The 530,700-nt window shown below is 37.8% G+C and overlaps 41 protein-coding genes and 2 long non-coding RNA genes across 89 annotated transcripts; 19 read left to right on the forward strand and 24 right to left on the reverse strand.

Annotated features, from left to right (window-relative positions):
• Positions 1–4,946: 4,946 nt before the first annotated feature.
• On the reverse strand, positions 4,947–19,870 carry LOC106636847 (uncharacterized). The gene is made up of 4 exons (XM_014349379.2): positions 19,850–19,870; positions 18,575–18,745; positions 5,220–5,470; positions 4,947–5,134 (listed from the first exon to the last, which is right to left on the reverse strand). The coding sequence occupies exons 2-4, from the start codon at positions 18,669–18,671 to the stop codon at positions 5,078–5,080; spliced, it is 405 nt and encodes a 134-aa protein (XP_014204865.2). The 5' UTR covers positions 18,672–18,745; positions 19,850–19,870; the 3' UTR covers positions 4,947–5,077.
• A 17,673-nt stretch (positions 19,871–37,543) lies between these two features.
• On the forward strand, positions 37,544–38,133 carry LOC149373480 (neutral phospholipase A2 3). The gene is made up of 3 exons (XM_089597029.1): positions 37,544–37,665; positions 37,755–37,864; positions 37,967–38,133. The coding sequence occupies exons 1-3, from the start codon at positions 37,565–37,567 to the stop codon at positions 38,131–38,133; spliced, it is 378 nt and encodes a 125-aa protein (XP_089453155.1). The 5' UTR covers positions 37,544–37,564.
• A 901-nt stretch (positions 38,134–39,034) lies between these two features.
• Positions 39,035–41,131, reverse strand: LOC106636808 (thymidylate synthase-like). Of its 3 annotated transcripts, none has more exons than XM_014349328.3 (5): positions 40,927–41,131; positions 40,479–40,770; positions 40,116–40,379; positions 39,728–39,990; positions 39,035–39,630 (listed from the first exon to the last, which is right to left on the reverse strand). In XM_014349328.3, the coding sequence occupies exons 1-5, from the start codon at positions 40,948–40,950 to the stop codon at positions 39,421–39,423; spliced, it is 1,053 nt and encodes a 350-aa protein (XP_014204814.2). In that variant the 5' UTR covers positions 40,951–41,131; the 3' UTR covers positions 39,035–39,420. The 3 variants fall into 3 exon arrangements, with proteins under 3 accessions (XP_014204814.2, XP_014204813.2, XP_014204816.2); XM_014349327.2 differs by having other exon boundaries at positions 40,479–40,782; XM_014349330.3 differs by having other exon boundaries at positions 40,479–40,792.
• A 1,879-nt stretch (positions 41,132–43,010) lies between these two features.
• On the reverse strand, positions 43,011–50,553 carry Ranbp21 (exportin-5-like protein Ranbp21). Its single transcript, XM_014349303.2, has 10 exons — positions 50,114–50,553; positions 48,068–48,784; positions 47,650–47,965; positions 47,324–47,565; positions 46,477–47,241; positions 45,755–46,378; positions 45,539–45,662; positions 45,112–45,457; positions 44,663–45,032; positions 43,011–44,544 (listed from the first exon to the last, which is right to left on the reverse strand). Exons 2-10 carry the CDS (start codon positions 48,761–48,763, stop codon positions 44,386–44,388), a joined length of 3,642 nt encoding a protein of 1,213 aa, XP_014204789.2. The 5' UTR covers positions 48,764–48,784; positions 50,114–50,553; the 3' UTR covers positions 43,011–44,385.
• A 312-nt stretch (positions 50,554–50,865) lies between these two features.
• On the forward strand, positions 50,866–52,696 carry RpL27A (ribosomal protein L27A). 2 transcript variants are annotated; one of them, XR_001338898.2, is made up of 7 exons: positions 50,866–50,945; positions 51,346–51,409; positions 51,491–51,588; positions 51,689–51,844; positions 52,067–52,203; positions 52,398–52,499; positions 52,617–52,696. XR_001338898.2 is itself a non-coding variant. In XM_014349307.2 (6 exons), exons 1-5 carry the CDS (start codon positions 50,943–50,945, stop codon positions 52,193–52,195), a joined length of 450 nt encoding a protein of 149 aa, XP_014204793.1. In that variant the 5' UTR covers positions 50,866–50,942; the 3' UTR covers positions 52,196–52,203; positions 52,617–52,696. The 2 variants fall into 2 exon arrangements, 1 of the variants encoding a protein (XP_014204793.1); XM_014349307.2 differs by lacking the exon at positions 52,398–52,499.
• Positions 52,697–52,701: 5 nt separating this feature from the next.
• On the reverse strand, positions 52,702–54,351 carry Sf3a2 (splicing factor 3A subunit 2). Of its 2 annotated transcripts, none has more exons than XM_089596150.1 (3): positions 54,283–54,351; positions 53,260–53,820; positions 52,702–53,064 (listed from the first exon to the last, which is right to left on the reverse strand). In XM_089596150.1, exons 2-3 carry the CDS (start codon positions 53,803–53,805, stop codon positions 52,795–52,797), a joined length of 816 nt encoding a protein of 271 aa, XP_089452276.1. In that variant the 5' UTR covers positions 53,806–53,820; positions 54,283–54,351; the 3' UTR covers positions 52,702–52,794. The 2 variants fall into 2 exon arrangements, with proteins under 2 accessions (XP_089452276.1, XP_014204792.1); XM_014349306.2 differs by having other exon boundaries at positions 54,017–54,351.
• Positions 54,352–59,400: 5,049 nt separating this feature from the next.
• Positions 59,401–61,374, reverse strand: LOC106636824 (mitochondrial glutathione transporter SLC25A40). Its single transcript, XM_014349352.2, has 7 exons — positions 60,881–61,374; positions 60,626–60,804; positions 60,422–60,556; positions 60,186–60,339; positions 59,909–60,105; positions 59,760–59,841; positions 59,401–59,652 (listed from the first exon to the last, which is right to left on the reverse strand). The coding sequence occupies exons 1-7, from the start codon at positions 61,035–61,037 to the stop codon at positions 59,429–59,431; spliced, it is 1,128 nt and encodes a 375-aa protein (XP_014204838.2). The 5' UTR covers positions 61,038–61,374; the 3' UTR covers positions 59,401–59,428.
• Positions 61,375–89,957: 28,583 nt separating this feature from the next.
• sty (sprouty signaling antagonist) lies at positions 89,958–126,508 on the reverse strand. Its single transcript, XM_089596465.1, is given in 5 exon segments — positions 89,958–90,688; positions 90,690–90,781; positions 90,916–91,844; positions 122,503–122,833; positions 126,392–126,508. Coding segments are annotated over 5 exon segments (2,169 nt in total). The 3' UTR covers positions 89,958–89,988.
• A 7,445-nt stretch (positions 126,509–133,953) lies between these two features.
• Positions 133,954–221,678, reverse strand: eIF5B (eukaryotic translation initiation factor 5B). The gene is made up of 18 exons (XM_089596143.1): positions 221,170–221,678; positions 219,496–220,319; positions 219,252–219,425; positions 218,771–219,024; positions 218,534–218,696; positions 218,112–218,444; positions 217,821–218,027; positions 217,274–217,707; positions 216,978–217,195; positions 216,690–216,892; positions 216,337–216,602; positions 216,175–216,256; positions 215,911–216,092; positions 187,484–187,560; positions 185,850–186,057; positions 183,777–183,872; positions 162,577–162,738; positions 133,954–135,171 (listed from the first exon to the last, which is right to left on the reverse strand). Exons 1-18 carry the CDS (start codon positions 221,211–221,213, stop codon positions 135,064–135,066), a joined length of 4,035 nt encoding a protein of 1,344 aa, XP_089452269.1. The 5' UTR covers positions 221,214–221,678; the 3' UTR covers positions 133,954–135,063.
• Positions 147,512–152,780, forward strand: LOC106636855 (uncharacterized). 2 transcript variants are annotated; one of them, XM_089596808.1, is made up of 8 exons: positions 147,512–147,931; positions 148,420–148,788; positions 148,890–149,079; positions 149,166–149,317; positions 149,401–149,654; positions 149,728–149,959; positions 150,033–150,228; positions 150,339–152,780. In XM_089596808.1, exons 2-8 carry the CDS (start codon positions 148,474–148,476, stop codon positions 152,426–152,428), a joined length of 3,429 nt encoding a protein of 1,142 aa, XP_089452934.1. In that variant the 5' UTR covers positions 147,512–147,931; positions 148,420–148,473; the 3' UTR covers positions 152,429–152,780. The 2 variants fall into 2 exon arrangements, with proteins under 2 accessions (XP_089452934.1, XP_089452933.1); XM_089596807.1 differs by having other exon boundaries at positions 147,512–147,927.
• Positions 221,679–225,463: 3,785 nt separating the features above from the next.
• Positions 225,464–229,395, forward strand: LOC106636854 (protein ILRUN). Of its 5 annotated transcripts, none has more exons than XR_016293340.1 (4): positions 225,464–226,227; positions 227,185–227,534; positions 227,721–227,895; positions 227,977–229,395. XR_016293340.1 is itself a non-coding variant. In XM_089596636.1 (4 exons), exons 2-4 carry the CDS (start codon positions 226,076–226,078, stop codon positions 227,822–227,824), a joined length of 606 nt encoding a protein of 201 aa, XP_089452762.1. In that variant the 5' UTR covers positions 225,464–225,871; positions 226,036–226,075; the 3' UTR covers positions 227,825–229,395. The 5 variants fall into 5 exon arrangements, 3 of the variants coding, with proteins under 3 accessions (XP_089452762.1, XP_089452763.1, XP_014204875.2); XR_001338901.2 differs by having other exon boundaries at positions 228,592–229,395; XM_089596636.1 differs by having other exon boundaries at positions 225,464–225,871; positions 226,036–226,227; positions 227,721–229,395.
• Positions 228,442–230,279, reverse strand: Ts (Thymidylate synthase). Its single transcript, XM_089596635.1, has 4 exons — positions 229,896–230,279; positions 229,535–229,798; positions 229,035–229,297; positions 228,442–228,693 (listed from the first exon to the last, which is right to left on the reverse strand). Exons 1-4 carry the CDS (start codon positions 230,077–230,079, stop codon positions 228,484–228,486), a joined length of 921 nt encoding a protein of 306 aa, XP_089452761.1. The 5' UTR covers positions 230,080–230,279; the 3' UTR covers positions 228,442–228,483.
• A 4,028-nt stretch (positions 230,280–234,307) lies between these two features.
• On the forward strand, positions 234,308–236,126 carry Nup37 (nuclear pore complex protein Nup37). Of its 4 annotated transcripts, XM_014349387.2 has the most exons (6): positions 234,308–234,503; positions 234,893–235,055; positions 235,127–235,224; positions 235,297–235,324; positions 235,404–235,771; positions 235,859–236,126. In XM_014349387.2, the coding sequence occupies exons 2-6, from the start codon at positions 234,906–234,908 to the stop codon at positions 236,109–236,111; spliced, it is 897 nt and encodes a 298-aa protein (XP_014204873.2). In that variant the 5' UTR covers positions 234,308–234,503; positions 234,893–234,905; the 3' UTR covers positions 236,112–236,126. The 4 variants fall into 4 exon arrangements, with proteins under 4 accessions (XP_014204873.2, XP_014204871.2, XP_089452640.1 ...); XM_014349385.2 differs by having other exon boundaries at positions 235,127–235,324; XM_089596514.1 differs by having other exon boundaries at positions 234,308–234,404; positions 235,127–235,324.
• Positions 236,127–236,139: 13 nt separating this feature from the next.
• On the reverse strand, positions 236,140–242,142 carry rig (gem nuclear organelle associated protein rigor mortis). Of its 3 annotated transcripts, none has more exons than XM_089596512.1 (15): positions 242,099–242,142; positions 241,347–241,667; positions 240,893–241,257; positions 240,478–240,807; positions 240,126–240,381; positions 239,819–240,047; positions 239,663–239,747; positions 239,263–239,602; positions 238,538–239,183; positions 238,296–238,446; positions 237,968–238,225; positions 237,669–237,882; positions 237,394–237,597; positions 236,852–237,314; positions 236,140–236,784 (listed from the first exon to the last, which is right to left on the reverse strand). In XM_089596512.1, the coding sequence occupies exons 2-15, from the start codon at positions 241,653–241,655 to the stop codon at positions 236,555–236,557; spliced, it is 4,080 nt and encodes a 1,359-aa protein (XP_089452638.1). In that variant the 5' UTR covers positions 241,656–241,667; positions 242,099–242,142; the 3' UTR covers positions 236,140–236,554. The 3 variants fall into 3 exon arrangements, with proteins under 3 accessions (XP_089452638.1, XP_014204867.2, XP_089452639.1); XM_014349381.2 differs by lacking the exon at positions 242,099–242,142 and adding an exon at positions 241,970–242,088; XM_089596513.1 differs by lacking the exon at positions 242,099–242,142 and adding an exon at positions 241,970–242,088 and having other exon boundaries at positions 236,140–236,771; positions 236,848–237,314.
• Positions 242,143–243,388: 1,246 nt separating this feature from the next.
• LOC106636851 (lipase 3) lies at positions 243,389–247,412 on the forward strand. Its single transcript, XM_014349383.2, has 7 exons — positions 243,389–244,093; positions 245,263–245,443; positions 245,549–245,663; positions 245,909–246,152; positions 246,233–246,391; positions 246,482–246,709; positions 247,032–247,412. Exons 1-7 carry the CDS (start codon positions 243,863–243,865, stop codon positions 247,182–247,184), a joined length of 1,311 nt encoding a protein of 436 aa, XP_014204869.2. The 5' UTR covers positions 243,389–243,862; the 3' UTR covers positions 247,185–247,412.
• Positions 247,413–248,334: 922 nt separating this feature from the next.
• LOC106636765 (lipase 1-like) lies at positions 248,335–249,896 on the forward strand (the record flags this gene model as incomplete). Its single annotated transcript, XM_089596466.1, has 5 exons — positions 248,335–248,456; positions 248,856–249,096; positions 249,177–249,323; positions 249,461–249,637; positions 249,704–249,896. Coding segments are annotated over 5 exons (861 nt in total), but the record flags the coding sequence as incomplete, so codon positions are not given.
• A 63-nt stretch (positions 249,897–249,959) lies between these two features.
• On the reverse strand, positions 249,960–254,449 carry LOC106636841 (protein-lysine N-methyltransferase SMYD4-like). 7 transcript variants are annotated; one of them, XM_089596631.1, is made up of 9 exons: positions 254,393–254,449; positions 252,073–252,495; positions 251,895–251,977; positions 251,518–251,801; positions 251,156–251,445; positions 250,898–251,065; positions 250,647–250,790; positions 250,380–250,565; positions 249,960–250,102 (listed from the first exon to the last, which is right to left on the reverse strand). In XM_089596631.1, the coding sequence occupies exons 2-9, from the start codon at positions 252,439–252,441 to the stop codon at positions 250,004–250,006; spliced, it is 1,623 nt and encodes a 540-aa protein (XP_089452757.1). In that variant the 5' UTR covers positions 252,442–252,495; positions 254,393–254,449; the 3' UTR covers positions 249,960–250,003. The 7 variants fall into 7 exon arrangements, with proteins under 7 accessions (XP_089452757.1, XP_089452753.1, XP_089452754.1 ...); XM_089596627.1 differs by lacking the exon at positions 254,393–254,449 and adding exons at positions 252,556–252,651; positions 252,750–252,902 and having other exon boundaries at positions 251,518–251,977; XM_089596628.1 differs by lacking the exon at positions 254,393–254,449 and adding exons at positions 252,556–252,651; positions 252,746–252,902 and having other exon boundaries at positions 251,518–251,977.
• Positions 254,072–256,821, reverse strand: LOC106636835 (uncharacterized). Its single transcript, XM_014349364.2, has 5 exons — positions 256,746–256,821; positions 255,900–256,663; positions 255,480–255,796; positions 255,216–255,383; positions 254,072–255,126 (listed from the first exon to the last, which is right to left on the reverse strand). Exons 2-5 carry the CDS (start codon positions 256,657–256,659, stop codon positions 255,007–255,009), a joined length of 1,365 nt encoding a protein of 454 aa, XP_014204850.2. The 5' UTR covers positions 256,660–256,663; positions 256,746–256,821; the 3' UTR covers positions 254,072–255,006.
• A 1,248-nt stretch (positions 256,822–258,069) lies between these two features.
• LOC106636815 (lipase 3-like) lies at positions 258,070–262,595 on the forward strand. Of its 2 annotated transcripts, none has more exons than XM_089596530.1 (7): positions 258,070–258,394; positions 259,760–259,940; positions 260,110–260,224; positions 260,861–261,101; positions 261,395–261,553; positions 261,977–262,204; positions 262,326–262,595. In XM_089596530.1, the coding sequence occupies exons 1-7, from the start codon at positions 258,383–258,385 to the stop codon at positions 262,494–262,496; spliced, it is 1,107 nt and encodes a 368-aa protein (XP_089452656.1). In that variant the 5' UTR covers positions 258,070–258,382; the 3' UTR covers positions 262,497–262,595. The 2 variants fall into 2 exon arrangements, with proteins under 2 accessions (XP_089452656.1, XP_014204827.2); XM_014349341.2 differs by lacking the exon at positions 258,070–258,394 and adding an exon at positions 258,577–258,918.
• Positions 262,596–265,346: 2,751 nt separating this feature from the next.
• On the reverse strand, positions 265,347–270,334 carry LOC111643387 (uncharacterized). Its single transcript, XR_016293382.1, has 3 exons — positions 270,269–270,334; positions 265,432–265,459; positions 265,347–265,365 (listed from the first exon to the last, which is right to left on the reverse strand). It is a non-coding gene; the product is annotated as an uncharacterized LOC111643387 (long non-coding RNA).
• LOC149373482 (uncharacterized) lies at positions 266,238–266,763 on the reverse strand. The gene is made up of 3 exons (XR_016293332.1): positions 266,692–266,763; positions 266,495–266,605; positions 266,238–266,323 (listed from the first exon to the last, which is right to left on the reverse strand). It is a non-coding gene; the product is annotated as an uncharacterized LOC149373482 (long non-coding RNA).
• LOC149373483 (uncharacterized) lies at positions 267,574–269,448 on the reverse strand. The gene has a single exon (XM_089596210.1). It carries the CDS (start codon positions 269,446–269,448, stop codon positions 267,574–267,576), a length of 1,875 nt encoding a protein of 624 aa, XP_089452336.1.
• Positions 270,335–271,199: 865 nt separating the features above from the next.
• Positions 271,200–324,989, forward strand: LOC106636816 (uncharacterized). 3 transcript variants are annotated; one of them, XM_089596752.1, is made up of 11 exons: positions 271,200–271,247; positions 271,347–271,457; positions 271,614–271,810; positions 318,433–318,895; positions 319,957–320,278; positions 321,342–321,629; positions 321,727–322,154; positions 322,253–322,504; positions 322,593–322,695; positions 322,788–322,854; positions 323,030–324,989. In XM_089596752.1, the coding sequence occupies exons 4-11, from the start codon at positions 318,540–318,542 to the stop codon at positions 323,098–323,100; spliced, it is 1,887 nt and encodes a 628-aa protein (XP_089452878.1). In that variant the 5' UTR covers positions 271,200–271,247; positions 271,347–271,457; positions 271,614–271,810; positions 318,433–318,539; the 3' UTR covers positions 323,101–324,989. The 3 variants fall into 3 exon arrangements, with proteins under 3 accessions (XP_089452878.1, XP_089452877.1, XP_089452879.1); XM_089596751.1 differs by lacking the exons at positions 271,200–271,247; positions 271,347–271,457; positions 271,614–271,810 and adding an exon at positions 302,608–303,146; XM_089596753.1 differs by lacking the exons at positions 271,200–271,247; positions 271,347–271,457; positions 271,614–271,810 and adding an exon at positions 302,608–303,146 and having other exon boundaries at positions 318,497–318,895.
• On the reverse strand, positions 274,354–277,431 carry LOC106636839 (uncharacterized). 5 transcript variants are annotated; one of them, XM_089596699.1, is made up of 7 exons: positions 276,424–276,713; positions 275,930–276,049; positions 275,668–275,818; positions 275,529–275,597; positions 275,385–275,441; positions 275,161–275,320; positions 274,354–275,089 (listed from the first exon to the last, which is right to left on the reverse strand). In XM_089596699.1, the coding sequence occupies exons 3-7, from the start codon at positions 275,812–275,814 to the stop codon at positions 274,941–274,943; spliced, it is 582 nt and encodes a 193-aa protein (XP_089452825.1). In that variant the 5' UTR covers positions 275,815–275,818; positions 275,930–276,049; positions 276,424–276,713; the 3' UTR covers positions 274,354–274,940. The 5 variants fall into 5 exon arrangements, with proteins under 5 accessions (XP_089452825.1, XP_089452824.1, XP_014204856.2 ...); XM_089596698.1 differs by having other exon boundaries at positions 276,333–276,713; XM_014349370.2 differs by lacking the exons at positions 275,930–276,049; positions 276,424–276,713 and adding an exon at positions 277,344–277,431.
• A 278-nt stretch (positions 324,990–325,267) lies between the features above and the next one.
• Positions 325,268–329,221, forward strand: AIF (Apoptosis inducing factor). 3 transcript variants are annotated; one of them, XM_089597112.1, is made up of 12 exons: positions 325,268–325,545; positions 325,968–326,038; positions 326,225–326,332; positions 326,398–326,443; positions 326,503–326,654; positions 326,727–326,854; positions 326,930–327,105; positions 327,177–327,368; positions 327,452–327,648; positions 327,728–328,144; positions 328,221–328,454; positions 328,539–329,221. In XM_089597112.1, exons 1-12 carry the CDS (start codon positions 325,458–325,460, stop codon positions 328,617–328,619), a joined length of 1,890 nt encoding a protein of 629 aa, XP_089453238.1. In that variant the 5' UTR covers positions 325,268–325,457; the 3' UTR covers positions 328,620–329,221. The 3 variants fall into 3 exon arrangements, with proteins under 3 accessions (XP_089453238.1, XP_014204818.2, XP_089453237.1); XM_014349332.2 differs by having other exon boundaries at positions 325,968–326,332; XM_089597111.1 differs by having other exon boundaries at positions 325,968–326,332; positions 327,728–328,123.
• Positions 329,222–329,264: 43 nt separating this feature from the next.
• Positions 329,265–333,823, reverse strand: LOC106636763 (protein broad-minded). Its single transcript, XM_014349263.2, has 8 exons — positions 332,034–333,823; positions 331,603–331,940; positions 331,332–331,537; positions 330,913–331,263; positions 330,369–330,688; positions 329,784–329,961; positions 329,500–329,715; positions 329,265–329,408 (listed from the first exon to the last, which is right to left on the reverse strand). The coding sequence occupies exons 1-8, from the start codon at positions 333,821–333,823 to the stop codon at positions 329,277–329,279; spliced, it is 3,531 nt and encodes a 1,176-aa protein (XP_014204749.2). The 3' UTR covers positions 329,265–329,276.
• A 180-nt stretch (positions 333,824–334,003) lies between these two features.
• Positions 334,004–337,585, reverse strand: LOC106636817 (TBC domain-containing protein kinase-like protein). Its single transcript, XM_014349344.2, has 12 exons — positions 337,219–337,585; positions 336,895–337,144; positions 336,584–336,812; positions 336,243–336,517; positions 336,022–336,168; positions 335,831–335,951; positions 335,418–335,757; positions 335,130–335,336; positions 334,804–335,063; positions 334,599–334,726; positions 334,359–334,521; positions 334,004–334,284 (listed from the first exon to the last, which is right to left on the reverse strand). Exons 1-12 carry the CDS (start codon positions 337,421–337,423, stop codon positions 334,177–334,179), a joined length of 2,433 nt encoding a protein of 810 aa, XP_014204830.2. The 5' UTR covers positions 337,424–337,585; the 3' UTR covers positions 334,004–334,176.
• Positions 337,586–337,826: 241 nt separating this feature from the next.
• car (vacuolar protein sorting-associated protein 33A) lies at positions 337,827–340,448 on the reverse strand. The gene is made up of 8 exons (XM_014349376.2): positions 340,124–340,448; positions 339,845–340,038; positions 339,291–339,775; positions 339,088–339,208; positions 338,858–339,018; positions 338,242–338,784; positions 338,044–338,166; positions 337,827–337,956 (listed from the first exon to the last, which is right to left on the reverse strand). Exons 1-8 carry the CDS (start codon positions 340,226–340,228, stop codon positions 337,871–337,873), a joined length of 1,818 nt encoding a protein of 605 aa, XP_014204862.2. The 5' UTR covers positions 340,229–340,448; the 3' UTR covers positions 337,827–337,870.
• Positions 340,449–340,641: 193 nt separating this feature from the next.
• On the reverse strand, positions 340,642–345,718 carry sno (Protein strawberry notch). 2 transcript variants are annotated; one of them, XM_089596142.1, is made up of 4 exons: positions 343,608–345,718; positions 343,160–343,534; positions 341,214–343,066; positions 340,642–341,133 (listed from the first exon to the last, which is right to left on the reverse strand). In XM_089596142.1, the coding sequence occupies exons 1-3, from the start codon at positions 345,391–345,393 to the stop codon at positions 341,361–341,363; spliced, it is 3,867 nt and encodes a 1,288-aa protein (XP_089452268.1). In that variant the 5' UTR covers positions 345,394–345,718; the 3' UTR covers positions 340,642–341,133; positions 341,214–341,360. The 2 variants fall into 2 exon arrangements, with proteins under 2 accessions (XP_089452268.1, XP_089452267.1); XM_089596141.1 differs by having other exon boundaries at positions 341,214–343,534.
• A 524-nt stretch (positions 345,719–346,242) lies between these two features.
• LOC106636825 (pre-mRNA-splicing factor RBM22) lies at positions 346,243–348,168 on the forward strand. Its single transcript, XM_014349353.2, has 3 exons — positions 346,243–346,571; positions 346,646–346,699; positions 346,783–348,168. The coding sequence occupies exons 1-3, from the start codon at positions 346,518–346,520 to the stop codon at positions 347,905–347,907; spliced, it is 1,233 nt and encodes a 410-aa protein (XP_014204839.1). The 5' UTR covers positions 346,243–346,517; the 3' UTR covers positions 347,908–348,168.
• Positions 348,169–348,519: 351 nt separating this feature from the next.
• On the forward strand, positions 348,520–350,324 carry Rtca (RNA 3'-terminal phosphate cyclase). Of its 2 annotated transcripts, none has more exons than XM_014349350.2 (2): positions 348,520–348,673; positions 348,760–350,324. In XM_014349350.2, exon 2 carries the CDS (start codon positions 348,847–348,849, stop codon positions 349,975–349,977), a length of 1,131 nt encoding a protein of 376 aa, XP_014204836.1. In that variant the 5' UTR covers positions 348,520–348,673; positions 348,760–348,846; the 3' UTR covers positions 349,978–350,324. The 2 variants fall into 2 exon arrangements, with proteins under 2 accessions (XP_014204836.1, XP_014204835.1); XM_014349349.2 differs by having other exon boundaries at positions 348,763–350,324.
• LOC106636823 (ankyrin repeat domain-containing protein 16) lies at positions 350,275–351,589 on the reverse strand. The gene is made up of 2 exons (XM_014349351.3): positions 351,514–351,589; positions 350,275–351,417 (listed from the first exon to the last, which is right to left on the reverse strand). The coding sequence occupies exons 1-2, from the start codon at positions 351,517–351,519 to the stop codon at positions 350,509–350,511; spliced, it is 915 nt and encodes a 304-aa protein (XP_014204837.2). The 5' UTR covers positions 351,520–351,589; the 3' UTR covers positions 350,275–350,508.
• Positions 351,590–355,820: 4,231 nt separating this feature from the next.
• Positions 355,821–363,718, forward strand: Fancd2 (Fanconi anemia complementation group D2). The gene is made up of 14 exons (XM_014349262.2): positions 355,821–357,210; positions 357,281–357,554; positions 357,642–358,001; positions 358,075–358,869; positions 358,941–359,032; positions 359,095–359,266; positions 359,344–359,595; positions 359,678–360,059; positions 360,135–360,423; positions 360,502–360,711; positions 360,779–361,073; positions 361,151–361,368; positions 361,440–361,651; positions 361,729–363,718. Exons 1-14 carry the CDS (start codon positions 356,025–356,027, stop codon positions 361,837–361,839), a joined length of 4,848 nt encoding a protein of 1,615 aa, XP_014204748.2. The 5' UTR covers positions 355,821–356,024; the 3' UTR covers positions 361,840–363,718.
• Positions 361,836–363,461, reverse strand: Tango2 (transport and golgi organization 2). The gene is made up of 4 exons (XM_014349368.3): positions 362,920–363,461; positions 362,535–362,781; positions 362,255–362,473; positions 361,836–362,188 (listed from the first exon to the last, which is right to left on the reverse strand). The coding sequence occupies exons 1-4, from the start codon at positions 363,059–363,061 to the stop codon at positions 361,978–361,980; spliced, it is 819 nt and encodes a 272-aa protein (XP_014204854.2). The 5' UTR covers positions 363,062–363,461; the 3' UTR covers positions 361,836–361,977.
• An 8,193-nt stretch (positions 363,719–371,911) lies between the features above and the next one.
• Positions 371,912–378,706, forward strand: LOC106643085 (lipase 3-like). The gene is made up of 8 exons (XM_014358065.2): positions 371,912–372,248; positions 374,748–374,946; positions 375,085–375,199; positions 375,983–376,232; positions 376,318–376,485; positions 376,573–376,657; positions 376,733–376,875; positions 377,082–378,706. Exons 1-8 carry the CDS (start codon positions 372,072–372,074, stop codon positions 377,292–377,294), a joined length of 1,350 nt encoding a protein of 449 aa, XP_014213551.2. The 5' UTR covers positions 371,912–372,071; the 3' UTR covers positions 377,295–378,706.
• Positions 378,707–389,152: 10,446 nt separating this feature from the next.
• On the forward strand, positions 389,153–394,896 carry LOC106642554 (lipase 3). Its single transcript, XM_014357374.3, has 8 exons — positions 389,153–389,357; positions 389,900–390,107; positions 393,369–393,483; positions 393,651–393,894; positions 394,009–394,164; positions 394,241–394,328; positions 394,430–394,575; positions 394,662–394,896. Exons 1-8 carry the CDS (start codon positions 389,250–389,252, stop codon positions 394,818–394,820), a joined length of 1,224 nt encoding a protein of 407 aa, XP_014212860.2. The 5' UTR covers positions 389,153–389,249; the 3' UTR covers positions 394,821–394,896.
• A 2,118-nt stretch (positions 394,897–397,014) lies between these two features.
• On the forward strand, positions 397,015–399,188 carry LOC106646296 (lipase 3-like). Its single transcript, XM_023392155.2, has 9 exons — positions 397,015–397,045; positions 397,099–397,322; positions 397,582–397,780; positions 397,869–397,983; positions 398,068–398,314; positions 398,377–398,529; positions 398,613–398,697; positions 398,805–398,929; positions 399,012–399,188. Exons 1-9 carry the CDS (start codon positions 397,015–397,017, stop codon positions 399,186–399,188), a joined length of 1,356 nt encoding a protein of 451 aa, XP_023247923.2.
• A 660-nt stretch (positions 399,189–399,848) lies between these two features.
• LOC106643458 (lipase 3) lies at positions 399,849–409,856 on the forward strand. 3 transcript variants are annotated; one of them, XM_014358624.3, is made up of 14 exons: positions 399,849–399,927; positions 401,183–401,324; positions 402,363–402,600; positions 403,356–403,431; positions 403,580–403,736; positions 403,939–404,023; positions 404,395–404,495; positions 405,427–405,534; positions 407,080–407,278; positions 407,782–408,143; positions 408,233–408,391; positions 408,488–408,572; positions 409,085–409,230; positions 409,325–409,856. In XM_014358624.3, the coding sequence occupies exons 2-14, from the start codon at positions 401,238–401,240 to the stop codon at positions 409,481–409,483; spliced, it is 1,962 nt and encodes a 653-aa protein (XP_014214110.2). In that variant the 5' UTR covers positions 399,849–399,927; positions 401,183–401,237; the 3' UTR covers positions 409,484–409,856. The 3 variants fall into 3 exon arrangements, with proteins under 3 accessions (XP_014214110.2, XP_014214097.2, XP_014214102.2); XM_014358611.3 differs by lacking the exon at positions 399,849–399,927 and adding an exon at positions 400,005–400,169; XM_014358616.2 differs by lacking the exon at positions 399,849–399,927 and adding an exon at positions 400,007–400,169 and having other exon boundaries at positions 404,407–404,495.
• Positions 409,857–412,460: 2,604 nt separating this feature from the next.
• LOC106644875 (LDL receptor related protein 4) lies at positions 412,461–437,717 on the forward strand. Its single transcript, XM_089596373.1, has 25 exons — positions 412,461–412,542; positions 418,565–418,768; positions 419,146–419,412; positions 419,541–419,758; positions 419,888–420,050; positions 420,237–420,369; positions 427,140–427,252; positions 427,335–427,491; positions 427,611–427,764; positions 427,901–428,135; positions 428,303–428,472; positions 428,550–428,702; positions 428,784–428,937; positions 429,022–429,231; positions 429,316–430,041; positions 430,116–430,277; positions 430,367–430,588; positions 430,696–430,982; positions 431,057–431,362; positions 431,434–431,931; positions 432,000–432,319; positions 432,401–432,866; positions 432,966–433,224; positions 433,304–433,719; positions 437,283–437,717. Exons 1-25 carry the CDS (start codon positions 412,527–412,529, stop codon positions 437,508–437,510), a joined length of 6,237 nt encoding a protein of 2,078 aa, XP_089452499.1. The 5' UTR covers positions 412,461–412,526; the 3' UTR covers positions 437,511–437,717.
• A 4,280-nt stretch (positions 437,718–441,997) lies between these two features.
• Positions 441,998–448,910, reverse strand: LOC106643697 (sorting nexin-25). Of its 2 annotated transcripts, XR_016293362.1 has the most exons (13): positions 448,302–448,910; positions 447,332–447,752; positions 446,732–447,042; positions 446,494–446,663; positions 445,953–446,426; positions 445,519–445,866; positions 445,149–445,453; positions 444,803–445,060; positions 444,585–444,721; positions 444,278–444,517; positions 443,909–444,191; positions 443,655–443,820; positions 441,998–442,608 (listed from the first exon to the last, which is right to left on the reverse strand). XR_016293362.1 is itself a non-coding variant. In XM_089596772.1 (12 exons), the coding sequence occupies exons 2-12, from the start codon at positions 447,728–447,730 to the stop codon at positions 443,761–443,763; spliced, it is 2,985 nt and encodes a 994-aa protein (XP_089452898.1). In that variant the 5' UTR covers positions 447,731–447,752; positions 448,302–448,910; the 3' UTR covers positions 443,305–443,760. The 2 variants fall into 2 exon arrangements, 1 of the variants encoding a protein (XP_089452898.1); XM_089596772.1 differs by lacking the exon at positions 441,998–442,608 and having other exon boundaries at positions 443,305–443,820.
• A 2,140-nt stretch (positions 448,911–451,050) lies between these two features.
• LOC106644524 (protein transport protein Sec24C-like) lies at positions 451,051–468,466 on the reverse strand. 10 transcript variants are annotated; one of them, XM_014360118.2, is made up of 16 exons: positions 468,407–468,466; positions 455,842–456,273; positions 454,930–455,771; positions 454,754–454,861; positions 454,497–454,676; positions 454,220–454,415; positions 454,033–454,148; positions 453,543–453,953; positions 453,342–453,468; positions 453,096–453,256; positions 452,838–453,017; positions 452,572–452,773; positions 452,304–452,498; positions 452,040–452,231; positions 451,776–451,969; positions 451,051–451,693 (listed from the first exon to the last, which is right to left on the reverse strand). In XM_014360118.2, the coding sequence occupies exons 2-16, from the start codon at positions 456,263–456,265 to the stop codon at positions 451,553–451,555; spliced, it is 3,669 nt and encodes a 1,222-aa protein (XP_014215604.2). In that variant the 5' UTR covers positions 456,266–456,273; positions 468,407–468,466; the 3' UTR covers positions 451,051–451,552. The 10 variants fall into 10 exon arrangements, with proteins under 10 accessions (XP_014215604.2, XP_089452891.1, XP_014215577.2 ...); XM_089596765.1 differs by lacking the exon at positions 468,407–468,466 and adding an exon at positions 457,694–457,866; XM_014360091.2 differs by lacking the exon at positions 468,407–468,466 and adding an exon at positions 457,534–457,687.
• Positions 459,421–486,502, forward strand: aralar1 (calcium-binding mitochondrial carrier protein Aralar1). Of its 4 annotated transcripts, XM_089596769.1 has the most exons (18): positions 459,421–459,578; positions 460,470–460,752; positions 477,405–477,461; positions 477,553–477,695; positions 477,774–477,889; positions 478,380–478,519; positions 478,622–478,768; positions 478,831–478,972; positions 479,054–479,147; positions 479,450–479,482; positions 480,651–480,741; positions 480,816–480,891; positions 480,971–481,089; positions 481,702–482,013; positions 482,135–482,329; positions 482,422–482,524; positions 484,258–484,348; positions 484,433–486,502. In XM_089596769.1, the coding sequence occupies exons 2-18, from the start codon at positions 460,708–460,710 to the stop codon at positions 484,608–484,610; spliced, it is 2,082 nt and encodes a 693-aa protein (XP_089452895.1). In that variant the 5' UTR covers positions 459,421–459,578; positions 460,470–460,707; the 3' UTR covers positions 484,611–486,502. The 4 variants fall into 4 exon arrangements, with proteins under 4 accessions (XP_089452895.1, XP_089452893.1, XP_089452896.1 ...); XM_089596767.1 differs by lacking the exons at positions 459,421–459,578; positions 460,470–460,752 and adding an exon at positions 468,814–468,940; XM_089596771.1 differs by lacking the exons at positions 459,421–459,578; positions 460,470–460,752 and adding an exon at positions 472,468–472,835.
• Positions 486,503–490,486: 3,984 nt separating this feature from the next.
• On the reverse strand, positions 490,487–497,192 carry LOC106642565 (venom allergen 5). The gene is made up of 7 exons (XM_014357385.2): positions 497,048–497,192; positions 492,858–492,976; positions 492,099–492,180; positions 491,151–491,314; positions 490,929–491,029; positions 490,612–490,709; positions 490,487–490,533 (listed from the first exon to the last, which is right to left on the reverse strand). The coding sequence occupies exons 1-7, from the start codon at positions 497,190–497,192 to the stop codon at positions 490,487–490,489; spliced, it is 756 nt and encodes a 251-aa protein (XP_014212871.2).
• Positions 497,193–530,700: the final 33,508 nt, after the last annotated feature.

Below are 530,700 nucleotides of genomic sequence, written 5' to 3' on the forward strand. Positions count from 1 at the left end.
TTCTCGACAAAAGCCTCATGAAACTTTTTTAATGAAAACGACAAAAACTTCTAGCCCATGAAAAAAGAGGAGAGCTGGAGAATGAGTTTTTTGTTAGGTTGGTGGTCGCATAATGAAAACTAAATATCTTTCTGGCCTTTTAACTTTGAAACCTTATCAATGATGTGATTTGATTGGAGTTTCAGGTTCCTGTTTGAGCTATGGACACTCGTGTTGGGGTGGTGAGTCTTAGTTACATATTTTAATAAATAGAATACAAAACATTCAAAAATTAAATTTAACATAGACGATTTTAACATAATAGTAATTAAATCTGATTGTTTGTGAAGAATTAGTGTTAATTATCGATGAATGAGAAGCTGCTTCAACTATCAAAAAGTTTGCTTGTTAATTGAAATATCAACAAATTTACACGATCACGTATAATTTTTCGTTGAATTTTGAGTGAATCAAAGAATGATTTTATTGTCAGATAATAATTGTTAAATTAATATCATTAAATTTTATTGATTTGAACTTTGAAAATGAGCTTCAACATTCCGCACTTGCCCCAGTAATAATCATGCGCAAAACTTTTCTTTCATTTTAAATAAAATAAAACTATCATCGCACATAAACGATTTTATCATAGTCTTGTGAGAAAGTAATTAAAAAACAACCTACATAGCCCATGGCAAGCGCAATGGTTTTGCTCGTGCACTGCTGAACCCGGACAGGCCAGTAGTCGTCGCTGCACCGTCTATCCACGACGATCGATGGGCACGTTTGGTCAGCCGGCAGCTCATGCAGTCACCCTTGGCCGTAAGGATGCGCGCAAAATGGCTGGCCGAGGAAGAGCCGCAGTTTTTCCTGCCCCAGGTGCTCGACGAGAACGACCTGGTGCTGCCACTCAAACGCAGGTATGTGCCATCCTTTCTTTTTTCTGTTTTACCTGACTTTTTTTTATAGTTCAGGCCTTTTAGCGTGGATTACTTTGGCTACTTACAAGCTTTGGAAGTTACGCGTTGCTGTTGTTTCCCGGGATAAAAAGAGATTACGTTTTACGCGCAGTTAAAGAAAATTGTAATGGCTTTGGATGCACGATAGGTATTTGTAATCTCTCGATGGAAATTACTATGGCGATGAGAATAAACGCAGAGGTACATTTTTAAGAGCTTATATCCATTATGAGGATCTTTATCGATCAATGTTCTGACGTTCGTGTGCGTACTTGGGTGGAATAATGCTTACTCCCTGAATTTAAAATAGTTGCAAAACCACTATTTTAAAGCAGTAAGTTTACGATTGAGTGAATTGTGAAAATGTTTCATTTTTTAGTTTATCTGTACAAAACATTCAAAGTTTTTTAAACAAAAATTTTATATTTCATACTGCATAATGTAGTAATTAGTAGCTAATCTTCTCATGTGATTTAATGGTATCCAACAAATTTATAATCAAATAAGTAATTCTGATACCACGATAAGATATTGTATTGGAAAATTATTTGTGTATTTTAATAATACTGTTCTAAACAAGCTAAGATCACATTGAAATCTCGAAATAATCGTTTACATTCATAAAACATAATTTTTTTACTAGATAGAAATCAGTACATTTTTTTGTATAATGATGTGTTAACTATTTTCACATTAACATATTTTGACGATTTCCTTAGTTGTAAACTTTTACCGGTGAAATAGCTAAAAAGAATATATTAATTTGTTGAAAAATAACCTTATAAGCCATAAAATGCAATGCTATTACATACAAATTATTGAAAATTTTTCTAAAATTATTATTCTAGGCAATTATATAGTATTCTACATAAAATATACTTTGAAAGCGTAAGACAATTTATCCAGGAGCAACAGAGAAAAACGCTGTGACTTTACGATGTATATCTTGTACTTAGTGTCTCGACATATTTCATCCCAGTAAAAACACATTTTTGTTTTTAGGTCAAAAAATAAAGTATCTGTACCCTAATACCTCTAAAAAAACTAACAACTAAAAAAATGAAATAAAAATATACAAAATATTTAACTTTGATGCAGTGTAGCGATGGAGACGCTTTCAAGAGATTTCGAAGGAAGAGGCATACCAAAAAACGATAAAAGAGCAACAGGAGGTGAATCATCTGATCCTCTGTTTAATTCTCAAAGCAAAGATAGCGGTGGTCAGGCAATAAAGATGAGACTCTACAAAATATTAGTAAGACATTTTTTTCACGCACGTATTTAAAAATCATCTAGTTTTTTTATTAATCATGAAAATAATTTTTCTTTCAGAACAACATTGATGACAAATCGAAGTAAATGTACCTGCGAATATTTCAACACTTTTCTTCAAAGACTAGATACACAACAGTCAATCCTATTACTATTATTCATGCTGTGAATTATTTCTTACGAAAAATTCATTCTATATGCTGTAGTATTTTTACATTTTAATATTATGTGTTGAGACTAAAAAAGTTGACAATCGTGATAGTCTGTAAACAATTAAAAGATAACTTTGGTGCACGCATGTACTCGTATGTGCTTCATCGTACCAACTGACTTTGAAAATTTTTGGTTCAAGCAACGAAAATAAATCCATGTCGATTTTATCTCTTCTCGGTATCATTCAAACAGCCACAAAACTCTCAAATCACCTATTTTAGAAATTTCATGGATGTCAGACTTTTCCGCTATTTAGTTTTAATAAATAAAGCGAAATCTCGAAGAAAAATCCATATCTATTTAATAATGCTGTGTAAAATTAAAACATGTAGTAACTATTCACTGGTACGATAGAGCATATGCGTGTTTTTATTACCCTTTTTATTTAATTGATAAAAACTATAAACTATAGTATTGCTAATTAATTAATTAAAAGCCTATTGAAGTCTGAAGTATTTCAAGTCAAATTATTTAAAGCTGAACATAATTTAGAAATTCATGAAAATCTTCTAAATACATAAGCAAAATCTATGGACTATGAAGATTCAACTTGTATCTCAAACTACACCAACAGTACATTTGTCACTCAAGACTGGCCAATTATGTATCAAAAATAGAACGTATGCATATGAATGTTGAATTTAAAAATTTTAACATAGGGTGAAAATAAAATTTAAAAAAACATTATAAGACTTGGTTAAAAATTGTTAAGACTTTGAAGTGTAATTAGTTGTAAAATTAAATTTAAATTGTTGAGCGAATGGTATACTTGTTCAAGTTCTACAGACTGATCTCTATGCTACAAATGGTAAAATTCAAATGAAAGTATTATTATAATCAGTTGAACGAGAAACTTGTGAAATAAAAATATACGAAACGATCATTTAATATTTTACGCTCTACTAGTACTCTAAAAAATCACAATCGAGTAAAATTGTAAGAAAATGGGTTAGTTTATAACTTTACTTTTTCTGCACTGTTAATTAAATAAAATAAAATAAATTAATGTGCAGTCGATTTTCGCTTTTTTTAATTAGTACACTGTTTACGTGACAAAAATAACTTTTACTTCAGTTGTATATATTATGGTCTCAATAAGAATAATGCACAATCAATCATGTTAATTCATTTGAGGAATACATTTTGTACAGGAAAGTTTATTTCACATGATAAAAAAAAAACTTAGTGTGTCAGTGTTATTCTCGCATACGTCATTATGGCAATCATGAAATTTAGATTTAATTTGACGTTAGTATATAGCAGAAAAATTATTAATTTAATTGTAAAAATTATGTCAAAAAATTTATTAGTGATCTTGTTTTCTCTCAGTAGACTGTTGAATAATTGAAATTAAAATTTCTTGTACCTTTTCTCTTTGGCGTATTAAAAAGAAATACTTGTTACACAGTCGTACCTTTATTTTAACATCCTGTATAATCATAAATAAAATAATTTTATTACAAATAATCATTTAAGGCCCTATAAATAATTTCCACAGAATCGCATATGTATGTAGATACATAACATCAGTTATAATGTTATTATAGAATACACATTTTTGCTCCTTACCACAAATTGGTAAGTATACTTTATTACTAAAGGATCCTAGCTTACCGTTACCAGCCATAAAAGTTGTGCGTATACGTTCACAATCATTCAAGATCAATTTTTTTACCGATAACATAGTTTCAACTAAAAATGGCTTAATTATTGAATGCAAAAAAATATAATTTTCATACTATTTTATTGTTAAATTTATATACATTTCTGTACAATTAATGAAGACAACAAACTTCGTGTAATTACTCATATCATGAATTTATTTTAGTTTTTAGAGTATGGGTTCATAAAAAAATATTAATTTTCTAAAAAAAAATATAAACAGCATATCCATGCATAGTGTTTAATAATAGTTTGAAATACATAAGTTATTTTCAATCAATGAAAATAATTCTTCCATCCACACTGATTTCAACAAGTACATATATGTGTCATTTTTAATATGTCATTGTGGGTTCATTATTAATAGTATACTCTCTTTACAATACAACTGTAGATGACAACTTTTGTTTTGTATCATATATCACAAATGAAATTTTTTAATGAATAAATTAAATGAGGTTTTATTTGTAACATGTTATTCTCTCATTCAAGTATCAGTCATGTATTTATTATTTTTCGATATTCACCATCCGGTGAAAAAGAGGAACACAAATTAAAATTAAAATTAGTTTAACAAATCTTACTGACAAAAATATTATTTATACTCTAATTATTCAAAAAATTTGTCATCTTCCATTATTAGTTTGTGAAAACCAATGTCTTTTTACAATTTTCAGCCTTGAATTGACTCTAAACGTTCGTAACATACGTATAAAGTACTAACACGATTATCTGAATAAAAATAATGAAAAACAACTTTATAGTTAATATAATGTATTTCAATTTTAACTTTAACACGAAAATTGTAACGTAGAGCATGAATTTAAAAATCATTCAAAATATAATGATGTTAAAAACTATTATCAGAACTAAACCATAAAATTAAACGATTTAAAGCAAAATATATGTTTATTAACAAGGTATGTTAGGAGAGATTATCGTGAGATTTGTCATTGTACAGTGCCTCCAGTGACGAAAGTTTTCATACATGATTAATAAGGGTTTCGGATGTCAGAATAAGTTGGGTACTGATGACGGGGTAGTGCCACCTGAAAACAGTAATTATTTCAAGTTAGTTAACACGTTGGACTTGAGTGTTAACATCGTGAAATACCAAGCTCTCATTCAACTCACCAATTTTCTAACCATCAATGACCAAGAATTCGGGCTCAAACGTTCACGCAGTGAATTAACAAAGCGCTCATCCTGACGATTGAGCAACTGCAGAATCTGGCTAAGCGCCTCTCTTTCGGCGTTCTGGGTTGCTACGTTTTGGTCTAGCTGCACGTCTTCCTTGATTTTTGGGTCAGCGTCCATCATATTTTCACTCTCCGATCGTTTTCCGTGACCCCCGTAGCATGAGTGACCGAACGCCGAGCAGCCTCCTAGAAATTTTAATTTAGAATAGAAAAAAGGAGTTTTATAACATCTTTTTGAAAGAAATAGTTTTTTCAAGCTGGAAAAATCAATATGTATTCCTTCGACGCCAACAAAAACTATTTCCTCAATGGCTTCATGTAATATTTATTTTATTAAAAATAAGTAACGACTTCAACCAATCCATCGTTATTAAAATGCTACGCGAAATTGAAACATACTTTAAGTTTGAATCCAAGTTAGTTAATTTAATTGAATGCAATCAATAAACTTTAGTCTGCAAGTATTCAGAATGGAAATATAGATCAAAAATATGGATGATTCTGAAAAGTTATACCATTTGGTTCGTCGGGTGGATTATTTTCAAAAAATGCTGTACGTCAAAGTTTTAGAGTAGGAGTAAAGTACGTCACGATTATCAAGAATTTATCATCGGAAAGTATTTCTCCTCCATTAAAAAACCTTGAACTGCTCTATTTTTGTCAATTTTATTATTTTATTTATGTAAAAAACTAAAAAATACTTATCCAATATTTTGTAATAATCCATCTGGTGAATGAAATATATTTTTCCATGCAAAATGCAAGTTTGAAATTCTTAAGGCTTTTTACGGCTGGTCATTTACTCAAGTAAGTTAAAATTTAAGTCATTACTGAATCTGACGTACATTGTACGACGCAAATGGTACAAAAAAAAATGAATAAGACGAGAAAAAAATAAAATGAAAACGCATTTCCATCGAGAGCTAAAGATGAGTTTCTTAATACTTTCGTTTTAAAAGGAAATTAAAAAATAAAGTTGTCTGTTTTACAACTAAGCTGCCAGTTAATTCAATTTTTTTTTTTTTTTTTTTTTCTTTGACGACTTCACTAAAAGAGAAAACCCTACTAAGCACTGGCTTGGGAAATCAAGCTAGTCCAGAAATCACGTCACAGAACGCTCATTTGATTATAAAGAAGCAAATTCATCGATCGTCCATCTCAACTGTGGATTAATTTTCCTGCATCTCCTTTTTTTCCCTCTTTATCGCGTTTCCATGGTTAAGTGACTGATTTTATGAGTCCCCATTTGCTTTTATCGTAAACAAACATAAACAACATTTTATTTATCAGTTGTACTTAATCGTTTATTGTTATTATGAACCACAAAAACATTTGCTTCAAATAAACAGTAAAAAAAAAAAAAATACAAACTGGAGATAAATAACGTCCTTGTGAACGATTGATTACGTATTATTTATATTGAAAAATTACATGATATCACGCAAATCAATATCACAACGTCAAATGACTGATTTCGAACAATGATTCGTCGAATAATCAGTGTAATCCCTCTGCGTGCGTACCGTAACGAGATATACGGAGAATTCATTCGCTAACAATCATCACGTGATTTTGAACGTCCAGACACTGCGTTTAGTTTCAATCAAAATTACATGAGAAGTAAATTTATAATTCTCTGTTGGACAAAGTGACAACTCTTTTTTTTAATTGTATACTTAAATGGCCTATGTAGCAATATCATCGAATGTATTGTACGACACAATATCTCGGAGCTATTCATCAAGCTTTTCAGCGAATACGATAGCATATGGATTTAAAGAAAATATTTTCAAGTAAAGATCAAGCACACGTGTCAAATAGATCAAATAAAAGCTGTTTGGAGAACAGCATAGAAAACCGATAAATTAACCACGAGCAACACTTCGTTATTCCGGCGACGACGTTTTGGCCACCCAAAAGGAAGTTCCGTTCAAGCAAACAACGACAGTCATCTTACACAATGTTAAAATTCGTAGGCAGGCACACATGTGTACACACTAATTTTAACATTGTTCAAGACGACTGTCGTTGTTGACTTGAACGAAACTTATTTTTGCAACTGAAACATCGTCCCTAGAATAACAAAGCATCGTAACAACGATACGTGTGGGGAAAAGTTTTGTTTTGGCATTTACAAAACAGTAATTGACAATTTCGACTACTCACTGCTGCGTAACGCATTGCAAACAGAACAGGTGTTCTCAGCGTATATTTACCGAGCACGTGGGTGCTATACACATATTTTACACGCCACGCGTGTGTCGTTATATTCCCAAATATTTTCATAAAATTACACGGCAGCGAACTCCCATTCGAAACGAGTCAAGTACAATTTAAACGCGAAGAAACAAAAGGCCATTGGATTCCATCCCACGAGAATGCCGCCTATCTGATGAAAGTAACCCCAAACGCAGCCATAAATAATTCACGTACTCCCCCGCGCAAAGCACTATTGTTAGCGAGGGGAAAAAAAAGGCTAAAAGCCCTTCCCTGCATTATTGATTAGCGTCGCTAGAAAACAATGACGAAAAGCACGTAAACAAGCGTGAAACGCCTCCGTCATCCCCGTTCCAACGGGGAAACGCGACTCGATGAATATTTCAAGCCGACCAGAGCTCGATCATTACCAATCAATCGATCCTCCGTAAAAAGCGCGCTTGTTAGAGATGAGTAGCTGTAATCGAGGAAAATACATGAGCCAGGCCGACAATCAAAACGCCATCAAGGCCCGCTTCAGCCGATCGTTAGAGCCCGGGGATGGTGTTTCGTTCGCGGATCACGTATAGCGCTCCGATGCCATCGCGCGAGATGTGTGTTTCAGGAGGAAAAAAGTGCACGAAGGATGGTGCAGATGCACACACGTATACCCAAGGAGAGCTCGCGTGAATGGCGCGCTGTGGAATTTCGTATAGACGCGTCGCTTCCGAATGCAGGGATGGACCTTAGGGAGAACGTTGTCGGGAGCGATCGATGACTCGCACGGGGCAGCCGATGGAGCGTGGGAGTTGGGGAGGGAGAGGGCTAGAGTGTTGGCACTTGTGAATGTATGTTAGTTTTTTTTTATCCGTAATAATCATGTAGCGTGGCTTGCTGGACTTTGGATTCTATGGGCGCTCGTCAAATGTTTAGATTGGGCGCGTCTGACCAAACGTGGGTTGTTCTACTGATAACCTGTGGAATTCAATTTACTTGAGCAAACACCGGTCTTAAGGCGGTGAAAAATCCTACGTGTGGATTTTTCATGTCGATATAATCACTCGGCTACACTTGGAGCTCGATTGTAAAATGCAAATGGAACAGGTTGGGGTAAATTGTGCTTAGTTGACATCCAACGCCAAAAAGGCTTCTCTTGGACCGCAAATCGCAAAAGATTCCCTATACGTTTGCAAACGTACGAGTACCTCAAGAAGGACTTTACGTAAGGGAGTACGGTCACGGGGCGCGGTGCTTTCTCGGCACTAATTGAACTTCGATCGGTCCGAACGACGCCGAGATTCGATTACAAGCGCCTAGGTGTTGAACAATGGTGATGCCGTATGCGTGCTCGGTGTGTGTGTATTCATTGCACCGATCAAACGTCGAGATTTTTGTTGGTCCAACTCAGATCGGTAATTAATTGGAAAGACCGAAGGTTTAACATCATTCATTGGTGTACGAGAAATTGTGTATCGTTGCTGCTGTACAGCATCAATCAAGTGTTTATTGTACGTGCAAGCATGAATATTATATTTAATTAAACGAAACCACGATGTACCACTGTCTGTGCGTATATTGTAACATAATGATTTTTCGCGGCTTACAGGGTGTATCCGTAATTGAACGCCATTAATCATCGAGTGTAATAATTTATTCACACTTTGGGTGGCGTCACCCCCACATACCGAGATTCGCGCAATAAATCAAAACGTTCGGTAACTTAATAATACACATGTTATCTCCACCTTCGTGACATGACGTGAATTGCACGGTACGTATGAATACGTTATCGCATACAGGATTAATCGGACAAAAATACCTAATTAACTTCCTTGAGCGAGCCTCGTGTGGGTTTGAAGAAAATACCATATAATTATGTTCACGAGCTGGCGAACGAGAGCGGAAATTCAAAGCAAACGTGGCAAAACTCACCCGAGCGCCAAAGCATAAGCTAACAACAGCGCCCAAGTTCATCAAACTCGTGTAGTTCCGTCAAACATCAGAAATTACCATAAACACGCGTCGCTCTTTGATTTGTACGATCGCTTACGATACTTTTTATGGATACTAAATGTACGAGATACCAATACGTGCCGATCCGTAGGGACGATCGTCACGTGTCATTGAAAAAAAGATCACGCACGCAATGGGCGTATACACGTGTGTTCGCGTATATATACAGGTTGTACAACCCGAGGAGGCACGTGTGTACACTGAATCCGAGTTATATTGAATCATTATTTGACGAACGAGCGTTGCCTTTCGGAGTGAGTTTTTGATCGGAGCTGGATGAAAGTGATAAAAGCGCGCGTGTAGTTCCTCGAGCGTTGCGACCGGTCAATTGACCCTGTCTATTTTTTTTCCCTTGGAAAGGTGTCCAAGGGCTCCTCTGTTACGTCCTGTTTAAAATGCAATGGGCTCTATAGGTGATGATGAAAACACGGCGCGCGATAAAGAGATGCGATGCACTGCTGTGCGTTAATGCGTCCAAGCGCCGAGGTTTTACACCTCCCTTTCGTTTTTTGTAAAGTGTTATTCATAGCGTTGGGTAAATTTTTTCATTAAGCATTTTTGCATACTTACTTGTGTGGATGAAGAGTTTGAGGTGAAATTGATTTTACACGTATGTGTACAAAAATCATGTTAAAATTACTAAATATTTATAGAAAACAAAAAGTACTGGGATTAATTTACCTTCTTTGAAGTGAAACGAAGCTACATGGAGTGCAACTTTTTTTTATCGCTAAAGTACAATTAGAGCAATTACTTTTACGTTTTCATTTTATAAGCGTTGCATGTTGGAATGTATAATTGTTATGAAATGGTCAACTAAAAGTAGTGCTAAGAAAATTAAGAAAACTACTCAAAAATTCCGAAAATCACGTTTAATATTTTGAACACAGCTTCAATTATCATAGATTTAATTGTATGGCCCTCGTATCAGTTAAAGTTGTTAACAATAAAGGTACACGCACATTATTTCTCTATTTTATTTCACGTAAGTTAAAAAATTTTTTGGCTAATTGTATTACTTGTATACCTCATGTAGCTGTACGAAGAGCCATACGTTTGACGTGAAACAAATTGAAAATTTAATGAAATCACGCTTTAAAAATTATAAAAATAAAACTCTAGCTATCATAAAATTTCAACTTGTCAATAAAAGTAAAAAATAATTTCTCAAGCTGCTAAACCAATGCATTTTTTTTTTTCAAAGTTGTAAAGTAATTAACTAAGTGCAATAATCCGAGGTGTAGTTTTATTGATTAAACAAGAACCTATTTATGACATCATCGTTGATTGGCTTTTTCCTGAGCAATTAGAAATTCGTTAGTATTTTTTAGTTTTGAGACGATACTTGAGCACATTTTTTTTGAATATACAATCTTTACTTGACATTTGATTGAAATAATTAGTTAACAAGTAGACATTGCAAAGAAGCTTTTTTCAGGTACAAAAGCCCATCTGCCGTAAAGCTTTTGTTTCGGTTTCGTACTCGCTGTTAACATTTTTCGTGTTTTATAACACGTGGAAAAAAACATTTTAACGAAGCAACGATACCCAACTGAATTTATTACGTAAACAGGAGAGAGGATCTTTTGCAAAATGTATCAAAAAAATTTAAAGGGAAAAATGTAAAGTGTCTATTTATCAATACTTGACAAACTTTGCAACGACCATCGTTAGATATTCTAATGTAGGTAAAAATCCAATCAACGTTTATTTTAATACTCCGTTTGTATTATTGGAGTTACGTCTGCAGTCATTATGTTGATTAACATTCTAATCAGTAATAAACGTAAAAATCTATGTAAAGCAGCAGTTTTAGATCCCTAAAATAAGGAGGCACTTATACACGATTACCATTTATTGTATTATTACTATGTCATATTTCAAATTATCTGTGAAAATACGTATGAGCAGTTGAATAAAATAACATCAATTGGGTCCATCAAACTTACTCATTTATGCTAATGAGCACTCAAGTTTTAATGTATGTATTAGCTGGTTGAAATCTACATTTTTAAATGGTAAAAGTCTGGTAGAAAAAAATTACATACAATGGTAAATGAAAACTACCGAATGCACTTCAGAAAATATCATACTGCACAATAGAGTGAGACACAGATTTTTTTTGGATAAGACACTTTGCGTGATTAGTTAACTAAAATAATTCTTATTTTATTTAAAGCCTAATTTTTGGGATTGTATGTTGAGAAGCTAATCTTTTTGTATTAAAAATACTTCAATAAGATAAATTTATTTTATTATAGTTAAAAACATTTTTTTTATCGATTTATTAACTGTTTATTTTTATTGATGTCTTTAACGTAACTTATAACACATATTCGTGCTAATGAGTACTTAATTTTTACGATTTATTTATGAGGATTTGGATTGGAAAAAAAAACAGTATAAATGGTAAAAATCTACGAATTTGTGACGAAAGCTATCGAGAAACTAGAAACCCGAGTAAAAATTTAAAGAGAACAGTCATAACCAAAAGTTGTCGAGAACTGCGTGCCAATCAATTGGCAGTGATTTCTCCAATCAGAAGCCCCATGGATCGTATTATTTATAAAATCCTTTAGTTACACAAACCAACAAACTCCTTCCTCAAAACACTCTACAGCTACTTCCCAGTTGCAAGCACCCAACCCCTCGGTATTATATTTCATAGCCTTCGAGTTACCCAACAAAGTGCAACTCTCTCTCGAAAACACTACCAAGTAAGCGCTAATCGATTTCTCTTGCTCTCCAAGAGCTTTGACTACACGCTGAGGGGATGAATGAAAAACTTGGCCAAAGAATTGAGTCCTATAATCCGAGACGAGCTAATGGCAAGGTGCTAACTGGATTTTTCCTCCTGGAAGCTTCGGCTGACTAAACTCGTGTTATACTACTGCTCGCGGAAGCTGACCGTCGCGACTGATTACAGGGGAATGCAGGGCGCCAAGCGAGGTCGTGATGACTATGATACGTTTCCAACAGGGCGTCGACGAGGTGACTCTTTCTCCAGCAGTGTAAACCCTGAAAAGAGAGAAAAACCAAAAAAGATGGGTACTTTTTTCCTCTCTTTCTGGCGCTTTTCCCTTTACTTATCCGGACAGAGGCGTCGTCGCACAGCCACTGAGAACAAGTGATGGGATTTAACTCTACAACTGAACATCATTGTGCGTGAGTGGTGCTTACTCGACACAATTTCCACTACTGGCTTTTTAAGCCTTATCTGTCTTTTTTTTTTTTCATCAAGTACTATTAAGTTTTTATCTTCTGTTGCGACGCAATGGAAACATCTTTTGTTGAATTCAAACGAAGGCTTATGTTGGCGCAAACGCAGATGATAAAGACAGACGAGAACAGCGTCCGTCGGAATGTTTGCCGAGACGATAACGCTGCACGCGATACAGAGTTTACAGCTCTGGTCTCGCTCGCAAGGAAGTGATCTTGTGGTGCATTTTGTAGACAGGCGAAGGTTCGGCACAATGGTCGAGAGTTTGAAAGTCGAGTTCTAGTTTTCGAATGAGATAATTAAGGGAGTCTGGTGAGATGCATTGCGAGCTTTTGAGAAATTGTTCGACTGCGAGCTTCCAGGGCTTTTGATGATCGTAGGGTGGGCGTGAAAGGGAATTTGCGGAAGCGTTTGTTTCGCATTAGGGTGGATCCGTTGAAGTTTGTTGGAAATAAAACAGAAACGATACTGTGAATACAAAGTTTTTTTTTGGTAATTATATATACTTATCTTTGTTTATCTTTGCTTGTAAGCTTATGATTAATGTACTCCACCACCCTTTGAGTTGCTGTAAACTAATTTTCTTCAATCACAAAATATTTAAAATTTTTGGCCATTATTTTATTTTCGAAAAACATTCATACAAGGCTCAAAGTGATTCGGTTATTTTCATATGGTCGGTCCAATGAAAATAGACTTAACTGTGACCCACCGGTAAACTGCATGTAGTAAAAACTATCACGAACCAATCGGCAATTAGGAACGACCCAACAGTTCTACCCATAAAAAAACGTAGAAATCCTCTCGATATTAAGAGAGTCGAAGCAGTCCAACCCTTTAATATCATTTTGTTTTTCGTGAATCGCTCGGGTTTCCCGGCACGTACGTGTTCCCTGCCCTAAAGCTCGCACTCGAGATAAGCAAAGGGAATTCCTAACTTTTTCCCCAACAACCTCCAACATGATCGTGAATACTGAACAATCCATAGAGAGACACGTACGGAACTCGTCCGACCTGTACCACCTATTTTCTTCGGCCCCAAGATCGAGCCAATGGTAACTTTTGTCAACCATCTGTCTCGATGCTATATTTCGCGCAATATTATCAAGCACGTCGAAATAACGTGGTCGTCGATAATCACTTTAGCATCCTGGAAGCGGATAAAAGTCCCAGGTATACCTACTTTATACATCAACTGACACAGTTTCTTGGTTTTTATTTTATTTTATTTATTTTTTTTTTTTCAATGACAACCCGACGTGTATCGCAAAGTTGGTCCACAATTTTTTTCTCCCCCATCCGGTGAATGAAGTAAAAGTTGACCCATGAAAACCCGACGCTCCTTTGATCCTCCGTAATTGCGACTTCATAACGAAACGAGCGAACTTGTTAATTGAAAAGTGAACGGATAATATATATATATATATATATATATATAATAGGGCATAATAATATAAAAGCCGCCGATTGACGTATCAGCCAGCGGATGGAGCTGAATGGGATAGCGTGGGAGAGTTTACAGTATATTTTGTTCATCCCTGACGCAGGAAATGGATATACTCTTCCGATTTCTCGGAAGAGCTATGTATACCGCTCAACAGCACGTGACGTTAAACGAGTCGTAAAATCTTATATTCCGCGGTGCTATGTGCGCAAAAAGCAACAGTCGACGTGCATAAGTGGAATATGGGTGAAAAATGCTGTCGACGTATATGGAACTCGGGATTTTACGGTACGGGCGATTCGCGTTACGTGACTGATTTTGACTTGTGTGGGAAGCACGGAAAATGTTATGGATTGCCGGTGGAAATCATTTTTTCTCCAATTATGGGAGAATAAAAGGCACGCGCTTATTAAGCCTCGACGCGTTGGATGTAAAAATGTTACCTCTAGCCCTTTTGAGTTTTTTGTTGTTAAATAAAATGAACAACGAGCATCTAGATGAACTATTTAAACAACAAAAAGTAACTTTTTATGAAAAACTAAAATTTTGAGTCTGATTTTATTAAATACTGTGTACTTTTAATTTTATTGATTCAACCACAAAGTTATTTATTATCATCGAAATTTATCGAATCTGGCCAAATTAGATTATTGAGATGTGAATTTTGTCAATAAAAAATCGTAAGGAATCTTGTTTAAAAGCATAATTGATTTTCTTAACAACCAATTGTTTTACATCGATATGATTTCTCATACAAAAAGCTACATTTAACGAAACCGTAATTTTTTATAAATTTTTAATGTTATTCCTTTAAAATTTGAACAAAATCACCGCTTCCATCATTTGGTTTTTACACAACGAGATCAAACAGATTGCTTTTTCTTCATTTAATTTTTTAGAAAAAAAAATCCATCCTGCAAACAAGTAATTTCCATTCGATCCATAAACAGTTGATGTATCTCGCCGGATTTTCAAAGTAACCTGCAATTTTTTTCCCTCATCACACGATATTACACACAAAAGTGTTTTCAAAGTCAGTTTCAAAGAGGCATTAAAAAAAACTCTATTTTAATTATTTTTAACCCACAATTTTTTCAGCGGCTGAAATAAATTCGTAAGGCGTACAGTAATCCTGTTGCTTCGTATAGGGATCGTAATTTTCTTCAAATCTACAAGTGTTAACACAACAAAGAGGGATGGGGAGCGCACCACCGCTGATCGACAAAAAAGGGGTCCTGAGTCTTATAAAACGCGTGAATTTAAAAAAAGAAGCGATACACGTGCGCGTAGACAGCCGAAGGGATGAAATTCCCACGCACACGTCATAGACGTGGATTTTAACGATGCGTGTGTGTTTTATGTTTTCAGGATAAGTTCGTGCGGAGGGTGTGCCGAGCGAGGGAAGGAGAAAATTGTTTTGCCCATGGATCCATAAATTTTCAATGGGATTTGAATATCGTGCTACGACGACGCATGGATCGCAATTTTGATTCCTGTCGCGTTGTGTGCCGCTCAATGTTTTGACGATACGCTGTACGATTGGTAATGAAAATATTTAAGATTAGGGAGACTGTATGCTCTGACGTGCACGCGTTGGTTGTTATCCTGACTGGGATCACTGTGGTCTTTCGATTATGAAGGGATTACCGTCGGATTACAATATTCGACAGTTTTAAGACGCCAAAGCGAGCGCTAAGGCTTTTTTTCGGCGTCGCGAAGTAATCCTAAGATTTTGGATGCTTCTGCATTTTTCATTGTAGGATAACAGATTTTTGGATTACAGTTTAGCAGTCTTTGGTTCGAAGCCAATTTCCAAGCTATCCCTTGATGCCATAAACCACGTTAAAGTTATTCTTTTCATTTTTTTGTTAATAAACTGATGAATAAGAAGAACTTGAAAAAATGCCTTTTTTCAATAATTGTTATCTTTCAAATATGGTGTATTTTTACGTGTTTAAGGTTTTCGGTTGGAAGGATAAACTTTGAAAAAAAGTTACGCTTGAAAACAGAAGTTTAAACTTTATCACCGTAAAAATATGACGTATTATTGCTAGTTAAGAGTATATTTTAGTATCTGACATTTACTTCAACTTACTTCTATTTTGGTACATAGTTAATTCGTGAGTTGACAAAAAATCACTTGTTAATAATACACACAAAATACATTTGCGCTAATGTTTAGTAAAAATAAATGCAGTTTCTTTTTGGGGTTAAAGATTTTGAGTTACAAGTTAGGCTGTCGTACATGACTCAATCTGAACATCATTCCAAGGCACACGGTGCCAAATCAATAAGATGGTCGAATTTGCACTTATCGGCATCCATCGATCAATCTCGATGTATTCACGAAAAAAGGGTACTGGCTTAGTTGACTTTTTCGAGAACCGACCGAGGTAGCGTTATTTTTTGTGAATATACTGAGATGAAACCTTTTTCACTGGTTGCTTTTAAGTCACGATTTCTATGGTACAGGCACTTTCTCAGTCATGTTTTACCAGATAATCAATTTTGAAGTTACTACATCGAAATATATCACTTTTTTATCTACACTGACGATCATCAAACGTGTACCAGTTAATGGACCAATTACTATTTTTTCCCCTTCTTTTAAAGTAATTTTCAGTTAACAAAAAAGTATTTTTTTTTTTTAATTTATTTAATAACTTCAATATAATATTTTTGTCAAAACTTGGAAGTGTTAAGCCTTTAAAATTTGATACGAATATACGAAAAAAAAGTACCAATAAACTTGGGAAAAAATTCATTTAAAAATATTAGTATTAGTGGCAAATATTTTATAAGGTTTTTGAAAAGCTCTAGGCCAACTTCTCGGAGGCGGCATTCAGACTGATTTTGAATTGATACGCTAAAAAGTGTCCAGATATTGATAATTGTGATCCCAAAATTAAAAATCTTGAAAAACCTTTCTCATACACATGTAAAAATTTTAATTCACGTATCCTGCATTCAGGATAAGTAGGAGCTTTATACTGTGGATCGATTACTATTGAGGGCTCGTATTTTTCGTAGTCATATAATTTCATTTTGACAATTTATAGTAGGAATGGATTTTACATCGTTTCATTTTTCAAACTATGGATTTAACAACGCAAGACAATTTCGTTTCACCAAAGAAACACGCGTAGGATAGTAATTCTTGCGAGGGTAGTATTTTTCCACGAAAGGAGATTTATCGGTGTTAAAAAAGTGACTTTCACGTCATGTAGCACCATGGCTAGAACGAGCCATCCAAAAAAAATTTTACGTGTGAGTCTGATAAATCAAAAACTTTCGAAAAAAACTCATTATCGAAAGGATCGCGATGAAATAAAAACACTTGGAACTCGTTACAACAAAAAAATGGGTTTTTACGGACAAATTTCAATCGACCCTTTGCTGCGCAGATGCGGCAAGCCAATTGGATTACTTTTGTACACAATTCAGTTTCCTCGTGAAACTTGGGCCAAATGAGTTTCATAAAACCACTGCCCGCAAAAAAACCTGTCACTCAACTCGACTTGTTCCCTGTCACTTGGCTCTCCATATTTCTCCACTAGCACCGAAAAAAAGAGTCTTCGCCTCATGTTTTACCTTCCATCCGCAGTGGTACACGTAAACTTTGCTGGGAAAAGAAACATGCGTGCGGAAAAAAAATTGAGCCTTGAACTTTGAAACCGCTATCGCTCGCGAGCTCCGGAAACGAGAATGTGAGAAAATCGCTCGCGTCCGGCTGCGCTTATACTTTGATATTGTTTTTAGCTTACTCTCAGTGGCATGGAAATGTTCGGAAAAAAAAAAATTCCATTTCCAAGCAAAACACTTCCCTCACGAAAAAGCTCCCCAAAAACAACTTTCTCCCCCTCCTCTGGGCCTTTAACCCGCAGTTCACGTGATAAGTAATCTGACGTGACATGTGAGCATTAGTCGGGATGGCTATAGATCGCCGGAAGGCGAAAAAAGCGATTTCGATGTTGAAAAAAAAAAAAAAAAAAACATACATGCAGATGCGGGTCTATACGGTGTAGCCTGTGGAAAGTGTAAAAACCCACTCTTCGCCGGTGTGTTTTCACAATGTACCAGCAGCCACTTTGTTTTTGCTTTCCTAGCCTTTTCGATTTTACTTTTTTCTTTTATTTCATTTTTTTATTATAATCATTTCAGGCATTGAACGCACAAACGACGCAGAGCGAAAATAGAAATTTTCCAAAGGTGATGACGTTCGCGCGAAAATTGTGAGAAATCGAATGAGTTTTCTATAAAACAGTTAGTGTCGAATGGAAGAGTTAAAGTCAAGTTATTAAAAAAAAAGTACATGAAAAAAAAGGTTGCTAAATTTTTGAAAAATTGAAGAAACGAGATCAAAAAATGAATAAGTAACCATCATGCACAACATGCTAGATAAAAAAGGCAAACTTACGCTTCGCAGAAATTTCGACGCCAAAAGAGGCGACTAGCAGAATCGTCACGAACAAGCCCAGTAAGCTCGACGTTGTACTTGTCCTGGCGCTTTTCATTTTATTTACTCAGATTGCTCCTTGTAACTGGTGATCTCCACCGATTTTTCTTAGAAGTTTTTTTTTTTAATAATCTGCAGAGACAATTTTTAATTGTTTAAATAATTTTTAATCCAAATGGGCAGTAGTAGCATGAAAAGGAAAAATAGTTAGAATGTTTATTAATTTCAAAGTAACAAAATTAAAATAATAATAATTCAAGATACACTATAATCATGTACAATTTTTTTAATATACTTGTTTGAATGAATGTATGTATTTATTTGTTAAAGCCGTATATAAATATGAAAATAACGAGAAGTTAATATTATTACATAAAGAAATAAAGTATTAAAAAATATTTAAAAAGCTTGTAGAAGAAAAATAGAATTTGAGGTAAAAAGGTAGAATCTACTTTGCGAATTAGACAATTTAATTGTTTGATAAAAATCTTGTCAGAAGAATTTATTTGTATCGTCGTATTTTTAAAAAATGAGTAAAGTGGTGGGCGAAAAAAATAAAATATTAAGAGGAAGATGGAAAAATAAATGTGAAAATAGGGTTGAAAAATGTACAATTGCATGATAAATGAACATTCAGCAAAGAAAACGGAAATACCAAATATTAGATACCCGTTCTGTCAAAACATAGAGTTTTATCCAGAAAAGATTGTATGGAAAAACAAAAAGGTAAGTATTTGAAACTAAGCAAATAAAAATTTGTCCTAATTTGATTATTTATTCATTTTCTCATTTATTTATTTTTTTTAACTTATTTTTTTACTTATACACTTATTCCCATTTTCCAAAAAAGATTTTTACAATAAAAATTTAAATACGATTTATTCCCTAAACACAAATATGTTTCAATTGAAAAAATAAATTACATACCACTAATATACTCCAACCATAAATAAATTATAAAAAACAGACAAAAATTAAATTAACAAAATATTTGAAAAATAAATAAATAAACACTCATATTTTTAACGGTGTTCGCATGAAAATGTAAATTATTTTCTGAAATTTTAAATGTCACAGATGAAGATTAATTAATTCAAATAAATTGAAATGTGTGCTATGAACTCGCATAAAAAAAATTTTTTTTAAAATAAACCCTCGTTGAATGAAAATTTTGAAAATTCCAAGCAAAAACGAAAAAAATGCGTAATTGCAAAGAACACGCGAAGCAACTTGTACCTCCTTCTCTCCTTGTATCGTCCAAACTATCCCAGTCTTCTCGTCAGCCAAACGAACAAGACTACGCGATTATCGCCAAGGTTCACGAAAAATCGGTATCGCGTTCGTCCGCAACTAATACAACTGACTTCCTTCCGCCGCGAGCAGGTGGTCGTGAATGGCCCGTAAGTCCTCGGTGGTGCCGAGGTGATTCTCTCGCCTTCCCCCGTTTTCTATTAAACGGGTGCTCCCTTCCCCTCCTGCTTTCCACCCTCCCGTACGACTACCCCGCAACGTACAAAGTGCGCGCCTGTGCAGGTGAGTTGTTGGTGCGCGCGCGCGCGATAACGGGGCGTTTGTATCCTACGGTATAGGGACGATTTTCGACGGGGACACTTTTTTTCCGAAATGTGACAATAAGTTGATTCCGTGCACCTGTTTGTTAGGGCGAGGGTGAGAGAGCTGGGATGGCCTTTTTCCCACGTGCATTGAAAAAGTTTTCCTCAGGAGCAGGGGAACGCAAGGGGGGCGCGTTTTTTTCACGAGAGAGCGGGCGTCGATATTAATCGGGAGTCTTGGCTTTTGTTTTTATCGATTTTTGTTTGGTCGAAATATTACACTGATGAAAACGATCGCTGGTTGGGAACGATTGTATTTTTTTTTTATCTATTGTAAGAGCTTTGAGTGGTGATTTTGCATGCTCTCGTTGGAGAGTACAAAAACATTTTTCATTTGTTTCAAGGCATTTTCATCCCTAAAAGAAGAAACAAATACCTAGTTAAGGTAGAAAAGGTGAGTAAAAATTTTTTCTCCTTTTTAGGCACTAAGTCAATAGTAAAATATTTGGTGCTATTTTACAAAAATTTGCTTCTTTATAATGAATTAATTTTTTTAATTTAATTAAAATCAATTCGATTTAAATAAAATTATTTTTTATCAAAATAAATGTTTTCTTTACTGATGATTGGAATTTTCATTCCTTGTTCTTTCAGGATTCCAACAATTGATAAAAATCGGAATCAAATAATTAAAAAATTTAATCGCCTTGAATAAGTTTGGAATAAACTTTCATCACAAGGTTTTGTCAACTAAAAGTTTTTGCTTTTGCTTATATATGATAATAAACATTGATCTTTGATATTATCCACTTTCCTGTGAAAGCTTAATCTTCTTTAAATACTCTAAAGCCACAAAACAGCAATGCTTGTGATACGAATATTATACAGCTTTTATCTCCCAAAGCTTTGAGTCACATAAACCATAACTATAGTGGGTATACTTATCTTATACGTAGATACATAAGAAAAAAACTATCGAGTTTTTACCATCAAATACGAGCAATAACTCCATCGACACACGTATGGAACACAAAATAAAGCAACGAAAAAAAAATCCTTCCATCTTCATGTGTTAACATGTCGCAATCGCACTCCCAACGATAAACGACGGGGGCGCGCCAACAATAGCTTGCGGAGTTCAGCGATGCTTCGGCACTTGTCTATACGCACAGCCACTCGCGGATCGCACTCAATAACAAAGGCAACAGCCGCATAAATAAAACATAGACGCCATGAGTGCTGCCGTCTGCGAAACACCACGAGCGTGTCTCGGCTCTTGGCTGAAGAGAAAAAAAGAAAAAAAGGCTAATGAAACAATGAATAAACCATCATAGCGCAGGCGAATGTACGGTTGTATCGGTAATGGCCGATATTAGATCAGCGGGGGCTTGGTGTTAAGGAGAGAATGACGGCGATGATGTTCTTTTTTTTTTGGTGTAGACTGTGCAGGATTGTCTTGAAGATTCCGTGATACTTTGGTGGTGAACTGTTTTTCCAAGATTTCCAGTGTTGTGATTTTTTTTGCATCCTCTCTTCTATACTTGATCAATTTAACTATAAAATATTGATCAATATATTAAATGGTGCAGGTGTGAAATTAGAAAAAAGATTTCCGTAAGCCCTCGGCACTCACGGATTTTTTTGTCGTTCCAAAAACAGATGTATTTTAGAGGTTCCGTCATTTTTATTAGCATCAGTTGTCGCTGTTCTATTTGTTTACATATCATTATCTGACCTTGGCATAAGATTACGAAATGTGCCAAGTGTGAATGTATTTATATATTTTTATCGATTTTTTTTTATATATACATTTTATCTCATACAGATGTAATTACGAAAAGTTTGCACATGACACTCTCGAAGCACAACACATTTGAAGTAGAAAATGAAAAAACTTTAGATTTGAGAAAATTAAGTTAAAGTGTTTATAAACTTTTAGCCGGAGAATTTTTTTGAAGTATAAAAATTGAGTATTTTTTATTATACAAGAAACTTTGGGAAATAGAAAAAAATTTGCTAATTTGCATGCAACCGATTTATTGTTTTTTTTTTCTTGGGCAAAATTTAAAGTCATAGTTAAGACGCACTCTATGTCTTATACTCTTAATACAAGTTTATAAAATTATTCCTTCATGTAATAATAAATTTCTCCTTTTTGATCGTAATAATGACGATTCAGCATCAAAGATATTCTAGATAAATGTTATCGATGTCCAATCATCGTTATTAATTAATCTTCCATTCGAAGTATTTTTAGATTTTTATTTTGACATAGTTATACTTTTTTAAACTAAAATAATTTTAGCAACTATTTCCATGTGTTGCCATAACAGATTGTTTTACAGCTTTAAAACAGATTGAATTGACAATTATAATATAATAATTTTCAGAAACAGAAAAATTGTTGCTGCGTTCAAAAATATTTTTCGTCAAAAATTTACTTAGCACTATCTTTTTAAAAATATAAGAGCACTATCACCTTTCATTGACTGTAACAATTTATAAGCTCACCTTCTCTTCGCGTAGCAAAAATATTAAATTTACTTTACAAGTGGGAGGTTATTTTTTTATTCTAAAAATTTTTGCAACACTAACCAATGAGCTACTTCCAATTTTAGGATATAATTTATTTATCATCGAAACAAAGTAAATTTTTTACTTTACTACAAGGCAGGTCTGGTGAATATATATATCCCGTTATCTCATGTGCATTGAAAACTGCCCAAACATCGTATTTCTCGTCTGAATTCAGAATCCCGCGTGAACCATGCAATTAAACCTCAAAGTTTATAACTCGAGAATGTTAGTTTATTGGCCTTTAAAATCCCCCTCGCACGAGAAGCACAATTTTTAATCAGATGTAAAATTGTTCCGTGTTGACGTAAAAAAACTCCAACGCTTTCACCCATAAAGGTGCATTCCGAGCGAAATATTGTTCAATTTTCGAAACAAAGAGCAACAAGATCCTTGTCTTGTCTAACCGACGTGAGTAACTCAGCCCTGTCAGCCTCATAAAAGTAACAGAGTGGAAGATAAGAAGAGGAAATGAAGGGAAAAAAGAAAAAAAAGAAAAAGAAAAAATAAATTAGCAATGGCTATTCCGCACAGGTGAAACTCGTTCGTTTCATTCAGACGCTTCGCTGTTACGTACACACACACGTCTTTCGCGAGAGAAAAGAAGTTTTCGCGGGTTTATACGAGAAACGTCCGTCCTTTTCTTACCTGGCGCTTCCCACGGGCTATACGAGCGGTATTTTCTTTTCTCCCATTTCTCTCGAACATCAGCGCGGCAACAGCAGCAGCAGCGCTACTTTGTAAAATAGGATGTACGCGCACTGAAAAATAATATTTGCCCAGCATATTGTTCCAATTGTGGCTGCGTCGCTCGCGCTACGTGGCAGGGGGTATAACGAATTAAAAACAAATTTTATCGTGCCCATTGCACACGGCCTGCGTGGAAAATGGTTGGGAGAATAATACGGGCTCGGCTTGTCCGAGAGATCGGTGTGCGGTGGTTTGGACGTGCAGGCTGAGATTAGCCATAACCGGAGAATTTAACGAAATTTTAATTGTTCGGCTTTTTATGAATTTTTTTAACTTTGAAGCAAATGAGGATTTAATTTTTTTTGTGCTGCTTTTTGTTTGACAACGTGAGATACATGATTCATTTGAAAACTGCTCGTCATTTATTCTTGAAAATAAATCAACAAAACAGTTTGTTTTACTCTTAAAAGATATATCAATTTTGTTTTCCAAAACTTGAGACAACCAATATAATATTTCATTTATTCACCCATATATTAAATTATCCAGCGATTGATTGTTTGAAAAGCATTCAAACACGCATAAAAAATATTGAGGTGTTGAACAAAATTTTAAAATATATATGCATGCTGAGAAATGTAAGTTTACCAGCAATTTTTTAGCCGTGCAAAATTTTGAGAGGTTGTAAAAATACTTTATTTAAAGTCGATTTAAGATCAAGTGTGATTTTTTTTAATACTTCAATTCATCATACTTCAAGCTTTGTCAAAGATGTTTGCAATTTTTTTAGGGTGATTTATTGCCTTTTCATTATTTATAAATTAAATGTAATGATTTTACAGACTACACTTGTATATATTGACCATGAAATCATGAGAATAAATATAAAACGTCTTAAAAATTTTTAAAATAAAAATTTTGAGTAAAAAAAATTCTTTTAAGCATCTCAGATATTTTTCAAGTAAAAATTGCATATCGTCAAAACATCACATAATATTTTAAATAATGATACACCAATCCTTTTGAAATATTTTTAAAATACTCCTCTAGACGCTTTTATCACATCTTAAAATTTGTAGAATAGCCTGAAAAATTCGAGATTGCAAGATATATTTATATTTAATCATAGGAAAAAAAAAACTTTAAAAAGTAGGAACTTGTCTTTTGTGAAAAAATGTTTAACTTGACCTTTGAGCCAAATCAGTTTTGATATAACTAATGTAAGTGGCATATCAACTGTGTAAATATTTCAGGTTAACATCAAAAATACGTAATAAATTATTTTTTAATCGAGTGAATAAATACAAATTCTTTTTATAATTTAATAATATGTAATAAGTATCAAAATGTTTTTTAAATAATAATTGTGTTTTGTTACAAAAATTTTGACTGCACCTAAAATTTAAAGCTGCCATGATATGAAAAGTTAAAAAAGGGTACAAGCTAAACTTGTATATTTAGGTAACGAAGCGAAAAATGTGGGCACTGTAATGACGCCAAATTTTCTGTTAGCCATAATTATAACTACACACTGTACACTGAATTATCATGACACGTAACTTACAGCCATTTATCATGGTCAACGTAGCATACACTTTAATTTATGTAATTTTTTTTTTTTTTTTTCATAATTACATTTTTGAAATCAGAATTTATTTTTATAATAGCAAAACTATAGACATACTTTTCAGCGATCTCAGTTCATAACGATGAAAAACAACATTTTCCTCCCAATTTTTAACACTAAAACTAAATCAAAGACAGTTTACGAAAGAAAAAAAAGTCCTCGTAGATCCATGTTGAAACTTGCGAAAGCTGCTGCTCAATAATGGAGAGACACTCAAGCTCGGACTTGTTCAATTTCGCGCTCCCTCTCAACTCCGTCCCAGTGAGCTTGACGAGCCACCTTCTTTTTCGCTTGTTTTTCGTTTTTCTTCGCCAAGAACCTTCGACGGCTCTTCTTGTTTTTTTTTTTTTGACCTCCGAAATCGAGCACCTCCCTCCCATAGGTCTGTTCTTGATGAGGAAAATAAAAAAATCATTGGTCTTAAGGAGGAAATCTTTGAATTTTTCACCAAAATCGCGGGTGAAGATACAAGCATCCATAAAAGAAGCTCAATTTCGCAAAAATTGGAAAAAAAAATCACACCCCATTAATCCACAGCTGACCCGATTGCTTTTGCCGTAACAAATACACGCAGAAAACAAGGGGGCACAACGTGTGCGAGCGACACCTGTCACGTTACATTTTAATGAAAAGTCACGTAACAACGAAGAATCGAGCAAGTATCCGCAATTCTATACACGCAGACTTTGTATCGTTAGTACTCGCATGCGTCGTTCTCACCCGCAGTTGAGCCTAACTAGGGGGTTGGGGGGGGGAGGACTTAGGAGCGGTGGATAGAGATAAATAAATGCACTTTCAAAGTATCGAAGTAACGATTTATCGCGTCGAAGATACCCCGCTCTTGAATATACCCTACAAATGCGCAGAGAAAGAGTGTAAGTATGTGTAAAGGAAAAAAAGTTTGTGCAGGGCGCCGAGATTGTTACGGCGATTGAAAAGTTGTTGCAAAGTTTGACGAGGTGCGAGGCTGGAAAAAACCAGCTGTTAAAGCCTTGCGAACCAAATTCAACGCCACTGAGGGTCTTTTGTTTTTGTTTTTGTTTTTTTGTTTTGTTTTGTTTTGTTTTTTTTTTTTTTTGTACGTCACCCGCACGTGTATGCTATATGGCAACCGCTCTTTTGCCCAGTGCGTCACAACGTATTTTTTTCTCATGTTTTTGAGGTTGAATTTTCATACCATCATACTTACATGGAATTAATTTGATTTTTCGCTTTTGCATAGTTTACGACGGAATACAAATTTACCAAGTTAATTTGGAAAACGCGACAAAATTAGATTCCTGTGTGCATCGCCCCCGTGTGGGTGGTAATGGGGGAGGGGGGTATACGAATAATAACGCACTCGCATAATCCACGAGATGAACGCGATAAATGCGTAATCGCCATCAGCAGTTACTAAGTGTATGAAAAGCCAGAGGCGTGGCTTTCATTCAAGAACGTACAATGTCTTTGAAAAGGGATCGACGCTCCTTTTAATAATGATATAGTGCGGATGCACCACCGGCACCGTGACGCAAGCGTGGAGATTCTCGCGGATGAGCCCGACCTCCGTGGGGTGCTATTGTGCCTTGATGAGCTTAACTCCGTTTCGCGTTACAATATGGTCTGTTGTTTGAGAAAACTGTGTAGAAATCGAGTGATTACGGGACGGAGGGTAGAGAAAATATTGCTCGGGGGTTTCCCGGTTCACGACAATACCGATCCTCGATATAAAAAAACAACGTGCAACGGGAAATGGAAGGAAAATGAAAAAAAAAAAAAAAAAAAAAAAAAAAAAAATTTCCACGTGCAAGGGTGTAAGGCTGTGGTGTCCCGGTAATGAGGATGGATTCTCGTGCACCTACTCTCACGCCATGTGTTCACGGGGTACATGACGCGTGTGCCTGGATGTACACGTACACGCCTGGGTAAATGTACTTAATAATTGGCGGCGCGTGTCGGAGTTGTGAATTTTGTAACGTCCACACGTGTGCCCCCACTCCCCTTTTTTTTTCGTTATTTTTTACTGAGGTAGGAAATTCCAAATTAGATTTACAATCATAGAAATCTGCCCCGATGGAACTCGTGAATCGTTTCGTGTTGTATTACTTACACATGGCTGGCGACACGTTTCACTCCCTTTTCACCCTATAGTTTCGCCGAACCAAGAAGGCAAATGTACGGATCGGGGGTTAATGGTCGCTTAATGAAAATTCGTGTATCGGATGCTAATCTTTCGTGGGTGAACTGAGACTATTTATAAATTCTTATCGATCGAGTATTTGGTTCTACGCTTTAGCCATTTTAACGCAGAGGCTCATCGTATACTACGTGAAATAATAGGGGAAGTACAAAAATAAATGGGCTTTGTTTGTTAGTCCTTTTTTTGGCTCTGCCGTTATTTTTAGCGAACGTTGAAACTCCTTTTGATAAGACTTTACCATTTTTTTGGAAAATCCTTTACTTTGATGTTTGAGTTTTAAGAACTAATTGGTGTAATTATTCGTGATAATAAATTCTAAAGTTTAGGTATTCGACATTACATCTTGAGATGATTGAATCGTGGCAGATGTAATATAAAAAAACTCTGATACATAATACAACGAGAATATGAAAAACAAGTTTATACCTGATAGTTTAGAGTTTAAGTTTTCCGTACGTTTGTGGATAAAAAAAAATTTTCTTTTTATGTGTAAGCGCTTCGTTAGTCTATAAAAGTTAGTGTCGTTGCAAAAAGTTTATCCACGCGTTTCAAAACAAATTTCATACTCTTGATTTCTGTCACTGATTTTAAACACTTTTAAGCAATTTTTAACACGAAAATATTCAAGCACAAAGTGTTGAAAGTTTTTAAATTTTAAAGTGTAAATTTTGAAAATACTAAAACTCACAGTGTAACGAGAGAAAAATTTTACGTGATGCATTTCATAAGTATAAAAATTCAGAACGATGGTGCGTGAGATATCTGCGCCCAAGGTGAAAAAATCTTGGATCAAAAGTTGCAGACGTGTCTGAGCAATAACCGCGATAGCGCGAAGGAGGAGGCGCAGAGCTCGTGCGTAGGTATGGATATAAAAATAGAGTTTTTCTTTCTCGCTCCTAGAAACGGCTTGGGAATATAACGATTACTTAAAAATTCATTTTCTGCGTCCCGCGAGAAATTTCCCTCTTCTATTTCGTTTTGCTGAGATAATACTGTGGTGGAGGAACGTGGCAAGCTTTTTTTTTAGCATCTGACTGCTTGGAATCTACAGAAATTATTTCAAGCTCGTTTTGCACAAATCTGTTTTATTATTAGGTAATTTATAATTTATTTGGTAATTTTTGCTGATGACTTTTTGAAGATAATTGTAAATCTTAATTTACTGAAGAAAAAAAAAACTATGCGGTGCCTACATCTTCAAACCTTATAACACTATGGCCCCGAAAAAAAATGTGTTTTCGATTTGTATTCATTGTTGAGTGTATAATAAGCGTTGTTGGAGATTTAGATTTTTTTGCAAACCCTATAAGTTTGTCAAATATAAACATATTCCCTTTCATTTAATTCAATACCAACAAAAAAAAGGTAATCGAATATCTTACAGGTTTAAACTTGTTAAAACCATTATTTACACACTACACTGTTGGTATGTCATTATGGCTAATGTTGATAAATCTAAAAAAAATCACAAAATTTACCATTGTAAAACAAAGCCATTTGTGTAAAATGTGTGCATAACGTTTTAGATACTTTAAACCATACCCAGTCGATATGCAAATAAGATACACTTTTTCCAACTGCATGAATATATATACGATAAGAGCACTCGAAACAACGAACCTTTGCGCTCGCATCTTATTCAAATCTGAACAAAGAATCGGCAAAACCACACACACACACTTACACCATGTATATATAGAATCATCGACGCGTATCGCTTCCGCCGGCGCATTGTCATGCTGCGAAAGTTCGATGAAAAGGAACGACCTGGATAAAATAAAAAAAAGAAATAAATAAATAAAAAAGCACGTATAGATATCGGTAGCGCGCTTTTTTTTATCTCACCCGGGCGGAACTGCGTTTTCTGTTGCACAACATTACTTTTGATTAGGATGCGACGGAGCTTATCGTGTATAGGTACACATATAGGTATCACGCAACGCTGCTTTCCTATTTAATCTGCATAGGTCTCGCGTGTATATAGAAAGGAAAATCACGTTTTTTTCCGCTTTTATGACGCATGTAACGAAGCTTTGGCTCGTTTGCGCGAGGGAAATTTCATTCGTTTCGAAAAACAACACAACTGTTTGCCTTTTACTTTTGTTCCCTTTGATCCTCGAAATTTCAATTCTTTCGTTGAATAACGTGCCACTCTTTCGTCCGTACGACCAAACAATTCGCCAAGTGCGTTTCATTAAAATATGCTTACACGATTGCAAAATACATCGCGGTACTGTTAATGTAATCATGGGATGAAAAATAATATAATCTTAAGAGACGCAAACGCGAAATCCCATCCGAACAACGATCGAAGCGAAGACGCGCTTTGCCCCAACAAAAAACTAAACTCAATGACGATCTGTAATGAACAACAGCTTGGGGCTACACGCCAATGATATGATGAAGTTTTAAGAATGAATACGAGGGCCATTTGACGCAAAACGCGAATCTCGACGATGCCGCGAGTCTCCGTCTCCTCGAAAGGAAAACATTAACCTCAGGCAGGTATATATTTGTAACCGCGCTGTTGCGCTGAAATTGCAAAAACCGAGAAAAAACAAGTGAGCGAGCGCCGTCGCCTTCTGTAAACACTTGGCTTGTGTACATTACAAAACGGTCCGCCGATATTATTTAATATTCGCTCGAGAGAAGAGCATCGCTGTGCGTTCCTTTCTTTAGGCGGTATAGTACCAGCTTGGTGTTGCGCAAATCGGTGTTTATGCGCGCGTAAATTAGGAAACTAAAAAGAGACGCTCGCTTGTGATGTACAGATACATAATAGTTGGGTATGGTGATGCTTTTTTTTTTTTTTTTTTTTTTAATACTTTGCAGATGCGTCCAAGTTCTGTTGTGGATCTCATTTCCCACTGGAGTTGTAAATTTTTTATTGTTAATGGCCTAAAAAAAACAATCGTTGCTTACACGTCGATAGGATTTCATCACTTCATCAAGAATATTTTCGATTCTACATCCAATATCGTGTATTTCTTTCTACTAAAACAAAATAGGTTTCCGTCTACGAGATTTATTATTTACCGAGAATCGAGATGAAAGATGCGTGCAATATTTAAAAAAATAAATAAATAGTCAATAAAAATAAAACAGAAAATTATTTATCAAACAAAATTGTTTGGTAATACTGTAGACATGCATATTCATAATTATTAAAGACGTGGATGATTTTTTATTTTATTTAAATTTTTCAAAGTTTATTTTGTTCTTCAAATTAATACTTGAAAAATTAGAAAATTGTTGGTAAGCAACAACATTGTTATTCTAATTTCAATGAGAACTAAAGAGAAAGAGATACTAATTATTTTGACATGGAAACCTTTTGAAAATAGCTCGTGGAGTAAAATAAGCTTTATAAGAAGATGATGAAACAAAAAGTCTTATTGCGGGGGAGTGAGATTTTTTTCACGTGGTATTACAAATTAGAACAAATCAATTTTTTTACTCATACTTTTTTATGTATCGAACTAGTCAATTAATTATGAAAAATTTGAACCTTTTTAAACACACTAAAGTATTAAATCTTAAGATCAGAATTTATAAGCACGCCGTTCTTCAATCTTCTCATGGCCAGGATTAGGAATCGAACGAAATGTATGTACTTACTTGGGTAAAGCTTGCTATTACTTCAAAAGTAGTACGGAACCTCGAAAAAAAAAAAAAAAAAAAAAAAAAAATCATCAACCAGTTAAAAATCTTATTATCAAATCCACAATGCACTCTTGTTTGCAGCAATGTCCGTTATCTTATCAAAACAGCACATTTTCATTGCAACGGAAAGAAAAAAAGAACTTACTTTCTATATTCCCAGCAGCCAGAACTAAAAAATATCCGCATATCGCGCATATTGAAGAAAAAGACCGCTATTATACTCGCGGGGAAGAAAAGATCGGTAGAGGAGGGGGGGGGGGGGCTTTTCACGAGAGATTATTCAAAAGTGACGGTGAAAGTGAATCAGCTCAGTATGCGTCTGCAGGGAGTAGGGCGCCCATAATGGGCCGACTGGTGCGGGGAAAAATGATCGCGTGGCTGTGAAGGAACGACGCGTGTCTCCTCCGCGGCGACGTAACGACGCGCGGCTGGTGCAGTTGCGGCTCGTAAACCGCGAGCCGCGCGCGCTTTTCCGCCGCTACCGAGTATCAGGTTGTATGTAATACAGGTGCTCATTTGAGAGATTATTTTTAAAAAATTTTTTTTATTTATAAAGTTCCATTGCGATGTGATGAAAAAAAAAAAAAAAAAAAAAAAAGTAATGCAGTGACAGTAGGTTAATCACATTAAGCATTAAATAGCGCACTCGATGAATCGGCTGATGATCCTTATGCGGCCGTTTTCAGCGAATCTAAGGTCTCACAGGCGACAAGTCGGTCGGTCGATTTTTCTCGCTGCTCTTCTGCTCCCATTAGTAATACAAACGATAAGTAAGTACTATAAGTAACCTCGTGTAATTTATTTATATAATTTATTCATTTAACTCATTTGTACTATGTATTTAATTTTTTATTTATTTTATCCAGTCTGATAATTTATTTATGTTTTTTTTTTTTTTTTTTAATTTAATTTATTTATTTACTTTATTTTAATTCAGTTCTCATTCAAATAATATATTAATTTATCTATACAAGTTTCTTTATTTACATATTATAATTATATTCTTAAAATCATGATTTTCACATTACCCAGTAAGGTAAGCAACGTAATGTTGAACATTAAATTAAAAAAAAAAAAGAGTCACTTTGCAAATTAAAAAATTAATTCAACTTCAATTTTTTGCTACGCTTTATTTTTTTCATAAAAATAAAAAGTAAAAAAAGCTATTTTGACCCCCACACACAACGTAAATGCACTCTGAGGTAATTCTAAGGTACCTATACAAGCCAACTCTCAACCGTGGCTTTAATAATTCGCATCGGCTCTCTTTACCCGAGCGGCTTGACCGTAAAGCATGTTATTTTTGAACAAAACACTTCATACGCTTGTACCGCACCCATACGCACAGGCACGCAGAGTAGTTATGAGGCATTTATTTCAAAAATTCCAAGTAGATGGGTGGTATTATCCTTCCGTACCGTACCCCATTTCATGCCGAATTAACCAAATTGATGCCGATGTATTATACACCCAACTGTTAAATTTACGTAGATAGGCTCGTTGAATCTCGATAAATCTATGTACTTACCAGAGCCCACTTACATTGGCTTGAGCTCCTTTTTTCGCGTATGTACGCATTCTCAAACACAAGCAATTGCTTTTAACTCTGCAAGTACTTGAATTCGTCTATGACGAAACTAGCCAATTATATTATTTTATTACAAACTGCATGAGTGTTTTTATTTTATTTCTTATTGTTTGGTAACAAGTGATTGGCAAATTTTTTTTAATTCAACGACGAAACGGGTAGGCAAAAAAAAAGACTCGAAATGAGCATTAATCACAAAAGAATAAAAAATTACTCCAAGCCAGATTTTCGAATCAAAGTTTCGAAAAAACAGCGTGACATTGTCCGAGTAAAATTTCTTCGCACAGTGCCATTTAGGACCAGTTGTGCGTTTGACTTTCGTTTCAAGTGGACGCGACATCATCCGTCACTCGGTATGTATTTTCTCCCCCCCGCGCAAAAAAAGGCACAACAGCATAGCCATCAATTAACCCTCCCAATGCTCCCCGAAAAAAATCAACAATGAACGAAATGACAAATGTTTGTACGGGATGAGGCGGTTAAGCTATACGCTCCTTAAAAAATAACGATTTGAGGAATAATTTTTTCCCAAGGAAGGACATGGCGACTTTTATACAGGACGTAAAATGAAATGTAACATACACCGTAATACCAATGTGTAAAAGTAGAAGCTTCGGGTGCACCAGAACTGGTCTAATAAGCAGGTGGCTATATATAGCTATCACCTGGCTGCACATCCTGTTCACGCGCTGACTGCAAGAATGTATAATACACTCATTTACTCATCATTTTTGTGAACTATATTTCTACTCACGCCAATGGGTTTCACTTTCGAAGCTCATACCTGCATGAACACGGAGGTGGGTGATAATATAATTTAGGATTTTTTTTGCCCGATAACTACATTAATCATTTAATTGTGTGATATCAGATATGCATAATGTAGACGTATTGTTTGGGAAAGTGTTTTGTATTCATCGTAATAGAAAAAAGGGGTAAAATGATACTTTGTCACGTGAAAGGCAGCAATTACTCTAACAAATGAAAAATTACGATTGGCTTTAAAACTTGAGGTCTGATAAACTCAGGATTATAAATTTTTTTTACATGAATCCCTTTTTAAATTAAATAGTAAAGTAATCGAAGAAATTTCTTTTTCTCTTCCTGTACTGTAAAAAAGTTTCAATCTCCGATTCAGGTCACTTTTTTTGTTTTTTGTTTTAGTGGAGTTGAGTATGCTCGTTTTTAAATTTCACTCATTCAAATGATTGAACACATGGTGTAACAGTAAATAAAAAATAATAGGATGGTAAACGTAAATTAACAAAAGTGAACATAACGACTTCCAACAGTACGTCTTGATAATCGTACTGAAAGTACCGCGAAGCTTTCCAATGAGCTCGATAAAATATTCCTCCCCGAAAAATGTTTTGAATATTACTCCACGAAAATTTTATATCGAATTCCATTGTAATATTTTCCTAAAAAGTACCAATAACAAAAATTTCAATAACGAATGCATTTCGCTGCACTCGTGTGCACAAGTCTGCGCCCGAATAATCCTTATCGAATTCCAGCTTAATTTTCACATTCTGTTATCGACTAATCGAGGGCTTCCCACACGCATTTTGCATAAAATTTTTCAAAAACAAAACATTCCGTGTACAATTTAATCGAAAAACAAAAAAAAATCCTTACCCAAAGGCAACGTCAACATGAGTGCGCGTATACGTATAGGCAACTCCTCCCATTCCCGAGAAACCGAGGATTAAAATTGACTCCCAGAGCGGAATCAGAGTAAAGATGCTCGCGCTCCTATTGTTAATTCGCTCGTGGCTGCAAAGAACCGCTACTCGACCGGTAGATAGATCTGCTCTGTGTACCACATGGATTGTAATTAGGCGCATAATATCAGTTCTGCTTATGTTTTTTTTTTTTTTTTTTTTTTTCTTATTTTTTAGGCCACTCGCTGCGGTGAATAGATACAATCATTACTCCTGCGGATAATTAACACAAGTTAATAGTACAAAATATGAAACAAAGTACTAACTCTGTCTTCAGTAGGTACGAAAATTGTTAACGTTAATGAACTATCTGCGTGAGCAATCAAAGGCGATGGGAGCCAATTGTCCGGGGAAAATTAAAAGTACACAGTCCAATGGTTTTGAAAGGAAATTTGAAAAGAAAAAAGAGGAGAAAAAGAGAACCGATCCATTTACGTCACGAGAGCATTTGTCGGCTTACGCATCCCGGCGTCGTCACTTTCTACTCTTATTTTCGTCCGCGTGTACTTGCCTGAGGAAGGTCAATAAATCCACGCGACGCGCTCTTGTCGTTTTTTCTCCTCCTCGGCACCTTAAATCTTGTCACGCGTTTGATTTTCGAGATTAAAATTTGCCACGCTGAATGAAACACCAAGCACGCGGTTAATTGTTGCGACACGCGATGAGAGCACAGTATTTGGTCATCGCTTTGTTTCGTGAATGAAGGCGGCCGATAGATTTTTACGCTTTGATATGTACATTTTTTTTGTTAGTCGATTCGTAAAGTATAAGAAGATTAGGTCAGTTAAAACGAAACAGTGTTTTTTTTTTTTTTTTTAATTAAATTGGACGATGTTGGTTATGAAATTTGTTTTTTTTTAGTGGGAAAGGGGTTAAGAAGTATCCAAACAAACAAATAGATTTTTGAATGTCTATAGCTGATTTCCCTTAGACAAAAACTTAAGCGAAGATTCCCATAGTCTCTTGATTTTCTTCCTCGATATCGCAACAGCTATTGATCGGCTCTTTGAAGACAAGTTTTTTCCGAGCGATTTTCACCTCGGAGATTCCCATGCTATTGGAACAAAAAACAGGAAGGATTGCAGTTCCTCGTGAATTTTAATTTTTTTTTTTTTTTTTTGGCCGCAAAATATTCCAGAGACGATGGCACATATCCGACGAAAACTACCATTTTTTTTTTTTTTTTTTTTTTTTAGTCACTAAAAACACCGTTTTGGTTTAACAAAGATCTCGACGTATTAGAAAAACCTGAAAAACTTTGTGGTCTGAAAAATTAATTATGGCATTGCGTAATCGCTACGTGCATAACGTCAAATGCAATTACATCGCGCTGAAAATACAGCAAACGGTCATGAAATATCCCTCAAATTTATTACTACACCACAAGTGGCTGTATTGGTAAATTCGCCATAGACTCGAAAACCACAAAATTAAACGGCGATATTATGGAAAAGCAAACGCAGACGGTAGTTATGTGTTATTATACTGTACTGTTATACTCAGGCTATTACAGTAATTTTGTTGAGCAAGAATTGTTGAAGTAAAAAATTTTTTAGACGAGAGGATGGTTCGACCTGAATTGAACGTTGCATTTTGCAAAATCGTGTTAAATTTTTATATTTTTGTCTAATCAAATTTTAGCTGTGCAATGTCCTATTGAAAATATCGATGTGGCACTGTATAATAAAAAAGAAAGTAATAAGACACATTTACAGGCAATATTACAACTAAATTTTCATCACTGAAGTATTATGTAAGCAAATATTCTAATACAGCAAAATAATTTTTGTCTCCGAATACGTTTAAGAGAAACAGGTGTTTCAACAAAATTTTTGCAAACTCAAAATATACATTAAACAAGATGGTTCCTGTTTTTATTAATATTTATCCATATTTCAATGTCTGTGTGTGTCAAAATAAAAATGTGTACTTTCCATCGGTTGAGAAAATAAATTTTTTTTCCATTTCACTCAATGCAAAGATGTACGAATATACCTTTATAATACCCTTTTACATTGAACCGCACCGCACTCAGCAAAAATGGCACGTCAAACTTGTGATACTAATATTTTTAGAATGAAAGACGCAAAAAAATATGCAACCTAATTGTAATTTATAAAAAAAAAAAAAAATTATGATACATTAACAGTAAAATAACAGATAACAAACTGAAGACTCAATATAAAAATGCAAACGGTAAAAATAACCGAAACTTACAATTAAAATATGATGTAACGATTTTCTCCACGTGCCGAGTCCAAAGACTTTCAGTCTCCATCCAAACACTTGCAAATAGAGATACTTACGTTACTCCGAGATAAGTACACCAGAAGTAGTAGAGATAAAACGATGAGAGGATATCGCCCGCACTTGTTTCTCAATCCGCTTTCACGTTCGCGAATCTCGGCTCATCATCTCTTTCCCGCCATTGTTTTCCCTTCGCGGCGCGAAAAAATTCACTCTCATACACTCATTACTCGCCTTCTCTTGATTACTTTTTTTTTTTCCTTTAACGACTCACTTACTTAATTTGAATATAAAAGGTCGTGATATTGTTCTAGCTTTCGTTGAACAAAGCAACTTTAACTCCATACAAACATTTACAACTTGTCTGTCTTTTTGGTGATCTCCCGGAAGTTGTGGGCTTTTGATATGATTGCACAATTTTCGTTTACAAATTGCTTTTTGCAAATGATTTTTAAGGGAAAATAGCGAACAGGTACATTATACGTGGAATGAGGATTACATGATGTTGAACTTTTTAAAATAATTTGTCATCCGTAGAAAATCCATCTATTTGCTTTTAAAGTTGGAAAGAGAAAAAATTTTAAATAACAAAATTCACTCGAAGCACGAAAATAATGTACAACAATATTGTTTTTTACAGGTAAAAACATACCAAACGCTAAAAGAGATATAATTCGAGGATACGTGAGTCAAAGTGTTTCGAGGAACAATAAAAACAAGGGAATTTTAAGGAATTGCAGTGTTACGTTGAAAAACGAAGACAAGGACGGAGACTTTCATATCGCTTACAGTGGATATCTAAGAGACAGCTCGTCGATGATAATGCTTCAAACGAACCATGTTCCCGCGGGCAGCGAAATATTACCCAGCAATAACAGCACTGCCGTCAAGTAAGCCCTTTTTTTTCATCTTGCCCGTTAAAATATTTGCAAAAAAAAAAAGTACTTGACAGTGATCTTGTGATGTAAAATAATGCGATCTTTAGCCCTGAATAATCAATATCCAAACCCCGGCTCGATTTCAGTGGTCAAACGTCAAACGAGCCAAATCATCATCATCATCATCATCATAGAGCCAAACGGGGCGTGACGCATTTGTACAACATGATCGTGTGTGCCACCGGCTGCGATCCCTTATCGTACAAAGGATACGCTTGTTACTGCGGCTTTTTGGGCTCCGGTTACCCCATGGACGGCATCGATCGGTAAGAGATCGGTAATGCCATAAGTTGAAAAACATCTTCCGCTATTGCAGTTATTATTTTTTTCTAACACGTATGGTAAACCTCGATAGGTGTTGCAAAATGCACGATTTGTGTTACGACGCCACGGAATGCCCCATGTTCGTGGAGTACTTTGTGCCTTACTACTGGAAATGCTACGGCGGCTACAAACCCATATGCGGTTGGTATTGTTTTGTTTTTTTTTTCTCTATCCAAGAAAAACAATGCATGGTAAAGAAAAAAAAAAATATATATATATATATATACCATTTAAATGTCTCAGCCATCGAACACGGAGAATGGGGAGGCTCAGGCTCGTGTGCCCAGCGGCTCTGCGAGTGCGACAGATCGTTTGCCGAGTGTCTTCGAAGGTACCGGTGCCCCAAGCACAAAGCACTGTGCACTTCGTCCCCTTGGCGATTGATACAAAACATTTTTATGATTGTTTGAGGACTAGCTGATTGCACGTCGGGATCTTGCGTTGCCATTTTTTTTATCTTATCGTGTAAAAACTGTAATAATTTTTTTTTTATTTTAAAATCAGAAAGTTACCATTATCATGTATAAGTCAGAGCAAGATGCTGTTCATATCATCTTGGGTGAATCATATATTAAATATTCGTTTGGAAACTCATTGTTATAAATATTTCTAAATCTTTAGTTTAATTGGTCGAGTGTATGGGTATATACGTAAATGACGTTGATACAAAGTTAAATAACATTATTGTCTACTTGATGAACGACAGTTCCAAAAGTTTAAGTGATCTATGTTGTTTTATAATCTATTTCCGGCAATTTTAGCTTTTAGTGGATTATGTGGAATTCATTAGGTGTAAAAGAAATTCCCAATGTTATAATTTGATGTAAAAGAATGAAGCAATTTGTTTAGTGTGACAGCTATCGATTATTTTTCAAATCATGTAATACGATTACAGTTCGAGTTTCGAAAATTTTCATCTTATGCAAAATCTCTCTCTGTTATATGTATAATTGATATAATTGAAAATATTTTGATATACAACAACGTATGGACATTATTGATTGTATCTCGCTTTTAAGCAGAGTCAAATTTAACAGTATAATTAATAAAAAGAGTAAACAATGAGCTTAATGAAATTAAAATCTTCCTCACTAAAAACTGTAACATAAATTTAAAAATGATATATAGGTGCTTTGGTATTATACAGTTATTTTTTTCCTATTTAAAATTGGTTAGCTGGAGCATTGCGTAAATTAACAGCTCTATAATCTCCATCGAATAATTCTGTTGTTGTCCTAAAAATTAAAAACTACATTTGTAGTGTGCAAAAAATTAAGTTATGATTCGTAAAATAAAAACACAATGATTGAATAATTTTATATAAACATTTTTATTGATGTATGAGTATGTATTACAATAAGTTTAAGAATAGGTTGTACATTATTGTCATAATACTACGAAATATTGTTTATAAGAACATAAAAAAATAAAATCTTTCTCCTCACTCTCAACTTCAACACTCTCGGTATCTCACGTGTGTGCCTCTGTCAGTTGTCTCCTAAAATCTACAGGTCACCTTAAAAAACTAACGCTTCGTATGTATATATGTACACGTACATCGGTATACGTACGCCACGAGCTCGACGGTCGTTATCAATATTCGAATAATCGACACGAGCGTCGAAGATGAAAAAAAAAGAAAACCACGTTCAGCCCGTACGTCATCCATACCGCGGATAATGGCAATATTTACATGTTCAGAGAGCCATGGGCATGTCGAGCTTGGGATGCGGATCGTAGCCTTCGAGTTCGAGATCGGTGAAGTGAAAATCGTCAATACTCGTCACCTGTCGCTTTATCCTGAGCTTCGGGAAGGGCCTCGGCTCGCGCTTCATCTGCTCCTTTATGGCCTCCACGTGGTTGCGGTACACGTGAGTATCGCCCATCGTGTGGACAAAGTCACCAGGCTAAGAAACGTCACAATCGCACGTACATCATCAATTTGCACTCGTAGAAAAAGCTCCAAGGATGGATCACAGTATAGAGGAAAGAAAAAAGCCTCACCTTGAGATTCGTGACGTGAGCTATGAGACAAGTCAGCAGGGAGTAAGAGGCGATGTTAAACGGCACGCCGAGGCCCATGTCACCGGCTCTCTGGTACAGGTGACACGAGACCTCGCCACCGTCCACGTAGAACTGGGCGAGCGAGTGGCAGGGGGGCAGAGCCATCAGGGGAATATCAACCGGGTTCCACGAGCTGATGATTATTCTCCTGTCGTTGGGGTTCGTCCTTATCTTGTGGATCACGTCGGCCAACTGGTCGAATCCTGTTGAACAAAAAGCGGTACAATCATCAATACACGCGCAGGTGCCGAGGTGAATATAATACAATTGGACACAAGAACCGATCGAAGGAGGAAATGAAGAGAAAAAAAAAAAATAACAAGTATACCCTGGCCGGTGTAATCCGCGTGCATGTCCACGTATTTGGCGCCAAAGTGTCGCCACTGGAAGCCGTACACGGGGCCAAGATCTCCTTCCTCTCTGCCCGTGAAGCCGCAGATGTCCAGGAATTCCCGGGATGCGTTGGCGTCCCAGATTTTAATACCTTTGGCGGACAGTTCTTTGGCGTTGGTCGAGCCTCTGATGAACCAGAACAGCTCCTCGGCCACTCCGCGCCAAAAGACGCGCTTCGTCGTCAGTAGGGGAAACGTTCCTGTGGAAAAAGAAACGAAACAAAAAAATACTTTCATACATGTATTTACTGAAATTTTGGGAGCAAATCGGTGGTCGAAGGCGCAAAAGTTGGAATTACCGTTTCTGAGGCTGAAACGCATCTGCGTACCGAAGATGGAGTGGGTGCCGACTCCGGTACGGTCGTCTCTGACGGCACCCTTCTCCAGTATCAATTTGATCAAGTGTAGATACTGGTGCTCCTCGTGCTCCTCGACCTCGGGCTTGGTGCTAAAGTACTTTTTCTTCTGATTGTTGCAGTGGGTTCCGTTTTGCACTGGGATTATCGACATCCTGCGTTTACCGATTTTAACGACCGGTTTGACCAAAGACTGGAGGGTACTCGAGAACGGCGTCTCTTTTGTTGTCCTCGTCTGTAAACAATTCTAGACGATGCTCCAAATGTACATTCTTGTTTTAACCACCATGTCTAATACATAACGATCATCTATGGATCGGTAAGCCTAACGATCATGAAATCTTCGCGACAACGTGTTGAAAGTTTAAATAGCGAAAATACGTTTACTCACCAGTAACGAGTACTTCAATTTCATGCGCTTCTGGAACGAATGTTCTTTTTTCGGTTCGGCAAACTTATGTGTATGCACTGCTGTATCGCGTCGTCGAGCCTCGATTTCTGTACTTTTGGGCCAAACGAAAAAAAAAAGATGACGGTACACTGATGGAATTTCAGTAGTAATCTCTCGGGTTTGGTGCAGCAACGAAAGAAGCTAACCGATCATCTCTCGGGCGCTTTATATGCGTTTCGCGAAACGGTGCTTTTCCGCGGTTTTATCTCGGGGAGGGAAAAAAAAACGTGGGAGAGAAACGGAGGAGAGCCAGGCCTCGTGGCATGGCCAAACACGTGGACAGCCTTTTGCTGAATCGACAGATGCGTACGAGTGAGGGACTCTTTTTACCAGCGGTAAAATTTATTCAGTTTTTTTTTCCTCGCTCACAATTTAGAAAAAAAAAATTATAATTATAATCCCAGGCTAGCTTGAGAATTGACACACAAAATGTAATTGTCTCTGTACTTCGTATATGAAGTTTTGTTTGTAAACACATTGATAAAGATTTATGGAGTAAAAATCGCATTATATCATCAGCACATGCAGGTTTTATCTTGTGTGAAATGTAAGGTAGATAAGATTTTTTTTTTTTTTTGTAAACAAAAATGTAATTCCACCCATTGCTGCGCTCCATTCATAAGAATCTAGTTTTGCCTTTTTTTTTTTTAATATCCAGCTTTAAAAATTGTTGTCAATATTGAAAATGCTCTTTTACTTCATCGTTTCTAATTTATTTTGTGTTAAAAATTTGATTCACAGCACAGAGAGAACGGAAAATGTTTCAACACGTGATTGGGCATGACTTTTACCGGATTGATCGTCGAACGTCACGTGCATTATTTACATATAGTTTTTAGAGATTCGCACATCCAAATACGAGATTTTGCACTAAAAAATCTTTTCTACGATTAAACGTTTCGCTGAAAACCTTTTGAGCCAAAAAAATTGTTGTCGATGAAATGGGCTAAAACTTGCGCATCTCAAAGTACAGATATAATGTTATGCAAGGAAACACCCCTAACGAGTCCAATCTTATCGGTCTACAACCTTTTGAAACCTTGAAATGCATTATCATGTCTAGCCTGCCCAATAAATCGGTCGCTTAGCTAACTAATTTCTACATACACAGTAAAATTGGAAAATATAAATAAGATGAAAAATCGTATCAACAACATTGTGAGCTGCTCCCTCGTAAGTTATAAGAAAAAAAAAAAAAATTATGTAGTTATCAGCGCAGAAAAAAACCCATCACGTGTCTCTAAAACGTAAAATCAGTGGATAACGGCACACATTTAATCAATTTTTTTTTTTTTTTTTATCGGCTATCTAAACCACTGCACCATCAGCGATAACAATGTGTAACAGTTCCAATGCGCTGCGGCGCGTTGAATTAAATTTCCGAGAACATTCATTACTATGAACAAAACGATATTGGACGGAGGCGAGAGCTGGGGGACAAGGAGCCGATCGATCTTTTCTTCGTTATCGCGTGAAGAAACGGCCGCGCGCGAAAGGTCACTGTCACGCGAATGCCGTGTGCTGGTGTTAAGTTGTACGCGATTACGTTGTTGCACTCGCGGCTTTGCTACAGAAATTGAGAAACGCCGCTTTGCGTCTCTTTTTCTCTTTTTGCGTAAGTTTTTTTAAGATTTTTTTTTTTTTTTTCTTTCTTTAATCGTAAGTAGATGTGTGTACGTCGAAACGACGTCACTTCTTGCTCGTTGATGATGCGCTTCACGTTGGAGGTTTGATTGAAATCGAAAAAATTTACATCTCTGTACAGATACGTAATTGATCATTTTTGCGCAACTTTCATAGTATATATGTATATACAGTGTCTTTTCAATGTACTTAAATATATAGGTAGGATGGTGCAAATAATCAACCATATTAATTACGTATGAACTATTGTCAATTTATTCGTTTATTTGTTTGTTAAATATTTACAAGTTATATTATATTCTATGACTAAGGTGTACAAAAATTCAGTGATTTCATTGGCAGCTAAAAATTATTCGTTTACTTGATATTTTTTTGTATTCTCAGGTATAAAAAAAAGGGAATCGATGGGGAAAAGGACAGCTGATGCGCAGAAGTGTTAATTATTTTTAATTAACTTATACATTCAATCAAAATTTATAGTAAAAACAGCTGTTTTGCAATAAGAAAAAAAAAACTAGGTTTTTTCTTGGGCGTCCGCATAAGTATAAATGTACCATGAATTTATTGTTTATAATCTAATACATTCCATAACATTTTGCTTTTATTGTATTCTCAGAAAAAGCATGATGATTTCCTTACTCAGCGGTATACTTTTACAAGCATTGGTAAAATTTAAGGGACAATCGTACTCCTGCATTAAAATTTAAAAGGCCGTAATTCTCCGTTATTGCTTTGCATGTGATCAAGTCGCACTTATACTTTTCGCCAAGAAACTAAATTTTTTCACGGTAAAATTTGAAGTGTTTTATCAATAGTGACGTTCATTTAATTTGATTGTAGCTGAAAGTTGTAATGATCAATGATGGCAGTATAAATTGATTCTTGAAACTTAAATGCTATGTGCAAGCGTTTTATTAATAAAGGAATGACTTTTGCAACACATTTTCATTAAAAAATTAATAACAATTTGTTTCATTGCTATTTGATGTGATTATAGGAAAGAGATTGTAACCTCTTATAAATCACTAATAATTTTATGAAACAGAATTTGTTTTAAATTAAATCTGCATAATATACACTGGCTGTAAATCAAGTTTACAATGATTTATTATAAAAACTCTCGACAAAAGTAAGTATTGGTAGTAGTATTGTTATACTACCTTAGATATTGTTATTTTGTAAAAAAATTTTAATGTTTATGTTACCAACGCAAACATTTTTACTTTGTAGACTGTGAATTTATGATTGCGGAAATAGTTTTACTTTGCGTCGAGTGATATTCATATTCTTGCTTTTTTTTTCACTTATACTCAAATAAAATTTAAAAAAAATTAAAGTAAAATTTTGTACAACGAAAAAAAGCACAGATCGATTCACTTGAATAATGAAGCTTCGTGTGAGCTCGATTAATAAAAACATTGTAACAATAAAATAATCAACAAAGCAGAAATTCATTATAAAAACAGACTTTAACTTTAAATTTACATATAATCGATGAAGTTTGTGTATGGCATTCACCACAATCTTTACAACAAATTTCGAAAAAGAAGAAATGAGCTATGGCAAATTATTATTTTTAATAAAAAAAACAAGCAACATATCACTCTACAATAATCCAGACATACTTTCATTAAAAATTACTCAACGAGCAACTTTCTTCATTCTTTAAAATTTTTTTTCTGAATAATGTTAGAGAAATTTATAACTATTTATTGAGATATACCAAATTTGTACGATATGACTGACAATCGTTCGCTACGTGGGTTCGGCAAACAGTACAGTTAAACCTGATTCCTTGGATTTATTAGAAATAACGTCTTCTCGAATAATTTGTTTGGGAGCGACCTCGATTCGCGGTAGATTGTCTATTTTGACTTCTTTGCGGAAGAGTTGACTAATGTTTCTTCCTATCAACTGAAAAGAAAACCATTGATTTTCGCTTTATATTTTTCAACAATACTTCATACAACCATATTCTTCATTTGAATAAAAAAAAAAAAAAAAGAGTATACTGTCGTAATAAATATCTTACCTGGTTTGTGATTTTTTTGAATAGATCTTTTTTACCCTTTTCAACTTTATTGCCTTTGCCACTGACAACAGACATTTTCTCATCAAAGCGCTGCAGGTCGGTTGGATTAACGCCTGGGATTTGCTGCATCACCTCAATGATGTTTGGAAACTTGGGTCTGAGAAGTTCGTACAGTTGAGCGCCTAAAGTTATTAGTAAGCCTTGGTTTGAGTCATGCTGTCCATGCAACTGTAGACCCCGAAGTACCGCTATCATCACATGCGCGGCCATAGTCGGTGTTAAACTGCCGTCCGCTACCAGGGCTCGTACCACCGGCCCCGTTAGCATCGTTGCCTTGAAGCTAGACGTTGAATCGTTCCATGATAGGGCTCTGTAGACACATTATTCCTCATTATACCGCACGATGATAGGTAGTATTTTCAAAAAAAATCTTAGAATAGCTCGTTTACCCCAGAATGCACAAAACAACGCTGTTGCTGGTCGATGGATGTCGTAAAATAAATGCTCCCAGTTCACTTACTATCTCAACAACGAAACTATTATTGCTTCGTAGGGGTGGGGACGGTTGGTCAACAACCATTCCACCACCGTCCTGTTCCATTGAATCAGGAGGTGAGGCATCGATTGCCGTACCACCTACCAGGGCTACTTTCAATACATCAACAAACTCGCGCGACAAGTTGCGATTAAGCATGTCATCGATCACCTCTTGGGTGTCAGTATTCTCGTCATCAAAAGTACCGGATTCGTACAAACGAGTTATGTACTGCCACTTGGTACTTAATCTCTGGTACACTGTAAAAAAAAAAACAAGCATGAATTTAATTTCAAGGCAACTGAAACTAGCAACTAATGGCTCGGATAGCTGATACTCACTGTGAGTAGATACATGCGCCAGAACAGGAACAAGGACCGTTTCGTAATACGCAGGTGGACACCAGTGTACAAAAGATTTCATAAACACGCGAATAATAGGACGTAATCTGTGGTCTGGAATGGACTGAAAAAAAAAAAAAAAAGAAAAGAAAAAAAAAAATGATATTAATGCTTACTTTAAAAAACTTGTGAATGATTTTCGGAAGCGGTACTGACCTCAAGATTTGAAAAAACAGAGTCCAAAAGTGCATTCGTCAGACCGTTGACCTGATAAAGTTCTCGACCTATCGTATGACAGGCACTACTGAGTAAATGATAACAGGTATCGTGAGTGGTGGAGAGGAAAGTCTGCATTCTCGTCAATGGATTGCTTTCCGTTTCTGCTAAGCTGTCGCAGTTGTTCGAGGTCAAGCCTATCAAAAACATCTTTTCCGATTCCAAGATATTGTGGGCATTTTTGTATCCATCAGAAAGCACACTGAGAGCGGCTGGAGTGAATAATGCATTCATTGCTCGTAGAAGTGCGAATAAAGGTGGTATAGCCGGCAGAATGTGCGGAGTCGCAGGATTTCTGTATACAGGATTGCCACTTTCGTTGACAGCAGCGACGAAACCACCACGAGCAGCGCGATCTGGGTCGTCAGGTATTGAGCATCGTTTCACAATGCACATCACCGTGTTCACGTAGAACGTTAGATTTGATCGGTTCTGGACTAACGGATCATTAGGTCCAGCGTCGATTGCTGGTCGATCTAAGCCGATAAAGCGCATTAACTCAATCGGGCCTTTGAATACTTCAACTCCTACATTGATGAACTGTGAAGAGGATTCTCCTATGATCTATATAAAAAATAAAATAAAAATAAAAAAGAAGAGACGGTTCAGCTTTCAATAAAAAACAATGCAGCCAAAAATATTAACTTATATAATAATCAAACCTCTGTGATGAATCGCGATTGTCTCTCGTAGTCACAGAAGTGATTCGTTATGAGCAAAAGGGCTTCGTACAGAGCTAAAGTCTCAATGCGGGTCAATTGTCTAACAAGTCCCCTGATAGTTGTATGGATCTGATCGAAAATCGGTAGCAGAAGCAGAGGAAACTTCAAACCAATTTTGACCATCAAATTATCAGCATGCCTCCTCACGTTTTTCGTCGCCTTTGACATGTTCTCCAGTGTCTCTCCGGGTCCGAGGTACACCAGTGAGGCAAATATTTTCTCGAGTACGCGGGGAAGTAAAGCGACACCGGGTATTGCCATCGAGCCCGTTGACATCGATAGAAAGACAAACAGCGCGCTGATGCAGGACAGCAAAGATGATTGTATCCAGGCGTCCTGTGGCGAATAGCTCAAGCAGAGCTCTATCAGTTGCAAGCCCGTTTGAACGCTAGGACGCTCGCTTACGAGCAATATACGCGAGACGACCGCGTCAAGAACATTGGAAAGAGCCTCCCACTCAAGATATTCCGGATCGAGGGGATCACTTTTGTAAGCGGGGTTCTCCAAACCCTTGCGAATTTTGACAGTCAGCCATTGCTGAACGTAAGCGAAAGTGACCAGAGGTGCAACTAGTGTCGCGGCACGCAAACCCTCAAGTAAATCCATGCGCAGCCGATGCGACAACGTATTGTATTCTTTCTCAGTGTCATAATCTACAAAATACGAGCTTAAACCATTCGTGTACTGTTTTTTTGGATAGGCATGCTGAAATGTACATAATTATACGTATATGATAACGGCAAATAGTCATAAATTAATGCATACGATATTTGGACAGTCAACTCACTTTAACCACTTTGGGTGCGGCATTTTCTACAAATTTTGGGATGTAGGACACGAGAAGCGAATCGGTTCTAACATGTTCGTGTTTGAATAACATTATCCAAATTGTGTTGGACATTTGCATAAGGGTGAGACTGGGATGCCCCGAAAAATTAAGCACAGTGTCAAGATAAAGACCAAAATGAGCTGGACGAACACCGTTGACATCGTCTTTAACCCACAAGGAACATAGCTGGATTGCCATGCCTGCAAAATTTTGATTTTTTTTTTTATCAGAAATATTTGGTAAAAAAATTAAGATGTTTTAATGTGAGTATTATCCATGCCCACCATTCAAAACTTGAACCAACTTCTTTAAAAACAAATAATGATTTTCTAGCAAGTCACTTGACCCAGAAGGAGGGCTTGCTATTGCTGCGGCATATATACACCTTAATGCTTCCTCTGTGAAGAGAATCATTAATTGTTTTCTATCCTCGACCTTTCCTTTTCGATTCACGACTTGATTTAAACACTCTGCTGCTTGACACCGAAATGTTGGATTGCCCAAGAGTACGCAAAATATTTGCAGTAATCGTCCCTTGTCTGCCATAATGTGGCTTATGGAAACCCATTCCACAAAACCAGATAATGTCAAAAGAACAACCTGTAAAAAATAGCCATGGATAAATCAAGTGATTTTCAATCATGAGGTGTTTGGCGGTATACAGTGAACTTTTTGAACGGGATAAAATTACTGTTTGCTTACTTGTACTACTCTACTATGGGCTGCTGCTTCGGCAGTTCTACCAAGAGAAGTTTGCTTCTGAAACTCAGAAAAGTGTGTCTCCATCAGTTTTAAAAAAAACTCAAAGATTTGTGCCATGTTGGTAGTCAGAGCTTGATAAATATCTTTTCTTCTTTGATTTGATTCCAGTGTCTCTAACACAGCAACGTCTTCCACTAATCTCAAAAACACTAAGAGAACCAGTTCTGTTTGGCTTTCTCCTCTTGTACATGCTTGGCTAAGTTCTGCAAGTAGTGTTGGCCATTGTTGGGGCCACTCTCTCTTAATCATTTCCACAACAACTCGCGATAGAGCGTCTTTGATGTGATTTTCTTCTAGTAACAGTGGTTCTGTTCCTTCCTGTAGGAGTTTCATGGCATTTTCTTTGATGAAAATTTTTTCAGACTGCGTTATTTGTGTCCAGCGGTATTTGACACAGTGCTCCATTAGTTGAAGTCCAAAATGTCTGACGATGGAACTTTTGTTAGGTGTCTTTTGTGCCAAAAATAAGCCACACTGAGCACAAAGTGGAGATGATTCTTTAAAACGTTCGCATTCATTATAAACCTCCAAACGCTGTTGTTGTGTGATGTTTGGAGACATCATTGCTTCCACATATCTGGCAAGCTCTGCTGATATTTGGGCAATGTTACCATCAACTCCTGCTCCAAACTCCATGTTAACAATTTGTCCTGAAAACTAAAATTTAAACCTTAGAAAACACTTACAATTAAACAGATAAAAGATTAGTGATGTTATAAATAAAATATGTATATTTGAAAAATTGAATCAAACTTAAGTTATTGAGAAAAACCTTGGATTTATGTGATGCAACATTACACATAATAACATCTGGTCATAAATATATCAAATTGCAATTAATCGTAAAAAAAAAACAATAGGACAGGAGAAAATAATTGTATAAATGTTGACAAAATAGCCATGCAAAGTTTCAAAGATTTGTTGAACACTGTAATGAAAAATCAGAAATTCCAACTAAAAAATGTCAACTGTTATTTCTGAGGATTTCACATGAAAATTAATCAACAAAATCAATTATCAACAGCTGTGGAAAAGCTTACAAGGATTGGCCAAAACTTGTGAAAACCCATACTCTTAAATATCTAAAGCTTAAAGGCAGTAGTAATGTATGGGTATAGTTGTACTTGTAAGTTCATGCACCTTAAGCCAATCAATAAATCCAATTAAAACCACAACACTAGAAAACTTACAGACAGTCAATCAAAATCATCAACAACGCCATTTAATTATAATTGCACATAAAAAAACAAGCATGAAAATCAACAAAAGTTTTGTGCAGAAAGCACATGCAACAGCTGAGGTTTGTTATTAATATCGCGCTTATCCAAACAGTATACAACTTACATCGTTTATACACATATTATGCTTGTCTAGTAATTGATACAGCTCATACTCACAACTTAAAAATATAAATCTTGTACACTTATTTCGCGATTAATGGTGCACGTGCATGCAAACAAATTTTGACAAAGACGCGCTGATATCACTCCATAGCTTTTCTTCATACAGACCACGGCTCGCCCGCGTTGAAAGCAAATGTCAATGAAATTACAATAAGTTGTAATTTGTAAAAATCTAAGCTTGTGGATTGCGACTCCTAAATAGATCAACAAAACCCACCTTGCGGTCCCCGACCTGGAGTATATAGTTATAGGTAACATGAAATTGACTTATGATGCAATTAACATGCCTGGGTAACTCATAAAATAAAATTAAAAAAATATATATATAAAGATATATGTATATATATCCTTGATGTAGAAAAACGTGCGAATGCGTGCGTATATGGAGACAAGTTAAACAACAGCGTATGCAGAGCCGGCGAGCACGAAATTCGCGAAAAACACAAGCTATAAATTGTAAACATGTATGTTTAGACAAAAAAGGTTCGCGTTCTGAAAAAAATAAAGGCATGCCTAAGAAGTAGATCTATTTCGAGCAATAGTTAAGATTTTTGAGCAAAACAATGTAATAAATACAACTTACTTTTTGAGGAATGCGGGTGATATCAACAGGAACAACAACAGCCTAAAAGTCTCGACCACGCGGTCGTCTTCATGTACAATATTATATATACAACCTCTCCATCAGCAATTCAGCAATAAGCAATATGTTTGTCCTCTACACGTACAGTAAGTAATATTATCGTCTGCTTCCCGGTGCCGAGTGCCACCCTCGGCACTGGGGACTGTAGCTGTTTTTCTCTTGATAATTTAAGAGTGATTTCTTATCTGTTTTAACTTACGTGCATACCGGACTAAATATTTATAATTTACAGGTACTATAGGAGTATATTTCGGAGCGTTGCTTGCATTCTCATTTTATCTGCATAACGTATAGATACAATTGATAGGTAATGATAGGTAAAGGTGGTGCTTCTCCAGAAAGATTGCTAGGTTATATTTTTTCAAGCATTCTCATAGAAAGCGAAAAACCACTAATTGAAAAATCACACAGGAGTTAACGTGCACGTCTTTTTATACATCTATATACATATAATTATTTTAGTTTTACGAATTTTAAGTTTAGTTTACAATCAGCGCTGCCTGCAAAAATACACTAGTGTCACTATAGGCTATAGGGACTTTTTCCATAAATTGTAGGTTTATTTATATACTTTATTGTGGTCGCTGGTCGCCGGTCGGGTGCGCAGAGGGCGCGGGCGCGGCTAACAATTTTGATATCTATTGCGCATGCGCGAAAAAACTTGACTTTTCGCAAACTGAATACCGCTAGATGGCGCTGATCGACATAATTTACATTTTATTTTCTTTTGTCCCTACGTCTTTTCTAAGGTGTTTACCCGAAGGCGAACATGGTAGGTTGGCGTTGTTGGATTATTTTTCCTAAAAATCTATTAAAATCGTGTTCATCCGTTGTTTATTTAAGTTAATAATGTTTCCTGTCGGTGTTAAATAATGTAGTTATAATTGTGCTTAGAAGATTTTTTGGTTTTTTTGTGGTTTAGTCAGCGCGTCCACAACTCAAAACATGTGTGAACTCTTAACCGCTGGTCATGTTTTGTTTAACACAAGTTTTTTGTACTTATTTAACTAGTATTGATTTCTTAAAATCGAAACATTATGATGTTTTGCTTTTACGTAAAATACAGTGTTGTGTCATTTATTTAAGTGATACGTGTATTAAGTAATAATCTGGGGTTAGGTGTCTGTGCATATTGTGTGATTCCGAATTGAAAATAATCTTTTTTTTTCCAGTCTACACACAAAAAGAAGACCAGGAAATTGCGTGGACACGTGAGCCATGGTCATGGACGTATTGGTATGTTATTACGATAAATTTTCTGCATTACCTAGTTTTTTTTTTTTTTTTTTTTTTTAACCTAGTATTGTTATTTTACAGGCAAGCACAGGAAACATCCTGGTGGCCGAGGTAACGCTGGTGGTATGCACCATCACCGCATCAACTTCGACAAGTACCATCCAGGATACTTCGGAAAGGTATACATTTTTTTACTTTTTTTATTCAAAATTACTAGTACTACTAAATTATATTTTGATTAACCTTCAATCGTTTTTCACGATATTGTAACGTTTATAGCTGGGTATGAGAAATTACCATCTGCGCAGAAACACAAAGTGGTGTCCAACTTTGAATTTAGACAAGTTGTGGACTTTAGTATCTGAGCAAACGAGGCTTAAGTACAAGGATGCTAAGCCTGATGGCAAAGTTCCTGTCATCGACCTTGTGAAGGCTGTAAGTCCTATTTTTTAGTATTTATTTAAATCTTCAAAGGAAATGATATTTTTGGTGATTAGTACTTACAATTATGCTAATTTAACCGATTTAAACAAGTAACAGTATTGGTTATAACTTTTTTCTGAAATATCCATGAATCTCAGTTTGAAACATACTATGACTTGACTTGTAATCATTATACACTTTTTCCTACCATTAATGTACATGTTCTGTTTTCAGGGATATTACAAACTTTTAGGAAAGGGAAGATTACCCAAGCAACCAGTTATTGTTAAGGCTAAGTTTTTCAGTAAGTCAGCTGAGGAGAAAATCAAGGCTATTGGAGGAACGTGTTTGCTGAGTGCTTAAATTATAAGGTGAACATTAAGTTTTATTATCTTTTATAACAAAACATTTAAAAATGATTATACGCGAACGGGCGGACTGAAAGAGTGCGTACAACACTCTAACTCCTTGTTGATTGTTCTTAAATGATTTAAATATACCTAAATAATTGTAATTAACTATACCTCATTCCAATCTAACAGAAATTTTTTACTTTTTGTTTCAGGTAACTATTTTGGAATGTCTTGCATCGAAAATTTAAAAAATATTATTAAACAGTAAATTTAAAAGTAGTTTAGTGATGATATGTGAACGGGCGGACTTAAAAGTGCGTACAACACTTTAAATCATGTAGATTGTTCTTTTCTGACCATTACCAAGCTTCCTCAAAATTGTTTTACTCTTTATACAGGTTTTTAATAGAGAGTTTTTAATTATGTTTTAGGTTACTTGCTTCATTGGATTGTACAGCCAACATCTTGAGTACATTTTTTAATAATAAAAAAACGAAAAAAATCTTAATAACCTTGTTATTTATTACCCAATTCATCTCACATCATTCCAAAGAAAATGAAATTTCTACAAATTACTCTTTTGATAGAAATACAATACAATAAATAGCTTTAACTGATTGTGGGAGGTGGAGGAGGGATTGGAGGCATACCACGAAGCATAGCTGGAGGAGGTGGCACAGGGTTAAACATAGGTGGTCGAGGAGGAGGAGGAGGTACTGGTACCATTGAGGGCCTCATAAGTGGCATGGGTGGTGGTGGAATTTTACCTATCATAGGTTTCTCATTTTTGAAAGCAAATTGTAAGAAAAATTGCTTGGTATCTTTATTCCAGTGCGTCCAGAATTTTCCGTCTGCCTTTTCAACCTCCCTGCTAGGAACCTGTAAAAATTTTTGTTAGTTTAATTCAGTGAAACTTTTCGTCAACTTTTTAAGCAATACATGGATGCAATTATAGTAAAGGCATGTACTGTCATATCTAGTAAAAATTACTTAATTTCCGTCGTTTACTGAATACGTTTACTCAATTTTTTTTTTTTGCAATGCTTCTACAAAAATAAATCGAGCTTTTCTTACCTTAAATGCAATAGTTTCATAAGGCTCTGCAGCAAATAACAAGTACTGCCATTTACGATCTGGTGGCTCAACCCTTTGCTCATAGGCAGACATAAATCTGTGCCTTGGAACAACATTGTCAGCAACTTCGGGGTAGTCCACCTGAAACAGTAAACTCTGCTGTCCTGTTTCTGGATCTCTTTGCTTGGTAACTCTGTAACCGGGACGACCGATTTTTACAAATTTTTTGGGCTCGACTCTTGGTTTTTCTGGTGCAAGTGTCTGTGGGGCTTCTTTTGCTTCTTTTGCAGCTCTCCTTGCCAAGTTGGCCTGATGCTTCTTGCCCTGTGTGTGAGCAAGGTAGCTGCCCTCGTTGTTGTGAAGAGTCAAACACAATTTACACTCATAAGAGCCCAAATGATTCTTCATAAAATATGGATCTTTATTTAAATCAATTGTCTCCAAGGCCAGCTGTCGGAGACGCTCCCGACGATCTCGGTTACTCTCCGACCAGGAGGCCACCCCACCTCCACCAGTTTTTCCACCTGGTCTGTTTTGATAATCCATGGCTGCTTTTTACTACTGAAAATTAAAATTTGTGATATTAAGTAATTCATTGATGTAAGAATTTTAGAGTTTTTGCAAGTTATGAGCATCAAACTTTATAAATTTATGCAAATTCAAACATAACCTATTGTTTGTCTTTTTAGTTAGTTTACAATAATGTTTGTTTTTGGGTAAACAACGAATCAACAACAAAAAAGTTAGAATCGCTTACTTGAAGCTTGGAGATGTGTTTTTCAAAAGTATATAATCACACAAAAACTTTTGAAATCCAGTAAGTGCACAGGTAAACCAAAGTATTGTTATTTTAATACTTGTTACAATAATGACGTACCACATAACAATAATACATGCCTATGTTTTGTACTACAACAACGATCGGCGTTTATTAGGTACACAATTTTTTTTAAACACCAATAGAAAGTTAATTTACTATTTACGAATTAGTATATAATATCACTTTTGACTCTTTTCAGATACCTGTAAGGACTGTAAGGTTACGCTTGCAGGGAACCGGAAAGACTTCACATCAATCTGGTTTCTGCAGTTTCTGTAAGAGTGTCATAATTATAATTTTAATAGGTACTGCAGTATACATGCTGCATGCATGCATGTATTGTATGTAGTGTTTCAGTGCCATCTAGCGTTGCGGATTTCAAGAATTGACGCGAACTATTTTCTAGGGGAACCGTCTTGAAAAAGTCCCTAGATTCTAGAGGTTTCCAGCAGCAGTAAATTACTAGGTATATATAGTAATAGAACATCGAAAATATAGACCTGCAATCTGCAATGCAGACTCACAGACTGCAGGGTCTATATCTGATTTTATCATTCTGGTAAAGAGAGCACGGTGTAAGATGTACGTGAAGTTATATGTGTAGTAATTATAGTAATCACTTCTAAGTAGTGCCATTTGGTCGATTTGATTTAACTGTATGATTAGAATATCTATACTTTTAGAGGTCAATTTTCGTATAAAAAATAGATTGTAAACTTGCCGCAAGTAGCAAAAAAAATGTCAACTACTTATCGTCTATTAATTGTATTATTTGCGGCTGGTTTATAATTAATAAAGTGACTTAACTGTAAATAGCGATAATTATTTGGATCAGCGCCATCTAGCGGTCTTGATTTTTTGGCCAAAAGTGGCTCCTAAAATTCTCAATCAGAGCATTCAAGATTAGAGCCATTTAGTCAAATATAAACCAGCCGCAACTCATGATGAAGCTACAAAACAAAAAAATAACAATACATGTGTTTTTGGCGGCAAGTTAACAATTTATTTTTTACCAAAAAATTGTCCTTCTATGTGTTTATACTTTTAAAGATAAATTTTCGAGCATAAGATAGATTGTTAGCTTGCCGCCAAAAACACATGTATTGTTATTTTTTCATTTTATAGCTTCAATATGAGTTGCGGCTGGTTTATATTTAAATAAATGGCTCTAATCCTGAATGCTCTGATTGAGAATTTTAGGAGCCACTTTTGGCCAAAAAATCAAGACCGCTAGATGGCGCTGATCCAAATAATTATTGCTATTTACAGTTAAGTCATTTAATTGAATATAAACCAGCCGCAAATGATTTCATAAATAAACGATAAATAGTTAACATTTTGTATGCTACTTGCGGCAAGTTTACAATTTATTTTTTACCTGTAAATCGACCTTGAAAAGTATAAATATTCCACTTATCTAATACAGCTTATAAAATCTACCATAATATTTACAAAATTTCAATACGTTAGACCTTTTACCATTAACTCACGGAAGCACAGCCCTTTAACTTAATAGTTCCAATAAACAGTTAACTTACGTAACATGTACACAGCAAAATTTGTGTTACAGAAATCTTGAACAATGTTTAAATAGATACATAAAGTAATAAGTCCAAAAGAGACAGCTGAAGAAAAAAGGCTTAATAAAGAAGTTCAGTCACACAGGAAGAGTCTCCTAAAAATGGAGCATTGGATTTCACTTATTGAGAGTTGTTTCGGATATAAAGAATGTGAAAATTCATAATTTTATGCTAAGGATTTGTGTTTATTTGGTTGTAATGGTCCATGTTGGATTAAAGAACTTTGAGTCGCTGAAATCTGTAATATTTTTTTTTTCTTATGTACATATGATGTATGTTCCTCTGCAATATATCACACATTCATGTTGTGAGGTTTTAATATTATAATAACAAAGTTTGATAACGCACATGTTAAAAGTCTCTATTAGCATCAAAAACAGTAGAATATATAAGTACGTGAATTAATTAGTCCAAAAGAGTCAACTGAAGAAAAAAGGACTGAAAAAGAAGCACAGTCACACAAAGAGTCTCCTAAAAATGGAGCATTGGATCTCACTAAATAAAAAATACATTTATTACAGAGAAGTAAATTTGAAGTATTATAAATAAACAAAGAACCCAACCTTCTCTCACCTCAACCCCATGATGGGAGTAAAAACAGCAAAAAATATCGAAGCTTGTTGACATGCGGCACCCACTGACCATTGTAAACTTGCCGCAAATAGCAAAAAAAATGTCAACTACTTATCGTCTATTAATTGTATTATTTGCGGCTGGTTTATAATTAATAAAGTGACTTAACTGTAAATAGCGATAATTATTTGGATCAGCGCCATCTAGCGGTCTTGATTTTTTGGCCAAAAGTGGCTCCTAAAATTCTCAATCAGAGCATTCAAGATTAGAGCCATTTAGTCAAATATAAACCAGCCGCAACTCATGATGAAGCTACAAAACAAAAAAATAACAATACATGTGTTTTTGGAGGCAAGTTAACAATTTATTTTTTACCAAAAAATCGACCTCCTATGTGTTTGTACTTTTGAAGATAAATTTTCAAGCATAAGATGAATTGTTAACTTGCCGCCAAAAACACATGTATTGTTATTTTTTTGTTTTATAGCTTTATCATGAGTTGCGGCTGGTTTATATTTAACTAAATGGCTCTAATCCTGAATGCTCTGATTGAGAATTTTAGGAGCCACTTTTGGCCAAAAAAATCAAGACCGCTAGATGGCGCTGATTCAAATAATTATCGCTATTTACAGTTAAGTCACTTTATTAATTATAAACCAGCCGCAAATAATACAATTAATAGACGATAAGTAGTTGACATTTTTTTTGCTATTTGCGGCAAGTTTACAATGGTCAGTGGGTTCCGCATGTCAACAAGCTTCGATATTTTTTGCTGTTTTTACTCCCATCATGGGGTTGAGGTGAGAGAAGGTTGGGTTCTTTGTTTATTTATAATACTTCAAATTTACTTCTCTGTAATAAATGTATTTTTTATTTAGTGAGATCCAATGCTCCATTTTTAGGAGACTCTTTGTGTGACTGTGCTTCTTTTTCAGTCCTTTTTTCTTCAGTTGTCTCTTTTGGACTGATTAATTCACGTACTTATATATTCTACTGTTTTTGATGCTAATTGAGACTTTTGACTTGTGCGTTATCAAACTTTGTTATTATAATATTAAAACCTCACAACATGAATGTGTGATATATTGCAGAGGAACATACATCATATGTACATAAGAAAAAAAATATTACAGATTTCAGCGACTCAAAGTTTTTTAATCCAACATGGACCATTACAACATTTTTAAGGATTAATTAAAATGAATTTATGTATAAAACAACTTGTTAACTTTTAATATTTGAAATCATTTAACAGTGTACATACAAGGTCATTTAAATTAAAAAATTAATCAATGTAGGATGGGAAGAATCTGCTTCTGCAGACTTGCAATAAGATTTAAGAGCTGCTTGTATTATCATCATCAATTATTCGTTAAATGTAAAACAAATAAAGCTCTATGTTTGATTAACAAATTTTCTTTATTATCCAAACAAACACAAATCCTTAGCATAAAATTATGAATTTTCACATTCTTTATATCCGAAACAACTCTCAATAAGTGAAATCCAATGCTCCATTTTTAGGAGACTCTTCCTGTGTGACTGAACTTCTTTATTAAGCCTTTTTTCTTCAGCTGTCTCTTTTGGACTTATTACTTTATGTATCTATTTAAACATTGTTCAAGATTTCTGTAACACAAATTTTGCTGTGTACATGTTACGTAAGTTAACTGTTTATTGGAACTATTAAGTTAAAGGGCTGTGCTTCCGTGAGTTAATGGTAAAAGGTCTAACGTATTGAAATTTTGTAAATATTATGGTAGATTTTATAAGCTGTATTAGATAAGTGGAATATTTATACTTTTCAAGGTCGATTTACAGGTAAAAAATAAATTGTAAACTTGCCGCAAGTAGCATACAAAATGTTAACTATTTATCGTTTATTTATGAAATCATTTGCGGCTGGTTTATATTCAATTAAATGACTTAACTGTAAATAGCAATAATTATTTGGATCAGCGCCATCTAGCGGTCTTGATTTTTTGGCCAAAAGTGGCTCCTAAAATTCTCAATCAGAGCATTCAGGATTAGAGCCATTTATTTAAATATAAACCAGCCGCAACTCATATTGAAGCTATAAAATGAAAAAATAACAATACATGTGTTTTTGGCGGCAAGCTAACAATCTATCTTATGCTCGAAAATTTATCTTTAAAAGTATAAACACATAGAAGGACAATTTTTTGGTAAAAAATAAATTGTTAACTTGCCGCCAAAAACACATGTATTGTTATTTTTTTGTTTTGTAGCTTCATCATGAGTTGCGGCTGGTTTATATTTGACTAAATGGCTCTAATCTTGAATGCTCTGATTGAGAATTTTAGGAGCCACTTTTGGCCAAAAAATCAAGACCGCTAGATGGCGCTGATCCAAATAATTATCGCTATTTACAGTTAAGTCACTTTATTAATTATAAACCAGCCGCAAATAATACAATTAATAGACGATAAGTAGTTGACATTTTTTTTGCTACTTGCGGCAAGTTTACAATCTATTTTTTATACGAAAATTGACCTCTAAAAGTATAGATATTCTAATCATACAGTTAAATCAAATCGACCAAATGGCACTACTTAGAAGTGATTACTATAATTACTACACATATAACTTCACGTACATCTTACACCGTGCTCTCTTTACCAGAATAATAAAATCAGAGGCTATATTCTGCAAATGCTGTCAGCAGGTAAAAGCTTACATAGGCCATGGTAACACAGCATGGTTGGACTCGTAGTGTCAGTAAAATTTAAATCCGCTTTAGTTAAAAAATCTTTTGTCAGTTCTTTGTTCATAACACCGTTTGGACTTCCTATTACACCGCTGTTTTACTGTGTTTTAGTTGTAAATCTGTCTAAACACTTTACAATAAATATAGCAGTGATCTGTACAGAATTTAGACTTTTAAATTAGTTTTGAAGTCGTTTTCCAATTAAAAGAACGAGTTTTAGAAAATTTCTCATTATTTAGAACTATATACAAAACAAACTATTAGGTGAGCACAATCGACATCTGCAGTATCTGTAGCAATATCGCAAGGGTAGCAGAAAATTCAAGTATGTAGAGTATTCTGTTTAATAACTAAGTTTATTAGGACAAAATGAGTAGAAAACACTTTTTTTTTTATCAACAGTACAAGAATTAAAACTTTTATTTATTTACAACAGTTGCTTAATATTTAAGTTAACGAAACACTATCTTACTCTCGATTGAACAATTGAATTTCACCTCTTATCATGGCGCGATTTGCATTATAATTTTGGAAGAAATTTTTTCCGTATTCAAAAGTGGAAATCATGATTGCACAGGCCGGTGCTACTTTAACAAGTCTAGGTACTAATCCCGTAAACAATCCTTTGATTCCACTTTGACTGGATATCTTTTTAATTGTGTGCCACGTGTTGCTAGATTTTTTAGGATGTTCTGTAAATAATATAGATACACGTATGTCAGTACATTAAGACACATTTGTTGGATATGTACAACAGCTAAATAAGTATTAAATACAAATGATAATAACATTTACCAACCTGAATAAATCTGTTTTTCGCCCATTTCGATTTGTCTATGAGTTTTTACAACGTCAAATGGAATAGTGACGAAAGCTGCTATCTATAAATAAGATGTATTGTTTTTTTCGCTTGATTTTTTCTTAAACTAATGTTATAATCAGACTTACAGAACCAGCTGTCGCCCCTGCTAGGAAAGTAAATATAAAACTTTGATGAGAGTCACGAACCATTTTCTTAATTGATTCATAACTGAACCAATAAAGTGCACTAAATGGCACATCTCTTAATAGTGTAGAACTCAAACCCATCCACAATCCTCTGACACCACTTTGTTGTACAACTATCCTCAAAGCTTGTGTTATTTCTGCAACCAATTTAATATATTTCATAAATGTATTATGTGGCGAAAATGCTCATTTAGTTTTAATAGAAATGGAAGCCAACCTGCATAACTTAATTTTTGAGACTGCATTTTTGTTCTTATAAGTTCTAATGGGCTTACAAGTGTGGCGGCCCATATTCTTGCTGTACTACCAGCCACAACAGGAATCCAAAATGGTTGTTCCTTATAGCCTACGTTCTTTGTACTATAATTATCCTGTCAAAATCATAAATAATAAAAAAAATTAGCTTGCTTGACAAAAAAAAAATAATTTGAAAAATAGTTTTTGCCTTCTCACTTTAAAATACAGCCGCAACTGTTCATAAGAAACAAAATATACAATTGTAGCAGGTACAGCTAGTACTAAAGTAGGACTCAATCCACTCCACAGTGAGCGTATCCCTTCCTTTTGACTTATTTTAATCATAGCGTCCTAAAAACAATTCACATTGCCATCATAACAGTCTTTATCGGTTTATCAAAGCAACAGTAATAATGTTACCAGAGTGCCGGTAAATTTTCCATTAGCCTTGAGCCAGTCGGCTTTGCTCATGACGCCTTTTCCATTTGAACAGGAACATATATGGTCCATCAAGCCATTGCAATAGAGAAAACATTTATTTGACAACATTGCTTTTTGCTGTGCTTGCAGGCGAATCTTGACAACATCCAGCGGAGTAACTGAAGAATTCAACAACCGAGACAATTAAGAGCCAGTTATCCTTGAATCATTTTCAAAACAATAACGCAATCTTACCAAAAAATGAAGTAATGAGGGCACCCGTGCACGAAGCGACCATCTGCTGATAAGGACTGATACGAAATCTCGGATCGTCGAGATCAACCTCGTTAAACTTGATGCCCGTCATTTTCCAAACGGCCGATGGCGTTGCACTTTTATTTTGGAGTATCATCAACTACTTAAGTACCTGCGCGTTTTCCTCAAGCTAATTAATCGTTACGCACATTGGTAAGTCAAAGTCAACTTAACCTCCTCGTCTTCGTCGACTAGCGGTGTCGGCATCGTGTATAACATGTAAGTACCTAAGTATATCCCTCTCGGAGTAAGCTAAAAGACGAGCAGCGTTAGCAAGAAAGTGACCGGTGACTGTCGCGATGATTTTCCAACGTTAGATACGATTAACATTTTGATCTTGTGTTTGTTCGCTGCTCTAAACTTATGTATCACAACATTCACAACAATCACGCGCAACCGCCTCTCTCTTTTGCTCCGCTCTCCGATACTCCGATACAGCGTCTGCTATGAAGTGGTAAAAAATGGGGTGGCATGGCAAGGCCCGGCAAGGGGGCGAACGCAAACACGTGGTTTGAATGCAACGCTGCCAACCTAACCACAAGCACTCAAAGAAATCATATAGTTACGAAAACATTGTATAACTAGCCCATTGGTAGTACTGCACCACCGCCCGTGTGCCCGTGTGGTCCATCTCCACCACCCCCGCGCAATTTAAATATTTTGTGGGCCTACATCATTGCGCTAAACTTGCCGACCGACCGCTATTTAATAATAAATTGTTACATGAAAAAAGCATATTTACAACTTAATTGGGCGTACCAGCAATTTTTTTTCTTCACCTTTTAAACAATATACAAGCATCTTAAAAGTTTCACATGGAGATGTATCAATACAGCAAGTCTCAAAAAGTCGACGAATCAAGAGTTGATGTCATTGTTTGTTTATACATGTACAAATATTCACGAGCCGAATCAAAATGCTCGTTTTTTTGGCTAGATAGGTCTTATCCAGGTATTTCAAGCACACAAAGACAAAGTGACTGAACAATGAGCCTCAAAAACATTAAGTTTGTAACAATCAATTTTGATGATCAGATTCATACATTTGAATTATTCACTTGTGCGTATGATATAATATCCTAGATATGCAAGCCTACAATATATATAATAATATATATTGGCGCAGTGAAAACTCACTAACATGGCAAAGTCGAGAGGCAGTCAACGCGAAAGGAACAAGTATCAAGAGAGCAAGAGATAGGAGAAGAATTGTTGCAAAGTATATGGGTAATTCTTTTACAAACCGTACGAAATCGAGCAAAAAATGACCGACCCATTTTTGATTTGGCTGAAACTTTTTTTACATGTTCTACATTGAAAAAAAGAAGATACCTGTTCGAGGATTTTTTTTTTTTATTTTTTTTTTACGAGTTACAGAGGGTTGAAAATTGAAGATTTTCGTGATTTTCGCCTTGGAGATACATTTTCAAAAATTCATAACTCCGGTTCTTTTAAAGCTACGGAAATTTTTTTTTTTTCATTTTGAAGATAATAAAGTGAATTTTAAGAATAAAATTAATCCGAAAACATTCATAAAAAATTTCATATTGTTATAAACAATTTAAATGTTTAAACCAATTTTTAACAACAAAACCCACCACTTAGGGTTTTTTAAATATAACCATCGTATTCTACGTCAAATTTTACATCGAAAATGATTTTTTAATTTATGGAGAAACGATTATCACTATTGCAAAAAAATTAAATAAACTATCGCGATACTTGATGTCATCTTCCCAAGTTGCAAATTACATATGATATTCTCATTGTATACCGTTGTTCTCTGAATCATTTCACAAACAATAGTATATATGATGTTTTATATAAATATTATGTTTAAAATTTTCAAATAAACAATATTATTTATTAATAAATAAAGTTTCATAAGCAATCGGGAAAAAATAAATAAACAATTATATTATTTCATACAAAAGAGATGTATTTGATATTTCAAATTAGTTTCATTCTATGTCAACATTTTTTTATTCTAATATCATAATAGTGTAAATATTTACTATAAATGTAAAATTAATTTTTCATTTAAAAATTTTTACGATATTTTTTTTTTCACTCAAAGAGAACTGCTTTGCTTCCAATTCTTGAAGTGAAATGGGAATCATACAATGATACTTTAATGTTCCTTTGATCATAACGGCTTTTTCAAAACGTGTAATTAATCGTTTTTCCTCTTCTTTGTACTCGTCATTGGTTGAATAGCAACACGTTATACTAGGTAAAGCTTCTGTAGCCCAGTCAAATAATTCTTTTGGTGTACGTATCGGATTATTAACTCTTTGAAGACTTGCTCTAGCAGCAAGTCGCTTTAGAGTTCCACCTAATCCGTCACACGGTCCTTTACCGTGTGATATCGGGAAAAAGTGCAAAAATCATATTATATGATTTAATTACAATTTAAAATGATCAAATAATATTTAAATAATTATTAAATAATAATTACATTATATATACAATTTCTAAACACCACATATAATATATATTAGATAATAATCGAAACGAAAACGGGTATTTTGCAACTTGGGAAGATGACATCAAGTATCGCGATAGTTTATTTAATTTTTTTGCAATAGTAATAATCGTTTCTCCATAAATTAAAAAATCATTTTCGATGTAAAATTTGACGTAGAATACGATGGTTATATTTAAAAAAACCCTAAGTGGTGGGTTTTGTTGTTAAAAATTGGTTTAAACATTTAAATTGTTTATAACAATATGAAATTTTTTATGAATGTTTTCGGATTAATTTTATTCTTAAAATTCACTTTATTATCTTCAAAATGAAAAAAAAAAAATTTCCGTAGCTTTAAAAGAACCGGAGTTATGAATTTTTGAAAATGTATCTCCAAGGCGAAAATCACGAAAATCTTCAATTTTCAACCCTCTGTAACTCGTAAAAAAAAAATAAAAAAAAAAAATCCTCGAACAGGTATCTTCTTTTTTTCAATGTAGAACATGTAAAAAAAGTTTCAGCCAAATAAAAAATGGGTCGGTCAGAAAGGTGTTCGGTTTGTAAAAGAATTACCCATATACAACGTATATATTGTATGGGTGTACATATTCGCGAGAGAGAGAGAGAGAGAGAGACAGACGGTGGGGTAGAAAGGGAGGCCATGAATGGTTCGCTTTGTTATTAATGCCGGTGCCATTCATCACAGATAGGTATATAGGTTTTTTTTTTTTATATTATAGTGTACTGACCACAGATATAGGTGATGTGGATATACGTGCTATGGATATAGAGGTGCCGGCTGTAAAGTATAGTGTATAGTGCAATTATATAATATACTTGCTGGGAATAAATTTCAGTTGTGAGGATATTAATAATTAATTGATTGGTTTTTTATACATTTATCATTTGATGATTGGAATGATTGATCTATGAAATTTAACAAAAAAAAAAAAAAAAAAGAAAGAAAAAAAAATTGGAGTCTTCGATGATACACACCTACTCGTTGAAGCCAAGCAATCAGTTTTGGTTCGATTATCATCATCGTGTGTAATTACGTGATAATAATACGTATTTTATAAGTGTAGCAGTTTAGAAAAAAAAAAAAACAGGTACTTAGCCATTCATGTGTACTGAATTGAAGTTATTTAACTGCACAAATACGAAATGGGTATAGCGTTGATTTATTTTATCGAAGGCTTTTCCTCATACTATGGAAAATAAAAATAAAAATATAGTCGCGGCATGAAAATTTCACAGTTGTAAGAGGAAAATGTTTCCTGAGTTAAAGTAGTCAACAACTCTTGGACATCTTAATTGGGCCTTTTTTTATGGTCATGCGTATAGTTAATTTTTGATGTTTTTAAATATGTTTATTTTAATTAATATGTTTTTTTTTACCATGACAATAGAGCTAGGTCCAAAAATACTTGGGAAAATTAATTATAATTACTGATTTTGAAAACTCCACTTCACACTTCGAAGTAGTGTATTTATCGTGAAATGATCCGAACGATGCGGGCACACATTTTTTTCCATCACTTGTTTAAACTATTATACTCTGAAAGTCATTATCTGCTCCCTCGGACATCCTGTGGTAAAATAATTTTTTACATGCCACAGAACGTCCGCCGAGTATGAGTAGGTATTTAGTGAAATAAAATTCCAGTAGCCTGCGAAACAGGTTTTACAAACGTGTTTTTGCTCCATCAAAATGCCATTGATTCATAGGTTTCTATTATATCCTCACGGAAAAAGGAAAAAAAAAAATGATAATAATAATAATAATATTCGCGCAAAAACGCACTTTAAAACCGAGCGGGGGAAAAAAAGGTTGAGATATCCAACAGCTATCAACGTTTTTCATTGAAAAAAAATGCAAAAAATCTCGTACTTGCGTCCGAGTGTACGTCACAGAGAGCAAGTTGACATATAAAATAAATTACCGCTGCTTCCTGCTTGGATTTAAGTGTGTACTTCAATTTGGAAGGTAGGCCGTGCTGATAAAATCTCAACGCAAGCATGGAAAAATCTGTAAAAAATTAACGATTTTTTTTTTTTTAACGATTCACAAATCAAATGAAAACCAAGAGCTTATACCGCAACTCATTTATAAGAGGGAAGAAAGGACGGAACATAAAATAGGTAGGTATGTGTACAACGCTGTGTTGTATAAATAAATAAAAAAATAAATATAAAGTACAGTGCGTTACAAAGCGTGTTTATAACATATTGGGACACATCCCACGCACAATAGAGTGATGTGCAGCGATGTTGCTCAACTACGTGTCAGCAGCAGCTGATCGGACGAAGTGCTCGTTGATGATGAAAAATGATAGTTTTATACTTGCATGCTCTCGTGTGTAGGTATAATAATTAGGTGATGGTGCATACGTCAGAGGAAAAAAAGGGGGTTTACGTATAGCGAGAAAAAAAAGAGCAATACGCAAGCGATTCGCGCGTGATGGGGTATAAAAAAGATTTTTTCGAGTAATTCATTGTAGGAGCGCCGAATCAAGTAAATATGTGTATTCAATTAAAAATTAATACTTTTAGTGTGACAAAGTTACCCGGAAGCTGCTCTCGAGTGCGATTGATGATCGGTAACACAAGGATTGCGCAAAAAGTGAAAGAGTATATCATGTGTAAGTTTGCATCGACGCGCACACACACACACACACACACACAGAGGTATATATTACATGTAATCAGTGCAGGATGACGTTTGCTCTCGGACGAGGAAGCGCATCCGCAGTGATAAGCGTTAAAAAGGAAGTTTATATAGGTACTCGGCTGCACGTAGGTATACATATATGTATACATAGATACGCGTGCGCTTAGCTGCAACTCGCTCGCTCGCATTATCTCTGGAAAAGAGAATCAGAGTACCTATGCTTGAATGACGGAACGTCAGTGTTGCCAGATTGGGTGAGTTTGAAAAACCGGCGATGACCTGGTGGTGGCATATCAAACGTTTTTGTAATGAAATCGCCGACGATGTCGACTGTACTTGATAAAAATACGTGTTCCAGTAAAGTAGCTTCTTCAGTAAAACAGTTTTCACTGCCACATCAGTACATACGAAAATTTACTGTCTTTGAGGAATTTAAAGATTAATTAGTTCTGGTAAACGAAATTGTGAAAAATCAAGATTAATATCAAATATTATTATTGAATAAGTGGAAATAATGCAGTCACCGTGAAACATTCGTTTTTTTTAGAGAAATTCATCGGGTTCATCATTGATTAGTATTTAATCCAAATAGTAGAATTTTTATTCATTATTATTTATTATTACACATTTTTTCCACTACAAAATTGTATTTTTTTTTTTTTGATACTTTTGACGTGTCACGTACGTGCTTTTTTACATTAAAAAAATCACCTATTTTTAATTTACCTTGATCAAACTATATAATAGGTACAACGAAACAAAAAAAAAATTTCTTCATTTTAACCCACGAATCATTATATACTTATAAAAACTGTGAGTGTAAAACAATCGATTCATCAAACATACAAAACGTTTTTAACCATCTAAGAGATGAAAAAAGGAAAAAAAAAAAAAAAAAACGTCGCTGAACTCGATACTCGACATGTTTTTCGCTCAACAAATACGTACACACGCATAATTGTACGTATATATATATATATTTATAAGTTAATATGTCACAGAGGAGGTATTTAAAAGACGACTAACTGAGCGAGCGTAACATATATATGTAGGTGGACGAATGAACGGGCGGACCACATATATAACATTACAGTGGAAAGAAAAGAAGGTGGAGGCGGAGTGCGGGGGCGAACTTCCGGTGTGCCGGGTATCGCGCGAGGCAGAGGCCGCCCGCGTGTGGTTGCGCGTCTCTCCTCCGCGGCTTTTCTCAATACACTTATACACGTATATATATATGCACGAGTGTGTTTAAATAAGTCGTGTGCCCGCGTGTGCGTGCAGGCAGCATTTGCCGCGTGGTCGTCAAAATACGTTACGTAACGTGGCGCGCATGAACTGTGTTTAGTTTTTCGAGTAGGCGCGAGAGAATATAGATATTAATGTTTTTCAATCGATTGGAACGCCTTCATGGAATGCCTTTTTTTTTCAAGCAAAATTTATTTATTTATTTATTTGTCCTATGTAGGACATTTAAGTTGTAAGAAACTATATTTTCGCTCTTTTGCATCATTTGGATTACTTAATATGTACGAAATTCAGCTTTGCACACAAAATTTTTCCTTTCCCCAAAAATTTCGTTGATATTCGATTTTGGCGGATATATTTATACTTACCGTCGTTTGGACGTCAATTAACACATGGAAGGAAGGGAGTACTCGTTGCATGCGCGGGTGGGTGACGCTTTTGCGATTTCGCGCAAACGTCGACGATGGCAGAGACAAGAGTAAATAATTATAATGATTGATTGATTTTTTTTTTTTTTCATTACAGTTCGCGTTTTTCATTGAATTTTAATTTTAAATTGTAGACGAAAAAATATTCCTCGCTTGAAATTATCATTGTTGTATTTTTTTTTATTTTCACCACAATAATTTACCAACGTATGAATTATGCCTAGAATTTATACTTTAATGAAAGACTTTATCAAAAAGTACTTGATTGTAAGCGCTGTCCGAATGTAATATCGACTTCATTGAATTAAATAATTGGTACATGTAGTTTCATGTATTTGATTATCTATACAAAGGGAAATTATTTATGTTATGCGTGTAGATGTGCATCCGAGTATGTGCTTGAACGTGTTATTAAACATTTATTGTTAAATAATATAACAGTTTTATCTTGCATTAAAATATGAGTATCCATATGCAGAAGAAATAATTTTGAAAAAAAATTGAAAATTCTATGCGATTAGCTATCACAATATCAAGCAAGTCCAACAACTGTTGCTAGGCAGATTTTTTTTTTTTTTTTTCTTTCAAAGCGCACGTGTCTACATAAACTCCATTCTCCTACGCACATACCAGCCATCGCGTAAGTATTATACCTACACACGATTTTTAGCGATTTTGCGAAAGCGCGTATAAGTAAAGCGATTCTCTGCAAAAACAGGAGCGCCAGCGCTTCATTTTTTTCTTTTTTCTTCATTCCCATGTGCGTGCCACATGTACCTATGTAAATATATATATGAAAACGGAGACGCCATTCGCCAACCATACACATACAGCTATGTCATGTGGAAGGCTCCCGTTACTTCTCTTCCGTCTTATCGAAAGCACACCATCTTTTTGGGCTTCGTTGTACTTATAGAACGTGCAGGAGCTCCGAATAGAGCCGCGTATACCGTGGTGATAGCGCTACACTTGGATTTTTGAAATTTTTCGCCTCGCCGTTCTGTCGTTGGATCGTTTTACTTCCGCTGTGATGACGCTCACTTGCGCTGAGTCAGAGCTGAGTGTCCAAAATGATGAATTTTTCTCTGTACTTTGCAACGATTGTCATCACCGTTTCATATTATTAATTTATGTTTCTTATACGTGTCACATATTTATTTATTTTTTTTTTTTTTCCACATTTAATTTTAGTTACATTAAATACATCCGTCATCGAAAATTGCATGTACGAATCAATGATTAAGGTTACGAAGGAATCTCCTGTTACTAGTGCGCAAAAAGGCCTTGCGAAATCCTCCATTCATAAAGTATGGCGCTGAAGCAGCACAAAGAAGATCGAATCAGCTGAAAGTCAAAGTGCTTTATTGTCAAAGTCGCGTCATTCTCGCTGACAGTTGAAAAAAACAAACTTAGTGCGTGAATCACGCTCGTGCATACTTTTGCCATTAATATACAAGTGAAGTAACGATACTCACGATATTCGTACGGCTCACGATTGTCCTTAGATCGGAGCAATCGACTGAACGATCGAGAGATTTCAAGAGATATGAAAAATTTCTTCTTCGCAAATAATTGTACACTCCGTATTTATTGAATGAAAAGCTGAACAATGGAGCTACGCTGATGGTCATAGCGTTGTATGATTCTCGAGCACCCACTTTAGCAAAAATCGTTTAATTTATTTACAAAAACATATTTTTATCTGTTTATATCTCGGATAATGCAATTAATTATTGTATTGTACGTAGGAAAACAAAAATATAAAAAAAAAGATTTTCTTGAATAATATCAAATAAATATCCTCTTGAAACAAGATAATTTTTTTTTTTTTTTTTTTTTTTTTCGTCGAGAGTATTTTATTGTTTAAATTGAATATTTTGTTAACGTGGAAGAACATAATCTTATTTCAAGAGATTGTTAGCTCGAAACTATGTTCCATTAAATTTTTTCTTGATTCCAAGAAATTGTCTTTCAGCACATAATTTTCCGAACCAAATGAAATCCTATACTCAAGTCCCGACATACTTATATGAAAGTCGATGAGATCGATTTCCGTCCTCTCTCTCTCTCTCTCTCTCTCTCTCTCTCTCTCATTTCTCGGCAAAAGCTGCACACAATATATGTACATACGAATAAAATAAAGTGCCTTACCATCTTGAAATACACACAGGCACACGTACACTTTTGCGTTTGGACGAAAAAACGCTACCGCATAACTATCGCGTAACGTAATATTATTTTTCCCCGTTGTACGCGGGAGACACGCATGACGATGTGACGTCACAATGCACGGGAATTACAGTTCCGCCGCGGAGATTACAATAAATACCTACATAGGTACTCGGTGTTTGTGTGTGTGTGTGTGTGTGTGTGTGTGAAAAAAGAAACAAACCACCAGCCGTCCTCTCCGTTATGTGCAAGTTCAATTGTCGTTAGTCAGTTCCTGAGAATTTTCATCGTAATTTACGGTCGGACGAGTATGTACTCCTTCACATACACAGTATTCAATGTATATATATATATATATAAATGTGAAATTCCTATGAACTTCGCGGTAAAGGGAAATTCATAATGCTCGTGTACACAATAGGCGGAAGTTGGCGATGATTTTTTTTTTTTTTCCTTCTTACACCACGATGCAGACAGGCTTTTCGGCTCGTTTCTGCAGTTGCATTTACTTAGTTTCACACTTTGGAATGTCCGATGATGCGATGTAGACTTCCTCGCCCGAGTCATTTGGTTCTTCTCTTTTTTTTTTTTTTTTTTTCATAGTTATAAGATCAATTTTATCCCATTTATATAATAGGTTTAAGGCACAATTGAGTATAGGTACGTACAAGAATGTTTTCTAGCAACTACGTGTCCATAACTCACATTACGCATCAAGAAAACTTGGGCGCACGAAGAGCATTTCAATTACCCATCGTACATGCGATGCTAATGGGGAAAAAAAAAAAAAGTTGGTCGCCACTTCTATAAATAATTTATGTATACGTGTGCAAACGCGAGGAGGAAAACAGAGAGAGGATCGCGACGTTTCACAAGCCGATCGCTCGTTCATTCATTCATTCATTCATTCGCATCGAGTCATTCAGGTAAAGCTCTTATCTACACAAACGACAATACGTATGGTTACCGCCACGCGCGTGTAATTTTATGCCTTCACGAGCTCAACGTTGCCCCCCAACTACCTGTGTACTTGTCGCTGAATCACGAGCCCGTCTTTTTTACAATATTATCCTCTGTATACCACTTGAAAATCAATTAATTTGATTATTTTCGTCTTGAATTTATTTTTTTTTTTTTTCTTCGCGATTTCGTGCGTTACACGCTAACAAAGCTCTTATCTCTTTCCGACAAAAAGTGGTGTGTTTCACATATCTCCAGAAATAGCTTCGGAACGCGTCAGAGACAAACAAACAAACAAAACAATCAAACCAATGGTCGTTTTCTTCCTCCCACTTGCCCTTAACTCGCAACACATGTTTTTTTTTTGTTTTTTTTTCCTTCTTATTCATAAGTGCGATACTCCAACGCGACGTTACCTTATGTGTATGCTCATATACTATTCATATACATGTGTACGCAAGTTTGTCCACTGATGCCGCCACGCTACGACTACACAATACATATATACAAGCGGCTGTCGCGTGTGGGCCACCAGCAAGGTTATCGCCGCCCCCGTGTTCTTACATAAAAATCCAAGCCAAAGTTCTGCAAATACCTATACATCCACGTGTTTCTCCTCGTTTACGTATTTATCATCATACATCCATTTATACGTAGATATTTACGAGCAGATAGATATACGGACAGAAACAATACGACGTGATATGTGCACACATTTGTTTGTTGTTGCCGTCGTCTCTTTGTATGTGATGCAGCAGTATCTTAAAACTACAAGTAACGCATTTTTATCGGATATAGTCTGAAAAATCCAGTGATGGTTGATAAATTTTCTTCATAATTTATATAAAACTTTTCATCGAGACTTTTCAAACAAATATTTTCCAGCAGCTTTATGGGCTACCGTTACTCGCGAGTTCAATGAACCAGTCAATCATCACGATTGCCACTGTAAAAATACGGTTAAGTTGTTCCATACGATGTGCTGCCAACGAGAAAAAAATATTACATGGACTATGATACAAAGTGATGATATTCTTGGGTCTGCTCGCTCGCAACTTCTAATTGTACATCAAGTTGAGCATTACGACAAGATGACCTTTAGATATGATACACATATATATGTACCTACTTGCGTGTTTCATCCATCGTTTTGTCTTCACAACATAAACTTTGAACATTTCGTCATATAATATTTAGTGGCGCCTCTTTTTTACGGCCCATTTGTTACACGTATATATACATATATTTTTATATGATACGTTACGTATAATGTATATACTGTTAAGTTGTCACTACAACGTGCGAGACAAGTTTATTTTTTTCTTTTTTTTTCTTTTTTTTTTTTTTTTTTTTTCTTCCATCAGCAGTTTCACGTATATTTTGCTATCTTCTTTGCCTAGTATCGAATGTGAAATCAGTCGATACTACTTACTGCGAGCACAATTTTTTTTATTTTAGCATAGCATCAGAGAAGTTTATCCCAAACGATCAGGTACAAATACATTGTTATGTGTGCTAAAACAAAAATACAGCGTAATAAACAATAAGTTGAAATTAAAAAAAAAAAAAAAAAAAAAATGAGTGCAAGTTGATTCAATGAGTACTCTCACCAAAATTTTCGTGGGATTATTTATGTGGGTGTTATGAATTGCTTGGGTAACTTGCAGGATAGGCAGAGATCCAAAGAAGAGGGACGAAAATGAAGATGCCCACGTTCAAAGAAGATAACTTATTAGCTGAAGTAGGCGTGCTGCGATTGTCTGAAGGATATATACACAACAAACCGGTGGGATTGATTTATTTTATCGATGCTCTTCCCTCATCCTTCTCATGTGCAGTAAATTTCTTAACGCCGGTCCAATGTCCTTCTCGTACATTCATGTCTTACCAAAACTGACCTTTTCTACTGACTTACCCATGTACAGTGTATATACATGAGCAAACGGTCGAATGAAAGCGACACCAGTGTAATGATTTATTAGTGTCACACGCAAACTGCACGGCAAAAGGAGAGTAAAACAAAAGGTGCAATCCCCCCACCCTATTTTCCCTTGCTATTATCACCAATCTCGTACACGTGTAGAAGCACAATTAGCGACGCGAATCAAAAAAGGTGAGCGTTTCAACTTGCACTTCTGAACTGAGTTACAAAAGTTATACGTAAGTACATATCATTATACTACCTACACCGTAAAAAGTTTCGAGGAGGCGATATATACATGCAAGAGCCACACCTTTGGTTGCCTCGAAAAAACGTGAATGAACGAACCGAGAAAGAGAGAGGGGGGGGAGGGAGGAAAAAAAAGAGGTAGACATGGCCATGTCATTTATTATGCGCTTCGAAGGATTAAGAAAAAAAAGGGGATGCGTGCGCGCGCCCACGAGCAAAACGTGCGTGTCTCGAGGTACACAAGCCAAGCTGCCGCAGGGAGAGAAAAGTTTGTTACACCCGAGGCTATTGTTCTGCATATAATATATGCTTGTATATATGCGCGTGCACATATACAAGGTACCTATACCTATACCTATTCGTGTGTAATTCACGTATAGGGAGGCAACGCGGGCTGCAGACCTTGCCAAGGTCACGCGTTCGCTGCACAGGTAGGGTGTACATACACGTCGTGCATCGCGCAAAAGGAAAATGATGAAGGAGCGAGCGACGCAGGGGGGTTGGGGGCAGGATAAAAAGAAGTTGGGCGATACGGTGTGCGCTAATGGGTGAGCACATATGTGTGCTTGGCTACAGGCGCGTTTTTTACGTGTGCAAACGTTTAGCGCTTATGGCTGCTATGGTCAGTGTAATATACGGAGAGGAAGAAGATAAGGTGTTGTTTGTTAATTTCACCAGTTTACCATCTCTATTGATTGACTGTTTGCCCAACTTTTTTATGGGATGTCCAAAGTAAGTTTTTTTATCGTCTCTCCTGATGTTTACATTGTTTTCGGCGACACGCTTACACGCGTACTTTCTTCTTGGGTTTATCGTCGTAATCGCCAAACAATTTTGCGCTCAACTTGGTGCAAGATACGCGAGAAAAAATATCACAAGCAACAAGATGCGCGTAGAAATTAAAAGTCTTCCATCGCGTGTATACGGTACGGAAAAAAAGAGGAAAATGCGAGCTGCAATCTTAGTTCTTCATAGGCGCGTGTTTCCGTGTTGGTTTCATCTCGTCGTTTCCAAGAGAGTCGTAACTGTCATGTAAAAGCGCACGAGTAGGTAGTATACTTTAGTTGCCACTGCACACGCATCAGGGATAAAAGCAAGAGAAAATGTCAGGTGGCACAAGGGGGACGTGTACCCGTGTATGTATATATTATATAAGGCAGCAGCGTTGGCTTGGAAGTGCGTCTCGACGCCGACCCCCTTGCGTCAACGCGCTCGTCTGTGTTCTTCTTATTACACGCGGCGTAGGTGATTCGGAAACAAAAAAGGGGGAAAGAAAAACAAGGGTATATGTATACAGTGCTATTTGGCTTCCTGGAATTTCCATTGTTCCACACGATCGAAATGGGTACATTAACCATGAACAAATTTTTTCCTGCGCTCCATGCACATGTAATTTTGTTCGCCTTTACTCATTATCGTAGCTAACAAAGTTTGCTTCAATTCTATATGTGATACATGGACACTGCACAATTTTTTTGCAAGTTAAAAGAACTCGAGGCATATGAACACACGTCTACACATATACCTTCACCGTCACCCCGTTCTTCGCCCTACCATGCACGTATAGTATAATACAGTAGTCGTGCCCTTTTCACCCCATCGCCCCATGCAAAGAGGCTGTTTTTTTAATGATGTACGCCGTGCCTGCGTATACATATACACACCCACGTACGACGTATTATACGCAGTGTCACGTACTTTCAGGGGGGGGGGGATGGATAAGCTTTGCCGCTACGCCGCGCAGTTGCTGGGCAAACAATAACTTTTTACCCTCCCCCCCCCATATGATGGAGGGACATGCAAAACTAGAAAGAATACAATGCCGACGTACATGTATTTTTGCGCGCATCGGAGTGCTCCCAGCAGAGTGGAGTTTCAATTCTTATGGTTGCGCTATACTTTATGCATGCATGTACAACATAGTGTATATTTTTAGAATAAAGAGATCATCTTCGTACTACATTTGGTCCCCAAATTTACAGAAACCGTGCCCAGACCGAACAAATAACTTTATCAATTAATTTTCATTACATTTTTTTTTTTTTTTTTTTTTTCCCTACTCTCGAGCCGAACCTTTCTTGTGTCTAAATGAAAAAACTTGGCATGTGCAAATTATCATGACAATCAGTGGGTGATTTTAAAACGGCCCAAAAAATTTTATCCGGTAGGGAAAACAAAAAATATAAAACTGTGTGTACCTATAGCGTCAGGATGTAGTTCAAAGTAGAACAGGTCGTGTTGGGTCGGACGTGCGCCAGAATAGCTGAAATGTCTCGTATTTCATGCATGTCGATGAATACGTTGTTGTTTTATTCATCTTGAAATAGGACTATTCTTTCAGCTCAAATTTTTTGACAACCAGCTGTTTTGGTATGGTAAACAAAAATTAAAAAAATAAATAAATAAAAAAATAACTAAGAACTCAAAAATGGCGAAAATTGGTTTCTCAATAAATAGACACTGGGGATGACTATTAGGTATTAAAATCGTGTGTGATTGTGAACACTTGATATAGACTAGAAAGATATGATAAAAAAATGAGATCAAGAGAGAGAGAGAGAGAGGTGATGTGCCGTGAAAATTGATATTCAGGGTATTTTCAGCCGATCCGTAGGCGTATACATAATATATAATATATAAGGTACAATCGGTGTGCATATTACATCCCAGCATAGGTATGTACATAGGTACAGCTGCAGTAGCAGCGCCATCATTTGCACTCATCGGAGGCCGTCTTGAAGGCCAGAGTGGTGCATAGCGTTGAATACCAATGGCGCACTCTTTTTCTTTCCTTCTCCCTGAAGTATGGGCATATTGGTGCTTGTGTAGGTATAAAATAATATGTTATAATTTATTATTTTGTTTGGTACCTTTTTTTTTTTTTTTTTTTTTTTTTCTTACCGTCCCTTCATACCTGTTGGTGTGCTGCACTTTTTAATTCAAATGATGATAATCGTATAAGTTAAAAACTCGGTTGCCAGAAGAAGAAAAAAATAATTCATTGATAGGGTCCATCGTAGACAGTGACGCAGGCAGTCGGCCCCGAAGAGTCCAAGCGCAGCCCAAAGTGTTGAAGACGGAGCTGTCAAACGACTCGAATGAAATTTGCACGCCAAAGTAGCCAAAAAAAAAAAAAAAAAAAAAAAAAAAAAGAAAGAGAGGAGTGAATTGAAGAAGAAAGAGAAATAAAAGCGCCAGAGAGAGGAGGAGAAGCGGATTTGGCTCGACCGAGACGCTGAATGGGCCACTTTGAAAAGTGTAATAGAGAAAGAGAGATAAGGCCATTCGGTGAACATACAGTCGAATGAGCGGCGCGCCACGATGACGGCGGCGGGAGAGTCGTCGAGCCAAAGTAGGAAATGAGGGAAGGAGAAAAAACCGGAAGAACTGATTAAAATGGTATTGGGAAGAAAGAAAGAAAGAAAAAAGGTTCTTGTTGTTGTCGTTGGTCTACGAGCAGGGGGGGGAATTGAGGAAGAGGAGTTGACCAATGAGCGGCACGCAGGAGGAGTGGCAGTGAGTTTAGGTATGGGTTTTTACACCACAAATTGACACGAAAAAAACGATAACACGTTTCCTTGGGATATTCCCTTTTTTCAGTTGCCATCCATTTTCGGAGGGGGGGAGGGAGCAAAACTTTCGTGAGAGGTTTACCGTGATCAACATTGGATTCAACATCATTGACCAATCCAAACTTAATAGTTTGAGTTAAACATTTTGTGGAAGAAAAAATAATTCCTTAGTTTTTTTTTTTTTTTTTTCTATTCCTTCCTTCTAATAAATATTAATTATGGCCAAAAAAGCAGTTGAAGTAAGTTCATGCGAAGTAATTCTTATACGGCTTGAATAAGAAAAATTTCTTATCAATAATAAAATTGTTGCTCCTTACGTATCAAATGTACCTAATGGTTGATGGCTTTTCGGAAAAAAAAAAAAAAACATACAAGTCTTCTTGTCCAAATTCAGTGGCTCCTTTCATGTTTTCTTGTTGTAAATATTTAAAATATTTGAAGAAGCTGTGTTGATTTATGTTTTTTTTTTTTTTTTTTTTTTCACGTGGATTTACAATTGCTTACGTATACGAGCGTAATGTTTTTTTTTTTTTTTAATCTTAAAAGTTTGTGGGTTGCGTGATCCAGTGTAACTGTACGCGTTACGAGCGTTTTCTACGCACACATGTATACGTGTATGCGTCGTGAAGCATATATTTTATCGGATTAAGTGGCTCTGTTTGCTTTTAATCTCGATTTTTCTTCTCTAAAGTAAACACGCGACAAATTTTTTATCTCACGGCTGTAAGTACAGTTGCCCACCTATACACGCTGATACCAATGTTTACGCAAATAATCTCTAGTGCTCTAGTTTTTCGTAAATACGAGGCGACTTCTGTGCTACGCTTTTGACGTTCACCTACACCTAGTACGTTGTCCGCGGATTTGTATAAAAATATACGATGATGATACGAAGGTGTATTCCTGTCACGCTTCAAACGTGGGGAATATAACTCGTTCCATCGAATTTTGATACCACTTGTGCGTAGTTCGTATCATCGTTACCTTATAGGAAATGACGGATTTGTCATATAGGTCACTCTGGTGCAAAAAAAAACAAAAAAAAACAAAAAAAAAAACAGTAGAAATACAGAGGAAGAAGAAAGAACAGCATGAGTCGGAGGAAGCTCGCAGCAAGTAATTGGCCCGTCATAGGGTTGCATTCGTAGTGGTTGAGAGGGTGAAAAAAATCGAATCGGAAAAAATTTGACCGAGAGAAAAAAAAAGGAAAAAAGTAGATACAGTACACGTCTGTGTATGTAAAAATTCACCAAAAGTAACGTACCATCAGAGCATATGTAACTTGCGGGCAAAGAAGACGCTTGGGCTTGGAAGAGAGAAGAAGAAAGACACAAATGCCCAATAGCAAAAGAGAGGAAATAAGACGACAACAAACAGAGGCCTAATCGTCGTCCGGCTCATCCTCCGTTGCTCGTAAACAGGATGAAAGAGAGAGAGAGAGGAAAGGGCAGGGGAAAAAAGAGGATGGTTGCGACATGGAACGATCGGTTGGTGCGTATGTAGGAAGCGGCAAAATCGTAAAAGCCCGTAACGTCGGAAAAACGTTATCCTCTACAACGTGGTAAAATGAAATTGCAATAAAATTTTCATAAAGTTAAAAAAACGTTAATTTCTTTCCAACTAGTAACAATAATCCCTTTTGGGCAACTTACGCGTCAATTGTCTTGCAACGGATGATCCTATTTATAGGAGTGCAAGTAGCTTTTTACAGTTGGGAAAATTTAGCCCTCGTTTATGAACGTTTTTCGAAACGGCGTTTCTAAAACAACGTACTATTACGTGCCAGTATATTGGAGAACGGCCGCGCTACACGCCACATAAATATGCGTACACGCGTCGAGAGATCATCAGCGGCAGCAGTTCTGGACCGGAAGCAGATTATTGCCGGCTCCCGAAAACACGCGCCTCATCCAAAGAAGGCATCAATTGTAAAATAGTCGGCTTGCTCGTTGATACTATTGTGATTCTTTTATTTTATTTTATTTTTTTGCTCCATTGTTGCGCTCTCACGTTATACGTATACCTCTACATTACATCCTACAGAGCAGATGCCACCAATGAAAAATACAAAGGGGGAAAAAATGGACCCAACCGTTTCCTTCCTTCTGACTGCAGGAACTTGGCTCCTCGAGAGAGGAAGTTGACCTCCGATAACGCGGACGCAGCAAGGCCACGTCAGCTTGTTATACATGTACTTATGTATATAGGTGCGCGCGCGAGCTCTCGCGTGCCCATTCCTCTCTCTCTCTTTCTCTTAGTTTTGTATTACACGCCATTGATCGACCTTTTTCTTTGGAAATGAATGTAATCGTAACTATGACGTCAAAAGAGAGAAAAAAAGTGTGGCTGGACGACGATTTCTCCTTTATTTTTATTCGCAACTCTCGCGCGCTATAACCACCATCAGCCTCATCATCATCGGCAACCGGCGTTTATTCGCTCTCCTCCGGATCATCACGTATAGGCTTCATTATAGGTTTCCGTTGTTTCGAAGTATATAATATATACGCATACTTTTACACGACAACAGCGCCTATAATATCACGTATACTATAACGTCCTCGCTTCGTATCCATACACGTTTAGGTGCACACGGGCATTATAACAAAGTTCCCGTTTTAATTGACGCGCGCGCACGGCAAAAACCGGTATCGCGTGTTCGCTTCGCGTATTCAACGCCTTTGGGGCACTCGCCCTCTCTCTCTCTCGGTATACGAGAATGTCCCCATATATACACAATAAGGCACTTTTGCGCGAACGATTAAAATTAACTCGCCCCGCCCTTCCGACTACCCTTTGATTTTTTTTATTTTTTTTTCTTCCTGAGAAGTATACGTACCGATCCATCGTTTGGTTTACATCGTGTAATGTATACCGATTTGGTCTACGCCACCAAAACGTATTGTACGAATCCCAACTTTGGACCGAAAGCGCGGTGCATTTACCATATACATAGGTACTACCGGCACCCACGACGCGAGACTTTGAAGGAACACCGAGCCGATCTCTTTTCAGGGAAGACAAGAAAAGAAAAAAAAGAAAAAAAAAGAAATTAACGTGGAAATGCGTTATGGGCGTGTGCGTGTATATTATAAGGTATATATAGAGAGAGAAGCCGAGAGAGAGGAAGAGGCGACATTAGCAGCAAAGAGCAGGAAAGAGAGAGAGAGACGTTAACGATGGCGACAACGACGGCGGCGACGGAGGCGCATACACAGCCTCTCCGAAAGAGAGGAGGGAGAAGAAAGAAGCCCGAAGGGGCTCTCGCTCTCTTTCAGCCTCCATCCTTTATATGTATATACTTGCTCCGTTGCTTCTGGTGGAGGCAGAGAGAGGGAGGAAGGGGTAGACTACTTCCGGTCACGTGACACCGCAGGCCCCAAAGCTAGTTATTTTCTTCTTATTCTTGGCCGCTCACATCCGCTACTTACCTCTCCGCCCCTATACCTTCTTCTTCTTCTTACGTGCTGCGCTTCTCTATATATATATACACTTTTCTTATATATATATATATATATATATATATATATATTTTCTCCGCAAACTTCTCCCTCTGCATGCAGCATCAGCTTCTGTTGTATATACGTATATCTTTTTTTAGCACTGTGGCGCGCTTTTTTGCACTTGTATTTTGTATATGATATTATTACCGCGTTCTCGTCTCTTGCGGTATTTCTAATCCATTTCTTTGCATTTTCCAATTTTTTTTTTTTTTTTTTTTTTTTTTTTTTTTTTTTTTTTTTTTTCATTTATCCATCTTCTTATTAGTCATAAGAGAAAGAGTTATTGCTATACTGTACTATTTTTGCAATGTCGGTCACGATGCTTCGTACATCATAAGGTAGGTAGGTAGGTAGGTATATGTACTTAGACTCATAGTTGCTTTGAATTATACGATGTTTTATAAATATTGTATTTTTATTTTATAAATATCGGTGATTATATGGGTATTAAATATTTTTCTTACATGATTTTTTGATCGAAAACTACGAATCAAGTGCAAGGTTGCTCCAAATGGATCGTTTTAAAAATCATTATTTGTATAATGTGTCAAAGTCCATAGTTACATTATGCACGGGCATCAGAGACGTTCAACGTGTGGGGGGGGGGGGGATGAAAAAATCGGTGATCGATCGATGACCCGAAAAAAAATTACACGTATTATTAGTACTATAAAAAAGTTGTCGCGCACGGACGCCCACGTCATCCGGATGAAGGTATAACATGTACAAAAACGCGTCGGATGTATGTATACTAGATACAGTATAGGTACAGAGAAACGCCGTTCGGTTTGTCGTAAAATATAGAGTATAGGCGATCTATCGGCACGAGAAGGACGCGTCACGGGGGGATAATAATACAAGCTCCCCGCACCATCCGTGGGAACTGTACTAAACTACTGGCATCTCACCGCCCGCCCCGTGGTCTATTCTCTTCTTCCTCCACGGCTTGCTCTCTCTCTCTCTCTCTCTCGCTTCCGCCCTCAGCTTTTGCGACCTTCCCTCCTCCTCCTACTTCTGTGTCTACTTTTACTCTTTGATCCCCGTGTAAAGGTATACATAATGCTTGTACGTAGGTATATTGGTTTTCTTCCTCCCTCTCTGATTTTTAGCGAGTGTGTTAGCGAGTGTGGGCAAATATCGTCTGCCTAGCCATTTATAAGCGTGTGTTTTTTTTTTTTTTTTTTTTTTTTTTTTTTTTTTTTTTTACCATTTTCACAGTAAATTTAATGTACTTATAGGTACGTGGGCATTGTTGTCATTCCCACAAGTATACATGTACATCTACGAGGGGCCGTGCACTTGAAATTATTAATAATAAGAGACTTTTACAGATGTTGGGAGACTTTAAGCTCATCGAGGATCCTCGATGACTTGAAAATCTTTCAGTATACATAGACTTTCGAAAGTCCTTACGTGATAATTCAATCGACTTGAAAACCTTTTTAACAATTTTTCCGGTATTTTTTTTTTTTTTTTTTTTTTTTCAATGACTTGAAAAATGCTTTTTCGGTTCTCCAATAGTTATGCCATCGTATAATATAAGTTTATACGTGACAACGAGTCACTTTTTTCTTGCATAACTGACGATACACCGATGAACCAGAGTGCATTGAGCTGGTTCTCGATGTGCGGTGGATGATGTATATATATATAGCCGATGCGTGGGTGTGTGTGTACACATATACGTATAAGCGAGTGGCTCCTCTTCTGGTTTGAAAATAAGGCTAGATAGGAACTTCCTTATTAAAAATACAATTATGGGGCCCATAGGGTTACAATGTCACATACTGTACAGCATTATATCGCGTGTGTGGGTGAACTCTATGAATATATACATGTACTGGCTTGGGACTCGTCATTGAGTTATCGAGAAACTGTACAGAAATGAGTCGTGTTTATATCGCGAGGGAGGGCTTATGTTGATTGAAAAAAAAAAAAAAAAAAAAAAAAAAAAAAAAAAAAAAAAAAAAAAAGTTTTTGCCGTAGAGGGAGCAAAATATTTCTGCCACGTGTTCAAACACCTATACTTGCAAATGTGTTAAATACTTTATTTTATTTTTTTTCTTTTAACCTGATTCAATACGATTAATAATCCATTGCTCGGACTTTATCAAAAGTTTGACTGAGATAATCTACGCGAGTTAGGACTTTTTCAATTGAAATGTATTACCCTCATCTTGTGGTCTTCTGATTTAAAAAAAAAAAAAAAAAAAAAAAAAAAAAAAAAACATTTTACGCAAACAATTACACATCCTATACCAAGAGGGAATTGAACAACCAACTAATTTTTAAAAAGCACCCGCAAGACGGGAAACCAAGGAGGGAAAAAGTAAGGCACACCAGTTTGCGTATAGTAAACCGCGAAAATTCGACAACAGCCGTAGCACCGGAGCATCCACAGGGAACAGGTATGCGATCCACACGACTCTTTGGAAAATCCCAAATTTTTTCAGCGACGACACAACGCGCGCTTCCTTTATATATATATCAGGAGAACGACGACGACGACTTGTCTGGCGTGCAGTGAGTCCCCCGACACAGTGGGCCCTCATTGATGCTCGTCGCGTGTTGCTACACACACACACACAGACTCGCAAGTCCCCGCGGCCTGAGTTCGGGGAACACGCGCTTCCCCGAAGGGATCTCTTTCAGTACACAGCCACGCAGCTTCCCTCCCCCTTCCTCCTCCTCCTCCAGGAACCAGCTCTCCTTTCAACGGGCAGCGCCCCGCTGCTATATGCACACGCGTACTCTCCTGCGCTGCGCAGGGATGCAAAAAAAAGAAAAAAAAAAAAAAAAAATCAAGTGTCGCCGTCATCACTGCGGGTCTCTGCTGGTGCCCTGTGGATATATGGAACATGTGGGTAAGTGTAGCATACGAGAACGTAAACCAGCAGAGACGATTTTTCAAAGCAAAACGAGCTGTATAGGGTCACTTGTGCCTGTTGGGCCCGTGTTGTTTTTTTTATGTTACGTTTTTTATATGCACATGATTAGGGAACTGTACATACGTACACAGTATTCCAACGGGTTGGCGTGTGTTGGGAAGTGCAAGAAAAAAAAAAAAAAAAAAAAAAAAAAAAAATATCTTTCGGCTTGTTTCGCTGGTCTGGTGTGGAAAATCGGGTTCTTTCGTCGTTGGTCGTGGCACGGTATCTTTCGTTAAAATAGCTCTTTTTCTAATCCACAGGGCCATTGTTCCAAAGCTCCGGACTAAAAGGGCGTTTTTGACAAAGTGATTCTTGGACGATCCCATGGGTGCTTGTATAAGCGGCCAGCTCGAGTAGAAACACCACCAAAGTACCTACCCGTTTGAAGTTTCGTTTTTTTTTCTTTCAAGTGGAGATTTGGGTGGTTTTTTCGACTTTTCCAATAATTCATCCCCACAGTTTTAAGCAAGCCTGAAAATTATTAGAAAAACATAAAAATCAGTGGACCAATAACCCATTGGGACCAAAAATACTTATGAATGTTCGATAATCGCAAAAAACACATCTATTTGTACACGATAATATGGTAAAAAAGAAATACGCAACACAACAAGAATAATAATAACATTAATCTACATCCACACCTGCATATTTCGCAAACACTCACCCCTACAACATATGCGTATCCTCCCCGGACGGTATACGCGCTCTCTACATACACGATATATAATAGTAGTTACGTGCACGCTTGCACGGTCGCGTATTAAATGCCGCGTAAATGCCGTTGCCGGCGCACGGACCAGGAAACTTATACAGGCGTGCAACCTCCGTTATAATATTGTATACCTACGTGTGCATTATAAGCGTACAAAGAAAAAAAAAAAAAAAAAAAAAAAAAAAGTCTAACTTGTACGTATGCGTGGCTGTGCGCACTTACACACCGAGTTTACGAGAGAGAGAGAGAGAGAGAGGCCGTCCGGAGCGCTATAAAAGGGAGGCTGCGCCAGCGAGCATTAGATCCATTCCATCTCAGCGCGGCGGATCCGGACCGCTCGGCTAACTGACGTTTCCGGTGCTCTCCTCCTCCTCCTCCTCTCTTCGCTCTCTCTCCTCTTTTATTTTTCCTCCTGTCTCTCGATGCGCTCTGCCTCGCATTATCTAGCACGGCCTCTCTCTCTCTCTCACTACCGCTCATACATACGCACACTTGATCGCCCGATGCACAAAATCACGCGTTTGCCTTTTTTTCCCCCAGTACGTATACACCCTTCCTACCCTTTTTGTATCATGCACAGGTTTCAAAAGCTGCTTAGCCCATCAGGTGTACGTCGATTGATTTTTCAACCATGCAGCTGCAACCCCAATAACTTAATAACTCTTTGGGTGTAAGTATGCGCACCGAAAAACGTTACGAATTAAAATGTGATGTAAAAAATACGCGATTTTTTTATCGTTAACTCGATTTTCCCGTAACTCCTCGAACAACCACAATATTAAATGCTGAAATACACCACCATCAAGTGAGTATAATATTTGCAGCGAGCTCACATGGACATGTATATATTACAATGTTCGTGTGTGCGTTTTCTTCGATTACAGCCCCCGGAGGGCGATGTATACACACGTATATTATATCGGTATATCCCGTCACATCCGGTCTCATGCGGCTCTCCGTGTCTGCAGTGTACACGCGATACGTGCACTTGCGAACCGCTTCCATGCACTGCACCACTCGGTGGAGCCTCTCTGCTCTGCATGTATATCATGTATGCCACTTCGTATAGGTAAAGAAAGACAAAAAAAAAAAAAAAAAAAAAGAAAAAAAAGAAAAAGATAAACAAGATACAGTCGTTAAACTGCGTGCCGATAAAACTGTATGTATGAGCTTGCATCTCTGCGTAATGTTCTTTTGACAATAATCAAGCGATGAGTCCAATACATATATACATCATTGAAAAACAGATAAAATATCTATACCGATCACCGAAACTCAAGTAATATCTGTCCGGAAAATTTTAATGAACCCGACCTCGTGAAAACGCAGTACTCGGGACACGCTCTGGATTACCTGATGTTACGGGAATCGCCATGGCATGCACTTACGTGCGGAACATCTACAACCTGCAGTGGAGACAGACGCTCGATACTTACGCGGCCGTAAGTCCATTGGCACGCTGCACACATACATACCTATATAAGTATTGCTGCTCCTGGTCCTCCGATACCATTGTAATTCAAGAGGCAACGGGCATTTTTTTCATTCTCTGCCAAAGTCGTAGGTATATTCGTCCTTCCCTCGTTCCACGCAGCTGTGGGTGGTTTTTTTTCTTCTCATTACTATCCTCGAAACGAGAATTTATTCTGATTGATACTGAAATTGAAAATCAACAAACTTTTTTTCAAGCGTTTATCTTGAAATTGAGTGAAAAAAAAAAAAAATTCTTTGTCAAAAACTACGTCCTTTGCATACGTGTAAATTATAATATAACGTAGGTTTAGGTGGGTGGAGCAAAGAGTTGGGAAATGGAGCGAGAAGAGGGTAAAACAAAAATTGACGAGCCAAAGCGAGGTAGTTAATTTTTTTAAATATATATATTTACAAGACATATACAGAGCGTGTGTAGGCCTTATACAATTTATGAAAGGGGATGCCTGTCGCTCTCTCTCTCTCTCTCTCTCCTTTCGATTATTGGCGAGTTCTCACTCTCACACTCACGCACACAACGATTATCATCTCATACGTACACGCGCGTTAATTCACACACTCGCAGCGCGGGCGGCCCCTTTCTCCCAATCGGCGATTCATCGGCTTCCTCGTCTTTTTCGCTATTATTAATATTATTAATATTATTATTTTGGAAAAAAAAACCTATCTGCATTTTCGCACGCGCGCACGCACATGTACATCGATTAAAACATACACGCGTAACACACCCATTCACGTTAATAACAAGCTGCTCCTATATAATGTATGATCGTCGCTTTAGTCTCCATCACAAAGTTGTTTTTTCACCTTTTTTTTCTTTTTCTTTCTCTTTTACTTGAGACGCACGCTTTTTTTACAAGTTGGATATGATAATAGTTCAATACAAAACAAAGTTCGTGACTATTCTCGCTATTCGCACATATAGTTATCGAGATGGCACCGGCAGAGGCTATTAAAGGATCCTTTTTAATCGCTGTAAGGGAGTCTACGCACTCCAGTGAAACAGTCATTCGTGAATTTCTCGGAGTAACGAGACTCTACCTTGTCGCGGTAGAGCGGCAGAGGTAATATTTTTATTAGAAAAGAAACAAAACGAAAAAAAAAAAAAAAAAAAAAATCATCTGCATTGTAGGAAGTAAAACTTTTGCTCTCAGCAAAAATTTCCTTTTTCTTTCTATATATCTGTCATCTTTTGTCCTCGACTCCGAGTAATTCACAAATGTAAAGATGACGCCAATTTTGCAAGCAATTCCTTTATATTTCCTCTAACGGTGCCACCTTTACATTGATACATCCTTTTTAATTATTTATTTTAATTTTTATTTTTTTTTATTTTTCGTACAAAGTGTATAATATAATTATAATAAAAATTGGCTCAACAACGCTCGCTGTTTTTTTTTTTTTACGTGTGTAGTACCTACATAGTTGCGTGCATCCGCTTTGGGAACGGAGACCCTTTGTCGTTTATTCAAGTCTTCGATCGTCCTCGTGATATACAATATAATATAGTACAGACACGATGCAGATAAAAAACTTTCGTTCCTTTGCCACGTTTATTTCATAGTACATTTTCACAATGTTTTTCCGTTTTATTAGTGTACAGTTACTATTTAAGAAAAAACAAAAAACAAAAAATCAGTGCAGGAGGAATGAATTGATTCGTATTCTTTTATGTTTCATATCATCATTTACTCATTTATTCTCTCGAGGTGTAAGAGCGATGACAATTTTTTGTTATACATGAACATACATACACACACGTACGCGTATAAATATATGCTAGTCAACTCGTACAATAATAATAATTGTATGAATCATCTTTCCACCTTTCGCGCGATCTCTTTGAGACTTTGTCCCTAACTTATCTCATCGTGTGTGTGTGTACTTTATTAGTTTGTTTAATTATTAAATTTGTTGTCTTCACTTTTTTTATTATTATTACTTGTAAATTTATAGGATTTATTGAATTATTTCCGTCGTCTCTAACATGTTACGAAAAATCAATTACATGCGTCTTTACAACTTTTGTCAACTATGATGTTTCACCTGTCTCGTATGTTTCGCCTCCCTTCTTAAAGTTCGGGAAAAATTATATTTTTGTGATTAAAAGTGTGTAATCGAATTCCCAAGGAAAATGAAGAAGAGACGACGCGGCTTGGAGCCAACTGTTGAATATTATGTTTTACTTTTTTTTACATACATACGTGTATATTATCAGCACATACGCGCACGTATAATTTTAATTCTCATCTTTTGCTCTACCCCTCGCCTTCAAGCGCATCATCACCCACTTTTGCAACGCAGTATCTTGTCTTTTTTTTTTATTTATTTATTCCTTTATGTCATATCATTATTATCATTATTATTATTATTACTTTAGTTTACTTTATTTGTTTATTATTATTATTATTTATTTTTTTTTTTTTTCATTAAAAATCGCGTGTGTTCGCTCCGATCGAAAAGAAAGCCTATACCGTGGTTTTCCGCGTTTGACAAAAACGTGTTCGCAAGACTAGATAATACTGGAAAAATTAATAAAGTCAAAAACACTCCCGAGCGTACAGAATCCCGTCAATTGAACCATTCTTTCTCTGTTCTTTTTAAAGCCATGCGTTTCTCTTTTAGCAAAAAAAAAAAAAAAAAAAAAAAACGCGTGTTACATCCCTATTATTAACAGGTATACAATATATTTTATTATATACCGCAGTGTTTTCATATCCTTCCTTCCTTGCTTTTCTTTCTTTTTTTTGTGTACTTGCTTCGACCGAGGACCGAGAGTAATTTATTTTTTTTCTTTGAACATGTTTATGCCATAAAAAAAAGAAGTTAATAATAGTAATAGTTACACAAATATACCATAATCAATAGTAAAATGGGGATTATAATAGTAATGAATAACAGTAGTAGTCGTGGTGGTGGTTATGGATTGAGAAAACTTTGAATCAGTCCTCGGTGCACCGAATTCTTTCATTACTTCCTTTCTCCCGTTCCAAATCATAACTTTAACAGACCAGTGGAAACAAAATATATTTTTAGAAGAAAAAAAAAAAAAAAAAAAAAAGAAAAAGGAAAAAATAAATACGTAAAAAAAAAAATAATAAAGAAATTCGCCTTTATCGTTCTCATTTGAAATATCCTTATCCTCGTCGTCGCGCTTTTGTGTAATAAAACTTGTGTTACCCGCGATATACGCCCACGAATAAATTAACTGTAGAAAAGTTTTGTTCTTTATACAAACGTAATATACAATATATAATTTTTTTTTCTTCATCTTATACACATACATATATAATATATCTATTTTTTTTAGTTTCCATCCATCATTTCATCTCGATATAGTGATTATTTATACATGTATAATATATATATTTATTTATTTGTTTATATAGAACTATCTATGATTTTTCTTTGCGCGCGCTTAATCAATCCTACCTTATAGTTGTAAACGTCGTCTTTGTCGTCATCGTACGTGCTTTTTTGTATTTTATATAAATTTTCTTCCCCCTCCATTTACTTGGGCCTTCATTCATTTCACCTTATCTTTATAGTCCATCATATTATTATATGTATATCAGTTTGTTGAATTACAAAATCCGTTATACGACGTATAGTGAGTAATAGTTAATAGTTTTCATACGCATGATAGCAAAAATTGTCTTCTTTCAATCAGCGAAGATCCATACGAAAATGTGTGGACACATCCAGGCACGCCTCGCGTTCTTTTTAGGGAAAAAAAAAAAAAAAAAAAAAAAAAAAAACAACTCCATCATGATGATCATGATCAAATTGAACGCACAGACACTCGCTTTCAATGCAATTACAAAAATCGTTGGCTATCTCTTTACACTCGAAGAGCAACAATGCACTTCCGCCTCATACGCGAACCTGTCCTTTTTCGTACATGCTCCTTTTTTTTTGTTTTTTGTTTTGCACGCTCTCGCACACACGTACATCCTCGCTTAAATGCAACTCTTGTACTAATGCAATACACTTTTCGCTGCTGTTGTTGTTTTTTTTTTTTTTTTTTTTTTTTTTTTCTTTCCTGTTTGTTCCTTCCTTTCCGCTTTCGGTCCCTTGCGGCCGTCCGTCGAGTCTCTTTCTCTCTTTCATCGGCCTCTTCCGTCCTCCTCCTCCTTCTGGACACACTCTCCTCTCTTTTTCAGTCTCCTCGTACACGACGAAGACGACGACGACGAGTGCGTCTCTTCTGTCCCTCCTTCCTCGGAGCCGCTCGCTCTCCCTTTCTCCCCTCGGCCGAGTCCGAGCGAGAATAAAAAACAAGAGGAGGAGGACGGAAGAAGAGAGAGAGAGAGAGAGAGATAACTCTGGGGCCGCGTACAGCACATACACACACACACACCGCTACGCGTTCTTTTTGCCTTGGACGGCCTCGCTTCGTCCTCGTCACCGAGTTCATCGTACTCGAGGGGAGCCCCCCCTCTCTCTCTCTCTCTCTCTCTCCACCCGAGCGCGGCTACGTGTTTACGCATACATGTGTACATACACACGCGCTGGCGTGCCGCGTCCGTGCTCGTTGCGCGTTGTATATATGGTGCCAACGCGCGTATAATATTTATGTATACCATACACATACAATGCACATATACGTATATATCAATAAATAATAATAAAAAAAGAAACATACGCGCGCACGCTTTTGAACATATAGGTACGTCGTGTATATGTACGTGTATATATATATCTATAATATATAGTCCGGCGTTGGGCTCACAGTTCGGCGCCCAAAGGGTCGAGGAGCCTCTTCTCCGGGTCCCTCGAGTCCCTGATGAGCGCCTCCGACAGTTGGGAGCGCGACTGCGACGACGACGTCGACGAGGACGTGGAGGAGTTGAGGGGGTCGGACGCGAGGCCGGCTTGGCGCGCCGTGGCCAAGCTCCGGGGCTCGCACCTGCAGCCTTGGCTGGCGTGTTTCGCGTAACAGGCCTCGCACACGTACAGGCAGCCCCGTAGGGGCCAGTAGCAGAGGAGGCACGGCAGGACGAGGGCCATCGCGCCCATGAAGGTCCAACGGGCCGTTTTCCGGGAGCCACCGCACGAGCAGGGCTCGTCGGCGCAGTTGCTCCCGAGCTCGGACGTGTCGAGGTGTAGCCCGGCCCCCGGGCCACCGCCACCGCCGCCACCACCGCCGACCCCACCCTCCGCGCAATGGTAAAACACGCCCTTGACGCAGCACACGCAGCTCGCGTAGTCGATGACCGACTCGGGGGAGCAGAGACACGAGTTGTCGCACACCCACCGACTCGGCAGGGGCGGTGGCTCCCGGCAGCTCTCGCACCTGCAGCGCCCGCACTGGTCGCACATTATCGACAGACTGGGCTGGGTGCCCTCGGTGCCCCTTGGCCCCCCGAGCCCGTTGCTCGGCTCCTTCGTAAACGACACGGGCTGCTTCGTTATCACCGTACCCCCCACGGGCCTCACCGCGTCCGCCTCGTCCACCAGCTGCTGGCGACGACGCTGCTGCTGTTGGCTCCTGCTGCTGCTGCTGCTGCTGCTGCTGCTGCTCGAGGAACCTATTGGCCGCCTGGAGGGCTTGTTCGTGGCTGTTGTCTTGTGGCTGCTCAGGGGACACGAGGACCGCTGGTGGTTGCTGGGCTTTATCTGGTGGGCGTCGAGGGCGCCGGGCTTGCTGACGACGGCAGCCGGCCTGAAGGGCGTCTCGACGTACTCGTTGGGGATGCGCTCGCCGTCCGGCCTCGGGACCTCGAGGCTCACGACCTCGGCCAGGGCAGCAGCCGCCGCCGCCGCCGCTGCTGTCGTCGTGGTCGTCGTCGTTATGGGCACGGCACCGCCGGGCCTCGGCAGCGACGGGGAGGGGGTAGCCGGTGGCGGCGGTCCAACTGGGGCGGGTCGGCCGGCGCTGCGAAAACTCGTGCTCGAGGAGAGCAGCCGGGGCGAGGGGGGTAGGCTCGCCGGGGACTCGAAGGCGGAGGGCAGCCGGGGTGGCGGCAGGGGCCTCGAGTGGTCGTGGTGGTGGCGGGTCGCGGTGGTGCTCGAGCCGCTGGCCGTGGACGAGGCCGAGGAGGGCGGTCGGGACGGCGGCGAGGCCGCCGCATGCTGCGACATGGGAACTGATGCGGCTAGTACGGACGTTGGGGCCGCCGCGTGATGCCACTGCCACTTTTTCGGGGGTAGGACAGGCAATGGCGCGTCCTGGGCGGCCGCTGGCGCTGAAGGTGATACGACTCCTCCTGGATACTGTTGTTGCCGATTGTTGATCGGCTGCTGTTGGTGCGACGGGGAATAACTGTGGGCAGCCGGCAAAAGTAGGGTCTCGTGGTTGTGATGGCTAGCCCATTGCTGTTGGGGCGGCGTGACGCTGATGGCCGTCGTCGGACGAGTGACAACTGACGACGACAACAGGGATAGATCGAGTGCTCCTCCTCGACCTGTTGGGGGTTGTGGTGGTAGTGGCAGTGCTCCTTCTGGTGTTGTTGTTGCTGCTGCTCCTGCTGCGGCGCGAGGTGGTAGCGCTCGCAGCAAGGGCGTTCCATTAGCGAGGGTGCTGCAGCAGGATGCTCCGCGACCGCTTCCTCCCGCCCTCGCGACGCGCGCTTCATCCCCACCTGCACATGACAAAAACACATTACATTATTACATTGGATTACGAGTGACATGACTAAAGTTTATTTTATTGTATCTTTTTTTTTCAAGTCTAATAGAAGGAAAAAAAAAAAAAAGAGTATCTTTGATAGGTTTGTTGAGAGAGAGATAGCGAGGATGGGACAAGTGTGCGTGCTATTGTTTTGACCACCTGTTGCACACTATCTCTACATTTAAGTCCATTAAATCACGTGCGGACTTTATGAGGGAAGCGTTTGTATACTTAAATATGCTCCTGACGTTACAGCATTTGACGAGGCATTTGATATTAATATGAAATTAGTATCTAAAGCAGGTCATTGTTTTAGCCGAACGACTTATGTGGATTATTGTAACGAAAATCACCCTAAACGTCATATCGAATAAAAAAAAATGTAGCCGACTGATAGCAGCGACAGGTAACGTGTGACTTTGACGTAAAAACAGTTCGCAGTCGAGCGAGGGACAGGTGAGCCTCGGGAGGAGAACTATGAAGCGCGGATACGCCACAAGCAGCTGCTCATATGAATATATTGTTATCTGCATGTATTAAAAAAAACCCACACTATACTTGACTCGTGCCCGCGAACCGAGTGCAGTTCATCGTTCCGAGCGAGAGCAGATCTTTCTCTTTTCTGTATGTAATAGGGCAGGTGTAGGTGTATACATATATATCGCGGGAAGCAAGGAAGAGAGAGAGAGAGAGAGAGAGAACAGTCAGAGGAGCGACAGGACGTGCCGCCGTAGCCGCCGCTACTGCTGCTGTGGAGCATATATATACATACAGGTATCGAGAGGAGAGACGACGACGGAGGAATCTACGCTCGTTTACGTTCACGTGTCAGTGGCTGGATATAATATGTATATATATATAGGTACAGGTCGACGCAAAAGTATTTTTCTCTCATCCTCTGCAGCTTTGCAGAACTCTCCGAGATCGAGTACTTGTATATTATATACAATATGTACATGAGCCATTCCGCGAATAATCATCCGCGTTTTGTTAGTATATCGGTTATAAATAAAAAATTAGCTGGATTGTGTACACGAGACTGGTCAAGCATAGAGAAAATTAATAATAATATTCTGAATTTTTTCCAATAGCATTATCTGCCAGTGTTCAATAAATTGCCATTAACTATAAATCTGATTTTTTTTTTTTTTTTTTTTTTTTTTTTTGTACATCGATCTGCATTTGTCCAGACAGACAGACTTTTAAATCCAAAGACAATCCCCAATGAAACTCGTCGATTGAGCTTGCAAATAATGACCAGGGAATCTAAAAATAATACTCAGCCACAGGGGATCAAGTTTAAAACACAAGTAAATTTTTGATCTAGGGATTTTATTTTTACGCATCGAGGTCCATTATTTATCTACTTTATTGGGACGACAATTTTTCAAATGCATAGTATAAAGCACGAACAAAATAAGATAAATTACAGAGGAGAAGCCTGTAGCAGCAGATGATGCTTGTTTTTTTCCAACTGTTGTCATAGACTATACAAGTGCTGTGCTTATACTGTGTGCAGCTCAAGTTTCCGCTCGCTGATGCTCGTGAGAGGACGATATTTTACGTGTATATGAGTGATCCCCGCGTGAGTGCCTATGCGTCAGACGAGACTTTGTTTTTATTGTAAAAACCATTTTGAACCTCATTAAAGTAACGCCCACCGAGTGCATGTTATCCAATGAAAATACAATTCCTCATTTTTAGGGAATAAAACGTACTCACAAAATAAAATATACATAAAAATATCTTAACAGGCTCTAAAAAGGTGAAATTAAAAAAAACTTCTTGAACTTTATTGATAATCTCATCACACTTAAGTCTATGGATTCACAGGCAACATAAATTACTTTAGACACTTGGGAGACGATGTTACACAAAAGAGAGAAGAAAAGTTGAAGCCAATTTGTTTAAAGAGGAAGAAAGAATATATTATTATTATTGCACGGGGAGGATACAAAGAGGATCATTTTGTCTCGCATTTCATAGTACATATCTGTGAATAAATAAAAACTCTACCACCTAAAATACTCGTTGAATAATTTTTGCTCTTGCGAAAGAGATACGTCTCTTTCTCTATCATTCACTCTTTAACAGGGAAGGGGGAAAAAAAGGGACGAGAAATAGTAAGGAAAAAAAAAAAAAAAAAAAAAAAAAAAAAAAGAGAGAGAAGGTAAGCGAACTACTCTCCTCCTCTCTGGCGGATGATATTCGACAAAGGAATGCCAAGGGGGAAGAGCCAGGCACACAAGTCGAGGAAGCAGCAAGTGAACGAGCAAGAGAGAGAGAGAGAGAAAGGAGGATACGGCAGCGAGGGCTTCAGGTAAAGTCAGCGTTTTGAATGGGACTTCTTGGGAATCCGAGGCAGATGTGCACCCAGAGCGGGTACGGTGTATAGGTATATTGTACGCTACACCACCGAGCCGAGAGTTTCCTCTGTCTCTCTCTCTCTCGCACTCGCCCATTCATTAATTTTTCCCTTCCGATTCACAAAATTTCTTCTCCCTCTTGGCTCCCCCTTCGTCCTTTTTTTTTACTATGTCTTCGGCTTTTACTGCTCTCTCCCTCTCTTTCTTGCACCAATGCGTTTCTTCTGTCGTGTATTTTTTTTTTCCACCAAGATTCTCCTCACCAGCGAGAACAGAAAGGCAGATGGTGGTCGCCTCGATCCCGTTTCCATCTCGTGTGCACCTTCTTTCTTTCATCTCTCTCTCTCTCTCTCACTCTTGGCTCCACTTTTTCGTTTGTCATTGAACGCAGCACGCGAGGGTGAGCCGCCACATACGTGCAAACGAACGCTACCCGGTGAGCGGAAACTCCGAGGGAAACTCAATTTTGCGAGTAACAGGAAATGCTCGCACGACGACCACAAGCTTCTGTGTGTCTGCGTGTCTTTTCAATGCAACCAACTAAGACCTTTTTCCTTCTCTCTCTCTCTCTTTTTGCTGGGTTTTCGACAGTATACCTATGCGTTGAAACGTATTGGATCCGAGTCGTCTGGAGTTTTTTGCCAAGCAATTTTTTTTTTTTTTCTGATTCACGTGATTTTTGGTTAATTGTTCCGAGTAGCGTTTTTCGTATGGCCTCGCAAATTACAATTTCTATGAGAGAGAGGGAAAATAGGCGTGAAAATAACACAATCTTACGAGCAAGAGATAAATATGCATGAGTATTGTAATGTACATTTAATTTGTAAAACAAAACAAAAAACCAAATAGATAGAGAGTTATTTGTCGGTTGTTTATTTGTATTTTTATGGTCACATGAAAAATATTTTTCAACTCATATGTTGTGTAGCAGTGTTTTTCTGTACAGCAAACCTCGAATCGAAATCGCTCTTGCCTCGCGTCAATTAAGATTTTACTCGCAGCAGGACGACAAATGTTTCACCTACGACGTATGACATACGTATGATATAACGAAAGAAGAGCCTATAAGTATAATATGGGTACCACTCCTACAGGTTTACATGCAGATGATGGTGGTATAATAACCGAGAGGGAGAGGAGAGCAGGTTGTTGCTCATTGGCTCCCAAAACGCGTTTTTGGATCGATAGGACGGCATCGGTGATTTTCTCCCTAACTTGTTATCTCTAATCGTGCGTTCCTATTACACGTACGCGCGTTGAAGTGTAAAGAAAATGCAACAAATAATTCTAATCACGTATATATACACTCAATGTACTTATTTAAACGCGCTAAATTACGCCTTAAGTTGAAAATTATTTTTAAATCAACCAAGAGAGAGAGAGAGAGAGAGAGAGATGGGGAGAGAATACTCCGCGATCTTGACAATTGGCGGAGTAAATGTTCCCTGGTGCAAGAGCTGTACCTACTTTCGCGAACGAAACGAAAAAAAAAACTTCCTCAAGCATCTTTCGGCGCCTCCAAATTCATTAGCGGGTATCCGAAGCTCATAAGAGCGCGAACAAACATGCATACCCACGTCAGGAGAAAATACCGATCTCTAAATCCGGTGGAAATGATCCTCGGTACAGAGACGTGCTTGTGCGTGGGATTTAGGATGAAAGTAGGCCTTCGAATTCGGCGTGGGCGCACGGGAGAATCGCGTGGGCGAGCGACCCGTTCACTACATATACATTTCGCGCTTGTATCCGTACGACATACACTATATTCGAACAGTTGTGGGAGTTGCCGCTGCTGCACCGGCGATGCTTATTTTCTCCTTTCCTCGGCACTAAGTGGTTACGTTGGACTATAATCATTGTGACTACTTTTATGCAGTGATTTACATACATTTTTATACTTGTATAATTTAATCTTCCTTTCAAAAGGACAAAGAAGTAAAATAAAATATCGTCATTTTCATGGATCATTATCACAGTGTATATTATTATAAATTAATTTTATTTCATACGTTATTGCAATTTAAACAATTTTACAAATTTCGCCAAATAAGTCACGCGATCAGTCTCTTAACCAATCGATCTCTCAAGGATTGTACATATGGTGTTTCCGGTGAACGAACCCATCCATTGATTTCCGATGTACTAACCAATAGGTGGTAGTTTGCACACCTGCACGAGTTTTACGGTAACGCCATATTTTTTCTCCCCCCCCCCCCATTCGTCTTTCGTGCCGTGTCAGACTGGACAAGGGCGTGTCTCTCTAGCTCTACGTATCAACGTAGGTGTATAAATATACTCTTTTTTTTGTCTGTACCTCGACCACGTCATCGCATTTTGGTCCATTCGATACTCGTCCAAACCACACCGAGAGAGCACCAAGAAAATTTAGTCAAGATTTACCGTGCCTGATAATGTCAAGTCCAATATAAACGAACACACGGATAAAGGAGCCATGCACATTGAAGGGATAGACGCGCTTTCATTGAGATGATGATTGGCAAGCCCAAGCTTTTTTTTTTTTTTTTTTTGTTTTTTCTACAATCCATGTACCTGCAGGCCACGCACGCAAATGTAGTATGGGCAATCTCTTTGTAAATTTTTCTTCTTTTTTTCTCCCGTTTGTTAATACATATACACCTATAGACACGTTATAGAGCAAGACGAGCAGAGCAGACGGCAGGCGCCTCTTGATTGTTTAACTAGCGATTGTTTGACGATGAGCGCGAGTATAGCAACGCGTGCTCGCGCTAAAGCCGCGGCAATGGTAAAAATAGAGTTGTAAGGTGGTACAGCATAGCGCTGGCAAGCTGCGGATTGTGATGATGATGACGGTGATGCTGGGGCTCGTTTACCGGTGGCTCGTGTTTTTCACGCGTCTTCTTTCTGTGGCGGGGATTTTTTTGGCGACCGATTTTTCTGGAAACCGATAACTGGTGTCGGTTCCATTGGCCAAAGTCAACGTCTGGCATTGGAGAGGAAAAAGAAGAGAAAAAAAAAAAAAAACAACTTTATTTTCACGAATGTGCGTTCACGGCATTGGCCTCAATTTGGCGATCGAGCGACCGGAAGTTTCGATAATCCAGCACGAAACAAAAAAAAAAAAAAAATGTATAAAATACGGCCGTGCCGCGCGATAAAAGTTGAAAAGCCGGCTCGAGCGAAAAGCGCGGTATATACTGTAGGTATAGGATCGGTCGCCGTTCTATAGAAGACCTTGTGGTGCGCGAGCGAGCTTCTCTGCGAGTGTGGTGCACACGTACATATACAATATATACATTGTACAGCAAGCAGAGAGAGAGAGAGGAGGAGGAGCACAAGCGAGCCATTCAGGCCGCAGTTACTGAAAGGAATGCGCCTCTATCAGCCGGCGATTGCCACAGGTCAAAGCTTTCAGTCACGTATATCGGTGCCACGCGCGCGCGCGTGTGTGTGTAGGTTTACGTGTGTCTGCGAGCGCTGGTGGTTTACTCGCTCGCGGTGCTGCTGCGCTCTCGCGAGCTATACTTGGAGCGCAATTTTTTTTTTTTTTTTTTTTTTTTTTTTAGATGCACACTGCAGATGTACCGTAACGACATCGCACCCCCTGCAGTATACGAGTAGTCTCGTTTTTCATTTTCATCCCCTATATACACTGCATATATTGGTGTACACCCGCACGAATTTTTCCACGCTCAATTATCGGAGCAGCTCCAATGTGCAGGTACGCGCCCACACACAACCGAACCATTTTAACCCATCGGAGAAGAGGGAGGGAGGGAGGGAAAAGACACTCGCGAGTATATTCGTGACGCATTTGCACTTGAAACAAACAAACACTCACCGAAAATTCATGGGACGAGCGCTGATATGTTTAATATCCAAAAACGCGCAGCTCGCATAATTTGTCGTCCTCTGTCCTTCGCATGTCTTCTTATCCTTGGGCGTACAAGAGATATTTATATACTACGTTACATTTGTACTTTGTTCACTCTAGTTGCGTTCAGTTGCATCTCGAGAGAAATAAGTAGGCGCGTCTCGCGTCGTCACCACACTGTACGCGTGTAGAGATATAGAGAGGCACACACGCTCGCGCGCATCCGTATAGTCACACTTGGTGCATCTCGTCGCGCTGTGTAGCCAGCGTTTATTATTACATATCATAGGCGTGCTCCCCATCCATCTGTATGTCTCACACCCACCGTCGAACAATGTTTCAAAGTTTCACGTCACTCTGGGAACTGCAGTGCACTTGATTTCTTTCGAACGCACTCACCAATTTTTCCCCTTCAACCCTCTGTCGGGGGTGCACTTGAAAAACCCGGAGGACACGAGCACACACATATTATGTACACAAACATACACACACACACCACAATAACCACAATACTTGGGCTGCACTGTAGGACAATCTCCAATGAAAAAACAAACAAAAAATTACGCGAGTGCTGGTGTTTTTTAGCCGGCAGCGGCTCGTCATTCACGAAGAATCCCGTGCGTGTGTGTCTCTTTCGGCGCTGTGTGTTGCACATCCGCCCTACCCTTCTCTCTCGATATACTTATATCTCGCGTTTTCTGTGCTGCGGCGCGCTCCCATTCAAATATAGCAGCATGAATGAGGCGAGAGTAGCTTTTTATGCCGCACTCCGCCGCCGCAGAGAAGGGAGCCAGAAGCGAGAGCTCCTATATATACTTTGCACTAAATAACGCCGCCCGAGTGCATCGGGGCTCTCTCGGCTGATTATTATTGTAGACTCTGCGGGTTGTCGATCGAGGACGATGAGTGTAATGTCCAACCCTGGAGCAGAAAGTGCGGCTTGTGATGGCCAGGGAGGAAGGAACGTACGGTCGAGCAGCCGGGGCGCGACTACCGCGGCAAGACCGACGAGGGGCCCCTAATTCTGCTGGTTGCTGCTCGTGGTCTCCCGGCTTATCTTCTCTTTCTCCTCCATACATCTGCGGGAAGAGAGTGTAAAAGAGAGAGAGAGAGAGGGTCGGTCGCTGGTGCTGCTGCTCCGTGCAACCGGACGCCGGAAATCCCGTGTGCGAGCAAGACGGACGTACCGTGTATGTGTGTGTGCCGCGTGGAGGCTGTTCTCGGCACAACTTTTTTTTCCTCTTTCTATCGGTCGGTCGGTCTGGCGATGCGCGCGCATCGAGCGCCCTCGAAAGACTGATGAGAGAGAGAGAGAGAGAGCGCGACCGAGAGGAGGCCGGTGAGTGAGCGAGAGAGAGACAGCCGGGGAAGACTGTGCCGGCGGTGCGCGGAGTGGGCGGCCGGCCGGAAGCGCAGAGAGAGACGGTCGATCCGTGCATGCTTGTGTGCGTGTATGGTGGGGTTGCACGGATGTGCATATACAAGCCCCACAGTGCGCATACCGCACAATCTCCTCTCTCTCTCTCAACAGTCTGTCTGTCCGTCCGTCTGTCTGTACTTGGCTGCTTCTACTTGCTGCAGCACATATATATACACACCTGTATAAGCAATGGTGGTAGTTTTATAGAGCCACGGTAAAGCAGAAGAGGAGGTGGTGTGTAGGTAAGGTTTATGTGTAAAGGTAAGAGGGAGGGAGGAAGAGAGTGGTAGAGGGGGAAAAAAAGTAGGGGAAGAGCAAGAATTTGCACCTACGTAGCACTTGTATACACCTACACTGGTGTCTCTTTGATATTTTATGGATGGTGCATGTGGTGATGTGTGGGTGAAACGACGACGACGACGACAATTTGTAAAGGATAGGTGTGTACGCGGGGACGTATCGCCATCTGGCGACATCTCGCCGAGAGGAAAGAGAGGGAGGAACGAGGCAGAAGGAGGGGAGGGACTTGTGTATTATGAATGAACGGAAGCTACATCATTGAAGTTTCGAGATAAATGAAAACACATCGTTTCGTTGCCCCTTCCACCTCGATGTTACCCAACCCCCCCCTCCCCAAACAACTCCCTTCCTTCATCTATACCAATACATGTATGTATATATATACACGTTTCGTCTCTCTGGCTGGCACGTTACGCTATAAATATATAGCGTACTATATACTGTCACGTCCACTACTACTATACACACACACCCCAGCGATCAATGATTACGAAAAAGGAGATCAGAACACACATCCTATGCTACTCCCTGCATGCAGCATGCCTCTCTTCGTTCCACATCTGGCTGCTCTCTCTCTCTCTCTCTCTTTCTCTTTCTTAGGCTCACGATTTTTCGAATGGAAGAAGAAGCGATGAACGAGCATGCACCACACACGAAATCGGCTACCATGTGTACATGTATAGTATACTGGCAGCAAGAAAAAATAACGTGTGCCAATTGTACGAAGCCGTGACTCCGACGTATGTGTACACGTGTGTGTATATGTGTGTGAGATCGTTCGTTCGTTCATTCACGGCATTAGCGTGCCGAAAGCAGGAAGTCAGTTTGTGTGTGAGATCAGTGCCGTGCATGACTCGAGCTCGTCGATTGTTTGTCGTTCAATGCGACGCGTATATACATATATGCACGTGTACGTGTGTTTTTCATTGATAATAACGTACGATTCATTGAGAAGAAGGCGAGACAAAAAGACTCGGCTCTTGATTCAAGCGATCTCGCGCACTTGCGTTCCTTATCTCTCTCTCTCTCTGCATGTGTTGCTGCGCGCATGTGTGTACACACATTTGCGATCGTTTGAGATAACGCGAGCACGAATTTTTTCTTTTCTATTTGTGTAAAAAAAAAAAAAAATGTAGTAGATAATACTTTGATAAGCACACGTAATGAGAAAAACGTATGGAAAAAGGCAAGAAATGTTGGTTGACAGGGAGTAGTCGTCATCTTTATGAAGGTGATGGTGATCGAGTCATATATGTTCCTCTTTTCTACCAACACCCGAGTGGAAAAGCTTAAGTTTCTCATGTTTTTTCCGTGTTTTTACTGATCAATTGTGTACCATTACCTACCGATATAATATCCACCAACATTACAAATTTCACTGTATATAGGTATGTATCAAGAGTCGGAAAAAAGATAATGCATACTTATGTGAAGTGATGGCGATGACGTGTGTTTGACGTGACGTGTGACAACATATTCCGATTAATATCTCATTGCTGGAAATGAGTTAATCCTTCGTTTATTACTAATGCCTCGGAAATTCAGACAAAAGATGACAAACCACAATTTATCTCGGTGTTTCGTGCGAATTTACACGCGTGCGTAACACCGAGAATCATCATCAGCATCGTCATGATGAACAATATACTGGACTGGAGGAACAACGCATCATGAACACGCTCCTGACATTATTACGAATTTTTAGTATGGGCTGTGTTTTTTTTTTTTTTTTTTTTTTTTTTTTTTTTTTTTTTTTTTTTTGTAAAAAAAATTCTCGAGCTGAAATTGAAAAAAAAAAAAAAAAAAAAAAAAAAAAAAGGATCAGCACTCCGGTTGTAAGCATATTACGCAGTTGCGTGAAAAAAGTGGTTGCATATTACGTGGGTGGACTGATAAAATGTGTGCGTCGTTGGGCGCACTTGCGTTCACCCTTACGCACGTGATCGATCAATGGAGTGACACGAGTACCTTCTTACTTATCCAGATGCGAAAAAAGTTAGTATTAAGTACAGATCTTAAAATGTGTGCCGCGTGTTTTTTCAAAAATATGCTTAAGACTAACACCTCCTGATTACAAGGTAACACTTTCAATCTCATTGTTGAATGCGGTTGAATGCCAACTCGTTTTTCCGTGCGAGAGATATGAATGGAAAATAATAAAATTGATCTCTTGAAATTATATAAAATTACTCGAGCAGCACAACACCACGAGATAGATCATTTTCTGCTGTTGTACTTGTAACAGAGCAGCGAAACAGCAGTTCCACGAAACACTAATCGATTCTCGCGAGAGCACAACACACACACACACACACACGCGTGGAAAACAAAAGAATCTACATTACGTATCTCCTTCTCTCGCTGCTGCCCCTCCTCTACACCATATATATATATATATACAGCATGATATGTAACGGTGGCATTTCCCGAGAACCGCGTGTAGAGCGATTTTTTCTGACGCGAACCCCGTTGGAATTAATTTTTTAGGGCAAATAGCTTTTAAATGGGAGCCGATTGAAAATACGTTCCAAACTACCCCTAAATGGGGTTGGAAAGCTATAGCGCGCCCGCATAAACTCGCGACGTTGCCACATTATTATTGGAGCTTAGTCGGTAAGCAGTGAGAACTATATCCATGTGCGCACGCAAGAGCGTCAGCTACTGCTGGTAACTTGAAGGTTGAATGTAAAAATTTTTACCTTAAGGTAAATATTGTCTGCTCCTTATGTTGTCAGTTGTTTATCCATCACGCGCTTACTGTCTTTCTCACTCTCATGTTGGACAAAAACATCTTTAAATTTTATACTTATGTCGTCTGTACACGATTTAGAACGAGTCCATTCATAAATTGCAATAATCAAGTACCCGGGAAGTACCCACCAAGTACCCGGGAAGTACCCACCAAGTACCCGAGGAAGTGCCCGGGAAGTACCCGCCAAGTGCCCGCCAAGTACCTGGGAAGTGCCCGAGAAAGTGCCCGCCAAGTCCCCGCCAAGTGCCCGGGAAGTACCCGCCAAGTGCCCGGGAAGTACCCGCCAAGTGCCCGGGAAGTACCCGCCAAGTACCCGAGGAAGTACCCGCCAAGTACCCGGGAAGTACCCGAGGAAGTACCCGCCAAGTGCCCGGGAAGTACCCGCCAAGTACCCGGGAAGAGCACGGGAAGTACCCGAGGAAGTGCCCGGGAAGTACCCGAGGAAGTGCCCGCCAAGTACCCGGGAAGTACCCGACTGTATTGTACTAGGCGGGGACTTCCGGGGCACTTGGCGGGTACTTCCCGGGCACTTGGCGGGGACTTGGCGGGCACTTTCTTGGGCACTTCCCAGGTACTTGGCGGGCACTTGGCGGGTACTTCCCGGGCACTTCCTCGGGTACTTGGTGGGTACTTCCCGGGTACTTGATTATTGCAATTTATGAATGGACTCGTTCTAAATCGTGTACAGACGACATAAGTATAAAATTTAAAGATGTTTTTGTCCAACATGAGAGTGAGAAAGACAGTAAGCGCGTGATGGATAAACAACTGACAACATAAGGAGCAGACAATATTTACCTTAAGGTAAAAATTTTTACATTCAACCTTCAAGTTACCAGCAGTAGCTGACGCTCTTGCGTGCGCACATGGATATAGTTCTCACTGCTTACCGACTAAGCTCCAATAACAATGTGGCAACGTCGCGAGTTTATGCGGGCGCGCTATAGCTTTCCAACCCCATTTAGGGGTAGTTTGGAACGTATTTTCAATCGGCTCCCATTTAAAAGCTATTTGCCCTAAAAAATTAATTCCAACGGGGTTCGCGTCAGAAAAAATCGCTCTACACGCGGTTCTCGGGAAATGCCACCGTTACATATCATGCTGTATATATATATATATATATATATATATATATATATATATATATATATATTGCAGCGTATACACACATACGCATGTGATATTACACTCGTATACCCTCTATAGCGTAAATATGCGCGCTATCTCGTTCCGGCGCGCATCTATATTATCTCGCTCATTAAAAGTCTCGTTATATCGTGTATACGATATATTCTCATGCGTGTGCCAGCATCCATTCATAAGAGTACAGCGAGCGAGCTCGTGCTACATGCATAAATGTACATGTGGCGCGCTATCTCTGCGCACCTCTCGATCCTTTGGGGTGTACAACATCATACAGCAGTATAGGGTGTCATTCGTCCGTGTGTTAAATTATTGTTATTATATAATTACTCTCATTCGGTATTGCCTTTTCAAATGCAGTCTCGTAGGCTCTCGTGTAGGAGAATGAAACGATGACCAAAGTGTGGGCGACAAAACAAAGACGGAAGCAATCCTCTTTTCGCGTCCCAGGTAGACACGTCGCACACTCCGATGATTCGATCGGAAATTTTTTCCCTGCTTATGCCCTGACTTCACTTTGGATCGTGGTGTTTCCAGCTTCCGTTTCTCCCTTCTATCTTCATCTATATCCAGCATGCGAAGGAGCCGGTCCACGTCCGGTCGTCATGTATGTATTCGCGCGACGAGCATTAGGATGCACATCCACGAAGAAGAAGAATAATTCAGACGGTGAGTAGCACCAGTCTCCTCGCCTACTCTCATTTTCTATCTTCCCCTTCGATCTTCCCGTCCTCCCCTTCTTTCTTGCATTCTTTCTCGTTTCCCTCCTTCCCGACATCGACTGGTTCCAAAAGAGCTTGCGCTCGTGCCCCATCCGAAATAATATAATTTCGCACCTCTAGTGTGAACACTGATACAGGGCTCAGAGATTGGTGCTTTCAGGTATAAATGTATGTATATTTTACATGCATTTATCTGTCGCGCTCTCTAGTGTCCATTGCAGCTGTAAACAACCCTTATAATCCGTATCCTTTACTGAATTTTATATACTTGTGCTCGAAATCGATGACTATACTCGATGGATGACGACTATATCCTTGCACCAAAGAGCAATCGTCATCGACCGGATGCTCATACTCATGTTTCTACTCGTGTCGTACACATCACATCGAGTTATTAGACATCATTTATAAATTTTGCTATTTTTTTTCCATCACTTGCATTGCACATCACGCAATTTTGTTTTCTTTGTAAATGAAGCTATTATAGGTATAGGTATAAACCGGGAGTTAGTACAAGCGATGATGATGATGACGATGATGATGATGATGAATGTATGACCGAACGAGGCAAAGTGCCCTGCAGGAAACGAGCGGGGATAAAATAATGATTCAATGGCCGCGTATAGTATGCGGAAGTGTTGACACACATCCGCCGCGCGGAAGCGATACTGTTGTTTCGCATAATATATATATACCTATGTATACCTATCGAGACTTTTGAGGATGTACTTAACATAATAATTGAATGTACGATGACGATATTTTTTTTTTCTATTGATGTATCGCAATCGTCGACGTTCAGTGTGAGAATTTTTTTTTCTTTCAAAATATTACTAAATCAAAATAATTTATGAAAACGTTGATGTTCCATTCGAAAAAACTTTTTATTCATAGGTATAAATAAAGGCAGATATAAAGATTTGTGCATATAGTATAGCCGTAGTTTTTGTTTGGGCTGAAATAATATGATGGGCTGTCAGTGTGACCCCATACCCATGTATAGGTTTTGGTTTTTAAGGTAAAAATTAAATCGCACAGAAAAATTGACGATGAAACCAATTATGACAGTAATTGGTGATGAAAATACCTTTTGATGCGTCTCATATAGGTAATACCTCTCTACACTTAAAACAAAGCACACACACACTAAAAGATGATTCAAGCGACGCGAGGGTGGTAACGTCCGCGTCTGCATATTTATTGCACACAGAAAGCACGGAATTTGCTTACCGTCGCAAATTACTAATACTGCAGCTTCCCGCTGACGAATATATATATTATGATCGTCACGGAGTATCTGGTACTGCTATTGTGCAGCACCAAATCTTTCCATGTACGTGTATTATATTATCACAATTAACTATGCATACAAGCACAAATATGCGCCTAAGCTTATAGGTACGTATACGTAAAGCTTCTTGGTAGCGTTGGGTTACATCTCACTAATATTTTACGTCTAATCACACGTGTGCTTCAACTGGTCAACGTATCCCCAGGAACTCGAAGGCCAAAGCTTTCCTACTCACGCCAAAAAGTTGAAAGCAAGGGAAATACATATTTTTGTCACATCTGTGTAAGAAAAAAAAAAACCAGGTGAACTGAGACATTGTTTGTAGCAGATATACTTACATAGACGAAATTTTTTTTAACGCGTGAAAAGTAGGAAATCAATCAAAGTTCTACACGATCATGTATAGACGATTGGTATACTGCACAAAAACACAAAATAAAGATAATAAATAAAATCACCCAACGTGACTGTCACGCAGCAAGTCACTGTAATTTTGCACACTTTCAAAAGCGCACCACACCACTGCTCGCCCAATAAAAATAATAATAAGAATAATGGTCAGCGGTGAAATTCCCCTTAAAATCTGATGCACCGAACAGGAGCATTATGCATCCCCCTCTCCACCTTTCCTGCACGTTGGGCAAAGAGGAGGAGGAAAAGAAGAAAAAAAGAAGCAAAAAAGAAAAAAAAAAAAAAAAACGAGGACCAGAGTTAAATTTAGAGTCGAAGGAGAGAGAGAGAGAGAGAGAGAGAGAGAGAGAGAGATAAAGAGTAGTCTTCGCGAATGTGTGTCGTAAGCGGGTTTTTGAGAAGACGGGACAACGAAAAACCAGTACATATGTATATACATAACACGTAGTCATATATATGTGTATTTGCCGGCATACATACGCACATTTATAACCACGCGGACTCGGCAAGAGGGTGGGGTGTTGTCTCGAGACAGAAGCCGGTATTATACATGTGTACAGAAAGCTGGAGGAAACGCGTGTATATTATGTGAATACATAAAATATATGTATACTCACCCACACACGTGTACACGAAGGCTCGTATGTAATATATATATTATTAATAATATATATATTATATGTACTTGAAGCACGCACGCACGCATTTTTCATGATTATTATTTTTCTTCTCCTCCACGCCTCTTTATTATTATAATAGTTAGCGCGCATTTTGGGGGTTACATGGGGCGCATCCCGCGGATCCGTGTGCGGGACACCGAAAATTGTTCCCTATAGGAAGACGATAGGGAGAAATAAATGTTTTTCTTTGCCATGTATATATTTATATAGAAAGTGGATGCCAACAAGTAGAAATTCGTATCATCGAATAAAGAAGTAAGTTATTCGCGGGGAGAGCAGTGGAAGGGGGAGGGAAAATGACGCGCGTAGATTAACCAACCCGAAATAATACACATCGAAGATGAAGACGAAGAAGAAGAAGAGGAGGAGGAGGAGGAGGAGGAGGCAACTCGAGACTTCACGTATAGGACAAATATAACACGCAAGTATGGAAAGAGAGAGAGAGAGAGGGACATGCGCGATGGTCGATGGAGCGGTTCGTAACTTGAGCGAGAGATAAAGATAGAAGGAAGTTTGAAGCTCAGAGTATATAGGTGTACTTGTGTGTGAACGGGACCGCTAGAGTTGTGTGGGCGAAAGAGCGCGTTGGCTTCGTTAACTTCGCTCGCTCGTTCATCGGTTCTTCTGTTCCGTGTATTGATGGTGGGCAAATAAAAAGTAAAGGTATGGCATTCGACGTTGCTCTGTACGACTATAAATGGTAAAAAAAAAAAACGTATACAATACTCGTTGGTTGATTTAACAGCGACAGCGAGGGTATATTTTTATTAATAAACAGTGGGTGAAGAAACAAACATCACGTTTTCGTGCTTAAAAATAGTATGTAATAGTGGTGGAGAAAGAAAATGTTTAAAATGAGGCATTGGTGAGAGAAAAAGAGACCTCAAGAGGAGAGAAACGAGGTAGAGAAAAAGGTATGAGGAAGAAGAAGGTTGGGAAAAAAAAGGGAGATGGTAACCGTCAACGTACGAAGAACTCGGAGGTTATCTCCTCCAGAGAGACAGAGAGAGAGAGAGAGAAGCGTATACGTGTGTATAATATATATATATATATATATATACATGTTGTTATATGTATAAGACCAGCGCGTGTGGTGTGTATACGCGTTGTTATAGCTCCCGCGCTTACGCGTCGTGTCGTCTCGTACGTATATGATATATATATATATATAAAAGTACATATGGGATATAGTACGGCATTTCTATCATATACATGTATAGAGACTCATCGAGCGCTCTCCTTTCGCTCCTCTTCTTCGTCCTTCTCTCCATCTCTCTTATCCCTCCCCCCTCGAGGCCTCTCTCTCTCTCTCTCTCTCATAGTGGACGTTTTTTTCCTCTCGCTTTTTTTCCTCCTTCTCCTCTCCTCGCTCTTTCTCCCGCATCCCATCTTTTTTGTCTCTTTCTTCCAGGGGCCCGGTCTTCTCCCTCCCTGCTCTTCTCGAAAGAGGCGAAGGCCCCGAGCGCTCGCGACAGCCAACATCGGCATCGGGAGAAAAAGCGCGACGAAGAGGGAATCATACAAATCGCGCTGTACTCTCTCTCTCTCTCTCTTTTTATGTATATGCAAGTACACGAGCGAGTCTTTGAAAAAAAAATAAATTTTGATCAGGGAATTGATAATTTTTTTTTTTTTTTTTTTTATCTACACGCCTTTGGAATGATTTTTCAAACTGGAAAATTTGTAATGCTCAAACTTATGGATGATATTGTCGTCCCGGATTACCGAAAAGATTGAGAAAAGGATTCAGCGCACAAAATATTTCGGAGAAGCCAATGTATTTGCGATGTGATTGATATTGTAACTGTGGCCATGTATTGGAGAGGAGGTATTTAAAGTTCAATGGAATAAAAATTTTTTTAAATAAGAGACAGCGGTTTTGAAGTCTGGTATCAAAATTTTACTTTTAAGGAAATAAAGCATTAATTTATCCGTTGTATCATTTGCGTGGAATTACAAATATGACAAAAACACGTCCCGCTTGATTGCTCGTATGTTCGTGAATTTTACAATATCTATATGGGTAGTACAGGTGGGAGATGAAAATCTCTGATCCGAAATGGTTTTTGTGGAACCGCTCTTGTATAAGAACGAAACGACGAGCGGATGGGACGAAAGAGGATGAGAGGAGAGGTCCGGTTATCCGCTACTCTCTAGCACACGAGTGCGTGTGTGTGTGTGTGTGTACATAGTGTATATACCCTCGCTTGGCCTATAGAGTATAGAGGCTACAGATGCGAGAGGGAGAGAGAGATACGAGAATGGAGCCAGAAGCCGACCGACGACGAGCCGGAGAGTTGTGCAAAAGTACGATCTATTCGTATGTGCAAGTATGTGTGCGCTTAAAGGGACTTACACAATGGCCTCCTTTTCGTTTGCCTCTTGTCGGGCCTTATGCATCATGGTGGACTTTTTTTAACATTATCAGACAAATTTTTGTAATCGTTGTATACAGTTTATGTCCAACAATTGTTGAAGGATTTTTTAGCTCTAACGTGTGAAAAATGTTGATGATTCGAGCTATAATAGGATACAGTATAGGATACAGTATAATCACTTGAATCGTTTCCAATTATTTTTAGCTAACAAATTTTAATAACATATAAAAATATTCCATTTCTATTGTTGATTATCTGCACATGCCATGCAACTCCAATTAGTTTGTTTTTATAAAATCTCCGTATACGTATACACACATATTTGTTCCACCCAAAGTTTATAAAACAGATCGTGGTCCTTCAAAGTATTGAAGATGAGCAATTGTTTGTTCAATTGCGTAGGTACGTCAGATTGAGATTTCAAGCGTTTCTTCAAACAAAAGAGTCTTCTTTTGCACCTGTTCTCGTCCGTACAACTGTTGATCGATTCAAAGTGCGTTTGCGTCGGCATCGCAGATGCGCAATGAAAAAGAGAAAGTTTTCAACATCAATAAATTCACGCCGATCATTGAATAAAAGATACATACAAGTATTCGAAATTTCAAGCGCAGGCGTCGGTTCGCCTTAGGCGCATACGTATTCATTACCCACACTTAAAGCACATTCACTTGTTTATTTCTCAATCGCGACGAAGTTTCGAAGCGCGTTTTACTCGACACACTAAAAGCCAACACAACCAAATTGAGAACAGAGACGAAGAGAGAGAGAGAGAGAAAGAGGTTTTGTCCTCGTTTGAAGTCAACCTTATTCGGAACAAATGTGTGCTTAGTTGGTATGTGTGCGTGTGGTGAAGTTTTCGAGTAGATTTTTCCGATTGAGCCAATATAAATAGATTGTACGAGTTATTTTCGGTTCTTCGTTTTGAATAAAAATACACGCATCTTATCGTGCTTAGGAAAGTAATTGAGATTTCAATTGATTCATTTCAAGTTGTAAAAAAAAATAAAAAAATAAATAAATAAAAAAATAAAAAATACTTTTTTTCCAATCGATGACAAATCTATTTTCATCCACTTGCCGTTTAGAGGTGCGACAAAAGGATGATCCAACGAAACGATTACGCGCGAATCGAATCGTCAATGAACGCCGCACTCACGAGTTGTTATTGTCGACGCGGTCGCTTATAAAATACACTTCGTGTACCTACACCTACGCACTTTGAGATGAATGAAAAAAAAGGGGGGAGGAAACTCATCGCTTATGAATTCTTTAATGTGAGTTGGAAGAAGAAAACAAAGGAAAAGAGAGACAAACGTATGTCGGAGGGTAGCTAAAAATGCGAGAGGGAGTTGAAACAGGGGAGGTAAAAAAAAAACAATGTACCTATAAATGCGCCCACAGCAGGTACAAGAAGTACCTACGTATACAGTGTAGAGGAGCAGAAAGTTTTTAATGAGAGCAAGCGAGAAAGACGAAGCGATAGCGATCAAGGAATTTCACGAGAAAGGAAAGGAGCCTATAGAGGAGTCGGGGGAGGGGGGGAGTTGATGCACGAGGAAGAAGTGGTGGGGGAAGCGGTTATCGTCGTCTGGTTTTTTTCAGGGCCGCGAAGAGCCGACCGTCATTCAGAAAATACCGGAGAGACCGGCACCGACGATACCAACCTCGCCAACCCGTACACGTGTGTAGAGAGAGAGAGAGAGAGAGAGAGAGAGAGAGAGAGAGAGAGAGTCACAAAGATCACGCACATAACGCACGTGAAGTATATATCGTGAAGCTCCCTTCTCGCATTCTTGAATATTTGCTGCTTATTATATATATACACATGTAGATAATGAGAGAGAGAGAGAGAGAGAGAGCAAGGGGGGCATAGATGAAGGTATTTTATAAAAGAGAGCGAGAGAGAAAACCGAAGGACGCGCCGAGCGGACGCTAATGTTATTATAAGTATACTTGTTATTCCTCGAGACCGTGTACTACACTCTCTTTTTATCTCTCTACTTTTCGGCGGCGCTATGTATGTATTTTTTTGTTTTGTTTTGTTTTACTCACACGTATATTCGTGTATATTGAGATGAAGATGCAGAGAGTATGTGCAACGATGGCGTGATTTTTCTTCTACAATCGGGTAAACCAAATCATCATCTTTTGGACGAGCACCACCCGAGGCGCCACTAGTTAATAAGATATGAAAAAAAAGATCCTTAAGTACACCCAACAATTATTAATCAACACGTGCTCCGATTGATTGAAGTATACCTATTCAAGTCACATGTGCTGATTAAAATTTTTTGTTTCAAGTCTACATGTTAACTATGAAAGGGTGTAATTTAATTAATTTCTAAAGAAAAATGTTCATCACCTTACGTAAGGACCCATATGCACCATCTCTTTCCAAACAGCGGCTCGCATTTACGTACTTCCTCTCGGTTTACGACTCAAGTTAAATAGTTGTTTTCGTGAGATTCCGATGATGCGTTTCCAGGTGCATGCAATTGTCCCCGCTTTCACTTTCCTGTATCGGTGATGATTTACGAGTTTATTGGCGATTAGGAAAAATTAAAACGACCTGGACGGGCTTCCTCGTTTCTGAATCACCTGAAACTCTGTTGACGTCGTAAAGACCCTTCATTCATAGTATAGCCAACTATATACATATTTTGGTAATGGGTAATGGGTAAAAGTATTTGGGTAATGGCATCAGGTACCCAAGACACATATATATCCGATTGGATAATCCGGAATACAGAATGGAGAGATAAAACGACAATTTCACCAGCAGCAAAGAAAACCAACAACAACAACACCATAGTACCCCTGAGTAGAGTACAGCATCTGACTCGTGCTACATGCATTTTCATGTACACATTTTCAAGTAGATTAGGTATACAGCACTCGTTTGAAGAGTGCGCACATACAACAGCTAAGGGGGGCAAGAGAAGCATAGCAGGGATCAGAAGAAGCGCGCTGGGGGGAAGTAGAGCATCAGGAATACCACGCAACACCGGATATCCTCCAGACGTGCCCTTCCCTCCTTTAATTTTTTTCCCAGCCATATCTCCGTGTAGACTTGGATGACGGTGTCTCCGCGCTATATACATGGAATATCGAGCCCACTCTCTCTCTCTCTCTCCCACTACGCGGGTACTTTGGCCCACGGTGCCCCCCTCCCCATCCCCTGTGCTCTTGAGATAATATACCTCGGGGTGTCTGTCCGTACACCCGGTGGTCACGTTGACAAAAAGTTTTTACGCACCATGGTTGTTTGTGATGATGATGGAAAGGAAGAAAAAAGTCTTCCTCAATGACTGTGTTCGGAGACTCCCGACATGAATGAACGTCGGAGCCCCCTTTGTTCGAACTCGCAAGATCATCCGTAGCGTAATAAATGAAACAAGCCACAGAGCTTACTGTGCGTAAAATAAATTCGTTCTCATCTTTTTGACAACACGGTGTAAAAAGAAAAGGGAAAAGGCTTCGCTAAGTTGAAAAAAAAATAATAATAATAATATCACGTGAGCTGCATCTGAACTGTTGCAACGATAAATGTGCGATTGCGTGGTGTCACTCCCCCACTCTTACGTCCCGTTACATGATTTCTGAGAACGAAATATACACCTAGCTATATGGCATTATGGAATGACACGTTACCCGAGAACTTGGAGAAAAACAACGATAAAATAATAATGACTTCATATATACTGTATACCATACACACTAGGGTATAATATATATAATAAACGTTAACCGTGGAAAAAAGTAGCAATGACTTTTCTGAAAACCGTCGTCAAAATCTTTGGTTACTCTTTTTGTTTACTTGCAGACGAATAAAAAAAAAAAATGTAGTACAACAAACCCGAATTTGCACACTTTCCATCTGACCATATTACGTACGAGGATTCAATCGTGCACTCTAGGTGATACTCCATATCTCTGATTACTATATTTTTCCCTTACTCGTTTAATTAAAAAAACTACACAGCGTATATATAAGAGCAATTCACATCAATGTTCACATTTATATATATACACGGTATACAATGGAATGCTCACGTCATCGAGCGGGGCTAGCTTCCATTACTTAGTTTTTCTTTTTTTCTTACATTTTTTTTTTCCTCTATACTATTACAGTGTGCAATAACGAGCCCATTACATACGCCATACACACACACACATCATCACGAGCAAGACGCATTCCATTCGTCTTTCTTTCTTTTGTTTTGTCGAGCGTGAGCGCAAGTGTTTCGCCGTTGCCGAGAGGGAGATGCAAACATCGCAAATATTTGAAAGAGAGAGGAGAGAAAAAAGTGACTCCACTTTATCAATGAAACTAATACACGTTAAGCTAAACAACAGATGTGACTGTTGCGAGCGATGAGCACTAAACACGCGTGACATCATGTGTTTACGATTTTCTTGGCACTTAACAAATCTTTCACGGAATACAAAAAAAAAAGTGCATGCGAGGTAAAGTTACTTTTTTTTGCTTCACGAGGTATAATAATAGCCATACGGTCAGTTCGGTATGCGCGCTTTTGTATATACTTATCGCGAAAAACTGAGAAACGAAAAAATTACCTTGATCCCCCCTCCAACCCTTTTTTTGTTTTCCTTAAAGAAAACCACACTTTGTAATTAATACACTTCAAAGACGGTGATTCAGACGATTAATGAAATTGATCATTTACACAACCACGTATATGTGAATCATCACTCGATCCAAGACACGTACTGATTTCCGTTCTCCGACATACACCTGTTACTCGGAAAAATGTGTTTGCCACTTTTTTTTTTTCTCCTGGATAAAGTATATAATGGTAGGGGTGACGCTTTGCAATTTTGCAACCCCTTCAAGTAAATCGATCGAAACGATCACGTATTATTTCAAATCCCCCTGTAAAATAAAAAAAACCGCCCCCACACACATTCCACGGAAGAAGAAGAAAATAGCCCATTGTCGGGAAAAGACACAGAGAGGGAGGGAGAGCACACAAGCAAACAAACCGATCCCATTCACTCGGCGCGTTACCGTGAATTTTCCCGTATTAATTTATATTTCACCCGGCCGCATCGGGAGAGAAAAAAAAGCCTTTCTCTGGGAGATAATACTGGTGCGCGCCCACGCGAGAGTTCGCAGAACCCGTACGCACATACAACGCGAAGAAACCCTCTCCGTATATATGGAGCACAGTGCGCCAATTTCACGTCAATGGAGATTCCAACGCTATACGGTCCAGTCCTCCACCCCTTCCTTCTCGCAGTCCTGGTGATTTCGACGCACCGACAGGATCATCGCAGGCACATATACTCCTACAACTCAATCGCATCGTAAAACTACAACAAACTCGTATACAAAGACGTGGGGCGTGGGCGTCGCGCATTGATTTTTCGCCCTCGCCGTGTCTCGCAGCTCATGCACGTATATTTATATGGTATGGGTACTAAACGCACGCGCGGGCGTAATACACCAAACGAGAGAGAGAAAACACGGAGGTGTGGGCAATAAAGTCCCCGTTGCGTGGGCCGCCGGTGATATGCAGTTGTTCGCGGGCGCGCGCATTCCCCTTACCAGCAGCAGCCACCCACGGCCAGAGAGACGCCTGCTGTAAGGCTTCTTTCGCCCGTCTGTTTCTCCCTCCGTCTCTCGTGTGTGTAATAGCTGAAAAGACACGGGGGCTCCTTGTGAATTTGCGTTAATCAAACTTGGCTCTTTTTTTCGGGCGTTTTTGATTTGTTACAGAGGTGTACATTAAATTATTTTGGTATTGTCGAAGAAGAGGGATGACGACATGAATTTCACAACGATTTAACTTTTCTTTCTTTTTTTTTTTTTTTTTTTTTTTTTTTTGTCACAAGTGAGCACGAGTTTTTTTTTTATCTTACGTGAAAGGGGCAGGGAAGGATAATGTACCTATTTTCACTTATGATTTTACGACTTTTTTCTCCAGATCTACGTGTGCGAGATATGTTTGCCTACTGGTTCGCCCCCGCAAGAGGAAGACGGAATGTGGACGCCATATGGCAGAAGCCATAGTTAAGTCGTCGTCGCTGGGAAGTAAAGCCTGTAGAGGTAGAAACCGCCTTTTTTTTCTCGACTCTATGATTCCGACGCGACGCAACTTTACATGGAGACTGGTATATAAGTATACGTACAGAGCATCTTGCACTTTCGTCGTCCTTCGGCTGGATTTTCTCGTTGCCAGCTGCTTCGATCGTTTGAATGTTAAATACGATTTCGTTACCTCAGCTCTGATAGTTTTGATGCATATGTATGCTTATACTTGACAATGCACAACAAAGTACAAAACAATCGTTTTTGATTTCCAGAAAGCTGGCGACAGCTTCTTTCTGTACACGTCAAGCAAAAGAATCCAGGGACACTCGGTATATCGTCAAAAAATCAGGGGTCTTCTTACTTTCATGCATAGTCCTACAGAGAGATTATGGCGAAATGAGAAAAAAAAAAAAAAAAACTTGCCAGTCTAAAGTAATCCGAGAGGGCAATTTTTAGCTTTTTGTTTCTGCTATTATATACTCCAAGAGACCTACGTATACATCCGATTCGGTGGTGGTCTCTCCTTCCCTCGGGCCATACATATACTAGCCGTAAAAAATACATTCCAAGGTGATAAGCGCCAATGCTGGAATTCGAGTCCGAAAGAAAAAAAAAAAAAAAAAAAAAAAAAAAAAAACATCTCACAACGATCGACACGCTCTTTTCTCCTTTATCTCTCTTTCTGTTAGCCGCTTCTTTTTCCTCTTGGCTAAAAATATAATATAATCGTCACTCAAAGCGCGTCCATGTGCTCCCGAGCCATGGGACACACAATAAGTATTTATATATACTCTGTCCCATATTCGCGAGTACACTGTACCTACATACTTGTATACCTATGTACAAGTGTTAACCGTCAGAGATTTGGAATCCACAGACATGGAAATAAGACAGGGAGACAAATTGGCCTGCAAAGCCTTTGTTTTCTTCATAATGCTACGTAAGTATTGCCAATAGTATAAAAAAATTGGCACGTTAACGCCACACCATACCTTTACGGTACCTTTGACTGACTGTATAATGTGCGTGTATAAAGCAGCAGAAAGGGGAAGGGGGGAGAATTATACAATCGAATCTTTGATTTCCTTAGGCGTGCACACTACCAAAAAAGGCGAGTTTTAATACAAACCCGTCGATGACCGCGAGGGGGGGGGTGGAACGAGAAAGAGAGAGCAAATGAGCTAGAACGAGATGGAGGGACACGCGCGAGCGAGCGGCGCTTGATTGAGAAACCGGCGGCGATATCTGTGTTTCGAGCAGAGAGTATTACACGTACTCTCGTTCTCTTTCCTCGTGCACAGACCTTATATACACGCAACGAGCAAGATATCACGCGCGTATGTGCCTGTGTGTGTGTGGTAGAATGCGCGCAAGCTCGGCAAAAGAAGGAAGATAATTCTCTCGGGGATATACATGTACATATGTATATAAGCAATTTATATACATCTCTGAGGGAGTGAGAGACGTAACGAGAGATTCTCGATTTGCAAGTTTCCCCGCGTGCGTTTGTGTGTGGGTGTGTGTGTGTACGTAATACATATTGTATGTGCAGTGGCCGTACGCGTTTGAGTCCGTGGATTGAATTCCATGTCACTGTTGAGGCTCACACTTTTTTCTTTCATTTATCTCTTTTTTTTCCTTCCCTCTCTCCTTCTGGCTGCTCCTTACGTTTCGTCACCGGCAACAACTCAGGTGTGATGTTTATCCATTGCAGGGGACATTGAAAAACCTTCGAGCTGATTTTCATTTTTTACAGGCGAATGTTGAATGACAATAAATGTGAGCTTTTCAAGGGCCAATATCGTCGAAACCGAGGCAAGCTATACCAATGGATTGATAAACAGATAAACCCACATCGGGCATGTATAAAGTGTATATGGTTTTTCTGTGCTGCCACAATTTTTAGATAATGTTGCTCGGGGCACTTTTAATCGGCAACGACGAGAGATTTACGAGCGTAAACACACGTGTGTACACTGTCGTGTGACGAGCATACTCCTTATTCTTCTGTTTCTGCCACTTTCGATTTAACAATAAGTTTCATAAATAAATAACACACAGGGTGATGGACAACCGAATGGACAACAGCGTCCTCTCTGATAATGTTGTCATAAATGCTCTAGATGAACATCCCATGATACCACCCGCAAAACCATTATTTCGGCTTCAAAAGGGGTAGACTTTAAATAAAATAACCTGGCAACTGAAATAATGAACGATGAAAAAAATATAATCATCACGTGAGTAAAATCGCGTTCACACATATCGGATGTTGCTATTCGGTATACGTTCAGAGTCGAGCAGTAGGTATAGGTGTATATGATATGATACGTACAAGCACGCACAGACTTTAATATTAATATACATCGAGAAGACCGATGTGTCCGAGTTGTAGGTAAATGTATACATAAGTAACCTATCGGCACCCTGCACGCCCTGGCACAACCTCCGAACGCAAAGATTATATATATTGTAAGGCTTCGGTGTAGGCGGTACCTATATATTTTATGTATATACGCATGTGTGTATATATATAGATGGAAAACGCGAAAAAGGGGAGAAGGAGCGCGAGAGAGAGAGAGAGAAGTGTAGGCACGCAGCGATAACAGGGTGGGTAAACAGAGATAAGGAGACGAGTTAACCCGTACACACACGAGCCCGTCCAACTTTATACCACCCGGCTTTTGTGCATGTGTATATACATGGCATTCGAATATATATGTTGTACGCGTACGTGTGTTGTAACTATTTTCTTTTGCTCTCCGAGAAGCCATACGTCGCCGGGTGTGCTTCTCTCGTCTTTTTATAACATATCGCTCCCTCTCGTCGGCGTCGTCGTTTCCTCTCTCCGTATGGAGCGCGTATACATATGTGTGTACAATTTGGTTTCGCGTGATAGCCGGTGCAAGCCGATCATCGTCGTCATCGTATTATCACCATCACTATTATTGGTCGAGAGCGAGATAGGGAGAAAAAAAATATATAAAAGATACAGAAAGGACTTCCGAGAAATTTAACGGGGATATAATAAAAAATATTATATACGTATAAATTTGAGCCATCTCTTCGCGCTTGCTGTATATGGGGAGCTGCTGCGGAGGTTTCTCGCCCAAATAAAATAGTCGTGCTATTTAATTGGCGCGAAAGTACTCGTATTTTTGGACTTGTATCGTATGCTCACAGGTGATTCTGACCTGGGAAAAAAAAAAAAAAAAAAAAAAATGATAATGGGCAGTACATGATGTACACTTCATGCAATCTTCGTGGTTGCAGGACGAATAAGAAAAAGTAAAAGCAAATGCAATTGAATTGAACATAAAAACAAAAGTAGTCCGGATGCGGAGACCTTGATCTCTTTGTCCAAAAACTACTTTTCTTTTACCCCCGAAATAAATTGTAACCAATTACCCAAAAAAATCCGTCACAAATGGGTCAATAATGATGGGCATAAAAAATGCAAAATTCATAAGAAATCATGCACTTTGGCAAACAAAAAGAGAGAGAAATTTTGCTCGTCAGATTTAAATAGCTCTCTATTTGCTTTAGCTTACTCTATACGTAACAAGATGCCATTGGTAGGTATTACTAATTGGACTTTGCATATGCTGTTACCTTTTTTTGGTTATTGGTAAAAATTTGTCCATACGGTGTAGAATATAGGTAATAAAAAAATATAGTTAAAAGCCAGGCAGCAACCTCCTGAATAGCTTGGCGCGAAGAGGCGTTACTCGCCCTCGTATACGTATACATGCACCTATGTACATTATACCAAGCATTATACTTGTATAACTAGGTACAAACGTTATATTATATATACACATACACGTGCACGAGAGAGTCGAGAGAGCACACACCGTACCGCAACTCGTTAATGAATGAAAAATGCAAATAGCCTGCTTCCGCCCACCACTAGCGTCTCTCTCGCCTCCCTCTGCCTCTGCTCGACCGACTCCCTACTCCCTGGTGATGCCTACACGTATAGCGTAGCAAAGCACCTCTTCTCCTCTTCTCTCTCGGGAGTCGCGAGTTTTTCCGCTTGCACAATCCGCCGGCTCATGTGCATTGGTGTGTGTGTGTGTGTGTGTGTGTGTGTGTGCGCTAGCCGGCCTCGTTCACCGATTCTTAATCCGCTGCAAGCCTAGCCAAGCTGCACAGAGTTTGTGACACCGGAGAATAAGTAACGTTTTAACGTAAAAAAGGTTTCATATTTTTTACAACAAAATAAAGGTAAAAGATAACCAACGGTCACGAAATAATTTTTTATTCAATCAGTCGTAACTATACGTCAAAATGAATGAAGAAGCAACGAAACGACAGTTAATCAACGAGAGTTACATTCACAGTAGAAACCAACAAACATGAAAAATGCGTTGTCTACCAACAGAAGAGAAGAACAAACTAAAGCTTCAAGTGGAGGGTAAAGTAAAAAAAAAAAAAAAAAAATTGAAATTCTTTAAAAAGAGTTGGAAGGTATAAGTAAAATCGTCATACAAATATCTCTCAATGCGCATCACATAGATGCATAAGAAAATCGCACGTCAAGAGTCGCTGATAAGCTTTACTCGGGACACACCTATGGATGAGGTAGGCGTTCGCGTATTGTAAAAGAAGAAGGACAGACCCACGCACTACCTACTACAACTGTATAGTAACTAGGACCCGCTTTCATTCATCGAACTCTACTGACAGATTTCACTTGCAAGTTACGAGCCATTTTTCTTTCCACCTCCAACCACTTATACCTGTATATACTTACACCACCAATGAAAACGTCTCTTGCACAGGTATATATATGTACGTATATACATACATTTCATGCAGACAGACCGGAGGTATATATACCATATGCAAGCCACTTGTGCATGCACATAATACGGGCGACTTTCTCGCTAACTTTCTACCGAGTGTGGGCTTCACTCCCTCCCTCCCCGACGTGCAGCTTTCATTCACCGCGAACTCCCCTTTCGTTAACTGCCACCTCCTATATGGATATATATACCTGAACACTGTGTGTACAGTCAACGACAACCCGACTTATACCTACACATCGTCTCAACGTGTAATTTGGCTATATTTTCAAGAGAATGAGTAATTTTGCTAGCTCAATATAATGCCTTTACGATAGATCCAATTGTGTTAAAATTGGGTGAAACTTATATCTCTTTTTTATCCTTCTGCGTCTTTCATGAGATATAAATGTTTCGATGCTTATAATCGATTGGAGTTTATCTTAGTAACCTTACTTTGATCGATGGTGATAGTATAAGTCTAAATTTTGTCACTCTAATGAAAGTAGTTTTGTGCGAAACACGATCTGTCTTTCACCAGATACCACCACGTGCAACCAGAAGTAATTTTCTGAGTTTTTTTGTCAATTTTCGTAAAAATATATGTGTTAATTTTTTCCCTACCTTCATTGCGTTTCAATTATTTTGTTGTCATGTGTTGTTGTAGTTATAGTTTTACAAACACTTTATGGATAAATATAATTATTTCAAGTGAATAAAAAGAAACAAAAAGGACATATTTTTTTCTTGACTTCTCTAAACTGCAAACTCTACTGGTATGTAATATCAAAAATCTGTATTCATTAATCCTTATTTGGATATCAGTTTTTCCTCTTTTCACGTACCTATACACGCACAGTTTTGTGTTTTCTTTGATATATTTTCATTGTAGATACACGCACTCCAGAATGCAGCAACAGTCGCAAGATAGAATGGCTTTTTTCTTCCAGTTATTGCCTACATGGGAAATCGTCGAATTGATTGAATTTTTGTTTTATGGTCCGTCAAGGTCAATGGACTTGAGAGATTTATGGAGAAGGAAAGAGAAAAGAAAAAAATTGTAAGAGAGGAATTTGGCTTCGCGTGTTTGGGTCTTCGTCGTCGTCGAGAGTCAGAGAGAGGAGGCTCTCCTTTTTTTTTTCTATTTTAATTTTAGTGATGATTATGCCAGCTACAGTGGTACTTGGTATCTGATGACGGGACCCCCCCCCCCCCTTCTGTTGCTCTTTGTTAATCATTGACAATTGACTATTTTTGTCTTTGCCAGGATATACGTGCTTTAAAAAAGTATGACAGAGGTTAACTAGGTTGATTGAGGAAAAAAAAAAAAAAAAAAAAAAAAAAAAAACAGCTATAGAAGGGACAAACTCATTTGCGGTGGAAACTTTTGTTTTTCGTTTCAGTCTGGTTTTGGTATTCCGTGCCACGACCTGCAGCGTTGAATAAAATAAATTGGTATCCAATAGTAGAAACCTCCAACGAGTAACGAGTTGCTTCAATGAAAATCATAAACTCAAGTATCGAGGAGCGAAAGAAGACTTTACCCGATTGTAAATAGTGCAAACAGTGGCTAATCAAAATGTTTGTACAGTTGAATTACGATATATACACTCGGGGGAAAAGAAGAAATACGAAGAAAATAAAAGCGAGGGAAAGAGAGAGAAAAACACGCAAACAATGACTGGTTTTAAAATTTATCACACCAGCAGCTCGCTAGAATATCATGTGTGTACAATAATAAATTTAAACGAAACGTCAACCAAGTAAGTAATCAGCTCGGCACCTTCTAGAAAAAAGAATGAACGATCACGTGATCCGTTTCATTCAGTATATGGTTTCCAACTAGTCATTCATTAGCGCAACCACTCAAGCGCACACCTATATACGTATACACGTACATGGCAGAATGAAATTACACTTGAAATGACATTTGAAACATGAATGATCCGTCTTTTTTCTCATTCTTATCTATTTAAAAATCGTTTTTTACCCAATATACGTGAGCTCTCTTTGGCCTCTCATTGACGCTTGTACGATTTATCGACATAACCTGAAATGTGTATTTGTACATATATATATTTACTCGCGTCACGAATCGCACACGTGCGCGCCGTGAAATTTCCTTCTTGTAGCGCAGTTATTTACGCGAGTACGTGATGGTTAAATTCAAATCGTCGTCATGAGATTAATGAAAAATCGAGATCGAAGCGTTAAACATCCGAATTCTTACTGGTTTTCTTCAATTATACTTACAAGATAGTTTGAAAATCGGTTTTTCTTTGATAAGACCCACGATTCTCTTGTTTCACGTTGAAAAAAAAAGTCACAATAGTAATTATACATAAATAAAGTCGTAAAAGGGGGGGACTACGTGTACCTCTCTTTCCCAACAAACCAAATGGATGAAACAACGTAATTATAAACGAGGGGAAAAAAGAAAAAATCACAGGTATTTGAAAAACGCAACTCACCGTTATTTCGACTGGGCGGCCGCGGTGGCGCAGGGTAGCTGGGCGGCAGGAGGACCGGCGGCTGCTGCAACGTCGACGATGTTGTCTTGGTCGCGTTGACAGCGGCAGCGGCAGCAGCAGCGGCGACGGCGACTCGTTGCCTCGCGGCGGCAGGTACCACCACCACACGACTGCCTCCAAGCTCTAGGGACGAGGTCGAGGATGCCGGACTACTGCTGCCGCCGCTGCTGCTGTTTATTTGGCTACTGATGCTGCTGCTCGCAGGCCAGGGTGGACGCCGCGGTGGCAGCGCCGGCGCCGGGGTGCAGTCCAAGGTATCCACACTTCCACACTTAATTCAACACCTTGCACCAACAAATATTTTTTCTTTTCTTCTTTTTTTAATGAAGTATGCTTCCCACGTGCGATTATATATATATATATATGTATTTTTTACTCTGATCCGATCGATCTACCGATCTATCTATCTATCCCGCAAAAAAACTTTCTATTTTTTTCTCTTTCTTTCCTTTTTGCTCTCGTGGTCCCCCTACAACTATTGTTATTAACACAATTATCGCTTCCGGTACGATCGCGCACCACTGCAGTTGAAGTAACAGTCACTGCTGTTACGCCGCTGCTTATTTTGCCCGCACAACAACTGCTGACGCTGTCATGAGACATGTAGGTGTATGATCGGCCGCTGTGCACTGCAGGCTCCGAGCCAGCTGCTGTTGTTTTTATCAGCACCGCACATATTCCGCGTCAATTACAACGCGAGCAACAGCAACGTCTTCCCCGTCACTGTTGTCTTGCTCGAGGAGCCGGCTCGCACGGCACCCGCCGAGCCAACCAGCTGGTTAAATACAACGGAATTGCAAAAAAAAAAGAAAACGGCTGAACAACTCGACGACATTCGGAGCAAGAGGATGAGGAGGTATGTAACAGCGGCACCGCGGACTCACGTGTACACAATTACGTGTATGTATGGATACCGGACGTGTACGGCCGCGGCTCCGTCTTTAATCTCTCGTTCTCTACCTCGAGCTCACAAACACCCGCACCCGCGCACAAACATGTACACAAACAACACACCAACCAACTGTGGCTCTATTGTAGTCTTCCCCGCAGTACGCGAGGATGAGCGTATATTACAAGATAGTAAGTATTAACAGCGGCGTCTTCTTCCGAGATCGTTCGGCGAACGGAGCACGGATATGTAACACAAATATATGTATATATAAGTAGTCTCTGTAACTTTCTGCTCCTCTCGTTGTCGGTTGTCGTCGTCGTCGTATTCGCTCGACTCTTGGTTCGTGGAAAGAACAAAAATATATAATGTATATCAGACGGTGAAGTTGCTGCCGCTTGTTTATTATCTGGCTTTCTTCTCTCCCGTGGAATATAATCGGCCGCTTATAGCCTCGCTATCTCCATCTCGCTCCTTCTTCGGTTTCTCTCTTCTGGCCCTTCTTGTGTATGTGTATATACTTGCTCCGGCCAAGAGAGAAGATCGGAGCTGATGCTCGCTCGCGGGAGAAACCAGCGAACGAGAGATGCAGCCAGCACACCAAAGTGCACAGCGCGAGTCGAGCAAGAGGGAGGCTGTATGGAGCACCTCTATCGTATACTTATACTCTCTTTGGCTGTGGCTCTCTTTTCCGTTCTGGCTGCTGCTGGATGCCGTGTGTGTGTGTGTGTGTAGGCATACGTAAGAGAGAGAGAAAAAGAAAGAGTTAAAGAACTCGCGGCTTGCACGTAAACACATACACACATGTGTGTGTTACTACAGTACGCGGCGAGCAGCGCGAGTTGCGAGCGAAATACACACAGACACGCGCGCGGGTTTCACACCTACTACATTCTACACGCTGAAAGTAAAAGACGCAGCATCTTCATAATCATCATCCTCATCACTGTAGCATTGCAGAATAATCAGACTGAGCACGAATACACGCATAGATTTTTTTTTTTTTTTTTTCACAATATATTGCATACACGCATGAACACATGTAATAATACGCGCACACAACACGTCGACAACAGTACGATGGTGAGAGATTGCTCTCTTTTTTTTTTTTTTTTCTTTTCTTTCCTCTCTCGCGGCCGAGGAAGCGTGATTTCTTAACGCCGATATCTCTTGGGTCACGTACTCGTAAAAGTAGGTGTATAAATCTGCGCTCACGGCTCACGGCTGTTGCTACTGCTACACTCCTGCGTAAGCACTACAGTCGATTGATAAAGAAATAAAATAAATAAATAAATAAATAACGAAGAGAAGGGCCCAACTGCACGCGCCGGCCTTTTTAAGTGCTGATTTATCAATTAATTGATGGTTGCGTTACTGTATAGCTGCTGGCACACACGCGCACTCACACACATACACACACTGTGTTGTTGATGTATATATTTAGTACTATACACGTATATATATGCCGAATAAGCTGATACAGTATGATAGGTACACAGCAGGACGAGACACAGAGCGACAACGGACTTTAAATATCAACAAATTGTACAAAACATGTATTACATGTGAGCAGCAAACGTATTGTGTAAGTTTAAGAAAACAAAAATAATAACAAGTAAATGAGAGCGAGGGTAAAACTTCAACGGGCAAATATTGTAGATGATAAAAGAAGTAACACAGCTGAGCCGAGCCCTACGCTGGCTGCTCCGCTACTGCCTCTCCTTCCTCTCTCGCGCCTCGCGCCTTCTCTTTCGGCCTCTCCGCCGTAGTTGCTGCCATCACTGCCGCCGCCAGCCGCCGTCGCCTGTACCCACCCCTCCCTCCCTCTCTCTCTCTCAAAGAGCTACTCTCGCTGTTCAGCATGGACTCGGAGCGCAACACACACCGCCATTCTCGCCTCCACTCCCCCCTCCCTCCCTTTGCCAGCCCCCCCGTACTATCTCTCTCTCTCTCCCTCTCTCTGCTCACGGCTGCCTTGCAGCTTCGCACATTGAGTCTGATATGTCTGGCACTGCTGGTGGTAAGTATATGGTATACGTGTAATATTATGTACTTAATAAAATACACCCACCAAGTATGTTATGTATAAAATCGTTTCATCAAGCATATAAATATTACCAAAAGTTTCAGCTAAGTACTCATACATAGTACTTAGCTGAAACTTTTGGTAATATTTATATGCTTGACCCTATATATATTTGGTTTACAGCAAAAGATAGGTGTAGAGTTTTTTAATGTACGTATATACATGTACACATCAAGTATATTGTAGGTAGGCGAGCGCGAGAGAAGGTGGACGGCCGCGCTGCTGCAGCAGCCGTCTCTGATGTTGACCGGCAGTAAACGGGCTTCATTCACTGCAGAAATAGCTGTGGCTGGCTTGCTCGTGTATTATATATATAGCACACACACACGCGCGCGCGCGCGCGCACTTACACATACATAGATACGGCCATCTCGATCGCCTCGCTTCTATATAATATTATATGAACATCTGCGGAGTCGAGAAACGAATTTTTTACTCCCTCATTCTCGTACGTACGAGTATACGTAATACTTAAAAGCGGGCCTTTTTTTCTTTTGTCTTTTCATCAACCTTCTCGTTTCATTTATCATTGTTATTATTTTTTGATACAGGTTGAAGAATAAAATAGATGCGCAACATGTGTGCAACAAATATACGCGAATCCACATCTCTCTTTCTCTCTCCCTTCCTTTGTAAAAATTGTACAAATGATAAACAATATCAGATACCTCCCGTTTGTTAATTGTACTATACAACCTATAAAAGCATGATTGTTTTTATTACTATTATTATTATTATTATTATTATTATTATTATTATTCGCTGTGGTCGTAGCGACTGTCACGTTTTATTTACTTTTCTTGACCACTTTTTTTTCTTCTTCTTTTGTAGCTGTAGTATCTTGAACCACTCGCTGTCGTGCTTTTTCTTCTTCTTCCGCTGCCCTCGATCTTTTTGCTCGAGTTGTTGCGACGATTGTAACGACGACCGTTGTTGCAACGAAATGCTCGTTCCTGCTGCGTTAACATCATTATGGGATATATTTTCTACTGTCAACACTTTAAGCGTAGGTGAAAACCTTTTATGGGGTGAAAACCGAGGTGAAAACGCTTCCTATGGGAATTCACTCGCGCTGCAAATAAGTAAGATCTGAAATTGCGGCTTGGAATTACTTTTTACTAGTAATGGTTGGAAATAAAAAAAAACACCAAAGTTTCAAAGTATCCTTCGAATGGACGTGAAACCTTTTCGACCCACGACTTTATCCTGATACCTGTATACGTACGAATATACCTAAACTTGAAATATTTATGTCGTACTCTATTGTCGTTGATAGTGACTCTTGCTCCGAACTTCCTCTTTCGCTGTAACGTCTCGAAAAACAAACAAACATAGGAGTAGCCCTATCATCAGCGAGCGTTGGTATATAAGTAATTTATCCCTACAATTTACGAGCCAGAAAGATGTAGGTATATGTATCCGAGTATCATATAGAAGGTTCAAAAGGTCTGTGTGCCATTTTTCATTTTTTTTTTTTTTTTCACTACTTCTCTTTCTCGTCCATTCGTACGTTTATATTATGATGATACGTATCCACAGGCTTCCTCCCCATGCATGTAAATCTACTGTACGCTGTATGTATATGTATTTTATTGGCAAAAAAAGCAAGAGCTACGAAAAAGAAGAGCAGAGAAGAGCAAAGAAAATGCAGAGAAGGCCAAAAGAGAGAGAGAGCAGGCGGCTTGGCATTTTACTACGATTCTTACTACGGCCACGCTGCTCTCCTCGTGTCTACATATATATATACACATATAATATGCCGAACGGGCGACAGTATGAGTGTGTATATGTTTATATGGAGGCACAGAATGAGAGATCGGCTCCTTTCATGCGTCTCGGGCTCTAACGCTCCCTTTTTATCAGCATACTGTATCTGTACGTATCGATACATTGTGTACACAGTAAACTTGTGAAGTTACACTTCAATTCTGCTTGTTCGTGTGCAAGATTGCGTGATGGCATCTCGGTGGCAGTCATAAGTGAAATGAAACTGGATTCTAGATATCATTGCTACGGAAAATGATTGATTTAGAGAAGAAAAAAAAAAAAAAAACATGCTGAATCTTCATACCGAATCGTTTATTAAATACTTGTACGCAACAAAAGTTACTTTTTATTTGTATACAATACTGTTCACGTGGATTAAACTTGCAATCTCGGAAATCGGTTACAAAACGAGTAACACGGTAGCGCAGGTTCATTGTATATATATGGGTACTTGCGCGTGTAGGCTGGTGGTTTTCCGACATCCTGAGAACTTCGGTTTATAGTGTTTACACCCACACAGTTAGTTATAAGTGTGCCTAGGATATTCGCATAGATAGCAGCGTCCATTATATTGTTGTACCTTGACGGTGTCCATCTCGCGTGACACGACGTATCCATACGGTGATATGAGGGAGGGAAGGGAGATGGAAAAAAAATATTTTATCGAGGATAAAAAAGGCTCTTCATTCGTTAGAAAAAAGTGAGAGGGGGTGGGGGATCTGGCGTACACATGTCTATGGTATAACTTGCAACTTTACACTTTACAACGTTACCACCTTGATAACAACGGCATGGGATTTTTTTAGTGTTAGCGGAAAATACGGATACGGAAAGAAAAGACAAGCATTCATAGGCATGTATAAAAACCAACCCCTGTGCGTAAATGTCTTTAAATTTTAACGATAGCTTCTGTAATTGAACGTAAATTTTGGTGCGTGCTGTAGCTTCCTATTTCGTTACTCTAGAACCGGGTAGTTAATTTTTTAGAAAGGGTTGTTACTAAAAGAAAAAAAGATTACCAGCGTTTCTTATCATTTAAAAATTCAAGATAGCTGTATAGAAAAATTCAGATTCCATTCATGCAGCTCTGGTGCAGTGTTGGGCTCCTCTCCATACGCCGCTCAGTGCTGGAACGTGGAATCATTTGTCCCCGAGGCTTATCGAATATTGGCTGTTCTGATGCTGTACTTTTTGGGTTCCCCTTTACTTGGAGGAACTCTTTGATAACTGACCTTGCAACGTTAGATAATTATTTTATACAGGATTTAGAAAAAAAAAAATCTGTTGCATGCTTTGCAAATAATCCAACGACTTCTCATTTTAATCTAAGGCATTACTGATATATTTTTTAAAATTTTATTATTATTGTTATTTCAAGGCAAAATCATTACATGATTTTTTTTCACAAAGATACGCAGATCTAATGCTTATTGCATTGGAGATGAATGAATCAATTTTATTAACTGTAGTTTTACAAATTTTTTTTAGAAAAAATAGGGTAATCACTATTTTTATTATGACAGATAACTATGAAATAATCACTCGAACGCGCAACTGTCACGTTTTCCTCGTCAAATTCACGCTCATTCTCAAATTCCCTGTACAACCAAGAGGTCCGAGATATATAAGCCCCGAGCGCAAGTACTTGGTAGAAAAGTATTAAACCCCGGTTTATCCGTTCGGTTAGTCAAATAAAGACACCGTAATAATAATCCACGAGTAACGTGACGTCGACAATGTTGAACGACAAACCAAATGGACAGATCACGTATAATATACGCAGGGTCCAAGTGAATACATAAAAAGATATACACACCGATCCAACTCTCCTCCACGTATACGTATACACCTTACCAGCAAAAATAGTAAGTATGTGTATAAATGTCTTAAGTACATATATTATATTTACTGGACTGGTATATACATGGATTACAGTACGTGCATGTACTTATCTCGCTTGAATTAATAAGTCAACCGCGGGCATGGGAGCAACCATACATTGTCGAGGCGTATACGGCCCATAAGTATAGTTGGCACGTGATGTGGGAAGAGGCTCAAGGTTGAGTTGTGAGCGAGGCGCGAGTCCGATACAACCAACAACCTCCTCCCTCCTCTCTCTTTTGCTTATGCTCTTTGAATTTACTTGCAGTGTGTGCGCTCGCGCGCTTATTTAGGAATATGTTGAGGTGGAAAAGTGTCAACAAGTTATTGGCTTTGGTGGGTGGACATGGGATGATGCGCAGGGCCATATATAAGTTTGTTGGACGTGGGTGCAGACGTTGGGTGGGACCACGTTGTATGCTGATTCTGCGCTAAAATCATGCGATTGCATGCGTGATGGGGTCGAAAAAATAATTACCGTCTTTTCTCGCGAAACAAAAAAAAAAAAAAAAAATGCACTATGAATTAAAAAATTGTGAGTATACCGTTTTGTCTCCTATCTGCAGCCAACACTGATTTATTCATAATTTTACATTCACGTGTGTACCTCGCATCACACGCATGGATAAGTGTTTACGCGCGCGTACACGTACGTGTGTATCTTCGACAGGAAAAAACATATTATTACGATTACTGTTACGCGAGAGATGTCATTCGATAAGGAGATATGAATGAAATTCCGTATACGCTTTGTTTATTTAACTTGCGAACGGATATTTAGCGACCGAGCAATGATTTACGAGCACCCGAACAACAGTACAAGTATACCTTTGATGATACATGTACATCTTCCCAATATTTTTGTCCTTTTCACACGTTTGTGTATTTACTATAGCTATACGAACACGAAAACGAAGGATACGTATCGACATTCGCAGTGTGAAACTTTTTTTTTATGGAATTACCCACGTCTCAGCCGTATATGTATTACTTTTATTTTGCGCCACAGATTTTTCTATTTGTACTTTTACTTGAGCGTGTATTTTAACGGATTATTCGTCAATTAAAAGCATTTTTTAAGAAATACTTTGCAATTACTTTTGTCCATCAAAGTATGTATCATCTCATTCAATTTTACTTGCAACGAAAATAATTGAAAAAAAAAAAAAATCACACATAATAACTCACAATACCCCAAGTTCATTAAATCGGTAATGAAGATTGTAAATGTGCAATCACCCGATATTGAATGAAATTCTTTTCGGCTGATAAAAAAAAAAGCGTATTATCTTTATCGTGAAACGCCGCGTGTGTTTTCATCGAAGATAACTTTGACGGAGATGATAAAATTGATACCAACAAAAGAGGAAGAGTGTCGCAACAGGATACGTGTAACTATTCATACGATTCGTCGATTAAAAGAAGAAAAAAAATGTAGGTATCGAGGCAAGACAATCGTAACTTTTTTCAGCCGCACAAAAGCTGCCTACTTCCATCAAAAGAAGTATAGGTATGTGCATACCCTTGTATATATTGTATGATGATTGAAGCAACATTGTCGAATATTCGGACGAACTTTCAAGTCTATATCAGATTCGTAAAAGTCATGCACTCGTAGCCAGCAGCAGCGCAGCTCTGCGATGCAAAAAGAAGGAAAGAGAGAGAGAGAGAGAGAAACGGGACCTCGTCGACAACGAGAGCCATATAATCGCGAGCCGAAAGGATATCCGGCCGCGCTGTACCTACTTACTTACATACATATACGTTATACACTGCACATATTATACGCTCACGCTTGTGCACGTATATACGAGACGGAAACGCTTCCCCGGCGTGTCTGATGTACAGCGAAGCTAGAGAGCTTTTATAAATATATTATATATATATATATATATATATATATATATATATATATATATATATATATATTATATCAGCATACGGTGCGGGCGAATCTTTTGCAGCCAACCATTTCTACATCATATTATACATACATCACTACGACGAACGCATTTCCCGTTGGCCTAAATGTTATCTCCGTTCCTATGTACGAGAATGCCTATCAAAGTGTAGGTGTATGCCGTTTAGCCATAGCGTGCAGTGGTGAAGGCGAAATTAAAGCTTTTCAATCTGGGCCACGGGATTGGCGTGCCTGCCCACGCTTCGTATACTTACGCGCAAAATTCATACATTTTCATAAGAGAGTTTCAAATACGGGCAATATACTGGATAAATCACGCGTAGGAAATTTGGACGATAAAATGCCCATTCTTTTGCCATTGGGTATTTTTATCACTGAAGCTTAATCACTTTTTTATCATATGGTACTTACAACTTTCGACTACTTGTAAAATTGCATCGCAATGTTTTATTTGAAGAGTCGCGACTGTACATTTGAAAAATAGTATTAAGTACACGTATCTTTAAAGTAATTGAGCGCCGACAAAGAGTCTTTTAGTTATATGTATACCTACGTATGAATCCCCATCAAACGCAGTCGGAGAAATCCACGTGCAATGACGCCACACGTACCGAGCAACGCATCTAATGATTATTCGCGAAAAAAGCACGTACCCCCACGGCCATCATATATTCAACTCCTTTATCAATCTCATCGTTTTCGGGGTTTGACACTTCTTTTTCCCCCCTACGGTTAATCTCGTGGACTATTACATTGTACTCCGGCAATGATTATTTCTCTTGATTGTTAACGCCGTACACGTCATATTTATAAGTATGATGGTAAATCGGTATGTAAGTAACGCGACAGTGACACCGTGTGTGTAACTAATACAGTATGTGTAAACGGCTCCTCCAGCCAATTGCACGGATTAATTAACTCGGCCGGGTATTAATTCTGCACGTTCATTGGAATTACCAGCCCGGCCGCCACCCACGTCTGGCTCTTCTTTATTTTTCCGCCGCGCGATTCTCTCTGTTCTCGTTCTCAGAAAACGCATGGAGAGAGACACCACTGGCGCGATTCGTTATACCATACTCTCGTGTGTGTGCGTGTGTATGGTGCACGTCCGACACCGGAAGCGAGATATCTGAATATTTTGACCTACGAGGGTTATTGAAGCCGCCACACCGATTACGTGACGACAAAAAGTGCAATAAGCATTCACAATTATCAAATACTCTCGGCGTATCTAGGATTTTTCGCTTTATCGGTGCACGTGAATATACGTAGTGTGTGTGTGCAATATCCACAGCAGCGGTGGAGCATCGCTTTGAAAGCGAAAGCCTCACTTTTGCTCCGATCTCGCGCACACGAGCCGCCTCTCTTCCGCTGGATTGATACAGTCGGCGTTAGTCGGTATTAAAACGAGGGACGCGAGATAAGGGTAACCCGAGTTGGTCGCCGAGCGCGGCAATGATTAGAAAGGAAAAAAAAACAAAAAACAACGCTTCCTGTTTCCGCTCGAGCGAGATTGGCGCGCCCACACGCAGACGTTAGAGATCGCTCGCTTGTGGATGTATAATAATTGTTATTATATTATTGTACTTACGGAGCTTTATCTTGGCGCTTTTATTCGGAAAAACAATGTTTCGGGGGAGGGAAGGCTATAGGTGACTTGTGTGGTCGATTACATGCTGCGGTTGGTGGTGCAGATGAAACAATTACGATGTACGTTTTCCTACGAATAATTAAGTAGTTGATAAGCAAAAGTGAGGGACAAAAGTTTTACTGTAGTTTTCAAGCACATTGTGTACTGATTGTAAGTACCTGTACCCCATGTAGAGACTTCTCTTGGATGTTGGAGTTTTGGAGTTATCATTCAATTTCTACTCGACTTGTCAGTCAACCTGTCTATCCGAGACAATCCTAAAAGTATTCTCAACGTTACGTTGGATCCGACATGGGTGTAAAATTATACTTCTGCAATAAAGGCTTGAGATGAGAAGTAATAGTTTTCGTCACAGAAGCGCCATCGTCGGCGGGGCTATGTTACGACTCGAGGGACCTGCAAAGCAAGGCCCTAGGGACCGTAGGGTAGTCCCGGTTGGATGACGCTTGTGTGGCGAAGACTATTTTTTTTTTACACAACTCATAATTTAAAAATGTAATTATAGGGATATATAAAGCCCCTTTGAATGAAATTAACAAAAACTGTAGTCTCAAAGTTGGTAAAATTAAAAAAAAAATTATTTTCTTCTATAAAATTTTCATAGATTTTATCACACTTGATTATTTGTCCAAAATTCGGTTGACTCCAAACATAGACACTTTAGACGTTTGGTAGCATGTTGGATGGTACACAAGTGAAGCATTTATGCCTGAAAAACTACAAGGAGATAATAAAATCGAGGTACTACAATTTTTTTTTTTTTTTTTTTATCAATAAACAATATATTTATTAATAGTTTTGAAAAACTATTAAGCCACATACGTAAAAAGTAATGTCCAAAACGTGTTTCGAGGTATACTTGGCAAAAAAAAAAAAAAAATAAATAAAAAAAAAAAAATAAAGAAACGCGCGTTAGTACGTTGAACGCGCTCGTATTATCATTATATTGTTATTTATATCCACGCACACTTATCCAAGCCGATGATCTGCTGATCATGTTGTAAAGTCCTTATCAGTCCTGTACGATTTTATAATTTTCTTAAATAATATACTGAATACATAACTTGCTCAACGCCACTCTCGGAGCCACAAGCATTAAGGACGAAGTTTTAAAATTCGAGCGAGCTTATTTTTTTTGTAAATCTATACATGTGTATCAAACGCCTGCATTTCGTTTTTTTTTTTTTTTCTTTTTTTTTTCTTTTTTTTTTTTGTACGAAAAAAAACTCGCCTTCTGGGACATCAATGCCTTTTTTGTCGCTCTTTCGTCTGCGTGTCTTTATTATTTTTTTTATTTCAACACTTAAAATCACAAGGCCTATAGTCGACATTGCGTTTGTTATTAGCTATCTTGTATCTTTTACTAGTTTTGTTGCGTAGCCGATAGCACTTTAATATTAGGCGAGATAAATTGATGACCATACAAAATTTCGAAGCTGATTCATCACAATGTGTAACTGGTTTTAAATTTTGAAAGTTATCCAGCAAAACAAAAGGAAAGTTTTTCAATAAAAATCGACGTATGAATATTTTATCTGGTTTTTATAAAAGGTGGACATAAAACGTGAGTTAACGATTACTGGTAAGTAAGTATATTGCTTATCGTGGTCGAATAAGATTGAATTTTGCAAAGAGGTACGAGTAAACAATAAATAATTGATGGTTTTTTTTAATTGTATTCTTTATATTTATTTGAAAGACTTGTATGGTAATAAGACTTTTCTTTTTTTTTTTTTTTTCATCAATGTAAGTCTCAATATTTTTACAATTTTCACAAAGATTCCTTGCACGATAAAAATATTCATTTTTTTTGTCGTAATCCAACCTCGCTATAAAATTTGATGTTTGACCTGATATCGATTAATCGATTCGTTTACCACATAAAAAATATATGATTTAAAAATTAACATTATTCATAAGAATTAAAACATTATAAAGGAATATAAAAAAAAAAAAAATTGTAACAGAATAACCGACAAATATACCTTACTGTGGTTCTTATTTCGTTTTTCTTCAAGTTTAGCGATCTTTAGTAGGTGTATGCAAACATACGATGTTTGATTTGCCAAAAATTTCATTAATTTTCAAACTTGTTTCACCCACACTCTTATACGCGTGTACGGCAGGGTTCGAAAAGCGTTGAATTATCGTTACATGAAACAATATTATATTGTATGCATTTATTATCGAATTACACAGGAAAACGGGTTTACTGTCCTCGTGGTTGCGATTGCTGTTGATGCGTGATGGATCGTTAGAATGAGATGCGGTGCGCGGAAAAGGAAGATTTTGACTCACGGGAGAACTTAGAGGATTTGGAAGAGCTTTTTGAGTTCCACCATCAGCTGCCAGTCCGCCTTGATTAGGTCGTCTCTGAAGTACTCCTTGCACGCGTCTATGCTCGCTCGACTTATCTGTAACAATTTAAGGGATCAACTTTTTTTTTTTTTCTCCTATTGGATTTCAAAATGATACAATACAAGAAAGTAAATAAAATTTTTCAGCAAGTATTTAATTTCATCAATTGTTATCATTCTTTACTATAATTGATATTCCATCACAAACATTTATAGTTAGTGACATGCTTTTTTGGCATTATTACATTTTTAGGTGTCTGGTGCGTCTAACCATTTTTTTTTAAACCATTGATATGCTTGCCCTGATTGGACGCACACAGATGCGAATAAGTCTATTCTTCCGAGGGCGCAGTGAACCTCCAAAAGTAAAAAAAAAAAAGCCTTATAGAGAAATGAATTGTAAGTTGAACATTTACCCTATAGTCTCCTTCAATACCTTTTTTCACGGAGATTAAATACTTTTAATTTTTGTTTTCTTTCAGCAAATGAACACCGTTTTCGTGAAAACTCGCATTTTTATTTCCTTGATCGACCGAAGCGATCCCAAGCTGTACGCACGGCCGATAAAATAATACACACGCGCGTCCAGATAGCACGAGACCGCGCCTCGAAACTTCGCCCACGCGCCTCGTGTCCCGCCCGTCCCACCGAAGGCTACACATATACACAGAGCACCCCCGCAGTATCGGAAGTTGAGCAGCCTGTGCGGCCCACACTCACGAATTCCTTGGCGGAGCGCTCGCGCGCGCGGTCTTATATGGACCGTATTAGATTTAGTCGGGAGACGAAGGCCCATTGTAATGCATGTGCACGTGTGCATGTGGTACTGCATATGGCTGTGCAAGGAGTGAAAAAGAAAAAATTTAATCGTGAAACCACCCAACGGAGAACATTTTTAGATCATCCGAGCATCGACAAGCGGATTAGTTGTACACGCCTACAAGTTTATAGGCGTATACATGCGGTCGTTGAACGTTTGCCCTTCACACATAAAAAAAAAAAAAGAGAGATATCTGTAATATCCCTTAAACTTTGATTGATTTCGTTGCCACGAAAATTCAATTTCCAGCTAAATAATTGGTAATTGCTCACTCTCTTTATCTTTCTCTAGGAAATTTCAATTAATTTGTGGGTAATGGTATGATTTGCGGGGGTGTAGGAGAAAAAAAGGAGTATAAATGGCACTCCAAAAATAATTGCAGCCCACTCGCACAAATTGACGGCTGCTCGGGAGCGGTGTATCACTATAGGCTACAATTATTGGCCGGGAAAGCTTTTTGCCGTCCTCACGATATCGCCAGTCTTATTCTATATACGTCATCGATTGGCTCTCGTTCGCCCACGCGCTGGTATACACCCTACAGTCGTTTAATGTGGAACAGGCATGCAACACATAAATGTACGAATAACAAGTGTACACAATGGTACAACGATATGTGACAATTTTTTTTTTTTTTTTTTTTTTCCTTCTTTTTTTTCAATTCCCAAAAAAAAAACTCAGTGTTTTCTTTTACCCAAGCTGAACCACATATGCATCTATAATCTACACTTTGGACAATGTATCTTTGTAAAAAGCTCGCCTCCCTTAATCCGGATCCAACAAATTTATACGTAAGGACGATCAGACAAGCTTCCCCTCCCTCTCGTAACATATCAGCGTCGTCGTTTTCGTGGCTCACGCACATATATGTATATGTACACACATCACAAACGAGCCCAACGGAAGCACCCTGTACTCGCTCCATTCATAAATCGGCCGTGCACAATGGCACAGATTGTGCTCAAGCGCCCGACTATGTGTGTGCGTGTGTGCAAGTATACACGTAAAATACACCATGTGCTCTTCTTCCCTTTCCTATTTTTTTTTTCACGCCTGTACCCATATAGGTGTATGTTATATATTGTACGCGTGTGTACGCACATACACACCTATTATAGATACACGTGCATATAATATATACACTCATGCACGAACGAACTGATGGATGTACTTATAAGTCCACCGGATGCGTTCGACTCGATCTCACGCGACGCGCAGATTTTACCGTTGGATAAACGAATCGCGCTTACAAGAGTACAAGACGGTACGTATATTGTATATACTCTTTTCCTCCCTCCCGACTACACGTATACATACAAAGTATAAGGCTTCGTTTTTCCCGCGAGGAAACAGTTTTTACGCTCAATCGGGATTATCGAAGTGTATATTATATGTACGTTTTATTTATCGTTTTTCATTTATCATCCTTGCTTTCTCTTTTCCACGTCCAAGGAGCTTTCAACGAGTGATTTTTCGATCCATTCGCGATAAGTAGATAGATACACATTCATATATATATATATATATATATATATATATATATATATATATATATATGTGTGTGTGTGTACACGCAAAGCCGATTATCTCACGGGTATTTTCGGTAAAGATAACACAACGCAAGCAAGGAGATGATCCCCTGTTGTTCAGCCGGAAGTAAAACACCTGCATTTGATGGTTATATATTTACAGGTCCATCTGTGCATATATATATATATATATATACCTATACGAGAGTATAAAATATATGGATTTTTTCCCACAAGCTGGAAAAACCTATGAGCGCACCTTAGGGACACACGGAGGGAAAGCTCTCTTGCAACGTCACAGTGATGGCGGTGAACCCGACGCAAGTACATAACATCATGTGTATACACACTCGCTCCATATCCATATTACGTGAAAATCGCTTCTCCCCGATCCTATGCCTGTATACAGAAATACAGCTCGCCTTGCCCAACCTAGATAATATATATATATATATATATATATATATATATATATATATATATATATATATATATATGAGTACACGTACACCTACGTGATTTTACGCCTATAGTTCTCGTTTCACCTGCTCATGCTGCCAAAGCAACTCTCTCTCTTTCAGCATAAGCAGGTAAACCTGCGCGTTTTCGTTTCGGATAATGCCCCAGAGAAGGCTCTTTCCCTTGCCTCTCACATTCATTTCCGCCTTTTCACGTGTATACTGTATTATGTATATAGGTTTTCAATCTTACATCCGCGCAGATGTACACGCGTAGGTTCATGTGCTTGTGAGAACGAGGGAGGAGGGACGCGAAGAAAAATCTCACAAAGGTATTGCGTATAGGCATCAACGCCCGGGACGAAAATCCGGTTACGCGCGTGTCTCGACCGAGTGATAATAATCGTATATGCGTCGGTGGTCGGGGTATAAGAGGGAAATGCCGTGTGTAAAAGTGTATTGGCGTGCATGGGTTCTTTGGCCTATTGGAAATTATAGGAAGGAGAGCTATATGTCGGTGCAACCCTTCACGGATCAAAAAGGGAGGCTATTTCATCTCACAGTATATTACAATATATTATACAGCCAATGGAAATTAAATGCTTGAATTTTCCGCGTATGGATCAGCTCAGTGCATATTTTATATATCATGCCCATGTATAGTTCGCGCTTATATTATCAGTGGATTATCTGTACAGTTTAATGTAAGAAAAGTAGTGCTTGTCTGATGAGCCATCGGCGTTTATGTACATGTACATACACGACGGGGAAAGATAACAGAGGGATTATTTTCCTCAAAGTTACTAACATGAAAAAAAAAAAAAAAAAAAAAAAAAGGAAGAAAGAAAAAACGATTTCTTAGTCATGACAGGGTAGATGAGGGCACATTACAAACACCACTGTACCATATGCGACGCGAGGCCGCAAAAATCTTTGAGATATTTATATACCCCCGAGGGTTACGCCGCACCTATGTAATTATGTATATACATTGGGACCTCAAAAAAATAAAATAATAATAATAAAAAAGACATTCCGCATTTACAGAGCGCCCGTCCCGTATCTTCCCTGTACCTCCGAGACTTCCGAACAAAAGAGCACCCCGCAAGACGTGCATGACAATGGGAACAGACGCGCGGCAGCCGTGGCAGAAGCCAATGCAGAGCGTATTATGGTAGCCGTCGTCTTTCTGGCGCGCGCGCGAACCGTATTACACACGCGGCACGTATATATTTATACATCCACCATCCACGCAACAGCTGAAGTGAAAAAACAGAGGTGGGCCCGTGTATGTATGTATATGTATATATTATATGTGGATCGGGGCTGGGGGAGGAAGGGCACACGCGCGTGTGGACATATGGGCACACATGCATCGGGCGCGTGGAAAGCCATAATATATACATGTAGGTATGCTTGCATTGATGACCGTGTGTGTGTGTTAACAGACAGACACATATATATTGTTTCACGTACCCTAGTTATGTGATATATATATGTGGTGCGCACAAAAGAAAAGGAACCGTCGACGACAGAAGAGAAGATAGGATGTATAGGTGGGACGATGGGTATATGTGTATACGACGATGAAGAAGGAAAAGAGAAGCAGTAGGGAGCGGAGGCAGCAGTAGCACGGGATAACCGTGGGAACAACGCGCTCGGAGCTTCCGGCAAGTGGAGTGCGACCGACTCTTCGTGCCGATGCTTCTGTGCCTCTATGATGGCCTTTGCCGCTTGTTATATATATATATACATATGCCGTTGCTGTTGTTGGGCCTTCGGGCCCCGGGCGTACGACACTCGCGCGCCTGCGGTGTTTCATGTGTAGATACGTGTTTATGTGTGTGGGTGGGTGTGACGTGCTCTTTTTGTGCGAACCGAGCCCTATATGTGTGAGCAAAGGTGCTTGCTGTATATATACGTGTGATCTTTGGAAACAAAGTACCTTTCCTATATATATATATAGCTGCTTCCGTCGTTTGTATAACCTTATACAATATAAACCTTTCTCAGGGCATGAGTCTTGGTGTATACGTATCTATATGTGTATGATGGTAAAGGGAACCGATGCGGAATTGTACCCTTGCATTGTATACGCGCCTATAAATATGCCAGTTTTTCGTGCTCTGCTGATACATCTGCAACCCCTACCGCTGTATTTACAGTGTGGCGCTATCGATCGTTTTTGCTTAATAATCTCCGGGCTGTTTGGATAATTAGGGGTACAGTTCAGCTGACTATGGTTAATATCCGCCGATAAAATATGCCAAAAAAAAAAAAACGCGTAATGGGTACGCCTTACGCCTTTTTCTTGCGTTATTGGAAAAATGCTGAGTATATTATAATCCCTCGTGGAATTTCGAAGAAAATCAAAAAATTGCTGCCAAGCAAGGGATTCATGTCTTACCATTAAGTATCCCGTTAAATTTTTCCGTTTGATCGTTTAAAATGTCATCAAAGAATGCCACGATGTATCTTTTAATTGTTGGTACACGAATTGTGAAAAAGAGTTTGTCATTGAAAAACGTTTCCCAAACGAGCATTAACGTTTTTTTTTTTTTTTTTTTTTTTTTTTACTGTCCACAGATTTTGAGTGCCATCATTTCACTATGAATTTTTTTTTTTTCCCCATTGGACTAGAGCTCTCAATTCCCTCGGCTCTTTGCCCTGTTTTACACTCGCTCTACCCACAATTTTCTCGCTCAGAAAAAAAAAAAAAAAAAAAAAAAAACAAGCGTCGCGAGACGAACATAAGAAAAATCCCCAAGATCTGGCCGAGGATACGACCATTACCCACACCTTATGTGTAGGCTCTGTGGGAAAGCGGAGTAAGTGGGTCACACACACACATATGGTCAAGTTAGTCACGTATATTATTGTCGTAACATCAAACACCCGGTAAAATTAACGAATCGTCATCCGATCAACGTGCACATTTTTTTCATTCCCTTCCCCAGGGATTTTTGGCCCGCCTTCCGCATTTATACGTACACTCTATGGGGTAGTGGACACATTGTATAGGTATGTAGCGGTGCATCTAACATAACGAACGTTGCATAATAACTAGCGAAAAAAGTCCAGCGACGAGAACTACAGTATACCAATAAATTTACTCTCGCCCACGCGTCAACTGTATATACGTATACCTGTAAATATGCATACACACATTCACACAAAATCTTTCTCTGTTTCGAGAGAGAAGAGCAGCATCTGCTGGTTATACAGCTAATAGGCATTACCTATATATATATAAGCCGATCCGCAATACCCGGTGCAAAGGAAACGCCGCATCAGAGCGCAACTAAACGACAATAAATCAAGCGAGCAGCAGCGGCGTGTAAATCTTAATTTGACTCAATGGGCCTTGTTTGGCCGAAACTGCTATAGCCTGGCCCGGACTCGCTCTTCCCTGCCCCCCCCCCTCCATCACTCTTAGTCCTCGCCAACAAAAGAATAAGACGTTTTCCTCCGACACTCCCCTCTGCTGCACTATACGACTCCCACGCGCGTCGTTCGCTTCCGCACGCGCTCTTTTATTGTGCATACATATATATATACACACATTCCCGCATACCTGCAACCTGAGGTGGACAATTGGAAGCGGAAGTCGGGGAAGCCGTGTACATAATATATATTATGTATGGGGAAGAAGCGGCTTTGGCTCAGTAAACGCCAGCACGGAATAATAAAAGAGCTATACATCGTCCTCAGTTGGCGCTAATCCGCGCGAGAGAGTCTATTAATATATATATCACTGAGTGACCCAATTCTTTGAATCAAAGAAAATTTCTTTACCCTCATTCCGTTAAATGTTTTCTTTTAATTGAAACAAGTTTAGTCGATCCAAAAAAACATTTCGTACAACTAAATGAGAAATTCGTAATTAAAAAAAGAAAATTTGAATTTAATGAAATATTATTTTCAATTAACTTATATTTTTTTGCTCATAAGAAAATATTTAACGGAATGAGGGTAAAGAAATTTTCTTTGATTCAAAGAATTGTGGGTAAGTACGTATAGGTATACATAAATGTATCCTTTGAGTCGTTACCAAACGAATGCATCTTACCTACATAAGTATGCAGAAAAGGAAGGAAGTTAAAGGACGTTTCCGGAAAAAGTTGCGAAAAGCTGTGTTGCAGGGGTTTATTGTTCGTTACAAGGGTCCCCGGAGACGCATGCACGGGCGTCGGCTCTCGGATGTAACAGCACGTGTGCGTGTGTATACAGAATGCGTGGCCTCGTCCGGAAAAGGAGGATGCACATCCGGCGACCACCTGCCGGCCCTCTCTCTTTCTCTGCAGCCGCTTCCGGCCTTCATGGAAACTCTATCGCTCCTCTCGAATACTGTACACGACGGGGCCTTGAGAATAAACGATAAAGGGAGAACGGAGTGTCTCTCCGGTGTAGGTATATCTTATTTGTCCCCTTTTCGCCGTCTTTCCTTCGTTCTTTTCTTTCGTCTCCTTTCTATCCGGCACACGTGCATACGCACACGTATACTCATCCTATATATACTTAACTGATCTATTGAGGTTTCGGATGCAAATTTTCATACTATTGTGTGCAGCCCTTAAAAGTCTATCAATGATGTTGCAAATGATGATGACTGTAGTAAAATAAAGTATATATTATGCGCTGACGCGTGGCGTCTCCCTTGCTCTATATAGGCAGGGCAGTCACACGTGTCAAGATGCGCGGGTCTCGGGAAAACGTTTTACCTTTCATCGAGCGTGCAGAGGTGATCAAATGTGCGCGACTGCGTGAATTTTTACCCCCAGAGTGCTTCACAACATACCATATATTTCACTATATTGTACGTATATAGTGCTAGACAAGGTAAAGTTACAACCAGCCGAAATCGTCCCTCAATATCATCAGCATTGCAATTAAATTAATTGCAAGTATGGTTTATATCAATTGTATCGATTCGAATTATAAATACGAAACGTGCGTCAGTCGTGCGACGTAGATGATGAAAAAAAAAAAAAAAAGTGGATCAAGGAAACGACATTGGCCCGAACCTCGTATATATATATATATTATACAATACCTCAGCGAGAGAGTTCAGTCGAAGGCTGCTCTATGCTAGCCCCGTTCGTGGTACGCCCTTTCGGCCTCTTCGTAGAGTCCCAAAGTGCACAGATGTGACGGAAAACCGGGGGGTGGGGGTGAGAGTTGGCGATCCCTCGTGTCCCTTGGCAACGCCGACGACGTCAGACGGAGAGGAGGGGCTGGGGTCGCGGCTCGACCCATTGACCCGATTTCCCTTCGAAAGCTCGCTCTGCCTTCCCTTTTTCTTTCGCACCCCCCGGTCTCCCCTCCGATCGGCGCGACGCGGGGTCAGGCCGGTCCCCCGGATATTTGCAGCTCACCACGGTCCACCTCTGTTTGTCATTCTCGCGATTTTTGACCTCCAGTGATTTTTAATTCCCATGAAATTGAACTACCCCAGCCCAATTCGGTGCTGTTTTACCAGAAGTGACATTTTTAGCTCAATCGACACGCGGTATATCGCGTACATATTACAGTTGTGTGTACTCGGCAAATTTGCTCTCCGCGAGGGAGTAACACCGAAGCGATCTAATTGACGAAGGAAAGGGAGATGGCGGAAGGGGCAAACAACAAGGGGCTAATTAACTCGGGGAGCCGTAGCGACGCTCGGGGTTATTTTTAGAAAATTTAATTAAGCTCGTGTCTTACACGTAATGAGATTATCGCGCCGCGCGAAGCGGGACGGGAGAGAAACAGCATCTTTCGTGCGCGTTAGTTATTTCCTGTATGAACGTAATGTTACAATATATATACTCGGGAAAACGATTTAGCAGCACTGCAATTGAAAGGAAAATGAATCGATTGAGCTCGCGCGAGTATATACTATCAATTTTGGAAAGCCTCTATGTATAGGCATACCGAGGAACAACCGATGTAACGTATGGGTAAAAATAAAAACTCTAGGATATTGATCGAAAACGCTCAAAGTATCAAGACAACGCACCCAAATTCCGCAAGTATAGGTATGTAATATAACGTGTATCGTGATAGCGCGAGGGTATACACGTTACATGGCACTCGAGGGGAGGGGGCGCTCGAGGAAGTCATAAGGACGGACGGAAGCCGCGGGCGTCGACCCGTTGGAGGGGGCGGCTTGAATGGGAGGGAAGCGAGCCCCTGGATGCCCTGGTTTCATTCAGCCCGCGAGAGCCGCTCAATGAACGACCGCTCGTTGACTCCCTCCCTCCCTCCCCCCTCCTCTCTTGGCTAGTCGCGGCAGCAGGGAGGGGAAGAATATCCGCCCCCTCGCCCGATCGATCCGGCGCGAGTGTGTACTGTATATACACGCCCCAACGACCTCGGGCTATATACTACGAGCGAATCTGCGTGATATACGCGTGGGTGGAGTACATTGCAGTCCATTCAAGGAAAAATGGATGGTCGAAAATTAGGGAGGGAACGAGAGCGGGCGATGTGTGTGTGTGTGTGTATGTTAAAATGAGCACGGGGGATGGTGATGGTACCGCTTGGGTGGGTCTGACGAGGAGCGGCGATTTTTTTAGGGAAGGGTTTACAAGATACTCACGATCGATTGAGTTATTGCACGGAGTGTGTGCCATTTGTGCCATTTTAGCAGAAAAAAGTCATTACAGTTGTCGGGTATAAAAAAGAGGCCATCATTCCGGTGATGTTCATTGATTTTCTATTATTCGGGTGGTTATTTTTAACGATGTCTGTCGAAAACTGTCGAGTTATGCATCAGGTACTTGTATACTTTTTCGGCTCGCAAACACAATCGTCGGCTAAAATTATACTCGTATCGTGTAAAAAAAAAAAACCCGGTGACAGTCTACACCGCGATATTTTAGGTATCGCTTTGGATCGTCCTTCGTTGCTAATTTTATGAGAGACAGACGGGATATACCTACATACCTGTCTAGCAGAGGCGGGCGAAAAGTGTATGTGCACAGCTTTTGCATAAATCACGGAGGAAATGGCTTTCCGCGCGTTATACAAGGCGGAAGGTCGCATCAGGGCTCACCACCGCCGTCACCACTATAAAGCTCCCATGGAGCAGGAGGAAGAGGAAATGCCAATCGAGGATTTTATTGGGAATTGATTAGCTCTCTCGTCTGAACGGGCACTCGGATATCGTTCCTTTTTACGAGACAACGAACTCGCGGGGGCGTTTATTTCTAGGTTGCATTGTTTTCGAATTGGTGATTGCGCGTAGGTACTTGCAGTTCTAATACTTCAGAGAGATGATGATGATGATTGCCAGTGCCAGTGACGGATGATTACACTTACTCATAGGTACTTGTGATGTAACATAAAAATATTATAACCATACATGTCATGATAGTCCTTCGTAGTTATAGTCTGGAATATTTAATTTCCTGCACTAAAAAATTCAAAATTCAAAATAATTGAGTACGTATCGCGACTTCATTACATTCAAAATCCAATGAATTTTGTTTCGTTGCATGATGAGTTAGACAAATGCGATCTAACAAATCGTTCTTCAGCGAAACTCGAAAGCAAAAGACTAATTGCATTGTTGCTCAAAATAAGCCAAGCGTATAATTTTTTTTTTTTCTTTTTTGTAACCAACACCCAACAGTCCTTAGTAACAGTACAGTCCAAAACAATGCTTCTCGCGAGTTCCGAATTCACATTTAATATTACTTGTTTCATCGCGACATGCCCCGCTGCCTGTAAAAAACGTGCAAAAACGTGTCCGTTTTACAAATGTTGAAGGTACACAGAAATGCATCAATATCCTAACGAATGACAACTGGCGAATATAAAATTAAACCAAAATGTTATCGACACCAGCATACTTTTCTGTGTATATTATGAAAAAAAATTCCCATTGCTACGGTATTCTAAAACATCTAAGTGATTTTCGTGCTTGTATGGGTGCGAGGCGTCACGTACTGCAACGCATGTATATTATACAATTTTACGTCCCACAATTGCTGCAGCGGCTGTTTTTTTTTCATTTGTTTTTTCCAAGAGTAGGTACTTATGATATCAATCATACGTTGATTTTGGAACACGTTGATAATAAGTAACACGTACATAACATATGCATGTATATACTCCAGAGAGGTATAGGTGCATAGGTGGGGTAGTACCGTTAAGTCGTGGCCGTCGCAACGAGGTTCGCATTAATGATTTCAATCGAGTATAAAAATGCAGTGGCAAAGCTTGAATACTAATCGGAGGTACCGTCACTTTGGGTTTTCCTGTATTATCAGTGTTTTGACTGCCATGTGAATTTAAAGGGGTTCTCGGTAAGTGTGATGGGAAACGATAAACATTTCATTCCGTGAACAATAGTGTATAATTATATTGGTGTAGAAATTTACATAACAGCTCTTACAATAATGCTGATAAGAATTGTTGTCAAATTCAATTTTTAATCAATTATCAACTAGTTCATCGTTATCAAGGGACACGGAGTAACACACAAACAAAACTTTCCATACCCACGACACTATTTTTTTTCTTTATTTCATAACCTATAGGTATAAATTATAATGCCATAGGTACTTATAACTCTCATCTAATCTAATCTAATTTATCTAAAATCCAATTTATTTTCAATCAGCGCCATCTAGCGTGTGATTTTTCTCGTCGCTCATAGACCCTACTGACGTTTTTTTTTTGGCAGGCGAAGAAAAGCACAACTCAGATTTTGCCGTTGAAAATAACATGAAGAAATCTGAGTTGTGCTTTTTTTGTTCGCCGTCAAACTGGCTATATTTGACGGGCCGGATACCCTACGAACGTTTTTTTGGCTTCGGGTGTGATCTTCAAGAGCTAAGGTCGCCCCCACCGACGAAGCTCGATCACCGGATCACGCCCGAAGCAAAAAAATGTCAGTAGAGTATCCGGGCCGTCGAATATAGCCAGTTTGTCCGCGGACAAAAAAGCACAACTCAGATTTCTTTATGTTATTTTCAACGGCAAAATCTGAGTTGTGCTTTTCTTCGCCGGTCAAAAAAAAAACGTCAGTGGGGTCTATGAGCGACGAGAAAAATTACACGCTAGATGGCGCTGATTGAAATACACACAAGAGCGAGGGCCGCCGAAGAAGCCCGATCACGCCCGAAGCAAAAAAACGTCAGTAGGGTCTATGAGCGACAAAAAAAATCACACGCTAGATGGCGCTAACTTTGAAAATAAATTTTATTTCATTTCCGGAACGACCGGAGCCCAATAAATACCCAATGCGTTTACGTAATGCGATGCAATACGTTTTAACCTTAAAATTCGCTATTAGGTGCGCGCTCAGCTCGTTTGATGAATCACGACGAGTCACCCAGCGTTAAGAAATATCCATCTTCACGTATACAGAATGATAGGGTCACTCGAGGTCATGCTGGGTGGCCTTGAATGACCTTGAGCGACTTTACCGGCTGAGTAAGAAGGTTTATACATAAGACGCGCCTTCTGGTCAGGATAAAAATGAAGCCACAAAAGCATCTTATCACTGCGCGTGAGAGCTATCACTGCTATCAGTACCTAATTAGTGCTATCAGCTAAGCAGGCTGTCCCTGTCCCTCCAAAACAGTGTATATATATATATATAGGTATACATTCTCTAAACTTGGATATTATTAAGTACCTACTATTGTGATTGCGCGTTGGTTGTAGAATTTAAGGTTCGCCATACTTTGCATGAAATTGCGAGAAGAGATGAAGTACCTGGCTAATATGTAACTAATTATCATACATTTGTGCTTTGCTGCGTATAAAAATGTCTAAATAAAAGTAGTGTGTTTTGTGCGTGAGTGACGAGTGTATTTTCCAATCAGTTTATCAGTTAGCCGAATCCCTGTATTAGTATACTTTATTACAGTACACTAACTACACGTTATACTTATCGTATGCGCTGAATACGACAACACGCGCGGTATTACGCGGCGACAGGCATTTAGGGAACGGCAACGTCAGCAACACCACACATTCTCGACGACTCTCGACTCGAAGATCACAAAACAACGTAAGTAAGTACAAACTAAATTATAAATTCAGTGTTACTTGGGGCGGCTATATAAGCAGGCAGAAACAAAAGTGTAGCAAGCAGATAACGTGCATGGACAGTGGCGTCAAAACCATTCGATCCCAAACAATTACAAGGGAGAAGAAACTTGCCAAGTGCTGCTTAATCATTTACAATTAGTGAAAAAATTTTTGGACATCAGGAAAATAATAAGTATTGGTATTCGGTATAGAACAAATGTAACAACTTAGTTATGATAATATGCCTGAGCTGATTTTACAAACAATACGCATTATAATTACGCCTTGCCAATAGGTACGTGTGCTTTTCCAAAGAATCGTTTCATCCAATCTATTTTACATCTCATTTCCGTATATAAATCAATTAGTCAGCCAAGTATACTTGAAAATTTTCGCAGTGTTGAGAACTTATGAACAAATACCACAGTATCGGAAAGAAAAATGAACCTAATCCTCTAAATATTTTTTACAGTTTAGTTAACAGTTGTGCATTAGTATTGGATATTTTCAAGTCTACGGTTAAGATATGAGTTATTATAAAGAAAGGGACAACTACAGTCGTAACCATAATAGAGGCTACAGAGTGGATGACTCCAATGAGTCAATACTTGGGCCCATTGATGACGCAAGTCATGTAGATCGGGAATTAGATGCCAGAATCAATGCACTGCTCGATCAAGAGGAGCAGGACCTTGCAAAAAGTAGTGTTCTACCATCAGGAGCAGAAGACAATGCAGATGACTTTGATGACAAGAATGAACAGTACGAAGATTATTATAATGACTTTCCTGATGAATCAGATAAAGATATAAGTGAAACATTTTCTTGGTACAACGAAATAGTATGTACACTCATCAAATCGCACTTGTGTACCAGAATAATTTTCTTTGTAAAAAAATGTCCATTAGTGGTCATGGAATAATTGTATTTTGTATATTTCAGATTCAGAAAAAAGTTAGAGAGGCAAAAAATCGGCTAAGTGACTTGAGTAACATTGTTTGCATGGTTAGTTCAAATGTACGAGAAACCATCACTAGAATAGAGAAAGACCATAATAGTCCTTTTTGTCTACTAGATCCTCCAAGACACCCATCTTTGAAAAAACCATGGACAAATTACTGGAGATTCAATTGTTAGTTTCCAATATTATATAATTATTTAAAAAAATTTGCCGAAAAGGTTTTACTTTATTTATTCAGAGAAAATAATGAATTATAGGCATAAAAAAGTGTAGTGCACCAATAAAAGATCATGCTCACACAGTTGATTGCGAAATTTTAGTACTTGAACATGTTGGTACATCTACTTCAACAAAAAGTAATAATATTTTTGAGAGTGAATTTCCGGCTTACATAATGCGGACCGTAGAGGTGCTTGTCCAAAAAAACTTTCATTCAATTTAATCATTATAATTAACGTAAAACGTAAATTAAACATTTTTTGCATAATTAAGGTGTTTCAACAATTTGCTGACGAGGCATCCAGAGACACATCTTTACATGCATATCATAATGATGACGTCAACTCTGTCAAAGAAAGACCAACGTGGACTTATATTAAAATAAGAAGTAATTACAAAAGTGAATTACAATTAACAGTTTGTGGTAAGGCTATTAGACCACTAATACCCCACATGAAAAGATTTTTTAATCATGGGCCAGGTAGGGCATGTAATGTTGTATCATTATACTGCTTAAATTTAAAGTGGTATGTTGAAAAGAAATTTTTGTTAATTGTTTAATTAGCTGTAAGTTGATATAACAAAAGTAGATTTTTCCAGGTCACAGAAGAAAACAAGTATGCCCCCAACATTTTTGAGTGGCTGCTTGGAATTAAGAGACAAAGTTGGCCCAATAACAATGAAATATACTCCAAAAACGAATATCAATTTCAATTCCATAGAGGCAATACAATTGGGATTACTCATGACTGAGTTCCTACAACTTTGTAATGAAACCACATTGATCGATATAGGATGCAATTTTGGTGCACTGAGCCTTATGTTGTCTCATGTAAACTTGTTATTTGAAATTCAAAAAAGCGAGGTAACATAATAAATAAGTCTAAATTTATACTTCATTACAGAAATGTGATAAGGTTATTGGGCTGAATACATTGCAACACGACATTGATGCAGCTGAAGAACTAAAATCCTTGAATGGTATTTATAACGCAACATTCATTACTTGCCAGCCTAAAGACGTTCAGACCAAATGTATGCCATTAGTGAAAAAATGCAAAAGTGTTGCAATGATGCATCTAGCAACTCCATACGGAAAAAGTAAATAGTAAAAATTTTGGCTAAATAAATTTGTTTTTTTTACTCTTTTCTGCTGAGTAACCTGCCTTTGTATTATCTTCATGTAAAAAAAACAATATTGGTTTTTACAGATTCTTTGGTGTACAGAGCTTTAAGAGCATTACCTACAGTTTGGAGTGTTGTCATATATGGAACATTTTCGAGAGACTTTTACAAACTTATTACTACATTAATATGTACCGATGATGACATGGGCCAAGGATTTTTGCCAAAGAGAGGCTGTGTTATTGACAAATCTCCATCCTTGAAAGATGCCTTTGACATTGCTGTTTTATTTGAAAGACCATCTCTCATTGAAAAGACAGTTCAGTATATTCAAAGTACTGGTTCAACATGCAATGTCAACAAAGAGGACCGGAAATTCATTAAAAATGAGGAATTTGAAGTTTATGCGCAAAATAGTTCCGACAGAAGTGCTGTACCAAATAATTGCCGAGCCCGTGACCGTCTGTCATTGCCAACTGAAAGATCCGATGGTTCATTTTGGTCAAAAGATAACGGCTCAATCAGGCCAAAAATGGAAAAGTCATCTGGTAGTCAACATCCTTCACCTTCAAGAAGATCAAGGTATGACTCGGCGTCAAATGCTACTACTTCGTCATCATGTCAAAAAAGACCAGAATTTGACTTTTTGGGGGGAACAATGCCACTTAAGCCGAAAACAGAACGATTTGATCAAAAAGTTGAAAAAGAAAAGTTGTCACTTTTGAAGCCTAAAACAGAGCTATTTGATAAGGAAAAATCTAGAAGGACTCATGAGGAGAGCGCACCCTTGCCTAGTGCTCAATCAACAATCAACCCGTCACAAATTAAAAAGGAAAAAGAATGGTCTGCTGATCAGTTGGCTCGACTGTACAATCAACCAGTGACTGTAAAGCAAGAAAAAGACCCTTACTATCCACCACTACCCACAGAACCGCCTGTTGAACACGGAAGACATCACCCACATTTATCGAGACAACCGACTGCGAAGCAGGACAAAAATCCGTACCGTCCGCCAGTACCAACGGAACAACCACGTGTTAAACAGGAAAGAGAGTATCCAGATCTATCGAGAAAACCGGCTATAAAGCGAGAAAAAGACCCTTACAGTCCACCGTTGCAAAAACAAAACGTCTCTGTAGATAGTGTGCGAGTAAAACTAGAGCCACGCTCACCTAGAAGAGAGGACGAGCTCAGCTCGAACGACGCAAGTCCTGCGCTGCTATCCAACATAAAAAATGAAACCATGGATCTTGATTCGAGTTATGTTAGTATCAAGAGTGAGACTGTTTCCGTGGAAAGCAACACGCCGATTGATATATCAGGTGTCGTAATCAAGAGCGAGCCCGTCGACTTTGACGACATAGAACCATGTATAATGCAGCCTCCAAAAGTAGTGCCGATTGTAGCCAATGACAAACTGACCTCTGACGAATTTCAGAACATGAAAACGCCAGTCCACGTACCCGCGGCCTTTTCTCCCATCCGTTGGTCTTCACCGTCACCTGCAACAGTTAGCTTCAGAAGTGTGGATGGCTCTGAGTTTTCAATGAAGTCGAACCAGTCCTTTTTAGCTGCCCAACAACACGAGGCTCATCCCAACGTCACAGTCAAACGGGAAAAAATCATAGTAAAGGAAGAACCAGTAGATGGATCACGCAGTCGTAGCAACAGCAGGTCGACAACAACAGTAAGTGAAGCCAAGGGTGACGATGACAACGGGTTAAATAACGAAAATCAAAAGAGAGATCTGAGGGAAAGGCTGAAGTACATGACAGATAATCAACAAAAACGCTCGGAGGATGACTTGCGCAATTTAATTGAGCGACGCACGAAAGTGCAGAAGTCACCCTCGCCTCACAGCGTGCGTCGTCGTTCGCCGAGCCACTCGAGAGCTTCGTCGTCAGTGCACTACCGCAGGCGCTCGCCCTCGCCTCCCCCGAAGCACAATAGGCGCTTGTCACGAAGTCCTGTGAGGTACAGACGCTCACCGTCGCCGACCTCGAGATTCGGAGGCTCAGGACACCCCAAGTATCGGTCATCCTCGTCGTCGTCATCGTATTCCAGATCATCAGTGACATCAAGCAAGAGGTACAGAAACGACTCGCCACAAGAAAGGGACGAGAAGAGGAAGAAGAGTTCTATACCTAACAAAGAACATGAAAAGGAACAGAAATAAAGCAGGAGCATAACGGGGAAAAAGAACTGGCTAGGGATAAATACAAGGAGAAGGACAAAAGCAGTAATAGGGATGAAGATGGAGAGAAGACAAAGATGAGTAGACAAGCGATCAGAGATCCGATGAAACGAAAAATACTTATAAGCACACTGTAAGACAAGTCGCAGTTATCGAGTTTTTCAGTTAAATTACAGCAATTCAAATTAATGAGATTTAATGGTGCCAAGCAATCAGCAAAAGAGCCGTTTAAAAATAAATCTAAAAAACTTTGTGTCAACCGGTTTGTTTAAATGTAGATTCTTAGAAATGTCCACTAAAATTTTTTAATGTCGGTATTCTGTTTTTTATTTAATTATTTTTATTTTATTTTTGTTTATATGTGGTGTTGGCTAATGCAATCCTTGATCTAAAACTACTGTATTTGCTCATTTTAATGTTTATGAAACGTATATTGGAAATAAAAATTATATTTTTGAAGACAAACTTTTATTTATTTTACCTAATACTTGAATGAACGAATTTTCAACAGCTAAATCGCTAAAAATTTAATTGCACTACAATTTTTGTGCAAATATTTATATGACAAAAATAATCAATCTCATGAAATATCAATACCGGTAAATTTGATTTGTGAACGAAATCATTGTAAGAAATCTTGTACCTCTGAGATACTTGACGGGGCATCAATTAAATTTCCAACTCTTGAATTTGAGTTTACTAAAATTACTAAAGGTGTATAACTTGGAGTGTATTCAGAGTACGTACCCGAATGTTACTATCTTACCGATAATCTGATTTTTTTTCCCCAATTGTTACAGAACTAATGCATATATAAGTAAAAATGATATTAAACGATTGGATGAGTGAATCTTAAAATCTGTTCTCAGTACTACACGCTCACGTATACTATATTTGACGAAGCTGGTGTAAGTTGTTAGTTCGTAGTTAAAGGAAAATCGCAATTTAAGGATTAGACGTGTAATTAAAACCAACTTATGTTCTCTCTCCCTCCTGCTCTTTCAAGCATCACAATCTGAGATCAAATACAAAAGGTGCTCGTATCAGCTACGTATGGTAATGTCTGAAATGTTTATCCGGTGACTGAAGTTCGATCGTAATTTTTTGCATCATTTTTGCGATGGTTCATGAAATCACGAGGTATTTTATTGTCACTCAAATTCGACCTGATGAAATTTTCACCTCCATTAGAGCTTGAGTTAAAATGTGCTACAAGCACTTACACAACACGAGTAAATTATCATAATTTCATTGCAAAGACAGCTTTCTTCTTATTAAGTCGTCCTTCTAGGGGGAAAGAAATCGCAGAGCAAATTGTTTTGATCAGAGACGACTAAATGACTACAGAGAGCTAAGGCTTCTTTCATTTCTCTCATAAGACTTTATGTAAGATTTTTCACAACCCTCCAAAGATAAGAAAAAAAAAAGTTCATTTTTGGGGTGATTCACATATTTATTGAAACTCCAGCCTCTATATGCAAAAATGTTCCAAATATCCCGAGGTATGTACGCAATTGGCCATTATTAGCAATACGTTCTAATACACAGCGTCGTTGGCTAAGGACGACGAAAACATCGGCAGCTCGGAGTCTTGAAGGCAAGTCTCCCAACACGTGTTTGACATCTTGAAGCTGACACGGAGAGAGAGCGAGACTCCCCAACGAGCACCACCATCACAGTTCCTTCTTCCAGTAAGTACAGCATCACCATCCCACCACATCTTTTTTTTTGTTTTTTTTTTTTTTTTTTCTTTTAAGTACACGTAGACACCCAATACCAATGTGCGTGCAGTCCCGATGCTTGGCTTGCTTTTTTTCTTGCACAGTCCTCTCTTTGATCTCCCTGTTTACCACGTATTTATAGTCCAATACGGGTTGCTGCGAACGGCCGATAGCGCATATGACAAGCACTTCGATGGAAGCGCAGCCTACGAATCGAGCTTGCAAAAAGAAACTCAATAGGGGGAGAGTTACGACACGCTCCTCTCGCGCCGAGCCCTCCAAAAGGCCGCGCGTTATATCGAAACGTGGAAAAAGTAGCTGGCGACTTTGGCATATAGTATACGCAACCGCGAAGGGGACGCACATCTGCAGCACGAGCCATTGGGTTGGGCGAGTGAAAAGAAAAAGAAAAAGAAAAAAAAAAAAACGAGCTCGCGCGCACGAGCGGGGAAAAGAAAGCCACGGCTTTGGGACTGCGAGAGAGAGGCGCAAAATTTAAGTCAAAGCGCGCGCTCGTTTGTTTTTTTTTTTTTTTTTTTTTCTTTTCTTTTTTCATCTTCTCTTTTCCTTCGCCATCGCGCAGCGAAGAGGCCGTTTTTGCGTCGTCGGGAGAAGTAAAGCAAGGCCCACGAGGAAGAGGCACGTACGCCGTTCTTCTCCTCCTTTGTACACGATACACAACGCTCGGCCCTCCCGGGGACTATTGACATGCGAGGAAGGAGAGCTCCGTTTGTGTTTGTGTGTGTATCACGGCGATCGATGCAAGAATAATCACGACACCGGAGCGCCGGTAAGCCGATAGTTTGCTCGCGGTCACGCTTCGACGCTCGAAGAGGCAGCAGCAACAGTATGGGTACACTATATATAAGTACCCGGGGCTCGATGAATGGCTCGCTCTGTACGTGCGTTTATTTTTTTCGGAGCAGCGTTTTCGAGATTACGCAATCTTGCGCTCTACAGGTATACGTGCGTCGTATCTGTATACACGCGCGTAAATATTTATAATATGTTATCCTTGTTTCTTTTGCTCGCGCTCGGCTCGTATCTTTTTTTTTTTTTTTTTTTTTTTTTTTTTTTTTTTTTTCCTACGAGCTCAAATAAAATTTTGTAGACTCCTCGTCGAGACAAGTACAAGGTTTTTGCTTTATTTGATTTTTTACTAGTAACTTAACAATCAGCCATAGCCAGGTAAAGGCATCTCGCACAAGTAGTAAGCTTCGATTATAGTCAGGCAAGGCTCATCAATTAAGTTCGAGTCACTCGCTTCGTCAACTCGTGACGAAGATTCCGTGATTTTTTCGAATTATCTCTACGAATATTACCATATTCATTCAAGTACATCGATCAGGGCTATACAGGCGACCTTATATGAAAAAAAAAAAAAAAATAAAATAAATAAATAAATAAATAAATGGTTAAAAATTAGTACACGACACTATGCTACTTGACATTTCACAGGTTTTCCTCGCCTGGCGGTCTTTTTTCCTTCCTCGCCTTCACTTTTGGATTTTTGCTTGGTGCAGTTTCTCCTTTCTTCCTCTTGCTCTCTCGTTTTACCGCATCGGCTTTAATGCCGCTTTAAATCGCGAAAGTTACACTATAACGTATATAATATGCACCCAAGTATTAATTTAATCGGTGTGCGACAGTACCCTCCTTCCTCCGGGAAGTCACTTGATCGTTTATGTACGCGCGCCGGACGAGAGACTGTCAGTGTATCGTATCGACGGGAATCGTATTTCGAGGCCGAGCCCGTGGTCTCGGGTGCAAAAACTCTCGGGGCGCGCGAGGTTCACCCATGCTACACTCGCACGTGGTGTCCCGATGGCTTATCAATGATTGCGAGTTGATATTTTTCATTTCTCTGGGCTTGCATTTATTTCTCATTTTTATGTCCATCAAGAGATTCGAGGATTTTGTTTTTTTCTCCATCATTTATACCCTGCGAGGTTTTCAACAGAAAGAAATCAAAAATTGGAAACACGTAAAATGAAGGGGTTTTAAGCTGAGTTTCGCGAAGCCCGAAAATTATGTCAAGTTTGCTCCGTAGATTTACGGAAGAAACTCCTCATTATTACCACTTAGATTACAACCATCCGATTTTTCTTTTTTTTTTCTTCAGTTTAAGTACTTTATTTTACATTTTCCTAATTTCGAACCAACACGCATCTATTGAAACAAAATTAAACTAGAAGGAAGACTTATTAAAATCTTACGAAAGATAATCCGTTTGAATATTATTTATTTGTTAGTAACTACGACCTGTGATACCCCGAGTACATCCTACGGTCAGCTCAGAGCGTAACTGTATCGCGCTATCAAATTAACAATACGCAAGGTGGCTGTACTGATTGTAAAAATAATTTGAGACAAACTTTGATACCGCATTACCAGGAATTGCAAAGTGAAATGTAGATATATACTTGCCGATATTGTTGAGTCGACAAAATAAAAGCCTCACAATTAATCCAATGAACGATGATGATTGTTAAAAACGTCATCAATTTTAGCTTTTTATCGCATGGAAGAAAAATTATTTTCGTAGCAAAAACAATTGTTGCTGAGCCTGAAAGTTGATACAGTTGATGACGCAGGACCACAATAAAAATGCACAAGTAAAACAACATAGGCAACCTCACGGTCGCCCACAGTAGGGCCTACTGGTCCGAATGCATGAAAGCGATAAAAAAACTGCAGTTGAATACGTACGCAAACGATGGTGCACCAAAAATTACATGGATCGTATATGTACACTTATCGAGAGAAACCGAAGCGAGCTGCCATCAGGTGTGTGCATCCACATGCACGCCAAATGGATAAAAAGCTCCCCGGCGACTGTCTTACGTAAGAGATGTGCTCGTGTACGCTTGACTTCATTTCTTTCCCTTCCCTTGCCCTCTCACTTTCTTTTTTTCTCGTTATACGCGCGAATGCAATTTATATGGAGGACAAGGTTGCGTTCATCTACATGTAAAAGAAAACATTACTACATTGGTTGAAGCGTGTTTCTTCATTTTTTTTTTTTTTTTTCATTTTTAATAAACTGTATGCTAAATTTTTAATTAAAGACAATTGACAAGGTGAATTGTGATGATTAAGGAAGCCAAAAATCGTGAATTTCTTTGTAGTCAAGTAAACCAATTAAGGTTGAATTAAAAAGAAAAAAAAAAGATTCTCAAAAATATACACGTGTATTCAACTATGATTTTTTCAAAAAGTATGTAACACAAACGCCGACACGTGTCCCGCATAAACGACAAAATTGTTGTTAAAAAAATTTCCACTCTCATCATTGGAATCGTCTTACCTAATAACCAAGAACCACACATTTGAGAGGTTCAAAAAAAAAAAAGAAAAAAAAAAAGTCAACTCCATCCCGACAAGTTAATTACTTCCTCTTGGGTCCCCAAAAGTTCTCATACTCGAGCAGATGATCCACGACAATTTTAGGGCGTACACTGTGTATAATGTACAAGACGAAGCATCGGAAAAAAAAATTGGAATCTCTTCTCCCCCAGGAAAAGAGAAGCACGTGCATCGTCATCTTGAACAAACAAAAAGAGGACTGGAATAATCGAGATACGCGTAACACATCTCGGACGGTAATAGGATTCCCCGAAAGTCACGCAATGCAAGTCAGAGAGTCGTGCAAAAAAAAAAAATATCATCGACGTATCGAAACATGAGTATACGTAATGATGAAAAAAAAAAGTAAATCATAACGAGCCGGTAGATAAATAAGTATATACCGCAGTGGAAAGAGCGTCGGGCGGATGGATACAGAAGCGCTTGCGCGAGAGGGTCGAGTCGATCGATGAACCAACCATTCAGACTTGCTCTAGAGCGCGTGCACGTAATATATGGCCCATTGCGCAAAAACCCGCGATATAATAGGCTTGAAAACGGCGGATCGAATTATTTCGAGTCAAAACTTTTTACAAAAGGTCATTATTGTAAAGCAAAAATTTTATTTTCAACGGCTTACGTCTGTGCATTAAATTTTTTTTCTTTTTGTAATTCATAACTTTCATTCCATGATTTGATTTTACCCAGTGATCAATTACTCTGGGACACTTGTAATTGATAGTTTCCACAAATAGAGTAGAAAAAAATGAATTTTAAATAAGTATCACATGACTTGAGAAAATATCTCATTTATTGTATAATGATCCATATACATGGTAAGCATGAATGGCCGCTTCGGCGACGACGCCTGTGCACGAATGGAGGAAGGATGAACGAAAGCCAACGGACACGTGCGATACTACGCTTTGTACGTGTATGGATTTCGATACGTGTACATGCAACATCCTTAGCCTCATTAGCCACGTAAAGGTCGGCTAATTACAGTCTCGAAAGGTCGCCGTGGATGTGCATACTTATAAATATATGCACGTAAAAAGACCTTTTTTAAAGCGAGTGTGCACGAATGCCCTCCCCTTACAAGCTCCCAAAGAGTGTATTTTTCGTCTCGTTATTATCATTTAATTTTTTTTTTTTTTTTTTTTTTTTCCATTTGCTCGTTGATTGCTCGAAAACGAGTTTTCAGATGGGCTACTGTCAGCTCTTGCGCGACAAGAAATACGTATTTTCGTCGTCGTTTATTTTTGATTCATGAGCATCATGTTTTTTCTTTTCTTCTTCAACTTTGTGGTATGGTAAAAAGCAAAAAGAGAGACGTGCGTATAAATGGCACTGATTATTATCGAGGATAACCGTGCGAGTCCCAATAACACCACGTGCGTTTATACTACACGCGTGTTGAGTAATAACAGTGATTTTGCCACTCGGACGGTAAGATTTTTTTTTTTTTTTTTTTTTTTATGTTCATTTGTTCGATCTCTGATACTTCAGCGAAATTGGTGATCGGCGTATCATTAGTTTTCGTCCACCTGGTGGTTCTCGTTTTTCTCGGAGGATATATAAATAATGAGCGTTTTGCCAGAGCCTCGATCATTTCGTTTTGGTACGTAAGCTCCCCTTTTCAAACAATCGTATGCACACAAAAGTTACAACTACGTGGTGTGCTGACAGTCACTGATACATCGTACTTTGGTGGTTTTATCACAGGGTGATTAATAACGAAGAATCCAAAAACTGATGTAACAAATGAAAAACATCGGCTTCAGTGCTACTCACTGGCTAGAGAAGAGAGAGAGAGAGAGAGAGAAAAAAAAGAGAGAAAATTTGAAATGCAAAACCGGCACGCTTCACCATCAGCCATTCAGAGCTCATCACCAAGAGAGAGAAAGAGAGTTGGGCTCATCTTCAAAAATTGGTGTATACAGTGGAAGTCTTACCTATGCGTTATTTCACTCTCGCACGCATACTTATGCATACGCGCACACAGTAGCGACGCATAATTGAGTCGGCAACGACAATGAAAAAAAGACTCTATCCAGCTGTTATATATGTAGCAGAGTTGTGACAATAAGGTCAATACGTATGAGGGAGAATCCAAGTTATTGTTTATTTCCTTGAAAATTGATCAACGCCTAGCGCCAATTCGAAAATTCTTTCAATAACTCGTTAATTCCCATGGCGTATTTTTCGGCGATATGTCTCATCAAAGACGGATGGCTTGTAAATTAAGAAAAAAAAATATAAATATACTCCCAAGCCGTAATTTTACGTTCAAGCAGATGCGTCGACAATAATATGATGTCTATACCTACAGATACGCGTATGTACTCGTAATATAGGCAACATCAGCATGCATGATAGGGAGTTAGGTGGTACAACAGCTAGGCACGCACGCCGCTTCCGTTATCGCGGATACGTGGCACGGATGACGATCGTCGGCGGCCGTCGATCGGTGGGTAACACACACGAGTAGAGGTAACGAGGACCGTTAGACCGGGGAAACGACGCTGCTGCTAATTCGGCCGTTAAGCTCCGCGTTGCGTGTAGATGCTGCTTTTTTTTTTTTTTTTTTTTAAACTACGACGACTGCCACGGGTATACATCTGAATTTCAGATGTAAAGGTGTGTACGAGAGTCTTGGATCGGTAGGCGCGTGGAGAAGCGGAAACTCGTCGATTTTCGACACAAAGCTGCTTTAGCCTCTTTTTTTAGATTACAAATGCCATCCCCTCGCTTTGTTTTTTATTTATTTACTTTTTTTTTTCATGGAAACCCCAAATGTTTTTTAACGGGCCAATGTTGTTCTCTCGATTCCGGCGTTGGCAATTGTCGTGAGAACAATTGCCTTGGTTTTTTGTAAAAACAACGTCACCGATGACGAGTTTTTAAATTGGACGATTGAAGATGACGCCGGCAAAGACATCAACCATACAGGCACGACTGTGATCGTATACCTACACACACCCACGACTGACAAAACCATCAGACGATCTTCAAACCGGTGCGCTCGTGTTGGCTGCCGTTGCGATCGCGTTACATCCCAAATAAATTTACACCTTACGAGTGCAAAACTGTACTGTTGGTCCACCACATGCAAAACAAATAAAAAAAAAAGGACAGCCATGCACACAGGCACGTACAGTACACACAGCTCGACACAAGTGGAGTACAGGTATAATATACATCGCCTTTTAATCGTATGAATGAAGCCGGCGTATTATGAGAAACGCACACACACACACGTGTGACGCAACGCACATCAACGAAAGCCCATACATATATATGTGTATGTATAAGCTGCACTGCTCGTCGAGGGTATTGAATTTATTCTCGGCGCGCGTTGTGTTATGCGGGCACGCGTATTTAATATCAGCCGAGGCGTATACAGGCAGACATGCACACACAGTATACATAATGGAAAAGTACCCACTACCCATACCCAGTTCTCGTTCTCCGCACACTGCGCAAGCTGAATGGGAATTGTATCGTAATAACGAGGCTTGAGCCGCAAAAAGACAAAATGAGAGAGAGAGAGAGAAAAAAAAAGGTCCAAAAAAGATATACACTTAATCACGAAAAACAAGCCGGACGATCGTCTCCTTTCCTCCGTAGGTATATATACGTGACGATCGGCGAGTTTTTCGCTCGTCTTTGTGTGTGTAAATTATATGTGCGTGTGTATGCCGCGGGTGCGGGAAACCGGTTCGGTGCAGCGGCAGCACTTGCTTCGTTAGCGCAGGTGCTCCTTTTCTGTACGTGTAGGCAGGTATAGCGATGTTCGCGCGCAAGTGAGACGCTCGTTGGGAAAAAAGGAGGATCACCTTCGAGATCCATAAGGGAGAGGAAGGGGGGGTGGGGTAAGAGCGACGCGGTGTGTAGAAAAAAGGGAGTGTGCGGATGGACGGACGAAAGAGGGAAGAGCGAACACGGCGACGCGACGCGGAATTATTGATAAAGATCGATGCGTCGCGAGATGAGGAAACGACGGCAAGAGCGGATATACGCTGCACGAATGTCGGGCAGGGGGGAAAACAAAAATGGACTGCAGGTGGTTGTAATTCATCGACACCCGTACACCCACCCCTCCACGTATAATATATATTATACATTTGAGCATAATCTCTTTTGCCCACATACTCTGTTCGTTGACGAATCGCGTTTGAATAACGCAGCGCAGGCTGGAACTTTTGCACCGCTGATCAACCCCCTGGTGGTTGGGAGTACACCCATGCACGTGACGAGAACCTATTATCGTATTAATGTCGAATAAACCGTAAAACGTATGAATAAATCGATCTATACATTGATAAATAATCCAGCACACGCGCGCGCAATCGGTCGTCGGTTGGTTCGCTTTCATTCACTCGAGCGTAAATACGTGTACCCACAGTTGCGCAAAGGCTTCTTTTTACACATTCGTGTATTTATTATATACATTAATTCCTATATATATTCAACGACGACGAGGGCGACGATCGTTTGGACTTTTGTATAATAGGCGTTAATCGCACGTGCGTGTGGGTACACAGTAAGCGATTCCCCACCACAACGGTATGGGTGGTTAAGACAGTTTTGCAAGAGTAGAGCCTCCGCGCTGGCACGAAAATCGATGTTGAGCAATTTCGGGAAGGACGACACGCCCACGAGTCCCGCGCTCCTGCAGTCTACACGCTCGTGAATATTCATGCCGCGAATCGGTGTTTTATTTTCTTTTTTTTTAAACATTTTTGTGTACACAGGCTTACTGCTCGGGCGAGTTTAACGACGAAAAATAAAAATTACCGTCTATCGTGGGTTCGATTTGCTTATCGTTGTTGTTTTTCGATCAAGCATCTCTCACGTTTTGTTACCGATTGGTAGTTGCTTGATTTCATAACACCTATACGCATGTGGGCCTATGAAGGAACACACCAATTTTGTACATCGTACACTTTTGCAACACCCATACTCATAAAAAAAAGCTCAGAGACTCCGTAGCTCTCGTGTCCCGAAGAAAATCACGAATTAAATATATGGAAAAACCAAAAGAAAAAAGGGGTGACGTACCTTGCTGATGAGCATGTCCTTCTCGTCAAAGTGGCGGCCGTACATTTTGGGCGACTCGCCGGGTATGGGCTCGATCTTGATGCAAACTTCCTGGCCCTTGCGCGCGCTCTCCACGTTCTTGTGGTTGCTCTCTATGCTCGTCACGATCCCCAGCTCGACGAACTGCAAGAAAAAATCATCGTTATACCAACTACTGTCAACACTATAAGATTCGACGAGGGGGTGCATCGGTGGGGATCATTTTGCCTCGGTCTACGCACACTGAGTCCCAAGTGGCGTCGAAACGCCAAGGATATACGGGGTTGAGATCAATTATAGAGTGGAAAGTTTCGAGCGCCTTGTTTGTCCGATGGCTCGACAAAACGGCCCCATCAGCGCGCACAATGCCGAATCACACGATACTTTGGGTACAAGAGTATAATATTATAATGAACGATTAGCCGGTGTTTGAGCAACGCCGTTCATAAGTATACAAAGAGAAAGAGAGAGGAAGATTTATTAAAAGCATGAGCGGCTCTCCGTTGCAGGACAACGGAGAGAAAGCGCGAGTAGGCGGTCGAGCCGAGATACGCATACTTTGGCGTAGAGAGACGGCGAAGCGATGAAAATAACAAAAAAAAAGAGGGAGGGCGCAAAAGGTTCGAAGGAGATACAGATACGTATGTGGATACGAGTGATGTTTATTCATACAAATTGTACAAAAGGCAATCATGTGCGGACATGTAACAGTGTTTGTGTACGTACGTGGAGAGATAGTGCTACACGGGTATTGGGAGAGTTCTAGTCACATGTGTGTGTACAAGTTCTGCCCACTCTCTCTGTGCCACCGATATATAGGTGATGCGAGGTGCGATATTTGAACAAAAAAAAAAAAAGTGCCTGTAGCTTTGATCGCACGTTTCACGTTGATCGTTTATCATCTATGAGGATTCAAAAGTAATGAGGCTTCATTTTTCCTTGTTATGTATACGTCGGTAGAAAAATTTGAGCTGCAGTACCTCTTTTTCTCAATCAGGTGTGTAATATATATACCTGTACAATTACACTCTGGCGTAAAAGTCTGCGAGACCAGTAGTTAAATGGTTAATCCATCGTGATGAGTGTCACAGGACCTTGTACTTCAAAATACAGCTATTGGACACCCATTGATACAAGAATTTATAAAAAAAAAAGTAACCGAAGGGATCACCCATCGCAGTCTCCACTTAAGCCACCTTAAATGCCCGTGCAACAATATTACGCAATATATATATACTTGCAGCTTGATCAAAAGTGAAATGAATTTCGGTCGGAACGAGTCCTCACGCGCGACTCAACCCACAGATAATCGGGGAAAGCCGCTAAACTCCCACGGGACTCCGCACCCGGCAGTATATAGGAGGAGGAGGAGGCGATCGAGCATACCAGTCGGTGATCGGTGCACCGGCCCACACGAGAGCTGAAAGTAAGTATAGGTGGGTGTAACAGGTATAGGTCGGTTCGTCGGTACCCACGTATGTACGTGTGTTACGTGTACACATATTATGCTGTATGTACATATATAGGTGCGGGGAGCTAGGCCCACGCGTCGGGCACCGGCTGCACCTTAGCGACCGGAGGTGTTTGCCCACGCGATCCTCTTTTTTTCTTTCCGTTCGACTGCTTTTATTAGCCCTCCGTTACATATAATATACTGTGCTCTCGCGAGATATCGAAATGCAAGAGGGATGAGGGAGCGTTTGCGCGGGGGTGGTTTTGATTTTTCTTTGGCTCTTCGTTTACACGTGACACCTTGGTTCGGTTGGGCACGAAGAATATCGTTTCACAGAAATAAACACTTACAAAGTTATGTTGGAACCCAACGAGATTTACAGCCATTTTTACCCCAGATAAACTTACCACAGCGTATGAAAGAGGTTATTTCCATGCGATTTATCGAGCATAATATTTGACTTGGTGAAAATCAAACCGAGTACACTTGTACTGCGTGGAAAATAATTTAAAAAAAAAAACGATCCCCATTGATGAAACTTGTCCAATAACTTTGGATCGATCGCCCCAAAAATGTCCTCGATCCTTCGGCACAACATCATTTAAAGCTCATCGATCGATTTGTCCGCGCGCGTGCATAGAGACACAAGAAAACGCGTCCCACTCGCGTATACACTTACAAAACCTGTCCTCTCTCTCCTTAATGGCCAATAAACACATACAAGCAAGAAGTCACAAACGCGAGAGTGTCGATGAAAAATAAACAACCGAGCACTGCTATGAGTAAAAATCAAGTACAGAGAGACGCGATCTGACGGAAAAAAAAAAAAAAATCAAAGACACTTGCGCGCCATCAGTGACCTCGGGACTCGTATACATATATATTTATGCGTACACACCCACGTGCATATTATGGTGACGTGCACAGTCGGCCTCACGTGACCTCTTCAAAGCCCTGCGGATTTCTCGTGCGATTTATAAATAAAATTCGAGCGGCGCGCGGGATTGGAAATTGGACCGGAAGCCAATTATTAGCAGATCTCCCGGCTACCGCCGCGGCGAGTGTCAATTATGCTGGACGCGAGGGGTATTTTTATTAACTATCGACGGCGCTACGTTTTCGGAAGCTATACATACATCGGGTAGGAAAAAAAAAAAAATTAATCACTCGCTTACAGTGATTTAAAAAAAAATACCGTGGGCTCTTTTTTTTGCACCACCGTCTGGTACAATATGTATGACAAAGGGCGCGCAGTTGGCCCGGGCGTAATGCGATGTTAATTTATCGCGTTCATTCGAGACCGTGGGATGAATTGGAAAAAAAAATGTGGCAGCCATTAGGAGAACGAGCATTGTCGGGAATGAATAACCGACACATTAAAAGTCGTTGCGCGAAGCGGACGTTGGATTTTCAGATGTCCGCGGGGGGGTCCGGTGAATTTTCGAGCACTCTTTTCCCTACTGGTGCACTCGAACTGAGACAATGTATCCTCCCCAAATGATTTTTTTCAACTTTGCCGTTAACTTGTCCACGGGCCGAAACTCCAAGTGCAGCGAGCCCGAAAGGGACATAGGAATCATAATCCCACACCCGGATTCCATCGGTACACCCGGTTTTCAAAAAGCACGCAGACACGCGGGGGCGGCCCAGTGGGAGGAGGCGATATAAAAAATGGAAAATTACTCGCTCCTTTCTTCGAACTCGTCGAACGAGCGCGACGCGGCGCGGGAGAAAAAGAAGGGAGATGATATGGATACGCGGGCGTGTACTATCCATTCGAGCGCGTTCTCCGGCCCTAATTTTAAACGGGGACGGGTGGGGGCAGGCGAAAATAAAATATAAAGCTCACACCTACCCATTTGTACATATGTACTTACACATACGCGCGGAGGAGAAAGATAATATTATAATGAATGAGCGTAAAAAGCGGAAGAGGAGGCAATAAGGAAAGCGAATAAAGAGAGCCGTGGGTTGGAGTGACACGCACACGTATACGTGGGTATGGTTATAAGATTGTGAAGCCAAGCGCCGATCGGGCATCATATCGGACAATGGGGGTCTTTCTTCTGTCCTTTCCCGTACGGCCAAAGCCCACGCCGAGGAATGCCCACGACGCTCGTTCAAGGAGAGCAAACGCTCTTCCCCGCGTCTAATGTTTCTATGCAAGCACGGTCTCCCCCGGGATGGCTTTTCTTTTTCTTTGCGTGCTTATCTACATGCGCGCACATACCCACCTCGGCCGCATACTTTTCGTTTCTCTGAAGGGCATGGTAGCTCGTCCTTCTTTTATTTGTTTTCCCATCCATTACTCCGAGGTTGCCGCCGAGTATACAAGTTGCGAATATTCATTCGGTATGACACGAGCAATTGTTTTTCCCTCCCGAGTGGGCAGTACCGCTTTGGAAAAACCATTCGTTACCTCTCGGCCACGCGTGCTCTTTTGGGATATGTGTTCGGAAAGTCGCACGGATTTTTCGTCACTCTCTCTCTCTCTTGATACAGCTTTGTTTCGGAAGTGCTTGTTTTACTCCGCCGGCGTGCACTGCTTATAAGTGTAGCGATGGTGATCAAATAGGGATTATTTGTATCTCTTTGCGGTCGGAAAATACATGTTGGCCTATGATCTTTTATTGACGCGACAATTTTCACGTTTCCGGATGTGTAACAGGACGATTTTCATACCCTGCACTGATGAGCGTCGTCCGTGAGAAATTGAAAACAACGCATCACCAGACACAAATCCGAACTTTATTATGTCTTTGCGTGTGTTTTAATGTGCACATTTGTGGAAAGGACTCGGGCACAGATAATACTCGAGGTTAACATAAAGCCTCGCATAAAGCATCATTCGGACATTACTGATCATGACACAGTACCTTTTTTTTTTTTTTTCATGCTAGAGTACATTTTTAGACGACGATAAAGCATATATTTCAAAGCACTAGTAAATGTTGAAATAACTCTGACAAATAACATTGTTTAAAACAATACTCGTGTCGGAGTCTGGTTACGGTACACTTATCATCGCGCATTTTCGTAAGGTAAGTATACACAATTACAAGAGTATAATTATATTTATATTCTCATTTATCGCCATACTAAACCGGTATTCCCTATACATTTGTAATGTTCTGCTCACTGTGATTTTTGATAATTTAATGTTTATATTCCTTCGGTTCAAAGTAACTTTTTGCTTGTCCACCGAACGTTCATTCGACTCGTGAACAATCAACCGGACGCTCAAGTATACACGAGCAATGATTACCAACGTCCGAGTGGGCCATCGTTTCTCCCCGGTCTTCCGCAATTTATTTCCTCTCGGTCTAATCTCTTTCTTATTTCAGCTTCTCTGGCTACTTGCATCCGCACAAACTCGCAAAAGGGGAGGATTACCATATACAAGAGCAGGTGCAGGCCAAGAGAGAGAGAGAGACCGAGAAGGCTGTGGGTTTTTTTTTCTCCTCCTTTTACGAATATATACGTTCCACCTGGGCAGTTGCCGGGTCCCCTTCGCGTGGATCCGCATAAGGAGAACCTGCGGAGCCCGGCTTGGGAAGGGGACAAGGACTCCTCTCCATTCATAAATTTCGGTCCTGCGGACGAGCGAAGGAGGGAAAGGGAAGAATCAATGAAAAAAGAGAGAGAGAAAAAAATAAAACTGAATGAAAAAAAAATAAGGAGAGAGATGAGCCAAGCTCGACGGATTATTAAAATTGCAAACTAGCCGTCGTGCTCCTTTCTCCCCCATCTCTCTCTCTTTCTCTCTCTATCTCTCGTACTTCTATTTTTATTTCGACCCTTTTCAAGATGCACCTCTTTTTTTCTTCTCCCCCTTTTTTTCACAAATATATATGTGTATACATACACAGGGCCAGTACCAGCTCCCGACCACCAGATCGATTTCGTGAGCGAGCAAAAGGACAAGAAAAGAGCACGGCCATCCTGATTTCTCTCTCTCTCTCTATCTGCCTGTGTACGTATAACTCGCCTGTATGTATGTATGTATGTATGTTGCGACAAGGGGTTCTCGAGGCTTCCGAGGAAGCTTCACGGACGCGAGCTTTGGGTGATCCTTATTATTTTAATGCTGAATAACGACGCGCTACGATCCTGCATTTTTTCAACCCGTTGATCCCTGCACCCCTTCCCCACATACACACACACATACACACTTACGTCCCTCTATTCTTCTTGTTTCGATATTTTATTCTGCAGGCTACTGTACCGAAAAACAACTTTTTGTTTATTTTTTTGTTTTTTTTTTTTTCAAACCAAGTATACCAGTAAATTTATAATACGCAAGACGACCGAGAGGATCGACGATCTCTAGCGTGGGTGGAGAGGAAGGTGTGCAGTATTTATCTCTGGATCGATAAAAGAGATGTTTTTTAATGGGAGAAGAGTATGGGCGTCGAGGTCTGCGCGGGGGCGACTGCTATATCCATTATGGGAGAATCAAATTTGGGAGTAAAGACGACTTTGTTACACAGTTATATACAAGCGTGTTTTTTCAACTTTTCGTCCAAACATTAGTTTTTAGCGCAGTTTTGTTGTTATTAAAATTGATTGCCAGCGCGTAAGCTTTGCAATCGCAAATCAAAAGTACAAACACAAACGTTGTATAGAGGCGTTGTTAGATTTGCCTATTGAATTTTACTGACGAGAAATAAAACCGGTACACTATTTTCCCTATCGATTCACTAACTGGATGGACTCGGGTGGAGGAGCGAGAAAAAAGAAAAGAAGAGGAATACCGCACACGAAGGAATTATAAAAATGATCGATGGATATATTATGTTGTATACAGATGGACACGTACCATGTACTGCATATGTAGCAGCACTCGAAAACCAAAGTGGTGGATGATTTTTTTTTTTTTCGGCGCGTCCTCATAGGCAAAAACTACTTATCGTCGAAAGAGGGAAAAAACGCAAGGCAAGAGTGAATTCAATGCGTACAAAAGAGAGAGTGTGTAATGTGTCTATAGGTAAGGTATAGGCAAAGGAGAGCAAGGAGTGAACGAGATAGAAAAAGAAAAGCACCGGGAGAAAGAGAGACGAGAGTTGGCGTGGGCCGGCCGGCTTAATTTATTTCTTCCTAAACGCCCGCAGCAGCAACAGTCTCTGCACCACGTGGGACGAGACACGAAGCCCTGTGGTAAAGATATCTATGTCTATCTGCTCACCTATATATAACTCCAAGAAACTTACGCGTATATAAATGTACAAGTATGTGCTTACGCGTGCAAGAGGGAAATCTCGAAAACAAGGCATTGTAATCGCCAGCTGGGAAATCTGTATATTATGTACTCAATTCGGCTCACGTTGGCCTCTATAATATACACGCAGGCACTGATTTACACGCGTCATCTCCACCCCCTTAACCCTCTATACCCTGTACCAATATTGTTTGTACTGGTAATTTTCGCGATTTTGTAGTGTACTTCTGCACTTATGGCAACGAGTCTCGCAATTTCCTCTAATCTCGAGGCTGTAACTTGTAAATTGTACAAGCATTTGCTTGCGATGGACCTAGTTGTGAAGCGTGGTGCTATAGTTTCATTCGTTTCCTCAAAAAAAGGTAAACCGTAAATCACGAAACAGACGGTTTTTAATTTTTTTTTTTTTTTTTTTTTTTTTTTTTTTTTTTTTTTTTCTTTTTTTTATATCGGGTTACCGCGACAGCCTATTGGCCCAGTCGCCGGGGCCACCCACTCACCACCTATGTGTGGGGGTGTATTGCCACACCCATTAAATCCTCTCTTTTTAATTTATACCATACAAATCATACCATGGGCACAGTGGAAGTATCTCCGGTGTAACACACCTTGTCAGTTAAGCTGACACTCTCTGCACCGGGGGGAAGTGCATCGGGTCAACTCGCCACTGTGTAGCCTGGGTCCGAAGCATCGAATCCAGGCTAATTAGCATCCCCGGAGAAGCCCCATGTTTCAGGGGCCACTCCTCGCCGGTAAGGCCGGCGATCCCTGCCTGGCATCGGGCCCACTAATCCCTACCTATTAGGCCCTAACACTGTTTCGCATTCACCCAGGCCCGAAGACCTGTGGAGCAAGGAAAAAACCCTGGAATTACTCTGAAGGAAAATTCCACGGAAAAACCCGCCCCGAAACAGCCGGGGTTACATAGGAACTTTTTCCGGTGAAAACAGTTTTTTGAAAAAATCTGCACTCACCGGGAATCGAACCCACGACCCCTAGAACAGCGTTGTATCAGAAGCAAGCACGCTTACCACTGAGCCAACGCCGCTCTCCAGACGGTTTTTAATTATTTTCCGTGATTATTTGTTAAAACTTTGCAACGTAAAACCTTGTAAAAAATAAATCGCCAGGACATCGCTCGATTTATACGGAGCGAAAAAATTCGAGTCGAGTCGAGAGAGAGAGAGAGCGAGGAAGAAAATAACGTGCGAAACAGTGGCAGCTGTGCAAACGGCGAGTCTCGAATGTACGCAACACACACACACACACACACACACACACACACACACCAGCTGTATAAAAAGCGAACACGAGGGGCTAGAGAGAGAACGAAGAAGAAGTAGCAGTTCCGGTGAATTTATTATATCGCGGACGCGTCGAAGAGGGGAATCGAGCGTCAATGTGGCTCATTCACTCGGCTAATATATAAAGTCACGCGTGTATACGTTTGTGTGTGGAGCACATGCATGGCACGTCGGTGTACACAGGGAGGAGAGCATGGCTCTTTTTATTTATTATTATTGTTTTTTTTTCTTTTTTTCTTTTTTATGACACACCTAAGAACTGCGAACAGCGTGGCCTATTCAAACGTTAAACGCGTGTGATTGAATTAAAAAGGAAGAGGGGGAGCATATTGGCTCACTGCTGCCGTTGATGCGTGCACACAATACATAATATATACGTTCCAGATTTTATCTGGATTTTTATTCTCGTCGACCAATCCTTCCATACGCTTCTTGGGAAAGTTGAGATATTTTTAATGATGGAGCATTTAAAAAAAAAAAAAAAAGGGCACTATCATCGCGAGAGTTACGACTTGTCGGGGAAATGTGTTTGATTCGATGTACTTACACGATCATTAAATTTTTTCAGATCACCATGTTATAATGATGAAATGTTAATAGTAAAATTCCTGATGTACCGTGAAAAACGCTATTGCCTATCCCATGCACACACTGTGCTGGTTGGGTAAAAAGACGAAGAAAAAAAAAAAAATAAAATAAAAAGAGTGAGTGAAACACCAAGTGACGTAAAACACGGTCGGAGGATGAGCCAGCGCGGGAGGAAAGAGCGTCGATGATCATCTCGGAGGTGTATATAACGATGACAACTGGCTGGCGCTTATCCATCGAATCTCCTCCATCCTCCGATGAGCTTTACGTGCAGCGTACTTATAGGTACATACATCGGGTATGATGTTATAGTAACATCCGAAGCAACATAAACAGCATCAGCTGCCACTCGCGCGCGCAAGTGAGCTCAAGGGGGATCATCATCATCGAGTCCGTGCGTATTTTGCTATTCCTATACCACCACCGCACAATAGCTCGTGAAAATTTGTATCGTTGACTGCACGTTACTCCGAGAGCGTGTGACGTAGGATCCGCGGATGTTTGGCATCGTTCGTAACTCGTGTGAGCGCTAGTCGCGAGATGCTGGTTTCTTTTTTAATCGTGTACAATCTTTAATCAAAAAGGTTATTAACAAAGTGGTTTCTTTTATTTTTTTTTCTTTTTGATAACAAAAACAGCAAAGTTCGCTAATCATAAACTAATAAAAATAGTTTTCACCCGTAAATTTTAAATACCACATCTACTGCGATGAACATGATCCTTGAAAATTATGCTGTACAAATTTTCAAAAGCCTTGGGTGCTTTTTTCGAATAAAACATGGAAATTGGGGTATTTTTCACACTCAAATACCAGACTATAATGATAGTTACGTGTGATAACGCGTGTCTGCCAAATATTAAAAATTGATCATATAATTTTTTAACAGTGTTTTTTGATAAATAAAAAATTTTTAAATACTTGAATTAGACACTTTTCGAATAAGGTAATAATAACTGATACATGAAACTAATTTAATGGATGAAATAATGGGTCGCACGATTGGTAACGACCCTCAAAATTATTCACGTGTAATCCCAATTCGTAGTGAAAAATAAAAGGAATTTTAATTAACTTGTGATTTAGTATTTTTTGGCTTGACATAATTTTTCCTATCCAGAATTTTACCTACTTATGAGCCACTAAGAGAAAGCAAAATTAAAAATTTTTGTGTTTCAAACAATGTCACGCCACAAAACGAGCAGTCAACGGCAACATTTACCTTTTATGTTTCCTACCAATGCAAAGTCCCTTATCCCCCATACGAAGGATTAAAAAAAAAAAAAATCCGACTTTGGTCCATCGACACTTGCGCGCAAATGCAGAAAGAAGAAGAAGAAGAAAAAAAAAAAAAAAAAAAAAAAAGAGAGAGAGAAAGGAAGCGAGACCTACACACACATAAAGAGGGATAAAAGAATATAGAGAAAAAGAGGGGCACTCCTAAGTTTAGTTTTGAGCTTGAACCGGTACACACACAGAGCAGAGGATATACTGCGCGAGGGAGTCTTAGTTTTATGAATGGGCCTATGTTTAGTAAATGGCGCGAGGCAAAGAAGCCTCTGATGCTCTCCGTACTCTTTCGAACGAGTGGGGCGCGTGTATATACGTAAAATACGTGCGAACGAACTAGATGAGAAGTAGAAAAAGAAGAAGAAGAAGAAGAGCCGAGAGCAAGCGCTTGGGCTTTGGCATAGCCTGCAAGGCAGACGGCGCGCGAGACGGGAACCGGAAGTCTATTTTCGTAGTCGTCACAGATTTAGAAGCATCCCCGTCACCCCGTGGGCTGTGTGTGTATATGTATATATGTATAAGGCAGGTACACGTATATAATACATACTTCGGCACACATCGCGCGCACAGAGTAAAGGAGGAGGAGGGGGTGGCAGCTCGAATCTAATACTTTGCGGCCCGCGACTCTTTTTATATCTCGCGCGCGGATGGTCGTTATTGATAGTACAGTGGTGGCGAGAGAGGGCAATAGAATACACATGTACGCGCAGTAAGTAAATATATATTTATATATACCTACTCACGGGTTGGGCCGAGCTAAGAAGAAGGCGGGTGCAGTTTTTTCGGGAGAATCAAAGAGAGAGAGAGAGAGAGAGAGACCCTCAGAACTTTTAGTTCATCTCGTGATGTATTTTGACGCCCAGGTTGCGTACATTTACATGCGTGCACTTGTACAGTTGGACGAGCAACATCAGCTCCACTTACTTTCGATGGAGATTGATACGGGGACCGCGAAATTATATAATGTTTTGCACTGCTTCTTTATCTGATGGGAGGGGGGGAGGAAGAGAGAAAAAATTCACGTTGGTTGAGACGATAAAATAGACGGGTTGGGCCATTAAACACTGGTGTTGTTGGTAAAAGTATAAATTTGAACTTTTCCATCCATGGCAAAACAAGAGGGGGAGGAAAGGGCAAGATACACCTGAAGACAAATGTCTCGCGATACAACTTGCGCGTAACGTGTGTACAAAACTTATACCCAGAACAGCACCAGCGCAAATTGACTTTTGCACTTACAGCCGTAGCTGCATCAGCAACGTCAGCTTCGGCATAGTCAATCTTATCGCGCACGGTGTTCGTAATATGTACAACATACGCGTAAAAGCGCAAGGAAAAATAAAATAAAGAGTAGAGAGAGAGAGAGAGAGCGTGGAACGACGGGGTGGCAAGATCGGCAAACTTTTTGTACGCTTCGTAATACGTGCATTAATAATTTTATCGTCACGTGTGCAACGTGTATATAATATGTACAAACGCAACGTACGAGGGAGATATATTGGACGAGAAGTGCCGGGGAAGATAACTCTCGCGAGTACGCGAGAAGACCACCTTCGACGCGGTCGGCTGTATAACCTTCAGCTTCTTTTGCCATAAAATTTTTTGAGCCCATACCACACGGTGTACGTCATCCTCGTGGAGAAATTTATACAGTGTTGTTGGCCTGTGCATGTGTAGATGTACACTTTTGTGATGTATACCTGTATGCATACTTTGATAAATCATTTTTTTTTGAAAGCCTATATCTACCCTCCGTCAATATAAGGCAGGGAGGTGTACTTGTGTGGTTTAAAATTCGCGGGCAGGTATATAATATGCTGCTTTGATGAAAATCATCGACATCGACATGAAAGTATCGGCAACAATATTTATAAAACGGAGCTTACCGCTACGTCGGTGCAATAAGCATAAGTGCATCAATATATAATATAATGACGGGCCGTGTCGGCGGAACACATGTGTCTCGTTTCACTCGCCCTAATAATGTATGTACATGTTACAACATAATATAAACACCAGAGGGTAAGCAAAGATTCCCTCGCAGGTCGCGATAATCAAGTTCAAGCTAATCGATCACTCGTACCGCGAAACGGACTCTTTTTTTTTTCTTCATTGTTTCTCATCAACTTATTCCATATCCCTCTGCTCGGCGTCAGATACGCGCAATCGACGAGCCATACGGAGACTCAAAAGCTCGCCGACAACGACGACGATATTATTTTCGCTCACCCGCGGCATTATCATCGCGAATTCGTTATACAGATATACATATATGCGCGCGAAGGGAGAAAAGATAACAGCTAGGCCGGTTTCAATGGGTTTATTGTAATTATCGTTCTGTATATTCATCTTCGTTGCGAAACGTATGTATTATTACACGCCAGTAATGTTTTTGTTCCTTTCATCCGTGGTACATTGGATTTTGCATTGACACGATACTTAACGACACGCTTGTCATACGAGGATTCAAAACAAGAGGACGAATGTAAAAAAAAACGAGAAAAGAAAAAAAAAAAAAAAAAGTACGATCCGTATAGATATAAAGACAAACCGAAAATTCAGCATTGCGCAGTGGAATTCAGGCACGCGGGGTGTACACGAGAGAAGGGAGGAAAAGAAGAGGAGACGAAAAAGGAGGAGGAGGAGGAAGTAGGTATAGAGAAACAGGATGTGGTCTGGCTCGTCGGCGCGAAAAGCCGGCGGCAGCAGAGAGAGAGAGAGAGAGAGCAGCATCGTCAGAGACGACGTACAGCCCGTATAACTAACAACGAGAGCGGCACAAACCCTCGGGCTTCCTTCCTGTCGTTTATCACACGGTAGTGAGCAGATTCGCCATAGAGAGGGGGAGGGAGATGGGCTCTGTTGCTTGGCTGTATGTGTAATGATTATTTATCGCTTCGTCTCCAAACAGAGTCTGCGAAGGATCGAGAATTAGAGAGGATGTATGAAAAATAGTTCCAGAGCGCGTGATGCTGCGACGACATGTGCGCAGGTTTGAGAGCTTTATCGTTTGTACCAATTCCTATGGGAAAAACACCTACTGATGAGCTATTGCTTCCAACTGACGTTATAATACCGTAGGAAATATCGGCAATTTTAACGGTGTACAGGTAGTCATACCGCACCAATGGTTGTAACCTGGATAAATGACATTTCCAATCGTTGTTTTGCACCAGCAGCTGCCCAAAGCGAATGTACAGAGACTTCACATTACAGCTTCGTCACTCGTGGGAAAAAAAAAAACAAACAAAGTTGATGGTAATCTTTGCCAGCATCATCCGGAGATCGGTTGCAAATCAAGGCCGACCTGCAAGATCACCTATACTTTGCGAAGGCGTTTTGTGATTCTTGAAAAGAACTTTTCGCCATCGGTACGAGCCGCGTTTCAATAAAAACACACGCTCCGAAGCGGAGGGAAAAAAATAAACCAAAACACAGAACCCAAGCCACCGCTGAACGAAGCCGAAGAAAAAAAAAAGGTGACACAAAGAACGGCCTCGGAGCCGAAGATAGAATCGAAGTTGTGGAAAAAAAGTCGGCGCAAACGAGAAGCAGCTTTTCGTTCGGAAACACGTCTACCAGGAGCCCATGACAAATGTGCCGACACGAGCGCGGCACGTACGTATTATGGCCGCTGCCGAAAAATTGAAAGGGCCATCTGTCGATGGCTAGCAAGCTGCACGCCATCAGCCCCCGGAACAGCCAATTATGTATATCACGTATACTGTATCTTATACATATATTATATAGACACGCAGAGCCGGTCCACGTGCAGTATATCCTCCTTCCTTCCTTCCGGCTTACGCGGCACTTCCGGTTCCGTCCCCCCTCTCGCCCTCCATTTGAAAGGGCAAAGCCACCCACTGTGCGGACTTCCTTCCGCTCTTCTGGTCCCTCGAGCTTCGAATAACAAACGCCCGTGTCTGCTGCTGCTGTATTGTTATAAGTATACACCTACCGTTTTTCTTTCGGCAGCACGTGCCCGACCTAAGGTCCCCGACGCTGCACGCGAGTCTGCGTATAAGTACGTTGTATATGCCGCGTCAGCTTGGGATTTTGGAAATGAGAAAATCGAGCGCGTGCTGAGTGACGCACGTTTTCGAAGGGGACCATATGATAAACGCTACTGCGCCCCTTTTACATACGCGTGTGTACCTATAAATATATGTACGACGGGGAGAGAAAGTTGGGGTCGCGTTTTGGCCCATTCGTGGGGTAGGTTCTTTTTTTCCCACCAATGGCAGCGGTGTGTATATATACCCATGAGTGTGGAGGCCGATGGGATAGGGCTGTTTACCCATGATTGAAAAGATAAGGGGGGACATTACTACATTGAGTAATTTAAGGAATACGTTTACTTTCGAGCGATCGACGATACAGCCCATATATATGCATGCCTATACCTGTACGCTGATTAGGTGCAAAACGCGATTGGTAACTAGACGCGAGAAGGAAAAAGAAAGAGAGAGGAGGCAGACCCAAAAATTCAAAAGGGGAACGAGAGATGAAGATACACACACACACACACACACACACACGAGTCACGCCGGCTCGCTCGTGCATGGGTACGGAAAGAAAAGTGTTGCAGCGCCACGAGGGATTGACATCCGGCGGAAGTAGGCTACGAGTGCGCGGAAAGCCGTCTATGTGTTCGGTATTTCTTCGGCTTCGCGAAACGTAAATGCATACATACATGTATGTATATAAATACCAAAGTAGTTTCTTGCAGATGCGAGTGGAAGCTAAACGGATAGCCAAAGGGAATTACGAGCTTTTCCACCATCCTCGTGACTTAAATAATTTATGAACGGTGTAGGTACATCGGAAGAATAAAAACATTTTAAAAAGTTTTGATCACTGACTAGGCGAAAAAAAATGGCACTTGTGTACAAAGGAGCACGACGGGAGAAAAGAAAAAGAAAAAAATAATAATAATAACGAGTAGTGAATAATATACAAGACACATGGAAAAGAAAGAGGCGAAGAAAATTTTTCCATAGTTACTCTCGACTGGAATGAAACGAAGAGAACCGAGTGGCGGTACAGTACAGAATTACAGCGGCGGAAAGGCAGAGGAAAAAATTACAGGATATCCGCCGCCGTCGCTGCCGCCGCTGCTCGCTATCTATCTCGAGAGAAGCGCGTTGCGTAAGCGTGTATAGGATACATGTGTATTCACCTGTGGTTGTATACGTATGTAGGGCCTACGACCAAACGCGATGGTATTTCGCTAATTTTTTTTTTTTTTTTTTTTCTTTTTTCATTTGAGGATTAGGTGTTGTCATCTTTAAATGCCTGATGGGGATCTCGATTTCACGGATAAAAAAAACTGGCATTTGCTCGAGATTATAAACTTTAACCAAAACACAACGAGGTTCACTTGGCAGTTTTTTCCCTCACAAGTATAGGTACATATATTATATAATAAGCTGATTCTCCTTTTCACATACTCAACACAGAGTAACGCGATAAAGTTTCCCTCGATGCATCGATGCTATTTTCGGCGAAATCAGCATATACGCGTGTGTATACACACAAACGCAAGAGTAGATAGACTTTTCAACATCATCACTTCCGGTCGTGATATTTCGACACGTTGCTTCGACGCGAGGAGTACACACATACATAATATAAGCCACTATATCGGATAACGCGCGTTTTATTTTTCGCGCAACAATAACGAACTGTACATCCATACTCTCGTATACTTTTGTTTGCTTCCTGTTTTCTTTCTCTCTCTCTTTCGTTTGCTTCCGGCTCTTTGTAAAGGCGATTGTTTAGCAGTGCAGTGCCGCCAACGCGACCATGAAAGTTTCGGAAATATTGTATACCACATATAGGTACACCTAAAATTGGTTTTACACGCAATTGCTCTTTTATAGCTTGACAGTGCACATGAGTAAATCTACAGAATCTTCAATCTAAATTTTATTATAATACAATATACAGGTAAAAAATTTTTGCACATTTTCACGATTTTTCCCTCGTGGACAAAAACCTCCATCGTGCACCGAAAGAAATCCCACGAAACATCAGAAAAGCAAAAAGAAAATCGTCAGCGTGTAAAATGTAAGTGCGTATACGCGGGCGTCTGGCGGAGACCGGAAGTGACGCGCAGCCTATATAGGTACCACCTCGACGAGGGAGAGACTCTCAAATTTGCGCGATACATGCGAGGTCACGGGTAGAGAACGAGCCTCTCCCGACCCACCCCCTCTGCTCTCTCGCATATATATATATATATATATATATATATATATATATATATATGTACACGCGTAGTATTGAATTCTCCGAGCTTTCGGTACTTTTTTTTCCCCTCTTTCTCCATCACCGACTTTCGCCCCGCCAAAAGGCAGGTTCGTGAAACGCGGCGCATGCACACATCCGGTTTCTCTGCTGCTCCAACTCGAGATGCAATGTATGCAAAGAAGGGCCAATGTGGTTTTACAAACATTACCCCCTGCCAAAGAATTCATTTTTATACCGCACGCACTTATTCTCGAAATATTTTGAGCTATTATCGTCACCCGAGCCGATACCGCGTCGTGATAAATTGTCATGTGGTTGCGACATCATGTGCGTTACACGAGCACCATTGGCAGTTACAACAATATTATGTGACAGGAGCAAAAAAACACAGGCGTTACTGCACGACAAACCTATATATACCGTTGCACACCTGCGACCGAGAAACAGAGCAATTACAAGTTTCTTTTTCCTTCAAAGTAATTGAGCTACCTTTTTTTTTTTTTTTTTTCCTGAACTTTGCAAGAGAATCGATTAATCTAAATAATCGCGTAAATTTGCATGAAAACGCCAATGTATTGTGCAACGCGTTAAACTCGGTTGCGCAATTTCACAAAGTGAAGCCGATAAAGAGCTCCTGCACGATGCGTATCACACCTATGCTGCTTTCCCGGGGAGTTTTGTGGAGAATTAATCGACCTATGGATAATTAATTTTCAGTAGAAAAGATTTAAGGTATACCCATATACTTGTGAAATCTCGCGTTCGCAAAGGAAAAATGTCTGGAGTCGATAAAAGGCTTCGAGGACCAGTGCATGATTTTACGAATAGTCCAACGTGCAATCAACACCAACGTCGAATGTGTGGGGGAGAAAAAGAAAAAGAATATCGCCAATGATCAGCGATGATTAATCCATATAGGTACAACGAGCACCTCGATGTGATGTATGTTGTATATACATATACGCATTTGTACTGCAACCAAATATATAATATATACACCCGGGAGGTATATAAATGTGCGTTGCAAGCTATTATAGCGACAGTCGCTGCTCCGTAGAGTCCACACATTGACGAAACATAAAATACTCACACGCGTATCAAGTGGGTAGATATACCGTGTTATACACGATCTCCCGAGCACAAATGTACGTGGGCTTATAGCGTATATGGTCATGGTGATGACTGCTTTCTAACCGCGTGGCTGAGAGTGCGAGGGCGACTTTGAGTATTCTCGCGCCACTCCTACCGATATTATGTACTTATTATATAGCTGGGCTACTCGCCCGATGAATGACTATTGCTCGAATATTACGCCGGTACCTGCATTGCTGTTGCTGCTCCTTTTGAGGTATGGAAAAAATAGTCGCCAGAGCAAGCCCAACACTGGTTGCACCAAGTAGGAACTCAAATTTTCCTATACGTACTTGTACTGGAGGGCGCAGAAAACGTCCATAGGTAAAAAAAAAAAAAAAAAAAAACCCTAAAGTAGGAACAAACACAAGTATTCCTTCAACTTTTATTTGGCTCCTATTACACCGTCTCAAGTTCATTTGGGTCATTTTAAGGGGCGATTTTTATTTTCTTGGAAAATTATTACTTCATTTTTTTTACTTCAATTTCAATATAAGTAAAAACCTGTACGTTAATGCGGGTGTTTGGTTGTAAAACGATTTCATTTTATACCAATCGTTTGAGTAAGCTATTAACACACATAATTTAGATATAACGTAAAAAAAAAATACCATTTTATGATGTACAGTTAAAAAAAAAAAAAGAAAAAAATTTTGATTAACTTGTTTTGCAACTTTTAGCAAATCGCAAAGTTCTCACATTGGTAGTCAAAGATACACAAATGCTCGAAAGATTCGTTAAACTTCTGAATCAATGTGTGAAAGAGCGCTTGTCAATCAAAAATAACCCAACTCTTTAAATTACCAGGAAAAGAAAAAAAAAAAAAAATTGCCAATGCAAAAAAAAAGAAAAAAAAGAAGCACGAGCTCACGTGGCTACGTATTTTATTCCATGAATGCGGGCGTAATTCTGCCCCGATAATCGGACGCTACAGCGTTAGATAGCTCACTTCCGAACGGAAACGACCGGATGACGACAGCAGAGAAGATATAGGGGGCACAAAGGTATCGAGTCAAAGAAAAAGCTCGGTTTTCAGAGCCTTGCAGCTACAGGATGCGCGATCAACTTCACGATTGTAGGAACTCCATTTTGACGTACAGACGACCATTTTTTGTCGATTTATTCAACGTCAAAAGTCTCTTTATACTGACGACATGTTGTAAATATTGAAAAGATTGAAAAATTGTTTTTCTCTGGAAAAATGGTGTGGCACGATCACTATATATCGATAAATAATCACATAGTCTTGCACAATGGGCGATAGGTTGACAATTGGCCCAGGCCGATTATAAAGAATTTCCTGTTTTGGAGCACCGATGAGACAACTCTCTCTCTTTCTCTAGCCCGTTCGTTCGCCAAGTATAGGTATATAATATATTATCATCGTCAACGTGAATGGAATTTCAAGGGTTCCGGTCCCACTAGGGTACGTACCTAAGTATATTACAATCAAAGCGACTGCGTTCGCGCGGCTAAGGAGAATAAAGAGAAAGAGTTGAATGGATTTCGATCGAGTACAGTTATTCTCGAATGGCGATAACGAGAGAGAGGACGAGCGGAAGAAGAGACACGGGCGTATCACGAACCGATAACGTCAATCGATTATTTCCTCCCACGCGACAATGTGCGCTTGTGTTTACATACACGGGTCCATGAAAAAGTGCACTTCCTTGCTTTTTCCCCGAGTGTACTACAGCCTCGTTTTGGGCGTGGCGGATTTTTACTCTCGGCCCCGAAGTGTTTTAACCATGCAGGCCCGCCGCGTGTGCCATTCGGGTGTAAATTTACTCATGTCGATAATTTTTCTATTTCTCCTTCTTCTAACAGAGATGGATCGGAAGGATGGATGTACAATGAAAAAGAAAAATTTTCAACAAGTAAATAATATTAAAGGGTTTATTCGAATGTCCCTTGTGTGGGCATATCTTTCCTATAGGTGAAAAATTCAAGCTTTCGAAATTTCAACTGTTAAATAAGATGTACGTAAGTTTGAACGATGTAGTTTGTCAAAAGGTAACTAATTGAGGCGACATTGTTTTCCTGTGACTTATTTAGGTGACTGAAATAAAAATACCAAATATTTGACGCATATTTCGTATATACGCTGGTAACGAGATGAAAACTACAAGGAGGAAAGGAAGCTGGCTCCTATTTTAGGTCGAGCCTGCGCGCGTCTTTCATAAATTCACCGCTCGCCCGGTTGTTTGCTTACCCGCTTTCCCGAGCGGAAAAGCTGTTTAACAATTTTTCCGGGCGCAAGCTCTCGGAAAAACTTTCGAAAAAGCTCGAGCACATTTCACGCGCCACAGCTCTCGAACGCCCCTTCCTCCTCGAACAACACGGGAAGGCACGCGAGTATTTTCGACCGATTCATTCACGAGAATTTTCGGCGAGCCGGAAGTCATCGATCACCCATGCTCGAGAACTCGTCTCCTTTTATAATTTAATTTAGGAAATACCGATTTCAGAAAAAAAGTTGTTGATTATCGTGCGCGTCGAGCGAGAAAAAAAAAAGAATGAAGATTATAATTAAACGCTTCGTAGACCAAGGGAAGGCAATATGACTTTCAACATGCGTTGTTATTTATATACACATTTTAGGTGGCTCGCGGAAGGATTATCGAGTTTGAGGGGGAAAAAAGTGTTTTACGACTCCCACGTGATTTATCGTTTCCAATATCGAGGGATCAATTAAAACGCAGGAATGCGGCGCGAACCGTAAAAAAATGCAAAGTTTTCGTTCGGTTCTACTGGCGTATATTATGATACGTACGGCACCGTTATGTCAGAAGCGCGCGAATTTAATCATGACTCTCGATAAAAATAACATTTCATTGTCGGTCCATCAGAAAAAAAAAGAATGATAATATCATTTGACACGGTAACAAAAATGCAGCGAATGGAGGGAGGGGGGTGGGTCGAGGATTGGGATTAGCATTGCTACTCAAGAATCGATTTGTCACCCTCCGAATCCTAGGAAACGAGAAAGAGAGGGAGGGAGAGAAGAACAAAACTCGTGCAGTGTGTGACATTTATCTTTTTTTTTTTCCTGCTAATTGGAAAATTCTCCTGATAATCGAAATCGTGAAATGCTAATGGAAAAATTCCTACGGTAATTGAACGATTTTCAATTTCACCCAGTCAAACACGAGTGACAAAACAAAAATCGATTTGAGAAAAAAAAAAAAAAAAAGAAAAACGCTCGACTTTTGCCGCGCCTATACGGAGGATATATATCATCATCATCATCATCAAAACGTAGGAGTAAAGCTACGTGTGTATAAAATATGTAATAAAGAGAGGAGAACACCTACGGTACGAAATCGTCACCCGCGCGTGTACGTGCAGGCCAGGAGAGCTGCACGGAGAAGCTCGCGGAGAAATGGGAGTGGGAGGCAAGGAAAAACCCGGTCCTCCTACGGTTCTGCCTAGTGCTTGGCTGAGCCGCGAGAGAAGTCCGTATCGAGAAGTCGAGATCGGCCAATCCGCCGAGTCGTTCCCTTCTTCTTTTTTTTTTTTTCTTTCTTTCTTTCTTCCTCTCGCTTTTGCTCCTCTGGAACACCAGCCGTGAATCGGCCAACAGGTTCACCTACACGCCCCGCATATATAAATCCAAGAGAGCGCTTTTTCTCTCTTTCTTTGCTCTTTATCGTCGATTATATTCGACCTTTTTTTTTACATTTTATTTCACTTGGAATTTCTCACAGCTCGTTTTGTTCTTGGAATATACGTAAAGTGCGCTTGCATTGATACACTTATAGTTGAATTTTTCGTGTATGCAACTTTCACGTTTCTTTGCTCTTCTCGAACAATGTTGGGGTGGATTTTTTTGAGGTGAAATATTGAGACTGTTGATAATTTTACGAGGATAGAATTTTCTGCCACCATATTTTTTAAAGATTTGTGTTTTTTTTTTTTTTTTTAATAATTAGGGTTTGATGAACTTACCTCCTTACTGGGCACGCAAATTGGAGTTCCTTCCTTGACGATGCCATTTTCGACCATTACTCCCATTACGATAGGATCTCTCGAGTTGAAAATGTGCTAGAAAAAAATTTAAAAAAAAAAAATGCATGGATTATCAACTTTCCAATGGGTAAGTTAATTTTATAAAAATATAATATTATCACGAAGGGGTTATTTCTTTAACTATACGCGTACAAAGAATCACGTCTTACTTCCTTTATATCTTATTTTGTCAGATTATTAATTTGTTGTCTACTCGTGTTCTCTCCCTCTCTTTGAAAATTAAAAAAAAAGAAGATAGAGGCATCATAACACCCTACCCGAAAAAAGGGGGTTGGAGGCCGATATCAGTCTCTTCTTCTCTGAGGACATTTTTCTCGAGTGAAAATGGCACTTATTATGTGTGAGCGTAAATAAAATAATACGTGTATTTAAAAAAAATGCAGTTTTTTTTTACTCAACTCCAACTGATTCCTATTGTGTTTTGGCCTAACAATGTACTAGGTTAAAAATTTATCATATACAAATCATCGAAAGGGTTTTATGATCCACTTTAAGTACATAAAATGCTTAGAACCGTTAGAAAATATTTTTCCCTCCTCCGAGCATCATAAGAAAGAAAGAAAAGAATTTTGCGCAGTAGTAAAACTCGTTTGATTGCGGAAGAAAATCAAACACGTGGGCATCACGATTTCACACGCGTAAATCAATTTATACGCGGTTTCTTCAGTAGCGCATGAATATTTAGTCGTACGCGCGTATACGCGTGCAATTATAATTTTTTTTTTTTTTTTTTTTTTTTTTTTTTCAAATTCCTTCATTCATCCTGCAGGTATCATCCACGTTACTTCTCGACGAGAGTTTCAAAACATCGCCATTCATCTTAACGAGACTTTGCTTCGCGAAAAATCGATATTTTTTTTTATAGCAAAGAGAAATCACCCTTGAAAAACAAATCAGAGTAAATGGGGGGAAAAAAAACAAAAACGAGTTAAAAGAAAAATAAGTGTCGTCCCTGGGGTCCCTCACCCCTCGTGCGCCGCAAAATCTATCGTTTCCGGTGAGCCGTGTAGCAGCAGGGTCCCCTCCCCCTTTCCGTTCCCTACAGGACTTTTTTTACTCCTTCTTATTGCCAATCAGCTCCTTTTTGTCTCCTTTGCTAGTTCGCAGAGGAGGAGAAGAAGAGCCCCCAGGGATCCTGTCCTCGATTTCCTGGCAGCCAGCGCGCATATGTATATATATTTTTCGCTCCCTTACTTTACCGTATGTATATTTAATTGTACGATCAACTCGTGATGCGCGCCCCCGTACAGCGACTTTTCACCCCAAATTTCCCAACCCCCCGGGGGTTCACGTTTCGCCGACTGGACTCATAAAATCCAAATCGTACGACATAATGCGTCAAACATGCAAATTCACTCCTCCAACGCCACATCCGTTTCGGGTGCAAAAATCGACCGGTTCCATACACATCGCTTCGAAGCGAACTCTCTGGTCCCCCGCCCGACAACTTCACAGCCAAGCGCGCGCTCACACACGCGTATATACATTCATAAGTCCGGGGGCGCACTGTACACTTTTGCCGCTGTAAATTTCCCTCGCGCCTACTACGCGTCGCACCTTGGACGCATATCTATCTGTAATGTCTCCACATGTATGTATATATACCGTGTATAGAAAGTAAGCGCGTGCACACGCGGTGTGGGCGGCTTATGCGGCAGACGAACGCGACCGAGTTCGTAACTTCGCGGCGAAGCGCACCCATGTGCGAGCAAGCTTTCTACTTCTCTCTCTTTCTCTCTCTCTAGAAAGTCTTGCACTACTTATGTTACAATGCTCGGAAAAAATTAGTGCGATGTTTTTTTCTTTCTATCTGTAGAGAACGAAATTTGTCGTAAAGTATTTGAAAAGAAGTGTTTATACGCTTAAAATGCAATTGTGTAATATATCGGTAAAAGCAACAGATGAAATGAGTCCCTCGTTGGGATTGATAATCGGTAAGTGTATAAATATTTTGGATTTGAAAGACACACTGAAACATCGTCGTGACCTTACCTGAGGCAAAACTTTGAGCTTGCACGGGAAGACGGCTATGTGCTTGAACTCCTCGCGCTTGCGAGCCTTGAGATTGTCCCTGTGCGCGATGAATTTGTCGAAGAGATGGTAAATGATGTCCGCGGCGAAGATCGTGACGCCGAGCGAGTCCGCGAGCTCCTGGGCGTCCCGCTCCACCTTCACGTCGAACGCCAAAATTACCGCGAACCTAAAAACAAACGTGCAATCATTGATTACCTTCTTGCATGGGCTGAAACTTGTTGCTGAGTTTTGGGGGTTCTTTTTTTTCGGGCGACAATAATTCGGCTACTGATTGCACACAGCGGGTATCGGAGGCAGCTTTTTCGACTACAGGTGTACCTGTTGGTATAATAGCGTGTATCGATTTCCCGTAATTTTCCACTATTTTTCCAATACCGTGGCGTTGTACCCGCACGCTTGACGAAAAGCTTTTTGAAACGGAAAAAAAGACGCGCGAAGGTTTATTACTCGACAATACATCAATCAAAAAATCAAATGATTCGCGACGTAAACAATAGTAGGTACATTTTGTTTAAACATTACTTTATTGATGTATACGTTTTTAAAGCACGTGTATTTCTATGGAACAAAGATATTCACCGGTTTCTTGTTTACCCAAGAAAAACTCACGGTACACAATGCAGCCCCGCATACGAACGAAGGTTTTCCTCCACCGTCGCGTTTCACGTGCACAACAACGCGTGCACTTCCTTCCGCCGATTTCACCTAGTCAAAGGAAACAGGACGGAAGCGGAGGTCCCATTCACAAGACGCACAATTTACGCGCGTGTCACACAATCAAAAAAAAAAGGTCGCTCCCTCGATATTATGCCGTCGTCTTCTTCGGGGGGGGGGGGGGGAAAGAAACGACTCGAGACAGTCCGCGACGGCATCGCTTTTTTTCTCCCCCTGTATAGCTGCATCTCGATTGTCCTCCTTCGACCCGCCGATCCGTGAATCAATATCCTGTTCCTTGTAACAACAGCCAGCATCACTCGACGGAGAGTCATTCGGCCCCGAAAAATCGTGCGTCGGAAGAAGTCGAGGGGCTCTCGGAGCTGGGACCGGAAGTTCGTCTCCTTCGTACGGGATGATTTTTTTTTTTTTCTTTCACGGGCGCGTCGGTCGAAACGACTTTTATTCTAGCGATGCGGAAAATTGGATTTCCAAAGGACATCGGTGTTTCACGAGGATTATAAATCGTAAATGTTCCGAGGCGTATCGCAGATACGTACAAGTATGAGTTCTGGCTCGAGGGGGAAACAGGAAACGCCGATCTCGTGCGGTTGGCCGGGGGATACAAGTGAATTAATTTTCTCTGGCGATTAGCTGTGCAAGCGTGGGACTTTGAACTGTTATCTTTCAGACTGGGTTGTTTCTTTTTGGGAAATTAATTTTAAAAGTTTTCAGCCGACCGGGACACACGCCAGGAAACGGGCGAATAAAATTGTTACGATGAAAATAAATCAAATTGGATTCAACGAATGGCTCGATGCAACGGGATTTGGAAGTGGCAACGCGAGAATATCGCGTGGGAACAGATTCGTTGGCAAAATAATAAGATGGTTTGGTCAAGGTGAAAACTCTATTTTTAACTAAACGATGATACTCACTGATCGTCGTGCTCCAACATAATGGACGCCTTCATGACGTCCTTTTTAACAACAGGACCGATACGTATGCCCGCATACTGAAACAGACAAGCAAACAAAAAATTTAATCGAGCTTTTTTTTATGTCGGTCCTTTCGCCGAATAAGGATGTGATTATTGTACAGGCATGGATTTTCTCTATGTACGCAATTCCTTTGTGGCTCAAAATCAGAGCCAAAAGTGCGACAGTATATACATTTTAAATCACTATATGGGTTGGGAGACAAATTTCATAAGGTAATGAAAATTTTCATCCAATTGTGAGATTAGATGTGGTCGTGGGTACGTAGTTTCGTTTTGATGTCCAAACTGGAGACTTGACAATAGATGAAGCTTCATTGACGGGAATAATTTTACCTGATGCACCAAAACCAAGGAGCTTATACATTTTAACGAAATTGTCACTTTAAAGTTGACACTTAAGGTTCGCGTGCAGTCACGTACCCAAGAAAAATATAATCTTTGCAAAAAAAAAAAAAATTACATTCAAGCCTCCGAGTAAGAAAAACTAAAAGGCCTCGGATGACGCTGGAAGGGGCTCACAACGACCCCTAAATCGTCCACTTCAAAAGGGACGTGTATTATATCGAAGGAAAATTAATCGCAGCGTATCAGCAGCAACGCCGACGCTCGTATACTTACACCCATCCATACATACGTATGTGCCGAGCCGCGATCAGTCATCATCTCCGGAAGCATCATCACGTATTTCATACGCACCCACACCCACGTATATACACTCACCTATATGGCTACATCAAAAGAATCGCGGGGCGACACGGCGCAGTGCACACAGACGATGCGACATCCGGGATATGCGCGACGGCGCATTTTGCTCGTCCCAAGTGTATAAGGTTATACATGTAAGAGAGAAGCCGAAAAGCTGCGCGGAGCGGAGAGTGTATGTGTGTTTTGCCGCGAGGCGCAAGAGAGTGGGTTATTCCTGGAGTACAGCGAGTATATGTTGGTACGTGTGTGTGTGTGTGTGAGCCGTATGTATATACATGTAATAACGTGAACCATGGCGCGAATAAGGCGCGAGAGATGGAATAGCCTGGCTTTTAAAACGCGGAGGAGGCAGTGCGGTGACGTGTGGGATGATGTTGCGAGGCTCGCGGCTATGGGACACACCGCGTTTGGTATATCTCTCGACTTTACGTAGGTACCCTATACTACATGGCACTCTCTGCTGGACCATTCGCTCATTTGCCGCATGTTACGGGTGTATAAATACATACCTATACGCAATGATTGGAGATTTAAATCTCGATGGCTTTTCGAATTTTTTTTTTTTTTTTTTTTTTTTTTCCTTCTTTACCAACTCTGAAGGAAGTAGAGGTGATCAAATTTCGTCTGATTTCGTTGAGATCATTGGGTTTGAAAGACTCGTGTATGTCTCGCTCAATATTCATTGGAAGCAGGTGGTGTTAAGTATCTCTATTCCTCAACTTCTTGTGGAATATAACTTTGCTATCCAGAAATACGCAAAAAACTAATACGTTGCTTTTTGTGCCTTTCAACTTATTTATTTGTTTTCGTTTTTTAATTACGATTATTTCCTCTCTTCTTGGATTCTATTCTTAATTGTTAATTTTAAATTTTCTGTAATTTTCTATGGTAAATCAGTATAGATTTTTCTCAGCAACAACGTGTCACTCTGACAAAAATATTGTTGAAACGTTCGATTAGCATCGAGTGTCCGTCTGATTTTAAACACGATCGGCTATACATCGGATCGGGATCGGGTGACCGATCGTGCCACTGAACTAGATATTTCGCGGCGATCGAGAGCAATCGCATACGTATATAAATAGTCAGCAATCCGAGTTTTAAAAAAAATTTTCCAAATCATCCGCGTACACTGATAAGTCACTTCCGCTCGGCGCAAAATGTTTATACAACCATATGTGCATATGTGTATACGCGCTTTCAAGTGTTCCCCCCCACTCGAGGGCAAATATTTACCCAGTGGCGCATTAGCGACAAAAATGTTTTTCTGACTCTCTCTGTAACTCTCTTCACTTATCTCTCGCGCAAGTGTGCGTGTGAGCATAAGTACCGTAAAGATTTCCTTGTCCCAAACACGCTAGACACGCGTATAATGGGCGAATGAGAGAGGAAGGGAACGTGGGGCGGAACAACGATTTCTCAATCTCGGGGCCTCCTAAACACGAATTTCCGCCGTGAAATCCCGCACTTCCGGCTCTCCGGTTGTAATGGTAGGAGGAAGAGGAGGTATCAAGCCTCGTCTACGTTACCACTAGCTCGTATACCATATTACATATATATATATATATATATATATATATATATATATATATATATAATATATAATATATAGACCGAAGCTCGTTTTTCATCCACACAGGCGAGCGATAACGCGGGCATAAATTTGAGCGCTTGCGTATACATGTGCACGTGTGTGCGGTACGAAATTATTATTCGATTGTCGAATCGAAGCTCGTCGAAAGGTACCAAACGTCATTTACGTGAGCCCGACTCGTTGCAATCACCCCATTTGAATGGCGAGTGAAGAAAAAATGAAAGAAGACATGAAAGCTCGTGTGATTTTTCAAAGATTTTTACCTATATACACATAGTGTGCATGTTGTTTAATGTATACGCGAATATATATATATACACGTACACGGGCACACATGCGCGCGCTCTGGCGATTTTCCGGCTCCGATTTTACCGTCCGCGAACCGGATATCTCATCCGGTACCGATAAGCGTTATCGATGTAAGCTCCCTCCCTCCCTCCCGGCTGTGGCTCTCTTTGACTCTGTGATCAACTGTACGCGTCACGTAATACCCACGTATAAAAACGAGCTCACGTGACGATGCTGTATATAAAATTCAGTCGCATCGATTCCTTATACATTTCGCCGGTTTTTGACGTTGAAGTATAAATATTTAAGGAAAAAACTAGTCACAATAATGAAATAGAACGTAAAAATGTGCCTGTGCACGTATTGACAAAACAGTGTTCCATCCATACATCGGCGTCGCGAGCTGTCTTTTTTTTCCCCCCACAACTATATAAGATCCGTATACAATGGCAGCGGGAAAAAACGCGCAGGAGAACGAGTCCGCCAGAAGAAGAGAGAGAGAAATAGCTAGTGTATATAGTAGTATGCTCGAGTCGAGAGCTTAATGGTTCCATCCTTGGCGTCAGCATTCGTCATTTGCATAATTCGCCATTCATGCTGCCTGGTGCGGTTCCCCCCCCCCTCCCGCCCTACTCGTTGGGTTTCTACGTCGAGTCGATATGTGTACGCGTACGAGGATTGATGGGAAAAGGAGAGAAGAGAGTAAAGGAACGATTCTTTTTTTTTTTTTTTTTTTTTTTTTTTCTTTTCCCTACCGAGATACGAAGTAAACACCGGACGAAGTGTCGTGAAAGAAAACGACGGAGATGAATTAATCGGCATGGGAAAGGAAGATCGGCGTGCAGGCTATATAGAGGATATTAGTTGTAATCATGTGGTATTTTCAATTTTATTTTTGCAAATACTCAAGGACTTTTTACCGACAAGTAAGATAACTTTCAAAGACATGCATCGACAATTCATATTACAGATGATGTATTTATACAGTCTGCATCATAAATATGTCATGCATGCTTTGCATCAGGTGGTTGTAAAAAAAAAAAAAAAAAAAAAAAAAAAAGCGCAAGGGGGTTGGTTGGGGTGGCTTTGGACCTTCGCGTGCAACTCCATAATGGCCTCGTAACTTTGTCCGCGTAAAAAACAACCGGGGACAGGTAAAGCTCATCGAATATTTTACGTACACCTATGGCTCCGGATACCTCGTCATCGCGCCCGCGCGTGGGCGATATGGAAAAAATGTAGGACGCTACGTGACCCGGCATACCTTATTACACGGTGTCCCACTGTGCTCTTCATCCGTATATACAATCCAACGCGTGCGTGCGTACACACGTGCGTACATACTTATAGGTATACCCACGAAGACGAGAGGTATGGGTGCCTATAATATATAATATATACATCAAGCATTGGTCTTGGCTATAATATGTAGTGACGAGGGCGACTCTGCTGGCCGGCACGGTCATCTTTGTAGGACATCTCTGATGGTGCAGAGTATTAGGATATAGGCGTACGCGTTACGCTCTGCGATGCTGTATCAGTACAGCCGAAAATACCGCGCTTCCGAGAAGTCCCACTCACAAACCCGACTCTCATCCCTCCCGACCCATGTACATACGTATTATATTATGAATGCGTTAAATATAACATATTATCGGGTATGCAAGGTGACATCAAAGGAGAGGGATCTGCGGGTTTTTACGAGTGCCGTCCAAGGGGAGTACGATGACGTCCTTTGTGCATTTAATGTACATCGATGCGCCGGGACATTGCAGTTGAGGACCCGAAACGATTATGGCTGGAAAAGGGGCAACGGGGATGATGAAAGGAAACGATTTTCGCGAGCAATAATGAAACGTAGGAGCGTTTATTTGGTGTTGGAAAAGCGTACGTCTCGCGTGAACAAAGGTGCTTTGGAGGAGATAAAGGACAAAATAAAATACGTGGGATCCCGACCGCTTCCAGGCGTGGAATCGCATGATTTTCTGCAGCGCGTATAACTCGTTCTCGCGAGCCTGTTCGACTTCCGCTGGGCAAAAACTACATGGGAAAACGCAAGGCGAACTTGTTTTTGAATGAAAAAGGTGACGACGGACATCCGTTTGCCGGAATGCGATTTTCATTCGCTTATTCATCGTTTTTACCCACTTTGAAAAATATTCAAGCAATTTTATTCACTTTTCTCATTTTTTATGGGGCCTCATTTTTTTCCCCGCATCGTGAATCCATTTGTAATTGGAATTTAAGGGGATTCAACAACTGTATCCCCTACATTCTATGCAATTTTTATTGTTATTATTATTATTATTTTTTTTTTCCATCAAAGATGTTGAGTTGAAGTAAAATCGGATTACAATCGGAAATTTTTATGTACGACCGAGAGTTGTTTTCTTGAAAATGAAAAAAATAAGTGGCAAAAACATGCATTAAAATAACAATGATTCAATTTGATCCGTCGTGGCAACACTAATCTGCGACACAATTATAAGGTCTACGAAAACTCCAAACTGTGTTTAAAAATTCTCATTTGCAATAGTTTTACACGCGAAAGCATACCGATGCCTGCAACAACGACAATAAAAACCTCTAAATTCATAATATAAGGGAAAATTAGGCGTTTGACGCAAGCACGAGCCATAAAGAGTCTACCAGTAAGTGGAGATACCTCGGCCGAACGAAGGGGTTGGAGAAATTTATTGACGCACAATCGAGCCAATGGATCAGCGAACCACCTGCGGTTTGTCCAGTCGTTGTATACAAGCGCCGCGCTCTGTCATACATATATGTATTCTCCTAATCCACGTAACGTTATATATATTTACACCTACACTGGCTTTGGCCACACTTTACTTTGATTTTATTTTTGTTACCTGTGACGCAACGACCGCCACCCCATTAAATCACCCGACCACCCTGTCGCCCAATAAACCAATTAAAATACCATACCACTCGTTTCGAGCTTATCAGCTTCCTATGTATTACCGCACTCGTGCGTTTCCCCTTTTGCATAACCGCGGCCGAGTTTATCGTTGGGGGGAAAACAAAAAGAAAAAAAAAAAATTGCCCTGCACAGTGTACTGCATGTACAAAGAAGCTCGAGCTAAGTGAATTTCCCTACATAAAATATGGGTACAGAGTATTTCGCAGAGAGAGGCCTACGAACTTTTCACTCGTACAAATACGTATATATGTTTGTATGGAGGAGGTGTACATACCTATACACTGCACAGCCCACGTAACAGAGAGCGTCGTCGTCGTCGCGCGCCACAGACTTTTTCCTGTTACCCCTCGCTCTCTCTCTCTCTCTCTCTCTTTTCCTAGCTCGTCGACAATGGCGTAGAAATGGGTCACAACTCCATTCATAAAAGCGAGCCGGCACGCACGCACACCCATACGCCCATACACGTACAAGCTGTGTGAATGAACCGGCGCGAGCGCGGGCGGCCAGCCGAGTCGAGATTGCGCCCGCCCGCGTGTACGTTCGCACACAAAAGCCAATATCCCTGTACACATGTGTGGATGTACCCTGCACTTATACTCGCGTAAGTCCCACCCACCGGCTTTTATACATGTTACATGTATACAGCACACGGAGGCGGAAGTTACGGGCGCACCAACACGCGCCTCGAAAATCTTTTTCACCCATACTTATTACCTGTATGCACCCGCGTGCCGGGAATTCGTAGCCACGCGGTCGCGCTTTTACACTATATGTATATAACTACATAGCGGTACGGGGGGTACGAACTGCAACTCTTTTTTTTTTTTTTTTATATATTACAGGTATATATGTGTTTGTGCATTTTTTTTATTTTTTCTTCTCATTTTCGATGACTGATTACGCGTTTCTCTGATCGGTGTGATAAACCCAGAGGTGGGGGCCAAATTGAGAGCTTGTCGGTGACCTCAAACTCTATATATACTCTCGACGTTATTACATATTACCACCACACGATGATATAATTACTTTATATGCATACATTTTTCAGTAAATACTCATGTTGCGTATTGACAACGAGAGAGGGTGAGGGAGAGAGAGAGGCACCCTGAGGTTCCCCTGATGATGAAACAAAAGATGGGGAGGAGGGGGAGGGTAGAATTAATAGAAAGAATTATTTGAGTGTACGGGAAGAAAGAAGAGCAAAAAAAAAAAAAAAAAAAAAATACACATTTTATACCGAAGTATATAAGAGTAGTATATGCTTGTGAAAAAAGACGAACTCACGCGGTCTACCAGAGAGTCGAGTATAATTTCGTAAATTCACTGCTAAAATGCGGTAGCGCTCTTTATACACACGTATAATGTACATGTATATATATATTGATGTTTCGATTTTGATATATTTCACGTCCTCTAATCGGACATACCTGCTTATTAAGCGTGAACTATCGGTTTTCGTGAATTATGGGGCACTGGAATTGGACACGATGGTATTATTTATTTTCATTCCTTGTCTTTCTCGTATGTACATATTAGAGCTAGACAAGCCACGCGTTTCAACGGTATATTTATGAAGATTTGACCGACGATGCGTAGGTATATTTTTGAGGCCACAAATGAAACTACGTGTTGTTTTGTGGCGTATAAAGTGAAACTGTGTAGATGAATGTGACGCTTTGGAAGAGAGAAAAAAAAATGTTTTCAAAAAACAAAAAAATTTGATTCGCGTAAGGCCCATGAAAATAATGGCAGGCAAAAAAAATGCAGCACGACGTGGAGGAACATCGGAGTAATGGGGAGGGAGAGGGCATACATTATTTACGAGCTAATTCCAAAACCAGTAGGAGAACGACGCTGGCAAGTGCATTATCTATGCGAGCACAAGTAAAAGACTCCGTATTATACGCATGTACAAAATGAAAAAAATGAAAAAAAATTACAAGCCCGGTAAACACAGATGACGTATAGGTAAGGAGGGGGGAAGAAGAGAAATGGGTCGAAGATTGCAGGTCCAGAGACGGGAGCCAATTTCTTTCCCTCTCTCGTACGAAACAACATGGGCGTTTAGAAGGACTTCCGGTGCTCCTGGTGGTTATATACGGAGCGCATACATATATATATATATAGTCCAGACTCCCGAAATTATCTACCACTCGTCCTTTTCGGCCCGCCCCCCTCCTCTCGGGGCCCTTTGTTTTTCTCAGACGCGTCCAATAAGTTTATTAGTGCCGGCTCCCTCGGACTCTCGGGATCCGCAATTACGCAGTCTTTCACGAAAATTGTACGATGGAGTCTCGCTCTCTGGGCTTTTTTATTCGAAATTAATTGATATACGACGGGAATTATATACGTACACTCCAGCGAGAGGAGGAAAAAACAAGAAAATATTAAGTATATAGATGGGACGTACGACGTACAGTACAGTGTATACACATATAGATGTGTATCGCGAGCGAGCGACGATGTCCAATCACCCTGCACTTTGTAAAATTGAATTTTTAAATTACGACCTACCCCCTTAATGCTTTTTTTTCATTTTTATTCTTTCCCCGGTCGCCCCACCCCCTTCTTTTCGTGCGCAATGCGTCGTTATGTATGGTATTATATATATAGTATGGTTTCTGGGGCGATTTTCGAGGATAATTGGGGGGAGTAAGCTCCTCGTCCTTGTTTTCTATACCCTCCAAATGCAATTTATTTTTATAGAGTGCGAATGATTGTATATAGGGGGTGTCGAGGAAAGAGCTAAATATATTTTTTCGTCGATGAAACAGCTATAATTTAGATTAATTTTTTTTCTCTCCAGTTTTTTAGTGGCAGTACCTTATGTATCATACTGGTATTGTATTTCCAAGATGAGAATGTATTTTTTAGAGCTGTTGACTCACTCTCGTAATATGTTGTAAAAAAACTGCTTGTATTTGAAACAGTTGAAATTTTGCATGAAGTCTTTCTTGTACATCAGATATTAAATATATGATAATGGAGTGTATTTTATTTGCTTCAAACGAAACTAAAATAAATAATTTAACCCACAAAACTGTCGACGAATCATCTTTTCGTTCAATCAAATTAATCATTACAATCTAAAAATTTCTTCAAAATTAACAAGGACGATTAGCTTGCAAACCAACTGACTCGGTGGTCGTAGGTCACGAGTCCAGGTATTCACGAGGTAAATAACACATGCATCGACAAAGAATGTTTTTCGATTCTGAATTCAATAGCTTGTCAAGTACCTAAAAGTAAGAACGGTAGCCGCAGGGGGAGAGAAAGTGACTGATAAGAGTGAAGAGCTCGGTGATGTCAGAAGCGGAGAAGGTGTCTGGTTCTCGGATAGAAACGGATATCCGGGCGCCACGCCGTTGGACAAGGACACAATGTGTCGGCGATGTTCTGCGAGAAACCGTCCGAAACTTGAAACCGGAATCCACCGAAATCTCTGGCGTTAACGAGGAAGGAAACCAAGAGTTGACGAGGAAAGAAGCGCCAAATTGAACCTTCGCGTAGTCACGAGTCCATGGATGTACCTATACGAATCCTGATTACGGAAGATGTATCGTAGAAAATGCCAATTTATGTACTGTTTGTATTTGCAGTAAAATTGTCTTTGTTTTTGTGGTACTTCAATTTGAATAACTTCATGACTGGACAATGGGTGGATGGAAAAAGAGAGAAAAAATTCTACGAAACAACTGCTCCGTCATTCGGGGAATCACAGCCAGACTATGAGCGAGAGAGAGATGGTTAGCGTGGACACACACACACACACACGTGTGTTGTGCATAACAGCGACGCTCAAAGGAAATGTCGAGATATCCGTCCGGACAGGAAACGACGGACCAGATCCACAGAGCAGCTGTGGGTCGTTTTCTGCGTGGAGCGGATACGCGTCAACGAGATGAGGACGACCTTTTGCCATTACAGCGTCCATATCTTGCCCGAGTGGCTTGCAGCTTGACTCACGTGCAGGTATACAAAGCAGACCCTTTTCAAACTCCACTTGGCCAGATCGACGTTGTCAATCGTGGTAACCTGTACTATATATGTAGCGTGCACTCGGCGACCTTTTCAAATTCGTTGAGTTGGAAAAAGTGTTTCCCGGGATTTTTCATAGATGATCCATCGCAGAAAGTAACAATTTGATGCAATATTTTTTCAAACACACTGACAGTAAATAATATGGCATGAAATTTTCGTCGATGGCTACGGCAAGTTGTATATGGCATGGCTAGTAGGGCCATTTGTAGGATTGGCAAGATTCCACCTATCCACATTTCAGAGTGGAGACTGTAATGTATGTAGAAAATAAACAGGCCATAATTTCGTCCGAAAAAGTCCTTACAGCTGTTTGATAATTCATGGCGTAACTACTCCTCTCGTTTCAGTTTGGATTGTGCAAAGGAGACACAAAAAAAAAACTTCAAAATTTACTTGGGGGACATAAAAATAAGCTACTTACTCTCCCACTCGGCGAGAAAACACAACAAACGCGCAAGTACCATGACGAGTGTGTTTGGCATTTCACGTGACGTATACACCAGCGCTGTGCGCAACAACTCGTATACGTAAAGGTGACTCTTCGTAATTACTTGTTCCTTTATCCGCTTCTGTTCTGCCTTTGAGATCATCCATTTATTAATTCGACCGCGAAAAAGCATCAGGGACGTACACGCCCTGAATGAATGAACGTCACGAACAAGTGAAGGAACTGAATGAACGAATGAACGAGTAAATCCACTCTTTCACTCCGTTGTATCACCTTTTCTTATCCGGAATATGCCAACGATCCACGCGAATCTCTCCTTTCCCAGCCAAAACAATGGAGAGATCCGCGCGCACGTGTTAGGCATAAATACGCTTAGTAGACGCTCAGGCGCAACGCTTTACCTCTGCACATGATGAGTGTAATACCATCGTATTTTTTTTTTATTCCCATTTTGCAGGCTGTCATCGTCTACTCGGGGAAAAAAAAATTGGGCTATTTACGATAAAATTCACCCGATATGATTTACACGCTTCATTTATATGTATTCCTGCAACGAATTTGTTCAAGTTTGGAGTTTCCACGTTTGGAAATACACGTATACATATCGGAGAAAAATCAATTTCAGTTAATTTCAAAAAATTACGAGAATTGTTACGTACAAATGTTACGGTAATTTTACAGTAAATCTACCGCAAAGCGTATCACGGAGAAGGAAAGAAAGTTAGAGTTCATAGCGTCAATAATTTACAGTAATTGCATGCTTTATTTTTTACCGTATGATAAAATTTGAAGGTAAAAAGTTCTAAAGCCCTTTGTTTATCCGTGTACATAATACTAAATTTACGAGGATTTTTGTGATTTTTGTACAAAGCAACTCTTTCAACTTTGATTGAAACGACCAGGTTGCCTATGTACGCCACAAAAGGATATTAATTATACTTTACGTAGATGCGAAGGTAACGCCACGTAAACAGCTTTTGTCAATCAAACGCTACTTTGTGCGCGTGTGCTTTTATAAATATATAGGTACGAATGTTTGCGTCCAAGTTTTGCGCGCGTGCGAGCATAATATGGCCGTAGCCAACACCGAGTACCGTGAATGAAATTCAATACGTGCTGATGCTTATTACGTGCGCGCATTGCAGACAATGCACGGACTGTCTTTAACTCTCGAGGAGCAATTGATCGAGAGCCCAATCTAAGCTCGGTAAATATTATACGTGTGGGACGGCTGATATACGCAGCGTCAGCGATGTTTTTTTTTCCCCTTACGTCAGTGCACATGCGATATTTGGTAGCTTTTGCGTCGCTCCTTTGAATGCCGGTTTGATATTTGAACCGATGGTTTCAAGCAATTGTGGATCCTTGCGTGATCGGGCGCAGAGTTTTGCTCGACGATTGCTTTGATTGCAGTTCTCTTGAACAACACAACAGCAGTGAGTGACGATGTAAAGTTTGAAAAAATGAATGTGTCTTCAAAGATAGCGCTTTTTTTCAAGTATAGGTGCCAAAATCAAGGGAATCATATTATTCGTTGACGCGTTTGTCTCTGGCACTTCATTTTTCATGAAAATTGTTATGGCTCACTTTTGCACATTAGTCCTAACTTGGTTTGGTATTTTCTAAGGAGCTTAAAACAAACTTTGATTTGAGTTGGAACGTTGGGGATTACAATTGTTTGTAACTTTTAATCCCCAAGTTCACTCATTCGTCAATGAAGCAAACAACGATTGGACCCTGGATGAACGGGCTGTCGAGTGACTACTGTAACTTCATTCCAACCTGGTTGTAAGTTACAATTAACAAGGCAGACAAATATATTATTTTTACCAAATTTCGTAGTAGCTGATGTCATCGCTTATCTTTTTTCTGTACATCTTCCTATAGAGTCAGGGATTATGAAGGGTAACTACACATGCACAATCGACAGAACATATCAAATTTGCTGTAAGTAATGATCATCAAAGGGACATGGCATTTTAACTGCGAAAGATGTGGCGAAAATTTTTTTCACCATATTTAATAATACCTATCCAGTATCTCATGATTTTTCTGAGATTTCGGCGCACTTACGTGATAGTCATTCAAGATATTCTATTACTTTTCATCATATAATTTATATTTATAGTGATTCTTTGAATAAATGGTATAGATTTACGAAATCATGTCAAGTGCAACGTACTCACGTGACAGTCGAGTCGTGGTAAGCCGACATTTTTTTCTACTCACCTGCAAAGACAAAAAAAATTCATATTCTATTAGTAAGAAAAACAAAAAAGATATGGCAAAAAGTATTATTTAATATTGTATACAATTAAAAAAATGTCAACCAAAATTACTGCCTTTTTACGCATGCTATGAACAATACTACGTTAGGTCACGAGACATTTTATAGGAGACAGTAGTGCAAAATCATTTTTTTCTTATTTGATGATGTCTAATAAAGCTATACCATTTCAACCACAATGTCCACAACAGTATGGTATGATATCCTCATTATTGAATTTATTACATTTCAGTAAATACTGCGAAAGGATAATTTTGTACACAGGTATAGATAAATTGATCCCCCGGGTATGGGGGATATACCGATCCCCCTTTTACCCCGGCAGTTTTATTTGTTACTTATTCCTAAATCCCTTTTTCTCAAAACCATTGCCACGCACTCGGTTGCCCAACTCTGGTGTACTAAAATTCTATAAAAATTATGACGGGGAAAAACAATCCCCGTATTATTCAGCACAAACTGCTGTATGGACCACTTTCCCTCAAACAGCATTTTCACATTCCGATTGGAAAAATGTAGCTCCAAACAACGCGCGTCCAACCAAAATATGACCGTCCCATCGACCACCCCGACAGCCCAATACTAACACATCATAATATAATCGCCATACACGCGCGAATCTACGCGCATGATAAATCGTCCCGCAGACAACAGACGTGCAGCTCGATTGTTATATTATATAACAGCAGCAATGTATCCATCGATCGATTAATCTTTCCCGGGCTCCTTCTCAGAAACCAAAACAAAACCCACTCCCTCGAACCACCATCCTGCACTCCAGGGTATACACACACACACACACACATCAGCCACTGTTGCGAATTAATGACTTCCGCGCTCTCTCTCCCTCCCACTTTCTCTATTATACTAACATTTATATAAATTCGTTTTCGTATTTTTATCGACTTTGTCGAATTAAAATTATACTCATCGCGAGAGACCCTGTACACGCAGATGACACGTTACATACCTGCACGCGTATCTCCATACGGACACCTAAACTGAAGGATCCCATCGAATAATCCGAACACGCGCCGATTATTCGGCGAAACCGGGGGGTGGGGGAAGGTGCAGAGGAGGAGGCGCCGCGCGTGCAGCCCTTCCCGAGAAAGGGACCGCGGAGATAGGAGGGAGGAGGATTAGAAAGACGACGGCGCGCGGGAGATCGATCGAAGGTAAGCAGGACGAGGCCGGAGGTGGAGTGGTATAGTTAATTATACATGCGCCATTGTTCGCGCGGGGATATCGGCGATGATTCCTCGTTCTCCTCTCGGTTGCATTCCTGGCGCGGACGAGCGACGCCGGCCTGCCCCCGCGCCCCGTGGCTACCGTTTAATTGCTCCTGCGCCTCTCTCTCGTTCGTCTCGAAGCTGATGGCTCGACGATGCCCCCCCCCTTTTTTTTTTTTTTTTTGCATTCTTTGCTATTATATACCGGCATCGTGCTCAAGGCCGGTAGCTGCACGGGAGTGGGGAGAAGAGAAAAAAAAAAAAAAAAAAAAAGAAATTAACTTTGCACGTAGTCGAGACGGACGAGTATTTAAAATAGATGCAGGATACACGCCACCGACTTCCTTGCTCAATCTTTCAGGCCCATCAGCTTTTTTTTATTAGATATATCGAACGTAAAAGAGGAAGAGCTACATTAATGTAATGTAGATTGGATTTGGCTTCGTGGCAGCTGTACCTATGCATCCTGGATAATAACTTGTCGTGTATATAAGGTGTACAAGCAGCGATTGGATTATTCGATGATGTTTGTACTCGTTGTTACTTACATCTGATGGATTTTCGAGACATATCGGCGAGATCATGATGTATCATAACGCATGTTGTACTTGTATGATAAGATCGTGGGAAAAATCGCACCGAAGCGTCGCAGCAGTGGAGCACTCGAGGAATTCGGAAGATTGACAGTTTCGGCGAATGAGGAAACTGACGCATTGAAAACGATGCCGGAAACAGCTCAGCACGTTTGAGAGCTTATATGCACGCCTATGTCTGTATACTGTGGGTAACTATTAGTACTGCACAAGTATAGGTAGGTACATGGAGAGCTGATGACGACGCGTGCCCTAACGTCGTTTTAAGATATCGAAATTCGAGGCTTTTCAGTCGTTGCGTTGGAACATTGAACAATTTTTTTGGGTATGGTTGAGAGCGTGTGTTTTTTTTCGATGTGGACTTTGTGGTGCTTTTTATTCCCATTTGTATGGTATTTTTTCGTGATTCAGTTTGAAAACTATTATTAACCCAACGGTTGAGTACTCGGGCTTTTTTTGACTTTTTCAAAATAAAATTTCAATTAATAAAATTAACTTTAAATTAATAAAATTTAAAACCAAACAAAGAATGTATTGATCCAAAAAACGTTGGGGTATGTATTTGTTTCTGATACCACGTTGTAAAGTGAAAAATCCAAGTATAAAATCGACGACAAAGTCAATTCGAAAGAGTGAAAAATCAAAATAACAATTAAATCTTTTTGTACAGCCAAAATCGGAGCTTGTGCAAGCCAAGCGAGCAAGTAATGTATACACGTACAAGTGTGTGTACACAGCGCGTCGCCGGGAAGAAGAAGAAGGATGAGGAGGTTGAGGCATGTATAATAGGTAAGTATACATACGTGCAAGGAAGCGCGGGCGCACTAATCGTGTGAACATCCTCTTCCTTCGCTCATTACTACCAACGAGGAGCTACCAGCTTCCGGTTCTCCACGTCTCTCTCTCTCTCGGCATTGTCTCCTCACGGGCTCTCTCTCAACTTTTTTCCCTTCACTTCTCTCCCAGTGTCTCGTGCATACCTTATTTGCCGTGTAATTCGCGATGTTCCTTTCGTAACACCGGGAGGGAAAAAAGGACTCTCTTTTTTTCTCCATCTGTTTGTACTAACAGTGGTCTGTCAAGAGCTTACTTTCTGGATTTACTGGCACTGGGACACAATAGTTTTCACGCTCGTTCGGTGGCTTGATTTTCGTTTGGTCAAACTTTTCCCAGAAGGCTCATTGGAGGGGACAGAGAGGATGCACGGGGTGTGCTCACGAGCACATGAATTTGAGCGAGAAATGTGTGAACTTTTGCGGATAGTAATTATACAGCTCAGGTATGACTGAACTTCACACGTTAATTGCATTTTTTTTTTCCCTCGTTTTTTTGTTTCCCCTTTTTCATTCCTCGTTTCATAGTTGACTCCCACAAAAGGATGGCGTGGTTGCGAAAGAGGATGTAATTTACGAGACTGTTTAATTTAATCGTTGTTTGCATTAATTTGACGGCGCATTAAAATACATATTTTTTTCGGGAAACTAACTTCAATGTGGTATTACATACTTTGTTATTTATTCGCTTTTACTCTGTACATTATTTTCACACAAGTTTCTTATATTATATTGTGAATCTTCATAGGATTGCTGTTCTTTTACCTAAGTTGTAATAATACATATTGAGAAACCATGAAAAATAAAATTAATAGGATTCGCGAAGCCTTTAATCACATTAAATATATAGTTATAGTTTGTAATATAAAAATCATCGCACTAAGCGAAAAATTCAGTTGGATAACCATAATATAAGACAGCTGGCCTGTCAAACAACATCTGTCGTAAAAAAAATATCCCTATGCTGTACTAAATTTTTTTTTTGTTCTTGTCACGATCAATATTTCCACGGTTTCATTTAGTAATTATTTTAAAATAAAGTTTGCAAGAACTAAGGAAACGCTCACTCGATCATCGGGTATATACATATATATTTACCAATGGTGCCAATGACTCTCGGAATTAAGCGCATTACCAATTATTATTCAGTTGCTAATCGAGCTTTTTATTTAAACGCCGCGGCCGTGGGCAACATGAGCAGCTGAAACGGTAACTTCCCGTGTATCGGTTACGTATGGGGCAACCGCGTCGAATCGATCCGAGAAAAGATGGCACATATCTTTTTTCCCTTACTTTTCTGCACTAGACTTAAGATCCCCCCCCCTCCTATCACTCTTCTACTTCTTCTGACTACTGTAATTAAGTATTATCTCGATGGATGAGGGATTCTCTGCTTATCATAGCCGATCGTCCAAGTCTAATTGCGAGTAATCGGTGAGCTACATACGATCTCTGCTCGGGTTATTTATCCTTCAACTTGCTTTACTCGTGTCGCTGTACTGGAGCTTCCGCGTGAGAAAATAATAAAAGGTTTTAAAAGAGAATCGCGTACGGATGGTGGACAATTTCGAAGGTGTCGGTTGCAACAGAGTTGATCAAGGATTAAAAGGACGAGGAGACAACTCGCGAAACGGACGTTGACGAGCAACATACACCATACATAGCAATTACATCAGGTAAATAGTGTTGATTTAATATACATTGACATGGTTTTAACATCATCACGGACTATTTCTTTGAGATGCATAAAAAAATTTGGATTGATTACCAATTGAAACTTATTTTTTGGTTGAAAAAGTATTGCAAAGTGTCAATGTTTTTAAAAAGTCATGATTTTTTTTGCGATATCTATAGTTTCATTTTTTAGAGAATTTTTCTAAAAATTACTTGTACCCTTTCACATTAAAATTTCTGTAATATTTGTTTGTCTGTAAGCTAGAATAAATTTTCCAAATCCACAATCACTATAATTTCAAGTAATCAAGTTAACAATGGATAAAATCAATCGTTTATTTAAGCTTAAAAATAATTTATACTTTACAAGCGTGTTGGGTTTATTTTGATGGATATTGTGACGGTCACGCCACGGTTTTCAGCTTCATTGTGGGTGCGCCAACGCTGCATGCTTCTTCATATAAATCTCCAAAAAATTCCAACTGATCGAGCATAAGTATTGAACAACTCATTAACTTTTCAGCGTCAAGCTCGGGTTATACTCTCGCATGCGTGCATATGTATCCAGTTTGCCCCACACGCCCACAACACCACGGCAACTCTCGGACTCTAGTCCTCGACGTCGTTGTCGTACTCGAGTTATAAGAGAAAGACCGAGGGACGGAATTTGCATAACAGAATGAGCCAAAGCCGATCCCAAAGGAAATGTTAAAAGTCACCTGCGCCTATAAATACATATATATACCGGACTGGCTTTAATGGCTTTGTGAAACCCGTACTCTATAAATAGCTAGCGCCCAGTGGGTGTCAAAATTTTTATGGAATATGGTAATCAGTATCATTATTATTTTACTTTACTTCCCCCCCCCCTCACCCATTGAGTGGTCTTCTTGTTCTGCTACAGAAACGCAGTTGGTTGGAAGACACGCGCGAGTATCGGAGCAAATAGTACTACAAAAGACATCGGCTCGGGAAAACGGAGACGTCACCCGGTGAGGCAATAAATCACTGCGGGAGCAGATTTACACTCTCCTAATACTGCACGCGCGGGAGGACAAATCTCTCACGTTTCCTGTCAAGTCATACCGCTTATGGTTAAAATTAATGCACGCGCGCGATGATTCTACACAACATTTCGCCGATTTATTGTTCATTTGCGCAGGTCTTCTTCCGGTTTTCTAACTACGACAGCACACAACTGTCGATTCGAAAAATTTAAATGACCATATATCGTAAATTCATACGGAAAGTAGGACATTCTTTGCAAGACTGGTGTTTTCAGTATACGTTTGAGTACATTAGCCAAGAGTACATGTGCTTCATTTGTATACGTTTCTGCTACTTGTTCCGGCCAAAGGAGACATTTATGGTTTATTTGATTAAACAATGAAAATTAAATTAACCGAAAAATCGTTTTTCCACGTTTATCTTATTTTTCTCTCGTTACTCTATTGTAAATTAAATATTATTTTTCAAACGAATAGGTACAAGTTAAATGGTCTGGACGAAATTTGTCAAAGTAAGGATTAGAGGAAACCTTATTCATGAAAAAATCAAAAAGTAATTAAAATGAATTGTAAAAAACAAGACTCACGTGTTTTGCATGGATGCAAGTGATTGAAAAATAGACTAGACGTAACTTGAAACTAGATAAAAGCGAAAAAAAAGAAAAAAAATCACTGCATACAACTACTCATGTCCGATTCAGATAATCGAAGAGCCGGACGGGCATTTGTCGTTGGTCGTTGTGTTTCAGTGCAGCATCAGCATCTGCCGATATACTTTTTATCACGTCGCGACATCCGCTCGGCTCCCGGCGACGTAACACACATCCGGTCACTCGCATCCCCCTCCCCCCATCCCTTTTCTCGCTCCGTTCTGCTATCTTTCTTTTTTCTTCGGCCTGAAGAATAAAAAAAAAATAAATAAAAATAAAAACCGTTAAAGAGATAGTCGCGCAAACAAGCAGAGCGGAAAAGTAAAGAGAGAAGAAGCAGCAGTTCTCTACACGTACATATAGTACCTGCAACGATGTTGCTGCTGCTGCCCGGCATGAGGCTTTTCGTGATTAAGTCAACTGCTTTTTTCTCGCTGGTAAGGCAGAGAGTAGATTATTCCAAAGCTTTTTTTTTTCTTCCGTTTTTAGATCGCATGTTAGCAGGACGCGCTTTTTTTAAAACTCGTTGTTGAGATGTTAATTTAAAAATCGTGTACTACTTCGATTCCAGAGTCATTAAGAGTTTTGTTACGTATAGACTGGACGACCACGAAAAAAACATGTACAAATCTTTTTTCATTTGGATTACAAAAAAAAAACAACTAACTTAGACTCAAGTTGAACAAAGATTGAAGTCAAAAAAGTAGTTGATTTAGTTTGGAGTTTGAGAAGTAGTGATTAGGAATTGGGGTCAAAAAGGGTATTTGATAAAGGTGGGGTCGGCTTCTCGCTACGTACAGACGTCCATAAGAAGTAACATGGAGCCTCGAGAGACTAGTTTACATTATTGTTTATGTTTTTGTTACCTTGGGGTCGAATTTAATTTTTCTCTTTTTAAAATGGGACGTGGCTATATTTTCAATGAATGTGGTGAACCCGTGGACAGCTTTTTATATTACAGCTTCCATATTAATTTTCTCCAACTTCAATCTTCCACACCTCGTAAAATACGCTGTCGAAAAATCTGATAAAAACTTTAGACAAATGACTCATTCAATTTTCATATACCACTGGTGAATGTGATGCTTATCAACAAGAAGCGCCTCGAGATTGGGATGATAAAAACTAACATCGACTGTCCCCTTTAACCAGCTGCGGAAACCCAAATGCCCATTGGAGCGATCAACGATGAGAACCAGAAGAGAAAAAAAAAAAAAAAAAAAAAAAAAAAAAAAAGACGATAAAATACGATTTCCCAGCAAACAACTTCCCGCTTGCTACAGCTTATCTTTATCAGCGACGAGCAGGATAAAGACTAAAACTCGCCCCACAGGACAAGCGTGCAACGTCAAGTATACAGGTATACATATGTATATATATATATATCCTAGAAATTCAACGAGACGCAGCGGGGAATACCTGCAGGGAAACCAAAAGGACAACTGATCGAAGAAGAAGCAGCGGTGGTCGGTATATACATCATATCGGGGCACGAGCGAGCACAAACACACACACGCGCGCATAAATAATGTATCGTTCCACGGGCAAGTAAACGTAGCCGCAAATAGCCGGTGGAGTAGTAATTTCAGCGAGCGGGAAAGCAGGGTGTTCGCGTTACACGAGGCGAGAAAACAGCCGGTCCGGTTTCTCTCGCCGAGCACTCACTTAGCTCGACGTTGCAGCTTATAGCTGGAGCAAAGTGAAAAAAAAGGATCGCGCTCCCCGACCGAGGAGAGAGCTTTTTTATTCTTTCGTTCTTATTTTTCGGTCAGCCACTGTCGCCTGCCGGAAGTCATGGGCTCCTTCTAGTTTCGAAAGCACACGGCGAGCTATGGACTACCACTTTCTACAAGAGTAACACAAGTCGCGAGTATAGTCCGCGACCACTTAAACACCGACTTTGCGTGCATGTATGTATGCATATGATGTATGAGGACAAGAGGATGTGCGTGTCTCCGTGTCTTTACACATATTATGAATATAATTTTATCTGCGGTCGAAACGCAATGGACATCTAGTCGCAGGCGACACCCGATGGGACTGTCTGGTCGGTGGTGGAAAAGAAATATAACTCATGATTTTTCGATCGGACCACAGATTTTTGCTCATATTTAGTGATTGTTGATTCATATGGTTACAATGATGCTCACAGGTGGGTACACTAGTGATTCTGCGTTAAAGTGTAGCTGAAGGATTATAATTTTTTTTTTTTTTTTTTTTTTTTTTTTTTACTAAAATGATAACATAATTGGTAAAAATAGCAATTCATTGATTATAATATTGCGTGGGTACTTGGTATTTGGCAAAAATTTCATCGATCGTTCCCTTCCGTAACAGTTGCCTCGAAATAATCAGGTGTGCCTATATGTATAAGGTGCCCGATAACTTTGTGTGCACAACGAGAAATGGCACCTGAAAAATCAGAGGAATGGCAAAAGGCGAAAACAAAGGGAAAGGCCAAACGAGATTCAAACCGAGGCACGGGGAGAAGAGGCGTGAAAAAAAAAAAAAAAAAAAAAAAAACGACAGCCCACGCGAGGAGGTGTATACTTACTTACTTCGCTGGCTCATCTCGTTTCGCGAGAAAGGCATCGGCAGCTCGGGTGCGTGCCATCGTACGAGCGGATGTACATACACCCCAACGCGTTCGCGAATCACGTGCCTCGTTCTTTTTTGTTTCTCTCCTCAATTACTTTGCCAAAGTTAATGAGCTTCGATGCGTATCGGAAATAATGCAAAGCTCGTTCTCTTTCTTTTTCTCGCGGTGCTTCACTTTGGTTTTTTTTCCCTTCGATAATTGAGCCAATTTCGAATGGATTCTTCATTTGGAAAAACAATCATACACGATGCTGTGTTGTGACGATACTGTTATTATTATCTTTTTTTTCTAACGTTTTTGAAATGTACACAATGAAGTGATTAGTCTGAGTTGAAGTGAGTAGTCTGGGGCATCAATACCAGGGTGGGACTTTTTTTATTTGAGTATACCAGGTGAAAATTGGACCGGGTTGATTGAAAATGGGAACTCGTTTTTGGCCTCACTCATCAAAAATCGTCCATGCATTTCTTCCCCCCCCCCCCCCCCCCGAGTGCTTTTATAATCAGTAAAAATGTTGGACCTTCATTGATTTATTCTTCGGAGCTTGAAGAATTGACGCAAACTCATCTATATTAGCTATTTTTAACATAAATAATGATCAGGAAGACAGTTGTAGTTTCAATGATACCCTGCCTATACCCAAAACGAAATGTCCCCTTGCACGGACACACGTTTAGTTGAATCGTTGACGCGTTGGATCAGCGAGAATTAACTGTCCCTGCACAGCCAAAGTCGGTCTCTCGACGAAACCAACGGCCTCTGGAAGCGGCATATAAGTACGAGGACAGAAGTGTGCGAAACATTGCGGGCGTTGGCGAAAAGAAACGGCGGGGAAAGGACGTAAAGGAGGAAGAAGAGGAGGTGGCGGCAAGAGAGCGCGACCGGAAGGCGGGGGAAGGTGCGTGAAAATATTTTAACGGGGAGCCCTCCCCCCTCGACCCCCTTGCACCCACGCGAAGCGCGGCCCGACTCCAGGGGGGGGGGCGGGCGTAGGCGACGCACACGCCCGAGCCAAGGAGCTACGTGCGTGCGTGTGTGCGCGCGCGTGTGTGTGTGTGTGTGTGTGTGTGTGTGTGTGCAGGAGAGAGCCTTGAACGACCTTTTTTGGTATCCGGCCCCGAAGAAAAGCGACGGCCTACCGGGAGGAATAGAGGAAAAAAGCGAGACGGGACTTCGTATGTGGTAGTATGTGGTTGCGCGCGGGCCTGGGTTTCCGAGAATATTGTCCATTGTAGCGAAGGAGGAAAAGCGTGAACGCTATAATTTGAGAAATAATTGAAATTTGAGAAGGTGGTGTCCGTGTGGACGTGGAAACAAAATGGGACGATATTCGATACGTGCACCTATATGATATCGTTTGCGTCAATTACGAAAAATGTACATGTATACTCACGTGCGCTTGATAAAAAAAAAAAAAAAAAAAAAAAAAAAAAAAAAAAAAAAAAAAAAAAAAAAAAAAAAAAAAAAAAAAAAAAAAAAAAAAAAAAAAAACGTGTTTATTGCGCTATGAAGGTTTTTGACAAGTGTACAGTTGATTGATGATTAATTTGAAAAGGTAGGTTTGAAAATACGAGCTGTGTGATCTTTAAATCGTGCAAGCTCTGCTTCGAGCGAAAATAAGTAGAACAAGTCGCGTTTGGTAAGACATGTGCGTTTGAGGAGATTATTTTATTGGTGTGAACTTTGTTATTAACTGGACCATAATTGTTTATGAAAAAGTTCCATTTGACGCACATGTGTAATTGAGGTATACTATAGTGGTCCACTGAGCAAAAACTGTTTTTTTTTCTTTTTATTAAAAGAAGGAAAAAAAAAAACACAAGCGCGTGCGTCTTTCTTCACCGTGGCAAAATAGAAGTAGGCACGCCGATGTTTTCGTTACCAACTTATAAGAGGATATATAATCCATTACATTCGATTACATTTTTTCATTATGCTCACCCTTCGAGATATCTTATCGATATCGATTGCAATGGTACAGGTACTGAGAGACAGAGATCAGAAGCATATAAAAAAAAGATATCCCAGCATCAATGCAGCACTCGAAAAATCAACTCTATAATATTTATAAAAGAGGCCTCGCTCTCGAAAAAATGGCAGCACTGCAAGCAACTCTGAGAGCTTTGAAAGCGCTCGTGTGCCAAGAGGTGGTATACGGAGAGACGCAACTTTCAACCCACGACGAGGAGCGGGAAAAAGAAAGAAAGAAAGAAAGAAGGAAGCTTGCTGGCACAAGCAAGAGAGAAAGGGGGAGTGTAAGTGTGTGTGAGAGAGAGCTGATGGGGGGGGGGGAGCACAAGGCGACCGGAAATTAGCGGTGCGTTTTACGAGCACGCGCTCCCCCTCCTCCCTTGCCCATCGGGCAATTGCGTGCCTGCTCCTCCTTATATATATATACACTCCTACTTTTTTTCTCCCCCATTCATTCCCCGTTTACACTTATATAACACACACGCGCACGCTCTCTCTCTCTCTCTCTCTCTCTCGTGCGTCGCCCGTATCAATGGGACGCATTGCTGAATGGCGCAGTTCTTGTTTGTGTATATGGAATACGTATGTGTATAAACGTACGGCTTCCGAAGACGAGCACGCCAGCACCCGCGCGTACAATACTGTATAGGGGCCGTTTCGTTAAAAAAAAATTTTTTTTTCCTATTTTTCTTTTTTTTTTTTTAATTAAATTAAAAAACCATTTTGAGGATGAAATTTAAAAAATATCTCGTCAACGGTAACCTGCTTATTCAGATACATATCATATTTACCGTGGATTATATCATATTTACCGTGGATTTTCACCGTAACGTATTACACCTTTGAAATAACATTAAAATCGCCGATTATGTTACTTTGAAAAAAGTCCTATCGCATCACCCATCAAACAAACATTGCATTTTTTTTTTTTTTTTTCTCGAAACGACCAATGCGTAGACGTACCGCCGCCGCTGCCTTGGACACCATATATACACAGCACTTAGAGAGTTTTTGCACGCAGCTGTTGTATTATATGGGCGTACGCGCGAGTTGACTGAAAATCGCGCCTCTTGGCTTTCTCTCTCCGACTCTTGCGCGCCGCGAAACGAATTATGTTAAGGTCGATGGTTTGGCATTCTGGTACTCGTGTACGCATTATATGCTCGAGGCTGTAAAGAGGAGATTTTATGGGTCGGTGTTGCACGCGGCAAAGGTCGACTTGCGTGCACAATCGCAGCTGGAAATATTGCGAACAATCATTTGTCAAATAACGGTACAAGCAATCATAAAAACAAACAAAATTTGTCAAATGACCCGAGGCTCGTTACAACTACAATTTTAAAACGTGCTTTTGTTATGACTCCGAGAATAGATCTCATTCAGATTTGCAAAACGGAGGGGCAAACATTGCAATTGGTCCACCTTTTGTGGTATTTTAAACGTGAATTATAAAGCTGCGCGCTATCTCACGTACAATCTAAAGGCCCTTAAAAGCAGGTATACCTAATCGGGCTCACGTCGCGAGATCGAGTCTTAAACAACGACGCGACGTTCCAACTTGTACGACCTTGGGAGGAAGTCGAAAATCGTCTGAGGACAACTTCTCGCGCGCATACTTGTACATATCTGGCGAATAACCCACGAATTCGCGATATTATCTGGTTTCCTTCCGGTGGATGTGGAGCGAGTACGGAGGCGAAAATACGGCTAATGTCAGCATACACGTATATTCACACGGTTGTAGAAAAGTAAAGAAAATTTTATAATAAAAACTGTTGAATGGACGTTACTATTTTTTCTCAAGTTAAACAATCATCTTCACTTTGTTTGTCATTATTATTTTTTTTCAGTATCTATCGCACCTACGTCGAAAATCAACTGCAGGCGATGTGCATCCGATCTAGAAAATCGCGATACCTCGATCTACATGTTATTATCCATTTGGAAATATCCCTTGTGTGTGTGTAAGATTCATGTGGAGAAAAAAAAAAAAAAAAAAAAACGAGTGAAACGACAAGCTCTATAAACAATAAACTCGCGATGAACAAAAGTGAGCACAGAAAGAGAAGAAAAAAAAAAAAAAAAAAAAAAAAAAAAAAAAAAGAAAATTCAGACAATCATCGTTGCCTGATCATTATTGCCCGATATAGAGACGTCACACCCGACTGCGCACCATCCATCACAGTTTCCCACCCGAAAAAAAGCCGAACGAAGAAGCATTTTTCTTGCGCAAAAAAAAAAAAAAAAAAAAAAAAAAAACTAACAAACATCCCAACTCTGCAAGAAAAAGAAGAAGAGGAGATGCTCGGCTCGTACGTCAAGGCGAAGGCAAGAGTGGGCGTATCGAAGAAGAAGCAGGGCTCTCGCGGGGGTTCCGAAAAACCGTCGATTATCCACGCTCGCGAAAGACGTCTTCGTCGATCGCTCCGAAACGAGGCGAGAGGGGGTGGTGGGAAAGATTCCACCCACAGGTTAGGCGTGGGTGTCGGTGTTTCCGGTGCTCGCTGTCGCGCCCGCGCACTGCACGTATATAGCCCCTTCTTCTGTCTCTTGTGCGCACGTATACCTGATGCATGCATTTAATTTTTTCTTTTTACATCTTATTTTCTTTGAGACGCTCCTCCGTTTAAGGAATCACTCAACCTTTGTGACGTACTTTTTTTCCACTAGCCTTCAGTCATTTTTTTTTTTTTTTTTTTTCTCCAATTAACTTAGGCCGATGTACTAAGAGAGGCTTTCCTCGAGTGGTTAGATGAGCCTTAGGTCCCCCCGTGAAGAAAAGATCATCTTATCCTACCTCGTACTTGTCAAATTTACTATACTTGCCGGATACAAGCATATACTTGGACAGAAAATTATTTCCATTTTTCTTTTTTTTTTTTTTTATGAATTTCAAAACATTTGTCAGATATATGCAACACATTTTAAATATTAAAGCTCATTGTCAAGTATTTGTAATAAAATATTTAAATACTTTGACCATGTATTTTTTTTTTTTTTTTTTTTTTCACATTGTTTTAGGTCTTTCAAGCTGTAACGCATTGTATTTGCTGGCAAAAATGTTGCTGAACAATCTGTTGTAGGTGGTAATTGGGAAAAAAATTTTCAGCACGAATACTTATAATTTTCGATAAAAAGTAATATATTGGACATAAAAAAAAAAAAGAGAGATGAAAAATGATCCAACGAAAATTCGTACGAAAAAGAAGAAGTAGACATCGTTCAGGCAAACAAATCAAAATCCAGCCATATGGGGCACGCAGGCCATCACGAAACGTCAATTAACCCGGCCGAAAAAGTATGTCAATAACGCACATCCCCCCCCTTCCTCGGACCCCTCCACTCCATTATATATGCGCGAGCGATCGGCAAACTCGTGGGCGGCCCGTGTCATCGACAGCAACGACTTTATTCCGCCCACTCGTGTAGTTACGTACGTTATCCTCGCTCGCGTATCCACATGCCTGCCTGCGATCGTGAAACACACCCCAACTTTTTGCGCGCGACGTGCGCATGGGGGGCAAAAAATCTATCCACCACCACTATATTATACTTGTAACAGAGAGAGAGAGAAGAAAAAAATGAAAAATCGAATGAGGACCCTTGGAGCACGTCCCACGCGCTCGGGGTGGATGTACCAGAGCCAAAAGTCCTGGCTACACGTATCACGGGTATACATCCAAAGAGAGCCAATCCACACAGTGACGTCACACTACGGTCCCCCCGTTTATTTCTTTACTGTACTTACAATCACACGCGTGATCACAATTCTGGATGGTAGATACGAGCGAAGGGGAGGAAATCAATGGGGAGAGCTGGGAGCTCCCATTCATGAGCGGAAACGAGTCGTACTGTATAATATACTTTTATATGACTACACGACTTCGGCGCTTTTGGATTTTAGGGCCATCTTTTTAATTTTTATTTATAGCCATGTCGAATAGGGGATGGTGGATACGCCTGTTAAGCCGGTGATATTTTTTTTTACTTTAGGCGTAGCTGTAGATCCGTAAAAATGTTATTCGAGGTAAAGTCAATCGATCGGACAATCTTTTGTTTGCACAACCTATGAAGACGGATTGGTCACGAGAAAATTCTTACCTCGTTCAGTTCTACTATACTGCAAATAGATGATTTTGTAATTAATGCATGTTTAGGGGTGTGTAGGCATAGTACGAGTACACCGTCAAACGTTTGTGGGTGACTCAACATGAGCTTTGAGAATAGGGAGTCGAAACAAGGACGATCGGTAAAAAAATCGTCGTGAAAATTATCGTATGAACAAATAATCATTCAAGTCTATAGTTTTAAACGATGGCAAACACATTGTGTGTACGTGTGTAATGTACGCAATGTTAGGGTAGGTGGAAGTGTAAAATTTTTAAGTATACTGTACTCACAAGTATTGCACAAATCTGTAGTACAAGTACGTGCCACACGATTATGTGGGTAAAGAGCGACGCTGCATTGAAATTAAGTGATCCTTGTTAGGATTCGTTCAGACAATTTTCGCTAAAATCACAGGTTTACGAAAGCGTGTGGGGGAGGGGGCGGTAAGTGCAGAAAATTGTGGCGCCAACGCCAAAAATAGTTCCCGTTTTACGTTACCACTCATTAAGTACACGCGCGCTCTTGTCACGGGTGACCCTCGAGTGCGTTTCAATGATAATTATTGTGCCCACTTGAGCACGCAACGTAAACATCTTTCACGCGAGTAATTGCACTTGCGATGACTTACAAAAATACAAACTACATACTTGTATACGCTGCTGATAAATATTAATTGTTTGAAACTTGTTGAAACTTATTTATTTCTGGTTTTAAAGAAATCATAAGAAAAAAAAAAAAAAAAAAAAAAAAAACAATAGAAGAAAATGTTAAAAAATCGATTCTCAACGCGTACAAAAGCCCGACTACACATGCATACACACACGTATACAATATGTACTTGCGAGCCTCAATGAGTGCTCTCCCGAGAGAGCTGCAGCGCCGGCATCAGCAATGAAGCACTTCCTTCTTAACAGTTTAGCAGGATACGGCTCATTGGGCGTGCAAAGCGCGCGCGGCCTCTCTCTCACACACACACACACACGCGCGCGCGTACAAACTTGCTTATCATGTATGCCGCAAGCTTCGTCTCCTGGCCTTCCATTACCCTATGTACACACATGTGCTGATGTGCTCCCCTGCTCCCATCCCCCTCTACATGTGTTTCAATCGATCATTGCTGCCGTTGTACTTTTGTGTTGCGCTTAGCAAACTTATTTTTTCTCTTGCTATTTTGTCATCACAATCTAAGAAGCTTCTAATTAAACTGAAGCATATTTGTTTACATAGTCACAACGCCCGGTTATATCTGACCTCATGGAATAATAATCATTTGAATTGAGAAAAAAAAAAAAAAAAAAAAAAAAAAAAGATTTCAAAGAGAAATATCATTGGGTATGAGACTAATTAATTAAAGCTTCATTGAAATGAAGATTATGGTTAAGAAAACGCACTTACCGGAATTTTGCTTGTTCTCAAGAACTCGAGCAACGCTTCAAGGGCTCCGAGAGTCGACGCCTGCACATAGACACCTCGCTCGGCTAATTTTATCTTACCCAAGGCATGAGACAGTTCCTTGGCTATTTCTTCCTTCAATATTTCAACTTCGTCCGGTTTCTGAGCCACCACCAAATTTAATCCTAAAATTTGGAAGATGTATTATTTAATACCACCACGTCGATAGTTAAAAGGCATAGGATATTTGACAACTAATGTTTATACCTGCTATGGCTTTTTCGAGCTCTTTGGCAGCTATTTTCACTCCCTGAGCTGCTTCAATTTCTTTGTGTTCTACATACGCATTCTGCCAACAGATATTTTGATAAATTTATGTAATTTCAAGAATGTCACAACTAAACTATCAACAACAAATAAATAGATTACCTTAACTCGTAACTCTTTCAAAGGTTGTGGCATGAGGAGCGCACGGATTTGAGTAACTATTGGTCCATCTGTACCTGCCAGAATCATCGTGTCACCCTCGCGAAGGGTCCCATTGACTAGAATACAGTCTATCGTTGTACCAAGGCCGGGTAAGGCTTTGACTTCTAGCACTATGGCATGCAACTCTTCACAAAACATAAGTCGCTTGGCCAATGGACCTTGACAGGCGTCGACTATCAATCCTAGCAAGTTACCCATACCCTCTCCTGCAACGAAATTTGAGAGTTATATCATTATGATTGTAATAATTGATTTGTTCTGTGGTACTAAAAAAAAAAAAAAAAATGTCTTACCCGTTACAGCACTCGTTGGAACCAAAGACACGTAACTTCGAGGATCCGGATTTTCGTAGAAGAGTGCAGCATTAAGGCCTTGCTCAGCAAATTGGACGATTATATCCTTGGAGCGTTTTTCGAATTCTCGTTGGGTATTAATTGCTTGAGCTTTAATGATGTCTTGCACGTCTTTGCGGCTCATCGTTTGCCAATCGTAAAGTCTGAAGGAAATTTAAATTTTCAACTTGTTTTTTGTTAAGAGAAGAAAAGGTCAGTAGCCCTAAATGTTGCTGATAAATTTAATACCTGTCAATTTTATTGAGAGCCACAACAAACGGACATTTTTTAGCTTTCAAAAGGTTGATACTTTCTATGGTTTGAGGCTCTAGGCCATGCATAATATCAACTACTAGAATAGCTATGTCACAGAGAGACGATCCTCTGTTTCTTAGATTACTGAAAGATTCGTGACCAGGTGTGTCGATAATCAATAGTCCAGGAATCTTAAACTTTTTGTCGGCAAACTAAAAAAAAAAGGAAAGACAAATCTTTATACCTTTATTACAAGTGTCAAGAGACTTTTTAAGTCTAGTAAAACCTACGCCTTTAACGTGTTTTGTAGACTCTTGAATGGCTGAAATGGGCACATTGGTTGCACCGATTTGCTGGGTAATGCCACCAGCTTCCCCGTCCTGTACATTCGTCCTTCTCAACTTGTCTAGGATCTTTGTTTTGCCAGTATCTACGTGACCGAGTACGCAGACAACAGCTGCTCGCAATCTATCGAGGGTGCGTTTCTTTTCCGCTTCGTTCTTACGGTTCTGGATCCTCTCACGTATCTGCTGTTTCTTACGCTCAGGATCTGGACGTTTCCCATCACTTTCCTCTTCGCTCTCGTCATCTGAGTCAGAATCTGAGGACTCACTTTCCGAATCAGATCCTTCTGCCGCAGAGGAAGATTCCTCTTCCTCAGATTCCTTAGCAGCAGTTTTAGAACCCTTGACGGCTTCTTTTTTCTCTGCTGATTCCGATTTGTCTGAAATAATATTAGTGTTAACGAAGTACAATTACAATTGAAAATATAAAATTAGCCAAGCAACGAACGCTTAACAAACAGAGGGAATGATTGATATTAAATAAAGTTTGCACCTTCTTCGGGTTCTTCTTCACTACTTTCTGCATCCCAAGCATCTTTGAGACCATCATCTTCTTCCTCTTTCTTTTCTTCAGCTTTTTCCTCTTTTTTATCGACAATCTCCACCTGCACTTTATCAGTTTCAGCTTCCTCAGCTTTATTTTCCTCTTTTTCTTCTTTGCTACTCTGCTGCTTTAACTTACTTGCCCTTACTCTGGTTCCTTGAACAGATTGTAAAAATAATTTAGAATTAAAATAAACGAGATCAACAATTTTTCTCTATCCTTGACAATATATTGTATCACCTGGTCTTTGTTTTTTCTCTCCAACTTCTGGTACCTCGAATCCTTGAGCTTTCAATGCTTCCAACATAGCTTGAGCCCTAGCATTTTCGAACTTCTGTTTGCTGCTCAAAAGCTTTCCTTCGGCTTTTAATTTGTCTTTCCTCATTTTTTCTTTCAACTTTTTCTTTTCTTTTTTTTCCTGTTCTCTTTTCAATTGCTCCTCTCGGAGTCTCTCCCTTTCTTCCTCTTGACGTATCCTTTCTTCTTCTTCACGTTTCAATTGTTCCTCTCTTTCTTGTTCTAATTTTAAAGCTTCCTTTAACTTCAGGATAGCCTTTGCACCAGGTCCCTTAACTTGATGAAAAAAAATCACACATTTTTAAATTAATGTTTTTTTTAATATGATTTTTCCGGAGCGAAAATGGATTAGATGTAAAGTCTACCTTTCTTTTTAGGATCGTCTTTTCCGTCCTTCTTTTTTTTCTTTTTTTCATCGTCATCATCATCCTCTTCTTTATCTTCAACTTTTGGTTCCTCTGTAGCTTCTTTTTTTGCAGGTTCTGTAAGGTCACCACCTTTAGGAGCTTCAGTCTTATTCATTGCCTCCTACATAAAAATGTTATTATTATGTTATCAAACAGTACGTAACTTTTTGAATTTAAAACAAAAATAAATCTTACAGCCTTTTTTTGAGCAAGTTTCTTTTGCTTTTCCCTTTCTTTCTTTTCCTTTTTTTTTTGCGCCGCAGTTTTCACTGTACCTTCTTCTTGTCCTTCTGCAGTTTCATCAGCTTCCTTTTCCTTCTTTGGCTGCTTACCCTTCTTTTTCTTTTTCTCTCCTTCATCTGACTCTTCTTCTGGTTTTGGCTCTTCCACCACTTTAAATTCCTCCAAAATTTTATCAAAGTCATCATCATCGTCACGCTTTTTCTTGGCTGCAATCAATGATTGATGAAAGAGCTTTATTTTTTGTGGAAATAGCTTAAAATTGAATTATCAATTAATTTTTTGATTGTATGACAAAGATAAAGTTATACAAAAAAAAGTAAAAAAAAAGTTCTTTCATAGAATTTATTTCATCGTATTTTTAATTGAAAAGTAAAAGTTGTGTGCAAAACTAGCTCTTTAGTTTTAAATGAACGTTTAGGAACTACAGACAAACCTTTCTTGCTCTTCTTGGATTCTTGAGGCTGGGGCTTTTGTATCTTTGAAGATTTACTGTTATCTCTACTTTCTGTTCTTTCGGACTCATCATCAGATGGAGGAGATGCTTGATTGTCATCATCGTCATCATCCTGATCATCTTGCATCAACATGGCGAAACTAGCTTTTGATGCTAAAAAGTTTCAAGATTATATACTCTGAAGACATAGTACTAATTGTTTTTTATCAATCAAACACCTCACCTTTAGATTTTGTCACTGACTTTACCGTTTTTGTTTTAGTAATATGAAAATCATCATCATCATCATCCAAGTCAGAATCTTTCTTTACTTTTTTTTCTTTCGAGTTAGTTTTAGGCTTAGAAATCCCAATGTCCATCTCTTGATCAGAATCATTGTTCTTAGATTTTTTTTTAGCGTTTGACTTGTTTTTAATTTTAGTTTTTGGTTCTTCGTCTGCAGATGCATCCGATTCAACAGTTTTTTTGCTTTTTTTGCCTTTGCTTTTTGCTTTTTGATTTTGATTGTCAGACAGATCATCATCCGAATCAATTGCTTTTTTTCCTTTCTTTCCTTTGCTTTTTGGTTTCTGACTTTCATCGTCAGACATACCATCAGAATCGACTTGCTTCCTGTTTTTTTTCTTATTTTTACTTTTAGATGGTTTCGCATCATCTTCTTCGTCATCCACATCTATATCTTCTTTACCTTTTTTCGATTTGACTTTCAATTTTTGATTTTCATTGTCTGATTCATTTTCATCAGACTCAATTGCCAAAGCAGCAAATCCTTTTTTGACTGACTGATTCTTAGTATTTTTCTTCTTACTTTTAGGTGCTTCTTCAGAATCCGACCTCAGTTCGATTTTTCCCTTGAGTATATCTTCATCATCCGAGTCACCTCCTTTTCTTTTAGATTTTTTGTCCTTCTTCTTGGATTTTTCTATTTTGAGATCTTCAAGATTTTCAGCCAATTCATCAACTACAGCAACTTTTTTTTTGTCTTTAGATTTTTTCGACTTTACAGGCTCATCGATTATACTGTTTTCTACTTCCAGATCACTGCCACTGCAAAATAGATACAAATTACAAAAATAAATTATTATGCAATATAAATCTAAAATATTGTTAATCTTTAAGAATTCCACAATAGCTTATCAAGCACTTTATTTCTATACTAATTACCAAGATACTTTGATCTTTATTTGTAACTGCAATGATTAGCTTCTATTTATTAAATTATTTGTCAACTTTTGTTTGAGTAATTACAATTAGCCTTCTGAAGAATACAAACTAATTTCAATAACTTTTTAAAATTAAAAAATTTATGTCACTTTAACGATTTCTTATCTAGATTGGAACATTGACAGCTGTTATTTCATCGATTCACGAAAGCATTTATTAGTTGTTAACGATGTAATTACATTAAAATTGGTAAGAAAGTAAAATTGCATTGGAATCTCAAAAGAAGCAAAAGTCTACGACTCGAACAGAACTCAAATTTTCACGAAAAAAAAAAAGAAAGAAGACGTTAAGTACCCGACTTATTTTGAAAGCTTTGCATGTGATGCAGGTGAAAAAGCTGCGAATCGGAGGATTGTAGTGTTAAAAGTATCCGCGCAAGATATACCTAACCTTTATCCTAAGCAGATGGCAAAATGTGAGCTCTGTTTTTTCGGGAAAAAGCTCTCAGAACTGCAAGCACGTATCAGCCTACTTAAGTAGCATGAGCAACCTTGAACTTCATAATAAAAAAAAACCTATTCAAGGTCATCCCGAACCCTTAAACGAGCAGACGATGCCTTAAGCTATTTGTCGAAAAGTATATATGATATGCAAGTGCATCATAACAAAATGAAAAGCGAAAAAACAATTAGCCGGTTGAGCACGGGTTCGACAAGTTAAGGTAGAAACTCACAAATCGTCCTTGTCGGTGCGCTTGCCCTTCTTTGCCTTGCCCATCTTGCTCGCCTTCGCCTAATCTAACCTCACGGTGTAAAAATTTTTCCCTGTGCCTGTAGCCGTCTAGAAGCCCGCAACCTTTCCACATGAGACGTGCAATTTTGCCGTTGATTCGTTCTCTTGGTCGTTGTCTTCGTCGTCGTCGTCTCCTGCAGCTCGTCGCTTCCAGAGAACGCCGACACTCGCAATAACAATGATGAAAACAACTCCAAATGCTTTTTCCTCTTGCGATGCAGGTGATGGGCTGCAGGGGTCCAGCTGGCTGTGCTGATGCTGCAAGCTGCAGAACGTCGACTCCACGCGCGCATATGACAAACTTTTTCGTGCTTTACTTTTCTCTTTTTTACTAAGCAATGCTGCTTCTACTTTTCACACCAAGTATAAATTTAATAATGTTCAAGTCCGCAAAGTATAATGCAAACGCAAAGAGAGAGAATGTGCGGTCTCTGCAGTCTGCACCTTCTTCTTGTAATTCTACTTATCCATAAATACATATATATATGTATTATGTGTATATATATACACATAAGCACTACAAGCAGGGCGTCTGCTCAGAATCACGCAGTGTACCATCCAATTTTTGTCTCGAAGATATCTTATATTTATAATACACGATGAAAAAATGTTGAGACCGACGCACCAACACCAACTGCTGGTTAAAAAAATGTTGCTTAAATGCTAAGCCTCTACTCTCTTTTTTTGAAATTTGTTGTATATATTTTGGTTACCCATTGATATATTCATATAAATGAAAATTCACTGAGATTTATTTATATATTTTTTGCTGGCAAGTTGTGTCTTTACAGGAAAATATCTTTATCTGAGGAAAGATAACGATCCTTTCAGACCGTGTGCTCCAGTAGTGCTCTCCGACAACTTAAACATGACGCAAGATATCGTAAGACATAATTAAGTTGTTGGTAAGTTGTCGGAGAGTGTTACTGGAACACACCCAGAAAGTGCCACTGAAAGAACACACCGCATCAGACGACCTTCACAGGGTCCCTTGAGTTTCCCCTATTTGTTTGATTTGCTAAATTATTTTCGCTGATTAAAAAAAAACCATAGTTTTCAGGAATTATATTAATTTTTTTAATGGTATAGTGGGTGTATTTTCACATCTTAGCCAATTTACTGATATTTAAAATGCAAAAAGATGTTTTGAAACGTCTGCCTTAAAATATATTGTGTAATTGCATGTCTGAATTGCATGTGTGTGTGCTTACTAATATTTTACGATTTACAATTTACGATTTGATATAGATTTGTACGGAAGCCGGGTCACGACACTATGCAAATAAAAACGCATAAAAGCACGCACAACGGCACAAAAACAAGTATGAAAGCACAATAACACGCATCCTGAATCCTGATGCATCGAAAGCGCGCATACAACAAGTTGCAAAGCAGACGGTTTCTATTAATTAACCCAGCAGTTAATTAACCCAAAAATCAACCTCCTATATATTTATACTTTAAGAGGTAGATTTTCAGACAAAAAATAGTTTATAAACTTGCCGCAAATAGCATTTTAAACGTCAACTTTTTATTTGCATTAACGCAATGAGTTGCGGCTGGTTTATGTTTAATTACATGGCTCTACTGTAAATAGTAGTGATTATTTGGATCAGCGCCATCTAGCGGTCTTTATTTTTTGGCCAAAAGTGGCTCCTAAAATTCTCAACCAGAGCACACAGGATAAGAGTCATTTAGTCAATTATAAACCAACCGCAACTTATGACCAAGCTATAAAATAAAAAAATAACAATACGTGTGTTTTTGGCGGCAAGTTAACAATCTATTTTCTACCAAAAAATTGACCTCCTATGTGTTTATACTTTTGAAGATAAATTTTCAAGCATAAGATAAATTGTTAGCTTGCCGCCAAAAACACACATATTGTTATTTTTTTATTTTGTAGCTTCATCATGAGTTGCGGCTGGTTTATATTTGACTAAATGGCTCTAATCCTGAATGCTCTGATTGAGAATTTTAGGAGCCACTTTTGGCCAAAAAATCAAGACCGCTAGATGGCGCTGATTCAAATAATTATCGCTATTTACAGTTAAGTCACTTTATTAATTATAAACCAGCCGCAAATAATACAATAAATAGACGATAAGTAGTTGACATTTTTTTTGCTATTTGCGGCAAGCTTACAATGGTCAGTGGGTTCCGCATGTCAACAAGCTTCGATATTTTTTGCTGTTTTTACTCCCATCATGGGGTTGAGGTGAGAGAAGGTTGGGTTCTTTGTTTATTTATAATACTTCAAATTTACTTCTCTGTAATAAATGTATTTTTTATGTAGTGAGATCCAATGCTCCATTTTTAGGAGACTCTTTGTGTGACTGTGCTACTTTTTCAGTCCTTTTTTCTTCAGTTGTCTCTTTTGGACTGATTAATTCACGTACTTATATATTCTACTGTTTTTGATGCTAATAGAGACTTTTAACTTGTGCGTTATCAAACTTTGTTATTATAATATTAAAACCTCACAACATGAATGTGTGATATATTGCAGAGGAACATACATCATATGTACATAAGAAAAAAAAAATATTACAGATTTCAGCGACTCAAAGTTCTTTAATCCAACATGGACCATTACAACATTTTTAAGGATTAATTAAAATGAATTTATTGTATAAAACAACTTGTTAACTTTTAATATTTGAAATCATTTAACAGTGTACATACAAGGTCATTTAAATTAAAAAATTAATCAATGTAGGATGGGAAGAATCTGCTTCTGCAGACTTACAATAAGATTTAAGAGCTGCTTGTATTATCATCATCAATTATTTGTTAAATGTAAAACAAATAAAGCTCTATGTTTGATTAACAAATTTTCTTTATTATCCAAACAAACACAAATCCTTAGCATAAAATTATGAATTTTCACATTCTTTATATCCGAAACAACTCTCAATAAGTGAAATCCAATGCTCCATTTTTAGGAGACTCTTCCTGTGTGACTGAACTTCTTTTTTAAGCCTTTTTTCTTCAGTTGTCTCTTTTGGACTTATTACTTTATGTATCTATTTAAACGTTGTTCAAGATTTCTGTAACACAAATTTTGCTGTGTACATGTTACGTAAGTTAACTGTTTATTGGAACTATTAAGTTAAAGGGCTGTGCTACCGTGAGTTAATGGTAAAAGGTCTAACGTATTGTAATTTTGTAAATATTATGGTAGATTTTGTAAGCCGTATAAGATAAGTGGAATATTTATACTTTTCAAGGTCGATTTACAGGTAAAAAATAAATTGTAAACTTGCCGCAAGTAGCTCAAAAAATGTCAACTATCTATTATCTATTAACAAAATTATTTGCGGCTGGCTTATAATTATCAAAGTGACTTTACTGTAAATAGCAATAGTTATTTGGATCAGCGCCATCTAGCGGTCTTTATTTTTTGGCCAAAAGTGGCTCCTAAAATTCTCAACCAGAGCATTCAGGATAAGAGTCATTTAGTCAATTATAAACCAGCCGCAACTAATGATGAAGCTATAAAATAAAAAAATAACGATACGTGTGTTTTTGGCGGCAAGTTAACAATCTATTTTCTACCAAAAAATTGACCTCCTATGTGTTTATACTTTTGAAGATAAATTTTCAAGCATAAGATAGATTGTTAGCTTGCCGCCAAAAACACATGTATCGTTATTTTTTTATTTTATAGCTTTATTATGAGTTGCGGCTGGTTTATAATTAACTAAATGGCTCTAAGCGCTAAAGCTCTGATTCAGAATTTTAGGGCCACTTTTTAGTTCAGAAATCCGCAACGCTAGATGGCGCTGATCCAAAAATTACTACTATACTTACAATAGAGCTATGTAATTAACTATAAACCAGCCGCAACTAATTGAATAGATAGATAATTAAAAGTTAACATTTGATGTGCTATTTGCGGCATTTTTAAAATTTATATTTTACTCAAAAACCTATCTCCAAAAGGATAAATATATAGGAGGTCGATTTTTGGACTTCTGGCACCATTTGCAGAATACAGCCGAAAACAATTAAACGATGTAACAGGCTGTATACTTAACTAAATAAAACAGAAACCGTCCTGCTTTGCAACTTGTTTTTGTCCGCGCTTCTGCTTTTTTATGTATGACTTGACTGGACTCTGTAGATAAGTAGATTTGACTATCGACTATGCTGCAGTGCCTCTGGCTGATGCACTGGCAGACTGGCACTGGCACTGCACATAAATTGCATATGCATTACATTGCATACACACAGTGTGACATACACTTCAACAGTGCACAATTGCACATACATTGCATATATGTGTATGTACATAAAGCAGCATAAACTCAGGCTAAATCATCAAGTACTTAAGTAAAAAGGGATCGGATCAAGACGAAAATGGAGCGCTAAACCCAAACGACGAACAAACGTGTTTCTGAAAGTAGGTACTTATACACACTTCCAAAAGAAGAGGTGAAGGTGGACTTGGACTACTTAGAGTGCAAGTAGTGTGTTTTGTGTGTAACAAGCGTGCTGTACTGATAGTGCTCGTGTGTTCTCGACTTGATGGACTTTCGGAGATAGAAACAACAGCCTGGACCACAACGACGACTGACACATCAACAATCATATTATTGTCATTGTTGATTTGCTCATCATAATCGTATTCGTCATTAAGTGTGTACCTACAACTCCTGTAGTCTTGCCCGTTACTTTTCCGTACATTTATTAATTTTACCATTAGATTGTGTTTTTGCACGTCGCGGGTGTTTAAATAAACAAAACAAAACAAAGAAGACATCGTTTAAAGAACACTACGACATAAATAAATATTATTGAACAGAGGATAACGACGACAACAACCGGACAGCATATTAGGCACGATGGACGCGGACGAGCTGGATCAGCGGATGATGCAGTCGTTCCGCTGCCTCGGCGTCGCTGACAAGGTCGACCTGGTGAAGCAGCTCAAGGCGGTGGCGGGCAGCCACCTGAACGACTCCGTGGCCCTGTTTTTCCTGGAGATGAACGACTGGTTAGTTGTTAAAAGAGGCCATTGACACTTCTGTTCTTTTTTTTCTTTGTTTTTCTTTTTCTCCATAACATGCATGTCTCTCCATTTCTCTCTCTCTCTCTCTCTCTGTTGTACACACCTATATATGGTACAAATTTTTTTTTTACTAGCATCTCTATCTCTAATCTTTGCTTGCTATCTGTTTATGGGTAGGTACATATAGTGTACCTACACCTATTTTTACGTTACAATGGCATACTTTATATATATTCACACAAGTGCACCCTACAATTGCGTATGTATGCTACATTCTATTTGTTGACATAACCTACATTACTTTATTCTGTATTCAAACTCTCTAATTTCTTGTCTTTTTTACAATTTTTCAATGTAGACGAAATTTGTAAGATTTGACCAATGGATTGAATTGGCTTGTCTTGTACGAGTCTTTTTTTTTTCATTTGCTTATTCCTCATTCTTGATTGAAGAAATTCCTCAATTAGATTAATTCGATGAAGATAATATGATACTCTGTTCACACACATGTATGTTACTGTCTTATGCTTTCCTTTACAGCCAATGTGCTAAGCTACGTACTTATGATGTATTGCTTTCAGTGATTATTCTGCAAGACGTGGAAAAAAAAACTTTTAGATGTTTGCTGTGTGCTCATACAAACCATTTTTTTGTAATAGAGATAATACAAGAGATATATACTATGTTGAACCAAAAGTTATAATTATTAAGATTGACACTCAATATTTTGTTTCATTCTTTATTATACTAGTACATGAATATAGTAGGAGATCATTTTATAAAACTAAGTAAATAATTTCAATACAATAGAAGCAAACAAACTTATTGATACAGCTATTCATTACCACATGATGAATCAAATTAAGTTCCAGTCCAAATCACTTCCTTATCTTGTTAATATGCAATTCAGTCAACTTATGAAAGATTATCTTACTGTTTCAGGAATGTCCAAGCAGCAATTGGTAGTTATTTTGACTTTGAAGCGACGCGCAAGCTCCCCTGTATGACGCTTATTTGTGATTCAACGATTGGCGAGGGAGAAGACGTTCCACCACTCACAAAATTCAGAAAAACGTGGCGTATTCAAAATAGTGGCACTGAAGATTGGCCCGAGGGTGTGTGTCTTACGTTTACAAGTGGTGAACGAATGGGGGATTGCACAAGTGTGCCGGTACCTTGTTTACCAGCCAAAGACTCAATAGAAATCAGTATTGATTTCGTAAGTCCTCCAAGCGAAGGGCTTTACCAAAGCAAGTGGAGGATGACCACATCAAATGGTTCCTACTTTGGGGGTAAGAGCATTTATACCTTACGTTTCTGTAAATGTAGTCACAATTATTAATTGGTTTGGAATCTCAATAAAAAATGTTCTATTTTTTAACGTGTTGGTTTAAGTCGCAGATTTTCAATATTATTGGTGGCTACCATTACATATTCCATATTTTAAAAAAATCTTATACAACAATTCTTCTTCTCAGACGTCATATGGGTGATAATAACAGTGGAAAAAGGTGGTACCTTGGCACTAACTCAGCAACTTCACCTATTAAGTACTTCACAAGCGACAGATGAACAGATGTGATAGCCATAGCTTACAATGATTGTTGCGCGATAAGACGATTCTAAATTTTTTTAAATACTACAGTTATGCAGGTTTTGTTATTTAATCAATACAAATTTATAATTTTCTCTTTATTCATAATTTTATGAAGAGATGTTTTACTCCTTTTACAGATGTATGAAATAGTAAGAGCTCTGTTGTTCCATAAGTTATGAAATTTTTATAAATAAAGGTTCAGCGATAGACTCTATTTATTATTAATAGATTGAAGAAAAATTATATTTATTTTATCACATTGTTATTTAAAAAAATTCAAGTTGGCCTAGATTAAGTCAAAATTTGGAATGATTTTATTTTACCTTTTTTTTTGAATGCCGATTTGTGAGTTGAGTTTACTTTAAACATTGATTGAAGTGAATCTAGAATGATTGTAATGTGTAGTCAAAATGCAAAATTATTGCCAATTTATACGAGATTTTTCTTTCATTACACAGTTGAACATAAAAAATCTCTTTTGATGTAATATTTTGACTGATGGTTTTGTAAAATATATATTAAGTCATGACTATAAAAATTGAAAAATAATTTTACTAAGAATATAATTTTTATTAGACAATAAAAAAATAGATATTGCTAGAAAAGAATATAAATTTAGTTTCTTCATGGCTTAAATTATTTTTTTAAACAGCCATCTCCATCTCTATTTTCGGGTGTGGTTTATAATCTGTTAATATGAAGTCTTCATACTTGAAATCGCCAATGTTTTTAACATCCTTATTAATTTTTAGTTTCGGGAATGGTCTTGGTTCACGAGAGATTTGTTGTTTCAATGGCTCCTTATGATTGAGATACACATGACAATCACCCATTGTATGTACAAATTCTCCTGGCTGTGAAAAAGAAAAAGGTTCTTTAGCAAGAAATATTTTTACATGAAATTTGTACGATAATGAATTCTACGTAGAAATCGGCCTTTTGGAAAGTTCATGAAATTTTTATTTCAACATTAACTTCTACTTCAAGAGAAATCGATTAAACCGTTCGACGTGATTATTTATTGTAACAAAATTAAGTCCTATTGTAATAAATTTATACAAAATTTTTCGTACACGTAATATTCTTTGCAATACTTTTGTTTATTTGACTTAAGTATATATGTGTGAAAAAATAATTTGTTGCAAATAACTAGTACTCGCAAATTGTATTATGTTTAATTATTAGTAATTGTTACCTTCAAATTCGTTACATGTGCAATCATACGCGTCAGCAGCGAGTAAGAGGCAATGTTGAATGGTACACCAAGTCCCATATCAGCACTTCTTTGGTAAAGTTGGCAAGACAATTTTCCATTTGCTACATAAAACTGAACAAGAGCGTGGCAAGGTGGAAGAGCCATTTGAGAAATGTCACTTGGGTTCCACGCGCTCATTATTATCCTTCTGTCATCTGGATTATTTTTTATCTTTTTAATCACTTCAGCCAGTTGATCAACACCTAAAAACAAATATTCAAATGAACGGAGACAGTTGAAAAAATTTTTTTTGAAAGTAAATTCAGTAAATCCAATAATTTTATTTTAAAACTAATGTATCTTGCTTTACTGCTTAGCAGGATAGTTTAATTTTAAGTTATCAGAACTTACCAATAATGAAATAATCAATAAATAATTATTAAAATACCGGTTTTTCTTTGGGTTGTACATTTGACAAAAATAACAAGTATAATAAGTACCTTGGCCAGTGTAATCCGTGTGCATGTCTACATACTTGGCGCCAAAATGTCGCCACTGAAAGCCATACACAGGACCTAAATCACCTTCTTCTCTGTTAGTTAGGCCAAGATTGTCCAAAAATGCACGTGAACCATTGGCATCCCAAATGTTGACGCCTTTCTCTGATAACTCTTTGGCGTTTGTTGAGCCTCTAATAAACCAGAGCAGCTCCTCAACTACTCCTCTCCAGAAGACGCGTTTTGTTGTCAGTAGCGGGAAGACATCTGTTGAAAGAATCAACTTTTGATGAATTAATAAGTCCTTGCAATAGAATAAACGAAATATCCAAACGAGATGAAAATTTAAAAATAAAATACAAACCATCATGCAAACTGAATCGCATCTGTGTGCCGAAGATAGAATAAGTTCCTACGCCGGTACGATCCTTTTTTTGATCTCCTTTCGTGATAATCTTTTCAATTAAATTTAAATACTGATACTCCTCGTGCTCTTGATTTTCCTTTACTGTTCCATTTTCTTCCATACTTTCTTTATCGTTTGACATGTTGACTTCTTCTCCGAGACGGAGAAGAGCACTTGTTCACTTTCGTCTCCGACTCGCCCAGACTGTCCCCGACCGTCCCTGGATTGTAAGGTGAACAAATCTACGGATATAGGCATGATTCTGATTTCTAACGGACATCAAACATGTGCGGACGTAGTCGGGCAGTTGGATCTTGGATCACGGCGGTCACGCAATATCGAATACCGATCGACACATGATGGGTGTTTTCCGCAATCGTCACCAGCAAGTGATGGTGGATTGCACTCTACGTTACCATCAGGTCGGGTCGGTAAGTCTACGGAAGCTCCTATCCGCTATCTATAGGCAAGCTGCTTGCTTTCCTCAAAATAGGCAATGCAACTACTTGCGTTGCCCAAAAAGCATAATCAAAACAAAGCGTCATAACCTGTTTTCGGATCTTTCAGCAAATATTTTTAGTGTTTATTAATTTTGAAAGTACATACACAAATTTTAGTAAACGGGTAACTATTATGATCATCCATTTATCATTGAAAAAGTAAGCCTGTGGTTCTAACTACGCAAGTAGTTGCATTGCCTATTTTGAGAAATGAAAGCAAGCAGCTTGTCTATAGATGGCGGATAGGAGCTTCCGTAAGCTTCCGTAGTAAGTCAACTATACCTTGAATTAACTCATTAACTGGCGCTCTGTTCCGTAATCTGGCCAGTTAAAATAGCAGACGACAGTCAACAGCGATGAAATCTTCACTTTTTTTTCTTGACTTTCACGTCGTCTGCTGTTTTAACTGATGATGGCCAGATTACGGAATATATGTATATATATATATAAATATCTATAGAGTTGACTTGTAAGATGTACGTGAAGTTATGTGTAGTAATTAATTAAAGTAATTACTACTAAGTAATGCCATATGGTCGATTTTATTAAACCACATGAATATCTATATTTTTAGAGGTAGACTTTTGGATGGAAAATAGATTGTAAACTTGCCGCAAACAGCATAGACCACGTAAACTTTTTATTATCTATTTATAAGATTAGTTGCGGCTGGTTTATAATTAATAAAATGGCTCTAATATAAGAAGTAATAATTATTTGAATCAGCGCCATCTAGCGGTCTTTATTTTTTGGCCAAAAGTGGCTCCTAAAATTCTCAATCAGAGCATTCAGGATTAGAGCCATTTAGTCAAATATAAACCAGCCGCAACTCATGATAAAGCTACAAAACAAAAAAATAACAATACATGTGTTTTTGGCGGCAAGCTAACAATCTATTTTCTACCAAAAAATCGACCTCCTATGTGTTTGTACTTTTGAAGATGAATTTTCAAGCATAAGATGAATTGTTAACTTGCCGCCAAAAACACATGTATTGTTATTTTTTTGTTTTATAGCTTCATCATGAGTTGCGGCTGGTTTATAATTGATTAAATGGCTCTAATCCTGAATGCTCTGATTGAGAATTTTAGGAGCCACTTTTGGCCAAAAACTAAAGACCGCTAGATGGCGCTGATCCAAATAACTATTGCTATTTAAAGTAAAGTCACTTTGATAATTATAAACCAGCCGCAAATAATTTTGTTAATAGATAATAAATAGTTGACATTTTATGTGCTACTTGCGGCAAGTTTACAATATGTCTTTTACCTGTAAATGGACCCTGAAAAGTATAAATATTCCACTTATCTTATACGGCTCATAAAATCTACCATATTTACAAAATTAAAATACTTTAGACCTTTTATCATTAACTCATGTAAGCACAAATTAATTAGTCCAAAACAAAAGAGACAATCGAAGAAAAAAGGCCTGAAAAAGGAGCACAGTCACACGAAAAGTTTCATAAGAATGGAGCATTGGATCTCACTTGATCAGAGAAGGTTGGGTTCTTTGTTTACTTATAACACTTAAAATTTACATCTCTGTAATAAATGTATTTTTCAATTAGTGAGATCCGATGCTCCATTCCTAGGAGACTCTTCGTGTGGCTGCTTCTTTTTCAGTCCTTTTTTCTTCAGTTGTCTCTTTTCGACTGAATAATTTACGTGTATATTTGATCGTGATTTACGATTTCTGTAACACAAATTTTGCTATGTACATATTATATAAGTTAACTGTTTATTGAAAATCTAAAGTTGAAGGGCTATTCTTTCATTAGTTAATGGTAAAAGGTCAAGAGTATTGTAATTTTATAAATATTGTCGATTTTATGAGCCATATAAGATAAGTAGAACATTGATAGCTTTGGAGGTCGATTTTTAGGTAAAAGATAAATTGTAAAGCAATTTAAATTAAGTGAGATCCAATGTTCCATTTTTAGGAGACTCTTCCTGTGTAACTGAACTTCTTTTTTAAACTTTTTTTTTTTAGTTGTCTCTTTTGGACTTATTACTTTACGTATCTATTTAATCATTGTTCAAGATTTTTGTAACACAAATCTTGGTATGTACATATTATATAAGTTAACTGTTTATTTAAACTAGAAAGTTAAAGGGCTGTGCTTCCGCGAGTTAATGATAAAAGGTCTAAAGTATTTTAATTTTGTAAATATGGTAGATTTTATGAGCCGTATAAGATAAGTGGAATATTTATACTTTTCAGGATCCATTTACAGGTAAAAGACATATTGTAAACTTGCCGCAAGTAGCACATAAAATGTCAACTATTTATTATCTATTAACAAAATTATTTGCGGCTGGTTTATAATTATCAAAGTGACTTTACTTTAAATAGCAATAGTTATTTGGATCAGCGCCATCTAGCGGTCTTTAGTTTTTGGCCAAAAGTGGCTCCTAAAATTCTCAATCAGAGCATTCAGGATTAGAGCCATTTAATCAATTATAAACCAGCCGCAACTCATGATGAAGCTATAAAACAAAAAAATAACAATACATGTGTTTTTGGCGGCAAGTTAACAATTCATCTTATGCTTGAAAATTCATCTTCAAAAGTACAAACACATAGGAGGTCGATTTTTTGGTAGAAAATAGATTGTTAGCTTGCCGCCAAAAACACATGTATTGTTATTTTTTTGTTTTGTAGCTTTATCATGAGTTGCGGCTGGTTTATATTTGACTAAATGGCTCTAATCCTGAATGCTCTGATTGAGAATTTTAGGAGCCACTTTTGGCCAAAAAATAAAGACCGCTAGATGGCGCTGATTCAATAATTATTACTTCTTATATTAGAGCCATTTTATTAATTATAAACCAGCCGCAACTAATCTTATAAATAGATAATAAAAAGTTTACGTGGTCTATGCTGTTTGCGGCAAGTTTACAATCTATTTTCCATCCAAAAGTCTACCTCCAAAAATATAGATATTCATGTGGTTTAATAAAATCGACCATATGGCATTACTTAGTAGTAATTACTTTAATTAATTACTACACATAACTTCACGTACATCTTACAAGTCAACTCTACCTTCAATTAAACTGGCGCTATAGCTACATATATAAATATATATTTTTATATTTTGTGGTTTTTGTGGCGGCCCTACGGGGCAACGGGGCTACTTATGAGGCTCTTTTACCGTCAAGCTTGAATCAGATGGCGCCAGGGCACGTCGCGGCTGTCATGGCCGTCTCACTCACACAACATTACTTTTCAGTATTGTATGTACATAGGAAATTAAAGTGTAGTGGTAAAGCGCAATATTTGAAATTTTGAAATGAACAAGGAAGACAAGAAAGAATATTATGGAAGCTTCAAAGTTTCAGAATTGAAAAAGCTTTTAAGAGAGAAAGGAGCAAGAGTCAGTGAAAGAAAAGCAAAACTCGTGGACAGGTAAGCCATGACTTGGGAGCGGCAAAAATGTTGGTCTCATAATTGCTTCGAGCCACTTTTTTTATCACACTATCAGAAGGAAATTTAAATTTCACTTTCTTATCGCAGGATATTACACTGCACTACATTTTTCCTACTATCTTTAAACGTAAATGCAAACAAAAATTGTCTGCAAACAACAGCAATCATTTACAAAGGTTATGTCTTCTGCTTTGCTCATTACACAGATAGGCTCACGAACACAATACACAACTGTAAATTTGACGGTGTGTAAGTATGACAGCCGCGACGTGCCCTGGCGCCATCTGATTCAAGCTTGACGGTAAAAGAGCCTCATAGTCTGCCACTAGCGCTGTCTGTCTTTTGACCGATCGCGGCCAACGCTGTCAGAATCTGACAGTCAGATTTCCAGATTTTTGAGCTGAAATGTGTATATACCTAGTACCTAGTACCTACTTACCTACTTACCACACTACGTAAACTATTAAATAAAAATAATACAAGATCTCCGTGGAATCAACGTTTTAGTGTCAAGTTATTGGTGACTATTTTTTAGGTGTTAGCAATATATACACACAGACACGCTTGTAGACACAGTTTCTGGATATTTTGGAACAATTCATAATTAAGCAAGAGATTTCAAAATTAATTTAAGGTTATGCCGGTCATTAGCACGATAAACAAATTTAAACATTTTTTACCTTCATGTTTCTTTAATAAATTATGAGACTGTATGTAAAATATAATAATTAAGTCGTTGATATTTTGATGAATCAACACTTTTTTCTTTAATTATCTATATTTGAAAGTTCTAAAACATCTTTTATAGAGGTACTCATACATTTTTGCATAAACCTGCTCTTTTCACGTATCGAACTATGAACGTGTTGCATCTTCTTTACCTACCTACACACTTTCATTAAACGGATTATTTATGTATCATTTTTTTGTTAGTTCTATATCTTATAAATAAGTTTAGTTAAACTATTAGAAAAATTAAAATGAAAAGTGAAAATTTTTACTTATACATACGTTCTTTTTTAGATAAACGAATATAATGGAGGAAGCACAAATAGAATCACCGAGTTTTAAATTGAATTTTGATATGCAAATTCATTGTGTCGAGTGGTCACCTTATGAATGGTCTGAAGATCTCATTTGCATTGGCTTGGAAGACAGAATAATTACTGCCTCAATAAAGTTTCAAGTACTATGGACATTTTAACCTATCAGTTGTTAAGTTAAAAATTATTTTTAACTAAATTGAAAAATTTACAGGAGGAAGATAATCAACTGGAAGACATCAGTTATACTCAGCTCAAAGTGTTTAATCCTGAAGGAAGAGTTCACGCAATTGCTTGGAGTCCTGAAACATCGTTGAGTGTAGTTCCTAAATTATTATCGTTTTCTGTAGCTAGTGCTGATTTTAAAATTAGGTTGTTCAATAGCAATTTGATTGATGAAAGCGCTGTAGAGGTAATAAAATTTTTATTATTGTTATAAGTCTTAAATAAATTGAACTTTCCGATTGAATAATAATATCAATGAATTCTAGATATTAGAGGGTCATAAAAACTATGTAAATAGTATTGCTTATGATGGTGATGGTGAACTTCTGGCATCGGTGTCTGACGATCTCACTTGCAAACTCTGGGCAATTAAAGAAAATAGAAGCTGTATCTTGTCATTTGTGTTAACGGCCCCAGGAGTGGCTGTTAAATGGCATAATGAGGAACCTGGAAAGTTGTTGGTTGCTGAAAAGTTGGGCATTATACGTATGTACAACGTGAGGAGTCAGCAAGCCATTATGTCCATGGATGCCAGTAAAGTGCCACTAATGACAGCAGACTGGAGCCCAAATTCTTTGAAGGTCGCTTGTCTAGCTGCTGGAGAACTCTGTTTGTTTGACGTGTCAAGGCCAAGGTACTTGATACTTTAAAAACCCTAATTGAAATATAAATGTTGAAAATTTATTGTCAAACCCAATTTTTATAACTATTGTTATTTTAGTCGAGCACAAGAGACTAAAACACTTCATCTGGAAGGTGGTACAGTGATGAAGTTTTCTCCAGCTAACGAAAATCTAATTGCAACTATTGGTCGGCCTGATAATAATGTAAAAGTCGTTGATATCAAAGCAAAAGAAGTTCAATTATGCAGTCGCGTTCGACTTTATGGTGGACTGACTTGGCATCAAAGGTTGCAAGTAATTTGTGCAGGAAGTGACAGAAAATTGCTTTTCTGGAAAGTACCGAATAAATGACGCTGGAGAAGTGTTTTTACGATGTTTTTTTATTTACATTTGTACATAGAGCTTATTAATGAAAAAAAGTTGTAATAAAATGTAAAAAACTAGGTTTCTCTTTTACAAAAGTATTTGGTTTCATTATAGTAACTGAAAATAATTTTGTACATTCAACAACTACAGATGGTACAGCCTATATTGGCTATACTTTCAAAGCAGCATGACATAATGCAAGATACTTTAAATGTAAGTAAGTTATAGTAATTTATATCAAACTCAAAACAAAATATGAAAATGTAAAATACTTAATAGCAAAAAAAAACAGACTCAGCATACTAGGAACAAAATGAAACGAAGTGTTAATTACTATGTAAAAAAATTATTTTTTAAGAGAATTCGCAATAATAACATGAAAACGATAATTCATACAAAAAATTTTAGTAGGAAACTTTCAAATTTTCTTATGAAATTGCTTTTAACCATGTATCTAAAACTAACTTGCTGACTTCTTCTCGTACTTCAGTAGACAATTTGCCAACGAATTCGTTTACAGCTCCATAACTAAACATCGGATTTGGTGACGAAACTCGGTTGTCAAGGAAACGATTTTTAGCGTTCCTTAATTGATCCAAACGTTCTATCAGAACTTCAGTCTCATCAATTTCTTCCTCGTTGTTACTCTTCATCTTACCTAGACATAAAAATAAGTTATGTAAGGTATTACCTTATTAAAATTATGATAAATTATCTGAACTTACTCATTTCACTAGACAATTTTGATTCCAGTTTTCTAATTTCATTAGCAGTTGTCCAAAACTTGACGGATTCTTTATCAAAAAGATCTTTAATATATTTTTTAACAGCCTCAACAATCAAACCCGTACATTCAGGATTCTGATTATTGCTTAGTTGACTTGTATTGAACCATTCGATTAAGGCTTGACATAAATAGGCACATAAGCTCACTGTTATATCACTGTTGTCGCTATTAAAAATATTGCTGGGATCTGTCACGTGTTTATTATCTAAAGCATAAAGGTACTTTATTAAAGGTAGATGTTTTTCTTTTTCTTGTTCTCCTTCTTTTTCTACATCTGAATTAGAGCTCGAATTCTCGTGTTGAGTTATGAAGGCAAAAGCTCTGACTATATGTTGAAGGCTTTGATTTTGCTTATCAGACAAGGCTGCCAATGCAAATTGATGACTAACATTTATTAATATCTACAATATTTAACAATAGTATAACATCAAACGTATGTTAAAAATTTGTTGATAAGTATCATAAATAATATTAAAATACCATTTTTTTGCTCACTGAAAGAGGTATTACATCTTTTTGAAGCAATAACGAATACTTTTTTGGACACTTATCAAAACGACTGTTAAATGTTCTCAACAAAGAAATATTTGATGATCCAGCCATCCATTTCAAAATAGAATCATCACTAATATTGTCCAGAATCTGATTTAATTCATCAAATACATCTACTTCAACTTCACGGTACTGCAAAAGAAAGTGATTTATTAAAAAATAGGCAAATATTTGTACACACATCAACACGAAAATCAATATACTTGTATTTGAGGATTCTCCTTAATGATTGATTTAGCAGTAGCAATATCTGAATCCAGCAGAGCTTGCATCACTGCTTTGTCTGCCAAACTTATGATCAATTTATCTTGATCCTTGATTAATTTGGCGACATCAACTGCTAAAACCAAACTATCCAAATCTTTGCGACCTTCTAACAGCTTGGCAGCTGTAGTATAGTCTCCCAACTTTATGTAACTATAATTTGTTTGTGTTTGTGAACGTGAAAATTTTTTTCAAATGCATTTCAGTGGTCATGTCAAATATTACTAGGTATACACACCATTCAACCGCACTCTGCCAGTTCCCGACCTTTTGTGCATAGTTAGCCCACCGAGTTAAAATGTTAATAATAACAGGATCTTTCGAATCTAATCTAGAAGCAGCAATAATATATGCCTGCCGGTAAAAATTGGCGGCATAAAGAACGTCTATGGCTTCACGAACTTTATTAATGCACAGTAGGTACGAAGCTGCTTTTTGAGGATTTTCTTCAAATACAAGCTGCGAGGAATAGGCATCACAAATTTGTTCATAAAACCTAAGAACCAAGAAAAAATTTTTGAATTGCTCTATTCAAAATGTCGTGCTTACTTTTTTTTGCTACTCACTCTTTTGATACGCTGGCCGCAAGAGATACAGAAAAATCAGTCAGTTTACTGTTTTTCATTGCTTCCAGCAAACTATCCTTCAAGTTCCCGCCAGTCCATTGATCGATTTCTATGATCGACTGGTGATTTTTGTTTGTATGCAACAATTGTTCTAAAAAAAAAACAAAAAAAAAAAAAAAAAAAGTTGAAGTGTGAATACATGTTTTTAATGTATAAAACGTAAAAAAAATTAGAATGATTACTTTCGTGGTTCAAAGCATCTTCGAGATCTTTTTTCGTTCCCAGCAAAGGTGAAACTTCAATGTTAGATTCTGCTTCTTTATCCTCTTCCTGAACACCATTCGTTTCGTTAATACATGACTCCTTGGTCGTACCGTTACATTTTTCATCATTTTCTACAGAATGCATGAGACTCCTTACAGAAGCAAACCAGAGCTTTTTGTTGGTTGAAATTTCGGCATAACCAGGGAAAAGAGTCTTCATCTTTGGTTTCTTTTTCTTTGCCTTTAAAACACTTCCATCTTCACTTTGCTCAGCACCTAGCTCTTGACCGACATGTTCTCTACTGTCCTCACTAGGGTTCTTTTCACCATTTGTCACTTCTGATGTAACTTCAACCTCTTCAGCATTGTTACTATCTACTAGTACCAAGGTTGCTTTAACCACTTTTGTCTTCTTTTTCTTTGTTCTCTTACCCTTTGTATTTTTCGGTTTTAATTCACTCGCGGGTAGAGCTGTTTGATTGGAAATGCTCCAAATACGCAAAGTAAAGTCAGCAGATCCTGTGATAATCAAGTCTTGGGATAATGGACTCCACATGCAACAATGAATTGGTAGTTGCTGAGACGTATACGTAACAATCATCTCTTGTGTATCTACTTTCCAAACCTACAACAGTTAGGGATATGTTCTTTACCCCTATCAAAGAAATTTAACGCAAAGTGTACACGAAAAGTTATTTAAATACCCGAGCAGAATAATCATAACTGCAAGACACTAAATATCCGCTCATGTGTGGGCTCCAAGCAAGGCCTACAACTTTGTCGGTATGACCATTCAATGTTGCAACAGTTTTGTAAAAAGTCTGTGGCTCTTCAGAAGTTTCTTCTTCCGAATTTTCGGTATTCAGAATTTCAAAAACAGTTATTGTAATATCATTTACAGCTACGGCCAAGTAATTTTGCATTGAAGAAGTGTTCAAATCTGACATAGTACTGTTTGGGTGCCAGATTAAACATTGAACTGGCTTGTTGAGATCGTGGATCACATATTTTTTGGTTAAAGTGCGATCCAAGATTGAGATTGATCTAAAAGAAATATTTAGTGATTAATAACGAAATCATAAAAAAAACGCAGAAGTTATTTACCCATTATTAAAGCCTATGGCTAGCAGAGAATAATCTGATTTCCAAGAAAACTCTGCACAATTTTTATCAATCACAACTGTAGGATCTGGGAAATAAAATAAAACTCGGTAAAATAATATAGTGTATTATGTAATATGAAATATCTAGTACACTTACCTGAATTCAGAGATTTCGGATCAAAATATACTAGTTCACCCTCTGCAACAGCATACAACCCGTAGTCTTCAGCTTTCAGTACTGGACCCCAACCCAAGGTATAAATAGTTTGTTTAAAAAATTGTTTAGCCAATTGTGGGGGCTTTTTTGTATTAGTATCGAATAAACCAATACGCCCTTCGTCTGTTCCAAATGCTAAGATGTTTTCTTTTTCTGGGTGCCAAGAAAGCTGTGAACATAATTATTTTTTTATTTAATAAGCCTAGCTTAATTAAGCTCCTGTATTTTGTAAAACGATGTAACTTACAGATCGCACTTTTCCTTTGATTTTTTCCCACAATATTTGTACTTCTACCATATTATCGTGAGGCTCAGATAGATTCCACAAGCGAATCATACTGTCACCTACTCCAAAGGCAATTAACGATGTATCAATAGGACAAGCAGCTACGCAATAAACAAAACCTCCTAGTGTTGGTATGACATGTTCTATAGATATTTTACCCTCTGTGAGACTACAACAAACAACCTGCCGATCTTGAGATAAAGTCCATATTGATTTTCTGTAGGATAAAAAAATGCATTTTAACGATTACTTCATTAAAACTTGATGGAAAAATAAACATAAATCACGAATTGCACAGTTTTCATTGGCTTACATGGTAGTTTTTGCCCTCCAGTTTTCTTGCTCCAAATCTTCAAGTATTTTTTCAGTGAGTTGGTCAGCTAAACCAGCGATTGCGAATAACCCATTGCAGTGTTGACCATGAATTAAAGTTGGAGTAAATTTTTTTTTGTGGCATCCTGATAAATCCCATAAAAGCAGTTCTCCATATTGTGAGTTTGATACAAGAGTTTGGGGTGTCAACCAACAAAGAGCTGTGAAGTTCATTTTACTTCTGTGCTTACTTGTATCCAAAGGCGTATTTGGAAGTGAAAAATTAAGCTGCGAGCGGCCATTACTCCCAGCTTTCCAAAAATATATCGATCTAAAAGAACACATTTTTATTAAGAACTGAGTTGTAGCTATGCCAGGAAAAATAAGTTTCAAAATCTCCAAGTGCTGCGACTTACTTGTCTTTAGCACCACTGGCCAGCAAAAAATCTTTATTGTCACTATTATCAAAAATATTATCAGGAACTGGACACCAAGACAAGCTGGTAATCTCCATGTCGTGACCTCTTAACTTATATTTAACGTGACCTCGTGAATTGACAATGTAAACCAAGCCAGACTTGGCACCTACTGCTATTAAGCTACTATCATGAGGACAGCAAGCCAAACAGGTTGTATTTACTTTCCCGCTACTGTTTATAGGAAACTTTTGTGCATTATTATTACTTATATTTATTGTTCCCAGTAAACCATCTAGAGTCACGTAGGAGATGAGATGTGGGTCATGTTTGGACCAATCTACTGCAGCTATTTTACTTCCAGTCTATGAACACAAAATTACTTATTAATGTAAACAAGTAAACGTTTTTTTTTTTTTTTTTTGTTAACCTGAGATATCATTCAAATACCTACATCTAAATTATTGTACTTGTTTTTAATACTACAAGAGGCCATATTCCATACATTGACAACATTGTTTTCTGAAACAGATGCCAAATAATAGCAGCTATTTTCTTCATCTAATGGTGAAAATGCTATCGATGCAACCCTCTCCAAGTGAGCCTTATCAATAATTGTGTAATCAAGGCCCTTAGCATTTTCTTTCTTTTTAGCTACAATTATGGAATTCCTTGCTCCCCAAGCAACAGTACCATCACCAGCACACGCAATGATAGTACTCAAATACCAATTTGGGGAAGGAGGTAGAGTGATTTCATTCATCTTGACTTGTTTCTGTTCCAATCAAACCAGAAATAAATTCTTCAGAAAGTGAGCATTTATGTTAAGATAACAAAAATAATATATGCTAAAAAGTTGCACGAAAAAAACAAAATTTGTTCAGAAACCAAATTTACGTATTATAAGAACTGCCAAGTAAAACGGATATGAAAAAATCAACAAAAATAGGATGATGACTTGACATGTTAGAATATTAAATGACATTTCACACAAGTATCAAAATTTATGGAAAAATTTAATTACAACGTGTGGAGGGGTATAAAGGTATTATTTTGAGGTTAGCTTATCACCCTTACTTTGTCCAAAAATCAAGATAATTACAAAGTTCGTGATGTGAATTTCGGTAGAAAACGCAAACTATAATATAGTAGTTAGTAGTGATTTAGTTGACGAATCTTTAAATTAAATGCTTATCACAACCGCACCTCGCACTGCAATCAGCAATTTACTTAAGATCAGTGTGTACTTTTTGACACATGTAATGCATAAAAATAAAAGCGGCATATAAAGCGGCATTTTCCATCTTATATCTTTTCATCTTTCATCTTTATACAGCGCTTTGTAAAAAAAAAAAAAATGTTCATCTATACTTTAAAGTTTGGTGCGTTTTTTTACCTTTTAATTTTTTTAGGGGTAATTGATACATAACAAATTACTCATTAGTTCTGATGCAAATAAATAATTATACCATCTTAAATAATTCTGGACAATTATTGTATTTAATTATTATTTAAAAATACATAAAAACATGCGACTAAATTTATGAAAAATTTAAAAGTTAAATGTTTGCATCCAGACACAACTACTTATTATATTTTTTACCATAGTCGTATGGGTTTTAAAAAATTTCTCTAGCTCATCAATAGGTATTATATTAGCGCTATTGCATCAGTTTTTAGATATTTCTATTTAATATCGTTATGTAGACCGTAATAGTATAGAAAAAGATTTACAACTTTCCTCGACGAGACATAAATTAAAAATATATTTGTAGCAAAGTGACTGATTATTTCATGATAAAATATTTTTCTCAGCTTTAAGAGGATAAAAAAAGTCACAAATGTGTTGTACAAATTTGTGGTGGTATAATCAACTTTATATATCGTAATAAAAAAAATTCTCTTTTTTCATTGTTTGTAAATGTTTATTGCTTTCATCAAAATTGTACGATATAAAAAAGTTGTATTTCGATGAGGTCTTTAATTTTTTTCGACCACACAAAGACCTTTTATAAAAAATATAAAATATATACTAAAAAAAAAACCGATTGTTTTTTCGTACTTTCCAATGCTTTCTTCAATTTTTCAAGTTTGAAAATAATTGTGAAAAAATAAATAAAGATAATACAATTATATAAGTATATAGTAAAATATTACCTTTCGGCTATAAAAATACTTAAAAAATACTCTTTGAAATAATAAAACAAATAAATTATTATGTTTCACAAGTACCTATGCAAGTTAGTTTATAAGACTTAGTTTTAAAAAATGAAGGAGAAAATGTAGGTACTTTTATTTGTCTCAGTTTAATTATTAGATTTTCTATAAATTTTCGGTCTACTTTTGTCGTCACAATACACTCAATTTCAGCAAGAGAAAGATTAGAGACATCTTTTGAGACACATGACATCTGCTGCACTCATCACTTTTGTTATCCTCGGAAGCGAACAGACTCATCAGGTCCAGCGCTGCGAAAGTGCGGACGAGAGATAAATGAGTCATTATGACATTTTGTCGTGGAGGTGGCGCATGTACATATTATAATAGATGTAAATATTCTTGTATACACATATAAATTGTACTTAAGTGAGTCAGTTTCTTGTTTAAAAACTTTATTTATATTGTGAGTGAAGTCTTTGAACGATTGTTCACTATCTTCGTGTACATTTTTAATTTTAGTGTCATAATATTGTTATATACCAAGAAAAAAAACTCTCCGGAGTGTACATCGGAAGTAGGTGTATATAAATATACGTTTATGTGGTATTTTACTAATACCGTAGACGCGCGTACGCATTAACTTTTGTCTCTTCGTTTCCAATTGTGCTTCGATCCTTACGTATTTATGTACATATATATTTACAAAAGAACATTATTCTGCGAATCATCGGTTAAATACATATACCTATAACGGGTTCTACCGTTTGAATTCGCAAGCGTGCACGTATTTTTTTAAAGCAAAAGTGTCGCATGTGTTTGAAAAATTCGCACAGTGTTGTGTATAGAGCAAAGATGAAAAAGCCACCGATTTTTCTTTGCCTCGCCGTTTTCGCGATCCTCGACCTTGTTTCCGGCGATTACTATTTGCCAGCCTTGAAGGAGATTGTTAACAACATCGAGTCTACAGCCGAAGACGACGCGGAGAAAAACAATGTGCCTGGCAAGTACTGGAAGTGCAATCCCGACGTGGAAATGACAACAGTAAGATAAAACATTACTTTTAAAGGCTACGAATAATTTTTTTTTTTTTTTTTTTTTTTTTTCTTAGACCCCTGTACGAAACATTATACTTGATTTAAAAAAAAATCACAATACATATACGCAAATACGCGCAATGAAGATGAATCATACAAGTCACGTTTTTAATATTTTCTTTGTCTACGATATTATTGAATGTTGACACGTACTGTAGAGGAAAAAAATTCATAAGCGATAAAAGAGGATTACGTATATACTCTTCAAGCAAATTATTTATCGATCATAAGTCTGTTGACGGTTTCAATCCGATGGTATCGAAATGTATTACAAAGGAACTACGTGTATGAATCTATAACTCTTTAGAAGTCAGAAAAGATTGTTTTGTAAAATTTTCCGAACGGCACGAGTGGATAAGTTATATCATATAATTTTAAAAGGTATATAATTGGTAAATACATACTGAAAAAAAAAAAAAAACAATAATAATAATAATAATAATAATGATCTAAAGAAGTAAGCGTGCAAAATTAATTTTGGATACGATCTGACTACTCTACCCCATGTTGTATATTTTCATTTTCAACTGTACGATACAAATCGCGTGGGGGGGTTTCTATTACCGTCACTTCACTTTTACGCACATGCCGAAAAAAAAATACCATTCCCTCTAAAATATACACACTTGTAACCCAAGTTCATGCGCGTAGAGCGAGAAAAACTACATAATTATGTACTTGCCCCAGATCGGTACGTGTTGTACCACTGATACTTAGGTATATAATGTATATATTACCCGGAGGTACAATTTACAAGTCGAGCCGCATTCCAGTTTGCACGCAATTGTACGTTTTCTCCCCATGATTAATTTTCGATCAGAGATTTTTTAAGCAACGTCAAAAACATAAATAAAACATCATCATTGCCGTTGCCTTGAAAGTCGAAGCTATTCCTTTTCTCTCCCAAACCGATCACTCGTATAGAACGTTCGTGCAATCACTTTTTTACAAAATATTTTTAAAAAATGATTCGCGCGCGATGAATAAATCTAAAAAGGCAGCCTGTACTATGCATACACAGCACACAAAACAACACAAGTTCCGCGAATGACTCATCCACCTAGCCGGTCTTATCGTTGAACTTTTTTATTTATTTTTTTTTTTTTTCACCCACAGCCGCAATTGATTAGAAAAGAAGGGTATCCAGCGGAGGCGCACGTCGTACTGACCGACGACGGCTACTTGCTGACGATGCACCGGATACCAAAAGCCCCGGGCTCGCCGGCTGTTTTCCTTCAGCACGGCTTGCTCAGCAGCTCCTCCGATTGGGTCATCGCCGGCAGAGACAAGGGGCTCGGTACGACGGTCTCTCTCTCTCGCATCGATCGACCACTGCCATTTTTTTCTTTTTCATTTTAAATGTTTTCTTTGCCCAATTTAATATTTATTTTTACAAACACAGCGTTTATTCTGTCCGATCTTGGCTACGATGTCTGGTTGGGGAACGCACGCGGCAACACTTACTCCAGGAGCCATGCAAATTATTCCACGTCCGACGTACGATTTTGGGATTTTAGGTAAACCAAGACGGTCGTTTTTACACCTGAAAACAAATAATAATTTTTTTACGACAAATATCATTACGAATTGAACGTTTGAAGAAGAAAAATAAGCCATCCGTTATTACATTGAATGTGCATTTGCATGAAAATAGAACAAAAACTCGGCGAGTCGTGTCGCGGGTACGTTTGTGAATGAAAGCGTACTTATATTGTATACTCGTTCATGGGTTTGTTTTTCGTTTGTATACGCATTCGTACAGTTGGCACGAGATGGGCACCTTTGATTTACCAGCGGCCATATCATACATCACGAAACTGACGCAATTGGAAAATGTCTCTTACATCGGACACTCCATGGGAACAACGATGTTTTACGTCATGGCCATCGAGAAGCCGGAAGTTGCCTCGAAAATCAATGTGATGCTCAGCTTGGCCCCGGTGGCTTTTGTGGGCCACATGAAGAGCCCGATAAGGCTACTCGTGCCGTTTATACGCGAAGCCGAGGTAAGTAGGTCATGGCAATTTTCGAACAATAAATTTGAAGTTATACATATGTAAATTTAAAAAAAATGTCGTTTCTGCAGTTTATTTCTCACTATCTGGGAAGGGGTGAATTTTTGCCTGAAAACAAGATATTAAAATTCCTCGCCAAATACGGCTGTGAGCTTTACGTGACCGAGGAAAAAATTTGCGCCAACATGCTCTTTGTCATATCTGGATTCGACGAGTCGGAATTTAATTTCGTAAGAATAATAGTGATGATATTATAAAAAGCCGTGAATTTTTATACAAATCACCGATGGACTAAAAAAAATGTATTTTTTCACGGGCAGAGCCTCATGCCCCTGATTATGAACCACGCACCAGCCGGGGCATCGACCAAGACTATCCTTCATTACGCCCAAGAAATTAAATCCAAGAGATTCCAGAGGTACGATTACGGCGACAGTGGCAACATGAAAAGGTACAACAGTACAACGCCACCTGATTACGACTTGTCGAAAATCAAAGTGCCGATCGCCGCGTTTTGGGCGGACAACGATTGGCTGGCGAGTCCTATAGTAAGTTGCCATACGGTATATGACCGAAATTAATATCGGTAACCGTATTATATATTTACGTCGCAGTCGAGCGAAGGAAACACGTGTACGTGTATTGAATACTTACCGTAAAATTTTTTTCAAACAAATCCAAGTGTTGGACATGAATGGATGACGATTATATTGTTTTTCGCAAAACAAAAATATCTGCCCGGTTCACTGTGTTCAATCACGTCCTTGTTATATAATACTTATTTGCTCGTTTTCGTTTCGTATTTTCAAAAAGAAAAAAATATCTATTCCATCCAATGTTTGTACACGATTACCGATTTTTCATTTTTAGGATGTAAAGAGACTCTGCGCCTACCTGCCGAATAAAATAATCGATTACAAAGTCAATTATCCGAAATTCAATCATCTCGACTATTTGTGGGCTATCGATGCACCGACGTTGGTCTACAAAGAAGTCCTGGCTGTTTTACAAAAATACCGATGACACGATGGCGTTGGGATCATAACTTGGAAAATATTATATCTAAAATAAATCGTTATTCATATAGTTAAATATTCATCAATGTGAATCATTACGATACTAGTCGTGTAATAAAAAATTAAATACGAGTGCTCACGCGTTTTACACCTGATTTCATGAATGTATCATTTTTATAATTGAATTATAAATTATTTTACAAGTGCAACGAAATAAAAGCTTAAACATTCAAACGTTCAGACAATTTTTTTTTTTATCAAACCTGATGGTCAATACAGGAAAGTTATTTATAAACTGCGCACAGCAGGTGCGATCAAAAAGTTTTAGCATCCATAAATTTCCTCTTGTTCAACATTTGCGATGCTTCACATTATTCCAAAGTCCCAAAGTTCACGAATTTCGGCCATCGAGACGGAGAGTTTTTCAGCCAAAATGAGATGGTAACAAAAAACTTTGATCAAGATGAAGGCGCCATGTTGATGCAGTCGTGAAAAACAAGTTTTTTTTTCCGCGGAAAAATTTGCATCACGCGTTTTACCGATTTTTTTTTCCCCTGTCACGATGTAATGTGTTTCACGAGTTGTCTACCGGATCGTTATAGTGCATCGGTCGCGTCAGTTGATATCACACGATATTTTCCCTCGAGATGAGCCGTTTACTCTACTTTTCGTTCCTTTTGTCATCACCTGGCGTAACAATAATTTTGGCAATCCCAAACGATGATGGCACTGTGTTCCTGAAAAACAACAATGTCACCTGTAGCCAAAATCCAGAGGAAGACATGACAGCGGTGAGTATAACTACGTGAACAATGTGTTGATAAAAAAAAATTAAGAAAAAAGAAAGACAACTAAGAAAAAAAATGGAAAAAAAAATTAATCGTCATACCATACGTGTAGATCGAAATAATAAGGAACTCGGGCTACCCGGAAGCCGAGGAGCACCTCGTAGAGTCGCGAGACGGCTACATCCTCGGTTTGCACAGGATCCCCGGCCCCGAGGGGTCCCGCGCCGTCCTCTTGCACCACGGACTCGCCGACAGCTCCTTCGCCTGGCTAACCCTCGGGAAAAAAAAGGCCTTGGGTTCGCGCGAACACAATCATTTTGCATCAATGTTTTTTTTTCTTTTTTTTCTTTCAATTTTACTTTTTTTTTTTTTCCAGCTTACGAGCTCGCGAACAGCGGCTACGACGTGTGGATGGGAAATGCGCGCGGCAATGTTTACTCGCGACGACACAGCAGCCTCTCGCCGGACGACTCTGCCTTTTGGAATTTCAGGTGACGCGTCTAATATTACGACACCATTGCGCACGAAAGACCAGAGTTCGACCATTGTTTAACGAGATTGGACTTGTTTTTTTTTTCATTGCTAGTTATGGTATTGTATGCGTGGTCTTACAGAGAGCCGATTTAGTGGTAAAGTAGCGAATTTTATATGTATGCGCGCTTTTTTCTTTGGAAAAAAATAAACATTGTTTTGTTTTTTAAAGTTAGGAAAAGTGTATTGCATCAGTATAGTTCCAACAACAAAACGGTAATAAGAATATCTTGAAAAAATCGCGCAAAAAAAAAAAAAAACAAAACAAACTAATTTTCCATTCACCTTTTGACCCCCTAAAAGGACGATTTTTCGTGAAATTCCTTGTATATACGTAATACACCTATTGTACCGTGTAGTTTCCACGAGATGGGAGTTTACGACCTACCCGCGGAGATCGAGTACATAGCGTCGCTGAAAAACGATTCTCTGGTCTACATCGGTCACTCGATGGGCACGACGATATTCTTCGTAATGGCGAGCGAGCGACCGGAAATACTCTCCCAAGTCGAGTTGATGATCGGCCTCGGTCCGGCAGTTTATTTCAACCACATCAGAGGATTGACTCGGATGATGTATCCGTTTTTGGAGTCTTTGCAAGTGAGTATACTTGGATTTATGCATACCTATGAATAACCGATACCGATTTTTTTCTTCTTCTTCTTTTTTTCCAACTTTAGATGCACACAGACGGACACGTGGAGCTCCCGTTTCTTCCAGCTTTCAATTATGTATCGAAATGCTTCTGCAACCGATCTCCGTACAGAGAAATTTGCAGAGACCTGGTTTTCTCGATCACCGGTTTCAACCCCGACAAGTTTGACATGGTAGCTCTGTTTGACAGTTATATTTATTTTTTATAACTTTCTCGCTGCAATATATAATGATTAAACAAATTTTCAATGCTATCAAGTCACTTTTGCCGATAATCGGTACGCACTCGCCGGCTGGCACTTCTCTGAAGGTGGTCTTTCATTACGGACAAGCTTACAACACAAAAAAATTCCTCAAGTACGATTACGGCACGACAAAAAACATTGAAGTTTACAACAGTTCGATCCCACGTGAATACGATCTGTCGAAAGTCACGGTGCCGGTCGCCTTTCTTTACGGTCTGAATGACTTTGTCACTCCACCGGAGGTATAAGTACAATGTCACAACAGCAACTCTATCCATTTGATGCACATTATTTTTCACGACTTTCAGGATGTAGTACGATTGTGGAGAGAGATGCCGAAGAAAATCGGCTTGTTTCAGATGGAGGATCCGAAATTCACTCACACGGACTTTGTCTGGGCCTCTCATGCGCCAAAACTCGTCAACTCGAAGATTATACTTCTTTTGAACAAACATGACAATCTTCACTCTCCCACGGACTAATGTTACCCGACAAGGAAGTAAGCATGAATTAAATCTATGAAAAACAAACTCGTAATTTGTTGACATTATTTGTTTGTTATATTAATTATAATATTTCCTCTAGCCAACGATCACAAATTTTCAATACTAATACACGTTTTTGATGTAGTTGATATCGGTTTTAAAGAACTTGCAAGAAACAAACCTCTTGTTACATATACCATCACGTACTTTTAAAATCTTCTGCTGTAACATATTTATAAACATATGCTTTGAAACATTGATCATTTTAAAATAATTACATTCAAATTTCGGTGCGAAAGTCAAGTCAAGTGTCTAAATAGCAAAAAAAAAAAAAAAAAAAAAAAAAAACAAGTTTTTAACTGTAAATGTAAAAAGTACACTAGAATATGTATACAACAGACGAGTGAACATTTTTTTAAACATTATTTCGTGGCATTTACAGTTTTGATGTAAGTTTATGGCCAAACAACTTGACAAATATCATAAAAATGTATTGTACCAGACAATCATGAGGTACACTGAGTACCGGTATCTTTTGGATCGCCATGAAGTTAAAAAATTTTCTGGTTTCCTTCAAGTACTTCAAACCATCGTTATAACCATAACAGAGCAAATTACTCTGGAGTTTATGTATAAAATTATTAAACTTTTCTTTATTGTAATCTTTAGATTTGCACGTTAGATCCTGGAAAGAAAAAATAAAGCCAACGATCGTACATTTATTTTCTCGAGGAGAAAAAAAAGTAACGAAACGAAAAATACACACCTCAAAGGATACCAAAGTATCTGTAGACCAGTCGTTGATGCACGCCTCGCAAGTGCAAGTAAAAGAGTAAAACTTTTCAAGTTCCCTTATTCTCTCGATTCTCGGTGCCATCGTGAATTTGCAGTTACCGTAAGCTATGAATATCTAAAAAAAAACAACGAGCGAGCCACGTAAAAAATAAAAAAATTTCAACTTACCGAGAGCACAGCAGAGTAAATGTAAAAAAAATGTGTCCACACAATGTATTATACCTGCGAGTCTTTTTGAATTTTTTGCCGAGCAAAGACAACCAATTCGTTGTCCTCCGTGACAAAGTACTCGGCATTTGGATTGCAGCTGTGGTTGAAATTGCTGCAAAACTGATAAACACCAGTGCCCAAATGATCCGTTTTGTCGCAGTTTTCGGAGTAGCCGTGGATCTAAAAAAAAAAAAAAAATAAATAAATACACCCCTTCTGAAATCCTAAAAAAGGTATACAGTTTTACGGATGAACCGTGTAGGGTCTAACATAAAAGTGCTTGAACGGAAAGACGAGAAAACTCCGGAGTACGAGAGCCGTTACAAAAAGGACGTCCTGGTCCTCGACGATCATCCGCAACGAGTCACTGGCGCCGCGACGCGATCCCCCGAAAAACAAGGTCTCCTTCACCAGTAGATACGCAACCCTGCAAGCAAACAGCGTCCACCCCGTGACCTCGTGCTCGGGATAGTCGGAGAACTCGCGAGCCTTGCGACAATAAATCCCACCGACGTCTAGATTGTAGATTTCGTCCAAGCCGTAGGTCACCGAGCAGTCGACTGAAAACACATAAGTACGCTATCGTGACTGTAAAACATATAACACGATGTGTGTATAATATCCAAACAAACCTCCACCGGAGCTCCGTAGATGCGCGACACTGTTCCTGAGCTTGTCGATGCCACCGACCCTGTGGACAATGGCCAGCACGGCCTTGACGAAGGTCAAACCGGTCAGGCAGCACAGATCCTCGTCGTTGGTCCTCAGCCGGGCTTGGACGAGGCACTCGTAGCTGTGGTACTCGAGCCATGCCTGGCGCTTGCACGTGGACGAGCAGTACACGCTGTGGATGCAGTAGTCGCAAGCTCGCGCCGCCCAACAGGCCTTCAGGCAGTGCGAGCAGTAGACGTACGTCCTGTTGAAACATACGAAGGTCAGGGCGCTCCTCTCAACGGCTACTACCTCGCCGGGGCTGATGTTGCGGATGGCTCTCACGTGACGCCCGTACTTGTCGTCCCCCTCGCACAACTTCAGAGCTCGGGATGTGAAGGGCGAATCCACCGCCGCTTTCGACTTCAGTATGTGCTTTTGCTTTAATAATTTTTTAAAATAATTATTATCACCATCGGGGCTTTGTACATATATTCGAGGGTGCAATAAACAATGGGAGGGTGGTCCACACTCACGTTGAGTTGTTCCGCCTCCGCGGTTTCCAGGTCGCTCATCCACTGGCTCAAATCGATATTGCGGCGTCTGGCGGAGTACCGGTGGTTGGCCAGGTTCGGCTTGTCGTTGTCGGCCGTCGAGGATTCGTCGATTCGCCCGTTGCGCAATAACATGAGCTCCTGTCGCGCCGTGCATTTGAGCTTTTGCGTCGAGTCCACGTTGGCGGTCGGGTTCCTCGAGCGTTGCAGGTACTCGCCGACTCTCCTGGGGTTCTTCGCCTCGCGGTCCTCACCTCCGAGGGTCGGGACTATCGAGCCGCTTATGCCGGTCTGCCCCATCATCGAGACGATCAGGCGTCTCTCGTCGTCGAGTCCGTCGTCGCGATCCATACTTTGCGATCGGACTTGTGTTTATTTGTTTGTTTTTTTTTTGCACGAATTTGCCTAGAACAAAATCACACATCGGTACATTTTTTTAAATCTTTGGCTAATATATTTGTATACCTTTCGGGTTTTCACCCTAGCGCGCGGTAAAGTATATATACGCATTCTTCAACCTTCGTTCTTCAGCTGAACAAGCTCTTATTGTTTACTCGAGAGCTACGAACAATGTACATATACATGCATTTTCATGATATTAGAAATTAAAAGGAAGGTAAAAAAAATAAAATAAAATAAAATAAATAATATTCACCTACACTGTTCACGTTGCAATAGAGGGAAGGAGAAACTCTGTTGGATACTCGTCCGTGGATATAGTAAAACAAGCTATATATATCTGCGGTTGGTGAAGTATATAAAACTTTGCTTACGAGAGTATATAAATATATGCGCACGTTTAGAGTCACCTGCTCAATTGGCGCTGTATTGATTGATAATTTGAGTTTTCTATATGTATATACATTGGGCAGAGTATAGGAATCAGTGGATCGTGTAAACCAACTCAAAACACAAAACTGAAGCGCGGATAGCCTGTACACTCGCGTTGATTGTAGCAAATTGTATTTACAAACATTGACCAAGTAGATTAGATTAGATTAATTCTTTATTCAAACCTTGTGGTATAACCACGTATGGTTCTCAAATAATTTACAGATAATTAATAGAGTAATAAGATACATAACAAATTATCAACATAATTAATAACAATGGAATAAGAATACAGTGAAGATGACAAAAGTAATAGTTCGTAGAATACATATAATTATAATTGACAAAATAATTAATAAAATTGGTAATAGTAATAATCGTATTGAGAGTAGGTATTGAGACTTGGAGGCATGAATTTGTTTCAAAATTTATTTTTATATGAAATCATCCGAGACGTGGGTTATTCCGAATATCTTGGAAAATCATGGATCCTCAATAAATTTTCAATTATGCTCAAATAAAAATGTCTCTTGAAAATTACTAAAACATTATGTTTACGGGGGCTAAAGTAACACAGAAATTATTGAGGAACACACTTTTTTTTCAATAAAGAGAAAAAAACCAGAAGTGTAAAGCTAGAATTTTTCGAAATAGTTTGAAATTTATTACGTTTTTTTTTTTTTTTTTTTAATTTGTATGCGATTAAATTATTGAAAGATTCAACTATTTAAATATATATATATATCATTCGGATGACACGCAATGTCTCCTCTCCTCGCTCCTCTCTTTTGTGTAAAATATTTGTATAAATTACATATAGGGGCATGGATATTTACTCATTAAAAATCGATTTATCGCTTAATGAAGTGCGTGACACGTGCTCCAACTTGAGTTCTCTCTTCCATTGTTCACGTATAGACTATTAATTTGTACGACGAAGTACATCTATATATTTACGATGTTGGCCAGAAGTATATATTTGTACAAACATCCCAATTAACCCTATATATATCCTATACCCAAATATCCTTAATGATAACGAAATAAATAAATTTTTTAATTAGTAGATGAACAATATACGTTATATGTTAGATTCCCCCCAAAATAACAGAAAAACGAGCATTAGTTGGGAATAAATGAATTGAATCAATAGTTTTTGACATTATTATTATTATTATTATTAAAATATTTTTAATCCAAAATCATAAATAATACACAGTTTGATAAATAATGACAAACAATACAAGTGTTATGAATGTATACATTTACGTTCAATCATGAAAATGATTATGTCAAAGTAAAAAAGGAAAATAAGAAAATGTAAAAAAGCTCAAATTCTTTTGGAAGATGATCATCTAAAAAACAAAAATATACGTTTTGTTGAATACCTGTAACCCTCCAAGTAGTTATATTACTACACTGCTAAGCTTACTTTTTTTATGATCCACTTAAAAACTGCTGCAATACTTACTTATAGTCGCAGGTAAATAAATGCTGTCTTCGATCCACAAAGGTATCGTCCAGTGCCACGAATACGTATAACCTTTACTTGTTGGCCAGAAAAGTGAAATTGTGTTTATCACAAACAACCCACGTTATCAACAAGTGATTCACACAAATATATATAGTACATACAACTATATGTAACTATTTACCGGCAAAGCAGACGATAAACGGTGGTTAAATATTACATAGTTTGTTGAAACGACTACATTTGAAATGTCAAGAGGACGGTTTCAACAATCAAGACTTGTTTTTTTAATTTACTGCATGAAAATAATCTAGAGTTTGTCCTGAACTGTTAAACATTTAATACATGGTGCCGAGAAAAGTTTTTTGCTGGTAAAAAAAAAAAAATAAAAAAACCCACGCGTTACAAAAATTACATGCAAAGAAAAAGTTAGTGCGTTACAATTTACCGAAGGCATTTTAAAAGAGGGTGTGAGACTTTAAAAAATAACATTTAGAACTAAAACGATTCCTAATGACGCTGAATAAAAAAAAAAAGAACCCTCCGAAAAATGAGTACTTGGAGGTTGAGCTTTGAAATGTGTTTAAAATCTGAGAGATGAAAAACGAAAGGAATTAAACGGCGTACAAGTGGTTTGAGCATTTGCAGTCGGTGCTGCATTGGCGTTTGAAAAATCCAGGGCTGTTGTTCGGTCCGCGATTAATGACGTTGCGATCGACGTAAGGTAGCTTTACCTGCAGGAAACATTAAAGTCCACGATTACTTACACACTACATTCTTTCGTTAACGGTACGACCAATCGAGAAAAGCGCACGTATAATACCTTACAGCCACCGTATATCTTTTGGGTGGCGTAAACAATCAACTGATTGTCTTTGGAAATGAAGTAGCTCGCGTTTGGGTTGCAGCTGTACTCAAAGTATCCACTGAACGGGTACACGCCGATCCCTGCGTAGCTGGTTTTGTTGCAAATGGGACAAAGAGCCACGAACTACATTTTGTTCAAGCGCCAATCATAATTATTATTGCTATCATGTATATAAATGTGTTAAAAGGTGAGAGATCGTGGAATGTAGTATGAGAGTACCGAGTGGTAACTTTGCGGGAACATGAAGTAGCTCCGCCAGAGTAGAATCACGGCGAGGACGGCCCCCTCGTAAGCATAGAGAAGTTGGTGGATGCCTTTGTCTCTGAAACCGAACAAGCGCCGACCGAAAAACGTGGTCCTCGTGGCCAGGACGAACACGATCTCGCAAATGATCGAGAACACCCTTCTCTCTCTCGCGCTCCCAAAAACCTCGTCTCCCGTGTTTTCCTCCAACTCCTCGGACAGGTCCACGCGCCTCTGCTGGTACACGATCGCCGGATGTAGGTTTACGTGCACGTCATCCGGACTGGACAGATCTGGGGGAACAAGAAAAAAAAAGGCGTCACATTGGTGTTTTTTGTTTTTTGCTCTCTTACCAGGTAATTTCCAAATAGGAAAATGTAACCACGTATGTCGCACCCGTAGGTCCGTACACGGCAGCGACCAAGTTCTCGAGGCTGCCCACGTCGTCCACGGCGACGAGGAGCAGCCGCGCGAGCGCCAAACAGCCCAGCCTGTCGTCGTCGTCCTCCCACAAGTAGCCCACGAGCTTGCATTCGCGGTTGTGGTACTTGACCCGGGCGTACTCCCGGCACCGCTCCGAGCAGTAAACTACCCGGCTGCACCTGGCGCAGGCCACGGCGCTCAGACACAGGCCGAGGCAGTAGGCGCAAAGCAGGTAAATCTTGTTAGGGTTGACCGTGGCTACCACGGCGTCCTCAATGGCCAGCCCCTCCCTGGGTGCGACGTGGCGCCTGGCCACTACCCGGGCGGACACGATGTCGAGGGTGTCCCGCACCCCGCTGTATATGATCTTGGGTGGTGGCGCGAGGACCGGCCCGGCGGGGAGGTTCCTCCACCCGGTTTGCACGAGCGCCTGGAGCTCGTACACCTCGGGCAGGTGAGCCGAGTCGGGGTGCGCGAAGGCCAAACTGGCGTTCAACAGCGAGAGGACCTTCGTCGCGCTCGTTAGGTCGGGGATGCGGTTGTTAACTACCCCGGACTCGTTGTAACAGCGGTCCCGCGCCTCCCGGTAGTAACGAACCGACAGGTAGCTGCACTTCCCGTTGACCCGGTGGAGGTGCTTGTAGCTGCGGGGCATCTTGGACACGGCTCGCCACACGAAGCCCTTGTCCTCGTTTAGGTCGGGGTTGACCTCCAGATGCTGGCTTTGCGCCATTGTCCTTCATTACGGATGTTACATGTATTGTATCGATAACACGTTACGTCTTTTGGTTGATAATACACGTGTATATTCATACTTACAATTGAGAGTAGTTTCTTCTTTTGCGATTTTATCGCATTTCACTCGTTGTGATCTTCACGCTTCGGTGGATCTACGCGCTACTGATATCGGTTAATCGACACTCTGGTACCAAACGAACGGCCGATTCGGAGAAAGCCTGTTTATTTACTTACCTAACGGCTGTCCGATCGACGATCGGTTTATTCATTGGTTCGCAGGACATTTGAAAATTCAAAGGGCGATGATAATAAATAATACCTGTTTGTAAATTTACCAACACCTGTACGCGCGTGTACATTTGATTTCGCGTCGGAAACATGGATATAAATGTACAGTTGTTTCGGCAACGATTGAAAAACTAATTTGTTATTTTTGCTTTTCAAGCGAGAGGCTTTTGTTAACATAACTGATTATTCGCAGTGCGTGTATATACGATAAAAACTTTATTTTTTCCATCCTTTGCCTCGTCTCGTGTTCTATAAATATTCCAATGTCTTGGAAATTAATCGCGCTCATACCCGAGTGCGGCGTGCATTAATGTAGCGTCGTTTTTTTAACGAGACGGATGATTAAAAATCAAGTGAGTAGTACTTGGAAGAATCTTATGAAGATTTATAGCCGATTTTTGTCCAGTGATTTTCTATAACAACGAAACAAGGTATACCTATTTGTTTGTTCTAAAACTTTGTGTTTTTCGCTCGCCGAGGTTCAGAGGAAATACAAAAACAATAAGCCGATCTATACCGGTTCGACGGTGCATACGTGAAAAAAAAAAAAAAAAAAAAACCCAACGAATTCATGCACAACTTTTTGTAAATTTTCAATCCAAGAACTGATAGGGTTGACAGAAAAAAGCATTCTTTCCTTAAATTTCGAAAAATCTTTTTCTCAAGATCTTGTTTTCACCTCTGCTGCAATTTTTTTTCCGTAGACCCTCTCTCAACTCACAATTGTACAAGGAAGAAGAGAAAACATGAAAAATCGTCCAGCGGATTACCCATCGCGCGTACGCTATTTTTTGTTTGTTTGTTTGGACGTGAGTCCATGTCTCTGCAGTGCAACGTACCTATATTGTGTACACAATGCGCGTTCACGTTTTCGGTAAATGAGTGCGATTTGAAAGCGCATCGCGCATTGCGCCTAACGTACCTCGTGCTTTACGACTATTCATGTGCAATGGGTGTGCTGTGCGTACTTACACTCACAGAGAGAGAGAGAGAGAGAGATAGAGAGGGAGAGACAAGGTGGCAATAAGAGTAAGAGACCTTATGTTGTATACATATATATGTACAATGTATGAAGTATAAAGACGACGGCGAGGAGCGCGAGAGCCGCTCTCGAAAAGCGAACAGTCGTGGCGCGCTTTCTGAGTTGAGAAAAATACACGACCGTGTCCGTGGAGGTCCCACGCCATTGATTTGGGCCATTTTCGCGCGTCACAAAGATGGATCGGTTTTTCACGCCATTTCCACGGGTACTCATCCCCGAAGGGTGCTCCAGTGCTTTTTGACAACCAAAACACGTGCCAATCATGCCGATTTTCCTTGGTCTCGGTGATGCGTGCGTTAAAGAGTGTGTTGTTGCATTTTTTCGTGTCTTCGTCGCTCAAGACTTCCTGACTAGTTTTTGTTGCTCGTCAAGGACACGATTTCAATAAATGCAGTTTCAGGCGCGTACACATACATACAACATATGGATTGAGCATATAAAAAGGAAAAAAAAAAAATCTGTTGATCAAGCGGTGCTTTACTCGCTTTGACCATCATCGGCACCTTTGGCTCGTTCGCGTCACACTCGTGTTTGCACCGGCCCCAAAAGTGCGATTATCGTTCACAATAGTTGCACATATATGTGTGTGTGTGTGTGCAGTAAGTACAAAGGTATTAAAACATGGGGCCAACAAAAAGAAAAATCCACCTATCGGCAGCCGGTTCGGCGTTTGTGGGGCTGTCGGTGCTGGCGATGGTGCAGTTGATAGTGTTTACCCAGCCGGCCGGCGCGGACTTGGCTTTTCGCGACCTTGCCGCGCGAATGGCCGGTCTGTTTGGTATGCGCTACCGATCGGGCGGTACAAATACCACCGACGCGGGTATGGCTCTCGATGGTACCACTACCAATGCCGATCGCGACGCTGGCGAAAAGTTGCTTTTGCCAAACCGAGGAGATAATGAACCGCTTGAACCTGCTGGGACGGTGAGTGTGTGTGCAGTGCTCTTAATTCGCGATCCTTTTTTTTTTTTTTTTTCTTTCATTCGCAGTTGCATTTGCATCGTTTTTCCTTGTACATAAATATGGGGGAAGGACGATTGTGCGCAGAGTTACGTTGCAGCACACGCGTCTATATTTTACTAAAAAAAAAATTGCACAGGATACAACGTACGTTAATTGTTCGAGAGGTGCAATCAATGATGTGGGTGTCGATCGGTGCACGCTGTCAATATACCCATAAGCGCGTCGATCTCGTATGAATCTTTGACGCTCGATCGGTGGCGCAGATCGGTAGAGCTTTTTTTGGACCTTCGTGCATGCACCTGCGTGTTACCTTTGTCGTGGATTTGTTTTTCCTCCAAATAATTGTTACGTGTTAGTACCCCGAAAAATGTAGGCGAGTCCGAATTTTCAAAGACAACCCCATCGGTTCTACATTCTAATGTATGCGTATATGTATCACGAAGAGCAGGCGTGATCTATCGGCCGTACGACCGAGTTCTCGTCTGCACCGACAATGAACTTGGTCATTGAAAGAACAACTTATAATCTTCTTTGAAAAAAACGTAAGCAGTACGTGCGTGTGTGCGAATGCAAATTGTACAAAAACCTCGGCGCAAGCAAAATAGGTTTCAAATACCCGGTCGAGAGCGACGGCGCATCCGCGTGTTATTTAATTTCCAACTCGCTGTCGCTCTCGAGTATCGAGAGACGTTTGAATTTGAAAGAAAAAAAAAACAAACAAAAAAAAAGTGCGCGTGTTTGTCCAGAGCACACGCGTAATACTTGTTGTATATGCTTAATGTAAATGATATTTTTTTCACAGGTGGAGTTATTGACGAGGCTCGAGGGTCACTCGATAGAGACGCACTCGGTGACTACGGAGGACGGGTATATTTTGACGCTCCATCGGTTACCCGGCCCAGCCAACTCGACGCCTGTTTACATACAACACGGGCTCCTCGAGAGCTCCACCGATTGGCTGGTTGCTGGAAAAAAATCCTTTCGTAAGGTTTTCTCGAGTATATAATTTTATTAGGAACTGATCCGGTGATGGTGCTTTGTTACATTGACATTTACATACATGTTGACAAGAGATTAAATAATAGCCCATAGAGACAAGGAGTAAACATTGGTTTTTCAAGATTTAATATCTTGCGCGTGTTTTTATTGCAGCTCATATACTCGCTGATCATGGCTACGATGTTTGGTTGGGAAATGCAAGGGGCAATACTTACTCCAAGAAGCACAAGAAACTCTCGTTTACGGATCGACGATTTTGGGATTTTAGGTATTTATATACTTAATTGAGATTATTGCAATTTATACATTACTGTATTCAGGTGAATTTAAAGATTTTTCTACTCATTTATTGTTGACACATCATCTAGGCGATCAAGTTCTTCATTTTTCTTTCTAATATAGTTACTTTAAATCTGCCGAAAAAACAATCATCAACGAAAATAATGATACTTATTTATAATCGCAAGACAAAAAACGCTACAAAAAAAAAATTCTTATACTTATTAATAATTGACGTTACTTTTCAACAACACATTGATATATGTATATATATGTACTCGTCTCTTTACTTTGCCATTTAGTCATTGAGATGACAACAAGACCTTCCATTAGTGTAATTTAAATAACTACAGTTGAAAAAGAAAAGAAAAAACGCGCATGCTGATTCGGAACTATTGGCGGCACCTCGAAATTCCAATCACGCTATATAACCGCGAGAAAGAAAAAACAGATCGCTCGCGAGGACCAAAAATAAATTACACTCGGTGTACTTTTGAAAACAAGTCCTCGTATAAACATACGTGCAGGAAGACAATCGACACACCTTTATATATAAAAAAAATATACTGTGGTACACATATTATACATACATACACAGTAGGTATACAAAAACTTGTTGTTGCAGTTGGCATGAATTGGGCGTGTACGACCTGCCGGCCGTGATATCGTACGTATGGAGCGTAAAGCGGCAAAATCTGTTTTACGTCGGACACTCGATGGGCGCCACCACCTTCTCCGTAATGGCAATCGAGAGGCCGGAGATCGCCGAGAAAGTCAAGGCGGCATTCGCCCTCGCGCCCGCGACTTACGTCAATCACATGAGAGCGCCGATCAAAATGCTCGCGCCTTTTTGGAGTAAAGTACAGGTGCGCGCTTTTCCCTTATTCCCTCCTGGGATGCCCTTTTTTTTTTTTTTTTTTATTACGATGCACGTTGATGGCATATATGTATTTCAAGGTCCGAAAAAGTGGCTTCTCCGAGTGCGTATATTGCATCGATGCTTCGATCGCGTTAAACTCGTTTTTGAAGGAAAGTGAGACGTAAAAATACACGTACACGCTACTCCCTCCACTCAATCTTGATATTTATAAAATTATCGAAAAATGTATGGTTTTATTTTTGCGATTAACGATGTCTCTCTCGTTTTGTTTTCCTGCAGCGATTCGCAAACATTATTGGTATGCACGAGCTGCTCCCACGGGGTCCTTTCTTCGACGCATTCGCAAAATACATCTGCGGATCATTCATGTTCGGTACAGTACTGTGTGGCAACTCCTTGTTCGTGATCGCTGGTTTTAATCCCGAGCAGCTTGATTACGTAAGGACATTATTATATCTTTTTTTTTTTTTTTCATTTTTTTTCTTCGCCATACACATGTGACTTTTTGGAAAAAAGTTTAATACTCAGATGATTACATTTACCGATCACTTGGTGGAAGAAGAAGGTGTATAACGGTACCATCTCGATTTAGGCGTCAAATGCCTGAAATGGGAATTTCGTTGTGTAGAATTTTTTCTTCTTTCTATTTAAGTACATTGAATACATTTTGGTGTAATTTTTGGCAAAACTTGTAAAATAACAAATTCAACAGAAAGAGTTTCTTTTCGGGATATAATGTAATTGTATGTATCGAGAAAATAATATATATGTAAATGCACCTTTCTCCGCACCAGTGCTTCTCGTTGCGTGTCGTGTGACGAAATGTCATCTCTTGTATAACGTACCATTTCCCTCGTATAGTCTCTGCTGCAAAAAATCTGGAGCAGCTTTCCCGCGGGCACGTCCATGAAGCTGTTTGTCCATTGGCTCCAGCAGATAGCCGATAACGATTTTCGTAATTTCGATTACGGCTACGAGGGCAACGTCAAGATATACAACTCGGGCGAGCCGCCGAAGTACGACCTGTCCAAGGTTCAAGTGCCCGTTGCGGTTTTTTGGTCGGGAAACGATTACCTCGTTGGCAAAAAGGTGAGCGATACGTATATGACTTTACAATCTCTTCAACCTGCAATATACCTGGTGGTTTGGTTTGAAAATTGTTATTTGTCGTACCCCCTGTATTCATGCATAATATTTATGCGCGTTTCAGGACGTCTATCATTTTTACAACGAAGTACCTTTGAAATTGGGCATTTACAAGGTCAACCATACGAATTTCAATCACTTTGACTTCCTGTGGGGCGTCAAAGCACCCGAGCTCGTCTATTCCAACGTCATCGATATGATGAACATATTCAATAACCAAATTGTTCAAAAGTAATTAAGATGTCATTTGCATCTAGTTACGGATATTTATTTATGTTATTGTATGTTATTATATTTGTCATCACTACGTTACTTGCGCTCGTTACTGTACATAAACATAAACATAGTTTTAATTACAATTTATCTTTAGTTTGAGTCTTATTTCCACATTACGAATGACTTTTTGGTTTCGAAAATTACATACTTTGTGGGCAGCAGAAATACAATTTTTGAAAAAGTCTCGAGTTACTTTTTATGTGATACACAAGTCATTGTAAATGAATTTTCAGAAAACGATTGTAATATAATATATTAATATATTAACTATATTTTTATCAACAATGAGCTTATAACGACTGCAGGATCAGGAAAGACAGAATACCAACATTTTTTTTTTCCTTGAACATGCTTATATACATCTAAGTATAGTAAGTAAGTAAGTACGTGGGAAAGAGATTTGTTATATATATATATATATATATAGTCATCTTTTTATCTTCTATATATAAGATTAGTTGCGGCTGGTTTATAACCGATTACATAGATCTACTGTAAGTATAAAAGTAATAACTATTTGGATCAGCGCCATCTAGCGTGCGGATTTTTGAACTAAAAAGTGGCTCTAAAATTCTGAAGCAGATCAAGCAGAGTTCTAGGTTTTAGGGCCTAGAGTCACTTAATCAATTATAAACCAGCCGCAACTAATTATATAGATACAAAATAAAAAGTTAACGTTGTTTGTCCTGTTAACGGCAAGTATACAATTTATATTTAACCCATAAATTGACCTACAAAAGTATAAATATTGAGGAGGTCAATTTTTGGGTAAAAGACAAGTTGTAAACTTGCCGCAAACAGCATCAACATCGTTAACTTTTTATATCATGTCTTTTACAATCAGTTGCGGTTGGTTTATAATTGATTAAATGACTCTAGTCCTAAAATTCTGCTTCAGAATTTTAGAGGCCACTATACACTCAAAAATGAAGACCGCTAGATGGCGCTGATTCAAATAATCATTACTCGCTATTTTTACAGTAGAGCCATATTATCAATTATAAACCAGCCGCAACTACTTTTCTTGATACGAGATAAAAAGTTGACATGTTTTGTGCTGTTTGCGGCAACAATTTATCTTTTACCCGAAAATTAACCTCGAAAAATATAGATATTCTACTTATCTTATGTGGCTTATAAAATTGACCATAATTATATAATTACAATACTTTAGACCTTTTGCCATTAATTCATGGAAGCAAAGCTCTTTAACTTTATAGTTTTAAGAAACTTGAGAATTGAATTAAACATAATTTTTATTAGCAATTGTTAAGTATACATGTTTGCTATAACACCGCTACAATTGAAAGTATAATACACCAAGTAATTTACATAATTAAAAAATAATACAATGTGTTAGGTATAGTTAGGAGAATATGTGAATAGATTTTACACAAATAAAAAAATAATAAAAAAATAACAGTTCGATTTAAAATTATACATTATGCACCACGAAAATTTTTGAATGTAATTTACATCTTAAATACAAAACTTGGACTGTATTTTTATTTGAGGATTTAAATAATTTTACATTTAATGGAATAAAACTTTAGATGCTTAAATTAATCGTTCAATCAGCGCCATCTAGCGTGTGATTTTTCTCGTCGCTCATAGACCCTACTGACGTTTTTTTTTTGGCCGGCGAAGAAAAGCACAACTCAGATTTCGCCGTTCAAAATGACATAAAGAAATCTGAGTTGTGCTTTTTTATCCGCCGACAAACTGGCTAAATTTGACGGGCTAGATACCCTACGGACGTTTTTTTGCTTCGAGCGTGATATCCAGTGATCGGGTTTCGTCGGTGGGGGCGGCCCTTGCTCTTGAAGATCACACCCGAAGCCAAAAAAACTTAAAAAAACGTCCGTTGGGTATCCAGCCCGTCAAATAAAGCCAGTTTGACGGGGACAAAAAAAGCACAACTCAGATTTCTTCATGTTATTTTCAACGGCAAAATCTGAGTTGTGCTTTTCTTCGCTGGCCAAAAAAAAAACGTCAGTAGGGTCTATGAGCGACGAGAAAAATCACACGCTAGATGGCGCTGATTGTACAATACACTAACTTACCCACAAAACATTAAGGTGACAATAAGACATCTGTACGACATCATTGAACCGTCAGCTGATATCTACCGAAGTTATCAAAACTACATCGGCAAGATGTCAAATTGACGCCTAATTATTATCGATAAGTCATCGTATTGTTATCAGTTGTCAGCAAACAAACATCAGCTAATGACAACTAATTGATAACGTTTGGACGTCTGCTGTTGTCATACCGTAGGTGTTTTTGATCTCTTATGGATGTCTTTTGAGCAAAAATTAAGGATGTCTTTTAGATATCTGTGGTGCTAAATTCAATGATATCTTACAGATATCTGCTGTGTAAATTAAATGATATCTTGAGGGTATCGTTTAAATAGTATTAAATAAAATAATAGTAGCATTTACGCAACTCAAAGAACCACAGATACCTTTAAATTGAATAAATTTATAATTATTTTGAATAATGGCCTTTAAATTATAATTTAATCAATCAATTCATTAAATTCAAAGGTATCTATAGTTTTTTGAATTGCACGATGCCTTCATTATAATAGATATTTTTAAAAGTGTATTTTTTACAGTTGTTTTTTTACAATTACAAAATACTTTATACTTATGTCATACTTAAGAATCACTGGTCTAAGCACAATTAGAAAATTAATTACAATGTAGGCTGTTGATTGACTCCTCTCTTTTTTTTCTGCCTGTCAGATGGTCTACGCAACCAATCTTTAATGCGTTCTTGTACATCTGTTACAGTAGATGCGATTTTTTTTCGTGTAGCACCTATAAAAATGTTAGCGATTAATAAATTTTAAAAAATACACAAGTTTTCAGAATCAAAATACATACTTATGATTATCGATGGAAAATGGAGATCCTTTACAGCAAGAGTTCCATGAAAACCGTACCAAGTTAGTTGACGACACAGTTCATCTGTTATAATGGTAGGCATAATCTTATTTATAGCATTAGATAAGCTTGTTCCTCCCAGGCTTAAAATTTTTTTTTCCTAAAGAAAAATATTCAATGTTTTTTAGTTATAAATGCTTAAACTAGAACTAGGAAATTTGTAAACAAACCAAATACTTACAAATTGAGATGACAATTTTTGATTCAATAGAAGGTCTCTATCAAAATTCACTAATTCCACTTTTGAGTTGAATGGCATATTATTAGGCAACAAGTCGAATATTTCAGGCTGTACCGTCATTACAGATGGATTTTGTTGAATGGATGTTACAAGTTCTGTTAATTTATTGATCTTTGTCAACAGCAAAAAGAATAAACTTCGACAAGAGCCTTGTATGAAAAAAAAGTATTTATAAATATAAATATCTACACATTTCGACGGTAATTATATAAAAAATATAAAACATATTACATGTACATTCTTCGCTGAAAGCAGCGTTAACAACTTCATCGTCTTCCTCATTTAAAAAACTCTGATTGTTATTGCCAGGCTCCACTGAGTTATTAGATGCTTTGGAATAAAGTACCTGATTTTCACGATCATTTGGTAATTCCTCATTAGACTGCTCAGATATTAGGAAATCATCTTGGCCACGAACATTTGGTTCATCTTCTACAGATACAGAAGACTCATTTTCTGGGTCACTGATATATGCTACATTTAATTCAGTAATTGGTAGGTTATCTTTTGCGATGTTATCTTCATTTACAAATTCAAATTCCATCGGAATTGAAGTATTATTTACCAGTGTGATTTCCGAACCGGTTTGATCTGTAAATATTGAAAAGTACTCAAATGTGTAAAAAAATTTTTAATCAATTACTTATAATTAATAGTATGTGCGTAATTTATTTTAGTCGAATATTGGTATTTACAGACATAGATATTGGCATAGAATTTAAAATTAAGTATAATTATTTGTTCAGAGGAAAAAGAACAAACCTTTCGCAACTGGTATTATCTTTTGGGATGAACTTGCAGAATTAGTATCTCGTAATTTATTCAGTGATAATATATTAGTTTCCCCACTTTTTGTTTTTTGTCTCACAACAACTAAATGGTAATAATAATAAAAAATATATTAATATAAAATGAAAATTTTTTTATATTAAAAATTTACTAATTTTGTTAAATAATACCTGGTTTATACTTAATACTGGTATTTTTCTGTTTTTTCGAAATTATATTCAAATCAGATTGGCTCAGTGGTTCATTGAGTCTCTTCATTCCTTGTTTTGTAGCAATTGATTGAGTTAAGCTATGATTAACTGTTGTACCAACATCTGAAGCTGCTTTTGAATGTAGCCCATTTTGTGCCGTATGGTCAGGTTCAGAAAGATTGTTAGATGTAGGGGCATTAACACTCGTTGTCAGACTACCTTTTGCTTTTTGGTAAACTTTTCGTACTAGAGTTACATCTCGCGTTTGAGTCAATAGTGCATTTTGAGGGAGCGACAAAATAACGTTACTTTTAACTTTGGCTGCATAAAAGGTAGAAATATATATACTTAAAAAATGTTATGTATCACAGAAAATATTAAACAAATAGCTACGATATAAAAAAAAAACATTGTATTATTATTATTATTATTATTATTATTATTATTATTATTTTATTCTAAGACATTTTTTTGCACTCACGTTTTAAGTTGCTTGTATTATTTTGAATGTTCATTTTGGAAAACCCGTTTTCTTCTGACGTTTTAGGCAGTTACATATAAATCTAAAGAAAATTCAAGAAAAAGTATCAGGTAACTTAACAAAACTTATATATACATGTTAAAGTAAAACTTAGACTCCATGTAAGATTGATAAAATTAAAATTAAATTAAATGAAATTTAAACTTGCTTATGTAGCGCTATCACACAACTTGATAAAAACTTAAACTTTGTTTGTTAATCATTTTGAATGGAGTATAACTTTGACAATACATTAAAACTATATATATATATATATATATATATATATATATATATATATATATATATATATATATAAAAGTTGAATATGAATAACTACATTAAGTATGAAGAAGAGGAAAAACATAAAAATCATTATCAACTGGAATTCTAAAGGCTTTTCGCTTAATCATATGCACTGGCCATTGACAAAGCTCGGATAGATTGTTTACTTTAAAAATTTGAAGGAGATTAGAATTAATGGGGTAGTTATCAATAGGAGAATAACTTAAAAATTTGTGACCTAAAATAACTGGTTTGGAAAATTGATCATGACATATATGTTTAATAATGATAACGGAGTCATCCGACAAGTAACAGCAATTGTCTCCCTGTTTCAAGTTTAAGGAAAAATTTGCAATCTTAATCTCAACGCAAGGATCGAAATAACCTCTAGGAAAATCTTCCTGAAAGTTTGTACCTCTTATCAATGCAACGGCACTATCATTACAATTGTTATTTTTAAAATAACTAGATGATCTTTCAGAAATCCTATTACTTATTTGGGATAATGGATAAGCAGCTTTGACTACCATGTTACCTAAAACTCTCAAATGATCCTCAAATATATAAGCACTAAATGATTCCAAGGTCCCGAAACGTAAAACATCGTCACTAATATGCGTCAAATTATGTACATTATAAATAATATGCTTTTCCCCATAAATATCTTTCATTTGTTTAACGAATTCTAACAGTAATTTTTTAGCACATGTATTATTTTTTATACAATGTTTTTCTTCACTCAAAATTCTGGCTGCACAATTTAATAAATTAAAGTGGTACATCTGAGCTTCAGAAATATATTTTCTGAAAATAATAACCCCAGTGTACAATAATATTAATCTGTACTCAGTACATTTAAAACTACTAAAATACTTTAAAGAGCGAGTGCCTCTCACAAAATCACTTGGAATCCATTTATTCATGCTTAAATAATCGTTGTTCAATTGAATTTGTTTTTGGGTAATTTTGTTGCCTTGTCCTAAAGAATTATAAAACATCAAACCTAGTTTTTTCATTACTCCAGAAAATAAGTGCATAGGGTCTAAAGGAACATCTTTTACTATGTCAATGCCTACTTTTTCTAAAGGAGATTTGACGTTAAGAAATTGAACAGGTAGATTATCACGGTAATTACTAGATGACCTTAAAGGAGCATGATGATCTAAAAAAATTCTTCTATTGGAAACAGTTTTACCAGTTTGCGTACATCGACCACATCTGCTATTGTGAGCAGGAAAAATACATATAAAATTTCTTGCTACTGTATCAGCTACTATAGCAACGAGCTTTATTTTATATATTTTATTGTTGTACATAAAGCCATCAAGATTTAGATCGGTATACTCTTTTAATACAGGATCCAGATACTCATCAACATTTGATGGTTTTCCCAAACCATGCCATGCACAAATAAAGAAGGCTCTAGATTTTTTCATATTTGTGATTTTGCCCAAAACTGGCCATAGCTGATCATTACTGCTTTTAGATAAAGACAAACCATCGATGCCAAACTGTATTTCAATAATTGATGGAATATCATTTGGTTTATAAAAATTCAGTTGATTACAAACAGCTTTTCGTAAACCATAATAAACAAATTTACCCGAAGCCAAAGAAATAATTTCATTTTTTGGGGGGGTTTGTAACAAGGTTCGCGAGTCTACTGGAAAATTTTCAAGATCGAAAATATTTTTTAGTCCTTTTAATAAAGAAGAAATAGCATTTTGATGAACTGAAAATTGAACTGACCACTTCACGATAAACTGTTTTAGCAATTCACTAGAATTTTTACTTTCATCTTGTTCAATTGATGGAGTATCTTTGATTGAAAATGTATTAAAATGTGTATTTTCAGGGTGTTCAATACACAAAGTATCATTTAAATTTTCAAAGCTCACGTTTTCCATGATTAAGTTGTTTTCAGGATTCATATTTACGTTTTTACTATCATTATTAACTGCGTTCCTAGTCAAAGTACTACTTAAAATCATTTTTTTTCTGATATGTTGATACATTTTTAAATCTACTTTTAACATGTTTTTCAATCTAATTCGTTGCTGTTGTTTAGATAAATTACAAAAACTTGTTGTCTTCATTGTTATAATAAAAGAAAAATTTAATTAACTATTTCAATTTTACGTATTTAACTTGACTAATTATTTACTTTGAACTGATAAAAAATAGAGAGTGAGAGAGAGTGAAAAGGAGGGCAAGAAAGTGTGCGAGGAAAAAAAGGGCGAGAAAAAGAGAGAGACAGAAAGAGTATGAAAGAAAAAGTGAAATCTTTCATTTTAACAAAGGTACTCACGTGTGTGTGTGTGTGTGAAAAATAAATTATTTTTTTACTTTAAAAATAACGTACACGCATATAGACGTATACGTATACGAGTTATTGATGCAGCAATAAACGCAAGTGCGAGAGAGAGAGATAACTCGAAAGAGCCTAGCCTTAGCCTATTTTATAGAGATAAGAGAAAGAAATAAACTATACAAATAAGCAAATTTTAATTATTTGTGTCTATATATCATAAGCTAGCATACACATTATAATAATCAGAAAATTATCGACGACGATGACGGTATAATTGTATACGCGTGCATATGCGTATAGCTGATGCCAGTGCCCGCAATGGTATCATAATTCGATCTCAATCTTAAATTGATTAAACTTCAATTGACGAAAGAAGAAGAGCAGAGAGCACAAAAATTAATAAAAGATTAAGTAAAGATTATTGAAACAAATGACACAACCTTATTGATGATGCCTCTGACGAAGAGAGCTGGACAAAAAGCGAACGGGATCCGATGTGGCCTGATATATGCTTGACAGCTGATGCAAGAAAGATTTAAGGTTATGTAATCCTCGTAAAATATATATATAAGAACCATTCGCCCCCTATATATATATATATATATATATATATATATATATACAAAATATACCGCAACCAATCGCACCGGCTTTATCATAATGATGTCTGAATAAGATAAACATTGATATCATTTTTACTTATCGTAAGTTATCGTAATGTTATCATTTTCTACATTAAATATGGTAACTCCAAAATTGTTTTTTCGATAACATTTTGACAACGCTTCAAAATGATACCAGTGAAAAAGATAACTCTAAGTTGTCTTTAAAAGTTATCACATAGACGTCTTTTATGAGACAACTATAAGGCATCTTTTCTTTCGATAACGTGGACAACTTTTTAAAAATAATTTTTTTGATAACATTTTGACAACGCTTCAAAATGATACCAGTAAAAAAGATAACACTATGTTGCCTTCTAAAGTTATCGCGTAGACGTCTGATAAAAGACAACTATAAGACATCATTTTTCGATAACTGTTCTCTATATAACTAATTGATATCTTTTAGATAACTATAGATGTTATCAACAAAACAGACAGTGTCGGTTGTCACCTCAATGTTTTGTGGGTAATTGCAGCTTCTGATATACTACAAGGGTTTTCGACGAAAACTTTTCGTTCAAACTTTTGATCGTAAATGGAAACAAGACTGGTAAGGTGGTAAGTGCAATCATATGATACATGTATGTAGCAAAATAACAAGATAAAAATACATGTCCTCATAGATCTAATGAGAAACGTACATAATTTTTACTTGCACATTTACGAATCTCAAAAAAGAAAAACCACCCTCGACACATCTTAACTTGAAGCAGCGTTCTTCATTGATCCAACAGCGCATCAGTCACATCAGTCGGTAGGTAATGTATAACATACTGGTATAAAAAAAACGTACCGCTTCTCAAACACATACTCATAGCGTACAGCATCCCAATAATTTTCAACCAATCCCCAGGAACGTACCCCCTACGGCTCATCTACACGACGTCTGCGCACGGGGCGAAAGAACCCCCCGCTGAAAAAGGGTGCGAGGGGCTTGGCTTACCTATACACCACAAAGCAGAGGGTATGTGTACATTATAATCGCTTGCACGGGCGCAACAGTGACTGCACGCACCTCACGCCTGTTGGTGCATATGACTCCTGGGAGTCCTGATGGGGGCTAGCGCGCTCGCTACGTCCAAGTTGATACAGTTTTCCTGAAATTTCACTTATTTTTCAGATGCTTTCACTGAAAAGAGAGATTTTCGTTTTTACAACAAATCGTGAACTGACGTTAATACAAGTTTTCGCGGGTGATGTGCATGATTTGACATTCAACTAAGCTTTCCCGTGTTTTCGAGGAAAGGAGCATTTTTGTTTCGGAGCAGAGAAAAGGAAGTAAGAAGAGAAGAGTGTTTTGTCTGCGATTGGATGAGGGTGAGTCCGTATACCTATATGCACAATGTATATTTATGCCTGTTATCTTATCTGCACAGATGAGAAAGGTGATGGACCCAAACAATAAAGTTTGAATGAAAGAGCGAAATTGCCAATTGTTTGTATAGGTACAGGACCTTACCAATTTACATACGATTCGTTCAACGTTCAACTTAGTGCTTAAAAGTGTAAATATGCATATACCATAAAGATGTGTATTTTTCTACCACGATTGGTCCTATGACCGATCGATATTTCCACCCTCTAGATGTAGTAGGTATCGCACGCTAGTATATAATGTATATGTCCCAGCTCTCTGATCTCACCCCCTCACACGTTGTATCTACTTTCATCTCGCGTATATATACGTGCACATCCTACCACCCCCTGCATGGCCTCACATGCTTACAAGTACACATGTTCTTTTTAAGCCGGTAAAAGTTTACAATACCAGCACATTAATATACTAACACACGTATGATATCTCATGCGTGTGTTAATCTACCTTTTTATTTATTAAGAATAACACTTTTTTTCAAACACGATTTTTACATGATATATCCCCTAATCATCCTAATTGTATTTATTTTTTACTTGAATGGCATGTCGAGTTTGCAGTGTCTCTTTGAGCTCAAGCCACAAATTCCTTGCGATTGACGATGTTACAACAATAACATACGTGTACATTGATGCACTTATAAGCTGAGCTATTGACACAACATATATACCTACTTATAATATAAATATAAGCTGACGAGCTTCAAAGATACTCGAGAACCTAAGACGTCAGCCGTAAAATGAGATTCGTGGCTGGAGTGGAGGTATCGTTTATGATACACGCTATTTTGCTGCTCTGAGAAGCGTCACTGGAGCTTCAAAAGAAATGCATGTAGAAGAGAAAATATAATTTGATAGGTAGCATGAAGTCATATCAAAATCATTACTCTCTGCGTACCCGCGGTGTTTGTAGAATTCAAACAGGAAATAGTAATGTAAACATATGTTATAGTACAATATTGTTACATCCTCGTGTGCACAGACGAGAGAGGATGAAAATGTCCTTTAGAATTACTACCCGCAAACTGTGAGTATATATATACGCAATTGTCACTGACAAAAAAAAGCCCTTGATCTCCGCGTCCTCCGGGACCAGCCTTAATGCGTCAGAACGATTCCACCGACCTCTCTTTACTATTAATTACTACGAAAAAAAGTCAAAACTGCAGCTCTTAAGAACCTCGTAAAAGATTCATCAGTGTGAAAAAGCACAAACTACGCGCGTAAGTACCACAGTGGCAAAGGAAAGACATGCCGCAAAACGAGAGACATGGGAAACTAAATATCCTCCCACGCCCGCGTCTCAATTAGCCGGATTACGCAAATTAGGAGAGAGAGAGAGAAACGAGGACTATTTTTTTTTCTTTTTCCTTCCGAGCGAAAACGAGAAAGAGGAGAGCCCATGCGTGCAGAGCTCCTCTCTCGTTTTGCCCTCGACTTTAGAAAGTCGTCGCGTCCCAGCTTTTGAATGTATAAGGAGAAAACGAGGAGCGACGTTGTGTGTAATTTAACGCGAGGAAAGAAAAAAGACTCGCAATTTTCGACGCGAGAGTGAGAAGGAGACGAGCCAGAAGTTGCCATAAAATAATCTATACTTCTTCTAGGATGGTGTGCTGATTAAAGTGACCCCCTGCATACTGGACCGTCTCTTTCACCGCAGCTTCGGTGAGCGGCATTCACCCACTCTTTTAATATACCAGCGTACGAGATGCTTCTTGTTTTCCTTGCGAGAACAGTTCACGTCCCCCGATGATTGATGTTGTTCTCACTTAGTTTTGCAGCACCAGTTGGGAAGGGTCGTAAATTCTTTTTACCCCTCCCGAAAATGAAGATCCCAGCTGAAATTGTACCGTGCGTTTAGCGCGAATGTCAAACCTCCTCAAAAGTACTAATTTCATTCGCGAAGGTCAGAAGCGCCAGACTAAAAGACATTTGGAGAGAAGAAAGGAAAACCTGCGAAACCACAGCTATAAATCCTTCAACCTGCCCACCTGTCGGTCCGTATAACTACTTGTATACCCCCACGTGCGGCGTACACGCAATAAAACTATTCCTCATGGCACTTTGCCTTCGCGGTAGTAAAAGTAGGTCCCGGGTGTCCCATATACCTATGGTCGAGGAGTCGCAAGTGCGCGTCGCCTCTTGAGTAAGCACCTCTCACTCTCGCGTGGCGCGGCCGTTGCTTCTTCGTGAATTTCGCTCGCTTGCGAAAGAAACGGAGCCGATGCCATGGCGGATACGGCGTTCGCTCTCGCAGAAAAGAGATGCGCTCGTTCGATAAACAAGAGTGCAACGCAATACGTGTGAAGTGGAATGAGAAGCTGCGCTCGGAGATTTCAACTCTGTTTTTTTGTAAACGAGCTGCGTTGAATTTCCATCAAAGTCGAAGGATCGAGGAGTTGAATGATACAGGCTGTTTATTAGCTACATGTTACATTTATTCAATTCAGTCTAGAAAGTATACATTAAAATTATTAAACATGAATTTTAAACTAAAACCTCGTCTAATGTACATGAGCAATTTTTTTCCTTGCTAAATAATAATTTTTTCTTCAATTAAAAGAACAAAAGTCTTTTAATTTTAAGATCTGAGATATATGGCAATCTAATTATAAATACCAATACACTTATGTGCGTCAATAGGTAGTAAAATAGAATAAACTTATTTAAAGTCGTGACGCAATTTGGTTAACATCGTTATTAATAAATATTATAAAATCACATTCGCAAAAGAATTCAACCTTTGTTTTGATTATATCCAGCAGGACATAGCTTTTTAATTAATTTAATATAAGAGTTCCAAAAGATAAGAACAAGAACTAACTTTTTTTTTAATTTGAAAAACTTTCTCGCATAATAGTTAAAAATGGCTTAAAATATTCAAGCAAAAATATTTTGCAACATTTTGCAGAAGACTCAAAACTTATGTTACAACTTTTAATGAAACGGAATAAAAACTTTTTAACTATTCAAAGCAATGTTACACATTCAATATTAACTATTTTAACGTACATTTAAAATGCTAAAATCGTGTTATGAAACAACTCACGTTCTCATGCTTACATAATAATTATCAAAAACGACGTAGATTTTTAACTCTTCTGGTTTTACTGTCAAGGTGACAAGAAGCGATTGCTGCAGGTAACTGAAATACAAAATCATCATCATCCACATCAGAAAAGCTTTTATCACAATGGATAGAACTTTCAGCTGTTGAGTAATCTGTAATAAAAAAAGATCTCATTGACGATAATTATATTTTAAAAATTGAATACCTACAATTTACCCTGTACCTGATGGTGTTTCATAAGAATATTCTAATGCTGTTTTGAAGGAGTCATTTTGGCTAGACACTATAGACTCATCTGTAAAACTGTTCTCATCATTATACGACGATTGCCTTTTTTTGAATCTTTCTTCAATAGCTTCATTACATTGATTATTTCCATTCATCTAATGTATAAAGTTCTTGTAAATAACGATTGATTTAAGTTTAAAAGAAAACATAAATTAGTACCTTCCACAACGTCTTTCCTGTATTTGGTTTGAAGAAATATTTCTTGTACTTCTTATTCTGTTGAATAAATGGTAATAAATAAGGTTTAATATAGAAAGTAGTTATTTTTAGGAAGTAAATTATTACTAATATTATTCCAACTACCTTTTTTTTATTTCCATTATTGTGTTCGGGGGGACTCTCCTGTGGTTCTGCTCGAGTTGTTGCATCATACTGTGATTAAAGTTTTTAATAGAAATCGTATCAAGATAAAAGCAATACATAATAAAATTTACCAACTAACCATTAAATCAAAAGGTCTCATGCCTTTTTCCCTCACTTGTGGTCTACCGTTTTGTTTGGGGCGTAATTTTTTAACCCATCGACACTTAATCACTTGATGATTAGGATTCAGTGTGGTGATATTATAAATATGATCTTCAAAATCCATGTTACTGAAATTTCACATTAAATTATTTCTTACCAATATAAAATATTTTTCAAACTGTTCAGCTGATACATTATTTGATATGACAAATCAATGCGATAAAGTTTTGCTAACTCACTGTTGTTTTTCTCTTAAAAGACAATAAGTAGAAGGGGTTAGGGATATACCCTAATACGTTCTTAAACAAAAGTCGCACTAAGGCGCTTTTAACGGACTGAATGACGTATATTAAGCACAGCTAAAATGAAAAACAAAAGAAGTTGACGAAAAAGAAAAGACAATCAATAGTGTGTAACACAGGTCGAAAAGAAACGAAACGAAACGCTGCAATTTAAGCCAGCTTAAATGTACAGCTAACTTTCAATTCGCTGAAATGTAAATATTTTTTCGAAGAATGTTTTATGTTACACCTTTATTTAGTTTATAACTTATGCTTTCGCAAGCATCACCGTGACGTTTTTCGTTATATATACGTGACGCGCTACATGTATGACAGTTAAAATCTTAAAGGTCTTCAACACCTGGTAAATCCTGTTTTAGGGGGATGCAGTCCAGCTGTTAATTCTAACGACCCTGGTAACTCCGGATTTTTAATAATCAAACATCACCTACACTATGCGTTTGTTTTGACCTATTGTATAGCTATTGAACTTTAGCGACCGGGCAACTCCTTCAATGTCAACAAAGCGACATAACCTCAACAATAGCTATACACACTTCATTGCTGCGTACTCAACGTAAAATGGTAAAGACCGCTGGTAATGTTTTACACATAATTATTATCAATGTTGTAAGAGTATTTGAATTAATTACAATCACTGAAACGCAGAAAACCGTTCACGCACTCCGAATGTCCAAAGACCCGGCCGCGCGGAGAGGCAGGCGGAAGAGAGCAGAGGGTGATAGACTGACAGGGGCCAAAATACCAAATGTCTCGATTTGATTGGAAAAGCGAAATAAGACTCTGCGCAAAACAAAGAACCAATAAGAGAAAAGTAGACAAGTTCCAATATATTTAATATACTTGCTTCAATATATGCTTTACTTACTTGGCTCTTTCTATTGCGTACTCTATTTTTGAATTGTTACGAGGAATGAAATTATGCTCCATGTGACCATAGAGGACTGCACCCAATAAATATTTACATAAACATAAACTATCTGCAAGTTTGGCATGTTGATTAAATTTATTTTAAACAGTAGAATAGTCTTATAAAATTTTGCAATGAATAAGTAATCGCAAAATAATATTACGCAGAATATTTGGTAGCGTTTACGACATGCCATCTTTATTTAACTCAATAAGTTTAAGTTAATAGCTGTGAAAAATATTTCATAATTCATTCTCAAACTATTATTTCTGTCAAAATAATTTACTTTATTATAGACCGACCCAACGTTAACTATTATTTTTTAGGGTTTTTTACTTTTACTTAGTTTTCAGTATATGTAAGATTGGATATATTTTGCTGTATCAAAGGCCGAACCAAAATTTAAAGATAGCTCATGTAAAATAATCCAAAGATATTTACGGAAAGTGCGCTTCGTCCTGTAGATCCAGATAGTCCTAGATGGTGGAACCGTTTTACCAGTTCACTGGAATACTTTAGAGGCTTGCTCTTGAACCACTGGCGTTGATGGTCTCGAGTAGTGAAATTTCAATTAGATTTCTGGATGGTGATTATGATGATGATGATGATGATGATGATGATGATGATGATGATGATGATTATTATGATGATGATGATGATGATGATGATGATGATGATGATGATGATGATGATGATGATGATGATGATGATGATGATGATGATGATGATGATGATGTTCTGGTGAGACCAGGAACCATGTGCTTCGTCGAATCACTCGCAGTTTCCTGGAGAATAGTGTCAAATGGAGCAAAAGCAATAGGCCCTTCAGCACCTTCATTGCAACTGAATTGGAGCTACAGGGTCCCATCTCCCTTCATATAATTCTATTGTTGCCCATGTAAACTGGTAAAGACTTGCCGTTTAGTCACGTAGATAATCTTTGAACAGATACACGTTTAGGCCTGTCTCCACGCAGTTCCAAACTTGTTTGGTCATCTGAAACAACATCACCACATCCCAACTTTCAAAGTTGTCCCAATGCGCCCAGCGAAAACGGCACACTCGAGATAAAAAAAAAAAAAAAAAAATATCTGCAAAAAAAGAAAGTACACAGAAAAAAAAGCCAAACAAATCCAGGTCTAATCGAGCCTAGAGATTTCCCAAGCGCAGCTACAGGCGCTCATCAGCAAATCCGAGGGATTCCGCTCGTTTCCCTCCCGCTTTTCTTTCACCTCTTTGGCTTTTCTTTTCGCGCAATTTGCAATTGTAATGCCGTTCGCTCGCACACGTGTGCGCGCACAACTTTTCGCCCGCGAACCAACACTCGCACACTCGCACACGTCAACCACCTCGTGACGCCTCGTGTTCCATTAACTTTCGTGTTTCTCTTTTTTTCCGCTCCTTTGGTTGTAGAATTTTTTTTTTTTTTTTTTTTTCAAGGGGCCTTGAGATCATTCAACCCGGACGAGATGTAAACACACATGTGTTTTTTGGACAGGTATGCCCGCTGGGGAATCAACAGACGTGGTCTGAGAGTGACGATCGACTGGACAGCTTGTAAATTACTTTCTATATCAAATCATGCAAAGAGTGGCCTCTTTTTTATGCTTAGTGCAAGTAGCGTATGGTCGAGTTATTCGGTTGTTTATTTTACGTCCATTCCATTGTTTAGCTGAGGATTATTGTATTACGACATGCAAATAATTTATTAAGTTTTTTGGTGTTTGTATCGTGTGTGTCGAGCTTATTAAAGAAAAGAATGGTGTGTGAGTGCGTGGCAACGAAAAATTTTACTGGACATCAATTGCGAGTTATTTAACTGAGATAATATATGATAGCTATTGTTAATTAACAGTGGAAGGTTATTATTTATTTGTAGTGTACATAACTTGAGTTGACAAATTTTTTATTTCGCTCTATTAAAACTGAAAGTAAAATTCTTTTTTTAATAAACTTTAGATCACTTAATAAAATTATTTTAAAATAAATGAAAAAATTTTTATTCTGGCAAATTTCGAAAGCTGTAGAATTTTTAACCTGCCCCGACAACATTCCCGTTATCAATCCAACAGTTACGCAGATAAAAAAAAAACAAACAAGGTAAATTGCACTATACCTACCTCGTAGTAAAGAAGAGGTAGAAGATGATAAATTTTCCAACGCGTTCGACAAATTAACCAAAGTTAATTAAAATTCCCACGAAAATGCCCAATAATTAAAAGCCAAACACGAATTATCCCCACCTTCTCGTTACAGCGCAGTGAAAACGTCTACGATACCACGGATAATGACGATATAACGTCTAATGGAGGTAAATTAAACGGAAATCGATGCCACAACGCGAATTTCCTCTCATGATGATATTATTATTATTAAGTCCTAACATCGCCCGAGAAAGACGTCGCCGTGGATTCAGCCACGGGCGAAAGTAATTGCGCCGACGATCGCTCAAATTGCCGTCGTAATATCGGATGTTGGAATTAAAAAATAAAATTTCACTAACCAAACTTGAATTGAAAAATCATTCATAGGTGTACCTATACTCTTTTTCAAGTTTTTGGCATTTAAATTTTTGAAGTATAGATGCAGTATTATTTGTGCTGGAATGATTTTTTCTCAATATTTTTGTAATACAGTAACAAAATATTATACTTTTTAAATGTTTCTTCAAATTTTTTAAAATAAGCTTTACTCCCTAAAAATACATTGCACTAGTTTTCGCTGAAAACTTTTTGTGGATTGTTATACTATATGTAATAAAAAAAAAAATTTCCAGCAAAATTAAGGGAAATTAAGGCTACAGGGAAAAAAAAAAAATTTGCAGCGTCTACGAACCCATAAAAGAATCATTCCTAAGTCTGCCTAATACGTACATATTTCAATAAAAGTGCAGAGTAAAAAATTGAATTAAAAAAAAAAAAGAATAAAAAAAATGTATCCAAAGCTCTCGAAAGCCCCTCGATTCATGCACGCGCTCGGCAGCAGAGCTGTGTAACAATTCGAAAAATTTTCCCTCTCCTCCCTGAAACTTTTCCCACGAGTATACGGCTCCCGCGAAACGACGGCTTTTCCTCGTTTGTACAAATGCGATTAATTAACATTTCTTTTTTTTTTTCCATTTTCCAAGCCCAGCGAAATCCAATTTCTCAACAGAGCGCAATTGTTTTCAACGGGTCGACATTTGTCGCTCTTTCTCTCTCTCGAGGAGGACCATTCGTATGTATTTCATCGCCACCTATACACATAGCGATACTTCATTGGAAAAAAAATAGTGGGCGAAAATTTTTCCAATACCGAACGGGGCGGAGGGGGGCGTCGTTCCGGTTCGCTTAAATCTTGCCGCGCGAAATGTAGGTCTCGGCGGAAAATCCGCCGATAGATCCGCTCGCTCTGGCTGAGCTGCGAAGAATCCCGCAGGATATACATCAGCAGAGAGAGACGAATGACGCAGTGCCCGCAATTCTCTTTTTAACAAAGAGTGATGTATAGGTACATATGAGGGGGGGGGGGGGTTTCCGCCGAGAGGATCTCTCGCTTGGCGATTTATCGCCGTGTACCAGCTCTTCCGGAGATAATTAGCTGGTGCCCGTACGCTGCGGAGAGCATGTGCTGTTTGGGGCGCATGTGTGCGAAACGAGGAGGAATGCGATGGGATAGCAGAGGAAATTTTTTTTTTTTCCCTCTCTTTTCTCTCACACTGGCAGCGGAGGTTAATTGACAATGTTTGATAACGACGTGTACTGGGCACCGACGCGCGAGTTAACACGGATCCGAAGCGTAATTTGTTTTTTGCTTGAGCATATGCAGGTACGTCACGTGTGACAGAACTAGTTTTTTCTAGAATCGGAAGGCGTGTATATTTTTGTTCGCGATCCTCGCGAATTGGAGTTACCTATATACGTAAGTATTATTATTACAAATCAACTAACCGATTCACCGGGAAAATGGCCCCCTCGAACATATTGAGTCGTACGATAAATCTCGAAAGATCATTCCGTAATTAAACTCTACAAATTTACAAATCGAAAGACTCGAGCAAGCACCGTTACGTGGCGCGCCAAGATAAATCGCACTGCATTGATAATTGATAACGAAATTAATAATGCATGTGCATATAGCCATGCACTCGAGGTGCGGAAATAACGTATAACACATACGTACATGCTCAATTAATTTTACTCTGTAATCTCTTGAATTTACGTTTTCAATGATTTACGGTTACGTACAGTTACTTAGGAAGAAAGAATAAAAAAAAAGTAGATTTTTATGTAGACTTACAGAAAATATTTAATAAGATTTTTTTTTTCGTTTCCTTCTTCTTCTACTTTTCGAACATTCATTATCCCGCAAATTTCAGTAACAAGAAAACCCAAGCAGGCATATTTGACGAAAAAAAAATGCAAAATCACGTGAAACATATCGCACATTTGTAATTTACAACAAAACTATTATACCACGAGGAGTACGTGGGTACGAGCGTTTGCGATTTTGATGGCCCTTTCCGTCAGATGTACGTGTACCTACACGCAAAATGACTTGGTAGGATTTATAGTTGTCTTCGAACAGGGACTGGATCATAAAGGTACCTGATGTAAACGTACGTATATTCGACTGTACCACTAGCTCGCGTTTTGCACGAAATTCAGGTGTATCACATAACGTGGATGAACGCACGAGAGGTATAATGTGCACTCGTTATAGGATATTAATTTACGAGTGTGCTTATTTGCCAAAGAGGATTTCGAAGATCTCAGGCTACTCTTCATTTTATTTTCTCTTTTTGTTTCCTTTTTTCTCGAAGAAATAATGATAGTTAAGTCTCGAGAGAGTTTCATTGTTACGGGGCTCTTTTGGGATCACTGATTTGGGGGTTTACAACGAGTATTCAGACTAGAGAGAGTAAAAGCGTGTGAACACAACACTTTTCTTACTTTGGAATTAAAAAAAAAAATAATAATAATAATAAAAGTAGCTCCGTACAACCTCGTAGGTACGAATTAATCGTTTGATTTCACAAAAAAACACGCCCATCGTCAAATTATCCTCTCCTCCCTGTACAATATACCTACCCGAGGCTAATTAAAAATCTACTTGCGAAACGGAGCCCCCCCCCCCATCGGTGGGCATTAACTTTTAATTACAAAGCTTTCCCTGCTCTTCTCTTTTCGCGCGTTTCTCAAGCTTACATATAATATACCTGTACTCTGCAGTTCTGCCTACGAAAATTCGCCTTAGTTGGCACTTTCCGTCGACATCGAGAAACATCGAGGTTGGTACACGACCTGCTCGCTGGGATCTTTTCTTTTTTTCGGCTCGAAGCGTGTACGCGAGTTTTATTGCTTTTCTTAATTCATGCGGGTAACATCGTTTTATAACAAATGCGTAACGGTAGATATACACAGATTTTATCGGCTCGCAGTGAGTGTACACTGATTGAAAAATCTAAAATCGGGTTCCCTTCAAATGATAAATCGATGCATTTTACATTAGTTTTCATTTTGTTACGCACGAAACGCAGTAAATTTTACACTGATTCGCTTTTAAAATCCCGTAGTATTTTTAATATGTATGAACGAAAAAAAAAAAAAAAAAAAAAAAAACATCGTGAGTTTCGGTGGGTATACAATTAAAAATGAAGTAAATGAAATTCGGGTGTAATTCAGACCGTGAGAGCACGATGGTAGAGATATACCTACACCGAGATAGTAAATATAGTATAGAGCTGCGTTTCTTTGGGGCAGAGTGTACGTGTGTAGATAAGAGGTCGAGTCTCCCTCGCGCCAGCCAACAAAATGTAGGCCGCTCTTCGCAACTATACGGATCGCCTCTCCGTATGTGCGTGCTAGACTGGTTGTGGACGCATACATGCATAATGCATGTAATACGTATAAGCAAGTTCGAGGTTGCGGTCGGTCCAACTAATGACGCGGTAATTATTCCACTTTGGCCTCCTCTTCGAGTGCCATTAGCTCTATTTTTGCCATTCCACTCTTCCCCCCTGTCGTCCCCCTCCTTTTTTTTCACATTATTCATGGTTGTGGAATTTCTTTGTTCCACGTGAAAAATGAGGCTGAGACCCCGACTGCCCTTAGGTGTGTGCGTATAATTATGATTCGTTGAGGTTGCAGTGTAACAAGTGTTTTGGCAAGATTTAATTGTAGTTTCAATTACGTACACGTACAACTAGATTATTTTCATTGGATGTATATTATGTATATGAAACTCGGAAAAATTGTTTCTTGCTTTCCACGACAAAAGACAAAAAGTACGTGTAAAAGGGTATCATGATGGGCCACAGGTATCGTATGTTTTTATTAATTTTTGTTAAAAAGTCAACGCTACTATCTCTGCATCTACAGCCAAGCTGCAGTAAACGGCAAAAATTGTTTTCCTATTTAATGCTTTTTGTTTACAACCATACATTTATTAAAAGAAAAATTAAATCTAAATTCATTTATTGTCATCGCGTTTCAACTGCTATTATTCATGACGGAGATCATCAAATTTTCTTTTCATCGATACTATTCACTTTAAACTACATTGTTTTAGACCAATCGAAGTACTGTATTCTACACTCAGATTAATTGTAAAACAATAACTACCGATGATTATCAAAAATTTACAATAAAGTGCAACATCTTTTGAGTAGATATCAAAGCCCAATAAGATCGTTCGAACGAAACTTTCCTAATACCACAAACATATTATAAAGTCCCATATTTGTATCTATTTTCTGGGTATTAGGTATTATCCTTGTTAGCACACCATGTCTCAATAAATAAAAAAAAATTTCAGAGCCGAACAATTATTTCTCCTCCCGCAGGAGATACGTAATATTCCACGAAATCATAGAAAAAAATTTATTGCCTCTCCTCTCCACATAAATCTCGAAGAATATACATTTTTTTTCAGAAGCGCACGCGTATCTTCGGAAAGACAGGTTTTTCTTTCAACCCCATGAAAGTCTCATTTCTGATCAATATCTTCCAACGAAGCTTCTACATGTGTTGCCAGCAATTGCGGAGGCGACTGAATCCCCGGAGCTCATACGGAGAAAATAAAGCCAACGACCTGCGCCGCTGTGCAACGTTACAGCCACCGCGCACTTTGTCTTTTAGCAAGATCTAGACAGCATCTTCGATCACCCGAGTGGCCTCATAACTTTCGCGCGAACAGCCTCGACTCTTTTTTATTGTTGTTTTTTTTCCTCTTAGTTGCGGCTGGTCGGGAATCTATGTTACCGCCCGCGCCTTAAAGTGGAAGACCTCATTTGATCTACGTGCACTTGTGTGCGCACGAGTGATGATAATAATAACGATTTAAACAATACCTAAACTATTTGGCTGAAGAAATAAGAAAAAATAAAATAAAATAAAATAATGATAGTAATCTTTCCCACCAGACGCGCAAAGACCGCAAAACCACCACCCCCGGAGTTGCACTTTGATGAATCACCTTCCCTGTGCTCTACTACTCCTTAAAACCCATTTTCTCCCCTCTTTCGCTCGGTCCCGATTCGCAGGAACGAATTTTCTTTCCCTCGGAAATTCCCCGACCGCACAGCAGCTTATACCCATCATAGGCTGGTGCAATTTTCGCACTCTTGCGCCAGCTGTGCGCAATGCCTATAATGGAGGATATACGGTGAAACTGTATGGGGTGGCATTAGTAATAACACGCAGAGGCCGCGGAGCAACAACAGGTGCAGCTAGTGCCAGTGAGGATTTTTTAGCGAAGTTGGAGATGAAAAATAAACAAGTGGCTTAATTTGTGCGCAGCAACTGAACTTTAATAAATTAAATGTATAAACGGTAAATATTTGAGTCATTTAACGCCACGGAATGTTTGTAAGTTTTGTTGATTTACCATTCTCATACTTGTTATTGAAGTTTTACCAAGTCTCGTAGTACAAATAAAAAAATTTGTTTTTGACCAATACATGGTCGACAACTTTGTTGTATAACGTTAACTTGTTATTTAATTTTTAATGCATTTTTTAATGTTAGATACAAAGTGTGGTATGAAAAATATAAATATCCTCGACGACACGTACTTATGAGCCGTAGTTATATTATGTATAGGAAAAAAGGGGTGTTTAAATGTTTTCGAGATGTTGAATTTTTTATTCTTCAAGTAAAAATGCTATCAAATAACAAAGTAGAAAACTTTATTCAAGATCTGCGATTTCCATTGAGACATCATTTCTCCGTTTGATAAGCATCAGTTGCATTTGAAAGATTTAGCAATTGCAATGTTTATGGAAAGCATAAGTAACAGCTAGTCGGGGCTATTGAAGTGTACCCAGTGAACGCGATGGAGTAGCACACCCTGTCGGGGAAAATTTTCCGTGCTTTTGCGCAAAATTACCCAGCTCGAGTAATGCATCGATATTTGTTACGGCACGTGACTCTCATTTTTCATGCAACTTCGTCATGACGGATAAATCGATCATTGGATGTATATGGTGCAGGATAAAAAGGATGGGAGGAGGGGGATGTACACAAATTGTGTTGCACGGGCTCGCATGCACTTGCCCCGTGTGCAAAATTAAGGGCCATTGCGGTACTTTTGGCGCAAAGATACGCGCTTGTGTCCCGAGTGCTTGTTTACCGGGTTAAATTAAAAAAAAAAAATTAGTTTATCGTAGCGCCTCTCGTACATTAAATGGCTGTTCTGAAACGCGAACGTTGCATATGGCGAGCATTTATTTCGCAAACAAAAGGACGTGCTTGGGTCGCGTATAAAAAAAGTTATCACCTCTCGAAGGATGGTAGAGGGAGGGGAGAAGAGCTAGCTCGTGAAAAATAAGATCCAACTTTTTTCTTGCGCTTTTCTCTGATGACTAAGGTTTCTCGGAGCTCGTACAATTTCACAAACTTCTTCTCACAGTTCCAATGAAAAACACTGGTACAACGAGTGATCGCTGTTGTCGTCTACGAAGCAAAATCAAAGGAAAGGACACTTTCTTCCACAATCCAAGCTACCGAGCAAATTAATTTTCAACCAAAACGTATATAGTTTTTCTCGTGTATCCCGAGTATCCAAGGAAATACCTCCAAGACAAAGAAAGGGACAACTAGCACGGAGCGGTCAATTGCGTCAGGGAGCTAGAAATCGACAAACGACATAAAATTTGTAAGCCCATAGTATATGCGAGTATACTATCGAACTGCGCGATTGACACGGTTTTCTTCGTCGTGTTTCCGTGCCCGGGGTGTATAGGTCTTACACTTGCCAGGTCTCGAGTGAGAAAGGAGACGCTTCATCGGGTGTGTGTAGGTACATGTTATATCTTTTTCATTTGATAAAATATACATATATTTGTATATAGGCATAGAGTAACGTGTACATAACCGGTTACGACGTTACACAATTTACACTTTACCACACGACGGAGAGAAATTTGCGCTCGTTTGCGTACATAACAATGCGCAGTGCCTTGTAATTCAATCGAACTGTGCTTATACTTACATTGAAACCCGAAGAAAAAGGATAAAAACAGTAGTGCAGTGTTCAAGCGATGCCGGAGAAATATAGGCGTGTACCGTTATAAAATATACGCATCTTAAACTTACGGATACAATATATATAGGTACAGGTGGTCACGGCGCAGCAGATGAGTTGTCAGTTTTTTAAATGAACCTGATTTGACAGCAGGTATATGTATAAGTCCGTTGAACCTGATGGCCTCATCAATATAATACCATAAATACATATTTTTCATCTATATTGAAAAACCAAGGGAAACTTTGTCATAAAGCAAATTACAAAAAAAAAAAAAAAAAGTAGTAAACTGTAGGGTGATTGCAAAGCAAATTCCGTAATGAATTTTGAGTTTGTACTGAAAGCAATTTAAATGATGAAAATATCCCGTACTTCTATACCTCCACAAGTCAATATACACGCAACACACAGGCAAAATCAGCGATATCGCGTTTGTGCTCATTCTATACACTGTACTCTCAATGTAGACCTGTTGTACAACTTGGGGGAGTTTTTTTAAAATCCCATCTGATTTATACAGGTACTTACCTTGGAATCCCCGTTATACACGTGCATATAGATTTTCTCTCGAGTAAACTTCAATTCCGTGTTTAATGTGATTATTGTATATACAGTGTACGCACCTACATTGCATATATGTGGTATAAAATAAATACCTAGAGGTGCTCGCGCGTGTACGGAATAGCCCGCATGCACCTTGCGTATATAGTTGCGCATAGGAGAGAGGCAACCTTTCTAAAAGCTCGCACTGTCGATTTAACGAACGTGTATAACAATAATAATAGTACATTATGGTATACGGAGGGCTACGGACACCACTCGAGCAAAAAAATAATGGCAAGTGCGTTTTGTTTTAACTCCCCACGTGCGCGGGTATATAAATGTTAAGTGTATAAAATACACAGGGTAGGTATATGAAGGAAAGGAAGTGGAGAATGCATCATGCGTATAATGCTTTCGAGAGACCGATTGCACTATCTCGGAGGAGTGGGAGGAATAAAAGAGAGCGATGCACAATTACGGTGAGTACGAGTTCGAAAAACGGGAGTCGGAGAAATGCCATTAGTCGCGCTCGCTCGAGCTACGCCACTTGACAATTTTATATACTGCACATTTGTAGACGTACAATGCAAGTGGCGGAATGTAGTGTCGATTTTTTGCTCCAAATGACGATGTGGCTTTATTGTTAAGTCACCGTGTACGTATAGATATTTCCTTTCACATAATATATGCATACCTAATTCTTGTATGGGGCTTTGATTTTGTACTGTTTGGACGATTTCATTGTACTTGCACTTTCTGCGGGTGGGGTGTGCAACTTTTTTTACATTTATCCCTCTATATATGATGTACATTTATGTTATTCTAGTTAATGCTTGCTCGAAGAAGTATCGATCGAATTCCGACGCGAAGTGATATATCTCGGATGTATAATCCTACACCCCAACGTCATCCATACATGTGTAAGTATAACTTCTCAGGCTCGTGTGCAGATCTATACTTGTAGACACCCGCGACGATCAAATCGTTTGCACTGATATCTCTCGAATTGTAACTGTATAGGTGTGTGTGTCGTCTTCTCGTTTTCCTCGAGTTACACATTTTCAAACGAAACTCAATTCTTTTTCTCATTCTCGCGAAATAACGCGAGCAAGGTATAAAACAACTACTGAAACAACAAGGGAGGAGGAGGAGTTGTTGTTGTGTAAAAAATAAAAATTGAAGAAGCACAGGAACGACGGTGGCGAAAGAAAGCGTCGAGTTAGCGAAAGCGAGTAACGTAATACTTGCACATATACACATCGTAAGATGAAACACACGCGCCGGGGGGACGATGATAATATAATGTTTTCTCGGTGCGAAAGTCGATCCGCGAGTTGGACACGTATATGTATGTGATAGTGGCTTCGTTGTGCAGCGATAAAAATGATGTAAGGTCCAGATGCAGCGAAGTAACTAGGCTGAGAGAGAATAATCATGATGTATATTTATACGACTCGGGAGAGCTGGTGGCACCCATTAATTGTAGGATTTTGTTGTTGTGGAGAAACGCGCAGTGTCTGCTATGGAATTGTCGAGTAAAGAAAAAAAAAAGAATAAAATAAGCTACGCAGTTCTTTCCGTACGATGCTTCGTTTCAAAGGTGGAGGAAGTTCTTTTTTTCATCGGTGCAAGGTGTAGAGGCCATTTCGGGGTCAATTTCAATGCGAAGGTGTCCAGAGCGATTTTCTCCAGACAAAAGAAAATGTGTATCCCGCCCTTTCACCAATAGGCACAAGTCAGAATCTCACTTGAAACAGTTGCGGCCCAACCGTTTTCGAAAGTAGCGCTCTACCGTTGGAAACAAACAAAAAAAAGAAGGCATCCTGATTTATGTGTAAAGGCACGAAATTAAATTAGACACGAAAAATGCGATCTATCAGGAGCAGCCCCAAATTAATTGAAGATTCGTATCTCGGAGCGAGAGCGCGTGTATCTGGAGCAGCGGAGAAAGTTAACTGTGGATGTAATCTGATTTCGACTTTTTTTTTTTGTTTTTTCCTTTTCCCTTTGAAATTTACAGTATAGGTGTGCTTTAGATATACTATTGCGGAGGTAGGGTCGAAGGTCGTGCGTCTGACCAAGACGGACTTTTTCTACTGAAAATGCATATAAAAATGCCATCGGACGCCGGACCTGCACCGTCAGCTCGAAGGTACATACATTTTTCTCGAATTTCCCTGGGGATGGATATACTTGCAATTTTTTTTTTCCCCTCGTGACTACGAGTGGGATTTTCAGGGAATAAAATAAAAGCACGAAACGCCGAGATGAATCTTCAAAGCTATAATCGCTAACGTTTTACGTCACGCGTCTTCTTTGAAATTCTGTTGAGGAATTTTAAACGATATTTTATTTAAATTGCTCTAGAAGGCGATTCATTTTTCAAATAGGTTAACATTCATTTCTCGTGAAGTTCCGTATACTTAATGTAAAAGAAAAAAATATACATTGTAAAATGTCTTTGAAATTGCCAAAATAGTTTAGCCAAAAACCATAATTTGCAAGATGACAAAGTGTGGAAGTTTAATTGCGCTCGAGGCTATGGCCTCTGTTCTTTTGGAGGTGTTCTTTTTACGTGATTAAAAAAATTACTTTTTTTTTTTTCCACATCTCGTGGAATTTCAAGATCAAAGGCATAATAACCATACGAATGTGTAAAAAAGCCAGTCTAGTACAGTACAAGTCATTAAATTTTTCATCAGCATCTTCCAAAGTTGAAAGTTTTACATCCAATTCGTGGTTACCACACAGCTGGGTGTCACCCTAAAAACATACTCTGCATTCGTTCCCAAAAGAGCGAAAGCCGCAGCGCAATGTTCTCTCGAGCAACAAAAGCCAAATCAAACAAAAAGGAACACCTCGATAATGACAATGTGCGCCACGAAGAAAGCGTCGAAAGCCTGCACGCACAGAGATACATGCTTTTGATGCGTATACTCGTACAAACTAACGCCACGTGCGTGCAATCGAGATTCGAGAGAGAAAACGAAGCCACGGCGTTTACACAAAGAAAGCCACGAGTATACGCATGTATATATACGTACACCCAGGAAAAAGGTGGGAGAAATTAAATACCACACGGCAGAGTTTTAGTATAGGGGCCATCGCAGAGAGGGGGGGGGGAGAACACACGATCTCCTCTTGCGGTCTCCCCCGAGCGGAATCCGTTCTCAAACCGGCTAGACGAGTTTGTCCTTCCTCTCCATACAAATGCATACCTTTACACTCTACACACAGACACACTCCCGACTTGTTCGTCCTTTCGTCCCGGCGTGCATGTGGTGTCCTTTTTAACACGCTCCCCCCATCTTCAGCGTAGATATGTAACATTTAAAGTGCGCGCTCGACTGCACGTCCGTATGGTTAACACTTTTTTTTTCTTTTTTTTTTTTTTTTTTCCTTTTTGCTGCAAGCCAGGGGTTTCCGGAGTCTGCACCGCGCGTTTCCTGCCAGTCGTCGGCCGATGGCTTATTTGTGCGCGCGAGGAGGGTATCTCTTCCGCCGCCGCCGGCGTCGATGACGGCCGTTATCGGTATCGGAAGCGCGAGGCAGTTTTTTTTACCCTTTCCTCCCTCTCTCTCGCCATCTCTTTGCCAGAGGGAAGATAAATGTTGCGATTGCTCGCGGGGTCGAAAAAGTCGTTTGCGGGTGATTCTCTTTGAATGAATTGCAAGTACAAGTGCATGCGATCGTCGAAATTCATTTTTATGCTGATAAATCGGGTCGGTTCCCTCGAATGATATATTGAACCAATGTGGGTAAATCACTTCTACTGCACACACGTATAGAAACAGCTTATCAATGTATTATTACGTGCAAGTACCCATTTATGTACGCAAGAGTATCCTTCTTTTCTTGCAATCGTACTATCTTGTTGGTGAACGCCAATTCATGAATGTTTGAACAATAAATACATCAGTTGTTGGTTTTTAGTATATCATTCGCATTAAAAAAAATAATTAATGAGCATCGAGATTTCTTTCTGGCGAATGCACTTGTCATGTATATAATGTAAATATGCCTTTTTAATCAAAGCACTCGCACACTAGTTCAACCAACTCGTAAAATCAGACAGTTCAAAAAAAGCACCGTTCTCCACTTGAAAATCCGTCATCTTCAACAAACAAAAAAAGTGCTTGTAATTAGCATCGTTTTCGAAAGGAAAACTCGAGTCGTCATCCCCAATCGTACCCCCGTACCTAGTGATAATCATACTCTTGAGGGCCATACGCGCGTCAGTAACAGCTCGTACACATCACACTTCTGTTGACGATCCGCGCGTCCACTCGACGCATATTCTGATTCCTCTTCCGCGCACTTTCTCCTCTTTTTTTTTTTTTTTTTTTTAATTTACTTTCGCCGACTCTCTTTCCATCGTTAAAAGACGCGTTCACCCTGACACGTATCATCACACCATTAACTATCTACTTTCCGTTTCTATATGTACGTAAATATTGGATTTCGAGGCCTTTTCCTTGGTATGGTTTATCCGCTCATTGTCACCACCTCTTCGCGGTGAATGCGATCGAGTTTGCGGTTCACGACCTTAACATTCATAATGCATTTACGAGCCAAGAGATATAATTATATAACACGTGTGCATGAGTAATCGCACGTATATATATGTATACACTTTGAGTCTATATATTATGCTTTCAATAAGGAATTCATCATCATGACAAAACACGATTCAATTCTCCTACTCGATGAAAGTGATCGTATTTAAGCTTCACACAATTTTCTTTTGCTCCGTGATCGTTTGCTCTTGTACAACCCGTTCTTGTATTCGCTCATCCGAGGCGCGGTGTATGGTAGATATGTGTCATTAAGTACATGGACTATGTCGACGCGTCGTCTCGCGGTCGAACGAGGGGTTCATTAAGCTCGAGCATCTGAATTTCTGCTGCGTTTTTTCTCAACCCTGTGACAGCTTTGTTGCTGGAATTTTTTTTTCTTCTTTTTAATAAACCACATTAGCAAAAAGTCCGAGGAAAGTGTAAAGGAATAATAAAACTGTCCAATGAACGGCAATGATGATTCATGGGTCGGACAATGCGAGATTCTTTGTTAAACGGAAAACGCTTTGTTCGGTAATAATTACTGCACTTGAAGCGTCGCAAAGCTGCACTTATACTCTCTGTACAAAGGGTGCATGACTGTACTTCCGGTGCGCTCGTCGTTCTTGTACGCCGCTGCAATCATTCGCTCGGTGTGTGTTCAAGATATATTATGATCAAACCGTTCAAGCTAATGCAAGAGTCTTTACATTTTTTTCGCTTGAACTGCTAGTAAATTTACGTGCAATGCATGATCTGCAGTGAAACTAAGAACTGAGGAATCAAAATCAAGTGTACCAATTTTTATTGTGTGTCAGTGATATATTTATACAATATTATACAATCGGCACAATATGAAGAAAAAAAAATCTCCTTTGATTTGATAATACTTACAAGGCATTTGACACTAAAGCCACTAATAATGATTTCATTTATTACGCTGTCAAACCATAATTCTGAAAATAAATTTTTAATAGAATTCGCCTCTATTTTTTGTTGCCGATTGTATAAATTGTGCGAATAAATCAATAGAGATACAAACGAAGCTAGATTTCGCCCTGCCAGAACACAATTCTAGTGGTTTCGACGATTCACGACAGCAAATAATGAATCCTCAGTCCCAAGAAAGAGATTGTTGTAAATGATTGAAGCGCTTGTTAAAAATCATGACATGACACAAAAAAAAAAAACAAAAAAAAAAAAAAAAAAAAAAAAAAAAAGGGAGAATCTGTATTAATAATTTGTGAGAACAAGAGGCTCGAGGAGTATCTGTAGGTTGATGCCCATTGCAGCAGGAAATTGCTGGTCACGCATCGAGAGCATCAGCTGCACCTCTCTTACCCTGACCATACATCACGTGCACATCACACACATCCCGTCATTCTCTCCCGACTGTCGATGGCATCCTTGCTCCCGTCAGGTTGTAGTCGTCGACCATCGCTACCGCACTGTAATCGACTTTTTTCCCTCTTTTTTTCGCCAGCACTCAGCTCGGCGTGCTGCATCGGACAAGCGAGTATTTTTTTTTTTTTCTCTGCTTTATTCGATCTCTTTCGTCCAATCCGTTCTTCTGTATTTTTTTTATTTTTATTTGACTCTCAAGGTTTGAAATATCCTACTGGCATGCAGCACGAGGTTTCAAAGTTTTTTCGGTAAGGTACGTTGCTTCGACTCTTGGATTCTCGATCCTCGGATCAATGCAGCTCCAACCAACTCTACGTGATATAGATTTACGTGTTGTAGAATACTGAACTTCCGTGCAATCATTTTTATCGGCTCAAAATTGTACGATTCGATATATTTGGTCGAATACCTGGTACTTATTCTACCGTTTGTTACATGTTTCTCAATTTTACCGTATACGATACATTTCTCGTACTCGTATAATATAAATTTAATCATCTGTAACAAGCATTGGACCTCGTTCTTAATGATCCAAGGCGTGTAAATAACGAAAGAACGTCGTTAAGTTCTATTGTGATCGCGTGCAAAAGTGTAACGGAGTGTTCGCTCGTGGTGTGGCAAACGTGAACATTAGAGAAATCCAACTAGCTCTAGAAGTAGGATCCAACTCGAATGAAAGAATATATTACACCGTCCATCGCGTATAGGTAGCTGAAAACTCCAAACTTTCTCAAAGTGTAAGTAGTAATGTTTTCGTGATCGAAGCTTCCTCCAAGGGGAGGGGCAGAAAAGAGTAGCGCTCCGGGGTGAAACCACGCGTGCCCGCAATTACAGAGATATCTCGCTCGCCCGTGCTCCGGAAACAGTTTTTCCCACATCTGCGCGTAAGTATGTACCTACCTATACGCACACGATCTACCCGCATTACAATGCACAAATGCCCATAATCCTCGTTCACCCAACTTCCTCTCATTCTCCCCGAATCGACGAGTCCCAGCCGTAAATATCGTCAAAGTAGGCCTGTGCACACACACCCGCTATCAGGATCATTTAAATCCAGAGCAGAGAATACAATATACACATACACACGTTGGGCCTAATAAGCATTTTTCACCGGAGCTGATGTAGCTCGGTTATCTACACCAGTACTATACTGCGCAATACACATACTTCCAGCACGCGCGGGCCCAGCCAACTGGTTTCTCCAAAAGGGGTCACCTAATTCTCAAACCTGGCAACTCTCGGTGCTCGCCGTTGTTTGCGGGCTGCTAAATTAGCGTGCTAATAGTATATATAGCGCGAGGAGGGAGAAGAAAACGAGCTGTTCTGACGAGAGCTCATCGATCATGTTTATGAGGTTCCGACGCGCGTGCACCTGCGACTCGTTAATCACGGCCATCTAGTCGCGTGTGGTACATTCATCGAACTCGCTCGTCGGCGTCGAAGTTGTGTAATCCTAAATGGGTTTCCAAGTTTGTATCCGTATTTTTTTTTTTTTTTATTCGCTGCAGTTTAAATATGTGTATGCATCGCGTAATCATTTCCACTTGCGTTTTCCACAACGTCATAAAAAAAAAAAGATGACGCGTTTACAGGCTTCCGATGCATCGAAAAGATCTCGTAAACGTATATGCGCATCACCCCCAACTAGTCCCAGACCAATAACCCCCAATCGGGTGGACGATGGGCGTACGGGTAAAGTATCGCATTGAGATGTATTAATCAGTTACTGACGGTCCACCCCGTTTGATGTTACGTATCCGCGTGTCTCTTTACCACATGGGCGTGTATATGATAATGTATACATATTATATACATGCGCAAAAGTGGGTATGGCTAATTGCGCGCTCGTCGCGACCTTCCGCTCTGTCCGTCGTTTGTATACGAATGCACGCTAGGCACGAAGGTTGCAGGGGGAGAGAGAACGGGAAACGGGAATGTCTCTCACGCGTGCGGCAACTATTTCCTTTTTAACGTTTGTTCGGCGAAACGCCTCCTCCCGTCGCTGTATACGCCCATGCAAGCTCGCAAGGAGAGAGAAAGCGACGGGTGCCTCGGCGGTCGCGAGCGGGGATAAAGTAGCTCGTAGCGCGCAGGAATGAGAAAGTAGATTTGCGGGATTAATTTGGCTTATCGTCGATTGGGGACGATTTCGTCGAAAGAAAGAAAGAAAGAAAGATGGGCTCGAGCTTTTTCTTTTCACTTTGGATGGGTGGATCGAAAAAAGAAAAGAAAAACTTTATGATGCACAGCTAAATTAATGTGCATTGAAGGTGTGCAGTGATTATAGTTTTGTAGAGTATGCGATACACCAACATTATTCATGGTGGGTCGTTTCTAATGTCTTGGAGTATGAAAAACTTGATGGAAACAAGAGAAACAACGCTGGCATTGGTAGAGTTTTGCGTACGGCTAATGTAACAAATTGTACAAGCTTGTCATTGATGTATGCATGCATGCATTTTGAGATACGGTCCGTTTCATTCAAACTCTCTCTCCCATCCCGACGTATTCACAAAAACCGGCTTTTGCACTTTATACCGGTCCATACGTACACTCGTACATGTATTATATCATGTAAATGCAGCCTATCGAGTCGTTAACCTGGAAACGAATCTTTTATTTGTCATATTGTATCAACGTTAAATGTCAGACAATTGCAATAAAAAATTGCAATGAAACATTTTGGAGATGGCAAAAGTTACACGCACACATAAAAAACCCCCAATACGTTCAGAAAGCTCATTTTTACACAGACCTTCATCTTTTGCATAAAAAAAAAAAAAAAAAAAAAAAAAAAAAAAAAAAAAAAACTTGAACGTACACAGACGCGCCAACTGTAAACAGCTCCTTTTCGACTCCTTTTCCGGCTTTTTTTCTCGCCTCAGCTGTGGTGGTAAGAGAGCGCCTAAGAGCAAGCAGGACGGTCGCGGTACCACGGTGATCAAGCGCGGCATCGCTTCCCGTACGCCAGCGCGTGCGAGAGAGAAAGAGCTTGATTGAACTAGTCAAAGTCCTCCCTCGGCACCAGCGCTTGCTTGCGACGATGGCATGTCGTCGGCGGGCTGGGCTGAGACGCTACATACGTTGCGTCGGGGAGGCGGCAAGGATTTCCATAATATACAAACGCACCCTTTCCACGTATGCAAAGTAAAGGGGTGAACGTGGGTGACTTTGGCGTATAACATCAGGTGCGTGCCACATTCACCGTGAATATGCGTTCACTGCACAGCACCTACATATGTATATACTATCATAGAGATCGGCAAGCTTTAGCCACGTCCGAGCTCCGCTGTAATCTCTGCTCTCTTGTATCCCCTGTACGTATACGTATATGTAAGCACAAGTGCACTGCACACATAAAGGAGTTAAACCTGCAGTTCGTATCACGGAATTTGAATAGACGCCACATATACGCGCATATATACCTGTCTATACTGCAATGCAAGCTAATACGTATACATATATGCGTGTATACGCCGATATGCAATATACTACTATGTGTATTGTGTAAAGCATAACCGTTTGTCTGTGTGTATACCAACGCTATTTGATACACACACATACGTACGTTATACGAACGGGTGGGTCGTAGGGGCCGTTGGGCAACCGAGTTGTCAGCCGAGGTTGTTTGCCTACAATAATACCTCGTATATATTGCATGTACATCTGTAGTGTAGGTATCCGTAGCACAAGTCCACCAATCGTACTTACCTATACGTATATCAATCGGTATATATTTGTTGAAAGTGCGCTGGTGTATTGTTTACAAACCTTACCGATTCCTCTGATAAAATCACTCCAAAGTTGGTATCACCAAAAACCTGAAATTTGACCGAGATCATGTTTTTACGCTGAATATTTTTGGGCCTAACTGATCGATCGACCAACAAAAAAACATCATGTCACCGCAATAACCTTCGCACGTGTACTTATATACTTTAACAATTAGTAGCCTAACGTGCTTGTGATGTGTATCATGAATTTCTGTTTGACGAGAAACTCCGTCTCCAATGGTTAAACCATTGACTTTTTTTTTGCCCTCCTTTTTTTTTTTTGTTAAACCTTGATATTTTTTGTTCAATGTCCTTTTATTTCCATAGTCCAAGTACCGTCGTAATCATGACGTATACTAATTACAGTTTTGACCGGTAAAAAAAATGCGTCTTGCTAGAGTTGTTATTAATTTTTTACCTACACTCATCACAAGGAGCGTAAGCGATGTTCCTTACTTTCATCCCAAAATAGTTCATGTGAACACAATATCCGCTATGTACACGTTTGTCGTACCTATATCAAAAACGACACTTTACCACACTTTGCACGCAATGTAACGTATGTTGTTGCAAAAGCCCCTTAAACCTATCCCCCTTGAAGCACTAAGTCAAATTCCATCGCGATAAAGTAAAACAATCCTAAACAGTAACGAAAAAAAATCCTACTTCCCATCAGTTGCGAACGGCAATTAGCTGATACTCCTTGCCGGCGCCGATAACAGTTTTACAAGCTTACGCGGGCTCGTGTCGATTAAATTGAAGTTTCTACGATCCCTGACGGCTCGTATTATGTATAAGAAGAGGAAAGGAGGAGGATATTCCCGTTATCCCGGCGAAGCGATGTGTTACAATTCATCATACGTATATGTATAAAATAAGGATACTTATGGGGAGGGTGGTATGAAAAAAGAGAGGAAATTTTCGAGACGCTCCTACATTATTTCTCCTCTTCGGTAACAACACTGTGTACACACATGCGAGAGCCAGAAATAGACGCTGGGTTGTTATCACAAAGGAGCGGCGCCTTTTTTTCTTTCCCGACTCTTTTACGTGCAGGCTGTGTCGTCGAGGGAGGAGTCGATTGGTCTCTTCAACGTTGTACCACTCCGGTGGACAATTAAAGTAACGATGCACGAGCACAATCAATCCATCCACAAGTTTATTAATAAAATGGAAGTATTTCAGAGGCGTTGCCATGTTTTTTTTCCCCTTCGTACAATCTCATGTAGTAAATCGTAAAAAAAAAAACTCTTCGTCTTTTTACAACCGCCACCTCAATTGGGGTTTACATTTTCAATTTCGCTGTATTTTCGCTACTACTCGGGATAACATTATTTATACATTATTCGAATGGTGTCTCAATGCCACGCCCAATGCAATAATCAACAAACTATGTTGGAGATAACTTCTTTGTGCGTGAACTCTTGCTCGTATATACATCTATCGCGCGACACTTGCTTTTCGGAGCTCAAAAAGCGGCGTTTCGCCACCACACGAGTGTGATAATTTTCCGTCTGTGTACATGTACGGTCGTAGATTTCGAAATTGCGTTTCACCGAACTTCCCCCGAGCCAAGAAAGCTCGAAATAAAGTTTTTGGCCAAACAGCTACGCACGTAAACTCCATTTGGAGTTTTATGAGAAAAGTCTTTGAAAAGGGACTAAAATGTCATGCCTCGAAAATATTCTATATTGATGACACCCAATCGATTGTTTATTCGCACTTTTGCACCCGATTGAATCTAAATACACATAAGTATGTCGTTGACGTTCCACACGCACAGGGTCAATAAAATGGCTTTTGTTACTCGAAGTCGTAAGAAGTAGCGCTCGGGGAGCAGCCTCTTCTCGAAACAGCTTATGTTCTATTTTTGCTACGCTCTTCAAGACTCTCTCTCTCTCTCAAGAGAGGGGGGCCCGTCTGCGGCTATTAAAATTCTTCAGCTTAACAACAAGCAGGCAAATTCCCGAGAGGTTACCTCCATCATACAGCAGAGAGACGGAGAGAAAGAGACGTAAAGCCGAGACTCGAAGATGTTACGGACGTTATCGAGGGGCTCTCTGAAAATTGACGGCTATACTTGTATATAAATGATTCGAGAGCAGAGAAGGTATGTGTGGATTCGTTTCATTTACGCCCCTTATAAGCATGACGGCTGTGTATTATCTCCTCTCTTTTATCCTCTGACGCGGAGAGCGTACACAATAACGTGGTATCGCGTGCAGGCACGTGAGCGATGCACAGCGTCCGTACACGCGGATAACGCTGGCGCCTCGAGTAGAAAGCGATATTTTTTATCATTTCCTCCCCTCCCAAAAAATTTGTTTTCCCCCCCCCCCGATATACTTTCTATCGTTGTTCTGTTATTGGATGTAATGTGCGAGCGGTAAGAGAATATTTTTGTGTATAGATATAATATTATATTGTCATGGAAAAAGAAGTTTTCCATATAGACTTATACGTGTAACTCATAAAAAAAGAAAGAAAAAAAAAAATGAGAAAACGTGCAATAAATATATTACGTACTAGTGGGGACGAAGAGAGCGGGGAGCCTCTAAATTTATGTTTTTGGCAGCAGTTCAATGTCAACAAGTTAAGGTCGGTTAGGATATATGGACGCCAGGAGTGTATACATTGTACACGTGTGGGCTGAAAAAAAAAGTGTCCACTTTACGGGAATGTGATGTATGATTTAAGACGCCACTTCTCTTCGTACAATGTTTCACTCTAAATAAACAGTTTAATGAATACAAAGTAGGTATTTAAGGAATAAGTTTAAGTATCCCCAAAAATCGTAAATTTCTGGAATAAAACATAAACCGCGCGCCTCGCAAAAGAGATTTACTCTCGTTTACACGGATACTCCAATACAAAACGCACTACTCCTTTGTCCCAGAGACCATACGGGAATTCATAGATTTAACAAGAATAACAAGCGATGTACGCAACAACGATTTATTTTCCAAGAAGAACAGGCTACCATTACATCATCATCGGCAAACAACAATCAGCATCATCTAACACCAAAACGAGCACCGCCAGTCATCATTGCCGCGGCACAAAAAGAAACCCAGAGAGCCAAGTTGTGACTCTCGCTCCGCGTCAATTCGAAAAATTGAAAAAAAAAAAAGTAGAAGTGGACGAACCAAAAGAAGAAGAGCCTCTCTGTACTCGCGCTCCTCTCCATCAGCGTTAATCAGCCTAAACGACTCCAAAGTGTATACTTACACATATCCTCGATTCCATGTAGCACATATATTATATACACAAGAGCGGAGGCACACACGCGGGTCGAGTCAAACAACGGCAATTGGCCCATTAGAGGGTTATCGCGTCGCCTCTTGCAATCTATTACGCACTTTGGAGATGCGTGGATGGGGTCGGCCCCTCCTCCTCTCGTACAATCGCGCATAATTGACGCATTATTGACGTACTCGCTTCTTCCTGCACGATGACGATGGGAGCAATTGACGCTGGTTAAGTTGATACATCATACACACGTATACCTACCATGTGGACTCTGGGGAGCGCGCCAATTGTGTCTTTGGATATTTTTAGTGCGTCTCCAATTGAATTCGCCAAAATGGTTCGTCGGCAATTGGCACGCAGATTGCGGAGGTTGTAATTTTAATTCGGGCTGAGGCTCGTTGGAGCTCGCGTTACGCGCGGGAGGCTGCTCGAGTTGGAAATACGAGCACCAATTTTCTCGAAGTGGTCACTAAAATAGCCGGGAGGGCGGCTCTTGGCCGTTTAGCACGTATATATATATATAGGTAAACCTCGTTGTTTCTACTCGAGATGTATATTTTCCATATACCTCTGACCAGATCTGATCAGTTCGAGGTGGGAGATTGTACGAGTTAGCCCATACATATCCATGTGCAAACAATAGCGCGCGTCGCGTGAGAATCGAGCCAACGACGGCGTATCTCTATGTGACAGGGGGGGGGGAACCGGAGATGAAGTGGTTGGCTATAAAAAATACTATACGCTCACCGCGGTAAATGCGTGTGGATGAAACTTTCCAAAAAAATGTCGAAGAGAACGAAAAATAGGTTGTATGCATATACATGAGAGTGAATATATACGACAAAAGATAAAGATTCCGTTACGGGCAAGAAACGTATAAGTACGTACGAGTCACGTGCAACAGTTTCGTAACTGAGTGTCCTGTAAACGGGAAAGTGTGAGTTGGGCGAGGCTGTGGCCACACGTTCATCCTCAATAGACACGCTCTTTGGACTTGATACTTATTTTGTATGAACGAACGAGCGGTGCAATTGATTGTGGACTTTTTGAACTGCGGCGCTCGTTATACTGTTACAATGTATAATATATAATTATGCTGTTGAAAATCAAAAATCGTTTCGAAAAATGGTCGCTCAATCGGATCTCGATACACAACACCGTGATGACAAAAAAAAGGGCCAAACGTAGGTCAAAAGTTTACAGCGCGCGAGGCGAGGCTACGTTTATATTTATATGCCGTATGAATTAATTAACAGAGCCATCGAGTCGAGAAATTGAATCCTCCCCTCCCTGAGCTCTGCACCTTGATGTTATGTATAGGTACACAATCCTGCAGCCAAGAGAGAAAGAGGTAAGGATGATGGTCCCGGTGCTCGGATGCTGCGCTTATTGCACGGTGTACCTATACTATATAATGGGAGAAAGCAGAGAAGATAGAGAGAGATGTTTCGAGAACAAATGTATACAGTGTGAGAGGTGAAAAAACAATAGAAAAAAGTGCATCGCGTCGGGCTATGAGAGAAGACGCGATATAAAAAACTGAGGGTACGAAGAAAAACAGAGATAAATACATAGAGATACACATGGAGTCTATATAGTGCTCCGAGTAGATGAGAGATTCAGAGGAAGGATATACCTGAGGAGGTTTGAGAGATGCTGCAGAGAATGAAATTAAAAATAAAGAGATGAGACGACGAGAGATGTAATAGGTATGGGTACATTTTTTCCTTTTAAATTTCTGTGTAGGTGCATCACGTAAAAAGGTCACTTTAGAGGGATGAAAGTTTCGTTATTTTTCATTTCAAGATAATACATAAGTACATCGTACAGTTAAAAGAAGCCTTGTTACGTTGAATAAAATTTTTTCATTTTTTCGTATGGTTTCAAACTTTCTTTGCTGCAAAACATTCGTATATGAACTAGTATGCCTTTCTTTGTGGTCTCGGTTTTCAGATATCATTATATTGTCCTCTGTTCTCTCGGATGACACTTACACCTGAACGTTGCCAATCAAACAATAAAAAATCTGTGCAAGCCTCGACCATAATTATTATTTTGTCGCAACATTCAAGTATAGCTCACGATTCATCTCAGGATTTTTAGAAGAACGTCACATCGGCAACGAAAAAAAAAAAAAAGGAGAAAAGAAATTTTACAATCACCTCGATCGTACGTCAGTGTATAAGAGAGCCCCTATGTATATATATATATATTGGTAGAAACTAATCATAAAAACCACCGAGTCAGATTAAGCGAATATTCGTCCCATTCTCGGCTGATCTCGCGTAACATCCACACATACCCAAGTAGAAGTTGATAGCTGCACACCCACACCCACTACGCTCGTATACATATACATTTTCCGTTCAGTGGAGTGAGAGACTCTGACATCGAAGTTGAAATCGCGGCACACGAGAGAGAGAGAGAGCCCGAAGCAACTCTCTCTCTCTCACTCTCTTGCCAAAGTATATATGTATATGAGAGAAAGATCATCAAGGCTGGGCTGCGGGGGGGAGAGTCAGCGAACTGCGCGCTTCTACCCAGCCTTGTATACCTATGTATACGTAGGTACTGCTATATATATGTATACCTATACGTACAGCGCTCGACCGACCGACAGCCTTTGGCGCTTATTGTACAAACGGAGGGGCTTCAGTCGCCGCCTGACTTTCCTCGGAGGAGGCTCGCTCGCTCTTTTGAAAACTCTTGTGTTTCGTCTTCTTTCCCTCCTGTATGTATGTTGTATCGCTCGTGAATACCTTTTTCTTCTTCTTCTTCTTCTTCTTGTTCCTTTGTAAAACAGGGAGGGCACAATAAATAGGAGGACGCGTTTGTTGTGTGATGCTTCGTCGCGTGTGATGATTTTTGTGGGGGAAAAAAATAAAGAAATAAAAATAAACAAATAATATTCCTCCCCAACGACTGTGTGTTTTGTGTGCTTTTGTACGTGTCGTACAAGTTTGAAAATATCAAAGAAAAGTGAGCCCTTTCGTGTGGGGCTGAAACATAAGAGAGACGCCACGACAGTGTGACATCATCGTCTTTGGAAGATGATACTACTTTCCTCGTTTTTGGCTTGATCGATTTTAAACCAACGCAAAAACAACAGCAACCACACGGCTACAGCTGCGGCGTGTGGAAGTGTCTTTTTGTTTTATGTGCGCGTGTGCGTGTTTGTATAGATGTGGCACGCCGTGCATGGTGCATAACGGGTACGGTGCCTTTTTTTATACAGCCATTTATTGCCCGTGTATTGAATAAGACGTACCACTATTTGCGTGTCTCTGTCTCCCTTTTTTTTTTTTTTTTTTTTTTTTTCTACCTGAAAAAAAAAAAAAAGGTTTCCTCCAAGACGAGGCAATTGTCGTTTGAATGTTTCAACTTTGCTGTCGCTCTTTTCCCATGGGGTCGTTGCAATGCTGTATATATATGATGGGTACCTGCGAGTACACAGTTAGGCGACCTTTGCAAATTTATCCTTTCAACGCTGTTACACTTTGGGCTGCTGATACACCCCAAGATGCGTCATGTGTGCTGGATTACCGATGCCGGGGAGAGTGCCGATCCCTCCAGCTGTGAAATCCGATAGCCTTTTGACCATCGAGTAGAAATCGCGGAGGGGAGTCTCCGCTTTCCAAATAGGAAACAAGCTCGCGGTGCCTTGAAAAACAAAACGAAAAAAAAGTCCCGAGTTTTTAAAGTAGGCGTGGGGAGGGGGGAGGGGGGAAATAACTTTCGAAAACGTAAAGTAGCGCAAGACGGCGGGGAATAGAAGCCACGGAGGTGTGATTCTTTTTCGCACGCCTCGCCAATGATGACTTTTACAAAAGCACCTCTCTTTTTTTTTTTTCTCACGCGATCGTTGTTCTCTGGCGCTTGCGACGCGCTCGTCGAGAATTTCAACTGCGTCGTGCATGTTAAAAATAAGCTCTTCGCTACGTCAGGCTGCGTATACATGGAGTCTTGAACTTCCAGGACCAGCCCATAAGTCCATGTGAGTGCGAGTGAGAAGCAAGAACATAATATACTCTCTTTCTCGCACTCACAAGGGCACATGGGCTGGTCCTGGATGTTCAAGACTCCATACACAACCTACGTGCACTTGCTATGGCGCCAAAGCTTGCGCATTTGATTCGTGAAAAGCTCCCTCGTCAAACTGATGGGGGTGGACAGTTTTACTGCCTACATATTTTCACTCTGTTCAAATGAGGGGGGGGGGGAAAGGAAGCGACGTATAGTATTGGGGAATATTGTCACAGAGATAAATATTTTTCGAGGTACAGCCAAAACGTGCAGAAAGCCTCTTTATTTTGTATATCTCACGCGTGTAGCTTTTCTTCGTCGAATGTATACACTGAATTTTTTGTATTTTTTCACCCCCTACCTGCTCGATATTCCGCTCGCATGTCCACGTACACGGTGCACGTGCATGTACAGATGACAAGTTTTATATATAAGTACAGTGCACACTTGAAACAAGTATTTCGTCCCACTCGGAAATTCGGAACATAAACCCGATGCATTCACGGATGGGTGTACCTATGAGATATCTATTGAGTATTGCAGCTTTGACAAACAAAAGAGAGCGTGAATGGTGGGATGTATACGTAAACATTGGGGGAAAAAATTTTAAAAACTAACAAGCTGCAGAAACTGTGAACATCAGGCGCTTATGCCTAACCCGATTACTTACAGCTCCGGACTTTCGACATGTTATTGTGCAGATGTAATGGATATCAACAACGTACAGGTGTTTGTGTGCGTGTGTATTTGGACAGCAGTGTGAGTGACGAAAGGGGCGTAGGTAGCTGGCACAGTTGAAAGTGGAAATTTACAAATATTTTATGTATATAGCCATCGAGATCGAGAACCAGTATACTTTGATCATTTCGTCACTGTACATATAGGCCAGAAAGTCATATGTATTATATCTTTGAAAAAGAAAGTCTTACGGGTCTATGGTTTTAATGCATTGGTTCTTTATGAGCCGAGTGAAAAAATTTTAGAGTATACGTTTCACCGGTTGAGAGAATTAATTCCACTATACTCTTTGAGATTCCGTGGGAAGATATTACGCACGTTATTTATGTTAATGGTCTCCCGGAAACAATCCGAAGGCAATGACTATCCACGGAATATTAAATACAAATTTTTTCTTTTAATTTTTACTCTTATTGTTTAATGATTTTGTCGATATTTTTTCATCTCGGCACGTTAAGTACTAATCTATTACGATGATGTTTAAGTACAACTTAATTACTTTTCTTTAAGAAATTGATGTTTATGTCGGCCATCAACGTGAAGAAAATGACCTCTAAGATTTCAAGATCATTAAAGACTTTTTTCGAGCATCAATTTTTTTTATTCGGGAAAAATTTTCACGATAAACGCGTTTTCAATAGATCATAAAGATCTGCTATTCATTTTTCTGAAAAGTTTTAAAAACAAAAAAAAATCCCGAAAATGGTACCATTTATTACTCATTTTTTGAAAAATCCCAATCTTTTTTTCCACGTGGATTACTCACGAGAATCCGTTAGTCACGGCATACATAACGACATGTGAACAATGTTAAATTTGTGAGTAAGCAGCGATTGGTGTTAAATTAAATAGACATGAATAGTAAGTAATCACGTTTTTAAAAATATCCAAAATCCGCTTTATCACGAGCACAGTTTAACTAAAAATTTTCTTTAATCTACGATTACTGTAATCATTACATACAAATTAAAAAAAAAAAAAAAAAAAAAAAAAGTTAAACACATTTCATGTTGATTTCTTAACAGCTAATGTAATTAGATTAATAATGCACCCGTCATTTATTCTCGGTGTTTTTGTACGACTATTGAATGAACGGTACTAATTGCGCTAAAAGTAAAAAATCTATTTCTTTTTTTTCCATCCGACGGATGTTACTCTCGAGTCAAGTGGCCTCAAGGCCGAGTAAAATATTTCGCTGCCTCCGGACGTTTCGCGAAACAGTGTCAATTACCACCGAAGGTTTCGGAGTACTTTTCTTTGATCTCATGCATATATATATACTTATTAAAGCTATACAAATCGAGTTGACGCTAGAAAAAGTTCATCCTCTCTCGTAGTTTAAAGAGTCGATGCACAAGGAGAGTCGGACATTAAAAAAAAAACCTTAGTTTCCAAATCTACTGCACATATCTGCATTGTCTTCTTGCGCGTGATGGGTGAGATAAACAAGACAAGCAGCCTCGCCCCCCCTCCCCACCTGTTACACACGCCGAGTTCACAAAGGAAATGCACGTACACGCACACCCACGCGTCCGACCCGATATGTTCTCTTGGTTGATCTCAGGCCCGAGAACTGCCCAGAGTCCGGCCTTCGCGCGTTTGCGCGAACGCTCATTAAGTATCGGAACGCGTAATAACAGACAGCGCGTGTATATATGGTCCGACAGACAGACAACTCCAGAGAGAGATAAATATACTGCATTATGCAGTTACAAGAGACGACGGAGGGTCTGCTGCTCTCATCGCGATAGTTATATGTATATCTGCGTGTAAGCTCCTTTAGAGAATAATATCTCCTGGGAATCCAGTCTTTTTTCTAATTTTTTTTTTTTTTTTTTTTACTCGAAACCTTTGGACGTTTTCAAACTAATTAACATACGCGCGAGCCATCAGTTTTGATTATGCAATATGTTTTTTTTTTTTTTTTTTTTTTCTGTACTACGGTTATTGCGAGCAAAAAAGTTGTGGAAGTAGGTCAGTGAGGGCCTTTCAATGAGAGACATTGAATTGTAAATTGCAGAGCTTATTTCCGAAGCTTTTAGCCGCGCGTAAAACCTTTTTCACACTTTTTACTTTTGTTTCTAAAGAATTTTACTAAATGTTCCCCTAAATAACAAAAGTGAGACAAAGAGTTAAAGAAAAGTGCTCTTAAAAAAAGGAATTATTGGCAGGAGGCAAAAGTGAATAGGAGTGTTTATGTACAAGTAGATCCATGCCGTGTCGGGTAAGACATGCTGTCTGATGCTACGTGTGGATCTATATAGTATCGGAATCAACTGGAAAAGTGATTTAGGCGATAAACAATCTTATACTTTGTTGCGCATTAATTGCTCGGATAATTATGTTTTTATAAAACTTGAAGCAACGTATAGTGCAAAAAAATTATAATCTATACAGTATGTAATTAAAATCAAGCCAAGCATGGCAACGAGCGATTTTCCGTAGAAATAAATAAATTCGGTAATAATAACCGGTGTCATCGCAATTATACGCGCGTTAGTCACTATAACGAGATAAATATCATCGACGGCTTGGCAGAGTGAGGTTTATTTTTAATTTTGAGCTCAAAAAAATAAAGTGAAAGCTACCCGAGTGAGCCGCTGGCTTGGCAAGGCGTGGTAAACAAACAGAAATGTTTTCAAAATAAAAATAGAAAAACCAAGAGAGGAAGCACGTTCCCTTCAGTTTTAAGTGCAGAATCCTCTCTACAACACTCACTCATAAAAAAAAAACAAGTGAAAAATAAATTTCCTTTCAATCCTGGGAATAATTCATACACCAAAATATTCAAATTCGACCCAAAAATGTATAGCCTGGGAAACTCGTGAAGCAAAGAAGTAAAAAAAAAGAAACCCCGTCGAATCTCGCGATCTTTACCTCTCAAAACTTGCCTTTCCGCCCAGGCGTTCCTGCCCAGCTAAGCTCGAAAACTAATACGAGGAACGTGCACCTGTTATACCCAGCGTATACGGGATAATATACGTTATACACAGCAAATGTCATCTCTCCCGAGACGTTCCGTGTGTCGTACATGTGTACAAACGATACGTGCACACTCGGTTGTCGCGTGAGAAAAATAACCCTGGAAGCCGTCCAACGCACCAGGACGCGTCAGCCAAAAAATATATTCCCTTGTTTTAAGGTGTATCTATACGTAATATTCGCACGGCCGCAAACTTTTATTTTACTGGTATACAGAGCAGCACTTTTGGGCTACTTCATTGTTAAGGTGCTAATTGAATGATGACAATTCATCCCTCTTTGAGGCGATTGAATGGTAATTTTAATACACGTCGTTTCGCATCCATAGTCAGCGGCTCGTAAAAGACTACTCTCTTGATGACGTGAAATTGCCGCTTCGGAAAGAATGTTTCATTAATCTCAGCGAGGGGGAGCACCATTTGCATAAATTAAACTTTCATGCGTACGTGTGTGTGTGTGTGTGAGTTTGAAACACGTCATAATTCAACGACGGGGAATCTAGTTTCGGTCTTCCAAAGTGTTGCATTATTCATCGAGAGCTTTTTGCTATATATTTGTTTCTTCGATGTCTCCATTATTTAACGCTATACATGCAGATGCAAGCTTTGTGGCATAACTATAACGGAGACGAACAAAACTAATTTTAGGTGTTGGTTGTTGTTTTTGTGAAGGATTAACATATATTGCATAAAAAGTCTCTATACGACGGAGCAACAGTATCGGGATAGCACAGTAATTTTTATAATTTTTTTTTCTCTCATCAATCAAATAAAATTGTTGCAAAATACGAGGTGTCTTCGTATACTTGCTTTTGTCAAATGAATTGAAAAAAAAAATATCTAAAATCTTTACTCGTCTATCAATCACTTAGCGGTACCAATACTACAACAGTGGCGTCTAGAAGAATTTTGATCTCTCTTTACGCCAAACGAGTTAGAAAAACGTACATTCCATAACAAGATTTCACACTCTCACGCAGATCAGCCTAATAAGAAACGCATGATTTTTCTAATTTGTAAATGGCGTTTCTTATAATTTTTTAACAAAAAAAAAAAAAAAAAAAAAAAAAAAAAAAAAAAAAAAAAAAAAAAAAAGTTGAAGCTCCTATACCTTCGCAACATTCATGGAGGATAAAATAAAAAAGAGAGTCCATCCGACGCGATCCGCAACAACATAACGGGGAACGACGAGAGCCGAGAATTTCGCTGTGCGCAATAACAATGTAGGTATACATCCAGCGCAAGAAACCTTTGCCATCATCGCCGCAATGCAATGGTGTTGAATTCGCTCGTGCGTGCAGGCCTCCTCCGCGTATAGCGGCGACGTCACGACTCGCCATTTATACGTACCCATGCATACCTATAGGTATATATTATATACTCGTACTCGTGTACCAAGAATAAAAGTCGCGGAGAGAGAAATATGCGCTTAGATATACATATACTTACTTATACCACGTATACATAAGTATACACGAAAGAAGAAACAAAGGGGGGTGGGGGGAAATAAGCTGTGGCAAGAGGGGGGCGATATAAATCTTTAGCTGCTCCTTACGGTATGTAGGTTGTTGTTGCTATATACGTATATATTATTGTACCACGGCAAAGTAAGTACAAAGAAATGTGCAAATGAGCCCGGGCATATCAGGACAGAGATGCGCGATTGTAGGTATATATGTATATTATATACACAATGGGAGAGAAGGTAAGGGTCGAGGGTAATTTGGCGTCGTGGTGGTGGTACAGGGGGAGCGAAAAATCTCGGGGAGGATTCCACGGAATGTTAATTCATCGCCGAGTGGGAAGAGTTATTGGGTTGGGGTCTAACGAAGCGGGGGAGATTGGATGTAAAAGTGTCACCCAGGTTTTACTTATAAGTTTTTTTTAAGAGAGGAAAAAAAAAGTATACCTACGTATCTTTATACACGATGATATAACTCATGTACATGTGTATAGCATGCAACAATTGAGTTTTTTTTTTCTTTTTTTTTCACGTGATGATCGAAGAAAAACATTTCCGTTCTGCGAACTCTGATTGCCGATTGTGCAGCTCATACAGTTGCCTAGTCGTGCACCGGTACACATCACAACGGGCTATACAGTCAGGCGTTTACGTAATTTTCCGAAGGCAGTCTTTAGATTTTTTTAACGGGCTCTCTATACTCAATGACATACGTGAACAAGAAATGGAGTCGCGTAACGGCGTATTAATATACACGCTCATCGATAGATCGCGGTATATAATATATAATCATTACGTAATATCGGTAAGACGTGCGGGTATAGGTAGATTATATATATATGTAACAAACAACCTGTTATTTAAGTACATCGCGTCGTATGTATAAAAAGGGCGAATCTTAAACATGCACTTGACCAAAATTAAGGAAATTCTTAAGCTCTGAACAAGCACACAGTCATTAACGCGATCACACGTTTATTTATAATATATATATACATCAGCCACGAATGTACATTATAATAAATTTTACAGGCTGCAAGAATCTTAGCAGAGATAAAAGTTAAAAAGGAGTATACGTGATGTTCCAACGACTGTAAGTACCAAGAGAGAGAGAGAGAGAACGTTTAATCAACATTAGTCGCTAGGAAAGCCGTCACCCCCGTTGCATGCGTCTTAGCAGCAAAGGTGCATTCACCCACCCACTATCAGCGACCACTATTTTGAATTAAATAATAGCACTTACGTTTATACCTATAGCTCGCCGCCACCTGCATCGAGAGAGAGAGATATATATATATATATAGATAGATGCCGGACCGAAGGAAAGGAAGGGTTGTTGGCTGTGTCTTGTATACAGAGCGCGTCGAGGAAAATAATCCTATATACGTGCATCCGCGAAGCTGTACCTACGCTTGGATGCACAAGTGTATATACATACACATAAAAGGACATCACCCGGTGGAATAAAAGCGACGATAAAAGGCGCTGCTCTTTCGCTAAGAGATACTTATATGGGGAAACGAGAGAAATAAAAAATAAAAAGGATCAAGGGGAAGAGGGGGACGAGGGTCCTTAAGCGCGCGCTCGCGTGTATGTATGTATGTATATACGTGTAGCTTTATAAGCTTGGCCTGGAATGGCACGCGAGGACTTAAACCTGTACACCTACTAGATCGCGCAGGAGGCAGGAGATTGGTTGGTTGGTATATATGTATACAGGTACGTGTGTGTAGCCGACCTGAGCGAATGTCGGTATACCTATATTATCCCATCTTTCACTCTTTCTCCTCCTGTGTGTGTATATGTATAATAACTTGGTTATTTGCTGCTGCTGAGGTGCACTGCACAGCATAAAGTGTGTGTATGTGTGGGGGGGGGGACTTTAATAAGTGCAGTGTATGTGCTCCTGTGGCTTCTTTTTTTGCGACCTCCTGCTGTTACTGCTGCTGTGAAGTTGTTGCTATGTATCTATACTTATGGTTTATCTCTAAGTACATCGTATATACTTATACCTACCCAACTGTGTTTCTTAATGTTACCTCGTGGTGTGTGTGTGTAGGCGAAAGGCAGTTGAATTTTTTTTCAACGATAAGGTCGCGCGTTGAAAGTATTTTGGGTTTGGGTGTGAACGCGTGGCGTGTAGGTGCGGCTTTGAAAGGAGAATGGTGAAAATTTGTTTGAACGAAATTCAATTGATTTTCAAGAATTTTCGTTAGCAATTATTTCGGTGTTCAAATGCTTGGACGCTTTTGTGCTGGGAAAAACTTAAAGAATAAATTGCAACGCAAAGCACAAGTACCCAACGAAATTTGGTGCAAAGTTAAATTATTCGCGGTATAATTGTATTATACCTACATCCGATTCATTGTATCTCCCTTATTCATTTGAATGCATGAGGGACCAACCGTCTGAGTGAGACCCTGCAAGCCCAACGTAAGTGTATACGCCATAATTCATTCGTACGCGCTTGAAAGTCGGGGCCCTCGGTGAAACTTGAAAACCCACGAAGGAATCAATTAAAACTTTTAACTGGATCCCACCGCGAATTGTACTGTTAAATTTCATCGTGTGCGAAACACTCACATACCGCCTCTTTTTTTTTAACTCCAGATCCCAAACTTTGCGTCCGCTACTGCTTACGTATTAGTATAATGTTCCTTCCTTCCTTCCGTTTCTCAAAGTTAAGGGTTAAAAATAAAGTTTTTTTACTTTTCCTCTTTCCTTTTACTTTTTTGCGCGAACGCTAAAGAAATTTTAAACAAAGTTGCGTATGGTTAGGCAAAAAATCTTCCGGCCCCCTTTGGGGTGAATTTTCATTCGCAGGAATAACATGTCTCTGTCAAATAAGAATGTAAATGTTAAAAAAAAAACATGTTCAGCACAGTGTCTGTTCGGAAACCTCAAGATACCGAATTTTCATCTGATTCCACTAAAGTTAAAAAAAAAAAAAATGGTTTGAAAATTACCAGTAGTTAGTAGTAGGTACACGAACAATGAAAAGAACACGTGCATAACATATAATAGACATACGTATACAGATATGTATATTCAAGGATGTGCGCGTGACTCGTGATCTTCTCTGCCGTTCCTTGCCCCTTCTCTTTCACATTATACTTAAACATCTGTACACACGCAGCCGTAAATACATCTCGGTTGTACATCATACGAAGCGATGGAAGTACACCTTTTGTTCTATAATACACGTAGATTTGCACGCACATGGAGCGGCTCTTCAACTTTTTTTCTGGACATGCAAAACTTGTACACATACTGAGAGAAAAATCAAGTTATACTCGAAATGGCCTTTCCATCACGTGTTTCGTTCAAAGTACTTATATTTAATTTATCATATTGACAGTATCAAAAGTATAATCGGCTTGAAAGATTATTTGTTTCAAGAAATTGAGAAAAATAACTTGTCCATTAGTTACATTATTATAGGTGCGTTCTTATACACAAGTATATTCTTTTATTTTCGTAGTTTCGACTGTAAAAGTTGAATGACTCCTCCATAGCTTATGTGGGGCATTTTTTTCCGTTTTTTTTTTTTTTTTTTTTTGTGTAAAAAAAATGTATGTGGCAGTGGAGAATGCCAAGTGAAGTGTGGATAGACAAAACAAAAATCTGACCAAAGCTTCGTTTATTGGAAAAAAAATTTACTGTTTTGAAACGGCTACACGGAAATGTATTACGAAACGGACCTGTTTAACTTGTTCTCGAATGAATGTAAGGTGGTACTAACCGAAGAGACGTTCCGGCATCCCTGGTTTTCCGGTCGAGCAAATTGACGCGCGCAAATGGAATCGACGAGATGAGTTCTCTGCATCTCCCCATTCTCGGCTTGAAAGATTGCGTTATTTGTGAGACGCACTTTATGTAAGAAGCTTTGGATAACACGTTTATCCCCTGCAAAGATCACGGTTCGGTCAAAGCTCATGTAACTACTTCCTGTTGGCTTCCTGCGATTTTCATTAATATTATTGATTAATTGAAAAAAAAAAAAAAAAAAAAAAAAAAATACCGACAGTCCTTGGGCACAATCATTTTTTATACAATTTCAAATGCTGTGAAATGAAATTTTTTGTCCAAAGATTATCGACATTGTTTTTACAACAAAAAATAACGTAAGTTTATTTTAAAACGTTTGAACAAGTGTTAAAATACTTTAATCATGAAAGCTGTCAGTTTTGTATACTTCAAAATCATGAAGAAAACTGATCAATAAAATCAATTGAATTTCTTGAAATTATATACTTACATCGAGAAAAGAAATTAAGTCTCATGATTTACTATACAAGTTACTGAGCGATCACCATTAGAGTAATGTGCACAGTTGCGAAACAAAACAAAAAATACCAATAAATCACGTCAACGATCACGTACAAGCGACTCCGTGCCCTAATGGAAACGAAAAGAAAACAAAAAGCTCCGGATCAATAACCCTCCCCCGCAAACACGAGCTGAAATCCCCAAAAGCCCACATCGAAGCTTTCAGGGTAAAGCCCTGAAATAATCACTCGGGGAATAAAAAAAAAACGAAACGCCCCTCTGCAGGCGTCTTATCCGTGTATCTCTCGCACTCGGGAGATGAGGCGCGAGCGATGAGAGCTCGGCTCACTCTCCTCGATGCTGACCCTATTTTTTTCGCTATCGGCTTCATTAAATCGAGAAAGAAGCAAGTATAGGAAAAATCGAGGGAAGGGCACTGAAGGATATTCGTGCATTAGTGTGTATCGAGGCTTTTTTTACTCGCAAGAGAGAGAGAGAGAGAGGAGAGATCCGACAGATTGACGTCTCGACAGCCCATTCGTAAGATAGAGCACGTGTCAGCTCCTTTTTTGTCTCGAGAGTAATCGGCGCTCGTCAAAAGGGACGTAAAAGCTCTTCTCATTTTATTTTTACTCTGTGTAATGAGAGACAAAGCTACGGATGGAGATGATAACAATTTTTTTTTTCATGGTCTGATGACGCTTTGTGTAAAACAAAGAAAAATCGATGTGTAAAATGAGGAAGGCAACGCCGAGTTGTTCCGTTTACTATTCTTCGTTCGTTACACAAACAATGTCGTACTTGTAGTGCTTGGAAGGTGCTCGACGTGATAGGCTTACAATTTAAGAGAAATCGTTACTGCTTGGAAAAGTAAGGATGAGATGTATCAAGATGATTTTATGAGAAATTTCACATCATCCAACACCTAACTATTCACTATTCTACATTCTATAAATATTAATTTTAAAAGGTATCTTCTCTATGGTTCAACACTGCACGTTTTCTAATTGCCATTGTACCGGATGAAAATCTTAAACATAATCGCATGAAAGTATATAATTAAATACATTACACGCACATGTTGTTCGTTCAATGAATTAATGGAAAGTAAGAGATGAACTTTCAATAGTTGTTCATATGTTCTGAAGTATAATTATATATTTAATCGTTGAAATATTACAAGATAATGTTATGTACTCGTAGTCGACAAAATTTGCAATTTAATTCAACAACATGACGTTAATATAATACTTGCATATATTATAATATTGTAAACTGTAAATTAAACTGAGGAAGTACTTTTACTTTAAATTAGCTAGTTTCAAAGTTAATGATTTCATCTTTACAACTACTGTACAAGAATTCTGTATAAAAAAAAGTGTATATATATCATAAAGCCCTGATTATTATATAAAGTGATTAGGAGTTGTTCAAAAGTTGTTTTTACTATTTCAATAGATGTTTCTAAGAGTATGTAAATAAAAATAATCAAGAAATTTATGGAGAAAAATTTTGAAAAAATAATTTGAATAACGGAGTCGGATACAAGGAAACAGGAAGTGTTTAGTAAGAACGAGCGGAAATATGAGAATTTAAAAACAGAAAGAGGGGCATAAAAGAAAAATTTTGAAACATATATGGACACTTTCAACGAGTACATCGAACCTCGACAGTTATACGTATAGACAATGAATTTCAAGCCCTTGCTCTCCAGTAATCAGTGCACCTTGTAAAGCATCAAATCAAGGACACAATAAAAAATCATGACGATTCGTAACGATGTTTCATTCTCGTTCATAAGTTTTAATTAGTGTATCCTGTATCGGGAAAGCCACACCAGTAGGTACACGTATCGTTTGTAATAAAGCAGTGAATGAAAAGCGTATGAAAAAAAAAAAAAAAAAAAAGAAAAAAAAAACGCATGCACATCAACACCTGTACGTAAGAGCGTAATTGAACAAAAGAGCCTCTCTCGACTCTCGACTCCCTCAAGCGTACCTACCCACACAAAGCACACAACGCGTATAAATTTATGTATGCACAGGAGTGACAAATGAATCTCTGTATGTTTGCACCCACACATCAAACAATCACCCATAGTGTAAACTTGTTGAGACCCAAGCTGCAGCCCTGATGCAGTTTCTCTCACCGGTGTGCTCCTCCTCCTCTGCGCCCGCGGAACACGAAAGTCAAGCGGAAAAGCATCCAAACCATGCGTGTTAAGCCAAACCGCTAAGTTTGGGCTTCTGGAAAGCCAACCGAGAGAGTAGGCATCCAATTAAGAGCATCCCTTGGTTCGCGCTCTTCCCTGCAGCTCCGCGGGATTCGTGTACAAAGCAAAGACTAGTTTAACTCTTTGGCGTCTCGGTCGGAAAATATTTCCAAAGAAAAACCAGGGTACCCACGGAGAGGAGAGAAAAGGCCATTGTGTGTTCGCCGGAGCAGGTGATCTATTCACGCTCGTGTGGGCTGTAATTACACACCAGCATAGGAGTGCACGCGGTATAATCATCATTACCGCGGGTGTATAATGCTACATATGAGTAGTGCTCGTTCAGGTGCTTTAAAATGATCAGGTGCTTTTAAAGTGGGAATTTTGACGTGTACATAAGTATACTTATCGCCGAGAACAATAAAATTTGACTGATTTTTTTTTCGGGTTTTTTTTTTTTTTTCATGGCCCAACAGGTATGTGTACCTTGGAGAAATTTGATGGTTTGGGAATTTGTTTTTTTTATTCTTTACGAATGGAATGTGGGACGTCACGCGCATTGTTGTTGCGAACCAAGTGTGTCGAAAATTGTTATTGAAACGAATGGAAAATTTCGTATGTGGTTTCACTTTTAATATGAATAAAGATATTATTTGGTATGACGAAACGGTTCGTTGCGCGTCTATACATGTACGGGAAGCGAAAGTGAAGGATGTCTCAAATTGTATTGGTATATACGTATGTATACAAATTACATTGTCATGATAATCATGCGGTATTCAAACTTTCATTATTCGCTCCTGTGAAGCGTGAACCAAATGCTGTATTGTATTTTTGTGTAACATTCCATGCCTTTATTTTACAATACGTATATATATATATATATATATATATATATATATTTATTTATGTGCTGGGGATGTGAAGCTTTTTTTTACTACGTCATAAAGTTGATTTATCAAGAATAGGTTCGCGTATTTCCACTAATTTATTTATGGTCATTCATCTACCTCCACATGCTGTCCAGTTTGAAGGATAGTCTTTACGGGGATACGCAATTCTCAATTTAAAAAAAAAAAAAAACAATACATAACCACGGACTGAGTCCTTGAGATGGAATTTTCAAGGATTCAATAAATTGCTCCATAAATTATGTGAGAAAACTTTGAGAAATCATTTATATGTAATACCTCGCAAAAAAAACTATTATAACTCTACATAAGTGAAGTACCAATGGGTAATTAACCAATACATATTTTCTTCATACTTTCATTCAATTAATTTACAAGGTATTTTTTTAGCTGACAATTATCAACAAACTTATTTTGTCTGTGATAAGTTTTAACAATTCAGTTTTGCGTGAAACGTTTTGATAACATGTGACAAAATTGTTTGGTCGTAGCAAATTTTTCGATATAGACGCATAAAAAAAAAAAAAAAACAAAAAAAACTCCCAAAGAATCACAAAAACCATCGCATCCACTCTATATTATGACTTGTGAACTTTGTGCAAGCAAGAGCATAAGAAAAGCGTAGGCATACCGATCAATTTCGCCACTTGGACTCAACTTGATGGCAAAAAATACCGAAGCCAAGTAAAACGAAAAAGAACTCTCTTAGAGACACACATGCATTTTCTTCTTCTCGTCTATTTCTCCGGCTTTTTCCACGTACAGCTGCACATATATATGCGTGAATGCGGGTGCGAATGTGGGGGGTGCAAAAGTACGAAATGCCAACGCAATCGTGATGGGGAGGCGTAGTGGTGTGCAGAGATAAACTTTGTTGTACACGAGCCCTCTCGTACACGCGTCGTCGCGCGGAAAATACGTGCCGGATATTTTTCTCTCTCTTTATGTTCCTCGTCGTCTTTGGCGCGAAAAATTCTTGCGCGCAATCTTTTTTCCGATAACTGCAAACTACATATACGTTTGTGTAGCTTGAGCTTTATTTTTTCATCACTTTTTTCGTTTGTTAAAAAAAAAAAGTTGTAGCTACTTTTGTTCGAGCTTACGATGAATCGAAACGTGAAAGAATGAAATATCTTTGATATAAATTGCAAATAAAAAATAAAATATGATACAAAGATTATTACTATAATTTTTTTTACCGTTGAATGCAATGGAAACAAATGTTGTTTATTGTACCTTCGTTAGAAATTTCTTGGTTCTTTTTTCTTGGTTCTTTTTCTATTTCTTAGAAACTCCTTTGGTATATTATCATATGGTGTGTTAAAATTTGTATGAATTATTTGAAATAATTATGGTTCATACCACCACCACTATACCAATATTGGTATTTGAAACACGTCTCCGAGCTTGAAAATCTCCAATGTATCGCGTATACAGCGTGTCGTATTGTAAGTATACTAATACGTGTACGTGAGCGCAACACGCGAGTTGTTGAAAAGGATATTTCAATGGTCGAACGACAGATTGTTATTTCTTTTTTCGCCTCGTGTGTTTTTCCTTAACTTTTGGAATGTAGAAACAGCAGCAGCAGCGGAATCCGCGCGCGCGAGAGCTCGTGTTCATTGCATTGTTTGGTGATGGTGTGACATAATATAACGTTTCATGGAAAAGTATACGAGCGCGTCAGTGTGTGCCTCGTACGTTAGAATATATATGTGTTGTTTTCTTTTTGTGTCTCATTGTTGAGGAAATAAACATATGTGGGCAACGTGTGGATGTGTGACGTAACGAAGATTTTTTTTTTTTTTTAACACGTGCGTCGTATTTAGTTGTTGGAAAAAAAACTCAACCGATCCAACACCATGTACTAATCGAGCAATCTCTTTTCTTGAAATGTTGCAGGCGATCGACAGCCGAAAACCTCGTGACACCCCCCACGTATATATATAATATATATCCGTAGCAGCCGAGCAGTATAGCCGGTCAGTCCGATCGGTCTTGATGCCGAGATGAAATCGATGCAAGGGCATCACCACCACCACCACCACCAGCAGCCGAGCTCAATGGACTCGAGCGACTCAGGGACGACGACTGGCTCGAGCGAGTACGCGTACCGGCCCCTGACGACGAAGCACCGGCGCGCCGGTAGCACGGGGACGACGGGCGACGAGGAGTACACCACCGACGAGGACGAGCTGTACGGCGACGAGGCCGATTGCGCGGTCAGCGCGCCCCACCCGATTTTAAAGAACGATCTCGCACGCGCTGCTACCGATCTCTTTGGCTACGACAAGAGGGACGGGGATCTCGACGAGCCCACCAGTCTCTTTGACGACGACGACATTGGCTTCTGTCGTCGCGAGAGGTGAGGGCTATTTCTCTCCCTCTCTCTTCATTACTCTCCCTATATTTTTTTTTTTTTTTTTTTTTTCCCACATATTTACCATCGCTTTGATGTTTACGGGATAATCATGACTCACATGAACATTGTCACCGTTAATGACAACGTGAATGAAATTTACATACATTAATACCCATCAAACAACAATTATATTCGTTATCCCTTCAGTATGTGCATTTTTCTGATAGTACAACATAAAAATAAAACTAAGAAACAAAAGAAAAAAAAAAAAAAAAAAAAAAAAAAAAAAAAAAAAAATTATTCGACCGTAAACGTTGGCATTGGAAATGATTGAAAAAATTGTTTTGCATTCAAGAAGCTTCCAATGGATGTTTAAAAAAAGATTCAAGCTTGCTGTTTATAATAGAAAAAAACAAAAACAAAAGAAAGGAATAAAATTAAACCAACGACAACAACGATATAACCATCACCCGTTAGACACTTTCGGTTTCGTTGTACTTTGTGCCTGTCGCGTGTGATTACGAAGGTGTACATCATAATATATAACACCCACACATACATATAGATATTACTACGTATAGTCGTCCTACGTCATTAGGCTGCACACCACTCGACTCCCAACTCAATTTGAATGCGACCTAGTTAATTGAGGGAGTCGCTGCCTGCACCGCGAGCTCTGAAATTAACCAATTTATATACAAAACGAGAAAAATTTCAATTCCGAGTGACGATTGGCGACAATTAACGCTCTCTACTCCTGTATCTCGAAGGTGCACGCGCGCCGTACCCCTATAGTATGGAAATACATTACCAGCACGAGCAAGATTATTATTATCATTATGATACTCCCTCGAGTGCCACAGCGGAGGGAATTTTGGAAGCCGCGGAAATTAATTGGACTGGATTGTACCAGCGTATGTGGATGATACTTTGTACCGGGTGGTCGATTAGCCGTACACACAATATAACTTCTTACGCACGGGATGTGGGATGGAAAACATTTTTCTTCCTCTTGTTTTAATTAAATTTACAAACGAATGAACAAAAACAAAAAAAACTTGCAGCTCCATAAACAAGCCGATCAGCATATTCGCGTACAGCAGCATCGGCAGCGACAGCGGTTCCCGCGTGCCACCTCGCAACGCGTTGTCCCGGCGCCGGTCGGACACCAGCGGTGCCAAAACAGCCGCGTCGGTGAAATCGACGGCTCTCGACTGCCAAAGGAAGCCAGGGTTGAAAAACTCGGGTCTGGACCGACGGGCGAGCCTGGCCGAGGACAAATCGTCGATTGGCCGCTGCAACGGGGAAATCTGCTCGTCCCCTGCCGGCCTTGGTAGCGAAAAGGTGCCGGACTGCTCTGCCCATGACGATGCCACTGCAGCAAAGGTGAGTGGGTTTTTCTTTTCCTTCGGGATCCGCGGACGTAGATAGATTGTTTTTCATACAAATAATCACGTGACAGCTAAGGCTGAACAACGCAATGTAAACCAAAGAATCGAGTTGCATCTCCAAGTTTTGATGACACATCATGCCAAAATGATTAAAGGACTCTTTGAATGAGTCATTGAATGATTTTACAAGGCTTTTCGATTACTCCAGAAACCCTTATGAACATTTTTTGATTGCTTTCGAGGATGCGTGCAGTTCCTAACTGTAGAGGATCGATTAGCTCCCTCCTAAAACTGCAATGTGTCACCTGGAATCTCGCGAGCTAAACCGGTATGTTATTTCCTTGCTCGTTCCAACTCCCACACTTTTGACAAATCATCGACGCTGAAAATGTACTCATTTCCCATGTGGGATCGCAAAAGAGTCGCCAAAGCTCTTTAAGCCCCGGGTTACAACCCCCTCGTGATTTGCAACGCGCGGTATGGAGTAGAAGACGTGTGCGTGTAATACCTACAGCTAACGATTTTCCGAGCACTAAAAATTAGGTCCAAGCCTGTGTTTAATACGTATGGGAGATTGATTTAGATGCGGGGGATCTTCTGTGCTCCATATTTTGTTTTCTTCTTTTCCTGAGGACATCATTTTACGAGCACATGGTAGGAAAATGTTACAGATACATGTTAAAAGTTTTGTTTTCATTGTACTTACGAAGCGTGACCTACGTGCCGTTTCACGTTCGGCATTTGTGGTTGTTGAGAGTATGTCAAAGCTGGTTATGTTTTAGTTTCCAACTCCACTGCCAATAACATATATGACACAAGTATAAAGGTATCCGATTAAAACCGCAGCTGAATTAACTATAAAATCCCAATACTAGCTCTGATGGAGCGAATTTTACACTCCTGTAAAATCAATGCCGATTATCGATTACAAATTACCGATCCCTCCTAGGTGGGACTGTTCTATGGTTCTCTGTCACGTAAATACATGAAAACTGTCTATTTAATGAAAAAAGTTACTCATACGATTGACATTGTGTGTGAAATGTGACCGATTTCAGACGGAAACTCAACAGTCCAGCGAGACGGAATCGGCAAGGAGCGCCAACAAGTCGGACGACGAGTCGAAAATCGATGACGACAAGGACGACAGCCCGCCCTCGCCGTCGACGCTACAGTGGGGCCGAGCTGTCGCTGAAGTCAAGGAGCAGGCGGTGGCCAAGCTCCAGGAGGAGCTCCGTCGCGCCCACGAGGAGCTCAAGCTCAAGGACGAGGAGGTGGCTCGGCTGTCGCGGATCCGGCAGGACGTCGAGGCCGAGCTCGAGGAACTCACTGCCAGTCTGTTTCAGGTATACTATACCTACTTGCAGTGTTGACTTTTCCATGCCGCTCACTTTTCGTTATTGGGCGATAAAAAACAAACAAAAATTTCCTCACACGCGACAGGAGGCACACAACATGGTGCGCGAGGCGAACCAGCGACAAGCCACGGCGGAGCGCCTCCTGGAGGAGAGCCGCATGAAGGCCGAGGTTTTGGCGGCCGAGGTGTTGGCCCTTAAAACCCTCGTGCTCACGTCAACGCCAGCGAGACCGAATCCCCACCTTCATCCACAGATCGCTTGCAACGGAGGAGGAGGTGGCTTGGAGGACAACCACAACCATCACACCCAGTCGAGTGGGATATTCGCCAAGAAGCACCGGCGCTCGCCCTCGCACTTCAATCTCAAGTACGGGAGGGAGAACTCGCCGCCCGACTCGCCCCAGAAGGAGAACAGGCCGTCGCTGCCCTACGAGCAGAACTCCAGAGACGCCTACGAGAGGGACCTGGATCGGGACAGGGAGAGGGACGGCGACAGGGACAAGAAGAGGGAGAGGTGAGCTAAAATTATATACGTGCACCTTGTAGCAATCGCAGGCTCGGGCTGAAGGAAAACCTTTGGCTGACGTTTGTTTGCTTGTTGAATGTGTACAGGGAGCGCGACAAAGACAGCAAGGATCTCGGTCTGGAGGTCGACCCGCGGGTGCACAGCGAGTTCATCAGGTGGAAGGTCAGTCCGTGCGTCGACAGGAGCGACCCCTTTGTCGCGAGGATTTTTCGGGAGGACATTGACTTGTGCCTCGACTTTCCGAATGCCGAGCTCGGCGCCAAGGTCCGACAGGCTGTGCTCGACGGCATCATCTTCGTCGAGGCTGTCAGCGACAAGGCCAAGCTTGGCTTTCCCAAGTGAGTTTTTTGGCATGTGATTTATTGATTTCGACCCCTTTAAACGTGATTCATTGGTTTTATTTTATTTTTTTATTTTTTTTTGTAGAAAATGCGCCTTATTGGAGGCACCAAGACAGTGTCACTACAGGATGAGGATGGGAGACCAGGAAAACCAGTGGCACAGCATATCACACATATGTCGGAATAGAGTGAGTACAATAAAATTATACATTCATGCGTATTGTATACAGGTCACAATTTAACTTTGAACCAACTCATACTTATGTTACGTTTCGATTAGATAACAGCGGTTTGCGATTTTCTCAACTATCTCCGATACATCGAACGCGGCCTTGTTAAAAGTTCGGGTAAGTTGTCTGGCAAATTTTTAAAATAAAATCACAAGTTTTCAATAGCAAAGATAAATACAATGTATACCTATTTCATTCTCCAACAATTGTTCCACCCGAGCCGATATCGTTTGCAAGTTTTCAAGGTGAAAGATTTTCGATTAATTCGAACCTCTTCGTTCTTTGATTGCAGTGCACGATGTGTATTGGGAAATCACGCGGCTGCGAAAGGAAATGGTGCTCGCTCGACTAGGCCTGGCTTGACCGACTTACTTTTAAGAGCTATATACTATTATACCATAATATAATCACTATACAACGCAGGCGAGAGAAGGGACAGAGAAATTTACTGTACTATCGCCGTAAATGCTGTATGACTTTGGTACGGTATAAAGGAAAATACAAGTATATCCTATGTAAGGAAGAAGAAAACGAGAAAATAGTATACGTTTTTATGAAAATTTTAAAAGTAAAAAGGTGCAGGTGCATTTCGTAAGGATATGAAGGCCTCGAGGTGCACGTAAATGTCTATACGATAGCGATAAAATGCATGCAGTTCAACTGTATTTGATAAAAACAAAAAAGTGTGTCAAATTATACAAAGAATGCCAAACAAGTTTTTTTTTCTTTTTCAAGTGTTAATCAGGATCGGATGCGATGCTGGTGTACAACTCGTCACAAGTTCCAGACTTCCAACTATAGTTTAATAACTACTATCACGTATACATATGATAAATATATTATATATAAAATAGTTAACGTCCGAGACGTCGCCGATATCTCTTGTTGATATTATGTCAAGAGCGTTTAGAGTCTTTTTATACGTAAACTTATAACGAAATAACTATACGACGTGATCATAAGTTTTTGTTAGATAATCGTGTCTTTTTTCGATTTCTACTAAAAAAATTATATATATAAAAATATACGTATACATATATTTTTGTCTCGATGGGAGAGAATCTCAAATTCAATTTTTGTTGATTATTTTAAAAAAATGTGTATCGATAGTATGATGTTTTTAAAGATTTTTAAAAAGGTCAAAGTATGAATGCGTGGGTTAGTGCGTGTGTTGGGGTGTGCAAAGTTTTTTTAAATGTGTACTACATTATAAGGCTGTGAGATGAGTTTCTGTACGATAAAAGCGTAACGAAAATCGCGAGTGGAATATAATGAGCGATGTATTTATCACATGTTCTCTTCTGATTCTTTTGTACAATGGTATTTTCTTTAGATCAAAAACTTCATGTATATACATATATAAATGTGGATAAATTGTGTAACAAAGAACGATGTAAATCAAACGATTTGATGGAGATTTTTTTATAAATACATTATATTTTCTGAAATATGTGTGTCAAAGTCAATTTAGACTTAACTTTTTTTAAATGTTTATTTGATCGAGTACTTGTGTGTTTTTAATAAATACCTACTGATGACGCGTGGAAGATTTTAGTGCATAAATCAAATAAAGTTTTATGAATCAATTGAGTGATATCTATAATGCACAGAAATTTGGAAATCAAATCAGTTGTTACTATATTGATTAGAATGATTAGTTTTTCGTTAAAATTGAGATTTATACGTATTTGAAGAATCCCTGTTTAAACTAATACGAAAATTCACTTATTATTTTGAATTTTGACGAACCAAGATAAATTCGTATTAATTCGTGTACATACACAGTAAAAGGTATAGTCACATTACGAATTACGAAGCTCCGTTGTTGCGAGCGTCATAATAAATGTTACAGTAATTGTGTAGTTGATTATTTAAATTGTAAAATCATATGAGGCCAAATGGACCACTTTGACATATTTCTACGTGATAAAAGTAAAAATTTTAAACAACAAATATCTCTCCGATTTGTTCAAAGAGAGAGTACTGTTTACGAAACGTAGATATGTAATCCTAGTGATATTATACTTATCAGAATTTTTAACTGAAAAAAAATAAGAGTATAAAAATTGTAATGATATACCCTACCTGTATAAGTTACACGTGCAATGAGTTTTAAGTAGGTAGATAATTATTTCATTATAGTTGGTAAATTATCATTTATATGAAAACGAATATCAATCATTCGAATACTGTACTGAGATTCAAATTGTTATACTAGTTCGATAATCAAAGTATGCTCCATTAAAATAAATGTTAATCGGTTCGAAAAAAGACCGATTTATTACAAAAATATGTTTTATTATACCCTTTTTTATCCACTCCTCCGTTAAATAACACATCACGTCTATGAGAGAATCTGTGCATGCAATATGGATATCAAAATGTCAATAACTTAATTGTTTATTTTTCGAATTTGGTCAAACATCTTTAACACTTGAATTAAGTAGCATACCTTTCGAGAGATCGAGTTACTCTCCTTTACCTTCGAGCGATACGCATCTCCGAAGGGGTCGCCGGTCGCACTCTATATAAAAAAAGAGGCCCTAACCTAAAAATCTTCGGTGCAATTATTGCATAAGACTCGTAGACGAGGAGGACAGCTACAGTGTACACACACACGACGACGATGATGACGGTGGCTGGACGTTTGAGCGCGTGTATTAGCTAGTGTTTTGGGTCCATGGGTGTCCCCCATCTGCGGAATAATAAATATTAAAACGATGCTGTGCCACGGTCGTCTCGTTGGACAGCTGTCCAGGATAACGAGACACGCCTGCACGAGTTTTCCCGATTCTCTGAAACGCGTTGGTGAGTCTTGGTTTTGACCTTCATACCGGCTAAGGGGATATACTTACTTTTATGCACGTTTCTTTTTTTTATTGTCTCTGGAAAGGATGTTTTTGAGCAACGGTAATTTATCATCATCTGTTGGCTCTCAAAAGCTAAAGAAATTTTTGTATTTGGTCATTTTACAAAATTGGTATGACTACAATTCAAAATTTAACCTCAACCTTTTTGGTCTTTTGTATATATTTGAAATATATATATATACTACTAGACTTGAGTATGTCATATTTACTGGCGGTAAATTATTTTTACCTCTAACGAATTGTCTCGTGAATCTTTAATCAGTACTTGAGAAAAAGCTCAGAGCCAAGTACAAAATTTTCAACAATGACTTGATCGTAATGTAATTTGGGCGCAAGGTGAGTGATTAATATTTCTTTTAGGTTTCATCAGCACAAGCACTTTGAAATACAGCTCCAAAAGTAAAAGAGGCAAAACTGGCACAACGCTTAAGGTAGATGAGTGTGTACCCAAAACCAAAATACAAAAAAAAGTTCCTCCTTTGCCACCGCCACCACCACCTCCGCCTCCTATACATTCAACTGCTCCACCTGTGCCACCACCAAATGAACTGAAACCTCCAGAGCGTGCTGTTCCCTTGTGTGAGGATAGAAATTATAATTGTCCTCCGATTGCACAGGAAGAATGCTACAAGCCTGGAGGAGGCTCAGAAGGGAAGGGTCCAGAGTTCGAATATTGGAAACATTTGATTGCTACCCTTCTTTTAGCTGGTGTTTCTGCATACGCGGTAAGACTCTGTTTTTACCCACTGTACAATAATGTTACATTAATTTTTCATGTGTTTTTTTATAGTACTTTGAGTGGTTCAAAAAAGATGACAAGGAAAAAGAGCACACAGGTAAGTTTTAAATTACTTTGCACTAGTTTTCTTACATTTAATCTTATGATCATTTTTAGTCATTGATAAAGACAGGGGGCGTCCGAAATTAGTCCCAGATCCCGAAGAAGCTTCTTCGATACCATCGGAAGTACCGTATTTGTTAATAGGTGGTGGCACAGCAGCGTTTTCCGCTTTTCGTTCCATTAAATCTCGGGATCCCAAAGCTAAGGTAAAATTATTTAAATATTTTGCATTTTATTTTGTCAATAACATAATTATCAAAGTAATCAAACGCTTGTAGGTTTTAATTGTAACGAATGAAGGTGATTTGCCGTACATGAGGCCTCCTTTGTCAAAGGAATTGTGGTACCAAAGTGATGACCTAGCTTCTCAACTGATATTCAGACAATGGAATGGTAAAAAGAGGAGGTAAAATATGACACAGTTCCGGAAAATGCCCAAATGGAAAATTACTAATAGAGATGTAATTTAATTTGTTGTTAGCTTATTTTATGAGCCTCCAGAATTTTTCTTACCAACAGACGAACTGATGAGTTCAGAGAATGGAGGTGTAGCTGTCGCAAGAGGTTGGGAAATCAAAAAGATTGATGCATTCAGCAAAACTGCCTATTTAAAAAATGATCGTCCAATCAAATATGAAAAATGCCTCATTGCTACTGGTAATAATATTTTTCTCTGGGTTAACATTAAATGTGTTAATGTGTTCACTGGCTCAAATGTATAATTTTAGGTTCATCGCCAAATAATTTGCCCATATTTGAGAAAGCAGATCAACGAATCAAAGAAAAAGTGATAGTCTTTAGGACAAAACAAGATTTTGAAGAATTACTCTATAATGTTCACAGTAGTGCAGTTAAGGATATTGTTATTGTTGGTGGTGGCTTTTTGGGCTCGGAGTTGTCCACTTCGCTTGCGCGAAACAGTAAGTCTGACTTTTCATCAGCTTGAATTTATTCACAAAAAGTCTAATGAGAATTGTTAAAAGCCATAAGTTTCTACTTGCAGTGACACCCAAGGGTAAAAAAGTTTATCAAGTTTACAAGGAAAATAGTGTATTAGCACAAGTTTTACCAGAGTATTTAAGCCAGTGGATAACAAAACATTTGGAAGCACAAGGAGTAATTTGTGTTCCCAATGTAGAAGTTCACGACTGTGCATTGAAAAACGACAAACTATCACTTACACTTTCTGATGGACAAGTGGTGAGCTTGTGTATAAAAATTTAAAACTTACCTACAAATACTCATTTTAGTGGATAATTGTCAACTTATTTACTCACAGATGGAGGCTGATCAAGTTGTCGTAGCAATCGGTGTAGAAGCAAACGTTGCCTTAGCTAAAGAATCTAATTTAGAAATTCATCCAGAAAAAAGTGGCTTCTTGGTAAACGCTGAATTAGAAGCAAGGAGTGATTTGTGGGTGGCAGGTGATGCCGCGTGCTTTTACGATGTCAAACTTGGAAGACGAAGAATCGAGCACCATGACCATGCAGTAATTTCTGGAAAACTGGCCGGTGAAAACATGACAGGTGCTCACAAACCGTACTTACATCAGTCGACGCTGTGGTCCGATCTTGGTCCGGAAGTTGGTTTCGAAGCGATTGGTATTATCGATTCGAATCTTGAAACTGTGGGTGTGTTTGCCAAGGATTCTGAGACTGATACACCTAAAGCTGCTGTTAGTGCGTCCAATGAGAATGTTGGAATTTACAGAATGTTTTAAAATTTGTTTTTGCTACTATTTGAATCGTTGAAAAAATTACTTTAATTTTTAGGAAAACATAAACGTAGAGGATTCAAAATCTAAGCCTAAAAGTGAACCAAGTCCTAGTGAAAGTAAATTGGAAGAGAAAAAATCTGAAGCTCCTAAAGATCAGCCTGCTAATGTTGTTTCTGGTGATAAAGAAGCCGAAAATTATGAAAAAGGTGTTATTTTTTACTTGAAAGAAAATAACGTGGTTGGCATTCTTCTATGGAATATCTATGGTGGCATGCCAGTAGCAAGACAGGTAAATAAAATATCGGAATTGGTAATTTTCTGAACACTTCAATATAATAATAATTAAAAATTATGTAATTTAATTTACTTCTAGTTATTCAAAAGAGGCTTAGTATACGATGAAATCAACGAGGCAGCAAAGTTGTTCCAAATTCACGAAGAATACGAGGAATAAAAATTCAGGAGTCTTGGATCGCTGTATTGTATATAATGCAACAAGTATTTTCGATGCGAATTTTTACGTTAACTAGAGGTAACTGTTAACTGTACCGTTTTTAATTTCTTTGTGTTCATTCCGATCTACGCTGCTGAACTCTTAGTTTAAAGAAAAAAATTTCGCGAGGTTCGAACTGTCGATAATTGCATTTACTTAAACAGCTAATATTTTGGTGCCTGCAGGAACAGTAATATAATAATAATAAAATAATTACAATAGCTAAAACCGTGCAAACGAATGAAACTTGCTTTTGTAACGTTTAAAGTAATTTTTCACACTTTTTTTAGTTTCCTACAAATTGTACATTAATATGATTGTATCACCGTAACTTCAGTCCTTTGTACCATAGAATGTACTTCAATAACCACAGTTTATTCGATATTTTTGACGTTCAAAAATATCAATAACGATATCTCTTGTCTTGTCCAACTTATTATTGTAATCATTACTTTTTTTTTATTTATTTAAAAAAAAATAGCTTTATTCACTAGCTAGTAACTAGCTGTACAAAACATAGTTGATTGAATTTATATAAAAGTTTGAGACTTGTTGTTTGAAAATTTTTAGTTTTTTTTTTTGTTTCCGTCAACCATGATCTTTTTTTTTTGTTTCATTTTAATCTGTGAAATCAACGTCAGAGAAGCTGAGCTTGCGCTGAGTTAATGATAGGAGAACTTTGCCTCCGTACCTTTTTCCCAGTCGATCCATTAATCCAATTTGGCTGTGACAGCGATAATCTTCAAGAACCTTTATAATTTGAGTGTAAAAATTAATGAAATTCACCGAGTCAGCACATAATTGGACGAACTATTATTCAAAGATAATGTTACTTCCGTACCATATTTTCCGGCCACATGCTTCCTTTCGTCACATGGCTCACTATGTCACTCTCACAGTGACTCAATAATGAAACGCAATAGTATAATATGTAATCCGGTGAATACAATATGCTTATTGCAAAGTAGTGCACGATTTCGCTCCAAGGAAGAATTCCCATGAAGCATTGCGTCAACAGTCTATCACATATCATCCACCAGTCCATACCACATTCCCACTGAAGAGTAAACGTAAAAATTTACGTTTGTCGATGAAATCAACAAATATTTTTTAAATAATACTCACTTTCAACGCGAATTTCACTGTGGGAAATTCCAGGCTAATTATTGATTCGAGTAAATGTGCAAATAAAAGCCTTGTATAAGATTCCTCTTTGTCATCACCATCCATGACTTTTTCCAATGCTGGCCACATAAACATCACTGATGGAAAATGTAGGATCTGTTTTACAAATGTCTTTGCCCTAAATATATCAAAAAAATTTCCAATTAATCATCATCATTAAAACACACAAACAAACAGGTCTGTGATGAACGAAATGTTCTAAGTCAAAAGTAACGAAAAATATAAACGTTACGACTCTGATGACTAAGTTTTCAACCTGAGACCTAAATTGGCCAATGATGAAATTTGGTTAGCTCGAGTCCTTGCGTGATGACTGTTGAGCTTGCGTTGCATTGATAAATCTTTTTTCAAATATGCAAACTCACGTCAATGTTGGGCTTTGCATCGACAAAAGATTTATTTTAAAAACCTGAGCTCCGGTTGTCAATAAGTTCGATTCGCGGCCAACTGAGGCTTTTTTTCTATCATACACAATAGTAACATTTGCTCACCAACATTCATATATAGTAACCAAAATATACTAACTTGTCGAGGTCACCACTACAGATCAAGAAAACCGTGGCTAAGAACCAGTCGAAGCCTCCATAACGTTCAGGTTTGCTGTAATTGATGAAACAATGGGCTGACTGGATAAAAATTTTCAAATCTCCCTTGGACTTGTCCGTATCTTCCAGTAGTCCATTAATCGAAGCGTAATGCATGACCAGGTCGATTCCGCACTTCTCCTCCGGTAGCCAGTAATCGTCGCTGCACCTCAATTCCTGATCCCACTTGAAGCCCTCGACCCATTCCACCGTAGGAATAGCCTTTTCCATCTGATCCAGTAGATTCAACAACACGTAGCTCTGCAAATTAAATGCATGAGTTTTCCTTGCTCGAATCACGAATTTTACGAATAGATGAAAAGAAAAAAAAAAAAAAAAAAAGAAAAGATAAAACTGTAGACATAGATGAAAACCGGTCCCCAAGTAGAGGAGCCCTACTTGAGTCGGGTACCCATCTAGGAGCCAATGTACATGTAGAAAAAAAATTGCACAACGAACAACAACAGCCTCATCTCCAAAAATACCGCGAGGGAACCAGGTGAGGCTCTGTGGGCTCGCCTGGTGCCAAGGATCCAGCTGTTGTCCCTGATTACGGGGCCGCAGTCGCTCAACCAGACCTCGAGCTCGCTCTCGCTCGACGCGCTTGGTCTGACGTCGCCGTCCAGAGGGTGGGGTGGCGGTAGTTTGGAGAACAGGCGCACCTCCTCCGGCAGTGTCGACGACTCGTTTCGCTTGTGTCGCACGTAGTAGGTGCTCACGATTATCGAGTGGCGCAGCATGCTGCACTCATCGACAACGTAACTCGGCTGGGCCTCGAAACTGAGCTCCTCCTCGGTCGCCTCGACTAGATACTCTTGGAACTGGAGGAGTTTTTGCTGCAAACGTGTACTTTCATTGACCTTTTGGGCTCCAAAAATGACGGAGCTTTTTTTCCCCCAAGTACCTGAAAGTCCAACAGATTGACCAGGAAGAGGTAGACATCCAGGTTCCAGAGCAAGATCTTCAGCACTGACAGGCCGAGGTAGTGGTACGGCGAGTCCGAATCCGCAAAGCGCTGGAAGAGCTCCGGGAGGTTTTTCACGTACTCGTTCTCGTCCTCTGGTTTTTTACCCTCGTCTTTGCTGTCCGTCATCATAAAAGCCAAAAAACCTGCAGCACAGAGAGGAAAAACTAGAGGAGAGAAGCGGGGAAAAAGAATCCCCCCGAATATTTACATGGAGCGTTCAGCGAGAAGAGGGCCAGCACGTGCAGGAAGACCTTGACGTCGTCGCTCTCCCAGGGATCGTAAAACTCCCGCGGGTCCTCGAGCTTCTTGCCCAACTCGGCGAGCAGTGTCGACAGCACGTGGGGTGCCAAGCTGGTTAGCACCTCGGCTCCGCGAGCCAGAAAGCCAGAGTTGGCAACGAAGCCGATGACGTCGTAAGCGCTCCAGGAGGCCCGAACCGGAGCTATTGATCCACGAATCAGTTCCTCGAAGATTAATGGCTCGTTCGAGAGCATCTGGAGGCCCAGAGGTATCGACACCAGGTTCATCATCATCTCTCTGACTGCCCTGGAAAACAATAGAAATCACCAACACTCGCAGTCAAACATACAGGTACAGTCTATTATGTACAATTCAGTTCAAAATTTAATCTATACTTACTTGACCAGGCATTGGGTCTTGATCTCGTTCTCGATGTAGTACCTGTCCAGCTTGCCGTACATGTAGGTCAAGCTGGGATAGAAGCTCTGCCTGACCACATCCTCGGTGACGCGAAAAACCTCGTGCATCCGAAAAATCTTGCCAATCAGCCTGAACAGGTCGGTCACGTGCTCGGCGCTCATCACTGCCACCGGCTGTCTCAGCAAGTTGGCGGCGTAGGCGATCACCGTGACGACCGGATTATTATTACTATTGGAGCTTTGCTTGAGACTACTTTCAGCTATCGACGCGGACGAGGAGACAGCAGCACTACCGGCCCTGCACTCGCTGGCCGTCATCATCATGAAGCTCGGTCCGTCTGGTGTGTCGAGCATGTGGCTCAGAACGTCTAGGGTGTGCGGCCACAGTCTCACCTCTGGCTTCGCGAGCGGGCTCAGAGCCACCTGATAAAACCTGGCGTCGTACAGCACGACGGGCGTACTCAGTAGACCCGAGAGCGCGGCGCGCACCGTCTCGTAGAGCGCGTTGGACGCGTCCGAGAAAGCTAGTCCGTTGAGGCAGCCAAGCAGGGAGGCCAGGAAGTCTGGGGCTGAAAGCTCCTCTTCCGTTCTGGTTTCCGAGAGCAGAGCTCGCCCGGTTGCCGTGGCGCAGAGTTGGCAGAGCAGATTCAAGCAGTGCAAGAAACTGAAAGCTTCGACGGAATCGCCCGAGACGAAAACGCCGGCCGGCTCGTCGGACATGGTGACCGCCACGCCGGCTGGTGGGTTCTCCAAGCCCCTCTTGACACTAGCGACGACGTGCTTAAGCAGACCCGGGGATTTGGTTATTGCCGAGCACAGGACCTTCCGCGTGATCAGCCCGTGCATCCACTTCTTGCTCCAGCTCGCTCGGGGATCTAGCACCGACACTATCTGCAGCGCGCTCAAGGGTCTCTTCGGGTTTGAAGCAGAGCCGGTGCTGACCGTGATCGCCGTGTGAGACGACAGCAACGAGACGAACTGGCTGATCATGTCCTCGGAGAGCTTATCGGTGGTCCTGCTGCCCTTCAGCACCTCCTCGTGGTGATCGGTGATCAGTCGCATCACTCGGAAGAGCTTCACGTGCAGAAAGACCTTGAAGTTGACACCACTGAGTATCGTGGGCAGGGTATCGGACAGCTTCTTCGACCGGTACAAGTCCGCGAAGGCGCTGAGCAGGTTAACGTAGGCGTCCAAGTACCGGGGGCAATTTAGCAGTTTGGCGTGCACGAGGAGACTCGCCTCGAAGACAGACCTACCGCCGTCGATCAGGGCGTCCCTCAGTGCCTTCAGCAGAGCCGGGCCCGAGTTGCTCGCCGCTGCGTTGGCCGGCTCGTTTTTCAGCAGAGCCTCGTAGCCGGCGAGCCTCACGTGGTCCGGCTTGTCGTGGCCGATCTGCTCGACGATTCTGCCGATCTCGTCGGTCCCGTTGCCATCGCCGCTGGCACCTTTCACCGACACCCAATCGTCCTCAGACAGATCGCTCAGTACGTAGGACAGCGAGGTCTGGGGCCGCGAGTTTGCCGCCGAGCTCGAACGAGTTGCCGTCGTCGTCATCGTCGCGCGAGACGCCACCCTTTCGCCGATCTGCTCGACGAAGGAGGTTCTTATGGCGTTCGTGAGCTCCGTCATTTCACGGGAGTTTATGATCTTCTGGGCCACGTCGTACGGGTCTCGCTCGCCGTTCAGGTTCTCGTCTATCGTGCTCGAGAACTCGTCGGTTACGCACTTTTTCATCCACTTTTTGAACTTGGGGGACAGGTGACTCTCCATTTTTGGTTTTATTATTCTGTTTACGCCGATTTGTTTACATTTTATTCGTTCAGTCTGCACTATCTCTAGTCCATGACCAGTGATGCACAGTGTTTTTGCATTCGTTTCTATGGTTACTCTCGATGGGTACAGCTATGGTTTGGTCAAGCGGTGGATTTAAAATAAAACTCCTTTCGTTCATTTACATCATGTATTGTGTCACAAGTATTCTTCATATGGATACAATTGATAAAGGTTAAAAATTTATCTTTGTTTTTAGTATGTACAATTGGAAGTACGAATAAAAACATGCCATCAGTTTTTGTACAACGTTGGATTATTTACATGTTTGATAAAAAAGTAGATTTCACGATTCAACGTGCAGTAACCAATATATTGGGTGCTTTGGAGCGCAGGGCGTAAATTCCGCCTTGCAATGAACAAACTCCAAACACTTGACAGCTCATCAGAAAATCTGCAAACTGCAAGAGAATGATGTGTGACATTTAACAATTTATTGTTTTGATACTTAGCACTGGGTATTAAATTTTCGTACCAAAGCATTATTTTGTTCACTAGGGCCAATGATGACAACGATACTGTCTTTGTTCTCCGCAATAGGTTTGGCTTGTGGTCCGAGAGTATCAATTTGAACATTGGAAAGCTGAACACTAGTGAATGGAATGTTTATACTCCTGGCCACGGAACTTCTTTCGAATCTATGAAAAAAATAAATCGTGAAATATAAAATTTATTCGATTATTACGTGGTAACGAAACATATTTTTTTTTCTTACTGGATATTATTGCGAATATCAACCACAATTATTTTATCTGGAGAATTGTCTAGTAGATTCAAAAAGTCGTCTACACTGATTCTTGGCATTTTTTCAGTTCCAGGTTCCGGTTCCGACCAATTAGTTGCCTGAAAAATTTTTTATTTCCCGAATAAAAATCAGACTCTTCAAAAATACAATCTACTTAATTAGTGGTAATACAGACCTGGGCCTGATTGAACTGATGTCTTCGATACGTTATGCTATCTGGAGTTTTTTGATACATCGACATGGAATCTTTCACGCAAAGTTCTATGTCGATTTCGGGAAGATCGGAAAAAAGTAAGATGCACTCGTTGAATCCTGATGTGAGCAAAGAATCTCGTAACTGTTTCAATATGGCCAAGCCGACAAACAGCGGGAATGACGAATCTCCCAGTAAAAGCTTATCCCACAAATGTAAAATTTTATGGATAGGAAACACATCTGGAATTTTTTAACAGTTATTTGAACAATAAATATAGTCATTCGTTTGTTATTTGATAAACTTACGTGAAAACATAGTCAAAAACCAAGGTATGGCAAACAATTCTGGCACAAAACTTATAGATTTTAAGTGATTCGCCAACTGTGGGTCGTGGAACGCTATGATTTGAGAAAATTTTCCCAAATACTCCTGTATGACGGACGAATTGTCTTTTAAGAAAAATTTATGAAGGTACTTTGGTATGAAAGCGGACAGACAAGCAAAAGCTCGAGCTGAAAATTTTTATAATATTATCCGTTGGTATTGGCAGGGTCACTTTTTTGAAATAGATGCACCAATAATATATAGTTTACCTTCATTATTAAAATTTAAAAATAAAAACGGCGCAGTAAGGGAATCAAGCCCTTGCCAGTACACATAATGAGGATTATCTCGAACCCAGGCTTTTAGTAATCTTTGTAGTCTTTCATGACCGGCGCCGGACGATAAGAGCTCGCTGTACTGATGGCACCTGGGAATATCCACTTCGATCTGCCTGTCTGTGTGCGTAGGTGTCTCCTTGTCTATCATATCGTAACGTTTTTGAATGTCACCAGTGACATCCAGTAAAGCCGCCCAAACTGCAGCCCTTACTGGTGGTGGAATATCCTTGTGAGCTTCGCGAATTATAGTGTCTCTGGTAATTGGGTAGATCTGAAAGTCATTTGCTCATTCAGAGGCAAGCACTCATTTGCAAAAAAACAACTGTTTTTGTTCATTGATTTACCTGAAGTAATCGATCGTACAGAACGATGCGATAAAATTGATATTCTGTGTCTCTTTCTCTTATTATTAGTGGTAACTGTGAAGCAGCCTCGGTCAAATCATCTTGAGCTTGCACGTACATTCTGAAATTTTAATACACAAGCACTTATTTTCTCAAGTTTCCATAACATTTTTAATGTTCTATGTACTTACTGGCTTGTAAGCCGAGGATAATTTGCAACGTAAGGAATATGCGATAACCTTTGGATTAATGTATCAAGTGGAACTTTGACCACCCTAAGATCGAGCAGCCCAGCTGTATCACGACGTCCAAACACTTGACCAAGTAAAATTACAAGACTGTAAAAACAGTGACTTTACAATAATATCTCGATAGGAAAATTAATTTTTACATGAAGACAATTTTTTTTTACTTTGGTATTGATAAAATTGGAGGTCTGGAACGAATGAGACCCTGCTTTTTTAACTCTATCGAAATATCTCCTCCTGCTAATTGCCACAAGTAATAAAGTTCGTCCATTTTTCGGTTGATTATGTTTTCATATACGCTACCCTCTATCTCTTTGGCATCTTTTTTCAAGAAATCTTCGAAAATTGGCAAATTTAACAGTTCTTCTGGTGTTTTGCGCAACGATGAACGAATTTGCAAGCACGCGTTGACAAACTCTTTTACATTTTCAGGAAGTTCCTACATAATTTGAAAAATTGTATTTTTCATGCAGAAAATTCGATTGGTGATGGTGATTACTCAAACCTCATAAACGTTGAAACAATTGTTTTCGCGAGACAGCCGTTCAAACACGCTGTTCTCAGTATGAATCAAACTTAAAATCTTTCTCAAGCATTGAGACAATTTAACACCTGGCCAAAGAGTGCGTCCGAGTAATCTTTCCGCGATAATGATTCCCAAGGACCACGAATCTACTTTGACGCTTTTTGTGCAGTTCCCGAGAAAAACTTCTGGAGCAGTATATTTTGGATAGCTGAGGGATCAAACGAAATTTTCATGCTCTTTTTGGAAGCAAAACATTGAATCTTAATAAGAAATGTGTATTTTTGGCGTACCCTATAGGAAACGAAACATTTTTTCCATGATCAGTCATATAGTAAAATCCAAAGTTGTAAAGCTGAACATCTCCATTCTTATTTACAAGGACATTGTCTGGACTGAGATGACTATGTACCAGTCCAAGTTCATTCATATACTTCAATCCCACCAAACACTGATAAGCTATTTTGATGGTTTCATTGACAGATAGGTGCTGTTTTGAGGAAAGTGGCTCACCTCTGTACTCGGCAACAACTATTGTACGCTCTAAAGAGTAGAATTATAATTGTGTAACTGAGGTATGATTTAAACAATATTTTACAAAAGTAAAATTAAATCACCATGTTTACTGCGAATAATATCCAAGTATTGGGATAAATTCGGATGATTGATTGTCTTGAGGAACTGAGCTTTTCCCAATATTGTTATTGAATTTGGAGTCAATGGTAGTCCGTTACTGCCGCAAAGCTCAGCTGGATGGCTTTGGGCAAAGAAAGTCATCCCACCAAAACATCTTTCTTCGTTTTCCAACAATGCAGGACACATTTTTTATGTTAACCAACTACTTTTTTTTTTTTCATAAACCATATAACCTGCGTCATTCACTTGCTTTAATTATCACTGAGGTTATAAATTTGTGTTAATATCCTTGTCTCCACGTACTATTTTCATTTTTTTTAAAACTGTATTCGTACTTTACAAACGACATGGGAAAAATGTCATATTGTTGTGTAAAGTGTATACCTATATATATTAAATGAAATGTCAGGAGAGAGAGAGAGACACCTCTCATCATCAGCTGATTTGAGTTCGCGGCTAAACAGCTAAATTTCAAATATGACGTTAAAACAAAAAATCCATACTTCTTTCATATGACAAAAATTAGTAAAGTAAAACAAATTTTTGATTAAAATAAAAATTTATTATACAATTTTACAAAATACTTAGTTCATTTAGATTTGAGACAAATCCGATAGTTACAAAACACGTAAATCATTTAGGCATTTGTTCCATCAATGAGGAAATGAATGTATCTCCATTAATGAGTTTGGTTGTACCAATGACAAATTCAACGTTTACTGAAAAATGAGAATTAAACAAAAAACCATAAATTTTCAAGACATGACAAATACGTAAGTATAAACGTGCAAAAGTCGATATATTACATTCTTCTTGCTGGGAAAGAAATCTCAGGGCCGAGATTTCTGCAAATGTACAGCCACCAATGAAAAATACTAATATGAGTTTTGATGGCTCCGAAGATGAGTCCTCGCTTGTCATTGAATTTCCTGAAATTCGATAGACATTAAAAATCATAGATTTTTGACTTGATAGTCAAACAACTGGAGAACAAAAATTTCTACTTCTGCCAGAAGCCGATTTTTGAGCAACACTGTTGATCGCAGGTCCTGGCAGTAAACCAAGAATGTCATTCAGCCCTTGCCATCCTCCTGGTTGCACTAATTGTTCTGCCAATCTAATGCTCAAAGGCGCGTAAATAGAATGTACGTAGCTTATGTCCTTTGGCGCGATTTCGCTCTCGTCTTCTACCGTTAGTCTCAATGCTTTTCGTAACACCGTGTACTGCCTGACGGACTGTTGGACTTTTAGTAGGCCTACTTTTTCCAAATTTAGTAAAGTCGGCAAGTATTCATAGCCGTAAGTCTGCACGATTTCTCGTTTGTAATAATCTAGTAGTTTTTGCTTCAAGCCAGAGTTCGTTATAGATTGAATGCACAAGAGTCGCAGTACTTTTAAAATTGGTTCTTGTTGGGCTATCAAGTCCTCTATGTAAGAATTTGGTTTGTCAGTATCTATGCAGTTGAGCAGTTCTTGTTCGATTTGCAATGTTTCCAAGAAATTCGTGGAGTCAGTAACTTCTTTGATCATTTCTGCAATGGTTGTATCTGAAGGAAAATTTTGAAAAAATATTCATTCTAGTCTGGTTGAACTCATTTGGTACTATACAAAAATACCCACGCTTGGCTAAAGATTGTTTAGTAGCTAGCATGTGAGGTAGCCTTGCTACAAATTTCCTTATTTCCTGTACACTTTTGTCAGAATGCCTTTCATCAAATTGCGATGATATCACTCTGGCCTTTTTACTCAGTACTGGTCCCACTCCATTAAAGTTTTTATCTCTAAAAGTACAGTTACGTAAATATTCTTTACTGTGCCCTTTTTTCAATTTAAACATTTGAGTATCATACCTTATCTCAGCAAAAATCTCTTCTCCCGAATTGAGTATTATTTGTTGTATTTTTTTTTCAAGCGACATAGTAGGCGACTCATCAGAACTTGCAAACTTTTCAGCTGGCAATTTTACAGTGGCTAAAAAATTAATGTTTGAGTAGTGTTATTAATATGGGATGAAAAAAAAAAAAAAAATGGGTTGGTGAAATTTTTCACTCACTATTGTGTATTCCATAAATCTCATCAATCAAGCCCTCATACGTCAGTTGAGTTACGAGAGGCGACAATAAGTCTATTGATCTGTCGAGTAAAAGTAAATGCTCAATAACAGGTGTCTGTACCTCTTTAGACTTCGTTTCCTCATTTTCCTTTTCTAGTCTCTGCATCAAGTGCCAGACTTTACTGGCAGCAGGTCCTCTTCCAGTAACTTTTGGAATTTTACCATACAGCCTCTGCAAATTTTGTATAGCTATTGCTACTTGATACAAACAAGTAGGATCATTTTCTAAATAAAATTCGCGATATGCACTGCTTATTTCCATGGAGACCACGTCATTGTCAAAAGGAAAAAGATCACAAGGAAATTCTTCGATTAGTGTGAAGTTTCCATACACTCCACGGTTTTGCAACTTCTTTTCACAGAGTAGGCTTTTGCGTGGTACAAAAAATATGTGGAAATCTTTGCGCTGTCTGCTTCCTTCTTCACTAAAAAAAAAAAAAAAAAAAAATCAACATGAAAACGGTGAAATTTTAAGCAATTAGTTTTTCAATTACCCATGAATATTTTGAGCAATAAAATCCATAAGGTCTAAATGAGGCCTTGTAATAAAAATGACGTTGCTCACATCAGCAGGTGGTAGACGTCCGCCTACCAATGGGTACATTTTAATTACTTCATGTTCTTGAAGAGTATCACCTTTTGCTACAAGACCCATCGGCCCACCAAGTGATTCATCCCAAATTATAACCTACGTAATAAAAAAATAAATTATGCGTAAAAGGTGAATTTCCGGCTTTTTAAAATAAAAACGTAAACAGGTAAGTCTTTCAAACCTTTGGTCCGTCACATTTTTCGAGTAAACAGAGCAGCTGCTTTCTGGCCTGCTCTTGCAGTAATCCAATATTTAGTTTTCCACTGGACAAATGTGCGGAAGACATTATTTTAGTTATTTAGTTTTGTCAATATTAATACAATTGCACCATTGTACAGATCAACTACGATTAACTCGTCATCTATTTTATTTTTACGTGTAATGGTGTAATAAAAATTTTAATTTCATAACACCATAAAACTCTATCTCCCTCACACAAAACGTTAAAATTACCTATATTATTAAAAAATCAGTAAATGTGACAGCTAAAGCAAAAAGATAACATAAACAATCATGAGGTTATGTGACGATTTCAGCTGCACCGCCCAAGTAAAAAAAAAATCGTCTGCCAATTTTAGTAAACATTACTGTAGGCATTGATTTTACCGACTATTTTGAAAATGAGTGTTTAAATGCTTAAGTATTTTGTGCTTTTTAAACGATGAAAAGCAGATACGAGATTAAGTTTATATGAGTTTTTAAAAATAGATCTATTTATTACGAAAACTTACAAAACATCATCACAAGGGATAAATTATAAAACTTTGTGGCAACTCAGCCAAACATCATCAACAACACACTTGAGTTCTATCATTTAAATGTAATAAACGTAAAAGTTCACACTGCGATTTCTTTGGCAAAAGGCACGTACAATTTTTCTAATTCAACACTTTGTAAAAATTCTAAAATCCTACAACTATATACTATCTTCAAACACGTAGTTGTCATCAAAGTCTTCACTTTTGAAATTAAAAGGCTTCAACGAGGTGTTAAGCCGCTTGAGTAAATCTCCATCTGGAATGAAAAGTGTGTAAGCTTACACGGCAGATATAAAAAAATACGTGTTCGGGAAATCAATTGAAAAGCTAATTTACGCTAAAGAAAATGTTTTATTTACACGTTCGCGTTCAACATTACAAAGCCACGTGCTTCAAAGTGTCAATGAGAAAAATTCGTGAATTTTTTTGCAGCCTGTATTTAAAAAAAAAATACACGTTAATCAATTTAATTTAATCGTGATTTAAATTATTTACAATAACATTTACACTTACAAATGAAATCTAGCGGTTCGCTCGAAATTTTATGACAATGAAAGTATTTCAAATCAAAACGACGATTTGCCAGTATAAAGATGATGAGGCGGTTGACATTTATAAATCTACTAATGTAAGATAAACTTGAGATCTGGTTACGAACAACTAAAAGTTTTGCTCCTCTACTTTTTCGGCATTGGTCTGCAAGACATGTCGCAGCGCATCCATACATGACTTGGGTATGAGGGTGCCCACTATCTTGATATCATCCTCTGTACGCAATCGTACAACTTGCATTTTGGAGTTGTTACCAAGACGCGAGGCCAGTATAGTCTCGACTTGGCTCCACACACTGAGCACAGAACCAGATAATACATTGTAGGACCGACGTCTTAGGCCGGTCTCGCACTCGAGACCAACGGTAGCGTTCTTGCAATTGCCACGCCAATACGCATGCGAGCACGTAGTTAGCGAGGCCTGATACTGCGAGATCCAGTGAGCTCTTGCTTCCTCCTCTCTTACCTTTTTGTACTTCTTTTCAAGTTCTGTGAGCGTCTCTTGGCGCAGCTGCAATCCGGTGTTTGGCCTGTACAGTATGTAAAGCTGGTCTCTCTTGGACTCGGTTTTTTTCAACTCACTGCCACAAACTGCCAACAGGACTGATCTTTTGCCGTTGCGCACGTGATGGCTCAGATAGAAACCCTCAAAGACATCCTCCGTTTGAGTCCAGCGACTTTCTGCATCCTCCCAGTTCATACCGCGTTCGACGTGAACTATATGCAACTCTGTCGGTGCGATACCCGTCGCGTGCTTTCGAAGGAAGCGGATAAGTTTCACGCGACGTACAGACTCTCCCGAAGCTCCGAGGTCGAGGATGCCCATGTCAAACCGACCAGACCTCTTTGCATGCGTGATTATGGCGTTGAGGGTATCCGTGAAATATTGGAACAGATAGTTCTGCAGCTCGACCGGGACGCCAAGGATTCGGTTCAAAAATTTCGTTATATTGTTGTAGTCCTTGTCCAAAGAGTAGCTTCCGTTCTCGTTGTAGATCAGCCCGACGCCTACCAGAGCAACGGCAATATCTTTGAAAAAGTTGCCTCGGTAGTCCTGCGGTGGCGGTACCAATGGCTTCTCGAATCCCATTATTGCCCTCATGGTAGTTTCTAGGGCCGCACGCCCGTACTTATTGTCAATGTTGAATTGCGACAAGTCTCGAGTTTCGGTGGCTCGTCGATCCCCGTGGGTGAGGGCACCGAGGCTTTCCAATCTCTTGGAGACAGTCGAAGCGAACCTTCGCTCACCAGCCAGATTTGATATGAGAAATACGTACTCAGGCGCGTTTACTTGATTCGAACGGTGCGTCCTACCGAACTGCTGGATAGCCCGATCAGCGCTCCAGGGCAGCTCCAACGTTATGTGAACACGACGCATCTGATTTCGCGCTCGGCGATCGCTTTGTAGCGATATTCCACTGCTCGCAGCCTCGGAAATTATCGCTACCGTCTTCTCGCCGTTCATGAATCTCTGTTTTTCGGTGAGGTTGAGGGTTTCGAGTGGCACGTCGATTTCTGATCTCGTTTCGTACTTGACAGAGCCATCGTCGGTCTGTACGACGCGGCCCTTTCGACCCGTCATTTCAGCTACATTTTCTGTACCACCAAGCTCGTCGATTAGCTGATCCAAGGTGTTGGGAGGCAGTACCACGCCAAGAGTCTCGATTTTCGCTAGCAATTCTTCTTTCATGTTACAAGCACGGTCGATGCTATTCGCAGATGCATTCTGATCACGTGTTTCATTACTTGAAATCATTGGACTGGGCGCCAAAGTAGATACAGAAGAGGAAGAGCTTGCTACACCGTTGCTCTTTCCTCCCACACCCATATTTATTGTCTTCATTGCTGTAGGTTGTACTGTTGTTGTTGCTGTTGTTGTCTTCAAAGCTGTTGAAATCATGGTTGTACTCGGTGCAGATTTCTTCATCAGCATTGCCTGTATTGTATCTTGAGTTGAAGTGTTGTTGGCTTTTGATTTTTTAGATTTTTTCTTCAGGGTTTTCTTTCCTTCTTTCTTTTTTCTTCTATCCCAAGGATCGACGTCTGAATCGCTATCGCTGTCAAACGGATTGTAGTCCGAGTTAACGTCACTATTCTCTTCGTCGGATTGCGCATCGTCTTCGCTTTCTGAATCAATTTGTTTGACTACAGAATTTGAGTCTGATTTTCCGTTCTCCGGTTCCACTGATTCGTCATCAGACAAGTCGAGAATACGGATTTTCTTTGGAGCTGGTTGAATCGGGGGCTGCACTATTTTCCTTTTGCTAGGGTTCATCCAAGAATCTAAATAATTTGTTTCATGTGAGTATGTAAAAAAATGTTGATGGACACAACAACTAAACATAAATCAACTTACCTGAATTCGACAGAGGTAAATTTAATCCTAACACGCGATTAATATTATTTCTATTGGGTGCTGGGAAGTGTTTTTCGACTAGAGATTGAAAGACTCCCTTAGCAGTGGATACAAAATCATTAAGTTCTCCATCTTCGCGTTCCAATTGTTCGAGAGTTCGAGCTTCGCCAGTTGACTGCAAACCTATGACTACACACTTGCCGCATTTGAGTGCCTCTCGAGCTAAACTTATCGTGTGCTTGACTTTTGCGGCGATGCACAAGTACTTGAAGAACCGTTGGTGCGAGGACCAAAATTGACTCCACATCGTTTTTTTCATTCGACTTTCGGCCTGTATAAGATTTGATGCTTCATGGAACTTTTGCATTGCCTCGACCCACAGTTTAACAGCCTGATCATACGTTTTTTTAAAATCTTCGGACAGAGGAACTTCTTCGATTTTAAACGTGACTCCTTGGAAGCCAAGTTGTCGTGCAATATACATTCCCCTGAGCTTCATGTCCATGGCCACGATCTCCATAGCGCCAACTCCACGCCTTTCCACTGCTACTATGAAATCATTGAAAGTCGAAAATGGACTTCCCTTGCCCCACATGCCCAGACGTACCATGTAAGCCATGTTTTTCGGCTCAGAAGCACCAGTTGCACTGGCATAAACGACTCTTGCTTTTGGTAACTTGTTTTGCAACTCCAATACTGTTAGACCTGTTTTGCTGGGTTTCGAACTAACAGAGGGACAAAGGTTCTTTGCCCTGTGACATTCGTCAAATACTATTAAACCATCAAAATCCTCACCGCACCACTGCACCAATTGCTTTAATCTACTAGTGTACTTTGTACCTAAGCTTGTTAAGCCTGTCTCACCAATAAGAGCCGAATAGGTACTGAATATGACACCTTTTTTAACATTCCCATTCGTACTCGACGACAACTTGCCGTACTTGAATTTGTTGAGTGCATAAACTTTGACCTGGGACGCTCCTATGTCCATGAGATCGCGTTCGGCATCGTACTTCAAGTCATTGGACACGGAAACCCAAATGGCTTTTTTCCTTCCCTTACAGTAGTTCTCAAATATAATACCAGCGATGGTACGGCCCTTGCCAACACCAGCACCGTCACCAATAAAAAAGCCAGCCCTGGAGCCATCGGGCAAGAGATGAGCATGCTGCTGAGAGGCATAGGTAATGGACTCGAGTTGCAGAGCCGACAGCGCTCCGGATCTTATGGTGTCATTGGGAATAGACAGATTGTACCAAACGTCCGCAGGCTCGACACTCGACAAGGACGCGGTCTCAACGACGGTATCAGGATGAGGCCTCCCGAGTTTGAGCTTGGCCGGCCGGTAAGTGGCATAAGTCTCAGCAACACCCATCTCCTCGTCGTCCTCGTCTTCCTCGGTAATGATGGCCTGAGGGTTGATGACAGGCATCTGCTTGGTGTCGGCGTTCATCCACATATTCGAGACTTCCTTGCCAGAGAGCCCGACTTGGGCAGGGCGGTTGACCACCTGAGGCATCCCTACCAAGTTGTTCGAGTGGTTGGCGAAGCGCGTGCCGAAATTGGGCAAATTCGGGACGGGTGGCCTGTGTTGGTTATACCGGACGGTCAAGGGCTGCTGTTTGAGGCCACTGACACCTTGTGGCACGACGTTGGAGGGTTTTGGCGGCTCGTTTTTGTTCGAGCTCGTGATGGACATAACCGTAGCGAGATCCTTACCGCCACCCGGGACTCCAATTTCGTCCGGATCCTCATCAAAGTCGCTGTCACTGCTGTCGTCGCTCATTTTTCGCCCTTATCCTTGCTCTGCTCAACTGTCAGGACTGTACAACACGAAGATACAGAGGTCAAGGGACTGATTCGGTCAATGACTCGCAAATGCGCTTAGCTTGATTTTCTCACGTGTTTCTACAGATTTCGTCGATTGTTCGGGACCGACGAGCACTTGTTTGTTTTCCTCTTTATCGTGGGCATCCACACACACGGTAACCTTATCTTTTGGATTATGCAAATTTAGTTTTTGATACGAGTTTTAATGATTAATGGGATAATAATTGTATGATCAAATTGTGAGGACGCCGTCTCTTTTCACTCTGCTTTGCTTTGCGAGTGTTGTGTACAACTATGCGGTCAAAAACTACACAGAATTACGGATAGCCTACCTAGGCCAGCCGTAAGCCAGAGCCTAACCTAACGCGACAAAGTAACTTTATTTTAGGGGAAAAGTAAAAAGTTACCAATAAGGGCAATGATACCATAGAGGTATAATAATTTATTTTTTAATTATTATACCTCTATGAATGATACCCAAACGTATGTATATATGTACATTTTGTTTTATACTAGTATTCTTTAATTTTGTAGTAGTAGTAGTAAAATAGATTTATTGGCTTTAAAGGTGAATTACACAGCCATGGTACAACATATGAGTATTGAACATGGTTCATAATATACATCGAGTACATAGAGTCAACACGTAACACGTATATTTACATATAATCTTTTAAAATAATATACTAAGCGTAATACTCTTTAATTTTGACATTTAAAACGAGGGGGCCACCGATGAAGCCCGAACACACCCGAAGCAAATTTTTGATTGTCTGATGTCCCTCCCCTCCCCCCTCTGCTGGGAACGTGGACAAACACAAAATAAATATCGCGAAAAAGTTCAGACAATTTTCATCTATGACAAGATGGTGAGCACTTCATCATTTGTCAAGTTGTAGTTTCGTGCGAGTGTGTAACTGTGTACGTGTCTTAGTTTCGTATAATACTAAAATCATTTTAGCACACCTAAGATAGTTTTACAGCACAAATTTGCGTAGGTATGGCGTGATAAATAGCACATCGGGGCTTTATTTATTATTCTTGTTTAAACGAACTCTAGTTTCCTACAATTGAGCCACAATGTCGATGTCAAAGACGACAAATACATACAATAGGCAGAATTGGGAAGATGCTGTGAGTACTTTGGCAAATCTACATAATAAGGCACAATCAAAAACTAACCTACAAAATTTTCCTTTTGTCGACAGGAATTTCCAATTTTGTGTCAAACTTGCTTAGGAGATAATCCGTACATTCGTATGGTAAATAAAAAATTTTTCGTAGCTCCAATATTTTTTGTTTAATTTATAATTGTTTAACCAATTTTTCTTACCTGATTTTTCAGACCAAGGAAAAGTATGGCAAAGAGTGCAAAATATGCATGCGACCGTTTACAGTGTTCCGCTGGTGTCCAGGTGCCAGAATGAGGTTCAAGAAAACAGAAGTCTGCCAAACTTGCAGCAGGTTGAAAAACGTTTGTCAGACCTGTCTATTGGATTTGGAGTATGGTCTACCTATCCAAGTGCGAGACTCTGCTCTCAAGATCAAGGATGATATTCCACGCTCCGACGTGAATAAAGAATACTACGTTCAGAACATTGACAGTGAGATCAGTAAGATTGATGCTACTACACCTGCTGGGGCCGTTGGAAAATCGGCAGCAGCTAGCGATTTGTTGATGAAGCTAGCTAGGACATCACCCTACTACAAGAGAAACAGACCGCACATATGTTCGTTTTGGGTGAAAGGGGAGTGTAAGAGAGGAGAGGAGTGCCCCTATCGGCATGAAAAGCCCACGGATCCTGACGACCCCTTGGCAGATCAGAATATCAAGGATCGTTACTATGGTGTTAATGACCCGGTGGCGGATAAACTGATGAGAAGGGCTGCCGCAATGCCTAAACTGGATCCACCAGAGGACAAGGCTATAACGACGCTCTATGTCGGCAACTTGGGCGAGATAATAACCGAAAAGATCTTGAGAGATCATTTTTATCAGTATGGCGAAATTAGGTCGATAACAATGGTTCCCAGACAACAGTGTGCCTTTATACAGTACACGCAGCGTAATGCTGCAGAGGCAGCTGCTGAAAGGACGTTTAACAAGCTTATACTTGGTGGCAGACGCTTAACTATCAAGTGGGGACGCTCTCAGGGTCGGCAAGCGGTATCGGCAGTAGAGGGTGTTAGAGAAACTTTGGAGCCTGTGCCTGGTCTTCCGGGAGCTCTGCCTCCACCACCTGAAAACGTGACCAACAATTTCTTCAATCTACCTGGAATGATGCCACCGCCAATTATTCCGCCTCCGCCAATGCCACCACCTGCTTTCCTTTTTACTCCTCCAATGGCTCCACCAGTCGCGCCAATATATCCACCTGGCACGGCACCCACAGGCATACACTACCCCAGTCAAGATCCATCCAGAATGGGAGCATCTCAAGGTATAGGGAAACCTTGGCCAGAAGAATAATCATTACATAAACTAAGTTAATTTTTGCATAGTGTAATAAGTTTACATGAAAGCAAATACTATTTAAGATTCAAAAGTACATTTAGTTGTTTGGAATTTATGATTATGACAATTGTAATTTTGAGAATTCGTTGACCATTTTTAAGCTTGAATATTGTCAGTGACTACTATGGTGTTATCATTTGAGTTTACAAATTAAGAAAAACAATTTTAATAAATACAAATATTTTTGCGAATTTTTAAAGTTATAAACAGGTAATTTAAAAATATGTAAATACAAAAATATATAGTTGAAAAATTGTAGTTTTTTTTTTTTGTTCATAAAGCTGCCTTTACATTTTTTTTTTTTTTTTTTTTTTTTTTTTTTTTTTTTTTTTTTTTTTTTTTTTTTTTCTTTTTGTTTTTCCAATACTCGGGTGTCAATAATTATATATGAATTAAACATATTCAAAGTTACTTATTCAGGCTTAGCAATCATTATGAAAATATTTTTCTGCTATTATATGTATATTTATCCATGTACATATACGTGTTTTGAAAAAAATGGTAAAAAGACATTTAAGTAAGTAGTTTTTCGAAATGCGAACTTCAAAATATTGCTGTAAGTGCACCCTAAAGCACACACTTTACAACCACAACAAAGCTCGATTCGAGTGTGTCATATATTGCACTCGGCTCACACATAACCACTTCAAATTGTTTGATTTGTCGCACATAACGTAAAAGTAATTAAGTATTCAACGTCATTCGAGGATTACTATACGAGGTAAGAAAAAAATAACCGGAAATTAGTAGGCAACCTCCTCAAAAGTTGATCAGACATCTTAAATATATCGTTTATCGATTTCTAAGCAGTTGTGTTTTCTGCTACCATCGTCGAAAATAGCAGTCAAAACAGAGTAGCCGGCAACCAACTTCTCCAAAACCGGAGCGTCGAGGATGTCGGTGTCGTCGGAGAAGCTTGTCAAATTAGACGGTAGTCTAGGTGAGGGTGGTGGTCAGGTGTTGCGAGTGGCCCTGTGCCTCAGTGCTCTTTACCGGATTCCCGTGGAGATCGACAATATCCGTGCTGGCCGTCCAAGGCCAGGTCTCTCGGCCCAGCACTTGAAGGGCGTCGAGCTCGTTAAAGAGATGTGCAACGCCGAGGTGATAGGCGCCCGCATAGGCTCGACTCGTCTGATCTTCAAGCCTGGTTACCTGCAGAGCCAGAAGCAAGAGTTTGTCGCTGACACCAGAACGGCTGGTTGTATTTGTCTGCTCATACAGATTGCCCTGCCTTGTGCGTTATTCTCGTCCAGAGCAGCCACGTATATTCTCAAAGGTGGTACCAACGTGCCCTTTGGCCCACAAGTAGAATACATCAAAAACGTCTTCAAGCCACTTTTAAAGAGGTTTGGGGGAGACTTTGAGATGGATATTCTGAAGAGGGGCTATTATCCTCAAGGTGGTGGTGAAGTTCACATGAAGGTGACTCCTGTTCGTTATTTGAAGAGCATAGAGTTACTGGATGCCGGGGTCCCAACTGACATAAAGGGCTGGTCATATGTTGCCGGCTCTGTGAATATTAACGAGGCACAGACAATGACGAATAATGCCCATTCCACAGTTGTCGATGAGCTGTCCAAACGAAGCATTTGCGTACCTCCAATTGACATTATCACGTACAAAGAGCCAAGAAATGCCACTGTTGGTCATGAAGCTGGAATTAATTTGATGTGCAAGACAAGCAAAGATTGTGTTTTTGGGGGCTCAGGCCTAAATTCAGAGACTCGAGCCCAAACGCCTTCGGGAATCGATGCAGCCTACCAACTTTTGGCTCCAATATTAATGGATTCATGTGTGGATCAGCATTTACAAGACCAAATGGTTATTCTAATGGTTCTTGCTAAGGGCACCTCGAGAGTGAAAATCGGTAAAATGGAGTTGACTTGTCATGCAGAAACTGCAAAGCAAGTTGCAGAATTGATGTTAGGAGATAAGGGACTGTCTTTTTCATTGAACAAAGATGAAAATGGTTCTCACATACTTGAGTGCAATGGATTAGGACTGTGTAATGAATATTTAAGTTAATACTTGAAGTTACTTTTTTTCACTCATAAGTTATAATTATCTTACAACGAATTAATATACAGATTTTTTTTTTCTTTCGTTATTGTGTTATTGTGGTAAATCTATTTAACATTTGTACGCACATTTTATGTAATGGAACTGTTTTTTTAGTGTTGCAATCGTTTCTTGAACTCTTAGAAAAAGTTGTAGGTATCCTTGATATCATACAGTTACAGAAAGGATGAATTACAGGAATTTTCAAACATGCATAAATTCATGCATTACACAATTTTTGAAATAAAAAAATGTCAGTTTATTCAGGTATAAGATTAAGCGTATATTTTGTCAATAAAATTTTTACAAGCTCGTCAGTCGTTGTAATAAATTACTTGTTATAACAAAAAAGAGTTCTTAAAAATTTTGTACACTATCTCCAGTAAATACAGTCAACAGAAACAGCGCGCATGCATTCAATCATCAATTTACATATCAGTCTTGAAAGGACAATCACTTTTAAAACCAAGCAACTGAATAATCTTTTATCAGCTCCTATCAGCAAAAATCCAACAGTCTAGCAGTCTCGATTTGTTTATTTTTTTTTGCAATCTGCAACGGAGTAACGCCAAACCGATCCGTTGCCCCGCGAAAGTGCTCCCCTAGCTTAGTCAGAGCGTATCGAATGACCGTTACATTTCCCACAGAAGCCGCTACGTGCACCAAATTCTGTCCAATGTTGTCAAGTGCCTCGACGTTGGCTCCCTGTTCGATCAAATGCCGCGTGATCCCGGGATCCTTACTCTTGACCGACTCTAGCAGTGGAGTGCAACCAGCAGAATCACGCGCCTCAAGCAGCTCCGGCATGGCCTTCAGCAGCAGATCGACAACATCTCGGTGAGCGTGAAATGCAGCGATGTGGAGCGCGCTGCGCTTGTTGTTACTCCGGTCATCGACACACTCGGGCGAGAAGTCGATTAGAAGCTGGACTATCCGAGGCTCCCCGGTTCGGCTGGCGAGCAGCAGTGGTGTCCACCCGTCCTTGTTTCTTAGACGCGAGTTTGCCCCATAGTCCAGCAGAGTCTCGACGCACTCCAGAGCATCTGAGCCACCCTGGGTACAAGCGAGCATGAGCGGCGTCCAGTCTGCTCGTTTCAGGGCATCCACCTCTGCGCCCAAGTGCAATAGGTAGCGGAGTATCCGTTTGCGGGCAAATTGCGCGGCCTCGTGCAGTGGACGCTTCATGTCAAAGTTTGCCGCGTCTACCACCACCAGCACCTTTTCGAGGTGCGGCCAGTTCTCGCACAGGTGGTGAACGACCTCGAGGTGGCCTTGACGAGCTGCCAGGTGCAGAGCCGTATCACCTGTCGTCTTGTGCCGGTAAATGGTCCAGTCCTTTATGTCGTGCTCCTCGGCGAAGCGCTTTATTTTATCCAAGTGTCCGTTTTGACAAGCGGCCAGAAACTTCTGAGTATAATATGCATTGTCGGTCATCGTTTACATTTTATAAGGTATAAGGACAAGCAGGATTTGTATTTACTTAAGTATAAGACCCTCACTTACATGCATGATGAAGCTGTCAATTTTTATGAATCAACACATTTGCTTTTCTCTCTCCACACATTTGGCCGTGTTCGGGCTTCATCGGCAGCCCTCGTTACAAGCGGCGTTACCCACCACGACCTATATACGTAACTTTACAGCCTCTGATTTTATCATTCTGGTAAAGAGAGCACGGTGTAAGATGTACGTGAAGTTATGTGTAGTAATTAAAGTAATTACTACTAAGTAATGCCATATGGTCGATTTTATTAAACCATATGAATATCTATATTTTTGGAGGTAGACTTTTGGGTAAAAAATGGATTGTAAACTTGGCGTAAACAGCACAGCCAATGTCAACTTTTTATTTTCTATCTACACAACTAGTTGCGGCTGGTTTTAGCGTTTCAGATTTCTAAACTGAAAAGTGGCCCTAAAATTCTGAAGGAAAGCTTTAGATATTTTAGGCCCTAGAGCCATGTTGTCAATTATAAACCAGCCGCAACTTATTTGACAGATACAAAATGAAAATTCAACATTTTCTGTGCTGTTTGCGGCAAGTTTACAATTTATCTATTACTCGAAAGTATACATATATAGGAGGTTAATATTCGTATAAAACATACACTGCAAACTTGCCGCAAGTAGCACAAACATCGTTAATTATTTATTTTGTATCTATTTCAAGAGTTGCGGCTGGTTTATAAGTGACTAAATGGCTCTAGGGCTAAGCTGCCTAAAGCTCTCCTTCAGAATTTCAGAAGCAATTTTTGGCCAAAAAAATCACGACCGCTAGATGGCGCTGATCCTAATGATTATAACTACTTATAGTAGAGCCATTTAATCAATTATAAACCAGCCGCAACTAAATTAGTAAATACAAAATGAAACAATAACATTGTTTGTGCTGCTTGCGGCAAGTTTGCAGTGTATGTTTTACACCAATATCGACCTTCCTTATATTTACACTTTCAGGTAATAGATGAATTGTAAACTTGCCGCCAATAGTGCGAACAATGTTGATTTTTTATTTTGTATTTATTAAATTAGTTGCGGCTGGTTTATAAGTAATTAAATGGCTCTAGGGCTAAGCTGCCTAAAGCTCTCTTTCAGAATTTCAGAAGCAATTTTTGGCCAAAAAAATTACTACCGCTAGATGGCGCTGATCCTAATGATTATTACTACTTATAGTAGAGCCATTTAATCAATTATAAACCAGCCGCAACTAATTTAGTAATTACAAAATAAAAAGATAACATTGTTTGTGCTGCTTGCGGCAAGTTTGCAATGTATGTTTTATACGAATATCAACCTCATATATATTTATACTTTTGGGTAATAGATGAATTGTAAACTTGACGCAAACAGTGCAAACAACGTTAACTTTTTATTTTATATTTATGAAATTAGTTGCGGCTGGTTTATAAGTAATTAAATGGCTCTAGGGCTAAGCTGCCTAAAGCTCTCTTTCAGAATTTCAGAAGCAATTTTTGGCCAAAAAAATCACTACCGCTAGATGGCGCTGATCCAAATGATTATTACTACTTGTAGTAGAGCCATTTGATCAATTATAAACCAGCCGCAACTAATTTAGTAAATACAAAATAAAAAGATAACATTGTTTGTGCTGCTTGCGGCAAGTTTGCAGTGTATGTTTTACACCAATATCGACCTTCCTTATATTTACACTTTCAGGTAATAGATGAATTGTAAACTTGCCGCCAATAGTGCGAACAATGTTGATTTTTTATTTTATATTTATGAAATTAGTTGCGGCTGGTTTATAAGTAATTAAATGGCTCTAGGGCTAAGCTGCCTAAAGCTCTCTTTCAGAATTTCAGAAGCAATTTTTGGCCAAAAAAATCACTACCGCTAGATGGCGCTGATCCAAATGATTATTACTACTTGTAGTAGAGCCATTTGATCAATTATAAACCAGCCGCAACTAATTTAGTAAATACAAAATAAAAAGATAACATTGTTTGTGCTGCTTGCGGCAAGTTTGCAGTGTATGTTTTACACCAATATCGACCTTCCTTATATTTACACTTTCAGGTAATAGATGAATTGTAAACTTGCCGCCAATAGTGCGAACAATGTTGACTTTTTATTTTGTATTTATTAAATTAGTTGCGGCTGGTTTATAATGATTAAATGGCTCTAGTATAAGTTTAGTAAAATAATCATTTGGATCAGCGCCATCTAGCGGTAGTGATTTTTTTGGCAAAAAATTGCTTCTGAAATTCTGATGGAGAGCTTTAGGCAGCTTAGCCCTAGAGCGGTTTTATCACTCATGAACCAGCCGCAACTATTGAAATAGATACAAAATAAATAATTAACGATGTTTGTGCTGTTTGCGGCAAGTTTACAATTTATCTATTACCCGAAAGTGTAAATATAAGGGAGGTCGATATTGGTGTAAAACATACACTGCAAACTTGCCGCAAGCAGCACAAACAATGTTATCGTTTTATTTTGTATTTACTAAATTAGTTGCGGCTGGTTTATAAATGATTAAATGGCTCTAGTATAAGTTTAGTAAAATAATCATTTGGATCAGCGCCATCTAGCGGTAGTGATTTTTTTGGCCAAAAATTGCTTCTGAAATTCTGATGGAGAGCTTTAGGCAGCTTAGCCCTAGAGCCATTTAATTACTTATAAACCAGCCGCAACTAATTTCATAAATATAAAATAAAAAATCAACATTGTTCGCACTATTGGCGGCAAGTTTACAATTCATCTATTACCTGAAAGTGTAAATATAAGGAAGGTCGATATTGGTGTAAAACATACACTGCAAACTTGCCGCAAGCAGCACAAACAATGTTATCGTTTTATTTTGTATTTACTAATTTAGTTGCGGCTGGTTTATAATTGATTAAATGGCTCTACTATAAGTAGTTATAATCATTAGGATCAGCGCCATCTAGCGGTCGTGATTTTTTTGGCCAAAAATTGCTTCTGAAATTCTGAAGGAGAGCTTTAGGCAGCTTAGCCCTAGAGCCATTTAGTCACTTATAAACCAGCCGCAACTCTTGAAATAGATACAAAATAAATAATTAACGATGTTTGTGCTACTTGCGGCAAGTTTGCAGTGTATGTTTTATACGAATATTAACCTCCTATATATGTATACTTTCGAGTAATAGATAAATTGTAAACTTGCCGCAAACAGCACAGAAAATGTTGAATTTTCATTTTGTATCTGTCAAATAAGTTGCGGCTGGTTTATAATTGACAACATGGCTCTAGGGCCTAAAATATCTAAAGCTTTCCTTCAGAATTTTAGGGCCACTTTTTAGTTTAGAAATCTGAAACGCTAAAACCAGCCGCAACTAGTTGTGTAGATAGAAAATAAAAAGTTGACATTGGCTGTGCTGTTTACGCCAAGTTTACAAATAATCTTTTGCCTGAAAATCGACCTCCTATAAGAATATTAATACTTTTGTATGAATAATAATTTATCAATTGCATTGTAAAATTACGTGTGAAATGAAGAGTTAAAAGTAAAGTTTGAAATTATGTCATTGTTTACTGTCATTGAACATTTCGCATGTGTGCAATAAATTGATACAGGATTAAACAGATACCTATTATTTTGCTGGGTGAGAAAGACGGATATTTGGTTTTGTTAGCATATTCCAGCGGTAATAATGCATATTTGGAATCTATGTTATATATTTATACAGCTTAAAATGTTTAAATATTAATCATGTGTGCCTATATTTACCAACTTATTTGTATAAATTGAACTTTATACAAAAACTCATGATACAATCATTGATTGTCTCAATCATTATTCTAAACGTTAGTAAAAAAGGCGGTTAAGGACGTTTACTTAGCCTGCGGACTATGGGTGTATTCCGCAAATGCTGCCAGCAGTTAAGTTACGTAGGTCGTGGTAACGCCGCATGGTCGGGTAGCGCTAGCGTCAACCTGTACTAACTGTCGGTGGGTTCCGCATGTCAACAAACTCCGAAATATCAGATGGCATGGGAGAGAAAACAGTAAAAAATATCAAAGTTTGTTGACATGCGGAACCCTCGGGGTGCGTTCCGAAAGTCAGATTCACCGCGTAAATGGCAACGCTGCTGTCACAGATCGTCACATAAGGTAAAGTGACTACTGGAGCTGAGGTCCGAAATGCCAAAACAAATCGCGCTTTTTTCCATAACACCGTCGCTAAAAATCACGATTTGTTTTGGCATTTCGGACCTCAGCTCCAGTAGTCACTTTACCTTATGTGACGATCTGTGACAGCAGCGTTGCCATTTACGCGGTGAATCTGACTTTCGGAACGCACCCGAGGAGACGGAGGAGAGCGGGAATAACAAGATATACAAGTAGTTGCATGCCTTCACGAGTTCACGCACGTGTTTTGTATACGATGTGTAATTTGAGCGGTTGCAAGTGTCACACTCGTGAAAGGTAGTGACTGTAGTGAGTAGTTTTTTTTCAAAATATTAAAATATTGACGTTGGAACGAAACAATTGCCCTGCGATAAAAATATAAAGAGCAATCAAGCATCGTAATGGACCGGCGTAAACTAGGCAACAAAAGCAGTGTGCTGCACAAGCAGTTCCAGTCGTCCAGTCAACTGGGAATAACGCGAATCAGTTCGACGACCTCGCAGATGACGAAAGAAGCCGTCTCTAGGTCCGTTAGTGCGTTTGAAGCGTCGATGAGGGCTAGAAAAAGAAAAAACTCAAGCGAGCGTGACTCGAATGACGAGAACGACGAGCCGGTTGTGCGTGCAGTTACCAAAAAAAAGAGGAAAAACGTCATTGTCGACAAAGACGACGACAGCAGCAACAGCAGCAGCAACGACCAAGAGCTAGACGTAGACGTCGTGGGTTCCTTGAGCTCTGGATCCTCGTCGCCCAAACGTGGTAAAAAGAAGAAGAAGATCGGTGCTGACAAGTTTGCAAAGCCTGGCTCACCTAAATGCAAGAACAACTTGGACAAAGATGACGATGACAGTGAACGGGGAAGCAACAACTTTGGAGGGTCTTACATTCATTCCCGACTAGAGTCCATGGATAGGAGCCCCTCCAAGCTGAGCCAGAATTCCAACAGTTCGGTTACTTCGGCTGATAAATACAGGAAGATTAACTTGAGAGCTCCTTTGAGTAAATCTAAGGCACAAAAGGCACCAGCCAAACCTTTGGTTGAGAGGGTGAAAACCGCTCTGAGTCAAGCATCACAGCAGAAATTGACTCGAGATAATATTGAAAAGGAGAAAGGAAAGGATCTTGAAAACTCCAAAGATGGGTCAGCTTCTAGAAGGACAGCTGCCGACAGTATTAATGATATGTCTATGACATCTTTCAGTGATGAAGAGATGTCGTTTTCAGATACAGAAGTAGCCCCCAAGAAAGTGACAAGAGAAGAAAAGAGTCCTCAAAAGCCTACAACTTCCAAAGTTACCAAAAGTCCTCAAAAAGCATCTACTTCAAAGGAAAAAAGAGGATTGTCGAGAATATCTTTAGCTAAACCCAAAAATCCTCCTAAAGCCAAGACTCCACCTAAGAACATTAGAAACAGAATTCCTGATTCACCGGAGCTTGACTCTCTAGAGGATCTTCAGAATCTCGAGAGAGATGTAAACGATAAAAGGTCAAAAATAAAAGGCCAAAATGATGATGGTAGCTTGTTTACGGACTTTGTCAACCAGATGGGAATTACGTTGTATTCTGGAGACAGTTCACACACGATCAGTAAGTATTTATAAATGATTAATTTTTTCCCCAAGTAATATCTATTTAACATCTATTTTCAATTCGATAGCGGAAGATACGAGGAATATTGTAAAAAAAATGAAAGACTCGTTTGATTCAAAATTATATGATGTTGAAAATATACTTGAATCTTGGAATAATTATATGGATGATGTAGAAAATCTAAAGAAATCCTTGGTAGTGATGATAGTAGAAACTGAGGAAGGAACAGTCGTTTCTTCAAAAGCTGTGTCGCTCACTAGACTTTTACTTGAAGTTCCCCACTTACAAGTTGAGGTACTTAAAAATCTTTTCAAAAAACTGATAGATGCTGTTGTTGCAACGTAAGTATAAAGCAACATGATCTAAAATTCTGTAATTGTTGGCGTTTGCAAACTAGATATGTGATACATTTTTCTTTTCTGAGTTAGTGATTCATCAGATGATGCACTTTGGGCTAACCAAATGATTCAGCAGCTTAGGTTTTTAGATATGATAGTTGATCCAGATTGCCTTATCAGTCTGATTGAAGAATTATTGAGCAGATCTCCTGAATGGTTTCAAAGAGACGTTATACTTTTTATTCCCGATATCGTTACGGATTCACAGCATCGCATTACAGCAGAAATGCTCATGAAGATCATGGAAATTAACAGTGATATGACTAATAATATTTTAGACTGTATGCATAATTTAAATTTACCCAAGGAGTACAGAGAAGAATTGAGAGTACAAGTTTTGGGTTTATTAGAGAAAATTTCTGACAAAAGCTGTGTTCCCAACATTACTAGGTATACTCAAGTTTTAATTGTAACAATTGAACTGACTTTAGGATTTGATTAATCAATAAAATACTTTTTACAGATTTGTACTCACAGTATGTGCAAGTGAAGCAGTAGCATTAAAATCACTTAAAGCTTTGAGGCTTGTAGATATGTCGCCCAATTCCAAAGAAAAACCCGAAGAATGTCATACAAATCAAATGTTTATGATGAATGCGATAAAATCAAACATTTATTTGTTTAAAGAAGTAGCTCAAGCTGCCGTTGCAATTATTAAAAGTTCTATGTCGGAAGCAAAACCCTTGGATCTCTTTTTGTCAATTTTGTTGTACGAGACAACGGCAGCAAGAAGAAAAATTGTTGAAACTGCCCTTCACAACCATATTAAGGAAAATTATTACAAAACCGATTTTTTAGATTTTCTGTACACTAACTACAAAATCGTTTTGAAAAGTTTTCAATCAACAACTCTAAATTTAGCGATCAATCTTTTGAAAGACAACAGCCCTACTCACGTAGAGTTTGGAATCGAATGGATGCGGAATATATTTATCAGTCAAGCTGACACACCCCACAGACAAAGGGAAGTAATGGAGAGGCTCTCGAATCTTTTAGGTTGTAGGGATAAGACGGCAAAAAATGCACTCGCTGTACTTTGCAAGATGACTGATAATGAAAGCGAATATCGTTTCCTTGAACAACACGCGGGATTTCTACGAAGTTTTTTGTATAAAGTTGACAATTTGGACTTTGATGAAGTTGCAGCATTGTACCATTTACTTTTTGGATTGTGCATTCGGTCCGAAAAAATTTATGATATTTTAGATGGTGACTTGAATATGATTCTACGGAAACAGTTGACCAGTTCAAAAGTGATGTAAGTGCAGATGATAATAAAAAAAAACTACTTTAAAGTGCTTATTTGTCTAATTCGCTATTATTTTTTAGAACCAAATGCAAAGGAGTCGTCGCAGCCGTCATGTCAATTAAACACCTGGCTGGAATTAGAGAAAGAAGCGACGATGCGTTTGAACTTATAAGTAAGCGTAATTTTACATGAGATTTAAAAATTACACTTGTGACCAATTATTTTATTTTTCAGAAATGACATTAAGCATTTTGAAAACTTGCGTGAGTTCGACAGCTCTTTTTTACGATCAGTTAGGACAAATCATAGCTACTACAGAAAACATTAATGAAAACTTCTTGCAAAATGTATCAGACTTTATGGAAGAACATTTCGTAAATACCTGCTGTCTCGACCAAAACCCAAAGTAAGTCAAGTTATCATAAATATTTTTTTTTGCTAGTTATATTTGATGATTGCAATTATATTTTTGTCCACTATTAGTGATCATTTAGAACCAAAATACTGTATCAATAATAGTTCACAACAAGACTACTACGTTTATTTTGAAAATGGCAAAACTGGAGCTTGTGTTGCTGTATATTTTAAGCTTCTCCGTATTTGTGTTTTGCGACTTAACAAAAATTTAGGAAGTATAAACGCTATATTAGGTTTTGCTATTTTATTACCTCAAGAAATGGATTTGCCAGAGCCATCAACCGCCGATTACATGATACACTGTATAAACTGGTTCAGGTACCATTTCTTTTGCATTCATAATTACTCGTTTGATTTCATATGACCCTTATTAGATAATCATCATTTATTTTCATTTCAGAGAACTCATAAGTGGCTTTGTAAGTGAAAAAGAAAATCTTTACCGAGAGATGATCCTCAAGCGTTTGGACAGCTTAATGAGTTTACAAGGTGAATTTGTGTCAATGGTCGCGATGTGCGACAGTCACTATCAGCCCCCACTTTGTTACTTCCACCACTTTCCATCCCCGCAGTTTGTGCGGGTCGATATTAAACTGGGGAAAAAAGGTGGTAAGCGTGGAAAAAAGTCAAAAAAGGATAAAGAAAAGGAGAAAGATGATGACAACGCCGAGTCATCACACAGCCTGAAACAGCCCATTGCACTACCTGAATGGGACAATTGGGAAATCGGATGCGAGATGACAATGAAAAACCCTGCGTTTTTCCGAAAAATGGATGCGAAAGTTAGTGAATGAGACCATGATTGGATCGAATTGTAACAATTCCATCAGTTTCAATATGAGTGCTTTCTATTTTAGATACTTAATCTTTTGGATAACAACTGTCAATTAATAACGATCGCACAAACTTGCTTTGTAGTCAAAGAAATTCTTGGAATGTTTGAAAATCAACCCTCAGTGAGTTTTATCCAAGAAGTTGTTGAATTATTGCCAATGGTGTGTAGTAAGTTTAAGAAAATTGTCGCTGAACTAAGAGTGGATAACGAAACCCACGAGAGGGAGGCTGTAAGGTTACTATTATGCCTTTTTATTACCTTGTTCAGTTGGAAAGAGTTTCAAAATTCTAGACACAGTAGATTAGTTCGAGGTATGTCCTTTTTTTATACCTAAATGCGTCTTGACGTTTGAAATCAATTATGAATGATGAACGAACACTTCCTTGCAGAGGGTCTTAGATCTCTGGCAGCAATGATGAAAGAGTCCAATTCCTCGTTGAGAACGAGAAAGGAGCTGGTAGCTGAAGCATACAAATATTTCGAATCACTGTCGGACATTGCCACTGCTGAAATTTCGTTAGCTATCGCACTGGTAAACATGTGTAGTTGTTTATTGAAGCATTCCGAATCATTTGAAAAAGAATCCAAGGAGAAACATGGTAAGTTGAAAAAATTAAATGAAAACGACAAACACTATAAATTTAACTTCATACATGTTGCTTTCAGCAAAAATGGCTTATAGCTTTTTGGTTCTTGAGTGGAACAATGAACCCAATGGTCCCCGATTTAAATCGGCAGTCAAAGAGTTGTTGAAAACTTGGATGGAAAACGAGCCTGATCCACTGAAAACAATATCTTCAGTCATTGAATGGCTGCCAGATGAAATTATGGCCCTTGAACGTCCGCAGTCTCGTTTGAAGACTCTTCCGGCTGTAACTAGAACTAATTTCCATTTAGTTTTTAAGCAATTATTTTGCGGTCTCGTCAAAGGTATCAACATTTCACTTGGAATGGCAGATACGTAGGTGTTTTTTCGATCAGTTATTTCCGAATCACAATGCATATGTTATTTAAAAATGTAACCACTGTTTATTTCAGCGACCCAGATCGAATCCAGTCATGGTTGCAATTAGCCAAGTGTGTTGACGTAATTACTGATATTTGCAAGGCAACAGCACTAAATGTTCAAATAATAATGTATCTTCGATACATGGCCATACTTTATCAAACCCTTCTCACATCTGGTATGAAAGTTCTTGAGGCCAATGTTAAGTATCAAACGGAAGACGTGTTGGGAGTGATAAAAGTGTTTCAAAGTAAGCAAACCCTTTTTTACATTGTGAGTGACTAAAACAAATATTAAAATCGATGTCTTACTTTGTTTTAGAGACTGGAAAATATTTAAGAGATATTTTCTGTACAGCCCGAAAAGATAAAAATATATCAATGTTAAAGTTAATCCCACTTATGAAGTCAAGGCGAGAAAAGTTTATCTTTAGAGTTAAAGGAATGTTGACAGCTAACAATTCTATTGAAGCTTTCTGGATGGGAAACTTGTTATTGAATAAGGATGTGGATGGCGAAGAGGTTGCTTCTGAGGTATGATATTTTTAGTTTTTAAATATAACATATTATTATTACCTAGACATTGCATTGAAAAAATTTTTTTCTTCTAGACTTCTGAAGATATGGATATTGGCTCAGAAGCGATTGATAATGCAGAAGATAACACCTCAGTGGTGTATGACAGTAATTCTGATTCTGATCCAGATGAAACAACGGATTAGAATTAAATTATTATTTCAAAGATATTTATATTTTCACTAACGTGAATAAATCAACAGTATTTTTTTTTACTTTTTCTACATTGGAGCTTTTTCTTTTTATAAAAAAAAAAAAAACACTAAGTATTTAAGGCACTTGAATTAATTTAAATTATTAGTATAAACTTGACACTTCCATGTACCATCTCCCATCATCGTCTCCTCTACAAAGGTAACTTTGAAAGATTCGTCAACGAGTATGATGCTGTGAGTTCTTGTGCCGTATTTTTCTTTCTCATGTCGCACAAAAATAGAGCTTAACTCGTTGAATGCTTCTGGTGATCGCTTTTTAAGTTCATTGTCGGGAAGATGTCTAAAAATTAATTAATTGAGAGAATTGTCACGAGTGTCGGGATCTCAAATGTTTTGCAAAAGGTACCTTTCCTCTTGCTTCAATAATCGTATCAAATCTTCAATCAATTGCTCTTGTCGAATAGTCGATGCGTTATCTATTATTTTCTTGAATCTATCTTTTCCAATTAATACTTTCTGATAAGGCCTTTCTATGCTACTGTTTCCAAATCCCAAAACATCGTCATGAAGAGTCTTTTGTCCTGAACAGTTAAATTCACTGCTCAAATAGTAGACATCACTGCTCCTAAAAATTGACAAAACAATTGTAATGAAAAATTGTTTATTCCAAAAAGTAATAATCGTACCTCAAATCAACCATGACCAAGTTGTAAGGGTTGTAAGCTTGAGTATCCTGATTGTACTTGTGAAGCTCGTCTGCATGAACTTTTGTTGAATTTGGAGTCGTTAAGTAATCCCTCACCAAAAAACCTCGACCCTTGCCTTGACTGGATTTAGGCATTCCGTTTAAATTTAATATCACACCGACTCTGCCAGTTTTGTAATTAAGTGCCAGCCAAGTTCCTCCCTCTCGGCCTGGTTCCATGTCTGTTCCTACATTATTTCTTAAATGTTACTTAAATCCACCCGCTACGTAAATAATTTCAGAGAGAGCATATTATATCCATTGATTTTCAAAACAAGCATCAAACACTCATCGTCATCGTCAGTGAAATTAATAATTGGCAATACCTCCAAGGCATCCCGGATAATCGTCCCAATGATGTGCAGGCTCGGCGGGTCTGGCATAGTACTCATCGCGATTCGCGATCAAAATGAGTCTGTAGCCGGTAGGTTTTGGTTCCGGGTTCCGATGAATAAACAGTATACACATGTCGCCACGACAAAAGGGTGTGGCTCGGCCGCGTCGCTGTCAACGTCCAATCTTCCTCGCTGGCTTTGCCGATGTATATTATCTCGAGCTACCGCATCGCCACTGCTCTGGCTTCTTCTACTTGGAACACTTGCTACCGTCATTGTCTCTTTTTGTGTATCTTTCTTTCTTTGTTAAACATTTTTTGTTTAAGTTTATTGTAAAAGCACCTAAGAACCATTCTTACTGTATTATCGAGATAAGAGTCGACGACTATATACACTTTTATATCGACGGCAATGCGTAGGAGGGCAAAGATTTCGAATACGCGAAGGAGAGGGAGACGAGATTCCTTGAGAAAGAAACACACAAAAACTGTTAAACCCGCGCTTGCGCTAGTACTTACGATTTTTGAATGAATGAAAGGATAATTTTTCTTGTCGTTTATTTGTTTACTGTTTCATTTATTCACGTCGAATCGTTTAACTAATTTTATTTGTTTAGTACGATTATCTAACTGGCGCCAAGTATCTTAAAAAAGAGTTTTTTTCACATCGATTGTACTTGTAACCGTGTCTCGGATCGTTAATTGAACTTATTTGATAAGCATGTGTATTCACTCGTGCCTGATAATAGATTTTTCAGTGGAAAAGTAAAGCGATTCTTCTTATATTAAAACGTTAAAGTGTGCTGTAACAATCAATTGTTGATCTAAATTTATATTATTGGTAAGGAATAAAAAATCTATATATAATATCGAAAGTTATTTATTATTATCAATCGCACGTATTCCACATTACATTGTTCATAACAGTAAGGACAATAGAGATGGATGTCAATAAAAATGGGTGAGTAACAGCACACAATGAACTCACACGTATAATTATATTTGTATTTGATTTTATTTTAATTTTTTTAATTTATAAAAATCAGTTCGACTCGTTAGAGTTGTTTTCATATATCATCTGAATAAAATATATATTTACATACACTTGATTCGTGACAAATATTTATTTTTTAACACTAAAGTATCAAATTACATGAAAATACTTACAAAGGGTTGATTACAATGCTCGCCAGGGGATTTTCTTTCATCTGATTAAATTGTTTTGAAAAATCAACTATTTAATATACATCTGGCAGCATAAGTCGCGCAGACCAGGCCTGGGCAACATTGAGCGGTTAGAACGCACTGTCATTAAACGGAGGTGATAAATATTTCGCACAATACATGCTTTGGATTCACATATAATGTAAAAAAGTATTGGTGTACTCACGTATTCTTTTCTTTTGGCGCAATCCTTGACGGGTTCGTTTACTTCGTTGGATGATGGTTTAGCCAAAACTAGTTGTGTAATTAGCATGATCGCGAGTAATACATATACAATTTTAGCCATTGCGAGTATCTGAAAAAATTAGTTTTTTTTTTTTTTTAATTTCATCAATATTAATAAAAATGAGCTATTTTATTCTTTTTTTTTTTTTTTTTTTTTTTTTTTTTTTTTTTTTTTTTTTTTTTTTTTTTTTTTTTTTTTAACAAGTAGCATTGTGACCGACTCTATACTTGGACGAAGCGAAACCTGCTGCAACTCGAATATTTATGATTTATCGCGACGTATACGATTTAATAAGAATAAATCGAGTGGATAAGTACTGAGACGAAAATATTAAAACAAAAACTCACGCTACTGGTTCTTCGAGTTATTAGTAATATGCAGTTTGATTGGTATTATTTCTCGTACGTCCAGACAACTGTTGGCTTGCACGCTAAAATGAAACTTGTATTTATAATCAAAAGATAATGTTCTCGGCTGTGAGTCAAACATACCTACATCACATATGAGCATAAGATGTAAGATAAATGGGGTGAGGTACACCATGTGTTGGGTGAAACGTTGATAACAACAGAAGTTCAAAGGTGATCACTTGATGATGAAATTTGTAGTATTTATATTTTCAATATACTCTACATGATTTGGCATACGAATTTAAAAACAATAAAACCATGATCTAACTTTTTTTTTTATTTTAAGTAAATGATTTTGGTACATCGATTAATACTTTCTAATTTTATGTTGATTTACTTAGTATTGTTTGGACTATTAAATGTATGGCTGTGGATTTTTGCAATAATATTGCACTGAGATTTAACTTTGATAAAATAATAAAAAGTTCCAGCAATAGCAATCATCAGATAATTATTTTATTAAGAAATATCGAACAATAAATTTTTATGTATCGCGTTTATAGAGTCTTTGTTGTATTTAAAATGAGTAAGCCTAAGACAGAATATTGATGTTTTTCGAGTACAAAGAGGCAGCGAATGATGGGGTTGTTATATTTATCGCTGTAAAAAATCACTTTGATACATACCAATTGTATTTGTTTTTTGATTTAAATAGAATTTTACTGTATCTCCTTTGCTTTCGTGTGTTTAAAAATATAAGAAAATTTTTAAAACTAATCGAGTTGAAAAATTTGTTAACGATTACATGTTTTCTTGAAAAATTTAGGACCATAGTGCATAAATCATGTGGTATATTTATGTTATTTACGTGAGAGTGTCAAACGTAAAATAAATATTTTTAGCACTTCGCTTACAATACTGCGTATGGGATTTATTTTACAAGAAGTGTAAAATTGTTTACCTGCAGTCTTCAATTGAGTACAACGGAAATTCGGAACTACCTATAGTGAAAATAATATTTTACTGACAAAACGGATATTTGAGATGAGAAATCATCAAAGATTTGAATCGATATATTTTCTATCATATCCTACTTTGTGATCGAGCAAATAAAATATTTTTCCAATCACTCGTCGCGATTTTTGATAAAAGGCCGTTGACACGCGAACATATCAGGTGATGCTTCGAGAGCATGATTGAGTGTTTGTTTTCGAGGAAAAATATTTTAAGTACAATCTAAAATTTTTAGATAAAAAAAAGACACCGCAATAGCAAGTTGTTGGACTGAAGTATTACTCTAGCCTGTTGCCCAATAATTATAAAATTAATTCCGCGCGTAAGGCCTCATCAAACGGATTGCTGCGCTGTGCTCTTGTTGATAATCATAAATACGTATGTAAATTTATGCAAAATGCACGAGAGTTCGTCGTACTTGAGAAATTCGGAATGAATGTGTTTTTTTTTTCTTTTCATTCGATGTAAAAATAAACAACTTTTTCTTGCGTTCACGCGCTCTTTTATACCTAAGTACAACAACTATTGACAGCATTGCCAAATGACATTATCTTGTCACAGTGTAACTGCATATGAATTTTGGTTAAAAGAAAGGTCTTTTCTGATTCTATGGACAATAACACGATACTGGATTAAATTGTCCTTGCGACTCACTTGGAATTCCAACATCGATTCTTGCTATGATATGTATTATCGTTGATCCTTGCAGGCATATAATACTTTTTTCCTTAGGATACAATTAATTTCTTGAGTCTTATTATACAGTTAACTTCGTTTTAGATTGTTTGGCTACATGGTTTAAATAATCTTAGTTTTATTTCAAGTATTAATCTGTTATTTATCAGTTGATTTAAATTTAATTTATTTATTTATTTAAGCACGATTGTATCATCAAGAATAAAAAAACGTACGAAAATTACGAAAATATTTGCAAAACAAGTATATCGTTGAGAATGTATTTTTGAAATGTAGGTATAAATTATAATGTAAATTAACAAATTATCATGTAAATAAATATATTACACATACAACTCTGTATATACCAAAAAGTCAGATCAGGCCTGAGCAACACTAAGCGATATTAAAACGCACTTTTGAATAAATAAAAAAAATAAAAGATTTCGCACAAAAGATATGTTGAGTTAACATTCCACGATAATAAAACGTTTTTGCATTACACGCTCACCTCTGTTAAAGAATTTTTTGACTGGATTTATAATTTAATAAGAAATTTAAAAAATATTACAAAAACTTATAACTATAGATCTTCAAGATCTGGGTTTGATTAGTATAATTTTATCCGTCCAGACAACTACCTGTCAGTAGCGTACATACATTTGGATAACGTACAAAATAAACTATTAGAGTTCTGTCAAATATTGTCACATGTAGGTCTAAAGTATGTGTAAGCAGTAAAAAATGAAAAAAAATTTTTTTGCAAATTTCCAAGGCTTTTGATAATGTTTTGACATCTTTCTCTTCTGGATTTTGACAACTTCCTCCTTAGAGCCAAGCGCGTATTTACTTTATTAAAACTTCCAACTTTGTAATTTGCAGCAAAAAAATTAATTTAAAATTTGTTCTTCATATCTAGCTCTTGTTTGACATTTATCAAACGTAAATTAAAATTGAGACAAACAAAAAATGTGTAGTAGCCCACAGGCGTTTAGTCGAAGCGCGGGTGAGGTAAACATCAAAAGTCATTAAAATTTCAAATCTAATCCTAAGAAAAATTGTACTATATATCACACGAGTCAGCTGCAAAATGCTTTGAAACCTTGACTGCATTGACCAACGAATAAATCAAAATTTTGCAATTACAAGCCACAGCATGAAAAAGTTCTTTTACTTTTTTATCTTCGAATCAATCAATAAAAAACATGACGAATCAAAGCTTTGAGCGGAGGATCACTTTAGTACATTAAAACATAGACACGTGTACACATATACGTAATCTAAAATTGAAGGTTGCAGCGCGACATGAATAAAAAGAAAAAAAAAAATAGCAATAAATAAACAAAATAAACAAAAAAATACGAGGCGCCATTCAAGATGGACTGCCGAACGCAATAACAAGAATAGGTTGAGTCAATCATCCGCGATAATGTAATATGGTCTTTTTGCAGGGAATATGTCATCAGCTACATTTATGTAATACTTGCGACGAAGATTTATGGCTTGCTAAAAAATGCATTGTTCATGATTGCAACATAAAGTTTACGTCCCTCAAAGCTATGATTTACATTTTTATTATAATTAAACTGAGTCATACGGATTAACCAGACTTGGATGAAATGTATACTTTTTCAAATACTTTGCATTGTGATTTTATTCTAAAAATGTAGTACGCTGCTTGTATTGGAAAGTTTTTTTTTTTATTTATTACTTTTCCAGCAAAAAAAACCATTTTATTTTTATAGCCTGAAATGAAAGAGAAAAAAAAATGTGTCAATAAAAATAAAGTATTAAAATATTTAAAAACTGTTTAGTGAAGAATACAGGACGCAGTTCAATGTTGGAAAAAATTTTGTCAAGTACTGTGTTTATAGTAGGAACGAAAAAAATATTTTTCAACCAAAATTAATGATTACAACTAGTAGAAACATTTTTGTTTCTAAAACTAAAAAAAAATCTGCAAAACAATTGTGCCCAGGTGTAAAAATGTACATTTTCTGTTTAATTGTTTCGATTAATTATCATTAACACGGAAGCTTTTATAGTACTTATCTGAATTTTCTCATTTATTTTCTTTCGTTACCATCTTTTTTAAGCCGTTTCAGCTTCTCATTTTCCTTCATCTCTTACCTGACCGATCGTATACATTATATTATATACCTAATATGTAAAAACCTTTCCTTCGACGAGAAATCAATATATACAGATGCGAGGCAAGCATTTTCGCTCCCGCTCCAGTGCGGCTTCGACCTTCGTTAATTATCTCTCTGGCATCTTTGTGACATGATTTACACGTTTGGCCTATACATTTGTTTTTTTTTTTTTTTTTTTTTTTCTTCGTTATGTTCTTTTCAATTTGACATTTGATGGAATTTTTTTTTTCTTGCGTACTTGTACAACATAACCATTACCCCATCACTGCGTACTTCGTGAGTGCAATGAAGCGCAGTTACGGCGCGGTAATGACGCGTGTCCTCAATTCCTGTTTGTGGATTTTTCTCCCAAAAGCTTTGAGAAGTGCGTGAAACGCTTCCTTCGCGGATTCAACACTAATCGTTAAAAAAATATTACTCTTACAATCGGTACAGGATTGACTAAAGTATAGTCGGCGATGCATCAATTTGTGTAGGAATCATAACACACTTTGATGCACAAAATGCAGTGCCTGACGATAAAAATGAAACAAAGAAGACAAAGGAGACAAAACAGCAATTCTGCCTATTGTCAACTGTTGTTTTCGGCTGACGGGCACGTATGCGGTGCGATTAACCGATCGGCAAGCGTAAAAAAAAAAAAAAAAAAAAACCAAAATAAAACGAACATCGATCGGTCGGATATGGATCGTAAGATCAAATTAACACACAGTAGTCGGGCTTAGTCAACGCCGTGGGAAAGCTCGGCGTATACGCCATATACATCGCATTACCGAAAACAATGGGCCGATGCACAACTTTCTTTTTTCTGTTGCAATCAGAAAATATCAAAGTTCAGCGTATACGAATCATGATAATCGACGCGTTGGATTATAATGCGTCCGACACAAAGCTTCGTGTAAAATCCATCATCACGAGGCGGAGGTTATCCTTTGGGATCCTGGCAAGAGAAAAAGAAAAAAAAATATTTTTGTCGCGATGGAAAAGATTATTTCGCAGAAAGCTAAAATTGGTAAATACAAGGTTCGATGATTTTTCCAGCTATTTGTGCGTGCGAGTACATAGAGCAGTGTGTCGGGAGAAAACCGGTTTCAGTAACTGTGCAACGAGGGAGAAAAAATGAATAGGTGATCGGTTTGGCTCTTGAAATGTGAAAAAAAAAAAAAAAAAAATATCAAGGAGTCCAAATTGCGCTCTGTACATTAAACGCTTGTCAAACGATCGAGTTCGCTTTCGAGCACGCTATATTTTTAAAGACAGGTCACTTGCACTTTATTTGATAGGGCGATGGCAAAGTTGATGTTTCACGATTCCTCGTAAAAAGAGACCTCGTCAATCGTATGCAACAAACATTTTGACAAATTCTTCTATTTCGATGAGTTATCAATGTCCCCATTGGTTCGACGAAAAATCGGCAACTCCTCGCCTCGGCGAGATTTGAGGATCGGTGCCGATTTTCCACGCTCATTAGAGATTCGCGGAGCCGCGTGACGCAATAACTCCTAACGCCCGTGTGATATATCTCGAAACCCGCGCGACGCAACACCTCGACAGACTCGAACCATCAATTCCGCCGGCGATTCGGTCTTTTGAAATCATCATCATCCTCTCTCGGCTTGCAATCGCTCGCACCTGTAGGTACGCGGGCGCAACATCACAATGACTCGGCCGCGCAAGCGTATATGTAAATCGGAGCGTCAAAACAGCGCATTGTCTGATTATTGTTATTGTTGTTGCATCGCCCAGTGCGCGGTGCTCCCGTGGGACTATAATCTACTTTCGTGTCTTTATTATACTTTTAGTTCTTTTTTTTTTTTTTTTTTTTTTTCTCTTCTTCACTTCCCCCTTGATCTCGCGCGTAAAAGACACGCATACGCGCGACCGCTTAAACGGCCCAGGCCGGCCGACTAGTCGCTCGCGAGAGCGTGTAGCGCGCGGGCCTTATTATTCGAATGGCCGTCGGTCGCACGCAACGATCGGCGCGTGTGACAAATCATCGATTGGAATGACCGGTAAGACGAGAGCGGCTGGGTCGGGAGATAACATCAAATCGTGGGAACGGAGAAGTGTAGTTTGTTGTTTTCTCTGTCCAGGTAATGGTATGTAGTGTTTTTTTATGACGGACGAACGCGTCAGCGACGACGACCGGTGTTAGCAATAATTGCGGTGGGAAAAACAAGGGTGTTTCGCGCGAGACAAGCGGAAAGGAGCCAAAGAAAAAGAAGGAGAAGATTGTGAAAAAAAAAAAAAAAAAAATATCAAGGAGTCCAAATTGCGCTCTGTACATTAAACGCTTGTCAAACGATCGAGTTCGCTTTCGAGCACGCTATATTTTTAAAGACAGGTCACTTGCACTTTATTTGATAGGGCGATGGCAAAGTTGATGTTTCACGATTCCTCGTAAAAAGAGACCTCGTCAATCGTATGCAACAAACATTTTGACAAATTCTTCTATTTCGATGAGTTATCAATGTCCCCATTGGTTCGACGAAAAATCGGCAACTCCTCGCCTCGGCGAGATTTGAGGATCGGTGCCGATTTTCCACGCTCATTAGAGATTCGCGGAGCCGCGTGACGCAATAACTCCTAACGCCCGTGTGATATATCTCGAAACCCGCGCGACGCAACACCTCGACAGACTCGAACCATCAATTCCGCCGGCGATTCGGTCTTTTGAAATCATCATCATCCTCTCTCGGCTTGCAATCGCTCGCACCTGTAGGTACGCGGGCGCAACATCACAATGACTCGGCCGCGCAAGCGTATATGTAAATCGGAGCGTCAAAACAGCGCATTGTCTGATTATTGTTATTGTTGTTGCATCGCCCAGTGCGCGGTGCTCCCGTGGGACTATAATCTACTTTCGTGTCTTTATTATACTTTTAGTTCTTTTTTTTTTTTTTTTTTTTTTTCTCTTCTTCACTTCCCCCTTGATCTCGCGCGTAAAAGACACGCATACGCGCGACCGCTTAAACGGCCCAGGCCGGCCGACTAGTCGCTCGCGAGAGCGTGTAGCGCGCGGGCCTTATTATTCGAATGGCCGTCGGTCGCACGCAACGATCGGCGCGTGTGACAAATCATCGATTGGAATGACCGGTAAGACGAGAGCGGCTGGGTCGGGAGATAACATCAAATCGTGGGAACGGAGAAGTGTAGTTTGTTGTTTTCTCTGTCCAGGTAATGGTATGTAGTGTTTTTTTATGACGGACGAACGCGTCAGCGACGACGACCGGTGTTAGCAATAATTGCGGTGGGAAAAACAAGGGTGTTTCGCGCGAGACAAGCGGAAAGGAGCCAAAGAAAAAGAAGGAGAAGATTGTGAAAAAAAAAAAAAAAAAAAAAACGTAGAGCCAACGATCGGCTATATTAGACGCGGCGCGTGCGGATTTTCGGCCGGTTTCTCGGTCGGAACAACGCTCGGATGTTTGATACTGCGGTGAGTCGATTTTTCCTGCGGGTACAAAGCATATAGATCTGAGGAAGACAAGTTTTATCCCTCAAGATGCGCCTTTTTGGGCCGGTGGACGGATTTTTGGTGATGGTGGTGGTGGTGTTGATGGTAGAGACAGCGGCATTCACGTCGAGGTTTCACGACAGTGGGGTATTGACGAGGGAGGTGCTGACGCGGAGCCAGCGGGCGCAGAAAGGACACGCACAGCAGAACAAGTTGGAAACGTTTGTGAGTATTTTATGCTTTTTTTTTTTTTTTTTTTTTAAAGACGGGCTGTTGATATGCTTTTCAGGACTGGCTTCATTTCGATAATATATGTAAATATCGTGAGGAGCGAGAGAAGAGAAATTTTAAGTTGTCAAAATAAATACTGTGCTTTTGGCGTAAGTGAACGATGAGCTTTTTTCGGTGGGATCGAGAATTTCATCGATGTTCAACTAATTTTTAATGAATGGTTATTTAAAATGCGCTACTAGCGTAGGTACGAAGAATTTCGGTAATAAATACTTTTGATGATTCTAGTAGGAAAAATCGATGAGAAACATGATTGAGTCATAATCTTTATAGAAAACCTGTCGCTTGAAATGTCAACACCGATTATCGCTAGCGAAATTTATCGCGTTAACGATTGACCAATTTTTTTTTTCCCTGAGTCGCTTTGAGTTACCCGACAGATTTATCCAAGTTGATTTTCCACAGTATTAAGGGAAAGTGTTCGTATATAACACATTTTTCGTGACGCAAAAAAAAAAGCGAGGGACGATTTTTGCTTTTTTACGGTTTTTTCGCTCGTTTGGAAAAAAAAATCGGCAAACCTCCGATACAGTTAGGAGAGTCATGATTTATATGTCACGCGTGTATCTATACGTCTGGAAATTTACATAGCATATTCTGGAGAAAACGGTAAATTCGTCTCCCAAGTTAATCCGAAATTTGAAAAAACCCATAGCTCTCGCCGATCGCGGACCGGGTAAGTCACACGCGCACATAGCGACACCTTCAAACGGCCATCAGCAGCTGTCAGAACGCGATATTTATGATTAATAATTCAAATATTCCCGATTGCCTAACATAACCGATTGAAAATCGTAACGATCCCAAATTAAAACGAAATTTTCATAAAAGTAACGTTTAAGATCGATCGTCGATCCCGTAGGGTCCGTATGAATAATTCAAAGATCGTGGAAAAACGAGCGGTGTCAAACTTCACGCCCAGCGTCTTTTCCGGCCCGTGGGTGGTTGAAAAATCCACGTGGTGCCTATTTCCGGTCTGAAATGAAAAAAAACCTTACCGATCACCGGTCCACTTAAGTATATAGGTATACCAAGTTCCGATTTTTTTTTTGGCCGATTTAACGATCAGCGTGACGCTCGTGCCGCGGTATTCGGGTCGATGAATCTCTTCTTTGGTCCTCTACGAGTGGATATGTAGTCGTCGGAAGTGGATCGGTAACTGCCGATGACGCGGTGAAAAATCGAAAGTGCACAACTGACGCAGAGCCGATCTCTCGGATGATTATATACATATATATTATACACACTGACACAGACCGGGTGACTTACGTTTTTGCGATATCGCACGTTGCACTTGCTCTCCTTTGGTTTCATTCATCATCGCATTGATGATCTTACAACGGTGTGTGCAGCCGGTAAAACGTCGGAACTTGGAATTTTAGTAATTCGTTTCAAATGGATTTCATTGAATTTGGGTATACACACAATGCGTGGTATGATGGATCAATAAAGATAAGAGACTGTCTCTTTGGTTACGGAAGCAAGAAAGTGGCATTTTTCAAGTTACTTCCGGTTTCTTCACATTTCATTGGCGAATGAAAGTGAAAAACTATGGGTAAAATCAACAAAGATGCTAACCGTATCTTTTACGCACTGCTACAATAATTCGGTGTCTTTTCCTACCCGAAATGAAATTATATAGATTGGCAGAACGAAAGTCAACTTCTGGACTCTGCAAACTTTGAAGTCCTTTAAATACAAGGTGCAATGGTATTCATTATCGTATAATATCAAGTAGTTTTCAACAACTATCACAAGTATTTTTTTTGGTAACAATTTATTTTTAGTTTGAATTAAAAATTGAGCTAAATACGTCAGTAAGTGACCTTGAGTAATGTGTTTTTCAAATATCTCATAATTTTTTGGTATCATAATATTAAATTACAGAGAAAATTACTAAGTAATAAACAGAGATACGATTTTGGTGCAGTATAAAAAAAAGTACTTTATACAAATCAGCGTCAATTTTACTTTGTTATTTCCTTTAAAATATATATTTGAATGTTAATGTACATTAGATCTAGTTTTTTTTACAAAAAAAATGTGATGCAATGATTGTTGATATATTCATTAAAAATTTTACTATAAACTTACATGTCATGCAATTCAAACTTTTACCTCAAACAAAAGATGTATCGTATTTTTACATGTGCATTAAAATATAAATGCTTTTCATTTTCATATTAAATTTGCGGTTCTCAGCAAACTCTCTGGTAGACTAATTATATAAATGTTTTATTAGGTAATACGTGTAAAAAAAATAAAATAAAAAAAGCTCGTGATACCAAACAATTAGTATAAATCCGAATAAATTGACAAAAATATACATCCCCACATGATTTCACTTGTAATAACAAAAAGAAAAAAAAAAAAAAAAAAAAGAGAGAGATCTCTAATAGTAAAAATCTAAAGCGAAAAATCCCGACTCAACAGGTAGACCTCGCGACATCGGCGGGCTATTACGCGGAGGAGTATGACGTCACGACGGACGACGGCTACATCTTGACGATCCATCGAATGCCCGGAGGTCCAAAATCCCCGGTGACCCCGAAAAAGCCGGTGGTGCTCTGTATTCACGGACTCCTCGCTGCTTCTGACGTCTGGGTGTTACGAGGACCCGATAAGGATCTCGGTAGGTTACATTAATTTTTTTATTTTCCGTTTCATCACGATCTTTTGTTGATGACGAAAATACCCTTGTCAATGAGGCCCATTTCGTTTGAAACGACGGATGATATTTTTTTTTTTTTTTTTTTTTTCTTTTTCGCAGCCTTCATGATGGTGGACGCTGGCTATGACGTTTGGCTGATGAACACGCGCGGCAATTATTACGCGAGGCGGCACAAAAAATTGGTGCCCAAGGAAGAAAAATTCTGGCGCTTCAGGTATGGTAATGCGAGCCGATGACCGATCGGATTTGTTAATCTTACCGCGCGAGGATTGAAGAATTAGCCGTGCCTTATTGTCATTATTACGCGCGTAGTCGCGACCGATCGGGTAAAAACATCAATTGAAACGTTATTCTATCACTTTTGTAAGATCTTGCGTCACTTTTTTTTTTTTTTTTTTTTTTTTTTTTTTTGCAAACTGGTTCCATTCAAATGACACGCTCATAAACTTTGGCGTTGATCGATACACGTATCGAAACGTACAGGAATCACATCTGCTGTGAATGCAAATCAACGTGATTATATTATGTGTATCAACGTTCGTGTCAACAAAAAACAGACACACGTGGGCATGTTTTTTTTTATAAACAAAAATTTTCCAATGAAATCACTTTTAATTCAAAATTGGGCTAGAAGTTTCTCAATCGTTGGCAGCCTTGACGTGTACGATGCCATACGGTGCAGTGGAAATAAATTATATTATAAATGAAACGTACACGGAGATGTCAAAAAATATAAAGCTCTAACAGTAAATAGTAAACGCAAGCTTCATTTATTCATTCATTAAAATTAAGGGACCATAATCCCATTTATGTATAGTGATCTGGGATACAGTGACTTGTTGATAACGAGAGATGTAGTGAGAAATTTGTTATAGTCTTGCAGTGACATTGGCAAAAAAGACGGGCAAACGTGTAAAACACTTTTAACCGAAGAATGGAGGAAAGAGTATATTTTTCCAATGACCCCATGATGACAAAATGAAATGTCTATGTACAGTTGGCACGAGTCGGGCGTGTACGACCTCAGATCGACGATCGACTACGTCATCAGCTCAACCGGAGCGGAAAAGGTGTCGCTGATCGGCCACTCCATGGGCACGACCATCAGTCTGGTGCTCCTGTCCGAGAAGCCGGAGTACAACGCCAAGGTCAACGTGATGCTGTCGTTCGCCCCCATCGCCATTTTCACCCACTTCGTGCCCGGGCCCATTGGCACGATAGCCGTGCGCTACGGCAGACAACTCCAGGTGGGATACACCTCTCTACCTTCCTGACATTTTTTGCGCTTAACAATATACATGTGGCTGAAAATACACCCTATTGTTTGCGAAGAAAACTTTTAAGACCCTGGGCGTCCACGAGATCTTCCCCCGGAACCCCAGTATGCTCGCGGCGTACGTCACCTTCTGCCAAATGCCGCGCATCGAGCTTTTGTGCCAAACGCTGATGCTAAATCTCGCCGGGTTGTTGAAGAACAATTACTTCGACGCCATCGACATTGTGAGTATATACCGTATAGATTTTCGGACAATGAGAGTATTGGGTGGGGAAGTAACGAGACACGTGTGGTCGTTTTGTTTGACGCAGAATATGATGCCCAAGGTGTTGCAACACTACCCGCAAGGCTCGTCGCTCGAGACGCTCCTGCATTACAGGCAAATTATGCTCAGTGGTAAATGGAGTTTGTTTCATTCGTTTGTTCTGCTAACCTCGACGAGTTTGATCGATTTTTGTGCGATTTCTGTAGGTAAATTCCGGCAGTACGACTTTGGTAGGGATGGAAATTACATCCGATACAAGAACGCGACACCGCCCGAGTACCATCTCGAGAGGATAACCATTCCCATAATCCTTTATTACGGCATGAACGACGCCTACACGACGGAAGGGGTGAGCATTTTTTTTTTCCCCTTACCCATATAAGTACATTCTTTACTTCGTGCACGAGTGTACTTGCATCACATTGGTGTACGAACGAGGACTCGGGCTTGAATTTTTTGCACATAGTGTATTTATCAATGACAAGTTTCACCATTGCTAGTGTTGATCCAACCGTACACTCGAAATCATGTTTCATCCGTTCATATTTTTCGCAGGACGTGCTGGCACTTTTGGATAAACTGCCAAACGCCGAGGGCCGAGCGATAACCCACGAGCGCTTCAGCCACCTTGACTTCCTGTTCTCGAACTTCACCCAAGTGGGTCTCTACGTCGACGTCATACGCACACTCGATTGGTACAACGGTGATCAGAAGGGAAGCGACTCGGTGACGAGCCAGGACATCGCGCCGACCACTGTCGTTGTCTAAAATCTGTCATTTTCCTCTGCGATTTCAAATGTAAAAAGGAAAGAAGAAAAAAAAAATGATACGGTTGTGAAATTTTTGTTCAACGTAACACTTGGTGAGATTGCGTTTAGTATTTATCAAGTGTAGAAGCGGGTAATAAGCATGCGGATTTATTTATTTTATCGTGGTAATAATATTGCACTTTTGTCTTTTCATTCAAAAGACGTGTGATGAGGATCATTAACTATTTCAGCGAATAGCTTGATTCTACCAAAAATGTTTTTAAAAAAAACTCATAATATATGTGCTCTAATAATGTTTGTCGTGCTTGAGTTACGTTGGCTTGTTTTAGTTTTGTTTTTTTTTGTTGTATCAGTTGTATACTTGACGCCTTAGGGGTGTACACGAGTTTTTTTTTTAAGATTCAGAAACAGCAACTTGTATTTTCGGAAATAATCACGTTTTTTAAAATTACGTATTGAGTTCTTCATTTCGTTCAACCCAATAAATTGTAGAGTTGAATAAAAAAAAAGTTTTACGTTACATAAAAACGTTGATTGGTTTTTAAAGAATCTCAATTTTGGTTCTAAAACAATTTGATTGTTTATGCACAAGTTGTTTCAGTTATAATGACGTATACAGACAAAAAAAACATTTGGCCCTTTCAGCACCCGAGAGCTCTGCTTTCAACAGTTATTTCATAGTAACATAAATTAGCTACTAAACGTATATGTACATATAATGTAGAGCAGTTTAAAAATTTTTGTTGCAAATTTTTCGAGATATATGTAATTATTGCGATAAAAGACCGATAACTTAGAAATGTAAGAACAATGAAATTGAGAACCACGAATAGTATCATTTTATTGCGAAATTGATTTAAAAATATGAATTATTCTATTGGAACGCAGGATAAGAATGAACATTCATCATGAAAAATCGGATGTCTCAAAAATGTGAAACCTCAGTGACAATACTAGACTATAGTCATGGTACGTAGTACGTGTAAATAAAATACACACATTAAGTTCAAGTATTTTTTCTTTCACTTGGTCTACTATATTAAAATGCTTGTTAAAAATACAGGAAAATGTAAATTTGATACTTGATAATTTTCTTTACAATCACTTGTAAATTTGCTTTTACAGAGTCGTTGCTTTATTTTATATTTACTTGAAAATCAGCTTTTGTACATATTATAGCATTACGTAACGTGTAAGTAGTTTAATGGTATTTTGTAAAGTTTTGCTACGTTCGAACCATTTTCTTACTACTTATGAAGCATTTAGTATGGCATGAAATAAAAAAAAAAAAAAAAATTGTTTATGGGAGATTTCTTTGAAAAAATTTCAAATTTGTAACCGATTACTGACGCTTGTAACCTCATTTTTTCTGAGTATACGCAAATAAAGCGAAATTTATTATTACGAGAATCGGTAGTACTATCGATAAAATACCTTCTTAGGAATAGCCGAATTTGCATTTGGTGAAAGTATGAAAAAGGATTGAAAAAAAAAGGTGTAGAATACATCCTGTGATAGGAAGCATTATAATAGTAGATTAGAGATCGATGAATAATACATACGTCGTTTTAGGCTTTGTGCATTCACAGCTTTCGAAGCAAACAAGAAATAATATTGTATCGGTATTGTTGCTACATAAGAGTTGTTTAACAATACATTGTTTGAAAGTATTTTTTCATCCTACGAGTTCCCTATGTTTTTTGAGTGAACAGAAAGCTTGATTTCTCAGGATAAGCCTGTCTGAATTAATCGACCAGTGTATGATATTTGCTTCCAAAAGTCATAAAATTCAATTGTACTAAAATATCACATTTCAAATATTTTTAACTCGAAGTACGCGAGTTATTTTTATGAGAAAAACATACGTATGCCTAATTGGGGCTATAATCAGAACTAATCTTTACAGAGGGGCTTATTAATTTGTACAATCAGAAATATAAATTCACCTATACAAAAAAGCTACATGATAAGTCTCAACATAATTGTATAATGAAATTTCTGTGTTGATAAAAGTTTCACACGAAATTTTGTTGATACTAAGAAATAATCAATCCGATATTTATCATCTAAGAACTGAAAAGAAGATTTTTGTTTTTCATGCAACCACTACGATCAATTCGATGACTGGAAATAATTTACTCATTTAAAAAAATGACAGAAATAGAAATAAAATATAAATTAATAATAGAGTCACAAATAAATTTTTTGGCTATTGTAAGAAAAACAAACGAAAATTCCAAGTCTTACCCGATTGAAATTGGTATTTCCATATATTTTACAACATAAAACATGTTTCTCTCTGACACAAATCTTCTCTTCTTATTAAAAAGGAAAATTAACTTAGTATAGTTTGTTACAGATACAGCTTGCCAGCTTCTATTGATTTTAAGTATTACTTTGTCAAAAATATTGGCATCGCTTTTTTTTTAAAATTACAATATTTTCACTACTCCAAGAATACCGTTTGATTCATTCCTACACGTACCACAGATTTCTTATTTATTCCCAGTCTGACAATTAAATTTCGATTAACAATCTCTAAGAACTTTTTTGTGCGCAGTTTACTTGGTTGTACTGTGTTGTTTGAGCTGCTTTTGTCTTAAAAAATTTGTTCTATCTTTTTTTTGTCTTGATAACCAATTTTTTTACTTACACGTTTCCGCTCGTAAATATTCTTTAAATAATTTGCAATACTGATAACTTAAATTGTTCAACTTAGACAACGTAAGGGTTTTATTCTACGAGGTATGCAAAATAAATAAATAACCATGCAATATATTAAATAACAAATAAATATGCCATATTTACTTAAGTATAAGTAGTACTTGTATTTGTGAGGTTTAGGTCATGGATTTGAAGAAATTCCATCCTCACTAGATTAACAACTTTCACTCATGATTTTATGCCTTACCATCTATTAAAAAAAAAATCTTTTTATTTATTTATTCAACAACTATAAACTAAGTGTACTTTAAGATAAACAATATGTAATAGAACAGAGAAATTTCATTAACAATCATAATTTAATCGATTCGACGTCACCAATAGCAATAAGTTCAGTACAAAGTTTGAATAAACTAAAAATAAGTAGTATTTTGCGCAATATCACAATATGATGAGGCATGGTAATACGATTGTGTATATGGTTGTGATAACAGACAGATGAAAGTAATTTCATTGAAAGGTGTGCTGGATAAGAAAAATTCAGTTGAAGAGAAAAATGGCTCGTTAAGTTTTTGATACTATAATTGAACAGATTTTGCAGGCGAGATAGTTCAGGGCATCGGACAAGATCATGCGTAAGTTTAATACCTGGTATGGCGCAACCATGGTGTTGGCGTAAAGATTATACGGGACATAGTGATGATCTAGATGATAAAGATGAGCCGTGTGAGCCACATAGGTATGAGGGTTTTTATATGAAGAGCTCGACGGAGTGCGGTATCAAGCAGAGAAAAGTTAGTGCGTGGAGACCAGATAACGTAAGTATATGAGTGAGACGATATGGATATAAAAAAGATAATATGGATTCGGGTGGACCTTATACTTTTTAAGATGTAGAAAAAACTGTGCCTACGTGGGTATTGGAGCTCCATGGACAGTCAAGTACGACTCCTAGGCCAGACACTGACTCAACTCTTTTTGTGGAAGCTAATTAATAAAATTTAGATTCTTCTTATCCTGAATTTTCCTGAGATTTCCTTAAACGATTAAATATATGTTATAGAAAATCTATGGATAAATGATATTAAATCAAGTAAGACTAATTTCATGAGTGACTTTCAAATGATTATTCGAATTCACTAATGATTGTTGACAATTTGTAATTAATTTTGTCTTCAAAAAATTTTTTCTGTCATAAAAAATACGATTTGTTGTAATTATTTCAAGATTCTTAATAAATATACAATTTAAGGTCTAAGTATCTGATTTGAGTGCTGGTACATGTTTTTAAAAGATACCTTATGCATTAGTTTGATAAAACTATTGTACATATTATGTACACGTATTCTTGTAGATTTTAATATTGCCGAAAGTCGTACAATATTTCAACTTTATCTTTATTGGCGGGGTCTTATTTAGCTAATAGTCATTTACACGCATTGCCTATCTTGTACAGTAGCACTGATACGAACGTCGTCAAAAATGTTAAGGTAGACCAAAAATTGAACGGCTAAGAAGTAGGTGGAAGTATAGTTAAAAAAAATTTTCCAGTATCACCTCCATTCCTCGGGGCTTTCTCACATTTACAATTTTTCGTCCGTATGTTTCACCAATACACGTCTGCACGTCACTTGTAAAAACATTATCTTTAACGAAAAAGTAAAAGGAGGGATGGATCGCCCGATCGTCTCATGCGTGCATATATATAAAGGCGAGTAAAGGCGCGACGAGCATTTTGACGTCCTCCACATTTCTTGAGTTGTCTTTGTAATTTTTCATAGAGTGATACTTTGGTAAGTCTGTGCATTCACGAGGCTGGTCTTTGATATTTCGAACAATAGTTATTTTTGCCGGAGCATGAATCAATCACCAAACAATAGCGAACGACAATTGGTATCAATATCTTCGTCCACGCGGGAAAATCAGTACAAAACCGCGTTCATCCACGAGCACCGTCACGTCCGAACCCACACCGTACAGTCGACCACGTACACACCCACGTCATCGCACTCCCATATGCACACCAACACGCACGTACACACGCACACGCATGTTAATTACATTACAAGAAAGAATTGTTAGGCACCAGCAGTTGTTGAATGAACAAAGTAAGCATCTCACCTGGTGTTCATTGGGTCGAGTGGTGACTACCTAAACATTTAATTATACAACAGATAACGCAGTTGAACCTTGTCGCTGAAGCTGTGACGAAAGGTGGTGCTGGAAATCGCGCTGATCTTCCGAAACACGTGGCAAAATGTCTGGAACGAGCAGCAACAACGGTAGAACTTACACGTCCACGTTCTCGATGTCGTCGTCGCGTACGTTTTCGTCCTCGTATTCAGAGAGCCATTTAATCGTACCTTGGAACACCGTCATTGTAGACCGGCCGTCGGGTAACTCCAACCAAACCCATTACTCATTTTCATCGTCTGCCCTGAGCGCAGTGACAAATGCACGTCAATACGAAAACAGTTCCAACACGAAATTTTATCCAGAGGTGCAAAAAACGTACTACTCCGCTGAACAAGCTCGTGAGGTACAATACAATGCAAATACCATGTCCTCGAGGTCCAAACAATAACATCGACTCACGATTGCAAGACCTGATATTGACACTCGATCGGTCACGGACGACGGTGTTCATTGTATGGGAGAATCAGCATACACCATCGAAGACAATAGCAACTACATCGACTTTATTTTTCATTTGCAATCAGAAATCAAAGCTTAATGCAGCTGGTGTTGAAAAAAATGCCATCCTGAATTATACAGTATACTTACACACGGTCAGTGATCTCATCGATCCGACAACCAAGACAAAGAAAAAGATAGTAAGAACGACACTGATACAGATTATTTACTGGACACCGGACGTGATCCTTTGGAATTTCAGGCATATTGATTACAACTCCTGTACTTCTCAGTGAAATTTTTTCTTGTAACCCATTTTTAAATCATATTTCACGTTTGTATCTGTAACGTTGTATGGATAAAAAATATTACCTATAATTTTTATTACAATATCGTGGCAAAATAAAAAAAAAATAAAAAAAACAAGGTTAACAGTTTGTGTTGTACAAAGATGTCACTAGAGTCATGCCGATATAAATTTTAATATTTTTATCTACAATTTTTCAATGCTTCGTAAATATAGTGTATCTTATGTGTGGCGATTCAAAATACTGTTTGTAGAGCGTTTCCAGATTCTTGCTACATCAAAAGTAATTGTAAAACAATTCATGTTGTAATTAATAGTATGGTTAAATAAATATCTTTCAACTTTTTTAATTGGCACCGAAAAAATTTTTTCCTTTTGTCATAATTATTGGTAAATCCTTCTCTTTACGCTGCGTGCGTCACGAGGAATGAATCAGTCCTTCTTTTGTCGGGGTTACTGACTATCCAGAAAACTGATTTTTTTCTCTTATCGTACAAGCGATGATATTCACAATTATAAGCGAATCCATACAATTTTTAAGTATTTTTAATCTACTACTCATTTTGTAAAAGTTCAAGTAAAAAAATATTCTTATGAACTTAAGTACATGATCATTTTTACAATGTATAGTCGGAGTCACTACTAGGTAAAATATTACAATCACTATTACAGTTCATGCTGTTGGAATGATGGGAAAAATCGGTTGTTCATGTATCAGAATAATTTTTTATTTACTGCACGAATTCTAAGAAAACCGCATTCTCCCTTGCTGTAGTAGAAAAATAAGTTTGCATAGAAAAAAATATACAGTTCCTATTAATATTGTACGTTCGTCCCTTTAACTACGATTCAAAGACAATTGTTGTCACGGATAGCTTACTTCTACACCCAAGTAGAACTAAAATTTTTTCTTATGTGACTGTAAAATTGACACTGATGATTGCGAAAAATAATCATAATTAGTTACTTAAGAATCGTAGTAGTGGGGACATACAAATTCTATAAAAAATAAAAAATCTTTAGCTAAAAATTCTTCAAAATTAATAAAAAAAGGTTTTTCCAAGTATTTCTTTATAATACAACTTAATAGTCGATTCATGTGGATAGAGTGATAAAGAGTAATTATATTCTACCTGCTGATTTGAAAATTTACATTTAACAAAGGAAAAATATAAAAGCCTTGATCTAAATTTACAGATATACAGCTGAGTTTTAATATCTACAGTTTCTTAACTAATCTAGCGGGTTCAATTATCTCGCAAGAGACCTACTTATACATGTAATTAAAACGAACATCTTTTTGATTAACAGCGAGCACTTGGTAAACCGTAATTCATTTTTAAACTAGTGAATTCACGCGTTAAACTGATGGTGATTATCTGCAACAATGCGGGATGCCGTTTTTGATGCAGGTTGCGCAAGTCACCAGATCAAAGCGCATCATAGCTCAAAAATAAATGTCACCACATATACCCAACTGTTACCGATATTTCTTAATCTTTTCGAGGAAAAAGTTTTTTTTTGGTTCATGCCATTTTTTGTTTCCTCGATCCAAAAACTATAAGCAAGAACGGATGTTGCAACAAATATATAGCTTTTTTGAAACAAAAGTCATAAATCCAAATGAAGTGCAAATAAAATAGTTTTCTGTATCATACATTGATTCACACTTTGCTTTACGGTGAAAAAAAAAAACCAAATAATTGGTGCTGGAGAAGAAAAATTCACAGCTCACAGCGCCCAGTAGCTGTACACATCCTTTCTGGCGTGAAAATCACGGCTATTGCGAAAACCTCTCGCGCTGAAAATCGCACAGTAAATCTAAGTTTTTACGAGTGCGTCACGCAATCTATCACAGTCGGGGAACGTCGAAAAAACACGTATCTTCCGTATCCAATTCTCCGACAATCGGAGGTAAAAAAGAAAGAAGAAAAGTGAGAAACAAGGAGATGATTAGGCTCTGCGTGACTGAGCTGTTGCAGTTCGGGCAAGTGAAATCAGCACATTTCGTCAACAATATGGTTATTGTTGTTGTTGTTGTTAGATATATATTTTTCACTTGGTGCAAGATACGCGAATGAAGTACATACGTACGATAAAACAGGAAGTGTAAAGGATGATTATGGCGTTAACCTGCTCTTGTACATTGGTTAACAATTTTTTTTTTTTTTTGCATAGAATATTTATTATAAATGACAATACAATGTATAGCGTCAACGAATACATCTAATTTTTGTTATTTTTAATAGTTATTGTAGACTGAAAGTGACGGATTTTACTAGATGGCTCGTCTTACCTTACTTGTCTGTTTCTACTTCGTGTACTGTATTTTGCATACGATGAACTTTTAGTGCAGTTGTAGCCGTAGTTACTGTTGTAGACCACAATTATAACTGAAAGATAGAAATATATAGTAAGAAATTTTGTAAGCAACAGGTATTACTAATATGTTAACGTGATAGAAATTAGAATACATAGTAAGAAATTTTTTTATAAACGCCTTTATTTATAAATTTAAATGAAGAAAGTAATAGTTAATCGTACGTGTGATTGATTAAAATACAATTCGGTGACTCTAGTTTTTACCATTCATGCATACAACAAATAACTCTTTATTGGTCAGTTTATCAATAAAAGCTTCATTTTATCGTTTGTCCGTAGGTTTTTTATTTTATTTTATTTCTTCAATTTGCCGAAGATACTCTTATATACTGTCGATTCTTCTGTCATTTGACATGGATCATCAAGTTATTGAATTTCTACAACTTGTAGCTGACCGATGATTCTAGATAACTGCTATGTATATGTATATGAAATAAGCTCATAGAACCACATTAACGAGCCGAGGAAAAGAAGAATCGATGGTATATACGTGGCATAAAAAAGGCTGTTTCGCGCTCGGCTAGTTTTCTGTCTGCATGCACGACGCAATTGTGGCAACGAAATCGTTCATCCCCAACATATTGCGCTTATACTCCACCTTATTCAACAGGTATAACTAATATGTTAACGTGTCCACAAGTAAGTGCACGAAACCGTCCACAAAAGGATTAGGTACTTTCGCAACAGTCGAGATTTTGACCGAAAGTCGTTTGCGCATTCACTGTGCATGTATACGCGCAGACGAGATTTTATCATGAGCTATACATCGTTTGTTTCGTTCCCTATAATGCGCCTTTTAATCGATGGCCAAGTGCTCCAAGTAGGTATATGTCTTGCGCGCGGATCGCAGGGGTTTACTGGACACCGGCTGCTGCGCGAATCTGTTGGGCAACGCAAATCGGCCCGCGAGTGGTCGATATTAATCGGCAAACGTGTACCTCCTCTCTCCTCCACCTGTTTAATGTTTCTATTGAAATTTCTTGGACTCGCCGTCGCCGCTGTCCTCACAACTCGACTCTCCCGAGCTGTACGGCTATCGCAGATTTACTGTGATTTATGGAAGATCCATTTGTCCATTTTTAAGGGAATAAGTAGACATATTAACAAGTGAAAGGAATTTCAGAGATTACAGTACTAAAATTGACAGATGGAAGGTTGAATCAGAGACGAAAAATTAATCTTATGATGTTTTACACTTTGGGGTTCCTTTACAGCCTTGATATCCAGTAACAACCGTAAAAGTTGTGACAAGGTCGCTTGTGGGATAAAAATTAAAGGAATGAGCGTCATTAAAACTGCTAAAAGTTGCCTTTTGATACAAATAAAGGTTGGTAATACTTAAGAGTTACCTTTTGAAAAAACTATCTAGATTTTGCAAACAAAAATACTTATCTCTGTACGCAGTAAAATCTTGCGGTGGTCATCATCATATTTTATTGCGTGTCACCGAGTTCACTTTAATGAAATATTTCACAAGGATACATTTCGTTAAATATTGGTGCAAACGATAAAAACAGTTTTTAATGTACTAGTCAAATCGTAACTCAATCATTGTTTGCATAATGTTATAAGTTGTCAAACTCGAAGACAAAATACCTTCTGTAAAAATTGTTAAACGTCTTTGTTTCGTACATGTAGAAGTTTCTAAGATCACTCGCAATATACCTTTGAGGGTGGGTGTCTTACATACATTATACATTATACATTGATTGCGAGCTACATTACGGAATAAAATTATTCAAATGTGGATTACACCGATTACGTGAGACTCTCTCGATCTCTCTCTGGTCTTCATTTTCCACACCGCTCGGCTTGTAAGTAAGTAGGTAAGTGGCGTAGAAAACTACCTTTCGAAAGTTATGATACGCGTTATATAACAACTTTTGATACCCACTCGGGCGTCTGACAACAATATTCTAAACAATCCTACAATCATCTCTCGAGGGGTGTATATTGATGTACGGATATCCAGCCAGGCGTGCAATATCGTGGTGAGGAAAAAAAAAAAAAAAAAAGAAAACTAATAGACAGGTGCGATTACAAAACGGCCGGTGCACAATACAATACCTTATACACCTATCAAAGCTACCGTCGGGTTGCGAAAGCATCATCACGATAACCACCATTACCGCGCTGTAATATGTGAATGCGCCGCACGGGCCTTGCGATCAGTCTTACTGGAGAGCTATATACGCGAGCGGTGCGGTGAAATAATTTCGCGCTGGCACACGCAAACGATTCGCGGTTCACGATGAAGCTACGACAGTATATTTATCGTTATGAATGAAATGCGGGGAAAAAGGTCTACTTGTGGATTTGCGGCTGGAGTGGATCGTTTTAGTTACGCGTCAATTTATTTTCGTACCGTGTAATGAGAGCTTTTTCGTGTTTGTAATGTTTTTTTTTTTTTTGTACCTATTAATATCACATTTTCTTTGGTGATTTTCAGCGAGCGGCTTTTCACGTTATATCACGGTAATACAACAACACTTATCGCTTATAAATTGGATGGGAGATGGAAATGATTTTCGCTGGCGCAACGTCGGAAAAATTTTCACTCAGGCTTTCATTTGATCTGCATTGCTGTGATGTTGTTCTAATATATATTAAATCGTTTTTGATTGGTAGGAACTCTTTCAAAGTATTATCTGGACGATTGAAAAAAAATTGAAAGAACTATACTTCAGGTTTCCGAAAAACAAGCCAATTTCAATCGATCGATGGACGGATATTGTATGTAGATGGATTGATGAAGGTTGGAGATGTCAAAAAAAAGAAATTTAGATGGTAGAAACCACATTTCCTCCATTAATTTACACCACATAGTTACCACGATAAAATAGTTTGTGTCGAACTTTCTGCATTACTGTTCTGCATTACTGTTGCTATATTGATTGTGCTTATTGTGCTGTTTTGCTTTTAATACAGAAAATAATCCAGAATATTTTTTTTTACTTGATTGTCTGATTCCACGATCACTTTTAAACATAGGAAAGGATGCTATTCACCGAGTCATATTACTATAGTATCAAAATCAGCAGTGGATGTAGTTATTTTTTACCCCAAAATCTGAACCAGCTCTTTGTTGTCTGAAACCATTTTTGTGGGCAAAACAAGTGTCTCCAAAAACAAAAGTACAAATAACGATAAGTATTCTAAGTATCGTGGTGCCTGTATATTTCTAAATAAGTATTAATATTAGTTTTCCACAAAAACTTTGCACCCCTTAAGCACTTTCTGACCCCTCTTCTGATTTGTTCGTAAAACTCGTACTTTGCGCCTTTGGTTGAAATGTATTAATGTGTCCATAATCTTTTCAAGGATATAATCTTTAAGACCAAAATCGAAACATCAGGTACACGAATGAATTTCTAAAACTCGTGTGCTCAAAAAATTGTTTTCCATATATTACGACGAAGATTCAATCTCGTGATCAAGTGGTCCAACGTAAATCAAAAGGCACACAACAAGGGTAATTTATGAATATTTATCAAAATCCTTCAGCAGCAGACTCATCGGGACATTGTACCACCAATAATAGTACCCTTTCAAAAGTAAATCGTCCTCGACCTCTCCCTCACACACAGTTGCTCTTCTCAAACGAAAAGACCGTGCCATCGAAGTCATCTTCGCATCATCGAAAGCCTCCCCCAGTGCGTATGTAAGCATCACCCATATACCGTTCTCGCGAGAGGATAGCTCCACGCTTACCTCGCCGTCGCCCGCAATGTGCACAGAGCAAGTATATAAAAGTCAGCGCTACGACTCGGCACGGCTTTATTGCACGCCCGTGCGCCCGGCGAGCGCGTGCCAGCCAGACCCACCGGCTCTCAACCAACCCGCCGTTGGAAATTTTCGCGTTGCTTTGACTTTTCTTATTTTTCGTGTGGGTGTGCGTGTATGTGTGTGTTTATGAGTGCGCGGGTATAGTTGCAGGTTACTTGGTGCTCTCGTGTACAGTGTGCGATGTTGATTACGACATTTCTCGTCACGGCCGGTTGGCTGGCGTTGGCGGGCTTGCCGGCCGGCGTTTGGGCCAAACTGGATCCGAACCCCGACATCGATCTCAGGACCGTAAGTCTTGTTTTGCGCCTTTGCACGGCCAGTCGAGTGTGAAGCTTGTGGTTGCGCATACACCGTGTTAAATACACCCATACCACTATACTGTATGTTTGATGCAGCGATGCATTTCGATATGGGCCATTTTTTTTTTTTTTTTTTTTTTTCATCGAAATTTGTTGAACCATATGGTCGAGATGAGCTTCTATCGTTGTGGTACTGAAAGCTGGCTATTATTATCTCGGTATATGCCGTAATGTGTCTTCTTCGAATGCGTTTTTACCCGCAGTACATACATATGTAGGTATTATTTATCACACCGCAAAGAGTCCCGTTCGCCAAGCATAATTTATCCCGCTGATGAAAGTTGTCAGTCACGCGGTTGTCCTCGTCCCGAAACCTTTGGAAAACGCCGTAAACCATTGCCGTTGACAAAAAAATGTACATCACTCGTATATGAACGTATACGCATGTTGAAAATTGAATTTTATTCCCCGTCATGTAAACAACTGACTCCCGTCTTTGATTGTTCTTGCGCCAATCGACAACCCGCAAAGAACGAATTGGTGAGAAAGTACGGCTACCCGTTCGAGGAGCACACGGTAGTCACCGAGGACGGCTACATACTGGGTTTGCACCGAATACCGCATGGTAGAAGGAATTACGACGGAAGCTACTTCGCGAGACGGCCACCTGTCTTGATGATGCACGGCCTTGGCGGCAGCTCGGCTGATTGGGTTCTCATGGGGCCGGGCTACTCTTTGGGTAAGTTTACGTGGCCGTTTGATTTTTCTTGTTTGTTCATTGGACGAACGTATTTTTCCTTATTTAACACCGCTCAAACGACTATGGTTGCAGGATTTCAGATTCCGAACACTAGTACACGTATTTTTAATATTTTCTTATTCCATTTACTCGTATTTTTCATGTACTCCACCGTGAAGGAAATTGTATATTTTTTATCAAGAAAAATTTGCACAGGATTATTAAACTTGTGTCTGATGTTGGCAACTCATTTATTTCAATCGTATGTGGAAATGTACTTGGATTTAGTCGGATTAAAAAATTTTTGCCAGTACGTTTTTAAGTCATTAGTTGTATCGATACACATAGGTAAACTTGAATAAAGTTCATTCTTATTTTCAAGCTTGATTTCTTGTTTGAATCAAGTATAAATCAACTTGATATTTTTATCGCCAATCTTAATACTACTTCGTCAAAAATTTAAATAATACGGATGCTTAAAATTCAGAAACGTTTTTCGGGCATCCTTGAATTACAGTCCTTTCTAGCCAATCAAATCACGAATAAAAAGACTTTACTAAATCCTTGTAGAGGTGGGATTAAATTTTTTTTTACCAACACAGGCGATGTATTTTTCATGCCAAGCGGATTTACAAAAAATCTCGTACTAACTATAAATAGACTTGAGAATTTATATGAATGAAACTCCATTCCATAGCCGTTCCGGAAGGCGTTTCTTCAAAAACCTGGATAATAAAATTCAAAAAAGTCCATAAATCTTCTTTCCGCAGACGCGCCTAATCCTCGTACCACTATGAAAAAAAAAAGCAAAGCTAAATCATCCGAAAAAGAGGTTCAACAACTTTCATGTATTCAGAGACCGACGCGTCACTTGCGCACTCCGCAAGGCCGCTGATTGACAATGAATGCAGTTCAAGGTCGCAAAAGTAAAACCACAGCCGTGGTGTCGAGCCTCGACACTACAGTATATCGTTACAATACCGCCACCTCCTCCTCCCACTTTTTCTTGGGGTCATGTAATTTGGCCTCCGCAACATAATATTCGATGCACAGTTTGACGCGCACGGCAACGCCTCGCAAGCTCGACCCACTTTTCTCATGAGCGGACTGGATGCTCTTGGTCGATTTCATCGTCACGACCGTACGGGTTTTTCAATCTAAAAGGGAATAGAGTTTGGGGGAAAAAAAAAGAAAAAAAAAATAGACCTCGATCAAGTCCACGTAAAAGGTAAAGATGCGCCGCGAGAAAGTGGGGAGCGTTGTGAAACCACGGCAGCGTGAAATCTAGCCTGTACTCTATATAGGGACCCATGAGCTATAGCCTTTCGCTAAATAAGGCGTATGAAACGCTTGGACTGTTTTATTATTAGATAATACGGCCTAGCCGCGGTATTACTAACGGGGAAAGTGTTTAGCGGAGTACAAAGGATAGTGGTGCCATTTTGCGTTATAAAAGGTCAGACGAGGATCTGCCTTTTTCTGAGACTATAAGAAATTAATTTTTTTTTGAAGACTTTCGAAATCGATCAATGATTTTTTTCGACCTTGAAGTCTTTATTTGGATGACTTCTTTGAAGATACAACCCTTTTGTTGTTAATCAATAAATCAATCATCAATTGGCCTGTATTGTAGAAAGTGGTGTACTTTATTTAATGCACAATCGAAAAAAGTCTTCATTTGCTTACATTATTTTTAATAGTCAACGAAAATCATTCAATGGCCTCTGTGGTTATCGCAGCAAGTTATTAAATGCTTTTGCGCGCCATTCAAAGCCATTAACGAATTACAAACGTTTTTTCATAGACTTGAGTTAAATTTACATTAAAAATCAAAGACATTTTTTTATTCGATCACGTAATTTTGCTCTTTCCCTGTAGGTTGAGATATTTGAAAGGCCATTTTATTAAATTATTGTTAAAAGACTTTTGACTCTCTTTAAATGCCTCACGAAGACTTGAATCACATTGTGAGTCTTTAAAAAGTTCTTTTTCTTTGATTTCATGAGGCGTACAGCCTCTTGAGTTTAAACGATGTGTTAAACGAGATTTTTATATTCAACTTATATACCCTCACGTATTTGTTTTATTTATTTTTTTCCCTACGATTTTTGATATTTTGGCAACGTGTACAGAGCACAATGCACTTTTTTCGACTTTTCACCGTATTCGGGGCAAACAAAGTCTACCATTGTTATTCGACGCGGGAGCGCAATGTAAAAACGTGAAAATCCACCGTTGTAGCTGGCGGTGCTAGAAACTTTCCTCGCTCCTTTTGTATTCAACGAACGGCAGCGAAATAACGCGGCAGAAGGAAATTTTTTTGCTCGCTCATAATTCCAAAAGGAAGCCTCTAAAAAAAAAAAAAAAAAAAAAAAAAGACCCACGCGAAGAATCGCTTCCCGAGGCGAAATTACTTTCCAGACTGTCTGCGTCCGGCACGCAAGTGTATTCGGACTTTGCTTTACGCCGCCTCCATTACTATGTATATGTGCTGGACGCCCGTACAAAACACCATACGGCGAACAGTGCGAGTCAGATAATAAAAATATACATGCATTTACAATATATATATATATGTGTGTGTGTGCTCCCGCTGGGCACGTGCGTTCTCTTGTTATTGTATAATATCGGCGAGCGCGCGCGTCCATGCATTTACACATGTGTATATGCACCAACGGTAGCGGTTATCCTTCGCTGGTCTTTAAAGAGTGCGCCTATGCGCGCATTAAGCTTTTGCGACCACTGCACGATTTTCTGCTTGTTACTTTTTATACACTTTACCTCTCTATGGGCTCCGATTTTTTTTTTTTTTTTTTTATTACTCTTTTCATTGGTTTTCGGGCTCTTTTAGGATATACACTACGCTTATGAGCCGCTACAGTTGGTTTATCATCGAGAGGGAGGGCGATTTAAAGATACAACGCTATTTGCATGCAATGTTGGTTGTCCACCGTGGAAGGGATTTATATGCACTTGGAGTGCTTTATTGGCAAACATTTGTGAAAATAGTCGACAGTTTTGCAATGTTTTCGCGATGGTTGAGAGTTTCGTGTCCCTATACGTGATTGTAATATACATCTATTGAGCCTTTTTTTTGGACTTTTTAATTGGTTTGATGATGTATTTTTAATAATAAAAAAAAAAAAAAAAAACTTTTTTCTCATAAATCTAATGAATACTTGAATATTGGGCCTCTAATCGATATTTAAGATAATAATTTGAAACTTAATTTCTCAACTTTATCATTGGTTTGCGTTGAAGCGTACTTCCTTGCGGACACAGGGTACGACGTTTGGCTGGGGAACAATCGTGGCAATGTTTACTCGAGAAATCACACCAACATGGAACCAACTGACCGCTACTTTTGGGACTTTAGGTAACCTTTTTGTACAATTAATATTATTTTCAAACGTAACAAGTGGCATACATGTGTACGTACGCATAATCCTGAAGAAAAAAATTTTTCTTTTCAAATACTTAAAAAATGAAAATTTTCATACAGTTCCAACAAGATCGATTCTTCATAACGAGATTTGGTTACAGCTTCCACGAGTTAGGGATGTACGACTTGCCGTCGAGCATCGATTACATCCTAGGCGTTACCAGACACAGGAGAATCCTGTACGTGGGCCACTCGCAGGGCACGACCCAATTACTCGTGATGACCTCGCAGCTGCCCCGGTACAACGGCAAGATCGCGCTGGCGGCTGGCCTCGCACCCGCAGCCTTCACCGGCTATCTCCGGGGCCCCATCACTCAACTCACCAAGCTGACATACTTCGGTGTCGTACGTGTCACTCGATCTTCCCTTGAGTGCATATATATATATATATATATATTTTTTTTTTTTTCGGATTTTCCGACCTTTTTTGTTTGACCGGTCCTTCGAATGCAATTTCAGTGGGTGGGCGAAAATTTTGGCTATCCAGAGTTTGGCTCGCGCTCGAGGTGGGGCAGATTCATTTCTCGGCTGTTTTGCCAGAGCGCCGCTCCGACGCAGATCTTTTGCAGCACCAAGTTTTATCTGCTAGCTGGATTCAGTCCCGACATTGATTTGGTAAAACCACGGACGGATTTTGTTTTACATATAATAATATGTATTCCAACTGTGTCGTGGTCCTGTATTGTTGTAGGACAAGCTGACGGTCATCGCGAGCCATTTGCCTGCCGGTGCCTCTTGGAAGCAGCTCATTCATTATGGCCAAGGGTACATCAATCCTGGTATGTTTAAAGTTTTTGAATCTTTGGAATCTCAGCAAATCATAATCTTACAATTTCCTCCAAAATTCATACAATATTTTTTCCGAATGTTGTAACGACAGGGTACTTTCGACTCTACGATTATGGGAATGATAACAGGAATCGCTTGGTGTACGGATATCCCACGCCGCCAGAGTACAAGCTCGAAGCCATAACTGCACCCATTGCTCTGTTCAGCAGTACCAATGATTGGTTGGCCACTCCAAAGGTAAAAATCATTTTTTAATCGTAATTTAAGCTAACTTTAGCATTGCCCAATGAAAATTTATTAACTTTTCTTTCTTTCGTTTTTAGGACATTGAATTACTTGCTAATAAATTGAGGAGTGTTGTTTATCACAGAAGGATTTCAACCAATCCGTTCAATCATTATGATTTCATATGGGGAAGAACAGCACCGCATATTGTCTTTGAACCTTTGATGCGGCTTATGGAAAAATATCGATATCTATGACACCTTTTAACGAGTTTGTTACGTTTACCATGTTGTGTTCATCAAACATGATTGTATGATAATCAAATAATTCTAGTCATTACTACTTACAAAATGAGAAAAAAAATTTAATACAGGAAAACAAGTAATTTTTGTGTATAAATATCAGAGTCATACGTTTTCATTGAAACAGTATAAAGAGGTACTTAATGTTTGATTCATTCATTGATAAATATAAACATAAAAACCGAAAACATGTAAAAACTGTAGTTTAGCACAGTTAAAACGATGAATGTTGTCTAAATGAAATTGTTAACAAAAAAATGATGTATCGTAAATATCATTAAGTTGTAGGTATGGTAAAAGGGCATGAAAATTTCATAAACGAATTACTTGATTTTATTTATTGTTTTAATTCAATGTAAAAATATTTTAATATCAGCTGTGTATTTTAATATAACTAAACTTTATTTTTATTTATAATACATGTGTATTAGTACTAAATAATGTTCAACGTAAGCCTTTATTTATTTTTTTTTATTTTTTACAAATATTTGAAAAAGTTATTAATACTGTAATAAAAAATTCACGCAAAATAGTTCCTCCTAATTTACGTATAAACGAATGACAGAAAAATGTTAGATAATATAGTATATAGAATAGTATCTCAGAGATGCACTTGATAAAATAATAAATTGAACTGGTGTTATAAATATTAAATTATGAGCAATAGTTCTACTGGTTAAGTTTGTGACTATTTGTAAAAATACATTTTCAACCAAAAAGATTGTATGCATGAAACATTTTTATTAAACAGATTTTACGAAAATAAGGTCGATATGGCAGTTTAACAAATATTTAGCTGAAACATTATCTAATAACTTAAAAAACTCTTAATTATATTCCTTAGCTTGTAGATATGTACACGAGTTTTTCAAACATTTAAAATTTATAATAATTAATTTCATTATATTTGGAGAGAGATAATTTTATGAATAAGATAAAAAAAGGAAACAAGTAATTTAAAACAAAATTTATTTTTGTGAATTATTTTTATAAAAATTTTTAACTAAGTAGAATCCGATTCCCTTTGAATTCCGGTTACTGTAAAAATGTGTATTATACTCAGAAGATCTAGTATGTATAGAAACTCTCTTTGTATGAAAATCGTCATCAGAATCCTACTTAATAATAAACAATATCGAAAAAATTGTTTTGAGAGTTGTTTTATTTTATTTTATAATTTTAACAGTGTATTAAAATTTCTGTGAATTCACTTATACAAACACGCAATTTTGTTTAGATATTTATAACATTTTCAGCTTATCTGGGTATCTTAACCTGATAATACTTTTTGCTACATTTCATTAATGCCTTTCTAACATCAGAATCTCACTTAAAATTTATTTCAGTCATTGGCTCAGTATTTGAAGAGTATTTAAAATACGTACCTTTCGTTTTGCGTTGACCAATAATTAAAAACACTTGTTTGTGTAAAACACTATTTGAAGCATTGGACACAAGCCACATTGTAAAATTGAATTTTTAAATAATTTTATGAATATGAACGTTCATGCAAGCATTCCCGCAAGTTTATCCACATCAGATCATACATGGTAAAATTTTTGAATGAACTTAGTGTACATGCCCTCACGACTATAGTACCTTTTAATAAAAAAAAAAAAAAAAAAAAAAAAACAAATTTGTATTGTGACTACTTGGCACTCTAATATCGAAGATATTAGAAATGATTTTAATACTGATGTTCACAGAAGAGGGCAACTATTTCATGCAATCACACAAATCATCGTTCTATTTTAGAGAGATTGAGATAATGATTGCTTCGTCACTACCCTATTTACATGCATTTTTTTCCATGAAGTATTTGCAAATGTTGATTGTATCGTGAGAAAATCTGATTAATTTATAAGTAAATCAATTTTATTTTTTTTTCTTTCTTCAAAGATGGCACAAGGCAAGAGATATTAATCGCTGTCTTTTAATCAACTGTAATTGAGAATATATAATCATAATAAAATATCAATTCAATCAAATCTGCGCATTTTTATTAAAAGAAATTTTTTTTACGAATAATTGTAAGATGAATCCAATTTCTAAAATTCTACAATCAATGTTTCTTTGAAATTAAGATACGATTAGATAAATAATCGATTGGTTTAAATTATCTTTGATCAATATCAAATTCTTTATAAACATGGAATATTACTTAAAGACGCTAGACATTGGTCTTTTAATTATTAAGGTAGAAAAATGAAAAGGTTACTAATTTTGTTGACAGTGTGCAGTTTCGCTCTTGCGGAAAATTTTCAAGATGAAACAGTATCTGCAGAATATATAAGTCAGTCCGATTCAGAGGCTTTAATTAGTCAAATTGACGAATTTTCAAAACTTTTCGATTTCCAAGATGTTCAAGTTCTTAGTGATGGTGTTTTGAATGGATTTAATGAGTCAGAATTTTTGGAAGCAATGCGCAAAGATCACCCGCATGCTCACCTTAATGTCGTAAGTTCAAAATTTATATAAGATTCATAAAATTTTAAAGACGTTGTCTTACCATATTGGGTAGAAAATTAAAATTTTTACAGATGCACAAACAACATTAAATTACATTTTTTTTAGTTTCACAGTAAATTGTTTCTTTTATTTTTAATTAGATCGTTGTTATATTTTTCACTATGGTTTTGAAAATAAATGAATTCTTTTTCAAATAATATTAAATGAGACCTTCAAAAAATTATGTTTGTAATACAAATCATTTCAGATAGGAATGATCGATCTATATGAGTATAAATCAGAAGTACACAAAGTTGAAACTAAAGATCAATACATCCTCGAACTGCACAGGATAACGGGTAACAAGACGGTACCAAGCCCTCATGGTAAACCTGTGGTGTTTATTATGCACGGAATACTTGCATCATCGTCTGATTGGGTAATTGCTGGCCCAGAAAGAGGATTGGGTATTTCTTTTTTTTTTGTTTTAACACTTTTGGCAACATTTAAAAATTTTTTTGAATCGTTGATCATTAAATATGACCTTTAATGCAGGTTTTTTCCTCGCTGACGCGGGATACGATGTCTGGATGGGTAATGCTAGAGGCAACAGATACTCACGTGTGCATAAATGCTTGAGTACGAAACAAAAGAAGTTTTGGAAGTTCTCGTGAGTCTCTCATCCCTATTTAAAATTCAAGGTGCTAAAATTTTCTATAAATTTCACATTAAAAAATCGCGATTTCACTTACAGATGGCACGAAATTGGGATTTATGATTTACCCGCCATGATTGACTACGTTTTGAACACAACTAACAATAAAGATCTATCGTACATCGGACACAGCCAAGGAAGTACTTCATTTCTTGTTATGCTGAGTGAACGTCCAGAATACAATGATAAAATAAGAGTGATGTTCTCACTCGCCCCGGTTGCTTATTGCTCGAACATGTACAGCCCGATTATGAGATATCTGTCAAAATTCGAGAAGTCTATTAGGGTAACTACACTTTCAACAAATTTATTGTTCGAAAAACATCAAATGACCCGCACTATTTTTAGGTGGTGCTGGACAGAGTTGGGCCTTGGGAGCTTTTACCTAACAGAGGACTTTACAAACTGATAACTTCAAGTGTTTGTAAAGGAAGTTTTCAAAAAATTTGCCGCAATATCTTGTTCATCGTTTGTGGCTTTAACGACGAACAATTTGATATTGTAAATTTTTCTTTTGTTTTTTCTTCTTATTAAAACTAATTTTATTAGAATAAATGAAACATTACAATTACTTTTTATCCCAGTCGTTGATGCCCGCTATTAGCGCACACCTGCCAGCCGGATCCAGTATTTATCAGTTGTTCCATTATGCTCAGTTGATAAAGACAGGTAAGATAAAATTATCACTAAATTGCCACTAAAGATATACGTATAAATCGTGCGCAAAATTGATTATTGTTCAGCATTTATTTGTAAGAAAAATTCTTTTTTTACAGGTCACTTTAGACAGTTTGACGAAAAAATACTTGGTAGTTCGAATCCACCATCCTACAACTTTAAAAACATCAAAACTCCGATTTCTCTCATCTATGCCGACAACGACTGGCTTTCTGATGCAAAGGTCCGTAAATTATTAAATTCGAGTGGTTTATCATTTTTTTAAAAATGTTTTCACTATTTGAAAGTTAATATTTCTATTGCAGGACGTAAAGAAACTCTACTCAAAACTTCCTAATCCTATTGACATGCGCGCAGTGCCCAACAAAAAGTTCAACCACATTGATTTTCTTTATGGAATCGATGTCAAAACGCTTGTATACGACGACATATTGAAAACTATGTTGGATTATCAAAACATTTCCAACGCCATAGTACCCTAATAAATTAATAATGTTTTTAATGTAAATTTATAAATACTCTTGTAAAATCTCAAATTTTGTTCCATTACCGTTCTCTAGCCCTCTCTAAAATTTATTTGGACAATAGATTGATTGAAAAAAAAAAAAAAAAAAAACAGGACAAACACTAGTGTGCAAATAGAATTGTTTTTAGTTCTGATGCGTCATCTTCATCAGGACAAGCATCGGACTTGAAGATGATGCAAAGTTTAAAAAAATTCATAGAATATGGTGTCTCGACAAATATAACTTCAGCAATTTAAAGCGTTCTCTTCAAGAAGGTCAAAAAGAAGAATTCGTATCCAAATAAGTATGTTTACCGAATGATTAAAATGTCGTCCCACACGATTTACTTGACCGCAGTCTCATGAAAATTTTCCACGTTCAATTATAATATATGTACTCACTCCACCTCTGTAATAACGCACAAGCTCGCAGTAGTTGCACACGCGCGAAATTCAAATTTGCATTAGCAGAGTTGCTCGGCTCGCCGTCACGAGCATTGTTGTATGCGATATGCCTCGACTGAGCACAAACTTTCGTACAAGTGGCTGAAAATTCAAACAAATACGGGTGTCTTTGCTGGAAAAACATGTGTCATTCAAAAGCAGATCCCACGGCTGATTCACGTAGTCGTCACCACCGATAAACATTTACATCCTTCTGCAATGCTCAGTCGTGCATAATACAACTGTGTCACTCGATAGCTGTTTTGCTTCAGGTGAGCCCTCTGTCGAAAATACCACCAAATTGTTTATTGCTGGATGAAAAAAAGGCTTGTGTGAAAAAGGTGTCGTACACCGTGCGGTATAGCGCAAACTCTGGCGCATTACCATCATATCAATCGGCAAGGCGCGCGAGCGCACGGTTCACGGGGTCAGCAATGCCGCGCGGAAGCCGGCGCTCAGTCGAAGCAGTCGTAGGGCGACGCGACGACCGAAGCCTGACGCTCGCGGCACTGAGGTAGATCCATACACAAATATCATTTTGCATTAATTTTCGATGCAACGTACGGCGCGATGCGTGTAATTTTGTGCGCTAGTTTCAAGTACAGAGAACGAATAAGCTGCGCTCTACTAGTGTTTTTTTTTTTTTTTTTTTTTTTTTTTTTGTTTACTTTTCTATAATTTTTTGCTTGTTATTTTGTTGCTCGAGTTCAGAGGATTCAAGTGTCCATCAAAGTGTTAACCGGCTGAGAAATTTTCGTGTGTGTTTTGGTAGTAGTGGTTGAACTATGCACGAGCCGTGTATCGGTATGCAAATAGCGTGCTATGTTTTGGTTTGTTAAGTGCGCGGGGATAATGTAATTGATGCAAACTTTTCCAAGCTTCTAGCGATGAATTTAGAAGTCGAATGAGAGATGCTTTCAGTAGTAAAATTAGAATGAAGGAAAATTTCCGCTCGTTAATTTTAATTTTTGTTGATCAAAGTGATTTTATTGTTGATTGTTTGTACGATAAACAAAGCGATGATTTCCTAAATGCGTCAAAATTATATACTGATACGTTGATAGTCAATGTTTTGATGGTCAGTTTTACAAGCAGAGGAGACAGGAAATGATAATTTTATTTTTTTATTTTAGCCGAATCATAATTTACGCTAATTGTGTATTCAGAATAGACAATCGTCCAAAGAAAGAAAAACTGTTTTCTTTGTGATTCTCGAGAGCTCGTTCTCATCATTATTCAAAAAAATCTTAACCTCGAAATGCATTCGATGAACTTTTGTTCTCTTTAGCATAGTCTTAAGGATATGACGAATCAGTATTGAAGCTAAAGAGTAGAAACTGCATAATCTTAATTTGTTTGCGATCCACTTTTAAATTAATTTATCGTGTTTATCTTATCGAGTTTTTACTAGTATTCTGGAAAAATAATACAATTGAGATGGTTTAAAATAGTATTTAATACAAGAATTTAAATAAAATTTATTAAGTACTTAACGATTAAAAAAACGAAAAATTTTGTGAACAAAAGGTTTATTGGCTACTACGATTGGTCAACCAAAAGAAAGACTTTCATCACAGTAACAATGTCTTTTACGGCGTTCCTCTTGCTGACTACGGTTGCTGTGGTTGTGGCAACTGACACTTACTTCGACACCAGTGGAAGGAATTTGGTAATTTAATACTCATGCATTTGTTCATAATACACGATATATTGCTATTTGGTAATAAAATTTAAGTTACTTGAAAATTTCTGGAGCATTTTTTCAAAATATATAAAAATAGCAGAATGTACAATAACAAGTTGCAGTGATTTTATGCTGCTCGATCTGGTAAAACCGGTATTCGTATGTAAAAAAACATAACTCGCGGGTGTGTTGATGCAATAGTGTTAATCAAAGTTTCAAATGTGGTTTTCACCATTTTTTATTTATTACCGAATTATAAAATTATTATAAACGTCAGAGCTCACATTAAACAAATATAAAAAATTCATCGTAAAATCTTTAAAAAAAATATATAGTTAAGTATCTTGTTCAATCAAAAAGATTTATTGTAAAACACTAGAGAATTTATCCGGTATAGTACAAATGTAATAATCTCGTAAAAATTGCACAAGAATTGATAAAAATAATTGTAAAATATTCATTGAAAATATTATAGTTTACGTTAACGATTATCATTGAAGATATATTTTTGATTTAATGTTGATACTGACCTTGTTAATACAATCACACAGGTAAGCACTTAATTTATGATCAATCAGAGTACTAGCAATCACGTATTTTTCAAATAAATAGAAAATTGCAGTTGTTAATCTTTAATATCATGTGAATCGAGTAAATACTCTTGACTAAATCGATTATTATGCTCGATTACTAAGCATGACGAGTTCCTTGGGCTATAATTAAAATGATTATTGCTGCTGGAATGGAATTTATTAAGGTGATTCAGTGGAGCAGATAATAAATTTTCAGTAAAAAATATAACAGATTTTAGCATTTATAAAATACTAAATAAGACGTTTTCAATAAAAGAGAATTAATTTTTATATTTTATCATTTGAAAGTGTGGAATGTTATACTTTAAGTTACAATACTTTAAATGATATAAAGCATAAGTGCATTTACAATAATATTGGGTCCAGTTAAATATTCTGTTGAAATTAATTAAAGATGAATCATGACAAATCGTTTGTCATTGTTATTAAGTATCAGTTGAACGTGCTCTCGGAGTACGAGTTGGAGCGATACGCTTTTCCACCAATTTTGCCATCATCGGAATCCGAAGTTGACAAGTACACTGATCCGGGAAAAGAGACTGTGCTGTACAGAATATCGTCGGGACCAAAATCACCAAAGAAGCCGGGAAAGAAGCCCGTTTTCATAGAGAATGGTATTCTCTGCGATAACGATCCCTGCGAAGTGAACAAGCCAAAAATCGCTGTCGGTGAGTCTAGTTATTCATAATTTATGTCCTAATGGCCTAGAGAAAATTTTTTTCTCAAATTAATATATTAAAAATCCGTCGATACATTTCCAAAAAGTTTTTACCAGTAATTAATGAGTGACAAAAATGAAACTTTTACAAATAATTTTCTAATTACAGTTGGATGTTTGATTTTTACAAGAATTAAATTTTTATAAACTAAATCTTTTCACTGACGTTTAAAGAACGGCTAAAACTATTTAAACCCTTTAAGAAGTAAAAGAAATTTTTTTTTCAGGCTCATGGAGTATTTTTATACAGAAAAAAATTTGAAAAAATTTTGCATGATAACTGTTAATTTTTTTTCAACGATTCCTTTGATTGTTTTAATAGAGTTTAGTTTAAACAAACGAAAATTAATTATAAACAAAAATTTATGAAAAAAAAACTATTTTTGGACATTTTTTAGTTGGACAGCAACTTTTAGTTTAAGATAAATATTAAAGGGTCAGACAAAGTACATTTACATTATGTTTGTATCATGTTACTGAATTATTAATCCATCAGTATTATGTTTTAAAATCGTATTCAAATAGAGACTGGTTACTGTACATTGAAATTTTCACGTTTCACTCGAAATAAACAAGAGAATTATTTATTGTGATTTTCTCACATCAAAACGCATTATCGGATGATGTCGATAGAACAAATTGATATATTATTCAATTTTTTACTCTAATATAGCAAATTATTATTGAAAACTTTACTGATCGCAGCTTACATTCTGGTGGATCGAGGTTACGATGTATGGCTGGGCATAGGCAACAGCAGCATCGCCGAGAGTCCGATATCGTAGGTGAAACGCATTAATTAGGAAATAATTTTTTTTTCCTTTAAATAAAAAAAAATCATCGCAAAGATCATAATACAAACTTAGATGTTTCATAAGTGTACACGTGTATAAAATATGTTGCGGTATTCGCACTGCATTATTTTTTAGGAGCGAGGAAAATGAAAGGAAAAGATTGGAGCGCGTTGCTCAATACATTCTCGCCTCAACCCAAGCCGAAGAGCTGACAGTAATGGGACACTTTAACGGCTCAGTCCAATTTTTCGGTATGACAGCCCCGCCAATTATCACCCAGAAAAAGCCACAGGTGGGTCATGTTATTTTTTTCTTTTTTTTTTACTCGTTACCGTTGTTTCAATGTATATTTCGGGTTGATAAAATTTTTAAAAGGCGTTCGGGAATCACCAATATTTTCAAACTTAATGCTATTATTTTTATAGAATGTAACATTATATGATGTAATAATCGATGACGCAATTCCGCTTTATAACCAAGACGTATATTTTTAGCACAAATTTTCTAGATGGCTGGAACTAATACCAGGCGTAAAGACTATCAAATCTTTGTACAAAAAGGGGACAGGTTTTCTCACAAGTAATTTAAAAATATTTGCATGATTACGTTATGCTTTGCTGAATTTATCTTTCGAATTCTCAACAACTAGTTTGACTGCAGTATGTTTTATGGGAATAATGCATAGTTTGGGCTGTTTCACACTTTATGGATGTAAAATAAGAAAAACACCGCAAATGCATGCTTACAATACTGTAATGCTCGCATTTAATAATTCGAATAGTAACATTCGAAGTTGAACAATTTAATGTACTTATTTACATGATGGTAATGCTTGTAATAAATTGTTTATTTATTGTAATACTTGGATTTGTTTTTATTTGAATTTAATCATAGAGTTTTTGCTTGTCAACTATTATCATTGATACAGCTTGAAGGACACCTTTGAAAAGATTTTTTTGCAGGAAGCTACAACAATGTTGTCGAAAAATTTGACAATATAGGTCGTAAAGTCAATTTCATCGTCGATGATTCGAATGTTCGTGATCTGAAGGTAAGCAAGCTTTATGTTGCGATGCGTATAGATGAAATTTATTCTTATCATAGTTATGTTCAAATTTAATGTTTATTCATACACAGATACTTTTATATAGTTTGTTTAATAGAAACTGATTTAGTTACATATTCATTAGACAATTTTTTCCACAAATTGTAATTAAAACATTATTAATAAAGTATAATATATTGATTTCACATTTTTTAATTCAAAGTGCTAATTGATTACGCGATTATTTACTTGTATTGAAAAATTGTAATGTACCTTTAAAACTTTGTAATACATGATTGTAAAATATTTCTAAATTAACATCAAGTACCTCCATAAGTCTTGGTAAAAATACCGATGATTAAAAATATACATCTTACACATGCGATTAACTTCAACTTTATAGCATCCAACATATAATTAAATGCTCTCTCTCTGTTACTTCCATATAAATAAAGCCTGAGCGTGCCTTTCGCTCAGTAGTCGAGAAGAGAAAAACCGAACTCATTTCGCAAGAAACTATAACATACGTACACTCGTAGTCGTGGCTCGATTTTCCTTGGTTAAGTTATACTTTGCACTTTCGCGTCTGCAACTCGTGTACCTATCTCGGAAAAAGGCGCAGTGGCGCTGACAAGTTTCAGCCACGTCCTTGAAACCGACTTGTTTTTTCTCGCGTCGCGTGCGCGTCTCGGCAGTACAGAAGTGTACTACTATAGCACATTTATTTTAGCGAATAAAATCGGTATACATGTACGATTTTCGATCTGCTTTTTAAAGTTTCATGTACCCGTGCATTACATTTTTTCTGTGCACACAAGCGAATTAAGCTCTCGTATGGATTATTTTAAAAGGAGTACGACAAACATGCTTTGTGATGAAAATTATTTCATTAAATTTCTGTATAATGGATGCAACTTTTTCCAATGATTTGTTTCAGAGAACAGTAATGAATGCCTGGGGATTTATGATGAACATGGTCCTACCAACTTTGTCGATAAAAAATTTTTCCGAAATGATGGATCATCCCGACGTTTTTCTAGATACTGTAATAATTTTTATACTCGTACACAAACATAAATATTAAACATTATTTATAATTCACTGTAAATACCATCGCGTTGCTCAAATTTATACCTGTTTCAAAAATATTTAACAACAAACCAAGATGTCAACTATTCAATCAGCTTTTTTATATCTAATGCTGCAATCTGGAGCAGTGAAAATTGATGCACGAAGACTCAAAGACGTAAAACACCCTACTTTAAATCATAAATTTAAAAACATCCACAAACGTATTAGAAATTTCTTGCGTTTTTCTGTCTTCTTGTGCTAATCATTATAGGTGATAATTTCTCTGTTAGCTGGTTCTTTTAAAAATATTTATCAAAACTACTGTAAAATTCTAATAATAAGCGTTATTTTAACTTGCTTGGAATTACAGTACGATGCATGTTCCACGTCCTAAAAAATTATGACCTGCAGCCCAAGCACTTATTTAAAATAATGATTGACAATCATATTTTTCAAACTATGTTTTTCAGTTTTTTTTTCAATTTTCTCGGTTTGGTGGAGGGAAAAAAAAGTATTAAAAAGTTTTTATAAATACACTTTTAGATGAATAATATACAGATATTTTTTTTTAATTTTTGACACGTTTTTTAAATTTCCAGATACGTTTGTAATTTTAAAAAAATTCTAGAAAAAACCTTTTTTTCAGTGATTTAATAAAAAATTTTTTTAACAAAACACACATTTTTTCCTATTACTATACATTTTTTCAGATTTTTAAATGTAGTAGAACAGATGATAATGCTGAAAAATACCTAAAATCGCCGTTTTTTATTTTTTCGGACCTGTTCCATCACTTTTAAAAATCTGAAAAAATGTATGGTAATAGAAAAAAAATGTTTGTTTAGTTAAGAAAAATTTTTGATCAACCATTCAAAAAAAGGTTATTTCTAGAATTTTTCAAAAATTTCGAATGTCTCTGAAAATGTAAATTTTGCTCCAAAATAAAAAAAAAATTTTTGTCTGTTAGTTATCTAAAAGTGCATTTTTATAAATTTTTTTAAAAGTTTTTTGGTTCTTACTAAGCTGAGAAAATAAAAAAAATGAAAAACACGTTTCGACGTCATATACTACGTAGAGAAATAGTGAACACAGGTGTCAGTCGAGGTGACACACTTTTTTTTTTGGTTTTTAATGCAATTATTATATCTCAATATATCATACGTATTCAAATAAAACATAAAAGTAATAAAAAGTTGTTACAAAGAAGGTGGGATACACACATGATGTGTGATTATTAATGGATGTTAAAAAAAGAGATATGAAAAAAAAAAAAAAAACTTGTGCAAATTATTTTCTCGAAAGAGAACAATCTGTCATTGCTATAAAAAAAGAGAATGAGCAAAACTCATATTTATCTACATACATGCATGTACCTATATCATCTTATTTTTTCTATCTTGAAACAGCCTTTTCGAGAGCTACATGATGAATAAAATTCGAACGTTGCATTCCCCTAATAGTTTCAGATGATAATCGATTCTATGGTTGCAGGAGAAAAATAATAAATTGAACATTCCAGGCTCAACTAATACGGAAGTACGGCTATCAAGCCGAATCCCACCAAGTAGAAACGGAGGATGGTTATCTGTTGACGGTACACAGGATACCGGGCAACGAGACGCATCCTGATCCAGATGGCAAGCCAGTCGTTCTGCTGCAGCACGGAGTTTTGGGAAGCTCCGCGGATTGGGTGATGCTCGGTCCTAATCAATCGCTGGGTACGTAAATGGACCTACTACAGTCTTTAAGCTCGTTTTATCTCTTGTCGATGCCCATCGGATAAACGGGCTATGAAGATCCTTGTTATTTTTCAATTCCCTTGTAGCAGTACTATAGATTTTTTACCTGTGTTACGTGTACTTACTCTCGATTTGGAGATCTAATTGTCCCCTTAGTTTCGTTACTTTGGTTTAATAGCATCATTATACTAACGATGGGTTAATCAAACCATAAATAATCGATTTACATGACAATTTATACTAATATTTCACGAACTAAATTACTTGTAAGAAAATAAATACTTTCAAATCACTGCAATATTTATATAAAAGAAACACACGTGGAAGCAATTATCTTTTAGAGTTAATTTTACCTTTATTAGAGTTTAATCGCAAAAATTGTATGGTTCAACTACATTGATCAAAGTCCAACTGTTTATGATGTGCAGATTTTTTTTTTTTTTAATGTGTCCGGAACAATGATAAGTACTTTTTGTTTCCAGCCTACATACTATCAGACGCCGGCTACGACGTGTGGTTGGGCAATTCCCGAGGCAACACGTATTCCAAGGCCCACGTGAACATGTCGTCGAGCGACTCGAAGTTTTGGGAATTCTCGTGGCACGAGATGGGTATCTTCGATCTCCCGGGTACCATCGACCATATCATCAGCTCGACGAATTGCAAGAAAATGCACTACGTGGGACACTCCCAGGCAACCAGTGTCTTCTTTGTCATGATGTCAGAGAAGCCGCATTACAACGAAAAGATCGCCAAAGCCGCGCTCTTCGCTCCCGTCGCCTATACGACGCACTCGAGGAGTCCCATTATTGGTGTATTTTCGAGGATATCGACACCTCTTTACGTAAGTAGTTTTTTCTCTCAGGAGTAAGTAGTATAAATTATTATTATTATTTTTTTTTTTTAATGACGAGTTGAATAATTGTCTTACAGTACTTGATTAGAGTCTTCGGGGTGAATGACTTCTTACCGACGAACGCTCTTTTAACCAAAATTGGCAGAGAAGCTTGCGAGGCTCGCTCGCCCTATCAGGTGGTCTGTAGCAATGTATTGTTCATGATTACCGGCTATGATGCGTCCTTACTTAACAAGGTCCATTACTTACTACTACCATACACTTACACGTCCATCCAATTTTTCTTCTTCCAAATTAAAATATGAAAATGTTTTTTTTTTTTTTCATTATAGACTACCATACCCATTATACTTGGACATTCGCCGGCCGGAAGTTCTATCAAACAATTTTTCCACTATGCCCAGGGTTACAATTCTAGTGAGTAAATTAAAAAAATTTTATATCAAAGGCTATCTCGAATTGAGATTGGTCGTTTACCCTGAATTATTAAACTTTTTAAGCTGATGGTCATTTGACATGACATACAAAAATTACTTTTATCTTTAAATAAAAGTTTAGGATATTACAAGCCAAGTATAGTACATAAAATCGAACACTTTCATACTTCTGAACATCAGAAATAACTTGAAGCTATATTTTTTTAGATTTTTTAAAAATTTAGTAAATTAATTAAGAGAGAAAAACATCTTAATTTTGTTGATTGAAGCACTGACGTAAACTATTAAATTTAAGCAGTTTAATCAATGAAATGATTTTATAAAATTAATGAATGTGCTGTTACACAAACATAAAAGTAGAATAGAAAGCAAAATAGCCATGGGAGTACTTGAAAAAACAATTTCTTCTCACCGAGAATTTGACTTCAATCTCAATTGGGGACATTATTTATGTGTTTCTCTGTGGTAAAAATTTCTTTTTTCTTTACACAGAAAAATTTCGTCAGTTCGATTATGGTTCAAAAGAAATAAATTCCATGTTTTACAATCAAACTGACCCACCCGAGTACAAGTTGGCCAATGTCAAAGTTCCTACAGCCATTTACTACGCGCAAAATGACTTATTGACAGACTGCCAGGTAAGCAAGAACCACTCACAGTCGATCCCTTCGGAGATTTCGTCTTTACACGTGTCGCGTGCACGAAATTTCAACTGATATGCGAACGTTTCAGGATGTCGAGGAAGTTGCCAGACAGCTACCAAACGTCGACGTGATGTACAAAGTTCCAGACGAACATTTCAATCACATTGGCTTCGTATTCGCGATCGACGCCGCAAAACTCATCTACCAGCCCCTCATAAGTTACCTGAAAAATTACACTATAACTTAAAGTAGACGTGACAATACGACATGGGAACATGAAGAAATTTTTTTTGTGGAAATATCTACCTCGGTTTTTCTCTACCTAGTCATCGACTTTTCATGATTTTCTAGTGTGTGTGTAAATATTTATCGTGTACCTAGTGCAGCGGTTGCAGCTTATATAATACGTTGTTGCTATGCAGGTTTTTTGTAGCTTGTACACGGTCGTATTATCGATATAACGACCGTATACTTACACGTGGAGTGTACATCTATGAAAATATGCTAAATTTATACTATACGAAAAATATCGTTACATTTTTATCAAAACTCGCCAAGTAAATGCTTGTATATTTATTTTTACACTTACTTTCAATAAAGTTATTTGTTGTACTTTAAAATGTTTGGCTTACATTGCGTTATTGTTTATTGTTTAAAAATTCCAAATTAACATGTGTGGCCTGGTATCGAAATAACTACTAGATGCAAATGCAGCTTTAATAATAATTATTTATCATAAAGCACTTCATTTCAGAATGGTTATAATTTAATTTTACCAAATATTTTGATATTAGCTCGTTTTTGGACTGTATTCGTATTTTTCTCAAAGTTATGATAATAGTAATAATGATGATAATAAAAATAAAAATAAAATAACAACAGTAATAATAATGATAATATTTATTACAGTAATGACAGTGATAATCATTTTTAGAACAATAATAAAAAAAATTAAAACAAAATAAATGGGTAGTCTAGCTTTTATTTTATAATTAATAAATAATTCACAAAGAGTCAATGAAGCTGGAGATAAATTTGTAATCACCACAATAATAATAAAAAGCACCCATTCATTTTATTTTTATTATTTATAAATTATTAAGAGTCAGTGTAATAATAAACACAAACAAAAATAATTATCAAATGAAATAAATTAAAAACCACCATTTTGCCTTGTATTAATTTTATTATTTATAATTGTTATTGGTGTTATAATTGTTATTATTAATAGTGCGAATGAAAAAGGTAATAGTTATGATTATTATTATTGTTATTATTGTTTGATGGTAAAACAAAAAGATTTAAAATAACGAAAACAATAATTACGATATCAATATATTAAAAAAAAACACATGGAACAATTTCTTTTTTTATTATTTATAATTTATTAAAAAATAATTCTATTAAGACAATAATTACAATAATAGTAATAATAATTACTCTATATAATATAATGTATTGCCATTAATCACTGTGTTTCATTGTATAAAAAGAAAAAAAAAAAAAAACAGGAATATAAAATTAAGTTTACTTTTTTTTTGTATGAAATTAGTCGTGTACGTCTCATTGTAATGAGTGCTTAAAAATAACTTAAAAGTCATTTTATTAAAGTTTTGACCAGCTCCATACGAAAATAATCAAATTTTCAGGTGGGACGAAAAGATGAAAAGAGCATCGTTCCACTTACGTCATTATTTGGGTTCGAAATTTTTAATCTTTCAAGAGTTGGTCAAGCAGTTGATAAAATATCAATTGAAATTTTTTCTCAAACGTTTATTAATTAATTTTGCAAATGTCGTAAAAAAAAAAATAAATAAAAATAATACAAATATTGCGCAATAAAAAAGGAATCAGTTGAGCTCGGAAAAATTATAACAATAATTCAAAAAATACTCGTTTATTTATATAAGGAAACGAAAAAGAAGAGAAAGCAGCCAGAAATAAAGCTCTAAGGTTTCTGGTAAACACAAAAATTAGGCTGGGCAGGTGAATTTCGAATTGCAATAAAAGAAACTCTTGAATGATTACAGGACAGAAAATAAAGACTCGTGTGCACGTACAAACGCACCGTAGTCTAAAAGCACACCAACGTCCTCTCGGGGCCAATGTAAATAAAAAAAAAAGGGGGACCAAAAATTCAGAAATGGAAGGAAAAAAAGCTCCATGACACGTGCTCTCTTCTGTGTACGACAACAACTCCCCGGCAATGAAAAAGAGAGCGACAACGTCGAGAAAAATCAGCGCGCTTGCGCAAACTATTGTCGCGGATTGTGCAGGGGTAGCTGTTGGCTCCGATATACGCAGTAGAAACCCCCACAGCCCGTGCACACCCCTATATGTACCCGTACACCACCGCAAGGCACCGAATACGGCAAGTGCGGGACCAGAAACACGGAGCAACTCAGTCGAGTCTCAGCGTAAGCTCGGACCACACGTCACTTTCCGCACCCCCTGGATTCCCATCTCGCGATATCGCCCAGGTGCCAAGTATACGGACATCAACAATTGAAAGTGCACGAAAGAGAGCTGGCTGCTCGCAGGCGAAGACGCCGCAAGAAAGGCCACACCGAGCCCTCCCCCGCTACACGGCCATGTCCATATTCATTCAGCGGTGCATCAGCCAGTCAGAGTTGTAGGGCGAGGAGGAGGTGGACACGCGTGTTTGTATAGATTACGAGTGGGCGCGGGCGCGCTTATTGTGAACGTGCGAGATGAGCGGTGCTGAAGGTGGGTGAGGAGGAGGGAAGAAAACTTGTTTAGCTCGCGGTTACGAGGCAGCGAGTGAGAAGAAAAATCCAGTGGACGAATAAACAATAATCTGAGAGACAAACAGAAAATAAATAAAAACGCGACAGCGGTAAATATGAGAGCCGGGGAGGGGTTGTTAGCCGCGGAGGGTAGTGCAGGTGCTCCGTCGCAGGTGCGGGACCACGGAGATATGCAGGAGGAGGAGGCTCGTCCCGAGTGAGCTTTTAGGCTCTGCTTATAAGTATATATATCTTTGAGATTGGAGAGGCTGTGAAAAAACAAAAATCTCGGGAGTGGGGATGCTGTAGACTGTGCGCTCGGGGAGTGTTAACGGTCTACGTGGTGGTTTATCTCTTGTTTTTAATATTTGTGTTTGCCGTGCGCGAGTGCTGGTGTGGTTGAGGCACTGCAGCAGCTGCACGGGCGAGACGATGGGAGGAGGAGGAGGAGGAGGAGGTGGCGGCAAAATGAGGTCGACTACTGCTGTTCCTCTTCTGCGTGACCTCTTGCTATTACTGTCCTGCGTCATTTTGTTCGCCGAGATGGTTGCCGGTAATGGTATGAGCGACTTTTGGAAAGCTTTGCGAATAAAAGCCACGTTTGTGCTTTACGTGGTTATTCGAGTGGAGCTCGTTTGATTGAGGGACGTTGATTTTTTTTTTTTTTTTTTTTTTTTTTTTTTTCAAATAGCAAAAAATGAGAGGGTGGTGTTTTTCAAGAGCAGCTTAGTGGTAAATTTAGAATTTAGGCAATTGATTTTTGGAAATTTTATATTCGTTCATTAGGCATTTGTTGGACGGAAGTATATGTTGGTACACGGATTTTATTATTTTTCAATGCAGATGTATACATGAAGTTGCGCATAGCAATTGTTTGATGGATGATTAAAAATACAAAACTCCAAATAGATAAAAATTTCTAGGATGAATTTTTCAACCGCGTCGTGATGAAATTTTGATGACCTATCAAGTAAATTTTTCACGATTGTGGGATACGTAACCAAAGGATATGAATATTGAGGACGAGCTCGTGCATTGTTGAAATGTTTCTCAATAATGGATTGCAAATGGGTGGCGTATCAGCTACTTTTTCTGTGAGACAAAATAAAATTGGTAATCCTGTCCAATTGTTCGCACGTACTCTTTACCCCATGAGTATGTCATCATGTAGTGCAGATAATTTCGTAAATTGCTAAAACGTATGAAAACTTAGAAAACACGAATAAAGAACTTTAAATTTTTATTTTTTGAAAATTAGCTGCATCTCAGCTTCTCATGTCAATTTTAAATAAATCTTGTAGATATACTTCAAGGGCCTTAAGAAACTCACAAGATTTCTTCAATATGGACATGAAAAGGCTACAATTACTGGAATCGTATGGTAACACAGATTGTACTTGGATGCATGGCATTACCAATTATATTTTTATCTGCTTCATATTTTTACCAGAGCAAAAGGTCTATTTAGCCTATAAACTTCATTTTAATCTTAAAATGGGTGTAATCTAAAAATTCTAATTTATGCGTGTAACTAACACCGTGTACGTACTTTTTTGAGTTTCCAAACTTACTTGGAAATGTTAAACTGACTGAAGCTCAAACTTGCTAAATAACTTTGTCTTCATGCTAAAAACTTAGTGACTTTCTAACTTTTTTATGTGACATTTCATGACAATAAGGCATTAAACGCGAAACTTTATCGTACGTAACATTATGTATGTATGTTACGATTAAACTTTTTGTTTTAAAGATATGCCATTCATCAGTCGTTCCTTACATAAATTCTTCTACACATTCTAATATCATCTGTGATTAATTCGTCATTCAGTTGCATTAATCCAAAAACACATTGTCACCCTCGTGAGTTACACCGACCTACTGGTAAATACACGCAATACCTTACAGTAATATTTGTCCAACGGTTCATTAACTTGTTTGAATCAAGAGCAGCAGTAATAACAAATAAACACGTGAATATCCTTCACCTTTATCTCATGTTTATCTTTTCTTCTCACAGCAGATCAAAGTACTAATGAACTCATCCATCGCACAAACTGCAGTCGTTTACGCTTACAACGATCAAGTGCTCAAAAAAAAAAAAATAAAATAAAAAATAAACAAATAACACTACAAAGTCATGCCACTTCTCGATATAATATTCGTCGACACTACACGCGCAAAAGGAATTACACACGCATCACTGGTCGAGTGCTTCGATGATTTACGCTCGCAATGAGCTTTCCTCACCACTTCATCGCGTACTAAGCAATACGGAGCTTCAGCATCGCTTCGGCATATATTCTCAAGGGTGGAAACACGTATTGCGCGTAGGAAATTCCGTAGCAAAATTCAGCTCATGAATGTATACATGTATGTATAGTTCGGGCGTTGGATGTATTACCACGACTCTATGTAAGCTCAAAATCTGCAATGCGAGCTGTCTATCTACATGCTACTTAGGGTGTTCGAGTATTTCTCGTGACGTGCTTGGATTGTCTTTAGATTCTCGTGAGCGTATACGCGTATAATGTGTAAGGGGCTTCAAGCTCAAGTTGTGTAATATCGCACCATACCTCTCTTGACGTTTTGAAACAGTAGTACATACGTATAAGACCTCTTCTCAGGGCCAATTGACTTTTCGAGGGTACTACTGATTAACGAGGATTGGTTTACTACTCTGTAACCATTGCCGATTGAGGGAGCTTGTTTTTGCAGAGCTTCGTTGATTTTTCCTCTCTTATATTTACATGACTCGATGATATTTATAATAATTTGCTGCGGAAGGCAATTATTATTATTTCATTTTTTTTTTTTTTTTTTTTTTTTTTTCACATGTCGGAAGCAGAGATAGGCAAACACGTTTTCCAATGTGTATCGTAAAAGTAAACAGTAAAGTATTGCTTTGATTAATAGTGACGGATTGATTTTTGGTTGGGAAAGTAACCCAATAGTGTACTAAAAATGTGATTTTTGAATGGATACCCGTTGGAAAATATAACTTTTTACGCTTTTTTATCTGGTAAAACTACGTTTAGAAAGTTCTTATTATTGATTCCAGTCATTGTATCCTTCACATGACTAATCACTTTTTGATCCACAATTGGAATTAATATCCTTTTAGTTCACAAACTGTACTAGAAGCCGTCAACGTATAAATTAGACAATCAATTGATACAAGCTAATTTAAAAAATAATCCCAATGATCTGTTAGTCAACAAAAAAAAGCGGATAATAATCTATGTGTATACTTTGGCTGGTGTTCTTGAACGAAAATTCGCTCATTGAAAACTTTCCGATCAAACGTCATTACGTTAACTCTGAGTCCTTTTTTTGCCAACTTCATAAATAAAGCCAAGGGAGGAAAAAAAAACAAAAAAAAACACGAAAGTGAAAAAGATAGCAAGAGAGGAAACGTAGGGTGGGTCAAGCGCGTTATTACTTTTGCTCTCCTTTTGTAAACTTGAACGCATGAGAGAGAGAGAGAGGGAGAGAGAAAGACAGAGAGCCACCCACGAGAAATCAACGGCAGACAGTGTGTCGAAGGTTGTTTCCTCCGCTCAGGGCGCGTCTACCAGTCCTTCGAACGCCCCTTCCTAAGCTCTTCGAAAGAAAAGTTTTTTTGTTTCACACACGGTCATGTACACGCTTTATTTTTTTAATTATTTATGTGTTTTGTCCTCTTTGTGTCAGGGGTGCAGAAATTTCTCTTTCCCCACAGCAAAAGTTCTCTGTTATTGTCACGTAGATTTTTAATTAGAGACGCATTCCGACTCGAGCCGCGACGCGACTGAAATTTTAAGGGACAAAAGGTACGAACGAATGCAGTCGCGCGTGGTTTCGTAACAAAGCCTTTGCACGCCGGTATATCGTACATAGGCAGCAGCCACTCGGTGGAACCAGCAACAGCAAGTCGAAATTACGGTTCGCGGATCGCGGGCTGGGTCGTCTGTATCTTGGATGGATGGTTCCGCACTTTTGGTGGAATGTGTTTCGCGCGTTTGGATGCCCATGGGCGTGAATTAGATGCCGCGGTATGGGGGTATTTTTTTATTTTTTATTTAATTAATATTTATGTCCTACACATAATAAATAAATTTTAAAAAACCATTGAAACCCGAGAAGATTTATTCACGAAGTAAAATTGTTATTTTCATTCTTTTGGCGTATCACAAGATTAATTAAATGTATTAAACGAATATTAAATTCATATGATGAAATTTCATTTAAATAGAAAAAAAAGGAAGAAAAAAAAACATTACAAAGGCGCAACGTGACCTCTCATTGTTATAAAGCCTGCAAAAACTTTACGCTTCCCGATATCGACCTACCCACGTTTAATTACCGAGACTTTGTAAATTAATAAAACCGATGCAAAACCAAATCGAATAAACGATAACGAAGAACATAAAAGTAGCGAATAAACCCAAGTTCAGCGTAAAAATAGAAAATCACATGAAAATCGCAGAGTTGATGATAAGCGTGGATTGTGAAATTGACAACAGTAGGAATATACTTGTTTTATCGCATGACAAACAAACGAAACATCCATCAGCCAGATGGTCATGGTTAAAATTACATGTTTTTGATCAAACCGATTCTCGCACCCTCCATTGATTGAATTCTACATAATATCAGTTAATAATAATAATTGGAAATGTACAAAAATACCGCGACTGTAACAATTATTTTTTAATATTATTATCATTACAATCACCAACAGCATCCATACCATCTATGTTGTATACTGTAGAAAAACGCGCATTATCAACCAAACGAACGCGAGAGGGCCGAACGTAAAAGTACGCTTGATGTGCTTAATCATCGTCTATGAGATTACCTCTTCCTCCTTTCAATATCTTTTCCCACGCGCTCAAGTTCCACTTTCCACGCGCCCCCTCGAAAACTCGAGCGTCCCTTTTTCCTTGCCCCCGTACGCACACGTATATATTTACACAACAACGAGAAGGAGGAGAGAGAGAGAGACTCTCTCGTCGATTCCCTCGAGGAAACCGCGAGCTCGAAAATCACAGTGACACGGGTACATACATATATATGTATAAGAATGCGCTTCCATGTGTACACTCATGTACATTACACCTACGTTTCGGCTGTGTGTCGTTTCTTCTCTTCCTTCTGTCGATGGGCGCGCGTACAATATCGATCCCCCAATGGGGCGCACGCGTGCTCTGCTGAATGAAAAGGCTCTTTACGCCTCCACGCGCGCCCTCCCGTTTTCCTCCCACACCGCGTGCGCCACCCCCGACGCTTCTCGTGGATGCTGATGTCGTTGTATCCTTCGGCTAACGAAAAACGCTCCCCCTCCCTTTCCTTTGACCTTTCGCGCTTGTGTATGTGTATATATGTGTATACATACACGCGTCCATGCGGCTGCGGGGAGACAGAGAGTCATTCATGGATAGAGGGCTCGCCTCGTGTATCTGTATACTTATACTCTCGGGGCTTTGCGCGTCCTCTGGCATTTGTGGAGCAACGAGTGCACGCCTCGGACGAGGAACACTCCCTTTTTTACGGTGATGGTATGGCTACTCTTTTTTTTTTTTTTTTTTTCCCTTTACAAAACAAAGTACTTTGGTTGTTTTGTTACACGTGATTTTATTATGAGGAAGTTCGAGCAAAGGATGATGCAAAATGCAAAGTGTATTATCGAGGGACTGGAAGGGACACTATTGAGAAATCATTTTGACACCATTAATGATAACAATATTAAAATTAAATCGAAATTCATCGTAACAGAGACGTTCCACCGAAACCCTGATAATGCGTTGATAACTGTTGTAAGGAGTTCTAAAAAAATGTTTGTTTGAAAATTATAAAAAAGGCAGGTTTTAGTCCAAAAATGAAAAAAAAAAATTTTCGAAAGAAATTTTTTAGTACATGCGCGTAAAGTGTCTTCCCATTGTTTCGAGTAAATGCATTTCCATTCATGTGTATTCCTTGCAATTTTTCTCCCTAATATTTTGAGTTGTCGAGGGTTTCACTGAGACGTAATCCGGACGCGGATCGAAATGATGGACACCTCGGAAATACGCTTGTCGCTCATTCAAGCGCGCGTGCGGCATGCGTCAATGGAGCCACTCAAACGGGACAATCATGCATCAGCACCGATCGAATCGCCGACTGATTCCATTTTTATAGTCCTCCGTTGAAGTGCTCGCTATTGTGTGTTTCATCTCGTTTTACCCATAATTACGTAGTTCTGGCTATACGTGGGATTTAAGTAGCATTAATGAACGATTTATTTTGAAAATCGCGATGATAATTATTGTCTGGTTAGGTGTTTCTAATGCTTGAATGGAAGGGATGTATATGGTATCAATCCCAAGTACTTAATGCGATGGCAAGTGCCATAATTAATCCAAACGTATCGTTACTCTCATATACCGAAGGGCCAATTATGAATAGTGCCGAGATGTTTGTTAATCCATTCAAACGAGTCAACAAGCTGACTCTTTTATACTCTTGATACATTATCAATAGGGTCCACCACTCTTAAACGGGCTCCACCCACAAAGTGATTTCCCGAGCACGTAATGTTTACATGGAAATAAAAACATTCGCAGATATTGACGCGCAAACGGACTCGTCGTTGTCGACGACATCACCGGTCAATCGAGGGGCGGCTCGGCAAATGTTTGGGAGCGGCAGTTTGCGCCAAACTATGGTCACCAGGACTATGTCACCCACGAGTTTTGACGGTGACAACGATCAGAGACACGATCACAGACACGATCACGGACACGACAGGAGTCGTAATGGACATCACGGTAAAGTAGTTTTATTATCGTACGAAATGACAGTTTTTTTTTTTCTACTGCACGATGAAGTATCCATAATAATTAAATAAACAAAAATTTGATATATAATTCAAAATATAGATACAATTTAATCCTTTACATACAGTCAGGCAAAGACTGCATTACTTGTTTTTCAGTGTTTTAATTCATTTCTGGTAATGAATTTCCATTTCCGTGTATTTATACGAATATAAAGTAATAATTTAATCTAAAAGAATACATGCATCGATGAATTGGTTCATGATTTTGGAGATTGCCATTAAATTAATCTATGCAGTATAAAATGTTTAAACAAAAGACTATGAGTATTTACAACAATAGTAAAAATACACAATGTAATGCCGTAGGCGTTGACGATTCAGCCAGTGGTTACGGGTACGATGATTACAATCGACCCAAGACGCCTCCGCAGTTGCCACTCGATTTTTACCATCACGTGCCACTACCCGAGCCTGACAACGACGACGACGACGATGAAAACGCCGATGACGACTCGAGTGAGTTGCCAAGCTTTAGAAATGGTGCTCCTGGACGGCCCCAAAACGGCATGAGTGGAATGTATGGCCAAGGCAGGCATCCCAGCAGTCCCGGACTGTACGGTGGCTTTGATGGAGGTACAACTTGTCACTCCATTTTTTTTTTTTTTTTTTTTTTTTTTTTATATCTGTATCGAAGCCTCTTGTTGATTTTTTTGTTTGAAGGATTGCGTAAACTTATCACATGAAATTAGTTTTGAAAGCAGGTTTGGAAGAGTATCGAGCTCGCGTGCGCATGGGTTCGGAGCGCAGCCACGGAATGGGACAGCACGGTGAGGCCGGAGATCGATTACATACCGATCGCAAGTCTGTGGTGCACGAGCTGGACGACGAGAGTTCCTTGGCTTGCCTCTGCCCGGATGATCAGTTCTTGTGCCTGAGCACCTGCACCTGCATCGCCATCGAGGATCGTTGTAACGGAGAAGTAAGCTGTTGCTTTTCTCTATACACGTGTATTTTAATTTAGCGAAACATTTATTTGATATTTGAATTTTTATAACATTAGCAAAAATACTCGTGTATGCACCTATAAGCAATAACTTTATGATCTTAGATCGATTGCGAGGGAGCCGATGACGAAATACACTGCGATGTGTACAATGCCACCTGCACCGGCAAAAGATCCGTGAAGTGTCCCACTTCTGGTAAATGCATTGCTAAAGAGTGGCTGTGCGATGGTTACGATGACTGTGGTGATTACTCCGATGAAACCCATTGTGGTGAGTTTACCCATCACTTTTTGATGAATCTTCAATTATGAGAATGCACGATTTGCAAGCTCTAGAAGTTAATTGTTCTCGAGATATCAAAGAAATCAAACGTATATCTTGAAGAAAAGTCTTGCAAATCGAGTGCATTCTACAAACGAAATTAATTTATGGTTGTCTTTTAATTACATGAAGGTGAGTCGCAAAAAAACTGCACTTCGCAACAATTCGAGTGCAGAAACGGGATGTGCATTCAGTTGGACTGGGTTTGCGATGGCGAAAATGACTGCAAAGACTTTTCGGACGAGGAAAACTGCGACAGAAAAAAGTAAGTCGGCTTCAATCAAATTATAAACGTAAATATCAACGCGAGCAAAAAAAAAAAAAAAAAAAAAAAAAAAAAATTAGTTTGAAAATTGACTACAGGTTGTTCGCTCTCAAAGATCTGTAAATTTAGTTTCAATAATAATAATGAGTTCCCGTAAATTAAACGTTGAGCGGGTTCATGAAATGCAAAAATATCTCCATCTCTTGACACGAAATGAAGTAATATCTTGTAATTGACAGATACGATAATGAGTTTCGTTGTAATGGTTTCAATGAAAACACGTATCATCCGAGTCGAGCATTATTATGAATTTTACTTTCGAAATAGCGTACAAAAAGAACCTTGATAAACATCCTACTTTAATCGACTGTCAAAAAAATCGACATTAATCACACCTTTACAAAAAGTTGACACGTATCGGAACTTGATAAGCCACACCTAATAAAGTGAAAAATGTAAATTAAAATTTTTATAAAATTGTTTACTTGTAATAAGTTGTAACCGTATAGTTACACTCCCATATAGCCATCCGTATCGCTCAAGAAATAAATCTACCATTTAAACGTAATGTATCACACAACATTAGAATTTGAGAGTTATAGAAAAATTCCAGTTATTGATTAAAGTACTAATAACTAATAAGAGAGAAGAGAGGTGCCAAAATGTTTATCGAGTCAATAGAACGAGAACTGGCAGGGGGTTAAAATCCACAACGCGTGGACGGCTACATGACGTATACCATCAACGATCACCGAATCGACCTTCGGCATATCGGAACGGCGCGATCAGACCGATAGTCAATCACGATAAGTCATGCCAATCAGCGCTCCCACGCGTCCCACCTAGTTATCTTTGTCATACATACGCGTAACATCGCCAACATGACGATCGAATTTAATCGCTCCCTTTCTCTGTAACTGAGAAGATTTCCTCCCCTCACCTCATTTTTTCACACAATGAAGAGAGAGAGAGAGAGAGAGGGAGAACGGTCGACTTTCAACAAAAAAACGCAAAACTTCCTTGACTTGGTTTGCGCGTAACACTTGCCGTCGCAAAAAAATGGTCGTGGTAGTGCTGTCCCACACAGTAAGAACCCAAGGAGGGTAAAGAGAAAATTAACGCGTGGGGTAAGAGCCACCCCCCCCCCAGCTCTCCTTTTTCGCCCACGCAAAGTCCTTCGCTCCGCGGTATACGCGTGGGCACACGGGCGAACGTGGAGAAAGGCATCAGACGACCCTCTCGCTCCCTTCGTCTTTTCTCTCGCTCCGCTCATTCATTCTCAATTCCCTGTATATATATGCTCCCTGTTGCCGCATTTTGACTGGCTAGGAAATTTAGCGAGCTTTGCTCGTATAGAGTTTTCCTTGGGACCAGTATCCAAGCGGGACACACTGGTAGAAGTATCGAAAGGTTATTCAACATATGCTCGTGTAAGGGGGTGGATGGAATATTTGGGCTGGGATGGCTGCTCGATGGGTTACAATTGTGGCGCAGTAGTAAGATTAATCGAGCGTACGTTTGTTCGCTCATCTCTTACTTCATTGCAATGACGATGCATTTCGTAACTTGGTTATCACAGAGCTTACAAAGTTAGGTTGACTTTACAGGTTTATAAACATTAAAATACATCAAAGTTTTGTATGCACGTCTAATATATTGCTCATCGTCTTTTGGTCATCGAAACAATCTCAAGTTTTTTTTCAAAACAGCTTTGAATTCTACGATTGATTCTACGAAAAATCGCAAATATCGATCTAGAATTCATGAACAAATACGTAAAGTAACATCGTGTCATTGAGAGGATGTAAAAATGTATCATGTATAGGTATCCCCCTCGGCGTCGTCTGGAATATCACTCAAACAAATGAGAACAAACACGCTTCAATGAAAGTTAGAATAATGCGGTAAACACACATTTCGGCGGTGGTTAAAAATGCACATTTCGTCCCTGTACCAATACCAATTTGTTAGCTCTTTTCACTTTGATGAAACCCAACAACTTCAGTCATCAAGGGAAAAAAAAAAAAAGTATTTACGTAAAAAACACAATCTAGCAAGACAAAAAAAACACACACACAACAAAACAAAATCTGATCCGAAGTTTAATTCTCGCATCGCTTTCACGCACAGCGTCCTCCCGCCGGCACGTGCGCCAATCCAATATATAACACTGGGTCAATTGAGAGGAGCGGGGGGATGAAAAAAAAAAAAAACCGACGAAAACGCCCTTGAACGATTTCAAAGTTTATGAAACACAAGAGGGGGACTTTGGTAATGCTACGTAGCGGCGCTCCAGTTGGTGCACGCGTCAATTTCCACGGAGGCCAAAAAAAATGTTGAAAGCTTCCGAGAAACCATCAGCTAACTGGAATAAAACAATGAGCCTTGAGCAAAGCATCGCGCTGTAAGATTCTCACCTCATCTTATACGCGTAAGATGTATTTTATGATATAAACGGGGATGAGTAGGAGGTACAAAACAAAGGGGATGGAGCGTCCAGTCGTCTCTTTGACGAGCGAAAAAACTGAAGAGATTGGTGATGGGTACGTTGCTAGGCAGGTTGTTTACATAACCGATAACAGTGTAGTTAAGTACTTGAGCAACGAGTTCGATTTTTTTTCGTTTGACCTAACATTATCCACGAAATTCACGAAAACTGTAGTATTGTAAATAAAATTGAGCTTTATATAAGTATAGATTTAATCTTTTTTCAATTTAAAATAAATATTATTTGAAGATTAAAGTAAATATGTTCCCTAGATTCGTAGCAAAACGTTGTTGGGTAATTTGATGAAAAAGTTTATCTTGCAAAGGGCAAATTCGTTGCTCGAAAATTGCTCTAGCTCTCGATTTGAGATCAGAATCAGAGTATATATTATGCAGCTGAACAATTTCTTTAATCAGTTTATGAAGTTACACAAATTATCGGGCCAAAAGTTTTTTTTTTCCCTTCTTTTTTAGCTCGACAAACATTTTATAGTCACTACAAAAATAATCGCAATAATTAATTAAAATTCAAGCTCCAACTGATATCTGATTATTCAAAGAAACTCTGTTATCTGCAAAACAACCCTTACCGTAAATATATAGGAGATCTGGTATACCGAGAAGTTTTAGAAACTCAACGTTTCGATACAGATTTTTCATTCTAGAGCGAAAAACACGAATAAATTTTCTTATTTCCCATTCTTACTCACCACTGCACTGACATCGTATGGGTAAAATTTCATTTTTCCTACCCCCATTATCGACACGCGTATACTGCCTATATCCTCAGCTTCCATCTTTCCTCGGAGCAACTTTCACGAAACAGATCAAACCGAGCGATCCACTTCAACGCGACCCGCCCTCCTCCCTCATGAAATGCAATCGAAGCGATGCGGTCGTAACGAAGAAAAAGAAAAATTCGCCGGCCGCTGAAAGAAGCCAGAGACCTACATAGAATGAGGTAAAAATGTAAGTACACACAGACAGGGCACCCCTCTTCTGCCCACCCATGCGTGTTTACACATCTACAGGCACACCAGACGTGCTCTACGAGAGAGAGAGAGAGAGAGAGAGAAGGAGGTACCTACATACACTGACCGGCGATCCAGGTCGCGGAGGTGGGTTGCCAGGGCAACGCTGGCAGCAGCAGCGCGCGGGGAGCTATCGACCACCACCTGGCAGCCACCCCAGCTTCCGTCCCTCTCGCGCTTCCGCTTCCTCCTCCTCCTCCTCACTTGTCATAACTCGACAGCCGTATATATATATATATATATATATATATACACGAACACCCCCGCGACGTGTTATTTTTTTTTTTCTTCCTCTTCTCGCGTTTTTTCCTCCGCAATTTCAATCGCTGATGCGGATGGCGTTAAACCTCCCCGCGATTTTTTGGCTCGAGGCCCGAGAGAATCCCGTGTTGATGACAACGATGATGTTCAACGCGAGCTTTGCGCATACACCCCCAAGGGTCGTTAATTCTTGGCTCCGGCAAACAAGAAAAATGTTCATCGATTCAACACTTGTGCAGCCCATTGACGGATAATCCTGATTTTTTTTCCATTGCTTCCTTTCTATCCCATCCATTGGCGTGGAACGCGGATCGTAGAGAGCTACTTTTGCATTTCCGAGGGAAGTTTAAATCCAGCCACCTTTTGTGCACGTTCTCTGGCGTTTTCTTTACTTTTTTTGTTCATTCTACTCGTATATTTTCTACCTCAATGCTACGAATATGTAGTGTACGGATATAATGTTGTACCAGCTATTAACAAAAAGCGCGATTTTCAAAGGAATCTCGTGGACAAAATCATAACTACGCGCGCCTTATTATGTACTAGGTGTTGTTGGACGCGTGAATTTTTGTTTGATCTAAAGCAGCGAATTTAGCTCGTAAAATCCAATGAAACGATTGCCATAGAAAAAAAAATACATCACTAGATAACAATAGGTTTTTCAAGAAAGATCCAATCACGCGACTACTAACGTTGGGGGGGAGGGGGGGAAGAAAACGAAATTGACTAAATGGAGGGTAAGTGCGCACGTGCGAATGCGAGCTCATTCAACGAAAACCCACAGATGGTCGAACAAAGGCGCTCAACACCCTGTCGTGTATTAAATATCACTTACAGACTTCCGCTCTTTCGCTTCGGTTGGCGATTCTCATTGTCCCACTCGTCGCGTTACAAAAGAATCTAGAATCAAGGCCCTTTCTTCGCTCTTCCCTTCGGGTACCAACGTGCGCACGACGTTTGTCTTTAAAGCGAACACAACGGAATACCCAGCCACGCCATTATCGAAGCCCTAAGCCATATATATAAACACCATCAACTCTTGGTTAGTCGCACGTGTGGCTTTAGTGATTACTTTTTTAATAGAGATTGTTTTGTTTGAGCTGCAAGTGAGCTTTTACACCGTTGGGATACAATATTTCAAATCCCGTACAGCTGGTTTTCTCTCGGACGAATTCCATAGCGTGACAAATGAATACTTCTCGAGCTCTTTTCTGAGTGAAATTATCAGATGAGTTAATTAAAAAAGAAAAGGGTGTTTTCCCTCCGTAATACCTACTTTGCAAACGTAAATCAACAGCCAAGACAAACATCTGATTGTGGAATGGAAAAAAGGAATTTCCCATTTAGCTCCCCCCAATTCTTTCGATAAGTTTCCTGACAAAGTATATACAAACATTGTTTAACTAGTAGAGAGTGGCAAGTACACCCTGAGCTAACTCAATTACGCGTGCCACCTTTGCTCGGTGACCCCGAGGATCGCCGCATCAATATCCCCCTACAGTGCTGACAGCCGAAACATGAATAACACATTAATCCCCCTGAAGACTTGCGCCCTGTCTGGCGTCCTTTCTCCTACACTGTTGATCCACAAACAATTCCACACACGTAGAAAACACATATTCTGATCTAGGGATACAATAATCAACCAATTTCCCTAAAATTTCCCTACTCGTAATTACTACAACATGATTTAACACACGGTTATTCACTTGGAGAATAATGACTAAAATCCGTCGTAGGCAGAATTTTTTCATTAGTCTTGACTGATGTATCTCAATGACACGGGTAACGTGATCATTTGTGTTTTAACATTGAATGGCTTACTTTTTTTCTTTTTTTTTTTTGTACGTACCGAGTATTTTCCGGGACAAAGGAGTACTACTTTTTTTATTTGGCACGGTTGAAAGTACGTTTTCCAAGTTCAAACATCCGAGTGCATGATATTATAAGTATTGATTAATCAAAAATGGCTATAGAATTTGACAATAAAATTTATTTTTTTAGTTCTCTAGGAGGTTTTTGAGCTGATTATATTTCATCCAGACATTATTATTAACAAGCCAGTTTCGGTAAAAAGAAATAAGAACATTAAGTCTCTCTCTTTTTTTCAATTCTACGCTCTATTGGCTAATTAAAAAATTTATAAATATAATTAATTATCGATTCAAGTATCGGAAAAAGTTCTAGATTCTTCAGGATATTATACTTGTGTCTCTTGTATTTTGACACACTCACTCGGCCCATGTATATATATATAACGAAATACTTGAATCTCAGAGTTTGTTCCTCCTTCGTTTTAATCTCTCCCACATCAGCAACAATAGCCACCGCTCTCCAGACTCTCCTCCTTTATTCTTTCTGTATTTATATGAATGCACATGCGTAAAGCGCATGGATGAGGCACGGGTGTGTTGCACCATCGAGCGAGACATCTGCGCAGAAATATACTGCCGAGACGTATTGTTGTAATCCGAAAAAAATGGTGCACAGCGAACAATAGCAACGGCAGACTAAACTTTTATCTCCCCTATTTCGTGCAATGTACACGTCATTGCGGAAAAATCGGGAGCGAGAGAGAAAGGTGGGTTAAGCTGGGATTTTACACTCACTAGTATGTCAGAGATTTCGTGCATTTCACTGGACAACAGCGTGTGAATATAGTCTCGTGCCGTCTGGCAAATTGCGGGATTGAAGCCCCAACGTATTTATGTTTTTTTTTCTTTCTACGGCGCTTTAGTTTACTGTAAGTCTTGCAGTTTTTCGGGTGCAGAGAAAGTGTGATAGATTGCGAACACCAATTGAAATTATAACTTTGATTAACGAATAAATTTTTTTTTAAAGCAAAAACAAACATGGGATTTTTTTGTACTTGCGAGGCAGTGAAACCTTTAATTTATTAAAGTCATTCCTGTTTCTGAATAAGCCCAAGATCTTTACTTTTTAACAATCGAAATGTACTTTAGACATTGACGATTTTCATTTTTGCAATAGCATGTGCTTTGATACGGACTTTATTTGCCAAGACACCGGACTATGTATCGCGGAAAATGAAAGATGCGACGGGAAAAGAGACTGCAACGATGGATCGGACGAATTAGAATGTGGTATTTAAATATTTCAAATGAATTCGCATGACAAAACCAAAGGGTAGTCGGGCGTTTAATATCGAATACGCTACATTTTTAGAGGTAGAAGTGGAATGCAATCAAAACCAATTCCAGTGTGATAATCCGAAATGCATTTCGATGGCGTACAGGTGCGACGGAGATGACGATTGTGGCGACAATAGTGACGAATGGAAGTGCCCTACCGCAAACAGCAGCTGCGCCTCTAATCGATTCAGGTGGGGGCGCACAACCATCCATTGTAACACTTTTAAAGAAATAATCAAAGACATTTATTTATTTTACTGACGATCATTCGTAGAATTAAGGATAATAATGGTAATTACTTTACTATCAGGTGTGCCAATGGTGACTGCATAAGTAAAATATGGGTATGCGATAGAGAAAACGATTGCAAAGATGGAGATGACGAACTCAACTGCGATTACCCAACAATTAAAAATTGCACCTCAAAAGATGAATTCACGTGCTCTAATGGACATTGCATACCGGTAAATAAATAATCATGCTTCTGTAGAACTAATTACACTGTAAATCATTAAAAAAAAATATATATTATATTTAAAAAAATCAAGTATAAGACTAATGTAGGTAATACGAATTAATTTTTCAACTTTAAAACAACAGGCGGCATGGAAGTGTGACGGTGTACCCGACTGTACGAACGGTGAGGACGAGCACGACTGTCGGGTAGGCTGTGAGCTCACACACTACTTATGCAAAACATCCCAGGCAGTGGTGAACGAGACAAAGGCGCGTTTTCCCGGTTTCACAGCTCCTTGGCTGCTCTGGGATACGCTTCGTGATTGTATACACTCGAAGCACGTTTGCGATGGTGTACCCGACTGTCCCGAAAAAGATGGCAAGTATAGAACTTGTATTAAAATTTTCATCAGATTGCAATGTCCAACCTGGAACTTTACTTAAGAACCGTCTTTCGGTGTCTCTTAAATGTAGTTTAGACAATTTTTATTAGAATTTTTGATAAAATTTCCATCGATTGAGTTTGAGAAAAAATGATATTTACAGACGAGGAAAATTGTCCTACGAAAGTGCAGTGCTCTGCAGATCACGTATGCCAGCATCAATGTATGATGACCACGGAGAATCAGAAAATTTGTGCTTGCAATCCTGGCTACGTACTTTCTGAGAAGGACAACAAAACTTGTGACGATATCAATGAGTGTGAATTCCAAAAAGTTTGTACTTTAAGAATTCATTTTATTATTTAAATATGTTCATTACGTGAAAGCTTATCTGTTGTATTTACATTTAGGATCCTGTGTGCAGTCAGCAGTGCGTAAACACTCAAGGTTCTTTTTACTGCGAGTGTGGCAAGGGTTACGTCTTGCGTCCAGATTTACGATCGTGCAAGGCTATTGGAGCAAATCCCACTTTGATTCTCGCAAATCGAATCGACATTCGACAGGTGATATGTGAAGCATTATGTTTTGCTTTTCAATAAGAAATTTTTCATACACGAATTAAAGTCAATTTTAAAATATTCTAGCTCTACATCAGTGGACCCAAATACACATCGGTAGTTAAAGGGTTGCAAAATGCAATTGGTTTGGATTATCACTACAAACATAATTTAATTTTTTGGTCCGACGTCTCAATGGATGTTATCCGTAAAGTTAATGTAGACGGGACTAATAGTAGTGGTAAAAATATAATTAATAAAAATACAGTATATACGCTTTTGTTTAATACTTCATTGATTGATCTTCTAATATAATTTTTCTTAGATTTTATTCGTTGGGGATTGGAAATTCCAGATGGAATTGCTGTAGATTGGATTCATGATCTTATATTCTGGACAGATTCCGGCACTAGACGCGTAGAAGTTGCATCGATCGAAACAGGATTACGTTATGTATTAGTCTCCGAAGACCTGAGTAAGCCACGTGCCATTGCAGTTCATCCACACTTGGGATGCGTTTATTGGACTGATTGGGGTAGGTTCAACAGCGATATAATAAGTATTAAAATTTGTTTATGAAAATTGATTTAACATTTATGCACCTTGGTAATTTTCTTAGGCACTCCTAAAATAGAACGAGCAAATATGGATGGTACAGATCGTACAGCGCTAGTAACCGAAAACATATATTGGCCCAATGGTTTAACCATTGATTATACAACGGATCGTATTTATTGGATCGATGCCAAGCACAGAGTTATCGAGTCCATAACGGTTAATGGTGACGATCGCAAGAAGATCGTTAGCCGAGGTCTCCATCATCCATTTGCTATTACCGTGTTTGAAGATGCAGTCTACTGGACAGACTGGCACTTTAAGAGTATTTCACTCGTGAACAAGAAAAACGGTCGTGGTTTTAAGACCATCCATTCAGGACTACACTTTCCTATGGATCTCCGTAGTTTCCATCCGCAACGTCAACCTACTTACGACAACCACTGTGGCAATGACAATGGTAAATGTTCACACATGTGCCTGCCTACTTCGTTAGGTTACAGATGTGTCTGCCCAGTGGGTATGAAAATTTCTAAGGGTGAAAAAACCTGTAAAGCTGACGTTGATAACATATTGGCGTTTGCAAGAAAGAAGGATATTACAATGATTAGTTTGGATCAGAATAAGCCTTTCGATGTGGTAATACCATTGGACAATGTTGAAAGTGCAGTTGGTCTTGCTTGGGATCCGTTGAATCGTACGATCTATTGGACGGATTTCAGTACTCATACAATTTCAAGAGCTAGTCTGGATGGATCTAATCGCCAGACTATTATAAAAAATAATCTGGGTGAGCATTTTGTGTTTTACATGTAAATTAAAGATATTAGTATACAACTCATGGCAAAACTGTTTGCATTACAGTCTCCCCAGCTAGTCTGGCGATTGATTCTGCTTCACGTAAGTTATATTGGACTGATGCTGGAACTAATAGAATCGAGTGCTCACAACTTGATGGAAGCATGAGGAGTTTATTGATTTGGGAGGGTTTAGATAAGCCGCGGGACATCGTTCTACATCCAAAAGGCACGAAACTTGATCGTATAATTATCTATATCATTATTGTTAAAACTTTCTGTAGATACAATAAACTAACTACATATTTATGTTTGTAGATGGTCTCATGTACTGGAGTGATTGGGGAAAGAGCCCAAAGATTGAAGTTGCAGGAATGGATGGATCAAACAGACATATATTTATAAGCGCAAATTTAACGTTTCCTAATGGTTTGGCAATTGATTTCGAAAAGAAACGTTTGTATTGGGCAGATGGTGGTAGTGGAACGATAAGTTACTCTGATTTTAATGGCAAACACGTAACAACAATTATTTCACCTCGTGAGTATTTTCATTTTTCTTCTATAAACTGTTTATTTTAAACTATAATTTATAAAGATATAAACCATTTATTTAAAACGATTGGATACAAAAATCTAACTTTCCAGCTAAAGCAAAGCATCCTTTCGGTCTCGTAATTTACAAAGACAAAATTTATTGGACCGATTGGAAAACGTCAGCTATACATCGTGCAGATAAGGATAGTGGTAAAGACGTCACGTCCATACGGTCCGAAGTTTCAGGACTTATGGACGTTCGTGTCCTTTACAAAGATTCGGATCCACCTTCGAAATCTCATTGTTATCCTTCAAACCGTGGATGCTCTCATCTTTGTCTACCAGCTCCTGAGCCTAAACATTATACGTGTTCATGTCCAACTGGTCTTGTAATAAAAGTAGGTAACTTTGAAAGAATAAGCTTTAAAAAAGTAATAAATTCAGAAAGATCAATTTTTACGCATTTTTTTAGGCTGATAAAAAAACATGTCCAAAAACACCTACAAAGTTTATCTTGATGTCACATCGTTATGACATCAGAGTTCTTTCTTTGGATACGCATTATGCAGTTGATACGGTATTGCCCGTAAGCCACATGAGAAATGTTAGCGGAGCAGATTTTGACTTAGAGACAGGAAACATTTACTGGACTGATCCTGGTCAACTCTCTACAAAAGTAATCAAGAAAACGTCATTTCAAGGGGACAAAGTAGAGACTGTAGTTGAATGTTGTATCGACACCGTTGACAGTATTGCCGTTGATTCAGTTGGTAGGAAGGTATGTAAATCAATTTGTATCAATTAGATATATAATTGTAACCATTTTAAATCATTTTCATTTCTTGATAGCTATACTGGACTGATGCTGGTCTTAATAGTATTGAAGTGAGTGAGCTCGATGGTAAGAACCGTAAAGTACTTGTATGGTCAGGTCTGGAAAATCCACGTGCCATTGCCCTACACTATCCAGCTGGTTTATTGTTTTGGACGGATTGGGGCCATCATGCTCGAATCGAAAAAGCTGACATGGATGGTGAACACCGTACGGCAATTGTAACAGAGCATCTCACTTGGCCCAATGGTCTGACAATAGACTTGTTTGCTGATCGTATCTACTGGAACGACGCCAAGAAGAATGTTATTGAAAGTTCGGATCTTCAAGGCGAGAATCGCAAACTCATTGTGGATAAGGTAAGCCATCCTTACGGACTGGCTGTGGTCGAAGACTTTCTTTATTGGAGCGATTGGCATGAAAAATCACTAATGAGAGCGAAGAAAAGTGACGGTAAGAATAAAAAGATGGTGCAGTCGGATCTCGAGGGTATCATGGACTTGCGATTTGTGGACGTAAGTTTTTATAAACTAAAATAATTAAATTTTGAATTTCCTCGGTAACATTATTAAATTTACTTTAGAAAAATCAAGTTCATCCGGAAAACGCTTGTGGAAGAAACAATGGTAAATGTTCTCATTTATGTCTGAGGAACCCTAATGGCTTTAGTTGTGCTTGTCCAACTGGTATTATCATAAAAAGCGACAAGAGAACGTGCAACAGTTCGCCAACAAATTTCTTATTACTGGCAACAAAGAAATCTTTAGTAAGAATGTCGCTAGATACTCCAGAAATGTGGGAAGTGCAAATACCGGTTCAGCGCAATCACAGTGCTTATTCAGTTGACTTTCATTACGAAAAGCAACTTATTTTTTATACAGACACAGACGCAAAAGTTATAAGGTATTACTAATTTAATATTTATAAATGATTTTTGAGAAATAAAAAATTTTTAATTTAATTTCTGTTAAATACTACTTGCAGGAAAATCAATTTACAAAATTTTAACGATGACAAAGTAATAGTTCGAGGTTCCAACAATTCGAGTCCATTTCGCCTAGCTGTCGATTGGATCGCGAACAATTTGTACTGGACCGATATGGCATTCAAAAGAATTGAAGTGTCTCGATTAGATGGTTCTAATCGTAAGAAACTCATTGAAAATCTCAGCGAACCGCGATCGATTGCTTTGTTTCCGAAAGAGGGTTACCTATACTGGACCGAGTGGACTAAAAATGCAAAAATTGAACGCGCAAATTTAGATGGCAGCGATAGAAGAATTATTGTATCAAGTGACTTAAATGTGCCAAATGGTTTAACGATAGACTACGCAGCTAGAAAATTGTACTGGGCAGATGCGCTGAAAGATAGGATTGAAGTATCCGACCTACACGGGAGATACAGGATAGCACTGGTTCCCGAAGCTTCTGGTGCCTTCGGTCTAGCCCAGGTTTAATCTTATTTTACTTTGAGCCTGTTTCTTTTTGTTATATTTACAAATCAAGTAGGGGAAATAAAATGCTATTTAAAGTTTTTTTTTTTTTTTTAGTACGGTAATAATATATACTGGGGAGACTGGTTCAAACAGATGATCGAAAAAGCTGACAAGCGCACAGGAAAAAACCGTAATCTCATTCGCTCTACAGTGAATGGAACAACTGAAATTCGTACCGTATCCGCAGAAAAACAAGTTGGATGGACGCCCTGCGCTGTGGGAAACGGGGGCTGCAGTCATTTATGCTTTTTTACGAGGAAAAATTACACCTGTGGATGCCCCGATCAGCCAGACTCTAAACCTTGTTATACCGGTTTGAAAGATTATACCATCACTGAATTGTCTTGCTTGAAAACGAGAGGTAAATTTGTTTTTTTGTCTACTGATTCTAGTGCCAAAGAAATGGGTGCCATTAAGAAAACCAGGAACGGAAAACGACTCGAGTTATGATCTCATCGATGACGAGGATATTCCGCCTACACCGAGATCTTCGTCTGGAAGTAATCGCAATCAGCACAATGATTTTAACAAAGCAAACAAAGATGGAACAACAGCTATAATGTTCACACTGTCGATAATCCTTCTGGTTATTACTGCTATCATCGTGGGTTTTATCATCTACTTGAAATGTCCACGGAAAAACTCACGGGAGGACTACATGTACAACAATCGACGCAACGTGCTCACGTTTACGAATCCTAATTATAATGCGTCATCTGCGGCGGGTGAGGTACCGACTTCAAACAATCAACCGGTGGGAGACAAAAAGGGTTTCATCTGGAAGAGGCTCAAGTATGACAAATCACAGGTATGGGGCAATCAATGTTTCGAGAAATGAATGTTACAATTTTTATTTTTTAGTATAAATCAGAAAATTTACAACCCATAAAAAATGTTTCATTCATATGAAGTTGTTTCACGAGATAAATCTGAGCTTTATTAATACCCAGCCAAAGGGTTTTTAAAAATAAACCTAACAGTAAGTTTTTATAAGCTATTATTAAAGCTCGCAGGCAATTAAAAATCTGGATGCAATCGTAAACAGATACTTGTCAATTTCGACAGTAGTAAAAGGACGTCATGTAGATATTTGTATGGTTAAGAATGTGATTGGTAACTGTATACTTAAGCCCTCAGAGGGTAAACTATAGTCATAGTTAAGTTATCCAAAGTCATCTAAATAAGGAAAAAAGAATTACATAACACACAACTAAGCCCAGAAATAGAAAGATAAATATCGTAATAATATCTATTATTAAAATGTTTATACATAATCATGGAATACTGAAAATTTTATTTAAAAAATTTAATCATACAACTTTTATTTAATCAAATAAAGTGATTAAAAAAAAGACTGCAAGATCTACGGCTACTATATTTTAATATTTCAGGAGGTAGTGATATTAAAAACGTATACGTATATTATTGTAAGCAAGTCTTGTATAAATTGTATAAATCAAGATCCAATCCCATCTCTACACAAAACAAATACTAAGATTAATAGGATTGTCTCAGTGAAAAACTATGTGTGAATAAAATATATTATGGGGTGAATTACCTAATTTTAAATTCAAACTAATTTGTTTATATTGCATCAATATGCATCAATATATTGCATCAATTTCTATTTTTTTTAATTTTTATGGTATATTTATTACTTTAATTATATTCATCCACATGCTGATAGTCATCTTGATAATAATAATAAAAAAAAAAGATTCTTTTGTATTATTTTGAAACGAAAGTAATAATAACTAAAAATATAATCTTTTTTGCTTTTATTTACTGTTATGGAGTATGAACGATGTTAAATAATATATCTGATTCAATATTCTACTGATATTTAAATCTTTGGAAATACATTGTTTGAATACGTATGACAGATTGCGATAGAATATTTTTATGAATAATTTGTATATAATACCATAGGAATAAAAATGGCTCTAAATAGTTGCGTGTTGCATGTATACCCTTAGTGCTTTATATAGTACATACATGGTAAAATGGATTACATGTCAATGAAGTTCTAAAAAGTAGAATATTTTTTGAAAAGTTTCAAAAAGTACCAAACATCAAATATTAAATAATAAAAAAAAACTATATTTATATAAGTAGTTATATAACCTATAACCCTCTACTTAAAAATAGCTTTTCACTTAGATTTTTTTTTTAGTATTGAATCTTAAAACATACTTCGCCTATTAACATTTACTATAACACTCATCTTTAAAGCATTTTTAGTTTTTATATAAGTAAAGGGTTCTTAGGTGCAGATAAAATTTATAAAAATCCTACGTTATAACCACATTCATGTAACCCACTCACATGTGAATACTCGTTTGTTAAACCGTGCACACATTATAGTTTGATGGGTGTGTTGTAAAAAGTATGTTTTTTATGAAGAAAATTTAAAAAAAAGACACAAACTTAAGATATGCATAATTAAATTTGGTCTTGTCTTTTTTCTGTTTTATTCTGTTTTCGTTGCGCAAAAACCTTCCCACGCCAACAACCACGACACGCACCACCACCACCACTACTACCATCACCACCTCCACGCCTGTAAAAACTATTCTCGCACGCACCTGTTTAAAAAATATATATCTTGCACCAAAAACCGCCTGCTCGACTACTCGCGTGCCATCGACGCTGATGGTGATACCAAAACTTGAATCAATGATTAACCATCACCAATAACCAGAGAGCCGCTAGTGCGGGCGTTAGCGGTGGTAGTACCGGGAGCAGTCGAAGCAGCAGCGAGAGGAGCAAGAATCTGAGCAGCTGTAGTGGTGGTGCTAGTGGGACAATTGTTGCCAGTGTCACCACCAATGACGCTGGGGGGGCTGGTGACGTGACGGTGGAACCCGCAAAGCTCGAAGCCCCGGTCAAGCTGCAGTACATGCCGCTTCACTTTATCCAGATTAACGAGACTGGGGCTACTTAGTGCCTGACATCAAAGTCATAATTGCCGTCCTCGAGCCAGCGTTTTTCGGACGAACGATCGGTTACGTGATTAAAAAGACTTAATCTGATAATGTATTTTTGATGGGCATAATATAGACGAGTTACGATTATGGACGCTGGGTTAAGCGCCTACGCCAGGCACGCCTCATGTGATAAAGGGTACTGATGGATAATTTTTTTTTTGCTCGCAATGAGTCACCTAGTTACATGGCAAACTTATAGATGTACTTATTTTTCGAGATTAACTTTTTATAATAAACGTAGTTTTTCAAGTTTTGTCAAATTTTATGGATGATGTTTAAAACATTTGTGTTTTAACCAATACTCTATGTTTTTTTAGAGCCTACTTTTGTATAAGATGTATTATTTAATCAAAATATAATAAAATTACAGCTGAAAAAAATGGGCTGAATTTTTGTAGGAAATTTTTTTACGATAAAATGGGATGAGCAAAAAACAGAACTGCCTCAACAATTTAATTAATAAATTTTTATGTGTACGCAAAGCATCATTCCTGAATGATAGGAGTTCCCTGAAATTTATTATATTTAAAAAAAAATTTGTGTCAAATGTAACAATAGTTTTCGTGCGTTCATCATGGAAATTTTTTTTAGTAAATATATTTTATTACAAAAATAATGTTAAAAATCTGTGTTGTAATTAAATAAAAAAAAAGCTTTTAGTTGACGCTATCGTAAAATGTGTTAGAAATGAAAGTTAAGTATAGGTTGTTTGTATTAACTTTATTAAACCTTAAAATAACAAAGTTTTGTGTCCTTAGTAACTGTAATAAAAATAAAGTTATCGGTAAAATATTTAAAAAATATCGCAACAAAGTTCACGATAATGTATTCTACTAATTTTTGTTAGTTATGGATATAAAAGAACCGTCAACAGTAGAACCTTTTCCCAATTTGTAATGTGCATGTGCCAAATGATCTACATTAATTAATGCTATTAATTACATGAATAAACGCATGTTAAACGACACAATTGTTGGATAAAAGATTAAAAGAGAGTAAATTTTAATCCAAGTAAATCGGCGATGTAAGTAAATAGTTAAAGTATACCTTATAGTGCCGTTGTACATGGTATATTTAATGAATCGAATGCTAGATATAACCAACTTGCACGAAAATAGCATGTCAAAAAAACACGTGAAACTGAACTCACCTAAATTGTTTTCATTATTATTTCTGTTGTAATTATTATTAGTTTTACTATTATTATTACTACTACCGGCATGTTGATGACAGAAAGTTTGAAAAAAATAATGAATAAAAGTGCGCTGTATAATGCAAGCAATGTAAATGCGTATACGAAACGGAGATAAACAAAACAAGTCAAGTAGTGTAAGAAAAAAAAAAAAAAAAAAAAAAAAAAAAAACAATATCTCGATCTGTGCAGGAGCGAGTTTATGAAGACAATGGACAAGCCTCAAGCCCAGAGGTCGTGTCCCTGATACCAACCACGACGACACCGAGTAGCAGTCGTGCACCTTCAGTGACACCGTTGCAGGAATCGTCGCCACCTGCGGTCACGCGTATCAGCAGCAGCATACAACATCAGCCGCAAACAACGCCAATGCAACCCTCGATTGTCGCTGGACCCAAGCCACTAAGACCGATCGTCTGAGACGAGTCTGTCGTCGCGAGCGAGCGCGTCTGTTTGCTGCACATGTAAAGATTCTGCGCCGCTTACGCATCATGTTACAAGAACTTTGACCTTACCTATCAGTTTTTCTAGGCTATACTCGGTTTATAAACACGTATTTTACAATCAATCGATTGTTTTGCGTTGCGTTTTGTTTACGAAATAAAATATTTTATATAAAAAAAAAAAATAATAATAATAATAACTTTTAGTTATCAGTGTACGTATAAAGTAAATCGACTTGTTTTATCGGGGAATATTTATACTTGGAATTTCCTCGTTAAAATAGAAATGTGTCATAAAAATAGTTTTTTATCAAAAATACTTGTGAAATTCTGTAGGTAAATGAGCAAATGTTATGATACAGTACAATAACATGCAGGTTACATTATTATTTACAAATAATAATAAAGATCCATACTGGACCTGAGGCAAATTTATATGAAGATCAAACAAAGAATCGATGGATTGCGATCGGTTCTTAATTAATTTGAGAAAACTGGATATTCAGAGGTAATTTTATAAAAAGTTTTTCTACAACACGATTTGTCTTTGCTGATTATTGGTGCTTAAAACAGATAATCACCCACGTAAAACAATTGGATGATGATAAGTTCATATAGGATTGTATTTTGTATGAATGTGCAGCTTCATAAAAACTTCAAATTTGTATACAATTTTACGTACATAATGTACACTGAATTTTCAAATTCATATAATTCCATGTAAACTCATATTAACATACTTTTTTACGCGGACATTTCTTAGATTTAAATGAGTTAAATGGAAGAATTTGCGAGGAAAAATGAGAATTATTTTTTTTTAAATTTTTTACAAATAGGTTTGAAAATACTCTAGTTGAAATTAAGTACATGCCTGTCTGATAATCCATTTTATGACTCAAATACAGTACATCACTTCATAATACGTTTTCTAATAAGGATGTTAGTTAACCTTTTAAATTTTCAACATTTACATTGATGTTTGGTATACAACCATAATGTATGTCTTGACAGAAACTACTAACTTGGTGAAAGCTGAGACAATTTAGTATTTTAAAACATACATTGTTAGATTCTTTCACTTAAAGAAAATGTAAATTGCTACTTAAACTTAAAAATATTATACTTGGCTACGAAAACTCTTGCGTCGCGTTGATGAGGTTCAGCCGTCCCAGCAGGTCTAGGACAGCCATACCATAGAATTAATTTTAGCATCTAACAAAAAAAGTAACTTAAGTCGACAATTGATTAATAGAGACTTGATTGAACTGAGAATGCGGATGATCATGTTGTATCATCGTTATGTGTATAGTCATCGTTTTTGTAGAAGAGGAAGTATAAAAAAATGAGCTCGGGACAATGATCTTTTTAAATAAAAGAATTAAATAAATAAGAATAAATAAATAAATAAAATGGTTCGACAGTAATTTCGTCGCACGTATGGGCTTTTATTTTTTTAAGGTAATACTAGAAGAGTAAAATAAAATAATAAAGAGCAACGAGGGTATTTTTTACGTGAATAATGACGTCGATCTTAGAAAATATAAATAAAAATAATTTGCTTGACATTTGACGCATTGTTGTAGAAAGTAATCGACTTTATCGAAGAAGATAAAAAAAATATAAATAATGTCAAACAAATGAAATTAAAAGTGAAAGTTAGTAATAATTTAATATCACTACTTTATCATAAACGTAATACCGTTGTTTTACTATGAGTCGTATATCTTAATGAAGTTGAATAAATTGCTACAGAGAAAAAAAATTTAATAAATATATGGATATAACGAACCAATCGATTATGTTGCACGATCAGTGTTAATACCACGATCATTTTTTTTTCCCAAGACCAAAAGGAAGAAAAAAATTATTGAATTTGTTGATTTTACTTTCATAAATTGTACCAGAACTAATTTATTTAAAAAATTAACGTCTAAAGCGTCTGTACATCTGTTAAGATAAATATTACTCTTGAATTTATGGCCTTTTTTTCCTGACAATTTCTTATTGTTAAACCAAAACAGTATTACATACTTAACTGCGACATATTAATTGAAGTGTATAAAAAATTAAGTGTAAAAGCCTCAGAGAAAAATTCTGCTCTATAATTATCATGGAAAATTTAATTTTTTAAACCTATATGTTAAGTAAATTTGATAATAAATTTTCATTATTGTTGAAGGGTTGCGAAGTAAATAACGCCAAGCTGAAAGTTAATGTTACTTGAAGCAACGTAAAGATAATATCAACTATCTTTTTATTGTAGATTGATGGTAGTGGTATTCAATTTTTACATGAATTTAATTTCAATACACGTTCTTTACATTTTAATATACTATTAATTATATTTCTATCACCATTACCAATGATAAGTATAGATAATAGATTTTTTTACGAATACTCTGATTTAAATTTACTTTTCTAAAGTGTTCTTCAAATAACTGAAAATACATGCTTATGGCGAGAGAAAGATGTAAATTTACATGGCTATGCAAAAAATAACAAAGTTTTTCAAAAATCATTAGTTTTATTTTATGTTTTTAAAAAAAGCTTGCCGATACTTTGTGACAAACGATCTAACGTAAAATATGTACATAAATGTATGTACACATATAGTTACATATATGTATATACATGAATAGATCTCGAGATATAATAATAAAAACTAATACTAAATTTCAACGAGTAAATAATTATGGAAAATTGACTTCATTTTTGTTATTTTACAAGTATTTAAGGGGAAAAAATATTACTTTTCCATAAATACCATATAACGTACTGCACAAGAACTATTGCGAAAGAAATCAATAAACAAAATTCACACTTTTACTATTTTATTCTATGTAACGCGATATACTTAAACACATTAGCAAATCGTTCATACACGTCAACTCGTACTTCTGTACTTAAGATTTTTTTTAGAAAAGAACAACGTAATAAAAATTGTAGACATTTATAGTACTGATTTAATTTATATTGGTTTAAAATAGTGCACATCATCGAGGTAAATTTATACACAATCACAATGTAGAGACCTTCATCACGAAATTTAACTAAAAGTAGACAAAAGTTTAATACGGGATCATTATTATTATCAGTGAATGTATACTTTGCGTTTTTAATAATGTAATAATCGTTATTTGACATAAATAGCAGTTATTACGAATGAGTTTTCTCATAAAGAAAACTAGAAAATCACTCATAAAAAAATTGAATACCAATTTAGTGCTCATCGCACTTTCGAATAAAAATACAATCATCTATTTTCACAGAGTTACCATAGGCATTACTTTTTGTCAAGGAAATATAAATATATGTATATGTCATTTAATAGTTCATAAATATTTAATTTAACAGTTAGTGATGACAAAGATAAATCGGATTGTAACTTTGGAAGTTATGCTTGGCTTCCTTAGGATAAAAAAAGGGCTCAACCATGGGTCCATTGAATACAAATTATGTAAATAAAGTAAAATCAGATTCAAAAGATACACCCTTTTCGATAACTGTTGAACCATTAAATGTATTGTTATTTGTTTCGTTTCATGATCAAGTATTAATTAATCTAAAAAAAATCACTTAGATTCGAGTGTGACAAAAAATTGTCCTGAACTATTTTAACTTGAATTTTCAAAAAATTGTTATAAATAATTGCAAATGATATTTTTGGCAATTTATTTTTTGTCAGACATGACAGCATGTCCATGAATTTTGAAAAATTTCGAACAATTGAAAACGAAAGGAAAGAGGTGGTTATTGGCAAATAATTTCCTAAATATGAACCTAAATTAAAATTTGCTTCTGCGGTTACGCTATTCTAATAAATAATTCTGTTGTCAGTGCCAAAAGAACTAAATAAGTGTAGATTATACGATACAATACACGATAGTCCATAAAAAAAAGATAAAAATTTACGTTACATCAATGTGTAAATAAACGCATAAGTACATGATAATTACACATGTATATACTAGAGTACGAGGTGACGATACTATTAATTTATTATCGTAATATTAAATGAGAATATGAAAAGTATAAATTATATACGAGTGTGTGCGTACGTGCGGTGTGGTTATGCTCGAAAAAGTTACTAAGGGGTTGGACATCAATTATTGTAACATTTGTATAGCAGCCGTGATCATGTAATTTTAGATGATTGTTTAATATATATATATTATATGTGACATTGTGCGGCGTGGGAAAATAAAACGATCTACGTCGTTAAAATAGTTTTGGTTTTTAACTTTACCTTTTCTGCTTCATTTCTATCTTAGATTAATATACTTACGAACATGATTTACGTGGTGTGTGATCTTATGGATTTAAAAATAAATGTTATTAATAGGTAAGATAAATTTTAAAGTAAATTTTTAAAGATAACACTATATTTTCGGTGGTTTCAATTAAATTAAAAATAAACAGATGTTTTTAATAAAAAATGAATTATAAAGAAACTAAAAATTGTATTCTTGATAAAATTTGCGATGGTAATTTATTTGGAGTTAAAATTTTTATTGTTTTTTTCTTTTTTATACGTATAGTGAACAGTCATATTTTAGGGATGACAGGTTCTTACATTCATTTTTACAATTTGATTTGCCACTTTATCTGTATAGACCAGTCGTCAGGCTATGAAAAATAGCCAAAAAAAGTTTTAATGATGCAGAAAATTTTATGACATAAATTGGTTTATCTTAAAAGGTAATGATTATTTGAAGCTTTCTACTTTTATATCTGCGTTTTTAAAAAATTTACTAAACAAATCCGAATACTTTTTCAAAAGTTCTTCTTAAGATAAGTTTAAAAACAATTCAAGGTAATACACAAAAAAATGTCCATCATCTACAGTATAACTGCATATTATCACAGTAGAGTCACTTTTGATTTTGATAATATACTTGATAAAAATATAAGTCAGCAAATGACTTGACTCTGATCGATTTGCGTTGTTTTGTACAATCATATGAGAACGAGTTATTGAAGACGGTCGACGAAATGGAGGATAAACAGTCCAAGTCATTGGAATTCCGTCAAATAAGCTGCATTTTTGTAATTTGCATTGTCGACATGACCGATGCCTAGTAAATTACGAAGAAAATATGATGATGTATAATAAGTATTATTTAGACGGGCTATCATATTTAATTTTTTATCCATTACTTTTTGTCCTCTGGTTTTTTTTGAATTTTTCCATAGCATGTGATTTTTAATGTTAAATTAATATGAAAAATCTCACTAAATATTTACTGTGAATGTTACGCGATTTATTTTTGATTTTGGATGAAACAGTATTCCGTTGTTGTCGCTGTGAGTTTAGACTCTTGAAAAGTAGAGTTTTAAGTAGTAAACTTTGAAAGATTAGTAACTCATTGGGATGAGCCAACTGCATCATAAAAATTGTGTTTTTTTGTGCGCTGACTGGTCTATTCACAATGCAGTAAATTCGACGATTCACATTTATGTTCAACTTCATATATCATTTATTTTCTAGACCCTTTACATTAATCATTTATACATTATTAAATTGAGAAGTTCAGTTAGAATGTACATCTTTGATACAGTAAGAATATACATTTTCGAACATTGAGTTAACAATTTGTTTTTATCATTTTTTGTTTTAAACATTTTAAAGTGTTTTCAAATCAACTCAAATCATTTTAACGTTTTATAGATATGCAATTTTTATAAATGAAACTAAAAAAATTTTATTATTCAAATAGTTTTAACAAAATATATAATGTATATATTTTTTTGTAAACAAAGTAGGGCTAAAATTAACTAGTTTTATTAGGTATTACTTAAGTTTAAGTGTGCAAAAATTAGTAAATATTTAGTATAAAATATTCATAAAATCAATGTCAATGTTTGTATTCAACTCCATTATTCTTTGGTAACCATAGCACCACATCAAACAATAGAAGAATTTTTCGTTTTTTCAAAAACCAATAACTTATGACTAAGAAATAAATTTTTGGAATACTTTTGTGATTCATGTTATAACAATAAATGTTTTGATCGAGCGTGTGTCATTGTTTAAATAATACTGAGTAACTAACGGTAGTAGCACCTCACAGAGTACCATTGTACTTATCTATTAAAAAGAAAAAAAAAAATCTGAACGAACCTTATCTCTCATCAATTTGGCAGTTGGCTGTTGAATGTACTATTTCCAAGTCATTTGAAAATTTACCAAAAATCGATAATAACGTGTTTGTTGTATGTAAAAATACTTAATATTTTTCTTTTTTTAACTCTGGAAACATCTCATACATCACAACCTCAAAGACATCCTGAAACACACATTAAATTGCAACGTTATTACCCAACTGAAGTATTGCCTCCCAAAATAGGAAGAAAAAAAAAAAAAAAACAACTTACGTAAAATAACTGTTTGTTTAATGTCACGTTTTGCAGGGCGTCAAATATTTTGGCCGACCCTCTTTGAGCGCTTTCGTTTCCGACTAGATTTGTCAGAAAGTCAGGTACATTGTTTAAAAACTGCTGGCGAGCCTCCACGCGTGTCTTCAACTTATCGTCGCCCGTCCGAACTGGCGTCTCCTTAACCAACTGACCGTTTGGCCACCAGGACTTTGTCAACAGTTGAATATAATAATGAAGCATGGGCTCGGAAAATATCCAAGCGACTGTGTCTCTCACTTGGCTGTGGATTGTAAATTATCACAATTTAAAATAAAATCATGGTTCGCATAAATTTTCTTACGATTTTGGGTGTAAACTGTGTTTTACCGATTGATAGTTCTACCATAAGTCAATTGGACAAAAGTAATGAGGGATCGCCTGAGCCAGCGAAAGACGCCCCTTAAGTCAAAAATTTCCTCGAGCAAAGCATACAATGGCTCCGCAATTGAGTCTTTTCCCGGCCCAAAGAAAGTGTCTGTGACAGTCCTGGAGCCCTCGTTATCATCAAACAACGAAGTGTCATCTTCTTCGTCCTTGTCACGAGAATCTCCGCTGCTACCCGAACTTCTAAGGTGAACAAACTCAAATATTAGTCATTCCTTACTTTTTCCCAGAACGCGTATCGATAACTTACGATTTAAAAAAGGTCGTTAAAGAAAATCGTGATTTCTTCGGCGACGGAGTGTTGCTCTGTTTCAACCGCTCTGAACTTGGACTCAAAAAAACATACAGTGCCTCGCTTTGATTCAAACGATCGTCTTCCAAGACAAACTAAACGCATAAACATGAAATTATTATTTTTATGATTACGACTAAGTACAATCGGATGAAAGTAATAGTTTGTTATCTTACGTTCAAATACTTTTGAATTTGCGATTTCGCCCTTTCCATGGCATTTCTGTCGGTTTTACCAAAAAATTTCAGGGGCTGCGATGGTAATTCTAAATTCTTTACGCAAGGCGACAATTGGCGCAACTTTCGGTGAAGTTCTTGAAATTCGGAAAGTTTCCTTAAAACCACCCAACCTGATGAAATACCCTTTTCGTCGGCCTCGTCCGCGATCATATCGACGACCAAAACAAAATGCGGAGACTCGCCGTTGTCCGGTGTCTAGAAGTAAAAAAAAAAAAAAATCAACGATACCATTTTTTGGACAAAAGCACATGCAGCTTTTTTATTGGATCGAGCAATTATTTACTTCAGCACTCTGTACTTCAGCTCTCCAGCGGCCCAAGTGTTCCGCCCACATCTCGGTGTAGCTCAAATGCGCTTCCAATTGTCTTTTTTCACCCTGAAGCCTGTCCACTTCTTTCGCCAATATACTCAAAACCTTACTTTCCGGCTTCAACGAAGATTGCAGAGCTTTCAGAGCTTGCGTTTTGTTGCTCAATTTCTCCTGCAGCTGGTCTAACTTGTTTCTCGAATAATTCGAGTGCTCGCCTACTAGGGCGGTGCTATTGTCCAAAATCGTGCCGTTAAGTACTCTCTCGTCATTCATCGAAGCTGAAAACAATCGACATTTACACGATATTCGTGCAGTCACGGTAAAAGATGTACATCACACAAACCATTTAATGTTTCATCCGCGGTCAAGGTTTCTTGCAAATTTTTATACTGCTTGCTGACTATGAAAGAAGGATAGTATTTGTCTTCCATTATCTGAACCACCGTGTCCTGAACTTCGTAAAATACATCTGGTCCCTTGTCGCCCAATAAAAAGCTCTCCATTCGCTTCCTCGCCTCCTTGTCGACTTTAATTTCAGCGGTCGGTATCGCTATGTACGTATAAAAAATTTCGGCACCCAACTGGTGCCAGTTGGATTTGTCCGCGGCTCTCAGTTCTTGGACGGCTGTCCAGTAACCAACTAATCCTTGACTAGATACTTGTTCGAGAAATTGTCCTAAATACTTCCTACCTATAGGGTTCAAATGAAATTTTATTTTCCATCATTACAAAGGTAGTGTATATTTATATTTTTATAAACCCGCATCATCTCCGTACCTACAACGCTGTCTAAAATAACGCGCAACGGTGTGACTCTACTTTCCGACACCGTAACAGCGTCTATCACGTCGTCGTCTTCCATGGGATAACCGTCCCAGCCAAGAGCTTGCATGTGGGCTTCGCAAGTGTTCTTCGCGTACGTCATCTGACTGATGTAACGCTTGAGCTTTTTTCCCTGCGAGGCATCCGACTTACCCAAGCTTGTACTCTCGGGATCCAGACCCTGAGCTCGTTGGATGTTCTGGGCCGTGGTGGCTTGCATGATCTCCGATACGATGTAGTACCTCATGCGCTTGAGCACCTCGAGATCGTGCGTGTCTTTGATCAAGGATATAAAGTCCTCGAAGGAGTTGGCGTACTCGCAGGTCTTTTTGTGCAGAGCCTCGACCAACTTTTGCTGCTCTACGTAAGACAGGATCTTTTGATTTATGTAGTCTGGATCGGTTATCGTGTCAACGAGGGGCTTTAAAACTGTAAGAATGCATAGATTTTTTATTGTAATGCACAACAACGTCTAAGGACAATTCCATGAACTTACTTGTGCACGTGAAAATTTCTCTTAAAAAATTCTTTGTAGGGGAAAATTGATAGCCTCGTGGCATGAAAAATATAATCACGACTTCGCTGACTTTTCTCAAGTACTCCAGTTCCTCGCTTTCGGACGCCAAGTGCGGCGACAACAGGTATTTCGGTTCTACTCCGTTAATCCTGAAGCGAACATCAAGAATTTACCTCATGAGTCTACGTATTTTAAAAACGCTCAAGTAAAAACTCACGCTTCTTCCTGTGCTATTCTGATCCTTTCAAAGTGAACCGTCACAGTGCTGACCATACTACAAGCCACCAAGTTTGTGTGGTCGATGGGTTTCATTTTTTTATAAATTTCGCTAATTGCCTCCCACAAGTCTTGCTTGATAATACTAATCAGCTCATCAGAGCCGACTGCCAAGTCGTTCAGCCAAGAGTAAACAAAGTCACGAAATACGAGGTCTAAAAGGTTCAACAGAGCTCCGTCCACGAGTCGCGAAAATACAAGGGGATATCGTCCTGGATCTGTGTTTTCTTCGTTGTTAAAGTAAGGTTGTCTCTGAAATGGTAATAAACTCTCTAACATTCATACTGGGGGATGGAGTTTTATTTTTTATTTTTCAAACCGAGAGTATTCAAAGGCTAATATTTGCTTTTTGTAAGTCAAGGAAATACTCAGTTTTTTTATTCAATACAACTTATCGTATCACTCTAGAGGTATGTATGTATTATGTCACCTATGAATTATTTTTGTTAAGAACTTGGCTGATTTTTATTTCGTGTATTGCGAATTCTAACGTCATTTGATGAAAAAGTACAATGAAATCCAACAACAAAAATATACATACCAACATTAAAGTTTGGAATGAATTCATCATATTAACTGTATTTTCGGTCTTCTTTTTAACCATAGGTTTTTTAGCTGATAAATCATCGTTCATGTGCATAACAATGAAGGGTCCAAGTAACAAGCCACATGCCGTAAGCAATCCGTACAATATAAAGACTAGCAGATCAAAATAGTATAATACTGAGATTAGAAAGATTATAGCACCAAGAAGAGCATATTTGCAGCCATTGGGGTATGTGGGTGATAACTGTACATAGGAATAATACAGAGCTCCAGGTCCAAATGCTGTTCCACATAGTATCAGTAATCCAAGTATTATGTAGAACAGGGTGTTGAAATAATTAGTCACCGCAATCAGGAAGACTGCAATGGATAGGACCAAGTCTCTACGAAGCATTTTTTTCCTTTCATGAATATTCCTAGTTTAAAAAATATACGGGTTTATTCACCAAGTTTTTGGATTACTTTTTGTTACAAATAATTACAAATGTAACTTTGAAATACAAAAACAACTTTTCGCATAAAAGCCATAAACTTGTTATTACAAACAATCCAATCACTGTACATTGATGTCAGAAAATAAAATGTATGAATTTTTTTGGTTTTTCAGGCATGACTAATTCACAGATGTGCCTTATTTATACACATGAGTATGATAGAAGCATCAAAAAAACTCTTTGTCTTACTTTGACAAGTGAAATGTAGGGGTACAATCAAGCACATAAATATAAACCAACTGTCACACATGAGTGTACTTTATTCGTATAAAAAAACACCTGTTGTCATCATTTTATTATTGGATAAATGCTCTTCCCCTCTGCATACTTATACATCTAGGAGCAAGGAGGAGTCAAGAGCTGTCAATGACTTTTTTGCAAGCAAAGTATTGACCCTTCAAATGAAATCCCAACATTGAAAAACCTTATCAACAAACAAGAGCATAACGAAAAACCCACATCTACACTTACCTGAACGGAAATAAACGTTAACTGACGTCGAAGACAACCAGCTGCACTTAACAGCGGGTCTGTCGTAAACGGCTCGCATTATCCATGAAAAACAGGAGCAGGCCGACCGGTTCTTTCTGTACTTCCGCAGCTTGTTGTCTAATCTACTGCAGTTTATCTATCTTTGTTACATTTCGTCCATGTAATCATCATCAGTATTATAAAATCATCGTTATCATCTTTTAATTAATGACACTTCTCATTGCACTGCTATGTTCATAAAAATCTGAAATTACGTATCACATGATCCGAAGCAACAATTAGAGCATCACTTAATTACTATGTTACGTGTGGTAAGTAACAGCTGATTTTATATTCATGATAAACAAGTTGTCACATCAATAAGAGCGAGTTAGCCGTTAACCTTTAATTCTTCCTGTGATAAAATAAACGCCCGTGCTGTTTGCTTTATTTGATACTACGTTACAACACTTTACATACAAATGTTAATGTAAATAAATAAACAATGCTGTCACTGTCCCTGCAGTTCGAATTTATGATTGAGTATTTACTAATCGCGGGTTCGGTTCGTTATCAGCTGTCATTAGAGCTTCGAGCATGGAGCATGGAGCTGACGACGCATTTACTAAATCTCACTCTCTTATAAATTGTCGTCTTGCCCCCCCCCCTGCCCTTTTAATGCACACTGCAGACTGCACAGTGGCTTTCGAACTATACTTCCCACCCCTGATTGTGCATGGCAGCATCGCGGCATACGCGAGTGATAAGTCATCACTAATAGATCGCATAGGCCAACCCTTGATCCAGTGGGTGTTCGTATCTTGTGTACATTTTTTTGTATTTAACAAGGTTTTTTAATAGCGTAACATGTGTATATGGTGTCTCGTGGCTCCGATACCCTGTGGACGTTTTTTTGCTTCGGGCGTGTTCGGGCTTCGTCGGTGGTCTTCGCTCGAGTGTTTATTTCAATCAGCGCCATCTAGCGTGTGATTTTTCTCGTCGCTCATAGACCCTACTGACGTTTTTTTTTTGGCCGGCGAAGAAAAGCACAACTCAGATTTCGCCGTTCAAAATTACATGGAGAAATCTGAGTTGTGCTTTTTTGTCCACCGTCAAACTGGCTATTTTCGACGGCCCGGATACTCCTATACTGACATTTTTTTGCTTCGGGCGTGATCCGGTGATCGGGCTTCGTTGGTGGGGGTGACCTTTGCTCTTGAAGATCACACCCGAGGCCAAATAATAACGTCCGTCCCTCGAAGCCACGAGATTTCTCAAGAATAATGCCAGCTAAATGGTGCTGATTGTAAACGCCTGACAAACGATGCTTGAGTATACCTATATATATAGGTCACGGCGGTCTGCGGTAAAACGTATACGTAGCGTCAATAATATCGAATACCGACAAATTATATGTACCGGCAGTGATACATGCATCGATTACCGACAGTAGGCTAGGGAAATGTATTGAATACCGACTGTCGGTAATTGAGATACCTCGATACCATCGCAGCCACACCGAACCAGAGACGGTCGGTACTGTCGGTAGCCAACCACTGTCAGTAATATATCACATGTCGGTATTCGATATATATATATATATATATCGATCGCCGCTACAGTAGTGCGTGGCCACCGTGACTTATATACACCGTTTATCAGTTCATGTCACCGTTTACGATCAGCACCATTTAAGAAGTTACAGCAATTATTCTAGAGAGAAATCTCTTGGCTTCGGGATTGTAATGGACGTTTTTTGCTTCAGGTGACGAAGAAAAGTCAAAAGACAATCCGGATGAAAAAAAGCTCAACTCAGATTTCTCTATGTCATTTTGAACGGCGAAATATGAGTTGTGCTTTTCTTCGTCATCCAAAAAACTTTAGTAGGGTCTATGAGTGACGAGAAAAATCGCACACTAAATGGCGCTAATTGAAATACATACATATAAGCGAAGGCCACCGATGAAGCTCGATGACGTTTGAAGCCAAAAAAACGTCCGTAGGGTATCCGGCCCATTAAATATAGCTGGTTTGACGGGGACAAAAAAAGCACAACTCAGATTTCTTCATGTTATTTTCAACGGCAAAATCTGAGTTGTGCTTTTCTTCGCCGGCCAAAAAAAAAACGTCAGTAGGGTATATGAGCGACGAGAAAAATCACACGCTAGATGGCGTTGATTGAAATGCACACTCGAGCGAAGACCACCGATGAAGCCCGATCACGCTCGAAGCAAAAAAAACCTCCCGGGCCGTCGAACATAGCCAGTTTGACGGTGGACAAAAAAGCACAACTCAGATTTCTCAATGTAAATTTGAACGGCGAAATCTGAGTTGTGCTTTTCTTCGCAGGCCAAAAAAAAAACGTCAGTAGGGTCTATGAGCGACGAGAAAAATCACACGCTAGATGGCGCTGATTAAAATACATTTGAACATTCAATATTGATGTATCCACTATTTGTAATATATTTTTTAGGAAATTGTGTGAACTGTATGGAGTGCAGTTACAAACAAGTTTCAAATTGTTTTTTTGCAGTTACTTGCACATGATGTATCCGTTATTTTCGTCCAATATTGATTTTTGAAGGTTTGAAGTTAAATACTGCTAACAACTGCTTGTATAGCAAATCTTTTTTTTTTTTTTTTTTTTTTTTTTTTTTTTTTTCTGACCTGGTGAATACAAATAATGCACTCATATGAATAAACATTATAATGAAAATTTTATGATTAATTGAAAAAAACAAGTGGTTGATTTTTTTTTAAACTGTAATTTAATATTAATATACAGGACATACTAAAATTCAAGAAATATACAATTAGGTACAATAGAGACTTAAAATTATAAGGTCAATTAATGCACTTGGATTGATCATTAACACTTTTGGCTTGGTGTATAAATTTATAACTGTTTTTGTTACATATTAACAATTAGTTTTCAATCAGCGTACTAATAATAGACGATAACAAAGCTATTGACACAATATGCAGTACAATAATACAGTAATCCTTTAAAATATACTCTTGTACAAATAACCCACTCCTCACCCATTCATCATCCTAACGCGTGCTCTAACTTCCTTTCCCCTTTTTATTCATTTTAGTCTCTCTCGCAATAAATCAACCGCTCTATTTCACTCATGCATCCACAAATAAACTTTATTACACACTACTCCAAATGAATTGATTTTTTTTATTTATTAATTTTTTAAATTTTCTTTAGAGAGTTTAGTTTTAAAAATTTAATTTAATTTACACTAGCTAAGAAGCGTTCGGATTTCCCTGTGCATTTGACACAAAAAGTCTACATATCCCGGATTACCGTCTATGCCTCGATCTTCGACCAAGAATTGACGCATGACCGCTTCCATCTTATCCCGTTGTCTCACTAGAGTCAGCTGTTGTAAGAAATATTAAATGTTTTACAATACGTTCTGACTGTAAGAAAAAAAAAAAAAATTGTAAATCCTATTGACTTACCCGCATGCAATAACGTCTTTCGCTCTGTACATGGCTAATGATATCTCTGATTCGCTCGTTCAATTGAGTATCCAGCAGAGGAATGAAATTCTTGTCTGTATCAACCTGAACAACTGATGGGACCCCAAATACTTCCTGTACCCATTGCGAGGCAATATTCAAGCCCAGCCATAAAAACATGTGAATCCCGTTCTCTGCAGAATGAAATTTTTCAGATGATTTAACTGGCCTACGAGCAATGGCTCTTTGTTAATTTTCTTTTACCTAACAAGTATGCTCCATCGTCGGTAAACTTATCAATGGAACAGCGCAGCATAGGTGGCAAGTCTCCCTCCGTAGGGTCAACGTCATGTAAAGGAAGTAGACGGGGATAAACGTGCGCGATAGACTCGCTGATCGGCATTGTCGCGATTGCCATCATCACGTAGACTTTTTGATCGATCGTTATTCCATTTCCTGAAATTTCATCAACATCGACAATTAAATAATCGAGAATTCACTCACAAGACATACAGTTTGATTGTTTACCTCCTGTGAGGGCATCGCTCTTTAGTAATGATATTATGTAGAGGGGCAATAGTTTCATGCACTCTGGAAGTATCAACTGCCCAGCACTTGATGGAGTCGCACAGTGTTTCCTATAAGACGCAAGAATAGTGGCGCATCTTGATATCAAGCTGTCTTTAATTAATTTTGGAGTTGCATCAACCAATTTGAAAACACCTTTAGGAATAAAAAACCGAATTATTTTGTGTGAAAATTAGTATAATAAAATTGAGTGGAGTGAAGTACTGACTTTGTTTGGAAAGGTAATTAATAATGGCATCTAAATCACAAGATCTGTAAAGTTCGGCCATCTGTGATGAGGTCTTTAGACTCAAGTTGATTATCCGTAATCTTCGGATTCCACTGCAGGATGTATACAGCAATGCAGCTTGAATATACACACCTTCATCTTCCGCCAATTTGTCGTCATGTTTGATTTCCACGGCAAGAGCCTGTTGTAAAGTTGGCGATAAATTTAGGATCAAGAATAATTGTACAAGAATAAAAAATATTTACTTTATCACAATCTATACTAGCTAGTTCTAGATCGGTTGTATTCGACATGTAAAAATGTCCATAGAAATCGGTTGGCCTGACACCTGTAGATGTTCGAACTCTCATAACTGCGTCAAATGCAATGGGTCTACTTATGTTATTTATAATATCTGTGATCAGTCTCTCTTCGTCGAAATTGGCCTATAGATAGGCAAAATATTTTTAATAAATAAATTGCAAAATTTTACAATGGAATAGAACATACAAGTATTTATGTACCTGGAAGTATGTATATTTGTACACTTCACCACCAGTTAGCCTACAAACTTGGCCAATAGTTGCAATATCGATGTATGAATTGTTGAAGACAAACAAATCAACGCTACAGCCAGCTTCTACGCAATCTTGACCAAGATTATTGTAAAAGTTAGTTTGCGGAGCTGAAAAAACGCACAAAGTTGGTTATATTTTTGGGACAGTAAATTGTATGTCAATTAAAGAAATTTCATCAGTGAAACAAACTACCAATGACGGTTTTTTCCTTGTCTGTTCCCAAGAGCTTTCGGTCATCCCGGTTTTTAAGTTTTCCTGGAGCATCAGCAATTGGTAACGACGAATGGAATACCATTAGCTTGCCACTGCACTCAGATGCCTTAAAAGTGATAACAATTGCGTCACCACTCGATTCTACGTCCGAAAAATAACACTTAACATTCAGCCACTTACTTTTAAGGCTTCCAAGCCAGCTTGTATAGCCGGTGCAAGAATGATTTCCGTTTCTCGAGTTTCCGCATACGCTATTGGAATATGAGTCATAAGACTATCAATCATAGCTTCGCTTTCTTCCGGATCGCAGAGAAAACCATCGAGAAGAGGCATAAATACATCGTGCACATCGCCAACGACCATCATTTGTGGCTGGGCAAGACTTGATTTGATGTTGTAAAATTGCACTGTGTTGCTGTACGTGATGAATCCAACTTTCATATTGGATTTGGTTTGGCCTGCATCCACTGGTAAATTGCGAATGATTTTTTTCATTTGAGCACAGAGTAGCTTCACTAAGCCTGATTTCATTGTGTTGTAGGAGACGTCGATAATAAAAATAATTGCTGGTGGTTTTGGTAGCGTGTTATTCTACAAAGTTACATTATTGCTTTAAAAAAATGATTATTACTGTGGTAGATATTGATCGACTTAATGATAGTTAACGTACTTTGCAGTAATCCTGCGTCGTTGTGAATTCGTAAGTTCCAAGTATCAATTCGGGACGCTCATAACGGTCCATTCTTTGACCAGTGTGATCCAAATGTTGAAAGTATTCCGTTGGAACTGTTAAAATCAATATATAAATGATGGTGGGAATACTCATGAGAATCGATTGTAAATAAATTCAATGTTACCTTCTGTGGTAGCTTTACAAAACAAGCACTGAAATCGTCTACCTGCATCAATGAATTGCATAAAGGGACTCATGTATGCTTTGCAACGATTGCATCGTACTGGCCCGAGTTCTCCCATATCTACAATTGGTGGCTCATATTCACCTTCCTCCACTTGAGCCATTGGGCTGAGTACAAGAGCGAATGGAATCTGAGTCTAATGGAAACATTGAATCGCGTTATTACCGAGATACGATTAATTTATTTACAAAAAATAAATAAACGAATGAATTTTTACCTGTTTGATAATATCAGCCGTTGTAGGGACAGTGTACATCGTTGATCTGACGAATCTTGGCGAGGCGTTTCCTTGATCTTCAACAACAAATTTAGTGGTAACGAGAGGTGGAACTAATCCTTTTTGATTCGTTGCAAAAACTCCGCCTTTCGTTTTTTGATCATCTTGAATGACTTGTATCTAAATTGTGCATAAAGATAATTTCATAAATAAAAAAAAAAAAAAAAAAAACACTATTCAGTATATAAATAACTCACGGGACTAGGCATTTGATCAGGATCGAGTCTTCTTGCTTGAGACTGAGCATATCCTCCTGTGGGACTTCCCACCCCACTTTGATATTGATTTTGGTTGGTGTACATGTTCTGAGTACAATTTGTAATTTTTAAATAAAAATTTAAAAATAACAGTAAAAATATGATATATAACTCACTTGAACAAGGTTTGGTGGTTGAAAACCCTGGGGATAGGAAGGCTCAGAATGCTGATTCATATGACTGTAGGCATTGGTTGTGTTTGCAGAGGGACTTGGGGAATAACGAGACAGCGGCGGCTGTCCATAAGTTTGATTGCTGTAGGGATACTGTGAATGAGCATGTCCTGCTGGTTGTGGAGCTGCAGCAACATTTTGTTGTCCCAGTGAGTTAGTCAAATTTTGTTGGGTAGGTACTCCAGGACTCGGTAAATGACCAGTTTGACCAGGCAGTGGAGGTCTGGGTAAGCCCTGTGGAAGACCAAGAGATGGGGAACCTTGAAGAGTCTGCCCTGGCAAAGGAGGTCCCGATAAATTCTGTGGATTGGTCATTGGTGGAGCAGAGTCATAAGAGCTTGCTAATGGAGGACCAGGTAGACTTTGAGGTTTTGCACTTTGCATTGGAGGCCCTCCGAGTGGTGGTTTACCCATGTTGTAACCTTGAGGTTGCAATGGTTGTGCTCCGTAAGACTGTTGTTGGTTGCTAGATGCTGAGGAACTCAGAGGCATTGTGGGGGGTTTTGACAGAGGAGGCATCCTATTTTGGCTGGAAACTTGATCTTGATAATTTGTATTGGGTGGAGAAGGCTGGGGTGCGCTTCTGGGAATGTTTGGTCCTTGTGTTGATTGCTGTCCAGTGTGTGGTTGTTGTCCTGGAAATTGACTTCCACTTGTGGGTCCATAGGGAGATATGAAATCGGGTGGATGAGCTGCTGGAGGTCCTTGTTGTTGAGCAGTTGCTGGCCTTTGGAGTAATGGTGGACTAGATTGTTCCATTGGCATTTTATTTGAAGGTAAATCACCTGAGCACCGATTTATTTTATTTATTGATTAATAAAAAATAAAATTCACACGAGTTAAATTAATTATTACCTTGTGGAGGAGGATGATTTTGATTACTAATTCCATTTACAGTCGGTTGAAAAGGTATTGATTGTATATTTTTGTCAAGCTGTGAGGCATAATTTTGAGAAGATGGAGGCCTCAGTGGACCACTCAAACTTAGGCCGGAAATTTGGTCCTCTAAATGATTTTGATTAGACTGTGGTAAAGGTGGCCCATTGTGAAAGTTATTTGCTTGGTTTTGAATATCGTTCATGTAATAAGGCGACTTTGCTGTTGGTGGAGCATTACTGCTGGGTGGTGGACCAAGTGGTTGTTTTTGCGGAGGATAAGAGTGCAAATCGTGTAAACTTTTTTGGGGTAAATTGGCATTGAGTTCACCGTATGAGGATGGATTCATCTGAGAAGGTTCGTAGAGTGGATGCTGCTGCTGTTGCATGTATTGGGGATTCATGATTTAGTCTGTAATAAAAATTTAAACCATTAATTTTTTTTTTAATAAACAAACTTATTTTATCGTTATAAGCACAAATTAAAAATGAAACCATAGCAACTACAATTTATGCTGAATTACTTTGTTTCATCTCTTTTTTGCAATATCAATGAGTCATGAAAAACGAAAGCATACATTTAATTGAATGCATGTAGAATTTGTCTTTTAACACAACAGGCTAATATATTAAAAGTAAGTGAACGAATAAACTACTGAAAATCTCGTTAAAGAAAAATCCAGTTTTAAATCTGACAAAAAATAAATCTTATTAAGTCAAAGTAACCTATAACTTGTAGGACATTAAAAAGTTAAAGTCAAGTCTTTAAAATGCAGTGTTAATCGTATATAAATGCTACAGACTGTTACACAAATTACAGATCCACTTCGCAGCAAGATTTTCCAAAATGACGAATTTATGCAAACAAAACTCTTAGAAAGTCAAGTGATTTAGTGGATGTGTGTGGAAACTGGAAAATAAAATCACTAGCAGAAAGTATTGAGATCCCAAATAATTTATAATCACTAATTATATCAATCTTTGAGTCGTAACACACAGTATTTTAAGCGCATGATAACCAAAGTGACGTTATATGCAAGAATACCTTATTCACAATCATGCATAATAATGACACTTCTTAAAACTGTGCTGTAACAAACTTGTTTCGTATCACTTGTTCACTAGCAAAAAGAATATTTTACATCCAAGTATAATGAACCGACAAACGTCAAATTGAAACTGATTTGTAGTTGTACACTTGTAATAAACAAAGACTATGCGTAAACAAATACGATAAGTAGATACAAATACTTAAAGAACACCTCACATCATAAGTAAAACTCTACGCATCCAACAAAAAGAGAGAGAGACATATTACTTACGGACTGACTATATATATAGTGTGTATATAGGTACGTGTGCAGCATGCAGCTGATGATTGAGTTGGTATTGCTTATTGCTCCAAAAAAAAAAGCCTCCAATACACTCAAATGTGAATATTGATAATTCACCTCGTAATCTTTGCACACGTAAGTTAAGTTCATGTTAATACGTGCCAAGGACATTATATTACACTCAAGTGTCCACGAAATCATATACGCGAAACGATACTAAATGATTATAAGAATTAAAGTAAGGAAAGCAGCAAACAAATACAATTTGGCATCGAATTTGAAACGAAAAAAAAAAACAAAAAAAAAAAAAAAGAGAACGTATTAAAAATACAACTTACGCGTGTAGTTTTTCTTTTTTCCCCAATATAAAAATTATTGTTGCAAACTGCTAAGTATCCAGGCTAGGTGTACGAGTCGACATGTTATCTGCGAGACCCAGAGAGAGAGAGAGAGAGAGAGAGAGTCGTTATAGGCGTCGACCTGATTACTGTTATTTACATGTGATACACAGGCATATCTTGACATAAACTCTCTGTTGGGCAAAAACCATCTCGCTCACAATCTGCTTTTTAGGTAAACATCAGTTAGATCAAGAATCAACAGAACTGCGGACTTGCGGAGTGCACGTATTGTAAAAGTATGTATGCGATGGAGGGAAATGTGGATGAGCCAGGGGAGGAGAATACAATAAAAAAATCACAGAGAACCAGAGGGGGAAGGGATCACTTGGCAGAGCATATATATACATATACATGAACGGGTGGAAGGAGGAAAATGGGTAAGAAAGAGGAAGAAGATTAAGCGCGGTATTACTTATTATTGCTAATTGAAGAAGCGCGTGATGACATTGACAATATTTTTCCTATGTATTTCTACTTTTGCAAGTTAAATGTTTAATTGATAAAATCTAAAGGTATAGAGCATCGCTCCCTCGGGCTATTAAACGTATTTTAAATGTATACTATGTACAAATTGACGTTACATTTGAATAAGTACATAACATGTTTATAAGCGATCTAAGATAAAAGTAAGTCCGAGATGATTGTTTAATTGATTAATTATCAAAGCGTTGATGAAATGATAAGGACTGCACACTGCGACATACTTGTATCTTTTTTTAGCCATTTTGCAATGATCCATAAAAGCATCTATGTTTAATTTTGGCTCAACGAAATAATTGAATTTTTTCTGGTATTGAAAAACTTGAAATATTTCACCAAACCTCGTACATTGTAAAGGTAACCTATACACATTAATCTTTTTACTTTTATGGTGCATGTTATAAATAAACAATACTAGTCCACAATCGCAAAATGACAAGAGAAAAATCGATACAACATAATCCCTCGTTAGTAATTCAAGTAGTAGTAGATGCATCCGTGTTATGGGTCAGACACGTGGCCAGACGGTCCGTCTGACGTGACGGGCATTGATCTACTCAAATGCGAGTATGGACGATCACGCGCCCCTTTTTGCCCTCGTTAATGGCTGTTTCATCGAATTCTCTCCATAACCACGACTCCACATTTGTAATTTAATGTCAGTTGGTTGAATATTTTTTTTCATCCATAATATTTTTTAAACGCAATTACGAGTTTACTGCCGTCGAAAAGGCAGCTCCCGTTACTGCCCCTCGTTGATAAAATCACGTTTTCAAATCACACGCGTGACATGGAAATAAAAAATTTTAAATGAAAAAACAAACAAAAACTAATCTTAATTGCACATACGTCATCAAACTCGATAGCGACGACGGCAGATCTAATAGTTTTTGAGAACAATCCCCAATGAAGTTTCACACCCCCTCATACTTTTGTACAAAGTTCAAGCGAGAGATTGTCTTTGAGAAAGCAACTATTTGTTTTTTTAATAGCAAAATGCGCTCCATACCTCCCTTATTCGAGCACGGGGTGCACCGGATCCCCCCGAGACCCTTTAGCCGACAAACGTAAACGCTCGTTGGTAAATTAGCTTTTACCTGTTTACCACGTATTTATGTATGCCCATAGAGATGGCACGTGTGCCCCATACACGTAGGCCAAATATATCGGATAGAGGGAGCGAAACGGCGCAGAAGAGGAGCGCACGTTGCGATGCCGAAAAAAAAGAAGAACAAACCGAACACGGGCACGCGGGCGTCGCTTTCGAGGCGAGCCGACAGTAGGTACCGGAGAGCGACGTCTCGCAGACGGAATTACACGCTCATAATAACAATAACAATAATAAACGTATAGTTGTGGCACGCGGATGTTTCGTTAACGCGTTTCTCTCTCTATAGTGGATGGTTTTTATATTTCTTGTTGTTATTTGCCTCGCATAATAATTGCTCCTCTTTGTACGTCGCGAGCAAAGACGACTATTCAGTGAAATATATCGTATTCAGGTACATTTTTACCATTTTTGTACACATTGGTGGTTTGGATGGGGGAAAAAAAGTGCGTGGGTGCGTGCTTGCAATATTGGGACAAACCACTTGTTATTGCAGCATCAGTGTATACACATGTACGGAGCTGCATTGGGACTCGGTGCACCACCCTCTGTACCACATAAATATACATACATACCCACGCATGACATGCACAGTGGGTCTGGGTGGGGGGGAGGGGAAGAAACAAACAAGCGCGTGTACACGGCCAATAGTTCCTATTTGTTACTATTATCATTGTAATTTTTTGTCACTAATAACATAATTGTTTCATCAGTTTTATCTCTATACACGTACCTGTACGTGCCCTCTTTTTTTTTTTTTTTTTTTTTTTTTTCTCTAATTGATCTATTTATGTTGTTCGTGATTTCGTAAACTTATAAATATCGACGGCTCGAAGAAGGGAGTTGCTGACTCAGAAAATGTGTTTGAAAACGCTCTCGTGCATCGTTTTGCACCCAACTGTAACGCTGAGGGCAAATCATTCGAGCCCTTGTCACATTTTTGTTTCCAACTGAAAAAAAGCAGCGTTACTCACATGGGTGCAAAGCTCGAGAAAAAAAAAAAGACTTTGTTGACGTCTCTCTCCCTTCGAGCCGTCTATATTATATTATACTAGCATGTTAATTAAGAGCTTAACGCGTACTCATGGTTAAAAGAAAAAAAAATGAATCAGCAGCGAGACGATAGCGTATCGAGGGATGAATAGGTATATATGGTTGACAAAGAGGGCTTGGAGAGCAGAACTGGCGCCAAGGGTTGATTGGAAAGGGAGGGTTGACGTTTTGTGTGTGTAAGCAAATATTATGTGTATAGGTGTTTCATGTGGATGAATTTTCTCTTTTGCAGAGCAAACGGAACAATAAAAAAAAAAAAAAAAGATAATATAACAAAATAGTGCAGATATAAGTATTTATACATCTACATACCTGTTCCCGTGTGCCTACCCACCTATAGCATAAATAGTAGTCCTAGGAGTGATTTTTTTTTTTCGAAGAAGGAAGAAAAAGAGGGAGGAGGGAACGGTGCCTGAGAAAGGAAGAACGAAGGAAAAAGAGAAAGCTATCGAGGATAATCGCCCCTGGGAATGTTGAGGGAGCTGCTCGTCTTCGCAGGCGCGTCCAGTCAAGAGGTACGTAATACCTGCGCTCCTTTTTTTTTTCGCCTGTGAAATTTTGTGTATTCGTGCGTGCGTGCCTTGGAGAGGGAGAGGAATAGAGGAGAGAAAAACGTATGCCAAGGCAAAGGTATATAGCGGGTGTACCGCAACAGAGTAGGTTATGGATTATGTGTACAACGCAAAGATGTATAGAGAGAATTTTATCGATCCTGCGCCCTGCGGGTTTTACTGGAACGTCACTGTATATACTTACGTCAGGGTGGCACGTGTACGTTAGACGTAGACGTACAGAAATCGAGAGCGTTTTTTCTTTTTTTTTTTTTTTTCCTTGAGCATCGATGACATTTTTTTTTACAATACGTGGTTGGATTACCTGGATCTATTGCCAATGCTCGAGAATCTGTCGGCCCGTGGTAATAATATAAATCGAACGGAACGATGAATTTCGTGACCAGCATCGCCAAGTATACGTGATGACAGGTGTATTAGGATAACTGAAAAAGCTCGATTTTACTAGTATAATATTGGTACAGTCGATTAAATTAATATTTTAAAACAATTTTGGGATATCTCTGATGGGCCTGGTGTGCTCAATTGCTATAAAAAAATCCGGTGATTATCTTTTTCGTGTGCAAGCATGTGATATTAATTTAATTCAATTGTCAGATTTTTTAATTTTTTAATTTTTTTTTTTTAACTGCTCTACAATAATATATATTGGTTTTTCGAATGAAATTCTAAAAAAAAGAAAAAAAAATCCATTTTAAAATATTGACAACGTAGTGTGGACTAATGAATAACTGAAAATTAAAAATATTTCATGGAAACTAAAAATTACACAAAAACAAGCTCTATCGTAAGTTCATCCCAGGGTCGCTGTGATTTATCAATCTTATTCTTTTTACCATAAGTGACAGAGGAACCAAGACAGAAAATCGAAAATAAAAAAAAAAAATTAATAAACAATAACACACGCAAATTAAAAACACCACGTTGCACAGCCGTACAAGCATATAATAATAATATGGTTACACCCACACGTACACATCGTCGAGGAAATTCCAACAGGCGGCTGTGCGCTAATATTAGATTTTCGAGTGCGCATGGCTACTCTCACCGCACTGGCGGCGCCGAGACTCTCTCGTCACGCGAATTTCATACACGCAGAGTTCTTTGACAAATTTTCCTCATTTTCACTCGCGCGCATCGATGTAATTCACACAGACAATGTACGATAAAAGTTTTAGCCGTCAAATTGGGTCACGTGGTCTCAGGAGCGTACACAGTAATCGTAGCCCTGGATCGATTTGGAAATTATTTTTTTTTGTCCTTTTTTTGCCCGACAATGTAAATTAACGACAAGTCGTCACGCCACGACCTATGATACCACAGATTGCGTTTACTGAGATACGAAGACCCTCGTGTCTTTCGAGTTTGCCCTTCGCTCGAGTTTTTTAGATCGAAGAGCCATTATATGTTTTGCGCTGTGCACTTGGAAATTGTAGGTACTTTTAACAAAAAGGTCCTTGATGATGATGATTGACGTTGTCCTTTGCAAGAAGTTTTTTTTTTCCTTCCCTTGCTCCGCGATTGTTCGGTTTTTATACGTGGGAGACAATGGGCGCATCGTTGATAAGTACACCGGACAGTCAACTGAGAGCAATCACGTGAAACGTACGTAAAACAAACGTTTGATCATGTAATCATTTAATATGACATTTCTATTATCCATTATCAAATTCATGAATTTGATTTAAAGTTTTGGATGCACCACCTTCAACTTTTGTGGTCGTCTTTACGCGTGTGATTAAATTACAAAATATCGACGTACAGTTGACTAAAACCTTTGAAATGACTGCATGTACCAAAGTTTGAGGATTTATTTCAATGCCGACTCTTGGACGTAATAATTCATCTCAACACCTTCAGAACCTATCTGTTATCAATTATTTAATCAAATATACATCAAATCGTAAATATGTAACTCGCTTGTGTGTTAAATTAAATTTTCAGTACTCTATAGATGATTGTAAGAAAAATGTCCTAATTCAGTAGAGTTGGCGAACCATGATTTTAACATCACAGCATTGAATTTTATAAGAAAAAAAAATATACATACATATATATATATATATATATATATATATATATATATATATATGTATATATTAAAAAAAAAAAAAAAAACATGCGAGAGGAATTTTCCTTCCAAACGAGGTGGACCTGACAAGAGCCCCTCGGTTGGTGTTGACAATCCGAAGACGTGACAATACTGTGAGAGAGACTACGATGACGATGGGCCTTGAATACACTTCGAGGGGGGGGGAGATCGGCGCTAAAATAAGAGTGCGATTGTATTTGACACGTATACTGTACGTTTTATTATTGTATACGATTATTCGCCTTTGCCGCGTAATATTTACATGCCAACCATGCCAGGGCACACGTTTTCTTTTCGCGATGCGCTTTGTTATATTTACTTGCGTGTTTGTAATATCTTTTATACTTTTGGGCACGATTATTATTATTTTTTTTTTTTATACTTCAAAGTTAAAAGCTTTTTCCGAAAATTTGAATCATTAGCTGTTTTTCTCTATAAAAAAAATTATTTTCATCCCCTCTATTACAATACAGTACTTGATAAAATTTTTTTCTCAAAACAAGTGGAATATATTTTTAGAGGCAAAAGTTAATTATTAAGTATATCATAAAATTTTTCGCATGTAGGCTTTTTCACAACTTTTTTTTCTCTTTAAAAATAGAGAATAAATTTGTTTTGACGGAAAAATTTTGTTGAGCTAAAATAACACATTTTATTATAAGAAAAAATTATCATGAAACACGTTTGAAAAAATACCCCCACCCAAATATGTTAAGTTGCGTGCAATCTAAATTGTACATCGTTCTTGGATACTTGTAGGAGCAGACATTTTTTTATTTAATCGATGGTGATCAGTTAGAGGACCTTTTCCTGATTCATTGATTCCTCTTTTGGTTCATGTAGTGGTTTTTGATGTCACTACTGAGTTTTGGATCAGTTATATGTGTGGATGAACGTGTTGTCTTTCTATTTCTGTTGTTGTTTGATCCCCGAGGATAATTAAGATGAATATTGAAAGAAACAAAATAATTTATGCAAATTAATTGATTAAATATTGGTGCGCTGCAAAAACAAATGTGTGCAAATGCGTAGTCATTTTTTAAAACAAAATTCAGCTTATGCAAGCGAGTTAGTTGTATTTAATTTTTAGTAAGGAATAAACCGATTTGTTACTCTTCACATTAAGCGTTAAAAAAGCCTGGAAGGACCCTTCAACACACGAATTCGAAATACTTTTGTGGAACTTTCAAGTATTACTCGTACTCGCACTGCAGGTGGTACACGTAATTTATTTTTTATATAATTTGGAACAAAGTATTGGATTTTCGTCAGCCCTTTCATAGCATCATTCGATCACTAGTTGGCTTTCGAAAGTGACGAGCGCACGTGGCACGAGTCTCAAAAGCTTATTGGAACCGAGCCCACCCACATCAGCACATAGGTGCTTATATATGTATTAGCGCGGACACAGGCACGCGGATGTTACGTGCTCGTATACCTCATGCTTTGAATCGACAGCTTTATTTCAATGCTCTTTTCTCTCCGATGGCTGTGTGGTCGTGTGCGATTATTTGAGACGAAAAACATTGATCGACAAAAAATACGAGCTTCACTGCATGGATGGTTGGAGAGTAATAAAATGTGTACATGATATTTATAATTAGCTCGGTTGCACAGTTTCGGTGATATTACATTCGACCTTGGAATTTTCGTCTAAAAATGCATACGTACAGCCAATATAAGGAGTATAAAAAAAAAATTATTTGTATTCCTAAAACTGACATGATATTTTTTAATGTCGATTGCGTTGAATAACTGCACAAAAAAAAAAGAAAGGAAAAAACAATTTTTCCATTGAGATAAGTAAATGAAGCCGCTGTGACTATCTCGCGGCTTATCGCGTCATGTGATTTATTGATGATGTATCTTATTCGAGAAAGAAAAATGCGTGAATCATTCGATATCACCTTCGCAGGGGTCTGTAGCGCTTATTGACAAATAAGTTCACCTATACGTCCTATCCGAATCATGACACAATTATGATAATGTTTTATCTCTCTGGTTTTTTTTTCATCAATTTTTTATCAATTTTTTTTATCAAATCAATTTTATATTTAAAAACGAAAAATACATTTTTTGCCATGGATAAATAAAAAAAAAAAAAAAAAACAAATAAAAAAATTGAATGAAGAATCATACAATAAAAATGAATGAACACAATTAAAATAAATTAAAACAAATAAGAAAGTTGATAAATCTGCCTCAATGGGCTTGTTTCTAGCATCGGGTGGCGCTAGTTTGCCCAGGTAAGATTTCCATAGGAATATACCTATATATTAAATGGATAATAAAAACCAATACAGACTGATTCAGAGCTCCACTGCTATGTGTATGAATTTTATGAGTGTAACAAATTTTGATACAATATAAAGTAATGAAAATTCATCAAAATCAAGAGTATTTATATGAGAAATTGATAATTAATAAGTTCCCAATACGAAACTCAATTCGCAAAACTACGTCAAATTCTCATATCGTTAAAACCATATCTCAACTTTAGACAAGCAAAAACTGTCGTGAACATAAATAACAGTATTTTTACATCGTAAACAGATAGCTCCTTACTTTCGTTTCTCAATAGCCATAGCCACAAACGGAATATAATGAATATTTTTCGTGTCATCGTACAATTATTGACGCCGATCGATTCTTATCACAAAGTATCGAAACGCAAGCAGTATTCGAAGAATTTTTCGGAGTAGAAAAAAATTCTCCTCTCCATACGGAGAAAGATAGAGAGAGAGAGAGAGCAAATTTTTGTTTGCTCCCTGAAAGCTGCGATTGGTTAATCCCGGCACTTGTTATCGTGGCCGGGATTTTCTGCAAAAGAAAAAATAAAATCAAGTGCTTACGCGCCTGTACTTGATTATGACACTCTATTGCTCTGCAATTGAGATAAGAACGTACATCGTCAGTTTTCTGGTAGATTTATGTTGTCGTTTTCATTAATATGGTTTTTCTATGCGTTGTCGTTTAGAAACTTTTGAAATGATGCAGTCACTGGTAACCTAATTTCTTGACAAATAAGTAAAAAATGAAATATCGTTATTGAAAATTTATAGAAAAAGTGTAGAAAATAGAAAAAAGTATTATTGTCGATTAAATGAGTTTGAAAAATTTTTTTTTATTTGTTGAACCATAAAATTTACTTTTTTTTATATTATTATATATGAGAGAGTACAAATTAAATTTTATACTGTCTAAAGATAATTTTCAATCGTTAACAATCGATTTTATATTTGAATTGATTAAGGTTATACGTTTCTACTGAACGTAAAAGCATTGAAAAATAATTAATATTTATGTCCTTTGATTTAATCAAATATTAAAAAATGAAACTATTTTTTGTTGCTTGTAATGTATTATCAGCAAAAAGTCTTGAAAAATTTGCAATTTTATTGAAAAATGTTGTTGATTATTTTAAAAATTATTTTAGCTTATTTTTGGTTACATTAACAGTAATTTGTTTATGGATTAATATTATTACTATTCGTTCCACGTATTTCGACGTATTTTAAAATATATAGTATATATAAAATTTCAAAATTTATTATTGTAAAATAGATGATTCAAAAAGAAAAATAACTTAAAAAATTTTCTATTTATTTTGATCTGAATAATAATATGAAAAAAAAAAAAAAAAAAAAAAAACATTTTGAGCGAAAAAATTCAAAATATTTAATTCTCTTTTAAAAAAAATTGGCTTAAAAAAAAATTGCGCGTGCATTTATTCATAAGCATAATTCTTCCTGACCATGTCAATCAATAGTATTTAAGAATAAAAATTCCTTCACCTCATAAATTTGCCACTTTTTTCGAAACAGCTCAATTTCAACGAAAAGACAAATGATAACAGTAAAGAATCCTCGCAAAAAAAAAAAAAAGTTCCTTTCACACTTGTTGACTTAACCACGTCTACACAATAATATCATAGCGGTAGAGCCTACCACGCAACAACGTATAGCCCTTCGTTGCACAAGTTAAGCCGCTGGTTTCTTTGCGCTACACCCATAGGGTCTATTGTATCGCTTCGCCGCACTCGGGATCTCGCGCGTTCTATATACTGTCAGCACTTGTACACTTCCTGTCCGTACAGTCGAATGACTCGTACCATAGTACACGTACCTACACACAAACCCATAGCCAAGGGGGAAAGGGTCGTGGACCCCGTTCTGTGTACACCGCAACGCGTAATGCACACCAGCTCTCTATGCGGATAGACCAACGAGCGGCTTGCTCTCGTTCTTTACGAAACGCCGACCCTATATTGCCATCGCGCGCAATTAATAATCATCGTACTTGCGAGCTGATTCTGTTTTCCTGCCAATTCGATTTGATCTTATTTGTTGTGAGCTTTTTGCATCGACGGAGTAAGTTTCATCAATTTTTCGTGGCCCCCTCAAAACTAGTTTTAATTATCCATTGATGCAACAGTACTTACCGATCACGCGGAGCGCGCGTGTAGGAATTTCTGCCGCGGGAAATAGGCAATCCCATCGTCATCGGGTAATTCGATATCTGTATAATGTACTTTTATAATCGGGGTATCGAGTTTATTGCGACCGTGAGATGATAAGGACGCCTCTCTGTGTCGTATGATGTTGACGTGCGCTGGTATAGCGCGATGGTGAGAGTTTAATTTGATTTTTATTGTATGCGGATGTTGAAAACCGCGTTAAAGTTATGCTATAGGCTTATGATTAATTTTTCAACCACGATTTTATTTTACATAAAAAAAGCTCAATTTCTTATTCGGAATGCGTTTCATCGTTTTGGTTATTAAGGGGTTTTATATCCAATTTTTTTTATTTTTTTTTTAACATTTAAAGATTGACCTTATTTTTATTAAATTTTAAAAAATCCTATACTAAAAGGTTACATAATTGTCTCGTGACTAGCATTTTTATACGTTGTTTTATTTGTTACGACATCACATGGTTAGTTTGGTGATGTTAAAAAAAAATAAATTGTAGTAATATCTGATGTTTTAAATAAAATAAGTTAATAATATAAAATTGATCTCAAGTGATGCTGTTCAATTTGTTTGTCTATTTAAAATAAACAAGGAGAAAGAAAACTTATTTGAATAAAGTTAATATTACTTTAAGTTATACGTTATTTATACTATTTATACTATTTTTAAATTTGCAATGCTGTTAATGTTATGTGCGTATGTACATAACGTAGTTTAAATTGAAAATTGTCTTGAAAAATATAATTCATTTAATTGATGCCAATAAAATAATTTTATAGCTCGGATGTTATAAGTTTACAGAAATGGAAAAACAAGCAAAAAAAAAATAAGAAATTTTTTTCTTTTTCTTTAAATAGTATCTTATAGTTCTTAAATAATAAAACATACAAATGTTTATAAGTAATTATCAATGTGATTATAGAAATTGATAAGTAGCTTAAAAAATGTATCGCAGTACCTTTGTCAATTCAGATGACAATATTTTTCTGTCTTTCTTCGAATCATAAAAAAAAAACAAAAAAAAAACTCACCTTTTTTAATTGTTACTAACACTAGAATGCAAAACATCTGACATGCATATAGGTTTAATTGATGATTTTTCAGCAAAAGGTAGAGAGGATCACCCGCTCACGCGTGCCTCTTCTACTCCCCTTCTTCCTTTTTTATCCTTCTCGCTCGCTTTGCTTCCGATGCAGAATGCAAGCGTATAGAAACTAACAGCGGCACACAGTCGACAACGAGATTATCGGTAGACAAGGTCGAGTTTTCTGCGCGCGCTTCTGCAGTCCATCCGCGCCTACTACCGATGTACTCGTCTTTTTCCTGATGCATGTGTAGTGATTGCGTCTGTTTTTTTTTATTTATTTATTTTTTTTATTCCGTGGGGTGATATTTGAAGAGTAATTGTGTTGTGATGATTGTGAGTTGACGAAGGGATAGGGTTCGAGGATATGACAGTGTTTAGTGAGCCGAAATTGTAGGAGTGTGTGTTAAGTGATAGAATCATTACGAAAATGAGCAGCCGTGGAAGGCTCGAGGGCCTATTAGTAAAGTCTGATTATGTGGTAAATTCATTTGCTACTTTTACTACTAATATTATTATTATAATTATAATTATTTTTTAATGGAGAGAGGTGAAAAATAAAAATCATCAAGACGTTTTTTTGCACTGACGTGTCAACGAAATTTTTACCATTTTTGTAGTTGTTCCAGCACCATGAATTTTGCGAGACAAACGCTGATTTTTTATACTCTATCATTGTACGATCAAATTATTATACAGGGAAATAAGGTTTATTTTTCAGCGATCTATTTCCGTGTGTATAGTAGGTATTTCTCAAAAACTTGTTAATTTCGAAATTTCTAAAGTTAGCCAGAGTTTCCCTGACGTAAATCGAGCTTATGAAATGCATATTTAATGAATTAGATATTAAAAATAAATGATATCTGCGCCAAGTATTTGTATTTGACGATTTGGATATAACTCTGACACCCACATGTCTTAACTTTGCTCGGACATTGGCTTGTATAAAGAGGTTTTTGGAACGCCGATTACGAATTTGACCACGTACATTGGCGTGAAAATAGAAGAATGTATTTTGATAGGAGCTGGATTATTATTATTATTTTTTTTTTTTGTTATCTGTTGTGGTAAGGCTTTTTTGGAAGTGGGAGGGGGGAACTTTTGGAACCCGATAAAACAATATCCATCCTTCTTCTGTTACCAAAAAAGATTAAGATATCAGCAAAAAGTACTTATACGTGAACAAACGTAGGAAATGATTAACGAAAATTTCGACTAATGCATACAATTACAAGTCGATTAAAAAATTTCTTCAATCAGAAATATATATTAATTTATTAATACTTGATGAAACTTTTTTTTTAACTTATAAAATTGTTTAAAAATAAAATTATTGTGGTTAATAAAATTAACAATGTTTATTTTAAGTTAGAATGCTAAAAAAAATTTTTTATAACTAAATACATGCTTATTATAATAGTTCCAAGTAAAAATTCTCTTGAAACAAAATAATATTTTGTTACATCAAGAGTTATTTGCTTGTTTGAAATTAAAGTTTTTTTAAGTGATAAAGTGGAATCTTATTTCAAGAGATTATTTGCTTAGAACTATTCTAGTAAATATTTTCTCGGTTCTAAGAAATTTTTTTTCAAATGTATCTATTCTACCTTCAACTAATCAATTTCTATTATCCATAACGAGAAACATCTTTACCTTGGTTTCACAAACTGAACTGTGCGAATATTTGCATCTAAATACTTTCCAAAACGTAACGTCAAGGTATTTAATAATATTTTTACTGATTTTCATCGTTCAATCGAAAAAACTTTTATGCAAATTTTCAAGCAGTAATAAAGTACATGATTTTTGTAACCTCAACCAAATATTTTACATTTCATCGTACTAACTTGTATATAAAGTATATTTTTTTTCATGAAAAAAAAAAAAAAAAAAAAATTGCTGATAGACTATTTTTTTGCACCTAATTGACAAAGAGGCATTAATTTTTCCCGTTAAACGTTTAATCTTATGTAACGATTTACATAGAACTTATGCGTTGAACTTTAAGATTCTTACGTACACGCACACACGTGGAATATAAAATTTATTTGTTTTTTGTTTTAAAAGTTATAATATAAACTAAATTTTCAAAAAATCTCTAATTAATAATAGTTAAGGAAAGAGTCGCTTTTTATGCTCTTTAAATAGATTTAAAAAATTTTTATACATTTTTGCAGAAATCTGTTGTAAAAATATAATGATAACAATGTAAATTTTTTTTTGTAAAATATGACATTATCTATGGAAAAAAAATTCAATTCAACTGGTTTTTTTTGACGTGTGTGTAATGGTAGGTAAAAATATTAATCGGTAACAGTACTGCTAGTACTTAATATAATTGGTTGTTTTTTATTAGTTATTTTATTATTAGTTACTATGATTATTTTTTAAGGCACAATAGTCACAATTTTATAGTTTTTTAAATTTTATTTGGATTTTTTTCATGATGGTATTTTTGGTCATTTATCCACAAAAATGCATCTTTATCATCAGCATACTGTTAATATACAATAGACTTGTATTAAAAATATATGATACGCTTGAGGGGAAAGAAAAATTTCAAACAAATTTTTTTTTTTTTTAATATTTATATGAATGCTCATTTTACGTCCACAAGTGGCATCGATTCTCAGCCTATTATTTTTTAATAACTTTCAGCGGAAACTTTTACTTTGAAAACTCTATAGAGCCCACAGTTGGAGTACTTAGCAAACAGATTATTTAAAAAAATAACAGCTTCGATTGAAACTTTCAAACTGTAGTGTTAAGAACTGAATTAAGCGCGTGCAAAAAGTAATAATGGAGTTGTATATTTAGTCAATGGTACTAAAAAGTGAAAAAAAAAAATCTTTAAAAAATCTTCTATACTTTGTCTGTCATGGTGGTATACCTATATTGCAGGAAGTCCTTCATCATCGCCAAGTCCAAGTTCATTCTTATAGTGCTCACACTAAACACACTTACATAATTGTCTCTGTACATTTACTTGCAAGTAGTTCTATGAAGAAAATGGTGGAGGGAGTGCATATATTTACTTATATATATTATACGTAACAGTATGTGACGGATGAGGAAACACAGTCATGCAAACATGTACGCGAAATTTTATAAAAAGCATTCATCACGTGGTAAAAAAATCTAGCTTCATCTTCGCTTTTTGAGTTGTAGTTTGTTTATTTATACATTATTAGATTGCTGTAAAAATTTAGAAACAAATTCTAATAAAATTATTAAAAAGCATTTTTATTTTCACCTCGATTTTCACTAGATACCGATTAAAAAAAAAAGAAAAAAGTATATATATCAAGTCATTGGGTATCACTTGCAGTGAATTTCTGTATCTTTGAAAGGTTTTCTTCACCTAAGTATTTCGAGCAGCCCCTTGAAAGAAAGAAATTCAAAATGAGACTCGTTGAGTCGAACAATAATATCCAGTTGAAAAGTTGCAACTATAATTTTACAAGACTGGCTAACTCTTTGAATTAATTAGGTATTATGAATAAATTTGATCAATGATTTTTTGTAATTTTAGATCTTCGTATTAAAATATTATTTCTTGATTCAACGATTAATTAAACCTCAAACAAAAGCTCTTGTCGCAATGTACTTTGTTTGACAAAAAAAATTGTTTTTGAATTTCCAAAAAAGAAAAAAAAGATTTTTTTTACGGAATCTCTCGTACCACGAGAGCAGCACATACAAGTTGTCGTTTGTCCGAAGATATCGAGGAACATAGACCGAGATAGAGCTTCGAAATTGCCACGCCAGTATATTCTATATGGTTTGTACATCTCTCTTCTTTCCTCGTAGGAGAGTACATGGTCTCTTATCTCTTTCTTCTTCGCTCATATGTTGCGTCCGCTCTTCTTTCCAGCAACGGCGATTCTATGTGGCGTAGAGTGTAGCACATCAGTCAGTATAGCCGGAGAGCTCCGTGACGCTCTGAACGATATCGCACGTCTCTGAAACATTTTTTTTTTTTAAACAAAAAGTAAAAAAAAAATATATACCTAACAACGTGATTGCGACATGTGAGACTGCACACGTGCTTCTTTTCCATATATACATCGATACACGTATACGCAGATCACGCGGTGGCGAGTGGGCGAGGCCCGGAAGAGTTCAGTCTCGGTCCATCCGTGTGTGCATGCCGTTGGTGCGTGATTGGCTTATGTGTACACGTGAAAACGGGAGTCAAATTGCGCAAGCTCGACCATACACCCTTTGGTGCCTGTACAGTGCTACAACGACCTACTCTACTGCGGCGATTGGGGTTGCTCGTGTTACATATATATTATTTGTGTACTGCAGAGGGCTGGAAGAACCTTTTGGTGTGCATATAAAAAATCGCGTACAGGAGGATGTCTTATTCAAAAGTACGGACAAGCACAGCCGGTAAACGAGAAAGGGGCACGGGTGCGGGAATATTTTTGCTTCCTTTTTTTTTTTTTTTTTTTTTTTTTTTTTTCTATTATACGTTTGCGAATCGGCTTTTTTTACCAACGCTATCGAAAGCTCAATTTTTTATGTGATATGCTCTCTTGGCGAGGGTAACGATATTTTTACAGTTCTTTTTTTGTGCAAACTTGTCATCCATATTAGGTATAATTATATACATACAAGTTTGAAGCCCTTCAATCCATTGCACACTCGAGCCCTGAATCGCCGATTTACAGTCTGTGTATTTTTTCTACCACACGCAGTACGACGTGCATATTGCATAATTGAAAGTCAAAGTTGAAGGTCGCGTCACTGAGATATAGGTATTTACATGTACGCGTTTTCGTTCTAAAATTCTTTCCCTCGTAAACTCCGATAAGATGTTGAATGATTGAAAGCCGATCCTCTCGACATTTCCCGCTGAACAGATTTATCACTCGAAATCCGTTTGCGAAACGTTGTTAGGTCAAAAAAAAATTTTTATCGTTTCATCAAAAACCGGTCGCGTGACGTTGTGCTTGTATAATCTGTTGACTTTGACGCCAAAGGACCAAAGATTACGATGAATGAAAATTGATTTATTCTTTCACCGATCATGGTATTTAAAAAAAATCTATATACAACATACGCTTTATCAACAAATTAAAAGCTTTTGGGGACCTTCGGTGATAGATAATAAACCCACGCACAAGGTCTCCCGTGCTCGCCACGTACCGGTAAAATGATGCGCAATTTAATCTGCTAATTTCAATAACAGCTAGCAAACGGTTCCTCGTATTTTTCCGTTCGGTTGTAATGACCATCCGAGTGCAATTGCGCGTGTCTCTGATTAAAAGCCGACGAAGCCCATCGGAGAGGGGATGGTCTGAATTACCATCAATTTGCATCGAGTACATGTATGGCATGAATTTTCTAAAGGTATCCATTAGTTTTTACGGTTATGACGATATTGTCAAAAATTAATGTGCCTAACGACAAGGAACAACAAAACACTTGGGACAAATTTAACGCGCAAACGCAACAGTGTCACACAGCCATTATTTAAGTACTATCCGTTGTTTAATTTAAGTCACTTGGCGCGCATCACCTGATTACGCATTACATGCATCGAAGCGAAAAAAAAGGCTTAGGACATATGACGCGAGAGACTATAGCTGTTGTTTGTCGTTCCTGGATTTTTTTTTCTCCCAAGTACATATGTATTCAGTGCTGATCTCTATATAGCGTATAAGGCGAAGTTACGTAAGTGCGACTACATCGTAATGTACCTATTCAATTTGCATCTAGTGATGATTTGCAGCTGCAGCTTGGCGCGAGATATAACGCTATATTAAAGAAGTGCACGTGCATTATCTTACACATTGATGCAGGAAGTACCGCATCATCGTGTCTTGAGTGCTAGCTAGCACCTTTCAATGGAGAGAAACTGGTTATCACCGAGGTTTCAAGCATTTGAGCCTTTTTCTTGCAAGTTTGAAAAAAATGGGGCTTGCACGAACCGGCTGCGTGTAGTTTTTGTATGAATGTCGAGAAGCGAATTTTCTTACACATTGTAGTTGCCACTACAAATGATTTAGTTTGATTCTTTGGTTGATTTTGATGGCACATGCCAATAACATTTCATTCTGTTGTAATCGTTGAATGCAATTTGTTTCTTTGCTTTATACAATTATTCCTATTTTAGTACAATTAACATTGTGTGCCTATTCACCTTTTTGATGATGAAATTTGTCTGGTATTTTACAAACGAGATGCGTAAAACTATGTAGAACTTCTTCGCAACTACATTTAAAGTGAAAAGCAAGTGAAGGTACACGTGCGCTGAACATCTGATTCTGCCGGTGAGTCTTCGGACAACTCTACATTCATTCGTTGGATGCTCAAAGATGTATCTTTACGTCAAAATCCATTGGACTATTTCATAAAAATGGTGCAGGAAAAAAAATCGTCTAGTCTGTATTGGAAGCATGTTGATACACAAAAAGTACGATTTGAGTTGTAAAATTTGTATCTAACTTGTAGTATAAAAGTAAAAAAGCGTGTTAAAAAGAGAGAAGATAGTCGCTTCAAAGGGAAAAGGTAGATCTATTAAGGATTTTTCTCAGATAACTATTAGTTTATGATAAAAACTTTACCATACGTCAATATTCTCGGTTCATCTATGAAACATGTTCAAAACAAACACTGTTACTTCAATACTGGTTTCGATGGGAAATTACAGAAATTGTAGCTTTTAGTTGTAAACCGGCGTAAAAATAACCAATTTTTGTAATGAATATACAATTAACAATGGAATAGATATTTAGAAAGACATTACCCGCCAAACATTTGAATCAATCAAGCATATAGCTGTGATAAAAGATATCAAGAAGGGTTTCGGTCTGAAGGTCATTGAACTTTCAATGTTAAGTTGTAGGAGATGCATGTACATACTTAACCTGTGGAAAAACAGTATGGGTTTTAAAAGCGAGGGAATATATTATTATTACTACATAAATGTAATAAAGTACTAAACATAAGCTAAGTTGATATTGACAATACAACTTTTCAATTCAAGTATTCGTCAAAATAAAGCCAAAGATTACGCTTATTTTTATCTCTAGCATGTTATAACCAGACTTTTGAAATGTTATTACACGATGAAAAAAATTAATGTTCTATCTTTCTATTGGCAAATCCTTCTAAGGGACCATAATAATGTGTAGCTTTTCGATACAGCTGTTGAGTTTCATTCGATGATTACTTATGATTCGTATACATAGTTACGTCGGTGTACTCTTCAGGCTCTTCAAAAATAATAAAATTTATTATACCCCATGAAATATGACAGAAAATTACCATAAAAAAAAATCAATTCAAAATTTCTGTACAACATCACATGGCTTGAGGCAATGACAGCACGTCTCTTCTCGCGTGCAGTAGCTTCAACCACATCACAGATACATACACTGCACTTACCTGCAACCTGAAATTTTAATTCAACCCGGAAATTAAAGGACGGCCCATCTGCTTTCCGTCTCCGTGAGTAGATAGGCCAAGGCCGGCTTCCGGAGGTCAAGGACGCGTTGGTACATACACGCATACATCGCATAGCTCTTGTTCTCTCTCGTCTTTTGTGTCTCTCGTTCTCCCCTCTTTTGTCGCTCCTATGCATACATGTACATGGCAGTGCTGGAGCTGGGATCTATTGCTATATGTACCAAGGGTTTAAAAGAGGCCAGTGTGACGGAGGGACGGGGAGATTGCGCATACACGTATATATATATATATATATATCTACGCAACGTTGAGGGTGCAGCGGGCGATCGATGGAATATACCCGACTACTGCTGAGTTGAGCGGCTTATAGCCATTCTGTGTCACACCCTTTTTTATATATATGTACCGGCGATTTTACGCTGACATGCTTTTTTTTATGTGGGTGGAACTTTTTTTTTTTAAAGAAGCGGATGGATTATTGGGAAAGATTTCTTTTTCCGCCTCTAAAATACTGGGGATTTATTTGATTGAGCGGGGTTTTTTTTTAAGGGTCAGAGGGTTTGTTCTTTCTTTAGATATTGTTTATTTTTATAGAGTTCGCTTCTATGTAGTGTCTTCAATTGAATTACGTGAGGTTTGTGGCTTATTATTAACTTAAAATAATAACCAAGAAGTTACAACTATAATTGGAATATAAAGTGAACACCCTATTAAAATAATTCTCAAAATATTACGTATAATGGAAAACTTTCGATATTTTCTCAAATTTTATTTCTTACAATTTCTAGAGAGATTTTTTGGACCGAAAAAAAAATCCAAAAACTTCGTTAATTATTAATTTAGAGTGTTCATTTGGTTAGAGTTTGATCAAGTTAGTATGGAATATCCCAGTTAAATAGTGCAAGAATATATTCTTATGCTTACGTATTCTCTTGAAAAAATACTTTAATTGTTTTATTAAAAAAAAAGAAATGATTATTTGTCGAAGTAACTTTAATTATTAGGATACAAAATATTGTTGTACTTTTTGATGTGAAATTAAAAATGTTGACATTCTACCGATGATAAATTGATATTTTTTATTATCTGCGAATCGGTTAGAAATTTTAACGTTTTAATTAAAAAAATCGAACAACAACAATGACTCAACTTTATTATAACAAAAACTATGCTGCACTTGTTTTTAAATTTTCTCTCAAGTAGGCTTCTAAATCATAATGTTATTCATCTCAAAATTCTCATCCATATCCAAGTATAAGAAAAAATAAATAACGATTGCGCTTCAACGTAAATACGGCGGTACTGTTGATTCTGCTAAAAATTAATCACCAATAAATAATGAATAAAAGGAGGAATCGAAGTAAATGCCAATGAATGATGAATACGTTGTCTCAATTTCACTGAGCTTGTGATTGAGCATCGAACGATTTGTAATCCAATTCATCGATGAATATTGACATGCCAATCAGACGTTTCGCTTGTAGCTTTCACATTCAAAAATAACAATGGCTTCTTTTTCTTTCCAGGGTCCGGGTTACTTGAAGCGCGCCAACAGCGAACGTCTTCATGAAATTTTCAACCAGGTAAAAAAATCGTCTCTAAAAAAATAAAGTTGGTAAAAAAAAAAAAAAAAAAATGAAAAATAAAATCCTCAACGATTCCCCAAATCCACAGTATGCCACACAAGAGAAGAATGGAGAACGGTTCATGACCTCTAATGACTTCGTACGCAGCTACCTCGGCCTCTACATCGACCCGGGCTACAACCCCGAGTCGGTCGCCCTTCTCGCAGGGATCGTTGATACCGACAAAGATGGGTGAGCCCCCCCCCTAATTTTTGAAATTTGGAGTTAAACCCAATGGGGCTATGTACCTACTCAACACTTTTTTGGCAGATTCATTTCCTTTTCGGAGTTCCAAGCCTTTGAGGGCCTGCTCTGCGTGCCCGATGCTCTCTACAAGACGGCCTTCCAGCTCTTCGACACTAACGGAAACGGGATGGTTGCATTTGGTAAGTGCAGATCAATTAAAATCATATGAAACTATTTATTATTAATTAAAATATAATACAATGGTTTCTCAAATCTCATAAAATCAATTCAATTCTGAATTGAAAATTCAAGTACACAACGAGTGAAAAATTATTTTTAACTTAATTTTTATAGAAGGATAAAGTCTCGATTGTGAATGTTATAAAATAAAAATAAATTGGCCTCTATTTTTAACGGTATTGAAAAAAAATATCATTCACTCATTTTAAAGCTTAGTTACAATAGTTTTTATTTTCTAATTAATAAAATAGCTCGAATATCTCGTAAATATTTTTTGTTTCAATTGGTTTGAGAATAGAAAAAAAATATATTTAAAAATTTTATCATGTAAAATCTTGAATCACTTGAATTCCTCGTGTAAAAGTGAATAGCTCCTCGATATAATTTTCTGGAGTCAGCATTACTTCAAGCACTCGCTAGAAAAATCGGTCACGCCCTTTATGTCCGCAGACGAGTTCGCTGAGGTGATGCGTAAAACTGTGCTGCACCAAAAGATGCCCTTCAACATGAACAGCGGCTTCATCGAGCTCTACTTTGGCAAGGATAAGAAGAGACTGATCAACTATGCGGAGTTCAGCCAGTTTCTTCACGTACGTGCTGAGCTTTTTTTTTTTTTTTTTTTCTTCGTTTTTTACGGTGTGTTTGGGTAAAGTTTTTGGGGCCAACTTAGAAAAAATTTCTTTGCTTCGTAGGACTTTCACGAAGAGTACGCGACAGAGGCCTTCAAAAAATTCGACAAGGATGGCACGGGTTTCATCTCGGCAGCAGACTTCCACGACATCATGCTCAGCATCAAGAGCCACCTGCTGACGAAGGACGTCAGGGATAATCTTTTGTCGGTAGGTTTAGTTCGCGTTTTTCGATGAATTCAATGCTATTCATCTCTTTGGTTCTGTTGTAGGCAATAAACGTCGGGCAGACGGGGAGAAAAGTCAGTTTTCCGTACTTCATGGCCTTTAACTCGCTGTTGCACAATATGGAGCTCATCAAGCGAATCTACCTGAACGCGACCAATGGACACAGGTATCAGGAGGTCACAAAAGGTCATTACTGGTTCTGTTATTTTTAAAACGAAAATAATGATGTTTGTATTTATTGAAAATTTCACAAACATCTTTTTCCAGAGGAGTTTTTGCACTCCGCGCAAATGATGTCTCAAATAACGCCACTGGAGGTCGACATTCTCTTCCACCTTTGCGATCTTTTGCATCATACCGGGTAAGCAGATGATACTTATAATCTCAGTGTGAAGGTTTTTCAAGTGTGACCAAACAATGGTACAATTGAAACCTATACACGGAAAGTGTAGAATTAGTTGATCCATATTTTTTCGATCCTACTTCCCACGATGTTGTATTAAAATTGAGAAGAAAAAAAAAAAAAAAAAATCATCGACAACTTTGTCATGACGATTTGATTCTCAATAATAGTGTGAATTTAAAAAAGATAGATGCGAGTTAACGCGAGCATTAAATCTGTTTGACGTTGTTCTCGCTGCTATGCTTACGGGATCGCATCAGCGCGAGCCAAGAGTTGGAGCCGGTCGTTTTTGGGTGCGTCTCCTTAACTTTTTGCTAGTTTACACACAGGTTTTTATATTATTATCATTCAGTATATAAAACTTTCAATTTTATAGTCGGCTTCGTTGTTGATTGATTGTCGTTCATCGTATTTCACTGTCTACGACACACGTTGTCGCCACAACATACATCACTGCGTAGCACTAAGCAATTCAATTCTTTGAATACAAAAAAAAAATGTATTTACTTTTATTCTGTTAAATAATTTTTCAATTAAAATAATACTAAACTAGTTGGAAACAAATTTTGATAAATTAAATAAATAAATTTTCAATTTAATCGCATAAAATGTTTTCTTGATTGAAAAAAAAAAATATTTAACCGAAGAGGAGTGAAACAATTTTTTTCGATTCAAGTTGTGATGATTTACTTGTGCTTTGTTAATTTTCATTCATGCATTGCAATAAGTGTATCGTAATTTTTATGCACCGCATCTATGTAATATTTATGTCTATTTAAATATTTGCATGTAGATATTGTGAACTGCCAAAGGCTTTTTTATGAGCGTTTTCCAAAATTTCCATGAGACGAAAATTTTTTTAAGATAAATACTTTCTTGTAAGATAATCGGATTTCATTATAAGGCTTACTGTATTTCACGCTTTTAAAATCAACGCACATTCTAATAATATTTTAATATTCTCGTTATTATTATACTACCATTGTATAATAATATTCTCGTAAGAAATTACTCTTATGAAACCGAATATTCTTGTTTATCAGTTGAACCCTTGGTATTTGGGTACAAAATATTTTTACTTATTTTCTTATTATATTTTTTTTACTTATGCACATCACTTTAGTGATTTTTATAGCCATCCTCCACCATCTCTATGTGGAGGGTGTTGATCCTATATTACCCAACTGAACTTATATACTTATCACCCCAACTTGCTCAACTATACTAAATCTTTCCGAGCCACCTGCGAGACTTACGAACAAATCCCCGTAAAATTCATCTTTTGAAAAGTTGACCTCAACTGGAAATTAAATCCTCACCTCTTTAGAGCAGCTGTACCTCAGATTAGCTTCTACCCAACTGAGTTGCGATCACTCCCTCAGTAAAGCCTAAATATTTAAAGATGATAAGATTTAAAAGCTGAATCGTCAAATTTTTTTCTTCAATCTGCCCTACAAACAGAAAAATCATTTACAATGACCTGATTGCCATTACACCTGAGCAGTATTTCAAACAGATCACCAACCGACTAGCAGAAATCAAAGCTGTATCGGTAAGTTTCTCCTCGCTAAGACTTCGCAAGGTTAAAACTAATTGTATGTGAGTAAAAAATAAATTTCTCTTTAGAGTCCGGAAGAAAGAGGAGTCGTCGTGCAAATTTTAGAAAGCGGGTATCGGTTCGCCCTTGGTTCCGTTGCCGGAGGTTCGTACGCTTTGTTATAATAACAGTAGGGCTCAAAATACAATCCTTCAACTAATGGTATTATTATTTTTTTTTCCAGCTGTCGGTGCTACTGCGGTCTATCCAATCGATTTGGTCAAGACGCGCATGCAGAACCAGCGCACGGGTTCCTTCATCGGTGAGCTCATGTACAAAAACAGCTTCGATTGTTGCAAAAAAGTTAGTTCAACAATATTATTCTTGTGATTTTAAAATTTATTTTGCACATATATTTTTTTATGAGTAGCTGATACTTGGAGTAGCATATTAAAAAAATTTCTTTTTTTTTTTTATTTTATTAATTTTTTTCCCTGTAGAGTCTTTTTCTAACATCTAAAAATTATTACAAGCGATATCATACACTATTATACAATGTTTTTATGCAATAGTATAACAACACTTTGATTCTTTATTATGTCAGCTTGTCTGACTCCAATTTTATCAAAAATCAATCGAATCTTTTAGAAAATGTTAATTTTTATTGAAAAGTATCGATTATGAATATTTTTTTTTGTTGAGTTATTTTTTTTCCTTATAGGTTTAATATGTATCATTTCAATTTCAAAAGATCTTTAGTATGCTGCGTAAGTTAAAATAATTGTCTAATTATAAAAACCAAGAATAATAATAATTTTTACCTCACAATGAGCTTAAGCATCTGAAAAACAAATAGTACTATGGCAATATTTGAAAAGAAAAGATTTTCCTAACAACAGTATACGCTACAAGATGATTGAAAGTAAAAATCTTTCTCGACCTGTGAATGTCAAACCATGAACATTGTTTCTCCAGGTCATCCGTCACGAAGGTTTCTTCGGCCTGTACAGAGGTCTAGTGCCGCAATTGATGGGCGTAGCGCCAGAGAAGGCCATTAAACTCACGGTCAATGACTTCGTGCGTGACAAGTTCATGGACAAGAACGGCAGCATTCAGCTCTATGCCGAAATCCTCTCGGGGGCATCGGCTGGTGCGTCTCAAGTTATCTTCACCAATCCCCTCGAGATCGTTAAAATTAGATTGCAGGTGGCCGGTGAGATAGCCGGGGGCTCAAAGGTCCGAGCTTGGGCTGTGGTCAAGGAGCTAGGACTTTTCGGACTATACAAAGTTAGTTTTTTTACAATCCTTTTTTTTTTTTTTCTTTTTTTCGCACTATATTTACTCTGTATGACTTGACCATTTGGTTCCTTCATGAATTTTTTTTTTTCTTGGATTGCAATTGGTCTAGGGCGCAAGAGCTTGTCTGCTGCGAGACGTGCCATTTAGTGCCATTTACTTCCCCTTTTACGCGCATATAAAAACGAAATTTGCTGACGAGGGTGGGTACAACACTCCACTGTCACTCCTCTGCGCCGGTGCCATTGCCGGCGTCCCGGCCGCCGGTTTGGTGACCCCGGCTGACGTCATAAAAACGAGATTGCAGGTTGGATATCGATTCGTTGTTTCATAATTTTTAAATGTATACAATATCTCATTTTGAATACAACGAATTGAGGAATTAATGTAACACTATAGGTCGTCGCGAGAGAGGGCCAAACGACATACAACGGATTGGTTGATTGCGCCCGAAAAATTTACAAGGAGGAGGGAGCAAGAGCATTTTGGAAGGGAGCGACAGGTAGCAATTTTATTATCGTCATTATTTTCTGTAAAATCCTAAAGCATCGATCTAGTTATTATTCAATTTTGCAGCTTGGGCTTTTGTAATGTTTTTTGAAATCATAAGAGTACCTTATTTTTTCAGTATTTTTTGGATTTTTACTACTTTTGCTCTCGAATTTTTTTCTACTTAAAAAAAAGCTTATTTCGTTAATTTTTGCTTCGTTCAAATACCTACTACCTACTTACGGTGTTGAATTTAACTTGTAAGAGCCATAATTTTGACAATAAGATAAAAATTCTACGATGGTTGGGTTGATTACATATATAGACTTACAATTGGCATAATCAGGGGCTAGTTACAACTCTAGCCCACTAACACTAACATTGACTGTATTAACTATATTACAAATGCTTTCAATTGTGGTCTTCCTTCACTCAATGTGATTTTAAGTAGATGCACCCTTTAGGATTTAAAAATGAAGTGAATGAATATCTGAATCAATTACTTATCACTTAGCTTCTCACTTGAAATTATGATTCTTTAAAAAAATTAATATTTTTTATTATACTATTAGTTGAGGTGCTAGGGTAAAATGAAGGCAAGAAATGAAGTATTGACTTGTAAGGGAATTTTTTGTTGATTCCTACGTATTTTTTACAGTAGAATTATACTAACGGGGATATGTTAACTACAAATCCTTGTTTTAAGCAACTAAAAATTTGTTTTAAAAAATCTATTTTTTCATTTTTTGCTGTAGCATCAAAAAAATGCCACTTTTGCCACGTAATTACATGAAAGTGATTACATGGTACTTAAAATTTTTTTTAGGATGTGTCTTTGTTGACCCAAGAGTAAATGAACAAAAATATATTTTTATGAAAAGCAAAAATATTGAAAAGCGTAAGAGCATGTTGTCTAAAAATAAAATTAATTTATAGAGAAATTTATGTTTCGTAGAAAAAGGTAGAAGTATATAAAATCACGTAAGATCGGTCGAAATTGAAACTTTTTTTTTTTTTTTTTTTCAACAATAAATGCTTAGCAGAAAAAATATACAGCAAAAAGTAAAACAAAAAAATCACTTTCAAATAATTTTTTAACAGAATTTATCAAAAAGACTTACGTTAGTGTGCGTCCAATATTAGATTTTACGGCAAAAAAAAACCTAAGAATCAACAAAAAAACTCATTTATGTTTTAAAACTTCACCCACAATTCTCTGGTGTCTGAACTACATTATTGGGGATCAAAAGTTTTTAGCCCAATTTTGAATATTTTTTTTTTTATATGTATAATAAAATAATTAAATATAATTTATTGTAAACCTGGATTTGGTTGTTCACGAGAGTTTGCCGGTCCAACAATATATCTTAAAATGACCTGGTGACCCCTTTTTGATCAGTAAGTAATTGGCAGGCAGGCAGTTTTTTTCTGAGTTGTGTTTCCATCTCATGGTTATGATAACATCGCATTTTTTCGTTTCACTTAAGACGCATAAGTTTGTTGAGTTGAATTTACGATCGAAATATTTAAGGATAAAAGCATAAATATGTCCTGCTCGAGGTTGATTGTATTTCGCCACAGAAAGACCATTTTATCTTGGTCTCAACACAATGTTGATGTTTGTATAGCTTTTGCAGAGTTTGTTAACTATTCTGGATCCCCACATGATTTTAATATAAAAATATGAGAGAATCGGATCCAGGATTGCAATGGAATGGAAATTAATTTACCTTTCATTTTGCATAGCTCGAGTATTTAGATCGTCACCGCAATTTGGTGTCACGTTATTCAGCTACGAGCTGCTGCAAAGGCTGTTCTTCGTCGATTTTGGAGGATCGTGAGTATTAAACTCGTTGTAACTTGTTTGAACGTCAAAAAAAAAAATTACCTCGCATAACGCAACTCTCTCCTTCCGCACTAGACGACCGGCCGGCTCAGAAAACAAGGTACCAGCCACGGGTGTGGCCGATGAGATGCGCTCGACGAATCCGGACCACATAGGCGGCTACCAAGTTGCCCTGCCGATATTCGCAGGCATCGAGAGTAAGTTCGGTCTCTACTTGCCCAGGTTCTCAGTCCAATCAGTTCAAAAACCATAACAGCGAAGCAACTGGTGGTTTTTTCGCAAGGACGACCGACCAAGCGAATCCTAATCATGTGTACAAAAAGGCAGTGTGGGAATCCCATTGTTGGCTATACAATAAATGAGGAAAAAAATGCGAAAAAAACAATAAAAAAAAAAAAAAAGCTAATAAATAAAACAAACATTCATGTATTATCGTACGATACTGTCTACTTCACGGCTGAGGTGTGTTATTTGTTGGTTATGTCGTGATTGTCCAATCGAGGGAAAGATACGTGTCAACAAGGCATCGTTGAACAATTTTTGTTCGCGATAATACCAGAAGAAAAATTTGGGATAACCTCTTGAAACTGTGAAAAAGAAATCGTCCTCGATCGAGTAATACGATCCATTTGTATAAAATAATGTAGCCAATTGCGTGCGCATGAGGTTATGTATACCTACGCCGATCGCGCACATCTCATCCGTCGTAATTTTTATGTTAAAAAAAAAATACGAAAAATAGAAGAGATAAATTCATACATACAAATTTAATGAAGACTCGCCATCTCTTTATACATAGATAGTTAGATAGATAAAATATACTTATATTTATAACTATTGAAGAAAAAATAAATATAAACTCGTTACCTCCCCATTTGTACATATGTATAATGCGAGAATTATTAAAATCACATCATAAAGCGTGAGTCTGTATGTAAGAGAACTAATAATTGTTATTGAGAAAATGAGCTGGAAAAAGCGCACATTTTAGTTGTGACATAGACGGACGCTTTGCGACCAAAGAGATGTAGAAGATTATAAAAAAATTTTAAAAATCAAAGAAAGAAACTTATTGTTTGTCGGGGACGATGTTTTTATCTTGTACATGTATGTTGAATAAATATAGTATAATGTTGATGGGCGCGTGTTCTAATTGCATAATTTTTTCTCACGCCCGATTGCAAAGCTGGTTCTTTTCTCTCTTATAAAACCTATACCATCGGTTGTGCAATTTTATTTTCTGAATTTTAAACAGTTGGTACACGTTTTTCACTGTATGCAAGAAATCATATTGCGATTAAGCATCTTTTCGAGAAGTTAGGTTTTTTGATGAAATCACTACGAAAAATTAACAGGAGGGATCGGAGTTCACTTCAAATGAAAGTTTAACTTGTCAAACTCCATTTCAGTCATTAAAAACAAGATTTATTAAAATCAACTGCAAAACGTTGTATGCGAGTACGAAAAAATAATGTTTAAAAAAGAAGAAAAAATTATCAATTTCTTTCCGTTTTGATAATCATAATATTGCAAAAAGTATGAGTGAGGACCAATGGGTCATTATTACGTATCATGCGATCAGTGATTGAGTAATGTTGCATATGATGTTGGTATACGCACGGGGTATAGATATTATATTAAATACATTGTCACGCGTTATCGATTTCACCGATACAAGGTCGCGACCAATGCTGTATAGAAAAATAAAAGCTATTGTCAGACGTAGTTGTCTGTTATTGTTCTTTATTTTAAAACTAAAGTTGGAGCTATGCTGCCATGTATCTTTCGTTTTATTCACTTTTTCTTTGTAAAAACAGGAAAACAAGAGATTTTAGTTTGGGATCGTCAAATGTAAAGATCTACCTGATCTTTGTTTGAACTTAAATAAGAAATCCAGTTTTACCATTACCGTCTTTTTGTTGATGAAAAGACTGTAAAAATTTTACAAAATAAATTTCTTCAATGAACAAGATCCAGCTAACATGAAATTCAAGTTATATACTACGTACATGTCACAGGATGGCAATTGTTATTGTTAAGTATGTTGTGAATTGATTGAAAATTTATGAATTTATTGAAGAAGCTCAGAAAATATGGTTCATTTTCACATTTCATCAATAAAATATATTTATGATTATTAAGTTACATGTATTTTTAAATTGTCTAACCTTTTTTATCCTTAAATGAAAATTCTTGGTTCAGACTACTGCTCGAATTATTTGGTAACTACAGTAACGTCAATAGATACACCGAATAATTCTAAGCCAAGGAATGACCATAAATTTCATCAACTCTTTCTTATTTCTAAGACTTTTTGTTTTCTTTATCAATAATAACATATAATATTCATTATAATGAAAACAAAAATGTAATAGTCGTACGATATTGTTTGAAATACAGACTTGATGACTTGATTTTTTTACTTGGACATTACTATAAAATATTTTAATAAATTTTATTTAAAGTTTGTATTGAAAAGTTTTTAGATTTTCATTCGAGTTAATTATTTTTTAAATAAACTGTACTAAAGTTTCATTAATAAGACAAAACCCTTTCTAATTTTCAAATTTTAAAACATTTCTAGAAACGTTTACCTCCTTGGTAGTCTAGAAAGTCATGACTTAAAAATAGACGAAAAAAAAGTCTAATTATGTTTATTAAATAAAAGACTAATATAATTAGTTTAAACTAAACAAAAGTTGTGGAATTTCTCAATCAAATTTTTCGCATCAAATTGTAACCAATGAAAAAATTGTCTGTTGATGTTTATATTGATGAAGCCAAAAAAAAAAAAGAATTCTCAAGGAAGCTTTTATAGTCCAGAACTACAATGTATAAATATATTGCGTGGTCTACAAGATCACCAACGCCCCGGGTATTAAATTCGGGAAATACTTAGTTCCTGACTTGCTTCGGAAACTATGCACACTGGAATTTCCTTATAGGTTCTCCTCCTTCTGTTCTCGATGATTCTCTAGGTTGTGCAGCTGGAATCCAAGAAATTGTTGCACTTGGGAGTTGCATGAGGAACTTTCATGAAGATAAATGTGACATGAATGTGACATGATAAAGTATACTTAAGAATGAAGTACCTGCTCTTGGTATTTTTCTATGCTAAAATTGAGATAATTGTAGGTACTTTCGTGTTTAATTCTTAGAAAATCTTATTGAGCATCCAACACACAACTTATGATTAAAAAGGATCTGTCTCAAAAATTATATTAGCATACAAAAATCTTCAACTAATAAAGAATACGGACAGTCCAAAACGGTTCGCATTGTCAAAGGGAGAAGCCCAGAAAGTTCAAAGTGTAACAATGAAGTAGTGAGTGAGAAGAATTATTTATTGTATATACATAAATATTTATTTAATTCGGATGTTACCCTTAAATCCACGCATATATTTTATTATCCTTGATTATTTCAATCAATTATGTTTATTAAATGTTGTGCTCAAATACATCCGATTACCCATCTTCTTAGCTAAAATATGAGAAATTTTTATTAGTGTACCGTTTATTAAACTACATTTTACAATTTATTTTTTTTCTTATTGCCATAAAAATGTCTTCGCCAATCATTGTTATGTAAGTATTGTACAATTGTAAATTATGTAAGTAATGATTAATTGGACATTTTGGATCGTATACAATTTTTTGAAACTCAGAAAATTTCATACACGCAGTTGAAGCGAATACGTAAGCTAAAGTACTATCCAATGGCTATTCGTCAAATGCTGTTTTTTTTGTATTCCTAAAGTCAAGTATACTTTACCCTCTTGCCATTGGAAAGAGTCTACGTTTAATCCATCTAAGTACGGGATAAAGAAGTTTGCCATCACACCGGCTAATTACAATGCGTGAAGATGTCCTCCAAGGTGGAAGGGTCTCATGGCATGCACGTGAGTAGGTTTGCCAAGTCGAGAAAGGGAGCAAAACAAGTAACAAAAGAAAAACAGACCGGAAGGTGGTGGCTGTTAACATGGGGGAAGTTTGAAAGAGAGCAAAACTTGGTAAATCACCGGTGGGGAGGAACACGTTTATTGGATCGTTAGTAGTTACGAGCACGTGTAACAGAGAGAGAGAGAGAGAGAGAGAGAGAGCGGAATTATAAAAAAAAAATGTAACTTCACAGTACGCGTGAAGCTGACGCACTGCATGTACTGTTAAGTGTTCTGTTTGAAACGGTGATTTCTGCCGAATGGAGTCAATTTTGTCAACTTCAATGGTTGATTGTCCTAGTATGTAGTTAGAATTTTTCGTAATGTTGTGCATTCGACTATTTTTTTTTAAAGTAATAATGTTATTTATAAATTTATTTTATAGTCGATTAAATCTACAAGAATCTAATGAGTTTTGTGTATCACCGATGTATGGTAAAATTATTGGTCTTAAAAAATGTACTATCTTTTATATTTATTGCGTTCTAAAAGTAAAGTACATAATTTTGTACAAAAAAAAAAAAAAAAAAAAAAAAAAATGCTGAACTACAATGGTATTTAAAGAGTACCTGTTTAGATGCAGCTTTCAATGATTTCATTGCTGATGCGTAGGTTTACGTATACGTAATATACTTGTTACCCATACAAGGGCATATACATACTTTGGGTTAATCAAATGCATTCCAGGGAAACGCTGGCGTTAAACTCGACAAACATTGCACAAGTATGGGATGTGTATTTATGTTTGAAGAGAATTTCCGTTTCCGTACATTGCTACGTACCTCGAGGGCACGAGGTATATTGTTCACACGTTTGTTTGCCAAGTTTGCGAAATATTCACTTTATACTTGGCGATTTTGTAAATTTTATAATACGATAGTTTAAATACATTATAATCATTGCAATATGATAAATAAATACTATAAAATCTATGTATAAAAATTTTATTTCAATGATCAGAGCATTATACATTTTTTGCCGTCACATTGTATTGTATCATCTAACTGTATCTTATACGTCTAAAGTCTTTTGAGCTACTTATACCCATGACTTCTAGATGACGATGCCGATCGTTCATTAAGCATCTAGAATGGATGGTTCAATTGAACTAAATTTAGAATTATGGTTGGATAAATTGTTTTTACTGCACTGTAGATTGCACCAAAGTAATTAGTTGACATATGAATCATAATAAAATACAAATGATTTTTTTTGTAAGATTGAGAACTCATTATTCTTTGTTAATGAGTCATAGTTATGTTAGCTACTTTACAATTTTTCAAATTGAGATAAATAGAAAATGAAAAATATACTTTACTTTTAAATTGTTGTGTTTAATAACTCATGACAGTGTACCTATAATATTTAAAGTACTATCAAAAAATATAGTCTTACATTTTATCATTATCTTAAAGTTAACGCAATGACATTGTTTGCATTTTAACAACAAGGAAGTATAAAACGATACATTAACTAAATTTTTATACTCTCTTTCGATAAAGGACACACACTTAATCATAATTGTACCGACAAATTTATAAAAAAAATTAAAAACGGTTTCCTTATATTGTGTAAGTAAGTATACTATTATTACACTCACGAGAAATTTCATCTCAAATTTAAGTTCTAATTATTATAACAATCTTATCAAGGATTAGCCTAAATTATCTCTAAAAATGTACATCTGTGCCACATTAAAAATCTAATGAATACTGGACTAGAAATTTTCTCACTTTTTTTGTCATCCTATAGTGTTTCCAAACATTTCGAATAGAACACATTTTTTTGAAGCTTGTAACTACAGTTTGCAAAACAATATTGTAATACGTAGACGATAAATCTTTCAAATACGTTGTTTTCAAAGTTGAAACTGAACTGAAAATCACACGTTTACAAAAAAACTCATTCAAATTTATCAAGTCAAAAATCTTTTTGACATGATATTTTCTAGAAAAAATTTAATTTTATCTACATACGTAGTGGTGTCATTATAAATCTTTCCCAGTACTTCATGTAAAATGTAACCAATGCACTTGTTGATCCAATGAAATTTCATTTTTGCAACGTATTTACCGGTGGATTTTATACTTTAGCTTCAATCATTACTTTCCTCAACTATTGTCTCTTCCATCTCTTTGTGCGGCAGGTTTTCATCTTTTACCACCAGACCGACTGGATCCCCTGGAAATTTAGCCGTAAGAACAATAATAACCAAGAGGATAGTACGAGTTTCGCGCTGAAAATCAAAACAGAGAAAAGTAAATACGCAAACTCCGAGCGAAAGAAGTAGGAGTGAATGGATTTGTCCACTTACATTCGCACAAGCCGGAATACTTGTTGGAGTAGCTGACACCGTATTGGTTGCATTCTGGCCAGCCGAACGAGTAGGGCTCATTACCGAGGATGTTACCACTGAAAATCGAATCAAGATCACATTTTGTAAAAGATGTACTGTTTTTGTTTTTTTTGTTTCACGTTTCAATTTTTTGTGTGTTTTCGTTCTATTGACTGCACAAATTATTGATCGACTTCAAATAGCTGTAAAGTTATTGGATGGCTCTCAAATGACTTTTAATAACTTTTAAAGATTTCGCAAGTCTCTTGAGAAAACAAAACAAACTCGTGGCTCACCTCGGTCCGTAATTGCAAACGTAATTCTTCGTGTAACCATTTCGGGGATCGTAGTAGTACGAGTAGCCACACCCAACCAAGAACGTATCACCCCAGACAACCTGTAAGCAATTAAGAACAAAAAATAATTTTTTTAATAATTAATATTGCTCACTTTATTAGAAATATTTTGTTTCCCCTCTTAAAAAAAAAAAAAAAAAAATTAGTCATCGAAAATCGTACCTGCGTGTAATGAGCAGTAATGGGACTGAAGCCTGCCCTGTAGTACTGCACCTCGTTGAACCAGTCCTGGATCTTAACCCTCCACTCCGGCTCGGTGTCATAATAGTTGGCCGGTGTACGGGTCGTCCAGGTACGAGCTAAATTTTGGCCCACTTGGAATCGTCCTTTAATCAGAGTGAAACAGGGGGAGTTAGATACATCAGACTGATCTTTCGTGGAGAGAACGTTACATACTATGTGGTCGATGTCAGGGAGGATGGGCTCATAATTTTAGAATCATCAGGGGCACGTTATTGTAGACTATAATGTAATGATTAACTTTGTACGGGTTATGCAAAAATTGTGTAGGGTAAACGGGTATATGTATACTTGTAATATTTATTGATTTATTCAAGTTATGATTTTGCATTTAAAATAAAGACTCGGGCTTTGGTTAAATGCACAATTTTTATAAATCGATTCGTTAAAAATGCATGACATCACGAGGATATGGATTGTATAGTTTTTTTGAGAAATCGAAAAAGTGGCAAAGTAATAGGCTGACAAACGTGAGAACTCTTGAAGAACGATACCTCCGGATCTATGAATATGGTAATCGCATGTAAATTTCTCTTTTTTTACAAGTATACGGTATTGGGAATGGGGAGCTTGCAGTTTTCGATGCCACTTTTGAAACGAGGCACTAATTTCGCATTGGGAGGAGCTCTCCGACTAGTTTAAACTTGGTCGGATTCCATAAAACTCGAGGAGAGGCATAGATTTCTCTTAAGTAGGACAGTTCTCTTATTAATGCTTTACTGTTTTTGTTTTATAAAAAAAAAAGAAAAAAAATGATCAATGTAATATGCCATTTTAACAAGATCCTCAAAATGAGTGACCATGATGAAAAACCAGTCACAAGTATCAAGTACAAACATCAATGACATAATCATCAAAAATATCACTTACTGACATTACGGGAATGGTCGTGGTCCTCGGCACAGATGGAGGCCCACTGTTGCGCTCTCGTAGCCAACTCGTCGTCCCAGACCTGCGAAAAGTTATAGCGAAACGTGTCCGTTAATCTCGAGAGCCACATAAGCGTCTTTCGTCCCGAGAGAAATATATACAGCGTGGATGGAGAGAGGAGAAGCTGATTCACATGAAGCGTGCAAGAGGCAGTGCCCACTTTGTCGTTACGTGTGAGATACATGTATACCCTCTACGAGTCAATCTTGACTTTACGAGGTGGAAAAGGTGCTTATGGGTCGTCGCTAATTTCGGATTGGTGAATTTGCTTCGTCACGATGATTGTGAGATTGCATGACTGATAGTGTATCAGATTGTAAGTAGATTGTAGGGAAAAAAGTATGCTGGTATCGCTAGGTGATGTTAAAAAAAGCAGATGTAGGTAGTTTTTCGAATGCTTTGTATCTCAATTTTTTTCTACTGATGTAATTTGATATTTGTTAATAATATTTTTCCAGAAAAATATTCGCATTCATATTTCAAACGAGAACAAAAATGAACATAATGAAGTATTTGAAAATTTTCTTTAAAACGACCTCAATTGTTTCAAATCATTTTGCACGAACTTTTACTTATAGTAAGGAAAACAAACTTTTTCCAACATAAATATTGCATTACATTTTTAGAAAAAATTTTATTCCATAGTGGTTAAAAATCTATAAAGTAATTGGGTGAGCGATACTTGAAATGTCTTCGTACCATCTCCATCATCATCTTCGCGGACGGTTGTCCCCGAATTTGACCCAAAGCGACGAGTTGCCGAAGGCGATTGTGCTCGTCGAGGATTGTCCTTCTGTCCTGGCATGATACTCCCGTTCCTGCCGACCAAAAAAATCATGTACTCATCAGTATTTACAACTATAACAATAGTGTCGATTGAGTGCGTCACAATTTATGATCTCTATTAATTTATATACTATTTATTATTCTCACTGTCCATCCTCATGGTGATGAGTAAATGGAAGAAAAAATAAAGGAAATCGTAAAACTACATAATTATCAATTTATAGGTGATATCGTTTCTTTTTTTTTAAACCGGTATATTATTCAGTTAATCTCGGGAATGGTGCACCACATTGGTCAATGTTGGTGAGCCGTGATGCTATAAATCTATACATGAATGTACATAGTTAATATTGTATTCTTAAGTATTGTTTGAATTGCTAAAATCATCTAAATTAACAAAGTCATCGGTGTAGACATGTATATAAAAAGAAGACATCAAAGTAGTCGGCATATAATTTTTTTTTTTTTTTTTTATGTAATATCATCGTTAATACCCATGTGACATTTTTACTCATACTGACGTGACATCATAGGTGATCAGGGATTGAAAAGTGGGGGAGGATTAGTAATGGGATGCTCGTAAATTGAACTTTTCTTCTTCTTTCGATTTAATTAAATCGGAAATTTTGAAAAAGTAGGGCCATCCATTATAAAAGAGATAACATTTCATTAAACGTAAAATAATAATTTTAGATAACGGATGTGTGCGTGGTTGTATTGCTGTGGTGACGAGTAAAAATCGAGAAATCGAGTGGTCTCAGGACTCTGGCTGAGATACTTTATGTGGGTAATAAATTTTTCGGCTCCTCTTTCGAGACTTAGTCACAGGGAATCGATTAACCATTTCGGTGCAGGTTTGATATTACTGCTGCTGATCAATGCAGCATCGATTTATGAACAGTTTCATCGTCCTCGCCATCATCGTCGCCGTCGTTCTATTTTTAGGCGTGATCTCAGGGCATTTTTCGGGGCTTTGATGCTTCATTTTTGTATTATGTAATTAATGTTTTTGCTTTCACATAAATGTGGCACATAGCTTGGTTAAAGTTGTATTAATGTTATTTTTGAAAGTTAAAATTTTTTATCGTACAGTTAAGTTTAGTTTCCATCCTACTATTTTTATGCTTTTGAAAATTCGCAATGTATTCAGTTTTTTTTTTGTTAAGGATCTTTTAGTAATTAATTGATCAAAAGTAACTTCAATATATACGAAGAAGCTTATGTATGGTTCTTTTGCAGTTAAAACTTTAATTTTTTTGCTGACCGAGTTTGGAAGTGAATTTAATTTTTAAATATAGTTATGATTTATGATTTATTGATACCGTACCTTACACTTTAGTTAATAGATAATTTTTTTTAGAATTATTATTGTATTATAGCTTTAAATCTTAAAATTCATCCACGTTATTTACTTAATCTATCCTCTCAAAAGAATCATGTACACATTACAAAGTGTAATTTACAGTATAAGTTGTAAATGCTACGTCGATTAGTATTTCATTTGTATGTCTGTAAAAAAATAAAAATTGTTGTTACTACGTACTATTACTATATTATGTTGTACTAAACTATGTGTGTTATTAAATTTTATTTATTCCTATTTGCTAGAGAATTAATAATTTAAATACTGCCATCGAGTGACACGTTCTATAATAGTTCTTTATTTTACGATAGCCCAAAAATTTTTTAATTTATTTTTACGTATCATATTGTTTTTTATTCTCAAATATACGTAACATAAAATACACAGTTACTTCTTGCGTATTATTTTTTTTATCCTTAAAGAAATATAATCGTTTTAGTAGTTATTTATGTATTTCTTTTACTTTTAAGTAAATTCATAATTTAGTAAATATATAAAAAATTTTTAATAATATTTCAATAATCTGACAAACAGAAAAAACTACCTTCTCGACCTCAAACGTCACGTCAATCAACGCCAAATTTATCCTGGCCAACTTTATCAGGCTCATCTAAAAATACACATACTCTTGGCTGCGTAACAATAGAAAAAAAGGATTGGCCGTTTCGCTTCGTCATCGTCAGGATGAGTTGTTCTTATGTTGAACAAAAGCTGCTTGGAGGATTTGGTTCACGTTATGCACGGGAGTCCTTATTTTTTGGCGATCACGTGTCATGTGTTACGCAATGCACGGAAAATGATTACAGCATGACAAGTCTGCCATACAAAGGAAAGTCTTGGGGATTTTGATAATCAGCTTATTTTGCGTGTCGTTTCTCTGCATGTCACGGTCTTAATAAAGCATCAGATTTTTTTTCTATGGGTTCTATGTGTAGGTATATTAAATGGAAGTTTAGGCGTGTTTATCTGATAGCACAGCTTGGGTGAGAAATATTTTTTTATTACTTTAATGGACTCTTCTTGTAAACTCTCGTGAGTCCATTTTAACTACTACGTGTACGTTCCATTGATATGTTATTTTCACGTTTTTTAAAACACTTGTAATAAAACTTAATAGTTAACTTTTCAAATGTTAGTCTGACATCATGACAGATCTCAATTAGGTAAACATGTACATTTTCATGTTGCTATTAAATTTCGTACATTTTCTTTAAATTATATCGAGTGGTCTTGAGTACAAGACACTAAATTACCAACGCATGACAAACAAATCTATGATATTATTTTAGTTACCCTTTACTTTTGATGAACAATACTATCTTACGTATTTTGCAAACAGTAAATTGTATTTCCTAAATGACATTTTATTCTTAAATATCTGAAATTGATAATATTATAACAAAATGCAGTTATATAATTATTTTATTAAAATGTATTAATATTAATGTAAATTTAATACGTTTAAATGATTTTAAGTTTTTTTTTTTCATAATTTTATTTCAAAAGCTTTGAATATTCAAATCGTTTTAAATGGCCCAATTGGCCCTCACTGTAACAAACAACAACACATGCACTGTAAAACACAGACGATTTTCCGCTGGCAATCTAGGCGCGCACCGTGAAACTGCAAGAACAAAAGGGCAAAGCGTTTCATGCGGTTTCCCTGTGAGAATTTTGCGTTGGGCTGTTTTTCGCATTCACTAGCTTTGGCAGGTCAAAGGAGTACCGAAAAAGCCCAACTTCTCACGCCCGTTAACACCAAAAGGAGTTGATCACAGCTTTGAGAACAAACGTAAATTAGGAGGTAATATAATGAAAAATAACAACAGCAGCGAAAAATTTGCTTTTTTATGTCGTGAGGTTTTCCCACGCAACGGTGATGATTCAAAAAAGCGCGCAACTAGGCCGTGCCCTCCTGTTTTCCGGTCTACTTCTCGTTTTTTTTCTCGTTCGCGGAAAAGTGACGTTTCCAATCATACTTACGTGGTGACGGCAATGGTTGAACGTACATATACACAGACACATATTTTCACGCAAAGCAAAATAGTAGTACACTGTAACTCGAGATCCTGGGCGTTTGGTTTATTGTTGCTTTTGGCGCTTTTTTTACTCTCAAACAAGAGGGGAAGAGAAAAAAAGGATACGATTACGTTGCGTTTTTTTTCCTATACGTTTGCGATCTTTGATACTGATCCCTAAAACGTGCTTATGGCTAATCGAAGTGTTATTTTATTCATACTTTATTTTTTAAATCAACTGAACGGTAAGGTTTAAGATAGATTTGAAATATCATTTCAACTCAAGAAGATTATCCATACGATTCAAGTTAAAATTGAAATGTAACAGGGAATAAATTCTTCTTTTTTTTCCAAGTACAAACAAGCGAGTTTGGTAAGACTGTCCGAGTTATGCAAGTATTGTACGTGACTTTTGGATTCGAAAATGGCTTACTCGATTCGGCTGTTACTACTAGTGATAAAAATCTAAAAAGTTGGAAAAACCTCGATACATTAAAAAGAGACGTTTGTAAGTGATTAAGTATAAATTAACGATATCTGGCCTTGGCCAAATTCCCACGCTATAACAGTTGTTTGTATTTGGGCCAAACCATCGATCCCGGAGAAAGACGCCTTCGCATAATATTCACACAAGAGAGATAAGCATCACTTGGCCATAAACGAGCGATTCGAGAAAAGAGAAAGCCCAAAAATACAGGAAAGAGTGTCTACGTAGTACTCACGCATCAGGTTCTTTCCGCGACAGGCCAGACAGCACGGCGCCATAGCAGCGATCAGCACCACGGCCACGAGCACGATGACCGGTGTCCTTGTCTTTCGGCTCTCCTTCTTTCTTTGCTCACACTCGGCTGACCCCTTGAGTTTCATTGTTTTTTCTCGGCTTAAAAGTGAAGGCACCACAGGACAGTGTTGTCCGTACGAAAAGTAGCACTCGCGGTAACCAATGTCAGTATATGTGTAAAATTAAAAGACTGTTGCCGATCGGTGATTTCCAGCAACTGTTGCCTACTCTCCGCTCATCCGATCGATTTATACGTTATCCCACCCGCGGCTCGAGCGAAAGAGAGAGAGAGAGAGAGAGTCCCGCCGCCTCGCTGACTGGCTCGACCGGCCGGCTTCTCATCCTTTCTTTAGTTTTATTTTATTTTTTTCCCCACTCGACGATCAATTCCTCAGTGGTTTCGAGGTTCATTCTTCTCTGGATTTGAATTTGCGTGTGTATGCGTTATTTTTCTCTTTCTGTTGTCCTGATGGCCTATACTCTTACGGAACTAGATGTGTAGGTCATGGGATTAAGGAAACTTCGATTTCGCTTCAGGGATTCCGTCGGGCTAAATGTGATATTAATAAGTGGATGGTGCTTGTCTATAGGCATTGCTTGGGATAAGTCGATGTCCAAAAAGAAGGGGAGACGAAGTTTCGTATTTTGTTGTCGTAAGAGCACGTCATAGGATTCGGAGTTAACGGTAAGTCCAAGTGATGCATGACAAAAGCTTTTGTTGCAGCGCCGTTCGATTGGCAATTGGTGTGCGTCATTATTATACACTGGAGATTTTGTTCTGTAAATGAAAAAATTTTTGATTGAAAAAAAGGCTCATTATACTCTGGCTGTTACTACTGATTTTTTTTTTTTTTTTTTTTTTACGATAATTGATGCGTAACAATGGAGGCATTTGTTTGCAAACTTCGATTTCTAATAAATTAAATAAACACATAAAAAGTTTCATTCATAGTTAAAATCGCGATAAGATCTTTCTCTTTATATTTTTGTGAATCAGGCGTGATTGTTGATTGTTGTTAATTTTTTAATGGATGGTTGCATACTGCAGAAAAGTTGAATCTTTAGTTGAATTTCAAAAGAAAAATTCAAATATAAATTCCTGTGCAGTAGTTCTTGAAAACTGTTTGTTTTCTCACAACGTTATGTAAATAATTAGAATCATTGTAATTATATAATTTAACAGTGAGTGGACTAAAAAATCATTCACACTATATAAATACAATATATGTGTCGCTCAATAAAAATTTTAAAAAATCAATCACTTGACTACTACTGTAAAAATGACTACTGATATCCCCAAAATGTCTAGTGATACAAACGTTTTGTTAAAAAAGTACTTTAAAGAATCATTGAACTAATTTAAAAAATATTCTCATAAATATATTAAGAACAAATTATAAAAATACACTTGTATTCTGTGATGATTTTCTGCATTGTGGTATTGTTTAAATTTTGCAAATCGAAGCTGTCAATCATTGAACAAAATGCTTTTTCAATCTAAGAGGCCTTGAAGTCAATATAAAAGTTATTCAGAAGTTCTACCGTCATCTTTGAGCTTCTGAATTTTTGAGTTAAAATATAGATTATTTTCGAAATTAAGTGTTAATAGTTTTTTCATTATTTCTCTAAGATATGTAGAGTCCAGTTAAACTAGTATTTCAAGGCAAGTTTTATTGTAATGCTGTATAAAAAATCATGTTAATTAAAAACATTTTTTTTTTCAATTGGTAATGGGTTACAATCATGAAAAAACGGTCACAAAACCACGATTTAAAAATTTAATATGCAATGAAAATTTATCAGAGTCTATTAGTTTACATGTTAAAAATTTTAATTAATTGAACAAAAAAAAATGTTTAATTGTTATGTTAGATTACAGAAATGTTGTTTTAGCTAGTTTTTTTACATCTTACGCTAACGCAGTGCATTTTTCAAGTATAATCTCAAATTACAATATCTAAAAAAGGTTCTGATGTGTAAAATAATTCAACGCAACATTTTAAAAGTCTGAGAAAGTCTAAGCTTGTCTGCGTAGTTTTTTCCACATTGGTAATACGTTAAGATTCGTTTACGAATGCAAAACGAGAAAGAAAAGGTGATGCCATCGATGTAGCTTGAGTCCTAAGTGTTTCGTAACACCAACCTCATTGACACGTCTGAAAATAGTTTGTACAAAATTTTTAGAGAAAATAAATTTTTGCGTTCGTGAGGGGAAAAAACCTGTACTGCATTTAGACAAATTTCCATAACTCAATAATAAATTTTATGAGATTACCACGTAAGATTGTGCCATTATTCAACATAAGTTTATTTGTTTATGAAGAATATATTTTTAATGTACATACCGAACATTTTTATTATATTGGCAATAAATTTTACGGTAAAAAATCAGATTGTTACTACTGTGTGATAATCTTTATTGACGCATGCTGGACATAACTTTGGAGTTTAAAAAATGCCACACTTTATAATAATAGACACGAAGGAGCCAGTTAAAAAAAAATTTACACACATTTAAATATTGATAAATGATCTTGGCTGAGCAATATTTATTACAATGCTTTGGGAAATACTTGCGTGACGCACATAACGTTATCATACACACGATTCGCGTATAAATTCACAGAATCCTTTCATTTAGCTATATATCTTTCTTGCATTTTCAAATTTTGGCTATTCTGCAGTATTTTATTCGTCAATGAATTTTTTTCCATCTACCATAGTCGTAGCACGTTATTATAATGGTGTTTGAGTCGAGAACAAAAAAAAATATTATCATCAAGGACCGTGGTTTGTAGAGTTATTTTCGTCTTTTCCGCATGCATTGTGAGAATCATCGAATTTGTAGATATATTGCTGATGCAACAATCTTTTTCATGAAACCGAAAAAAAAAATTTATCTTGACAAACGTCAGATACAGACATTCTCATGCTGAGGCACATACATTGTGGTGCCCACAGTAGTAACAGCCGTGCGCAGTCAGACGTTGATTCTACTGGGTTTAGTATTTCATTTTCCTAGCTATAAATAACGAATGTCGTTGTTTCATTATTAAATATACGCTATTAAATAACATCATTGCTTTATAATTAATTACAAATAGAACTACCCACAAATATTCATCAAAATGCTGGACAAAATTTTTTTTCTCACCACTCATAACACAGTACTTGACGAAATTCTTTTCAGCAAAATTAATACATAATATTTTGTAAGACAAAAAAATTAGAAGAAAAAAAGTAAATGTATTTGTAAAAAGTATTTTAATATTTAAAAAAAAATTTTTTTGTGTATACTTTACACTCTGATAATTCATAGAATTGTTTTGGCTGAAAGTATTTTACCAAAAAATATATAAAAATATTGTGCCTACCTGTGAAAAATGATAAACTCAGACTTCTCAGATTCATTTAACTAAAAACAAACTACAAGTGTATAGTCGACATTTATGTTTATTTAGCGGGAGAGGACCATAAATCAAAGTTGAAAAGTTCGAAAAAGCGAACACGTTAGCCAGAAAAAAAACCTTAACGACTGAAAGTTGTGAGAATTAAAAACATATTTGTCACAAAGCAAAAATATTGATTGGTTATTTTCAAATAAAAAAACTACTGTAAGAAATCTGACACTCTACCGTTGAAAAAAAATCCTTAAATAAAAACCAACACATGGAAGAATCTTGGCTTGCACGTGCGTGAAACCACGATTTTTCGTAATCACCATCGTAAGCCGTTGTCCTTTGCGCTTCATCGGGCTACAATATAATCCTTCGCCAATTAGGATCAGGTATTACCATACACGTAAATTCATCCTTTCCTCGTCCTCGCCACGAATCGTGGTCAATTAAAATAAATAGCCCACAGCTTGAATCGATGGACTTACAGTCTCGTGAATCATCCCCCTTCGCTTGCAATAATAATAGAATCAGCGCGCTCGCGAGCGGAAGACGCGTTCGGCCTCAGAAACTCGTTTCCTCCTCTCCATGCCGCCTCTTTCTTCTGACGAGCAAAAAAAAACAAAAACAAAAAAAAACAAAAAAACGAACTGAACGAAAATGTGAAAGGCAAACAAGAAATATAATAATAATTTTACTTAAACGTGTTCACCGTATATATTACATCCACAGGGTGACTCATCCGCGTAAAAGCATACTATAAAGCAATGCCGCTTAATCGAGCCAATCGTTTTATTACAATAATAATGATGATAATAATCGGGTTCTCCATGATTCACCTTTCGAACGGGAGTGGCAGGCTGCTCCGATGATAGATTTTTTTACTTCGATCCCAGACAGCGCGTCGATGCGAAACTGTTACACACGCATACACATTCACTCATCCTGAACCTTTGGGCGATAACTAATTCTTTATCAGTACACGAGTTCCATAAATTATTCTCATCCCAGCGTCTCCTCGTTTTGTGTGGATGATGCTTTTGATGTACAGGGATGAATGGGATACTCCAACGTCGTGTCACTCATCTGACACGAGATGTACATCTGATCTAGTGGCCAACGTATAGTGTTGTAATTTTCTTGTGATGGTGCAGTCTAAATGTGTATGGAATATGGATACTTTTTATTGGAATATGGAACATCGAATACAGATTTGCATGTATTTATTTTATATAAAATTTCTTCGTATACGAGAAATATATTTATTTATTTATTTCTTTATTCCTATACAGATTTTTACCTCTTTTTAAAATCTTCTTTCTTACACCATTTTTACTTAGAGCTAACTCACTATTTCATATTTCACATTTCACAAACAAGCATCTTTTTTTAATCTCTTATGAACATAAATTCGCATATAAAGTATTATCGCCGGAATACGGGATATATATTAAATATTCTTTGATGAGAGAAACTACAGTAATCAGTTCTATTCAATTTTCTGTTGTTATTGTTATAATTATTATTAATATCATTATTATTCCCAATTAATTATCATTAGATGCAATTATTTAATATTTTATTGGTATGATTAAAATAAAATTTTCAAATTATTTACTAAGTGCGACCAAATTTTTCTTAGAGCAAAAACGATTTCAAAGAAAACGCTGAGGGAAATCTTTTATAAAAGTAAAAAATAGAATAAACTGTGTACAATAGTTATCTAGAGGATAATTTATAATACGTCATTGATGTTTTTAAGTAAGAATTTTATTTATTTAAATAGTTTTTTTTATGTTGGACTTCAGAAAATCTTATTCGAAGACGAAAAATATTTTATCTTCGGTTAGTGCTCTTGTATTGAAAATTTATGGCCTTGTGTTTTAAAAAATTTACTTTATTGATACGTTTTAAACTAACCGCTGATAAGGCATTTAACAATTTTTTTCTTCTGATTTTATTTTAAATAATGATACAGGTTCTCCTCTGTTTTAGTACTATCGTAAATCTCAACAAACATATAGCTATGACTCGTTTAGCGCGTCAATCGAAATTTTCAAAACTAGATTGAGAGAGGTACAAAAAAATTGGTTAAAAGTTTTCTCTCAAAAAATTAGTCCCTCGTATACTAATTATTATTCAAATTTATACTGTAGCTCAATTTCAATGTGATTATTTTTTGTTTATTTTTTTATTCAATTCGATGTTATTTCATAATTGATTAGATTTAAATGAATATCGACGTTTTGATAAATAAGAAGTAAAAAATTATTGTATTATGAAAAATGTTTATTCCTCAAACATCGAAAGTGTTGTTAAAATTTTTTTTCCTTGTTGTCAAAACATTATTCCCAATCATTTATAAAATACTGAGTCATTTGGAATAATTCATTAGTAGTCTAAAGAAAAAAAAGTATTTTCTCTTTATAATATTGCATACAAAAATTATATCATGTTCTTTTTTTTTAAACTCAATAGTTTTTTGTACCAAAATCCCTTTGAAACTTCTAAATTCGATCAGAGTCTTTAAGAGTGACACAAACTCGTGAAAACGAAAAGTGAAAAAACTTACTAATAAACGCAGCTTTATCGATATCACCATGGCGAGCGAAAATCTTATATAAATTGCGTACATGCCTTGACCCAATTTTCCTACAGAGTCGCCTAGCACACATCTGTTGCAGCCGCACGTGCCTAACAGCCATCAGCAGATTGAACCCGAATATTTACACTGGGCTATTAATCATAAGCCGATAGTGGATGACGGAAGCTGATGTCGTGTACACACGTTTGCGTACACAACACATACGCATCTAAAGACATGTGCTTTCGAAAGTTCGTAGATCATCGTCAGAGTCGAGAGAGAGAGAGAGAGAGAGAGAGAGAGAGAGAGAGAGAGACAAAGACGCACTTTTTCTTATAGAACATGAGCGTCGAGTGGAGGTCATCAAACCTATCACCATTTTTTGTATTTTTATTAACGACCGTGTTCATCCATAATGTATTATTACAAACGCGTCCTGTTCCTGGAATCGGCTGAAAAATTTTATATCTCGCTTTCTTTTGTTTTTCACTTTTCGCTGAAACTTGATTTTTATCTGTCGAGAGACACCACTCATTTACTCACGTCTCGACGTTGCCCGAGAGTGGAGAAACTATATGTTTCATTAGATATTAATGAGGCTGCGGCGGAGACAGCTTGGCGTCGCTGCTCGGCTGATATGATGTACAGTGCGTGGATGGCCACGATTATTCTTTACGATAATGATCGAGACGATCGGACGTGTTATAAGGCTAACGATCAGTACTTACCGACCGGCTTGGTCAGTTTTTTCTTAACAATTATTTTTTATTTTTTTATTCAAGGTAATGTATGTGGTTGACCAGTTAATCAAGTCAGTTTGATGAACTACGTCACTGTATGTGTTATAAAACAATTAATAATATCACAATAAAATCAACATTATAATGTAATATTTTTGAAAATTACTTGAACTAATAAGATCATATTTGCTTTTTTACTACATACTTTGCAGTAACATTATTTTCTAAATTTAATGCATTATTTGTGTTGTTAAAAATGTTTTTTTATGTTATTACTTATCATGCTAAACAAAACTTATACTATCAAAAGTAACGAAAAAAATTTTTGATGAATATGGTATTGTAAATAGTAACGAAAAAAAGCCTATTCATGTCAACATTGCGGTGATTGCTTAATTATTAATTCATGAACGATAAAAGTAATTTAAACACAAAAATACAAAGCCTACCTGGATGATGGATTTTTTATTTGAAAACCGAGAAGAAAAAACAAGCAAGCATGGACAATTATTTCACAGCTAATTCCATGTAATAACAGATTTCTAGCAATTAATTTATTGAACAAATTCACACTGAGCAATATATACATACACCGGAAGCATAAATTACTGTGAGAATCGTATTCCTCGTGAAAGGCCGTATAAATCTGAAATTTGCTGTAATATTGCATCAGCTGCTTTCATTCTACTAGTTGGCAATTTTGAATTTTTTACGTAAGATTACTGTAAGAAAGTATTTTAAATTTTTGAGAGGCGTGCAACCTAATGGAAATCTTTCATTGAAAATGGGAATAATTTTTATCATGATGTAATGGTTAATGGTGACCAATAATTTTTAGCCAAATTACAATAATTATTACCTCGATTATTACAGTAATAATATTTTCTTTTGGCTAGAAATAATTTTTTTAGGTTCATTCAAACAACTTTTCTTGACAACCTTAGAATAATGTGTACTAGAAAAATTATGATTTTTGATGTTAGAGTTGTAAGGCTCCTCAAACATCCAGTCAAGTTTAGTTGTGTGTTTATAGCTCGAGTTTCTTGATAAATTTCAAATGTATTTTATTAATTTTCAAAATGTAGGAACTCATGGTCGAACTTATTGAGGTGAAACCAAGGTCAATTGGACCGATGTCAATGGATCAGGTTTTTTCTTGATTAAAGTATCAAGTTTAGGGGCATAACGCGAGTAGTCTATAAAATGTTTTACTACCATATCTAACACTGAGTCATTAGCTTGATTGACATTATTACATTCAGGCAATTACTTCCTAGAAGTTTCCTATCGCAACTCTAAATTAATTGTCAGAGCGTAAGTATACGCAACGTTTCATGTGGTAGTATTAATAAATACTGCTGATACGACATAAATTTACCTCATTTGTGTGATTACAACCATGACTAGTATTGATAAATAATATAGTTTTTTTCGCTTCATTACATAAATACGAGTTATATATTTTTTGCTGTTGATAATATTTGAGAGTTGACATCAGAAAAAGTTTATAGTAAGAAATTTTACCCTCATAAAATCGATTTTCTTCATTAATATTACAATTCCATCATGAAGTGTGGTATACGAGGCTTATGGATCTTCAATGAACACTTAGTTGGATTATACATTTGATTATTAAACTTCGTTTTGTTTAATCTATTTATTTAATTGTTTTCAGATCGAGTGCTACATTAACGCTAGTAGATCTCAGATAAGTGTCTTTGAATAGGCTCTCACGGATTGTGAGTTTCAAAAAACATTTGGTATTTATTTCAGTGTTATAATAATCGCACTTTTTAATCCATTTATTCATGAATCAAGTCAACTGTTTTGTCAATAGAACCTTAAATTGTCTTCGTATTTGAAAAAAAAACACGTGAAAAAAAAAAGAAGAAATCTACTTACATTTTATCGAAACTACTCTACCCTTGATGACCCAATTTTTTCGCTCTACTTAGTAAGGTTCTGTGTTTTTTAAATTACTCTCTGTCGAGCACTCGTCTACGTCCATTGGATGATAATAAATGTAATCACATTTATAAGGGTGCACGAGTCGAGCACTAGAAAAATCAGCTCGTTCGCAATTTTCAAGGACCAACAAAATAAAAAATCAATCTGGAAGCCTCATTGGAGATTCAAAAAGGGTATAGAGTACAAGTCGAAGTCTTCTTTGTGTATGCCAACCAGAAAAGCTCATCTGTACGCGCGAGCTGAGAATTCATGATGGTTTCTTCCCTTCTCTTTCTTTGATTTTTCTTAGTTCTTGCGTATACGTGATGACGAGGGTCTTATTTTAATTTTATCTTTTTACTTCTCACCTTGTTTTTCTGAAACTTTGGTTTGGTGCGCAAATTTTTCATGGATAATGTGGAGCGTAACTAGAAATTTTATGTGATACATGTCAGGGCCTCAAAAAATACAATAAATATTAATGGCTTGATAGTATTACTCTTAAACATCACATCATGTCAATCAATATTCAAGGTCAAATATAATTTTACGAATCACTCGATATCTCAGCCATATTGTTTATTTAATTTTATCATATTTTTTAACCTTAAGAGAAAAAAAAAGATTCTGTTGATCCCAAATTGCTGTGATAGTAAATTAAAATAATCCTGATAAGAACTTTTTTTTTAATGGAAAACCAATAGATTAAAAAAATTTTATGTTTCTATTTGTAACCTATTTTTCAATTCAAACGAGCATCCTTATTAAAAAAAAAAAGTTTTAATTAAACTTTAAAAGCTTTTAGTCTCCTACAGATGAAATGTCGATCTAAATATAGCCCGGACGCTAAACATTTCGAGGCAAAATTTATTTTCTCGTCGTCTCGTGAGAACAACTTTGCATCGAAAATAAAATCATGACGTACACAACTTTTTTTTTTCACCTACCGACGAATTATTCAACCAGTATAATACATTTCAAACAAGAGAGGCAGGTGATCAATAGGTTCAGATTTTGTATGTGTGGTACACATTTTTATACAATTCAGTGACTCCAAATTTATACAATTTACTTGTAAAAGTAATAATAACCTGAATTAATTAATGCACGAACCACGTAAAATTGGATCAAAATTGTAATCTAGTCAATATCATCAAGTTTCATTACACGTTATTTTTTAGATAAATTCATCCACTCCAAAAGTATCGGATAAATAACTGACCACGAATAAAAAAAAATCACGTTCTCCAAATAGAAATCTTGATGCCACGCGTATATTCCCCGAAACGTGCACGAGGAAAACTAATGCCTATAATAACCCGTCCTTGTATGGAGCTAGTAGCAGCGCAGATGTGTCCGATCTTGAAAAGTCGCGAAAGAAAAAAAAACAATATTTTTCGTATCAGCTCCAGCCACGTATTTTCATACGGATATCGGAGCATCGAATATAAAAATGCACCCACAACACGAGGTCAGAGCCGCCTCTTTTTCCATCACCTGTTTCATTTTCCGAGCCTCACACGCGCGCACGTACAATTATACTTTTTCAACATATCCCTCTCTTTATCTCTATACCTGTCTCTGTCGGCACGTGCGCGACCGCTCGCAATTTGCATATTTATGGAGCGATCCGATTCACACGAGTCATTTGCATACCCATTTGCATGTCGTGAGCCCAGTGCGCGCATTCCAATTCAAACGTTCTCTTTTCCCTTTCGGCTCGCGCGGATGAAGGAAACGAGGTGGGTGCGGATGGAAAAAAAAAAAATTCAGCACAGACGGACGGACGAACTTGACGGAGGATAAACAGAAATAGATGGCGGCTGGTATAGGGAAGGAGGGACAAAAGGGCAAAGGGCATCGATTTTTGTTTTCTTTACAAGTCCTGACACTGTAAGTCATTGGGACGAGTTGCCACGTGTCGAGATCGTGGTGATGAATGCAGCGACGTGTACATCAGATAAGGTTTTTTTTTTTTTTTTTTCAACTGCTTATCGGGTATTTTGGGAACGAAAGTTTGTAAAGAAGGCATGGAAATGGAGAATTGTCAAGCTTGAGACCAGAGTGTTTTTAGTTTATGTTTTCTTTATAATGGATCTCCGGTGGCCTGATGATCGCAAGAGTGTATGAGATAATTGCTAAAATTACATTCGCATCATCGTAATCGAAAGTTCGACTTTATAAATGAATGACGCAACTTACGTGAATCACCAGGAATCACCAGAAATTTGAGTATAATTTGGATGACGTTGAGCCGTAAATTTTCTCTATGCCTATATGTAGATGCTGTTTTTATAATTGAAATATCATTCAAGGATCGATCAACAATGACTGTCACTAGAGTATATTATACGTATACGTATGGATTGATTCACAAGAACCTCATTATATTATTTCGAGCCATTTGAAACATCATATGGAGTAGTGCCATGTCAGACTTTTTTTGTTCAAAGATTAAAAATTTTTGGTCTTTCAATACATGTTTTGAGATAAAATTGAAAAAGTTTATTTTTTTGCCGTAAGATAAAGTAAAATGGTTAAAGAGTTATTTTGTATTAAAAATGCATGTAGGATGGAAAGTATATACATAAAAGCATTTCATATTTAATGATAGTAATTCATGTATATATTTAAAAAAACATATGTATATAAATATATATATTTTTATTTAAAAATGTATTACAGCATCGAGCGAAAGTTACTACGAAAAATGATAACAATTAATGTCACCTCTTAGTAAATTAAGGATGTTTCCTCCGATAACATCTTTAATTCCCATCGGTCGCAGATAATAATAGACTAGACTTCCGTCGAAAATCTGATAATTATAGGTCATGATAAATCGTTAATGCGCGAAAAAATAGCTTAGACAGCTGGACACCCACACAAGTATAACTGTTCCATTTTCATAAATTGATCTTGTCTGTGTACCAAACGAATGCGCAAGTGCAAGCAAATAAGGTCGCATTCGGCCAGGTGTTTATTAAACATGACCGAATAATTAGGATCCACTCAATCCTGAGACGAAAGTTTTTATTTCTTACTTGTCACGTATATTATTTTTTTTAGGATGGAAGTCGCTTATTTTTTGTGATGGGAACAATTTTTTCTTAAATAACTGTTGTCGTGGATTATGAGTGTTATGGTTTAATTATTCAATATGATATACGTTTTTATACAAAGTGATTTCTTTGAGTGTCTTTCGTTAATTACTCAATAGTATTAAAAAAACTCTTTAAAAAATAGACTTGGGTTGCGAGTGACATTTTTTAGTTAGTTGTTGAAAAAAACATTTTTTGAAGAAATCGTAAAATTATCTCCCACCAGTGAAACTCCTAAATATATCCATTCAATAAAAGTATTTGGATTTAATTCACTCTTTTCGCGAACCACAATTATAAATACTTCAATTCAATGCTCTTTTTTCTCATTCACACTTATAATGAGTTTTACTTAACACTCTTCGCTCAGAGTCGTTCTTGTAAGGGATGCTGTCAAAGAGAGCTTTATTTGTTGAAAAAAATTATTTTCTAATTTTTTAATCGTAATCATTCTAAACAGTTATCTAAGCATAATGCGTTTATTATTGGAAATTGCATTGTACTTTGGATGTGCTTAAAGTCATTTTGTATTAGTATAATGTTTGTTGGAAGAAGGGAATGGATCCATAAAGACGTATTTATAGTAAAATAAGTATAAAAATTAAATTAAATAACATTTGTTAAACATAATATAAGGAATAAAGAATATTTACTCAATGAAATAAAAACGAATTTCCTACGTTTAGGATTTTGTCTTTATTTTTTACGGATAGAAACGATGGGTTCATAATAATAGGTACTCCATTGAAATAACTTTAAATTATTGTATGACAAAAAAAATTTATTAATGTTATAGAAATTCAGTGATACATATCGTTTGAAGTTAAGTGACAACAATGCATCTCCTTAGTAATTATTTTCAACCTAATAATGTCGTGGAGAGAAGTTATGTCTTAAAACAAACCACGATACAATAACACTTGCAATCTGAAACACATAACGCAACCGTATTTTTATTTGTTTATTTATTTACATGAAGAAATTTTCTTTCTATTCTAAACAATATTTTTTAGACACAACCATTTTGTATGGGGGATCTTTGTTATCTAAATTAAATAAAAATTAAATGAAATATTATGAAATACTATGGTAAGTCCCGTTCAAGCAGAATCTGTTCCGTAAATTTTTACTTCAACGAATATTAGTAGTGCCAAAAAAATTTTGTACATTAAATCAATTTTATATTCTAGGTATTGGGAAAATATATAATGTATTATCGTAATTCTAGCAGCCTTTAATTCCAACAAATTTTTTTTTTTCTGAGGTCCATTTTAAATAAAAATAAGTGATAAAAATCTGTATCATTCAATTTCAAGAAAAAATACTTACCCGCATTAGTAGTGGCTCATTTATTCAAAAAACATGTAAAGCTTCAAATTTGACATCAGTATGCATACATTGGTGTGCAAATAAAAATAGCTGAAAATCGATTTGGTTCTTATTAAATCACATACAACTTAAAACTATCGGCTTTGAATACTTACTTGATGCAATGTATATTTATCATTTATATTGTCGTTATACATCAGGCAATCAATCAATGTCAAGATAATCTTTTTACTCTGTGTAATTTATAAAATTTTGGTTGAACATTAGTACTGTAGATAAAAATGAGTAATCCCTAGTATATTACCTCTGTGATTGCTGAAGTAGCCGAATTGGTTAATAGTATTAACATAAGCACTGAATCGAAAAAAAAAATTGGAACTATTATTGAATCTTGGTTAGTAGATAACCTTTGTATGAATCCATTCTCCATAAAAAAATTGCAATGACCCACAAATTCTATAAAATGCATGGCGATAAATAAAAATATTGTTACCGAATAAAAATTTGATACATCTTCTGATACTTCAATCAACGACGTATGTATTTCATGTAACTTTAAAATGGTCAGTGCCTTTTCCGATACATTAGGATTTAATGAATCAATAGTTTCCACGTTACACAAGTTTTGAAAAAGCCTTCTCGCACAGTATCTAATCTTTTTGAATGATGATTTTATGAAAACAGTAAGTAAAACGTATTGCACCATTATGGAGTCTACTATGATGTAATGTACAGATTTAAATGGCGAAAATGTTAGTACTTCTGATTTAAAGCAAATATATAAATAAAAAATTATTACTAAAACGTGAAAAGTGAATGTTACGAGATGAAAATAAAATTCTTTGAAAAAATTTGATTGTTTATTATTATTTATATACTTGTTTAATTCTCTAAGCATTTCTTTTATTGAATTTATTTTAGTTAGTATCAAAATAGCAGTTTTTTGTTTTACAATATTTTGAGTTAAAATAAAACAGGCAGCCAAAAAAACCATCATGTCCATAACATTGAAAATAATGTCTATTTGTGATTGTTTAAACTGTTCGTATACTACAACACAATCAAGTATGTATAAGTACTGCATTATTGTACAAAAAGTAAGTAAAAAAATGTTGTAGGCAATCCCAGAATAGGAGTAAGTGAACAACCAACGTTTAAAAACTTTATTTCTAGTCGAAATTTCATCAAATTTCATTGTTGTAGCTCCGAATACGCGATTAAGAAAATAAAATAACATAATAAATGAAAACTTTAACTCGATCATTTTTTTTCTTGATAACAATTTGGCCAATGTCATTTCAATACGAGAGTCGAGCTGAAAAAAGTTGGGTGGTTTACGTGAAGCAAAAGTGTTATTTTTTTCGTCTACTTACAACTGCAGCCGCTTTGAGGATAAAACAATTTACGGGATCTAACAGAGCTGTTTTCCCTACTTTATGAATCTTATTTTCCAGTAAAGTTGATGAGTTATGTGATTCTAACCTAGCCAACTATTGCCACTTTCCGATGAAGGTTTGACTTACCAAAAGCTGTAAGGCACACTGGATGTCGATTGGTATTCCGAAAGTACGACAGAATGTTATCAATTTCTTATTAACTTCTTCCAATAAGGAAATGAAACTTATTTTTGAGCAATACAAAGCATCACTTTTACATGACCCGTACATCTAGGTTCCTCAAGTAGTACACCAAAATGCATGAGTGACAAGTTTGAAACGTCCGTTTTTTATTGAACAGTCATTCCAATAAATTTGTTCACCGATCGATACAAGCCCTAATTGTACTTTGATGTATCTGATCATCGGAAAACATTGTGAACTGCGAATACAAAAAATTATCACTCCTTTTCTCCTTTATAATCAAATTATTTTTATCACTTTTATTGTCATTCAAAACATTTTTTTATTTTCTCTATTTTTAAATTAATTAATAAGAACGTTTTACGAATTAGTAAGATTCAAGTTCGTTAAAGATTATTATTCCTAACGTGTACTACTCTACATCAAAACTTCGGAATTGTAATGCCATGAATCACATAAGCTTTTTTTTTTTAAGAAAACTTTTTGTCATTGAGCGTAAGAAACATATATTAAATTTTTGTAGGCTCAAATTTCTGTGAGGAAATTTTTCAATGTCCTAACTATCCCAAAAATTTTGTTTTGTTTATTATTGGTTGTTCATAAATAAAATAAATAAAAATAATATATGTATTCGTAGATAAACTGGGTGTAGTCACGGGTACATGATCGACCTAAGGTGAGTACCAATATTAAACAATACAATTGCAGTAAACGTCTGCAATAAAAGCTTACTGGTATTCGTTAAAATATACATGTTTTTTCAGTTTTAGTACATCTTTATTTTACACAGATAAAAACGTAGATATTTACAACTGAGTCAAATAGCTTATTACAATAGTTGAAAAATAAAACTAGTTACGACAATGAAAAGCAAATTTCAATATGTCGAGAAAAATATTGATGTATTATAATAAAAATGTTGTAAGTATATTGTATGTATGTTAGAGTTTTTATTAATTTTACATAAAACAATTTTCATGCGTATTAACATAAATTTATATAGGCACAACAGTTATAATAAAAGTCACGTTTAGGTAGTGTTTGTCCATAACATTTTTTTACCACAAGACATGCAGACCGAACAAAAAAAACTATTTTACCTTCTGGTAAAAAACACCAATATATAGTCTAGAAATTATATAATGGTAAGTAAGTTTGAATATTTTCATACCTGAAAAGTTTTTGGTGATCAAAGTGGCACTAACAGGACTTTGTGCATAACACGAATTATATACTTCAATAATTTTATTAATACTCACTTATTTATGAGTTGTATCTTCATTCAATTTTAATGGAAGAAATAAACACATGCAGAGAGAGAGAGAGAGAGAGAGAGAGAGAACTGAATAACACACACGTCTTCCTTCTTAGAAAGTTTATGTTTTATTAACTTATACATTTTAAGGACAAATATTTATTTTGTTGTCACGATCGTGCTTTACATAAAATGGCATAGCCCTTGGCATGAGGCAAAACCCTAATCACTCTGTAACATTTAAGAACAAATACGTACCCGCATAAGTAATGACTCATTTATTGAAAAAACATTCAAAGCTTTAAATTTGATGTCGGTATGCATACATTGGCGTGAAAATAATAATAGCTAAAAATTGACTTTATTATTTTTGTTACATTGTTTTTAACTTAAAAATATCAGCTTTCAATGCTTACTTGATACATTGTATTCTTGTCTTCAACATTATGGTTATCCATTAAACAGTCAATTAAGCTCAAGTCAATCTTCTTACTCTACAATATAATTTGATTGTTTTGATATAATACAAGTATTTTAAGCAAAAATCGAGAATCCTTTGTTATGTTACCTCTACGATGGCTGTTAGTTGACGTAGTTAAGAGTATTAACATAAATATCATATTTAATAAAAATAGGAAATCGTAAATTAGACACCAGACGTTATTAATTTTCTCGATAAAATTACCGTTTAATAAAAGTTCGCATTATGTGATAACTCATCGGATACTTCGAGACCCTATTTTTTTGATTTTCACGAGGATGCTATATTCATTATAAGATAATTGTAAAAAATAAAAATACTGAATTACCTACTAAATGTGTACGTCTAGTTTTAAATTATTTCATATTTTTATAACATCACAATAATATTAATAATAATATTTGTGTTATAAAAAATTTGTATGACGTCAAAACAAATCAACAAATATTAATAAAGGTGCAAAAATACTTTTTTCTTTAGTTTTTAGTAAGATAAGGTTATTTTTTTGGTGGCCTCTCTAACTAGTATGTTGCAACTTTTAATTTTCAATAACAATAGTAGTATTAAAATTATCAGATCTCCTGATTAAAATTTTTTAATTAATGTTTAATGAAATTGTGTACAGTGTTAACGTAAATTTTTTTTGTAGAACTTGTAACTATGTTTGTTAAAGTTGTAATCATTAAATTACCATAAAAAAATTCAACCAATATTTACAAATTATCGCATTATTACCACTTGCTAATGCACTCGCTTTGCATCAGCAAACTCGCACCTTTGTCATTGCTATTAAAATATCCGTAAGTGTGAATGATCTCAAAGTAAAAAAAGCCCAGCGTATTGGTTCAATGCACCTCACGAAGCCCACAAGTAAGTATACTTACGAGTCGAGAGTATTCGACGAGCACCGAATAATTAGAGAGAGAGAGCTCCTATCCATCCAGCGCATCGTGCTTACATATAACTCTCGCGTCGCGAGGCTTTTAGTCCGTAGAAAAAGATAAAAGGAGCTGAGGCTCTGCGGATGCTTCAGCGTTGAAATTTGCAAAAGCCCAGGACGCACTTCGCAATCCTTATCTCAGCGTCGATTCCTCTCAAACTGCACACGCTCCTTCTTGTGTGCGCGTGCATATACGTGTATACATTTACGATCCATTTCGTTTTCTTCTCGCGCTCCTTTTTCAATCCGGGAAGCTACTAATGGGGGGTGACTGCTGCCGCTGATGCTTCGGCATCGGCTCATTTGTTATTCGAGCACTTCCCCGGGAGATGTATAGGCATGGATTTGGAAGGCTAATGCTCTTTTATACTTTCTTCTGTGAAGAAACACTCTTTCGTCTTCCTTATTCTCTTTTTTCTTCTCTCTGTTTTTCTGGATGTTACACCAATCAATCAAACTCTTGTGACAGTTAACTCTGTCGTTAAATTCTGATTGCACGTACTCGATAAAATTTCTAATGCACGACTAGCTTATTAAATATAAAGGTATTATGACACAATCCTAGTTGGTTTTATAATTCCTGAAAAACAAATTACCAGTGCCAATCACCAGTTAATGCTGTTATGGAACGTTAGCATAGTAAAATGATCGTATGGATGAAATATAATTGTTTAAAGCACCTTTAAAATTGACATAGTAAAAATTCAGCTATAGTTCCCTTACTAAGTTGAGCAGTACAACAGCCAGCCTTTAGTAGGTGTGAGCAATACTTACAAATAAATATAAATCTCATATGATCATAGGAATACCTATCTAATATCAGTATTGCATCAATTCAGAGAAAAATAATTTTTATTCTCAAATTAACCTAGAATTTCTCATTATTTTGGTACAAATTAAAATTAAGTGTGCACTTTTGTAAGCAAACATAAACATGGAAGGATTCCCAGTTATCAGAGACGTTATTAGAATACGTAAAAAAGTATAATTTCACTGAGATGCTTAGTGGTGTAGTCTTAAGCTAGAATTGAACTTTGCTTTATCAGAGTAGACAAACCTACGTAATTAAATTCTACAAATTAAATCAGTAAATAATCATGGACTTAGCAATTAAAATAAGGTTACCGAGAAATTTGGTGAAATATTAGAAGCACTTTGTACCTAAAGTTAATCTTTCATTTTTTGTACATAATAATAGTCATTTTGGTATACATAAAAATGCTTTCAAAAAAAAAAAAAAAAAAAAAAACGAAAAAAAAAAAAAAAAAACGAAAAAAAAAAATTGGGAAGAAAGAGGAAATTAATAATTAAAATATCCTTCACATTTTACACACGTACACTTGAACACCTATGCTTAAGATAATTGAATGACATTACGTAGACTCAATGTACAAAATAATAATAAGTATGAATAAAGCTTATCCAAGCAGATTAATACAGCATTAATAACCGAAGCCAGAATCCAACCAGACAACCCATGTTGACTGTCCTCGCTCTCTTTTCTACCACTTACAGCTTACAGTAGGGATGGGAAAAAAAAGAAGAAGAAACGAGTAGGAGAGACTCGTTAGCAAATGCGAAGGGGAAGAGAAGCAACGGCGAAGGAAAGGACTATTTCGCGAATGAGGCGAGAATTAAGGAGGCAAGAGAAGAAGGAGTTTTGTATAATGCTATTGCGGTAATGGAGATTGTGGGTTAATTGCTGGAAAATGAAGTCCAAAAGAAAGGAAAAGAGAGTTGGTCGGAGAAAGACCATTTTGAAAGTTGTAATAATACTGTTCTATGATTAAAATATCCCATGTGTGAAAAACGTGTTGGCACATGTCAATAATTCATTCACTTACATCATTTTAACGAGTCTCGGGGAGAAAAAAGTATCGAGAGCTCTGAAACAGAAAATCGTAAAACAAAAATCGCCAATAATGGCGCAATTACCGGGTAAAAAGGTGTTAAAAGCAAGAGCATACGACAAAGGGAAAGAGAGGGAGAAAACAGACAAAGAGTCGAGAGATCGACGAAGACGACTGCCGTAAAATAAGCAAAGAAAGTGCAGGAGCCTGGCTACGAAGGAGGAGGAACTCGATGGTTCGGTCGTAGTGGCGAAAAGGAAAGAAGTAAAAGAAAGGGAGAAAAGAGCAGCCCATTACCGAAGAACAATATTACCACGGGCGAGCCTTCTGCTCCGTTGTTCTAAGAGAAAGAGTATTATATAAGCGCTTCTGTGGAGCTTTTTCCATTCGAATTCTCTCTTTCCTCGTATTCTTCGCTTTATGTTTCAAGAAGAAGCGCCACACCTGCACACGGACTCGGGCGAACCAATTTGACCGCCGGCACGTTAAATCCACCGTTATATCCATTTTTTTTTTTTTTTTTTCATCACCTTTTTTATTTATTGCTTGTTTGTAACATCGATTCTACTTACCTGTAAGAGTTTCACCTGTGCGTTTTTATCAAAAAAGACAAAGAGAGGTTGTGAGGAATAAAATAAAATAATAAGTTGGGAATAACTAATTATTTTTGGTGAGAATTTTCAATTGAACGAAAAAAAAGTGTAAGAGGAGAGCAGTGAATTATTATAAGGCATAATTGTATGAATTTTAATGAAGACAGAACGGAGAGGTATAGTTGTTTTTATAGTTGAATGTTTTTCAGGGGCTTTCGTATTTTTATTGATTTTTATTGATCGAAAATATAATTAAGTTCCATCAAAATTAAATTAATAAACTTAAAACGAATAACCACTTTTGTCTGTGACCATTGATTAATAAAATATATCTAACTCACGAATCTGTTATAAATTTGAGACGTAAGTGACGAAAAATTTAGGATTATTAATTAAAAATAGAAATAGAAAACGAGTACTTTTCTAAACGACTTATAAAAATCGAAATTAAGTGAACTGAAAAACGAAAAAAGAATGGTAAATAAATAAGACCCGTAAATCGTGAAAATAGAAACCATAAATAAAACATGTGATTCCTTAGTCGCTTATTTTATTTCTTAACTATACAGAAATATATTTCTGACGTACAGGCTGATTTTTTTGTTATTTATTTTTTATTTTGTCTTTCCATACGCTATATAATTATACATACAACGTTTTCTTGTATTCTTGTAACATTTATTATAATATTTTTACGTATAACCTAACAACATTTATATATAATATGTATATAACGTTATTACGCTGAATCTTTACCTTTTCTCGTGTACATACACGTGTGCACAGTAAATACATGATTTTAGTTTTTTATTCAAACGTGCATGCACATCATACTCAATTGTACATTGTGGTAATAACCCATACCACCTATATAATATATTTATAATGACGCGCGATCCACGTCACCCCCATTTTTTTTTTTTTTTTTTTTTCACAGATCACCTTCCGTTTCTTCATACGAACTTTTTTGTTTTGGTACATTTAGTACACTTTTACACACTCCAAATCACAATTGTATGATTTTTTTTTTTTTTTTTTTTTTAATTTCACGTGAATATATATTCCTCACTCAGAAGAACACCAGTCATTTATGAAAATGCACATTCACCCAGTTTAGTTTAATTTTTCTTTACTTTTTTTTATACATCAAGAACGAACAAATTTCCTTGCACCTTGTTTTTGTATTTAATACATAATTATTTATAATTTATAGCGATGATCACCTTCTCTCATACACACCCATTCTTTCTCTCGTACATGTTACAGTAGATACTCTCTTCGAGGGTGTCACCTTTTGCTTGACCCTCTTATACATACGCGTCTATATAATTTTTTTCATATTTATATGTATGTGGTTATAATCACTTTCACTTCCGAAGAAAGCAAAGCTCAAATTTGTAGCCGCAAGCACAGAAGTATATATATATACTGGTATTAAATCTATGCGTGAGTGAAATAGTATACATAGTGCGTGCGTGACTTTCGTGAGTTTGCGTGTATGTATAATATCAAGGTCGGTGTGTGCTTAGGGATTTATTTGTTTATTATTGACAAATCGTGCCGACGGGAAAACTTCGAAGCGATGTGTGATCGTTCTATTTTTTGGTACATGTGATTTTTCGTAGAAATTTTTGTCCATTAAATTTTGCTTATTATTACCGTGCGTTAACTCTTTTCTTGTTAGATTTACGTGTGCTTCTCATTTCGTTAAAATTATAGTGTAAAATGAAATTTCGTCATACATTTTTGTAAAATACAATTTTATAAATGACAATCTTATCACTTTTTTTCGATGTTTAAAGTATTAAGTCTTAAAAAATTGAAGATGTAAAAAAGAGAGAAACACTATTCATCACTGCCCTCATAATAAGACGTTGAACAGCTTTAGAGTTTTGACAAACAAATTTTCATGTATCAATAAGATTAATACTTATTCTAAAGTAAAAAAAATCAATTAATCACGATGAGCACACGCAATTCAAAGGTCGGAGATACTAAGTGAATAATTTTTCAAATGCTATGTGGTGCTTCTGTTTATTTTGTGCTTTTTTTTCTTGTTCACTAATTTATTGTAGTTATTATTATTTTTTGTCAGTAATATTAATGTTTCGTTATCAAGTTTGGAAAAAGGATCGCGATCGATTCGTTAAAATGTAATAATTCATTAGTTATAATTGACTACAAGTATTGTACCGTGATGGCATACGTGACGCGAAGTGGTCCCGATCGGTTGGAAATTCGTGCAAATAGAGTCTGTACTCTACTTTTATTTTATTTTTTTTCAGAATAAACATTGTTCATTATTAAAATTTTTTTTTGTTGGTTGAAGTTTCTCGTCATCGTTTTTTTCTTCTTCTATTTTTGTCGTTAAATCTTTAGTTGCATCGACGGAAGGATTTTTGTTGTTATTTTGTGTGAAGGAAACAAGGAGTGCGCGCGAGTTTTGTCCTACTAATGGTGTGCAACAACTTGAAAAGGTCTAAAATTTTTGGAGTGCTTTTTTGTGTTCGTTCACATAACTCTGTACGACTAAACTAAGTCAACTCACAAACAACTATCGTAATTCTTACAACATTAGTAATTCTTAGAAAAATATTTTTAATTTGAATGCAACTTTTTTTTTTTTTAGTTTAACTCGCTAGAATCTTAAAATCTTACTCGTTCTATTTTTTTTTTTTTTTTCTACTAGTGCGTTTCTATAAACGCACTGTAATGATGCTATTCTCGAACCATCTCTACTAAGATTATCGATGTAATTTATTAAGATATTTTTTTTCTCAAGAATACGTGGAACTCAGCAATGCAAGTACCTACAACGAACGAACATTTTTTTTCTTCATTTTAATTACTGTTTTTCTTACAAAATTTATAATCTAAATAAATTCAGTAGAGAATATAGAATTTGTTATCACCTTCTTAACATTAAAGCTTAAGGCTCACTCCAAAAATTTTAGTTCAACTCAAAGTGGGGGGAGGGGGGGAGAAGATCATAGGTTATATTTTAAAACGAAAAACTCGGATGGTATAAAGGAAACCAAAATTATTAAGGGTGAAGATTGTTCGAACATTTGAAAAAAGTTTACTATACGCCCATGTACAATTCTGGCCTTTAGATTGTATACCTTATCCGCTATCTTATTCATCGTCACCGACTAAAATAGTAAAAGAGTATTAAGACCTACAACTCGAAGTTTGCGTAATAAAATCGTACGAATAATTGTAAAATTTCATTTATCAAAGCTCCTTTTATTTTTATTATTTTTGTTTTTTTCCGTTTTTTTTGGCGTCTCACCTCGACTCCCTTGTTTTTTATACAACTGTGGATTTTACCAACACCCCCTCAACATTGACGCACTCCTTTAAATTTTCCGTTTATTATCGTCACGTTGTCTCTTGGTTCAAATTTATTAATTTTTTTCTCTTACGGAGAAAAAAAACAACCTGCGCAAACCGAGCTCTATTAAAGGGGGGAACGAAAGGGGTAAAAACGTGCGAGGTTTTTTTATTTTTTTATTCCCCTCTTTTTTTGCTTGAAAAAAAAATATTTTTCATCCATAAAAGCTTGCAAGCTCTCCCGTATATCTCTAGTCTTCCGTGTAGTAAAATGTTACAGCGCTATACGTACTCATATAGCACACGCGTCGTCGTCATAACATATCAGGATTGTCACGTTTAAATTGCACCAGTTTACATTCAATAACACGTCCATTTGAAACTCAAATTGGATACCCACACCCTTTGTACACAATACATTATACTTATTTAGAAATGAATACGCCTCGTTCAACACATATTACACGTTTCTTTTTTTTGTTTGTTTGTTTGTTTATTACACGAAGGGGTAAAAATGATTTATTTTCTCCATTATTAGATTAAAATTATCCATTATTACTTATAAACTGCGCGCGCATTTCTTATACTGGTATAGAGTTTGTTATTATTATTACAATTATTTGTATATTTCTTGTTACATGTGCTGGTGGTGCTCGACAATCGAAAAGTGTTGGTTTTATCTTTGTAAGCTCATCAAGTCCGACGTACGCACAGTTAAAAACACGTCAACAAGGTACGATTAGAAAAAAAAAAACCAAATGCGCCCTAATTATTGTTCTCCAGTACCCTCACCCTCCTTCTCTCGAGTTATTAAGCCGCGGCGCGTGCTAAGCGGAAAAATCAATACGCAGATGATTCCACGCCCCTCAAACCGACTTGCTCAGCGTGGCCTGATTAAGGCTGAACCTAATGCATTAAAAACCACCCCTCCTTTTTCCTCCCGAATGCTGAGCAAACATAAACTCCACGGTGGGTATATAATAGAGTAGGTTGCTCCCCATCCTGTTTATTTTCCCTTGCTTTTACTTTTCTTGTCTCATATCTGCTAAGCAGCGTACACGTGTACGTCTCAAATTGTTGATTCCATCGAGAAGAGAGGCGTGCTGCGTTATTGTTCTGTTTGTTGTCTGACTGAGTGTGCGAATGAGTATATAAAGGTGTGGCCACAGAAAAAGGATGTGTACCAGGAAGGTAGAGGGTTGGGTTGCACTAGTGTATTTAATCTTTAAAGCTTTAACCTTGAGATGAGCCTTGGGATAATTTTTCCTTTTTATCTTCGTTATTATGGGTATTATTCGTATATTATATAAATACAATAATGCATGCAGCAACAACATTTTGGTTTTTTTTTTTTTTTTTTTTTCCTGGGAGTGGGCGACTATTTTTTCCTGTCAGTTTTTGGTGCTTCTTGTCGCGGCTTATCGTTAATATGTATATTTTTCAATATCATCGAGAAAAACGCGTAAACGAACAGCTACAGAAAAATAACGCGAAATTACTTTTTCTTTTTTTCCTTTAGTTGTATATACTATACGATATCATCTATGATATATTTTATAATTATCTGTTCTTTTTCCTTAATTTTTCAAAGTTTTAGTTGGCTTGATTCAATCTTTATCTATAGTCTATGTCTTTACAAGGGGAAACAACGTGATTGTACAGCTTTTGATAAAATACACATTGTTAGTTAAGGTGGATGTCCCAGTACTCACTTAAGCAGACGAAATGTCCCAATAGTCGGTCACTTTTTTTCTTTCATGGGCCTTCGTTATATTTTCAATTGGGTTTATACATTAACTTGTATTGAAAGAGTAATTGCTTAGTGTCTGAATAAATACCTGATTTATATATGTTTTGAAAATTTATAGTGAAATAATCAGCCAGATGACCGACTTCTGGGACATGACCGAGTACTAGGATGTCGACCTTACTTTTTAACAATATAATGAGCATTTTTTGTTTAAAAAATATTTGAGAATAAAAAAACAACATTCTTTTATTCATGCTCATCGCAGCTGAGTAAGACATTCTACGTAAAAATAATTTCTGAAAGTACATTTAATTTTTTTTCCGTAACACAAATATACCATCTCCAAGCTGTTTTTTTACAAGACCAATGTGTATCGTTAAATAAATACAGTGATTTTTCTAATTTTAATACAATGGCTTATTTTCAATGACAATTAATTCACAATATCGAACATTAGCGCGAGTGGCGAGCGAGTGCGCGTCGCTTGCGTATTATTATAATTATTATTATTATTATTATTAGTGTTAATACATTGGTTTTTAGTTATTCTATTTTTTACATCTCTTGCAATTTGGGTTTTTTTCCTTTTATTTTTTTTTTTGGATCATTCGTCTTAAGATAACGCACACGTACAACGCACATTAGCCACGTGTCGTAACACTTACAGCGTTCGTTGAGTGACCTGTACACATTTTTTGGCGTAAGAAGGACCGTTTGTGTTGTTATGTTCATGCAAGGAAAAAATTTTAGGTGACAGACTGTAGTTATAAAGTTTCCTTGATCATCAGCCTAACATCGATCAATTATTTTATGTTCAAGGGCCAAATAGTTTGATTGTATGGTAATGAATAATGGGAAAAAATAAACAAATAAACTTTACGATGTAAATACAGCTATGGGGTAGCGAGTAAATCGGGACTTACAATCAGACGTTATTGGCATCTCGTGGAATTTATTTTTGTCTAACACGTAGGTAGTTATCTGTTAAGCTTTATTTTTTAGTATTTTTTTATGTATATATTTATTTTATTTTCTACTCTGTCGAACATCTTTGTATAAGCCAATGACTGTACTTGTTACCCTAAGTTTACTCTCTTTGTACAGTTTGAAAAATATTAGTTTGATTTTTTTTTGTTGAACATAGTCCTTGTACCTAAATGCATGTGGTATACATATAGGTATACTGCCGCGAGTGCTGCTGCAGTGTATCTCTTAAAGTGAATTATTATATCATATTTATTATGATCCAAAACTTTATTCACGTAAAAGTTCGTCTAGGACTCTGTGAGGCAAAAAAATTCACATTATTTAAGGAAGCTCTCCAATTGTTACAAAAATAAGTCACGACATTTACACTCTTAGGTATTGTAAAAAAAAGGAATACATTTACAATTTGAGTATTATTCTTGTAGCAAAATATTAAAATAATTCAATGTTAAACTCTAATCACTTAATATCTCTTTACTCCTCAATTGGTCAATTGATTCAAACTTTTTGGTTTTGTATTCATTTAATCATGGGATGAAAAGTATCACTTTTGACTTGCAAAGCAGATGAAAATGATCCTTTTTTAAAAATCGTTCCACGGAAAAACGGGACTGCGAGAACAGCATTAAAATATTACGTGCAACTGTAATCTAATATAAATCGACAGGTGCATGGATAACAATAACAATAACAATGATGACAATAATAAACAACGAGTCCTCGTTAAAGCATCATCGCTTTCAACCTTCGATCCTTAAAAAATATCCCCATCAGCGCGTGTTTGAATGGCTAATTGGATTTCTCCGTTTTCGTACTCGCAACCGTATACATTCGGGTGATGGCAATCATCAAACACAAGAGTGAGCGCAAACATTTAATTTTCATAAAAACACTCGTGCCCCGCAGAAACGATCGAAACGCGCTTGTCACGCTCTGCTGATTTTGTTATTCGAATGATACATCACGTATTCACTAGCACGCCACTAAAAAGCTCTTTTTTTTGAGAAAAATCGTCCCCATCTTGTTTATTTGTTTGTTGGCTTTGATAAAAATTATTTTGGTATAATGACGACAAAACGGTGTCAAGATGGCAATTAAATTTCAGCCTGTTATCGCCCAACGGTAAAATTTCCAGGATAAATATGCCGGCCGATCGGTGTAAAGTTTCCCGAGTAGATTGACCGAGCCGATATCGACGAGCTGTTGATCGAGTATACACACGCGCGCGCCTCTATAGCTTCGATTATTTGCCCCCAACGACGATGCGTGAGTTGGTTTCATCATCTCGCACCACACCCTACGTGGACGTGGTTTATGAGTCTGTAATGTAAAAGCTCCCTCCTTTCGCTCGTTTCTTTCGTTTACGATCGCGGCTTTCATCGTTTCGGAAATTTCCACTTTATTGATATTTGTATTTAACATTGTGGGTTTAGTTGAATAGTAATTTTTTTTTTTTATGACAAATTAATGTGGTATTTAGTTAGTTGCTTCTAACTTTGTACAACTCTTGAGCTAAGTTTTTTCCCAGTACTTCAATTACGATGACGAATAATTTAGTGAAAAAAATCGAAAGCTATGCAAAGTATTGAAAGTCCTTTGGAGTTATCTAACGACTTGAACGAAAAATTTTTAAACGTCTCTAAGTACCTGAAATACTTAAAAAGTCTTCAAAGCTATCTAGAAGTATTTCAGATTTTTGGTGAATGTTAAAGGCTTTGGGATCTTCATGGAGAATTCAAAGTGTGCAACTCGTCGGGCTTACTGAAAACTAAAATATTGAATAAATTAGAAACAAGTTGGCTTAATATTGCAAGTCTTGCAATACTTTTCCGAGGCCAAGGGTTCCTACAAACCTAAGTGATTCTAAAATGAAAGCCATATTTCTCTCCCGTGTCCTCGTCTCGCTGGTGATATACTTCCACGCGCGTAAAGAATTTCTCACTCGTTTAATATTACCGTGACGTTCTCTTTACTTCCTCTTTTTTTTTCATTGTAGGTGCAGCTTCATTTTATTTCCCAACTATTTTTTCCCACGTCTCCGATAACAGGTGGAGGCTTGTAAAGGAACGATAAACGTGTTCGCCTGAAGTGTGATTTCCTGTTCTTTTACTCAGCTATTATTGGATTGTCAATCAATTCGTGAAATATCATTCAAGATATTTTTTTGTGCCGTACAACGGTAGGAATTATATGAATATGAAGAACGTGATTCGATGCTCTTTGCATGGAAGAGTATATTTAATAACTATACTTCAAGAGTCTACAGTAAATAATGAAAATTATAGTGTCCCAATGCTGTACAACTAATTTAAAATAAAATATTGTTTATTCAGACAAGAACTGTGAAATTCAAAGTCAACCAGAGAATTATCTATAACCATGGCTCCGTGATTTGATCGAAAGACGCATCGCAATGTCTTTAAAATACACCTCTCATGAGTACAAAAAATAGCCTCACGAATTAAACCAAAAACTTACCCCTAAGTCATGGGCGCAAAAGTGACTCTGATCCCCTCGCTTTAACCATACAAAACGGCAATGTACTTGACCTCAACCTTAATCCCGTTTACAACGCGACATCGTCAAAAAAAAAAAAAAAAAAGGGAAAAAAGAAAACATCTTCTTTTGCCCCGTTACGCACTCGTGTACCCAAAAGTCACGAGCAGGTGTTCCACACGCATCCATACAATATATATATATATATATATACACACAAGAGAGTATAGATATATACAAGAAGTGCACCACCACTCCTCCCTCACGCATTGATTTTCGCCCACCTACAGGTATACCTCATACCAACTGCGCGTTTTTTCTTCCCCACGATTCTCTCGTCGCAGCTCTTTTCCATTTTTTTTCTTCGTTCCATTCTTTTTTCCCTTTTATGTGTGTGTGAGTTTTTTTTTTCACTCTCCCGGGCGTACTCGTTCCGTTTGATGTTTTTTGTTGGTTCCAAGTTTTTCTCCGACGCTCCTCCCGGGCTTTTTGTTTCGCAAAGCTCCAAGGATGACGCGCGACCTTCAAAAAGCGCTTCCTTTCCCGGCTCTTTCTTTCGTTTGACCGTAGCAAAATGTTGTCCGTAATGACTTTTGGTACTTAGAGCAAAACAAACTGATGAAACTTTAACGAGTGACTTGAAAATGGACATTAGGAAAAGAGCCGATCTAGCAGTGGTCACAGAATACTTATACTCTATACTTTTTTTTAACGAATGTACAAGACAAAAAAAAATTTTTTAACAAAAGTACATAATTTTTTTTACGTAACTGTGCAGTTTGAGATAGGAGAGAGAAATTATTGTATCCGCCAAAAAGTACGTGAAAATTGCCAGGCAGAGACGAACGAGAAAACATTACACGAAATGTGGGAACACGTAACAGATTCATCCAACTGAATTGCCCAAGTTTGCCCCCTGTTGCTGCTGGTGTCGTGTGTATATCACATGGAATCTCAAAATGAATTGTAGTCCATACCGATAAAAAGCTCATTTCTAATATTCAAAAGATTTCATGGTAAACAGTCTTATTACAATATTTTTGCCATCGTAGTGTGCCCAAACATCAGAGTCAAGCGTCACCTAGCCAACGCACAACTCCATTATATTTCAAGCTCGAATGCATATACGTGAAAATCGAACTCACGTCACCGAATTGAGCATTGAAGCGCGTTTATTCACGCGTCGCCGAGTAGTTTAATTGGAGGTGAGAGTCACTAGCGATCCCTTCACTCCCACCCCTACCCGACCCGTGTGACCTTTTATTTGCTTCACTCTCGAAACGACTCCGTGTGGTGCATTCCCTTTATTTGGCTCGTTTTTCAGACACTGTGCGTCGGTTTGTGCTTTTTTTGCTCCGCTCTCAATCGAGAGTATGCACGGACATACGCAACTGGGTTTGATTTGGACTCTATATGTGCTAGAAAAAGCGATTTCGCGAGGGGAAAATCTCTGTGATTCGTGGGGTGAGAGGATGCGATTAATTTTTCGAGGTCCTGTCTGCGCAACGTTGCGAGGGACTTGAGAAAAATCGCTGATGGATGGTGTGTCGATACTTTTGTGGGAAAAATAACACTGTTTTTTGCTTCTTTACTTCGAATCATCTGTAAACGCATACATTTAAAAAATTATTTTGTGAAAGAAACTACAATAGCGTAAGAATAGGTCGAAGATGTAGTTTTTTCAAAATGTATTATTCAGCAAAATCAAGAGAACTTAACTTTGAGATAAAACTTGATGGGGGTAAGTTCTGCGCTACAGAATGGGATTTTTTAAGCTTGAATTATCCATTTTGACCCCAAAACGCCTATTTATCCCATACTTTTTATCTCAGAGCCCAGTTATCTCCTCACGGGTGACAAGCTGTTTCCACCAAGGCTCCATATGCTCACTTCTGTCGATTAGCTAAACAGGGCCATCAAAGTTTTAAAGCTCGGAAACTCAAACAAAAAAAGGCACACATCTCGACGACCCTCAATCTCTCGGAAGAAAAAAAGCAACACCCCGTCCTCACTTTGTTGCGATAATAACCCCAAAATAAGTTGCTCTCGGCGCGTTTGTCTCTTTTATCAGACACTCGAAGAAACTTTTCGAAGAAGAGGAAGGAGAGGAGCTCCAAATTCCAGCCCCCCTCCTTTTCTTAACGAAAAACTCTCTGGCTTTTTTCATCCCAGCCGACGTTGATGGCTTCATTGTTTCTAATGACTTTCTCCCAACTGCTTTTCGACGCACCTTTTTCCCTTCCCTCTTTTTCCTTGGAAGATTTATCGTTCTCTCGTGCAATTAAAAGAGCATGGGCTCTTTCGGACACCCCGGAAAATTCGTCGATTTGCCATGAGAGAAAACTTACTCATTAGTATTCGAAGCTCATGCGTAGTTTAAGGCAAACGATACATGAAACTTTTACGATCCTTTTGTTAAAAAAAAAAAAAAAAAAAAAAAAAAAAAATCCACTTGTGTTACTCTTACGATGCCCACCTACATTCATGTGTAACTTTGCAAAAACTGTACGTGGAGTTTGCGAGAAAAAGCCAAGTCTGAAATCTTTTTTCCAGCGTATTTCATCCCCTCTGGCGTCTTTCTCTCCCTACCTACCTACCTACGTGCACTTGTTACGCCACAATTCTCGCAAATTGTGTATTTTTGTCTCTTTCGAGTTCCCTCCGCTCCACGAGTAGTTTCTCAGCGGAACTAAAAAATTTTCCTCCGCTGTTTCTGTAAAGTTGGAAAATCCACGGTAAGGATGGACTCGTTTGTTCGGTCGTTTTGGGCTGAAATGTAAGTTACGTTGCAGAGGAATATTTTATGCTTCTCTTGAAAAAAAAAAAAAAAAATTAGTGATATTTCCCGAAACTCACGGATCCCCGGACGAACTTCTGTTAAAAGAGACTCTCGTTACATTCTACTTCAAGCACTAGGACAGAGCTTTGTTAATCACCCTATTCTTTTTTTTTCTTCAACGACAACGCCATAAGCAGCTAATTTTCTTTTTTTATTCAAACTTCGTTGAAAGGGCAGAAAAAGAGTTAAACGATGGTAAAACCACAAGCGACTTTTTGTATAAAATAATTTTCCGCCTCCTGCAGCTTATTGACGAAAATATCGATTATACATTTATTTTTGCACTTGGATATATTTGTATGTATACATGTATGTATGTTTGCAGTTACTTTTAACACAACACACGCGCGCGCAGAATGAAAAGTGCCAGCATCACGGAATTAAGAAGGCCCAGGCTTAAAAGCTCGCACGTCAACCGTCAAAGCTCATCGCACCTCTGGAGATTACATAATCGGACCCTCGTTATATGTACACACGCGTACACAATCTTTTCATCTCACACCGGTGTATAATATATAATCGTTATACAATACGCATATACACTGTGTACAACTTATCGTGATGCGAATGCGCTTTGCGCTTTTTTTAAAAATTATACTGTTTCTGTTTGTTTTTTCCTTGAAAGACTCACACATAAAAACCGATTAACGCAATTAAAGCTGATGGGATTTTTGGGATATTTGAGGATCATCCTCGAGCAAATTCGCTTTACCTTAAGATTCGAGCATCCATGTGTCACTATACATATACATGACAAACACCATTGTATATACATTGAATGTAAAAATTCAACTGCTATACAGGAATAATAATAAATTTCATGAGACGACTACGATTGCTCGTCGGGAGCAAGAAAAGACAGATGCCAGAATCCAAGTGAACGCAAATCCCTTGAAAGCTCCGTTGCTCTTTTTTACAACCCAAAGAGAACTTTCTAGCCCACAGTGTATCCTTTTTAGTTAAGATTTTGTTCTCACCTCCTCGTTACACTTACACACACAACACACACATACGTACAACGTGTTAACACTTTGTTAGCTTATACCGATAACTTTACCATAGTCATTATAATATTGTATACAACCATAATTTGCTTTATTTAATATCATTTTTATTATAACTATGATTATTTTCTCTTAATAATCTGTCTTTAAAATCTATGGGTGATATGTACCAAATGGAAGATTCGTGCCACCAATGCATACACGTACGCATATCTCTTTTTTTTCTTTTTTTGAGAAAAAAAAAAAAAAAAGATCGGCACGCATATGACATTACATACTATATGTATACAGGTGCGTGACTCGCGTGCGCCCGGGACACGATCGGGCCACGCGAACGCGCGCCGCCCACCTTCTCCTTCATCATCATTATTTTTATCTTCTCATCGTTACTATCCTTTTTTTTTTTTTTTGATTTTTCATTTTTATCCTACTACTGACCTTGCGCTTTTTCTCTTTTTTAACCAAATTTTTTGGCTACGTTTCTATTAATAATGTACCATGAGAACATATACAACGTAACGTTTCTTTTAACTTGACGATCGATGGTATACATTTTTTTTTTGGTATGATTTGTGTGTGTTTATTTGATGTAAAATGTTGTCAACAACCAAAATTGACAAAAAAAAAGTAAATGAATAAAATGTCCTGTAAACAACGAAGGCTTTTTCCGTTAAATTAATCACAATATCACGCGTAATCGCGTAACAATAAAATCCAAAGTCGTGAACGTATCAGCCGATCATCTTTGTGCACAGACGCACTCTACTAATGATGATGACGATTTCTATTGTTTACGGTACAACTGTTTTATTTTATTTTTAAATCAGATCGTACATACGTGTACCAAGTGATAATGATTTTTTCTTTATTTCTTCATAACTCACACATTTTATGTATCATTACGGTGGTTGACTTTAACAATACCTCATAATGTAATCTTTTGTCCTGCCGCTTAAATTTAATATGACATATTTATTATAATAATAATAATTATTTTCATTATGCTCTAAAACAAATCGGATCGCCTTGGGCAACTGATTATACACATTTAGGCTGCGATCGTTCGTTTGTTTTACAACGAGCACTCGCGTTATTCATATAGAGCACTCAAGAGCGTGTCATAATTGTTACATTGCATATATACCCCACACGCGTATCCGTTGTCCACGTCCACGCGTGCTTTGTTTATGTTTTTTTTTGTTCTCAGCTGTGTTCATCGGTTCGTGGGTGGCAAAGGAAAATTCGTTGATTGCACGCGTAAAGCACGCAGAGGCGAGAAAAGTTGAAGCATGATGTACAGAGGAGGGAGAAACTGTCCAAGGGAGATGATTCCCCAGACACTTGTTACCACGTATCAACCCAATTACGTGCTGTTGCTGTTGTTACAGTC

This window comes from Copidosoma floridanum, unplaced genomic scaffold (genome assembly GCF_036245765.1).
Source record: "Copidosoma floridanum isolate Cflo_tuat_1 unplaced genomic scaffold, Cflo_Japanese_pri ptg000030l, whole genome shotgun sequence".
NCBI lineage: Eukaryota > Metazoa > Arthropoda > Insecta > Hymenoptera > Encyrtidae > Copidosoma > Copidosoma floridanum.

Coding starts and splice junctions, on each gene's coding strand:
- LOC106636847 (XM_014349379.2), bottom strand. CDS start 18,671: ATGAAAAGCGCCAGGACAAGTACAACGTCGAGCTTACTGGGCTTGTTC. Junction 5,471..18,574: donor CGTCGAAATTTCTGCGAAGC/GTAAGTTTGCCT, acceptor TAAAATTTCTAG/GAGGCTGCTCGGCGTTCGGT. Junction 5,135..5,219: donor CATTGATGGTTAGAAAATTG/GTGAGTTGAATG, acceptor TACTGTTTTCAG/GTGGCACTACCCCGTCATCA.
- LOC149373480 (XM_089597029.1), top strand. CDS start 37,565: ATGATCGTGTGTGCCACCGGCTGCGATCCCTTATCGTACAAAGGATAC. Junction 37,666..37,754: donor CCCATGGACGGCATCGATCG/GTAAGAGATCGG, acceptor AAACCTCGATAG/GTGTTGCAAAATGCACGATT. Junction 37,865..37,966: donor CGGCTACAAACCCATATGCG/GTTGGTATTGTT, acceptor TAAATGTCTCAG/CCATCGAACACGGAGAATGG.
- LOC106636808 (XM_014349327.2), bottom strand. CDS start 40,950: ATGAAATTGAAGTACTCGTTACTG. Junction 40,380..40,478: donor GCGTTTCAGCCTCAGAAACG/GTAATTCCAACT, acceptor CTTTTTCCACAG/GAACGTTTCCCCTACTGACG. Junction 39,991..40,115: donor CGCGGATTACACCGGCCAGG/GTATACTTGTTA, acceptor TTTGTTCAACAG/GATTCGACCAGTTGGCCGAC.
- Ranbp21 (XM_014349303.2), bottom strand. CDS start 48,763: ATGGAGTTTGGAGCAGGAGTTGATGGTAACATTGCCCAAATATCAGCA. Junction 47,242..47,323: donor CCGCACCCAAAGTGGTTAAA/GTGAGTTGACTG, acceptor TGTACATTTCAG/CATGCCTATCCAAAAAAACA. Junction 44,545..44,662: donor TCAAAAAAATCACAAACCAG/GTAAGATATTTA, acceptor TTTTCTTTTCAG/TTGATAGGAAGAAACATTAG.
- RpL27A (XM_014349307.2), top strand. Junction 51,410..51,490: donor CCATGGTCATGGACGTATTG/GTATGTTATTAC, acceptor GTTATTTTACAG/GCAAGCACAGGAAACATCCT. Junction 51,845..52,066: donor TCATCGACCTTGTGAAGGCT/GTAAGTCCTATT, acceptor TTCTGTTTTCAG/GGATATTACAAACTTTTAGG.
- Sf3a2 (XM_089596150.1), bottom strand. CDS start 53,805: ATGGATTATCAAAACAGACCAGGTGGAAAAACTGGTGGAGGTGGGGTG. Junction 53,065..53,259: donor ATGAAACTATTGCATTTAAG/GTAAGAAAAGCT, acceptor AAATTTTTACAG/GTTCCTAGCAGGGAGGTTGA.
- LOC106636824 (XM_014349352.2), bottom strand. CDS start 61,037: ATGATACTCCAAAATAAAAGTGCAACGCCATCGGCCGTTTGGAAAATG. Junction 60,106..60,185: donor TCAAAAATTAAGTTATGCAG/GTTGGCTTCCAT, acceptor AATTGGTTGCAG/AAATAACACAAGCTTTGAGG. Junction 59,842..59,908: donor CAGGGGCGACAGCTGGTTCT/GTAAGTCTGATT, acceptor TCTTATTTATAG/ATAGCAGCTTTCGTCACTAT.
- LOC106636855 (XM_089596808.1), top strand. CDS start 148,474: ATGAGTTATTATAAAGAAAGGGACAACTACAGTCGTAACCATAATAGA. Junction 149,318..149,400: donor ACATAATGCGGACCGTAGAG/GTGCTTGTCCAA, acceptor TGCATAATTAAG/GTGTTTCAACAATTTGCTGA. Junction 150,229..150,338: donor AGCAACTCCATACGGAAAAA/GTAAATAGTAAA, acceptor TGGTTTTTACAG/ATTCTTTGGTGTACAGAGCT.
- eIF5B (XM_089596143.1), bottom strand. CDS start 221,213: ATGGGCAAGGCAAAGAAGGGCAAGCGCACCGACAAGGACGATTT. Junction 220,320..221,169: donor CGCACCGACAAGGACGATTT/GTGAGTTTCTAC, acceptor TCTATTTTGCAG/TGGCAGTGATCTGGAAGTAG. Junction 219,025..219,251: donor ATCCAAGAAGAGCAAGAAAG/GTTTGTCTGTAG, acceptor CATTGATTGCAG/CCAAGAAAAAGCGTGACGAT.
- LOC106636854 (XM_014349389.2), top strand. CDS start 226,076: ATGGACGCGGACGAGCTGGATCAGCGGATGATGCAGTCGTTCCGCTGC. Junction 226,228..227,184: donor TTCCTGGAGATGAACGACTG/GTTAGTTGTTAA, acceptor TTACTGTTTCAG/GAATGTCCAAGCAGCAATTG. Junction 227,535..227,720: donor AAATGGTTCCTACTTTGGGG/GTAAGAGCATTT, acceptor TCTTCTTCTCAG/ACGTCATATGGGTGATAATA.
- Ts (XM_089596635.1), bottom strand. CDS start 230,079: ATGTCAAACGATAAAGAAAGTATGGAAGAAAATGGAACAGTAAAGGAA. Junction 229,799..229,895: donor GCGATTCAGTTTGCATGATG/GTTTGTATTTTA, acceptor TTCTTTCAACAG/ATGTCTTCCCGCTACTGACA. Junction 229,298..229,534: donor CACGGATTACACTGGCCAAG/GTACTTATTATA, acceptor ATTTGTTTTTAG/GTGTTGATCAACTGGCTGAA.
- Nup37 (XM_014349385.2), top strand. CDS start 234,906: ATGGAGGAAGCACAAATAGAATCACCGAGTTTTAAATTGAATTTTGAT. Junction 235,056..235,126: donor CTGCCTCAATAAAGTTTCAA/GTACTATGGACA, acceptor AAAAATTTACAG/GAGGAAGATAATCAACTGGA. Junction 235,325..235,403: donor TTGATGAAAGCGCTGTAGAG/GTAATAAAATTT, acceptor AATGAATTCTAG/ATATTAGAGGGTCATAAAAA.
- rig (XM_089596512.1), bottom strand. CDS start 241,655: ATGAATGAAATCACTCTACCTCCTTCCCCAAATTGGTATTTGAGTACT. Junction 239,603..239,662: donor GCCATAGGCTTTAATAATGG/GTAAATAACTTC, acceptor TATTTCTTTTAG/ATCAATCTCAATCTTGGATC. Junction 239,184..239,262: donor GTTATGATTATTCTGCTCGG/GTATTTAAATAA, acceptor TAACTGTTGTAG/GTTTGGAAAGTAGATACACA.
- LOC106636851 (XM_014349383.2), top strand. CDS start 243,863: ATGTGTTTGAAAAATTCGCACAGTGTTGTGTATAGAGCAAAGATGAAA. Junction 244,094..245,262: donor CCGACGTGGAAATGACAACA/GTAAGATAAAAC, acceptor TTTCACCCACAG/CCGCAATTGATTAGAAAAGA. Junction 245,444..245,548: donor CGGCAGAGACAAGGGGCTCG/GTACGACGGTCT, acceptor TTACAAACACAG/CGTTTATTCTGTCCGATCTT.
- LOC106636841 (XM_014349373.2), bottom strand. CDS start 252,441: ATGGATCGCGACGACGGACTCGACGACGAGAGACGCCTGATCGTCTCG. Junction 251,978..252,072: donor CGGAGGCGGAACAACTCAAC/GTGAGTGTGGAC, acceptor AAATTATTAAAG/CAAAAGCACATACTGAAGTC. Junction 250,103..250,379: donor GTGTACCTCATGATTGTCTG/GTACAATACATT, acceptor AATATGTTACAG/CAGAAGATTTTAAAAGTACG.
- LOC106636835 (XM_014349364.2), bottom strand. CDS start 256,659: ATGGCGCAAAGCCAGCATCTGGAGGTCAACCCCGACCTAAACGAGGAC. Junction 255,384..255,479: donor TCCCGCAAAGTTACCACTCG/GTACTCTCATAC, acceptor AACAAAATGTAG/TTCGTGGCTCTTTGTCCCAT. Junction 255,127..255,215: donor AGATATACGGTGGCTGTAAG/GTATTATACGTG, acceptor TGTTTCCTGCAG/GTAAAGCTACCTTACGTCGA.
- LOC106636815 (XM_014349341.2), top strand. CDS start 258,616: ATGGGGCCAACAAAAAGAAAAATCCACCTATCGGCAGCCGGTTCGGCG. Junction 260,225..260,860: donor CGACGATTTTGGGATTTTAG/GTATTTATATAC, acceptor TTGTTGTTGCAG/TTGGCATGAATTGGGCGTGT. Junction 262,205..262,325: donor ATTACCTCGTTGGCAAAAAG/GTGAGCGATACG, acceptor TGCGCGTTTCAG/GACGTCTATCATTTTTACAA.
- LOC149373483 (XM_089596210.1), bottom strand. CDS start 269,448: ATGAATCCTGAAAACAACTTAATCATGGAAAACGTGAGCTTTGAAAAT.
- LOC106636839 (XM_014349370.2), bottom strand. CDS start 275,814: ATGGATTTTGAAGATCATATTTATAATATCACCACACTGAATCCTAAT. Junction 275,442..275,528: donor ATAATGGAAATAAAAAAAAG/GTAGTTGGAATA, acceptor TTTATTCAACAG/AATAAGAAGTACAAGAAATA. Junction 275,090..275,160: donor TTCTTATGAAACACCATCAG/GTACAGGGTAAA, acceptor TTTTTATTACAG/ATTACTCAACAGCTGAAAGT.
- LOC106636816 (XM_089596752.1), top strand. CDS start 318,540: ATGAAATCGATGCAAGGGCATCACCACCACCACCACCACCAGCAGCCG. Junction 321,630..321,726: donor TCACTGCCAGTCTGTTTCAG/GTATACTATACC, acceptor CACACGCGACAG/GAGGCACACAACATGGTGCG. Junction 322,155..322,252: donor AGGGACAAGAAGAGGGAGAG/GTGAGCTAAAAT, acceptor GAATGTGTACAG/GGAGCGCGACAAAGACAGCA.
- AIF (XM_014349332.2), top strand. CDS start 325,458: ATGCTGTGCCACGGTCGTCTCGTTGGACAGCTGTCCAGGATAACGAGA. Junction 327,106..327,176: donor AAAATGCCTCATTGCTACTG/GTAATAATATTT, acceptor GTATAATTTTAG/GTTCATCGCCAAATAATTTG. Junction 328,455..328,538: donor GCATGCCAGTAGCAAGACAG/GTAAATAAAATA, acceptor ATTTACTTCTAG/TTATTCAAAAGAGGCTTAGT.
- LOC106636763 (XM_014349263.2), bottom strand. CDS start 333,823: ATGGAGAGTCACCTGTCCCCCAAGTTCAAAAAGTGGATGAAAAAGTGC. Junction 331,941..332,033: donor AAGACCCAATGCCTGGTCAA/GTAAGTATAGAT, acceptor ATTGTTTTCCAG/GGCAGTCAGAGAGATGATGA. Junction 331,538..331,602: donor CTTCTCGCTGAACGCTCCAT/GTAAATATTCGG, acceptor TCTGTGCTGCAG/GTTTTTTGGCTTTTATGATG.
- LOC106636817 (XM_014349344.2), bottom strand. CDS start 337,423: ATGTGTCCTGCATTGTTGGAAAACGAAGAAAGATGTTTTGGTGGGATG. Junction 336,518..336,583: donor ATTGTTTCAACGTTTATGAG/GTTTGAGTAATC, acceptor CAAATTATGTAG/GAACTTCCTGAAAATGTAAA. Junction 335,952..336,021: donor TATCCTCGGCTTACAAGCCA/GTAAGTACATAG, acceptor TTAAAATTTCAG/AATGTACGTGCAAGCTCAAG.
- car (XM_014349376.2), bottom strand. CDS start 340,228: ATGTCTTCCGCACATTTGTCCAGTGGAAAACTAAATATTGGATTACTG. Junction 339,019..339,087: donor GAGATTTTTGCTGAGATAAG/GTATGATACTCA, acceptor CTGTACTTTTAG/AGATAAAAACTTTAATGGAG. Junction 337,957..338,043: donor TCTTTCCCAGCAAGAAGAAT/GTAATATATCGA, acceptor CTCATTTTTCAG/TAAACGTTGAATTTGTCATT.
- sno (XM_089596141.1), bottom strand. CDS start 345,393: ATGAGCGACGACAGCAGTGACAGCGACTTTGATGAGGATCCGGACGAA. Junction 343,535..343,607: donor TTTACCTCTGTCGAATTCAG/GTAAGTTGATTT, acceptor CAAATTATTTAG/ATTCTTGGATGAACCCTAGC.
- LOC106636825 (XM_014349353.2), top strand. CDS start 346,518: ATGTCGATGTCAAAGACGACAAATACATACAATAGGCAGAATTGGGAA. Junction 346,572..346,645: donor GGCAGAATTGGGAAGATGCT/GTGAGTACTTTG, acceptor TTTTGTCGACAG/GAATTTCCAATTTTGTGTCA. Junction 346,700..346,782: donor ATAATCCGTACATTCGTATG/GTAAATAAAAAA, acceptor CTGATTTTTCAG/ACCAAGGAAAAGTATGGCAA.
- Rtca (XM_014349350.2), top strand. CDS start 348,847: ATGTCGGTGTCGTCGGAGAAGCTTGTCAAATTAGACGGTAGTCTAGGT.
- Fancd2 (XM_014349262.2), top strand. CDS start 356,025: ATGGACCGGCGTAAACTAGGCAACAAAAGCAGTGTGCTGCACAAGCAG. Junction 357,211..357,280: donor AGACAGTTCACACACGATCA/GTAAGTATTTAT, acceptor TCAATTCGATAG/CGGAAGATACGAGGAATATT. Junction 361,074..361,150: donor TCACTTGGAATGGCAGATAC/GTAGGTGTTTTT, acceptor TGTTTATTTCAG/CGACCCAGATCGAATCCAGT.
- Tango2 (XM_014349368.3), bottom strand. CDS start 363,061: ATGTGTATACTGTTTATTCATCGGAACCCGGAACCAAAACCTACCGGC. Junction 362,782..362,919: donor TTATCCGGGATGCCTTGGAG/GTATTGCCAATT, acceptor GAAATAATGTAG/GAACAGACATGGAACCAGGC. Junction 362,474..362,534: donor TTGGTCATGGTTGATTTGAG/GTACGATTATTA, acceptor GTCAATTTTTAG/GAGCAGTGATGTCTACTATT.
- LOC106643085 (XM_014358065.2), top strand. CDS start 372,072: ATGCGCCTTTTTGGGCCGGTGGACGGATTTTTGGTGATGGTGGTGGTG. Junction 375,200..375,982: donor GAAAAATTCTGGCGCTTCAG/GTATGGTAATGC, acceptor GTCTATGTACAG/TTGGCACGAGTCGGGCGTGT. Junction 376,486..376,572: donor ACTTCGACGCCATCGACATT/GTGAGTATATAC, acceptor TGTTTGACGCAG/AATATGATGCCCAAGGTGTT.
- LOC106642554 (XM_014357374.3), top strand. CDS start 389,250: ATGTTGATTACGACATTTCTCGTCACGGCCGGTTGGCTGGCGTTGGCG. Junction 393,484..393,650: donor CGCTACTTTTGGGACTTTAG/GTAACCTTTTTG, acceptor ATTTGGTTACAG/CTTCCACGAGTTAGGGATGT. Junction 394,329..394,429: donor CCAAGGGTACATCAATCCTG/GTATGTTTAAAG, acceptor TTGTAACGACAG/GGTACTTTCGACTCTACGAT.
- LOC106646296 (XM_023392155.2), top strand. CDS start 397,015: ATGGAATATTACTTAAAGACGCTAGACATTG. Junction 398,315..398,376: donor AATTCGAGAAGTCTATTAGG/GTAACTACACTT, acceptor CACTATTTTTAG/GTGGTGCTGGACAGAGTTGG. Junction 398,930..399,011: donor ACTGGCTTTCTGATGCAAAG/GTCCGTAAATTA, acceptor TTTCTATTGCAG/GACGTAAAGAAACTCTACTC.
- LOC106643458 (XM_014358611.3), top strand. CDS start 400,090: ATGCCGCGCGGAAGCCGGCGCTCAGTCGAAGCAGTCGTAGGGCGACGC. Junction 402,601..403,355: donor CAAGCCAAAAATCGCTGTCG/GTGAGTCTAGTT, acceptor TACTGATCGCAG/CTTACATTCTGGTGGATCGA. Junction 409,231..409,324: donor ACTTATTGACAGACTGCCAG/GTAAGCAAGAAC, acceptor CGAACGTTTCAG/GATGTCGAGGAAGTTGCCAG.
- LOC106644875 (XM_089596373.1), top strand. Junction 419,759..419,887: donor AGGATCGTTGTAACGGAGAA/GTAAGCTGTTGC, acceptor TTATGATCTTAG/ATCGATTGCGAGGGAGCCGA. Junction 428,136..428,302: donor CGACTGTCCCGAAAAAGATG/GCAAGTATAGAA, acceptor TGATATTTACAG/ACGAGGAAAATTGTCCTACG.
- LOC106643697 (XM_089596772.1), bottom strand. CDS start 447,730: ATGCTTCGTAGAGACTTGGTCCTATCCATTGCAGTCTTCCTGATTGCG. Junction 446,427..446,493: donor AGAAATTTTCACGTGCACAA/GTAAGTTCATGG, acceptor GCATTCTTACAG/TTTTAAAGCCCCTCGTTGAC. Junction 445,061..445,148: donor CTGAAGTACAGAGTGCTGAA/GTAAATAATTGC, acceptor TTTTACTTCTAG/ACACCGGACAACGGCGAGTC.
- LOC106644524 (XM_014360118.2), bottom strand. CDS start 456,265: ATGAATCCCCAATACATGCAACAGCAGCAGCATCCACTCTACGAACCT. Junction 454,416..454,496: donor CGGCTGATATTATCAAACAG/GTAAAAATTCAT, acceptor TGTTTCCATTAG/ACTCAGATTCCATTCGCTCT. Junction 451,694..451,775: donor AAAGACGTTATTGCATGCGG/GTAAGTCAATAG, acceptor TTCTTACAACAG/CTGACTCTAGTGAGACAACG.
- aralar1 (XM_089596767.1), top strand. CDS start 468,890: ATGAGCAGCCGTGGAAGGCTCGAGGGCCTATTAGTAAAGTCTGATTAT. Junction 477,696..477,773: donor GTTGATACCGACAAAGATGG/GTGAGCCCCCCC, acceptor CTTTTTTGGCAG/ATTCATTTCCTTTTCGGAGT. Junction 478,973..479,053: donor GTATCAGGAGGTCACAAAAG/GTCATTACTGGT, acceptor ATCTTTTTCCAG/AGGAGTTTTTGCACTCCGCG.
- LOC106642565 (XM_014357385.2), bottom strand. CDS start 497,192: ATGAAACTCAAGGGGTCAGCCGAGTGTGAGCAAAGAAAGAAGGAGAGC. Junction 492,977..497,047: donor TCGCGGAAAGAACCTGATGC/GTGAGTACTACG, acceptor TTTGGTCGGCAG/GAACGGGAGTATCATGCCAG. Junction 492,181..492,857: donor CGAAGATGATGATGGAGATG/GTACGAAGACAT, acceptor AACTTTTCGCAG/GTCTGGGACGACGAGTTGGC.